At 37.1% G+C, this 576716-nt stretch overlaps 3 protein-coding genes, 1 long non-coding RNA gene and 2 pseudogenes across 30 annotated transcripts in view, besides 14 other annotated features; 3 read left to right on the top strand and 3 right to left on the bottom strand.

The window, feature by feature from the left end:
- The window catches only part of TTC6 (tetratricopeptide repeat domain 6), a 247089-nt gene extending 80002 nt beyond the window's left edge, over nucleotides 1-167087 (bottom strand). For 7 of the 15 annotated variants that reach the window (XR_007064009.1, XR_001750287.2, NM_001310135.5 and 4 more), the window contains exons 1-16: nucleotides 166708-167087; nucleotides 155974-156053; nucleotides 139713-140666; nucleotides 82455-82565; nucleotides 79752-79958; nucleotides 65881-65999; nucleotides 61190-61384; nucleotides 47920-48061; nucleotides 37714-37818; nucleotides 26706-26795; nucleotides 24982-25056; nucleotides 23561-23940; nucleotides 13315-13777; nucleotides 12873-13002; nucleotides 11491-11663; nucleotides 9481-9617 (exon numbers count right to left, since the gene is read on the bottom strand). Coding sequence is in view for 13 of the 15 variants with exons in the window: in XM_017021254.2 (XP_016876743.1) it covers nucleotides 9481-9617; nucleotides 11491-11663; nucleotides 12873-13002; nucleotides 13315-13777; nucleotides 23561-23940; nucleotides 24982-25056; nucleotides 26706-26795; nucleotides 37714-37818; nucleotides 47920-48061; nucleotides 61190-61384; nucleotides 65881-65999; nucleotides 79752-79958; nucleotides 82455-82565; nucleotides 139713-140666; nucleotides 155974-156006 (3314 nt within the window). In the remaining 2 variants the exon portion in view is untranslated. Of the gene's footprint in view, nucleotides 1-9480; nucleotides 9618-11490; nucleotides 11664-12872; nucleotides 13003-13314; nucleotides 13778-23560; nucleotides 23941-24981; nucleotides 25057-26705; nucleotides 26796-30208; nucleotides 30292-37713; nucleotides 37819-40533; nucleotides 40617-47919; nucleotides 48062-61189; nucleotides 61385-65880; nucleotides 66000-79751; nucleotides 79959-82454; nucleotides 82566-92674; nucleotides 94614-139712; nucleotides 140667-151294; nucleotides 151492-155973; nucleotides 156054-166707 lie in introns of those variants that run through there. The other 8 variants (XM_047431337.1, XM_047431332.1, XM_047431333.1 and 5 more) reach the window with 8 other exon arrangements.
- Nucleotides 106673-107872: an enhancer, noted in NCBI's record as "MED14-independent group 3 enhancer chr14:38124049-38125248 (GRCh37/hg19 assembly coordinates)". NCBI's record gives its function as "activates an origin of replication core promoter dependent on BRD2, BRD4, P300/CBP and CDK7 cofactors, and independent of MED14, by STARR-seq in HCT116 cells {active_cell/tissue: HCT116}" and the evidence as "EXISTENCE:reporter gene assay evidence [ECO:0000049][PMID:35650434]".
- Nucleotides 162191-162860: an enhancer, noted in NCBI's record as "H3K4me1 hESC enhancer chr14:38069061-38069730 (GRCh37/hg19 assembly coordinates)". NCBI's record gives its function as "activates a minimal SCP1, AML or CMV promoter by ChIP-STARR-seq in primed H9 embryonic stem cells {active_cell/tissue: H9 hESC(primed)}" and the evidence as "EXISTENCE:reporter gene assay evidence [ECO:0000049][PMID:30033119]".
- Nucleotides 162861-163532: an enhancer, noted in NCBI's record as "H3K4me1 hESC enhancer chr14:38068389-38069060 (GRCh37/hg19 assembly coordinates)". NCBI's record gives its function as "activates a minimal SCP1, AML or CMV promoter by ChIP-STARR-seq in naive H9 embryonic stem cells {active_cell/tissue: H9 hESC(naive)}" and the evidence as "EXISTENCE:reporter gene assay evidence [ECO:0000049][PMID:30033119]".
- Nucleotides 165959-167158: an enhancer, noted in NCBI's record as "P300/CBP strongly-dependent group 1 enhancer chr14:38064763-38065962 (GRCh37/hg19 assembly coordinates)". NCBI's record gives its function as "activates an origin of replication core promoter dependent on BRD2, BRD4, P300/CBP, MED14 and CDK7 cofactors, with strong dependence on P300/CBP, by STARR-seq in HCT116 cells {active_cell/tissue: HCT116}" and the evidence as "EXISTENCE:reporter gene assay evidence [ECO:0000049][PMID:35650434]".
- Nucleotides 165959-167531: a biological region, named in NCBI's record as "P300/CBP strongly-dependent group 1 enhancer GRCh37_chr14:38064763-38065962".
- Nucleotides 166672-167531: an enhancer, noted in NCBI's record as "H3K4me1 hESC enhancer chr14:38064390-38065249 (GRCh37/hg19 assembly coordinates)". NCBI's record gives its function as "activates a minimal SCP1, AML or CMV promoter by ChIP-STARR-seq in naive H9 embryonic stem cells {active_cell/tissue: H9 hESC(naive)}" and the evidence as "EXISTENCE:reporter gene assay evidence [ECO:0000049][PMID:30033119]".
- Nucleotides 167467-173164, top strand: FOXA1 (forkhead box A1). Its single transcript, NM_004496.5, has 2 exons — nucleotides 167467-167815; nucleotides 170005-173164. The coding sequence occupies exons 1-2, from the start codon at nucleotides 167744-167746 to the stop codon at nucleotides 171349-171351; spliced, it is 1419 nt and encodes a 472-aa protein (NP_004487.2). The 5' UTR covers nucleotides 167467-167743; the 3' UTR covers nucleotides 171352-173164.
- Nucleotides 170964-171513: an enhancer, noted in NCBI's record as "H3K4me1 hESC enhancer chr14:38060408-38060957 (GRCh37/hg19 assembly coordinates)". NCBI's record gives its function as "activates a minimal SCP1, AML or CMV promoter by ChIP-STARR-seq in naive H9 embryonic stem cells {active_cell/tissue: H9 hESC(naive)}" and the evidence as "EXISTENCE:reporter gene assay evidence [ECO:0000049][PMID:30033119]".
- Nucleotides 173977-174817: an enhancer, noted in NCBI's record as "NANOG-H3K27ac-H3K4me1 hESC enhancer chr14:38057104-38057944 (GRCh37/hg19 assembly coordinates)". NCBI's record gives its function as "activates a minimal SCP1, AML or CMV promoter by ChIP-STARR-seq in naive and primed H9 embryonic stem cells {active_cell/tissue: H9 hESC(naive and primed)}" and the evidence as "EXISTENCE:reporter gene assay evidence [ECO:0000049][PMID:30033119]".
- MIPOL1 (mirror-image polydactyly 1) lies at nucleotides 210355-564779 on the bottom strand. Of its 13 annotated transcripts, none has more exons than NM_001195296.2 (15): nucleotides 564612-564779; nucleotides 550360-550486; nucleotides 543025-543163; nucleotides 515476-515613; nucleotides 514809-514887; nucleotides 495547-495778; nucleotides 493923-494058; nucleotides 492191-492296; nucleotides 477269-477398; nucleotides 454627-454660; nucleotides 454197-454367; nucleotides 393092-393199; nucleotides 339767-339861; nucleotides 262578-262808; nucleotides 210355-215811 (listed from the first exon to the last, which is right to left on the bottom strand). In NM_001195296.2, the coding sequence occupies exons 5-15, from the start codon at nucleotides 514825-514827 to the stop codon at nucleotides 215745-215747; spliced, it is 1329 nt and encodes a 442-aa protein (NP_001182225.1). In that variant the 5' UTR covers nucleotides 514828-514887; nucleotides 515476-515613; nucleotides 543025-543163; nucleotides 550360-550486; nucleotides 564612-564779; the 3' UTR covers nucleotides 210355-215744. The 13 variants fall into 13 exon arrangements, with proteins under 13 accessions (NP_001182225.1, NP_001182226.1, NP_620059.1 ...); NM_001195297.2 differs by lacking the exon at nucleotides 550360-550486 and adding an exon at nucleotides 534878-534990; NM_001388071.1 differs by lacking the exons at nucleotides 543025-543163; nucleotides 550360-550486 and adding exons at nucleotides 497435-497509; nucleotides 534878-534990 and having other exon boundaries at nucleotides 211457-215811.
- Nucleotides 215578-215872: a silencer, noted in NCBI's record as "tiled region #2445; HepG2 Repressive DNase matched - State 5:Enh". NCBI's record gives its function as "represses a minimal TATA promoter and a strong SV40 promoter by Sharpr-MPRA in HepG2 cells {active_cell/tissue: HepG2}" and the evidence as "EXISTENCE:reporter gene assay evidence [ECO:0000049][PMID:27701403]".
- Nucleotides 295817-295961: an enhancer, noted in NCBI's record as "145 bp enhancer 271 fragment used in the MPRA reporter construct; PK_construct_1061". NCBI's record gives its function as "activates an SV40 promoter by MPRA in HepG2 cells {active_cell/tissue: HepG2}" and the evidence as "EXISTENCE:reporter gene assay evidence [ECO:0000049][PMID:23512712]".
- Nucleotides 295883-295894: a transcriptional cis regulatory region, noted in NCBI's record as "FOXA motif; enhancer activity is reduced when this motif is scrambled". NCBI's record gives its function as "necessary for full MPRA enhancer 271 activity {active_cell/tissue: HepG2}" and the evidence as "EXISTENCE:site-directed mutagenesis evidence [ECO:0005528][PMID:23512712]".
- RNU6-886P (RNA, U6 small nuclear 886, pseudogene) lies at nucleotides 328143-328247 on the top strand (annotated as a pseudogene).
- Nucleotides 364351-365550: an enhancer, noted in NCBI's record as "MED14-independent group 3 enhancer chr14:37866371-37867570 (GRCh37/hg19 assembly coordinates)". NCBI's record gives its function as "activates an origin of replication core promoter dependent on BRD2, BRD4, P300/CBP and CDK7 cofactors, and independent of MED14, by STARR-seq in HCT116 cells {active_cell/tissue: HCT116}" and the evidence as "EXISTENCE:reporter gene assay evidence [ECO:0000049][PMID:35650434]".
- Nucleotides 373866-378284, top strand: LOC107984702 (uncharacterized). The gene is made up of 2 exons (XR_001750960.2): nucleotides 373866-373965; nucleotides 376167-378284. It is a non-coding gene; the product is annotated as an uncharacterized LOC107984702 (long non-coding RNA).
- Nucleotides 504573-505581: an enhancer, noted in NCBI's record as "VISTA enhancer hs593". NCBI's record gives its function as "enhancer in: midbrain (mesencephalon)[3/3]" and the evidence as "EXISTENCE:transgenic organism evidence [ECO:0001131][PMID:17130149]".
- Nucleotides 523307-523483: a silencer, noted in NCBI's record as "fragment chr14:37708438-37708614 (GRCh37/hg19 assembly coordinates)". NCBI's record gives its function as "represses an EF-1alpha promoter that drives an FKBP-Casp9 reporter gene in an ReSE screen in K562 erythroleukemia cells {active_cell/tissue: K562}" and the evidence as "EXISTENCE:reporter gene assay evidence [ECO:0000049][PMID:32094911]".
- Nucleotides 575402-575497, bottom strand: RNU6-273P (RNA, U6 small nuclear 273, pseudogene; annotated as a pseudogene).

Here is a 576716-nt window from a genome sequence, read left to right as displayed (position 1 = left end):
AAAAGCTTCTGCACAGCAAAGGAAACAATTAAAGTGAAGAAGCAACCTTCAGAATGGGAGAAAACAACCCAATTAAAAAATGGGCAAAAGACCTGAGTACATATTTCTCAAAAGAAGACATATAAATGACCAACAGGTATATGAAAAAATGCTCAACATCATTAGGGAAATGAAAAATTAAAACCACAATGAGCTATCACTTCACACTATTACCAAAAGATGAAAGATAACAAATTTGGCGAGGATTTTGAGAAAAGGGAACTCTTGTACACTGTTGGTGGGATTTTAAGTTAATACAGCCATTATGAAAAACAGTATGGTGGTGCCTTAAAAACTAAAAATAGAGTCACCATATGGTCCAGCAATCCACTTCTGGGTATATATCCAAAGTATTTGAAATCAGTATGTCAAAGAGACATCTGTACTCCACATTTCTTAGAGCATTATTTACAATAGCCAAGATAAGAAATCAAGCTAAGTGTCTATCAACAGATGAATAAGCAAAGAAAATGTGTCTTATATACACAATTAAATACTATTCAGCCTTTTCTTAAAAAAAAAGGGAAATCCCACCACTTACAACAATACGAATTAACTTGGAAGACATTATGTTAAGCAAAATAAGCCAGGCGGAGAAAAATACCAAATGTTCTCGTTTATATGTGGAATCTAAAACAAATATATAGAGGCAGCGAGTAGAACAATACTGGTTATTAGAGGTTGGGTGTTATGAAAAATGGGGAATTGTTGGTCAAAGAGTACAATGTTTCAGTTAGACAGGAGGAAAAAATGGTAAGTATTTGAGGTGACGGATATGTTAATAAGCTCAATTCAATCATCACAGATTGTATACATGTATCATAACATCACTTTGTATCCCATAAATATGAAGTGAAGAAACTAGAGCCACATGCAACAGCACATAATACTCAGAGAAAGAAGCTAGACATAAAAGAATACTATCATATAATTCAATTTATATAAAGTTCAAAAAATAGGCAAAATTAAACTAAGAATGTTTACGAACACATACTTATTTGAGGCAACTATAAAGAACTATAAGGAAGTGATTAAAATAGACAGTGGTTGTCTTCCCCCAGGAAAGACAAAGGCATGAGGGGGTTTCTAGATTGTTGGAAATGACCTGATGATGGTTACATGGGTATTGACACTATGATAAGTCATTATGCTGTACATTTCCATTTTGTACACTTTTCTGGATATAAGCTTTATTTTACCTTAAAAATGATTTAGGGAGATCAGCCAAGATGGCCGCATAGGAAGAGTTCTGGTCTGCAGCTCCCAGCAAGACCCACGCAAAAGGTGGGTGATTTCTGCATTTCCCACTGAGGTACCAGTTCATCTTATCGGGACTGGTTAGGCAGTGGGTGCAGCCAACAGAAGGCAAGCAGAAGCAGGGTGGGGTGTTGCCTCACCTGGGAAGTGCAAGGAGCCAGGGACCTCCCTCCCCAACCAAGGGAAGCCATGAGGGACTATGCTACCCAGCCTAGATACTACACTTTTCCCATGGTTATTGCAATCTGCAGATCAGGAGACTCCCTGTGTGCCTACACCACAAGGACCCTGGGTTTCAAGCACAAAACTGGGTGGCTGTTTGGGCAGACACCGAGCTAGCTGCAGGAGTTCTTTTTAGTACCCCAGTGGCACCTGGAACTCCAGTGAGACAGAACCACTTACTCCCCTGGAAAGGGGGCTGAAGCCAGGGAGCCAAGTTGTCTCACTCAGTGGGTCCCACTCCCATGGAGCCCAGCAAGCTAAGAACCACTGGCTTGAAATTCTCGCTGCCAGGGCAACAGTCTGAAGTCGACCTGGGATGATCTAACTTGGTGCAGGGAGGGGCATCCATCATTACAGAGGCTTGAGTAGGTGGTTTTCCCCTGATAGTGCTAAGGAGGCCAGGGAGGTTTGGACTGGGGGGAATTCACCACAGTGCGGCAAAGCGGCTGTGGCCAGACTGCCTCTCTAGATTCCTCCTCACTGGGCAGGGTGTCTCTGAAAGAAAGGCAGCAGTCCCAGTTAGGGGCTTATAGATAAAACTCCCATCTCCCTGGGACAGAGCACCTGAGGAAAGGGGCAGCTGTGGGTGCAGCTTCAGTGGACTTAAACGTTCCTGCCTGCTGGCTCTGAAGAGAGCAGCTGATCCTGACAAGGAAGATTCTAACAGCACAGCACTTGAGCTCTGCTAAGGGACAGACTGCCTCCTCAAGTGGGTCCCTGACCCCTGTGCCTCCTTTCTGGGAGAGACCTCCCAACAGGGGTCGACAGACACCTCATACAGGAGAGCTCTGGCTGGAATCAGGCCAGTGCCCCTCTGGGACAAAGGTTCCTGAGGAAGGAGCAGGAAGCAAACTGCTTTTCTGCAGCCTCCACTGGTGATACCCAGGCAAACAGGTTCTGAAGTGAACCTCCAGCAAACTGCAGCAGACCTACAGAACAGGGGCCTGACTCTTAGAAGAAAAGCTAACAAACAGAAAGCAACAACATCAACATCAACAAAAAGGACACCCACACAAAAACCCCATCCAAAGGTCATCAGCCTCAGAGATCAAAGATAGATAAATCCACGAACATGAGGAAGAACCAGTGCAAAAAAGCTGAAAATTCCAAAAACCAGAATGCCTCTTCTCCAAATGATTGCAACTCCTCTCCAGTGAGGGCACAAAACTGGATAGAGAATGAGATTGACGAATTGACAGAAGTTGGCTTCGGAAGGTGGGTAATAACAAGCTCCTCTGAGCTGAAGGAGCATATTCTAACCCAATGCAAGGAAGCTAAACACCTTGATAACAGGTTAACAGGAACTGCTAACTAGAATAACCAATTTCGAGAAGAAGATAAATGACCTGATGGAGCTGAAAAACAAGGACAAGAACTTCGTGAAGCATACACAAGTATCAATAGCCAAATCAATCAAGTAGAAAAAAGGATATCAGACATTGAAGATAAACTTACTGAAGTAAGATGTGAAGACAAGATTAGACAAGAAAGAATGAAAAGGAATGAACAAAGCCCCCAAGAAATATGGGACTATGTGAAAAGACCAAACCTACGATTGATTGGTATACCTGGAAGTAACAGGGAGAATGGAACCAAGTTGGAAAACACACTTCAGGATGTTATCCGGGAGAACCGCAATCTAGCGAAACAGGCCAACATTCAAATTCGGGAAACACAGAGAACACCACTAAAATACTCATCGAGAAGTGCAATCCCAAGAAACATAATCGTCAAATTCTCCAAAGCTGAAACAAAGGAAAAAATGTTAAGGGCAGCCAAAGAGAAAGGTCAAGTTACCCACAAAGGGAAGCCCATCAGACTAACAGTGGATTTCTCTGCAGAAACCCTACAAGCCAGAAGAGAGTGGGGTGGCAATATTCAACATTCTTAAAGAAAAGAACTTTCTTTTTTTTCTTTTTTTCTTTTTTTTTTTTTGAGATGGAGTCTGGCTATTTCGCCCAGGCTGTAGTACAGTGGTGCGATCTCGGCTCATTGCAACCTCCGCCTCCCAGGTACAAGCGATTCTCCTGCCTCAGCCTCCTGAGTACCTGGGACTATAGGCATATGCCACCACGCCTGGCTAATTTTTAGTAGAGACAGAGTTTTGCCATGTTAGCCAGGATGGTCTCAATCTCCTGATCTCATGATCTGCCCACCTTGGCCTCCCAAAGTGCTGGGATTACAGGCGTGAGCCACCACACCCAGCAGAAAAGAATTTGCAACCCAGAATTTCATATCCAACCAAACTAAGCTTCATAAGTGAAGGAGAAATAGAATCCTTTCCAGACAAGCAAATGATGATGGATTTTGTCACCACCAGGCCTGCCTTACAAGAGCTCCTGAAGGAAGCACTAAACATGGAAAGGAAAAACCGGTACCAGCCACTGCAAAAACACACCAAAATATAAAGACCAATGACACTATGAAGAAACTGCACCAACTAATGTATAAAATAACCAGCTAGCATCATGATGACAGGATAAAATTCACACAACACAATATTAACCTTAAATGTAAATGGACTAAATGCCCAAATTAAAAGATACAGACATGCAAATTGGATAAAGAGTCAAGACCCATCGGTGTGCTACATTCAGGAGACCCATCTCTCTTGCAAAGATACACATAGGCTCAAAATAAAGGGATGGAGGAAGAACTACCAAGCAAATGGAAAGCAAAAAAAAGCAGGGGTTACAATCTTAGTCTCTGATAAAACAGACTTTAAATAAACAAAGATCAAAAAAGACAAAGAAGGCCGTTACATAATGGTAAAGTGATCACTTCAACAAGAAGAGCTAACTATCCTAAATATATATGCACCCAATACAATACAGGAGAACCCAGATTCACAAAGCAAGTTCTTAGAGACCTACAAAGTGACTTAGACTCCCACACAATAATAATGGGAGACTTTATCATTCCATTGTCAATATTGGACATATCAACAAGACAAAAAATTGACAAGGATATTCAGGACTTGAACTCAGCTCTGGGCCAAGTGGACCTAAGAGACACCTACAGAACTCTCCACACCAAATCAACAGAATATACATTCTTCTCAGCACCACATCACACTTATTCTAAAACGGACCACATAATTGGAAGTAAAACACTCCTCAGCAAATGCAAAAGAATGGAAATCATAACAAACAGTATCTCAGGCCACAGTGCAATCAAATTAGAACTCAGGATTAAGAAACTCAGTTAAAACCGCATAATTACATGGAAACTGAACAACCAGCTCCTGAATGACTACTGGGTAAATAATGAAATTAAGACAGAAATAAATAAGTTCTTTGAAAGCAATAAGAACAAAGACGCAACATACCAGAATCTCTGGGACACAGCTAAAGTTAAGAGGGAAATTTATAGCACTAAATGCCCACAAGAGAAAGCAGGAACAATCTAAAATCGACACCCTAATATCACAATTAAAAGAACTGGAGAAGCAAGAGCAAACAAATTCAAAAGCTAGCAGAAGAGAAGAAATAAAAAAGATCAGAGCAGAACTGAAGGAGGTAGAGACATGAAAAACCCTTCAAATAATCAATGAATCCAGGAGTTGGTTTTTTATTTTTTAAGATTAACAAATAGATGGATCTCTAGCTAGATTAATAAAGAAGAAGGCCAGGCGCAGTGGCTCATGCCTGTAATCCCAGCATTTTGGAAGGCCAAGGTGGGTGGATCACGAGGTCAGGAGATCGAGATCATCCTGACTAACACGGTGAAACCCCATCTCTACTAAAAATACAAAAAATAAAAATAAAAAATTAGCCGGGCATGGTGGCAGACACCTGTAGTCCCAGCTACTCAGGAGGCTGAGGCAGGAGAATGGCATGAACCTGGGAGGCGGAGCTTGCAGTGAACCAAGATCGAGCCACTGCACTCCAGCCTGGGTGACAGAGCAAGATTCCATCTCAAGAAAAAGTAATTAATTAATTAATTAATTAAAATAAAGAAGAAAAGAGAAGAATCAAATAGACACAATAAAAAATGATAAAGGGGATATGACCACTGATCCCACAGAAATACAAACTACCATCAGAGAACACTACAAACACCTCCACACAAACTAGAAAATCTAGAAGAAATGGATAAATTCCTGGACACATACCCCCTCCCAAGACTAAACCAGGAAGAAATCGAATCCCTGAATAGACCAATAACAAGTTCTGAAATTCAGGCAGTAATTAATAGCCTGCCAACCAAAAAAAGTCAAGGACCAGGCAGATTCACAGACGAATTCTACCAGAGGTACAAAGAGAAGCTAGTACCATTCCTTCTGAAACTGTTCCAAACAATAGAAAAAGAGGGACTCCTCTGTAACTCATTTTATGAGGACAGTATCATGCTGATACCAAAACCTGGTAGAGACACAACAAAAAAAAAGAAAATTTCAGGTCAATATCGCTGATGAACATCGATGTGAAAATCCTCAATAAAATACTGGCAAACCAAATCCAACAGCACATCAGAAAGCTTATCCACCATGACTGAGTCGGCTTTATCCCTGGGATGCAAGGCTGGTTCAACATACGCAAACAAATTAATGTAATCCATCACATAAATAGAACCAATAACAAAAATCACATGATTATCTCAATAGATGCAGAAAAAGCCTTCAATAAAATTCAACACCCTTTCATGCTAGAAACTCTCAATAAACTAGGCATTGAAGGAATGTATTCAAAATAATAAGAACTATTTATGACAAACCCATAATATATATCACACAGAATGGCCAAATGCTGGAAGCATTCCCTTTGAAAACTGGCACAAGACAAGGATGCCTCTCTCACCACTCCTATTCAACATAGTATTGGAAGTTCTGGCCAGTGAAATCAGGCAAGAGAAAGGAATAAAGCATATTCATATAGGAAGAGAAGAAGTCAAATTATCTCTGTTTGCAGACGACATGATTGTATATTTAGAAAACGCCATCATCTCAGCCCCAAATCTCCTTAAGCTGATAAGCAACTTCAGCAGTCTTAGGATACAAAATCAATGTGCAAAAATCACAAGCATTCCTATACACCAATAATAGACGAACAGAGAGCCAAATCATGAGTGAACTCCCATTCACAATTGCTACAAAGAGAATAAAATATCTAAGAATACAACTTACAAGGGACATGAAGGACCTCTTCAAGGAGTACAAACCACTGCTCAAGGAAATAAGAGAGGAGACAAACAAATGGCAAAACATTCCATGCTCACGGATAGGAAGAATCATTATCATGAAAATGGCCATACTGCCCAAAGTAATTTGTAGATTCAATGTTATTCCCATCAAGCTACCACTGACTTTCTTCACAGAATTAGAAACAACTATTTTAAAGTTCATATGGAACCACAAAATACCCCATATAGCCAAGACAATCCTAAGCAAAAAGAACAAAGCTGGAAGCATCACACTACCTGACTTCACACTATACTACAAGGCTACAGTAACCAAAACAGCATGGTTCTGGTATCAAAACAGATACAGAGACCAATGGAACAGAACAGAGACCTCAGAAATAACACCACACATATATACATAAAAAGCAACAGGGAAAGGATTCCCTATTTAATAAATGGTGCTGGGGAAACTGGCTAGCCATATGCAGAAAACAGAAACTGGACCCCTTCCTTACACCTTATACAAAAATTAACTCAAGATGGAATAAATATTTAAACATAAAACCTAAAACCATAAAAACCCTAGAAGAAAACTTAGGCAATGCCATTCAGCACATAGGCATGGGCAAAGACTTCATGTCTAAAACACCAAAAGCAATGGCAACAAAAGCCAAAATAGATAAATGGGATCTAATTAAACTAAAGAGCTTCTGTGCAGCAAATGAAACTATCATCAGAATGAACAGGCAACCTGCAGAATGGAAGAAAATTTTTGCAATCTATTCATCTGACAAAGGTCTAATATCCAGAATCTACAAGGAACTTAAACCAATTTACAAGAAAAAAAAACATCAAAAAGTGGGCAAAGAATGTGAACATACACTTCTCAAAAGAAGACATTTATGAAGCCAACAAACATATGAAAAAAAGATCATCAATGCAAATCAAAACCACAATGAGATATCATCTCATGCCAGTTAGAATGCTGATAAAAAGTCAGGTAACAACAGATGCTGGAAAGGGTGTGGAGAAGTAGGAACGCTTTTACACTGTTGGTGGGAGTGTAAATTAGTTCAACCATTGTGGAAGATAGTGTGGCAATTCCTCAAGGATCTAGAACCAGAAATAGAATTTGATACAGCAATCCCATTACAGGGTATATACCCAAAGGATTATAAATCATTCTACTATAATGACACATGCACACATATGTTTACTGCAGCAATATTTACAATAGCAAAGACTTGGAACCAACCCAAATGCCCATCAATTATAGACTTACAAAGAAAATGTGGCACATATACACCATGGAATACTATGCAGCCATAAAAAAGAAGGAGTCCAGTCCGGGCATGGTGGCTCATGCCTGTAATCCCAGCACTTTGGGAGACCAAGATGGGTGGATCACCTAAGGTCAGAAGTCTGAGACCAGCCTGGCCAACATGGTAAAACCCTGTCTCTACTAAAAATACAACAATTAGCCAGGTGTGGTGGCAGATGCCTGTAATCCCAACTACTCGGAAGGCTGAGGCAGGAAAATCACTTGAACCCAGCAGGCAGAGGTTGCAGTGAGCCAAGACTTTGCCATCGCACTCCAGTCTGGGTGACAAGAGCGAAATTCTGTCTCAAAAAAAAAAAAGAAAGAAAGAAAAAGATAAGAATGAGTTCATGTCCTTTGCACATGGATGAAGCTGGAAACCATCATTCTCAGCAAATTAATACAGGAACAGAAAACCAAACACCGGATGTTCTCACTTATAAGTGGGAATTGAACTATGAGAACACATGGACACAGGGAGGGGAACATCACACACCAGGGCCTGTCAGGGGTCAGGGGCAAGGGGAGGGAGAGCATCAGGACAAATTCCTAATGCATGCAGGCCTTAAAACCTAGATGACAGGTTGATGGGTACAGCAAACCACCATGTCACATGTGTATCTAACAAACCTGCACGTTCTGCACATGTATCCCAGAACTTAAACTAAAATAAAATAATATTTTAAAAAATGATTTAAAATTAAAAACTGCAACTGAAAAGATCAGTAGACGTGATTATATACATATTTTAAACCACTTCAAAACAAAATTTAGATTAAAAGAAAAGCAACAAAATGAAAACTATGCTATGTACAAATGAAAACGGTACAATGCACGAAGTTTAATATACAATACAATAGGATAATGAAAACTATGCTATGTACAAATGAAAACTGTACAATGCACGAAGTTTAATATACAATACAATAAAATAGTACATCCCTTGAAGCCAGGAGTTCAAAAACAACCTAGGCAACAAAGCGAGATCCCATTTCCACAAAAAAAAAAAAAAAAATTGAAAAATTAACTGGCTGTGGAAGCACAGCCTTGTAGTCTTAGCTACTTGTGAGGAAGAGGTGGGAGGATCGCATGAGCCCAGGAGATTCAGGCTGCAGTGAGCCATGACTGCGTCACTGCACCGTAGACAGGGTGATAGTGTGAGACTCCATCTCTATAAATAAGTAAACAAAAGATAACTGCAAGAAACTGTATGAATAGTTTTCTGTGCTCAAAGTACAAAGGATATGAAGAAGAGATGCAAGGTGGTAGGCAATGCTTTAGAAATTGATAATGTAACTAGTATTTAGGAAATGCAAATGAAACAATTTTAAATTGTCATTTATGCCCATTAAATTACCGACACCATTAGGGTGTAAGCAAGGATTTTTCATTTACTGGTGGCACTGAAAATTGATTCATTGTTTTTAAAGAGCTGTCTGATGTATTTCAAGCAATTTTCTGTTCTGAAAATGTATTTCAAATAATAGTAATAATTTTAAAACGACATCTAAAATCATTCTTACCTTGCTTGAGAATTTTGGTGATCTATATTTAACAAGGCTGTAAAATCCTCTATGGCTGCAAACCAGTTTTCATTTTCACAATAAAACAGCCCACGTTTCAATAATGCATCTGTTCTTTTGGGATCATAAAAAATACACTATAGGGACAGCGGGAGGTACATAAACATCACAAAATGAAAAAAAATGAAGTATATAATCACATAAGTGATCTAAAACTATGTTTTTAACTTCGGGTTAATAAAAGCAAACCATCTGAAGATGTCAAAATTTTCAGAGTTGTAGCTAAAGAATATTTCTTTAGGAGATTTTTTCCATCATCAAATTCTAGAGAGGGAGTATTTTTTAAGAGAAAAAAAAAACCGGCATATACAGGAAGCCCAGGCTTCTGCCCACTGAAAATTTGCTGATAAAAATTCATAAGTGAATTGTTCAACTAGAGTGGAGTTCATTGGATCTATCTCAGCATTTTATCCTAAAGACATAACATATTAGACTACATCAAGGCTGATTCAATCACATAAAATATATATTAATCTAGCCATTAAAATGGGGAAGAGAATTGAATTATTATTGGCATGGCTCATTCATTTTACATTGACATACAAAGTAATAAACAGACTAAATCATATATCAATTATAAAGCTCTTCACCTATTGTTAGTAGAAAAGAACTGAAACACAAAGGAGATGACCAAATATTTTTAAAATAAAAAAAAAAATCCTAAAGATTTCAAAATTTGACCTCAATGTACTGCATTACTCTATTTCTAAACTATTGGTGCAGGATAGGGGAAATGAAGAGAATAGATAATCTAACAATTTCAGCATCTTCAAAAGAGCTTTTTGGTCATTTCTAGACCAGAAGTTAACAAAATATATAATATTCTCCTCAAGCAGAAAAATGTCAAGTGGATGTCATGGATTCATAAATAGGGCAGTTGGGAAAATGGAAACTTAAATTATTTAAATAATTTAAATAATTGCTTCTAAATTCTTAATTGCAGTAAGGAATAACAATTTGGAGTTTAAAGTCAGGAGATCAGAGTTAGAATTGTACTGCAATCAGGGGAATATTTTGCCTTGACTACGGTTCAGTTAAAAGTTCATTTCCTGGCCGGGCACGGTGGCTCACGCCTGTAACCCCACCACTTTGGGAGGCCAAGGTGGGCGGATCACGAGGTCAGGAGATCGAGACCATCCTGGCGAACACAGTGAAACCCCATCTCTACTAAAAATACAAAAAAAATTAACCGGGCATAGTGGCGGGCACCTGTAGCCCCAGCTGCTTGGGAGGCTGAGGCAGGAGAATGGCGTGAATCCCGGAGGCAGAGCTTGCAGTGAGCCGAGATCGCACCACTGCACTCCAGCCTGGGCAACAGCGCAAGACTCTGCCTCAAAAAAAAAAAAAAAAAAGTTCATTTCCTCAATTCTCTGGTATCTCCTAAACATAAGTTACTCTCCCACCATCCTTATTTCCTTCATAGTACTTACCATAATTTGTAACAATGCCTTAATATCATAATTTATAATAGTAAATAAATAGTTTCAAGCAAGCGAATGAGTGAATGAACGTATGAACGAACCAGTAAGCACAGCTTCTTTGAGAGCAGATAGGTTCCCTGCAGAAAAGAATCAGCTATTCAAGAGTTAAAAAGTAGAAAATATTTTTCTTTAATGTTTAAAGGTAAGAAGCAATTTTCAAAGGCTTCTTTAACCACTGTAGCATGGCTCCAGAGGAGGCAGCTGGAAAAGCTGGGCCCCCTACATGTTATCTCAATGCCTCCACACTCAATTCTGATGTAAATTCATTCATTCACCATTTAAAAAATAATAATTAACATAGTGTTAATATTAATTCCAGTAATGAAAACTCTAGCTCCTAACCTGTAATAAATCAATTTTGATTATATAATATATACAAAAAGACCTTCAAAAACTTGCTGTACTATTTGCATGAGGATATCGCAATCTAAACTATATAAATGGTAGAATTATATGTGATAAAGCTTACTTTCGAAAAGTCATCAATGGCCAGTACTTTGTTTGTTATTTCATACATCTCACCCCTCCTGAAATAGATATCAGCATCTGTGGGCGTGGATTTAATTGCCTGGGTATAGTTTAGAATTGCCAAAGTTATGTCTTTTTTTCCCCTGTAAATTTCTGCTTTTGACAAATATGCCTCTAAAGAAAATTAAAAAGATAAAATTTGGAGTTATAATCCTTTCATTCCTATGAAAATTTTAAGAGTAATCCCTCTCCCTCCACAAATGTAGTCAAAATAATTTTTCTCTATTACACTTTCTTATTAGTTTATCTTATTTTATTCTATTTTATTTTATTTTTTTAGGCAGGATCTCCTTCTGTCACCAAGGCTGGAGTGCAGTGGCACAATCATGGCTCACTGCAGCCTCGACCTCCAGGGCTCAAGCAATCCTCCCACATCAGCCTCCTAAATAGCTGGGACTACAGATGCATGCCACCACACCCAGCTAATTTTTGTATTTTTTTTTATAGACACAGGGGTTCACCATGTTGCCCAGGCTGGTCTCAAACTCCTAGGCTCATGTCATCTGCCCACCTCAGCCTCCCAAAGTGCTGGGATTACAGGCGTAAGCCACTGTGCCTGGGCCCATTTCATTTAATTTTGATTTCGACAATGCCAAATTTGTTCTCAAAGGCTGGATAAATGCTCATTTATGGTTAAAGGTACTTTCAATTTGAAGTAACAAAAATTACCTTTTACCTTTCCATATGTCTAAAATGTTTTTTCGTAATCCTTTAATCATCATAGTAAAAGGTTAGGTTGTGATGACACAAAACTTAATGGACTTTTAGCAGAGATCAACACAGGTCAAAAATCATTTATTAAGCTCATGTTTTATTTTATGGGTATGTTGTAGGTGCTGGGGATACAAAGGTGAATATCACATTTTCACATTCCTAGAAAGTTCCATGTCTAGTGCTTCAAGTTGGTTGGAGGATAGTACATAAGAGCAAAGATATAGATTTCATACAACCAAGTAATCCTAGGCGCACAATAACTCTAACTCAGAGAGATGTGATCAAATCACACAAATCAAAGAGTGATTTGTAAATTACTTCTATAACTAACTATTTTAAATTCATATTCTTTCGTTGTGAGATGAGCAGTAAGGAACCAACTTACTGCAATATATATCAAGGACAATAACCTTTCAAACCATGGTATTTTAAAAACACTATAGGATTGTACGAGCCCCGGATTTACAATAACAAGAGTAAAAAAATTTAACTGAGGAAAGTCATTTTCAGGACATATATCTACTGATTTATGTATCCTTATAGTACCAATAAATGACAAAGGCTGAGGTCAAAATGTAGGTAATATAACTGTCTCTACAGACAACCCACCTGTATTATTTTTATTATATTTATGTATATAATTCAAGTCATCCAAAGCTTCATTAATTTTGTCTTGGAAAAGATAAATTAAATGTCGATGCCAATAGGCATTGAGAAACAATGGTTCCAAGAGTATTACCTAGAAAATATATGTAAAAATTCAGTTAAAGTTGATTTGTTAAAGGAGGATATCCTATCAAATAAATTTTTAAAACACGGTTGATCCCAGTGGCTTTGTATGTACGTAACATAAAATAAAACCTCCCAATCTGACAAACAAAAATCATGTTTTTAATATTAATTACTTGAAAATGCAAATAATTATACTGTTATAATAATTCCACATGCTATACTATAAACATTCATTGTTCAAAATTTCAGCAAAAATTACTATACAATTAAAAGCAAGTGTAAATGGTGAATATTACTATTTTGGTTAAAGAAAACTTACTCTCTGCAGATCATTCATGGCACTCTGCAACTTTCCCAGTTTCCTATAAATAGCTCCACGCCTACAATATGCAAATGCAGGATATTTTGTCTTATCATTTATTTCTTCAGTCAAAATCTTCACTTCAGATTCATAATATTTAATGACCTCTTGTGGAAGATCAGACTCCACATAATCATTTAATTTTAGTTTTGGTGGTTCTTTCACTCTTTCAGGTGGGTCTTCAGGAACTGATATTTTATCATCTTTCTCTTTTACAGGTATGCTCGCATCTTTGTACTCAATGAGCCTATCAAGAGCCCATGTCCGAGGATCAATATTTTCTGGAATTCCTCCCTTAGCTTGGACGAATTTTTCAAAATTTAAATACAAAGGTAAACTGGGACACCGTATTTGACGTTCATATAATGGAACTTTGAACAAATATTTCTTCTGTCCCGGAAGTATTCCATGAGATGCTGATCTAGTTTTTAAAAGAGTGATTTTTTTAAATTACAGAAATACAATCATCTTTCTAATCAGTAAATCAACTCAGCCACACATAAAACTACTATTTGTTATCAAAACAAAATTACATGCTAATTTTATGCGCAAGTTCTCCTTTTCATTTAATAAAATGGTAACACTGTATGAAGAATCTCCCTCAAGTTTATGAAAGCAAAAGACTGTTTTTAAAGATGTAGCCTCCTTACAGTACTAAAAAAATGAGGTCAATGTGCCTTTCGAGTTTAATTTACACCCTCTACAATACCAGCCACCAGAGGAATTACAATGGAGAATTAAGGAAGTAAACATAACGTGAGAAAAAAATGCCATGCAAGAGATTAAAGAGGACATGAACTTGAGGCAGTGGGAAGAAGGCAGGAGTTGACTACACCCCAGACTATCAACTGAACATCCCAGTTTTACCCTCCTCCTAGTAGGCTATCAAATTAAATAATACCTAATATGCTTTCAAATGCTACAAGTCTAGGATTAGCCTTCTCAAATTCTTCCTTTGCAATATAGTCTTCATTGAGTAACATGTGCCATAGGGCTGCTACTGTACTAGCCATAGGAAATACGAATAAACTCAGTCTATCGGAATAAGAAAAAGTTACCCTATCACTTCATATTTACTGAATATGTACTATGAGAAATACCTAGTGCTGAACACTAGGAGAACAAAAGTAAGAAAAGTTAGTTTCCTTCCCTTTCCTTACTTTCATAAGTTATCTATTCCTTTCCACATTCTAGTGCAAGCCACCATCATCTATTCTTCTTAGAGCAGAATAATTTCTTAATTCCCTGCTTCTACTTTTGCCCTTTGTCTAACTCATTCTCTGCATGGCAGCCAGGCATAGTTTTTGTTTTTTGTTTTACAAATGTAAATAAGATCACATCACTCCTCCAGGAGCTTCCCCTAGTATGCAAATCAAGCCCTTCACCATGGTCCATAAGACCCCACATGATCAAGTGCCAGCATAAATATTCCACACCACTACTCTCTCCCTCATTCCCTATTTTCCAGCCATGTAATCCTTGAGCAAGCCTGAAGGCCATTGCCCTTTTCAGCCCTTCTGACTGGCTGGCTCCTTCTCAATTCATATTTCTGACCAAATGTCACTTTAGAAAGGTCTTCTGTGCCAGATATGTTTCGTTTGCACCTCCATATTCATCTCTACCCTTCTCCATCTTGCTCCCTGTCTCAGGAAACTGATCTGCACAGACTATAGCCTTAGGATCGCCTGGTCTCTGTCTTCTCATAAAGTTTATCCAATTAGGAACTCCAACAGAGGGAAGGAGGAGAGTGAAATCAAAGTGTTTATTCCTCTGGCTTCCTCATGAAGGGTCTCCTCAAACTACCTAGGATCCTTGTAAAAAGATCACTACTGCTTTCAAGAAAACCATTACTATACAACTCTTTTCTTTCAGCTTCTAGTCATCACTCCCTCTTTTTGTTCTCTCAAACTTAGGAGTAGAAAATGGCTTTACATTTTTAATCCCAGGATACTGCATTATCATTTCTGGTTTCCTTGTACTTTGACATTTTTGTAAATTTCTCCTTTATCATAACCTCCAAATATTATCCTAAGCTGAGTGGTGTTTGTGATTGGGATGTTCACTGACAAAGTAATTAGTACCAGGGATGGACTCAGGAAACACACACACACATAAAGGATTCTAGGAAAACTTCCTTGCCAGGTTGAAATAGGACATGGGTAATCCATGGCATGTGGTGGTATAAAAATTTGTCAAATATCACCAGTGTTAGCAGGGAATGATGTTCAGGTGGAAGACAAGGCATTGGGAGATCAAAGAGCTTTAAGTCATTAGGACAACAATAATTATTATAAAAATTGTATGTTCAGTTGACTACTTCTTTCAGACCAAAGAGTAGTTGCAGTATCTATTAAGTACCCTCTAAACTTTGTGCACCAAGGTAATAAAGCTAGTAGGCAAGAAGCAGAAAACTGAAATATGGGATGTTAACATGCAAGGAGGTATGAATGAGAGTGACAATTTTAAATCTTCAAATTCCACTTATCTTCCCTTTACTGAGGAGACTGGCTGAGGAATTGTCAGATACCCCAACTGAGACTCTCAGTCCTCTCCTGCATAAGTTTCTTTCAATGACTATACTGTGACATTGCCTCATATGCTGTAATGCACCTACCTCAAGCATGCCCTGAAATCACTCAGCTGTGACTCCCAAACCCTCTCATGGAGCCACAGCCATTACAGTCCCTCAGCCTCCCACATATCTCCTCCATGGAGGTGACCTTGGGTTGGTGGCTGCTGGCCTCACCACACACAGCCTTAGCCAGAACACCCAGGAATACTCTAAGTGAAGGGTTCTCAAACTTCAGCATGCATCAGAATTACCCAAAGGCTTGTTAAAAATACAGATTTTGAGGCTCCACCCTCAGGGTCTCTTATTTGGTAGACCTAGGGTGGAGTTCTAGAACTTGCACCTCTAACAAGTTCCCAGGTAACACTCATGCATGGATTACACAATAAGAACAATTGCTGTAGAGGAATGAGTTCTAAGGTTCAGGAAATAGGAATTTGTCTGCAATATGGAATGTGCTTAGTCAAGTCCCAACCCTTGGAGAGACCAGAGAATGCATAAGTGAGGGGGCACAATACCCTTGAAAAGCCTTGTGGGTGCTGACCTCAGAGCTGGAAAAGAATGACAGTGGGGGAACGGGAGCCAAGAAATTTGTTTCACTGATTCCAATGGGAATAATAGAACCCTGGAGTGGTAAAATTCCATTTACCACTACAGATATGGTAGATACAATGACCACAATAAGCAATAGAGACAGAATAGTAGTAACAGGATTTTAACTCTCAAGGATTCGTGGCAGTAACTAAATGCCTAAAGGTGCTTAGAGATGAGATAAATGGGCAGCTTGCTTGGGTGTTCTTTGGCTTACATAGGGGAAAACTTACAGGTCTTCTGGTACAAACCTAACCAGCTATAGTGGAGGTTCACAATCTTTTACCCAGCTTTCAGACCCCAGCCAGTTCATAGTCCAAAACCTCTCTTAACAGGAAGGTTGGGCAAAGTCCCACTGCGGAAGAATCCTGCAATGTGGCTTAGGTATACACAGTGAATTTTCCCTGAAATCTTCTAAAGGTATGAGAAAGGGGAATACTCAAACCTTCCAGGGGTAATTACATACTGGCTCTGACCTTATGCTAATCCACAGATACCCACTACAAATCCCACTGACGTTTATCAATCAAATTAAAGAATTATGAAAGTCAAGTGAATCTTGGCCTGAGACCATTTAACAGTGGACCTAGTAAGACATGGACCCATTTTTTGATAATTTCCCTAGTCCCAGAATGTACAGTGGCAGTAAATACATGTAATAACGGAATAAACTGTACACTGAGGAAGATAATGGTAGTAAGGGCCAAGTGGAAATCTCGGAAACTGTCCTCATCCCATCTCACATCACTATCCACCAAGATAGCAAACAAAAAGCAATACCAGATTCCAGGGAAATTACACATTAGTGGCACCATCAGAGACTTGAAGGATATAGGTGGCAATTCCCACCATATCTCCATTTTACTTTCCTGTTTCACCAGTGTAAAACAAAGATAGCTTGTAGAAAGTGACTATAAATTATCACAAATTTAATCAGGTGGTGATAACAATTACAGCTTTAGTTCCAGATGTGGTATATTTACTGAAGCAATGAACACACCTCCTGGCACCTGGTTTGCAGCTGTTGACCTGACATGCTTTCTTTTCCATTTCCCTAGTTTAGGAGAATCTGATGAAGTTTACATTTATATGGCAGGGACAACTCTCTCCATATATATATACACACACACATATGTATATGTACGTACATATATATGTGTACGTGTGTATATGTGTGTGTGTGGGTGTGTGTGTGTGTGTGTATCCCATATCCAACCCATAAGCAAATCCTGTTGTCCCTATTTCTAAAATCTATCTAGAATCTAACCACTTTCCACTACTTTGGTTGCTATCACCCCAAACCAAGAAACTATTTCTCACCTAGATTATTTCAACAGCTTTCTAACTGGTCTCCCTGCTCCACTACAATCTATTTTCCACAAGTAACCAGAGCGAACCTTCTGGAACATAAACTAGATCATATGAACTCACTGCTCCCAACTCCCAGTGTTTCCTTTTCTATTAAGAATCCAAAGTCTTTACCATAACCTATAAACATCACTACCCCATTCTCAAGTCCACAATGATTTCTTGGCACTCTTAAGAATAATTTCAAATTTACTCTGGCCTGCAAGGCACCACATGGTATTATCTCTGACCACTTCCTCAACCTCGCTTCTTTCCACCCTGCACTCACTCTGTTCCAGCCACACTGACTTCTATGCTGTCCCTCAAAAGCAAAAAGCATGTCTCCAACTCAAGGCCTTTGCACTTGTTATGACCACTTCAGATATTCAAACACCTCACTCCCTCATTCCATTCAGTTCTACGCTCAAATATCACTACCTTATAGAGGCTTCTGACCACTCTGTCTAAAATAGTAACCTTTGCTGCACTGCTTTATTTTCTTCATTACATTTGTCACTTCCTAATGTTATTTGTTTACCTCTCCACTCTCTCCCACTACAATGTAAGCTCTATGAGGACAGGGAGTTTGCCAATCTTGTTCCTTGCCCTATGCTCCTTGTCTAATGCAGTACTGCTGAGTAGTGCTCAATAAATGTATGTTGCAGAAATGAATGGCTGAACTCATTCATTCATCAAATTGTTGCTGAATTCCTACTATGTGCCATGATTTAATAAGAGAAATCACATTTAACTACAGTCCCTCCAACTCTTCACTTTAAGCTGATAAACTTTGCCTTCATTGAAAATATAGGAGCTATCTGACTTGAATACTTACCTCATTTTCTTAAACAAAATATACATTCCCAGGGAAGGAAGATGCTTTCTTCATATAATGCACAACACCTCTTCCCTGGGAGTTCAGTTGTATCACTTGTGTTCTATGTCCCATCCACATTTGCCTACTCAGAGGCTTCACTCTTTCAATATCCTGACTTTTCTGTATCATCTGAAATTGTGATCAGTACTCTGAAATTTTACTAGGCAGAGAAACTGCAGAAAGGATACTAAAGAGGCAAGAATGAGGAGGAAGTTCCAGATAACAGAGTTGAATGAGGGGTCCTCTAAACCTAAGTTTGAAGCTATACATATCCCAGACTAACTCCTGAACCACCCACAAATCCCTTCTCATTATTCCAGAAATAATCACTGCCTTAGTTTGATGTATATAATTTCAAGGTTTCTTTATAGATATACAAGCACTATTATACACACATACATGCATATACATACAGCTTTGTTAAAATATATTCCCACATAAACATCCAAAAATATGTTAATTGTGACTTATTTCTCAATGGTAGCATTGCTGTATTTTCTAAGTTTTTACAATGAGCATGTATTATTTTTACTATCAAATATTAATAACATAAGTACAATATTTTTAAGGAAACAAGATCTTGCTATGTAACTTTCTAGAAGGATGTAAAAAGGAAAGGAAATGCAGACCGTGGATGAACTTTTATGAAGAAGAATTATAGTCCCAGATCACTGAAAGTAAGTAATACAAAGAAAAGGAACATGATAAAAGAGGGGACTGGCTGTTTACATCTACCCCAAAAGGTAAGTATTTCTTCCTGTACTGCAAGTTTAAATCATGTTTTCATAGCCATGAATATGGTTCATGGTTTTTCATTTGGAGGAACCGGAGTAAATTAACCTGCTAGCTATCACTCCAGTCTGAGAAAGTCAAGCCTTTGGGTTGGAATATGTATACATACAGTTAATCTGAGATGAGATGTAAGACAATTTAAGGAAACAGAAATTTTGAACAGTTCAAATGTTTTGCTCAATATATCGTTGATATAAAAATAAGGACGATTTTACTACCCAAATCAAGGGATATTTGAGCTGGACATTACTTCAGAAATCATGTGGATAGGCTATTCATCTTCTAGATGGGGAAACAAATATTCAAGGAAATTAAGTAGCTCGGCCTAGTCACTGAGGATCTAGTGAATGAAGGTTGGGATATGGATGTATACAAATTCCTGATCCAGAGTTCTTGCTCCTAGAACATCACTGCTGCCAGCTTTTAGAGAAGCAGAGTGATAAATGAAAGTCAAAATAGGCCTGATGGCCAGACGCAGTGGTTCATGCCTATAATCTCAGCCCTTTGGGAGCCCAAGGTGGGTGGATTGCTTGAGACCAGAAGTTCAAGACCAGCCTGGGCAACATGGCGAAACCCTGCCTCTACCAAAAAAAAAAAAATGCAAAAATTAGCCACACTTGGTGGCACCCACCTGTAGGCCCAGCTACTTGAGATGATGAAGTGGGAGAATCCCTTGAGCCTGGGAGGCAGAGGTTGCAGTGAGCCAAGATCACACCATTGCACTCCAGTCTGGGCAATGGAAATGAAACCATGTCTCAAAAACAAAAAAAACAAAACAAAAAAACAAAACAAAACCAAAAAGTGGAAGGATAAAACAACTAAGGAAAACATAACAACTCCTGCTTGGAGGAAAATAAATTCTGCTTCTCTGAGGAATGCAGCAGCACAAGATGAGCCAAGAAAAACAGGTCTGAGACCACAGGGTCACTCGCAGGAGCAGGTCAAGTGAGTTAAGACTAAGGACAATTATTCTAGAAAGGGGCACAAGAAGATGCATTCAGAGGGATAGGAACGCCATTGGCAAACAGGCTGGTAGCCTGGATCTCAGATGAAGAATATTACTCAGTCCTGGAAGACAGAACGTTGGTAGAGATCAAGAGGCTAGCAATTCAGAAAAGCCCACATAGGAGGTAAGGCAGTGGGTACAAGGGAGTCAAGGCAGCCACTATTCATCAATAGGAAGAGGTCACTGTGGGTCAGCCAGCTACTGAGGAAGGTCTCCTCTACACCCTCAGGCTGCTCTGTCAACACTGAGCTCAGAGACCAAAGCAGAGGGAAACTTCTAGAGAAACAATGAAGCTGCGAAGTTATTGCAAACTTTGGCAACCTACCATGACCTAGCTGAGGAGGGAAGCAACAGGGCTAAGGGGATAAAAGGAAATGCATGAATCTGGGTGAGATGGCTCCAGTAGCTTTCTGCAGGAGTGACTTTCCACAGCCATAATTCAACTTGATGTATAAGAACATACGCAGTCTGCTTCCCACCATTAAGGGAGGCCAGCCAAGAATGGGTGTGATGAAATAACCTTTATGGTTGGACATAAAATGGTAAGAAGCACATCTGTGAATTATCAAATTAAGATTAGTGAGAAAAGGCCAGGCGCGGTGCCTCATGCCTGTAATCCCAGCACTTTGGGAGGCTGAGGCAGGTGGATCACCTGAAGTCAGGAATTCGAGACCAGCCTGGCCAACATGACAAAACCCTGTCTCTACTAAAAATACGAAAAATTAGCCAGGTGTGGTGGCACACGCCTGTACTCCCAGCTACTTGGGAGGCTAAGGCATGGGAATCACTTGAACCTGGGAGGCAGAGGTTGCAGTGAGCCGAGGTGCTACTGCACTCCAGCCTGGGCAACAGCGAGACTCTGTCTCAAAAAAAAAAAAAAAAAAAAAAAAAAAAAAAAAAAAAAGTGGGAAAAAAGTCTCAAAGTATAGGAACAAAATTATTTTTCAAGTTGCTCCATAGTTGTTAGTTTTGAACAATTCATATCTACATTCATATGTGGTGAATTAGTTTGAATTAAGATTTTTTTAAAAAGGTAGGAAAGCTGTACTAACAATACTCCCACAGTTTGTTTTACTGCCTCCACCAAAAGGTTCATCCTATGGTTCCTGTTACACCCATTGGCAGCACATACAAATTTCAGAGTCAGTTATTAGAAGGCAAAGAAATCTTTTTAAATGGTAAAACTTTATAATATTCAGAATGATAAAAGGTCAGTAAGAAGACCACACCCCACAGAAGCAGCATTTGATCAGTTTATATCCTTTTTTTAGATAGAAGTCATTTAGGTTGTGGCCAAAATGGTGCTGTGTGCATTACCCTTTCCAGGATGGTGAAGATTCATAATACTTTAAAATCAGTAAATGTATTGAAAATGTATAAGCAAACTTCTGGTTCTGATCTAAAACATTTATCAACTTAGAAAACCTACTTGCAGTCTCCTACAAATGAACTAACAAAAAAATTTCCAGATACTGTATTTGTTGCAGACAAAACTTAAGCATATGTAGTATACAGAGAACACGAGACTTGAATGGCATTCTCCGCTATGGTTGGCCTCTGTTCCACTCTGTCATTCACACTTATGAAGTACTATGCCCCAGTCTTCTCAAGGACAATAAGTCACCATTTCAAGAAATAATTAACTCTTTTACAGACAGCAAGTCTTTATAACTATAAAGTGAACAATTTTTTTTATTCTCTTACCATCAGGAAAGTCTTTACTTTTCAAAAGGACACAAGTTTAATAAATTTTGTGATGTCTGGGGATATCTAAAAAGAAACCTCAGATCTTTTTGGAAACTATTTTGCACAATATGTTTGTTATAAGAAAGTTATGTCCTGAATACTTAATAATGAACACATTTGGAATTTCAGTGGTTATTATTTCAGGTCCCTACATAATTTTAAATATACTGGCTACTATTACTTTCAAGTAAGGAAAAAACTATTTCTGTGTTGATTCCTAAATAAGAGCTTACAATATTAAAAAAATTATTTACTTTTTTTTTTTTTTTGAGACGGAGTCTCGCTCTGTCGCCCAGGCTGGAGTGCAGTGGCACATCTCGGCTCACTGCAAGCTCCACCTCCTGGGTTCACGCCATTCTCCTGCCTCAGCCTCCCGAACAGCTGGGACTACAGGTGCCCACCATCACGCCTGGGTAATTTTTTTGTATTTTTAGTAGAGACGGGGTTTCACTGCGTTAGCCACGATGGTCTCGATCTCCTGACCTCGTGATCTGTCCGCCTCAGCCTCCCAAAGTGCTGGGATTACAAGGGTGAGTCACTGCACCGGGCCCAAAATTATCTAGATTTATAACTCAATTCAATAATTTAAAATTTAAAAATACTTAAATATCTATTTTGAATGAGTAGAATTTGTGTGGAGCAGGAGTTGTTTTTTGTTACTAAATCACTTCAAATAACTTGTTTGGGTTTTTTACTTTCTGGAAGATTTCAGTTAGCCATCAAATTGATTTAGTCTTACCTCATGTCCTTAAATCAGTCCCCTATTTAAATTATCATTTGAATCATTCACATACTTATACTAAGAGATATCCATATATTTTTAAATGAGGGTTTGTCTTTCTTTTTTTTTTTTTTTTTTTTTTAAGATGGAGTCTCACTCTGTCATCCATGCTGGAGTGCAGTGGCCTGATCTCAGCTCATTGCAACCTCCACCTCCCAGGTTCAACCTCTTCTCAGCCTCCTGAGTAGCTGGGACTACAGGCACACACCACCATGCCCAACTAATTTTTGTATTTTTGGTAGAGAGGGGTTTCACCATGTTGGCCAGGCTGGTCTTGAACTCCTGACTTCAGTTGATCCGCCCGCCTCTGCCTCCCAAAGTGCTGGGATTACAGGCATGAGCCACGGCGCCCAGCCAGAGGTTTGTCTTTCAAAGAGTGAAAGGTTCATATGTTCAGTGCAGAATAAAATAATAACTTCATGGGGTGAGATTATAAAATTAAGGTCAAAACCACAATATATTTCTTAAACTATAAGAAAATCACTTAAACAAGACCTTTCAAGAGATTTTGGAGGCTTGGATAACTCTTCATGCACGAATATAAGTTTTTGTTGTTTCAATCTTTTCTTCCATCTCATCTTCTTTTTCTTGGGATAAACAATGTAACTAATGCCAGCTTTTTTAGACGCTTCAATGAGAGTCAAAGAGAGATTTCTCAAACTGTGTTTTTCGCACATGTTATCAAAGATGTCATCTATACTTTCTTTCACATAGTTGGGCTCCTCAGTTTTATTTTGCTTAGTGAGCTGGAGCTGACGTTTCAATTCCTTTGCTTTCTGAAACATAACCTCTTTTATACTGCTTTGCATATCATTCTTGATTTCCAAAGGAGCTATGATCTTCTCCTTCCTCAAGTCTACAGAAGATTTTACTCGCTTAGTAAGCAAGCAAAGAGGTAGAAAAAACGTAAAATCAATTTAGTTGCTATGCATTCAAAATTAATTAATTCTGTTACAATTACTATTAATGTGGTTTGGTCACTTAATTTAAAAGTTTAAAAATCAGTATTCTTAAAATTATTCAAAAGTCAGCTGATAAAGTTAATAGTGGGTTAGTTCAAGCAAAGTACAATAATTTGGTTGGTCATATGACATTTCATTAGATATATGTAAACAGCACTATAAATTAGATATGTATTATGATTTTCTATATTTTAATTGAAAGAGAATGCTCTCTATATATCCAAATAAATTATATGCTGTACTTTTATATTTAATGCAAAAAAACTGGTAGAAGGGGCAAAAGCTGTTAAAATGCCTTATTCCATAAAAATCAATTTGGGTTTTCTTTCAAAAGCGCTTTAACAACACTGAATTTCTACACAATACCATTCAAATATTCTCCATAATAACTTTCAATTTAATATTTATAATAGGAAGTAACAGAATCCCAACCTATTACAGTATTTATTTTATCTAATCATTAGAGAATCAGCTTAATTTTTAATAATATTATTTATTATAACATTAATAATTATATAATTTTAATAATTATGCATTAATACTTGAAACTCTAATACTCATTACTTACACAAGATAAATTACTTTAAATCCTTTGATATAGCATTTCCTGCCTATTGAGCCATCGTCAATAAGTTAAATGCATTTCATTTGCTAATAAATAATTTGTTATACAGATGTAGTTCTTTATAGTCAATTTTGGCCCAAATTTCAAACATAATAATTTCATACAAGCCAGTTATGTACTTTAAGATATGTACTAAAGTACAACAGAGATATTGACCATCTGCAACTTACTGTACTCCCCCATCTCAAGAAACTATATAAAACTCAATATGTAATTAGACTAGAGAATATAATATAGAAGTAGATGCTTTTAAAAAAAAATAAGGTGATTATTATTCCTAGGAATATAAATGTTTCTTTTAGAGAGTAAAAACTGTAAAATTATAATACCCTTAGTTGTGTAGGTTGTGCACTAAACCATTTTTGGATACTTTCAAATGATGCAGATTTTCTTGGTAAGAAACACTGTGAAATAATCAAATGAAAAATATACATTAGTCACAGATACTATCTGATAAGCTAAAATATATAATACTTGGCTAATAACTGTTTAGGTAAATTAATGAAATTCAGAAATACTGATTAAAATACAGATACTGAGTTTGAAGTCACTGACTTTATATAGAGGAAGAGAACTTAAAATCTATGAATTAATGTAGAAAAGTGTATAATAATAAAAACTATGTTTTTTTAAAAAATTCAACTTGATATAACAAACACCAAGTACCTGCTATGTACAAGGTAGTATAGTGCAAAGCTACCCAGCTGGTGTAGGTGGCACTGGTGTGTGTGAATGTGTGACAGATATGCTGAGCCATGAATCCCCTTAACCCTGGGGCTGCATTAGTGGGAGCCCCTGGACAGTCACCTCTAATCATGAGCAATCTCAACCTTTTAGTTCAGGAAACCACGCAAGTGTTACCACTTACTATAATAACACCCAGACTGGTGTTATTATATTAAGAGTTGGAAAGCTCTACTAAACTAGAGTGCAAAGTACAAAGAAAATGCTATGTTCCATGTCCTTAAGCACAATAATGATGCAAACAGCAATAAAGAAACATCTAGACCAGATCCAGTGGCTTACACCTGCAATCCCAACAGTTTGGGAGGCTGAGGCAGGAGGATCACTTAAGCCTAGGAGTTTTGAGACCAGTCTGGGCAACATAGTGAGACCCCATTTCTAAAAAAATAAAAAATAAACTAGCTGTGTATAGTAGTGCACACTTGTAGTCCCAGATACTCAAGAGGCTGAGGTGGGAGAATCACTTGAGCCCGGGAGGTCCAGGCTGCAGTAAGCCATGATTTTACCACTGTACTCCAGCCTGGTAGATGGAGTGAGATTTTGTCTCAAAAAGAAAAGACTATATTAGGCACTAGTGAGAGAAAAATAAAACCATGTCCTAATTGTACCCCATAAAGTTCAGGTCATTGGATACACTGTAGTTAGTTATACCAAAAGTCATGATTATGCATCTGATCACCGTTTAAAGCAATCAGTCTTACTCTGCTTCATGGCCACAGTTTCTCCATTTAGTCAAAGACTCATAAACATGTTCCTTTGATATTGAAGACCTACACAAGAATGAGTGAAAAAACTAGAAATGTTAGAAAAACTCACAACAAATATCCTGCTATTGATTAGTGAATAACATCTTCTAACAGTCATAAAAACAGCATATTTGAGAAAGTAGAAATGTATCTTCAGCAAGGATAGCACTGAATGGTCTGAGCCATTTTCCAAAATGAAGAAGTACTAAGAAAAAAAAAAATTTTTTTTGAGACAGTCTCCCACTGTTGCCCTCGATCTCCTGGGCTCAAACCATCCTCCCACCTCAGCCCCCTAAGTAGCTGAGATACAGGCACGTGCCACCACATCCAGCTAATTTTTTTGTTTTTTTACTAGAGATGGGGTTTCACCATATTGGGCAGGCTGGTCTGTAACTCCTGGCCTCAAGTGATCTGCCCACCTCAGACTCCCAAAATGCCGGGATTACAGACATGAGCCACCATGCCTGGCCCCAAGAAATAATTTCTGGAATTACCATAATTAATATCTGGACTGTAGGCAGATAGAGTAAACAATCCTAATTAAGAACAAAAATTGTACATACCCAAAAATTTGTTCTGCTATGTTGATGTAAAGTAATGACACTGCTTTTATATGACAATTTATCAGTTAAAAGTCTGCTTGCTTGAACACTCTGTGATAAAAAGATAACAATTTTAAATTATGTTTTGGAATACTTTTTAAAAGCCTATGATGACTGTTACTTCATAGTACAACATTATTAACAAAAGAACCAAAGAGAAAACATATGAAAGTAGTATAATTCTAGAAAACACTTACCAGAGATGCATCAAAGTCCAGCTATAGCCTTAGTATTTGGCCAAAACCTGCAATTTGGCTTCAGTGTTGGCATTTAGCAAAATGGTTACTTCCACACTATTTCTGGCATCCTTAATCTTAGGAGTGATCAATGATCCTATGATCTCATAGGTTAACACTGAATTTATGTAGCATATTAATATCAGGATTATGAACAAGACATATCTAGTTTTCTTGTCAACACATGAATATTCATTTTTAAATACAAGCAATCATTCTAAATGTAAACTGGAATGAAATTTGCCTTAAGTGCTTTATACTTTGAATTCTATCGGTTAAGTATGTAGATATATTTATTGTTGTAAGAGTAAACTGCCACTATGATTAAGGTTATTATTAAATGTGCTACTTCTCTATCTTGTAATCAGTGGTTTGGACATGCAGAAACCTAGAAGACCTAAATTCGACACCCGGGTAGATTAATGATTAATTAAATCATACTACTACTTTGCTTTTTTAAATTGTTAGGTCTCAAACACTAACATTACAAATTTTAAAAATATTTATTGAATAAAAAGTCAGATTTTAAAAATATTATGTAATTATTACCGACGATGGAGAAGGCTATGGGTAACTTAGGAATCACCAAGCATTGAGTTTTTGCTAAAAATCCTCTCAAGTTATATTTTCAGAAAGTAGTGATAGCACAATGTATGGTAAGATAATTACTGGGCATAATAGAAAGATACTTGGTCACTTTCATCATTATTCTTTAAAAACAAACTACATGGTATACCAGGGATTTTCAAACCATTTTGTCATATGCTTACACAAGATATTGAAATATGATGGAATAGCAGATATTACATATTTAAAAGAATGCTTTTAACAACAATAAGGACAAAAACCTTAGTACCGTGCTTCATAGATATCAAAACTGTGGAACTTATTAACAATCAATGGTTGCTTATTTTAAAAAAAGAACATATATGCTGGAGCCTTGGAAACTGTCAAAATAATGCCCAAACTAAGGTGTCTTGAGAGGGCACTTACAGTGTTACTTATATGATATGCAATGGAAAAAAAAAATCCTCCTACTCTACCCCAAAGATATTGTTGAAATTGGTATGCATGCAATAAAAGCTGGGATGCAAACAGAAATGGAAACAGTTTCCTTAAAAGTCAATAATGACTTCTGCTTCTAATTAGGTAACATTAGGAACTTTGCTGAGGACAACTGAGAGCTACATATAATTTGAAAAACAATGGTCAAAACATCACAGAGCTAACAAGATGAAAAGACGAGCCAAAATCTGAGAAAAGACAAGGTACCAGAAAAGGTAAGCCTACTATTCAAAGATGCTTTGTTCTCAGTATGTTTGCCAAAACAACTACAACTCTGAGTTGCAGATTTGGCAATTTCTTGGGGCAAGGGTGACAAAAAATCTAAGCCCAGAATCTATCTGAGATGTGGAGCCTGATAATACATCCCAATTATATATAAACTGGAATACCACAGGGGTACACCCTCAGATTAAAAGTGGGTGGAAGGAATCAACTTTCATGCAGACTTTTAGTCTGGGTTCTATCACGAGGGTAGTCAGAGAAACTCACGCCTCAACTTTAGATTAAAGCTGTCTCTGAATAGTAAAGACCCCAGTTTCTAACAAAAATGTCCTTTGGAGGAAGAAAATGCCATAATGCCATTCTAAGTCTCAAATGTTTCCTTAAAATCATGTTTTAAATACAATGGTAAGCAAACATTCAAAGACAGACAGGTATACAAAGAAACAAAACACCATAACATAACAGATTTAGGGAAAAATAGAAATACTAAGAAGAACCATATAAAAAACAAGTTTAACAATATATTATACACAACTAAAGAGAGAATTCGTGGACCTCACCTATAATACAGGTTAGAAGAAATTGTCCAGAATCCAATACCAAGCACAAGAGAAAAAAAGGTAATTAATACATGTGATTAAAGTCCCAGAAAATGAAATAGAGAATGGATAGAGATTACTAAAAATTTTCCATAGCTAATGAAAGATGTCAACTACAAACTCAAAGGATTTCAATATGTGATAAATAAAAAGAAATACACACCTAGACACATCATAGTGAAACTATAGGAAATGCAAATGAAAAACTTAAAACCAGCCAGGTTTAGGAGAAGCAGAAGATGCATTAGCTTCAAAGTCTTTACATTTAAGACTTACTTCTCAACAGCAATAATGAATGCCAGAAAATAATGGAACATCATTACTCTGTTAAAACATCTGCCAATATATTATACTCAGATAAAATATTCCTCAAGAATGAAATTATATGAAGACATTTTGAAACTAAGAAAAACCAGGGTTTTCACCAACTTGCAGACCTTCTACCCCTCCTCTTAAAACAAATTCTATAGGATACAATTTAGGCAGAGGGTAAAATGATTCCAGATATAAGTGTCTGACATGCGAGGAAAAAAAAGAAAAGCCAAAAAAAGAGATAAATATATGGGTAAAATTTAAGGTATATTACATAAAATGAAAATTTAGTTTGGACTTTAAAAGCTAAGGATCTATCAAAGTAAAAGCGTAAGTCAAGAAGGGGTAAATGGAATCAAAGGATTCTGAAGTCACTGTATTTTCCTGGAGGAGTATAAAGGTATTAATGTATATTAGATATCAATAAGTTAAAGATGCATATTCTAGGGAAACAGCCACAGGAATAAGTAAAACATACCGTTGACCCTTGAATAACATGGGTTTGAACTTCATGGGTTCAGAAAATCTACTTATTTACAGATTTTCTTCCACCTCTGCCACCCCTGTAACAGCAAAATCAACCCCTCTTCTTCCTCTGCCTCAGCCTAATCAGTATAAAGACTAAAGACAACAGGCCAGGCCCGGTGGCTCACGCTTTAAGTCCAGCACTTTGGGAGGCCGAGGTGGGCGGATCACGAGGTCAGGAGATTGAAGCCATGGTGAAACCCCGTCTCTACTAAAAGTACAAAAAAATTAGCTGGGCGTGGTGGCGGGCGCCTGTAGTCCCAGCTACTCGGGAGGCTGAGGCAGAGAATGGCGTGAACCCAGGAGGCGGAGCTTGCAGTGAGCCGAGATTGTGCCACTGCACTCTAGCCTGGGCGACAGAGCAAGACTCCGTCTCAAAAAAATAAATAAATAAAAGACAACAAAGTGAAGATCTTTATGATCGTCTACTTCCACTTAGTTAATAGTAAGTATATTTTCTCTTCCTTATAATCTTCTTAATACCATTTTCTTTTTTCTAGCTTACTTCATTGTAAGAATGCAGTACATAAGGCCGGGCGTGGTGGCTCACGACTGTAATCCCAGCACTTTGGGAGGCCAAGGCGGGCAGATCACGAGGTCAGGAGATCGACACCATCCTGGCTAACACGGTGAAACCCCATCTGTACTAAAAAATACGAAAAATTAGCAAGGCGTGGTGGCGGGCTCCTGTAGTCCCAGCTACTCGGGAGGCTGAGGCAGGAGAATGGCGTGAAACCAGGAGGCAGAGCTTGCAGTGAGCCTAGATCGCGCCACTGCACTCCAGCCTGGGTGACAGAGTGAGACTCTCTCTCAAAAAAAAAAAAAAAAAAAAAAAAAAAGAATACAGTACATAATACACATAACATAAAATATGTGTTAATTGACTGTTTATCAGTAATGCTTCCAGTCAACAATAAGCTATTTGTAGTTAAGTTTTTGGAAAGTTGAAAGCTACACATGAATTTTCAACTGTGCAGGGATTGGCACCCCCAACCCTCACATTGTTCAAGGATCAATTATATATAACTTTTACAACAGAAATGATAAAACACAATACACCCAAATAATTGGCAAAAAATTAAGCATACAATGGGTAAGAAAATAAAAATAACAATAAAAAGTAGATGTAAATTTTAAATAGGTCCAATTAAAAAACAAAAAAAATCCAACTGTATTTGTTTTCATCTAATCACATGTTGTTTATAAAAGACACATCTAAAATATAAGAATACAGAAAGGTTATGTGTAAGGGAACAAATATTTAATGAAGGAAAATTGTTGTCAATGCATTAATAATAAAGATAGACTCTAAGGTAAAAGTGTTTACTAAAATAAAGTAGCTCAGTTCGTTACTGAAAGTTTTGACTCATAAACAATGTTTAACAATCCTTCATTTGTATGCATCTAATAACATGGCCCCAAAATATATAAAGTAAAAATTGACACTATTACAGGAAAATATAGACAAATCTACACCACAGTGGCAGATTTAAACACCCAGCTGAGGTTGAGCAAAATGTCATTCTGCCTTCTTGTTTCAACTGTCGTACTGTAAAGAAGTTTCCTTTTCAAGGCCTATTTAGTGTCGTGTTTTTCATATTTTTGTGCTTTTGGTTTGTGATTTTGCTCTTTAAAATGGTCCCCAGTATAGTGCTGAAGTGTTGGCTAGTGTTCCTAAGTGCAAGAAGGCTGCAATGTGCATTACAGAGAAAACAAATGTGTTACATAGCTTCTTTCAGGCATGAGTTATAGTGCTGTCAGCTATGACTTCAGTAGCAATGAATCAACAATATATATTAAATAAGGTGTCTTTAAACAGAAAAGCCCATAAAGCAAGGTTACGTATTGATCAGCTGATGAAAACCAGAGCCTCACAGGACCCTCGCCTTCTACTTCCCCTAAGAGCAACAGTTCAATATCAACTAATTCAGTGCTTGAGGTGACTTTATGGAACATAACTACCACAAATGACAAGAATCTACTGTACATGTTTATTGTATCTGTACCTCATACTAAAATGTAAGCTCCATGAAATTAATGACCTTGAATTTTCATTGCTGCAGCTCCAGCCTCTAGAACAGTGGCTCACACATAGAGGTGACTGGCATGTATTTATCTGATGAATGAATGGAAAAATGACATGTAAAAAGACTTAAGTCTTCATTTTAAACAAGACCAAGAAGTTCCAAGTGGGATGAATGAGAACTATAGTGTCCGAATACTTATTATCAACATGACTGGAGGCTGCCTGGCAAGTAATTAGAAAAACAGAATTTTATGCCACATCAAATTGGAATGCAAGAGGCAGAGGAAAATAAATATACATCCACAAATACAAGTACTCCAAAATTTACCACACAAACCTTTCCAGAAAGAATTAGTCAAAAATATAATAAGGAAAACAAAAATGATTAGAAGAAAGGAAATGATGTAAGACAGAAGAAATTGTGGAAAGAAAGTCAGAAAAACATAGTTAAATCTATGTAATTATTGATGCACAGAGTGAACATTAAAATTATCAGGAACAAAAATATTTAATGGTCTCCAATGTGGCAGATGGCAGATGGGAGTAAAGTGAAACATTTTAAAGCCAATCCTTCATGGAAAGGATATAAATTCTGATTGACTCTTGATGTGCTTAAATACATGCCAGATATTTTTAAATAACCATGAAAATGTAAAATCATGAATATATTATATCCAGACTACTGAATTTTATTTTTTAAAAAGGAAAACTGAAAAATATAAGTTTAAGAGAAGGAATAACAGGTGAAAATAAAAAAGACAGCATCAAACAAAAAATAAGTTAAATTTGCTTTTTAAAAATAAGAGCACATAGATCTGTGCATCTAAATATCATTTCCCATTCACCACAACCAGGAGTCTTTGAAGAAAGAGTCAATGCCAGTTCCGGTGAAATGAAAATGTCAGGTGAGCTTGAGCTATCTTTTTGTGCCAGAAAGTACTGTTGGATCCTTTCTCTCCTGGTCATTGGGAGTGGACAACCACCAGTACTGATTTTCTTTCGGACTACTTTTCTAATGGGTTACTCCATGGTCACCAGTTCTCACTAATTCTTCCTATTCCTGCTACAATTTCACTTCTTTTAAAACAATTTTGCCTACCTTCAACTCCCTACATTCACACTTTCCTATAAACATAGATAGAAAAATATATGCCCATACTTTGTAAACAAACATATAGTTTAAAAAACATTGCACTCATATTACAGACTCCCTACTGTGTCAGCTCAAGTAGAAGTAGACGCCAACAGTATAGGATAAAATGAGAAGGTGCAGGAGTAGGCAGGGGGAACCTTCAGAGCATTATGCAGATTTGACATCTCTGAAAGGGGATGAGAGAGGAAGGATTAGGTAGAAAGAGCTTCAGACCACGGAGCAGTTCTAAGAAAGATTCAACCAGGCTGATGAAAAGTCCCTGAGCCAAAATTGCCCATGAAAGCAATCACAATCAAGCAGGAATGCATCTGCTCTAGCAACCACCTTGTGCTCAGTCCCTGGCTGGGAGCAGCCCCAAGGAAGCATGGCCTTGGAGCAAATGCCATGTTAGGTCTGCGGGACAGCAGCTGGAGGCCACCAGTCAAGTATGCCCCCTCAGCAGATTTTCTTGAAGCAGATGTGAGCATCATATTTTCACGGATGCCATATTGACTTATGCAAATTAATATTCACCAATCTTCTGCATGAAGGCAATCTTTTAATACACTTTATATCATTAACTTTCTCTTTCTAGCTCATGACATATTTTTCAAAAACAATATGTAAGTATTTTCTTAAGTAAATGAAAAGGTTAGACTGCATTATTAAAAAATGCAAATATATATTATAATCTTCTAAGATTTGAAATATACATACACTTTGACTAGGAATTCCAAACAGAAAAATACACATATGTGTGCAAAGATATATATATTCAAGTATTTTAAGTGAAAAAAACCAAGATGTAGAATAATATAAATTACAACTCCACAAATGTAAAAGTATGAATTTGCACACACCTGCATGACATAAATGACAATGAAAATGTCTGAATGGATATACGAAATGCATTTAACAATGGCCAACTTCAGGGAGAAGAGAACTGGAGAAGGACAGCATTAAGGAGGGGGAATGCTCTTTATGTCATATTCATCTTTATTGTTTGAATTTTTACTACAAGTAAGCATTCACATACCACTAGTGTGATTTCTGAAGTAATTGTAATAGCCCTTGCCACTCTGAAAACAGCACAGACAGTAGGGAGTTAACAAAAGAGAACAGAAATTTTAAATAAACAGAAACCACAAAATAAAATAATAATAGTAGGACCAAAACACCATATGTTACTTATATAGCACCTCTAAAACAAAACAAAACAAAAACAATAAGAAGTATTAACCTAAAAATATTTCTGAACACAGAGAAAAGAACACAGGGCTAGACATACTAGAGTAGAATTCAAGCACTGAATAGGCCAAACTGGACCATTTCAAATCAGTAAGAGACAAAACTCATAATAAAGACAAAACATCTTCTAATCACAGAAAGTAAAACTGTTAGTAACAAGTGGAGAATTTTTTTTTTTTTTTTTTTTTTGGTAGTGATAGGGTTTCATCATGTTGGCCAGGTTGGTCTCCAACTCCTGGCCTCAAGTGATCCACCCACCTCAGCCTCCCAAAGTGCTGGGATTACAGGCGTGAGCCACCATGCCCGGCTAACACATGGAAAAACTGACAAAGCATAACTTCATTGAAAATCCATATTTAATTAAAGTCTTTATGAGATCAAATGAAATAAATATGCCACATAAAATGTAACAATATTACAGTATAATAAAGTCTATTATTATTTGAGCACCTACTACTTATCGAGCAATGCACCATATAGTCTCTCATTAAATCCTCAAAAGACCCACTTGGCAAACAAAAAAAACTGAGACTTCATGAGGTTAAAATAATAGTACGAGGTTACCCAGGAAGTAAGTGGAATTCAGATTCAAGACCATCTGATTCCTAAGGTGTGCTCTGCTTAGTCTGGCCACAATATCAAAGTGATAACAAATAATACCACTGAATTAACTGAGAGATATTGGGATATCTAGCACAACCCAAAGCAAATATCCATAAATTCCAAGAAACTGGTATTTTGAAGAATATATTTTTACGCTAATAAGGATTAAGAATAAAATTTAAACAAAATAATTCCAACGAGTTTTTAAAAAATGTTTAAACACTATGGTGTATCAAAAAGAAAAGGAAAATTGCAATAGAAATTACTTTGAAAATAAATAAAGACACTGCAAATGAAAAGGTTTGAAATAAGGTCAAGTACACAGAAGAAAACTCATAAATTACTTATATTATTTTTAAAAAAAGAAGAAACATGAAGAAATTAATTAAGTTTTCAGCAAAAGAAATTAGAGTCTGGGCGTGGTGGCTCACACCTGTAATCCCAGAACTTTGGGAGGCCAAGGCGGGCGGATCACAAGGTCAGGAGATCAAGACCATCCTAGCTAAAACAGTGAAACCCCATCTCTACTAAAAATACAAAAAATTAGCCAGGCATGGTGGTGTGCGCCTGTAGTCCCGGCTACTCGGGAGGCTGAGGCAGGGGAATTGCTTGAACCTGAGAGGCAGAGGTTGCAGTGAGCCAAGATCGCACCACTGCACTCCAGCCTGGTGATAAAGTAAGACTGTCTCAAAAAAAAAAAAAAAAAAAAAAATTAGAAAAATACCAACATAGAATGTCAACATGCTATGGAAAGCAGAAAGCCAATAATCAAAAATATGTTAAAAGGGAGAAGTAACAACATTGAATTAATAATTAATACAAAAGGTTTTTGGTCAAAGATGGTGGGTTAAACTCATGTGTTTTTCTGGTTGACTGGCCACGATATCTAATAGCCAGGGAATTATGTATTATATATCTTTCTAAAAAAATAAAATAAAAGGGATGGTGTTATACTGGTATGAGTATACTAGTCTGACAAACATAGGGAAAGTATTCAATTTAAAAACAAATGAAAAAAGAAAAAACTACTTTCTAAAAGTTCTACTCTAAGAAAAAAATATCAGAAACACCATCAGAAAGGAAAAAGAAAATGATGCAATATTAGAAAGGAATATTAAAACTGACAAAATATATGCAACTCTATGTACATAACTTATAAATCTCAACTAAATACATAGCTTACTGTAGGAATATGTTGCCAATTGACAAGAAAAATAGTAAATATGAATAAGCTAAGAATTAGAAAAGAAAAAATTTTAATTATCAAACAATTACCTTACCAAATGGCTCAGATGAGTCCAAACAGTGAGCTCTTCCAACTTTTCCATTATTCCTAAGCCATATCAATTTCAGAATATTAAAAATGATGAAATGCTATCCAGTTAACCTTATAAAGAAGAGCTCTGATAGCAAAGTCCAACAAAGGGAAAAAAAAATACACTACACAGATATTTCACCCATGAGTATATATTTAAAATTAAAAATAAAATATGGCCTAACAGAATTCAACATAATATTTAACAATAATACACTATGAACAAGTAATCCAAGAAATGCAAAGATATTTCAATATTAACATTCTAAACACGTAGTATCAACAGGTTAAATATGAACAAGACTCCATCCATGCCTTGGTTGCAGGAAAGCTAGGAGATAAATTGATGACCCCATTTCAAGCAACAGCATACATGAACTGAATTTCTTCATATTAATCTTACCTCTGGCTTTATTATGCTATTACTCATGTTATGTTTTCCCCACAATTTCTTTAACTTTTTTGTTTTATCCTTTTCTGATATATGTGTTTTCATAAGCTGCCTACAACGCTGTGCAAATAAAATAATCCTGAATGCCACTAAAAATTTATGTACAATGATGCTCATCACTGAAATATTGTAACCAAGAAAAAAAAAGGAAAAAGCAGAAAAGAGGAGGAGGAAGAAGGAGAAGAATTTTTACAAACCAAAGAAAATGAACCAAAAAGTGGGCAGCAATTCTCTGTGGGAGAAGAATAATAGGTTATTTTGTTTTATTTCTCCTCATTTTTCTAATTTTTAAAATGATCAGTATAACATAAAATGAGAGTAATCATTCTTCTTTAAGGGAAGGAAAAAGATTACCACATTTGGGTATTATTAAATGTTTTTAACATTAAATTAATTTAAAATGTGATTTTAAAAACAAATGAAAATACCATGAAGATCTCTAAACAACTGAAGTAGCTTTATATCTTGAACTCTCAATCAAATAAAACATTCTTTCAAAAAGAAAACAGAATATTCTTCTTAACTAGCTAAAGTCACATGGATAAGTATAACATTTTTTAAATATACATACATAATATATAAAACTATGGCCAGGCATGGTGGCTCATCCCTGTAATCCCAGCACTTTGGGAGACCAAGCTGGGTGGATCACCTGAGGTCAGGAGTTCTAGACCAGCCTCACCAACATGGAGAAACCCCATCTCCACTAAAAATACAAAATTAGCCAGGTGTGGTGGCACATGCCTGTAATCCTAGCTACTCAGGAGGCTGAGGCAGGAGAATTGCTTGAACCCAGGGGGCGGAGGTTGCGGTGAGCCAAGATCGCACCATTGCCCTCCAGCCTGGGCAACAAGAGCAAAACTCCATCTCAAAAAAAATTATATATATATATATATATATATATATATATATATATATATATATACACACACACACACATACATACATATATAAATTTTATATATATACATATATACATGTATATATATACACACACACATATGAACATATAAAATTATAAATTTATAAGTATGTAGGTATATATTTGTATACATACATACAATTATTTACATATATAAATAACTTCTGTAGTGACATCCAATTAATCCTAATTATGGCAATAACTGGTAATTTACATAAATGGCCAGTAAAATTGAATGTCATAGCCAATTATACAATTTATTTATTAAATAATAACAACAACAATAATAGAGAAAACCCATTCGGTATGTTACCTCATATTTTGGATATAGAGTTTCCTTCATGACAGATTCTGGAACAGAGAATTTAGGTGCAGCTGTATTCCAAAACAACTTCGTGAATTCTGGATAAGCATACATCTTTGAAAATAACATAAAAGGTTATTAGAAATGGTAAGAAATGGCCTTGAGAGTAAAAACTCAATCTCCTGTCAAAATTATTTTTAGTTGCTGAGAATTTTTGGTTCCACAGCTTCTGAAAATATGGATAAGAATTTTTTTACAGCCATCAGGTTAGCAAAAATGTAAAAGTCTGCATTACCAACTGATGCTAAGGACTTGGGGAAATTTGTAGAACACGCTGGAGGCCAATTGGCCATATCTAGTAGAGTAGAAAGTGTACGTGCCACATCTTCCTGGAATTTAACTTCCAGCTATATAGTGTAGGCAAATTCTTGCACACATGCATGGGGAGATGAGTATGGGATATTCACAGAGCATATGAAATAAAAAATTAAACCAAATCTAAATGTCCATTAATAGAGTAACATAAATAAAATGTGGTATACTCATAAACACTATAAAACACACTAAAACACAAAAATTATGATCTAGAGATGGATCTTAGAAGCATGGTATTGAGAAGAAAATAAGCAAGTTTTAGAAAGAATCATATAAAACTATGTCATTTATATAAATGTATCCAGAAAACACAAAAAATGTATTATTTATTGGTTAGGCTCACGAATACATCTAGTAAAGTATAAACTCATGGACTGGAAAAACTACTATAATTGTACCAGTAACTGCTGGGTAGGGAGGAAGAGAAATGGAATTAAGAAGTACAAAAGGCCTTAATTTAATAATTTTTAAATTTTTATTTTAAAAAACATGAAACAAGTATGACAAAATGTTAACATTTCCAAAATCTTACTAACATATTCTCAGGTGTTTGCTAGTGTGGTTTCTGTATTTCTTTTCCAAATAAAAATTAATCAGGCCTAGGAGATTTTTTTTTAGGGATGTGAAACTCTTCTGTATGATCTGGAATTGTGGCTACATGACATTATACATTTTTAAAAACCCATTGAACTTTGAAGCACAAGGGGTGAATTTTAATGTAATGTAAATTTATGCCTACAGCCATACCACCCTAAATATGCGTGATCTCTCCTTTAATATGAATTTTTTAAAATCATTTAGGAGGTCAGGAGGAATCCCACGATGGAATGCAGAATGTCATAAAACAATCTAACTGTATTACAAACGTATGAAACAATCTCACCCAAGGGGGTGGGAGGAAAAGTTACTTTGGAAATGTGTACATAAAACCAAAGGCAAAAGGAACTGTGCACATAGCATTATACAGTAGGTAATAAAGTTGTATCCCACAGGATTATGAATTAACAATTCTGATACTTCTATGCACGTGCACTGGCACTGAAAAATTTAATAAATTGAGGGAGAATTATGGAAGCCTGGTTTGTCACTGCTGGAGTAGAAGTGCAGTAGAAAAAAAGGAAGGAAACTAGAATGACCCATGAGGTAGATTAGAGTTGGATGCATCAGTAAGAACTCATATTTAGCTTACTATAGATACAGATGTTTACATATAGAAATATGTATAGATACATGTATTTATTTATACAAGTTTGTGTACACACATATATTTCCTTGCTTTGACAGCTGACAAGACCTAGAAGCAACAATGCCCAGTAGAAACAAACACACCTACTGCCTGGATCTTAGTTTTTAATTATATTCCCCAATAAAGAGACCCAGGGCTCCTTGTTGAAATGGCTGATTCTAGGACTGGGGCAGGAAATATGCAAGATGAACCTAGAATATCTAATACTGCCAAAAATTAAGAAAGTGTTCTAAAAAAAATCCCACAATGATAGGGTGTCAAAAGAGACATAGAAGCCATCTGAAGGAGTTCCCAATGGCCAAAGATCAAATAATTTTATCAAAACTAATAATAATAATGTAGTACTGTATTACAACTCAAAGTATAACGTAAATATTCACAAATCATACTGATATAAATAAATGACTGAGTAAATAAATGAATGAGAAGAATAGACACACTTCCTATATAGAAGAGTTCTAATAAATTTTTGTAGACACTCTACCCTCAAAGAGGTGGAGCATAACCCCCCACTTCTTAGGTGTGGCTGTGTATGGTGACTTTCTTCTGAATAATATGGAAAGGGGAAAAAAAGACAGACTTTAAATGAAGAAACCTGGTAAACACTACCTAGCCAGGTGATCGAGGTTAACATCAACATTAATAAATCATGTCGATAGTATATACCCGATACCTGATGAAAATGGCACTTTTTAACTCAGTGGTCTTCCTCCAAAAATCACATAATCGAATCAAATCAGAGAAACATCATGGCTGGGTGTGGTGGCTCACACCTGTCCCAGAACTTTGGGAGGCCAAGGCTGGAGGACCATTTGAGGCCAGGAGTTCAAGACCAGCTTGAGCAACATAGTAAGACCCTACAAAAAAATTTAAAAATTAGCCAGGTGTAATGGCATGTGCCTGTAGTCCTAGCTACTCAGGAGGCTGAAGTGGGAGGATCACTCGAGCCCTGAAGGTCTGCTCTCAAGGGAAAGTACAGATGCACCTTCAGGAGAGAATTTATTAAATTAAACTAGTAAATAAGACTAACCATGGTAAATTGGTTCCCACAGCAATGCTCAGAACTTTCTGAGAAGAGTCCTAGGAAAATATTAGAAGCAACAGGGGTAGTAGCTGCCAGAACTTGAAAGGACAATGGCTGTTGCATAGCAAACTGAATGATTAACTCTGCATCCTGGGTTAATTTGTGTTTAACAGTTCCTGCATACCTCCTAAGGCCATGATGCATACTACGAGCTGATGCAATAACTCTTGTTCATACTGATGACCCAAGGTCAGAGTATTCTGTTCACTAAGGGAAAGAGACATGCAAATTAGTTTCAGGGTCAAGGTAAATTTCATTTAAATGAAACCTAAGGCAGAATATCAGTTTTCAAAATGTAGTCTGAGACCCTGGGGGAGATTATTTGCCTTTTTCACTATGTTAACATTTGCACTGAGGGGGAAAAAATATATATATATGTATATATATATACATATATACATGTGTATATATGTGTGTGTGTATATATACATATATATATATATATATATATATATATATGGTGAAACTCACAGTGCCAAAGCATGAATCAAGACAGCAGCACCTTAAAAATGCCCACCAGAAAGAAGGAAAAATTTTAATTTTATTCAATCTCCACACATCTTAATATTTAATGTGATTAAATGAGAAATACAAACAAAATATATCCGTGGCCATGGTGAAGTATGATGGCGGTTTGGAGGAAATGCATGTGTGCTATTGTTTGAGTTGTGAACTGAACTAGCCTCCATTTTCATTTAAGAAAACAAACATCAAACCATGTTTATTGAGAGTTGGGTATATGGCAAGATTTTTCTTGAAAAGGGATGAAGCAAACTGGTCACTTCAAATAAAACACCCGAGTGTATTTGTGACACTGAAAAAAACTGAGCTTTTGAACAAAAATTAGAATTTTGGAAAACATGTGTCCCTTACCATGATTTTGCAAGGTTCCCAATGCTAAAGAACTTTTCTGACAATTTTAAAAATAAGCTATTTTGATATTGTGTATTATACTGAAATGTGTCAACATTTGAAGAGTTAAATAACTGAAGAGTATTTTCCAAATAACCAATGTGTGATGTTATTTGAAATAATCCATGAGTAAAAGAGCCATTCAAAGTACAAGATAAAACAATAGATTTTAACATAATAAAGTATGAAAGTCATCAATACAGTTTCAGATTTCAATTGCAACAAGCTTTTTTATTGTACAAATCATCATGTAACAATTATCTTTTTAACTGAGGCTACATTTTTTTTCTTATTTTTCTTTTTTTTTTTTCTGTTCCACTGACCATAATTTCTTTATTAGGATTTTTATTTTGAGATAATTGTAGATTCACAGGCAGTTTTAAGAAATAATACAAAGATATCCCATCTTCCCTTTATCCAGTTTAGCCCAAAGACAACATCAGGCAAAACCATAGTACCATATCATAAACAACATGTTGACATGAAACAGTCAAGCTACAAAACATTTCCATCATCACAAGTGATCCATCTTGTCCTTTAAAGTCATACTCATCCTAACCCCCATCCTGAAAACCTGGAAACCACTATTCTATTCTTTATTTGTATAATTTTGTCATTTCGAGGAAGTTATATAATGAAATTACACAGTATGTAATCTTTTAGAATTGGATTTTTCAGCCCAATTCTCTTAAGATTCATTGTTATCGCATGTATGAATAGTTAATTCCTTTTTATTGGTGATTAGTATTCCATCTGTGGATGTACCACAGTTTTCTTAACCCACTGAAGGTTATCCAGAGTGTTTCCTGTTTGAGTTTTTTTTTTTTTTTTTTCACTGTGCAACCTGCTTCAGTGTTCATAGCTCATGGGTAAGGAGGCTGAGCAATGGTTCAAGGCTGCAGTTTACTCTGGCAATGGGTACACTGTGAGAAGCCCACAGAGAGTTTGGCTTCTATTAATAAAGCTGTGATGAATTTTGTGTACAAATTATAATGTAATTATAAATTTTCATTTCTGTAAGGTAAGCGCCCAGGCATGCAATTGCTGGGTTGTATGCATGCCTGGACAGACACTTTATCTTACAGAACTGCATGCATACTTTGGGTTTTTTTCTAATTACCAAACTGCTTTCTAGAGGGCTGTACCATTTTACCTTCCCAAAAACAATATATCAATGATCCTATTTCTCCTCCACTTCCTTATTGGCATTTGGTGTTATCACTATTATTTTATTTTAACCATTCTGTACTAATATCTTATGGTGGTTTTAATTTGCATTTCCCTAATAGCTAATGATGTTGCGCATCTTTTCATATGCTTCTTTGCCATCTATATATCCTATGTGGTGAAATGTTTATTAATGGTTTTGCCCACTTTCCAGTTAGATATTTTTATATTGAGTTTTGAAAATTCATTATGTATTCTGATATTAATTCTTTGCCGGATACGTGTTTTGCAAAATATTTTCTCCGAGTCGGTGGCTTGTATTTAATCCTCTTAACAGGGTCTTTTGTAGAGAAAAAAAAAATTAATTCTGATGAAGTCCAATTTATCTATTTTTCCTTTTACAAATAGTGCTTTTGGGGTCAAGTGTAAGAATGCTTTCCCTAGCCCTAAATCCCAAAGATCTCCTATGTTTTTTCTACAAGTTTAATAGTTTTATATTTTACATGTGTCTATGAATTATTATTTTAAGTACATTTTTTATAGGATGCAAGACTTAGGTCAGGGTTCTTTTTCTGGCTAAGGGATGTACAACTGATTGAGCAACAATTGTTTGAAAAGACTATCCTACACCATTGAATAATTTTTGCATTTTTATAAAAAATCAGTTGTGCATATCTGTAGGAGTCCATTTGTGGGTTTTCTACTCTGTCCCATTGATCTACAGGCCTGTCCATCCACCAAGACCACACCATCTTAATGACTGTAATATAGTAAGTCAGGAAGTCAGCTAAACTGATTTCTCCCATTTTATTCTTCTTATCCAAAATTATTTTAGCTCTACTTTCTTTGCATTTCCATACAAACTTTAGAATACTCTTGTTTACATGTACAAAAAAAAAAGCCTTGCTGGAATTTTGACAGGAATTGCTTAAATCTGTATATCAATTTGAAGAGAAATGACATGTTTACTATCCTGATTCTTCCAATCTATAAACAGGGAATCTCTCTATTTACTTAGATCACTTTTATTTCTTTTATCAGCATTTTGTAGTCCTCAGCATCTAACTCTTAAACATGTTTTGTTAGATTTACACTTGATTATTTCAGTTTTTAACAATTATAAATGATACAGTTTTAATATCAGTATATATTTCAGTACATGTTCATCTGTAGACACACAGAAATATAATGAATTATTCATGGTTTTTTTTGTATCTTGTCACTTTACTGAGCTCAGTTATTAGTTCTGTGAGATTTTTCTTGTACAGATTCCTCAGAACTTATTTATTTATTTATTGACATGGGGATCCCACTGTTGTCTAGGCTGGAGTGCATGATCACGGCTCACTGCAGCCTCAACCTCCCAGGCTCAGGTTATCTTCCCACCTCACCCTCCCAGAAAGCCCTAAGGCCATGGGACTACAGACACACACCACCATGCCCAGCTAATTTTTGTATTTTTTGTAGAGATGGGATTTTGTCATGTTGCCCCAGCTGGTCTCAAACTCTTGGGCTCAAGCAAGCTGCCCACCTTGGCCTCCCAAAGCGCTGGGCTTACAGGCATGAGCCACTGCACCCGGCTGATTCCTCAGAATTTTCTATGTAGACAGTCATGTCATCTGCACATACGGGCAGCTGTATTGCTTCTTTTCTGGTCTGCAAGCTTTTTTTTCCCACTTCTTGCCTTAATGCACTGCCTAGAATTTCCAGCACTATGTTGAATAAGAGTGGTGTGGGGAAACAATCAGGCTTTCACCATTAAATACTATGTTAGCTGTAGGTTTTTGCAGCTGCTCTTTATCAAGCTGTAGAAGTTTCCCTCTATTCCTACTTTTCTGAAAATTTTTATTATGAAAATGGGTGATGAAATCTGTCAAATGCTTTCTCTTCATTGATTAATATGATCATGCAATTTTTCTTCTTTATTCTGTTAAAATGATGAATTACAGTAGATTGACTTTCCAATACTGAGAAAGCCTCAAATCTCTGGAATAATTCCCTAAAGTCCTGGTGGATAATTCTTTTTACGTATTTTTAATTCTATGACCTAACATTTGTCAAGGATTTTTATAACCAATATTTATAAGGAGTTGTCTTAATCTGTTTTGCACTGCTATAACAGAACACCTGAGACTGGGTAATTTATAAAGAATAAAAATTTATTCTCTCACAGTTCTGGAGGCTGGAAAGAAGTCCAAGATCGAGGCACTAGCATCTGATGTAGGCCTTCTTACTGTGTCCTCACATGGTGGAAGGCAGAAAGGCCAAAACGGAAAAAGAGAGCTGAACTTGCCCATTTCTAATAGCATTCTTCCCACCCATAAGGGCCTAATCACCTCTTAAAGGTCCCACCTCTCAATACTGTTACAACGACAATTAAATTTCAACATGAGTTTTGGAGGAGACAAACATTTGAACCATAGCAAGGATACTGGTCTGCATTTTTCTTTCTTTCTTTCTTTCTTTCTTTTTTGTTTTTTTTACTGTCTTTGTCTAGTTTAGATACTAGGGTATTACTAGCTTCAAAAAATGAATTGAGAAGTCTTCCCTCCTCTTATTTTCTGAAAGAGATTGTATAGAATCGCTGTTAATTGTTCCTTAAATGTGTGGTAGAATTCTCTCTAGTAAAATCATCTGGGCTTACATATTTGGGAGAAGGGGAATGTTCTATAAATCAATAATTCAATTTCCTTAATATTTATAGGGCTATTCAAATAATCTATTTCATACTGGGTGAGTTGTGGTAGTTTGTGTTTTTCGAGAATTTCTTCACGTCATCTAAACAATCAAATGTATGCATGTGTAGAGTTGTTCATAGTATTCCTATATTAATATTTTTATATCTGCAGGGTCTGTAGTAACATCTCATTTCATTTATAATATTGGTAATTTATGGCTTTTCTTTTTTTCTTGTCTTGCCAGAGATTAATTTCAATGATCTTTTCAAATGACCAGCTCTTTCTTTCATTAAGTTTCCTTACTGTTTTTCTGTTTTCAATTTCATTGATTTCTGCTTTTATTCCTTCTGCTTGTTTTGGGTTCATTTTGCTCTTTTTTTGGGGGGTTCTTAGGTGGGAGCTTAAATAATTAATTTGAGACTTTCTCTTTTCTATTGAAAACATTTAGTGCTAGAAATTCTGCTTAGCTATGTCCCACAAATTTTGATATGTTGTATTTTCATTTTCATTCAGTTCAATGTATTTTTAAATCCCTTGAAACTTCTTCTTTAACCTATAGATTATTTATAGCTGTACTGTTTAGATTCCAAGTGTTTGGAGATTTTTGTTATCTTCCTCTTACTGATTTCTAGTTTTAGTCCATTATGGATTTGCTCTATCCTGGTATATGTTTCATGGCATCTGAAAACAATATGCATTCTGCTTTTGTTGGGTACAGTGTTCTATAAATTTCAACTGGAACCTACTGGTTGATGAGGTTGTTGCTGATTTTCTAAGTGTTCTATGAATTTTTGAGAGAGAAATGCTGAACTCTCCAACTATAATTGTGGAATTGTCTATTTCTCCTCTCAGTTCTTAGATTTTGCTTTGCATGTTTTGCAGTTCTATTGTCTGATGCATATATTTTTTAAGACTGGCATGTCTTCTTGATGTGCTGACACTTTTATTATAATATAATGCCCCTTTGTGTCTCTGAGAACTTTCTTTGCTTGGAAGTCTATCTTATCTGATATTAATATAGCCATTCCCACTTTTCTTTGAATGGTGTTTGTGTATTTTTAACCCTTTTATTTTCAAACTGGCTATATCATTATGTTTTAAATTTGTTTCTTGTAAATATTATATATCTGGGTCATGTGTTTTAATCCATTTTACCACTCCGTCATTTAATTGCTAAATTCAAACCATTTACATTTAAGTTAGGGTTTAAGTCTGTCATTTTAGATTTTGTTTCCTGTCTGCTCTGTCTGGTTTCTTTTGTTTCTGTTTTCTTTTTCCTGTCTTCCTGTACATTACTTGAACATATTTTAGAATTCTACTTTTATTTATTTATAGTGTTTTTAGTATATCTCTTTGTATAGCTTTTTAATTGTTACTCTAGGTATTACATTTTATAAATATAGCTTACCACAATTGACTGAGGGTATTATTTTACTAGTTCAAGTGATACGTAGAAATCTCACCTCCCTTTATGTCTCTTTACCCTTTCCCATTTATAGTATGTCTTAAATACTTCCTCTATATTCTGTTACAACCACATCAGCATGATAAATTTTGTTTCAATGGACAAACATAACTTAGAAAACTCAAAAGGAGAAGGAAATTTTATTGTACTTACCCATATTTTTGCTTTACATGTGCTTTGTTCCTTCTACATATTCCTGGATTTTTTCTCTTATCATTTCTCTCTATTTAGAGAACTTTTCCTAGCCATTCTTTTAGGTTAGGTATGCTGGCAACAAATTCTCTTCGTTTCCTTCTATCTGAGAATGTCTTGATTCCTTTATTCCTAAAGGATATTTTTCTGGATGTAGGATTCTGGAAACACAGTTGTTTTCTTCCAGCACTTGAAAAATGTTCTGTCACTTACTTCTGGCCTCCATCACTTCTCATGAGAAACCCATTTCCATTCAACTTGTTTTTCCCCTACAGGTAGCATGTCGTTTCTTTTTTGTTGCTTTCTTTATCTTAATATAATGCCCCTCTGTGTCTCTGAGAACTTTCTTTGCTTGGAAGTCTATCTTATCTGATATTAATATAGCCATTCCCACTTTTCTTAGATTGATGTTTGGTTTTTCTTTATCTTTCATTTTCAGAAGCTTGAATATTATGTGGTTTGGTCTATATTCCTTTGGATTTTTCCAGTTTGGGATTTGCTCAGGCTCCTGAATCTATAGCTTTCTGCCTTTTGCCAAACTGGTAACTTTTCAGACATTATTTATTTCAATACTTTTCAGTCTCTCCCCATCTTTTGTGATAACACAAATACTAGATCTTTTGTTATAGTCCCTCAATTCCCCAAGGCTGTATTGGCCTCCTAGCATGTTAATAGATATAACTCACATAAAAAATTATTGAGGTCTTCAATAATTTTTTTTTTGAGACAGGGACTCTCTCTGTTGCCCAGGCTGGAGTGCAGTGGCACAATCACGGCTCACTGGAGGCCTCAATTGCCTGGGCTCAAGTGATTCCCTCATCTTAGCCTCCCAAGTAGCTGGGACCACAGACGTGTGCCACCAGGCTGGGTTATTATTTTTAGATACGAGGTCTCGTTATGTTGGCCAGACTGGTCTCAAATTCCTGGGCTCAAGCAATCCTCTCGCCATGTCCTCCCAAAGTTCTGGGATTACAGGCGTGAGCTACCACACCTGGCCAGCCCTCAATAATTTTTAAGAGTGAAAAAAGTCTCCTGAAGCCAAAAAGTTTGAGGACCTGTGAGGTACAAAAAAACTAATATTAAAGAAAGTTCTTACTTCCTCTCCCAAGACTTCCAAGTGTGGTTTGTGAGCACGCTCTCTAGTTCCTTGTGCCAATTCAGGTGGTATCCCTTGCGGTGTCGGAGGAATATGGACATATTCTTGGTTGTCATCCATAACAGGAATTCCATACAATATTCTACAATGTGATAAGAACAATAAGTTTGCTTTTTAAGTAATTGACAAAGTATAAGGTGTTTGCCCTCATTTCATAACTCCACTGAAATAAACACATGGACATTTGACATCTGCACTAAACAGAGATTGTGTAGAAGTCAGATAATCCAAAATGAGAAATAATCCAAAAATGCTAATATCTGGTTCTTAATACATTTTAGTAGTAATATTTATGATGGTTTTGTTTCATTATACTGGAATAATAAATTCACCCTATGAAAGTCTAGTTGCAAAAGAGGTTAAAAAAAAAAAAACTTCTTTACCTTCTGATCTCTCACCTACTCCCCATTCCAAGCTCACACATACACACAAAGTTTCATTTCTTGGGTGGGGCAAAGCATCAGCCTAAGCAGAAGTACCTTCTCACATTATGGTTCTCCCTTCTTGCTGAGATGAACAGAAAACTGTGTAGGCATCAAGTCTTTCTTCTAGGCTACAAGCTACATATACATGAGAATATATATGGAACAAAACTTATCAATAAAAGATTAAGCTAAACAGATGAGATAAATCAAAATTTGAAAGTAAATGTGTCATTAATTACTGACCTACAGACTGGCTTAAAAATACATTAACTTTTGTATTATAACACTTAACTGTAAAATAAATATAAAATGAACATAAAGACAAAATATCTAAGAATATATACACAGTCATGTGCCACATACATAATATAGATATATCAATTTCACATTGAAGCATTTAAAGCTACTGTTCCCTCTAACTTATTGATATACTATTATAGGAAGAAACACATTACGAGTTACCAAATGTGAAAACTAAGCATACAAAAACCCAACTGATTTCAGTTGTTTAATAATATACTGAAATCCTCAAATCCCATGATACCTGCTGTTAAGAAGTAGACCCACTCAGAGGCAGGCTGAAGAAGATATGGCTTTGTCAGAGTAGAGTCATGAATAAAAGCTTCCTATCTTACCTACTAAAATACCTGAATTCAAAGAGAGGTTAAAACTCTACTCCCAGCAAGGTGAATACCACTGCCACTTAACACCCATTCCATCCTCCTTCTAATGTGCTTTCCTGAACTGCCAAGGATGGAGAGGTAAAACTCTCTTGGCCAGGCATGGTGGTTCATGCCTGTAATCCCAGCACTTTGGGAGGCTGAGGCAGGCAGATCACTTGAGGCCAGGAGTTCAAGACCAGCCTAGCCAACATAGCAAAACCTCGTCTCTACTAAAATACAAAAGTTAGCTGGGTGTAGTGGCACACACCTGTAGTCCCAGCTACTCAGGAGGCTGAGGCACAGTTGTTTTAACTCGGGGTGGAGGTTCCAGAAGCCAATGTTCTAGATATTATTTGGAATCCACCAACCAAATGCAATTAGAAGGCAGAAGGTTCTAATGTTTCTGTTGGCAAGTACAGTCATGACAATGTTGAGTTCTTCTGTAGCAGTGTTCCAGTTATGACTTTGTGAGTTGTGTTTTTTACTGGTTTGTTTTTTGCCAGTGAGCATGTCAAACAGACACAGTGTGGCTCCAGAGTCCAAAGCTGTGACAGTAAAAGCTACTTAATCCCTGAATCTCAGTTAAGGTGGTATGTTGCCAGTGCTGGCTTCCAGATTTGCCGCCTTCCTGTGTCAGGAACAGCAGCACCCTAGGCAGCCAGTTAAACATGCTCTGTGAATCATCCCTGGGAGATCTCCCTACCTAATGCCCCATTTTTCTAACCCTCTCATTGATTTTAAAACACCAAATTCCCATTACTAAGTCCCTTTTTGCTTAAAATAGCTAAAGCTGTGATACAGTTTGGCTGTGTCCCCACCCAAATCTCATCTTGAATTGTAGTTCCCATAATGCCCATGTGTTGTGGGAGGGACCCGGTGGGAGGTAATTGAATTACGGGAGTGGTTACCCCATAGTGCTGTTCTCGTGATGTGAGTGATTTATCACAAGAGCTGATGGTTTCATAAGGGGCTTTTCCCCCTTTTGTCCATCATTTCTCCTTGCTGCCACCATGTGAAGAAGGACATGTTTGCTTCTCCTTCCACCATGATTGTAAGTTTCCTGAGGCCTCATCAGCCCTGCAGAACTGTGAGTCAATTAAGCCTCCTTCTTTTATAAATTACCCAGTCTTGGGTCTGTCTTGATTAGCAGCATATGAACAGACAAATACAAGATGTTTCTGTTTTCCGAAGCTGAATTCCAGTGTATCCAGGAAAACAAAAGAACAGGGGAAGGTCTAGGGACTAAGAAAATGAGCCAAGTGAATACAGACATCAGGATCAATAAGTATTTCTAAGATAGGTTGGGAGGAGAGGGAGATGGTGATGAGGAGAGCAGTGACTAAGAAGTTATCTAGAAGCACTGCTCTACTTTTCTCTGGCTCTATGCCAGAAACAGGATAGTAAAAGTCATTTACAACTTATTGTCTTTTGCTCTTTCACATTCCAAAAACACGCTAAATAAACAGAAATATGGATTGGTTGGAAGAAAGTGAAGGTCATCGGACATTCTAAAGTGCATAGCTCTGGTAGACATGAATGGGGGCCTTGGTGGAAAGGCATACCTAAGGTTAGCCTTTATGCTCCTGTATGACAAAGATGAAGCACTTACCTGGAAATTTTTATCCGGATTTTCCCTGCTTCCTTCTTTTTGTCCAGAGAAAAGAACGAACCCTTTCTAGAGTTCTCTTTGAAAAACACCACTATCTCAGTGGTTCAGACTGAAAATCTCTTCATCACCAATCTCTTCCTCACTCCCAACAGTAATGACTATTTCTGTTCATTCTCCCTCCATGATGTCTCTCCTGTTCACTGTATCTTCTCTCAACTGAGTCCTGTGATATCATCTTTGCTGGTCCCTTACCTCCAGACCCTCCCTCCTTCAATCCAAGCCACATATCCCTGCAACTGTTGTTATCAGTCACCCCCTCTGCAAACATCTCACTGACTACACACACAGTATATACAACCCAAGCTCCTGACCCTGGCAGTAAGGGTCTTTCACAGTCTGGGCACCATCTGCTTTGCCAACTCTGCTTCCTTCCCCCAACCTTCCACCCAAGCTACATTTGCAATGCAAAAAAAATGCCTTATGTGCTGGGATTACTCCAGGAGCAATAGGGGAAACAGGCAAAATCAACAGGCCATTATAGTAATGAGTGGCTATGGAAATGGAGAATGATGAGAGCAAGACCTTCAGATCTCAATTCCTCCACGAGACCTTTACAAATCCTCCTCTACCCAGCCCAGATTCATGTCTGACTCCCTGGTTTCCCTGTTGCATTTGATCTGCTCTTTCATTACACAATATACTGCATTCTATTCCGTATGCCTTTTTCACAGTAGAGCATAGGCTTGTTTGGGAGAAAAAGTGAGACTTACTCATTTTCTGTCTCCCAAAAATTTGAATGGAGTAGGTACTAAATAAATATTGTTGAATTTTGGCTGAGTAAGAAAAGTCTCACAGCCAAAGCCAGCCCCAGACTCTGCCCTGGGAAGCAGAATCATTGGTAAGGCAGGAGATGCTGGGTAGTTCTCAAAGTGTATTCCCTATCGAGCATCATTAGTATCATATAACAACTTGTTAGGAATGTAAGTTATTGAGCCCCAACACAGACCTAATGAGTCAGAAACTCAGGAGCTGAGGCCTAGCTATCTGTGTTATAGCCAGCCCTGAAGGTGATTCTGTGCACTCTGAAGATGGAAAACCACTAAGGTACTCAATCTTTCCTAAAACAGCCTAATCATAAGAATATCCTGGGATGAAATCAAATCTACACCTTCCCAGACCCCTTCTCTGAAGATTCTAATTCAGTAGGTTTGCGATAGATCCTGGGAATTGATACACTTATGAAACAACCCAGATGACTCTTATCCTCAAGGAAGACTAAAAATCACTGATATAGTGGAAAGAGTGAGCCTTTGGAATGAGGTTAAAAAACAGAATTTGGGCCCCTCACTGTGCTATGTTTCCTCTTCAGTCTGTTTCCTCATTTACAAATGGCAACAGTGATTGAGTTTTTCAGAGTCAAATGTCTTAGAAATCATGTATGTGAAGAGGCTTGTACACAGAATATGCTAAGAAAGTGATTGATATTACAACCATTATTGTTTATGATCATTGAGGGAGTTGAATGAAGGAAACAAGCCCACCTCTCTCAGAGTGAAAGTTGAACCTCCTTTTGGGTCAATATTGGTCTCCCATGAGGCCAGAGAGAGAAATATATTTGTGATTGTATGATGCTGTTAAAGAAGTTTGGAAAACATTTGTTCTAAGCTGTGAGTACTCTGAAAAAATCTCTGCACACATCTTCTATGAGTTACATAAAGGTGACTGTGAGCTACATCTTGTGAAGCATGGAGAAGGGATCTCCCTCCAACAATCTTCCCCTACCTTGGTATGACCCCAACAGAGAGGTTCTCCATCACAGCTTCACTATCTCTTCCTTAACAAATTTATCTTGCTCTTTGGTATACAAAAGCCTGAGAGAGGCTTCACAGGATGTTGCTCACAGTCACTCTTAGGTAACCCATAGAAGATGTATACAGGGAAATTTGAAGAGTGCTCACATACAAAAGTTTCATCAAAGTCAATCTCACATGCAATGGTTCTATTCTAGATACCATTTTTTAAAGTGCTCATAGCAAATCGCTAAACTGATTTCACAACCCACTCACTGGGTCGCAATCCACAATTTGAAAAACATTAACTTACAGAGAATGTTGTTTAAAAAGCAGATGCCAAGGTCTGGAAAAAGCTTTAGGTTTTCATCTTCTTGAAAATATTAATCTACAAATAGCTTTCTTTAGTCCTTTATAATTTTTTTCTTTGAAATCTGCAGCAGAGGCATATGAATATTATGTATGTTTTAAAAAGATCAGAAAATACAGTCTTGATAAAATCAGTCTATAGAAGAGTAAGTGTATAACTATATAATTTTTTTTTTTTTTTTTTTTTTTACAAAACATGATTGGGAAGGGGAAAATTGTATTTGTAATCATCGTAACTTCATTGCTACATGCAAACAGTGACATCTGGTGGAATGATACTGCTTTACTTTTTTAAAAATCCAGCTTTCACATATTGGCAGTTATGGTAACAGACAAATTTTCAAATAATTCCTTTTTGGGTATTTCCAAGTAAAAACAGAAATACACAAGGGTAAACTCTTAACAGACATTGATAGTGCATACTGAAATGATTTTTTGTCATACCAAACTGTCATACTGATGGGGCTATTTGTTCAAAGTGGATATAACAGAAATTTAAAATGAGGTTACTATTAATTCCAGTTCTATCTCTGCCACCCACTGTGATACAGAGTGCAAAGCTTTGCCTCAGTCTCCTCATACATAATATGAGAGGCTTAGGCTAGGGAACTACTAAGATCTCTTACAACTCTGTTCAATGTACTTCTGTGACATGTATCACCAACTCACACAGTGATTCTTACGTTCTTAGGTCACTGCTTGGATTATGCAGCAAGAACAAGGCCATGTAAGGGGTAGGGGTGGGGCCAGGATTAGACCTGATCATTGAGAAATGGCAGATGGTAGGGGAAGGTCAGTCGCAGATACCTACACTGGTAGGAAATAAAAAGCATATGAGACAGAACAGAGTATTACAAATGAAGTGTAACAGACCACAGGTCCTGGGTGTACTGTAATTAGAAAGGTCTAGCATGAGATGATGGCACATTTGGGTGGGGGGCAACCAGTGATAGGAAGTATAAAACCAGGCAATATTCAGAGACTGCAAAGCTTTCAGTAATTAACAACAGAGAAGTCTCCCACAATGACCAAGGCCACATCCTTGGCCTAGAATCAAAACAGGATTTTCAGTTCCTAGGAGGGAACAAGCAATAGTAAGATAAAAATCCTCATCCTGAATAAGCAGAAGCCCTGCTTCCAAAATTGGTTCACAATTGGTCAAATACAAACCACCAAGGGCAAGTAAAATATGCTTCACACAGATTATCCAACTAAGCCTCTTCACATTCTTCCTAGATTAGGTCAAATTGGTCCTAAAAACAGAATGAGAGCGAGTATACAGAATTAAGCATAAAGAGAAAAAATAAAATGGCCTTTCACAAATACACAAAGCAGTAGAATATAATAAAAGCCACATTTAAAATTATAAAGACCTGGGCTTGAATCCCAGCCGTTACTAGCTACATAAACATGGATTAGTCAATCATTACGCTGTATTTTTTATTTGGGAAATAAAATGATTTTATCTACTACATAGAGTTGTTATTAATACAAAATTATATAATAAATGTAGTGTACTTCAATGCATTTTTCTGTTAGATAATTTTCCATTTTCTTAACAATATTACTACCTTATTTGAAGGATTTGGATAAAATCTTTCAAATAAAAGCACTCCTTATACATTTGATTTGTAAGCTATCATTAGTAGAGACAGTAAGTCAAAATAATTACTCATATATGTGTCTCTACATTTGTATTTATATATATAGATATATATCCTCAAAGAAATATGTTATCAAAATAACATCTATAATGTCATTTTCATAAAATGTATGTATACATAATATATGTGTATGCACAGAAGAAAAGCTTATAGTAATCTACCATATAGAAAACCCGATAGGAAAAGGTCACCCTTATTACAATATTTTTAACGATCACAGAGAGAAACTATAGAGGCAAATTTTTCAGATCTTGTCCCATCCCACCCCCAATGCCTTTCAGGATTCTGAGTGACTCAACTGCTAACATAAACCTGCATCTCTGGTTCTCCTACTTAAGATCTAAAAGTACTATTCTAATACCTCCAAGATAAACAGTCAAAAATGTTTGGTAAATCTATCCAATATTAACTTTGGGTAGCCAGAAATAACTTGTCTTCATTCAAAGTTGAGTACACAGAAAAACCCAAAATGATTTCTGTGAAGACAGTCTCCAAACTACAAAAATGAAATATAGCATTCAAAAAGTGACAGGAAGAACATCCTTTTGAGAAAGATTTATTATAGGAAACAAAAATATTTTAGAAAGATTCTGCTTTGTGTTCTTGAGGTAATAAAATTCAGATAAACAAAAGCGATTGTCTTAAGAGACTGATAGAATTTAGAAAAAAATCTGTAAATGCCATAGCAGTCTCACAATGAAAATTAGAAGGACTTTTTAAAATTTATACCACAGAAAATGAAACCACTGAAGTACAGAGGTTTAAGAGATAAATCTAAGCAAAACAATGATAAATATAGAGGAAAGATAGTGAAAATCCAACATACAGCTAATTGATATTCCTGAAGAAATGCACAAAATAAGTAGAATAGAAACATTACTCAACATAAAACAAAAAAGTCTTATACTGAAATATAGTGTACTATATTTGCATATAAGAAGAGCTTTCCATGTACCCCCAAAAATTAATTAGAAAGCAATCCACTCTCAAACATACGCTAGGGAAATTGTTCATTTTAAAGCAAAACATAAAATTCTGTAAGCATCAAGATGAGTAGGAGAAAAATATTACATGCAAATAAATGAAAAACAGGTTGGTTTCAGATTTCTGTATCACAAGATTAGATATCAGATAATGATACAAACAAAAAACACATAGGCAAATGCTGACAGACAAAACAGATTATAGGAAATAGCAAAGAAGCAAAAAAGGAAAAAGAGAATATAAAATGACAAAAATAATACCAAGTACATCTGATAGGACAATAAATGAATATGGGGTGACCCAACCTATTAGAAAAAAACCTATCAGAAAAAAAATTCTGATAAGCTCAAAAAATATTTAAGTCTATGCAATCTACAAGGGACACAACTAAGACAGACTAAAATGAAAATGGAAATATATGCCATATAAATAAAGCAAAAAATAAAACAAAGTGGTTTTCACTTTTATGGGTTAAGTGTACAATGAAAACAAAAGGATCACAATTAACAGTTTCTTGAATTTTCTCCCACACACGCAGAAAAAATTGTTTTATATAATACACATGTTGTTTCTGAATTTAGTTCTAACCCTTTCAGAATACAAAATTCTACCTCATTCTTTATTATGGTTGCAATGCATCTCATTATTGAATGCATAATTAAAATTCTTCCATGATAGACACTTAGGTTGTTTCCAGTTTTTAGTTATTATAAAAAGTGATATGATGAACATCCTTGTGCATTTCTCTTACCAATTGATAGTCATCAGCATATAAATGGCATTTAAAGCCATGGTCCTGGATAAGATCACCTTGGTAAGCCTGGGCACTCCAATGTTGAGAAGTCAAGAGATGAGGAGACACCAGGAGGAGGGACTGAGAAGCCATCCCCAGGGAAGCAGGAAGATAGCCAAGAAAGGAGTGGTCCCTAAGGCCAGGGATAAAGGTGACTTCTGGAAAAGTAAGTGATCAACTGTGTCAAACACAACTGAGAAGACAAGGACTGTGATATCTTAAAGCAAACCTGATCATGTCATTCTTCCTCAGAAAACCTATCAATGCTTTCCCAATTCACTGTGACTAAGAATCCCTCCCCCAAGCACTCACACGTGCCCTCACACATACATACGGGGTAACCATAAAATCCTGCCTCAGCTCTAGCTTCAAATGTATCACTGCTCTTCCTGTTCTCTAATACTGGACTTACTTCCAGTTATCAGATGGATTCCAATTGCCCACAGCATGAACTCAAACTTCAAACTGTATACAAATTTCCTGCATTTCTAACAAGTTCCCAGGTGATGGTGATGCCGCTAGTCTGCGGACTATACTTTGAGTACCAAAGATCTAAAACATTCTTTCCCCTCCTCCTTCCTATCTTCTATCCATCTTTCAGGTTTCAATTTAGGTATCAATCCTCAAACCTCCCCAAATAATCAGGGACTCCTCTTACATGTTTCCACATAGCACTCTGCACAACTCTATATTAATTGTCGCATTCACAGTAATTAATTCACCCTTCTTTTCACTGGTCTCCAGGTTCCCTGAGGGCAGTGATTATGTCTCTCCTGTTTGCAGATGCCTCTCTAGTGCCTACCTCTATGCCTACCACAGAGTTAAGCATATCATTTGATTACTCGGATCAATATTTATTGACATGGAAAGATGTTTACACATAAGTTTTTAAAAGTTAGGTTACAAAACATTATACATATAGTATTATTCTAGTTTTGTTCTATATGATTTATTTGCAAAAGGAAAAGTCTGGAATCCCATATTTAAGAATGTTAACAGTGTTATCTATAAATGGCAAGATTTTGAGTAATTGTTTTTCATTTTCGCATTTTCTTGCATGTTTTTGCATATTTGTTAAAATATTTTTATTGTTTTTTGTAAAAAAATAATCAAAAATGAAATTAAACATTGAATTTTGACACTTAACCTTTGGTTTTTCCATTGTTGCTGCTGTTCTAATGTATAAAGCTAATGATCTGTCCACATATTTTCCAAAAATTGACTAGGAATTTCCTTTTTAATTTGAAGCCAACTAGAGGGTTAAGTCTGGGATTCATAGCCTGGCATTGCTCACTGCGCAGGAGCTGTCTATAAGGGGTGCCTGATTTGAGAAGGTCAGCCAATGTTTGTAGGACAGCATTTTTGCCACCAACTCTGTATTGATTGTGAATCAAGGAAATACACAAGCAGTTTTAGATAGACAAATCAGTGAAATGGAACAGAAATCCATAAATAGACTCAATAACATGTTGGAATTTAAGGTATTTGAAAGTTAGCATTTCAAATCAGTAAGGAAAAGAAGATTCATTGAATAAATTATATTTTAAAATATGTTCTTCTTATCAAAATAAATTACAAATGGATTAAATATTTAATTTTTTCCAAAGGAAACCACAAAGTTACTAGAAGAAAATATGAGAGAATACATTAAAATGTAAACGTATAAACACCCTTTCTAAGATTAGCATCAAGACTAGAACACACAAAAAAAATTGCTACATTAAAAAATTTCTGATAGCATAAAACACCATAAACAAAACTGAAAAGCAGACAACAAATTGAAAATATATCTATAATATATACGGCAAATAACTAAAATTTTAATATAAAAAGATCATTTACAAAACAATACAAAAGAGATAAATGACAACTCCAGATCTGGTAATTCTCAAAAGGAAAAAAGCACATAACCAAGAGACATCTAAAAATATGTGCAACCTTACAAGAAATGGATAAAAATAATAAAAGATTAGAAAAAATTCAAAAAGAGTAACAATCATAGTTTGACAAGGGTGTAAGGAAAAGAACAGTGTCATAAATTGGCATAAATAGTGTCACCATAGCTTGGTTATAATAGTAACTATCTGGCCAGGCACAGTGGATCACATCTGTAATCCTATTATTTTAGGAGGCTGGTGCAGGAGGATCACTTAAGGCTAGGAGTTCGAGACCAGCCTGGTCAACATAGTGAGACTCTATGTCTACAAAAAAATATAATAATTAGCCTAGTGCTACTCAGGAGGCTGAAGTGGGAGGAGCCCAGGAGTTCAAGGTTACAGTAAGCTATTATTATGCCATTGCGCACCAGCCTAGGAAACAGAGCAAGACCCTGTCTCTATTAAAAAATTTTTGTATAAAGTAGTAAATATCATGAAATAATTTAAATGTTCACAAACAATCTTGAATGAAGAAACTCAGGCTATAGAATGTCATGGGTGGTTTAAACACATACATATACAAGAGATGTCCGAAAGGCTATTCACCAAGTTGTTAACATTAATCTAAGTCTTTAAATACCTTTAATCATTTTGCCTACTTTAAAGCCTGAAATATAAAATTTCATACCAAAAATTTGAACTAAATGTCTACAAACTTCTCTCTATAATATACAAATCATTTTTAAAGCAAAAATAAGGCCAATACAAGATATTTGTATAGTTCTCATCATAATTACTGTTTAGCAAAATAAGCGTAAGTTTGAACACTACACCGCTGTTCAAATAAACTTAAGTATATACCCTTCCAATTCCATTAAAATATTCTTGGTGTTTGCCATAAATAATGATTAACAAAATTGGGAAACATTAAAACTACACAACCACAACTATTACTACCTTTGAAGTTAACTGATCATTGCACAAAAAAATGCAAAAAGCCATCAAATGAAAAGGTATTCATTTTGTTTACAGTTACCTTTCTTGAGAACGCTTGGTAGTGCAGAAAAAAATTATACATTTCTCCGAACTTGTAGGCTCAGCAGACAGATATATTTTGAAAAGGTTAAGCTATGTTTAGCAAGGTAATCCTCAAGAGATAGATGCTGGAGAATTAAATATTCAGTACTTAAATTAACTTCTTATTTGGTACTTAGGAACAAATTGCCAAGAATTATCCTCATCAAATAGAACATTTATTGACTCTTGGAAAAAGAAAGTGAGGTCTACTTGAAGAAAAATATTTTCAGAATTCAAAAGAAACTAGCATTTCTAACACTTTGCGTGAATAATTATAGCTGTAAGTCCTCCAAATGATGCTTGGCTTGTGTAGTGCTAATGGGAATGACTCAAAATAGCAGAGTTTCATGCCTACTAGATTATGTTTATGTATTTATTTTCTACTCCTAGCTTTAGGCTTTAACATATATTCCAAAGAATGTCATGCTGAACTGCTATTTTCTATTGGAGACACTGGAGCAGTTCTGAAATTTCAAAAATTCTTCATATACAATTTTTTTCAAAAATTTAATTTGATAAAGCAAAACTAAAAGACTTCAGATGTATAAAATTATGACTGACAAATCCTAAAAATTTTTTTTTGCCTACATAGAAAACAAACATAAAAATGACCTTCTTTTAGGGATTCAAATAGAAACCAATTGTGATTGCTAATCACTGGGAAACCAGGTAATTTTTAATTCATGAAAGGATGCACTAGCATTGCAATTTTTACTAGAAGTCAAGTTTGAGAAAATGCATTCAAAATATACCATGAAAAGTATGGGTACTAATAATCTTGTGATAGTGTCATTAAAAGTGATCTTTTAGAATAGTATTCTCATATACCTAGGATAGTTAAATTATAATACTAAAAAAGTTTCCATTTAACTTAATATTTAACATTTGTAATTGTCTTAAAACATGCAGTACATTTTTCAGTATTTTTACCATGGCTTCTGAAAGGCGAGAGACTGTAGAGCAAGCATTCTCAATGGGCAGGTGATATCCCTCCCAGGAGGTAAAAATTGGTGCTTTGGGTCGGGGGAGCACAGTGTGATTAAAGTTTGCTCTTTTTATTTATAAAGCACATACATTCATATAGTATATAAACAGATATACAGTATATCTGGCATATTAAAATTTAATCAGGAGGGGCGATTAGAAGAAAAAAAGCCTTAAAATTCTCTTTAAGTGGGTGATAATGAAAAGGCTGAGAAAAACTGAGTTAGACAAACCTGGATTCTATCACTATCAAGAGATAAGAACTTCAGCAAGTAACCTGGTATCACGAACCCTAAATTTCTTCATGAATAAAATGGAAATTACAACTTCTCCCTTACAGTTGAAGATTTAAATAGGAAACATATGCAAAGCACACAGCACAGTTGCTCGGAATATAGTTACTGCTGCATAAACATTAGGTTCCTTCCCTTTTCTCCTTTCTTTTGAGGATGCTATAAATTATATACTCTCCACAAAAGAATATGCAGATTCCAAAGGAAGGTGAGACCCAAGGAGAAGGAGAACAAACTCCAAGAGCAATGACTTTTGTATGTGATCCCTGGACCCAAGTATACCCAATGATGGTGAAATCTAGTTCAAAAGACTGGGTCCAAGTGTCAAATCTGTGATTTTTTAAATTGTCTATGTGTAGCTAATTGCTTAAATTTTATTACTCTCAATTTCCACATCTGTACTCCAGAGCTGTGATGACAAACAAATGAGATCATGTATGTAACACTCTGGGAATACTAAAGTTACCTTACAATTGGGAATGGGTTCATGTTAATATTGTCAGGAAATGGAGACACAGACCTAGACTGTATACCTGAGGAAGCAGCAGAAAAAAACAAAAACTGCTCCCTCCTCTTTAGTGTCCAAGAACAGAATCAAGTCTTTAAAATCTAGAACTCAAAAGGCAGGATTTATATGACAGTTTACATTTAGCTTAAAATCAAATTACCAGTGGAACTCTTACCTATCTGTTTGTTCTTCATCTGTAAAGCGATCATCTAAGAAAGAGGTTCCAAATTTTCCAAGCAGGGTATCGTGGCCTTTCCTGTTAGCAGTGTGATACACTCGAGAAGCCAGGCGCAAGTCAACAGGCAGCTCCTGGGCTGGGATGGTGGTGCACAGATCATGAAGGTGCGGCATGGAGTAGTCTTGTGGAATTCTGCAACAGAGAAAAGAAAGTGAGCTCCTTTCATCATTTTGTGGACTTTAGATATAAAGTACATTTATACTGACAATTTAGTTCAGGTTCTAAAGACATACATAAATGGAGGAGATCTGATTTAAAACTATAATAATGGTATATAACAAATTTAATATCACAATCTCAGGCCATTGTCCAGAGCTTTAAACTTGTATCCAACTGCCTGCTGAATAGCTCAACCTACACCTCTACAGACAACAGTCTACAGGCATCTCAGGATCAACAAGTCTAAAAACAAACTCTTTATCATCCCACCCCAACCTCTTCTCTCCTGAATTCTGAAACTCAGTCTGTGGACACCATATCCAGCCATCATGTATTACTCCTTTGCTACTCTGGTCAAATGCTAATGTCCCTAAAGAAGTGGAACAATATAGGTAGGGCATTATCCATTAACTAGCATTGATAGAACTCTGGGTTTCTCTGAGTCAGTGTGGCATCTCCTTTCCCACTCTGCTTGGACTTGTATCTCTCTTCTGTCTTTCCTAAGTAGAGAGGATGACATGAAAATCTGCTTTTTTTTTTTTTTTTTTTTTTTTGTGAGATGGAGTCTCACTCTGTCACCCAGTCTCAGGCTGGGATGCAGTAGCACAATCTTGGCTCACTGCAACCGCCGCCTCCCAGGTTCAAGTGATTCTCCTGCCTCAGCCTCCTGAGTAGCTGGGACTACAGGCCCGTACCACCACGCCCAGCTAATGTTTGTGGTTTTAGTAGAGATGGGGTTTCCCAATGTTGGCAAGGCTGGTCTCAGACTCCTGACCTCAAGTAATCTGCCTGCCTTGGCCTCCCAAAGTGCTGGGATTACAGGCGTGAGCCACTGCGCCTAGCCAAAAATCTCCTTTCTTAATCCCCAGTGCCACCTGTAATCCAATCAACAAATAATTATTGAGCACCTACTATATGCCAGATTCTGTGCTAGGTCCTCTACACACATTTTCTCTAATTCCCACAACGAAGCTGTATTGGAGGTATAATTATCCTTATTTTGGGTAGGTCACAAAATTAGTGGGTAAGCCCTGGCATCCAAACACAACATTACTGGCTATTGGCCACATTTCTTGCCTATTAGTGACTTCTGGGTGGAAGTGGCCCTTCTCCAGAAGTACTCCATCCCTACCTTCCTACTAAAGCTTATACAACCAAATGACCTTCTTTTCATCAAATCAAATCCAATCCAATCAGCTTTAGATCTTTAGGTCATGTTCTCTTCTGACCCCCAAAACACAGCTGAGAATATGAATAACTTGTTGAAATTGCTCTTCCTTCATGGGCCTTTAAAGCTGCAATATCCCAGATTTCCATCTACCTCTCAAATTCATCATAATATGACTTAGCCATTGGTTTTCCTTCTCCAGTTTCCAAACTGGGTGTGGCTTCTGAGGTTTGAACTTCTCTTTGTACATTGGAAAAATCATCTTTAGTGTTTCAGCTATTACCTCTGTGCTGAGAGCTCCCAAATCTTACCTCTAATATCACTACCTCAACTAGATTCCTCCTTTTGAAGATAGAAAACATCTTTGACCCCTCTCTCTTTCACCTGCACATCCAATGCAAAACTGAGTTTCTCCCCCGCACAGGGTTGCTCAGGTGTGTTCCTTCTCCATCCTCACTGCCAGCATACCCTTCATCACCTCAGCCTGCGCAGGCAGTCGTTCACCAGTTGGGTTGAGCACGGCAGCCTCTGTCTATTCCCCTCTGCAAAATTCTACCAGATTGATCTCCTTTAAGTGCTCCCTTACCCAGCAAATTGATTGGTTGTTGCTTACTGCATTTGGCTAACTTCCTTTCTCTATGTTTCAAGGCTCCTAGACTTTGGACTTACTTCTAGCATAGTGATTAAGAGTACAGACTCTGGAGTCAGACTGCCTGGGTTCAAACACTGTTTACAATTCTCACTTGGTCATAAGCAAGTCAATTAATTTCTTTATACTTTGTCCTGGATACAGTTGCTTTAAGAAAGAAGAGTGAATGCATTTAGAACAGTGTCTCTCACATGGCAGAAGTTAGCTATTCTCATCAGTTTCCAGGACAAATCATAGGGCTACATCTGTCAGTCCCTTCAGTTATGGATACAGTGCTGTCTACTCTTTTGTCCATGTCTAAATATTCTTCAAACAAGACCTCAAGGACAGACTTCTCTGCCAAGTTTATCTTTTTTTCTTTTTTACAAACTGTCTCTTTTTGTAAGTTGCTCTACTCTTGTGTCACCCATTTTAACCTTTATCTAGAGGGTTAATGCTGGTCTGTCCACTGACCACTCAATATGGCTGGCACTGATTCAGAGATTAGCATGGTGTAAAGAATATAGACTTTGGAGTTGGCTGGGCCTGGATCAGGATCTTGGTTCTAACACTTGCCAACTGTATTACTGACTTCTTTAAAAGTCTTCTGATAAATGAGGATAAAAATCCCTAACCCTTGCCTTTATAAGAACTGATAAAAATAGAAGATGTGTAATTCCCAGCCTGCAGAAATATCTCAAGAAATGGTTTATTTTTAAGGTTGTTACTATTATTTTGTACTACACAGCACCTGACCCATTGCCAGGCCCCATATGGACACTATTGAATCATTAATAGAGAGTGGTCTATGGCATTTCCAAAAGAGCATAGGGCCTAACAAAAATAGGATATGAAATGTGTTCATGTGAAAGAGGAAAAGAGAGGTAAGTCTAAACATTTAGAAATGCCTGAGACAAACAGGCCTAACTGGAGGAGTGAAAGGGGGTGTCCAGAAAGCCAGGACTCCCAGGTACTCTGGGCTCCTAACAAAGGGCTTTTAAAATAGAGGGGAAAAAAAAGGTGTGCTCTGATGTCAAGCTCACCTACACCATCATTCTACCTGAGACAGGTCCTGGCTAGTGGAATGTGTTTGAGATTACATTACTGATTTTTATATTTTCTTTAAAAAGCATCACAACCAATCTGAATTCCCATGCACCCATTATAGTCTACTAACATTAAGCAAATAAATTTCCCTTGGTTATTTACCTAAATAACAATATGCTGCAATAGATGTTTGAATTCCCAAGAATACAATTTAATTTGAGGGCTAGTGAGAAAATTTAGGTTGAAAATTGATTAAAGAAAAAGGAACAGTAAATAAAAGACTTTCAGAAACATTTTCCTAAGATTCTCTTTTATTATATAATTTTTAAAAAATCAGACTTTTATTCCTCTGCATCTCATTCTATTTCTCACTAATGAAAATTTCTAATTTTTGTTTTAATGAATTAAAGCAGTAATATATATATATCAACAAGATCTACAAATATTTTTGGCATGCTCAGGAAAGGCTGTGTGTTTTTATAGCACACTCTTCTTAAACAGGACTATTTGTCATTCTTTGAAACACTAAGACATAAAAAAGAAAAGACTCTGACTCTGTGTGTGGCCATACTACTCTGCTTAATGCACTAAATGCAAGGTTTTTTAGAAAAAAAAATCAAGAAGTTTCTGCTTCATTGATAATCTGACAGTAACTATTTATTGAAGGTAAAATACTTGTTGTCTGCTGTGACTATTTGTTTTAATACATAATCTTGCTAACTAAATGAGCTTAAAGCAATGCAGATAAGCAATGGTATGTACAGGGTCACTTAAATGCCAATTTGACTGTTTCATAAACTTTGGAATTCTTTTCCCATGAGTCTATTCTCAGCTACTAAATTGTGAGTAATATCCATTTACAAAGTTTGAGCTGGCCATAAAAAGGCTGTCTTCCATGTCCAGCATACCTTTCAGTTAGTTCCCTAAGCAACAACAAAAGCTAATAATTAAAGCTTCTTCAAACCCCCATTAAGAGTTAAATGAAGAAGAATCTAGAAGAAACTAACCCATAAAAACTTAGTGGTGAAATAAGGAGAAAATCAGAGTTTCAACAAGGTGACTAGCAAAATGTAAATCATAATCTAAATTGCATTTCCACACTATTATTTAAAATTGTGGTTGTATTCCTGTGTAACGAGAAACTCCATTAAAATTATGGATGTGAGGATGAAGCATGATATTAATGGTAGAGAAAAATAATGCCATCTAAATTACCAAGCAGATGGCTTATGCACATTTTGTGTTGGCTTGTTTTTTATTTTATCATAAAAAAATTAACCAATATAATAAGCAATTGATCCAAATCAGGCATTACAATGACCAAAAATATCAAATCTAACATGCTAACATTTAATTTTCTTCAGTCTCACAAACAGTTATTTTTTCCAGCTATTGTTACATCATGAAAGTAAGTACATTTGTCAAAAACAGAAAAAGAAAAAAGCATAAAGTATAGCACTAACTGTAAAATCTGCCACCAACTTTTCCTGTGAGAAGGTTTAACTTAGGTCTCATATATGAATTTCTAAAACATTTAGTTTTCTTTTTTAAAAATGTATTTTCATGTCTCTATGCTACTGAATAACTCCTCTCCCAATAGAAAAATTATAAATTTAAGAAAATTACTTTTTATGTAGTTTTTTATCACAAAGAGGTTTTGAAGACTTTCTTGGTCTCAGTGATTTACGTTTCCGCATTCGCTTAATTTCTTTTCCTTCGATTTGCAAGAATTCTGGTGATTTTGCCTTTAAGAAAATATAAAGTGTGCTGTTAAGAGAAGATGTAACATGAGAGTTAGATCTTTCTCTCATATTTAGCGAGTCACCTAATATTTAAACTCCAGATTTCTATGTATATGTTATAACAGAATGCTAAAAGTAAATTGATAGTTTCCTCTAAATCCATTCCTAAATTTTACATATATACCTATATAACAATAAAAATATTAGTATCATGTTTATTTACAACATTTTTATTACCTTAAAATTATTGAAGAATAAATATATTTTCCCTCCATAAGTGCACTCTTCTTTATTGGTATTTGTAATAAAACTTGCCCTTATTTCCTTAAAGTTTGGCATGACTGCTGGTTACAACCACAAGCTAAAAAAAACTTTAGTGCTTTATATTTTTGTTTTGATCAGTTTATCAGAATAAACTTATGCAGAATTCATGGTAATCACTCATGTAAAGATATTTTCTCTGTGGGTTTCTCTATATTTTTTTGAGATTAGATTTAAGGAAGAAATCAGGGAGGCCCTCCTTGGGAAAAGCTATGGTTGAATAAGTAGAAGGTAGCCAGATAAAAGGAAGTTAATTTTTTTATGTTAGGTAGGGTTTAGGTTTGATACAGTAGTAAAGAAGGAGCTATTGCAACTTCTTGGGTGATGAAGTAATGAAGAATAAAGAAAGTTCAATGAATACAGAGCATTCCACCTAACCATCTTGGTAATCTGAATTTCCTGTATGGTATTTCCAGGAAAAACACTGAAGTTTTTCACATTTGCTACTAAATCTCGTCATCCCATATCTATGCACTTACTTTGTGGATCCTAAGGCTATCCTAATTAAATTTCATCTGAGATCTGACTAATCAAATCTTTTTTTAATTCTTAATTTTTGTGGGTACATAGAAGGTATATATATTCATGGGGTACATGAAGTGTTTTCATACAGGCATGTAATGCATAATAATTACATCATGGAAAATGGAGTATCCATTCCCTTGAGCATTTTTCCTTTGTGTTACAAACAATCCAATTATACTCTTTCAGTTATTTTTAAATATACAGTTAAATTATTACTGACTGGCCGGGTGCAGTGGCTCACACCTATAATCCCAGCACTTTGGGAGGCCAAGGCGGGCAGATCACCTGAGGTCGGGAGTTCAAGACCAGTCTGACCAACATGGAGAAACCCATCTCTACTAAAACTACAAAATTAGCTAGGCGTGGTGGTGCATGCCTGTAATCCCAGCTACTCAGGAGACTGAGGCAGGAGAATCATTCAAACCTGGGAGGCATAGGTTGCGGTGAGCCAAGATTGTGCCATTGCATTCTAGCCTGGGCAACAAGAGTGAAATTCCATCTCAAATAAATAAATAAATAAATAATTACTGACTATAGTCACCCTGTTGTGCTATCAAGTATTTTGCCTTATTCATTAATTCTATCTTTTGTACCCATTAACCACCCCCACTTCACACCCATCAAGCCTCTCTTCCCAGCCTCTGGTAACCATCCTTATACTCTCTATCTCCATGGGTTCAATTGTTTTGATTTTTAGATCCCACAAATAAGTGAGAATCTGTGATGTTTGTCTTTCTGTGCCTGGATTATTTCACTTAACATAATGATCTCCAGTTCCTTCCATGTTGTTGCAAATGACTGAATCTGTCTTTTTTTTTTTTTTTTTTTTTTTTGAGACAGGGCCTCAATCTGTAGCCCAGGCTGGAGTGCAGCGGAATGATCACAATGCACTGCAGCCTCAACCTCTTGGGCTCCACTGATCCTCTTACCTCAGCATCCCAAGTAACTGGGGCTACAGGCATGCACCATCAAGCCTGGCTAATTTTTGTATTTTTGTAGTGATGGAGTTTTGCCATGTTTTCCAGTCTGGTCTCAAACTCCTGAGCTCAAGCAATCTACACGGCTAGGCCTCCCAAAGTATTGGGATTACAGGAATGAACCACTGTGCCCAGCCTCATTCTTTTTCATGGCTGAATAGTATTCCATCGTGTGTATGTACCACATTTTCTTTATCCATTCTTCTGTTGACGGACACTTAGGTTGCTTTCAAATCTTGGCTGTTGTGTGACCAGTGCTGCAACAAACATGGAAGTGCAGATATCCCTTTGACATACTGATTTCCTTTCTTTGGGGTATGTACCCAGCAGCGGGATTGCTGTATCATATGGTAGTTCTATTTTTAGTTTTTTGAGGAACCTCCAACCTGTTCGCCATAGTGGTTGTACTAATTTACATTCCCATCAACAATGTATGAGGCTTCCCTTTTCTCCACATCCCTGCCAGCATTTGTTATTGCCTGTCTTTTGGATATAAGCCATTTTAACTGGGCTGGGATAATATCTCATTGTAGTTTTGAGCACTTTTCATATGTCTGTTTGCCATTTGTATGTCTTCTTTTGAGAAATGTATATTCAAATCTTTTGCATATTTTTAAATAAATTGTTAGATTTTTTCCTACAGAGTTGTTTGAGCTCCTCATATATCCTGGTTATTAATTCCTTGCAAGATGGGTAGTTTGCTAATATTTTTCCCATTCTGTGGGTTGTCTCTTCACTTTACTGATTGTATCCTTTGGTGTGCAAAAGCTTTTTAACTTGACATGAACCCATTTGTTCATTTTTGCTTTGGTTGCCTGTGCTTATGGGGTATGGCTCAAGAAATATTTGCTGAAACCAATGTACTGGAGAGTTTCCCCAGTGTTTGTTTGTTTGTTTGTTTGTTTGTTTGTTTGTTTTTGTGGTAGTTTTATAGTTTGAGGTCTTAGATTTAATTATTTAATCAATTTTGATTTGATTTTGTCTATGGTGAGACATAGGGGTCTAGATTCATTCTTCTGCATATGGATATCATTTTCCCAGCATCACTTATTGAAGAGGCTCCCTTTTCCCCAGCATATGTTCTTGACACCTTTGTTGAAAATGAGTTTACTGTAGGTGTGTACTGTATTCTGTTCCATTGGTATATGTGTCTGTTTTTATGCCAGTACCATGCTGTTTTGGTTTCTATAGCTTTGCAGTATAATTTGAAGTCAGGTAATGTGATTTTCCTCCAGATTTTTTGTTTTTGTTTTTATTTGTTTGGGGTTTGTTTTTTGTTGTCGTTGTTTGTTTGTTTTGTTTTGTATGGTTTTTGTTTTTGTTTGCTTAGGATAGTTTTGGTTATTCTGGGCCTTTTTTGGTTCCATATAAATTTTAGGATTGTTTTTTCTATTTCTGTGAAGAATGTCATTGGTATTTTGATACAGATTGCATTGAATCTGTAGAATGCTTTGGATAGTATACACATTTTAACAATATTGGTTCTTCCAATCCATGAACATGGAATATCTTTCCATTTTTTGGTCCTCTTCAATTGCTTTCATCAGTGTTTTATAGTTTTTATTATAGAGATCCTTCACTTCTTTGGTTAATTCCTAGGTATTTTGTAAATGGGACTACTTTTTACTTCTTTTTCAGTTTGTTCACTGTTGGCATAGAAATGCTACTGATTTTTGCATGTCAACTTTTTGTCCTGCAACTTTACTAAATTTGTTTATCAGTTCTCATAGTTTTTTGTGGAGTCTTTTGGTTTTTCCAGATATAAGATCATACCATCTGCAAACAAGAATAATTTGACTTCTTCCTTTCCAATTTGGATGCCTTTTATTTCTTCCTGTTGTCTGATGGCTGTAGCTAGAACTTCCAGTATGATGTTGAATAACAGTGGTGAGAGTGGGCATCTTTCAGGTGCTTCAGATCTTAGAGGAAAGGCTTTCAGTTTTCCCCATTCAGTATGATACTAGCTGTGAGTCTGTCATATGTGGTTTTGGGATTTATTTATTTATTTATTTATTTATTTATTTATTTATTTATTTTTGAGATGGAGTCTTGCTCTGTTGCTGAGGCTGGAGTGCAGTGGTGTGATCTCAGCTCACTGCAACCTCTGCCTCCCAGGTTCAAGCAATTCTCCAGCCTCAGCCTCCCAAGTAGCTGGGCTTACAGAAAGGCACCACCATATCTGGCTAATTTTTGTATTTTTAGTGGAGATGGGGTTTCTCTGTGTTGGCCAGGCTTGTCTCAAACTCCTGGCCTCAGGTGATCCACCTGCCTCAGCCTCCCAAAGTGCTGAGATTACAGGTGTGAGCCACCACACCGGTAAAAACCGTATGTGGTTTTTATTATGTTGAGCTATGTTCCTTCTATACCCAGTTTTTGACATTTTTTGTTGTTCATGACGGGATGTTGAATTTTATCAAATGGTTTTTAAGCATCAATTGAAATGATCATAAGGTTTTTGTCTTTTATTCTGTTGCTAGGATGTGTCACATTAATTGATTTGCATATGTTGAACCATCCTTGCATCCCAAAGTGGGATTTATCCCACTTTGTCATGAATGATCTTTTTAATGCATTGTTGAATTCAGTTTGCTAATACTTTGTTGAGAATTTTTCCAACAATATTCATCAGGGATATTGGCCTGTAGTTTTCTTTTTCTTTTTTTCTTTTTTTTTTTTTTTTTTTTTTTTGGTGTGTCTTTGTCTGCTTTTGATATCAGGATAATACCTGCCTCATAGAATGAGTTTGGAAGCATTCCCTTCTAGTTTATTTTTCAGAATAGCTTGAGTAGAATTGGTGTTAGTGCTTTCAATTCAGCAGTGAAGCCATTGGGTCCCAGGCTTTTCTTTACTGGGAGACTTTTTATTATGGATTTGATCTTGTTACCTGTTATGGGTCTGTTCAGGTTTTGTATTTCTTCCGGTTCAATCTTGGTAGATTGTATGTGTCTAGGGATCTGTCCATTTCTTCTAAATTTTCCAATTTATTGGCATATAGTTGCTCATAGTAGCTACTAATGATCCTCTGAATTTCTGTAGTTATGTCTTCTTTTTCATCTCTGAGTTTATTTGTTTGGATCTTCTGTCTTCTTTTCTTAGTCTGGCTAAAGGTTTATTAATTTTGTTTAGCTTTTCAAAAAACCAACTTTCTTATCTCATTGACCTTTTGTATTGTTTTCTTCATTTCAGTTCAGTTTATTTCTGCTCTGACCTTTATTCTTTGCTTCCACTAATTTTTGGTTTGGTTTGCTCTTTCTTTTCTAGTTCTTTAAGATCCATCATTAGATTGTTCATTTGAAGTTTTTCCTCTTTTTTGATGTAAGCACTTACAGCTATGAACTTCCCTCTTAGTACTACTTTTGTTGCATCCACAGGTTTTGGTATGTTATGTTTCCATTATCATTTGTTTCAAAAAAATTTTTCAATTTCCTTCTTAATTTCTTCATTGACTTGCTGGTCATTCAGAAGCACATTGTTTAATTTCAATGTGTATAGTTTCCAGAATTATTCTTGTTACTGATTTCTAGTTTTATTCTATTGTGTTTTTTTGTTTGTTGTTTGTTTGTTTGTTTGACAGAGTATTGCTCTGTCACACAGGCTGTAGTGCAGTGGCACAATCTCGGCTCACCGCAACCTCCAACTGCCGGTTTCAAACAATTCTCATGCCTCAGCCTCCCGAGTAGCTGGAATTACAGGCATGCATCAGCACACCTGGCTAATTTTTGTATTTTTAGTGCAGGTGGGGTTTCAGCATGTTGGCAAGGCTGGTCTTGAAATCCTGACCTCAAGTGATCCACCCACCTTGGCCTCCCAAAGTGCTAGGATGGCAGATGTGAGCCACCACACCTGACCGGTTTTACTCTATTGTGGTCAGAGAAAATGTTTAATATTGGTGGGGTTTTTTTAATGTTTTAAGACTTGTTTTGTGACCTAACATATGGTCTATCCTGGAGAATGATCCACATGCTAAGGAAAAGAATGTGTATTCTGCAACCATTGGATGAAATGTTCTATAAACATCCATTAGATCCATTGCTCTATAGTGCAGATTAAGTCTGATGTTTCTTTGTTGAATTTCTGTCTATAAGACCTGTCCAATGCTGTAGGTGGGATGTTGAAGTTTTCAGCTATTGTATTGGAGTCTCCCTCTTTGACTCCCTAATATTTGCTTCATAAATCTGGGCACTCCAGTGTTGGGTGCATATATAATGAAAACTGTTACATCCTCTTGCTGAATTGACCTGTTTATGATTGTTTAGTGACCTTCTTTTTCTCTTCTTATAGTTTTTTTCCTGAAATCTATTTTGTCTGATATAAGTATAGAGATTCCTGCTCTTTTCTGGTTTCCATTGGCATGGAATATCTTTTTCCATCCCTGTATTTTCAGTCTATGTGTGTCTTTATAGATGAAGTGCATTACTTGTAGGCAACAGATCAATCAGTCTTATTTTTTTAATCCATTCCAGCCACTCTGTGTCTATTGATTGGAGAGTTTAGTCCATTCACATTCAATGTTATGACTGATGAGTAAGGACTTTCTCTTGCCATTTTGTTATTTGTTTTCTGGTTATTTTGTGGTCTTCTCTTCCTTCTTCCTTTCCTGTCTTCCTTTTAGTAAAGGTGGCTTTCTTTGGTGATATGATCTAGTTTCTTGCTTTTTATTTTTTGTGTATCTGTTGAATGATTTTTGTTTTGAGGTTATCATGAGGCTTCCAAATACTGTCTTATAGTCCATTATTTTAAACTGAGAACAACCTAACACTGTTTGCATAAACACACAAACAAGCAAGCAGAAAAGAAAAAAAACTAATAAATTCTCTACACTTTAACTTTATTCTTCTGCTTTTTATCTTCTTGTTTCTATTTATATCTATGGTACTGTTTATATCTTGAAAACTTGTTATAGTTATTATTTTTTGTTGGTTAATCATTTAGTCTCTCTATTTAAGTTTACACACCACATTTATGGTGGTATAATATTCTGTTTTTCTGTGTACTTACTATTACCAGTGAGATTTGTACCTTCATATTATTATTTATTCCTCATTATCATGCTTTTCTCTCTGGTTGAAGTACTCCTTTTAGTATTTCTTGTAAGACAGGTCTGGTGTTGATAAAATGCCTCAGCTTTTGTTTGTCTGGGAAAGTCTTTATTTCTCCTTCATGTCTGAAGGATAATTTCACCAGATACATTATTCTAGGTTTAAAGTTGTTTTTATTCAGCACTTTAAGTATGTCATGCTACTCTCTTGTGGCCTGTAAGGTTTCCACTGAAAAGTCTGCTGCTGGACATATTGGAGCTCTATTGTATGTTGTTTCTTTTCTCTTGCTGTTTTTGAAATCCTTTCTTTATCCTTGACCTTTGGGAATTTAATTATTAAATGTCTTGAAGTAGCCGTCTTTGGGTTAAATTTTCTTGGTGTTCTATAGCCTTCTTGTACTTGGATAGTGATATCTTTCTTCAGGTTGGGGAAGTTCTCTGCTATTATCCCTTTGAGTAAACTTTCTACCTCTATGTCTTTCTCTACATCCTCTTTAAGGCCAATAACACTTAGATTTGCCCTTTTGAGATTATTTTATAGATTTTGTAGGTATGCTTCATTGTGTTTTATTCTTTTTTCTTTTGTCTCCTCTGTGTATTTTCAAATAGCCTGTCTTTAAGCTAATTCATTATTCCTTCTGCTTGATCAGTTCTGCCACTAAAAGACTCTGATGCATTCTTCAGTATGCCAACTGCATTTTTCAACTCCAGAATTTCTGCTTGATTCTTTCTAATTATTTCAATTTCTTTGTTAAATTTCTAAGATAGAATTCTGAATTGATTCTCTGTGTTATCTTGAATTTCTTTGAGTTTCTTCAAAACAGGTATTTTGATGTCTCTATATATTTTGAATATATCTCTATTTCTCTCAGGGTTGGCCCTTGGTGCCTTATTTAGTTCATTTGGTGAAGTCATGTTTTCCTGGATCATTGTGATACTTGTAGATATCTGTCTGTGTCTTGGCATTGAAGAGCTAAGTATTTATTGCAGACTTTGCAGTCTGGGCTTGTTTGTACCCATCCCTTTGGGGAAGGCTTTCCAGATATTCAAAAGGAGTTGGGTGTTGTGATCTCAGCTGTATCTGCTTTAGGGCGGGGGACCCCAAGCCCAGTAATGCTGTGGTACTTGCAGACTCATAGAGGTACCACCCTGATGGTCTTGAACAAGATCTGGAAGAATTATCTGAATTACTAGGCAGAAACTCTTGTTCTCTTCTTTACTTTGTCCTAAACAAACAAAGTCTCTCTCTCTTTCTCTCTCTCTCTCTCTCCCCTGAGCCAACTGGAGCTGGGGATGGAGTGACACAAGCACCCCTGTGGCCCCTATTCCTAGGACTGCACTGGGTCAGATCTGAAGCCAGCACAGCTCTGGGTCTCGCTCAAGGCCTGCTATAACCACTCCCTGGCCACTACTTATGTTTGCTCAAAGACCTAGAGCTCTACGATCAGCAGGTGGCAAAACCAGCCAGACCTATGTCATTTGCAGCAAATTCGCTCAGACCCCGGGTGCAACCAGAGGTGCCATCCAGGAGCCAGGGACTAGAGTCAAAAACCTTAGACGTCCATCTGGCATTCTATTGCACTACAGCTAAACTGGCACTCAAACCACAAAATGAAATCCTTCCCACTCTTCTCCCCACTTTTCAAAAGCAGAGAAGCCTCTCCCTGTGGCCACCGCCATCTCAGGCCCACGAGGAGTATTGCCAGACTCCTGCCAATGTTTCCTCAAGGCCTAAGGGCTCTTCAGTCAGCTTGTGGTAAATGCTGCTTGTCCTGGGACTCATCCTTCAGGGGAGTGGGCTTCCCTCTGACCTAGGGCAGGTCCAGAAATGGTGTACAAGAGCCAAGTCCTGGACTCAAGGACCCCAAGAGCCCACTTGGTGCTCTACTCCCCTATAGCCAAGCTGGTTCCTATGGTGCAATACAAAGTCCTCTTTACTTTTGCCTCCACTTTTCTCAAGCAGGGGTCTCACCCTGTAGCCACCACAGCTGGGAATGTGCCGAGTCTCGCCTGAGACCAGCAAGTCTCAGGGTCTCACCCAAGGCCCTCAACTGGTATCCTTTCTAGTTATTCAGAGCCCAAGCACTTTTCAGTTAGGAGGTGATGAATCTTACCACAACTGGGTCCTTCTCTTCAAGGCAGCCCAGGGCATGTCTAGAAATGTCTGGGAGCTAGGGCCTCATGACACTGACCAGTGCCCTATCCTGCTGTGGCTGAGCTCGGTATGTAAGACGCAAAACAAAGTCTTCCCCACTCTTCCATCTCCTCTTCTAAAGCAAAAGGAAGGAGTCGCTTTTGGAGCCATGAGCTATGCAGCCTGGGGTTAGGGGAGGAGTTATGCCAGCACTCCTTAGCTGCCCTGGCTGGTGTCTCAGTAGGTTGCATGCCTCCCTAGTCCACTATCTCTGAGCCCAGTTCAACCCTAGGACTTACCTACATGTTGCAGTACTTGTGGCCTATATTGCCCTTCAAATTTATTTGGAGCCTCCAAGCATGTTAGCCTGTGGTGGCAAGGCTTTTAAGAAATCAAGCTCCGAACACTGAGATCAGCTATTCCTCTCTGGCTAGGGCTCATTTAAATGCACCCTCTGTGGGCAGGCACCAGCTGAGTTTGGTTAAGTTTTGGTTTCTGCTATAACAAGACAGCACTGAGTTCAATACTTCACACTTGCTGGCTCTCCCTCTCCCCAGGGCACAAAAACACTCTCTGCACCACCCCTCTGCTGCCAACGGGTCAGGGAGGGGTGGTGTCAGCAATGCAAGACTATTTTTCCTGTGTCTTCAATGTCTCTTTCAATGATATGAAGTTACAGTCAGGTTCTGTGTCCTGGTTTACTGTGGAGTGGAGGGGACAATCAATGGAGCCTTCTATTCCACCATCTTGCTCCACCTTCTCCAGACAAATCTTACCAGTAGAATTTTTGATGCTATCTACAAATTCAATCAGCAAGTTTTCCATTTTCTCATCTGATATGGTTTGACTTTGTCCCCACCCAAATCTCATCTTGAATTGTAGCTCCCATAATTCCCTCATGTTGTGTGAGAGACCCAGTGGGAGATAAGTGAATCATGGGGGCAGTTTCCTCCATACTGTTCTCATGGTAGTTAATAAGTCTCACAACATCTGATGGTTTCATAAGGGGAAACTCCTTTCTCTTGGCTCTCATTCTCTTCTCTTGTCTGCCACCGTGTGAGACACACGTCTCACCTTCCACCATGATTGTGAGGTCTCCCCAGCCATGTGGAACTGTGAGCCCATTAAACCTCTTTCTTTTGTAAATTTCCCAGTTTTGGATATGTCTTTATCAGCAGCATGAAAACAGACTAATATATCATCTAAACCATTAGGAAATTTATTGAATTGGACACAGCCCTGTAGCAGTCCACGAGACTTCCATGTACTAGTTGTGCATCCTTTGCATAAGTAGTTACAAATCCATTTAGTAGTCCACCTGACGACAATCTCCTCTACAAAACCAACATTGGGAGGCTTTCATAAGCAGGTTGCTGATATTCCAATGATAATAGCAATAACTAATGTTTATTGAGTTTTCTGTATGTCAGGCATTGTTCTAAGTGCTTTATATTGTAGCATTTACATATAATCCTCACAAAAACAATATGAGGTGGGCACTGTCATTATCCTCATTTTACAATACAGACATATAGTAGAGTTCAGTACTTTGCCTAAGGTCATACTACTAGTAAAGGGTAAAGAGAGGATTCGGTCCTTGGACATCTAGTTGCAGAGCCTGTGCTCTTCCCACGAGACTCATGTTGAACACCAGGTCTAACATTTTTATGATATTCAGTCTAGGAATTCTAGGAAAATAAATGAGGTTAGTCTTCCATGGCTTATCCTTAAGGGACCCATACTCCAAGTGATTACCACTTCCTTTTAGAAGGGTTCAAACACAATTCTTTTAATGAGTCATTTAATAATTCTAGAGTTTTGTCCAAGATCAATGCATAGATTGCAGAAATCTCAACCCTTACACTTAAAAAAATATAAAAGTCATATTTGCAGTTGCCACTCTCCAGGCATTGGCACCTCTCCCACTGCAGCAGCTCCCCAAAGCTGCTGCTGAAAGGTGCAACAAGCTTAAACCCATCTATCTGAGCCATCCAGCAGGCTCAGATATTCAAGTTAACTCTTAAAATCTTTTACAAATCTTGGACTTTAAGTTTCTATTATGAATTCTTCTTTCTAAAGATCATTCTCCCTGTCAGATTTAAAAGACACAAAGCATAAGTTTATCAGCTTCCTTTTCTCTTTGTTATACTTCTGTTTATTTAAAACCTCAACCTTTTTCCAAAAATAAATTAAGGCAGCTGTCATCTCTTGTCATCACACTATTCATCCATATGACAGAGTTATCTTTCTTTTTATTCCCCCTCTCTTTGCTCCAAAACTAACATCAAAAATACTTGTTTTTGTTCTTAACATTATTCATAGGACTAAACCCATTCTGGATCTCGGCTTTCTTGGTACAATTTCATAGCAACATGCCACCTTTATATTTTTCTATGGATATGCATTTCTATGGATATTTTTAAAACTCTAAATGCAATAGATTACTCATACATGTTTTGTGAGAATTTGGGAGATTCAGGACATCCCCATACCTGTTAAACTTTCTTCCATTTATAATATCAGGTCATGTGATCATATCTATATTTTTATAGACTTTCACTGACATCTTCTAAAATGTTCAACCATCCTATTATTGGCTTTGTGTCAGTTATTTCTTCACAGAATCACTATTATTTCTATCTAACTTTCTTTTGTTCGTCATGATTTAGACAAAAATACCAATCACCTTCATTATACTAACGAGCTTCTAAGAGTAGAAATGGCCAATTAGGTAAGGATTGATCAAATTCTCTACTTTTTCTGCTGAACAAGACCTTCCAACATATATCTGAGCAATTAAAGTCCTGCATTGTTCCTTTATTACACCTCTGTGCTACTTCTGTTTAATCATGTCAGAAAAGGTCTTCTTGTCCCCTTAATCCTCAACCTGGCCAGGCTTGCTGGAGTATATTGTTCGTCATTCTGCTAACATTTTGAGCAGAAATGCTAGAAACTAACTTTATGGACTCAAATGTCCACATACAGTGTAAAGTTCATGGATAACAACTGATCTTGAGATGTTAACACAAATAAATAAATATATGATTCTTGGAGAAGACTTGGTGGGAATAGTTCAGTGCTATTTTAGGGCATTTCTGAAGGGTCCCACAATATCCCACAACAATAAGGCATAATATTTTATTAGACATTCTCTTCTCTCCCCTTGAAACATTTCTCATTTCAATTTAGAGTCTTTTTAATCCATTCACCAAGTCACTCTGATCAAAACCTTCTTCCTAGAATGCTTCTTAGAAACATCCAAATGCATGCTTTGTAAAGAGCATGACTGATGGGGTCAGTCACCAACCACAGGATAAGACCCTTGTCCCTGGAAGCAGTGGTGGATTTCCTCTGGTCAACTATTACTTGTGGATCTTCCTTATTACCTGTTATTCATGGAAGATCAATAGGCTAGTGTCATGTAGGATAAACCTGAGAAAACAGGGCTTGAGAAATGAAGAATAACCACTGCATTAATTCAGACATAAGGTCACCAGGACCCAGACTAGGATGGGGTAACTAGAAAAGAGAAGAAAAATAACATTTGGGAATAACATTTGGGAAACTCCAAGCCTTGGAGATTGATTTATATGTAAACAGCAAGTGAAGAGGAAGGCCACAGACAAATCCCAGGTTTCAGAGTTGGGAGTCTCGGGCAAAAATTGAAGAATGAGGAATGGCCAGTTGACCTCAGTGAAGCGTATTGGGAACATAATCATTGGTGGGGAGGGGAGACCCAGAAGTAGAGGAATTACCCAGAGAGGCATCCATCTGAATCAGTGTGGGAGAGGATTTCTGGTGATAATCAAGATGATATGCTGTGGTTCAAGGAAAAGGGTCTGTTTTTTTAATGCTAATAATATATCTATTTTTAAATAAATTTATTTAAGTAAAAAAAGTGACTCAAATTAATGAAAAGAATTAATACAACAATCCTCCCTTATCTGTGAGGCATATGTTCCAAACCCCAGTGGATGCTTGAAACCTTGGATAGTACTGAACCTTATATACATTATGCTCTTTCCCATACATACATATTGATGATAAAGTTTAATTTATAAGTTAAGCACAGTATAAGATTAACAACCATAACTAATAATACAATAGAACAATTATAACATACTGTAATAAAATTTATGTGAATATGTTATCTCTCTCTCTCTCTCTAAATATCTTATTGTCCTATGTGTATTCACCTATTTCCACACTGCAGTTGACCACAACTAACCAAAGCCTCGGAAAGTAAAGCCAAGGATAAGAGGAAACTTAAACCCTACAGTAAAGGCAGGGTGATATGCAAATATGATAAAAATTATGTAAACAATGGATAAAATGAATCTTGTAAACATCCTCACAGTAGAAAAAGACTCAGGGGTTAGTATGAACCTAAATGAGGTAAAGTTATAAAAGCTATAAAATTCACCAAGTTCTATTTCCTAGACTACAATTCCTGACTTCCTCGAGATGGTAACTAGAAGATTCTTGGCCAATTTCTAAAAGACCTAAAAATTCCTTCCCTCCTTGAAAATGTTTCCTCTCCCCAGAGTTGCAATTAGGGTTGACACTAGAAACCCTCAAAAAACATGTTTCCTTTTCCTAAGTGGGCAACTTGCACTTCTGAGGCCCCCTTTTCAGAGTGAACACACCATCACCCCCGCCCCCAGCCCCATACGTTGGTCCTTGCCTGGGCCAATTCTTCACACCTGCACATCCTCAATTCTCATAACTCTTAGGTGTTTCCAACATAAATAGTTTCTTACCGTTAAAGACACCCACTTGGCTTCTTTTGAATCACTTGTGGGCTGTCCATCTTCCAAAGGTTTACTTAATTCCTCTGCTGGCTGAACTTGCGAAATTTCCTGAGGTTTAAATACTATGCTTTCTGCTTCTGAGGGTCCCCATTCTATATCCTCTTGTTCAATCTGGAGAATACTTGACATGGTTTCAGAAAGTTCCTTATGCACGCTCTGTTGGAAAAAGTAAATGTGCAAGAATGCTTTTTTTTTATTGGTCCTTCTAGGCTTTTCAGTGATGCAACAGTTTCTATCTGACAAGATGAATATGAAAACGCATGCTTGAAACTAAGCATAGGTGATGAGTTTCCTCTGAAGATTTAGAAAGAGAAGCTCAAATTGACTTAAGAAAAATGTCAAGGCTGGCAAATTATTTTCCTCAGCCCTTGTCTCAGAAACTACAGCCACCCCACAGTTGTTAAGGGTAAAAGATGGCATACAATACCAAATACTATGAAATTTTCTTTATTATGCAAGAAGGTATAGCTAGACCAAGAAATTTAATTTTGTAAAATAGAACTTTAATCTTGAACTCATGTTGGTTCTTTTTTTTTTCCATATCACAAGTCATCAAGCAGGAGCTCATGTTTTTATAAAGCTACTGGATGGTGTTATGGAAAGATTCAGAAAATGTTTTTAACCAGATGGGACTGAATTCAAATCCTGGATCTGTTAATTAATAGATGTTTGACCTTAGCCAAGTTACTTAAACTTTTTTAGCCTCATTTTTGTCACTGGTCATCAGGATAGGCTATGCCCAACCAAAAAAAAAAAAATTAGTGGTTCGACACACTGGAGCAGTGTGTTCACTACAAATCAAAGTGGCTCTTTAGGGCAGGTATACTTCTCATGGTAGCTCAGCCATCTAGGCTGCTTCCAGGTTGTAGTTCCTTCACACCAGAACACAGCTTCTATGGTCACCACAGAACAGTGACCATATCACTTTCCTTCACACCCCATTGGCCACAAACAGCTACATGACCCCATCTAACTGCAAAAGGGTGGGGGACATTTGAATATTTAGCAGGGAGCCATTCAGCTGCTCCATTGGCTTGACTCACATCTTTACAAGGGATATATCTTTTTTTGTACTTAGTTTGTGTGTGTGTCCTCTGCAAGCTGAGGAAGAAAGAAGCCAATAGTGACTCGGTCCAAGTCCAAAATTTTCAAAGGTAGGGAATCTGACAATGCAGCCTTCAATCTGTGGCCAAAGGCCCAAAAGCCCCCAGCAAACCACTAGTATAAGTCCAAGAGTCCAAAGGTCAAAGAAGCTGCAGTCTGATGTCTGAGGGCAGGGGGGATGGATGGAAGCATCCATGACCCGGTACCAAGTCGAAAGGTATTTTACCTCTAAAGAAGTGGGTCAGCTTCCTTATAAAAAGCCAGAGGCCAGAAGAGGTCCAGTGATTGCCTGTAAATGTCAATGCTTAGGGAATGGTTCCAGCAGAATTACAAATAAATTAATATTTTTGTTTAACTCTTTATTTTAAATAATCAAGACGATATCTAAGCTAAATATCTGATTGTTGGCCTTTTTCACAGTTTCCTTCAAAATGGTATCTTTCCTTATACTTTATATGAATGTAGTGAATGGTATTAAGTTTATTCTATTAATGAAGATTTCTATTTGGCTAAACCTAACTGATATTGTACTTTCAGTTTACTATACCTGTTAGAGGCGTCGAGGTCAGAAGTTTTGATATATATTTGTAAACGGTGTCAACTAGAGGCAGCTACCCTAGATGTCAGTCTTAAGTCCATAGCATATGTGGTAAGCCTTCCTAATTGATATATCCACATACTATTACAAAGGGCTACTAGTACCATCTCATGCTGGATCATAAGGCCAGTGATAAGAATAGAAAGGAGAAAAATATATGGGCCCAAAGCATCTCAAACTCCAGTAGTTCTACCATTTGTGGTAACTCTAACATTATAGGACCCATAGCTTTTGTGAAAAGAAAAAATTCCATGCACTTTCTGAACATGATATGCTAACCTAAAAATGAAATATGATCACGATTTTATGTATGTGGGGGTCATATTTCCAGGAACCACAGGAGCTTGTTATTTAATGGTAACATTTTATGAACTCTTTGTAGAGGAACTGACCATCAGGCTATCACTTTTCTATGTAAATGTGAGTTTCTATACACAAGGAGATACTTTCCATTCACAAGGAATATGTTCCAGATTGCTTTGAATCCAATGGTTATTTTACCAATGATGGATAAAAAGAAAGATTTATTTCCAAAACAAATTTCTGTCACCAACTGTCCATATTTCTCAACCAAATTCTCCCCTTGCAATGCTTTTAACAATTCTTCTAGCTGAATACAGACAAAAGTAATGCTTTCTTAGAAGCTAACAATTTTTAATTAATTATCCACCTACCTTCTAGATCTAAATGTCTCTAAATCAGAATTGTTAAAGTCCTCCCCTTCTAAAAAGAGTCTGGGGCCTTAGCTCAGAAGGTCCATGGTAGCCAGCAACAGTGAGCCAAAATGGCCAAGACTCCCAGTGTGGTATCGAGTTAGATGCTCTCACAGGTAAACACACTTCTAAAATACATCAGAGAAATTTTTTTAACTCTCTATATAAACATTCAAGCAACAGGAAGCATGCTGTTACTTTAACAGAGGCAAGGAGGATTTTTATTAAAGACTTTACCATTTGCGATTCCTCAGCACCCATCTGGAATTTATACTCTGCTTGTATCTCAGGTGTTTCTGCTTGCATAGGTGATGTTTTGAGGTACATTTTTCCCATTAAAGAAATATCCTTGAATGAGAAAAGGAAACAAAGTGATGCCAATTTTTAAAATCATTGAAGCACATTATTCATTATACTAAAATGCTAGTCAATTTGTGTAGTAAATGAAAAATAGAGACATATAAACTAGTCAATAACACATGGTAAATGAATAAAGAAAAAACAATAAAGTCAGGGTGTGGTGGCTCATGCCTGTAATCCCGGCACTTTGGGAGGCCGAGATGGGTGGATCACCTGAGGTCAAGAATTTGAGATGAGCCTGACCAACATAGTGAAACCCCAACTCTAGTAAAAATACAAAAGTAGCAAGGCATGATGGCACATGTCTGTAATCCCAGCTACTTGGGAGGCTGAGGCAGGAGAATTGCTTGAACCCAGGAGGAAGAGGTTGCAGTGAGCTGAGATCATGCCATTGCACTACAGCCTGGACAACAAGAGGGAAACTCTGTTTAATAAATAAATAAATAAATATAAATTTTTTTTGCCTATGTTTTCAATTTCATGGCTTTTCGCTGATCTCTATAAATATATTTTTAGATTTAACAAGATAATTAGGTAATATTAAGTCAGATGCTATAAAACAATGCTATTAAGTCAGATTGTATAAAACACTGCACAGGAAAGATAAAATCAAAACTAAAATTTAATGCAACCAAGGGCAAGAGGGAATATGCTTAAAACCTCACTGGATGGACTGTTAGTATCATTTTTACCATAGCTAATGACAATTGCAATGATATACTCTCTACTCAGTTGAGATGGCAAGAAGATAGTACACTCCAACTACTAACAATGATGTAGGAATAAAGAGACCCAGGTTCTGTCCATCCAAACTGTGAAGCCACAAATCAGGCATCAACAGGCACATTATTTTGCTTTCCTTCACCTCAGTCTTACTACTTTTTAAATAGGCATTCAACTACATGACTTTTTTTTTTGAAACAGAGACTTGCTCTGTCACCCATGCTGGAATGCAGTGGTGCAATCATAGCTCCCCGTAACCTCAAACTCCTGGGCTCAAGCGTTCCTTTCACCTCAGCCTCCTGAGTGGCATGGACTACAAAGTGCATACCACAACGCTCAACTAATGTTTTTGTTTTTTGTAGAGATGGGGTATCTCTACATTGCCCAGGCTGATCTTGAGCTTGTGGCCTTAAGGAATCCTCCCTCCTTGGCCTCCCAAAGTGCTGGGATTACACAGGCATGAGACACTGTGCCTGGCCTACATGAAATTTTAAGGTCCCTTTTTCTTCTAGCCTTTTAGTAATGTCAACAGCAAGATTCAAACTCCCATTGTACCTTAAAACTCTTATTTTTCTACTTTTTATTTGTTTTATTAAAAGGATCTAATTCAGGCCATTGGCTTCTACTTCTGTCCTCTTGTTATAAATAACTATAAAACTGGACAAAATATTACAGCAACTCTTTTAGGATTTGACAGCAGACAGTGCAGAACTGTGATGACAGAGAATGGAAACAAATAAGGTAAGAGCTACAATTACCTGATTTCTGCCTGACACAATTTCCAGAACATGGCACAAAAAGGCAAAAGCCAAACAGAGCCCAAGTATCTTACTAAATTGAAGAGACAGAAATCAGATGAGAGGAGGACAAAGGGGCTAGAATTTGTAAGGAACAGTGTGGAGATGAGGGCACTGCATAGAGAAAGAGCTCCAGAAATCGGCATAGGGTCCTTGAGGCTTTGGCTGAAAGTCTGCCCATGCAATGGAGAAACCCATGAGGCTAGACAAAGAAACCCTGCCAGGGAAGAAAACAATTACTAAAGAGCTGTAAGTCACAATTCCCAGAGCTCACACAAGGTTGGGATTCATTAGGTCTCCCACCAGACATGCAAGATACGTGGTACATTCATTATAAAGGCCAGAAGGATCATCTGTTAGTAGTCATGCTAAATTAACCCTTGAGTAAAGGTTTCTGTGGACATTAACAATGCTTTAAAATAATTCTTGAAAAAATCAAACTGCTCTTCAAGTAACTTAACTGCCTATCAGAACAAACTCCAACACTCTTTAAAGGAAGTCAGTAAAACCCAATGTAAAATTCATAATGTCCAAAATCCAATCAGAAGTTGCTGGTCACATGAAGAAGCACAAATATATGATACATAACCAGGAAGAAAATCATACAAAAAGACCCAGAAATGATATACATTTCAGAATTAGCAAATAAGGATCTTAAACTTCTAATATAAATATTATAAGTGTTCAACATTAAATAAAAATGTAAGCATAAAGAGGAGCAAATGTAAGAAACAGAATGAAATGTGACATCTATAGATAGAACATACATCATCTAAAATAAAATTCTCACTGAGTGGCATTAACAGAAGAGAAAGACATTGCAGAAGAAAATGTCAGTTAACTTAAAGGCATATCAACAGGAACCATGACAAATGAACCACAGAGAGAAATAAAACTGAAATAAAATGAACAAATACTCAGTCTAACATATATTTAATTGGGGTTCCAGAAAGGGATATGGGGAGTGACTGAAAATATTCACACACAAATGGCCAAAAATTTTCCAAATATCATGACAGCTACAAACCCCCTAAGTTCAATGACCTCTGAGCAGAAACACACAAAGAACACTGCCCCAAGTTCACTGTCAGAATAATAAAAACCACTAATTATAAAAAATCTCTTTATTTGCAAATGAATATGATTACACATATACAGAAAATCAGAAAGAATACAAAAAAAACCTACTAGAGCTAATAAACTAATTCACTAAAGTTGTAGGGTACAGGGTAAATATGTAAAAATAAGTTTTATTTTCAAACAATGAACAATCTATAAACAAAATTAAGAAAACAATTCCATTTAAAATGCCATAAATGAGAATAAAATACTTAGAAATAAATTTAACCAAAAAACCACAAGACTTGTATAAAATATTGCTGAAAGAAATTAAAGAAGTCCTAAATGAAAGGAAAGGCATCTTATGTCCATGGATTAAAAGACTTAATATTGTTAAGATGGCAAGACTCCCCAAAGCTATCTACAGATTCTTTGCAACCCCTATCAAAAAAACAAGGGCCTTTTTTTCAGAAATAGAAAAACTGATCCTAAAATTCATATGGAATTGAAAGTTCCCCTGAATAGGCAAAACAATCTTGAAAAAGAAAAACAAAGCTGGAGGACTCACACTTCCCTATTTCAAAATTTACTATCAAACTACAATAATCAAAACAGTGTGATACTAGCATAAGGATAGACATCTAGATCAATGGAATAAATGTAAGCCCAAAAATAAACTCATCCAACCCATGCTCAATCGACTTTCGACAAAGGTGCCAAAAACATTCAATGGGAAACAAATACACTCTTCAAATGGTGCTGGGGCAACTGAATATCTACATGCAAAAAAATAAAGTTGGATCCCTATCTCAAATGATGTACAAAATTTAACTAAAAATGGGTCAAATACCTGAATGTAAGACCTATAAACTGTAAGATTCTTAGAAGAAAACATATGAATACATCTTCATGACCTTGGATTTGGCAATAGCTTCTTAGATATAACAACAAAAGCATAAGCAACCAAAGAAAAAATAGACAAATTGGATTTTACCAAATTTAAAATTTCTGTGCATTGAGGACACGATGAAGAAAGTAAAAATGCAACCCACTGAATGGGAGAAAATATTTGTAAATCATTTGCCTGACAAGGGTCTAGTATTAGGAATATATAAGGAAGTCTTAGAAGTTAACAAAAAGACCAAAAAAAATTAAAAATGGGCAATGGACTCCTGGCTTTGAAGTTAATAATACTCTTTGGCAATAACACAAGTAGTTTTTAAGGTAGAAAAAAACAACAGAAAGAAGCTTCAAAGGAAATACCCTGATTATTCAGCTTAAGAATTTCACTCCCTTCCTCTTCCTACCAGTTGTAAGTGTCCTGGCCACCCCACTATCTCTGACCATGATCCTCTAACTAATCATTCTTTAGTGTCAACAACTTTGGCATTTCTCAATTAAGCATTTCCCATACAAGAAAAGCAAGTTTTTTCCTCTCAGAATCACCGTCATTAATATCACCACGCAACAGAAAATTGTCTAGTACTCTTTCCTTTGAAAGAGTTTTGACACTAACATACAACAAGAATATTCTGGAAGTCACAGCACTAACTCTCTGCTGTGAATCATAAAACTCTGTGAATTATTTGGTGAAAGTGAGAATATAATCACAGGAGATAGACAACAAATTTTCATTTCTATACAGTCAAAAAATGGGCAAAGTATTTTTGACATTTCTCCAAAGAAGATATACAAAAGCCAACAAGCACATGAAAAGATGACCAACACAAATAATCAGGGAAACACAAATCAAAATCACAGTGAGATACCACTTTATACTCACTAGGATGGCTATAAAAAAAAAAAAAAGAAAGAAAGAAAATAACAAGACTTGACTAGGATGCAGAGAAACTAGAATCCTCGTATGCTGCTACCGGGAATGTAAAATGGTGCAGCCACTGTGGAAAGGTTTGGTGGTTCCTCAAAAACTTGCATACTATTACCAACTGACACAGCAATTCCCCTTTTAGGAATATGCCCCCAAAAAAACTGATGGTAGGTATTTCAATAGATATTTGTACATTGATGCTATAGCAGCACTATTCACAATAGACAAAAAGTAGAAACAAGCCAAATGTCCATTCATGGATGAATGAATAAACAAAATTTGGTATATCCATACAATGGAATACCATTCAACCAACAAAATTAATGAAGTACTGATGTATGCCACGATGTTGGATGAATCTTGAAAACATTACACTAATTGAAAGAAGCTAGACACCACAGGTCACAAATTGTATGATTCCATTTATATGAAACATCCAGAATAGGTAAATCTATAGAAAACAAAGCCAACTTGTTGTTGCCAGGGCCTGTGGGGTATAGGGAATGGCGAATGACTGTTTAACATGTATAGTGTATCCTTTTGGAAGGATGAGATGGTTTTGAAACTAAATGAAGGTGATGGCTGCTCAACATTGCAAATGTTGATGCCACTGAATTGTGTACTGTAAGATGGTTAATTTTACATTATATGAATTCACCTCAGTGTAAAAAAAAAAGTAATTGGATGTGATGAGCACTTGAAAATAGCAGGTACACAACAAATGTCATTTCCCTGCTCCTTAGACATTTTTAACTAACATAGTAGTAAAATTTATACATGATAGTTACTACATTGCCCAGTGACACAAGGATTTATTTCTGTTTGTCTATAGTCTAGTAAAGCCAGAGAAATAAAAAAAAGACATGTAATGTAAAAAAATATTTTACTGACAACAATAATTTTGTTAGTGTTCGATCTAAAGTTTAATAGCAAAGAAACACAAATCGATGTAGAGGTAACAGGTGAGAGTAAAAATAATGCGCTTTATTCAACATTAGGAAATCCATTAATTTATAAGTCAAATGTAAAAACATACAATGATCTTCATGGTACTCTCAAGTGAAAATCACATGGAAGGTGGAATGATAAAGCGGTTGAGCACACGTGCTCTGCTTTTGGCTTCAAATCTTGACTCAGTCACTTTAGGACATTCTCAAGCAAATTATTCAACCTCTCAAGTTTGTAAAATGGGAATAATAATAGCACATACCTCATATGCTTATTATGAGGATTAAATGATATAATACATGCAAACAAAGTGTCTTATACATAATAATAGTTATTGTTCACATTGAAATAAAAAGCAAAATAAGGATGCCTATTGGTACCATCATAATTTGACATTATTCTGGAAATTCTAGATATGAAACAGAAAAGAACATAATTATAAGAAATGAACTAACCACATAACTGTTACTTGAAGAGGCTACTATAATATACCTAAAATTCCCAAAATAATCTGTAGAGTTATTCAGACAGAAAATCAATTCACCAAAACCAAATTCAGAAATTTAGAAAATGAGAAAAGGAACAAAATCATGAAGGTAACAAAAATTATAAACTACCAAAACAGTGCCTTAGGAAATGTCAGGAAAACAAACAAAAAAAAAATGACTGAGACATAAAAATTGACTTGAATCAGAAAATTTGGATTTTGGACTAAAAAAAATCAAAAAGAAAAATTTTAAGTAGCACAATTAGTATTTTGCTTAACATGTATTAATTCTACCTTGTTTCCCTGAGTTATAAACTGTAACTAGTAGTTAATTTCTACATTCTCCACAGAGTCTGCCAAAGTGTTAAACAAATTTTTTTAACTCTGTACACAATTGAAAATTTATAAATCTGTAAGCAATCCAACTTCGCAATCCTGGATACACTTTTTTAATGTGTTTCATAGAGCAGTTTCCACCTATGGCATGTAACAGAATCCAAAATGTCCAAGCTGGAAGGACCTTGAAGGATCAGTAAAACCCAAAGGACACCCAAATTTCACAGACACTGAAACCAAAGCTTTGAGGCTTAAAGGGTGCTGTTTAGTATTCAAAACAAACAGACCACATGGTCTTTCCCCTACACTGCTTGAAGCAGATGGACAGCAACAGAAGCCGCAGTGTTCCTGTGGCCTGTTAGGCAGGCCCAGTATTTTCTCAATCATCATTAAAAGGAGGAGTAGAGAGAGCAGCTGCCCTCTACTCTTCATCATGCAATCCAGGTTCTCCCCAAATGACACTGGCCCAAATAGCATAGGCCAAAAGAGTGTTTCTAAAATATACCCTTTTATGATTTCATCAGCACTTAGTCAAGCTGCACTGCCTTTAGATAACTTACTGTAAAGTTCAAGGTTTAGAAAGAAGGAAAGAAAAGGCATTGTATGGCCCTAAACAATATTTGTCCACACAGGTAACTTTCTTGAGAAACTGTCCTGATCTGCATTAACTTTCTCTTGCTTCCTGCAGGCAAAACCCTGATGGCACTGGCCTGTGGAATCCTCCTTACAGGCAGAAGAATGTATCAGGGCTGCTTGACATCCGTTCTTACCCCTGTGACTCTTTAAATTAAACATTTATATGATTGTTCTGGGTGACTGGACCCTGTATTCCATAGACCTGTTGGCTCTAAAAATGTGATTTGATAAAGAAAAAAAATGGAATTTGAACAGCTGCCATATAAATTTAAACATCAAAATTGCTACAGGCACTATCTATAACTAAATGTGTATAGCATCTTTTATGCAAAGTCCTAACAGAACATAGTCCATTACTTAAACCTGTTCAAAAACTATAGTAGTTCCAGAAACATAACATTATTGGGTTTCAAGTAAATTCTACTTTTTATAATATCACTTCTCTGATAGCTACCCTATAGAAGAAAACTACAGTGCTTTTAGTAAAAAAAAAAAAAAAAAAATGAGGAATTCATGAAAAGCTTGCTTAAATCAAGTCATCAAAAATAGATGCAATGCAATCAGAAAAAAATGTTTCCAGAATATGATAATGCCTATGGTTGGGCAATGCACTATTCTTTATTCCTTGACATTCATACTAGAAAAGACAACAAAAAATCCAGACTTTTCGTTTCAGAAGGCTATGGAGAAATCTAAGTTAATATGCCTGATTCTAGGTTATAGCATCTGATATTTCAAGTATGACATCCCTTTGAATTATGTACCAACTGTTGAGTGAGTTATGACAAGCTATGCAAGCAGCACTGTTGCCACAGCACTCCAGGGCTAGGAATCCAAGAGAAATATAAGTCAAGATTCTTTCCCTGAAGAAGTTTCAGTTAGTTAGAGAGATGAAAACAACAGACGAAGAATAATGTTTTTCAAAATGCAAAGCAGTAAATTTAATCAAGCATAATTATTATGTACAGGCTCCAAGTTCAATAGGAATCTAATTTATTTAGAGAGATGAGGATAAGAGTATAAATATCAGAGGATGTACCAGTTTTAGTTACACTAGTGAAAAATAAATGTGAAGAAGAGCTGGGTTCTGGGTCAAGGGATGGAGGGAGGGGAAATGCAGTTCTTATCTCATGTTTTAATATAAGATGACATGAAAATAATTATGCATCTATATCAATGAATTTTGAAAGTTAATATGCCTCTTTTGTTTATTTAGTCAACAGTATTCCATAAAACTAAAATTCCCAAGACACAAACTGAGTGTATTAGTCTGTTTTCACACTCCTATAAAGAACTGCCCAAGACTGGGTAATTTGTAAAGTAAAGAGATTTAACTGACACAGTTCTGCATGGCTGGGGAGCCCTCAGGAAACTTACAATCATGGTGGAAGGTGAAGCAGGCACCTTCTTCACAAGGCAGCAGGGCAGTGTGAGCACACAGGAAAAAATACCATTGATAAAACCATCAGATCTCATAAGAATTCACTCACTATCATGAACAGAATGAGGAACCGCCCCCATAATCCAATCATTTCCCTTCCTCACCACATAGGGATTACTGGACACTCCCTCGACATGTGAGATTACGGTTAAAGATGAGACTTGGGTGGAGATACAGAGCCAAATCATATCACTGAGGAAGGATGGAAACATATTTGCTATGTCTTCTCAAATGACACTACATCTCAAAAACACTGTTTTTGCTGTTCCTGAATCAAACAATAAATTCCATTAATTTTCTTACATGTTTTCTATTGTAAAACCGTTCAAAATGTTAACTAATATTAACTAATATAAAATTCAACAAATTAATATGTGTTCACCTATCCTGATGTTCAACAAAAACATCTGTAGTACCACTTGCAGATCTTATTTCAAAAAGGCTCTAGTAGCTATTGTCCAAGATGATCCCCAATGATTCCCACCTCCTGAATGGTCACCTCCTCAATGAATAGGGCAGACCTGTGTAATCAATAAGATATAGCAGAAATTACAGTGTGTGGCTATTTCAAAAAAAATATGGCAAGTTCCGCATTGCCCTCTCTGGATCACTCATTCTAGGGGAAGCCATCTGCCATGTGATAACAACACTTAAGCAGTCCCATGGGGAGGTCTCCTGCCAACAACCAGCACCAAATTGCCAGTCTTATGACTGAGGCATCCTGGGAGCAGATCCCTCAGTCTCAATCAAGTCTTCAAACGACAGCAGCCCCAGACAAGATCTTGACACAAGCCCACAGGCTAGAATTACATAGATAAGTTGCTCCTAGATTCACTACCCATAAAAACTGTGTGAACTAAATGTTCATTGTTTTAAGCTGCTAAATTTTGGGGTGATTTGTTGCACAGAAATAAATAACTTTAAAAAGGCTCTAAAACTCTAGCTCTTCAGATATTTCATGGCATTTCCTAAAGAACCTAAAATCTCAAAATCTCATAATTTTTATTATTTAGGTATGTGTTTCTTCATTATTACCTATTATTGCATAATTTTTCTTAGCCTTTTTAAAAGATACATATTGCTTTACAAACCCATTAAAAAGTGAGGTAGTTTGGCTCAGCACAGTGGCTCACACCTGTAATCCCAGCACTTTGGGAGGCTGAGGCAGGCAGATCACTCTAGGTCAGGGGTTCCAGACCAGCCTGGCCAACATGGTGAAACCCCATCTCTACTAAAAATACAAAAATTAGCCGGGCATGATGGTGGATGCCTGTAATCCCAGCTACTCGGAAGGCTGAGGCACCAGAATTGCTTGAACCTGGGAGGTGGAGGTTGCAGTGAGCCAAGATTACGCCACTGCACTCCAGCCTCGACAACAGAGGGAGACTAAAAAAAAAAAAAAAAAAAAAGTGAGGTAGTTTGTGCTAGATCCTTAGGAAAAATGCAAAGTACATGTGTTAACAAAACATACTGTGTAATAGTTAATATGCCCTCCTTTGTCCCACATAATTATCCCAAATATCACGAAATGTATTTAATCACGTAACATTTCACTATATTGTCAGTAACTTTGAAAGACACATTCCATGTGTCATTGCTACAGTATTTGTGAAAACTATGGAATTACAGAAAATTAAAGAGCTTTCTGTAGGCAAGACTTGTCATAAGCCCACAACAAGAACATAGTTCTTTGTCCTATTATTAAACAAAGCCAATGAGAGAAACTCTGTAAGTCCCCTAACAAACAGAAATCTGTATTTAATAACATCTAACCTATGTTTATATTTTAGGGAATACATATACCTTCCCTAATTAAGATGAAGAGTGATTGATTCATATCACCTGTGAAAGAGCATTAATAATCAGCCATCAGTCATCTCTTCTCCATACTAAATTCCATCTCCTCCAAATTTTTCTCGTATGGATCTGGGAGAGGAAATGATAAATTTTAAGAAGAATCCATAAGAATATTCTCTTAAGCCTCCTAATCTCACAGAGGATTTAATAACATAAATAAATACTTCAATAATAAAATTCAGAGCCTCAAGAGTAAGCATATTTTTGTTTACATCATTCAACAAATATTTATTTATAGAGTGACTTCTAAGTCCAAGGAATTATATGAGGTGATGTGAAGGATGAAAAAGCAAAAGATAAATAATCTTGCCTCCAGATTATGGTCTTATAAAACAAATTCAGCATTCATTTGATCCATCCTACTAAAAATAGAAAGACAAAAGTCTATTATGATCACTAAGGTAGTCACAGCCTAGATGAACATATATATTGATGTGTAGATAAATAACAATAATACATGTCGTAAGAGAGGCACAAAGTAAACTTGTACCAAGGAGTTCGGGCAAGGAAGGGGAATATTATATTTAGAATAGAAGGCAGCACTTCCTTAAAATAGTTCTTAAGAAAGAAGTAGAAACTAAATGTGTCCAGTGGATACAAAGAGAACTGCAAGTGGAGAAACACTCCTTAGATTGATTTTGAGATCCTTTCTCTTCCCCTGGGGCAGGTGCACACGTGCCACTTACTGTACTCAAACAGGGTTAGGATGGAAAGCATCTTCACATTGGCTCCCTCACTCCCCATCCCCAGATGCACTTCCAAGGGGTAGTGATGAGCCCCATGGTTGTGTGCTTATTTGGTTCTCTAACATGGTTTTGCTCACAGCCAGATTCTAATTCAAAAAGGAAATCACTCCATTAATTTCATTTATATGAAGGTGTGGAAACTTTTACCACATTATTCACTTCTTTCATTTCTCTTCTCTCACTTTGCAAGAAAGACAATCTTTGGGCAGAAGCAATGAGATTATTCAAGTTATCAAGCTATTCAGTCAAGGTTTTCAGTTGGAAGCATCAGAAACAGACTCTTATCATGTAGGTGGTATGGAAAGGCTGTCTGGATTAACAGAATCAGTGAGGGAAGGACCAAAGAAGTCACAGAACCAAGAAGCAAGAGACATCACGACAGTCTTTAAGCAATAATAAACTTTCCAAGCTTCCTCATGACTCAATGACCTGGAATGAATCCTTATCATCCCTTTCATAAACAGACATGGTATGTTCAGGAAATTTTAAAATTCAGTGGATTGCTGGTGTGGTAAATTTTGTATTAACAGCCTCAATTTTTCACCTCTCACTCTGTCCACACCTTTTGCCATGTGACTTTGCAGATTTTTTCCATCAAGAGGCAAAGTTTATTTTTCTGCCTCCTGACTCTGGATGTATCCATGAGTCTCTGGATTTATCCATTTTATTGCTTTAGCCAGTAAAATGGGCCAAAAGTAACGATGCGCCAATTCCTACCCTAGGACTCAAGAGCTTGCAGGTTGCTCTTTTGAACTTCTTCTGTTACTATGAGAAGTGCATGCCTAGTCAATCCACTAGTTCCAGGGGGATAAAATTGCATGGAGGTCTCTGGTCTAAATGTGCCACATGGAACAGAGCTGACCAAGCTAAAGTCTCCAGCCAGAATAGAACCCAGCCTAGATTAGCTGACTCCAGCCAATCCACAAAGGTGAGAGCTATAGTAATATTGTTTGGTACTAAGCCCTTAGTTTTGAGAGTTTGTTACATAGCATTAACTGACTGATACAACTGGTGAATAGATTAGAAGGAAAAAGAAAAAAATAATGCTAGTAAGGTCAAATTATGAAGAACCCTCTATGCTATCTACGGTTTGGAATTCGACTATATCCTGCAGTCAGGAGGTATCCAGCCAAATTTTTTTTTTTTTAGATGAAGTCTCACACTGTCGCCCAGGCTGGTGTGCAGTGGCATGATCTCAGCTCACTGCAACCTCTACCTCCCAGATTCAAGCGATTCTCCTGCCTCAGCCTCCCAAGTAGCTGGGACTACAGGTGTGTACCATCATGCCCGGCTAATTTTTGTATTTTTAGTAGAGATGGGGTTTCACTATGTTGGCCAGGCTGGTCTTGAACTCCTGACCTCATGATCCACCCGCTCAGCCTCCCAAAGTGCTGGGATTACAGGTGTGAACCACCATGCCCGGCCCCAGCCAAATTTTAAAATAAATTAATACTAGTGTCTGGTGAATAAACTTTAGTGGAGGTAAAAACTGAAAGTTGGTCGTGAAGACACTGTAAGGATCCAAGTGAAAGCTGGTAAGAGCCTAACTTAAGGCACAGACAGTGGAAATAACAATATCTACTTATAAACACCCCTTATTCTCATTCTTCATCTTTTAAGGTATTCTTACAGATCAAAAGAAAAGATTAATAAAAATAACCCTAACGTTTTTTAAATATAGGGAGCCCTGTCTTGAGTCTAAATGGGATTCAAACATGTTTGGTGCATGTCTGACAATGTCTGACAGGACAGACTTTTCAAAATCTCATTTGCATGAGTAATGGAGAGTTACTTGGGAAAACATCCCAATGAATGAAGAAGTTAAGCTTGATGAGCAGAGCCCCATACGAAAACCTTGGTCTTCTGGGAAAGGGTGCGATTCCATCTCTCTGATCTGTCTCCATTTCCACCCCAATGACATTCACATCCGATTCATAGTATTAATGTGCTGGGCAGGGGGTGGGGAACCAGAAAATGAGAACGTGGGTAGTATAAGTGAAATAAGAAATAATTGATTAACTTAAAACTGTCCCACTAAGACATGAAGAGGAGTCCTTCTCCCCCAATCTAATCTCCCTGTCCCAAGCAGGGCTGACTTACCCAGTAGACTCGGTAGGCACAGTGCCTAGGGCCCGTGATATTTTAAGGACCCACAAAAATGTTTTATTTTTAAATTATTTTAAAATCAAAAGAAAACAGCATGGTTTATAAAAGTAAAAAATTAGATACAATAAATGTCCAATAATAGAGAATGAGTTAAAGAAATAAAAATAAAAAATCAGAAGAAAAATAGATATAGTAATAATGAACATATAATAATAAAATCAGCCTGGATAATATTTACTTTTATACCACCATAGTCATAAAATTTTTTTTCAGTATTTTTATGGTAAGAAGTGCCCCCAAAGGCAAAAGTGCTTGAGGCCCACCAAAGTCAAAATGCATCCCTGGTCCCAGCCCACAGTGTAACTTTGGAACCCTGAGAGCCCTGAATTGCTGTGGACCTTACCAGGACAGGGGTTGGGTAACTGTCTTTCCCCCACCTATCCCCTCAAAGGATATGTGTAATAAATTACAAAAAGGGGGTAAATTTCACAGATTGAGCAAACAAGTTTTGAGGGTATCTTTCCTTACTTCCCATCCCTTTCTCTCCTAAGGGAGTTAATGGGCAGTTTGACAAAAGAGCCACCCTCTGAGAGAAGCAAGAAATCTCCTCGGTGGCCTAACCAGGCACTCTACCTGCATCGCTCCAGGAAACTGCTATGACACTGGAAAATTAAGAATATTGAAACTATACTTTACATCCATGGCTTTCATCTTTTTTTTTTTTTTTTGAGACAGGGCCTCACTATGTTGCTCAGGCTGGTCTCAAATTTCTGGGCTCAGGTGATCCTCGCACTTCAGCCACCCAGAGTGCCGGGATTACAGTGTAAGCCACTGAGCCTGGCCACTTTCAACTTTTTTAAATGGTAGGACCTATCTGTCAAACAAACTCATACTTGGAGGCCCAGTGTATAAAGCAGATCGATGGGGAATGTTGCAGTCAGGTGAAGGCTGATGGAGGGTGCTGGAAGGACCACAGCCATGAAGGCCAATGGAGGGTGCTGGAAGGACCACAGCCCACCCACTCATTCCTGCCCTCACCCCTCCACAGGACCCAAGGACTCTCTGAAACACTAGAAATCACTGCTTTTGCAAGTTGCAGTATAATATAGATGGATGATCTAAAATCAAATTTACACTTAGAATCATTTCATGTGTTAAGTTGTTTAGTGATCCTATATTCATTTAGCTCCCATAGGGTAAACTCTGTATTTTGGAGGTAGAAGAGGGGAAAGAAGTAATGCTAAATCAAGGCTCTGGTGTGTGCATGAGAGGACAAGCTTGATTTAGCTGCTTTCAGGTCACTCTCAGTTCCTGGTGCAGCCTTGGAGTCTGAGTATCTCATCACAAAGAGTGTGATTCTGGTCTTAAGGAGAGGTACAGTCCCTAAATATTAAGCAGACAGTTCATCACAAGCTCAGCTTGGCCCTGCTTAACTTGCTTGTGTTCTTCTCACATAGCCCTTTTTCTTCAAGATGCTCAAGGTTAATTTTGCCAGTTCATCATTTTTTTCCTTCAACTTTTATTTTAAGTTCATGGGTACATGTGCAGGACGTGCAGGTTTGTTATACAGGTAAACGTGCCACGGTGGTTCGTTGCACAGATCATCTCATCACCTAGGTATTAAGCCCAGCATCCATTAGCTGTTCTTCCTGGTGCTCTCCCTCCTGCCATACCCACTGACTGGCTCCAGTGTGTGTTGTTCTCCCTCAATGTGTCCATGTGTTCTCATCATTCAGCTCCCACTTATAAGTGACAACATGTGGTGTTTGGTTTTCTGTTCCTGCATTAGTTTGCTGAGGATAAAGGCTTTCAACTCCATCCATGTCCCTGCAAAGGAGATGATCTCATTCTTTTTATGGCTGCATAGTATTCCATGGTATATATATACCACATTTCCTTTATTCATTCTATCATTGGTGGGCATTTAGGTTGATTCCATGTCTTTGCTATTGTGAATAGTGCTGCAATGAACATTTGCATGCATGTATCTTTATGGTAGAATGATTTATATTCTTTTGGGTATATACCCCGTAATGGGATTGCTGGGTCAAATGGTATTTCTGCCTCAAGCTATTTGAGGAATTGCCACACTGTCTTCCACAATGGTTGAACTAATTTATACTCCCACCAACAGTGTAAAAGTATTGCTTTTTCTCCACAACCTCTCCAGCAACTGTTGTTTTTTGACTTTTTAATAATAGCCATTCTAACTGGCATGAGATGATATCTCATTGTGGTTCTGATTTTCATTTCTCTAATAATCAGTAAGGTTGAGCTCTTTTCCATAAGTTTGCTGGCCACAAGTATGTCTTCTTTTGAGAAATGTCTGCTCATGTCCTTTACCCACTTTTTAATGGGGTTGTTTGTTTTTTTCTTGTAGATTTAAGTTCCTGATAAGCTCTGGATATTGGACTTTTGTCAGATGGATAGATTGCAAAAATTTTCCCCAATTTTGTAGGTTGTCTGTTCACTCTGATTATAGTTTCTTTTGCTGTGGAATAGCTGTTTAGTTTAATTAGATCCCATTTGTCAATGTTTGCTTTTGTTGCAATTGCTTTTGGCATTTTCATCTTGAAATCTTTGCCCATACCTCTATCCTGATGATACTGCCTAGATTTTCTTCTAGGGTCTTTGTAGTTTGGGGTTTTACATTTAAGTCTTTAATCCATCTTGAGTTAATTTTTGTATATGGTGTGAGGAAAGGGTCCAGTTTCAATTTTCTACATATGGATAACCACTTCTCCTGGTGCCATTTATTAAATAGGGATTCTTTTCTCCATTGCTTCTTGTTGTCAGCTTTGTCAAAGATCTGATGGTTGTAGGTGCGACGTCTCATTTCTGAGCTCTCTATTCTGTTCTATTCATCTATGTGTCTGTTCTTGTACCAGTACCATGCTGTTGTGGTTACTGTAGCCTTTAGTATAGTTTGAAATTGGGCAGTGTGATGCCTCCAGCCTTATTCTTTTCACTTAGGATTGCCTTGGCTACATGGGCTCTTTTTTTGTTCCACATGAGCTTTAAAATAGCTTTTTCTAATTCTGTGAAGAATGTCAATGGTAGTTTAATGGGAATAGCATTAAATCTATAAATTACTTTGGGCAGTATGGCCATTTTCACAATATTGATTCTTCCTATCCATGAGCAAGAAATGTTTCTCCATTTGTTTGGGTCATCTCTGATTTCTTTGAGCAGTGGTTTATAGTTCTCCTTGAAGAGGTCCTTCACTTCCCTTATTAGCTATAGTCCTAGGTATTTATTCTTTCTGTAGCAATTGTGAATGGGAGTTCATTCATTATTTGGCTCTCTGCTTGCCTGTTGTTGGTGTACAAGAATGCTAGCAACTTTTGCACACTGATTTTGTGTCCTGAGAATTTGCTGAAGTTGCTTATCAATGTAAGAAGCTTTTGGTCTGAGACAACAGGGTTTTTTAAAGTAAGTGCTGATTTGGGAACATGACCTCCTCATCACATGAACCTCATACTAACTTTCATCATAGCAGTGTTTGATTTTTCAAAGACAGCCAACTGTGACACAACACCAATATTTTCTCAAAATCTTTGTAACTGGCATAACTAATAAGGTAAAAAAGTTTGAATTTGATAGTATGAGTAGGATAATTGGGGATGAACACTTCAAATTAACTCACAAATCTTGATAACTTATCATAATAAATAATGTTTAAAAAAATGTAACTGTGCAATACAATGATTGATTACATTTTTGTAAGGCAAAAGACCCAAATTTTAGAGTGAAAGCACAGATATATTCTCAAAAACATCATTTGAGTTTCCACAGTCATTTAATTTTGTATACATTTCAAAAATGAAGGTGAAATAAAGACTTTTTCAGTATATCTAGAAAAACCCATAATCTCAATCCAAAAGCTCCTTCAGCTGACAACTTCAGCAAAGTTTCAGGATACACAATCAACGCACAAAATTCACCAGGAATGTACAAAAATCACCAACAACAGTCATGCCAAGAAATAAGCCAGGAATGCAATCCCATTCACCGTTACCACAAAAAAAATAAAATGCCTAGGAATACAGGAATACAGCTAACCAGGGAGGTGAAAGAGCTCTACAATGAGAATTACAAAACATTGCTCAAAGAAATCAGAGATGACAAAAACAAACGGAAAAACATTCCATGCTCATGGATAAAAAAAAAATCAATATCATTAAAATGGCCATACTGCCCAAAACAATTTGCAGATTCAATGGTATGACTATCAAACTATTAATGACATTCTTCACAGAACTAGGGAAAAACTATTTTAAAATCCACACGGAACCAAAAAAGAGCCCAAATAGCCAAGGCAATCCTAAGCAAGTTGCTACCCAACTTCAAACTATACTACAGGGCTACAGTAAACAAAACTGCATAGTACTGATACAAAAACAGGCACATAGACTAATGAAACAGAATAGAGAGCCCAGAAATATGGCCACACACCTACAACCATCTGATCTTCAACAAAGCTAACAACAAGAAGCGATGGGGAAAGGACTCCCTATTCAATAAATGGTGCTGGGAGAACTGGCTAGCCATATGGAGAAGACTGAAGCTGGACCCCTTCCTTTCACCATATACAAAAATCAATTCAAGACAGAGTAAAGACTTAAATGTAAAATCCAAAACTATAAAAACCCTAGAAGACCACGATCAAGTTGGCTTCAGTCCCAGGATGCAAGGCTGGTTCAACATACGCAAATCAATAAACGTAATTCATCATATAAACAGATCTAAAGACAAAAACCATGTGATTATCTCAATAGACGCAGAAAAGGCCTTAAATAAAAGTCAACATATCTTCATGTTTAAAACTCTCAATAAACAAAGTATTGAAGGAACATATCTCAAAATAATAAAAGCCATTTATGATAAACCCACAGCCAATATCATACTGAATGGGCAAAGCTGGGAGCATTTCCTTTGAAAACTGGCACAAGACAAGGATGCCCTCTCTCACCACTCCTATTTAACATAGTATTGGAAGTTCTGGCCAGGGCAATCAGGCAAAAGAACAAAATAAAGCATATTTAAATAGGAAGGGAGGATGTCAAATTGTCTTTGTTTGCAGATGACATGATCCTATATCTAGAAAACCCCATCTTCTAAGCCCAAAAGCTTCTTAAGCCGATAAGCAACTTCAGCAAAATCAGTGCGCAAAAATTGCTAGCATTCCTGTACACCAACAACACACAAGTGGAGAGCCAAATCATGAATGAACTCCCATTCACAATTGCTACAAAGAGAATAAAATACCTAGGAATACAGCTAACAAGGGAAGTGAAGGGCCTCTTCAAGGAGAACTACAAACCACTGCTTAAGGAAACCAGAGAGGACACAAGCAAATGGAAAAATATTCCATGCTCATAAGAAGAATCAATATCGTGAAAATGGTCATACTGCCCAAAGTAATTTATAGATTTAATGCTATTCCCATTAAACTACCATTGAAATTCTTCACAGAATTAGAAAAAAACTATTTTAAAGTTCATATGGAACCAAAAAAGAGCCCATATAGCCAAGACAATTCTAAGAGAAAAGAACAAAGCTGGAGGCATCTTGCTACCAGACTTCAAACTATACTATAAGGCTGCAATAACCAAAACAGCATGGTACTGGTACAAAAACAGACACATAGACCAATGGAACAGAATAGAGAACTCAGAATTAAGATAGTACAGCTACAAGCATCTAATCTTCAACAAACCTTACAAAAACAAGCAATGAGAAAAGGATTCCCTATTCAATAAATGGTGCTAGGAGAACTGGCTATCCATTTGCAGAAAATTGAAACTGGACCCCTTCCTCAAACCTTGGATGGATTAAAGATTTAAATGTAAAATCCCAAACTATAAAGATCCTAGAAGAGAATCTAGGCAATACCATTCAGGACATAGGCATGGGCAAAGATTGTATGGCAAAGACATGAAAAGCAATTGCAACAAAAGCAAAAATTGACAAACGGGATCTAATTAAACTAAAGAGCTTATGCACAGCAAAAGAAACTGTCATCAGAGTGAACAGGCAACCTACAGAGTGGGAGAAAATTTCTGCAATCTACCTATCCAACAAAGGTTTAATATCCAGAATCTACAAAGGAACTCAAACAAATTTACAAGAAAAAAACAAACAACCCTATTAAAAAGTGGGAAAAGGACATGAACAGACATTTCTTAAAAGAAGACATTCATGTAGCCAGCAAACATATGAAAAAGGCTCAACATCACTGATCATTAGAGAAATGCAAATCAAAACCACAATAAGATACCATCTCATGCCAGTCAGAACGGCCAGTATTAAAAAGTCAAGAAACAACAGATTCTGGCACAGCTGTGGAGAAATGGGAACGTTTTACACCATTGGTGGGAGTGTAAATTAGTTCAACCATTGAACAGTGTGGCAATTCCTCAAAGATCTAGAACCAGAAATACCATTTGACCCAGCAATCCCACTATGAGGTATATACCCAAAGCAATATAAATCATTCTATTACAAAGGTACATGCACACAAATGTTCACTGCAGCACTGTCCACAATAGCAAAGACATGGAATCAATCTAAATGCTCATCAGTGATGGACTGGATAAAGAAAATGTGGTACATATACACCATGGAATACTACGCAGCCAGGCTGGAAGCCATTATCCTCAGCAAACTAACGCAGTAATAGAAAACCAAATATACCACATATTCTCAGTTGTAAGTGGAAGCTGAACAATAAGAACACATGGACACAGAGAGGGGAACAACACACACTGGGGCCTGTCCAGGGGTGAGGTGTGGGGGAGAGCATTAGGAAAAATAACTAATGCATGATGGGCTTAATACCTAAGTGATGGGTTGACAGGTGCAGCAAACCACTGTGGCACACGTTTACCTACATAACAAACCTGCACATCCTGCACACGTATCCCAGAACTAAAAATTAAAATTAAAAAAAAAACCCTGGAAGACAACCTAGGCAATACCATCCTAGACATAGGAACGGCCAAAGATTTCATGATGACAATGCCAAAAGTAATTGCAGCCAAAACAAAAATTGACAAATAAGATCTAATTAAACCTAAGAGCTTCTACACAGCAAAGGAAATTATAAACAGAGTGAACAGACAACCTACCGAATGAGAGAAAATTTTTGCAAACTATGCATCTGGCAAAGGTCTAATATGTAGCATCTATAAGGAACTTAAACAAATTTCCAAGAAAAAGCAAACGGCTCTATTAAAAAGTGGGCAAATGACATGAACAGACACTTCTCAAAAGAAGACACAGATGCAGCCAATGAGCTTATGAAAAAAAATTTACTAACCATTAGAGAAACGCAAATCAAAACCACAACGAAGGCCAAGCGCGGTGGGTCACATCCGTAATCCCAACACTTTGGGAGGCCAAGGTGGGCGGATCACCTGAGGTCAGGAGTTCGAGACCAGCCTGACCCACATGGAGAAACCCTGTATCTACTAAAAATACAAAAATTAGCTGGACATGGTAGCATGTGCCTGTAATCCCAGTTGTTCGGGAGGCTGGGCAGGAGAATCGCTTGAACCTGGGAGGTTGCAGTGAGCCAAGATTGTGCCATTGCACTCCAGCCTGGGCAACAAGAGTGAAACTCCATCTCAAAATTAAAATAAAATAAAATAAAATAAAATAAAACGACAACGAGATACCATCTCATATCAGTCAGAATGGCTATTATTAAAAAAGTCGAAAAAATAACAGATGCTGGAGAGGTTGTGGAGAAAAAGGAACACATATACACTGTTGGCAGGAGTGTAAATTAGTTCAACTATTGTGGAAAGCAGTGTGGCAATTCCTCAAAGAGCTAAAAACAGAACTACCATTCAACCCAGCAATCCCATTTAGGTTGTTACATACCCAGAGGAATATAAATCATTCTACCATGAAGATACATGCACACAAATGTCCATTACAGCACTATTAACAATAGCAAATACATGGAATCAACCTAAATGTCCATCAATGGTAGAGTGAATAAAGAAAATGTGGTACGTATATACCATGAAATACTATGCAGCCATAAAAAAAAATAATAAGATCATGTCTTTTGTGGGAGCATGGATGGAGCTGGAGGCCATTATCCTTAGCAAACGAATACAGGAACAGAAAAACAAATACCACATATTCTCACTTGTAAGTTGGAGCTAAATTACACAAAGGAAGGAACTCATGGACACAAGGGAGCAACAGATACTGGGGCCTACTTGAGGGTGAAGGGTGGGAGGAGGGAGAGGAGCAGAAAAAAATAACTATTGAGTACTAGGCTTAGTACCTGGGTGATGAAATAATCTGTACAACAAATCCCCATGACGTGAGTTTATCTGTATAATGAACCTGCATACGCACCCCTGAACCTAAAATAAAAAAATTTTTAAAGGCTTTTTCAGACATTTTACTTACCCAGGACTTTTCTTTTCTTTCTTGTTTAAATGTATGGTGTGTAAATGTAGTTTTTGCTATGTGCATAGATTGTGTAGAAGTCAAGGCTTTTAAGGTATCTTTCACCCAAATAACCCAATGTACTCATTAAGTAATTTCTTATCCTCCATTTCCTGCCAACCCTCTCACCCTGCCAAGTCTCCACTGTCTGTCATTCCATACACTACATCCATGTGTGTACATTATTCAGCTCCCAGCTACCCAGGGCTTTTCTAAAAGTAGAAAACCAAAAGATCAGACAAACCCAAAATGCCCACACCAGGCCCCCACCACCTCACACACACTTTCAAGTAACAATGGCCAATGTCCTCATGGTCTCTCCTTTGTTCCAAAGAGAAAACCCTGATCCCATAAAATGACTAACAGACTCTTTCTTTCACAGTGTAATGTAAATAAGTGTTGGCAAAGGAAGGGCCCACAGACCAAATCTGGCTCACCACCTGTTTTTGTTTGGCCTATAAGCTAAGAACAGTTCTTTTATATTTTAATGGTGTTTTTTAAAAAGAAGAATATTTCATAAGTGAGAATAATTACATGAAATTTAAATTTCCATATCCATTAATAATGTTTTGAATTTCATCAATTAAAAATTTGTGGAAATTATTTTCTCTCTTGTTATATAAGTGCCTAAATACTATCCTTGATTTTGTCTCCTGGTTCAACAAAGCTTAAACTATTTACTATTTAGCTCTTTACAGAAAAAGTCTGGCCATCCTTGATGTAAATGACAAATAATAAAAAAGTACCTCTCTTTGGAACAAATGCATCTCTAAAATGAACCAAAGGAATGAATTTTTCATCCTGCAAGGTCAGACAAAAATGTTTTTAACGGTTGGTACATACAAAAAAAATCAAACTCTCTCCTTTATGTAATAGAGTTACATGGGCTATGCTGATTTTATCACTCTGTTTCATACCAGGTTGTTTGAAAAACAAGATAAATTGGCATCTTCCTCCAAAATTAATTTCATTTAGAATTTAGGCCTAAGAATTAAGCAACCACTCTGCTCTTCCTCTCTACTTTAACTTGATTTTTTATTAAAATACTATTTTACTACATTATCATCTTTGAAAGAAATCTACTTAATAATAGTGTATTAAATAATTTTCAATTCATAAAGCCAACAAATAAGCTTTTCATTTTTCTTTGTAGATTGTTCACACCATTCACATTAGGATATTCAGTCCCCCAGAGACACCAGGCCCTTTCTTGGCTCGGCGTCCTCGTTTATGCTTTTCTCCCACTCAGGAATTCACTTCCCAAACACTCTCCTGGGTAGTTCCCCACGCAGCACAGGAAGATAAGAAAGATTTTTTTGTTTTATTTGATGGAAATGGTCTTTTTTTTTTTTTTTTAAATAGAAAGCTTCCAAAACTTCCACACCTTTTGAAAACTATTTTTTATTAAAATGCCACTCCTTAAACACTCACTCAGAATTTATTGATCCCACAACACATTACTTGTATTTTTTTTTTTTTTTTTTTTTTTTTTTGAGACAGAGTTTCGCTCATGTTGCCCAGGCTGGAGTACAACTGCGCAATCGCGACTCACTGCAACCTCCGCCTCCCGGATTCAAGCGGTTCTCCTGCCTCAGCCTGCCGAGTAGCTGGGGCTACCGGTATGCGCCACTACGCCTGGCTAATTTTTTAGTATTTTTAATAGAGACGGGGTTTCGCCATGTTGGCCAGGCTGGTCTAGAACGCCTGACCTCAGGTGATCCACCCGCCTCGGCCTCCCAAAATGCCAGGATTACAGGCGTGAGCCACCACTCCTGGCCACATTACTTGTACTTCTATTTGGCATTTAGGTTGTTATACATTTAGGCTACTAGAATGTGCTTTTAGGATCAACCACCCCTAGTTCCTTGCAGATTTCAAGAAGGTACTTCTCGCCTGGTGTTCCCCATCCCTGGAATTCCAAGGAGCCAGCTGAAAATGCCAAAAAGGAGGAGCCATCCTTGATGTCTCTCCTTTCTCTCACCTTCTAAATCTAATTTAACTAAACCCTTAAATTTGCTGCCTGAAAGTCTCTGGAATCCCCACTGGAGCCTCTTAACCATTATAACCCAGACTTCTAACCTCCTTCCACCACAGCTATTCATTCTTCACACTGAAGTAAAGGCAATCCTCTCAAGTCAAATGCCCATCAATACACACACACACGCACACACACACACACACACACACACACGCACACACACACACCTGACTAGGTTAACTACCCATAGACTCTCACAGCACAAGGCAGCTTACAAAATTGTTTAGAGTTTGAAGCCTGTCTCTCTCACCAGATGATAAAACAGGGACTTTACAACAATATCTGGTACATAGTAGCTGTTCAAAGATGTTTTATGGGTGAGTTAACACAGAGCAACAATTCTTTGCATCCTCAAGGTTGCCAACTACTTTAAAGGAGTCTATCTTGGAAGCTCTATACTTATGTCTGTAGTTTTTGGGATGCCTTTTGGAATTGACTTCAGAGACCACTTGCCATTCACAAAAGAAAATTTGTCTTCCTTCTTCACTGCTACACCTGGATTTTTGATTCAAGATGGTTTCACTCCAATCAAAGTGTTCACACATTTAATTTGCAAGACATTGCTCTAAGTGACATTTGTTTGTTTCCAAAAAAATCCTAACCAGCTCCAAAGGCTAGATAACTAACAAGAGATTAGCAAAAGAAGGTACTGTGGAGATGAGAGCTATTATTGAACACTTACAGTGTGCCAGGCATTGATGAACACCTTACAATCATTATTTCACTTAGTCCTCACAACAAACCCATGTGGTAGTTGCTATTATTCCAACTTTACAAATTAAAAAAAAAAAAAAGCTGAAGTCAAGAGAGATGGTTAAAAGTCTAAAGATGTGTAGCCTTCAATTGTGGACTACAAAGAAGACTGATTTTGTAACAAAGACCCCTATTAATGTCCATGAATGAAATACTGGGTAGTGGTATCAAATAATTGTTCCTGAATGTCATCGTATTTCTTGGGAATTCACAGTCTTATTTCATTGTCCTCTGTTGGTCCCTGTGCACATTATTTGGGGTCCTTTCATGCTGCTGAGTCATGCTGAGTAAGCCTGGGAGGAGCTGTTAGGAAAATAAAAATCTAGAACAGGGAAGTCACATACCTTTATCATAGACATGGCAGAAAGTTCAAGAGAAAGAAAGGTACTTCAAACTAACACAAAGGAAGTTCTGGGAAAAAGGTTAAGACTGCTTGGCTGCTTGTACCCCATAAATTCAAGATGTCATGACTCATTAATAGCATGGTAGCAAAGTAGCAATACAGAAATTAAAACACGAAGTTTTATTCTCAAACTGCTGGAAATAAAATGCAGAAAGTTAAACTAAAAATAGAATAATATGAGAAACTATCCATTTTTTTCCTAGAATTTTATGGTTTTTTGTTTTTGCTCTTCTAGATCAGCTTCTCTATTTAGATAAATATATTTATCAATTTATGTTTTATCGTAAATATTTATCTTTAGAGTATGATAATTCAAGGGTGGTATTTGGCCATGATTCTTGCTTTTCCAGTCTTTGTGTCAAAATGTCTGGGCCTGCTACACTGGACAAGCAAGTAGTTTGACAGCTGGGGTAATGAGAGCTGTCAATGGCAGTAACTATAATGCACATGCGAAGAGCAGCCAAAATAACTCCCTCGCAGTATTTCCAAACCCATTCCCAGGGTACTAAAATCATGCACTTAGTATCAATTTAGAAATAAGGGAAGGAACAAATTGATAAACAGGAAAGTATAATCTTCAGATAAACATAAATAGATTAGGAAACCTAACATCATTCCTTGTGCATTAGAAAACCACAGTTTTCAAAGATTCAAATACCTGACTTGACCATATTCTGGGCGTGCTATTATGTAAAATAATTTGAATTTTGTCTGGATATCAACTATATATTTTCTCTTAAATTCATGAGATTAAATTAAAAAGGAGAAAAATTTATCCCTGAGCTGCTTACCCTCTGAGTGATAATTCTGTCAGTTCTTCTATTTTCTTAAGGCTACGTTTAATATATTTTCTATAAAGAAAGGATTTCTAAAAAGCATTGTATTAGTCCTTTCTCACATTGCTATAAAGAAATACCTGAGACTGGGTCATTTATAAGAAAAGAAGTTTAATTGGCTCACGGTTCTGCAGGCTGTACAGGAAGCATAGCGGCATCTGCTTCTGGGGAGGCTTCAGGAAGCTTCCAATCATGGCAGAAGGCAAAGGGGGAGTAGCCATGCCATATTCCAAAAGTAGGAGCAAGAGAGTGAGGGGGTGGGTGCTACATACTTTTAATTTTTTTTCATTATTTTTAAATTTTTTGTGGGTACATAAGTGTATATATTTATGGGGCAATGTGAAACAACCACATCACGGAAAATGGGGTATCCATCCCCTCAAGCACTTATCCTTTGAGTTACAAACTGCTCACTTTTAAATGACCAGATCTCACAATAACTCACTCGCTATCTCAAAGACAGTACCAAGCAGGGTGGTGCTAAATCATTCATGAGAAAACCATCCCCATGATCCAGTCCCCTCACAACAGGCCCCACCTTCAGTATTGGGGATTACATTTCAGTATGAGATTTGGGCATGAACAAACATACAAACTATATTAAGCATCTATAGAAACAATTTTCTTAGACAAGCTTTAACTATAAGAAGACACTGCTTTAAATAAACACTCTTCTAATTGGGGACAAATATATAAAAGGAAGTTTACTTTGGACATGACTCGATAGACAGTAAGAACCTCAAAATGTATTAAACAAGATGGTTATTTATTCTTGTGACCGACTATTATAATGCATGTAGTATGTTGCCAGTGTATAAATAAATAAAAAAGGTGTACCTTAAAAACAACAACAAATATGAATAAGTTGACAAGAGAATGTCTTGTAAATATTTTCTTATTATTTTATCAACAACTCTCTAAGAAATGTAACTACATTTTCTAAAATGAAAGCCCAGAAGCAAAACAAGTCATATCATAAGACCTCAGAAAGATTTAGGAATTGGAGGCACCTAACTCCAAAAATGATAGTGCAAGTGGACTGAAAACAGCCTCCCTAGATCCACCTCCACACAGTCCAGTAACATCTCTCCCCGACCATAGCAGAAGACAGCAAGTGTTAAACATGAAACATGCTAGCAGGAATTAATACTTTGATGCAAAGTAAGAAGCTAAAATTGAAAACATCCTCTCAGAAAAGGAGGGAACAAAAAAGAAAATAGGAGAGACATATAAAAATAAGACAATCAGTCCAGACCCCCAACATCCAAATAATAGAAGTTACAGAAAGTGAGAATTGAGAAAACAAAGGGGAAAATATTTTAAAAGGAAATTTCCCAGAAATGAAGGATGTTGGAATGAAAGGACCACTCAGGATCCATCGCAAATAAATGAAAGAGGAGCCACATCATTTCATGTCATATATATTTCCCATGTATCCTTTGTTGGTAGAGTTAGTAAATTAAGAAAGGGGAAGATATGGGATCCAATCAACAGATGAAGGCAAAGGCCGGAGCCACTGCTAAGTAGCAAGCCCAGAGGGCCATTAATCCTGATTATACCAGATCAAAGGGCTCCAAGAGGAATGTCTCAAAAAAAAGAATAGGAGAGATTACCTGATGTGTCTGAATATTTTAAGAAGACATTTAAATGTGTATAAAGAGTTTAGGGATAACTTAGTGATGTACACATAGAAAAATTAAGTTATTTCGTGAAAAAAATAAACCTTGCAATCATGAACTGTATAGGAAAAAGCAGCTACTTGACAAAGGAAATGTTACCTGTGGCATCTACCTAAATATAATATTGCAGACATCAAAAATTATAATTAGCTATGTTGGGAAGCTAGGAAAGTGCATGTGCCATGGGTAGGGGTGGGTGCTAGTCAAAGCAATAAATCATTATATTCCATAATAGGAATCAACAAATCTTCTCTTAATGGAGGCGGGGAAGTCAGAAACTAGTAACATTAAGATATGATTTAGAATATAAAGGCATTTATAAGATGAAGTAACTAAAAGGCTGGGAAGTTGTTGTCTTTAGGGAGTACAAATGAGAGGTGTAAAAAGGTTTGACGAGGAACTGCTTCAATAAGCCTAGTCATACTATATGATTTTTTAAAACTATGTTCATGTATTACTTTGATCAAAATAAAAGTTAAAATATAACAAAAATAAAGCACTAAAATAATAACAGCAACAACAAAAATTAAATCTATTTCTTCTTGCATCTTCCGTCTCTCTCTCTCTGCTAGATCATTCCTCTCCTCATATAAACATTCATTTAAAAGAAAATCCCTATTTAACCTCTTTCAGCTGTAGTCCAATTTCTTTCTATCACAGCCAGTCTTACTGTAAATTATTCTCTGATCGGGTGTTCACCATCGCTCCTCAACCTGTGCAATGGATTAAGGTGAACCATATAAAATTGCTGATCTGATCATTTTTTACCTATAAAAACAGCAATTTCATATGGTTCAATCTAATAGTTTACTGTCATTTCAACCACCTAACGCTGAGTCCATCACCTGAGTACTTGCTGTCCTGTTTAACCATGCCCTGCTCTCCAGCCTTACTGCCCTGCCTGAATTCAGACATATTTCATTTCCTTCTGGATTAAGGCTTCGGCTTCTCACTCTTTTGCCCACCAGTCCATGTTAGCACTGTCTCCAGAATGATCTGTTGAAGACTTTAGTTGTATCACATCACTGACCTGCTTCAAACCCTCTAATGGCAGCCCAGTGCCATCAGAATCAAACCTAAACTATTTTCCATGGCCACATGTTGACCACTGCCTGCCTCTCCAGCTTCATCTCCCTCTAGACTCTGCATCCCACCCTGGCTTCGCCCCATTTGTGCCCGCTATACTTTTTTTTATATTTAGAGTCAGGGTCTTGCTATGTTGCCAGGGCTGAAGTGCAGTGGCTACTCACAGGAGCAATCACAGCACACTGCAGCCTCAAACTCCTGGCCTCAAGCATCCGCCCGCCTCAAGCCTCCCAAGTAGCTGGGACTACAGGTGTGCACCACAGTGCCTGGCACCCTCTGTACTTGAGACACATTAAACAACTTAGGTGCAGAAATGTTCCTTTTATTTTCATACATTAAAATGTACATATGGGAGATTAAATATCTCTAATATGTGGCAGCTTGAAGGTACTTGACAATATTTATGAAAGGAAAATTCATTGTTTTCATTAATGACCCAAAAATGAATCATGGATGGAAAAAAAAAAAAAAAAAAAAAAAAAAAATATATATATATATATATATATATATATATATATATATAACATAAACAGTGCATATATTCAATTTCTAAGAGCCAAGTGAAAGTTAAAAAGCCTGACTATGGTTATTTAAATATTCAAATGGATAATGACAGGAATCTAAGAACAATGTATGAATTGTGTTGACAGAGAAGAATTAGAAAAAGAAAAGGAGCAGGGAAGGGAGGGGCAGAGAGGGGTATGGGAAAACAGCTTCACCTCAATTTTACAATGTAACAACTAAGTAAAGAAAATTCATAAACACTACAATTAATCTGTGTGCACGAAATTCTTCTCCATTTTCTAAAAAGTAATGAAATGAAGTCCTTATAGTTAGCCTTAAATCATATATGTACCAAGTATTAATACTTCTATATGTTTTCTGGTGAAGAACTGCATCATTAAGTTTTAAAAGCTGCCCAACCAGTTCTCAAACTAGCATCCCATCCAACAAATGTTTAATTAGGTTTGGAGTTTTGTTTAAACTGACAGCTGTGGTTCAAAAGCCCCCAAGGTCAGCGTTATAGTTTGCATTGTAAGTAACCAAATTGCCCAAAGGTATTCTGTGGTTCTACGGCTGTTATTTTTTATTCTGATTTGCAAAGGATCCAGTTAATAGCGCCATGCTAAGAATACGGATTATTCAAATGCAAAAATATATTTTTACAGTATCTCTGAGTCAATTTATAAGAAAAAAAAGCAAGCTGTTATTATTCACCTATCCAGTGTGCAGTCATCCAACGACCTGACCTCACAGATCTAGCAGAGACAAGAAGCAGGATGTAAGCAAAAAAGGCTTTAGAGGCAAAAGAGATGTTAGCAAAGGCCAGTGCAGAGGAAGCTCACACACTTTCCCATAGGAAAGCTTTGAGGCCCTCCCTTGGAGGCTATTTACTTTCACTTTACAAACAATGTAGCCAAGCTTATTTATCTAGTTTCTAAGCCTAGGGCAGAATAGAATAAGATATTAGGATGAGAGCTGTGAGAGAAGGGGTACTTACAGCAAACTGAAATACTGACTGCAAAACAGAGCCAACTGTCAGCCTAATGAGGAGGAGGAAACAAAAATTACAAAAAATGAAACAAAAGAATTCAAAACACAGCTGAATGCAGGGTTTGGGGGCAAATGCTTCACTCACCCAGTGAGATCTTGGGGCATCACTATATCACAGTAGAGCATAGAGGATCGACATCCAAAATGGTGCCCTTCGTCCTCAAGAAAAAGATCAACTTAGCGCCTCTGCCGGGGCACACCTGTGCCAGGTAATGGAAATGCAAGAAGGAACAAGCAACACCTGCTTTCACAAAGGGGAATGAGTATAGCAGATTTTAGAAAGTGTTTCTTCTGAAAGACTAAGCATGAAAGAAAGCTTACTTGTCCTTAAAATACTGAATCGCTAATTATCAAGAAAAGTCAGTATCTAAAGATGACTCATTTGTTAAGGATAGCAGTTACGATGTAATTAAAAATCTATTTGAAATATATATGGGGTTGTAGGACCTAAACTCCATAAGGGTTTCAAATAACTGACAATATATAACATCAAAGAATACAGGAGTAATAGGGTATCTACAGTTTGGTCTCTGCTTCACCACTAACTATACGTTGCCTTGGCAAATGAGTTACTTCCCTGAGACTCCATCTCCCCATCTGTCAAATGAAGAGGCTAAAGAGATAGTTGTGAAGTATCCACCAATGTTTCCCTCCAACTCACATACCCAATATTCTACCCACATAGACCACTGAGGGCCCATGGCCTCAGGTAAAAGGCACTACCGCAGAGCATAAAGTTACAGACAAGAGCCTCTTTCCGGCTTTCGGGCTTCAAAAATCCTGGGAACCAGGTGGAATACAAAGAATAAATGACAAGTGATTCGGGAGAAAACAAAATGAGTTTCAGTGCCATTTCCTTTGTCTGCAGTTAGAAATGAATTGAATTCCTGGCCCAGAGGAAGTTGGCAGGGACGTGAAGAAAACATAAATGTTGTGGGGTCCCTGGGCTAGGGGCTTATACCCAGCTCCCCAGGGCTAAGCTCAAAGGAAACAAAAAGAAGATGTGTTTGTGGGAAGGAAGAACAAAAAAGACCTGGGACTTCTTCTCATGGAGAATCCAGGAAGCAGTAAGATCCCAGAGAAGAAACAGCCCTACGGAGTGTCAAGGCAGGTGGAGCATTATATCATCTCACAAAAGTTTAGCAGGCCCCAGACTAGCCTGAGAACAGCAAAATGATTTCTGTGCACCCAAGAGTAGGGGGAGATTGGAACAGGGGCAATTTAGAAGGGACCTGTGTGGACTAACAATGTTGGGAAGACCTAAGTGGACCATCAGATAGAAGTATGGATGTCTCAACAGAGGTGTCCAGCATGGCATGTGATCTTAAGAAACTCTATATATCCTGGGGGGTGGGGAGGTGTGGATCTCCAAATTGTAGATAAATAAACATGATTCTTGCACATCTCTGTTTACAAACTGAGATTCAAACCCACTACATGCTGAGACAGACTCCACAGCTATAAAATCAAAAGGCCAAGCCACAGAATAACAAGAAATAATCTATTAATGACTTCATGATAATAAATGTGGGGAAACATGAATAAAAAGAATAACTATCTAGAAATACATGAGTCACAAAACTGAGCTGGGGGATTGTTGGAATTAACATCCTGAATAAATTAGTAATCATTAAAGAAACTGAGATAATTTTTTACAATCTCTTTACCCAAGACACAAGCCCAGACAACATTACAGATGAAAATTACCAAACTTTCAAGGAAAATATAATCCCTCTCTTATACGAACTGTTTCTGGAGAACAGAAAAAGAAATCAGACATCCAACATATGAGGATAGATAGTACAATCTTGATACCAAATGTGGATAAATGCAGTAGAAGAAAAAAAAAGAATACACAATCTCACCTATGAAGACAAATGCAAAAACTCTAATAGAAATCATCAGTGTATAGAAACATACTGTAACCTAGAACATTTTTCCCAGAATCCAAGGATAGTTCAGATTAACTAGTAGATCACAGTAACAGATTAAAGAGAAAAAGTACTCAACAAATTTCAACACTTATTCATGATAAACATTTTTGGCAAGCTGAGAAAGGAAGTGAACCTAATAATGAATATCTATCATAAAGCTATAGTGAACAACATGCTTAGTGGTAAAACTCTAGCAGCCTTTGGTTTAAAGTCAAGGATAAAACAAGAACTCCTATTATCACCACTTTCATTAAACACCAACTGTATTAAACAAGAAATTCCACAAGTTCAACATATTTAAACCAATATGGTAATAAACAATTTGAAAATGCAAATAGAAAATGCATCCCATGTACAACAGCAATAAAATTTATAAGATGGGGAGGGGTGTGAACGTGTGTGTGTGTGTGTTTGTAATATTATAGTTATAACGCTATGGTTAAACCTTGTAGTCTTCATCTTACTAGACTTGACAGTATTTGACACAGTTATTGCATCCTTCTTGAAATGTTTTTTCACTTGGTTTCCACCAAACACATTCTCCTGGTTTTTCTCTTCTACCAGGCTCCCCTCAGCTTCTTTCATTAATTCCACTTCTCTCTGCCTCTAACAGTGGCATGTCCTTGAGCCCTTAGGTCTCTTTTGCTTTCTAGCTACACTTATCCCCCGGGTCATCTCTTCCAGTTTCATGAATTCAAATACCATCTGATCACTGATGACTTCCCATCCCTCTAACCCTAACCTGCCACCTGAACCCTAGAATTATAACTGACTGCATATTTGATATCTCCACTTGGAAGTATATTAGGCACCTCAAACTTAACATGTCTAAAATCAACCTCACAATCGGGCTGCCCCCTTGATCTTCACCATCTCAGAAAATGGAAACTATTCTACCAGTTAGCTACACACACCATAAACCATAAAGTCATCCTTGACTTTTCTTCTCTTTCCTCTCCTGCAACACACATACAAACCATAAGCAACCTTCAAAGTAGATGCTGAATGTGACCATTTCTCACATCCTTCCCACTGTCACCATGATTGGCCCAAGCCACCATCATCTCTCACCTGGATTATTTTAACAGGTGCCTATCTTCCTTCCTTTACCATTTTCCACCTATAATCTATTGTCCACACAGTATCAGATAATCCCTTTAAAACAAGATCAGATCATGTCATGTCCCTGCTCAAAACCCTCCAGTGTCTTCCCACATCACTCAGAGTGAAATCCACATTTCTTACCATGGGCTACAAGACTCTACACATCAGTGATTCTCAGAAGGGACAGTACTAGTCCCTAGAGAACATTTAGAAATTTCTGGCCAGTGGGTGAGAGAGACAGCATTTTTAGTTGCTAGAATGAGAAAGTGCTATTGGCATTTAGTAGGCAAGAAGGAGCCAAGGATATAGTAGACATCCTGCAGTTCACAGGGCAGTCCCACAAAACAAAGAAATACATGTCCTGAAAGACTTTCATGTGGGTAAAAAAAGTTTCATAAATAGATGAGGCCAGAATCTTTAAACACAAAATATATCCCTCATTTAACCCATTCTGTATTTTCCAGAAATGCAACTACTGTGTAAATCGTAGCAACTATGCGAATAGTTTAGTCACCAAAACAACACACCTATTTCATTCTGCATTGGTAGCAGTTATATATAAATATATACAGAGAATATATGAAGTTCATTTTGTAAATTTAGAACCAATCATAATTAAATTAGCAGAGACAAGTAAAATTTGGGAATAAGGAATACTGCATTAGTGAGGTTTTTTAAATAAATGTTATTGCCAATCTATATAATGTTTTAATATTTTAGCAAAATACCTCTATATTGGGAAGGTTACATATTGAAATTATTAATTTTGAATGGCCTGTTGTTTTTGTTTTACCCTGAAATTGTCCACAGAGGTCTATTTCATGTCTTCTTGTATTACTTTCTTTTTTCCTATCCATCCTATAGTCTCATCATCTTTTGAAAGATATGTCTTCCAAGGTCTTTTTAAGCACCAGAAACTGAATATGTTCTGATGTGTTGAGATTTCAGGATGGGAGAGATGTTTGGTTTGGTTTGGTTTGGTTTGGTTTTCTGATACTTTGTCACTTTGTCCAATGTCACAACAGAGATTTATTTTGACATTACATTTATAAAGAGGCCTAGCTCATTTTCTCCATTTCAAAAGTCTATAACTGGTCTTGGCACACATTCCAACTTCACGTAATGTTATTTACCATTTTCTCATCCTGTACACATACGCCTGGTCTGCTACCATAAATCCTAATGTATTATAGTGCCAATTGCACTGTTATTTCATTTTCCAGTCCTTCATACACACTATGGTTCCTGATATTCCCACCCAAAGAGATTCACTATGGGTAGATAAAAGCAGCTAGCAACTTCATATGTCTTCCAGTGTAGTCGTTTATAATTGATTTAACCACATATTACTGTCATTGTTCCTGTATGTTACAAAAAGGGTGTTATATTAATTTTTACATTGCATGAATAGGTAAACGATAATTATTTATGAATTTTGCTCAGGATATTAAAAAGGGCAAAATATACCCAGCAAGAAAAGTGTGCTGGGTCTGATAGTACTGAGAACCACTGCCCCAGTTGATCTGGCTCTTGGCTACCTCTGTGGCATCATCTCCTACCATACTCCCCATTCAAAGATCCCCACCTTGTTGTTTCTCAAACATCACAGAACATTTCTACCTTGGAGCCTTGCACTATCTCCTCCCTCTGCCTGGAATGTTCTCCTTCATACATGAATTGGATGGCTTGTTCCCTTACTTCCTTCAGACTTCTGCTCAATGTGATGTTCTCCTATGGTCCTTTTCTGATCATCTTACTTAAATGTCTCTCGCTTCCCCATTATTCTATCACTCTGTCCTAAATTATTCTTCCTTTTGTTACTTATTGCCATCTAAGACATTACTGATTTGTTTGCTCTCTGCCTCCTCCCTCTAGATTGTAAGCAAGGATTTCATTTATTTACTGACATTTCCAAGCATCTGGTACAGCGCCAGATATAACAGGCACCCAATTACATTGCAAGAATGAATAATTGTTTTAGAGACCAATAAGTGTGTTGTTGGGAGTCTGGATTGAGCAGGTAGGACCAGGTCCTCCGTTTCTAATTGAGACACTGCTGACATGCTACTAAATGTTTGAGATATTGAACTTTCACTGAATATTTCATTTGAAGAAATTTTTCCACAGCTGAAAAGTTTTGGAAAGCTACTGGCCTTTCAAATTAGCAAAGAGTGAAAAGTACCATAATGCACAAAGCTGGTGAGGATGTGGGGAAACAGACTTGTACTCCCTACTAGTTGGAAAGTAGTTGGTTCAACCTTACTGGAATGTAATGTAGTAGTACGTACTAAGAACCTTTTTAAATGCAGCCTATTTAACATGTATTGTCTTATATTTAAGAACATTTTATTCTCACAGTATTTTAAGGTAAGTATTATTAGCCCTATTGAACAGATAAGAAAACTGAGGCACCAATAATTTAAGAAACAAATAAATCACAAATCAAGGATCCCAACCTAGGTCATCTAACTCTAAACCCAGGGCTTTCTCCACCCTTTTCCATTGTCTGCTAGCTCCCTTGTTATGTTACCTAATTCCTTAAAGCTAAAAACTGTGTCACATAACAAAATCTTTCCATACTTAGTGCCAAGCACAGGGCTAAATATTGCAGGTGCTCAAAAAACTTTGCTGGAAGAGTGAATAACACTTTGAGCCATAAGAGTCTCTACACAAGGTGTATCGCCATAGAGACCATGTCAGAAACTACCTCGTTATTTCTTCTACCCTTTTCCATAGTAATAGAATGTGAACCTTGGCATATGGCTGCCAAGGATAGTGATTTCATTTTTCATCCTCTTTTGTAGCTGGATGTTATCATGCAGCTAAATTCTGCCAGATTAAATATAAGCAGAAGTGGTGTGCAATCTCAGACACATGCATTTCTTGTGTAAAACTTTCCTGCTGGCCAGAATACAGAGGTGATAACTGATGCAGCTATGTTGGACCTTACGATGGCCCTGGGAATGCAGATGAGTCAGTGGAGCACTCAAATGGCAGGATTCTGGATCCCTGGCCCTATGGAACACCACATTGGTATTGCATTACCTTTTTATAAGACCTTTTTTTACAAGACAGAAATAAACTTTCATCCTGTCTAATCCACTATTAATATTACTTTGGGTTTTCTGATTATCTGGACCCATTAGCTACTCTGAACTAGTTCTATTAAGGCTGCCTCTTACTCCCTCTTTCATTGTAACTCGATACTTAGTTAAACCGATTTGGTTTTGTCCTAGCGACAGCTGATATGAATTATGCATTCCATTTAACGTTTTCAAAGATTCCATTGTAAATGGATATTTAATAAGCCTTTTCACTTAACCCTAAAGAGCAACAGAACAGTCATGCATAAAAAGCCATAATTCCGTAAACTGTTTAATAATCACTTTCCAGAGTAATAATTGATTGTCAAAGACTATACAACTAGGCAGGTCTCGACAGCATAATGAAATCAGAACAATGAAAAGTGTCTCAGCTGTCTCAATCTTTCCTTTCTTCATAACCCTATTTCCAATGATTAAGAGATGAAGAGCTTGAGACTAGTGATGTTCTTGAGGGGAAATTTGGCTGAAATGATGAGGTCTGGCTTTATTATAATCTGCTCCTGTATGCCTAATAAATGTGTAGTAAGCCAAGAAAATGACAGGAATTTTATATATTGTATTATCTGTGAGGTCTAAAAAAGATAGGCTTCCTCTTTAAAAGGTGAGGAAAGGGTAAAGGGTACAGGGAATTTTACTTACTACCAAGACTGAAAAAAATCTGATGATGAGTATGCTGATTAACAGCTGGCCATGTGATCATAGCAATCCTGTAGCCCTCCTTAAATAACATCCAAAGCATTGGCTCTTCCTCCTGGCTTTTGGGAATTCCTGGTAAGGCCATAGACACACCCCATTCTCTCAAGTTGAAAATTCTCAACAAGACCCTAAAACTCACCACAGATATTAAGAATTCTTTTTTGTTTGTTTTTGTTTTATTTTGGTTTTGGGGTGTTTTTTGTTTTGTTTTGAGACACAGTCTTACTGTGTCACCCAGGCTGGAGTGCAATGGTGCAATCTCGGCTCACTGCAACCTCCACCTTCCCAGTTCAAGTGATTCTCCTGCCTCAGCCTCCTGAGTAGCTGGAATTACAGGAGTGAGCCACCACACCCAGCTAGTTTTTGTATTTTTAGTAAAGACAAGGTTTTGCCATATTGGCCAGGCTGGTCACAAACTCCTGACCTCAAGTGATTCCCCTGCCTCGGCCTCCCAAAGTGCTGGGATTACAGGTGTGAGCCACCACACCCGGCCAGATAATGAGATTTCAAATGTCATTTTGTGTGCCACATAGTGACATTTCAGTCAATGACAGACCCCATATATGACAGTGATTCCATAAGGTTATACTGCATTTTTACTCTATCTTTTCTATGTTTACATAGTTTAGATACATTAGTTACACTGTTTAGATACACAAATACTTTCTATTATGTTACAGTTGGGTAGCTATTCAGGAGAGTAACATGCTTTGTAGTCTAGGAGCAACAGGCTATACCACACAGTCTAGGTGTGTAGTAGGCTATACCATCTAGCCTAGGTTTGTGTAAGTACACTACAATGTTCATACAATGATGAAATCACCTAATGACACATTTCTCACAAAGTATTCCCGTTGTTAAGAGTCAAAGTAGCTCTTCTTCCAAAAAAAGAGATAGGGACTCATATAACCCATGCCCATCAGGCTAAGATGAGAAAGTACTTGCAGGTATTCACTTTGAGAACAGTTTAAAGATTTCAAAAATAATAAAGCTAAGAAGATTAAGTAAAAGCAGGTCAGTCTGTTACAGATGGCATATAAAGATTTTATCTTTTATTCATATTAACAGCAACTTAAGTTGCCAAAATCAGTGGGTTTTGACTGAATGTAACTGGTTAGTGACCATATAACCAATTGCAAATGTCACCACCACCTGCGGATTGTCCCACCTGTATCCTTTCACTCTGATGACAAAATGTGCTACCTTAGGTGCTCAGCCCAAGTCTCATTCCACACCCACCGCTCCTACCAACACCACAGGGCACTATGAGCAAATCCTTGGTTCTTGCTGACCCTCCTCAGGCCCAGGTGTGCTAGGCTGAGAAGCTACCAGCGGAGGCTATGGGACCATCAAAGCACAGGAAAGTGTAATGGTCCTCCCACCAAAGCAGAGATCTGAAAGAGAAGTCAAGGGACAAAGAATTCTGGATACCTGAGCATCTAGGTCTTTAAGTCAGTAAAGGAAAAAAGGAAGGTAGGAATGGAGTAAAACAGAGAAAGCAAAGTGCCATCTGCATGTATGTAATACATCTGATGCAATCCGAATAAAAACAGTTCTGGACTGGCTGTCAGAAGAACTAAATAGTTCCAGTCTCAACTATGCTAATCAACTGTATGGCCTTGCAAAAGTCACTTTCCTCACTGGGTCTCAGTTTTGTTATCTATAATACAAAATTCATCAGGTTACCTCCCAGCTCTAGACACTATTTTAGTAAAAAATGAGAGTAAAGAAACACTATGGGGAAATTTATCACCAGGACTATGAAAGTTTTTTTCCATATAATGAGAAAACAAAGTAAAATATATCAAAGAAAATGTATGAAATGAGAACATATTACTTATAGTTTCAATAAGATAAACTAAAAATTTAAAGCTTTTCCTACCATGTTCATAAAAACTCACAAAGATAATAAATACAACTAATTTTGTCAGGCTATCCCTCTTCACTGTGGTGAGACTAAGATTCAGCATCCTTAGCAATGAACTGAGAAAACCAGGTACTTATAAAAGAATATTCCTCCAAAAATGAAACACATATCCAACACAACTAGAAAATGTGCTGTGCAGTCTGTTAGACTGTTTTCATTTGGGATAAGAGATGCTTAAACATGATTGTGGTTGGCTAGCTCTCAAGATTTTGATTTTACTGTCAAACTGTTTATCTACCCATCCCTAAAACCCACATATTTACCTATTCTGCTTTAAAACAAACACTGTAAAGAATACAGCTGCCTAGCTTCAGGCTGTTTACAGCTACAGAATGGCTGACTTCAATCGCAACCAAATACTGTACTTTTCAGTAATAAAAAATAAACAGCTTCCCATGTACAATATGTCAATGTGTAACCTAACTGGGATATTTAGTTGGTTCAATTTGCTGTCAAGATAACTATATTATTTTAAGCTCTAATATCAACTTTACATGTTAAGCAACTGTTTTAAATTGTATAAGTTCCTTCCTCTAGTTTTACACTCAATAAATGAAAATCATGACTTGACGGTATCACAAAAATTATTCTTAAAGTAGACTAACAATCTACAATGTTAAGACAGCAATTGGTGCTGGATTTTAACTATGCAGCTTGTCAGCTTGTGGCCCACCTCACCTCCCACTTAGCAAGATTCTAAGGCCTTGGACAAGTCCTTAAAATGTAAAAGCATTAAAAATGTCTACATTGGCTAGGTGCGATGGCTCATGCCTGTAATTCCAGCACTTTGGGAGGCCGAAGCAGTTAGATCACCTGAGGTCAGGAGTTCGAGACCAGCCTGGGCAACATGGCAAAACCCCATCTCTACGAAAAATACAAAAATTAGCCAAGCATGGTGGCACATGCCTATAATCCCAGCTACTTGGGAGGCTGAGGCAGGAGAACTGCTTGAACCCAGGAGGCTGAGGTTGCAGTGAGCCGAGATCGTGACATTGTGCTCCAGCCTGGGCAACAAAAGCAAAACTGTCTCAAAAAACAAAACAAACAAAAAAAACCTCTACATTACAAAATCAAAGGTGAAATTGAGTTATGTATTTTAAAAAAAATTCGTGGAGGACTAGGAGGAGATGCTTTTACCCTAAATATCCAAGTAATTGTACCTGAAATAGCCAGAAAAAGCAATTATTTTGAACAACATTTAAAAATTATTCACTTTATCTCATCTGCAGATCTTAAACTCTGGTATGCATAGAAATTGATCACCTCCAAAATTCAAATGCACCTGGCCATTGTCCTTTAGAGTCTAAATTAAGGGACTTAATTATGCAAACAAGCAAAAAAAAAATCATTTCTGGGTAGCACCTGTACTAAGAAATGGAAAACAATATACATGCATTCTATAATAAATTAGCATATCATTTTTCAAGTAACTCTATATTCTAATCTTGAAAAAAACACTCTCATGGAAAATAAGCTGCACCTGTATCCAACAAAGAATAAGTTTATTTTGAAGAAACAACTTCTAGCTTGATTCGAAATCCTTGTTACAATAAAACCAGCTAAAGAAATAGGTATTTTCCTTAAGACCTAATATATACATATACATATATGTGACCTAGTATATATTATATAAAAGAAAATGAAGATATATAGATATATAGATATATAGATATATCTTATTTTTCTTTCCTTTTTTTTTTTTTTTTAAGACAGGGTCTCACTCTGTCACCCAGGTTGGAGTGCAGTGGCACAAGATTGGCTCACTGCAACCTCCGCCTCCTGGGTTTAAGCAATTCTCCTGCCTCAACCTCCCGAGTAGCTTGGATTACAGGTGCACACCACCACACCTGGCTAATTTTTTTTTTTTTTTTTTTTTGTATTTCTTGTAGAGACAAATTTAGCCATGTTGCCCAGGCTGGTCTCGAATTCCTGAGCTCCAGTGATCCTCCCTCCTCGGCCTCCCAAAGTGCTGGGATTACAGGCATGAGCCACCGCACCCAGTCACTTTCCATTTTTTAAAAATGAATAAAAATTAAATACATAGCATGTGTATTTACTGAAAGCATCCAAATGTTATGTGAGAACTTTTACATTTACACAGAAAAAAACTATAATTAATTTGGCAATAGAGGGAAACTTCTTAATTATTATATCATTTGTGCTAGCATAAGCTGTTACATCTATGAGGACGACAAAAACTGCATGAAGGGAATGTTAAGAGAAAAGTGTAATAAAAGTGTCTGTAGTTTTCAGTAGAAAAGATTTGCCCAAATGAGTCCCTTCCAATTGTACTGGTGTCATTCAAACAACACAGATTGCTTTTCTCTGCCCAGATCCTGGTAGGTTATTTGATTTATACCTTCAATGTGCAAAAGTATGTTCCTAAGATAGGAAAAGATGAAATTTGAAAAGCAAAGGGCCAAGAAAACATTTAAATACTATGAATTCTGCAATATGCAGCTCCTTAAAAGAATACATAATAAGTTATACATAGCAATGTATGTTCTTTGATATGTACCAAAAAGTTAGTTGCAGAATAATATGTATAGTATGTTCTTATTTTTACAAAGAAAAACGTATTTGTACGTATGTATGTACACACACATTTGTACTAAGAAATTGAGAAGTGTAGAAGGATAAACAACAGTAAGTATTGGTTAGTCTGGGGAGTTGGGGGTTTAAAGAGAATATATTATTTTCATATGTATCTTCTTATAAAAACAGGCACACACTTTTATAAAGAATCTCCTAACATCTTTAATTAAAGTTTTTATTTTGAGATGACTGTAGATTCATATTCAGTTCTAAGAAAAATACAGAGATATCTCTTTACCAGCTTTTGCCAACGGTACCATTGTGCAAAACTATAATACAATATCACAACCAGGATATCAACAGTGATACAGTCAAGATACAAAATGCCCTTTTAAAGCCACAAACACTTCCCTCCCAGCCCCCCCGCCCCCACCCTTAACTCCCAGCAACCACAAACTTGTTCTCCATTCCTGTAATTTTGTCATTTGAAGAATATTATATAGGCCGGGGGCAGTGGTTCACGCCTGTAATCCCAGCACTTTGGGAGGCCAAGGCGGGTAGATCACCTGAGGTCAGGAGTTCAAGACCAGCCTAGCCAACATGGTGAAATCCCCTCTCTACTAAAAATATAAAAATTAGCCGGGCATGGTGGTGGGTCCCTGTAGTCCCAGATACTTGGGAGGCTGAGGCAGGAAAACCTCGTGAACCCAGGAGGCAGAGGTTGCAATGAGCCAAAACCACACCACTGCATTCCAGCCTGGGCGGCAGAGCAAGAATCCATCTCAAAAAAATAAAAATAAAAAAGAAAAGAAAGAACATTATATAAATGTAATCATAAAGTATCTAACTTTTGGAGATTGGCTTTTATTGCCTCAGCATAATTATCTGCAGATTCATCCAAGTTGTTGCAGGTATCAATACTTCATTTCCTTTTCTTCCTAAGTTATATATCCATTTACCCCTTGAAGGACATCTGGGTTGTTGACAGTTAGGGGTTATTATGAAAAAAGCCACTAGGAACATTTGTCTCAGATTTTCATGCAAGCATAAATTTTCTATTCTGAGCAATAAATGCCCAGGAGTGCAATTGTTAGATCACATAGTAGTAGCATGCTTACTTTTTTAAGAAACTGCCAAACTGTTTTCCAGAGTGGCTATGTCATCTTATATTCCTACCAACAACGTATGAGTAATCCAGCATCTCTGCCTCCTTGCTGGCATCTGGTGTTGCCACTTTTTTTAATTATTATTTTAGACATTCTGGTAGTTGTGCAGTGACATGTCACTGTGGTTTTAATTTGCATTTTCCTAATGATGAATGATTTTAAACATTTTTCCATGTGCTTATTTGGCATTTGTATATCCTCTTTTGTAAAATATCTGTTCATGTCTTTTGCCTATTTTTTTCTCTTTTTTTTCCTCAGGACCCGGTCTCACTCTGTCACCCAGGTAGGAGTGCAGTGGCACGATCATAGCTCACTGTAACCTGAAACTCTTTGGTTCGAGAGATCCTCCTGCCTCAGCCATGTGAGTGGCTGGGACTACAGGCATGACCCACCACAATGGTGTCCATTTTCTAATTGGATTTTTCTACTGTAGAGTTTTGAGAGTTCTTTATAAATTCAAGATACCAGTCCTTTACTGAATGTGTGGTTTGCAAATATTTCCTCCCAGTCCACAGCTTGTCATTTCATCGTCTTAACAGGGTCTTTTGTAGAACAAAAAAATTTAATTTGGGTAAAGTCCAATGTCTCAATTTGTCCTTTGGATCAGACATTTGGTGTCAAGTCTAAGGACTCTTAGCCTGAGATTTAGAAGATTTTCTTCTATGTTTTTGTCTGAAAGTTTTATTGTTTTACATTTAAGTCCATGAGACAGATTGAGGTGGGTTTTTTTTCTTGTGGTTTTGTTTTTTGGTTTTTGTTTTTCGTTCTTCTTTTTTGGTTTGGTTTGTTTGTTTGTTGTTGTTGTTTTGCCTGTGGATGTCTACTAGTTCCAGAACCATTTGTTGAAATGAAGTTAACTGCTTCTGCACTTTGTCAAATCAATTGGGCATATCTGTGTGGCTCCACTTCTGTGTTCTCTATTCCACTCTCTCTCCCCTCCACCCCAATATCACACAGTCTTGATTACTATACCTAAATAATAAAGCTTGCAATAAAGTACACTGATACCTCCCACTTTTTTCTTCTTTTTCAAAATTATTTCAACCATTCTACTTCCTCTGCCTTTTCATTAAATTTTAGAAATCTGTTTTTCTATAACTATAATAAAATTTGCTTGGATCAAATGGCTTTAAATGTAATTTTCTTTCAAGTGGATACCATGTTACTTATTTCAGTAAACCAGCCATTATAACATTAGGTGGAAAGTTAGATAATTGATCTGATGCTTTTTCTCTTTCCTAATGTATACATTTAGTGCTATTAATTTTCCCCTCATCATTACTACGGCTGTGGTATACAAATTTTGACTTTTTTTTTACAAAGCAGCTCAATTTTTTTTATTTCCCTGAGACTTCCTCTTTGACCCATGGATTATTCAGAATTGTATTGTTTAGTTTCCAAGTGTTTGAGGATTTTCCTATCATCATTTTGTTATCAATTTCTAGTTTGACTCCATAGGGTCAGAGAATACAGTCTATATAGTTTCAATTCTTTTAGATGTATTAAGGTTCATTTTATGGCCCAAGATATGGTCCATCTTAGTATATGATCCACGGGCAGTTGACAAAAATGTGTATTCTCCTGTTGTTGGGTAAAGTATTCTAAAAATGTAGGTTAGAGCCTAGTGGCTGATAGGGTCCTTGAGTTCTTCTATATCCTTAGAGATCTTCTGTCTAGTTTTTCTACCAATTGCTGAAAGAAGGGTGTTACGCGTTTTTAACTATAATTTTCAATTCGTCTATCTCTCCTTCCAGTTTTTACTTCACATATTTTGTAGCTCTGTTATTTGGTAAATACATGCCTAAAACTGTGATTTGTCTTCCTGGTGTGTTGATCCTTTTACAATATTATAAAGTCCTGTTTGTCTCTGGTAATTTTCTTTTTTTTTTCTTTTTTTTTTTTTTTTTTTGGAAATGGAATTTTGCTCTTGTTGCCAGGGGCTGGAGTGCAATGGCGCAATCTTGGCTCACTGCAACCTCCATCTCCTGGGTTAAGGCAATTCTCTTACCTCAGTCTCCCGAATAGCTGGGATTACAGGCATGCACCACCACACCTGTCTAATTTTTGTATTTTTGGTAGAGACAGGGTTTCACCATGTTGATCAGGTTGGTCTCAAACTCCTGACTTCACATGATCTACCCGCCTCAGCCTCCCAAAGTGCTGGGATTACAGGCGTGAGCCACCGCACCCAGCCATCTCTGGTAATTTTCTTTGCTCTGAAGTCTACCTTATCTGGTATTGATATAGCCACTCCTGGTTCCTCCCAACTAATATATGCATGATATATATTTTTCATACTTTACTTTCAACCTACCAATATCATCATATTGGAAAAACATTTCTCGTAGACAATATATCATTGAGTCATATTTTTAAACCACCTGCCAATCTCTGCCTTTCAGTTGGTACATTTAGACCACTTACAGTTACTGATATCTTAGGATTTAAGTCTGCCACTTTATTTTTTTGTTTTCTTTTTGTTCTTTCTGTTTGTACCTGCCTTCCTATGGGTAACAACATTTTTTAGAATTCTATTTTGATGTGTCTATACTGTTTTTTGAGTGAATCGCTTTGTATACCTTTTTTAGTCATTTCTGTAGATAGTACATGATACCAGTACCATTAGCACGGTCTCCTAGAATGGAAATTGTTCCAATTAGAGTTACACATGAAAACCTTACCTCCCTTTATATCCACTTTAACTCCTCTATCTGTAATTTTCTTAAATATTTCCTCTACCAGCATTTAGAGCCACATCAGACAGTGTTATAATTCTAGCATCAATCATCAAACACAATCTAGAAAACGCAAGAGGAGAAGGAAAATCTATTGTATGTAGCCATAGTTTTGTTTATTATGTTCTTTCTTCCTAGTGCTCCAAGAATTCTTTTTTCTAATCTTTTCTGTTTAGAGAACTTCCTTTACTCATCCTTCTAGGGTAGAACTGCTGGAAAAAAAAAGTCCTACTTTACTTCATCTGAGAATGTGTTGATTTCCCCTTCATTCTTAGGAAATTATTTCACTGGAAATAGAATTCTGGTAGTTCTTTTCTTTCAGCATTTCAAAATGCTGTGTCAATGCCTTCTGACGATAATAGTTTTCAATGAGAAATCTACTCTCAAATTATTTTCTCATATTGGTTAACATATTGTTTCTCTCTCACTGCTTTAAATTTTTGTTTCTTTGACTTTAGTTTTCAGAAGTGTTACTATTATGGATTTTAGTGTGGATTTCTTTGGTTTGGAGTTCACTCAGCATCTTCTTGAATATATGTAGGTTTATGTCTCTTGCCACATTTGGGAAGTTTCTAGCCATTATTTCTTTTTGTACTTTTTCAGTCCTGCCCTCTTTTTCCCCTTCTTCCAGGACTATGATGACACCAAGTTATGTCTTTTGTTTTAGTCCCACAGGTCCGTAAGGCTCTGTCATTTTTTTTCCCTCAGTCTACTGTCTCTGTTTTCAGCTCAAGTATATTGTATTGTTCTCCAAGTTCACTGATTCTTTTCTCTGTCTTCTCCAATCAGCTAATGAACCCATTTGCTGAGTTTTTATTTCAGTTATTATATTTTCCAGTACTAAAAATTTCCTTTGGTTCTTCTTTGATTTTTTTTTCTTTACTGAGACTTTCTACTTTTCTGCTAAGAATTTCTACTTTTCTGTTTGTTTCAAGTACATTCATAATTGCTCACTGAGGTACTTTGGTAGAGGAACTGCTGTAAAATCTTTGTTAGATAATTCCAACATCTCTGTCATCTTGACTTTGGCATCTATTAATTGTCTTTTTTTTCTTTCAAATTGAGATGTTTCTGGATCTTGGCATAATGAGTGATTTTCTATTAAAACCTGGACATTTTGGATATTATGAGAGTCTGGATATTACTTTGACTTTCTGTTTTAGCTGGCTTTCTCTGACACTGCTCTAAAAGAGGCAGCGCAGGGAGGCACTTCCCCTGTTACTACCAACTGGAGGTAGAAGTCTAGGTTCCCACTCAGCCTTTACTGGCACCAGGGATGGGGGCCTCCTTGTTACTGCATGGTGGGACTAGGAGTTTTGGCTCCCCACTAGGCCTCTGCTGATCCCATCCTAGTTGGAAAGAATAGGAGTGTCTCATTACTGTTCTCCACATGGCCTCCATTGACACCAGAGGGAAGAGGGAGCGAGTGGCCTCTTTACTTCTGGACGATGTTGAAAGTTTAGACACTCCACTGTCTCCATCCCACTGGGAAGGGGTAGGGGGAACTTGTAACAGCCCGTTGATACTGGAAATTGTATTAGGCTGTTCTTGTGTTGCTATAAAGAAATACCTGCTGGCAAGATGGCTGAATAGGAACAGCTCCGGTCTGCAGCTCCCAGCGAGATCAATGCAGTAGGCAGGTGATTTCTGCATTTCCAACTGAGGTACACAGCTCATCACAATGGGACTGGTTAGACAGTGGGTGCAGCCCACAAAGGGTCAGCTGAAGCTGGGTGGGGCATCACCTCACCTGGGAAGTGCAAGGGGTTGGAAAACTCCCTCCCCTAGTCAAGGGAAGCCGTGAGGGACTGTGCCATGAAGAACATTGCATTACAGCCCAGATACTATGTTTTTCCCACGGTCTTCGCAACATGCAGACCAGGAGATTCCCTCGGGTGCCTTCACCACCAGGGCCCTGGGTTTCACGCACAAAACCGGGTGGCCATTTGGGCAGACATCAAGCTAGCTTCAGGAGTTTTTATTTCATACCCCAGTGGCACCTGGAACACCAGCAAGACAGAACAGTTCACTCCCCTAGAAAGGGGGCTGAAGCCAGGGAGCCAAGTGGTCTCGCTCAGTGGATCTCACCCCCACGGAGCCCAGCGAGCTAAGATCCACTGGCTTAAAATTCTTGCTGCCAGCACAGCAGTCTGAAGTCAACCTGGGACACTCAAGGTTGGTGGGGGTGAGGAGGGGGCGTTGTCTGCCCTTACTGAGGCACTGATTGAGTAGGAGTTTTTCCCTTCACTGTGTAAACAAAGCCGCCTGGAAGTTCGAACTGGGCAGAGCCCACCACAGCTTGGCTGTAGCCAGACTGCCTCTCTAGATTCCTCCTCTCTGGGCAGGGCATCTCTGAAGAAAAGGCAGGAGCCCCACTCATGGCTTACAGATAAAACTCCCATCTCTCTGGGACAGAGCACCTGGTGGAAGGGGCGGCTGGGGGTGCAGCTTGAGCAGACTTAAACCTTCCTTCCTGCTGGCTCTGAAGAGAGCAGCAGATCTCCCAGTACAGCACAAGAGCTCTGCTAAGGGACAGACAGCCTCCTCAAGTGGGTCCCTGACCCCCGTGCCTCCTGACAGAGCAATACCTCCCAGCAGGGGTAAACAGACACTTCATACAGCAGAGCTCCAGCTGGCATTTGGCAGGTGCACCTCTGAGACAAAGCTGCCAGAGGAAGGAACAGGCAGCAATCTTTGCCGTTCTGCAGCCTCCACTGGTGATACCCAGGCAAACTGAGTCTGCAGCGGATCTCCAGCAAACTCCAGCAGACCTGCAGCAGGGAGGCTTCACTGTTTGAAGGTAAATTAACAAACAGAAAAGAATAGCCTCAACATCAACCAAAAGGATGTCCACACAAAAACCCCATGCAAAGGTCACCAATGTCAAAGACCAAAGGTAGATAAATCCAAGAAGATGAGGAAAAAACACTGCAAAAAGGCTGCAATTCCAAAAACCAGAACGCCTCTTGTCCTCCAAAGGATCACAACTACTTGCCATCAAGGGAACAAAACTGGACGGAGAATGAGTTTGACCAACTGGCAGAAGTAGGCTTCAGAAAGTGGGTAATAACAAACTCCTCCAAGCTAAAGGAACATGTTCTAACCCAAAGTAAGGAAGCTAAGAGCCTTGAAAAAAGGTTAGAGGAATTGCTAACTAGAATAACCAGTTTAGAGAAGAACATAAATGACCTGATGAAGCTGAAAAAACATAACACGAGAACTTCATGAAGCATAAACAAGTATCAATACCCAAATTGATCAAGTGGAAGAAAGGATATCAGAGATTGAAGATCAACTTAATGAAATAAAGCGTGAAGACAAGATTAGAGAAAAAAGAATGAAAAGGAATGAACAAAGCCTCCAAGAAATACGGGACTATGTGAAAAGACCAAACCTATGTTTGATTGGTGTACCTGAAAGTGACGGAGAGAATGGAACCAAGTTGGAAAACACTCTTCACGATATTATCCAGGAGAAATTCCCCAACCTAGCAAGACAGGCCAACATTCAAATTCATAAAATACAGAGAACAACACAAAGACATTCCTTGAGAAGAGCAACACCAACACACATAATCATCAGGTTTATCAAGGTTGAAATGAAGGAAAAAATGTTAAGGGCAGCCAGACAGAAAGGTTGGGTTACCCACAAAGGGAAGCCCATCAGACTAACAGTGGATCTCTCAGCAGAAACCCTACAAGCCAGAAGAGAGTGGGGACCAATACTCAACATTCTTAAAGCAAAGAATTTTCAACCCAGAATTTCATATCCAGCCAAACTAAGCTTCATAAGTGAAGGAGAAATAAAATCCTTTACAGACAAGCAAATGCTGAGAGATTTTTGTCACCACCAGGCCTGCCTTACTAGAGCTCCTGAAGGAAGCACTTAGTATGGAAAGGAAAAGCCAGTACCAGCCACTGCAAAAACATACCAAATTGTAAAGACCATCAACACTATGAAGAAACTGCATCAACTAATGGGCAAAATAACCAGCTAGCATCACAATGACAGGATCAAATTCACACATAACAATATTAACCTTAAATGTAAATGGGCTAAATTCCCCAATTAAAAGACACAGACTGACAAAGTGAATAAAAAGTCAAGACCCATCAGTAGGCTGTATTCAGAAAACCCATCTCATGAGCAAAGACACATATAGGCTCAAAATAAAGGGATGGAGGAATATATACCAAGCAAATGAAAGCAAAAAAAAAAAAAAAAAAAAAAAAAAAAAAAAAAAAAAAACAGGGGTTGCCATCCTAGTCTCTGACAAAACAGACTTTAAACCAACAAAGATCAAAAAAGACAAAGAAGGGCATTACATAATGGTAAAGGGATCAATGCAACAAGAAGAGCTAACTATTCTAAATATATATGCACCCAATACAAGAGCACCCAGATTCATAAAGCAGGTTCTCAGAGACCTACAAAAAGACTTAAACACCCACACAATAATAGTGGGAGAATTTAACACCCCACTGTCAATATTAGACACATCAACAACATAAAAAATTACCAAGGATATTCAGGACTTGAACTCAGCTCTGGACCAAGCAAACCCAATAGACATCTACAGAACTCTCCACCCCAAATCAAACCTATATACATTCTTCCCAGCATCACATCGCACTTATTCTAAAATTGACCACATAATTGGAAGTAAAACACTCCTCAGCATATGCAAAAGAATGGAAATAATAACAAAGAGTCTCTCAAACAACACTGCAATCAAATTAGAACTCAGGATTAAGAAACTCACTCAAAACTGCACAATTACATGGAAACTCAATAACCTGCTCCTGAATGACTACTGGGTAAATAATGAAATGAAGGCAGAAATAAATAAGTTCTTCGAAACTAATGAGAACAAAGACACAACATACTAGGATCTCTGGGATACAGCTAAAGCAGTGTTTACAGGGAAATTTATAGCACTAAATGTCCACAGGAGAAAGCAGGAAAGATCTAAAATCTATACCCTAACATGACGGTTAAAAGAACTAGAGAAGCAAGGACAAATAAATTTAAAAGCTAGCAGAAGACAAGAAATAACTAAAATGAGATCAGAACCAAAGGAGGCAGAGACACGAAAAACCCTTCCAAAAAAATCAATGAATCCAGGAACTAGTTTATTGAAAAGATTAACAAACTGAGTCCAGCAGCACATCAAAGAGCTTATCCACTATGATCGAGTCGGCTTCATCCCTGGGATGCAAGGCTGGTTCAACATACTCAAATCAATAAACATAATTCATCACATAAACAGAACCAACAACAAAAACCACATGATTATCTCAATACATGCAGAAAAGGCCTTCAATAAAATTCAACAGTCCTTCATGCTAAAAATGCTCTATAAACTAGGTATTGATGGGACGTATCTCAAAATAATAAGAGCTATTTATGACAAGCCCAAAGCCAATATCATACGGAATGGGCAAAAGCTGGAAGCATTCCCTTTGAAAACCAGCAAAACACAAGGATGCCCTCTCTCACCCCTCCTATTCAACATAGTATTGGAAGTTCTGGCCAGAGCAATCAGGCAAGAGAAAGAAATAAAGTGTGTTCAAATAGGAAGTGAAGAAGTCAAATTGTCTCTGTCTGCAAATGACATGATTGTATATTTAGAAAACCCCATCCTCTCAGCCCAAAATCTCCTTAAGTTGATAAGCAATTTCAGCAAAGTCTCAGGATACAAAATCAATATGCAAAAATCACAAGCATTCCTATACACCAATAATAGACAAACAGAGAGCCAAATCATGAATGAACTCCCATTCACAAATGCTGCAAAGAAAAAAAAATAACTAGGAATACAACTTAGAAGGGATGTAAAGGACCTCTTCAAGGAGAACTACAAACCACTGCTCAAGTAAATAAGAGAGGACACAAACAAATGGAAAAATATTCCATGCTCATGGATAGGAAGAATCAATATCGTGAAAATGGCCATACTGCCCAAAGTAATTTATAGATTCAATGCTATCCCCATCAAGCTACCACTGACTTTCTTCAAAGAACTAGAAAAAACTACTTTAAATTTCATATGGAACCAAAAAAGAGCCCGTATAGCCAAGACAATCCTAAGCAAAAAGAATAAAGCTGGAGGCATCATGCTACCTGACTTCAAACTATACTACACAGCTACCATAACCAAAACAGCATGGTACTGGTACCAAAAAGATATATAGACCAATGGAACAGAACAGAGGCCTCAGAAATAACACCACACATCTACAACCATCTGACCTTTGACAAACCTGACAAAAACAAGCAGTGGGAAAAGGATTCACTATTTAATAAATGGTGTTGGGAAAACTGGCTAGCCATATGCAGAAAACTGAAACTGGACCCCTTCCTTGCACCTTATACAAAAATTAACTCAAGATGAATTAAAGACTTAAACATAAAACATAAAACTATAAAAACCCTAGAAGAAAATCTAGGCAATACCATTCAGGACATACGCATGGGCAAAGACTTCATGATTGAAACAGCAAAAGCAATGGCAACAAAAGCCAAAATTGACAGCTGGGATCTAATTAAACTAAAAAGCTTCTGCACAGCAAAACAAACTATCATCAGAAAGAACAGGCAACCTATAGAATGGGAGAAAATTTTTGCAATCTATCCATCTCACAAAGGGCTAATATCCAGAATCTACAAGGAACTTAAATAAATTTACAGGAAAAAAAACAACCCCATCAAAAAGGGGGTGAAGGATATGAACAGACACTTCTCAAAAGAAGACATTTATGTGGTCAACAAACATATGAAAAAAGCTCATCATCACTGGTCATTAGAGAAATACAAATCAAAACCACAATGAGATACCATCTCATGCCAGTTAGAATGGCAATCATTAAAAAGTCAGGAAACAGGCCAGGCACAGTGGCTCATGCCTTTCATCCCAGCACTTTGGGAGACCAAGGTGGGCGGATCACCTGAGTTCAGTCAGGAGTTCGAGACTAGCATGACCAACATGGTAAAATCCTGTCTCTATAAAAATACAAAGTTAGCCAGGCGTGGTGGGACATGCCTGCAATTCCAGCTACTCAGGAGGCTGAGGCAAGAGAATTGCTTAAACCTGGGAGGTGGAGGTTGCAGTGAGCTGAGATCATGCCATTGCACTCCAGCCTGGGCAACAAGAGCGAAACTCCATCTCAAAACAAAAACAAAAACAAGTCAGGAATCAAGAGATGCTGGAGAGGATGTGGAGAAATAGGAACGCTTTTACACTGTTGGTGGGTGTGTAAATTAGTTCAACCACCGTGGAAGACAGTGTGGCAATTCCTCAAGGATCTAGAACCAGAAATACCATTTGACCCAGCGATCCCATTACTGGGTATATACCCCAAATCCTTCTACTATAAAGACACATGCACACATATGTTTATTGCAGCACTATTCACAATAGCAAAGACTTGGAACCAACCCTAATGCCCGTCAGTGATAGACTGGATAAAGAAAATGTGGCACATATACACCATTGAATACTATGCAGCCATAAAAAAGGATGAGTTCATGTCCTTTGCAGGGACATGGATGAAGCTGGAAACCATCATTCTCAGCAAACTAACACATGAACAGAAAAGCAAACACCACATGTTCTCACTTATAAGTGGGAGTTGAACAATGAGAACACATGGACACAGGGAAGGGAACATCACACAGCGGGGCCTGTCAGGGGGTGGGGGGCTAGGGGAGGGATAGCATTAGAAGAAATACCTAACGTAGATGATGGGTTGATGGGCGCAGCAAACCACCATGACACTTCTATATCTATGTAACAAACCTGCACATGTATCCCAGAACTTAAAGTATAATAATAAAAATAAAAGATTTAATACAATTTAAAAAAAAAAGAAATACCAGAGACTGGGTAATTTATAAAGGAAAGAGGTTTAATAGGCTCATGGTTCTACAGGCTGTACGGGATGCACAGATCTGGCATCGCCTTCTGGGGAGGCCTCAGGAAGCTAAAAATCATAGTGGAAGGCAAAGTGGGAGCAGGCACTTCACATGATGAAAGTAGGAGCAAGAGAGAGTGGGGGGAAGGGGCCACACATTTTTAAATGGCCAGATCTTGCAAGAACTCTCCCACAGTTGCAAAGAGAGCACCAAGCCATGAGGGATCCCACCATGACCCAAACACCTCCCACCAGGCCCCACCTGCAGCACTGAGGATTAAAATTCAACATGAGATTTGAGTGTGAACAAATACCGAAATTATATTAGAAATACAGGCTCCCCATTCAGCCTTGAGTGGTGGGGTGGGAGTGGCGCCATAGGTTTTTCCGCAGTATTTAGCTGGAGTAACATAGTTATCGTCTAAAAATTTTTTGTCTTGCTAGGCTGCCCCTTTCCTGATCCTTTGGCTAAAGAGCAGGCTTTTGTTGCAGATTTTTCTAGCTGTAACCATTGGCATTCCTATGTATGTTACCAGCTTCTTTAGCTACAAGTCTGGGAGAAATTAGGCAAAAAGAAAAGTCAGAGAATTCACCACCAGTTCATTCCTTGTGTCCCAAAGTCCCTAGATGAGCTGTCTTCTGCTATTCACGTTTTGGGGTCTTCTGGTATTTGTTTTATATATAATGTTCAGGGTTTATAGTTAGTTTTACTTAGCAGGAAGAATAGAGAAAAAGGATATCTATTTCATCTTCCCCGAGGCAAACATAAGCTTAAGTTTTATAACATAACATTTTTGTAGACTGTATGTTATTTGCTTATGGGAGACCTTGGACTATGAATTTTCTCTTATCTAGGTCATATTAAGCCGTTTTCCTTTTGAGTTATATGATCAAAAACAACTACGCATGACAGAAGCAAGGACCACCTGGATACTTCATCCTCCAATTAACATCTGGAAAGTGGTCTGTGAACCCCAGCCACATGTAATTAGAATGTATTTTTGTGACTGATACTATTGAATGTCTTAGCAAAACAAACAAACATTCATAACATTTCTACTTCTCCTGCCATGGTATATGCATACTGTTTAGGTCAGTGGTTCTCAATTGGATAAAAGAGGGTGGCATAATTTTGCCCCCGCCTCAAGGGCTCATCTGGCAACATCTAGAGACATTTTTTATTGTTATGACTTGGGAGGTGCTACTAGTATCTAGTGTATAGAAGCCACGGATGCCTTGAAACATCCTACAATTCACAGGACAGCCACCTTCAATGAAAAATTAAGTGGCCCAAAATGTCAATAGTGCCAATGTTGAGAAATCCTGGTTTAGATGTCTGACATTTGACAGCTAAGTTTAACCCTCCGTATTCTTTGCAACTCCAGGCCCAGGTAACTATGGACCTCCAAGTGCTGCATGTGGAATGTCCTTTCCCAAGCTCTCAACAAAGACAGTCCAGCCTGCTGAGATCATCTTACCTCTCAGCTTCCCTCTAGGGATTGCTATGTGGCTGCAAGTTATGATTTCTAAAGGGAAGAATCATGTTCCTTGTTTTTCCTGGAAAGAACATCATTTACATAAGCCCCAAACGTTTAAAACAAAAGTCCTTATTCGAATCTTCTTAAGAATTTTTAAAATCATAATTTGGACACGACTTTTATACTTGCATACTTACATTCTTTTTTTTTTTTTTTTAGACGAAGTCTCGCTCTTGTCCCCCAGGCTGGAGTCCAATGGTGCGATCTAGGCTCACTGCAACCTCCGCCTCCCGGGTTCAAGAGATTTTCCTGCCTCAGCCTCCCAAGTAGCTGTGATTACAGGCGCCTGCCACCACGCCCGGCTAATTTTTGTATTTTTAGTAGAGATGGGGTTTCACCATGTTGGCCAGGCTGGTCTCGAACTCCTGACCTCAGGTGATCCACCCGCCTCAGCCTCCCAAAGTGCTGGGATTACAAGCGTGAGCCACCGCGCCCGGCCTATACTTGCATTCTTATTGCTATCTCTCACCTACCACCCAGTGCCATTTCAACAAATTCCCCATTGTACATTTTTCACCCTAATAAAACTTCTGAAGCCACTTTTACTTTAAGAAATGCAAGCTCTATCTTCTGGAATTGTTGTGGGGTGGGGGTGTCAAAATTTTAAAAGCCAAGAACGAAATCCAGGCTGCACTCAAAAAATCAAGATAATGAGAGGCAGAGATGGGACTGAGACACCTGATGCTGTCCAAGATACACTTGATTCTAATGCTCCATGATCCATGCCACTCTCCGACATAAAACAATATGTAGGAGAAATGCCATAAAAAGAATACACAAGTGGGGCCGGGCGCAGTGGCTCAAGCCTGTAATCCTAGCACTTTGGGAGGCCGAGGCGGGCGGATCACGAGGTCAGGAGATCGAGACCATCCTGGCTAACATGGTGAAACCCTGTCTCTACTAAAAATACAAAAAATTAGCCGGGCATAGTGGTGGGCGGCTGTAGTCCCAGCTACTTGGGAGGCTGAGGCAGGAGAATGGCGTGAACCCAGGAGGTGAAGGTGGCAGTGAGCGGAGACCACACTACTGCACTCCAGCCTGAGCGACAGAGCAAAACTCCGTCAAAAAAAAAAGAATACACAAGAGGAATTAACACTTCTGGTAAAAGAGCTGAATACACTGCAATGTTCATTATTCATTTAATAGTCTCTCTTCATATATCCCTAAGTCCATTTGAGCCTGTCAAAATACAATCTTTCTTATGGGACCCTGCTCTGAGGTATAACTTTCCTCAACTGTACGGGACCTCTGGACCAGTTTCTAATACCATCCTCTCTTCATGTCAAGTACCTTAACTATGTCGTAGAGCATGGAGCCTATGTCAGAAGTAGGGGCACCGAGGCCTTTCTTCTCTTTGCTAAGGCTCTTCATTGGGCATCCCTGATTTGTTTTCTTATTAGATTCATAGAAAATCTAACTAGAAATACCCATTTTGAAATGGCCTGAGCAGTCACCCTAATCTTGTTCAGTAACAATGGGGAGGTGTGAGTCTCAACTCAGAACATTTGTCATACTCTGCCCACAAACATTAGGCCAAAGGCAACACCAGAGACTCTTGTTCATACCTGTTTTTGCTTCCCTTTATGGTCACATTCCTTAAATCACAGCCAAGAGTGTATTCTGGGGCTGAAACAATTTTAAAGACATAATGCAGTAGCAGTATTCTGTGTACTAATAAGATATTTGTAGCTGCAGCCAAGAACAGTAATAGAATCTTCTTGCTTCTGTCATTCTCAAAAAAGACCGTGTCTCATATTTTTTCTTTCTTTCTTTCTTTCTTTGGGTTTGGGGCTCAAGTTCCCTTGTTACTGCTTTTGCTGTCAATGTCCCTGCCACAGCAAAGTCTGTATAATGGACAAAATATCTTAAACTTAAATATGACCCCATCTAGCTTAGCTTCCTGCCAGGGACAAGTCATAGTGAATCAATGGGCTGTCCTGGGCATGGTTCCAGCTCAGTGTCTTGGATGAGACTGCCTGGGGTGGAATCCCAGCTCTGCCATGCATTAGCTCCAGAACACTGTGCCAATCTTTTTTAACTTCACTAAAGCTAGAAGGCCTCCACGTCAGACAGGACTTTTATTAGTATCTATTGACCTGATAGGGTTGTCATGGGGACAAAAATGCATGTAAAGTGTGTCCCATAGAGTTTGGCACACAAGAAGCACTTACAAATCTCTATGATTGGGAAGACATAGAAAATAAAGTTTTTAAAAATGTTTCAAGAGAATGACTTTCACTGAAAATATAGAATTCTTATAAATAGTAACATGCTGATCTTCTTAGAATATAAATGCACTTTTGCTGTAATTTACTACTAATAATACTAAACTGTAACAGAAAAAAGAGTTTTTCACATAAAATGCCTGTTCCTTTAACACTAAATAATCACGAAACCTTTGAAGGGGAAGGCTCCTAGTGACGTTATTACTGAAGTCTTCAGCTAATGTTCTCTGAACCAGTTTCTGGGATCATGGCTCAGTTTCCTTCACTTTGAAAAGAGGATAAGACAGAAAATTCAAAAATTCAAATGGAAAATTCAAACAAAATGCAAAGAAGTTGAATAACACCCCAGTGTTTTTGTGTTATAATACATGACACCTTATGCACTGAAATATTATCCATAATAAACTACTCTTACATATGTAATGTAACCCAAATTGCATTTGGGAAAAATGTTACTCTTGTTTTGGTTCACCTACTTCCATTGTAATGTCGTAGTTCTGGCCAAGGACGCTCCGTATGAGCTCTTTGATGGTCTGGTCGGAGGCCAGCTGGGCCTCGGACTGCAGAGAGGCGATGATCTCTTCGATGGACGTGGGGATCACGCGGGAGGGCAGCAGCGCCTGCCAGGCGGCCTCCCGCGCGTCGCTGGGCGGCCAGCTCTCCTGTTCTCCCTGGGCTCCTAACCCCGCCGCTTCCCGCGCCTCGCGGGCCCCGCTCTCGCTCACGAAGTTGCTGCGGATCCTCACTTTCCTCCGCCCGCTGCTGGCCTCCATGTAGCCGTCCTCTGCGGAGACGGAGCTGGCCTTCCTCTCTTTGGCCATGCAGGGCCCTGCGAGAGGAGCTACCTCCTGGCTCTGTTCGCGCTCCCTTCCCAAGTGGAAGACCCGCCTGGGAGCCGCGTGCCGCGAGCTCTCCAAGACCCCGCGCGCTCTGCGCTTCACGGGTGGCTCGGGCGGAGGCAGCAGGACCACGGGTCTGGCCGTGCCGAACCCCGAGGCGATGACTGGGGGCTTTTTCAGGGCCTGGTGCCGTAGGAACGCGGAGCTCCGCAAGTAAAAGTCCCGGGGGCGAAACGACCGGGTCTTGCCTGGAGCCGCCGCCTCACCCAGGCCCGAGGGACGCGGCGCGCCTCCGAGCACCTCCTGCAGGAGGGCGGCCGCGGACATCGCAGGGCCTTTAAGCGAAGGGTATCTTCTCGACGTCCGGGCTGCGGCGCAGGAAACGCGCGCGGGGCGGGCCGGGCCGGGGGCATGGAGGCTGTGGACTGGGCTTTCATCTACAGCCGGCTTGGAGGCCAACTTCTGCTTGAATCGGAGAAAATCCTTTTTAGTTTCCTGCCGAACTTTCTCAAGCTCTTTAAACATATACGATTCCTCTTTGTATTTCAGGCCAAAGTGTCTCGGGATTGTGGACATCTTGACAAATTTGACCTGTAAAGTAAGCCCCCAAAACAATCACATATGTTGTGTGCGTATATACATAAATATAAAACAAAACTGGAATAAAATTTCAGCTCAGCAAAGCTTCTCATAAGAGAACCTCACCGTGCTCCCTGAGGCACAAGCGGGTAAAATTATCATGTAATTTTATATCCACCTATTGGCCCTTTCACAAGAACCATGAAAAACCTCTAAAACAGTCATTTTTTTCGGTGGAGGCTTCCCAAACCCCTATTGGATTTCTTTTAACATTTCTTTAGACTCTAATTAGTAATGTTCCACTTCCAGGCAAGCAGCATCATACTAAACATAGCTTAGAAAATCCCCAGGACCCCTGCTACAACAGAATAAAGGTCACAAACTGTGGCCTGAGGCCTGGATCATTCAGCCCATATAGTTCAGAGTATTTCAACAATTTTTTCTTTTTTTGAGACAAGATCTCGCTCTGTTGCCCATGTGACTGGAGTACAGTGGCATGATCATGGCTTAGTGCAGCCTCGGCCTCCTGGGCTCAAGCGATCCTCCCACCTAAGCCTCCTGAGTAGCTGCGACCAAATGTGGTACACCACATCCAGCTAATACTTTAATTTTTTGTAAAGACTCAGTCTCCTTGTGTTGCCCAGGCTGGTCTCTAACTCCCTGGGCTCATGCCATCCTCCCACCTCAGCCTTCCAAAGTGTTGGAATTACAGGCATGAGCAACCATGTCTGGCTTACTTCCACAATCTTAATTCATAGCCAGCTATTTTAAATTGGAAGATTTTCATAAACCAATTCAGATTTGCAGTTTCTCTGAAAAAAAAGAAAAATGAAGGGTCTGTCAGTGCAAGGGCCAAATCCCAGTTCTTGTGGCTAGACAGCTGTTTCCCCTTCTCTCTCCAGCTGGTCCCAGGTGTCCCCTTCCTTACCCAGCTCACTCCCTCCAAGTGTCACCTGAGCCACAGCAGTGTGTAGGAAGGGAATGGGGGAAGCCTCAGAGCAGGCTGCAGCTAGATTATGAGGCCTTCAGTGCCACTCTCTGTACTTTTTCTGTGAGCTACTGGAAACCACTCAAAATTTTTAGCAGAAAAGTAACTTGATATATTGACTAGAAGAAAGAATAAAGGCTGGCAGGACAAGTAAGAATCTGGTAGCTGGAGCCTGAGTCTGACCTTGATAATGAAGCACAGTAAAAACAGAGACAAAGCAAGGTAAAACTGACAGGACCTGGCCAATGATTAGGAATGAATGGGAGCAATGAAAGCTCCTTCAAAAAATAGGGACTTTGAGTCAGCCTAATGAAGTCTTAGTCATAATAAAACTTCTGTTATTCACTGAACTGTACACTTTAAAATGGTAAAGAGGACAAATTTTGTTATGTGGATTTTAACTACAATTTTAAAAAATTCTGTTATTCAGCAGGGCCAGCTAGCTATGATCATAAGTAGATTTTGAGATCTTGAAAGATCATTACACAAAGCCAGGCTAGCAGTAAATATAAATAGGGAACCGATGGCAGGTTCTGTGGCACACTTACCTGTGTGAGGCGGGAGGGGCAAGAGTAATCAGAGAGTTAGAAAAACGAAGAGGACAGTGTTCCACAGAACACACCAAGAGGAGCATTTCAAGAAATCAGGGTAAAACAATGAAAGTAAAACAAAATACAATGAACTAGAAGTCTTTAGAGAATACCTAAGGTCAAGTTTCTTTGAAAATAAATAAAACAGTAAGGCAGAAACACCTCTGGAATGTCATCATTATTTCCAGATATGATTATCTACTGAAAACACAGACACTAGAACTCTAATAGGATTCTGCAAGAGATTTGAATTTAAAATATATATATATGTATATATCCCCCAATAATTTCTTTGTACCAAAATGGTCCTATCAAAAACATAATGGACTCTAGCCTGGGCAACAGAGCCCCTGTCCTTATTTAAAACAATTTTTTTACTATAATGGTAAAATTTCATTTGTAATATTTTTTAAAGTAAGTATCTAGGCATAAACCTAACAAAAAAATGTACTGAAACTAGGTGATTAAATTTTTAAAATTTTACTGAAGGACATTGAAGAAAGATTCAACTAAATAGGAAGTTAATGTTCCTTGATGGAAAGACCAAATATTTTAATTATATCAGGTCTTCCCAAAATACTGGTTTGGTTTCATGCCAGTGCAAAACTCTGAAAATGATATTTTGAACTTTGAAAGGTAATTCTGAATTCATTTGAAATAATAAACAGGCTGGATTAGCCAAAAAAAAAAATGGAAAACATAAATGACAAGGGAGCACTTGTCCCTCAATGAAGAGCAACCAGATAAATAAAAGGTTTACAGATAAAAGAATTAGAACTGAAAAACTGCTGCTAAAATCAATAGCTACACTGAGAAAGTGAGAAAAAGGATTAAATATAATATTAGTTATATTATAAAGGCAGCATTAAATTGATGATAAAAGAATTTTTCAATAAATTGTGCTGAGACAACTGGACAACTATTTGGTGCAATTTTTTGGTGTATTTCATGACATGTACCCAAATAAATCCATATGGACTTAAAACTTAAATGTGGAAAATATATTTTTATTTTACTTTGCATTTTTATCACTTATCTACATTTCTTAGTTGGACTCATATCAATTCATGAAATAATTATCTTTATAATTGTAATTATTCATTTATCATGATGTTTGATAGTATGAAGAAAATCTCCTGTTTATCCCCCAAATATAGTCGTATTGCGTTTAACTGAAGACCCTGCTACACGAAGAGCTCATCATATCTGGGAATCAATAGGCTTTCTTTCTTTACCTAGCTCCATGACTGACTAGACCTTGGACAATTCAATTCTATCCATACCAAGGGTTCATATTAAAAAGTGAAAATAATCTGTTGCCAGTTTTCCAGGCCATAGGATATGAACATTAGAAATTATTTCTAAAGCCCTTAAGCAAGTTTCCCTACTTTAAAAAATGCTGTATAATCCCCCCGCCCCGCATAGTATTTTGGCTCTTATTGTTTGCACAGGTGGCAATATGTTCATATCAACACTATCTGCATTTCTTCCTGCAAAAGGTTGAAAGGTAGTAACTGGAACAGAGCACAGACCAGAAGTACATTAGTACCTGATGAGAATCTGACTTGACTCTCCCACTTGCACTTCCCTTTTATTTCTTAGTTCCTGCTTTCCCACTTCTCCCAGGCCTTTGGTTTGCTATTGAAGTTTAACAAGTGTTCATTGTTTAACACTTCTCAGTACATTCCCATGAGTTCTTAACAGGAAAGTTGCTCTTTCTATCTAAAATTAAACCAACAGGAAATAGAACTTCTAAATTCAACAGGAACTTCTATTGTGCGTTCAAGATGAGTGGTATACCAGTGCTTCATGGGCCAGTCCATCAAAGCTAAGTGCCTTTATTCCCCCACCCACTCCTACAACACAAAATACATAAAATGACTTTTAAACATTCATTCTCATGAGAAAATAGCATGTTCTCTTTTTCATAGGAGCAATTTACTAAGAGAGACTAGTTCTAGTTTGGCAATACCAAGGGAAAAATAATGTAGTTGTCTCTAAAGGAAAAAGTATTCATCTACATGATGTGTCAAATAGGCAGCTCACAAACCAGGTTGATTATGTTTACCCTACACTTTAAAACGGGACAGAATGCTCTTAAAATCTGTCTATGCCTTTTCCTTTCTCTTCTGCCAGAAGGTTCAAGGCCTGAGCAGTGAAGCAGTCAGAAGGGTCAAGAGCCAGCCTTTTCTTCTCTCTCACAAGACCAGGTCAGCCATCAGAAGAAAGTTCTCCAGCCAAAAATGGCTAAAGACTCAGGCAGGGCTGCACACTTGAATTCTCTAGACCATTGCAGGTTACTCTCTGGTTCTTGCAGTTGTGTCTATTTCTCCTGTTGGAACGGAAAATCCAAAACTTTGCTCTAGACTGTAACTAAAGTCAAAATAAATGGAGCAGATTACCACATGACTTGGTTCCAAGCTACACAAACCCACCTCAAAAAGGGAAAGCAGTCTGCATATGTTAGGCCTAGCTCATCAGAGTATTACATTAGGAATGGGCCCAGAAAGTAATATGAATTACCAGACCTTGACCTCTTCCTATATGTAGTCAGGGGACCACACTGAGAAGGATAACCTTTTAAGAACAAGATTTGGGTTTTCCTAGGTCCATAATCAAATATCATCTCAACTGACATACCTCCTAAACTTCAGGCCAATGTCAATTTCCAATGCACAGTACTAAAGTTCCAAAAGAAACTTCTTAACCCAAGGACAATCTATCTCATTTAGTAAAATCTTCAGCCTTGCAAGGAAAACAAAAATATTCTGAAAACAATATTTGCTTCTGAAATATCAGTGGGAGAAATGAGATCTGTTTGTGTCCTCATTGTCATTTACCAAAAAAAAGCCTCAAAAGAAATATATAAACATATTAATAATTTTGCTAAGAGAATGGGAAAACAGTGATTTTTTTTCTATTTTTCTGCACTTTCTATACTTGTTTAGCTGCCTTTAATCCTGTTAATATCAATAATAGTAAAAACCACTTACATGTGCTCATTTAAAAGGATATAGAAAATAGAGAAAAAGCTATTTTTCAGGCTCAGAAGAGGTTTCTCTCTGAGCTATTCAAAAGCTCACAGAAATTTCAATAACTATAAAAGCTCAGCCCTTTATAACAGTCACTTAGAATATGCCTATATCCCTTGTGAATATACTTACATTCAAAAATACATACATATATAAATACATAACAGCTAATGAAACAACAAAATACTCCCCTGCGTTTTTCTTCTCCCCACTTTCTATCTTCACTTCTTGGACTCCCTTTAATTGCTTAAAAAGCCAAAATTTAAAAATAAAATGTGGCCAGGTGCAGTGGCTCATCTTGCAATCCCAGCGCTTTGGGAGGCCAAGAAGGGAGAATCGCTTGAGCCCAGGAGTTCAAGACCAACGAAGGCAACATAAGGAGACCCTGTCTCTACAAAAAGTAAAAAATTAACCGGGCATGTTGGTACATGCCTCTGGTTCCAGCTAGACAGGAGGCTGAGGTAGAAGGATTGCTTGAGCCCAGGAGGTCAAGGCTGCAGTGAGCCATCATTGTGCCACTGCACTCCAGCCTGGGTGACAAAGACTCTGTCTTAAATAAAAATAATTTTTTTTAAGAATAAATAAAAATAAAATGATGCGTGTGTATGTTTAATGGTCATTGTACTTTTGACATGTTAAAATATTGCCTGCTGTCAGTTTCAAAAGCAATTTGTTGGAGAGCCATAGATGCATCTTTTTTTTTTTTTTTTTTGAGATGGAGTATCACTCTTCCGCCCAGGCTGGAGTGCAGTGTTGAGGCAGAGTATCACTCTGTCGCCCAGGCTGGAGTGCAGTGGCGCGATCTTCGCTCACCGCAAGCTCCGTCTCCCGGGTTCACGCCACTCTCCTGCCTCAGCCTCCTGAGTAGCTGGGACTACAGAGACCCGCCACCATGCCTGGCTAATTCACAGATGCATCTTTACAGATCAATTCCTCACAGCAACATATAAAGTCTGGAGAAATTTTTTTTATTGACCTAAGAATTCTTCAGAGTAAACAAAAGCAGGAAGATTGTAGAGGAAAGTCAACATTTGTGTAAACTGGCCTGGAGAGAAGTTTCCAGGTTTATTGTGGTTTTTCTTCAAACACAGTCCATAACTGCAGAAATGGCATAGTGCAAGTGTCAAAAACATTGATAGGAAGCCCTTCATCATTCTAGCCAGAAGAATCAGGGAAAGGAGCCCAGACAACAAACATCACTGAGAAGTGAGAGAGAAATTCCAGAAGGAAGAGACCCAGAGAAGATAATCCCCAAATTCTATCTAAACCCCACACGTCTCCGACTGACCTTTGATTCACGTATATGCAGGACAAACTCAAAGTAGCACAGTAAAGGCTTAAAGAGCTGAACTGAACCACCAACCACAGAGTAAGACAAGACTTACAGTGAGTTTAACTGACTGGTGAAATGCCTGCTAAATGGAAAATAACAACATTCTTCAGAAAGGATATGACAGAACCTAGACTCTACATGACAAAACATTCACAATGTCCAGGATATAGTCCAAAAATACTTGGCATGAAAAGCCTTGGGAAAATTGAATCATTCTCAGAGGTAAACATAATAAACAGATTCCAGTCCAGAAATGACTCAGGTGTTGAGATTATTAGAAAAGGACATTAAAGCAACTCTTATAACCATGCTCAATCAAGTAAAGGAAAATATGCTAGAGATTAATAAAAAGAAAAAGAAAATTGAACAGATCCCAGTCCAGAAATGACTCAGATGTTCAGATTATTAGAAAAGGACATTAAAGCAACTGTTATAACTATGCTCAATGAAGTAAAGGAAAATATGCTAGAGATTAATAAAAAGAAAATCTTGGCAAAGAAATTAAAAAAATAAAAATAGAAATTTTATACCTGAAAATATATTTTCAAAAAAATTTGATTAGGAAAATGGAGATGTCAGAGAAAAGAGTAACTGAGTTTAAAGATAAATGCACAGAAATTATCCATTATAAGAAAAGACAAAAAAGAAAGCCTGATATCCCTGTAAGGATAATACCAAAAAGCGCTAACATTCAGATAATTAGTATCCCAAGGAAAAAGGAGAATGATTGCTCCACTGCACTCCAGCAGCCTGAGTGACAAAGAGAGAATCTGTCTCAAAAAATAAAAAATAATTATGTTTGAGAACTTCCTAAATTTGAAGAAAGACAAATTTATAAATTCAAGAAGCTCAGTGAATCTCAATCAGAATAAATGTAAAGAAAATCATATGTAAGGTGATGAAAAACAAAGACAAAGACAAAATTCAAAAGCAGACAGAGAGAAACAACACATTATTGACAGGGAAACAATAATTCAAAGACCATGGACTTCTCATCAGACACCCCTAAGAACAGAAGACAGGGAAACAGGATTTGTAACATGCTAAAAGATTTTTTTTAAATGTCAACCCAGAGCAGGTGCAGTGGCTCATGCCTGTAATCCCAGCACTTTGGGAGGCCCAGGCAGGCAGATATCTTGAGGTCAGGAGTTTGAGACCAGCCCAGCCAACATGGTGAAACTCCATCTGTACTAAAAATACTAAAGTTAGCTGGGCATGGTGCTGGGCAGCTGTAATCCCAGTTACGTGGGAGGCTGAAGCAAGAGAACTTCTTGAATCCAGGAGGCAGAGGCTGCAATGAGCCAAGATTGTGACACTGCACTCCAGCCTGGGCAACACAGCAAGACTCTGTCTCAATAAATAAATTAATTAATTGATTAATTTAAACTGTCAACCAAGTATTCTATACCTAGCATGCATATTCTTTTTTAAAAGGTAAACAAAATAAAGACATATTCAGATTAAAAAAAAAAAACCTAAGAGAATTACTCACCAGCGGATAGGAATTACAAGAAATGCTAAAGAATGGTCTTCAGGCAGAAGAGAAATGATACCAGAAGGAAATTTAAATCTTTAAAAATGAATGAAGATGAGAAATGTCAAATGTCTGAGTAAGTGCATGAAGCTATTTTTTTCTCTTAAGTTTAAAAATAATGTACGAAAATTATGATATTGTGTTGTGGGATGTTTATGTAGGTAGGTGCAGTACATATGACAACCAGAACCAAAAAGACTGGGATAGGTGTGGGTAAAGGAACTATATGGTTGTACAGTTTCTGCATTTTATGTGAACTAGTTCAATATCAACTTTAAGTAGACTTTGAAATGTTAAGAAGGTATATTGTAATTACTGGAGAAACCATTTTTAAAGTAATACAAAGAGGTGCAACTAAAAAGCCAATAGGTAAGGAAATGAAAAACAAAAGATATTATTAAATCTTAAAAAATATTTTAGACTGAATAATAATGAAAACACAACATATCAGAATGTGTGGGGTGTAGCTGAAGCAGTGTTTAGAAGGAAACTTATACCCTAAATGATGAAATCAAAAAGAAGAAAGGTCTAAAATCAATAACCTAAAGTTCCATATTAAGAATCTAGGAAAAGAAGAATAATGCATACTCAAACTAATGGAAGGAAATAATAAATATAAGGATATAAATCAATCACATGGAAAACAGAAAAAGAATTGAGAAAATTAACTAAGTCAAAGGTTGGTTCTTTTAAAATCTCAACAAAATTTAAAAACCCATCTGGCTAGCCTGTTTAAGAGAACGAAAATCACCAATATCAGGAATGAAAGAGGATTTCACTATAAAACCTAAAGATACTAAAGGACAATTTTAAAAATGTGATAAACAACACTATACCAACAACATCTAACAATTTAGATGAAATGGGCAATTCTGAAAACTACAACTTACCAAAATTAACATAAGAAACAGGAAATCTGAATAGCTCTATATTTTTAAAAAATTTTATCTGTTATCAAAAAATCTTACCACAAAGACAATTCCAGCCCTGGATGGTTTTCTCAAGTATTCAAGAAAGAAATAACACCCATCTTACATAAATTTCTTTCAGCAAATAGAGGAGGGAGGAAAATTTATTTTATGATACCTACATAACCATAATACTAAACCTGACAAAGGCATTTTTTAAAGAAAGAAAATTACATACTAATATTCCTTATGCGCATACATGCAAAAATCATTAACAAAATATTAGCAAATCAAATCCAAAAATATATTTTTGAAAAGGATAATACATTTTGACCAAATAGAGTTTATCCAAGGGTTGAAAAATTGATTTAAGTATCTGATTTTATTATATTTATTTGCAAATCAATATAATTCACTATATTAACAGAGTACATGAAAATATTATGATTATTTTGGTAGTAAAAAACATTTGACATAATTCAACAACCATTCAGGATAAAAATAAATTAGTAGCTCTAGGCAAACTGTGAATCATAGAGAACATCCTCAATCTGATTAAGAGAATCCTCAAAAAATTTACAGCTAACATTATATTTATGCTTTCCCCCTAAAATTGGAAACAAGGAAAAAATGTCTCACTCTTTTCATGCATATCCAACATCATACTGAAGGTCTTAGCCATTGCAATATGGCAAGGTAAAGAAATAAAAGTAATAAAGATTGAAAAGGAAAAGGTTAAAGCGTCCCTATTTGCAGATGACATAATTTTTAGGATAAAAATCCTGAGGAATCTACAAAAATCTATATGTACTAAGAGTGAAAGTATCAAGGTTGCACAATACACAGTTAACAACATACAAAATCAGTTCCATGTTTATATAGTAGCAGCAAGCAACTGGAAAATATTTTTAAAATTCCACTTACACTAGTGCCTCCACAAAACATAAAATTTAGGAATTAATCTGACAAAAAATGTCCAAAATCTCTACACTGAAAATTACAAAATCTTATTTGCAGAAATTAAAGATCTACATAAATGGAGACATATCATGTCCATAGATTAGAAGACTCAATATTCTTAAAATCACGATTCTCCCAAATAGATCTATACAGTCAATGCAATCCCAATAAAAAATACAGCAGGTTTTTAAATAGAAATTACAAGCTGAATCTAAAATGTATACATAAATTCAAATGACTTAAAATCACCAATGTGATTTTTAAAAAGAAAAGGCTAGAGGACTTGCACTATCCAATTTCAAAACCTATTATAGTAAGCTACAGTAATCAAGGCAAAGGTCATGGCAAATCATTATGCCAAGTAAAGGAAGTCAGACACAAAAGAGCATATACTGTATGCTTTCTTGTGTATAAAATTCTAGAAAATGCAACCTCTTCTATAGTGTCACACAGCAGATCCGTGATTGGTTACATGGTGTGGGCTAAAAGCAGGGATGAAGAGCAAAGAGGGCAGAAGAATGAAAAGGTTCGGTTATATTGATTGCAGGAAATGTTTCAAAGGTGTATGAATCTGTCAAAACTCATCAAATTGTATGCCTGTACCTTGTACATTGTACAACTGTTCATTTGTGCAACTTACTGAATATAAATTATGCCTCTATAAAGTTGTAGATATGAAAAAAGCAATTTGTTCAACTTTTAGATTTGCATGTTAAAAAAAAAAACTATTGATCTCCTTTAAATTTCTGCAGCAGTAGTTTGCAACAGTTCCATTGTGGGTCGTGGGTTTCAATGCCAACAATCCTTGCATTAAGCCCACAGTGTCTCACCGTCCACCAAGGAGTTGGAGCCAAACTCAGGAAACTGGTCTCTATTCTGAAACTACACACATCGACCCTAGTGGGGCAACCACCTACTGGTGGTTGAGGTTTACTCAAAACAAGCTGCCCTGTAAAGGGACAGCAGAGGTCAGGTAGATGGAAATTAAAGTCCCTCCACTGTGACCTTTCACCTCCCGAAGTCTCTTTGAATCCCCCTCTTTCTCCTTCCTAGCCTCTTTTTCTCTTGTCCCCACAGCCCCGTGGGGCGTCGTGCACCTACCTCTCCCTTCCACCAGGTTCTCAATCCTTCCAGCTCCTCTTCAACCCGTGCTCATTCTCCCACGAAAGGCAGCCCAAACTCCAGCCCCAGTGCCCCAGCCCCTTTTTCTACCCTGATTTCTGCCGGGGTGAACCTGCCACAGCGGATTAGCGAGGCGGAACAGAGGGGACAACCGCTCCGCCCAAACAACGCACCTCTCCTTCGCAAAGCGCCCACACGAAGTCACCGCGCCCCAGGCCGCGTTCTCCTCTCACCCGGCATCGAGGGCGCCTCCGCTCCAATTCAGGTGGCGGTGAGCTTGGCCCCGCCGCTCGGCGAGTGTCCAACAGGCCTTTCCTGTGCCTAGGGGCCGGGTGGGCTCGACTGGCTCCACCGAAGAGAGGACGCGCTCGGTCGCCCAGCAACGAGCCGCGCGCCCTCCCCCGCCCCGCCTCTCCGCGCCTCTGCCCTGTAGGAGCCCCCAGCACCGTGGCGCCCACCTCAAGTGCACCCGCCTTGCGGGACCCGCTCCGGGGCAGCCTCGGACTTGGACCCCAAACCCAGGCCTCACTTCTCCCGGCGCTAAAAAGACGCTGCTCCCGAAGAGCCTCTTGGACTGAAGCCGCCTGGATTGGCAGCTTTTGCGGAGCTTAACCAACTGCTTACTTAACACTCTTGCTCTTTCTGCGTTTAAAAGAATAATGCTGGACCCCGAGACTTAAAACTTCAGCTTTGGGAAGCAACACAGATGAACGTCTCACAAACATAATGTTGAGCGAAGAAGCCAGACACCGAGGGGTACATAATGTATGATTTCATCACACAAAGTTCAAAAACTGTGGTGCTTATGGATGTAGACTCAGCTGGTGTATTACAAATAAACACAAGAAAGTGATAACCATAAAAGTCCAGAGAGTAGCCATCTTGGGAGTGGGACGGTGATGGTGAGTGGGCAGGCAGTACTACGGCAGTCGGGATGCTAGTTAACATTCTGCTTTTTAACCTTGGTGATGGCTTCTCAGATTTTCTCTTTGTGATAAACCATTGTTTTGTGTTGTGTTCATTTTCTTGTGTAATATCTCACCATTTTTTAAAAGCTCAAAAAGAAAAAGAAAAACCAATTAGATAATATAGTGTAGATGAATGTGCTTTGCTCAGTACACTTAGCAGGCCCACACATGTTTATTTTATATTCCTCTGTACCAACCCCTCTCTCTCCAAATTCAGGCAACTAAAAAATGAGGTGGGGAGAATGGCAGATAAAATGTACTGGAGTTTGTTGCCATGAATAGTCAAAAGAAATAAACGCTCTAGAGATCCTCCATGAGATCTGTGCTGGAAGAGGGCAACATGTTTCTCAGAAGTTCACGATAAAAGTCTCGTGCTCCACAGTTCCCTAGAGCGGGGCCTCTGAACAGCCTTGCTTTGGAGACTGATGCACTCAGGCATCCTCAGGCCTCCCAGAAGGTAGCTCCTGCTGTAGAAACAGACAAAGCCAGCCTGGGACACACAGCTTTACCATGTGGGCCAGTTGCTTTCCCTCTCTGGGTTTCTGCATGCTCATCTGTAAAATTGAGATCATAATCCACCCTCTAAGGTCTGTTATTTCACTCCCTAATACAATGTGTTCAAAAATGGTTGCTGAATGCTCTCAAGATGAGAAGCATTCTGCAGAAAAAGATCTGCCAACCCTGCGATTTTACTGCATTTACATCACATCTCACTGCCCTGTGAGCACTCTGTATGGGCAGCTTTACTCTAAGTGTAGGAGTAGCCGCTTCAGGCCAGGAGTAAATTACTTTTCCCTGCTAATTAAAATAATAAACAAATAGCCAAAGTGCTTGTGAAGTGACTAATTGTTCATGGTACCATCCCGAATGCTGCACAAAAATAATATACATGCCATGTTCCTAAACTGAAAAAATAGTTCAAATTAATGTAACCTTGAAATATGTCTATCATATAGTCAGGAAACAATTTAAATGACAAATAAATAGTGTTCATTAATACTTTATGTAATCAAAAAACAGTAACTAAGGACTCAGGTATCCATACCATAGGATAATACAATCCATGAACTAGGCAGTATTATCATCTTCATTGTACAGATAAGAGATTGTACAAAGAGATTAAGGAATTCACCTGAGGTCCCCTAGCTAGTAATCCTGTGCTAGGAACCTCTGTTCTAGGTCTAGTTTATTGATTGATTGATTGATTGATTGAGACAGGGTCTCACTCTGTCACCCAGGCTGGTGGGCAGTGGGGCAAACACGGCTCACTACAGCCTTGACTTCCCAGGCTCAAGCAATCCTCCTGCCTCAGTCTCCCAAGTAGCGGGAACTACAGGAGTGTACCAGCATGCCCAGCTAATTTTATATATATATATTGTAGAGACAGGGGTCTCTACACTGCCCAGGCTTGAGCTTTTGGGCTCAAGGAATCCTCTCACCTCTGCCTCCCAAAGTGCCTGGGTTACATGCACAAGCCACTGTGCCTGGCAGATCTAGCTTCATTTTAAAAAGGTGAGAGTGGGAGACAGAAAAAGTGGGAGGAGGAGGAGTTAGTTATTGATTTAAAGGTATTTCAAACTTGTTGATATTATAATGCCTTCATATGGAAATGTTAATACTTCAAGTACATCTTAAAGAGAGGGGAATTAGACTCAAACGAGCAGCATAAAATCATTCAAGTAGTCATTGAAACACTATGATTTCCTCTAGCTTTTGCCACTTTCCAACCACCACCCACCAGTCCTCTTGCTACCCAGCTTCAAAGCCCCCTGTAGTTCACTACAGTATGAGTGAAAGCAGGGCCAGTGTGACTTTCCAGCTCCCACACCTTTGATGTATCACCACAGAACAAAGTCCGAACACAGTTCTCCAAAGAGAATTTGAGGCTCCCCACAATTAGGGCCCACCTAAAGGTTTATATACTTGGGAAATAAAATATTAAAATCATGTCTTTACTTCATATTGCGCACAAAATAAGTTCCAATTGGATGAAAGATTTTGATTTTGTGTAGATAAGGCTTGCAAGCACTGGTGGCTCACACCTGTAATTCCAGCACTTTGGAAGGCCAAGGCAATAGAATCACTTGAGCCCAGGAGTTCAAGACCAGCCTGAGCAATATAGTGAAACCCTGACTCACCTGGCAAAAAAATTAGCCAGGTGTGGTGGCATGAACCTATAGTCTCAGCTACTCAGGAGGCTAAGGTAGGAGGATTGCTTAGGCCCAGGAAGTCGAGGCTGCAGTGAGCCAGGATCTTATCACTGAACTCCAGCCTCGGTGCCACAATGAGATCCTGTCTCAAAAAACAACAACAACAAAAACACACACACACACACACACAAAAAAAACTTGTAAGCGCTAAACCATAAAAGGCAGAAACTATAAATAAAAATACCGATTGTTGAAACATGTGCATTATGCATTTAAAAATAAAATTGAAATGCAAATAAAAACCTGGTAAAAATTTCACAATATTTATAGCAGACATGGGATCAATATTCTGTAGATGAGAAGTAGACACTCCAAATTTTCAATTGGCTAATGAAGGTGTGAATGGCAGTTCCAAAAAGAAGAACTATTGTGGCCAATAGAGATATAAAAATATTCAACTCAACTAATCTCATAAATACAAATTAAAACAATGTTATGCAATTTTCATCAATCAAATTACAAAGTTAGTAAGAGTATGTGCATGGGAGTGAGGAAACAGGATTACTTATAGATTTCTGAGGGCATCCTGCTAGATATCATATAGCAAAATGTCTCAAATGTCTTAAATATAGCATTCTGAGCAACATAGCAAGACTCCACCTTTACAAGAAAATTTTAATAATTAGCTGGGCATGGTGGCATGCACCTATAGTCCTAGCTACCTTGGGGCTGAGGTGGGAGGATTGTTGGAGCCCAGGAGTCCAAGGCTGCAGTGAGCTATGATTGCCCCACTGCACACCAGCCTGGGAAACAGAGCAGGACCCTGTCTCAAAAAAAGAAAAAGAAAAAAAAAAAAAAAGACTAAATACTTGCATGTATTTTAACCCAGAAATTCTACTTTCATGAACTTTTCCTACATAGAAGTATGCAAAATTTTCAAATAGTAATATTGAAACATTGTTTTAATCTTTGGAAGGCAGAATCTTGTCTTCAATTTAGTATCTTTAGTATCTAGCACAATGTTGGCACATAGAATTCTCATTGATGGTCACACCTAAATAATGTCACTGGTTTAGCACTAGTCAAGACTGAGTTGTTGCCAGACACAGACCTGAAAAGGACTGAGCTCTAGACTTAATGTTCTAGAGATGAGGAACCAAAGATGCTGAGGCCTTGGGGAACACACAAGGACATTTCCCATGAGCCCCTCGGTCACTGGACCTAGTTTAGTGTCTGCTTCTATTAACACAACTCACCACTAGCAAAAGTCTCAGTCCTTGATTTATAGCAAAGCTCAGTTTAGCATTCCATTTACACTTTACACCTCCAAAGGGCTTTGCTTACATGTTCTCCAGCTATGGTAATACACTAGAGATTTTGCTGAGTTTGAGGTCAGAGCCATTCCTTTTCTAAAGGTAGATATGCAAGACTGTTGTATGTGCTTTGTAGCCTAAGTCAAAAAAACTTGATACTATCAATATTTTATTTTAGCATCAGTTACTTTAACAATTATGTCAAATGCAAATCAGCAAATTAAAATGGCAAATGTAATGCAAATAAACTCAGAGTGTGCTTTCCTGCTAGACCCATAGGCAGCCTTTCCTGTAGAAACCAGCCACCACAGAAATCCTGGAGCCTTCATGGCTGTACTCCAAGATGGTGACAGGGAAGGAGTAGAGCCTTTTGATGACTTACAGGATGAGGATGAACTGGAAAGAACTGAAGACATCATACCTCACTTCCATGAATCCTTGTTCCTCTCCTCATCACTCAGGGCCCCACAGAAAACAGATGGCATACAGGAAAGGGTTTTCCTAGGGAAAAAAATTTGAAGGTGGGATTAAAGGGAACTAACAAGAGAAAATGAGTCACTCAAGGTCTAGCAATATTAGGAAGGTATTGACACTTTTGATCTGAAGGGGCAACGGGGGAAAAGGAGGTGTTAACAGAGACTGGCGAGAGCTGAAGCTGTGGAAGAGGAGCTGCTGATGGGACTGTAGAGACAGAGAGGGGAAGTAAAGGACAAAACCACAGTGATGCAGGGAGAAAGCAGGAAGCCTAAGTACTCCTAACACTCTACCCTCCTGCCCTTCAGTCCTGCACCATTGTCCTCCATTGGTCAAACCCATTTGTAAGTCCAAAGGCAAGGAAGACTAAGTAACGTGGCCTAAAGAGAAGTAGGCAAAGGGGGCAGCCAGAGAGTATAACAGAGAATAACCCCCAGAGTCCCCTACCAAAAGTTGCCTGTACTGCCATTGATCCACAGAAATGAACACATTGAGACACCTTCCATTGCCTTAGGGTTCTCCCTGGCATTGATTACCTCCAGACTTCTTCAAGCACCTGCTCACCCCACCTTACCCATGGTAACCTAATTAACATCTGCCAAGCTTCCTTCCAGATCCCAAACTCCAACGGGGTTCTAACATCTAAGCTTATGGAGTTCAGAAATGGACCCCTGGGAAGTCAGCTACCACTCTTCTTTGGAGCACCTTGGAAGTCTGGCATTGGGGCATGACCTCGGGGGTTCTTAAGGCAGGATAAAAATAGCAAGCACTGAGCAGACAGAAAAAAAAAAAAACCTGTGAATAAAACTATCCATTTGAAAAAGAAAAGATACAAATAACACTAATGAGCCTGGTCTAAAGCAGGTGTACTTGGCCAGGAATTAAGGATTTATTTTTCTTGGAGGTAGTAGCTGATGTTTAGCATTCCATTTACACTTTACACCTCCAAAGGGCTTTGCTTAGATGTTCTCCAGCTATGGTAATACACTAGAGATTTTACTGAGTTTGAGGTCAGAGACATTCCTTTTCTAAAGGTAGATATGTAAGACTGTTGTATGTGCTTTGTAGCCTAAACATTGAGCTTAGAGAACCAATGCCTGGTTTATGCTTAGAAAAACTAACAGCTCTCCCAAGTAAGCTGTAAAAACAGAAGCTGCATTTAGCCAGAGATCACTGCCTGAGACTTCTGTGTACCATCCCACTTCCCCCATACTCACTCACCCACATACCAATCCAAGAAAAATTAATAAGCTTTGAAGATGTGTTGTTTTTCTGTTTTCCAGTGAAGGATATATTTTATTTTATCCACCCGGATCCTGATTACTGAGTGAAGCAGAATTCAGAAACTTACTGAAGCTGCTATGCAGGACCTTCTTAGCCCATCCAAACTCGTTGTCTAAAATTTGTGGGACATTTCTCATGAAAGAGTCCTGGATCCACAGCTGAACTGCAGCCCTTCCAAACTTCATCAATAGGAGGGTTTAATCAATTTCTGGTCTTCACTTGAGCAGACATATCTATATCTGAGCAGACAAATCACTGAAGCCCCTCTGTGATTTGGTCTTTTCACAGACTATATTGTCTGTCTTAATTAAACTTTAGCATCCCACTAAGCTTTCTTGCACATGCAAGGTAACATTTAAGTCTTTAATATTGGAAGCATACACCATAAGCCCAGCATGCTCGTTTCATTTCAGGTGGACTTCAACTCCCAGGAAGAAACTTTTAGGGAATTTAAATCAAATAATTTTTGAAGAGAGCAACTAAAGCTTCCTTGATATAATGACATCTTGGGTTTTCAGGATTTTAGAAAATGTCTAAGTATACTTCTCTAAATGAATCATAAGTGGTCCTTACTGTCCATGAGAAGGGCAGAGGAGGAAGGAGAAAGTGTCTAAGTGAAATCAAGAGTCTTGCTTTCTCATCTCAGTTCTCCCCAAGTTCAGGTGCTGAGGATGGACTGGCTTCTCAGAAGCCCAGATTTCATTTTCTTCCTCTTCCTCATCTCCCCTCTCCTTCCCGGGTGCCTCCTAGATCCAAACCACAACCCCGTGTTTGCCTGAGGTACACATAGCCAGGGCGATGATCGGGGTCTCTGAGAGAGGCATGCCCAGACACCCAACGCCTACAAGTTCAGCTAGTAAATTCAGGCGGGCTCCGACAATACTCTCAGGAGCCCAGGAAAGGCACAGGCAGACTCTTGGGGAGGCATCCTCCCTCTCTCGCCTAGGGGGAGGAAGGGACAATGTGTTCTGCTACCCCAGTCTGGTTCAGAAGGACCTAAAGGGTAGGAGGTTCAAGACCTCTCATCTCCTCTCCCCTTGAACCACCTTACCCCAGAAGGTCCTTAATGTGAACTTGATGCAGTCTCTGGATCTCCTTCGGATGGTGCTTTTCTTTTGTCATCCATCACTGACTGGGTGGAGAGTAGCTCCACCAGTCAAGGAAATTAGGAAATTCCAGGCAGGGTCCTGGTGGACACTGAGACTCCGCCCCCCGGCAGCCCAGTTCCCATGGGAGAGCTCCCTTCTCCTCCTGGACTGTAGCTTGGAGGAACTGCGACAACGCAGAGAATGGTGACAACATGCAAAAGATCTAGAAGGCAAAGCACAGGAGGCATACCTGGTCAGCAGCCCCTGACACTACATGTCCCAGCATCCAGCACCTCTCAGGCTCCCAGAATTGTGGGGGATCTTTTTGTTGCCACTTATTGCATACTCATTCTACACTCAACTGGTATGAGGTGGGTACTCCCATGCCCATTTTACAGTTGGGAAAACTGAGGCTCAGGGAGAGCTAGTCCCCTGCAGTATCTCGATTGGAATCCAGGTCTGATTCCAAGCCGGAATTGCATTGAACATGTCCGACTGCACTGTCGATTGCATGGAATACGCCCCCAATGGAGTTTGTCTAATGAGTAAAAGTCTCAGAGATCTTCAGCCTCAGACACAAGTGGCCTGAGCCTGCCAGCCCTAGGGAGAGGAGTGTGTAGAGTGCTGAGCCTTCGCCTCGCTGAGGAGGCTTTGCCTGGGCTTGGAAATTGGGAGGACAGGTTGGTCTGTCTCTTCTGCTGCTGCTGTCTTTGGAGACGACAGGCAGTGAAAAGGAGGAAAGCTTTCGCCCTAAATTTACCATAAACCGTATACCACAAACCTGGATATTCAGCAAAAAGGAAGGAAATTTTTGCGGTGCCAATTATCCCAGAGTCTTCCTCCCTTTCGGGAAAGTCGCTTCACCACTTCTGGAGCTGAGCCACCCACCACCACAACCACCATAGCGGTTTCCTTCTTAGGTTCACACGGGTTCCTCATTTCCCTGGGTGAGGTCGTCAGGGCTGACTCTCATGCCAGCCACTACTCCAGACTTTGTTCCTACAACTGACGATTGCCAGAATCCGGGCATCAGGTCCAGGCTCCTCACTTGGGAAAAGAGGAAACGGAGGCACAGAGGGCCTGGCTGGGTTCCCTAGCATATTAGAGGTCGGCAGCACTGCGGTCAGCGTCAGAACCATGCTGCCCCACCCCAATCCTAACGCCAGGTCCGCATCTCCACACAGCTTCTGCAGTCTTCGCTTCTTCTCTCTCTCTGTCATCTCTTGGGACAGTGGTTTATTCCCATCCAGCACCTGCAGGAATTTGTGAAGCTCCTGCTGCAGTGTAAACTGACCTTCAACCCCAGCACTGGGCTTTATTTATTGAAACTACTTCTCTTGGCGGGGGTGTAGGGAGAGGTTCATGAGGAGGTCAGTGGAGACCAGCAATTCACAATGGAAGGTATTTTGGCGGGAGGAGGCCAGTGGGGTGAGAAGAGTGGGATCCATGCCACCAACTGCATCCTCAAGCATTTGAAAGAAAACAAATCTACACCAGATCTGCTAAAACTCGAAACCTGAGTCTCTAAGGTGGGTGAGGCTTGATCCAAGTTCCGACCCCCTCTCCCCCACCGCGGTGACTGGGGCAGGGGTAAGGTGCAGTTTGGAGAAGAGGACCTGAAAGCAGGAAGGTTGGGGTGCAGATCCTCCGCCGCATCGGAGCCACGGCTGAACCGTGGGTTCAGTGGGTTCATCCACCCGGTGGGACAGTGGGGGTGGGAGGAACATCGAGGACACCAGATGCGGCGGAGGATCGCACAGCCTTGTGCCTTCTCGAGTGATAGCAGCCCAGAAGAGGAGGTAGGCATATTTACTCTTGTAACGTCTCCCCCAACTCCTGCTTTCGTGGCAAATAAAATTTAAGGATGAAAAAATGACACGAGAGGTCTCCAGTTATTACCTTGCCACAACACTGCAGGTTCTGAGATTGGTGGTCCTGTAAGGAAATCATTACATTACACATGGCAAGTGTGTAGACTAAAATACTTTGTATCTTATGTAGAATAAAATACTTTGTATCTTATGTAGAATAAAACACTCTGTATCTTATGATATAAGACAGAGAGGCAATTAAGGTCAACGCCTGGTAGTTTCAAGTGCGCTGTCTCCGCCACGGCCAGCTAAGAGGCCGGTACCGAGGAAGATCACTTCTGTGACACTCGGTGCGCAAACCTGCCCTGCGGGCGCGCAGAGCCCCAGGCGCCCCCAAGAGCAGGGGCCCCAACGGACACTCAGCGCGCTCTAAGCCGGGTGCGCAGCCTCGGACTAATAGAGAGCTCTAGTGCAAGGCTTTTCCTTCTCACTACGTGGGCTCGGCTTTATTTGTTTGCCAATTTAAACATATTATTTAAACACCGATGTTTCCTTTCCAGCTCCTAGTGAAAAGTGTTGCCTGACAGAAAATTCGTGGGGTTCTTCAACTTTTAGTCAATATCTGCTATTGAAAGGTGTGGATGCTGCCTTTCTACAGCGAGGAAAAGTGAAATGTTTGATTTTGGGTCACACGTTGACCACCCTATATGGGCAAAGCGAGCTGCTGATTCTGCCCACGTCCAGGTGCCCAGGAAAGGGAGCATTTATTTGTTATGCCACCCGATTATACTGCTTAAAATCAGGCATTGATGACAGGGTAAGAGCCAGACCCAATGGGTTTGGAAGCTCAAGGTTCTCAGGTGTCTGAGACCCTGTTCGCTGTGCCAGGGCATCTTTCCCATCCAATTCTTCACTCAGTCCATCGGCCCATTCATTCCACAAAACCTTTGTTTTCCTAGTGCACCTAGCTGAATCAAGTCCCTCAGATCCTCTCACTTGGGGACTTTGGATGTGATGGATATGGTTTCTAGACTCAGGAATTCTTCCCTGATTGAAGCTAACCTGGCCAGTCTCAGGGATGGGCTAGTTAGTTGACTGACTCAACAAATCTTTATTCAAAGTCTACTATGCTACAGGCTTTGCTCTGGCAGCAGGAGACACAGCAGTGCCTGCCCTCAAGGAGCTACTAGACCAGTAAGGGAGAGAAAAAAAATGAAAAATAAACAAATAGAATTTGCTGTCGATGTGTGATAAGAACCTGGCAAGGCATCCAGAGCAAGGTGTGGACCTAAGGAGGGCAGGGCTCAGTTGTTTGTGAAAGGCTGCAAAGTTTTTAACAGGGACTCCAGGAGGCTGCTCTGGACTTGCCACCACAGGTAGTGTCCAGTGGTGGCTGCTGCATTTGTTTACTTTGATCCATGATTCTGGTAGGCAACCAAAATTACAACATTCAGAAAGTGGTCAGAGTTCCTGCAAATCTTGCTAGTAACCCAGCAAAAGCAAATGCTGCCAAGGAGGCTGCTTCATAGTGTTTCTGTTTAGAAGCAAACTCACTGCAAGGTAAGCTAAGCAGTAGTTTTGCTCTGTGGTCCATAGAACAAGGAAAATCAAAAAACTTTATGCAAATGCACAACTCTTAAAACAAAACTTTCCTCTGATGTTAGCTCTTGGAATAGCTGCTGGAAGTCCCAGAAGCAGCCACCCAACAGTGCTCTCCAATCGAATTTTAAGTAATGAAGATAATCTCCCTCTAGGCATGCCAGTAAATTAGTCAGCAGTCCAAAGCATAATTTCAAAATATGGGGGGAAATCAGAAAACTGATACAATGAAAAACTTCCGGCAGAATATATTTTTATTTTCTTTCTAAGTGAAGGATATGGCATATGATTCTTATTAAAGCATCTGTTAAATAGTGCCATGTAATTTGAGGGTAATCACATATGAATAGCCAAAGCTAAACCACCAGGGACAACTGAAAGACCGTGGGAAAGCTCCTGGGTGTGTGGGGGGAGGGGCGCGAGTGGATTGGCGGGGGCTGGCCGGCCTGGGACGGAGAAGCTAAACACTGGTCGACCCTTCAGGAAGGATTTAGATTTAAGCTGCCAGCCTTGAGGCAGGAGATGAAATAGTTGACTTTTCCAAGCCCCTCGGCTTCCATCACTGCTCTGCATTAACGCGGGCTTCTGCTGATGGAGAGGAATGGAGGTCCTGACCTACCCTCGCCCAGGTTTCCAGCCTCCCAGCTCTTGCACACAGGAGCAGCAGGTGGGGAAACGCCAGGATCTCCAAGCACCCTGCCAAGTCTGTGGCACGCAGTAGGACCTCAGCTGCTCAGGTCCTTTCTGCTCTAACGGATACCTAAGAGGTGTCACGTTTCCCTCTAATTTTCCACCTCTTTGTGTGAAGCGTGCATTGCCAGTCCCTCCCCTAGGCCCCTAGCCCTAGGGGTTTTAAAGTAGAGCGGGAAAGCCCGAGGATCCTTTCAGCAGCACAGAGCAGAGACCGCGCTCCCCAGGAGGGGGATCGGCTGGATGAGGAGGGACCGGCTGGGGCTGAGCACGTCCTCCAACAGGCGCTGACCGGTGTGAACAAAAGTCAGTAACTCGGGGGCCACAACGGCGGGAGACGCGCGCGGCCGCGGGGACCCAGGTCTGGGCGGGGTCGCCATATCGGTTCCGGGGGCCTCGAGGGAGGTTTGTTCCCGTTTCCGCGAGGCCCTAGGGGGCACTTCTTCCTTCCAACGCTGTCGACTGCCCAGCAGGGGAAATCGCCCTTCTCAGTCTTTCTCATTTGAATACATGAAAATGCGAGTTGATTTTGGCAAGGCGATGCTCTCCCGTGGCCAGAGGGACGGTTTTGTCGCCCGCGGGCGAGGCCGGGTGGGGAGCAGCTCCGGCTCCGACATCCGGCTGCGGGTGAGCTAGGTCCGCGCCCGGAGCAGCTCAGAAACCCGGCGGCGCTCAGGCAGGAGTAGGGGAAAAGACAAACCCAGTGGCTGTTTTTGTTTGTTTGCTTCAATAAAATAAGTGAAAGCCCTGGGTATGTTTATGCGTTGCTTTTACACACAAAGACACACAGACACAAGCACACGCACACACAGCCGGGGTTGAGGCCCGTTACGGGTTAGGACTCTGTACAGAACTGCCTGCAAAGGCCCGTCAAGTGGTCCCAGGGCCCCTACCTACTACAGAGTTGTGAATTAATCCCTTAAAGATTTAATGATGGAACCAAGGGAGAGAGGAAGGAAGATGAGGAAGAAAAATAAAAGGAAGGCAGCGAAGGAACGGAGTTCGAACCCTGGCCAGGCCCATACTTCTCTCTCGCGGGGGACCGCAGTCTCGCGGCTCCCTGGCCCCTTCCCCAGCTCGGCGCACACATCCACCTGCGAAGGCCAGGCACACGCACGTGTGACCCCTTGTTTCCAGCGTCCCAGGCCTTCCTCACTTCTAAGCTGAGCCGTGTCCCAGTTGGGGTCGGCTTTGAACCGCGTTAACGACCACAGGTCTTAGTTTCATTGCATCCGATTCTCCCCTGCAGAAGGAGGACTTAAGCTTCTTATCTGGGTGGGGGGTGGGGGCCCGCGGAGGAACTCGAACCACTCCACACCAAGCATGGCTGGGTTGCTGAAGCCGTCACCTGACAACAACCCCGTCCAGGGAAGGGTAGGCAAGGAAAGGGGGCAGGCGAGGGACAGCCACAGAGGGAAGCCCTGGAGAGACTCGAATGGGCACCGCAGAGCCCCGCCGGCCCAGGCCCTGCTGTCTGCCAACCCTGCGGTCCTGCTAAATAGGAAGGACCCTGTCGCCGCGAGAGGCCGCCGTCTGGGCCCGGGGCCCGAGGCCCGAGGCCGCGGCCTCTCCTTCCACCTTTCGCCGTCGTCTCCCTCTGCTTCTACCTGCCTGGTGAATATCTGAGGAAGGGGCTCCCAGCCAGATCCTGCTGGGAAGTGTAAGCTGAGGCAGCCAAGCGTGGTCAAAGGACCGAGTGCCGCTCAGGTACTGCGGGACTGCGCCGGGAGCAGGCCCCACGGGTGTAGCAAGGGCAGCTTCCGGGAAGGGCGGAGCCGCTTCCTCCGCTGGCGGCTACCCGGAGTACCCGCGCACCCTACAGTCCTCACTGCCGCGGATCCCCCACTTGAGGAGCCCGCCCTCCCCGCGACCTGGACCGCCCCAAGCTGTCGCAGACCCGTCTTAAACACAGGCAAGTTTAACCCGGGACACCGCAGGAGCCGCCACGTGCCTGCCCTCGCGGGTACCCTGCCCCGAGTCCACCCATCCTCCCCACAGCTGAAGACAGGCCTGGTTTCCTCCAACGAGCAGCACAATCCTTGCAAAGCACAGTTTCCAATGGTGTAGGTGCCTATTTGGGAAAAGAGGTTGGAAAAGAGCAGGCTGCAGCCGCTGGACCTGGCTACCGACTGGCCAGCAACTCCCAGACAGCAGCATTACTTTATGTATGTATGTATGCATTTCCAAGTCAAAGACCCAACACGACCCTGCTGATTCGCTTTTAAACCTCAGGGAAAGTGACTGGCTGGCATCTGGGTACACTAGAACCTCACCTCCTAAATTTGTTAGGTATCTTGCAATGCGGCCACTGAGATGGAGAGAGGCTGGGAGCTGGACGAACGGCCATCTCTCCTTCCATCTTGGCCTCGGCTCTAAGAACCTAAATCCCTGACTGGGATGCGTGCGGAGTTCAATCCAGTATCGCCTGGCGGTGCTCCCCGGAGGCGCCTGCGGGAAAATTCAGCTTTCCCTCTCCACGACAGGAGGCGCTGTTTTCGTGGAAATCCCCCGGCTGCGAACCTGGGATCCCTGACCTGGATCAAGTCTCCGAAGCTGGCAGAGTCCATTCTGCATCACCGGTCTTGGGCTTTGAAGAAGCCTAGGAGAAATTCCGCTTCGGCCATCACGCTATGAAAAGTGGATTTTTTTTTCTTAAGTCAATTTTTTTTTTTTGAAAATATGAGACTTAGTAGGTTTGGGAAGTGGGCTAAAAGAACATTTGATATTGTAATTGACCCCCCCTTTAAGGTGACAGTGTTTTTCCCCTACTTAAAGCGCCAACTTTTTTGTGCACTATAAAAGCTATTACTATCCATAAATTGTTACTCTCGGTAGAAAATAACCTAGTCTTGCTCGGTGTTATTGAAGAGCCAAGAGGGTATTGGAGAATCACCTCCAGAAGGAACAAGGAAGCTCATTAGCACTGAAAGTCCCCCGGATCAGGCCCAGGAAGCTAAGCATCCGTATACTTTACAAATGGAACTAAAGTCAGCTACTAATGGGAACTTTGCACAAAAGAATTAGTTTCTGACACACAATTCGCAGATACATTTACACAAACTGATGGGACAACTTGCAGTCACAGGAGCAGGCTGCATTAGGGAGGGTTCCTGCCCTACTGAGTTCCAGGTGGATTTAATTTCACTCATTCCTTTCCTTATGATGTGACGTTTCTACCCCCCCACCCTTTTTGTAAAAAAAAAAAAAAAAAATGTAATCCAATGCTTTTATCTTTTTTTATTTCCTTAACTGCACATCTTCACCCTCTCTGCTCCCCTGCTGACTTAAGAGATTTGTTTGGTTCAGGGATTTAAAGTGATTCTCTTGCCAGATTTCAAGTAAAAGAGATTTAAAAGAACAAAGCACAGGGAAAAAGGTATCTGTTTGGAAGACAAGTTAAAACACATTTCTTAAAATGAGATTAATAACATTTTAAAAACTTTGCAAAACAAGAAGATTTTGCGGATTCTTAATTACTTTAGATTTTATTTTATTGTTACTTAAGGAAACCTAGTGGTTCTACAGGCAGTACAACAAACACATGGTCACAGACACTCAGAAACACACACAGTCACACATGCTCAGAAATATACAAACGGTCACACACTCAAAACACACGCACCATCTCCCAATCTATCACCAACTAATTGCCTATCACCCGGTCACTTCAGTTGTTCTCTCTCCCAGGACAAGTGGGCAACCACCACCCAGGGCCTCATGAGAGTAAAGAGACTTTGCGTTGGGAAGACTCTCCCACCGACGTCCAGGACCGATTAGGAACCAAGCGAGCCCCTGAGATCTCAGCCCGGACCCTCCGGGTCACAGACAGGACCAAGCGCCGCTGCGGGCAGTCTCGGGCTTCTGCCTGGCATCTCTTTCGCAGTGCAGATGCGTTCCCGCGCCCAGGCCCTTGCTCTCCCAGCTAACGCGCGTGTTATGGGAGATGTCCCCTCCCCCTGACCTTTTCCTATCAGAAACCAGACGGTCGTCTCCAGCTCACTCCCTGAAGCGGCTGAAGGGGGGCGGGAGGAGGAGCCCGGCAGGGGGAGGACGGCCCGACTTGGGTCCGCCTGCCCTATCACACAGACATCTGCTCTCAGTTTCTTCCTCTTTGTGGTCGCTACAGATGACAAGGGGAGAGGAGCGGACCGAGGCGGAACAAAAAAAAAAAGTTATGTCATAAAGATATAAACCGGTGCTGTGACTCACCTGCTCTTAGCCGCAGGTACGAGTTTCGTGGCAGCGCCTCCGCTCTGCTAGCCCGGGGCCCGGGTCGGCCTAACGTCACTTGGCTCGGCTGACTCAGATGACCCGGTTTCTAGTGACGAAGCAAAAGTGGGGCTTTTTCCCTTTTCTAGTCTGAAGCTCTCAGGAGGAAAGAAAAAAAAAAGTCTGTATTCTCCAGTCTCCCGGGGTTGAACTTTGGGTCAGGAATCAGGAGGGAGGAAGCAAAGAGCAGGAGGGGCGCGAGACTGGGCCGCAGCCCGCGCTCGGAAGGTGGCGTGTACCTCTGGGGAGGGACCCCGGGGTCAGTTATCCCACAAGGTCTCTAAGCCCAGTCTCCGACGCCACCGCCCCCGGCCTTCTCCGGCTGCGAGGTTCCGATCCAGAGCCCTAGCCCGCCCGCCCGCCTGGCCCCGCCTATTTTTTCTTTTTCCAAAGGGGGTTACACCCCCTCCCTCCCCATTTCCCTCTTTCCCTAGCCTCCGGGCCTAAACCAATTACACTGCTTTGCAAACAAAGTGAGGGCCCCGCTTGGGGGAGGGGTCGCGGGGGAGGGGTCGCGCGCAGCGGTGAAGCGGCGGGGCGGGAGGCGCGGCGGCCGGACTGGCGGGCGGCCGCCTTGCAGGTGCACCTCGGGCTTTGTAGGTGCGAGCGTCTTTGTGCGGCGGACAAATGGGGAGAGGACGAGGAGGTGGGCACTCAAGCGACGTAAGATCCACATCAGCTCAACTGCACTTGCCTCGCAGAGGCAGCCCGCTCACTTCCCGCGGAGGCGCTCCCCGGCGCCGCGCTCCGCGGCAGCCGCCTGCCCCCGGCGCTGCCCCCGCCCGCCGCGCCGCCGCCGCCGCCGCGCACGCCGCGCCCCGCAGCTCTGGGCTTCCTCTTCGCCCGGGTGGCGTTGGGCCCGCGCGGGCGCTCGGGTGACTGCAGCTGCTCAGCTCCCCTCCCCCGCCCCGCGCCGCGCGGCCGCCCGTCGCTTCGCACAGGGCTGGATGGTTGTATTGGGCAGGGTGGCTCCAGGATGTTAGGAACTGTGAAGATGGAAGGGCATGAAACCAGCGACTGGAACAGCTACTACGCAGACACGCAGGAGGTGAGAGGCAAGGCGAGGCGGGCGGCCGGTGGGGCGCCGCTGGAGCCCGTGCCGGGGGAGGCCGGGGAGCGGTGGGCGCCAGGCAAGGCAGGCAGGCGGGCCGGGGGCGCCTTCTCGGTGCCACCGCTGCCCGCCCGCCGGTGTGGCCCCGGCCGGGCCTTGGCCGGGCCTGGAAGCGGGACCTGCTGCCCTGCTCTGTCCCGACTCTCGCAGCCGGAGAGGGAGTTTTAGGAAACTCCGGGCTTTGAAAACAGCGGCTCTAGGAAGCGCTTGCCTCTTCCCAGCAGCGAGCGGGAGCAGGAGCCGGGCCCGGGGTGCAGCGGGCGGGCGAGCGCCGGTGCGAGTTGGAAGCAACTCTGAGAAAGCCGGAGCATACCCACAAGGCGACCTCTTCGTCCCACCGTTTAATTCGCAGACGTCTTCTGATTAAAGCGCTCTGCCGCCAAGTTGGGTGTCTCAATAATGAAACGATTTCTAAATTTTGTAAAACTTGTTCTTCAAAAGCCCTATTTGGGGAGAAGTGTGCTCCTTCTCTAAAACCGCTGGGTGGCGCTAGTGCGACCAAAATCTTCTTCACAACTCTGGGCCGAGAACCTGTTTCTCTTCATTGTCCCCTTGGTGGCACGTTCATGGGGGTTATTTTTACAATGTGCACAAAAGGATTACAGGGAAAACCAGTTACAGGGAGGACTACCACCTATTAAAAGTATTTTTCTGGAAACAGCTGGCGATTACCCTCCAAAAGTTTAATTACCATTATTGAAAACGCGTATTGGAACTGCCTTGGATAATCTTGGGAAGAGGGAAAGAAAATAAAGCCCCAAGGTAAAAAATACTTTTAAGACGTGGACAGAAAAATATAGGATCACGTAATATTTTGATGGTAACTGACTTATTTAGATTTATGTATTCACAAGTTTACCTCTGAGTTTATTTGCATACCATAGTTTACTGGGTGTTCCTATTTAAATCTATTTGTTCTCATATTTTCAAATTGAGTCATACTTGCTGATTAAAATAAACTTAAGGACATCATTATTCCTTATTAAATTACCAGAGGAGTGCTTTTTAATATGCCTAGGTTTTGTATGTTTAAAATACTGTACCTAATGCATTCCCACATCGCTATTGATAAGGATTTTCGCTTGTTGATGATTTTAAAAGGAGCTCAGAGGTCTTCCAGAGATTTAATTCTGACGCAGTCATCTCGACCCCACCATTCAATTAAGACCCCTAGCGAAAGTACTTTCTTACATGTTAAAGCTGAGAATTAGGAAATACAATAGCATTAAGAGAAAATAAGTAGAATTTGATTTTCGAATTTTAAATTATTCAAGACTACTCACGGAATCTCAAAGCCAGGCGTTGAAATCATCGGCAGCAACATCAGCATGTGAAAAAAAAAAAAGATTTATTTTGACAAACTGTGTCACCAAATTTTTCAAACAGGGGACTGTAAAGTGGTGACAAAATTAATGCGAGTTTCTAAATAGCTTGCAAAGGTGTACATGTAAAGTCATGTTAAAATAAAATGCATATAGCACTTTGAGATTATTATAGCACCCCCTCCCAGCCCTTTCTGTTATGGATCTACTTTTAGTTTTATTTTTCCAAAACTTATTTAACTCTGAGTTTGCTTCCCTTTTAACATTACAGTTGCTACAAGCAGGTAGAAAACACTACTTCTAAATACAATAAACAACAAAAAGTCACCATAGGCAAAAACCCCTAGGACAATAAAGCCACTTGTTGGGAAACAGATGATTCAGGGGGTCCCATGTCCATAGGTGATTTGCTCTATCAACGATTTCCCCCCAAAGGGCGCTTTGCCGAGGCTGGTTGGGGTGGAGACTTGGGATACCGCCTGGCGTGGATGGAGGAGGCGATGAGGGGGCCCTGGAAGCCAGCCCCTGAGCCTGGCGTGTAAGGCGATTACACATCTTCCTGGGGTCATATTTTCTGTGAGCGTTTATCTTTCATGCCTGCCGCGCTAGGATTTTCCCCCTGCCGTGCAAGACATCTTTGCTCGGTCTGGGGAGGGCGCTTAGCCATTTGCCCCGGGTGGGGGCGTCCCGTGTTCTGCAAAGTGCTCTGCACTTGCCCCCGGGTTAGGTCCCGGACGGCCGCCCTCCAGTGCCCACCACTAACCCCGCCCTCCGGGGCTTCTTCACTCGCTGTCTCCACTCCAGGCCTACTCCTCCGTCCCGGTCAGCAACATGAACTCAGGCCTGGGCTCCATGAACTCCATGAACACCTACATGACCATGAACACCATGACTACGAGCGGCAACATGACCCCGGCGTCCTTCAACATGTCCTATGCCAACCCGGGCCTAGGGGCCGGCCTGAGTCCCGGCGCAGTAGCCGGCATGCCGGGGGGCTCGGCGGGCGCCATGAACAGCATGACTGCGGCCGGCGTGACGGCCATGGGTACGGCGCTGAGCCCGAGCGGCATGGGCGCCATGGGTGCGCAGCAGGCGGCCTCCATGAATGGCCTGGGCCCCTACGCGGCCGCCATGAACCCGTGCATGAGCCCCATGGCGTACGCGCCGTCCAACCTGGGCCGCAGCCGCGCGGGCGGCGGCGGCGACGCCAAGACGTTCAAGCGCAGCTACCCGCACGCCAAGCCGCCCTACTCGTACATCTCGCTCATCACCATGGCCATCCAGCAGGCGCCCAGCAAGATGCTCACGCTGAGCGAGATCTACCAGTGGATCATGGACCTCTTCCCCTATTACCGGCAGAACCAGCAGCGCTGGCAGAACTCCATCCGCCACTCGCTGTCCTTCAATGACTGCTTCGTCAAGGTGGCACGCTCCCCGGACAAGCCGGGCAAGGGCTCCTACTGGACGCTGCACCCGGACTCCGGCAACATGTTCGAGAACGGCTGCTACTTGCGCCGCCAGAAGCGCTTCAAGTGCGAGAAGCAGCCGGGGGCCGGCGGCGGGGGCGGGAGCGGAAGCGGGGGCAGCGGCGCCAAGGGCGGCCCTGAGAGCCGCAAGGACCCCTCTGGCGCCTCTAACCCCAGCGCCGACTCGCCCCTCCATCGGGGTGTGCACGGGAAGACCGGCCAGCTAGAGGGCGCGCCGGCCCCCGGGCCCGCCGCCAGCCCCCAGACTCTGGACCACAGTGGGGCGACGGCGACAGGGGGCGCCTCGGAGTTGAAGACTCCAGCCTCCTCAACTGCGCCCCCCATAAGCTCCGGGCCCGGGGCGCTGGCCTCTGTGCCCGCCTCTCACCCGGCACACGGCTTGGCACCCCACGAGTCCCAGCTGCACCTGAAAGGGGACCCCCACTACTCCTTCAACCACCCGTTCTCCATCAACAACCTCATGTCCTCCTCGGAGCAGCAGCATAAGCTGGACTTCAAGGCATACGAACAGGCACTGCAATACTCGCCTTACGGCTCTACGTTGCCCGCCAGCCTGCCTCTAGGCAGCGCCTCGGTGACCACCAGGAGCCCCATCGAGCCCTCAGCCCTGGAGCCGGCGTACTACCAAGGTGTGTATTCCAGACCCGTCCTAAACACTTCCTAGCTCCCGGGACTGGGGGGTTTGTCTGGCATAGCCATGCTGGTAGCAAGAGAGAAAAAATCAACAGCAAACAAAACCACACAAACCAAACCGTCAACAGCATAATAAAATCCCAACAACTATTTTTATTTCATTTTTCATGCACAACCTTTCCCCCAGTGCAAAAGACTGTTACTTTATTATTGTATTCAAAATTCATTGTGTATATTACTACAAAGACAACCCCAAACCAATTTTTTTCCTGCGAAGTTTAATGATCCACAAGTGTATATATGAAATTCTCCTCCTTCCTTGCCCCCCTCTCTTTCTTCCCTCTTTCCCCTCCAGACATTCTAGTTTGTGGAGGGTTATTTAAAAAAACAAAAAAGGAAGATGGTCAAGTTTGTAAAATATTTGTTTGTGCTTTTTCCCCCTCCTTACCTGACCCCCTACGAGTTTACAGGTCTGTGGCAATACTCTTAACCATAAGAATTGAAATGGTGAAGAAACAAGTATACACTAGAGGCTCTTAAAAGTATTGAAAGACAATACTGCTGTTATATAGCAAGACATAAACAGATTATAAACATCAGAGCCATTTGCTTCTCAGTTTACATTTCTGATACATGCAGATAGCAGATGTCTTTAAATGAAATACATGTATATTGTGTATGGACTTAATTATGCACATGCTCAGATGTGTAGACATCCTCCGTATATTTACATAACATATAGAGGTAATAGATAGGTGATATACATGATACATTCTCAAGAGTTGCTTGACCGAAAGTTACAAGGACCCCAACCCCTTTGTCCTCTCTACCCACAGATGGCCCTGGGAATCAATTCCTCAGGAATTGCCCTCAAGAACTCTGCTTCTTGCTTTGCAGAGTGCCATGGTCATGTCATTCTGAGGTCACATAACACATAAAATTAGTTTCTATGAGTGTATACCATTTAAAGAATTTTTTTTTCAGTAAAAGGGAATATTACAATGTTGGAGGAGAGATAAGTTATAGGGAGCTGGATTTCAAAACGTGGTCCAAGATTCAAAAATCCTATTGATAGTGGCCATTTTAATCATTGCCATCGTGTGCTTGTTTCATCCAGTGTTATGCACTTTCCACAGTTGGACATGGTGTTAGTATAGCCAGACGGGTTTCATTATTATTTCTCTTTGCTTTCTCAATGTTAATTTATTGCATGGTTTATTCTTTTTCTTTACAGCTGAAATTGCTTTAAATGATGGTTAAAATTACAAATTAAATTGTTAATTTTTATCAATGTGATTGTAATTAAAAATATTTTGATTTAAATAACAAAAATAATACCAGATTTTAAGCCGTGGAAAATGTTCTTGATCATTTGCAGTTAAGGACTTTAAATAAATCAAATGTTAACAAAAGAGCATTTCTGTTATTTTTTTTCACTTAACTAAATCCGAAGTGAATATTTCTGAATACGATATTTTTCAAATTCTAGAACTGAATATAAATGACAAAAATGAAAATAAAATTGTTTTGTCTGTTGTTATAATGAATGTGTAGCTAGTAAAAAGGAGTGAAAGAAATTCAAGTAAAGTGTATAAGTTGATTTAATATTCCAAGAGTTGAGATTTTTAAGATTCTTTATTCCCAGTGATGTTTACTTCATTTTTTTTTTTTTTTTTGACACCGGCTTAAGCCTTCTGTGTTTCCTTTGAGCCTTTTCACTACAAAATCAAATATTAATTTAACTACCTTTCCTCCTTCCCCAATGTATCACTTTTCTTTATCTGAGAATTCTTCCAATGAAAATAAAATATCAGCTGTGGCTGATAGAATTAAGTTGTGTCCAACGGAGACTCATGAACTCTCTTCTCATTAAAAGAGAAACGAAACTTAGCCATCAGGGTAGCTCTGGAGGAGGTGGGAGGAGGGGAGTTAATTCACTCTCGCAGGGGAAGCGTTGTACCGACAGGACATTTTAGGGTAGCCGCTATTTTGCATTTTGTGAAGATTGTTTTAAATTTTGATTCAAAAATGTCGTTCCTAAGAACTTAAAGTTGATAATTTGTTTCCTTCTAAGGAGCTTTTAAATGCAACTTCACACTCCATAGTTGCTTGGGATCACAAAATCATTAATCTCCTTTGATAGCAGGCTCACTTTCCAGTCCACCTATTTCTTTGTAAGTCTTGTTCGGATTGACATCAACAATAACAACACCAGCTCAAGCAGAGGCCTGCCTGCCTGAGCCCTTGTGTATGAACTCCATCCTCACCAGGGCTTGAACTTGGACAGCCTTTACTTTGATCGCCCCACTCCACACCGCGGACAAGATAAAAAGAGCCGTGTGAGTCGCTTAATTATCGCGTAATTGCCTCCCCAGATGAGAGAAAGGGTGCCATGTAGCACTTGAAAAAATCCAGAAATCCCAAACCCCCACTCACTTCAGTTAATGAAAGGAGGAGGGGAGGGAAATTACTGGTTTGAATAATTTCAAACCCTAATTTGGAGACCTCGGAAGGACATCAAAGTCCCAAAGAGAGGAAAAAGCTTCCAATCCCAACAGTTACTCTTATTTACATAAGGTAAACAAATTCAGCTTCCAAATGTAATATAAAGGCGTGGGCTTGGGCCTCGGAATCCCGCCCCCACTGAATCTAAGATGTTTAACTTCTGTGCTGTCCTCTCTGTGATGTTCCCTTTCTCCTTTTCAACGTATTAGAAACATCAGCGCCTTGCCTTCACCCCACCAAGCTTAAGTTGGCCTTAGCTCTCGCTCTGTTACTTGCCGGAGACATTTTCTAGTTATGCGGGGGACGGGGGCACTTTGGAGACCTGCCTCGGGAGCTGGACCGCGGGGAGCCTGCAGGCCCAGCCCCTGCTTTGTGGGCTTCTCGCAGTTCTCAGACCGCACACTCCGCCACCTCTGGGTGATGCGACCTGCCACCCGCGCGTTAGGACGCGCGCGGGTTGGCGGCCAGGACAGCTGGTTGCCAGGGAAGGCGGACAGAGCAGGACAGCAAGCGTCTCGAGGTGACAAGTGCAGATAGTTCTTCATTGTTTGGGCATTTTCCCTTCCTAGCGAATAAATCTCCTGTTGAGCCCGGGACCTAAAAGTCAACAAAGAAGGCCAGCCGCCTCGTTACGGCTCCTGCGGCCCCGGCGGCCCGCGTTGCCGCGGCTGCTCCCGCTGCGTAATCCCTTCCTCGGAAACCCGGACACACAAACACCCGGGCGCCCGGGCTGGGGCGCCGCGCCCCTGGGTCAGGAAGAAAACATCTGTGGTTCCGAGGGAGTGCGGAGACCCTGCCTGAGGGCGCCGCCTTCCTGCGACCCCCACCCCATCCCCTTTTCGTCTGGGTGTTTCCACATTTCTTCACCTCGCCAGCTCCCGAAGACCAGGGCCGGAAAGGGGCTGCTGACCGTCCCGCCGCGGTGCTCCTGCTCGCTGGTCTTAGGAATTTCGCCCGAGATGGGGGAGGGGTCCCCGGGGAGGGGAGGGAGGGGGCGAAGAGGGGCGAGGAGGGAAAGCCTTCCTCCTGACCCAAGTGTACAGCTCCGGTGGCGCTCGGACCCACCAACGCTACCGAGCAAACATTTTTACAAAAAAGAAAAAAACAAATGTTTTGGGAGTGAGCATAGGACAGGGGAGGGGAGCTGCAATTGTTACTCTCACCTTGCATTTAGGAAGGGCAGGTATGAAACATTTTTAAGGTGACAAAAACAGAACCAAAGATAGGGAAGAAGAAAAGCTCACCAGTTCTATTCAGCAAAAACTAAACAACTCACAGGTGTTCGGAAGTAGAAGGCAGTTCCGTCCATTTTCTACATGATGGCTAATACAGTGTTTACATCAAAGGCAAAATTTAATTTCCATTGTCCCTTTGTGATCCCCCTCATACAGGATAAACTGATGAGAATTATTAGGGAAGGAGGGATTAAAACAAACAAGATCCTAGTAAAGCTCCCAACCTCTGTTTTCATTTTCTGAAGGCTAGATACCTAATTGATTTCACTGAAAGCATAAAAACATTATATTTCTTAGAAGTCTAACAGATTTGAACGAGCCATAACAGAAAAGAAGTCCTGAAGTGATAAAAATGTAAGCCCTTGTTTTGGCATTTTAAAAAATTGGTCTCAATTCCACAAACATGCTTAAGTTTCTTTGCAAAAAACTGCCGAGATCAATACAAATTCCTTCCAATGCTGGCCAAAGTAGAAGACCTGTCACCCAAATTAATTAACCTTTCCTCAAGATCAATTGGTTTTCTGTTGATTTAGCAGTAATATTGTAGAACATTTAGCTATAATGTATTTTAATGTGATCCCTCAATGTCAACAGGAAAAAATTCGTTGAAAAATAAAATAGCTTAAATAAGTTAGTAGACATTTTATACCTTTGTAGGAAATATTTTGCCTTCAAAAATTAAATACCAATTGTTTATTTGAATTGTAATAAAGTGTGTTTTGCAACTAAATGGAGTTAAGAGCATGCCTAATTACTCCAAGATAGTTATATGCAAAAAGATGATTGTTTTAAAGATATCTAGAACTAAATAGGTAATCAAATTATGCTGAAATTTAAAAACAAAATTTTCTCAAACTGAAAGAATCGTTAGAATCAATAGATTCTCATGAGAGTAAGAATGTAAGAAAATGAAATGAAAAAAACATGAATATTTCACAATCTTCCTGTTTATAAATAGAATTGATTTGGAAAGGTAAAGCGTTTCTTAAAGTAGCCACTTACACAAGTTTTATTTTCATGCACGATGTTAGTGTATCCAAATAACATTTAACAACAGATTACCTTAAATCTTGTGTTTTTTCTTCCAAATAGCTAAGTTTGGGGGCATAATAATTCCATTGGTTTTTCTTTTAGCCCCAGCCCAGCATGGTTCTTTGAACTTTGGCCAGCTAGGACTGCAGCCCTCACCTTTTTGTTCTCCACCATCATTTTACCAAGCAATCTGGGGCTGGAAAATACCCATGCCATTCAATTTTAACTTGTAAAATGCATGAATTTTCCTGTTATAAACATTTTAAAACACCTGACAAGGGGGAAATCCTCACTTGCCACCTTTCTTTTTCTATTTAACTTCCTTATTTCTCCAATTATGTTAGCTGTGACTACAGTGTAAGAGCAAAGCACATGGTGAGAGTGAGCACTCCTCCCCCTTGCAGTCCCGGGAAATAAGGAGCCCTCCTTTTTCTGGGTGCCACTCCGTGATCTTTTGGGGTTCTCTATGTTCCAGTCAACCTAAAGGACAGAGGCAAGATATTCTCCCTCAAAATCCAGGAAGGAAAGGGCTTAAGTAGAATCGTGCTCGAATACATCAGAATCCAGGTGGAATGCGGGTCAAGTCACTGGCGAAATCAAGAACCAGGCCAGTGACACCAACGGCAGGCCTGACTCAGAATTTAAGTGTGAGGTTGCCTTGGTTTAACTTTTTACGTCTCTCAACTCCCCTTCAAGATTACACATCAGGGGCTTTTTCTTTTCTCTTTATTTAATTTCTGAAACCAAGGAAAAAAACAACCTGGAAATTCCCCCCAAAGCATTGCTATTGCCTGCAAATTGGGAACAATGAATTAAATTGGAAACCTCCTTAGCCAATCCCCCCGCCCCCCCCCCCAACACACACACACTTTTAAAAAGGAGTACATTTGTTATTCTTTTGCTTGCCTGCTCATATCCCGGGTCAGTTTTCTGGTTTCTCTCTCTTACGCCAAAGATTGTTTTAAAACACAAACAATTTAATGAAAAGACTTTAAGGAGCTCTGCGGCGGTTTGTATCCTTTGTATATTTAATTTTAAGGGCCCATTATGCACCAGGGAGGAAGTAGGCGCCCTCCTAGTCCCGTGCTCCTGGAAAGCGGAATTTCTTTGCATGATTCAGGTGACTAGGATATTATTGGAACGTTCCCCTAGCTCTGGGTCCCACTTGGGGGCTTTGTGCTTCACTACCGCAGTCCAGCTATACACCCGTAACCCAACAGCGGCTCAACCCTGGGCGCCAACTACCGCTGCGTCCTCCGCCGCTTTTCGCAGGTGGAGGCCGATTCATGAGCTCAAGCCGCAATGAGCCGTATTGTAGCGCAGGGCCTCGTCCAGGTTTCCTCGCCTCTCCCAGGAGTCACACCGCCTTCTGCTGACACGCGCTTCCTTTGTGTCATGCCTGGCTAATATATTAATGGGGCGGATAACCCGGATCCTTAGCGGAGGGGAGGAGGGGGTTGGAGATGGGGAGGGCAGGGAAGGGAACCGAACAGCTCTGGTTGCTGACCCTTGGGCCAAAGAGCCCTGGGGCGGACCAGGAGTGGGGGAGCGAATCGAGGTGGGGAAAGTTCACATTGGGGGCACTGAAAGTAAACTTAAATGCCTGAAACAAGTTTTAGAAAAGGTGACCTGATGCTAATGCTCGGTCCTGGGCACAAACTGCGCAGCCAGACGCCGCGGACGCCGGAGAAACTGCCCCTCTGGCGGAGCGGGCCGCGCTCCTGCAGCGAAGTGTCCGCCCCCACTACCCCACCCCGGGCCGAGAGCTCCGCCGCGCTGCGCTATGTGCGGAGTCACGGGTGAAAAGTCCTAACTACGTGTCGCACGAAGGCCTCTTGACGAGTGCACACCTTCACGGACTCAGACTCATTAATCTCTAGCTGAGCCAGTTACCTTAGATGCTGGGTTCCAGTGCTTAAAAATAAAGACCAGCCCGCTCCTTGCCCTCAAGGAGAAGCCAGCTTTTCCCACCCTCACCCCCAAAGAATTGTGCGGCCTCCCAGTCGGACTCATCAGCCACACAGGTGGATCTCCTGCGCTACGCCAGGTGGGCGGGAGGAACGGCAGATCCCTGGCCGGAGGCCTGAAGCCCAAAGGTCCCCGCCGCCGGGTGCCGGCCTCATTCCAGCCCCGGCCTCCCGGGCGGAACCCCCTCCCCACCGGGCCCTGGGCCCCACCCGCCAGACGGTGCCCGGGTGCCCCGAGACATATGCTGCCCGCAGGCCGCGCGGCCCGACGGAGTGCTCACTGCCGAGGCGGTTCTCAGCCCATCAAAAGCCCAGGCTTTCTTCAGCCGTATGGGCCGCGAGGTGAACAACAATGCCCGGGCCCCTTCACTTCAAAAGCAGCGATCAGGGGAAAGGCTCCCCCAGAGAATTTTTTTTTCCCCTCAGCCTTTCATTCCTGGTTTGAAAAAAAAAAAAAAAAAGGCATCAGCAACTCCAGGCCCCGGGCGAGCCTAATGCCCTTTGATGGGGATTGAATTCATTATCTCCAATAACACAATTGTGCTTGGCCAACGAAAAGAGCAAAGCAGGGCTCTATCCCGCCGGAGGGGCCCGGCCGGGCGGGGCTGGCAGGCGAGCAGTGCTCCTGGGGACCCGCACACAGGCGCAGTCCTGGCCCGCCCGGCCCGCTGCGACGCCCCCTGGGCTCGGGGGGGCGCGGGCACGCCCGAGGCTGCAGGACCAGTGGCGCCGCCCGCCAGGACCGGGCGAGGAGGGGCGGGACGGCTCTCTTGTCTGATTTATTTTTCGTTTCTCCCTTCGCAACCATCCCCCGAGGGCTGCCCCCGCAGAATGGGTATTTACTCTCCTCCCTCCCGGCCTCCAGCTGGGAAGCCATCCCTGGTGCCCGGGGCGCGCTGGGCAGAAGGGCCGCCCTGCGCCCCTGGCTGAGCACGCAGGGCTCTCAGCATCCCGGCCGCGCCGCCCAACCCCGGCGCGGAGCTGGCTGTACCCGCAACCTGGCAAGGAAAAACTGGGCCCCCTCTCGCTTCCACGCCAGCCATTGCGGAAAAGCGCCCCAGGAACCTGGGCGGGGACCGCGGGACACCAGGTCCCGCCCCCGGGTGCAGGGATCTGGACGCGGGGCTTGATGCCTGGTCCCCTCGGCTTCCGGGCCTGTGGACACTGCCTGGGACCGCCACCTGACACGAATGTCGCCTCCTCCCGGGTTTCACCGCCATCCCTGCCCTTTCAGCCACCTCCAGCCCCCGCCTTCTCTGCCCTCTTGATTGTACGGAGGTGGAGGTGAAAACCCACTAAGACACTGCGGGTCTTGACCTCGTGTGTGTGTGTGTGTGTGTGTGTGTGTGTGTGTGTGTGAGAGAGAGAGAGAGAGACAGAGAGAGAGAGAGAGAGAGAGAGGAGAGGGGGGAGAGGGAGAGAGAGAGAAGAGGGAAAGAGAGAGATTATATTTTGAATTTCTCAGACTCATGATCAAAGAAGACTTCATAGCCTGTTGTCTTATTAAATTGCAGTTCAAGGCATTACTGAGATGCTTCCTACACAACCTTACTCCCCCTCTTCACCCCCATTACTGGGGAAAGTTCGGACTGAAGTTTTATTTCAGTCAGATAAATAATAATAATAATAACAATTTAAAGTACTTTAAACAAACAGAAGACTTATTGAAATGCTCTGCGGTAGTAACTGTGGATTGGTCGTTCCTCACTAATGAGTCATGACTATCCCAACCTCCAAGCAATGGACTCTTCACCTTTCTCTTCAGAGAATTAGAGCCAGCACACACATGCTGTAGGAGGTATATAGACAGGTAGATAGCTATATATATATATTCACACAAATTGATATAGCGACTTAGAGGAGCATCCACAAGAACTTCCTATCTATACAACTGTCCTGAAAGCAAGGAAGCAAGAAATTGAGTAATATGCTGATTTGAGGTCAACCGAGAGAAGTGTTTCAGATTTGACTTTCAGAGAGGCATTATTTTCATCAGGAGATACAGGGATTAATTATTTAATTCTCTTCAGCATAGAGTAACCTTTACAAATTTAACCCATTGACTCTGACTACAACCTTCAATGTTTAGGCCTCAGCACTGGGGGTTCCTCTCCAGTACGTAAGATTAAAAGACTTCAGTTCTTGGCTCCAGGCTTTCTTTCTTCCCCTTTGTCTTATAGAGCAGCATCCTGAATGTAATTTATATTAAAATATATATTGACTTTTGTGAAGTCTTTTTAGTTTTCATTTACCTCAGAAAGGATGTAAAACATTTACCTTGCAGATATTTTGAGTGTCTAATAAAGAAGTGTATGGGAAATTCTATTCTTTAGATGAGTTTTAAACTCTGGATTCTACAGGTTGTCAAAAAATGAATGAATTCTCTTTTGGACCCTTAGCCTATTTTTTATTAACTTATTAAAAATAGGTTTGAATCTTGGTGGCTGGTTCATTTACATTGTGGTGACTTACTTCAGTCACCTTTTATAAAATCTCTTTTGCAACATCAAGTGGAGGTTTAATCTTTGTCTTGAATTGTGCCACACATATCCCACACCTGGTGGACTGCTGCGCTTCCTTTGCATATTCATTGTCACATGCTTAGAAATACTGGGAAGAGAAAGATGTTTATACAGGGTAAAGATGAATTAGATTTTACATATTAACAATTTGAATAAGAGTTTAACATAATATGTATAATCAGAATAAGTTATATGTAGGTATAGCTATTTAAGAATTAATTTTTATGATATTTTGAGGACTTCAGAGGACTCAGGACCCAGGGTAAGAACTATTCCCTGCATAACAATATGTTCAAAACAACCACCACAAAAGCTTTAGTTCTGACATATAGTCTACCTGACCACAGAAGATAGAGGACAGGCCTGTGTTTTATCACATAAACAATTTATCTAGTGTCTGAGCACACATAAAGGATTATGTGGCTTCAGGTGAGCAGGGCCCCATAGGATGGATGAATTACTAAACAAAAGATACTATTATTTTCATGTAGATGTCTTAGGCCATGGAACAGAATTAGGAAGGAAGAAGAGGTGAAGCATTTCAACAGAAATGAAAATTCAGTATTCTCTAAAGTGCAACCCCAATGCCCATTTCAGCCTTGAATCATGAATCATGAAGCCACGGAAAATGGTGATGGAAAAGACTCTTTATGTCTTCTAGTTCACTCATCTTAAAGATTATTCTCCTCAGAATATTCCCAAGCCATGGTTTGAATAGATTTAAATGTCAAGAATTGAAGGACTCCCTTCCACTTCCTGAGTTTCTTGGAGAAATTATATTCATGGTGCAAAACATTTTGCCAACTGAGTATTTTCTTGGTTATTTATTAAGGTAAAATTGTCTTGCATTTTAAATATGCCTCTTTGAGGATCCATTTTTATTAGCTCTCAAACCTGTTTCAGATACCTGAATGCTTGTCTCTTCATTTATTCAGCCAGTCTATACACACTTACTTTATTTAGTTCCTACATAAGATTGATCCAAATAAAGTGCCCAGGTGGGAAACTTCCTTTAATATGTATTAAGCATTTGATTTTCTATTCTTAATACTGAGAGGGAAATAATAAATTTAAATCTCCAAATTCCTTTGAATGATACCAGCATTATAAATGTGAGACTTGATCCATTTGTGAGATGTCACCCAAATGCTAAGTCATGAAGCCTCTTTGCCTTTTAAGTATAATTTATGATAAGACATTACAGGACCTCAACTTCTTAAAATATGGTAAATTCTTAAATTAAAAGAAAGAAAAACTAGAAACCAATTGGGAGTTGGTTCATTGAGAATACTGTTCTTACTGGAGAGATTTCAGAGTGTTTGTTCCTTGTGACCCAGAGGTTTACATGTGTCCTATCAGGAATATATTATGTCAGAGTTTTCAACAGCAAATAGGCCAAGGCAGTTCATTATAAAACTTCCAAAGAGAAGTAAAACTTTTATATTTCAATTGCAGAGATTCAGAAGCTGGATCTGGAGCACTGCATTATGATTTGGCATCCTAGACTCAAAACCAGACTCTGGGCTCCCAATGCGCCAAAGGAGTAGCCCGCCCTCTGGACAGTGAAAAGCCAGGCCTAGGCTTAACCCTTGAGTCTGCACCTGTCTTTTACACTTCAGCATTTCCACTGAGTCAGGCAATTCGGAAGGAAATGCTCCTTTAGTTTGACAGATAATTCACTTTAGAAGTATAACCATAGCAAGAACAGACTGTGAGGTAAGCAGAGAGAGAGGAAATGAGAAATATTGAGAAATGATCTCCACTGCATTCCATTCACCTATCTCATCTTATAAAATAGAATAGGTGAACAAGGAGAATGGGAATTGTAAGCAAAATGAAAGACTGTAAGGTCTCTGATGAGTCAAAGAGTGACATTGAGAAGTTGTGTAATAATAGTATAATTTATATACATCCATTGAATACAAGATTGCACAGATATCAGCTTTCTTCCAGTTTGCTACGGGGTATTGAGAGGGGAAAGTTCTATCCAATTCTTGATGATTCATATGATATAGCAAGTGACAGTGTTGAGTTTTATTTAATTCCCTGTACAATGATTACTACCTTAAAATATCCAAAGAGCCTTCTTAAATAAAGTAAGGTCTGCTTTTTTTTTCAGGATTTGTAGTAAACACATATTTTAAAGTCTTATGTTCACTTACAGTTGTTACCAGGTGATGCTGTTTGTGGAATAACCTGAGATTTTAACACTAAGCACAAATTAACTTTCCCAGAGTATAACAGACTCCTTCCTATTTTCATCTTACCCTCAGCAACAGAAAGAGTAGTGTAGTAGCCAACGTTCAACCTGAAATATAAAAAAATGTAGAACATAGTAAGATTCTTCTCAACTATATGCAGACCCTTACAATTGAATTTATCATTAGGGATAATAAACAATGATTACCATGCTTTGAAATAACATTTTTAAGTGTTTTTAACTCAAGCGGGTAACTTGTTTTCAAGAGGAACAGAAAACAGAGATTCCCAAGGAAATATAAGTGACGAAAAGATGAGAGAAACGGAAGTACCATAGAAGCAGCAAAAGGTATTAGGTCATGTATAGACTCACAGCCCAGGGGACTGAGGGAGTGAGAGCTGGGACAGAGGCAAATTAATAGCTGGAGAGAGCTAGACAGAGTGTGCTGAGGAAGGGCCAGGCGTGAAAAGATTTGGTGTCGTCATAGCAACGGGCTCAGCCCTGCTCCCCCTGAAGCCCATTCAGCTCTGAGCTGCCGGAACACGTTTTTAATTAAAGCGTATAAAAGTTGTTTTGTAAGGACTTCTCATCCGATAGATTTCAAAATGGTTAATCAGGCTTCATCTCCTTTTGATGCTCACAAGAGCATGGGCTATAGCATGCACAGAAACTGCTGCTGCTGCTGCCGCTAAGTGAGTTATCTCTCAATCACACCTAATACCAGGAATGAGCAAGGCGTCTATTTATTTAGATACACAAAAACAGAGGATTCCAGTGGGAGTGGGGAGTCCATTTTTATGGAACTCAGTCTTCTGGATGGCCATGGTCCCTGGTTGATGTTCTATTTAACTTTTGAAAACAGCAAGATTTTTTTTTTCCTTTGAGAGACACAGTCCAAAAGCCAAAACAAAGGTTACCAATTATTTGTATCAATGAATATTTACCCTAGGATGGGTATTTCAAATAAGAGGTTTGTACCACTCCTATATAAAAAGATGGTAACCTGTCTCATTTTTTTTGAGAAAAAAAGAACTCCCACTCCTAAATCTTTCATAAATTCATGATATACAGCAACAGTTGCATTTAACTCTTTAATAAAATAGATGACTTAATAGAAAATGGCATCTTTTGTTGATTCACTTAACAGCCTCTTAGATGAGTTAAACTTTCTCCAGGCTTTTTCATCTCCCTTTCTCCCCAGTCTTGGCTGATGACCTTGTCTCTAACTTCACTGAAAAAGAAAAAAAAAGAAAAGAAAAAGAGAGAGAGAGATGATTTTACCTGTCATCTATTTCTTCATCTACCCTTATCCCAACTGAACATTTCTACTCCTATACCAGTGTATCCTCCATAAGGTCGTGGATGAGAAGGAGTCCTGCCTGCTCTCTGAAGCAAACATACCCACCAAACGATTTTATTGAACACCAACATCAGACAAGGCCACTCTGTAACCAGAGTGAAGTGAGACAAAACCAAGAACACTTTGTAATTTTGTCTAAGCACAGATGAAAACAAGATCACTATGTAAACTACAATTATAGCAAGCATCCCCTCATCCCAGCTAATAAGAATAACTGTTGCTTATTTACAAATTACAGCTGTAGCCAAAGTCCCACTATCTTGAACTCTCCACTGAATAACCTAACACAAGCCCCAATCCTATAATGTCATTTCTAACACCCTCTTAACTGAAATGCCACACAATTCTGCATGATGTGTAGTCTCCCTTATTTGCAACAAGTTACAAACCCAACTTATTCAACTATAGATATGCCTCTAATGGTCTGGTGTGAGAATATTGACAGGCCTTTCATTCCTTTGTTTCATGGCTTGAATTATCACACAGCAAACTAAAAGTTCACCCCTGCCCTTTGAACAAAACTCCCTTCTTATTTCTATACCGGTCTGCAAGGCATTTCCATGATTATTTAATATATTTAAATTAAAGAAACACATTTCTTTCAGTAACAGGGCATCCCTCCTGACTTTTATATTTCTCTCAAACTCTTAGTCACTCAGGCTCGAAAAGTCATAGTCATCATTGATTTGTCTCTCTTCTTGCTCATATATCTCCAATTGATTAATATGCCCTGTCAATAATTCCCATTCCCAATCTCTATTTTCTGGACATTACAGAGGTCACAATTTTAGTCCAGAATACTGTCCATTATCTGTTAAAATACCCTCCAGATGCTCTTTGGCCAATTCTTGTCTGTACATCATTTCTAGCCTAATGTTCCTGAACAACAAGCTTCCAGTGAGTGCAGTTAAGTTCTAACCTCTTGAGGCCAGAGTTTTCACAGAGGTAAAATTAGAAATTATATAGGAATAACTGGCATGCTTTTCCTCCCTTAGAAAAGATAATGTCATCTTAGGCTGCATACATGAAATGGGGAAAGCAAGAATGCACTGGTCAACACGGGTCATGTTTCATATGTTAGGACTTATTCTTTGAGAACTATAGGCCAGGCATGGTGGTGGCTTACACCCTTAATCCCAGCACTTTGGGAGGCTGAAGTGGGAGGATTGCTGGAGGCCAGGAGTTCAAGACCAGCCTGGAAAACAAAGTGAGACCCTGCCTCTATAAAATTTTTTATACAATTAGCTGGGCATGGTGGCATGTGCCTAGTCCCAGCTACTCAGAGGTTGAGGCAGGAGGATCACCGAGCCAGGAGTTGGAGGCTGCAGTAAGCTATGATCATACCACTGCACTTCAGCCTGGGTGACAAGAGAGACCCTGACTCAAAAGAAACACACACACACACACACACACACACAAAGGAAAAGAAAAAAGAAAAATAGAGAAACACAGAAAAAGCAAGACCTTTAGGAGATTGTGAATATAGATGAGAGCTAAATCATGCCTTGTGAAGGATGGTTTAGAATGGGGATGTTTGGCCACAGAATAAAATCTTTCTGTTACAGTTGAAGGATATTACAGTTATTTCAAGCATATGTGAGGGAGACTAGAACCATTTATTGTATGTGAGTATAGAGGGCAGAATTAGGGCCAGAGGGTAGAAATTAGAGACTTACAGATTACAGCTCATATGAAGACATCTGTAACATGGTTTTAGATTGAGTAGGTCACCTCAGGAAATACTGAGCTTCTCAACATTGAAGCTTCAAGTGTATATGAGATGACCACTTGGATATACATTTTCCTCAAACTTATGCTTTAGTTACTTAGCTCTAATCATTCAACTTTCAATTACAATAGATATGTTTGTTTTGAATAAAATGAACTTTTTATTTCATGTATTCTATTTTTAAAATGCAGTCAATGTTCATTTGCTTTATCCCACATATTTATCCTTCCTGGTATATTCATTCTTTCCTCTGTCAGTATGATCCATCTGTGACCACCTTTCTTTTGCCTACTCGACTTCCTTTAGGATTTCTTTTAGTGAAGTTCTGCTTGTGATATTCTTTCACTTTTTGCTGGGAATTTAATTCCAGGTTGTTGCTGTTGTTTTACTTTCAGCCCTTTAAAGATGCTACTTCATTTTTTCTGGCTTCTGTTTCTCTGAGAAGACAGACTTACTCCTACTCTTTTGAAAGCCATATGTCCTTTTATTCTCTTTGTTGTTTCTTTCTTGAGTCTCTAGTAGTCTCTAGTCGTTCCAACTTCTGAGTCACCTCTGGGTCTGGTTCTGCTATTTTATCTTTTCACATAGGTCTTTTAACATTTTTAAATGTGTGTTTTTTTTAAATTAAATGCCAGGTATGTTGTATAGAAGAAAAGTAGACACTGAAGCAAATGTTCAAAGTGGGAATATCTATCCTTCCATCAAGCTATTAGCATGGGGCTATTAGTCAATTTAGTCAGCATTTGTGGTGAATTGGGTTTTGTTGTAGCCATGGTTATTTTCAGTGTGCAACAGACTTGAAATCCCTCCGGTGGTGGGCTAGGCTGCTCCTATTTTGTGCTTAATGTTAAGACCTGGAGTGCTGGAGAGTGGTTGTTGTTTTTTCCCTCTTTCCCTGCTCCATCCTTTCCATGCTTTTGTTCTTTCTCCAACAGTAGATGGCTGTTGTTACCTGTTACTAGACACAAGGCTTCTGGTGGGGGAAGGGGAGGAGTTTCTCAGTTCTCCTGCTCTCTTCTTGATTTTAGGCAAGACCTGTACACCTAAGCATCCTCCAGCAGACGATCTTTGCTTCCTATTCAGTGCAGGCTTTCTAAAACTGATAAACAATATGCTACTGAAACATGAGATTCTAAAAACATAAAAACACACAGGCAGGTTCCTTGCCCCTTCCTCCAAATTCTGCCTAGTATTGGAGTGTCTTCGGTGTGTATGAGTTTCTTGAACCTTTCTAAATGTCACCAATCTTTACCTAGGCCTAAGGCATAGGTTCTTGCCCTTCTTCCTGTGCAGACAGCTTTTGCCTCATGTTAAAGCAGGGTTAGATCCAGTGTATGGGCAGATTTCTTGCCTCTCTCCACTTGGTAGATGCTCTTTGCCTCGAATCAGTGGAGGACCCAGAGTGTAGGTGGGTTTTATACCTGTTCCTAGATGCACACCTGCTCATAGCTGTGGCCGTTCACCAACCTGTGTTCAAAAGAGGTCTGGACCTTGGGTGTGCTTCTCCAGGCACTCCTGCTCTAGCCTCAAACCTTGGCAGGCCCTGCAGAAATCTGCCATCGAAAAGAAGACTCTCTCAGGTCCCTGCTCTATCAATCTTTCTCATAAGTACCCGGTGGAGGCCCATGAAAAAGTGTTGGTGGGTGTGGGCAAACATCCTCTGTGCTCTGGGACTCCCAGGGATTCTGAAGTGTCACGCTAGTCCATGGGTACATTTATGGCTTTGTTAACATTTTCTTTCCTGCTTACCCACTTTATGGCTACCGCCTCTTTCTCCCATGCTCTACCAAAAAATGAGACAATTTGTGTGTTTCGTTTCTCCTCAGAGGGACTCATTCTTCTTTGGAATTTAATTCACCTGGTTGCTTTGTAATCTCAACTCTCTGATAGGCTAAAAAGTTATGATTTGATACATAATAATTTATTTTTCTCATTCTTAGGCAGGTGTGACACTTTCTTATGGTTTTCTACATCCTAAGTGGAAGTAGAGCTGTCTCTCTGGTTGTTTTGAAGGTTTGTCTATTTGTATTTGTTTTTTTTTTAGCTGTTTTACTATGATATGCCTAGGGGTGTGTGTGTGTGTGTGTGTGTGTGTGTGTGTGTGTGTGTGTGTGTTTAGGTTTTTAGAATCTCATGTTTCAGTAGCATATTGTTCATCAGTTTTAGAAAATTCTTGGTCAATATCTCTTCAAATGTTGATTCTATCTATCCCATTTTCCTTCTGTCCTGGGACCCCAATTACACACACCAAGTCTATTACTATGTTCTATGTATCTTTTACAATGTTTTATAGATTTTTCATCTTTTTTTCTTTCTCTTCTCCAATTTGGATATTTTCCATTGGCCTCTCTTTCGGTTCCTGAATTCCTTTTCAGGAAATTCAGTTTCTGAATTTCCTTTTCAGTTCTTGAGTTCACTTTTCTGCTAGGTCTAATCCACTAAAACCATCTATTGAATTATTAACTTAGTTCTTATATTTTTCAGTTCTAAGATTTCCGTTTAATTTTTTAAAAATTTCCATTTAAAATCCACTTTTGAGCATATTTGATTACAATGATTATAATGATTTTAAAGTCCATGTCTGATAACTGCAATATCTGAATCACACGTGGATTTGTTTCTATTTTCTGTTTTTTTGTTTGTGTTGGTTTTTGGTAATTTAGTTTTATTGTCTGCCATGCTTGATAACTTTCAGTTGAATGATAAATATTGTGTATGAAAATAGTGGGGGTTCTGGCTGATATTGTTGTTTTCTACAGAGATTTTAATTTTTTTAAGAGTTTGAGAAGATCACCTTGGTATAGTTGAGGCTAATCTAGTTATAATTTGTCCTTACTCTTATGATGTAGATTTTCCAGGTTGTGAATCAAAAGCTGAGTTTCTCCTCTTTGGTGAGACTTGCACTCCAACTTTTGTCTCCTCAGAATCATGGAACTGACAGATTCTCTCCCCAGTTTTTAATCTTCCTAATAGGTATTTTTTTACTTGTTTTTTTTTCTGTGTCTTGTCTTGAGTTTAGCCTGTTGGATATCAGAAAATGCCTTGAAGGAAAAATGCACATAGAATATTGGTTTTAGCTGTCCATAGTACTTTTCTCTAGATCTTGGCCCCTCATGTAGTAACTGCTTAATTTAACTCTGAACTCCATTTTTGGTTTCCTCAGCCCAGTACAACTGCCACAGGCTCAAGAATGCGTCATTTTTTATGCCTCTATGCCCCAAGCCTTGAATCAGCAAACATTCCAAGGCGAAATAGCTGTACTCAGAGCAGTACTCACTTCAATATGTTTTCCTTCTCTCCAGGATCTTGGTCCCTGAGGTCCTGGCTGCACTGGTTGTTCTACAGAGCTTTCAGATTTTGTTTTGTTTTGCTTTGTATTTTGTCCAAGTTTTATAGTTGTTCTCAAGTTTTATAGTTATTCTCAGTGGATGAATTCATCTGATTCTAGCAACTCTGTCATAGCCAGAAGCAGAAGACCTTTCCTTATTATATTCTAAACCTGAGTCCTTAGCCATCAAGTCTTGGCAATTCTTATAAGATCCTCTTAATTACCTGTGTTCAAGCCTCAAATTCACTTTCTTACCCATATTTTATGCATTCGCATATATTTGAGTCACAGTTATGGCAGAATTTATTTTTTGTAAACTTTGGTTGACTAGACAATTAAGATCATTTGGTTACATATTGTAATGCAGAAGAGTTGAAGATCTTGGAATTATTTCCTATTCTTTCATCTTCTATTTGCCAACAATCTTTAGCTTAAAATGTTAGTCACCTCTAGAACATTCTACATCTTCACTTCCACCAGCACAGCTTACTATCACTTTAGCTCTCTAGAACCCAGCTTAAAATCCATTTCTCAAGACTAGGAAACACAGATTAACATCATCATGAAGAGCAAATCTTCACACTTAGAATACAGATTAGTGTACAGGATTGCTATTGGAGTTTGCCCAGTTTGGATTAGATAATGCCCATAATGGAGTACTCTTACAGAGAGCAAGTTGAATACAAATTTAGTTCAAATTACTATAGTAGTTAAACAATATATAGTAATTGAACAATTAAGGGTAGTGATACACAAATCTAGGTTAATCAAAAAAGTCTCTTGGAAATGGATTACGAACTGGGTTCTAGAAAGCTGAAGTGACAGTACACTATGCTGGTGGAAGTGAACACATAGAATGTTCCAGATGTGACTAACATTTTAAGCTAAAGATTGTTGACAAATAGAAGATAAGGGATTAGGAAAGAAATGAAAGTGTGTTAGTGTTGGTATTATACAGTTTTTTTGTTTTGTTCTGTTTTTTTTTTTTTTTTTGAGACAGAGTCTCACTCTGTTGGCCCAAGCTGGAGTGCAGTGGTGCAAACTTGGCTCACTGCAACCTCCACCTCCCAGGTTCAAACAATTCTCGTGCCTCAGCCTCCTGAGTACCTGGCATTACAGGTGTGCACCCCCATGACCAGCTAATTTTTGTATTTTTAGTAGAGACGTGGTTTCGCCATGTTGGCCAGGCTGGTCTTGGACTTCTGACCTCAAGTGATCTGCCTGCCTCGGCCTCCCAAAGTGCTGGGATTAAAGGCATGAGTCACTGCGGCCAGCCGTATTACACAGTTTTAAAATGTGTGTTGGAAGAGAAGAAATTTGGAAAGGCATATAATCTATGTTCAAAGAAAACACATGTAGTGTCGATTGAAAGAAGGAAGTCACTGGGGCTGCGTGAATCTTTTTAGAAAGAAATTGTAGCATGGTCACCAGCTAAGTGAGGTGGTAATGGACATAAAGTGGAAGAATTTGATTAATACTATAACTTGCAGCATCTTTCAGTGGAATGACAGAGCTAAGGGCAGGGAAGAGGTTAAGAGAATAAATATAAGGAAGATAAATGCCATTTTAAAAAATGCCATATAAAGACATTTAAGCTGAGAAGTTGTCAAACAGTATTCTTGCAGATAATGGCAGCAGGGAAATTCATGGCAGGGAGGATAAATGATTTGGGTGCTATCTTCGCCTTATCGAATTTCAGGGATGAATCTCCATTTGAGATTAATTTATTCATTAACACATTCAGCACATTTGTTGAAAACACGGGTAAAGCATTGTGTTAGCTATTTATAGAGTTATGTTAGATGATCCTTGACCTGGAGGAATTTATAATGTGATAGGAGTGATGAGATAACACATGAATAATTAGAAGAAAAAGAGAAAATGGCCAATTTAGTTTCTGACACATAGTAGGTGCCCAACACAGGTTTGTGGAATGAACGAATAAGTGAATGAATGAATGAAAGACATAGGAAGCACATATAAAATAGTAAGAGTTGAGAAGAAATGTTATTTATATGTAGAAAGATTAAAAATGTCTGGGTGCAGCGGCTCACGCCTGTAATCCCAGCACTTTGGGAAGCTGAAGTGGGAGGATTGCTTGAGTTCAGGAGTTCAGGACCAGCCTGGGCAACATGGAGAGACCTCATCTCTATGGAGAAAACAAATAAACAAAACCATTAGCCAGGAAGCTGGTGCACACCTGTAGTCCTAGCTACTCAGGAGCCAGAGGTAGGATGATCACTTGAGCCCAGAAGGTCGAGGCTGCAGTGAGCTATGATCATGCCACTGCACTCCAGCCTGGGAGACAGAGCAAGACACTGTCTCAAAACAAACAAACAAACAAACAAAAAAGGCTTTTATAGAGAATATGACAACTGAGTAAAACCATAAATGTCAGATAGGATCTAGGATTTAGATATGAGATTGCAGTGAGGGACAAGTCCACGTAGAGTTAACAGTGTAAGAAATTGGAAGCCAGAAAGTTCAGGGTGCATAGAGCCCAAGGTGACATTGAAGCATGAAAGGGGAGGTCACAGAAAGATAAAAGCTGAGAAAGTAGGTTGGAACAAAAGTCTGAAGGGCCTTAAATGCTCTAAGAAGTTTGGTGTTTATTCAGTTAATAATATTTAACATTAGAAAGATAATGTATGGATGATAAAATATTTGAATCCCTTGAAGAGATATGGTTAGAGGTATAAGGAGAATTTATAAGAAAGATAGAAGACAGGAAGAAAAGAGAAAATTTCATCTGGGTGTATTTGGCAATTGAGACTGTGAAGCTCCAGAGTAGAAAAAAGAAATAGAATTGGGAATCAAAGATGTTCATAATACAAAGGTGTAGATATGACCCTCCTTCAAGTACTGAGGCTCTTGATGGAAGGATTCATGTTACTGAGCTTGTACAAGTAGAATGCCATTATTTCACTAACACCCAGAAAATAATCCATTGCTATAATTAGCACTTAATTGTGCTATGTAACATGAAATTCCTTACTATATCTTTTCAGAGGCAGCAAGTAAGAACAGGTAGAAGGCAATTTCCTGGGAAAAGTGGTCTATATTTACTGTCTCCATTTCTACATTTTTCATTTACCTCTCAGTTCACTGCAATCTGGATTTTTGTCTCTCATTTCAGCAGAAATCACTCTCATTAAAGTCACCAAGGGCTTCTTAATAGCCAGTCCCAATGGCACTTAGTTCAAACATCATCTCCTTTGGGAAACCTTCCTTAATGTCACAGAAAGAGCAAGACGCCCTTTTACCTGTTTTGATCCTATGTCTGTCATGGCACCTAACACAATGTATTACAATTATTTAAAGCTATGTGAATTCCCTTTCAACTGTGATTTCCATGAGGTCAGAGACTATGTCTTATTCAACTTTGTATCCCCAGCACCAGGTATGGTATTGCCTAAATAACTAAGAAATACGAACAATAAACCCCCCTCTATTGTCTCATTCAATCCTCTCTGCAGGATACACTTTTAGACAAAATACTGAAGACTCTTTTTTTTTTTTTTTTTTGAGACGGAGTTTCTCTTTGTCACCAGGCTGGAGTGCAGTGGCGCAATCAAGACTCACTGCAACCTTCGCCTCCTAGGTCCAAGCGATTCTCTTGCTTCAGCTTCCTAAGTAGCTTGGACTACAGGCACCCACCACCACATCCAGCTAATTTCTGTATTTTTAGTAGAGACAGGGTTTCACCATTTTGGCCAGGGTGATTCAAACTCCTGACCTCAGGTAATCCACCCGCCTTAGCCTCCCAAAGTGCTGCGATTACAAGCCTGAGCAACTACACCTGGCCAAGACAAAATACTGAAGATTTCTAAATATAATCAAAACACAAATTGTCCCAAGGACTTCCAAATAGAACTAGAATGGAAACATTTCCTCTGAGAGCATTACTTTTACCTTTCATTGTACTGTACATTATTTGTAAATTATTATATGATTAATATATATTGATAAAGCTCAGATGTTTTACAATCAGTCTCCTTATCTCCCTACCCCTCACCCATTGCCACAGTTTATTATCCATACTTCTCATGACTCTATCATGTTGTGATTTCATTGGGTAAGGACTATTTTGATTTAGCTAAACATTTTAAAGTGTCTCTTATAAGATTCAAAGATAAATAAGAATTGATAAAAATAAACAACTCTCATGAACAAACATTATTTATCTCTAATTTTATCTAACATGGTTTTCTCTAGTAATACAGCTAATGGTTAAGTAATATTCCTCATGATCAATAAAGAAATTCAGTGTTTTATTATTCTAATGTTTTGTCAAATATTTGCATCTTTGAAATTTAACATGGGAAGACCATTCTTGTCTATATTTTTTATAAACACACACACTATTAATCTCTTTTTCATCCAATTTTGCAAATGTTTTGGAATTTACCACCCTGGATACATATGACAGTTTAGAGTTAGTTTGGTTCTTTCTCTTCCTTTTGCTCCTTTATTGCTAAATTGTTTCTTCTCATCACCTGTAAAGCTCACACTTTTTATTATTTTCTTTAATTCTGGTTAACATTTGCCTATTCAACCTTATACTTACCTATCTTCACTTCTCCCATTATCTTGTTCATCTCTTATTTTGACCATTTTACTCCAGTGAAAGGTCTTCCTATGACCTTCCTATCATATGGTACAACTATCTATGAATAACTATACAGGCATCTACATATGCCATGAAGATAATCATCCAGATCATCCTTGGAAAAAATTGGGGACAGCATTTAGTAAGGCATCAAGACGAACAGGGCTGTCATCTTTTAAGAAAGTTTTATTTTTTTAAATCAAATTAGTATCTAATGCAGCACAAAGTCCAAGAGAACCAAAAACTTAGAGTCTAAGAGGTGAAGTATTCAAGTTGTCAGTCCATTATTACCCCATGTGAGTTTATAATTTCCATGAAGAAACTTGATATATATTATGAACTTAAATAACAATGATAGTATATAATCATGTGCTAACAAGTAGTAGGGACTAAGCTTCAATGATCATTATATGAGGGTTGCTTGGGGTGGAACTAATATAAATAGATGGAACTGAGGTGGGAAAACAATGATATCTTGATTTGATATTAACTTGTGATAAATGTCCCAGTCCCTTAAATGCATTATTTATATATATTCCATATTTTAAAAATATGTCTATCAAACTAATTGCAATATTACCATTTAAATAAAATATACTGTGAGATAATGAACTATGTGAGCAAAGGAATCTGTAAATGCTTTGTTCTAAAATTATTACTTTTGTTTTTGCTACAAAATTTTCAATTTAATAATGCTGAGGATAGTTATTTTGAGAGGGGTTACATACAAGTATATTTTAAAATTATGTTCAGTTTTTAAGAATAAATTATACTTAAACATATTTGAATTTAGTTTCTGATTTTTCTTTAATGTAACAAAAGTCAAGAAAGGAAAATCATTTGGATGATTACATGTTTGTTGGTAGACACTATTAAAACATATTAAGCATTTATATGAAGCAGTGTTTTTAAAATGTCAAATAAAAGTATTTTCTTTTTGAAATGCTTTCTTTGATGCTTATTAAACAACCAGGCTGTTATGCTGGGGCAGCAGTAATGGAGGTTCTGCTTTTGCTTTTGAAAAGGAGCGTTGGAGCATCTCTGGATTTTAGATACATAGGAAACCCTTACAAAGACTTTGCAAACAGACTGAAGGAAAACAGATCGAAAATTGGTCTTTCAACTAGTACCTCATTATTGTTCCTAGTGGAAATTTTTCTTACTTTTAATTCTTTTTTACTTCTAATAAGGTGTAAACTATGCATATATAACAATGTTTGCTAGCCAGAGAATCTTAGAGAAGATATGCAGGAAATAAAATTTTTAGGAAATAAAATATTCTTTACAATGTATCTTAAAACAACAAAATGAACAATGAAGATGTATAAACTGGCTGTGCATTTACTTAACTTAAAGGATATCAGAATTAATATATTACAAAAAAAATTCATTCTTAAAAGCAAAGTATAATTGTTTGCCACAATTATTTTAATATATTTCTTTCCCAGGATAAATTTTAAACTCAGGAAAGCAAGGACTGGAATTGGAAGGGTTAAAAAAACACGAAGCAACAGTAACTCCATTTAGATAAGGGGATAGAAGGGTGGAGCAAGGGAACAATACACTAAAGTACTTTTCTTTCACAGATCTTGGTTCAAATTAAGGTTAAATTCCAAAGGAGGATGTGTTTTCCCCATATGGAGTCTTAAAGGACATGCCTTTGTTTCCAGCTTCCCAGAGAAGATATATGTTAACACAAACAAAGCATTTCATAATAAATTTAACTTTTATAGAGTGACTAATGCCCTGTGGAGATAAGGCGGACTCTCAGTCACCTGTGTTTAATCCAGGCTGAAGAAATTATGCCAAGGGCACACTGACAAAACTTTATTTCTTCGGAGAAGATGGCAGTAACTTGGTAGGGAGCAGAAAGGGTCTTGGTTTTAAAAGTCTTGTTAGAATGACTCTCATTCTCACTGTGAACCCAGTTTAGCATTTATGTACTTTGGAAGGACAAAGAGGTGAGGTAAGCCTGCCAAAATTTGAATCTGTGTTTCTGGGAACCTGTTAGTAGGTCAACTGTTACAAATGTAAGAGGAACTGCAAAGGAGCGGTAAATACTAGAAATTTGGGAGTTGGCCTGCAAATAGCTTTATTAAAGCTTGCATACTGTTTCTTCTTCTAGATCTCAGGTCAGGTGACATGATATTTAAAATGTCACAGAGTATCACTATTTCTCGATCCAAACAGGCTTGGGTGCAGGTAGGGTGGGAGGTAGAACACCATGTAAAGAGACAACTGTTTTCTGCTAAAAATATTTGACAGTTAACAGACAGAAACGGAGATCTTTAAAATTTTACTTGGGATCTTGCTAACAATAATAATTTATTAATCTATCTCTTCCTCCTAAGAAAGACAAATGGTTTATTTATGAAAATAGTACTTTTCTTTCCCCTTTCCCTTGCTTTTATCTCTATGTTGTTATTAACTAGAGGCCTAATTATGAAGTCCTTATTCTTGAAAAATGTCACTGAATTTGTGGTTAGGTAAAGTCACTCATTGAATATACACATCCCCTTTCCATGTGCAAATTCTATTGACTTCAATTGAAGAGTAAAAGTTAGTGCTGTGACATGTGAGGAAGGAATTCCTTTTGAGAAAAGGAAACAATCTATTTGCATCAATCATATCAAACACACTTGACTATACATTATAAAATATTTGATTTATTTTTTATATTTATATATTCATCCTTGATGAAAGGCTTAGGCAATCTATATAAAATTTAAATAAAATAGAATACCAGTCTCCCTTTCTTCTCCACTCACTAAAAAATGGAGACACTGACAAAGAATAAACTTGATTTAGTTGCTATATGAGAATTTTTGTAACACTTTAGTTTATCAATCTGCAGGTCACTAATATTGATTCTAGACAAAATTAAGCATCGTCACTTATTTTATACTTCTCATTTCTTTATAGTGCTCAAGTTCCTTCTTGTGCTCTGAATAAGAAAAAATACCTTTCATCTTTTCATGTTAGCCAGTGGCTAAAAGAAGATAACTTTTCCGACTCTAGCCTACTAGACAAGGGTAATGAGGTTTCTCTTCTCAGGCTATGTAATGCCAAATCCAAATATCAGAAATTAATTAACTGTCCCAAATTTCAGAAATTAACTTCTCAGAGAGGAACACCACAAGGGGGCAGGTGAATCCAGGCTAGGTCCTAGGTAAGAGGGTCTCAGTATTGGGAATCCTGGTCAAAAGATAGGGAAAGGTTAGGTGAGAATTAGAAACAACTCTAAAGATAGTATTTCTTCATGAACATAAGCATTGGATCTGGATCACCCAAGTGCAATTTTATTTAGAACATCTAGAAGACATTAATTACAATACAGCAAGAAAATAAGTGAAAGATATCAAACCAATGTAAATAGTAACAGGTTGAAAGTGCTTACTATGTTTAAGAAGGCCAATGGGATAATTTTACCAAGAAAAAAAAGACTGTATGTGAGAAGAAATCCAAAATTTACTACAGAGCAATCGGGGTATGGTTTGAAGATAAATTACAACCAGATAGGCAAAGTAGCAAGTAATTAAAAGACGACATGAGAAGATATCTTTGCTTCAAGGTGATCTTAATAATGAACAATTTTGTAACAGAAGCATAAAGTTTGAATAGAGCTATGCTAGTTTTTTTTTTCTGAACACAAAAATTAAGAAATTAATCTGAGGCACTTTAGGAAAGAGAAAATCTGCTATTTAAAAAGATTAAAGAGTCTGTTTTGATTTTCATTAGAAATTAAACTTAGCCTACGAATAGGAGGCAAAAATTGATGTTTAAAAATTAGTTCTCCTAAACAAATATTTTAAAGTTGATACCAGATATCCCCTGTGAGAATGTCAATGACAGTATCTTCTATGGCCAACATATACACATACCTTCTGTGCAAAACAGCCAGGATGAATTCTGTTTGGCAAAGCTGGAAATTATCACCAGTTTCTCTTTTATACCTCACTAACAAAATACATTTAATTATTTGATGTGAATAGACAGTATATTATCTTTTATAGATTAATAAAATTAAGCACACAGAATAGTGTAGGTTAATGAAGTACACAAGTTTTGGCTGTTACTGGTAATTTCTATTTCATTTCCAATAGCAATTAGAATCTTTAAAATGAGCTCTTAAGTAGCTTCTTTTATTTATGATAAAATTAACTTCTTTTTTAGGCCTATACAATAATTTTTTATAATGACAATGTACAAGTCATTTCTTTTATTATAATTCTATTGATTGATGAGGTTATCTCAAAATACACTTCAGGGCAAGCCAGGTTTTAGAATGTGGGACTCCAAATTGATCAAACTTTCTGTTGTACCATGATATATTTTGGTTTATTGGTATCATAGGACTTAACACTAAACTAGTAAGCCTATTTTTAACGCAAAACTCTGGACTGAAATGTGAATGCCTATTCCTATTGTACTTTAACGAAGGCTATTTCTCTCCAAATTCACTCATTCTTCTCATTGTATGTATACACATATATAAACACATACATAATATAGACACATACACATAAACTTATGTGTACATACATACATGTTGCAGTCCATTGGTGATATTTTAGAGCACTCTTTCTCCTCTTTTCACTCTGTGAATTCTCTTCTCTTCCTTTACTCCAAGTACTTGCAAAGTCCTCATATGCTTTGTCACCTTAAGGACATGGAAGCAGCTTCTGCAATGCTTGAAATAATAATGCTTTGATTTGTTAATGTGAAAAGTTGGATGGCTTTTAAAAGCTGAACAGTCCAGGGCTATTTGCACATAGTAGACATTCAATAAATATTTGTTGATTTGATTTATTCTAGGGTAAAGAACTGAGTAACAACTCTTTTTGTCTTCACTGATGTGCTATGGTTGAGCCTGTGTACAAATCCATTTATGAGTAAATATTAATGGTCATGGTCAATGAAGATGTTTTAGAGAGAAAAAAATCTAGATCTACAGGCTGTTAGTAACAGCAGTGATTGGGAGCATGTTTAATAAAATAAGTAGTTCTAAAAGAATAGATGACAGACACTATAAAATAGGGGCTCACTAAAGAGCATTCTGAATAAATTATCTGGAAAGAAAGTGGCTATTCCAAGAGTTTTACATTTTTGTTTCCATATACTAAGGCAACGGACCTTTTCATTAAAAAAATTAGGGATAATATTTTGGTTGTAAAATTTAGTGAGCATATATAAGCTACATAATACTTCCTTTGGTAGATTCTCCTTTACAATAGTCACAAAAGTGTTAATGTGTGGTTTTACTGACAAATGAGAGGTCCTGAACATAGAGAATGAGAATTTGTCCCAAATTTCAAGCAATGTATAACTTTTAAGGAGTTAAACTCTATACTCCTATCATTCAAAAGAGCATAATTGATTTATTTCCCTTTCTGATCACCAACAGTAAAAACTGTTTCTGAACTTACAACATGTTAAATTTTGGCTCAAGGCAAATTTACAACAGCAAGGTTTATAATAAAATCTGTCAAAACATTAACCATGATGGCACAGGTTTCAGCTCTAAACAGCGCAGATAGGGAAGCAGTATGGCTGACAACCTGAACAGCTTAGGGATGGATGCACGTTTGCAATTCTAGCTCTCAAAATGCCTGCTTATGTCACATTATAAATGTTTTTCAATTCCTCTGTTCTCATTTTTCACAAATGTGAAGGTTTTACATAAAAGGACAATGTTTTAATTAAGTGGTTTCAAAGTGATTTAGAGATCCTAGAATTAAAGATATAATTCTAAGTAAAAAGTTATTAGCTAAGAGCACTTAGATGTTCAAGACAAGAGCTAGGAAGCAATAGCGTTTTCATTTCTTCTGTGATGAATCTCAAGAAAAATTAAGTATGAACTAAGATAGTATCTTAACCTTTTTGCTACTTTAAGGCAAATATGATTCATTTGGCCACATGCTAGCATTTGAGCAATATTCATCTATATAATTTTAATTTTTCAACATAGAAAACAATGCTGGAAGTTTTGGCTTCCTGTTCCTTCATGGTAAAAAAGCTATATTTCCTGGAAAATCACAAGCAAAATACAGTTACTCTTATCAAAAGTGAATCACTCTGCCAGCAGTCAATTATAATCAAGATAGTCAACTTTGTGTATGAGGTACATACTAGAAACAATATTGGAGAAGGACATACTATATTGAAAAATGTAATTTGATTAGCCACAGACAGAATAGATTTATGAGAAGAAAATCTTCTTTAAGGAACTTAAAGTGTGTTAATGTCATGGTCATACAAGTAAAATGCAGTGAATATTCTTTGCTTGAGTGTTTCAGAGAGTCTGATACAACTGACCTATTTGTTGAAGAATGGCAGGCATGTTTTTAAGCTTTAGGATCATCATTCAACATGATGTTACCTGATGAAAACTGGTGGAGACTGAATCAGAGACAAAATAATATTAGTAACCAAATATCAATTTTTGAAGCTGTAGTTTGGTAGGTAATATTCATGCACAATTTATTTTTGCTCCCAAATATCTTAAAATATGACTTGGGTATTGAAAGAATAATATAACCAGAGAGTAAAATGTCAAGAAAGTATATCAAAGTAATAAGAACTCATATAACTTTGGTTGTTTTTAGAAAATGAGGGACCACTGAATTTGAAATCATGATTTAAAGTACATGCAGCAACATCAGAGGACATCCAAACAATTTACACTGGTTTATACATTGTTTGCATTCTTCTCCTTGCCTGAATTTGGACAAGCAATGTAGTTATCACTATTGCTCAATAAGGATTTAAATGGCCTATTTTCTTCTCTGGAAATTTTGTATAAACTTTGTAGTCAACAAAATAAAACCAGACTTCAGTTCATCATGGAGTGAAATTTCAAACTTTGGACTGCACGGTACCAATATTTAACAGCTACACAAGAAGTTTGGATTAAAAGAACAAACCAAGGCTGGGTGTGGTGGCTCATGCCTGTAATCCCAGCACTTTGAGAGGCCAAGGCAGGAGGACTGCTTGAGTCCAGGAGTTTGAGACCAGCCTGGGCAATTTCAGAAGACCCTGTCTCTACAAAAAATTAAAAAAAGAAATGAGCCAGGCTGGTGGCACGTGCCTGCAGTCCCAGCTACTTGGGAGGCTGAGGGGAGAATCACTTGAGCCCAGGAATTTAGGGCTGCAGTGAGCTATGATCACACCACTGTACTCTAGCTTAGGTGACAGAGTAAGACCCTGTCTCAACAAAACCAAACAAAACAAAACACCCAAAACAAAAAACAAACCACAACAGACACACCACACACACACACACACACACACACACACACACCCAAACCAAAAAAATTAAACAACAACATCAAACAACCCCACAACAGCCCTTCACTTTAAATTGATTAATTAATTATGGTTAAACAGCTATAGTATTCAGGTAAATACAATGTTTTACCTGGTAATGTGCCAGGTGCTAGATAATTTGACATAATTATATATTTTAATATCACTGATATAGGAAAAATATTTAAATTTTAAACTTTTAATGTCATATTTTTAGAACGGCACATCATACAAATGTTTAGAAAGTTGAAATAGTTTGAAAATTTAGGGTTTCATCATTAAACAAGGATGATTATCCATCAAGTATTTACCTGTGCAAAGAAATCGGAACAAAACTGAATCTCTCATCTTCAGGAGCTTGCATTCTAATGGGAAATAGTAAAGGAATACTGAAACCAAGAGAAAACTTAATAACTGCCCTAATAGATGAAGAAAGAGCTATATGGCAAACAGAAGGGAGATTAACTACAACTTGGTGGTGGGGTGAGGGTGGGGAATTAGGGAAAGCTTCATGTAGGGGGTGGTACATAAGTGTTCCTGATGGATGAATTGGATTTAAAAAGTGAAGGTGGATTTGATTGAGTAGAGGGTTAAAAATGGCAAATGACTCAAACATTGAAAATATAGGGTAGGAACTGAAATGGAGAGTATGCCTGGAGTACACGGTCTCAGGTATTAGTATGTTATGAATAAAAGTCACTTTTATTAATTTTCTTGCCATTCATAAGAAAACAAAATGTAGCATAGAACTTTTATGTATAATGTGGGAAATTGGTTCTTTAAAAAAATGCAACATGAGCCCAGACAACTTTCCTAAAATATAAAGAAAATAATATCTGCAATATGTAACTAACTATATTCCTTGAAAAGTTGTTGCAATTTATAAAAGTATTTTATTTATAAAAGCAGAAACCAATTATTGCTGTGATATAATTGAAGCTTTAACTGAAACTTCTGATTTCAAAAGCTTTTCCTCACTTCTTTTTGACACCAATTACTTATTCATATTCCTACCTTCCTCTATGTCACCTAAATAAAATTACATAACTACTCTTTATAATATGATCACAGTTTAAGAAAAGATGCAAAAAGCAAATCCAATTTTGCAAAGTGCTAAGACTATAACATACTAAGACATTAGTAATCGGTGTACACATTTAGATAAAGTGTAATTCTTCAAAGAAATAACACTGAGATATTTTATGTCAAATTATATCATTGTTCAAAATATATTTGAATTTTCTCCCACAGAAGTATCTTCAGAACTGGTTTATGAGTTAGAGAAGAAATTCAGTCTCTTGTCTTTCAGTCACTTGGCTTTTAGTCTCAAGATAGTATAGTTAGAAGCAATATGAAGCTTAGCTATTTTAAAGAAAAATTTGTTCTTAGCAAGCCAAAGTGTACCTAATCTATATGGGTCTGAGAGACATTCTTTGTGACATTATCAGGAAGATCTCCCTAAGCAACAAAAAACATTGGCATGGAAGAAAAGGGCCACATGAGATAAAGTATACATGACTGGTGCATTTGGCAGTTCTCACCTTTTAAAAATATTATACAGTTATGGTTCCTCTATTTTAGGCAAAGTTCCTAAGTTTTAAAACAGGTATGCTTTTTGAAGTTTCTGCCACAGTATGTATGATTTTTGAAATGAAAGTTACTTCTTAATTTTTGTTAGTGCACTTTGGTTTATTTCTTTACTTTTCATATATATATTTTAAAGGCTACCTTTTAGGGAGCAGTTGGTCTAGGGAGGCAAGAGCATCTTAGTTGCATGAAGACATATAAATTATATAATCTTATTATAAAACCAAAAATGTTGATCGCTGCTGTTTTCTAAGTCTTGCTTTACATGGAGCCAGTGTTAAAAGTTCGTTAGCTAGAGCTTAACAACACAATGGCTTGAAGGAATGGAGTTACCACACAAGTGCTTAAATTCCATGCCGGATCCCTAGCTACAACGGAGAAGAAAGTTCAAACAACAAAAACAGAGTTGCAAGGTCTGAACTTGTGTGTCACGGATACCTCTTACTCATCACCAGGCAGCTCTTATTCAGGGCAACCAGGCCCTCCCAAGCAACATGGTTAATTGAATAAGGATTCTGAACCTTTTGGCTGCAGATAAACCAAAGTGGTACATGGCTCATAACTCAAACATTTCATTTTCGGCAGCTGTTAATTTTCTTGCCCAGGCTAATTTGGATTATTCAATCATTTTCTTTTCTTTAATGAAAAACTGCTTGTAGTTACTGGTGGGGACAAAGAGCTGCAATTATGGACCTTGGAAGGTAAATTTATTATCTGCTCATTTTAATCATGTATACAAGTGATACTAAATTCAGAACATTTTATTAGCAGTGCAGTTCTCTCTCTCTCTCTCTCTGTGTGTGTGTGTGTGTGCGTGTTTAGATTTAATAACATTCAACCATGACTACTGTTTCCTGCTATGATGGACCTGGTACCTCCTGCAGTAAGCAACTAAAAATGTTGGATAGAAAATGAAAAACATCTTTTCAAATTCATCAATATGTTGGCAGTCAATAAGTCAATAATACTCTGAGGCCCAAACCTAAGTAAAATGTAATCCTAAGTGGTAAGTAAAGCACAAAAGGCAGTTTTCATCTTGAAAGTGTTTGTCTTATGACAGGGGTAAAGTTGAGCTTGGGTTTTCAGGGCCTTGTAACGTAGCAGGGGACAAAGTACAAAGCCAGAATCCATCCGGGGAGAGAAATCTTGAACTCAGGCTATGAATGAAGGATTAACATGGATGAAATTGGAAATCATCATTCTCAGTAACTATCGCAAGAACAAAAAACCAAACACCGCATATTCTCACTCATAGGTGGGAACTGAACAAAGAGAACACATGGACACAGGAAGGGGAACATCACACTCTGGGGACTGTTGTGGGGTGGGGGGAGGGGAGAGGGATAGCATTGGGAGATATACCTAATGCTAGATGACAAGTTAGTGGGTGCAGCGCACCAGCATGGCACATGTATACATATGTAACTAACCTGCACATTGTGAACATGTACCCTAAAACTTAAAGTATAATAATAATTTTTAAAAAAATGAATGAAGGATTAAAAAAAATTTCCCCTATGAATTTTATAACCATAAGCTAGCTCTTCTGTGGATTTTCAACCCAAATTAACATTACCTAAGTGGCCTAATGAAAGTCAAATTAAGATTTAAAAGTGATCTAACATGTTTCCAAGTGACTGGCAGAAGCAAATGTAAAACTTTATGGAGGAACCCACCTTTAACACAGGCTTTGAAAAACTCCATAGAGAATAGTTCTAAGAAGATATAAGCTCACATTAATAAATCACCAAACATCTAAAGAAGTGAGGCAAAATAAAGATAGCTAGCAGAAATAATAGACAACAAAATCAGAGCAGCAAATTCTTGACATGTCAAAATTATAAGAAATTAAGTATGAAATACATGTTTAAAACATATAAGAAAATAAAAAATTAAAAATATGAGATAGGAACTCTAAAAATGATCAAATGCATTTGGAGATGAACAAAATATAACCTCTAGAAATGAAAATTATAATGAAATTTAAAACTCATTGGATTCCTGCTTTGAGACAGAACAGAATAGTTTGTGATAGACCAGTCCTCCTGCCAACAACAACTGGAAAAGCTGAATAAAGTACAAAAAACAGTATTTGTTTAAAAGTGTTGAAGAGGGTGTAAGATAAAGACTAATAGAGGGACTAAGATTTCAGAAAGGAGAACAACAGAGAGGTAAACTGATGATCTGCAGCCACTTTTCCCTTGGAGGCATTTGCTGGTTCTGGGTGAAGATGAGGGAATTGATAATGTGGGCTCTGTCCTAGCAGAAGATTGCTTCTAGGAATAGGAAAACTAGCAGAGCTTTGGGCAGTTTTGCAGGGCTGGAGTGACAGAATTGGAGACCTAAAGGACCTGAAACACATATCAAGTTCTCCTTTCAAGATACTTGGCAAATTCTGAGATGTCCTAAGTGAAAGATTAAAAAAGCTAAAATGAGAATTTCTAAAAAAGCTCAGTGAAGGTATCACTTTCACCACTGAAGGCCCTAGTGAACTATGCAACAAGAAAGGAGGCAAACCAGAAACAACTGATCCTTATTCAAACTGGAAGCCAGATTCAAGTCAACACAGTACCTTACTGGATAAATGTGACTGGGTTTCATTCAGTCATTGCAGGAGAGTAAAGGATAAACCCTCTTTGGAGGCAGACAAAATCATCTGGAGGTTCAGGTTATATTACATTCAATCAAGAATTAATGGGCATGCCAAGAGACAAGACAGACGATAGAGAAAGACCCAGAGGTAATTCAGATATTGGAGTTAATAGGCATGGACTTTAAAGTAACGATGACCAGTACGCTCAGGAAAACAGAGGCAAAGGGGGAAGAAAATAGATTTAGAAAGATGAGTATTTCACTAGAGAATCAGAATGTACAAAAAAGAAAAAAGAAATTGTAGAATTTAAAAATTCAAAACCTAAAGTTAAGAATTCAATAGATGGCCTTCAAAGTAGAAGACAGGCTTAGTGAAATAAAAGACAGGTAATTTTAAAAATTTAAAATTGTCCAGGTGTAGTGGCTCATCCCTGTAATCCCAGCACTTTTGGAGGCTAAGATGGGAGAACTGCTAGAGGCCAGGAGATCGAGACCAGCTTGGGAAACCTAGCAAGACCCCGTATCTTAAAAAACAAAAACAAAAACAAAAAAACAAAAATCAAAACTGTTGCACATAGAACTAGAAAAAAAGAATAGAAAATATGGGAACACAATGAAAAGATTAACATATATGTAATTGAAGTCTCAGGAGGAGAAAGAGATATTGACTAAACATGTCCTAAAATTGAGAAAAGAAGACAGAGCTTTAATAAGGTCTCTGAACTCAAGCAAGAAATATAAAAAGAAGACCACATCAAGGCATAAAATAAAACTGCCAAAAAAAAAAGTAAAAGAAAAAAATGTAAAAAGCAATCAGAGAAACAAAAAAGTTTACTTCAAGGAGACAATAACACTGACAGGCTCTCCCTCTTCCTCTCCCTCTCCCTCTCCCTCTCCCCACGGTCTCCCTCTCATGAGGAGCTGAAGCTGGACTGTGCTGCTGCCATCTCAGCTCACTGCAACCTCCCTGCCTGATTCTCCTGCCTCAGCCTGCTGAGTGCCTGCGATTGCAGGCGCGCACCGCCACGCCTGACTGGTTTTCGTATTTTTTTGGTAGAGACGGGGTTTCGCTGTGTTGGCCGGGCTGCTCTCCAGCTCCTAACCGCGAGTGACCTGCCAGCCTTGGCCTCCCGAGGTGCCGGGATTGCAGACGGAGTCTGGTTCACTCAGTGCTCAATGGTGCCCAGGCTGGAGTGCAGTGGCGTAATCTCGGCTCGCTACAACCTCCACCTCCCAGCCGCCTGCCTTGGCCTCCCAAAGTGCCGAGCAGGCCGCCACCCCGTCTGGGAAGTGAGGAGCATCTCTGCCTGGCCGCCCATCGTCTGGGACGTGAGGAGCCCCTCTGCCTGGCTGCCCAGTCTGGAAAGTGAGGAGCGTCTCTGCCCGGCCGCCATCCCATCTAGGAAGTGAGGAGCGCCTCTTCCCGGCCGCCATCCCATCTAGGAAGTGAGGAGCGTCTCTGCCTGGCCGCCCATTGTCTGAGATGTGGGGAGCGCCTCTGCCCCGTCGCCCCGTCTGGGATGTGAGGAGCACCTCTACCCGGCCGCGACCCCGTCTGGGAGGTGAGGAGCGTCTCTGCTCGGCCACCCCGTCTGAGAAGTGAGGAGACCCTCCGCCTGGCAACTGCCCCATCTGAGAAGTGAGGAGCCCCTCCGCCCGGCAGCCACCCCGTCCGGGAAGCGAGGAGCGTCTCCGCCCGGCAGCCACCCTGTCAGGGAGGGAGGTGGGGGTCAGCCCCCGCCAGGCCAGCCGCCCCGTCCGGGAGGGAGGTGGCGGGGTCAGCCCCCCGCCCGGCCAGCCGCCCCGTCCGGGAGGTGAGGGGCGCCTCTGCCCGGCCGCCCCTACTGGGAAGTGAGGAGCCCCTCTGCCCGGCCAGCCACCCCGTCCAGGAGGGAGGTGGGGGGGTCAGCCCCCTGCCCGGCCAGCCGCCCTGTCTGGGAGGGAGGTGTGGGGGTCAGCCCCCCACCCGGCCAGCCGCCCCGTCTGGGAGGGAGGTGGGGGGATCAGCCCCCCGCCCGGCCAGCCGCCCCGTCCGGGAGGGAGGTGGGGGGGTCAGCCCCCCGCCCGGCCAGCCGCCCCGTCTGGGAGGGAGGTGGGGGGGTCAGCCCCCCGCCCGGCCAGCCGCCCCGTCCGGGAGGGAGGTGGGGAGGTCAGCCCCCCGCCCGGCCAGCCGCCCGGTCCGGGAGGTGAGAGGCGCCTCTGCCCGGCCGCCCCTACTGGGAAGTGAGGAGCCCCTCTGCCCGGCCACCACCCCGTCCGGGAGGTGTACCCAACAGCTCATTGAGAACGGGCCATGAAGAGAATGGCGGTTTTGTGGAATAGAAAGGGGGGAAAGGTGGGGAAAAGATTGAGAAATGGGATGGTTGCCGTGTCTGTGTAGAAAGAGGTAGACATGGGAGACTTTTCATTTTGTTCTGTACTAAGAAAAATTCTTATCCTGCTGATCTGTGACCTTACCCCCAACCCTGTGCTCTCTGAAACATGTGCTGTGTCCACTCAGGGTTAAATGGATTAAGGGCGGTGCAAGATGTGCTTTGTTAAACAGATGCTTGAAGGCAGCATGCTCCTTAAGAGTCATCACCACTCCCTAATCTCAAGTACCCAGGGACACAAACACTGCGGAAGGCCGCAGGGTCCTCTGCCTAGGAAAACCAGAGACCTTTGTTCACTTGTTTATCTGCTGACCTTCCCTCCACTATTGTCCTATGACCCTGCCAAATCCCCCTCTGTGAGAAACACCCAAGAATGATCAATTAAAAAAAAAAAAAAAAAATTAAAAAAAAAAAAAAGACTGACAGCTGATTTCTAAACAGGTAAGAGGGAAGCTAGATATTAACAGGATGACATTTTAAAAGATCAACAGGAGGACCTACACTTCTGGCTACAATGGAATAACAGGGACCAGATTTATCCTGCCACTGTCCTTAAAAAACTAAAAAAAAAAAAAACAACAACAAAACCAAAACCAACACCAACCAAATAAAAAGCAATACTGAAAATACATGAAACAATGTTTTTGGACTTTGGACAATAGGCAGTCCAGGACAGTGAATCAAACAAATGAAGTGAGCCCTATGATTACCCCAGCTTATGGTCTGGAGAATTTACAAAGAGTGGAGTGGGACAACCAAACAGAGCTTGGAAGTCTCCCTGAGTTGAGGACACAGAGTTGAGAATCTGGGGACACCAGGGCAGACAGAATTTACAACTCAGGGTACTGGAGAGGAGAAATTCTAAGCAGAGGAGAGGGCTGCACAGAGAAAAAGAGAGAGAGGATACATAGGAGAGCGAGTTTGGCTCTAGAGAGCTGTAGACCATTCCTTGAGTCTTTCTCAGAGTATTGATCAGCACACATATGTGAGCAAACTAGCAAGGCCAGGGTAAAAATCACCAGGAAAGAAAAGGGAGAACAAGGACCTAAATTTTCATATGGTCATCATATACTACAAAGAATATAAGGTAATATATTCAGAAACTCAAAACATTTTAAAGAAATACAAAAATATTCAGCACCCAACAAGATAAAATTTACAATAACTGGCATTCAATAAAAAGTTATCAGCATGTAAAGCAGAAAAATATAAACTATGGTAAGAAAAAAAAATCAATCAATAGAAACAGGCCAGGAAGTTGCACAGATGACATAATTAACAAACATGAACGTTAAAACAGTTATTACAGCAATCTCTTCTTATCTGTGGGGGACACATTCCAAGACCCTCAGTAGATGTCTGAAACCAAGGATAGTACCGAACCCTACATATATTTTTTCCTATATGTACATTTCTATGATAATGTTTAATTTCTAAATTAGGCATAGTAAGAGATAAATAATAATAATAAAATAGAATAATTATAACAATATACTGTGATAAAAGGCATGAGAATGTGGTTTCTGTCTCTCAAAATATCTTATTATACTATACTTACCTATTTTTGGACTGTGGTTAGTTGTGGGTAACTAAAACCAAGGAAGTGAAACCACTGTATATGTTTTATGTTCCTGAAGATAATGTAAAGCATGAACAAGTTAAGGAGAGCCATAAAAAATTTTAAAAACTCAATTCTAACTTATAGAGATGAAAAATACAATGTCTGTGAAGAAAGAGGGCCTGGATGGGTTAACAACACATTAGACACTGCAAAAGAAAAGATTAGTAAACTTGAAGACAAAGCAATAGAAACTATCCAAAATGAAACAGAGAAAAAAACTGAAAAGAAATATAATAAAAATATAGTTAGAACGAATAAGATCTAATATTTGATAGCACAACAAGCTGACTACAGTCAATAATTTATTGTACACTTAAAAATAACTGAAAGAGTATAATTAATTGTAACAAAAAGGATAAATGCTTGAGGTGATGGATATCCCATTTACCCTGATGTGATTATTATGCACTGTATGCCTATATCAAAATATCTCATGTGCCCCATAAATATATACACCTACTATGTACACACAAAATTAAAAATTAAAAAAAAGAACGAAGCATGAACAAGTTGTAGGATAACTTTAAGTAGCCTAATATCCAGAGAATAGTAGATCCAGAGAAAGAAGAAAAGAGATAGGGAAAAATATTGGAAGAAATAATGGCTGAAATTTTCGATAAAGACTGCAAATTCATGGATCCAAGAAGTTCAGCAAACCACAGGCACAGAAACATGCAGAAATCGACACTACATATCAAAATCAAATTGGTTAAAGCAAGTGACAAAGGGAAAATCTTTAAAGCAGCTAGAGGACACATAATGTACAGAAAATAAAAATAAGAATGACAGCAGGAACAAAGCAAACCAGAAATATTAGAGCAACATCTTTAAAATACTGAAAAAAATCCACAAAACCATGTTAACCTCAAATTCTATATGCAGCAATTTTTTTTTCACAGAATGGAGGCAGAAAAAGAGTCACATTTTCAGACATACAACAGTTGAACCAACAGTTCTTCACTGGTATAGATGATAAATACTTTGGGCAGAAGGAAAATGGTAACAGGTGGATACACGGATGTATGTAAAGAAAATAAGGGCATCAGAAATCGTAAATACACGAGTAAATATCACAGTAAATATCACATACGTTCATTCTTATTTTAAAAATTTTCTTAAACATAATTGACTTTTTAAAGTTAAAAAAATTACAATTATGTGCATATGTAGAAGTAAAATGTGTGACAAATCACAAAGGTCATACGTGATGAAACAATAATTTAACAAAGTAATGTGATAGTTTAGATAACACCAGTTTATAGAATTTTTGCCCCAAAGACACCTACTGCCCACTTCCACTCCATTCCTCTTTTAGTCATGTACTCTAAGCTGTAAATTCTAAGTTCACTCCAGGTGATAGAGTGCTACACAGTCTGTTTACATTTACCTTATCATGATTGAATAATCAAATGCAACAGAAAGAGTGTTTTTAGATTTCAGCTATTGAAGCAAAATTCCACGTACATATTCCAAAATGAGTAGAGGTGCTTTATGGTAGATTTGAGTCAGTCTATTATTATTATTATTATTATTATTATTATTATTATTATTATTTGAGACAGTCTCACTCTGTCACCCAGGCTGGAGTGCAATGGCGTGATCTCGGCTCACTGCAAGCTCTGCCTTCCGGGTTCACGCCATTCTCCTGCCTCAGCCTCCCAAGTAGCTGGGACTACAGGCGCCCGCCACCACGCCCGGCTAACTTCTTTTTTGTACTTTTTTTAGTAGAGACGGGGTTTCACCGTGTTAGCCAGGATGGTCTCAATCTCCTGACCTTGTGATCCGCCCGCCTCGGCCTCCCAAAATGCTGGGATTACAGGCGTGAGCCATCGCACCTGGCCTATTTTTTTAATTAAAATAATTTGATCTCACTTCTTATGTTCTTTCTAACCATATTCACTAAAAATGATATTTCTCTTCAATATTTTATTACTATAATTTTATTTTATATCTAAATAGTTTTGAAAGATTCCTAAGGTACCTAACAAATTTGTTCATATTGACATTTATCTTTATTAAATTTGTTAAGGAAGTCAGACAGTTTGACAGTGAACTTAATCTGTTTCCTTACTGCAATATATTTTATAGTGCATATCTAGTACACTGTCTTCAGGATTGTACATTTATAAATTTGATTAAGATCGATGTATAAGAATTGCATTGAAATATGTATAGGATTTGCAATAGGGGATTTTATTTGAGTACAAAGTAAATATATATTTTAAACATTTGAGTTTGTGCATTAAAATACATCTTTGTTAATAATCAGATAGTCCAGAAATTGGTGGCTTCTAAAATACCAGCATACACCAAAACTATATTTAGAAGACAATTAGATTAAAAATTATGCATATTAAGACTTCTGCAAAGGAATATCATTGTATACATTTTAATGATTCTCAAAAATACACATTTATCATTGTCAAATACTATTTATGAAGTCCTACATTAAATAATTCAACTTTTAGAAGTTTAACTTAACTTACACTAAAATATATAATAAAAAAGAAAAGTTTTCTTTTTCTAATTTCAGTATATATGCTGCCGAAGCAAGCACAAGAAAAACTCTTCAAAAAAGATTTTTCTAGTAAAAGGATTACAAAAAATTTGGTAACTTGAGATGCTCTTCTGGAACGTATGCTGCTGGTTTAAATGTGCAAGCTCCAACTTAACAAATGTTTAAAATATTTGAGTTTTTAAAACAGTGCCAAAACAAACCACATCTTTTCTAGAGATGACATATTTAGCTAAGCACGAGCAAAATAAATCTTTCAACCATTCCATGTATTTGTTTAAAAGCCTAAGAAACCACGTGCATTTCCAATAAAACATGAACAAAACACTGAAATCACTGGAGCCTAACAGTTCACTTATAAATCATTTTTTTAAAAGGTAAATGTATCGGTGTGTGTGCATGTATATATATATATATATATGTAAAATATGAATAGATAGGTTAGCTGTAAATACTAGTTACCAACAACACAATAAAATCAGTAAAAAATTTGGGTTCCAAACACATCATATGTGAAAAGACAAAAATATATAAGCCATGGCTATTTCATCATAGAATGCCTTATTAATCACAAGTATTTGAAAATAGAAAGTTTAAAAATAATTGTGATCTTTAAGAATAGTACATATAAAATGTTTTTCTACGAAACTATATTCAATATTAAAAGTATAAATCTTTAATATTCTAGATTTTTAATAAAATAAACAAATTATATAAATAAGCAACCTGATAAGAAGATGACTGAATTTATTTGAATAAGGAAATATACAAAGGATCAACTTTATCATTGAAAAAAATTAGCAAAATATTTTACTCCATATTTAAAATACATTAATAATTTCTAACTTATTTATAAAATTTTAAATTCTCATATATTAATAATTAATAACTTTGCTTTAACTGCTTATACCTTGCTTATAACCAATAACTTTGCTTATTACTGGTTTTAGCTCTAAATTGCTCTAGGAGATAGAGCAAGCCTTGAAGTTTAGACTACCATGTTAAAAAACTAAGCTGATAGGTTTTAGCATCAGGCCAAATTAAAAACAGTACAAAGAGACTCATGTTATGTTTTATTAGCAATGAATTGTCACAATATTCCTAATTAGTGAAGGCTGAGGCAAAGCATACTGCCACTATAATACCATAGAGAGGTGGTAATAATGTGATGCTGTTTACACATGCAGTTCACATTATTGTACTTCATTGAAAAAAATGTGTACAATCTTTTGATTATTAGGGAATTTGTATGTAGTATGTGAAAGAGATGGTACTATCACAACAGAAATTGCAAGAGTAAAATCTTTACTTTGAAATTTTTTTCTTACAGAGAGATTTAGAGACTCATAGTTGCATGGAGTGTGGTTATAAGATCTTAGTTCTAGGTCCTAGCCAGTCCTTGGCAAATTCCAAGGCTTACTGAGTCTGTTTCCTCATCTGTAGAATGAATATAATAATAATTATAATGACAGTAATACTAAAATTATCATCACCATCGTTATTATATGGGTTATATATATAATTTATTATTATTATGATTGTCGATAGGATCAAATGAAAAAACAGATGTAAAAGGACTTTGTAAATCATCAAGTGCTACAAATGTTAGTATTAGCATTTTGCCTTTCCTGTAAATTACTTATTTTTACAAGAAGAAGTGAATTCTCATGTTACTATAGGATTTAGAGTTGATGATGTGTAAAGCAAACTCAAAGCAACATTTCTCAGCAGTGTGGAATACTTCTAAAGTTGCATTATTGTTGAATACATAGAGAACCTATCTTCAGTAGGCAAGGCTATTCCTTCATACAGAAAAAATATATAAAGACCATCTGACACACTGTTGATGGACACTTTTAAGTGTAAGAAATTAATTAAGATAATATTTGGCTGTAATACTTTGCATTTGAAATTTTGTAGACAATTCATTTTCAAGAGGATGTGATATTTTTGGGAGATTACCTATACTGAACAATAGTGGATGTTAGAATTATTTTGCAAATTTAACTTTATAATATCATATTCTATAAAAGTTCTGCATATTAATTATAGGAATTGGTTTTTCTAATTTGATCATTTAAGCGTAGAAAGATTTGTTTGGAAATTGTGAAATGTCTTTATACTATATTTTGTGTATTCTAAAAGACAAAATAACTCAAGAAAAGTTCATCTGCTTTCAACATTAAACCGAAAATTCAAATTTACTTGTGATTTATTTTAAGTGAGATCAGGAATGGACTACTTTGTGACAAAAATTGTTTCTCTTTACTTACCTGCACCTCCCAGATGACTTTAAAGATAATGTTTCTTCACATAGGGAGCTGTTACACGTTTCAAATAGAGCCCAGAGACAAGACTCCATGCATGACCAAATCATTACATATTTCTCTATTATAGAGTCATTGGTCTATGAGAGGATATAATTCTCTTTAGGACTATAGAGCAAATTAAATCAGTTTATTTTTAACCCCTGTTGTCCCTTATTTTCTAATTCTCATAGTTAAAAAAGTTACTTTAATGGATACAGATTTAATAAGGAAGAAATAGAGTTTGTTAGCATTATGATTCTTTTGTGATCTATGACAAAGTAGCTTACATTTTCCTGTGGAGTAAAAAAAAATTGAAATGGATAATCTGCTATGGTATATGAAAGAATGGTACAATAAATTGTCCTGAATGTACTTATCCTGTAAATAGGCAATGGTAGATAATTTAGCTCAATCTTAAAGATGAATTAAAAACGTATAGACTTAGAAAAAATTTTACTTCCCTACAAAATTTTTGCTAATTAAATCTCTACTTGTCTATTTCATCCTGTTCCAGGCACAGTCATTTCCTCTTGGTCTTTCGTCTGTCTAATCTAAAAATATGAAAGTATTTTGCCTATAACTAATTACATAAAAATCTCAGTTCTATTCATAACTTCATATGACTGCTATGCTGTAACTATCTTATTTCTGGAATAAAATAAAAAGCAGGTAACCTTAACCAAATGGCAAGTTTACTTTTTTCTAAATTCTTATATTTCTACATTACAATTGTATTGAATATTATATATTAGATCCTCCTCCTCCACAATAAAAATCAAATGGCAATTAAAAAAAGATAAACAATAAGAATACTTAATAGGTTTGATGGTCTCTTTTAAGACAGAGGCATGCTAATTTTCAAGCAAAAATGACAGAGACTTATAGCTTAAGTAGAATTCAGATAATTATTCAGACCCAATATTAAAAAATACTGACAATGTGAATTTATAAGTACACATTAACAGTCTCCTCTTTTTATTGAAAACAGTTTGCATTATTTGTAGTGAAACAAAAATCATGCCTTGATGAATGTAATTTTAATATATCCATCTCTTATTAAACAAATTATACATTTAATTCTTGGCACCTATATTTAATATCTTTTATACTAACAAAGATTACATACACGCATTGAAGGAAGACTACACACTCATGTCTAAGCCTCTCTCATCAGTTAAGAAATATACCCTATATTGAAAAATGCATGTATTTGAAGTTTTGACCTAACACAGTGGATTAAAGCTTAGACAATATTTACTTTGCCGCACTTTGATTCAGAAAGGGCCATATGTGAAGATATGATCCTAACCAACTTTAACATGTTTCTATAATGATCTCTCAGTAAAAAGATTTATATTAAAGATATTGAGATATAAAATAGTTACAAAATAAGCTGTAACCTTATAGCTACCCATTGGTAAAAGTCTATAGTTAATATATTTGGATAAATAACTCAAGTCAGCAGCAAAGTGGTTAAACATTTGTGATTTGATTTTATCTCAGCTTGGAATGTGGTTGGAGTGTCCCACTTCTAACAACTGTTTGCTAAGTTAAGGCTTTGGTGTTTACACAGTGTTGAATGAAGCAGCCTGGTCACCAGATGTGATCGCTTCCCCAGACTGTCGTTTTTTTTCAATCAGATCACTGTCCTCATGGTCCCGGTTCCAACCTTCTTCCTCAGTACATCCACCAGCCTTTCCAACCTAAGTTGGGGTTGGGATGGGGGTGAGAAGGGGAAAAAAAGGGCAATTATTGTTAAGAATGTCCTGGCTGATAAAGGACAGTATTTGCCTGTGACCAAGCAGTCCTCACGGTCATGTTAAGAAACAAAGCATTACTGTGAGAGACACTGCTACAGAGTGCCAAGTATTTGAGGTTAAAAAACCCAGCAACGACACAAACTTTAACCCAGATCCTTGAATTATGTCAGCATTAGATGCCACACAAAATTTATAGGACACTTATTTCAATACATTTAGCTACTTGCATTAAGGTTGTGAATGAATCATTTACTATGCAATGACAGGATCACATATTAAATGTAGAATAAACTGATTTTACCTAAGAAAAGCACATATTTCAAAACACAAATATCAGCAATGTTTCACCTGTTACTTAGATAAGTGATTCATTGGTTGGTATACTGTGTAACTTCTATGTACTAAATTCCCATCTTTTCATAGAATCAGCTGATAAACATAAAGCCAGAAATAGTGGTTAGGTGGGAAACATTTCAAGTTACAGTAGCATGGAAATAATTTAAAAATACACAATGATTTGATACTAATAAAACCAGACTTTTTGTTCTAATTAAAAAAACACGTTTCTATTTCTGAGTAGCATAGATGCACTAGAAATTACCTACATAGACATTTTAGTCAAAGAAAATGATTTTTTTAGTTGACTAAAAACTAGTCAATTAAATTGAAAAGAGAGTCGAAAGTTCACAAGTCCATTCTGCAGTGTTCTTAGACTACTCTATGAGCGGGAGGTCACATTCATGTAGATCAGTAAGAGATGCTTGACAAAAGATGATAGAATCAGACCATTAATTGGTTTTCTTCTTTTATTTTCTTTACTGAAAGCATAAAACCTCAACCAAAAATCTTGCTTGATGTTATACACATAGAAATCTTCCTTATAAGTAAATATCATGCCTAGCAGTTTTCATATACACAATCTTCCTCTCTCAAAGACTTTACGGTAAGCGGCACAGTCTAGTCTGCTTCACAGTTTGCCTCATTTATATGGATCCATGCATGAGGGTCCTCTGCAAATAAACACAGCACAGAGCTAGACACTGAAGGAATGAGGGTATTCTTAGTGTCATACAAAGCTGGTTTAGATGATTTGGAAGTTCCACTGAGGAATGGACAAATCAACTGCATATAATGCTGAAAACTAGCTGAAGTTTATTGGATGATTTTGTATCTATCAAGAATTCTGTTAACAAAAAACAGGAAAATAAAACAAAATTATTCAGTGCATCAAAAAACTTTGCTTTAAGAACACAGTAATGATCTTAGAGTAAAAAGGCAAATCTTGTCTAAGTTTATTACTACAAACTTTTCTAAAATGCAAACTATACATAAATGTTGTATATCCACTAAAACAGTCTAGTGGTACAAATACCTGAACTAGAAGAGTCATTAGAAAATTCACTGTATTCTCAGATTAGTCTGCAATACTTGAACCTTCCCTAGTGGTTAAAAACTAGTGCTAACTTACACACTCTGAATATTATGACTCATAGCACTACATGAATCCTTTAAGGCAATGTTTAATTAACTTGAGTTGTGCAATGAGGGGAAAGAAAAATGTGAGTATGAATTATAGAACTACACTATGAAATTTTAAGTTTATTGTTAAAATCTGATAGTAACTTGAAATAACCATTAAATAGCTCCCAGCAGAAATCATTATAAGATATTAGTAGCATTGCTTTGCATATATTGTTAAAAGCCAGAAAATATTACTTGCAAACTGGCTAAATGTATCCCTTCTCCATAATATAATTTATACTACTAACTAGTGATAAAACCTTTTTCACAATATAAAAGTCAGCTCTATGTTGTCTAGTTATTATTATTGTTACTACAAATTCAGAATCAGTGGAATCCCAAATTACTGAGATGAATCTGTGTTGTGCTTCTTCTGGCTTCTCCTTTACAGACAGGCTCATCTTACTTTTGTTTCCTTTTTCTACATTAGGACATCTTTCCATTTAGAACTCTTATATGTTGTTAAGGTAAGAGATTAGGAGGAAATAGTTAAATATCATGTTTTGCAATGTCCTCATTGTATTTCAACAATTACCACATCAACTACAATCTCAATTTATCCAGGTCGAATGATTTATGAAAACCTGATCTCAGAAATGAGAAAGATGTCAATTACTTAGTTTTGTGAAAGCTTACTGACTTCTGTAACACAATGAAGCACCTATTCCTTCCTGTAAGGAATGGAATACACCTGCCAAACATGGGCTGTGCCAACAGGAAGGTAGACGTGTGTGTCTGTTGAAGCACCTTGCAGGATTTGCCTGCAGGCTATTCTTACTGTCCAAATCAATAATGTCCTTAAAAAATTATGTAGCTCACTAAAATAGGCTCCAGCTGCTTTAAATATTACTCAGTGATATCTTCTCAACAGCTTCATGAAACAGGAAAAGGGCTAGAGCTAGGATTAGGATTTCTCCATTTTAAATATGAAGAAACTGAAGAACAGACAAGTAAACCCTTATACAAGGTTGTGAGGAGGAGGAGACAAAGTCACTAAAAATGCTGCACCTAGGGTTTGCCATTAGTATTAAAGATCTTGCCCTCTCTCAGTCAGAAGGATGAGAAGACTTTAAATATGATTTTTGTTTCTTTTATCACTATGGTTGTTGTTTTGTTGGTATTTTTAATGTTGATGTATTTTATCATCTTTTCTTTTCATTTTGCTCCCTTGATGACACTTAAACGCTCATGACTTCCAAATCTAGACCCCTTTCTCAAAATTCTCTTCTGAGTTTTAGACTCACTTATCCAACTGCCTTCAAGAAATCTCCTCTTGCTTATACAATTGGCCTATGATACTCAGTATATTTAAAACAAAACTATTTTACTTCTTATGCATGTTTCAGTATTTCTTATCTTGATTAATGTTGCCATCCATTCACTCACTCAACCTTTCAGCTAAAATATTTAAGAAAAACTTGGTATATTGTATTTTTTTATTTACTTCAATTTGAACCTGTGAAAACTTTGTGATGAAACAACTGATGTAGACAGGGGAACACAATGAAAGGGTTTTAACTCATCTAGTAACATCATTTGCATTTTAGAAAGTTCATATTGCCAAGAATGCAGAGATGGGATGAAGGCAGGTTGACCTGTAGGTCAGAAGACCACATAGCCTTTTATTTAAAAAATATCCTAATGAGCACAATGGTGTGAATGTACTTACTGCCATTAAACTATACACTTAAAAATGGTTAAGATGATAAATTTATGTTATGACATTTTACCCCAATTAAAAAATATGTCAGGCCAGACAAGGTGGCTCACGCCTGTAGTCCCATCACTTTGGGAGGCCGAGACGGGCAGATCACTTGAGGCCAGGAGTTCAAGACCAGCCTGGCCAACATGGTGAGACCCTGTTTCTACTAAAAATAAAAAAAATTAGCCAGGTGTGGTGGCACATGCCTGTAATCCCAGCTATTCGGGAGGCTGAGACACAAGAACTGCTTGAACCTGGGAGGCCGAGGTTTCAGTGAACTGAGATCACACCATTGCTCTCCTGCCTGGGCAACAGACCAAGACTCTGTCTAAAAAAAAATAATAAAATAACTAAAAATAAAAATAAAAAATAATCCCAGTGAGAGCTGAAGGCCTGAATTAGAGCTGTACCAATGTAGATGGAAAGAAGGAGATGCATTTGAAAGATATTTAGGATATGGGATCCAAAGCACTTCATGACCTCTGAGGATAGAATGAGGTGAGGTGGATTGGGCAAGATGGCTGACTCCCAGGATTCTGGTTTTGGTGGCTATGTAGATAGTGATGCCCTAATCAAGATAATGGAGAGGAAGAACAGTAGATTTTCGCTGGGGAGTATGTGTGTGGGGGGAATATGTGTGTAAGTTAAGTCTTATACATTCGTGGTATCAGTAGGACGTAAAAGTGGGGATGTTAAGCAGACACTTGTATATAAGAGTCTGTGTTAAAGAGAGAATATTAGGTCTATTTCAGTTCAATCAACAAGTATTTGTTGGGCAATTCCTATGTGCCAGGCATTGTGCTGGGCTTTGATTATTCAAAGAACAGGACATAGTCCTTACTCATAAGAAGCAGTAAGGTGGGAAAGCAGATCTTTATATGGATAACTCCAGTAAGTTATTGATAAATGTTATAACATAAACACAGGTATTAACAGAACCTACCTTGGGTATGGAAGGAGAGGAAAGGTCTGTAAAGGCTTCCTGATGATGCCTAAGTGTTGAAGGATGAGAAGGAAAGAGTTACCTCAAGAAAGGTGGGAATGGAGACAGGGCATGGTTGTGCATTCCAGGCAGAGGAAATAACACACAGGTATAAAAAGTTTGATGTGTTTCAAGTACTGCCAGTAGTATAGTTGCTCAGAACAACAAAATAAGAGGTTAAAGATGGCAAGAAATGGGGCTAGACAGGTAGGCCATACTACATTTTACTTTCGGTTGCAACTGAAGCCAGAGGAGGGGATGGAAATGTTTAGAGAGAGAAGAAATAAAAAAGGAGAAGAGAGGGAGGAAGAGGATAGAACCAAAATGACAACAAATATATAAAGAAAAGAAATTCTAAAAATAAATTGAGAAAGAATGGTCAAAGAAGTAAAAGATGAACCAAGAGTAGGACAGTCACAGAATCCAGAGATGAGAACTCCAAGAAGTGAGTGATCATCAGAGTTAAGTAGGTGCTTAAACAAGATTAAAGTGAAATGTCCATTTGATTTGGCAGGAAGTGATAACCTTTTTTGAGTGCAATTGTAATGGTATGATAAAAGTGAGAAAAAGCATGAATGGAATGTGAAAAAGTGAAAACTAAGTATAGGCTGCTTTATAAGAGCTTGGTTAGGATGTAAAGAGAACTGTAGTTACAAGGGGACGTATGGCTGAAGAAGTCTTGTAAGAAATGGAAAACATGTGAATGTGTTGATAGACTATGGGAAAGGAGTCTAAAGAAACAGAAACATGCTAAGGTATAAGGGAGGAAGGAAATGCTTTTTAAAATGGGCTTCTGAGGAATGGATCATAAGCATAACTTGTAGGATTATCCTTGAAACTACGACTGGTTAACTTTTCTTGCAGACTAAAAGAACGGAGGTAGAAAGAATATATCTGTGGATAATTCTGTAGGTGTGGAGGAAGGAAATGACTGATCTCATACGTGCTAGATTCAATTTTCCTCATGGAATAGAAAGGTAAGATCTCTGCTGAAAGCATAGAGTGAGGAAAAAGGCTGAAAAAGAATAGTGAGGGTTTAATAGGACAAGAAAGGGAGGTGACCAGGGATTTGAAAAAGGATTTTTAGGTGGTATTGATGATCTAGCTAAAGCTAGACACTGCAGTCTTGTAGAAGACATAAACCATCATTGTGGTATAATTTTTTCCCCCATCAGCTCTATACTTTGGGGGTAGGTTTGCGGAAAGCAAGTTATAGAAGTAACTCAGAGTTTATGACTTACAGGGCAGTAGGGTGAAAAAGACGAGGACATAAGGAAACTGTCTTAGGGAGAAAGTGATTAAACCCAGACTCCAGACTGAGGGGAGAAGAAAGCAAGTCAACAAAGGGCTGTTACTCTACGGGGAGAATGGAAGGAGCAAGGGACTGGATATTTTGATTTGTGTTGAGGCTAAAAAGCAAGAAGAGCTGGAATAAGACTGTGATCTCTGTCAGAGAAGCAATTTTGACCTTAGGATTTCAGATGTAGAAAAGTTCTGAGTGACAAGAAGATCCAGAGTGAGTAGCTGAAGTGAAAAGGTAAAGGTCATTAACATTCAGGAGGCAAATGAATAATGCAGGTTATTGACATAGATATTGAAGTTTGTCAGCATGAATGCAGAAGCTGGAGTAGAGGGGAAGACACTGAATGAGATGCCTGAAACTCATATTAAATAAATGGCATTGATCAGGAGATCAGAAGCAATTACTGAACAAGAGGGATAGAGAATGATAGAGATGGATTATGTAAACCTCAAAGAAGCAGTTTTACATGGATGCAGAAGGTATGAAAGTACTAAAAGGGAACCAGAGCTTTCCTTCCTATTACATGGGGTAAGGGAGAAAGGCTGGTGTCTAGTGGGCTACTGGTAAAAAAGTGTTCTTGGTAAATTCAAGTTTCAGGTAAAATGTGAGTGTGACACATTCAGTGCAGAAGTTGTGGATAGACACAAGTAGAAACAATGGAAAGAAGGTTCATGAAGACCGATTAAAAGGAGCTGAGGTGTAAGGACAAAAGCAGAAGGAGGGAAAGATGGGGAGGGGAGGAAGCACAGAAATGTAAGGAAGAGGACAGGCAATTGATCGGCTTACCCATTCCTCCATGCAGAAGCTGTAACTAATGAAATAAACTTCTTGCTCAGTTTTAGCCACAACCGAAAGATACATATACAGTCTATAATGCACACAGATAGATATAAAAATGTACATATGCAGACATATTTATGAATATATACAGACACTACGATATAAATATGAACACACACAAATATGCTCACAAAAGTACATGTAAGACATCAGGGAATATAAAAAAATGAAATTGATAAGAGAAAGGTAAGAAGACTTCGTATCTGAAAAAGACTGAAGAATGAATTCATAAGTGAAAAGGTGAAGGTAGAAGTAGATGGGAAAATGGGTTGAAAAGTCATACAGAAAGTGAAAACAAGAACTGTTAGAAAGTGGTAAGAATGGTGTATTAGTCTGTTCTCACACTGCTATAAAGGGCTGCCCAAGACTGGGTAATTTATAAAGGAAGAAGGTTGAAATGATTCACAGTTCAGCCTGGCTGGGGAGGCCTCAGGAAACTTACAATCATAAGGGAAGGGGAAGCAAATATGTCCTTCTTCACATGACAGCAGCAAGGAGAAGTGTAAAGCAAAAGGGGGAAAAGCCCCCTCTAAAACCATCTGATCTCATGAGAACAGGAAGGGGGAAACTGCTCCCATGGTTCAATTATCTCCATCTGGTCCCTCCGATGAGACATGGGGATTATGGGAACTACAATTCAATATGAGATTTGGGTGGGGACACAGCCAAATCACATCAAATGGGGAGCTGAATAATAACTATATAGTCAGAGAATTATTCCTTATTTTCATAGAGAGCCTCATTGGCTCTTCTACCTATCTGCATACACCTACCCTTTAAATCATTACCCTACTTGATTTCCTTTATGAGGTGTTGTCAAAATGTTAAGAAAATTGTTGTATCTTTACTGTGTTTTACTTTTTTTGAGGCTAACACTTCCAGTCCTCGAAGGGCTTTGTATAGGTTAATAAATTGCTCACCATTATTGGTTACTCTCTCGGCATGTCTAGTGTTTTTAAAAACATAGAGTCCTATACAACAATCCAGTATGGTTCATTACAAAGGGAAATGGAACTTATATCTCTCTCAATCTGGGAATTTACTTCTATCTTAATGCTGCCATGTTTCACTATGGGCTTAGACTGAGCGTTGGGGCAAAAGGCTCACCCACTAATACCTGGGCCTGCTTTGCCAGCAAAACCAAGGCAAACTTCTCTTTTTTTGACATCTACAATTAATATTTCCATATCAGAATAAATCACCCAAAAGTCAGTAGCTTAAAACAACTCTATTTTATTTAATCATGTCAATTTGGGCTTGGCTCAGCTGGGCAGTTCTTTTTTTATTTTATTTTTTTTGAGACGGAGTCTCCCTCTGTCACCCAGGCTGGAGTGCAGTGGCACGATCTCGGCTCACTGCAAGCTCCGCCTCCTGGGTTCACGCCATTCTCCTGCCTCAGCCTCCCGAGTAGCTGGGACTACAGGCGCCCACCACCACACCCGGCTAATTTTTTGTATTTTTAGTAGAGACGGGGTTTCACCATGTTAGCCAGGACAGTCTCGATCTCCTGACCTCGTGATCCGCCTGCCTCGGCCTCCCAAAGTGCTGGGATTACAGGTGTGAGCCACCGCGTCAGCTGGGCAGTTCTATAAGCCTTGCCTGGAATCACTCAAGTAGCTGTAGTCCACTGGGGCTGGGTGGCATGTGCTAACAGTTGGTCCTGCCTTGTGGCTAGGACTCTCTCTTGATGTGCGATCTCACTCTCAAGTAAGCTGGCCCGGATTTATTCACGTGGTCAGCACAAGTCAGCAAGAGGGCAATGCCAGAATCAGTGAGGCCTCCTGAGACCTTGTTCAGAAGTTGTACAACATCCCTTGCTTTCTTTTGTTGGTTAAAGTGAATCGCAGCCAGCCCAGATTCAAAGGGTGGAGCACGAGCAGCTGAAAAAAATTTGTGGCCATTTTTTATCCCACTATAGTATTGATCCTAAATTTAAGATTTTTACATTTATCCCTGTCAGATTTCATCTTAGTAAATATAGCTCATTTTCCCCAGCAATTCATATCTTTTGGCATCCTGAATTTGCTATCACTTTTTTTTGTTCTTTTGAGAAGTCTACTCTTTATGTTTTTAACTTAGGTCTTCAGAAAAATGTTGACTGGGAAAGAACCAAAGATAAAGTATAGAGAAAAGCTCTTACAGGCAATTTTACAGAGTATAATATGTATTCTTTTTCAATTAGCTATAAATTCTCAGAACTGTGCAATCATTTCTTGATCTTTTCCAGAAAGTTATTATGAGACAGTTTGTGAAATGACTCCTGAAATCAAGACATATTAAAGTTCATTATTCTTCCTTACCTACTAGCTATAGAGGTTAATTCCTGAAATGTAGCTAGACCTGCAAGGCTCATTATATGGCAACTAGGACTGGTTTGGCTGTCAGAGCATACTAAGTCCTTAGTGAGTAGATCACTGAGTTATTAGGTCAGTCTGCAACTAAAGAAGCTGGACCAGCTACAGGGTATCATCCAGAAGCACTTATATCTATTTCAATTAGAGTATTAAAGGGCTTAATTAGGGCTTTTACAGATATCAAAAAAAGCCTAATAACCTAATTTCATGATCTGTGACACAGAAGCAGAAGTTTCTAGACTGTTATGATACTTGGCAAATATGGTGTGTTTGCAGACCATTTCTTGTTGAAGTTGATATTATGCCTTGTATGGCTCACAGCATAGAGCATTTACTTTATTTTTAAATTTAATTTTAATGAGTGGTCTTTCAACATTCAATATATATTCACTGGAAAGCTATATTGAAGAGTCCATAAGTCACTTTTATCAAAGCCAAATCGTGAATTCCAAAATACTACCAACCTAACAATGCTGTGTTTGGTATCATGCATTTTGCCTTATTAAAAATACATATTTTTTTGAACACATTCACTATTAAATGGATAGGAACTTAAAAATTGATCTTGTTTTACACAATTTTGAGACTAAAACATTTGTAATCTTATTAATAGAAAACTCAAATTTAATAATGGGTTGTGATTGATTCGGCTGTGGGCATAATTTATTTACCTAGAATTGGGCATTACAACAATAATAAAGTCAGATTTCAGCTATCATTATACTACAGAAAATGCAAAAAAAATTGACACTAGCAGGGATGTAGAAAGCCAAAGTAACTATCAACTATGACTTATATCATACATATAAGTGTCTTCCTTGACAAAGGATAGTGTTAAAAATCTTAGCCTAGCTAAGGTGGCATTGAAAGTTTACATGGATATCATACTTAGAATCAAGCATTCTTCTCTTTGTTAATCTTCATATTAAGATCTTTGAGATTAAGTAGAAACCAAAGAATGCATTTTAAAAGGCCCTCTTACTACCTACTTCATCCACCGTGTTCAGGTATCTCCAATATCTTGTGATAGTCATGAGATTTGAGAATTTTCATCAGTACTAAAATGTTGCTAAATTTAGAGCTTTATGTAAGTTTAAGCAGAGTAGATACCTAGGTTTTGTTTAGATACATTTCAGCAAAAAAGCCAACTTTCAGCAAAAGCATTGATTGCATTATCAGTCTAGTTTTTGACCTAAAAATGATGACTCCCAATTCAATACTTATGTACACATTGTTTCCACTACCAACCCCCACTATCCCAAACACAAGGGGATACTCAGGAAATGAAGCTTAGAAAATTATTATGGTTCTTAAAATGATTTTGGGCCACATTTTTTTCTTTTACACCTGATATCAAATAGTCAAAGTAACAATTGTTTGGGCTAGTCATGGGACAGAACTATGAAAGTGGAAAGTTTGTCTTTATTTCTCAAAGAGCAAAGTCTAAAATAATTTGGTAATAATAATTAAAATGGAGTTCCAATAGTAATAGAGAATTCTAGAGAGAGCGAGAAAAAACTCAAAACAAAAACTCAATGCTTAGCAGAAATGTACCCGAATGATACTTCACTCATTTCCCATCAAGAATCTAAGTATCCTCATATTCTCCTCCTAATGATGCTTAGCACTTGCCCTGAACTTTATGATGATGTTATGTGATTCCCAAAAAGGCATATCTATAATTTATTACAGTACAAAGCTTTAACTCAAATACGGGAATATCTGATGGAGAAATTTCAGGTATCAATTGATAGATATCAAAATAGATGTATTTTGGGATTCACATTTTTCTCTTAAACGACTCCTGGGATGTGACTATCATCTCTGTCTGCATATAAGATTGCCCCTTACACGTCCCTCTTATTGTCAACTGGTATGATTGGCTGGATATACACGTATCTTAGAAAAGGGAGAAAAGCAAGAAAAACTTTGGAGATACAGCCAACAATATTTAGCGTTAAAGCCTCATTACTAATCAGGTATGAATTAGTTTGTTGATTTCTCCTATAACTTCAAAATTAATCAAATCTAATTCAGCCCTTTCCCCCAAACTATTTCGCTATGTAAAAACTTATCAGCCAGGTATGGTGGTGCATGCCTGTGGTCCCAGATACTAGGAAGGCCGAGGTTGGAGGATTGCTTGAGCCCAAGAGATTGAGTCTACAGTCAGCTGAGACTGTCCCACTCACTGCACTCCAGCCTGGGTAACAGAGCAAGATCCTGTCTCCAAAAGAAAAGAAAGGGACAATAAAGGAAAGGAAAAAGAAATTGAAAAAAGATAAAGAATTACTGGAATAAAGGATACAAAGAAATAATGTAGATAAATTAATTTAGCTCCTAAGATATGTAATTATACAAAGCACTGTCATTCATTCATTTATGCATATTTCTTAGGTAATTATTTTGTGAATAGCACCTTCTAAACACTTGTTCTACACAGCCTTTTAGGTGTTTCTACTGTAGATATATATCATATGAAGTCTTTTTACAAAATTCTCTGTAGGGATGGATTATAAAAGGAGTTTTCATCCATAGCAAGTTATAATATAGGGAGTTTCATGTTATACCTTTTTCAAGTGGCTGAAAGGTTTTAAATACTGTGAACGGGAGAGTGTGTTACATAGGAAAACAGTGAGAAAGTGAGAATAAGCTGTACTCAGATCTCACAATTCCTGGGTCATTTTATTTACCATGCTGCATTAAGCTTGTCTTTTAGATTTACATTAACATTAAGAAGTTACTTCACACCTTGAAATTCAGCAAGAAACTTGGATTTATTGTTGAGATTAAATAGAACACAGAAAAAACTTGATATGTGTATATTCAACTGTCCTTAGATTAGATATACGACATTCCTTTTTCAATGTCATTAATATCAAAAGTAGACAAGGCGCCAAAAAATTACCTATATTTTAAACATTGACTAACTACTATCTTTTAGGTAACCTTGAAAAATGAAGCTCACCAATCAATCATATCAATTAATACCTACTAAGGTGAATAATAAACATAAACGTTGGATATAAAAATTAAAATATGTGAAACTTTGTTTTATTTACTTTTATTTCACCTCTTTTAAAAATGAGAACATAGAGAATAATTAAAGCAATATTTCCTTCTTTATAGTATCACTAAAGTAATTTTATTTCAAGTTTTGGATTTTAAAATACTACCTTTGGTATAATTTTACTCAAGGCTTAATTAAGACTTTGTAAGTTAGATATCTAGATTAAAATACTACCTTTGGTATAATTTTACCCAAGGCTTAATTAAGGCTTTGTAAGTTAGATATCTAGATTGTCCCCTGGATTCCAGTTGGAACATGGCAGCACTAAGTGTATTAGATGATACTATTAGGAAAGTACGTAACAGAAGATAATGGAGTTATTTTGCTTAATCCCCTAACAACATTAGAAAGTGATTGAGATAATAGAATAAATTAAGATTAAGTTACAATTTTATTGGGCTCCTTCACTTTGTCTCTCAGGGGATATTTAAATCATATGTAACATTCCCAAGAAAACTCAATTCCAATAACAAGCCCATGAGGCTCCATAAGGGTAGGGACAATGTGTTTACCACTGTATATTTGGTAACTAGCCCAACAGGCTCTCAAAAATCAATAGAATATTGCTTATGAATAAATATCACACACATATGTTGGGAATAAGAAGTACATTCACATTTTCTATTCTAAAGTAATGGGTTGAAATTTTGCTGCTGACCTCCTAAAAGTAGGTTTCAAGAATAAAAGAAAGTCAATTAATTAATGTGAAGATTTGTAGTATATATTTTGTCAATAACCTTTGCAGAAGAACATTAAATGATAGAGCAGTTATCTAAAAAGAACAGATTTCTCTCACTTTAAATCGAAGGAGTTTGGGAGACTTGGTGAGAAATATGTTAGATAAAATTTCACCCTAAGTAATAACTAAGTAAAGGTTAGCCTTTCTGTATCAGGAGGAATTTATTTAATGTGATAACAATGAATCACTGCTTCTGGAAAACCAGAATTTCAGATCATCATCATCTTCTTCTTCTTTTTCTTCCTTTTTTTTTTTTTTTTTGAGATGGAGTCTCGCCAGGATGGAGTGCAGTGGCATGATCTTGGCTCACTGCAATCTCCACCTCCTGGGTTCAAGCACCTCTCCTGCCTCAGCCTCCCAAGTAGCTGAGATTAAGGGACGTGCCATCATACCCAGCTAATTTTTTGTACTTTAGTAGAGATGGAGTTTCATCATGTTGGTCAGGCTGGTCTCAGCTCTTCTTTTGATTTCATAATTTGTCAGAAGAAAAAAGAAGCTTACAAAGGAATGAAGTTGCCTTGAATGTGGACTGCTTATGCATCTTCTATGGAAGAAGCATCGGAGTCAAAAATAAGCAGGCATGTGACAGAATGTAGGAAAAAACAAATTCAATGCCAACCATTTCAATGATCCCATTTAAAATTATTTGATTTCTAAGAATTGTAATGGGATACATCAGTGGTATTTTTTAAAAAGGATGTAGATTAGTGGGAAAGTCCCTCTTTTTGCCTTATTCTGGTGTTTGTGTTTTACTCCTACTCCCCATATGAGCATTTGCTTAAGTTACAACTGAAGGCTTATAGAGTATCTTGATTTCTTTTAGCCAGAAATGGAGTTTGTTGGTTACATCACTGTCTCATCTAAAACATCACAGTTTCACTATTTTTAGAGTGTCTTTTGTTAAAAATTAAGAGTGATAAGTTGTTTCCTTCTTAAATATTGTTTTGAAAACTGCTCAATTATACTGTTCTCATAGGCTTTTTCTTATCGGGAATCAATCCTTGGTTTCAAGATAAGGATATAATAAATAGAAATCTGAAGTATAATTTCATTCATGGTATTACTGGACTTTCAGACGGTCACTGCTTCTTTCTGGCAGTTTAAAACTGCATGTTATTGGGCTTAGACATTGTATAAAGTCCTAATCTTTTTACATAAATAAGAGTGATTCATTTTTCTAAAACATCAAATTTAGTTGTTATATAACCATGAAAAGGCAGATGGCTCTGAAATTGTTATGATGCATACTCATCATAGACTATACTTTATTTAATTAGTATAATATCACAACATAGAATATAGAAAATGTTATAAAGCCTATAACACATATGCATATATTTTCATTTATCACAAAATAGTGTACAAACATATACACTTTTTTTGTATTTTATAGACAAGGAATTCTGAATGCAGAGAAAGATTGAAGAATTAAGAGGTTACTCAGAACCATCCTACTCTATGAAATAATAAATGAACAAGAAAAAACATATTAATATGTTACTAGCATCATATATATACATAAGCTAATAAGCACATATTTACAGCAACTACTCATATTATCTAGGTGATTTACTCAAAATAGGTATTTCTACCAAAGTTCAGTAACAAAACACATACCAAAAGAGGTAGCTACTGCATACTGCCCACACCTAAACTAATCTAAGGAAAAATAACAAATTACCATGTTCACATGTCGTGTTTTGTAGAGTTTCTGAAAATCCTTGAGGATTTTACCAGGAGACAGGTTTGAGACTATTCTCTTAGTAAGACTGTAAGACTGACTTTCATTTTTTTTCCTGATTCCTGATTTTCATATGCCACTTGCAAATGTAATTTTCATTCTTTAATATCCATTCACTTCACAGTTAATATTTCTCAAGCACCATAGATGACTTGAAATTAAATCACATACATCTTTTCTTTATGCGTTAAAGTGTTAGTATTAAGGATTAATGGGCTTTATTCTCAGTACCTAGATTATTCTTTGGTAGTAAGTTAGTAACATAGGAACACATTAACTCTTTCAAACTGACAGGACACTAGTAAACTATATCAGGGACTGAGTTACAATGATCTTAAGTGTGAATTACACTTATGTTCAAATTTATTTACTGTGAGTGATCACAGAGATGGACTTTTCATGTGATTTCCTTTAGACTTACAGTATATTTGTACTGTTAACAATTTATATAAATCTATATATTCTAGAAAACATCTGGAAATTGGCAGCAAACAATTAAGGCCTCATTTATTTATAATGATTATGATTTAGAGAGTTACGAAAGACACTTTGTCAATTTACTCAGAAATGCGTAAGTAATACATAGTCACCCTCCATCCCTTAATGCCTCTTCCTCTCCTTTTGAACAGATGGGTAATGTACGGCGGGCATGGGAGGTGGAAAGGACACAAGGACTGGCCCACCACCTTCTCTGTCCACCAAGATGACAGCTTATAGAGCAGAGGAGGCATATAGGTCCCCTTCTCTCCCCTCAATGTACCATATAGTCACCTACAGTGCCAGCTCTGTAAGGCCAATGAAAATTATTGTTTCATCTTAATTAGTAGAACAATTCTCATCTGTGTGCTAAGAGAATAGCCACAAACCTGTCTCCTGACAAAATCCTCAAGGATTTTCAAAAACTCTACAAAACATGACATGTGAAAGTTGTAATTTGTTATTTTTCCTTAGATCAGTTTAGGTTTGGGTGACACGCAGTTATCTGCCTCTTCTGGTATGTGTTTTGTTTCCCAACTTTGGTAGAAATACCTATTTTGAGTAAATCACCTAGATAATATGAATGAATAGTTGCTGTAAATATTTGCTTATTAGCTTATAAGTATATATCATGCTAGTAATATATTAATATATATATTTTTTGTTCATTTATTATTTCATAGAATAGGATGGTACTAAGTAACCTTTTAGTTGTTCAGTGCAGGTAATACAGAGAGAAGGAAGGCTTCAAGGAAATTGAACTTGGTCCTGTAGAATGGGTGGGATACAAATAAGCAAAGAGGAAAGAAAAGAGGGTAACGTAGAGGAAAAAAGCAGCATAGATGAAGCACAGGTACAAGGGCGAATATAGTCTATGAGAGGAACTGCATAGAGGTCAGTCTGGCAGGAACAAAGAGAGGCAAATAAGCAAAGATTTACAACTATTCATTGTCCATCCTTCATCATGTGCCTTCTTAAACAAAATAATTAGTATAATTCTTTCTGGCTGGGCGCGGTGGTTCACGCCTGTAATCCCAGCACTTTGTGGGGCCGAGGTGGGTGGATCACATGAGGTCAGGAGTTTGAGGCCAGCCTGGCCAACATGGTGAAACCCCGTCTCTACTAAAAATACAAAAATTAGCCAGGCGTGGGGGCGGGCACCTGTAATCTCAGCTACTCGGGGGGCTGAGGCAGGAGAATTGCTTGAACTCGGGAGGCGGAGGTTGCAGTGAGCCGGGATCATGCCACTGCACTCCAGCCTAGGTGACAGAGTGAGACTCCATCTTAAAAAAAAAAAAAATCCTTTCTACATGCAGCCTCCAGCTGCTTATATCTGGACTTTAAAATATTCACACATCAGGCTACTTCTGATAATTCTCAATCTGAATGACATCACTTCAGAAAGTGATCTGCTGTTTGCCCAGTAGAGGAGTTACATATTATTGCCTTCTGAAGGATGATACCTCAAACTGCAGCCTTGACATCTGGCCTATCTTTGAACGGCTTGAGATACAGCTCTTATGAATAATCTTTATCATTCAGAATAACTTTGGACATTCTGACTTTTAGCACTAAACTCCATGGAAAGAGTTTAATTATTTGGGAAATGGGGTTATACAATCTAAATTGCTATCATTCCATAGAAATTCTCATGGGTATTTCTATTATTCCCAGAGAAGAATCCTTACAAGCCCTTCCTTTCTTTTCCTTGTCAGTTTCTAGAAGCCAATTTTGATGAGTTTTATATCTGCCATCTGGCCGTACTTTTCTCAAACTCAACTTAATATTTTTTCTCATAAGTTTATAAGTTAGGGTTACACAAAAGAAAATGAAATTAGTTCTTAGTATTGAAATAAAGACGTTCTATTAATGGCACTGTGTTTTTCCTATCTCTTATGCAGAGAACCTTAAGATGCTGAATTCTTTACCCTTCACATCTAGTTGGTCATTGAATCACATTTTGTCGATAATGTTTCTGATATGAATTTCTTCCTCCCATTCTCACTGCTACCAACCTACATCAGTACATTGTTTGTCTATCTTAAAATACTATACTATCATGACTTCTTAGCTGGTACTCTTACCTCTAACACCAACCTGATTTAATAAATCTTCCAATGCTAAGTGAGAGATTGATGCTCCTAAAATGCTATTTTCATCAAGTAATCGCCACTGCTTTAAAAACTCTGCAATGGCTTCTTATTTCCTATCACAGGAAATCTAAATGCATTTGCATACTTTTGAAGGCTCTCAGTAATTCAGACTAGTCTCGCTTATCTGATCTCATGCTCCAGGAGCCTCCGCTCCTGCCAGGGTGACCTCTCTGCAGCTCCTCTCATAGATTATATTTACTCTTGTACCTGTGCTTCATCTCTGCTACTTCTCTCCTCTGTATTACCCTCTCTTCTTTCCCCTATGCTAATTCATATCCCACCCATTCTACAGGGCCAAGTTAAATTTCCTTGAAGCCTTCCTTGTCGCCGTATTACCTGTACTGAACAACTAAGAGGTTACTTAGTGCCATCCTACTCTATGAAATAATAAATGAACAAAGAAAATTATGGCAATATATTACTAGCATTATATATATACATACATATACACAAATTACAAGATACCAGATACTTTTAAACTTAATTCTATTTGCAGGCACTTGAACCCTCTCCAAATATTTAGGTACAAGTATGTTTACTGCAGCAGTATTAGGAAACAACTCAAAACCAGCAGTATAAAATTCTCGTGGGCAAAGGAGGTATGAAATGCTTTTAATGTATCCAACCAGTAGTGCTAAATACATGACACAATTTTTTTGATTTAGCTGTCTTTATATCTTGTAATAACGGTAACAGAGATGAAAATAAAATCAATTTTGTTGCTTTTTTCTTACACTAGTCTACATTTTCCACTAAAATCCTACATCTTTCCAAAAAGTGATAAAATGTTTTAAATTCCATCCAGTAAGTAGTCAGACTAACAAGACATTTTTTCTATTAATGCTTACAATGAAATGGCAAGAAGAGGTGTTGCCAACTGTAAAAAGCAAGTTGAAAGAGTTATTCATACTTGTCACCTTTTTGCCAAAAACTTCCCACAGGCATAGTACTTCGAATGCTATGTTCTATACCTGAAGATTTAAATCACTCACATTAATCTGTCAAAAACTCTGGTCCACTATTTTGACATGCTTACTGAGGACAGAGGATGACTGACTATTCTCAAGGAAGTTACTAACTACTGTCCAAACCTTCTCTCTCAGTCTGTGCAAACTATAGCAGTGAAGCTCTTTGATGGGACACACACTGCCTTTTTCAGCTTCACATCATTCTTTTCTATTAGGTACCAGTGTTTTTGAAAGTTATAAAAAAAGCATATTTAAAAAGTACAGAAATTTTGAATAGTTTCTCAGTATTTGTACCATAAGTAAATCCAAATTAAATTCTAGCTATTACTATATATCTTTATGGCTTTTGCAACTTAGATCACTCTTAGAGAATATTATGATAATACACTTTATAATTAGACGGCAAGATGAAATGTTATCTTTCTGCTATAAAAAAGTACTATATTTCTCTCTTTTCCATATACTTAAAGGGAGTTAAAAATACACAGTTCCTCAAGGATATCTCTATAAATAGCCTAATTGCTTTTCTAACTGATAGAAACTTTTTCTAACAATTCTAAATATTCTTTAACTCAAGAATTCCATTTGCACAGATATGTGCAAATATCTAGCTTTAAGTATTTTCACTGCAGTGGTATTTGAAAATAACAATTAAATTATAGTACAATCATAGAATAGACTTAAAGCCATTTAAATTGTTTATTCTTCATATGTAAAAGATTATATATAATAACATAGGAAGTTTTTCATAATATGCTAAGTGAAACAATCAGGTCATAATATTATATGTATTGTATGAAAACATTTTGTAAAAATGTCAAGTTGCCTAGCTATATTTTAAACTTTTTCTAAAATGAATGTGTATTACTTTAGTAATTTGTAAAAATATGTATGATGGATGAAAAAAGCATTTTCTGATTGGCCAATCAAAAAGATATTAATATTTCTTTTGATCACGATAAACACTTGTATATAACTGCTAAAGTGAACATGAGGGTATTTAAAAGGTTAAAAAATGCAATCTTTTTTTTTCATCCTATTCTCATTTATTTTTTGCTGAACTCTCCAAGGGTTTTAGGATCTTATGAGCCTGACAGAGAATTAAGCTCAAAAACTACATGCAGCTGTGTTGCTACAGAGTTTATACTAAATATATATATTAGGCAGGTTTTATAGTTTTACTTCTTCATACCTAGACATAAATTAAGGGGACATGTGGTATACAAAGATGTTATTTTATTGTTCTTTTCTAACATCATAAGTCAAGGCCCTACAATTTTGATAATTAAGCATTTACAATATTTGAATGAAAAGAAGCAGAGTTTTTTATACAGTTAAGACTATCTCAGAGGCTTTCCTTTAATCTCTCACATTCAAATGAACCCAATCTAGAATCTAAGGGTTCAAACCTCTCACTGTGTTTTGATCCTGTTTGTTCTATCCCTGAAGGATATTTGCATTGGAAGAGATGATTTATGACTGAAGAACTATGACAGCTTATTTGCTAAGATAAACAAATCTGAATTAGTATTAAGTTATAAAAACTATTACCTACTGGGCTTCTAATTAATAAAAATAACTCTTTTAAATGGAAAAAAATAACACAACGGCTAAGTTTACAAACAGTTCTAATGCTTTCTCTAGGTAATCATAAATGATAATAATAATAACCTCAAATAAGCAACTCAAAAGAAGGCAAGCTGTTTGTTATCATAAAATACCACAATTTAACACAATTCTGACACTGTAAAAGAAAAATAAAACCTCTCTGTTAAAAAAAAACATGCAAAATTTCAAACAGGAAAAACTGCTTACAGTGCATATAATAAAAAGCTAATTTATTTACTACTCAGAGTTTTTATAAATCAATAAAAATTGATTTATAAACAATTTTTTGTCCAACACAAAAATGGGAACCGGTCAGGAATAGGCAGTTCACATAAAAAGAAAAATAAACTGCTAATAAAATATTTTTAAAAGCTTAATCTTATTCCTAATAAAATAAGTGCATATCAGAACAATATAATTTTTTACCTTTCACACTGGAAGGCTAACAACTTACTCAATAGTAGTGAATGCTTACAGAAATAAGCATTCTCTTAGACATTGTTGTTCTCAAATATTGTTCACATAACTTTTTAAAATAACAATTTGACAATTTTTGTCAAAATTAAAAGAACACACATTTTTTGAACCTCAAAATGTTCATTTCTAGGAATTTATCTTACAGATTTATCGAAAGAACTACACAAAAATATGTTTGAGGAAGACTGCTCATTTACAGCACTGTCTGTAACAGCAGATTTTAAAAATTAAACCAGGCCAGGTGCGGTGGCTCTCGCCTGTAATCCCAGCACTTTGGGAGGCTGAGGCAGGCAGATCACAAGGTCAGGAGATCAAGACCATCCTGGCTAAAACGGTGAAACCCCGTCTCTACTAAAAAAAAAAAAAAAAATACAAAAAATTAGCCAGGTGTGGTGGCGGGCGCCTGTAGTCCCAGCTACTTGGGGGGCTGAGGCAGGAGAATGGCGTAAACCGGGGAGGTGGAGCTTGCAGTGAGCCGAGATTGCGCCACTGCACTAGAGCCTGGACGACAGAACGAGACTCCGTCTCAAAAAAAAAAAAAAAAAAGAAAAGAAGTAAAAGTCCACTTTGCCTTTCCAAGTGCCTTCTCACTGTATAGTACAGCAATAATTCTAAACACAGCATAACAAATTCCTTATCAGGAATAATAGTCATTCTGTGTAAAATGCATTTAGTTGATAGGTTTTGTTGTGTTCAGTATTTCCAAAAAAAAAAAAAAAGCATATATACAACTACACTGACTACAGAGGCTTGATTATGAGAGACTAATATTTAGTCAAATTATTAAGAAATCATATTTTAAGTTATCTATCACATTTTTGGTGATTCTTCTGTCTCTATAATTTTAACAACGTTTGATATGCCATACTCTCTTAGAAATACTATGATAAAGAAGCCATTAAGAGTATCCTCTACTTTTTCCCATTGATTCTCTCCATCATTGAGGAATATTCAATACACACCATAGAGGAACAAATTTAACTGAATGAGTTCTCCTTAATTTCAACAATTAATATGGGCACAAAGCAATGTAAAGTCTTCACTGGTTATCTTTACTGTTAATTTATCAGGTCCAACTTTTCTTACGGACAAGTAGGCTATATGCATAATCCTTTAATGTACAATTTCAAAGTTCAGAAAGCTCTGAAAAACAAAAAGTACTTTTATAAGTTTGCTGCACTCCTGTTGCAGCAAAACCTGACCTGATTTAGGGTGACAATTCACATATATCTCATTGCAGAAACATTCATGTGTTTGATTATAGGCTGCTTCCGGGAACAACATCCTTTTATAAGATTTGGAAAATTCTGAATTATGAAACACACATAAACCCAAGGGTTTTAAGTGAGGGATATGGATCTGATTAGGTTCTGTGTTATTCCTTTAGTAGGTGAACAATATTGTTCATATGCCATAGCAAATTCAATATTTTAAAATCATATTTTTGGAGGGTCTAAAATTGATTATATTCTATGGTACACTCTAAAAAGTAATCAAGACTTACAGCAACATAGCCCAAAGAGTTAATGGAATATATGGTTTTCACAATGATAAAACCTTCCTTGATTCACCCAAGTCGGAGAAAGATGTCCTTTCTAAGTGTCCCCACAGTACTACACACTTCCCCTATTATGATTGCTGTTTACTGGTCAGTATCCCTTGCTAGACTGTATGCTCAGTGATGTCAGATGCTGCTGCCTTGAATTATATTTAACCAGTAATTCCCAGTGCTTGCCTCAGTGCTTGGTGCATAGCACATGCTTGATTAAAATAATAATTGAATTGGAAGGCAGAAGAAATAAGTTTCAAATAATTCTCTAAGTACCTTCAAATAACTCAAGGTAGGACACGAACTACTCTCATTCATCTTCTATCCTTTCATTATTTAAGGACCCCTTTTATTCTTATTTCGCCAAAATATTTTAGCAGCTGTCCATTCACTGACATTTCTATTGTGATAATAATCATGCTCATTTTATTTCCAGTTTTATTTTGTAGTCTTTCATGTTAATGATTATACTTCCTTTGTCTTTTTAAAATAAGCTTCAGGCCGGGTGCGGTGGTTCATGCTTGTAATCCCAGCACTTTGGGAGGCTGAGGCAGGTGGATCACGAGGTCGGGAGTTCAAGACCAGGCTGGCCAAGATGGTGAAACCCCGTCTCTACTAAAAATACAAAAAAAATTAGCCAGGTGTGGTGGTTGGTGCCTGTAATCCCAGCTACTCGGGAGGCTGAGGCAGAGAATTGCTTGAACCTGGGAGCCAGAGGTTGCAGTGAGCTGAGATTGCGCCACTGCACTCCAGCCTGGGTGACAGAATGAGACTCCATCTCAAAAAAAAAAAAAAAGAAAAGAAAAAGAAAAATTAAGATGTCAAGAAGAACATCCACCTGGATATTTTATATACTACTGAAATTTACATACTACTGAAATTCAACCTGCTAAAGATGTCGTTCCATTTCACTCTGTTCTTCCTCCAGTCTTCCAAATCTCAGTAAATGGTATTCCCATTTATCAGACTGTTCAAGACAATTATCTGGGAACTCTCCTCAACACCCTGTATCTTTCCAGAAAGTCTACTGTCCAAATTTATCTCATGTCACTATTTCTCTCAATCTCCCCCACCCCACATCCAAGTTATCACAATTTCTCATCAGTTCTATTACTTCCTAGTGAGTCTATTTCTACTCTTGTCTCATTCCAATTATCTTCCACATAGCAGTCAGTGTTAGTCTTTTAAAAATGCAAATCAGAATATATCCCGGATTGAAATCCATCAACAATTTCCACTGCTTGTAAGGTAAAGTCAAAAAATGGGAAATAACAGATAAAAACCACAACGAAAGTTAAATGGTTCTATAAGATCTGACTCTGCATACTACTCCATCCTCCTTTTTTGCTCCAAGCACCATTATTTTGCTGCAAAAATCTTCCTTCAGTTTCTCCAACAAGCCAAGTTATTTGCTTTGGCTTCCATACAGAAGGCTTTTTCTCCTGGCTAATTCCTATTTATACTTCTGGTCTCAGAGAAACACCTCTTCCCTTACCACAAATCTTAATCTGCCTGTTATACTTTCCTAGCATTCCTAGGAATTTTTCCTCATCATATTAAACTAAGTTATAATTACACACTTCTGTGTATGAATATTTTAATATGTCTCTCCTGAAAGATTTACGAGGTCAAGGTACAGTGAGGTCAAGATACAGTTTGAGTTTGTTCATCAGTGCCTAACACAGTGCCTGGAACACACAGAAGATGTTTTTAAAAAATCTGTTGAATTAGGACATGAATACAATTGATCAACATCTAACTATTATAATTATGACAGAAAAATATTTAAATCATGACCTGTTTTGAATGTGCAACAATCTTTCTTCTTTTATCCATTAGGAATTTTTCTCTTTCATCTTTTTTATTTGGAATGAAATAGATTTGTATTTGAGATCTGGAAAAAAAAAACTCTAATATTTATATTTGGCTTAGCTATTATAACTCATCTATTTACTTCCTGGGATATCTGTAATGATTTGTGTTTAAATTTTCACTTTACGATAACTAATTAGGACACCTAGATCACCATTTAAAAAATACAAACAACCACTTCCAGTAGTCAAAAGGGGCTATTTTTAAACGGACAAAATCCATCACAAAACAGTATCAAAGCTAAGTTTTATCATAGAAGTATGGACTCATTAAATAATTAGGCAGACAGATGGGCTAGCTATTATACTTAGAACTTGGCCCAAATTCTAATGAGTAATGAAACTTGTTCATTAAGCCATAAGCAAGGTGACATGACTGTTAACATAAATCTTTGATGCACTGATCTGATTCCTTTCTAAAGACATTTACTTAGAGTAGAGTTTATTGTGTTTAAATTGTTACTTAAATGATATTTTAAAGTTCTTTATTTTTATTTTCATGATATAGAAAATGTATGAAACCAATATTAAATTCAATTACTAAGGATAAAAATTGTATTAATGGGTTCCAGTTTCACTCCCTAAGTAAGAAAATAGGATTCATATCTATTAATTTCCCACTAACATGTAGCTCTCCAGAATAACTACTTGAAATGTATTCCTAGGATGCAAACATTTTTATTATTTTACTATTCACTGGATTCATTATTCAAAAAATTATGAGCAATAGTACAAACAATTTATACTACACGATAAATGATGTATTCTATGAAATTCAAACGTTTTCAGAGTCAATATAATCACAACATACTTTTTTTGGATTCATGTGTTCATTCACAGTTTGCTTTTAACTACTTCACAGAGATGGGAGTTTACACATTACAATGAGGATTTATTGATTTATTGGTTACAGAGTATAATAAGCATTCTCAGTAAACTGGAAAAGATAGCTCTGAGGCTAGTATCATACAATAGTAAGTTGCAGCATACTTCAGAGCAAAATCAGAAGGTTGGCATAAGAGAACGATATATGGTGTAAACTAGACTAGCAAAGACTAATATTTAGTAAGTCCACTAACACAAACAAATTAGGTTTTTAAGTTGTACACTTTGTCCACGATGGGAAAAATATTTACTTAGTATTTTATGTTATATGGTAAACTATTCTATAACAAACTATTAAATTTCCTTTTTGGGAAAACGTTTTCTTATTTGAAGATGCGTAAAGTAACACTTAACATTAATATGATGTAACACATACTTTTTCTAGCAAACAAGTCCTTTCAATACTGTATCTGAATTTAGCTAACTCAGATAATTTGACTTTTGCATGTATTTGTGGGGTGTGTTTTGTTAATAAATAATAAAAGTATTTAAAAATGTTTTTTAGTATTTCAAAATAAATACTTTTAAACAATAAAATGTGTTAAATTGATGAGAGTAAAAGGGTTGAGCAAAAACTACACAATGAAATTCTCTAAAGCATCATGTAAAAATTTTGTAATTTAAAAATGTAAAGATCATGTAGCCAAAGGTGGTAATGTTCTCTGCTCTGTTTTATTTTTGAAGCCAAAGAAAAAAAAAATATATATATATATATATTTTTTTTTCTTTAGATAAAGTCTTGGTCTGTCACCCAGGCTGGAATGCAGTGGCATGATCTCGGCTCACTGCAACCTCTGCCTTCTGGGTTCAAGCAACTAAGAATAACATTTTTATTAAACTTTTTTTGCTTTTTAAAATGGAATAGTTTGAGGACTTCTGAGAGCCCACAAATGAGCAAAGTGGAGTACTGGAAGAGATCCGCAGAATAGTTCATGACTCAATCAGCTGACTGAGTTGTTTATCATTCAGCTGAAGAGAACTGGCCAACATGTTGTTTTAGAGCGTAATTTTTTTCTTTGGTAGTTGTAACTTGTTTAATTTCCATCGCTAATAGCCATTGAAGAAGTAAAGCAAGCAGAAAGTATATGGATGTTGAAATACAAATTAATGAGGAGCATAAAAATAAATCTGTAAATTCACCTCAGGATTCTCTTCACGAGATCTATAAATTGTGTTCATTTGATCACACTACTCACATTACCTATTATGTAGCTGCTTCTTAAAAAATGAAGTTAAAGAGAGAACAAATTAGAATAATAATACTCAATTTAGTTTTTCATATACTGGCATAAAGGCCAAAACACCCACAATGTGCTATTTGTGAAAATATTCTAGAAAACAGAGGCTCTATTGTTTTATTTTAAAAGTAAATGTGGCTGGGCGCAGTGGCTCACACCTATAATCCCAGCACTTTGGGAGACTGAGGCGGGTGGATCACCTGAGGTCAGGAGTTCAAGACCAGCCAGGCCAACATGGTGAAACCTTGTCTCTACTAAAAATACAAAAATTAGCCAGGCGTGGTGGCTGGTGTCTGTAATCCCAGCTACTCTGAAGGCTGAGGCAGGAGAATCACTTGAACCTGGGAGGTGGAGGTCACAGTGAGCCGAGATCTTGCCATTGCATTTCAGCCTGGGTGACAGAGCAACACTCCGCCTTAAAAAAAAAAAAAAAAAAAAAAAAAAAAGTAAAATGTTAAGAATTCCAAATATCATCTCACAAGCAGTTATTTAATGTCATAATATGTTATTAAATTTTAATCTACTTTCTTTTTTATATTCAGTCCCTAAACCCAACTTAATATTTCATTATAAAATTTAACAAATTGTGATTTTTCTTATATAGCTGAAGTCAAACATCATGTGATGTTACATATTATAAGTATTAAAGATTGTTTTAAATAAAAGTTATAAAACAATCAATGTAAATTAACTTCTTTATCTTATACCAATGCAAAAAAATATGTTTAAAACACTACCTAGAGAATATACATTGAAGAGATTCAAGAGGCAAGAAAGGTTCAGAAATGTTGCTTTAACATTGCTAAGGGTTTTGATCATTTTAAACCCAGAAAAGTTTCAATTAATGATGGAGGAAGTGAGTCACTGATTTTTATACTGCCAATGAAATGCAGCAAGCTAGAATAACTGGTTAGTTTTATTAAGGTATCTTATTAAGATGGCTTATTAAGCTACTCACTGTTGTTTTCATAGGGCTTTAGGCAGATACTAAACTTTAAAATGTAGGATTCGTTCCTTCCTAACTTTCATAAAAGTCATATATAATTAGCACTGAATGAAATTTTCTAATGTCAACATTTCAAATTTTGATTAACAGGGAATACAAATCAACCTTACTCAAGTTTAATTCAAAAGACAGGCAACATCCTTTGGGAGACTAGTAGAGATAATATATCAATGCAACTTCAAATTTTAGACTAAGCCATGGGCCTACAAAGTAAAAGTAATATTCAACTTATTAAGCTGGCATCATCACAGTCATTTTCCCTACCTGATTTAACCATGATTCATAAAAACCATATATTCTCATATTTAGATCAACATTTAAGGTCTAGAAGGCAATCAGGCCCCTGTTGATAGATATGATGATTGATCTACATAGAGTATAAAAGATGATTGAAATAAAGATAAAGTAACAGTTGATAAAAGTGGTGAAGGTTCCAAACATGAATTGAGATATAAAAATTTAGACAGTGGTAAGGTTTATGGACACCATATAATTAAAAACCTGGCCAAATTCCGCAAGGTGGAAGAACCACAATTGTTCAAGTCTATGATATCACTATCATTTCTAAACATAAAATACCATTCAATAGAAATCATACAAGTCAGGATAACTTAGCAAGTTAACATTATCATTATTACTATTTTTAAAGAGACTAAACTAGGAGTGTCTTTTGTTCCCCTGTAACAGTCTTTTTTTTCCCCTGTAACAGTGTCTTTTTCATCTTTTATAGGGTATTCAAGGCTAGAACTAGAGTGAGGTGAATGAGGCACTCATCTCAGGTTAAAATTTAAAAGGATGTAAAAAAAAGTAATCAAGATGAGTAATATGTTAATAAAAATAGTTTTAAAATCACAAAACAAAAACTTCATGAGAAAAATATCAAAATTTTAAATAAGGAAAGGATCAGTACCTAGTCTAACACTGACAGTCTCTAAAGCAAAACTTCTTTACCTCGTAGTTTCTTTAAAAGATGAATTCTGATAAAGGGTTGAGTGGTTTAGGTCTATCTGCCATCACTTACATAAGCACAGAATACATGAGTGAGAAAAATGCCCAAAGTAAATTTTAATAATAAATCCCTAAATTATTGTTCTAAGGCAGTTGCTATCCTAAATCCCTATGTCTAAACCCACCCTGATTTCTAAGCTCTAAACCCCTTGGTTATACTAAGTAAGCTCTCTCAAACTATTTAGACTGATTGATTCTAGTACCAAGGTTGCTTCTTTTAACTAATTTTATAGCTGATTCATGGTCTTTGCTTGAATTAATTATACTGCAAGTTACAAGGTACTGATTTTCTAATTGTATCATTCTCTCTACATTTATTAACTGACATTATTCTGTACAAAAGGCTGTTTCCGCTTTATCCTTCATCTCTTGTTTTTGAGTACGTTTGTAGACTCTAAGATGTAAAATTTCAATATTTTGTAATCAAAGAGTTTATTTTTTGATTCACAAGACATCCCAAATTTGGTCAGTGGGAACCTTTTCACGATGGTTTATGTGTCCTTTCTATATAACCCCCATTAAATCTGTGAGCATTTGCTTGTTTCTTGGCACAAGAAGACATCCCAGATTACTCTGTATTTTCCCTGACCCAGACCTAGAAGCTTGGTACTTTTTAATGGGAAATGGTACTTAGAAACTAAAATCTGGATGCTAGATGTGTGTGTTGCTTTTAAGCCCTTTTCAGAGGATAGAGCTAAGAAAAATATGTATATATTTAAAATCACGCCAGTTGCGGTGGCTCATGCCTATAATCCCAGCATTTTTGGAGGCCAAGGTAAACGGAACACTTGAAGCCAGGAGTTCAAGACCAGCCTGGCCAACACAGCAAAAACCCATCTCTACTAAAAATACAAAAATGAACTGGGTGTGTTGATGTGTGCCTGTTATCCCAGCTACTCAGAAAGCTGAGGCAGAAGAATCACTTGAACCCGGGAGGCGGAAGTTGCGGTGAGCCGAGATCCCGCCACTGCACTCCAGAGTAAGACTCTGTCTCAAAAAAATTAATAAAATAAAATCATGAGATTTACTTTGATATTTCTAATTCAAATTTAACATTACAGTTTCTATTTCCTAATTCCATTTATTTTATGGTGGAAATCTTGGTTCCTAATAACATTTATTTCTTTATTTGCTCAATCCAACAATATACATAAAATCATTTCAAAATATTAATACCAGTAGGGCTAATAACTGTTAACATAGTTAGTAAACTTTAAAATTTCTTTGCATGTATTTCTGTTCTTAGAATATATGCCACTAAGGATGTATAGTCAAAGTATGATGATCAAAAGATACTTTTCTGTATCTTATCAATTTGCTATACAGTTAGGTATGTTTATTTCTATTTATAGTCACTTTTAAGGCTTTCTTTTTATCTTTTTAATTTGATTTCAATTTCTAAATATGTAAAAGATTTACATGGCTCAAAAGTCAAAACTATACAAAAGGGCATACTCAGAAAAGTTGCACTCCCATCCTTGCCTGTATCTCTTTCCCATATACTTCCAAAGGTAATCATTTTAGTTTCTGGCTGATCTTTCCTGTTCCTTTTATTCTTATTTCTCACACAAAAGGCAGTATATGAGAAGCACTTGATTTTTTTCAGTTAGCAATCTGTCCTGGAAATCACTCAATATCAGTTTATAGATATCGTCCTTATTCTTTTTTACAGTTGCATTGTATTACACTATGTGCACGTACCATCATTTAACTACTCTCCTGTTTGGGTTATTTTTATTTGCTATTAAAAACAATACTGTAATTCTTATGTTGCTTCATACGCATGGAGGTTTATATTCAGGATAGAGTCCTAGAAGTGATTCTCCCTTAGTCAAAGGGCAAATGCATATGTACTATTGTTAGACATTGCCAAATTCTCCTCCATAGGGGTTTTACCATTTCACGTTCTCACCAGTAATGTATGAGAATGCACAGAACCCTCTTTACTTCCAGTTTCAAGACCTATGTGAAGAATCCCTTTCAAAAGTTACATGGTTCTTATATAGTTTCTGAGGCTACAATATAATTTTTCTCCCTTTCTGTTTCCAAACAGGTGATCATAATGTTTTAATTAAAAATATATAAGTTGAAGGTATTAAACCACTTATGTTTACAGAGCACATTATACTTTTCAAAGCACTTTTAGGCACACGCATTTCATTTGATCCTTATAGCCATGTTTTGAACTAGATTAGAGCAAGTATATCTTCCAGATGAGAACACTGAGAGCAAATTTAATGATCTGTACATACCTAGTTACTGACAGTTGAGGGTCCTGTTAGTTCACTAATATTTTTACTCGATACTAAGTTGCCTCCCCTTTAACTTTGAATTTTAGTGTCTTAATTTCTATATGTTAGTGTAACTTTCTAGATAAAAGTATTAGGAATGCAGACCTAATCATTATATTTACCTCATAAATGGCAGAAACAAGAACGCTATTATTGAGTTATTTGAGCTTGTATTTTAAGTTTATTTTGGATAATAAAGCTTCATTTGTTTGGTTCAGCTTAAATATTTTATGAACTACAAAGTGCTAACCAAGTATAATATAGTTTATTCTAAAAAAATACAGCATATTTCAATTTAAAGAAAGACTTAGTAATGTAAAATAAGTAACAGATTAAACACAATGAATTATCTTTTAATACATAAGCAATTGCTGTACATTTCTAAAGTCATAGCAAATAAAGTAAAAAGTAGCCAAAATGTAATTTCAGGACTGAATTAAAGTTCAAAGTCTTCCTTTGTACTAAACAACGTCTCCTTGCATTCTGTGAAAAGGTGAGAGAAAAAGTTCTATTCTGAGAATAAAACATTTGAACTAAATTTTAATTAGATTGATTCATCCTTGAGAATGGCAACATATATTTATCCTATGAAGTATACTTCAATAAAATATTAAAGAATGACATTAACAAATATAAACTGAGAGTCCTCAAATCAGAAGAAATGAAATTATTGAGCATAAATATAAACTCTAATTTTGGCCTCTATTTCATAATGTAAACTGTACTCCATAAAACACAATCTGTATGTTAAAGATGCCATTTATTTTTGAGGTTGAAAAAACAAAAAGACTTTAGACCCACATATAAAAGGTACTCTTTTCATCCTTTTCTGAGACACTGACCTGTATACTCATTTAAAAATGAACACCACATCTTTACGTTATTAAATCTTTGTTTTGATCTATTAGTATTCACCAAAGTGCCATTTTATAAAACCCCACACTGAATAGACAAGGCTGGAGGTGACCATCTGCAGCTTTAGAGTCTGCGTTTGAATTGATGAAAAGAGCTTTGTGTTTTCATTGCCAAGTTTGATTCTTCCAGTCATTAGGCATTCCCCTCAGATCGCATCAATGAAGCCGGACTCTCTTACACCCATGTGTTAAATTCTCTTCTCCTCATGGTTTCCTTTACCAGCTCTCCTCAAGAATGACTACTGGGTCTTAGCCACATTCTTCTCACAGCTGTGTTAAAAAAGAGCATCAGAAAGTCTTCCTAAAACCCATATGTGTATCTGATCAGTTCTCTGTCTTAGGGTCACCTCACATTGTGGTGTGATTATACAGAGATTCATTCTTGTTCTTGAACTGTGCTACTCCCATCATTCTGGGAAAGATTTAGGCCCTCTGAGAGTCGGTACTAGAGAACTTCTTGGACGTTATGTGAAATACACATAACTTAGCTAAGAAGGCAGATTAGTTTAACTTAAGAAAGATTTTTCAAGATACTAAAAATGTTTTATGTTATTTTTACCATTATATAGCTTGTTATATGGCACATGGTAACAGAAAGAGATATAACATATGCTTTTACATATACACAGTATACTGTTGTATGAGGCAAACGAAAAACTAAAAAGATGATGACGTTCCAAGAACTATTAGTTTGTATTGTATAAATGCCAAAGCAACTAAAAAAATTAAAATTAGTTTAGTAGGTTCCAAAATATCATTTACATGGAATTTGTAGAATCTTTTTTTTTGTCACTTTTGGTCAGTCTTCCTATAGAAAGACCTGCTAAAGTAGTCTACAATAGTATAGCTTTTTTTTTTTTTCATTATATTTAGGTTAAGAAGTGAAAAGTGCCTCTGTTGAGTTGTTCAAGAATGTATAACACTGAAGGAAGAAAGAAGATATGCTTCAGCTGTAATTATATTCAATATTGTTATGGAAAGTTTTTTCTCCTTAAATGTAAATGATCAAGAATAAAGTTAATCTATGGACAATGTTTATGATTTCTCCATCAGACAAAGTTACACTGAAACAAGCAAAGGATTCTTCATTCTGTAAATTTACCAATGGGCAAATATGGACATCGGCAAATCCCTGACCCAGTAGGGATAAATAACCAATTACGGAATCTTAGAATCCAAGTGAAATTTGTATTTCTACATGCTCTTGGGTTCAATTGAGTTTCTCCCAATTATATTTTGGGAATAAAAGCTGTACCTAGTATACCTACGTGTCTATTTAGGATAGCTGCACAACTGTGAAATAAGATTTTAGATGAGTATACCTGACCAACATGGAGAAACCCCGTCTCTACTAAAAATACAAAATTAGCCAGGCATGGTAGCACATGCCTGTAATCCCAGCTGCTGGGGAGGCTGAGGCAGGAGAATCGCATGAACTCGGGAGGCGGAGGTTGCTGTGAGCCAAGATCGCGCCATTGTACTCCAGCCTGGGCAACAAGAGCGAAACTCCGTCTCCAAAAAAAAAAAAAAGTGTATATTTTCTATATTAACCAGTAGATACATTATATCTAATCTGTGTGTTTAATAATAGAGACAACAAAGGGGAAAGTTTTGAGTGAGTTATATAAAGTATCAAGTTAAACGATATGTTACATCAAGTCTAATGAGATTGAGCAATGTTTTTGCAGGAATGACCAAAACTTCTAAAAATCTAACTTCTACACCTTCCTTTTCACCTTTACTATAAACATATTTTAAAGTACACTAACAATTAGTGTCATTTAGTAACCTTTTCCTAGGGAATTCAAATCACTTTATACATCTTATTTTTATCAATTCTTCAATGAATCTCAGGTAAGGTAGTTGAGTACTCCTAACTTCACAGAAGTACCCAGGAGCTATGTAGCCTGTCAAGTGATAAAAAATTAGAAAGCTTTTGACTGCAGCTAAGAACAAAAGAAGGGAAAAGCGTACCTGTTAGATCATATATCCCTCTAAGGAACTTATATTTCATATAAAATAGATATGTGAAAATCACATGTATGTGAATCTAAGGTATAAAAAATGTGGTATTTTTCCCTATCAAATTTTAGTTAAAATGTACATGATCATCGTAAGTGGATTCTGTAATTTCCCTAAAATAATAAAAATTCTGGTCTTTTACTTTTAAAATCACTGTAGTACTGGCATTAATAAAAACCAAAAGCCAAAACTCTTGTATTTAAACTGAAACAGTATGGTATCTCATATTTAGTCTTTTGTTCTTTTTCTTCCATTCCTCTCTATTGTGTTCATCTGAAACATGTTTTATCTATCTGAGTATGCAGAAACATATAGTAGCTCAACTCTAGTTCTAATCACTGGAAGACAGCCTCTGAAATGAAGAAGTACATTAAATGCAAAAAGCCATGTTGTAATCTAAAATTTTGATTCCTACTTTTATGCTCATTTTCATTCATTCCATAAGGTTAGTTACAAAAAGGATCTATCTTATTAGGGAAAATACAGAGTCTAGGTTTAAAGAGCCCTTTTTCTTCTTTAGCCTGGATCCTTCACTTTGCACTCCATTGGAATTCTTATATTCTGGGTTAGGCGCCAATCCTAACAATCCTACATTAATCCTTCCCTGGCACAAAGGAGTTAGCCAGATAATTAAAACTATGTTTCTTCTTCATACCAACATGAGACATTCCCCATAGTTAAGATATAAGCCCAAATTCTTTAGTTTTTATAAATAAATGAATATAATTATGTACTTGTCAAACATTGTAGGTATATCTATGTGTATAATAAAATCAGCTCTAAAGAAACCTACTTTATATATAGATGGATGGGAAAGGTGATCCACTCTACAAGCATATAATGCAATTGGTGATAATTTTAATGAAATGCTTGTTTAACAGAGTATGAGATGACATATTTCACAAGTTAAATATGTAATCAGATAATTTTAACTTTTATGATTCACAAATTCAGAATATTAAATTCTTTAAAAGCATATCACATGTCAAAGAATAAAAATTAAGCATGTTTAGATGTTGTATATCTTATGATGACTGTTTAGGAGCCATCTGAGTCCATCTTCCATATATAGATGATAATAAAGCTATCTCTAATTAGATTTAGAAGGTGCCTTCCAAAGCTAATTAGGGAGGGCATTTGTTGATAAACTATTACAAATAACTATTCGACTTATTACTTGCTGAAGTACATATATTTCACAGCTTTTAAATTTCAAATACAAGAAAATATTTTAAGGAGCAATTTCTAGAAGTTTTAGGTCTCCTCCCACTTATTAATAGTACTAATAAATCAAAGTTAACTTTCAACATTATATAAAATATTGATTTATACCTTCTGCTGAGTTAAGGAATTATGAAACTTATTCTTTGATTCAATCAACAAGTACTTATATTGTTTGGATATGTCTAATTTTGCCTTGACACTTACAGTCCAACAAAAAATTTATAGGAAAAATATCACAGGTAAAGTTGACAAGAACTAGAATAATTTTAATGAAAAGACAATGAAATTATAAAAAAAAATTCACTGAGGCCTTTCATTTTTTAGCATAATTATTTTTCATTATGGATAAAATCGGATTCTGGAGCCAGCAACAAAAGTAAAAAATCTAGTAAAATGTATTGATGAAAATAGCAGGCTTTTTTTTTTTTTCAACTGAGAAACTTTAGAAATGCTCTGTTCCTCTTCCCAGCACCCACAGTCATCTATCCTGTTTTATAATTCAACCTACAAACAGATTAAGCAGCTGAGTTTGTGGGAAGTATGTTTGCTCTATGCTAAGAACCCTTGTGTGACACTATGGTGACTCCCTTGACACTTCGAAGAGAACTACAGACTCTTACTCGTCAGCAGGAAAACCAGGCTGAGAATTCACAATTTCTTTGTAACACCAATTTCTTTACAGAAATCAGTATTTGGTCAAATAGCAGAAAAGACTTTAAACAGCTGTGTGTGTGTGTGTGTGTTTGGTCAATAGTGCTCAAAAGATATAGGGTGCCCTATATTTCAAAAGACAATCTACAACTTCACAAAACCTATCAATTGAAATGTTTTAACCTGATCTTTGATGTTATAATTAAGTTATAAAAATTTAAGATGAGCAGAACTCCTGTAAATTTTAAATAATGGATTTTTTCTTTTTAGAAAATTATGGAAAGCATGAAAGTTCTTGAGTTGATACATCTTTTCTTACAAATCTGTTTAAAAGTTTACAATTTTTCTATATCTCTTTGTCTCATCTATTCATTATATAGTTACAGTATATAACTCTTCATATAGTTTATGAGGGAATTTGAATCATATCACTGTAAATCTGGCCCACAGTAAAAATGACATATGACAAAAGTTATTTCAGTGTAAAACCCAGATCTTTAAGAGTTCTAACCTTATAAGCCTGGTTGTAATTACTTTTACTTTAAGAAACTATGTGGAGCTTAGGTATGCTAAGTATAGCAAAATGTATTTTTAAAAGTCCTTTGGAACTTGTTCCAGGCCACAAGAAGCAAGCATACTTGTAGATGGAAACGAAACTATAGCATAAAGAATCACAAAGTTTTAAATCTCTCATGAATAATAAAAACATCTCTTAATGGATTGATGTGTCAGTTTTCTCTTTAATAAATGGGGATTAGGGATAGTCTTTGACAAAACTATTAAGAGAAGTTTTTCCTACCAAGTTCCTGTGCTCTTAGCTGCTCTTTAGTTCCCTTTACCTCGACATAACCACTCTGTCCAAAACCAAGCACATTCAGTACCAGCAATCTAAAAGCTAAATCACAATGGGCTATTCATCCACAAACTACACATTTTCCAATAAAAGTACATAAAGAAAAGAGAATGAATTTCCACTGATAAAAGATTAGGCTTTATGACAGGTGGGCCAAGAAGATATTTTTTGGTGATGAGGTATGGCATGCACTGACTTTTTCCCTATAAGTGATGATATGCCTATACTGGCTAGCTTATGGATGGTAATCCTGTACAACTTGTCTTTCTAGGAATACTCCCATAGGCTGAAATATTTCAGAAAATATTAAAAATTTTTATGACTCTGGAAGAAAATAAATTTATAATTCTATGAATAGCAATAGTAGATAGTCTCTACTATTACCAAAGATTTCAGGTCTTCTAAATGTAATTAAATTTGATGGAAGTGCGTGGTTAAAATCTGATCAACAGGAAGTAAGCACTGCCAGCTCCTCGGAGAGTGAAAGGTGTGGTGGTGGCAGTGAGGGGAGGGAGGGAAGGAACAGCCATAGAAGTCATGCTTTTCTATGAAACTAGTAAACTCTGGGCTCTGGGTTGGAAGAAAAAGTATTTGTCATGGGCCTAAAGCAGAGGGGAGTATATCTGAAATTTTCCTGTGTATCTCTAACTTGACCTGCTTTTACTTTAATCTGTTATTCTCTGAAACTACTAAATTGTTATAGTTGATTTGTTCATCAATTTACAGAGTACTTACTTTACAGCAGGTATCTGCATGAGTTTTTAGAAGAGATGGGGAAACAAAGATGAATAGAACACAGTCAATGTCTTAGGAAATCTGGAAGAGAGTGCAGTAGGTAGAAAATAGATATTAAAAAAATACCACCTATGCCTGGTGCAGTGTCTCACACCTGTAATCCCAGTACTTTGGGAGGCTGAGGCGGGCAGATTGCTCCAGCCCAGGAGTTTGCGATCAGCCTTGGCAACATGATAAAACCTCATCTCTACCAAAAACAAAACAAAACAAAAAAAACACCAAAAATATTGGCCAGGTGTGGTGACGCATGCCTGTAGTCCCAGCTCCTGGGGAGGCTGAGGCTGCAGTGAGCCATGATTGTGCCACTGTACTCCAGTCTGGGCAACAGAGCAAGACCCTGTCTCATAAAAACCCCCAAAACCAAAACAAAACTATATATATACACACACACGTATATGTATGTGTATATATATAAACCATACATATATACAGTCTATGTCTATATACATGTAGTTTATAGATGTGTGTATATATAAGCTTTATATATAATATAGACATATGTATGGTTCATATATGTATTTACACATACATATAGTCTATATGTATACAGACTATACAAAGATGAATAGACTATATAGACTACGTGTATATATACATATATAAACTATGTGTGTCTATAAACTACGTATGTATGCATATATATATATAGTTTTCAGGTTGAATTATAAAACATGATCAATGACTGTGGGTGCTGGGAAGAGGAACAGAGCATTTCTACAGTTTCTTAATTTAAAAAATGCCTACATATATGTACATATACATAGTTTACATATGTATATACACATACATATATAGCTTATACATAAGTAGATAGATATACATACATGTATATACACACAAACATACATGTATGTGTATCACATGTGCATGTGATACACATGTGTATAAACGTACATAAACATACATATATATCACCTATAAGTATATATACATATGTACATGCACATATATAAACAATATATGTGTATATACATATATAAACTATAATGTGTATGTATATATGTATCTGTACTATATATGTACATATATATAGGCTTTTTCTAAAATTGAGAAACTGTAGAAACGTGCTCTGTTCCTCTTGCCAGCACCCAGAGTCATCTATCCTGTTCTATAATTCATCCTGCAAACAGATTAAGCAGCTGAGTTTGGGGGAAGTATGTTTGCTCTATGCTAAGAACCCTGTGTGACACTATGGTGACTCCCCTGACACTTCAAAGAGTGATATATACATACCACTCTTTGAGTCTGTGTGTGTGTGTATGTGTGTATATAGATATATATACACATGCATACATATAATATATATATAAAACTCTCAGAATTGTCAGAGGAGGCAGGAAATACAGGAGAATGGGCAGGACTTTACTTTCAGGGGAGTGAGGAGTGAAGAGTAAAGAGTTTTGGAAACATGAGACTGGATCTCAGGGGACAGGTGAGTACTAAGATAAGTATTTGGAAGTTATTTGGCTAATAAGTAGTAGTTGAAGCTTAAGGAAATAGATGACATTCCCGGGAATTGTGTAGAGGTACAAGAAAAATAAAATCTTTAAGCAACCATTATGTTCGGATAGCTGGGAGATGTAATCCCCGAAAGAAATGGAGTAGGAACAGTCAGGGAAGTCATAAAGGTAGAAAAAAATGGTGCTACAGAATCTAAGAAAACAAAAGGCTTCAGGAAGGAATGATGAACAGTACTAAATGATGAGAGTTCAAGTAGGATAAATATTCTAAAAGTTGACTGCATTTGTGATTGGATGCTTGCTAACCTTAAAAAAAATCCTAAAATAATATTACGTGAGCAGAGGAACCAATATACACAAAGGCATTTAGTCCTGAAAAGGCAGAGACCTTCTGAGGAATGAGATAGTACAGTGTGGAGTGAAATGCCAAGAGAAGGAGGAATTACGTAACACATATTCTTCTAAAAGCATTACATGTATTAGCTCATCAAATTATCATGGCAACGTTATGAGATAGAAGCATTATTGTCCACATTAGCATAGTGTTTTATATCCAGGTTCACATACCTATACATTCTGAATTCAAAGCTTGAGATTTTAAACCATTATGCTATATTGCTGAAGATACATGAAGGTCTTTATTTATTTTCACCATAAACATATGTTCATTGTACAATAAAAATATCGTTTAAAATGAGCCATTGAATTTAGTAGTTAGAAAATTACTGGTGATCTTAAGAAGAACAATTTCAGTATACAAACTAGCCATACTGTACTGAGTAGCAGAGGAGTAAATGGGAATTGAAAAATTAGAGATGGTGAATATAGATCAGTTATTCAAGAAATTTGATTGTGAAGGGAAAAGGGGACAGTTATTTAAGAAATTTCGTTGTGAAGAAAAATTTGATTGTGAAGAAATTCCTTTAGTTTAAATTTTAAATTCCCTGGAATACTGACATATTTTCAAAGAACTTTCTAAAACATTTGCTAATAATAATGATTTCAGATTTTTAAGGAGACTATGAATACCATCTTACGAAGTCTTATAAGTTGGTTTCCTTTAAGAGGATAACATTTCTCTTAAACTCAATAAAATAGGCTAATAGCCTCATGAAGATACATTTTGCCAAATTGATGGCAATTAAATATGAAATACAGTGGATCAAATATGAAAAGGAAAACCCGATAATACTTCATCTAGCTCTTACTGTTGGAAATCAGAAGAAAAAGGGATTTAACATTTAATTCTTTTAATGACATAGTTGTGCTTAAACTCTGATCCATGGATTAGTGCCATTCCATAAAAAAGTTTTCATCTGTCTATGGTTAAATGCAAAAACTAAGGAAGAGACAGTGAATTTTTCAGAGTTAAAGTTACTTTATTTATTAATTTTTATTATACTTTAGGTTCTAGGGTACATGTGCACAATGTGCAGGTTTGCTACATAGGTATACATGTGCCATATTGGTTTGCTGCACCCATCAACTCGTCATTTACATTAGGTATTTATCTTAATGCTATCCCTCTCCCAGACCCCCAGTCCCTGAGAGGTCCCGGTGTGTGATGTTCCCTACCCTGTGTCCAAGTGTTCTCATAGTTTGATTCACACCTACAAATGAAAGCATGTGGTGTTTGGTTTTCTGTCCTTGTGATAGTTAGCTGAGAATGATGGTTTCCAGCTTCACTGATCTCCCTGCAAAGTACATGAACTCATTCTTTTTTATGGCTGCATAGTATTCCATGGTGTATATGTGCCACATTTTCTTAATCCAGTCTATCATTGATGGGCACTTGGGTGGTTCCAAGTGTTTCCTATTGTGAATAGTGCCGCAATAAGCATATGTGTGCATGTATCTTTATCATAAAATGATTTATAATGCTTTGGGTATATATCCAGTAATGGGATGGCTGGGTCAAATGGTATTTCTAGTTCTAGATCCTTGAGGAATCGTCACACTGTCTTCCACCATGATTGAACTAATTTACACTCCCACCAGCAGTGTAAAAGCGTTCCTATTTCTCCACATCCTCTCCAGCTTCTGTTGTTTATTGACTTTTTAATGATCGCCATTCTAACTGGCATGAGATGGTTATCTCATTGTGGCTCTGATTTGCATTTCTCTGATGACCAGTGATGATGAGCATTTTTTCATATGTCTGTTGACTGCATAAATATCTTCTTTTGAGAAGGGTCTATTCATATCCTTGGCCCACTTTTTGATGGGGATGTTTGTTTTTTTCTTGTAATTGTTTAAGTTCCAATAAATTATGTACATTCTGGATATTAGCCCATTGTCAGATGGGTAGATTGCAAAAATTTTCTCCCATTCTGTAGGTTGCCTGTTCACTCTGATGATAGTTTCTTTTGCTGTGCAGAAGCTCTTTAGTTTAATTAGATCCCATTTGTCAATTTTGGTTTTTGTTGCCATTGCTTTTGGTGTTTTAGTCATGAAGTCTTTGCCCACGCCTACGTCCTGAATGGTATTGCCTAGGTTTTCTTCTAGAGTTTTTATGGTTTTAGGTCTTACATTTAAGTTTTTAATTCATCTTGAATTAATTTTTGTATAAGGTGTAAGGGAATCCAGTTTTAGTTTTCTTCATATGGCTAGCCAGTTTTCCCAGCACCATTTATTAAATAGGGAATCCTTTCCCCATTGCTTGTTTTTGTCAGGTTTGTCAAAGATCAGATGGTTGTAGATGTGCGGTGTTATTTCTGAGGGCTCTGTTCTGTTCCATTGATCTATACCTCTGTTTTGGTACCAGTACCATGCTGTTTTGGTTATAGTAGCCTAGCACTATTGTTTGAAGTCAGGTAGCATGATGTCTCCAGCTTTGTTGTTTTTGCTTAGGATTGTCTTGGCTATGGGCTCTTTTTTGGTTCCATATGAACTTTAAAGTAGTTTTTTCCAATTCTGTGAAGAAAGTTATTGGTAGCTTGATGGGAATGGCACTGAATCTATAAATTACCTTAGGCAGTATGGCCATTTTCACGATATTGATTATTCCTATCCGTGAGCATGGAATGTACTTCTATTTGTCTGTGTCCTCATTTATTTCATTGAGCAGTGGTTTGTAGCTCTCTTTGAAGGGGTCCTTCACATCCCTTGTAAGTTGGATTCACAGGTATTTTATTCTCTTTGTAGCAATTGTGAATGGGAATTCCCTCATGATTTGGCTGTTTGTCTGTTTTTGGTGTATAGGAATGCCTGTGATTTTTGCACATTGATTTTATATCCTGAGACTTTGCTGAAGTTGCTTATCATCTTAAAGAGGTTTTGGGCTGAGACAATGGGGTTTTCTAAATATACAATCATGTCATATGCAAACAGGGACAATTTGACTTCCTCTTTTCTTAATTGAATACCCTTTATTTCTTTCTCTTGCCTGATTCCTGGCCAGAACTTCCAATACTATGTTGAATAGGAGTGGTGAGAGAGAACATCCTTGTCTTGTGCCAGTCTTCAAAGGGAATGCTTCCAGTTTTTGCCCATTCAGTATGATATTGGCTGTGGGTTTGTCATAAATAGCTCTTATTACTTTGAGATATGTTCCATCAATATCCAGTTTATTGCATAAAGTTTTTAGCATAAAGGCTGTTGAATTTTGTCAAAGGCCTTTTCTGCATCTAATGAGATAATCATGTGGTTTTTGTCATTGGTTCTTTTTATGTGATGGATTACGTTTATTGATGTGCATATGTTGAACCAGGCTTGCATCCCAGGGATGAAGCTGACTTGATCATGGTGGATAAGCTTTTTGATGTGCTGCTGGATTTGGGTTGCCAGTATTTTATTGAGGATTTTCACAGCGATGTTCACCAGGGATATTGGTCTAAAATTATCTTTTTTGTTGTTGTGTCTCTGACAGGCTTTGGTATTAGGATGATGCTGGCCTCATGAAATGAGTTAGGGAGGATTCCTCCTTTTTCTATTGACTGGAATAGTTTCAGAAGGGATGGTACCAGCTCCTCTTTGTACCTTTGGTAGAATTCAGCTGTGAATCTGTCTGGTTCTGGACTTTTTTTGGTGGTAGGCTATTAATTATTGCCTCAATTTCAGAGCCTGTTATTGGTCTATTTAGAGGATCAACTTCCTCCTGGGTTAGTCTTGGGAGGGTGTATGTGTCCAGGAATTTATCCATTTCTTCTAGATTTTCTAGTTTATTTGTGTAGAGGTGTTTATAGTATTATCTGATGGTAGTTTGTATTTCTGTGGGATTGGTGGTGATATCCCCTTTGTCATTTTTTATTGTGTCTATTTGATTCTTCTCTCTCTTCTTTATTAGTCTGGCTAGCAGTCTATCAATTTTGTTGATCTTTTCAAAAAACCAGCTCCTGGATTCATTGATTTTTTGAAGGGTTTTTTGCGTCTCCATCTTCTTCAGTTCTGCTCTGATCTTAGTTATTTCTTACCTTGTGCTAGCTTTTGAATTTGTTTGCTCTTGCTTCTCAGTTCTTTTAATTGTGATGGTAGGGTGTCAATTTTAGATCTTTCTTGCTTTCTCTTGTGGGCATTTAGTGCTATAAATTTCCCTCTTAACACTGCTTTAATTGTGTCCCAGAGATTCTGGTATGTTGTGTCTTTGTTCTCATTGGTTTCAAAGAACATCTTTATTTCTGCCTTCATTTCGTTATTTACCCAGTAGTCATTCAGGAGCTGATTGTTCAGTTTCCACGTAGTTGTTCAGTTTTGAGTGAGTTTCTTAATCCTGAGTTCTAATTTGATTGCACTGTGGTCTGAGAGACAGTTTTTTGTGATTTCTATTCTTTTACATTTGCTGAGGAGTGCTTTACTTCCAATTATGTGGTCAGTTTTAGAATAAGTGTGATGTGGTGCTGAGAAGAAAGTATATTCTGTTGATTTGGGGTGGAGAGTTCTGTAGATGTCTATTAGGTCTGCTTGGTGCCGAGCTGAGTTCAAGTCCTGGATATCTTTGTTAACCTCCTCTCTCGTTGATCTGTCTAATATTGACAGTGGGGTGTTAAAGTCTCCCATTATCACTGTGTGGGAGTCTAAGTCTCTTTGTAGGTCTCCATGGACTTGTTTTATGAATCTGGGTGCTCCTGTATTGGGTGCATATATATTTAGGATAGTTAGCTCTTCTTGTTGAAGTGATCCCTTTACCATTATGTAATGGCCTTCTTTGTCTCTTTTGATCTTTGTTGGTTTAAAGTCTGTTTTATCAGAGACTAGGACTGCAAACCCTGCTTTTTTTGTTTTCCATTTGCTTGGTAGATCTTCCTCCATCCCTATATTTTAAGCCTATTTGTGCCTCTGCATGTAAGATGGGTCTTCTGAATACAGCACACTGATGGGTCTTGACTCTTTATCCAATTTGCCAGTCTGTGTCTTTTAATTGGGGCATTTAGCCCATTTCCATTTAAGGTTAATATTGTTATGAGTGAATTTGAACCTGTCGTTATGATGTTAGCTGGTTATTTTGCCCGTAAATTGATGCAGTTTTTTCCTAGCATCGATGGTCTTTACAATTTGGCATGTTTTTTGCAGTGGCTTGTTCCAATTGTTCCTTTCCATGTTTAGTGCTTCCTTCAGGAGCTCTTGTAAGGCAGGCCTGGTGGTGACAAAATCTCTCAACATTTGCTTGTCTGTAAAGGATTTTATTTCTCCTTCACTTATGGAGCTTAGTTTGGCTGGATATGAAATTCTGGGTTGAAAATTCTTTTCTTTAAGAATGTTGAATATTGGCCCCTACTCTCTTCTGGCTTGTAGGGTTTCTGCCGAGAAATCCACTGTTAGTCAGCTTCCCTTTCTGGGTAACCCGACCTTCCTGGCTACCCTTAACATTTTTTCCTTCATTTCAACCTTGGTGAATTTGACAATTATGTTTCATGGGTTTGCTCTTCTCAAGGAGTATCTTTGTGATGTTCTGTATATTTCCTGAATTTGAATGTTGGCCTGCCTTGCTAGGTGGGGGAATTTCTCCTGGATAATATCCTGAAGAGTGTTCTCCAACTTGGTTTCATTCTCCCCGTCACTTTCAGGTACACCAATCAAGATTTGGTCTTTTCACGTAATCCCATATTTCTTGGAGGCTTTGTTTGTTTCTTTTTACTTTTCTCTAATCTTGCCTTCTCACTTTATTTCATTAATTTGATCTTCAATCACTGATATCCTTTCTTGCACTTGATTGCATCGCCTATTGAAGCTTGTGCATGCATCATGAAGTTCTCCTGCCATGGTTTTCATCTCCATCAGGTCATTTAAGGTCTTCTCTACACTGTTTATTCTAGTTAGCCATTCATGTAACCTTTTTTCAAGGTTTTTAGCTTCCTTGTAATGGGTTTGAACATGCTCCTTTAGCTCAGAGAATTTTGTTATTACCGACCTTCTGAAGCCTACTTCTGCCAACTCATCAAAGTCATTCTGCATCTAGCTTTGTTCCATTGCTGGTGAGGAGCTGTGAGCCTTTGGCACAGAAGAGGTGCTCTGGTTTTTAGAATTTTCAGATTTTCTGCTCTGGTTTCTTCCCATCTTCATGGTTTTATCTACCTTTGGTCTTTGATGTTGGTGACCTACAGATGAGGTTTTGGTGTGGATGTGCTTTTTGCTGATGTTGATGCTATTCCTTTCTGTTTGTTAGTTTTTATTCTAACACTCTGGTCCCTCAGCTGCAGGTCTGTTGGAGTTTGCTGGAGGTCCACCCAAACCCTGTTTGCCTGGGTATCACCAGCAGAGGCTGTAGAACTGCACATATTGCAGAAGAGCAAATATTGCTGCCTGATCCTTCCTCTGGAAGCTTCGTCCTAGAGGGGCACTCGCTTGTATGAGGTGTCTGTCGGCCCCTACTGGGAGGTGTCTCCCAGTTAGACTACAGGGGTGTCAGGGACCCACTTGAGGAGGCAGTCTGTCCCTTCTCAGAGCTCAAATGCCATGCTGAGATAACCACTTCCCTCTTCAGAGCTGTCAGACAGGGACGTTTAAGTCTGCAGAAGTTGTCTGCTGCCTTTTGTTCAGCTATGTCCTGCCCTCAGAGATGGAGTCCATAGAGGCAGTAGGCCTTGCTGAGCTGCGGTGGGCTCCACCCAGTTTGAGCTGCCCAGCCACTCTGTTTACCTTCAAGCCTCAGCAATGGCAGACGCCCCTCCCCCTGCCAGGCTGCAGCCTCACAGGTGGATCTCAGACTGCCATGCTAGCAGTGAGCCATGCTCCATGGGCGTGGGACCCACCAAGCCAGGCATGAGAGAGAATCTCCTGGTCTGCAGGTTGGTAAGACTGTGGGAAAAGCACAGTATTTGGGTGGGAGTGTACCGATTTTCCAGGTACAGTCTGTCACGGCTTCCCTTGGCTAGGAAAAAGAAATCCCCCGACACCTTGTGCTTCCCAGGTGAGGTGACACCCTGCCCTGCTTTGGCTCACCCTCGGTGGGCTGCATGCACTGTCCAACCAGTCCCAACGAGATGAACCAGGTATCTCAGGTGGAAATACAGAAATCACCCATCTTCTGTGTCGATCAACACTGGGAGCTGCAGACTAGAGCTGTTCCTATTTGGTTATCTTGGCCATTCAGTAAAGTTATTTAATTTAAAACATTATCTGAGATGATATTATTTCTACTTCTTGGTGTATAAAAATTGTTTTTTTAAATGAAATGATGATGATAGTTGATGAGATCTAAAAAATAAAAGGTTGATAACACATCCGAAGATTTTTTGAAAATAGAATTGGTCTGTGGGAACCACTGTTTTAGGGAATTTTGGTCATGTATAGAAATTAATGGATTATATATAAAGAAAAATTTGAAATTTGTATGTATTTGTAGACTTTAAGCAAACAGAGCCAAATCAGATCCTGTCAAAAGTTACTGATTGTGATTTATAATGAAATGAGATCTACCTATACATCATAGTGTTCTTAGAATATTAACGTACATTGTGAATAACTGCATATAGTTTCTGACTGAATATAAACCCCATCTTTAAACTTACAAATATATATAATACCTACATAAATCAAAAGTTTCAAGGTACATGGCTAGTAAAGATTAAAATGCACAATTTCTAAACTGTTTTAAAATGGTCTAATTTAAAACTACTGACTTACATAACTTTGGCTATTAATCAAAATATAACTTCAGGGATATTGAGGAAATGGTCAAGATGACATTTTCAAATAAGAAGTAGTGGGAAGTAAGAAACCTTGATGTGAGCACTGCTTCACAGTGTAAAACTGACATAAAAATTGTTAAGGAAAAAGGTATATCTTTGAAATTGAAGGTGACTAGATATGTGAATGCTGTAGTGCTGTTAACAATACATAAAGAAGGTTAAAATATATTCTATTACATGTGTTCTATGTATTCTATTACAGTGGTTCTATTACATTAAAGGTGTCTCAGAAAATTCTGCTACAATGTTCAAGTCCATTAAATTAACAAGTGACTTCTTTGCCTGGTAAGCTGTTTGTTAACATTTTGCTAGCTGTCAAAAGGACTGACAGATTATGCAGCTTTATTTAAATTCTAATAAAAATGCAAAGATCATTCAAAATAAACATATATAATTATGCACTGTGAAAAGCAGTATTGAATACTTCAGAAGAACAACACAAGAAAATTAATTTCACCCTACTGGTTTTTATGCACCTACAAGTCTCAGGTTGCAATGTCACAGATGATCTCAACTCAAGCAGGATTATTGTAAAGCTAAATTAGTTCAGGTGGTAACTTGACTGCCTCTTCCCCTTGCTAATAACTTTGCCTATTAACTTGTGACTGTGAAATGATTTAAATAGTATGGCCTCCATGAACTGATGATCAGTTATTAAATAAAAATGGTTTGCCCTACAGGGTAACAATGGTTCCCAAGAAAATGACTTTTTTGACCCCAAATATGGCATATGGTATCCAATCTAAAAAAGTTCACTGGGTTAATTCTACTTTTGTTCTAAACTATTAACATGATCAATAACTACATATTGTTTAGTTCCCAAAAGAAAGTGTTTTGTTTTGTTTCATGTGTTTGAAGTATTATTACAAGATCATTTAACTTACTTTTGAACTTTTTCATTGGCCACTTGGGAGGCCTCTCTGGCATGTTGAAGTTGTAATTCCATATTTGCTCGCTCTGTCAGAGCTTGTTGCAGTTGAGTAGCCAGTTCCTCATTTTGTTGTTGAGTGATGGAAACAATGTTCTCTCTGTTTTTTAAAGCTTCTTCATATGTACTAAGGGTATAGTTAAACTGATCCTTCAGATTTTCTTCTTGAGATAAAGATTTGTGTAAACTGAGAAAATATTAAAAAAAATTTAAAGATAAGTAATGTAAACTGAGTGATCTATGATCTATTTAACAAAAACCTCCATTTAGAATCTCTAGTTCTAAAAATCAATAAATACTTAAATGAGCAAATGAAAATAATTTTTATGTCACAACATTATAATTGATAATTTCTCTGCTTCTAGGCTGAAAGCTACCCAGACAAATGATTATGCTACCAAAGCATACAAAAAGATGCTGCAAGATGTTAATTTAATTATATCAGTGTAAATATTACATTCAATTTTCTTTAAAAGGAATAGCAGAGAACTGGAAAATAAAGTATCTCTAGGCAAATAAAAGAATGTAATAAGCTGAAAGAAGTGAGAAGAGAATGGGCATTGGTTTAGGAGATCGAGGGTCTATTCTGCCAAGCACTTAATGAGAATGGATGAGGTTTATGCAAACACTGACCAGCCTTCTACATAGCATTTTCTACTTGATCTTCTACTTGTCACAGTTGAGATATAAATGAATTTAAAATCACTAGTCAGATTGCACAGAAATAAAATGTATTCATATATACATGTGTATATTTTTTTTTGGCTAATGAATCTCTTAACGAATACATCTACTCATTAAGTCATACAGAGAAATAGCATATAAATTAAGACTAAATGAATGCAGAAGAAAATGCAGACAAATAGAATCCTAAAATGCTAAAGGTCAAATCTTTGATATGTCATTACACCTACCACCTGAGGTTATTTTGAAATGGCACCAAGCACCTCACTCAATTAAATAAAGACATTTTGAAAATATAAATATTTAATAAGAGAAATTTAAACTCCACACAGGAGATGTTCTTTTTTATTAAATATCATTTCAGTATATGCATACAAAGGAAATGTCGATTGGAGACATTTGAAGTAAAACAACTTAACTATATAATATAGATTGATAATGGGAAGGAAAGCAATATCATTATTAAACCTGCAAAAAGCTAGTTAGTGAACTTTGGCATTGTCCTAATATCTAGCCTGATACTTTCTTTAAAACTGTTCAAAGTAATTATAAATTTCCTCTTTTAGTTTAAGTTATCTATAAGCCTTTACAGTATGCTTATTTTGGAGAAGGCGTCCCATAGAACTAGGATGGATATGAAACAAGGACAGTCAGCATACCAAATGAAACCACTTCAGGATTCAAACCCCTAAGAATACGGACTGTTACTAAGCGCTGGTCAACTGGTTACTACACAGAAAATTAGAATAGTGTGTAGTGCCACATTTGTAGAGTGCAAAAAATACCTTTTTTCATGGTTTGCACATTGTTATTAATCTAACTATCCCTACTTCATTTCTTCTCAGATTTTTCTACCAACCCATATGCTTAAAGGCTGTCTCTTGCCCATTTTACTATTTTTTCTGTGTCCTCTCACTTTCTGCATTCTTGTCTGTTCCAAGTTCCAATTTTCTTCAGCTCACCCTCTTTATCTCCATGAAAGATGCAAGAAAGAAAGAAAGAAAAGAAGAAACAAACTAAAAGCTAAACCTTAAAAAAGGTACTTGTTTATGTTCTTTATATTTAAAACATTAGTTATATTTTAATTGTTAATTACGTTTTAAATTACACAAAGTGCATATATACAAAGTATTCAGCTTGAAAAAATGTGAAGAACAAAATACAGAACAAATGCAGAAATCTAGAAGACCCCCCAGTGTTCCCTCCCATTTTTTCCCCTCCCCAAAAGGTAAGTACTAATCCAACCTTTATCAAAATGTAAATTGCCTATTTTTAAACTTTTTGTCTGGCTTATTTTCCTCAACAATTGGTAAGTGAAGTTCACCTTGCTGTTGCATATAATTCATTGCTTTTTATTGCTATAAAATATTCTGTTATATACATATGCCGTAACTTATTTAACTGTCCACAGTTGTTGCTATGGATATTCCTGTACATGTCTTTTGATGGACCTAGGTATTCATGTGTAAAGTAGAATTTCTCCAAAGGGTATGCATTATTTTCAGATTTAGTACAATGATAATAGATGCTGATTTAGATTTAGATGCTGCTAATAGTCTTCCAAATTAGTTGTACCAATTTGTACTCCCATCAGCAAAATATGAGTTTCAATTGCTTTATATCCTCCCTCAGAATGGCACTGTCAAATGCTTTTAACTTTAGTTATTGTAATATGGATGCAGTGATGTTTCATTCTCTTCGTATTGTCTTATGTATGTGTATATTATTGATTGGTTGAGACAAGTTCTCACTATGTTTTCCAGGCTGACCTTGAACTCCTGGGCTCAAACAGTCCTCCTGCCTCAGCCTGCTGAGTAGCTCGGACTATGGGCATATGCCACCATGCCTGACTCTTAATGCTGTCTTTTGATGAAGGTAAGTTCTCAATTTAAATAAAGTTCAATTTATCATTGTTTCTTTAATGGCAATGCTTTTTGTAAACTGTTTAAAAAATCTTAGCCTACTCCATTCCCTTATATTTTAACTTTACATATATGGCCTAATTTAAAACTCAGTGAGACAGCTTCGTTTGGGAATTCAGCATTTGCCTATCATGCCTAAAGCAGTAACCAGTATACCGTAACCAATTACATATTAAGAATCAATGATTAGATCCCATTTGTCAATTTTGTCTTTTGTTGCCATTGCTTTTGGTGTTTTAGACATGAAGTCCTTGCCCATGCCTATGTCCTGAATGGTGATGCCTAGGTTTTCTTCTAGGGTTTTTATGGTTTTAGGTCTACCGTTTAAGTCTTTAATCCATCTTGAATTGATTTTTGTATAAGGTGTAAGGAAGGGATCCAGTTTCAGCTTTCTACATATGGCTAGCCAGTTTTCCCAGCACCATTTATTAAATAGGGAATCCTTTCCCCATTGCCTGTTTTTCTCAGGTTTGTCAAAGATCAGATCTATGCGGTGTTATTTCTGAGGGCTCTGTTCTGTTCCATTGATCTATATCTCTGTTTTGGTACCAGTACCATGCTGTTTTGGTTACTGTAGCCTTGTAGTATAGTTTGAAGTCAGGTAGTGTGATGCCTCCAGCTTTGTTCTTTTGGCTTAGGATTGACTTGGCGATGCAGACTCTTTTTTGGTTCCATACGAACTTTAAAGTAGTTTTTTCCAATTCTGTGAAGAAAGTCATTGGTAGCTTGATGGGGATGGCATTGAATCTGTAAATTACCTTGGGCAGTATGGCCATTTTCACGATATTGATTATTCCTACCCATGAGCATGGAATGTTCTTCCATTTGTTTGTATCCTCTTTTATTTCATTGAGCAGTGGTTTGTAGTTCTCCTTGAAGAGGTCCTTCACATCCCTTGTAAGTTGGATTCCTAGGTATTTTATTCTCTTTGAAGCAATTGTGAATGGGAGTTCACTCATGATTTGGCTCTCTGTTTGTCTGTTATTGGTGTATAAGAATGCTTGTGATTTTTGTACATTGATTTTGTATCCTGAGACTTTGCTGAAGTTGCTTATCAGCTTAAGGAGGTTTTGGGCTGAGACAATGGGGTTTTCTAGATATACAATCATGTCGTCTGCAAACAGGGACAATTTGACTTCCTCTTTTCCTAATTGAATACCCTTTATTTCCTTCTTCTGCCTAATTGCCCTGGCCAGAACTTCCAACACTATGTTGAATAGGAGTGGTGAGAGAGGGCATCCCTGTCTTGTGCCAGTTTTCAAAGGGAATGCTTCCAGTTTTTGCCCATTCAGTATGATATTGGCTGTGGGTTTGTCATAGATAGCTCTTATTATTTTGAAATACGTCCCAACAATACCTAATTAAAGAGCTTCTGCACAGCAAAAGAAACTACCATCAGAGTGAACAGGCAACCTACAAAATGGGATAAAATTTTCACAACCTACTCATCTGACAAAGGGCTAATATCCAGAATCTACAATGAACTCAAACAAATTTACAAGAAAAAAACAAACAACCCCATCAAAAAGTGGGCGAAGGACATGAACAGACACTTCTCAAAAGAAGACATTTATGCAGCCAAAAAACACATGAAAAAATGCTCATCATCACTGGCCATCAGAGAAATGCAAATCAAAACCACAATGAGATACCATCTCACACCAGTTAGAATGGCAATCATTAAAAAGTTAGGAAACAGGTGCTGGAGAGGATGTGGAGAAATAGGAACACTTTTACACTGTTGGTGGGACTGTAAACTAGTTCAACCATTGTGGAAGACAGTGTGGCGATTCCTCAGGGATCTAGAACTAGAAATACCATTTGACCCAGCCATCCCATTACTGGGTATATACCCAAAGGACTATAAATCATGCTGCTATAAAGACACATGCACACGTATGTTTATTGTGGCACTATTCACAATAGCAAAGACTTGGAACCAACCCAAATGTCCAACAATGATAGACTGGATTAAGAAAATGTGGCACATATACACCATGGGATACTATGCAGCCATAAAAAAGGATGAGTTCATGTCCTTTGTAGGGACATGGATGAAATTGGAAATCATCATTCTCAGTAAACTATCGCAAGAACAAAAAACCAAACACCGCATAGTCTCACTCATAGGTGGGAATTGAACAATGAGATCACATGGACACAGGAAGGGGAACATCACACTCTGGGGACTGTGGTGGGGTGGGGGGAGGGGGGAGGGATAGCATTGGGAGATATACCTAATGCTAGATGACGAGTTAGTGGGTGCAGCGCACCAGCATGGCACATGTATACATATGTAACTAACCTGCACAATGTGCCATGTACCCTAAAACTTAAAGTATAATAAAAAAAATATTAAAAAAAAAAAAAAGAAAAATTACCTAGAAAAAAAAAGAATCAATGATTAAGTTTTAAAAGTCTCACCATTATGAAAATTATGAGCATCCTGATTTAATTTCCTAATCACTCCTCACTTTCTAGTCTTCTATCATTTAATTTTTAGGGGGCAAATTTATACCTGATTTTGATTTTTCTCTCAGATGGACATGTTTGGATTGTACCCGCAAGTTCAAAAGCTGCTTAGCATTCAAAATACCTTGGAAACCTGTTAATTACCATCAAGGCTTTCCCAAGCAATGGACATGATCTTTTTAAAAAGATGGAAGTAGACAATGTCACTTAAAAACCTGCAATAGCATGTCCTTGCATTCAGAAAACAGTCTTTAAAAATAATAAATGCTATATGTTAACTCACTAAATGTCACAACTTGCATGAGAAGTCTTATTAATATTCCTTTTTTTACTGATACAAATGGAAACAGAGATAAGTAATTTAATACATGTAGCAGAGCCAGAATTTGAACCTACAGTCTTTATGTCTGCACTGGAAACCTCTTCTATACTTGCTGTGGTCTATAAAGCCCTGCATCACTGACCTCTCTACCTCCTTCCTCACCTTTTAGCTAGGCATTCAGATTCTCAAGCGTGTCAAGTTTTTTCTGCTGAAGGTATTTGTTTGGAATGCCTTTCCACCCATGCTTCTACCTGACAAAGTCTTACTTATCCAGTAAGACAAAGCAAAAATATCACTTTCTTAGATACACCTACGTGGGTCTTCAATCTAAATCTTGATTTTCCTCTTTGTTAGTCTGTCTCATAGATCCTACTCTTCCTTCTCAGAACTTGTAATTTGTAGTTTTTTTCCATTTCATCTTGTGGTTTTCTTCCCAATTCTAACATATTAATACTTCATTTATATATAGCAATTTTATTTTATGGGAAGAATACATTCCTTAAGAACTTCAGTAAATCAAAACATCTATAATTCTAAGGAATTTTCCAATAGGAATAAAGGTGAAGCAGGAGAGCTATATTCCAAGCATTTATAAATCTGTAACCACTGAAGCACAATTTTTGCTTTAGTACTTCTTCCTCAGAATGGTCTTTCCTTAACTGACAACAAGGCCCGCTTGTTTAGCTTTCTTCACAAAGACATATTACATTTACCCTCTTTCCAAAGTTACTAATTTTCAGGTGCATTTTCAGCGTAGTAGTAGTATTATAACTCCTCAAAGGCACTTAAGTTGTATAGGAACATATTTTAAGTTACAGTAAGCATAAATGATGAAATAACAGCCAAAGAGTCACTGAATCACTCTCAGAAATTCTAAAGCATGTAATCAATAGTGCAACTTACACAATATCCACATAGGATGTTAACTATTTCTGTTAACCAGGAAGCTAATGAGGTAATAAGATAAGCAAAGTTTAAATTCGCTCTTCCAGTTTTAAAATTATATAATTCTTTATAAATTTAAGTTTTATAATTTAGTGTAGAAAGTAAAACTTTAAAAATATTTTTACTTACTAATGTTTGATATGATCATATTTCTAATTCACATCAAATAAGCCTGCACATTATCTCCTTTGTTGCTCACCACATTGAGTCCAATGGCAGGCCAAGGTAGAAAATGTCCTTAATGTGTATTACTCCAGTGAGTGCCATGTAATAGATTTCCTGTCTGAAGTGGTTTCTGTCTTGGTTTCTACGTTCCCTGGTCTATTACTTTATGTCTGTGGCCCTGACTATTTTCCTGGTCCCTGACTCTCTATGCCACCTCAGCTTAATGTAACTTGGAATTATAAGGTTTATGAGCCACTTATATGTTTTGCTTGCAGATATTTATATTCTCTTCAACTTGTCTGCCTACCTGTTCATTGAACTCTATCTTAATTGTAATGTTAAACATGGATTAAGCTTACTTTTGCAATTAGTATTTTTCCATTTATACCAAGTTTTGATGCTACTTTTCCTGACTTCCTCTCTTGTCTCCATGATCAGGTATTGGCCAAGTCCTTACAGAAATCATTTTACTCATCATCCTACAATATGCACTTATTATTCTGTTTATGCTTCATTTATTTTACAGTAATTGCTCAATCATTAGTGTGTTGTATATATGCTATTTATTTTAATTGGATAAATATTTTTGGATTAAAATTTAGAGATGAGGTACAACAATATAGATCAGTAGGTAGGTCTTAACCAGGGGTAATTTTGTTCTTCAGAGGACATTCTGCAACATCTGAAGACATTTTTGTCACAACTGGTGGGGGTGGCGGGGAGGGTGAGATGGTACTAGCATTTAGTGAATAGAAGCTAAAGATGCTGCTAAACAGAGGATAGATTCCTACAACAGAGAATTATCCAGACCACTATGTCAACAATGCTGAAACTGGTGTAGATGAAGAGATGTTGGGTTGAACTTAGAAGATAAAGATTCAAATTTCAGTCTTGTCATTCACTCTGAGTGACATTGGAAAAAAAAACTTACCTACTGAATATTAATTTCAACTCGAAAACTATGAGAAAAATATCATGGAAATCATATGAGAATGAAATGAGGTGATCTACATATGTGAAAATAACTGGCACAATACCTGCCAAAGAATACGCATTCATATCTGTATAATTTTTAAAAGGAGTTACTTATATCTAATTAACTTTGTACAAAAATGTTACACAATACTCAAGTATTTTATAAACATTTTACTGAGAAAAACAACTGCCTGTTCCTACAGGTTTTTCATGAATTGGGAGAAGGAAACTAGTTTTCTCAACCTTTGTTCACTTACTGATAACATTCTTAAATCATTCTTTTTTAAAAAATGGGCAGGTTTGGCTTGTTTTACTGAATTAAAATAAATAAAACCTAAGCAAATATGAAATGTAGAAGTATGTGCTGCTTTTTCCTAAGAATACATTTCTGAAAGGATAATGTCTACTTTTATTTCCTGGTTTACTACATCAATTAATTTGCTAAGACCCTTTCAAGAAGATAGCTGAAGCTGAGCATGGTGGCTCATGCTTGTAATATCAGCACTTTGGGAGGCCAAGGCAGAAGGATTAGACAAGGAGTTCTAGACCAGCCTGAGCAACACAGTGAGACCCCATCTTAAATATTATTTTTAATTGAAAAAAGAAAATCACTAACTTGCTCACTTATTTTTAAGGAAATCAGCATATGCTCCAGTATAATAGGCCTTAATTCTGAATGACATACAGAGAGAGGGAAATATATTCAGAATGGATAAGAGTGTGTATGAGGAAATTTAATCTGCAAATCAGACAGTCTAGTAACTTCAATGATTTGCTTCCACTGTTGCTGCAGTTGGTTTAGTTTAATAAAATAACCTGCTAAAGTACTTTCAGAGAAAAAATAATTTCTTTATTATAAAGTAAGTCAATTAATACTGAACTTAAAATTTCAAGAATTTTAAACTGGATAAGTTGTCAATATATTTATTAATATTTATTACAAGTTTTCTGGATGCTACATTTCACAATATAAATTGGGTTTCACTAAATATCTGTTGAATTCATGTTTAGAAATGTAACAACCTATACAAATAATTCTAAGGAAGCATTAAAAAATATCTAAATTTTTGGAGGTTTTTTTGAGACAGAGTCTTGCTCTTTCACCTAGGCTGGAGTGCAGTGGCATGATCTCAGCTCACTGCAACCTTCACCTCTGGGGTTCAAGCGATTCTACTACCTCAGCCTCCTGAGTAGCTGAGACTACAGGCACATGCCACCACACCCAGCTAATTTTTGTATTTTTGGTAAAGGCGGAGTTTCGCCATGTTGCACAAGATGATCTTGATCTCCTGATCTCAAGTGATCCACTTACCTCGGCCTCTCAAAGTGCTGGGATTACAGGCCTGAGCCATTGCGCCTGGCCAGAAATATCCAACTATTAAATATACTACAGTACCTGGAATTAATGTAGGGCCAGCTCCTGATTATCTAAGAGTATACTGTGTGCTTCATAAATTTGGTGATGTGGGAAGCAGAGTGGTAGGACATTATACTCACAAAGCCACTTATATTTATATACCACTGTATAGTTCTCAGGCAACAAAGTTTATCTTGAATTTTGTCATATAACACATAAATATAATTGTATGGGCATCACTAAAATGAAAAATTTATACTGTCAAATTTAATAGAAGGGAGACTTCTGCTTTTGAGGAGATGGAAGAAATAGAAGATGCAATTAAGAAACAAATGGAGGATTTGCTGGCAAGATGGCCAAATAGGAACAGCTCCAGGCTGCAGCTCCCAGTGAGATCAACGCAGAAGGCAGGTGATTTCTGCATTTCCTACTGAGGTACCTGGTTCATCTCATTGGGACTGACTGGACAGTGGGTGCAGCCCATGGAGGTGAGCTGAAGCAGGGTGGGATGTTGCCTCATCTGGGAAGTGTTAAGGGGTCAGGAAATTCTCTTCCCTACCCAAGGGAAGCTGTGAGGGACTGAGCCTGAATAACCGTGCATTCTGGCCCAGATACTGAGGTTTTCCCATAGTCTTCGCTACCCACAGACCAAGAGATTCCCTCTGGTGCCTACGCCACCAAGGTCCTGGGTTTTAAGCACAAAACTGGGTGGCCGTTTGGGCAGACACCGAGCTAGCTGCAGGAGTTTTTTTTCTATACCCCGGTGGCACCTGGAATGTCAGCAAGACAGACCGTTCACTCCCCTGGAAAGGGGGCTGAAGCCAGGGAGCCAAGTGGTCTGGCTGGCAGGTCACACCCCCACGGAGCCCAGCAAGTTAAGATCCACTGGCTTGAAATTCTCATTGCCAGTACAGGAGTATGAGGTCGACCTCGGATGCACCAGCTTGGTATGGGGAGGGGGGTTCACCATTGCCGAGGCTTGAGTAGGCAGTTTTACTCTCACAGTGTAAACAAAGCCACAGGGAAGTTCGAACTGGGTGGAGCCCACTGCAGCTCAGCAAGGCCACTGTGGCCAGACTGCCTCTCTAGAGTCTTCCTCTCTGGGCAGGGCATCTCTGGAAAAAAAGGCAGCAGCACCAGTCAGGGGCTTATAGATAAAACCCCCATCTCCCTGGGACAGAGCACCTGGGGAAGGGGTGGCTGTGGGCACAGCTTCAGCAGACTTAAACATCCCTGCCTGATGGCTCTGAAGAGACCAGCAGATCTCGCAGCACAGCGTTCAAGCTATGCTAAGGGTCAGACTGCCTCCTCAAGTAGGTCCCTGACCCCTGTGTATCCTGACTTGGAGACACCTCCAAGTAGGGGCTGACAGACACCTCATACAGGAGAGCTCTGGCTGGCATCTGGTGGGTGCCCCTCTAGGACGAAGCTTCCAGAGGAGGGAACAGGCAGCAATTACTGCTATTCTGCAACTTCTGCTGGTGATACCCAGGCAAACAGGGTCTAGAGTGGACCTCCAGCAAACTCCAGCAGACCTGCAGCAGAGGGGCCTGACTGTTAGAAGGAAAACCAAAAAACAGAAAGGGATAGCATCAACATCAACAAAAAGGACGTCCAGTCAGAGACCCAATCCGAAGGTCACCAACATGAAAGACCAAAAGTAGATAAATCCATGAAGATGGGGAGAAACCAGCAGAAAAAGACTGAAAATTCCAAAAACCAGAATGTCTCTTCTCCTCCAAAGGATCACAGCTCATTGCCAGCAAGGGAATAAAACTAGATGGAGGAGTTTGATGAACTGACAGAAGTAGGCTTTAGTAGGTGGGTAATAACAAACTCCTCTGAGCTAAAGGAGCATGTTCTAACCCAATGCAAGGAAGCTAAGAACCTTGAAAAAAGGTTAGAGGAAATGCTAACTAGAATAACCAGTTTAGAGAAGAACATAAATGACCTGATGAAGCTGAAAAACACAGCACGTGATACATACACAAGTATCAATAGCTGAGTTGATCAAGCGGAAGAAAGGATATCAGAGACTGAAGATCACCTTAATGAAATAAAGTGTGACGACAAGATTAGAGAAAAAAGAATGAAAAGGAACAAACAAAGCCTCCAAGATAAATGGGACTATGTGAAAAGACAAAATCTACTTTTGATTGGTGTACTTGAAAGTGATTGGTGTACTTGAAAGTGATGCGGAGAATGGAACTCAGTTGGAAAACACTCTTTAGGATATTATCGAGGAGAAATTCCCCAACCTAGCAAGACAGTCCAACATTCAAATTCAAAAAATACAGAGAACACCACAAAGATATTCCTTGAGAAGAGCAACCCCAAGACACATAATCATCAGATTCACCAGGGTTGAAATGAAGGAAAAAATGTTAAGGGCACCCAGAGAGAAAGGTCAGGTTACCCACAAAGGGAAGCCCATCAGACTAACAGCAGATCTCTCGGGAGAAAACCTACAAGCCAGAAGAGAGTGGGGGCCAATATTCAACATTTTTAAAGAAAAGAATTTTCAACCCAGAATTTCATATCCAGCCAAATGAAGTTTCATAAGCAAAGGAGAAATAAAATCCTTTACAGACAAGCAAATGCTGAGAGATTTTTGTCATCACCAGGTGTGCCTCACAAGAGCTCCTGTACGAAGCACTTGTACAGGACAAAGAAGGGCATGATACAATGGTAAAGGGATCAATGCAACAAGAAGGGCTAACTGTCCTAAACCTATATGCACTCAACACAGGAGCACCCAGATTTATAAAGCAAGTTCTTAGAGACCCACAAAGAGACTTAGACTCCCACACAATAATAGTGGGAGACTTTAACACCCCATTGTCCATATTAGACAGATCAACGACAGAAAATTAATAAGAACATTCAGGAATTCAATTCAGCTCTGCACCAAGCGGACCTAATAGACATCTACAGAACTCTCCACCCTAAATTGAGAGAATATACATTCTTCTCAGCACCTATTGCACTTATTCTAAATCTGATCACATAATTGCAAGTGAAACACTGCTCAGGAAATGCAAAAGAATGGAAATCATAGCAAACAGTCACTCCAACCACACTGCAATCAAATTAGAACTCAGGATTAAGAAAACTGCACAACTACATGGAATCTGAACAACCTGCTCCTGAATGACTACTGAGTAAATAATGAAATGAAGGCAGAAATAAAGATGTTCTTTGAAACCAATGAGAACAAAGATACAATGTACCAGAAACTCTGGGACACATTTAAAGCAGTGTCTAGGGGGAAATTTATAGCACTAAATGCCCACAAGAGAAAGCAGGAAAGATCTAAAATTCACACCCTAACAACACAATTGAAAGAACTAGAGAAGCAAGAGCAAACAAATTCAAAAGACAGCACAAGGCAAGAAATAACTAAGATCAGAGCAGACTGAAGGAGATAGAGACACAGAAAGCCCTTCAAAAAATCAATGAATCCAGGAGCTGGTTTTTTGAAAAGATGAACAAAATAGACCGCTAGCCAGACTAATAAAGAAGAAAAAAGAGAAGAAACAAATAGATGCAATAAAAAGTGATAAAGGGGATATCACCACTGATCCCACAGAAATACAAACTACCATCAGAGAATACTATAAACACCTCTACACAAATAAACTAGAAAATCTAGAAGAATTGGATAAATTTCTGCACACATACACCTTTCCAAGTCTAAACCAGGAAGAAGTCAAATCCCTGAATAGACCAATAACAAGTTCTGAAATTGAGTCAGTAATTAATAGCCTACCAACCAAAAAAAGTCCAGGACCAGATGGATTCACAGCCAAATTCTCCCAGAGGTACAAAGAAGAGCTGGTACCATTCCTTCTGAAACTATTGCAAAGAACAGAAAAAGAGGGAATCTTCCCTAACTCATTTTATGAGGCCAGCATTATCCTGATACCAAAACGTGGCAGAGACAAACAAAACAAAAAGAAAATTTCAGGCAAATATCCTTGATAAACATTGATGCAAAAATCTTCAATAAAATACTTGCAAACTGAATCCAGCAGCATATCAAAAAGCTTATCCACCACGATCAAGTCGGCTTCATCCCTGGGATGCAAGGATGGTTCAACATATGCAAATCAATAAATGTAATCCATCATATAAACAGAACCAATGACAAAAAACACATGATTATCTCATTAGATGCAGAAAAGGCCTTCAACAAAATTCAACACCCCTTAATGCTAAAAACTCTCAATAAACTAGGTATTGATGGAACATATCTCAAAATAGTAAAAGCTATTCATGACAAACCCACAGTCAATATCATACTGAATGGGCAAAAACTGGAAGAATTCCCTTTGAAAACTGGCACAAGACAAGGATGCCCTCTCATACCCACTCCCATTCAACATATTATTGGTGTTATTGGAAGTTCTAGCCAGGACAATCAGGCAAGAGAAAGCAATAAAGAGTATTCAATAAGAAGAGAGGAAGTCAAATTGTCTGTTTGCAGATGACATGATTGTATATTTAGAAAACCCCATCGTCTCAGCCCAAAACCTCCTTAAGCTGATAAGCAACTTCAGCAAAGTCTCAGGATACAAAATCAATGAGCAAAAATCACAAGCATTCCTATACACCAATAACAGACAAACAGACAAATCATGAGTGAACTCCCATTCACAAATGCTACAAAGAGAATAAAATATCTAGGAATACGATTCACAAGGGATGTGAAGGATCTCTTCAAGAAGAACTACAAACCATTGCTCAAGGAAATAAGAGAGGACACAAATAAATGGAAAAACATTCCATGCTCATGGATAGGAAGAATCTATATCTTGAAAATGGCCATACTGCCCAAAGTAATTCACAGATTCAATGCTCCTATCAAGCTACCATTGACTTTCTTAAAAAATTGAAAAAACCTACTTTAAATTTCATTTGGAACCAAAAAAGATCTGCATTGCCAAGACAATCCTAAGCAAAAAGAACAAAGCTGGAGACATCACACTACCTGACTTCAAATTGTACTACAAGGCTATAGTAACCAAAACAGCATGGTACTGGTAGCAAAACAGATATATAGACGAATGAAACAGAACAAACAGAGGCCTCAGAAATAACACCACACATTTACAACCATCTGATCTTTGACAAACTTGACAAAAACAAGCAATGGGGAAATAATTCCCTATTTAATAAATGGTTTTAAGAAAACTGGCTAGCCATATGAAGAAAACTAAAACTGGATCCCTTCCTTACATCTTATACAAAAATTCACTTAAGATGAATTAAAGACTTAAACATAAGACCTAAAACCATAAAAACCCTAGAAGAAAACTTGGGCAATATCATTCAGGACACAGGCATGGGCAAAGACTTCATGACTAAAACAACTAAAGCAATGGCAACAAAAGCCAAAATTGACAAATGGGATCTAATTGAACTAAAGAGCTTCTGTACAGCAAAAGAAACTATCATCAGAATAAACAGGCAATCTACAGAATGGGAGAAAATTTTTGCAATCTATCCATCTGACAAAGGGCTAATATCCAGAACCTACAAAGAACTTAGACAAATTTACAAGAAAAAAACAAACAACCCCATCAAAAAGTGGGCAAAGGATATGAACAGAAACTTCTCAAAAGAAGACATTAATGCAGCCAACAAACATGAAAAAAATCTCATCATCACTGGTCATTAGATAAATGCAAATGAAAACCACAATGAGATACCATCTCACGCCAGTTAGAATGGTGATCATTAAAAAATCAGGAAACAACAGATGCTGGAGAGGATGTGGAGAAATAGGAATGCTTTTACACTGTTGGTGGGAGTGTAAATTAGTTCAGCCATTGTGGAAGACAGTGTAGCAATTCCTCAAGGATCTAGAACCAGAAATAGCATTTGACCCAGCAATACCATTACTGGGTATATACCCAAAGGATTATAAATCATTCCAGTATAAAGACACATGCACACGTATGTTTACTGCGGCACTGTTCACAATAGCAAAGACTTGGAATCAACCCAAATGCCCATCAGTGATAGACTGGATAAAGAAAATGTGGCACATATACACCATGGAATATAAAAAACGATGAGTTCATGTCCTTTGCAGGGACGTGGATGAAGCTGGAAACCATCATTCTCAGCAAACTAACACAAGAACAGAAAACCAAACACCGCATGTTCTCACCCATAAAAGGGAATTGAACAATGAGAACACATGGACACAGGGAAGGCAGCATCACACTATGGGGCTTGTCAGGGGGTGGAGGGGAAGGGGAGGATAGCATTAGGAGAAATACCTAATGTAGGTAACGGGTTGATGGGTGCAGCAAACCACCATGGCATGTATATACCTATGTAACAAAACTGCACATTCTGCACATGTACCCCAGAACTTAAAGTACAATAATAGTAAAAAAGAAACAAATGGAAATTTTAGAAGTGAAAATACAATAACTGAAATGAAAAGCCCAGAGGATAGGCTAAATAGCAGAATTGAAGGGACAGAGAAAGAATAAGAGAACTGGAAGAGAGAACAATAAAAATGATTCAATATGAATAACTGAGACATAGACTGAAAAAAACTATCACAACTTCAGGGACCTGTGGACTATAATAAAAGATCTAACGGCTGGGTGTGGTGGCCCACGACTGTAATCCCAGCACTTTGGGAGGCTGAGGGGGGCGGATCACGAGGTCAAGAGATTGAGACCATCCTGGACAACATGGTGAAACCTCATCTCTACTAAAAATACAAAAATGTGCTGGGCGCGGTAGGACACTCCTGTAGTCCCAGCTACTCAGGAGACTGAGTCAGGAGAATTGCTTGAATCCGGGAGGCGGAGGTTGCAGTAAGCCAAGATTACACCACTGCACTCCAGCCTGGTGACAGAGCGAGACTCCGTCTCAAAAAAAAAAAAAAAAAAAGATCTAACATTTGGGTCATCAAAGTCATGGAAGGAGAAATGGAAGAGGATAGAGCTAAAAAAACAAGTACTTAAAGAAACAATGGCTGAAAACTTTGAAATGTGGCAAGACACAGAAACCTACAAGAAGTTGAGAAAACTCCAAATGGGGAAAACCCACATAAATGAATTCAAAGACACATCACAATTAAACTTCAAAAAACTAACGCCAAAGACAAATGACAGAACTCATAGCTTCTTTTCCAAGGTTGACTAGTATTGCATTGGATATATATACTACATTTTCTTTATCTGTTCATCTGTTGATGGTACTGATACTTAGGTTGATTCCATAACTTGGCTATTGTGAACAGTGTTGCAATGAACATGGAAATGCAGACATTTCTTTGAAAAAATAATTTCAGGACAGTTGTGGCGGCTCACACCTGTGAAGTCAGCACTTTGGAAAACTGAGGTGGGAGGACTGCTTGAGGCCAGGAGATCAAGGCCAGCTTGCGCAACATAGTGAAACCCTGCCTCTACAAAATTTTTAAAAAATCAGTCAGGTGTGGAGGCATACACTCGTAGTCCAGGTACTCGGGAGGCTGAGGCAGGAGGATTGCTTGAGCCCCTGAGTTTGAGGCTGCAGTGAGCTACAGTCATGCCACTGCACTCCAGCTTGGGCCACAGAGCAAGACTCTGCCCTTAAAAAAAAACATTTCAAATCTTTTGGGTAAATATCCAGAAGTGAAATTGCTGGATCATATAATTCTATTTTTAGTTTTTGGAGGAACCTGCTTTCAGTCATCCATAATGGCTATACAGTTGGCCCTCTGAATATATGGACATACAGTTGGCCCTAGAATACATGGATTCTGCAATTGTGGATTCAACCAACCATGGATGAAAAATATTTTTTTCTTTAAGGAAAGAAGGATTGTTGTTGGCTGTGCATGGTGGCTCACACTTATAATTCCAGCACTTTGGGAGGCCAGGGCAGTTCGATCGCTTGAGCCCAGGAGTTTGAGACCAGTCTGGTCAACGTGGCAAGACCTCATCTCTACTAAAAAATACAAAAAATTAGCCAGGCGTGGTGGCATAAGCCCATAATCCCAGCTACTCGGGAGGCTGAGACAGGAGAATCGCTTGAACCCAGGAGGCGGAGGTTGGAGTGAGTCAGGATCATGCCACTGCACTGAAGCCTGGGCAACAGAACGAGACTTGGTCTTAAAAAAAAAAAAAAAAGGTTGTGTCTATACTGAACATGTGCAGATTTTTTTTGTAGTGATTATTCCCTAAACATATAGTATAACAACTATTTGCATAGCATTTACATTGTGTTAGGTATAAGCTAGAGATGATTTAAGGTATATAGGAGGATGTGCATAGGTTATGTGCAAACACTACAACATTTTACACAAGGGATTTGACTATCCATGGGTTTTGCTATCCACATGGGGTGCTGATACCAATCCCCTAACAGATACTGAGGGACAGCTGAATTAATTTATGTTCCCACTGAGAGTATACAAGGGTTCCCTTTTCTCCATATCCTCACTGACACTTGTTAACTTTTGTCTTTTTGAAAACAGCTGATATGGTTAGGCTTTGTGTCCCCACCCAAATCTCATCTTGAATTGCAATTCAGGTGTCGAGGGAGGAACCTGGTGAGAGGTGACTAGTTCATGGGGGTGGTTTCCCCAGTGCTGTTCTCATGATAGTGAGTGAATTCTCAGGAGATCTCATGGTTTTATAAGTGTCTGGAATTTCCCCTGCTTGCACTTCTCTCTCCTGCCACCATGTGAAGAAGGTCCTTGCTTCCCCTTTACCTTTTGCCATGATTGCAAATTTCCTGAGGCCCCCCTCAGCCATGTGGAACTGTGAGTCAATTAAACCTCTTTTCTTTATAAAATACCCAGTCTTGGGCAGTTCTTGACAGCAGTGTGAAAATGGACTAATACAACAGCCATGCTGACTGGTGTAAGATATCTTATTGTGGTTTTAATTTGCATTTCCCTATAATTAGCAATTAAACATTTTTTCATATATCTACTGGCTATCTGTATGCCTTCTTTTGAGAAGTGTCTATTCAAATCCCTTGCCCATTTTTAAACTGGGTGTTTTGTTTTCTTGCTATTGAGTTGAGTGCCTTACATATTTTGGATATTAACCCTTTATCAGATGTATGGTTTCCAAGTATTTTCTCCCAATCCATAGGCTGTCTCATCATACTGTTAATTGTTTTCTTTGATGTACAGAAGCTTTTTAGTTTCATGTAATCTCATCTGTCTATTTTTTTCTTTTGTTGCCTATGCTTTTTGGGGTCAGATCCAATAAACCAACATAATATAGTTTCCCCTCCTATGTTTTCTTCTAGTAGTTTTATAGTTTCTGGCCTTTCATTTAAGTCCTTAACCATTTTGAGTTGACTTTTGTGTGTGGTGAGAGGTAAGGGTCCAACTGCATTTTTCTGCATGTAAATATCAAGTTTTCTAAGCATTATTTATTGAAAAGACTATCCTTTTCCCATTGTGTATTCTTGGCACATTTGTCAAAAATCAATTGATGATATATATGAGCGTTCATTTCTGGGCTCTCTATTCTGTTGCATTGGTCAATAGGTATATTTTTTGGCAGTATCATGCTGTTTTAATTGCTACAGCTCTGTTGTATTATTTGAAATCAGCTATTGTGATTCCTCTAGCTTTGTTCTTTTTGCTCATGATTCCCTTGGCTATGTGGTTTCGGTGTGTGTGTGTGTGTGTGTGTGTGTGTGTGTGTGTGTGTGTGTGTGTGTGTTGGGGGGGGTCCATATGAGTTCCATGATAGTTTTTTCTATTTCTTTTAACAATGACATTAGAATTCTGATAATTATTGCACTGAATCTGTATATCATTTTGGGTAGATCATTTGGTGTGACATTTTAACAGTATTAACTCTTCTAATTCATGAACATGAGATATCCTTCCACTTATTTGTGTCCTCTTCAATCTCTTTCATTGACATTTTAGAGTTTTCATTGTGCAGGTCTTACATCTCCTTTTGGTAAATTTATTCCCAAGGTTTAATTTTTTTAGGGGGTAGCTATTGCAAATGGGATTGTTCTCTTGATTTCTGGTTCAGATAGTTTGTTGTTAGTGCATAGAAGTGCTATGGATTTCGGGGTGTTGATTTTGTATCCTACAACTTTACTGTATTTGTTTTTTGTGTTTTTGCTCTTTTAGAGGATCTTTGTCTGCCACCCAGGCTGGAGTCCAGTGGTGCAATCATAGTTCACTGTAACCTTGTACTCCTGGGCTCAAGCAATCCTCCTGTGTCAGCCTTCCAAATAGCTAGGACTACAGGCATGTGCCAACATGCCTGGCTATTTTTTTAAATTTTTAAATAGAGACGAAGTCTCACTATTTTGCCCAGGCTGGTCTTGAACTCCTGGCTTCATGTGATCCTCCTGCTTTGGCCTCCCAAAGTGCTGGTATTACAGACATGAACCACTGCACCCAGCCTGTTTTATTAGTTCTAAGAGGTTTTTTTTGTTTGTTTGTTTTTTTGTGGAGTCTTCAGGGTTTATGATCCTGTTCTCAGCAAACAATGACAATTTCACTTCTTTCTTTCCTATTTGAATGACTTTTATTTCTTTCTCTTGCCTAATTGCTCTGGCAAGAATTTCCAGTACTATGTGGAAAAGAAATGGTGAGAGCTGGCATCCTTGTCTGATCCCAGATCTTAGAGGAGAGGCTTTTAATTGTTTACAGCTGAGTGTAATGTTAGCTGTGGGCTTCTCATATGGCCTTTATTTTATTGAGGTACATTCTTTCTATACCGAGTTTGGTGAGAGTTTTTTTTTTTTAATCATGAAAGGATGTTGAATTTTGTCAAATGTTTTTTTCTGCATCTAATGAGATAACCACATGGCTTTTGTTTTTCATTCTGTTAATGTGATGTATCAAATGTATTGATTTGCATACGTTTCACCATCCTTGCATCCCAAGAATAAATCCCACTCGATAATGGTGGATTTATAATGTGTTGTTGAATTTGGTTTGATAGCATTTTGTTGAGAATTTTTACATCTATGTTATCAAGAATAGTGGCCTGTAATTTTCTTTTCTTGTGATGTCCTGGTCTGACTCTGGGATCAGGGTAATGGTGGCCTTGCAAAAAGAGTTTGGAAGTATTCTCTCCTCTTTAATTTTTGGGAAGAGTTAGAGAAGGATTAGTAGAAGGATTAGAGAAGGATTAGTTCTTCATTAAATGTTTGGTTGAATTCAGCAGTGAAGTTGTCAGGTCCTGGGCAACTTTTTATGAAATTTTTTTTATTTCTGATTTAACCTCTTTATAGTCATTACTGGTCTGTTTAGATTTTCTACTTTTTCATGATTCAGTGTTGGTAGGTTCTGTTATCTAAGAATTCATCCATTTCTTCCAGGTTATTCAATTTATTGGCATATATTTATTCATAATAGTCCCTTATGTTACTTTGTATTTCTGTGTTAGCAGTTGTACGGTCTCCTCTTTCATTTCTGATTTTTAATTATTTGAGTCTTCCCTCTCTTTTTCTTAGTCTAGATAAGGGTTTGTAGATTTTGTTTATCTTTTTAAAAAACCAATTCTTAGTTTCATTGATCTTTTGTACTGTTTTTCTAGTCTGTACTTAATTTTTCTTCTGCTCTGAGCTTTATTATTTCCTTCCTTCTGCTAATTTTGGGCTTAGTTTGTTATTCTTTTCCTAGTTCCTTGAGGAGAAATCTTGTTACTTATTTGAAATATGTCTTCTTTTTTGATATGGGCATTTATTGCTGTAAAATTTCCTTAGAAGTGCCTTTCCTCTACACCATAAGCTTTGGTATGTTGTGTTTCAATTTTCATTTGTCTCAAGATATTTTTAAATATTTCTTTTAATTTCTTCAATATGCATTGGTTGTTCAGGAGCATGTTAATTGCCATGTAGTTGTGAATTTCCTAAAATTCCTCTTGTTCTTGATTTCTAGGGTTCATACTAACGTGGTCAAAAAAATACTTGATATGATTTCAATATTCTTAAATTTGCTAAGGCTTGTTTTGTGCTCCAACAGGTGATCTATCCTGGAGAATGTTCCATGTGTGCTTGAGAAGAATGTGTATTGTGTTCCTGTTGGACTGAATGTTCTGTGTATTTCTCTTAGCTCCATTTGGGCTAAAGTGTTGTTCATGTCCAATATTTTATTAATTTTCTGTCTGTATAATCTGTCCATTGTTTAAAGTGGGGGTATTCTCCAACCCCACTGGAAACAAAAAAAAATAAAGTGGTATATTGACGTCCCCTGCTATTATTATGTTGCAATTTATCTCTCCACTGATCCTTTAATATCTGTTTTATATATTTAGGTATTCTGATGTTGCATGCATATATATTTGTAATTGTTATAACCTCTTGATAAATGGATCTCTTTACCATTATATAATGTCCTCTTTGTCTTTTTTTTTACAGTTTTTGACTTAAAGTCTATATTGTCTAAAACAATATTTACAACTGTTACATTCTCTTGATAAACCCTCTCCTCTATCATTATTATAATTTCCTATTTTTTACAGCTTTTGAATTAAATTGTCTAAGAATAGCTACCCCCGCTATCTTTTGGTATCCATTTACGTGGAATATCTTTTTCTATCCTTTCACTTTCAGTCTATGTGTCCTTAAAAGTAAAGTTAGTCTCTTGTAGATAGCATATAGTTGGGTCTTGGTTTTTTTTTCATTCAGCCACTCTATGTCCTCTTTAAAGATTATTTAATCCATTTAAATTCATGGTAATTATTGATAGTAAAGACTACTGCCATTTTGCTAATTGTTTTCTGGTGGTTTTGTTGATACTTTGTGGTATCTCTTGCTATCTTCCTTTTTAGTTTGATGGCATCAGATTTTCATCAGTAATGTCCTTGGCAAATTTGTCAATGAATTTCTCTGCTGCTTTGTGATCAGATGTTTTATCACCACAAATCTTTAAAAATTTAATACCATTCTTTTTCTGTTTCTGCAACCAGCCTGTTGAATATTTGCAGTTTTTCAATTTTCAGTTCATTGTGCTAGATCTTTGCTTGTTTCATGACCAGTACACTATTACATGTCATATATTCACTTCAACACTGATGGATCTACTCTTTCAATACATGATTGAGGTCTTCATTTTTAGCTTTATGTAGTATTCTATTTTTCATCACTTTAAGCACGGAATTTCAATGGCTTATCCTTCTGTGACACAGGTCATATATGGTAGTCATTCTAGCACCATACTCTTTTGCAAGACATTTCACACTTACACTGCTGTCCAGTTTCTCCAATAGCATGACTTTCTGAGCTACAGATAAACATAAACGCTTCTTCTTTTTCTTATCATTGTTCCCAATGGGGCATCTGCAGACCATTTAGACATTTTCAACAATATCTTTATACCACAGAGCAGAGAATAAGCAAAGCAATAGAAAACAAAAACACGCAGTGATCAATGTATGTAAATCCTGGCCCCATGTGGGGCATTACAGTGACCTGCTGTTCATGCATCCAGCCTGCACACATGCCACTTTATTACACTTTGTAGGTGTGCTTGTGTAGGGGAATCTGGGTACGCACAGAAAAGATATATTGCAGCTGAATGGGCTGGGAGGGTCTTTTTCTCTTGAGGATGCTGAATAAACTGTGTGTTGTGTCCCTGCATTTTGAATGTGACTTGTCACATGAGGTCAGGTGTGTTATTTTATACTTGTGATGTCATGTCAGCACTCAAAAAGTTTTACACTTTGAATTTTCAGATTAGGGATGCACAATCTGTACTGATCTCAGGGACATTAAAAGCATAATAGAAAAACGTTATGAACAACTCCATGCCTGTAAATTTAATAACTTACATGAAAGAGATCAATTCTGTGAAAGACACAAACTACCAAAACTCATACAAGGAGAAATAAATAATTCGAATAAACATTTATGTATTAAACAGATTCAATAAAATAATCAATAACATTCCAAAAATGGAAGCACCAGGCCCACTGGTGAATTCTACTCAATATTTAAGAAAGAAATGATGTCAATTCTCTACGATCTCATCCAAAAAAATACAAGCAGAGGAAACGCCATCTAATTCAATTAATGAGGCTAGTATTACCCTAATACCAAAACCAAGTTAAGAGGCCGGGTGCAGTGGCTCACGCCTGTAATCCTAGCACTTTGGGAGGCCAAGGTGGGTGGATAACCTGAGATCAAAAGTTCAAGACCAGCCTGGCCAACATGGTGAAACCCTGTCTCTGTCAAAAATACAAAAATTACCTGGACGTGTGGTACACGCCTGTAATCTCGGCTACCCAGGAGGCTGAGGCAGGAGAATTGCTGGAACCTGGGAGGAGGAGGCTGCAGTGAGCTGAGATCACGCCACTGCACTCCAGCCTGGGTGACAGAGAAAGTCTCCGTCTCAAAAAAAAAAAAAAAAAAAAAAAGACATTACAAGAAAGTAAAACTTACAAACCAGTAAACATAGATACAAAAACCCTAAACAAAATATTAGCAAATTAAATCCAACAAAATATATAAGGAATTACACACTAAGACCAAGTGAGACTTATTCCAGGTATGCAAACCTGGTTTAACATTCAAAAATCAATTAATGTACTCCATCACAAAATAGTCTAAAGACTAAAAATCATTAATCATATAAAAAAGAATTAGAAGCATCTGACAAAATCCAATGCTCATTCATGATAAAAACCTCTCAGCAACCTAGAAATAGGGAGGAGCTATCTCAATTTTATACAGAACATCTATAAAAACCATATGGTTATCATACTTAATGGTAGGATATTAGATGCTTTACCCCTACGATCAAGAGAAAGGTAAGAAGTGCCCTCTCACTACTTCTATTCAACATCGCACTAGAAGTCCTAGCTAATGCAGTAAGACAAGAAAAGAAAGTGAAAGGTATAAAGATTGGGAAGGAAGAATTAAAACTGTCTTTTTCTGCAGATGACATGATTGGCTATGTAGAAAATCCCATGAAATTGAAAAAAAACATTCCAGACCATCCAATCAACCAACCAACCAAACAAACAAATAAAACAACTCCTGGAACTAGTAATAATTAGTGATTATAGTAAGATTGCAGGACATAAGATTATTTTAAGGTCAATTGCTTTCCTATATAGCAACAATGAACAATTTTAATTTGAGATTACATTAATGCCGAAAAGAGAAATACTTAGGTATACATCCAATAAAATATTTACAAGATCTATATGAGGAAACCTATACAACTCTGATGAAAGAAATCAAAGGTGTAAATAAACTGAGTCTTGGATAAGATAACTCAGTATTGTTAAGATGCCAGTTCTTACCAATTGATCTGTGCATGCAACACAATCCCAATAAAAATTCCAGCAAATTATTTTGTATTGACAAACTGATTTTTAAAGCTTATGTGGGGAGGCAAAAGACCCCAAATAGTCAACTCAGTATATAAGGAGAACAATATTGGAGGACTGACACCACCTAACTTCAAGACTTACTATACCGCTATGGTAATCAAGACAGCATTGTGTTGCAAAAGAATAGAAAAATCGATCAATGGAAGAGAAGAGAGCCCAGAAACAGATCCACACAAATACTGTCAACTGATCTTTGACAAAGTAGCATAAGCAACCAAATGGACAAAGAATAGTTTCTTTTTTTTTCAACAAATAGTGCTGGAACAATTGGATATCCACATGAAAAAATGAATCTAGACAAAGACCTTGCACTTTTCACAAAACGTAACTCAAGATGGACCACAGGACTATAACAGCAAAACAAAAAATTATACAACTTCTTAAAGAAAACAAGAGAAAATCTAGGTGACCTTGGGCTTGATGATCAGTTGTTAGATGTATCACCAAAAACATGATCTATGAAAGAAAAAAACAGGTAAGTTGGACATCATTAAAAGTAAAAATTTCTGTGCTACAAAAGGCACTGTTAAGAGAATGAAAAGACAATTCACAAAATAGGAGAACATCCTTGCAAAACACATACTAATAAAGGACTGGTATTCAAAATACACAAAGAACTCTTTAAAATCAACAATAAGAAAATAAATAACTTAATTTTAAAAATGAGTAAGCCTGTGATCCCAGCACTTTGGGAGGCAGAAGCGGGTGGACCACTTGAGGTCAGGAGTTCAAGACTAGCCTGGCCCACATGGTGAAACCCTGTCTCTACTAAAAATGCAAAAATTAGCCAGGCCTGATGGTGCATGCCTGTAGTCCCAGCTACTCAGGACGCTGAGGCAGGCGTATCGCTTGAACCCGGGAGGTGGAGACTGCAGTGAGCCGAGATCACGCCACTGCATTCCAGCCTGGGTGACACAGTGACTCTGTCTCAAAAAAAAATAAAAATAAAAATAAAAATAAATGAGTAAAGGATCTCAACAGACACTTAAGCAAAGAAAATATATAGATGGTTAAGTAAGCATATAAGAGGCTCAACATGTCATCAGAGAATTGTAAATTGAAACAACAATGATATACTACCACACTAATTATTAGAATGGCAAAAATCCAAAAACCTAAAAATACCAATTGTTGTACAACATCCTCATCCATCTCATTCATTGCTGGTGGGGATGCAAAATAGTATAACCACTTTGAAAGATAGTTTGACAGATTCTTTCAAAGCTAAATATAGCCTTACCATATGTATTAGTCTGTTCTTGCACTGCTAATAAAGATATACCTGAGACTGGGTAATTTATAAAGAACAAGAGGTTTAATAGACTCACAGTTACACATGGCTAGGGAGACCTCATAATCATGGCTGAAGGTGAATGAGGAGCAAAGGCATGTCTTACATGGTGGCAGACAAGAGACTATGTAGGGGAACTGCCCTTTATAAAACCATTAGATCTCATGAGACTTATTCACTATCACGAGAACACCATGGTAAAAATCCGCTCCCATGATTCAATTACCTCCCACCGGGTCCCTCCCCTCCCACGACACATGGGGATTACGGGAGCTACAATTCTGGATGAGATTTGGGTGGGGACACAGCCAAAGAATGTCACCATATGATCTAGCAATCATGCTCCAAGGTTTTTACCCAATAAAAACCTACGTCCATACAAAAACCTGCACAAGTATGTTTATACTAGTTTTATTCATAATTTCCCTAGATTGGAAACAACCAAGATGTCTTTCAATAGGTGAATATATAAACAAACTATAATGTGTCTGTACAATGGAATATTTTTTAATGATAAAAAAGAACTATCGAGCCATGAACATACATGGAGGAACTTAAAATGCATATTGCTTAGTGAAAGAAGACAGTCTCAAAAGGCTACATACTGTGTGATTCCAACAATATGACATTGTGGAATAAACTAAACTATAGAGACATTAAAAAGATCAGTAGTTGCTAGGGATTCAGAGGAAGGGAGACAAATAAAAAGTATGGGCATGCATAAAAAGCACATTTTAGTATGTGCTTTAGTATTTTAGTATTTTAGTATGGTGAAACTCTCTATGATACTGTAATAATGAATATGTGACATTTTGCATTTTTCAAAGCCATAGAACTGTACAATATAATGAGTGAACTTTAATGTAAACTATGGACTTTAGCTAATGATAATACATCAGTATGTTTTCAGTAGTTTTAACAAATGTGCCACATCAATACAAGACATTAATAAAAGGGGAAACTGTGTGCTGGGGAGGTTATGTGGGAACTCTGTGCTACTTCCTTAATTGTGCCGTGAGTCTAAACTGTTCTAATAAAGAAAGTCTATTAATTGAATTCCCTGCTCCACTCCTACTCCCATTCACACACACAGAGTAGGAGTGAAAACTGAATTTGGCTAACCAAATTCAGTAGGAGTGAAACTAGACAAGATACAAAGGAACAGTCAAACATGGCCAGCAATAGTATAGTGTCTGTGTTCATTTGCTTTGTGTTGCTATAAAATAATACCTGAGGCGGGGTCGTTTTAAAGAAAAAAAAAAGGTTTATTTGGCTCACAGTTCTTATGTCTGGACAAGTTCAAAATTGGGCTTCTGGTGAGGGCCTCAGGCTGCCTCTGCCCATGGTGGAGCTGGCTTGTACACAGATCACATGGTGAGAAAGGAAGCAGGAGAAAGAGGCGGGAGGTGTGGGATGCTTTTAACAACTATCTTTAATCGAGAAAGAACAAATAGAGTGGTAACTAATAGAGTGAGAACTCACTCATTACCATGAGAAAGGCACCAAGTCGATCACGCAGGATCTGCTCCCATAACCCCAACACCTCCCACTAGGCTCCACCTCCCAGCACCACCACACTGGTGATTAAATTTCAACATGAGGCTTGTAGGGGCCAAACAGCCAAGCTACAGCAGTGTCTAAATTGGACCTAATCAGACCTGAATTCAGTTATGCCTGTTACAATTTATAATAGGGATACATTGAAGCACCTCCATAGGCGGGCTTACTAGGTAGTGAGTGGTCTGTAAAACATATTGGGTTTTATGGAAAACTGCTGAGAAAACATACTGGGCAGGAAGTGAGAAGAAATTAAAGGTCTATGATAAATCTCTTCAAGTATTTGAAGAGGCAGTTTACAGAATTCTGTGTTGCTTCAGAGGGTAACATAATCCAGCTCAGAATAGGACTTATTAGAATTGTACAATAGGATGTTGATGCCTTACAAAAAAAAATAAGATGTTCTCACTATGTTGATGTATTCCTGCCTAGTATTGAAGGCTAGATAAAATTATCTTTACAAGATTTTTCAGTGAAGACACTTAGTTAAAAATAAGCTATCATATCATTTTTCATCCTAATTCTACTTAGATGGGGGTACTTAGTCAGAAAAGAATAGTGCCATCTGCATAAGGGTCAGTTCTAGCCAAAAGAATTTTTGAGGTGCTCTGCACACTCTCACTAGTTAGTTTCTCCATAATTGGAAATTATGCCCTATAACATCAACATGAATATATTTTTATACTAAAAATGTATAGGCTGGTACAAAAGTAATTTTACTTTTGCAAAAATTACTTTTGCACCAGCCTAATAATAGCAAATAATCAATTGTTCTTACATAGGGCCAATATTTTTCAATTTTATTAATGATCCCAACTCCCTTAGGAAAAGTAAATCAAGTCTTGTTAAATACATAGTTTTATTTTACATTATATACAGCTTAGGGACAAGCACTGATGCTGATTTCAGATATGAGGTCTAAATAAACTCATTTTATGAGACTACTACAAATGCACAGTGCTTGTACACAGCTGTTTCTAAATAGCTACTTGATTAATTGAATTGCTGAATATAGGGTTCAGCTGGTACATGCCTACTGTAAGCATATGCTTTGTTTTACTTGGAATTGGGTCACTGCATTGAGATACCTCAGGCCCTGCTTCCCTTCCTCCTATAAATGAGTGACTACTATGTGCTGGGCGCTTTGCTAGGGCTAGAGATGAGTACTGACTAAACACATGTTTCAAATTATTATAAATGCTACAAAGCAAAGGAGGTGACATTTGAGTTGAGATTTAAAGATAAAAGTAGGTATTAATTTGAAGGAGGGTGGATGAAAATTTTTCAGGTACAGGGAGGAACACGTACAAAGGCCTATGGTAAGAGAAAGGATGGCTGAAGAGCTAAATGAATCCCAGTTAGGCAGTGTTCAGAGAGCATTAAAAAAAAGTGGTTGGGATCAGATCACATAGAATCTTCCTGAAATATAGAATATTTTGGTCTTTATCATAGGGCAAATGAGAAACTACTAAAGGATTTTAAAGAAAGCATAAGAATATTTGCCTTTCAAAAAAATTGCTCTGGCTAGGGAGCAGTTTGTATAGCTACAAGTGTTCCCATTCTCTAATAAGACACCAGATCTCTAACTGTTAAGCCTCACCTCACCCTCCTCTGAGTAGGATAGCTTTGGAATTCTAAGAGAACATGGAGATATACTGAGGCTCAAATCCGGGAAATATAACAAAGTCCAGGAACTTACTTTTTTAGTTAATTGGACCAGACATACTACTTAGAAGATTTTGTTGTCGTTTTCTGTCAAGGATTTTGACTCACTAAATTATGAAAATATTCCTGTTTATTCTAAAAGATGGGATTTCTCTTGGACCTGGTTTGGGATCATCTCATTTAGAATCAAATTGTCTATGTTTGCTGTCTTTATCTTCTCAACTTCAATTCAAGGGTCTATAATCTTCTCTGTCCCCAAGTGTTCCAATGATGTTACTAAATACAAAAGACACTTAAAAATTTATTTGTATAGATTCAGTGAGTACATGTGCAGTTTTGCTACATGGATACATTGTGTAGTGGTGAATTCTGGGCTTTTAGTATACCCATTACCGAAACAGTGAACACTATAACCAATAGGTAAATTTTCAACCCTCACCCACCTCCCAACATCCCTCATTTTGGAGTTGCCAGTGTCTATTACTCTCTTTTGCATTAAAAGACACTTTACAAGTATCTTATTTGACCTGAGACCAATTCTTTCTAGAAATGCCTTTTTTCCCTGATTTCCATGACAATACACTTCTGGTTTCTGCTTACTTTCCTTGATGCTCTTCAGTCTTCTTTGGGGGCTTCTCGTCCTCTACTCAACCTTTAACTTGTGTCTTCTCATTCTACCTACTCTCTCCTGATTGCAACCCACGCTGACGGTGTATTAGTCTGTTATCACGTTACTATAAAGAACTACCTGAGACTGGGTAATTTGTAAGAAAAGGGGTTTAATTGGCTCACAGTTCTGCAGGCTGTGCAGGAAGCATGGCTGGGGAGGCCTCAGAAAACTTACAAGCATGACGAAAGGTGAAGGGAAAGCAGGCACATCTTCACATGGCAGAGCAGGAGAGAGAGAGGAAGAGGAGGTGATACATACTTTAAAACAAACAGGTGTCATGAGAACTCACTATTACGAGAACAGCAAGGGGGAAATCCGTCCCCATGATCCAATCACCTCCCGCCAGGCCCCTCCCGTAACACTGGGGATCACGATTCAACATGAGATTTGGGCGGGGACACAAATCCAAGCCATATCAGGTGGCTTCACTTGATCATCTATATAACTAATGACCTTTTACTCTGAGGTATTTCTCTCCAGCTCAGATTTCTATCCTAAGCAACAGATCCTCATAACCACCTCATAAACATCTCCACGTGACCATTCTTCAAATATCTTAATTCAATGTCTAAAATTGAACTCATGATCTCATTTCATACCCCTCTGCAAATTGGCTCTTTCTCTTCTTCCTCCTTTCCTTAGGCATCACCATCTACTCAGTTGTTCATGCAGAAACCTATACATCATCCTTAATATTTATCTCTCACCTCACAATCTAATTATGCTGTTTTACACATAAATCTCCTTTGCATCTTTCAATTTCTTTCCATCCCCATCTTAGTCCATTTTCTGTGGCTATAACAGAAAACTACAGACTGGGTAGTTTACAAATAATAGAAGTTCATTTAGCTCTGGAAGCTGGAAAGTCCAAGAGCATGGCACTGGCATCTGGTGAGGGTCATCCCATGGTGGAAGGTGGACACACAAGAGAGAGAAAATGGGGGCTGACCTTATCCTTTTTTTTAGGAGTGCACTGCTAAGATAATTAACCTTCTTCTATGATAATGGCATTAAGCAATTCATGAGGGCAGAGCCCTCATGGCTGGATCACCTATTAAAGGCCCACCTCTTAATATTGTTATAGTGGCAATAATTTCCAATCCATAAACTTCTGGGGGACACATTCAAACCATAGCAAGCCCCATTATCACCATCTTAATTTAGAGTGACCGCCATTATTCTTTCAAGTGAATTACCACATGATATGGTTTGCATCTGTGTCCCTGCCCAAATCTCATGTCAAATTGTAATCCCAGTGTTGCAAGTGGGGTCTGGTGGGAGGTGATTAGATAATGGGGGTGGTTTCTCATGAATGGTTTAGTACCACTCCTTGGTGCTGTTCTTGTGATAGTGAGTGAGTTCTCACCAGATCTGGTTGTTTAAAAGTATGTAGCACCCCCCTGCTCTCTCTCTCTCTTCCTCCTGCTCTAGCTATGTGACATATCTGCTCCCCCTTTGCCTTTGCCATGATTGGAAACTTCCTGTTGCCTCTCCAGAAGCAGATGCCACTATGCTTCCTACACAGCCTGCAGAACTGTGAGTCAATTAAACCTCCTTTTTTTATAAATTACCCAGTCTCAGGTATCTCTTTATAGCAATGCAAGAATGGACTAATAAACCACAATAGTCTTTTCAGTTGTTCTTTGCCTTGAGTGAGTTTTCTAAAGCACAAATATGAATATATCACTCCCTGGATTAAAACACTTTGATGGCTCCTCACTGTTCCTAGGATAAAGTCCAAATTTCTTAAACCTCATTTACAAAGCTTTTCTTGCCTCTCTTTATAGCTCATTTCTCATCATTCACCTATTTACCTCTACACTCCAGTCAGGATGAATAACCTTCAAGTCCCCTAGAACACTGACACTACCTCCCTTTACTTAACTAGCTCCTACATATCCTTTGGATCTCAGCTTGGATAGGAGAGTCTCCAAGAAATCTGACCTAGTGTCCAGCTTAGGTCATCCCCTCATGTTCTCCCATAGTACTCAGACCTTTCAACCGGATAAAGAGTAAACCCCATGAGAAACTGTCTTTTCACCATTTAATTTCTGTCTACTACCTAGAAAAGGGTTTAATATTTGTGAAATAGATAAATTAATAACTTGTTGCTTAAACCTGTTTCATGTTGTTCTTAATTTTTTATGTTTTAGTGGATGACAAGAATCTGTGATTTGCATATGCCCTGCAGAAGATAAGGTATGGATATTTAGGACTAGTCTATCGTTAACCAATGTGGATTACAGACTAATTACTTTCTGGACACTAAGAATAATTTAAAAATACCCCAAGATTTCAAAAGGAAATGAAAGAAAGAAAAGTAAGCAAAACTAACTTCATGAATTAATGTATCCTGGAAGGGGATGTTACATTGACTCTCATTACTATAATATCATTGTGGATTTCAGTGGTTTTCCTGGAATGCTGAAAAGAAGTGCTACTGGAAGCCCCCTGGCAGTTAAGTAAACATTTACTTGTGGTGAAATAATTCCTGAAAGCGGCATTTATTCAATAAACATTTATTGAGCAACTACACACACACAATTGCACACACACACACACACACGTATATGTAAACATATGTTTATATACTATATTGTCACATAGAAAATGCTTGGGGATACAACAGTAAACAAAGCCGATCAAAATCTCTGATCTCTCTTTTTTTTTTTTTTTTTGAGATGGAGACTCACTCTGTCACCCAGGCTGGAGCGCAGTGGCATGATCTCGGCTCACTACAACCTCTGCCTGCCGGGTTGAAGTGATTCTCCTGCCTCAGCCTCCTGAGTAGCTGGGATTACAGGCGCACACCACCACACCTGGCTAATTTTTGTATTTTTAGTAGAGACGGCTTTTCACCATGTTGGCCAGGCTGGTCTTCAACTCCTGACCTCAGGTGATCCGCCACCTCAGCCTCCCAAAGTGCTGGGATTATAGGCATGAGCCACCGCACCCGGCCAAAAATCTCTAACCTTATAGAGGTTTTACTCACCATTTTATCTTTAGCACCTCAAAGACTGCTTAATATTTGTGAATTAGTTAATTAATGTTTCTTAAGACCTGCTCACAATCTGTATTTCCTTAAGTCTTGATGGCCTTCCATTCTAGATGTGCTATTGCATAGCAGATCCCATAGATAAGGAAGAAAGGCTGTGATTCTCCCGAAGGTAACTTCTACTTCCGTTTACATTTCCTATATTAAAATCACTTCACCACAACTTATTATAATTGCCACAATGTTAGCCTGTGAAATTTGAAGGTTTCTTTATAGAGAATAGACAGGGAGTTATAAAAAATGATATTTATCATAATTTTGTTGATGATTTTGCCTACAGTAATTATAGAGAAGTGTTAATCATTTACACCAAGATGATCCCTAATTTAAGCAAATTATGCAAGTGCTGTATGCACTTTATTTAAAAGAAAACCAAGTTGTTATTTATTTCATTATATTTTTCAGCAGTTTTTCTGTACAATATGTGAAAATTGAACAGTTGAACAAAGTCAACTCAAGGTACTATCAGATTGCTTTATCTACAGGTTTTAGGGTTATAAAGATAAAATTAAGGTTATTGTTTCTTTGAGAGCTAAAGCACTTAGTAAAACATTCATTGAGGTTTCTTCTTTGCAGTCTGATAATGTTAAACATGCTTTATATCACATTTATAAGCAACAGAATTATTTCAAAAAATGTAGCTAATGATAAGGATGAATGTCATTTACTTTTGTTTTGATCACCAGGAAATATTGTTTACTTTACTTTAAAATTTATGTGAGCCATTTGATTATATGCCTTTTTTAATTAGCTTGAAGGAAGCAATCACTGGGGAGAAAGCGGAAATCAATTCTGATCTGATATTGATAGCTACTGTGCTGTAAACTATGTGTCCTTTCTAATTAAATGTAAACATGTTCAGTTCTAAAGTCCAGCAGCAATGACAACAGTTGCTAGGAAAGATTGCCTAAGTACTGCTCAACTGATTTGCCTGGCCTTTATTTCTTTCAAAGTTGTGCTTGTGCAATCATTGGTGGGGTGAATGCTGGTTGTAACTGACTTTTTTTCAGGTCATCTTCAGCGAAAAGATTTGACAAGAATGTAGAGTGCTCTACATGTAATACCTGAAGTTACTTATTAACTATGTCCTCCTGATAGCTAATCAATGGCATTGCATAGAGTGAAATTTGGTGCACTAAACTGCCCCCCTGTCCAAAGCCAAGTCTTGGTAAATATTTAATGGCTGTAAAGGTGTTTTGCTAGTTATCAAACTGATATGTTAAAGGATTCTTAAAAGCAACTTTATCTTGCCTTCCATTCCATAAATAATTTGCTCAGCAATATACTGTGTAGGTGTAAAAGCATTTGGATTATTTCATTTTATTATCTTCCTCAGAAAAAGAACAAATCAGAATTAATATAAAATCATGTTCACTTTAATCAAGTACTTTGTCACTTAAACATAAGAGGGAAAAATAACAACCACCAAACTTCTCTTTTGGTAAAATGCCAACTTAAAAAGAATAAAACAACCCAACCCCTTTCACTTTACTAAACACTACACTAGACTGGTTCAAAACCTGTTGTACAGCTGCTGTCATAAGGAAATGTTATAAAATTTCTGTTGCAAGACACTCTGGAAAAATCAGAAGACATTTGGATTTTTGCTTTTTATTCAACATAGTACAGGTTGGGCTTTGCCTATTGACTTTTTAAATTATCTGTTGAGCCCCTTGTTTTATCTAATTTAACTCCTAGCTAAGCAAAAAAACTAGCAGTTTTATTCTTTAAATAAATAAAACAAATATCCTAAGATTTAAGTTTTATTAGAATACTTGATAATTGCTTAGGTCCTGTCTAGAAATGAGTCTAATTTCTTTAAATTTACACTAATTTAATGCTTACAGATTGGGAAGGGAGTTAGTAGTACTTTTTATTATTATTCTGGCAGGAGAAATAGTTTAAATGTATTTCAATCTAAAATTTAAGACACTTACTAAAGATTGACTGACTTACGAGGTGGGAATTTTAATAGCCTAATTGTAGAAAGTCACAAATTACATTCCTAAGTATGAAATAAGTTCTGGTGACTGAAAATACTACATTGAATTAATGACTCTACAAGATGCATCCAATATCAAAAGGGTTAAAATTGAAAAAATAAAGAAAAAATTATTAGAATAAAATCATTAAAGTTCAGTTTTCAGAATGAACAAATATTACAAATTTGCCAGATTTGAGGTGATAATGGTGCATTTCTCAACACTAGGAAGACCTGCTTATTTTACCTTGTGTTGGTCTGAAAGGAATATTTATATATGTTTTTGCCTGCATAGCTGGTGTATGGAAGAGAAATAGTTTCCTACTATTAGTGACATATTAAGTTAGTTTTTAAGATGCTGTTGATGGTCTAAGTGTAATGTAATTGTTCCTAAAATCCTGTCTAAAGATTATTTCAGTATTGTATCACTTTGAAAGAGTAAGGCACCATGTTCCACCATGTTCCAACTTCAAGGAGTTTCATTTTGTACATTGCTGACCACAGTATATCAAAGTTCGGAAAGGCAGCATGGAATATTCATGTTTTTAAATTAGTATTTCTGGTTTATGCCTCCTGAAGACATGTCTATATTGATTTTGATCTCTGAAATGTTTATTATAAAGTTATTTTCCTACTTCTCAAATTTTGGCCAGAGATCAACGTCAGATCAGAACAAGGGAGAGGCCAGCAGATACATGTCTGGGGCTTCAATCTAAAATGATAACAAAACTTCACTGAAATAAGTTGAAAATATGATGCTAGTTAACTCAGGCTGCACAGGTAACCAATTACTCATGGAAATAAAAAAACAAAAATTTGTTACACTGATGCTAAAATAGGCACTTTAACAGGAAATTAAAATTTTTTTCTGGCACTGAAACACAATTGCTTATATGTGAAAAGATAAGTTGCATTAACTAACCTTTACCAGCCAGCTTTTTAAAAATTCATTTTTATTTTTATGGATTCAGAGGATACATGGGTAGTTCTGTTACATGGATACATTGCATAGTGGTGAAGTCTGGGCTTTTAGTACAGCCACCACCCAAATAGTGAACATTGTACCCAACAGGCAATTTTTCAACCCTCACCTCCTTCTTCCTCCTACCCCACTTTGGAATCCCCAGTGTCTATTATTCTCCTCTGTATTTCCACGTGTATCCATTGTTTAGCTCCCACTTATAAGTTATGAGAACACAGAGTAATTGATTTTCTGTTTCTGAGTTATTTCTCTTAGGATAATGACCTCGAGATCCATCTATGTTGCTCCAAATGACATATTTTCATTCTTTTTCATGGCTGTGTACTATTCCATAGTGTATATATACCACATTTTCTTTATCCAGTCATCCACTGGATGAACACTTAGGTTCAGTCCACGGCTCTACTAGTGTTGAGATAAATGCACAAGTGCAGGTGTCTTTTTCTTTGGGTAGATTATCCAGTAGTGGAATTGCTGTGCTGAATGGTAGTTCCATTTTTATTTCTTTGAGAAATCTCCATACTGTTTTCCATAGAGGTTGTACTAATTTACATTCCCACGAAAAGTGTATAGTGGTTCCTTTCCTCCACATCTTTGCTACCATCTTTGTTTTCTGACATTTTATAATAGCAATTCTGACTGGTGTGAGATGGTATCTTATAGTGGTTTTAATTTGCGTTCTTCTTCTGTTTAGTGATTTGAGTATTGTTTTCATATGTTTGTTGGCCACATGTATGTCATCCTTTGGGAAATATCTGTTTATGTCCTTTTCCCAATTTTTAATTGGGTTGTTTTTGTTGTTGTTGAGCTATTTGAGTTTCTTGTAGATTCTTGGTGTTAGTCCTTTGTTCAATGCATAGTTTACAGCAAATATCTCCTCTCTTCTGTAGGTTGTCAGTTTAATGTGTTGATTATTCCTTTTGCTGTCAAGAAGCTTTTTAGTTTAATTGAGTCCCATTTGTTTATTTTTGTTTTTGTCACATTTGCTTTTGAGGTCTTAGTTATAAAATCTTTGCTTAGGCTGATGTCCGGAAGAGTTTTTCTGAGTTTTACTGTAGGATTTTCATAGTTTCAGATCTTATGTTTAAATCTTTAATCCATCTTGAGTTAATTCCTGTATATGGTGAGAGAGAGGGGTCCAGTTTAACTATTCTGCATATGGCTATCCAATTTTTCCAACACCATGTATTGAATAGTGTGTCCTTTCTCCACTGTATATTTTTATCAACTCCGTCAAAGATCAGTTGGTTGTAGGCATGCAGCTTTATTTTTGGGTTCTTTGTTCTGTTCCATTGATCTATATGTCTATTTTTCTATCTGTACTGATATAATTTGGCTCTGTGTCCCCACCCAAATCTCATCCTGTAGCCCACATAATTCCCATGTGTTGTGGGAGGGACCCGGTTGGACATGATTAAGTTACGGGGGTGGGTCTTTCCTGTGCTGTTCTTCTGACAGTGAGTGAGTGGGTCTCATGAGATCTGATGGTTTTAAAAATGGGAGTTTGCTTACACAAGCTCTCTCTTAGCCTGCTGACATCCACATAAGATGTGACTTGCTCCTCCTTGCCTTCTGCCATGATTGTGAGGCCTCCCCAGACATGTGAAACGCTAAGTGCAATAAACCTACTTCTTTTGTAAATTGCCCAGTCTCAGGTATGTCTTTATCAGCAGCATGAAAACAGACTAATACAGTAATTTGGTACCAGTAGAATGGGGCATTGCTGAAAAGATACCCGAAAATGTGGAAGTGACTTTGGAATAAGGTAACAGGCAGGGGATGGAACAGTTTGGAGGGCTCAGAAGAAGACAGGAAAATATGGGAAAGTTTGGAACTTCCTAGAGACTTGTTAAAGGGCTTGGACAAAAATGCTGATAGTGGTATGAACAATAAGGTACAGGCTGAGGTGGTCTCAAATGGAGAAGAGAAACTTGTTGGGAACTGGAGAAAAGGTCACTCCTGTTATGTTTTAATAAAGCGACTGGCAGCATTTTGTCCCTGCCCTAGAGATTTGTAGAACTTTGAACTTGAGAGACATGATTTAGGGTATCTGGTGGAAGAAATTTCTAAGCAGCAAAGCATTCCAGAGGTGACTTGGGTGCTGTTAAAGGCATTCAGTTTCAGAAAGGAAACAGAGCATAAAAGTTTAGAAAATTTGCAGCCTGACAGTTCAATAGAAAAGAAAATCCCATTTTCTGAGAAGAAATTGAAGCCAGTTGCAGAAATTTGCATAAGTAGCTTGGAACCAAATGTTAATCCCCAAGACAATGGAGAAATGTCTCCAGGACATGTCAGAGGTCTTCACAGCAGCCCCTCCCATCACAGGCCCACAGGCCTAGGAGGAAAAAGTGGTTTTGTGGGCCAGCCCCAGGGTCCCCGTGCTGTGTGCAGCCTAGGGACTTGGTGCCCTGCATCCCAGCCACTCCAGCTGTGGCTGAAAGGGGCCAATGTAGAGCTCAGGCCATGGCTTCAGAGGGTGCAAGCCTCAAGCCTTGGCAGCTTCCACGTGGTGTTAAGCCTGTGAGTGCACAGAAGTCAAGAATTGAGGTTTGGGAACCTCTGCCTAGATTTCAGAAGATGTATGGAAATGCCTGGATGCCCAGGCAGAAGTCTGCTGTAGGGATGGGGTCCTCATGGAGAACCTCTGCTAGGGCAGTGCAGAAGGGAAATGTGGGGTGGGAGCCCCTACACAGAGTCTCTACTAGGGCACCATCTAGTGGAGCTGTGAGAAGAGGGCCACTGTCTTCCAGACCCCAGAATGGTAGATCTACTGACAGCTTGCACTGTGTGCCTAGAAAAGTTGCAGACACTCAACACCAGCCCATGAAGGCAGTTGGGAGGGAAGCTGTACCCTGCAAAGTCACAGGGTGGAGCTGCCTGAGACTCTGGGAACCTACCTCTTGCATCAGCATGACCTGGATGTGAAACATGGAGTCAAAGGAGATCATTTTGGAGCTTTAAGATGTGACTGCCTCACTGGATTTTGGACTTGCATGGGTCCTATAGCCCCTTTGTTTTGGCCAATTTCTCCCATTTGAAATGGCTGTATTTACCCAATGCCTGAACCCCCATTGTATCTAGGAAGTAACTAACCTGCTTTTGATTTTACCAGCTCATAAGCAGACTGTTTGGGGGACTGTTCTGAAGGCATGATTGGTTTTGAAATGTGAAGATATGAGATTTGGGAGGGGGCCAGGGGCAGAATGATATAGTTTGGCTCTGTGTCCCTACCAAAATCTCATCCTGTACCTCACGTAATTCCCATGGGTTGTAGGAGGGACCTGGTGGGAGATGACTGAATTATAGGGGAGGGTCTTTCCTGTGCTGTTCTTATGATAGTGAATGGGTCTCATGTGATCTGATGGTTTTAAAAATGAGAGTTCCCTTGCACAAGCTCTCTCTTTGCCCACTGACATCCACATAAGATTTGACTTGCTCCTCCTTGCCTTCTGCCATGATTGTGAGGCCTCCCCAGCCATGTGGAACTGTAAGTCCAAAAACCTCTTTCTTTTGTAAATTGCCCAGTCTCAGGTATGTCTTTATCAGCAGTGTGAAAACAGACTAATACAAGTACCATACTGTTTTGTTTACTATAGCCTTGTAGTATAATTTGAAGTCAGGTAATGTGATGCCTCCACCAGCTTTGTCCTTTTTGCTTAAAATTGCTTTGGTTATCCAGGCTCTTTTTTGGTTGCAAGTGAATTTTAGGAGTATTTTTTTCTAATTCTGTGAAATATGATGCTGGTAATTTGATAGGAATTATGTTGAATCTGTATATTCCTTTGGGGAATATGATCATTTTAATGATATTGATTTCTTTGATCCATGAACATGGCATGTTTTTCCATTTGCGTCACCTAGAATTTCTTTCTTCAGTGTTTTGTAGTTCTCCTTGTAGAGGTCTTTCACCTTCTTGGTTAAGCATATTCCTAGGATTTTATTTCTTGTGTGGCTATTGTAAATGGGACTGAGTTCTTGATTTGGTTCTCAGCTTGAATGTTATTGGTATATGGAAATGCTACTGATTTTATACATTGTCTTTGTATCCCGAAACTTTACTGAAGTCATTTATCAAATCTAGGAGTCTTTGGGAGGTGCCATCAGGGTTTTCTAGGTGTAAGATCATGTCATCAGTGAACAGGGATAATTTAATTTCCTCTTTTCCAATTTGGATGCCTTCTATTTCTTTCTCTTGCCTGATTGCTTTGGCTAGAATTTCCAGTATTATGTTTAATGGGAGGGGTGAAAGTGGGTGTCTTGTTCTGGTTCTTAGGGGAAATGCTTTCAACTTTTTCCCATTCAGTAAGATATTGGCTGTGGGTCTGTTGTATATGGCTCTTATTATTTTGAGGTATGCTCCTTCAAGGCCTAGTTTGTTGAAGGTTTTTATCATGAAGAGATGTTGGATTTCATCAAATGCTTTTTCTTCACCTATTGAGATGATCATAAGGTTTTTGTCTTTAATTCTGTTTATGTAGTGAATTACATTTGTTGATTTGCATATGTTGAACCATCTTTGCCTCCCTGGAATGAAACCCATTTGATTGTGGTGTATTAACTTCTTGATGTGCTATTGGATTTGCTTTGCTAGAATTTTATTATTATTATTATTATTATTATTATTTTACTATTATTTTGAGATGGAGTCTTGCTGTCATCCAGGCTGGAGTGCAGTGGCACAATCTCAGCTCACTGAAACCTCTGCCTCCCAGGTTCAAGCAATTCTCTTGCCTCAGCCTCCTGAGTAGCTGCGGTTACAGGCACCTGCCAGCCACCATGCCCGGCTAATTTTTGTATTTTTAGTAGAGACAGGGTTTCACCATGTCGGCCAGGCTGGTCTCAAACTCCTGACCTCAACTTATCTGCCCACCCCGGCCTCCTAAAGTGCTGGGATTATAGGCATGAGCCACCACGCCCACCCAGCCTGTTTGCTAAAATTTTGTAGCAGATTTTTACATCTATGCTTTTTAGGGATGTTGGCCTGTAGTTTTCTTTGTGTGTATGTGTCCTTCCCTGGCTTTGCTATTAGGGTGATGATGGTTTCATAGAACGGGTTAGGGAGAAATCCCTCCTCTTCAATTTTTTAGAACAGTTTCAAGAAGATTGGTACCAGCTCTTCTTTGTACATGTACTAAAATTTGTCTGTGAATCCTTCTGGTACTAGGCTTTTTGTTGTTGTTGGAAAAATTTTCATTACTGTTTCAATTTTATTACTCATTACAGGTCTGATCAGGGTTTCTATTTCTTCGTGGTTCAATCTGGGGAGGTTGTATGTTTCCAGGAATATATCCATTTCCTCTAGGTTTTCTAGTTTGTGTGCACAGAGGCACTCAGTATTTCTGATGATCTTTTGTACTTTTTTGATATCAGTTGTATTGTCACCATTATCATTTCTGATTTTACTTATGTGAATCTTCTCTCTTTTGTTATTGGTTATTCTAGCTAGTCGTTTATCAATTTTGTTTTTCTTTTCAAATAACCAACTCTTCATTTTGTTGATTCTTTGATTCATTTTTTTCATCTCAGTGTCATTTAGTTCTGCTCTGAGCTTTGTTATTTCTTTTCTTCTGCTAGCTTTGGATTTAGTTTCTTCTTGTTTTTCTAGTTCCTAGGGGTGAGGTGTGGCATTAGGTTGTTAATTCAAGACCTTTTTATCTTTTTGATGTAGACATTCAATGCTATAAACTTTCCTCTTAGCACTGCTTTTGCTGTATCCCAGATTTGGTATGTTGTGTCTCTATTTTCATTTGTTTCAATAACTTTTAAGTTTCTCCCTGAATTTTGTCATTTATCCAAGGATCATTCAGAAACAAACTGTTTATTTTCTATTTATTTATTTATTTATTTATTTATTTATTTATTTATTGACAGTCTCTCTCTGTTGCCCAGGCTGGAGTGCAGCGGCACAATCTCGGCTCACTGCAACCTCTGTCTCCCAGGGTTCAAGTGATTCTCCTGCCTCAGCGTCCTAAGTAGCTGGGACTACAGGCATGTGCCACTATGCCCAGCTAAGTGTGTGTGTGTCTGTGTGTATGTGTGTGTGTGTATTTTTTTTTTAGTAGAGACGGGGTTTCCCCATGTTTGCCAGGCTGGTCTCAAACTCCTGACTTCAAGTGATCCTCTCACTTTAGCCTCCTGGCATTACAGGCATGAGCCACTGTGACTGGCTTCAGTGTATTTACATAGTTTTGATAGTTCCTCTTGGTATTGATTTCTAGTTTTATTCCACTGTGGTCCAAGAAGAAAATACTTGGTATGATGTCCATTCTGTTGAATTTATTAAGACTTGTTTTATGGCCCAACATATTATCTATTGTGTAAAATGATCCATGTACAAATGAGAAAAATGTATATTCTGCCATTGTTGGATAGAATGTTCTGAGAATGTCTATTAGTTTCATTTGGTCTAGAGCTTAGCTTAAGCCCAGAATTTCTTTGTTGATTTTCTGCCTCAGTGATCTATCTAATGCTGGCATTGGGATGTTGAAGTCTTCCACTATTATTGTATTGCTGTTTATCTCTTTTTGTAGGTCTAGGAGTATTTGTTTTACAACTCTGGGTGCATATATATTTAGGATAGTTACATCTTTTTGTTGAGTTGAACTCTTTATTATTATATAATGACTTTATCTTTTTTTTTTACTGTTTTTGATTAATGTCTGTTTTATCTGATATAAGTATAGCTACTCTTGCTCATTTTTGTTTTCCATCTGTATGGTATATCTTTTTCAACCCATGTCTGAGTGTATGAGTGTCTACCCATGAAAAACATGGGGTTTTCAACCCATGTTTAAGTGTATGAGTGTCTATCCATGAGGTGGGTTTCTTGCAGGCAGCAAATGCTTCAGCCAGGTAACTTGTGAACCCAAATAATTTGTGGTGTGATACTACAGGTGATTTAGTTATATGTTTCCTCAGAAATTGTCTGATTTGGGTAATTACAAAAGACAAGAACAAGGACATATAGGAATACATACAAGGAGCACTTAACCCAGATTAAGTCTTGAAAAAGGAGTAAGAGTTAAACAAGGAAAAATAAAGGGTGTTTCAGGTAGAAAAGGTCATGTGTATCAGCATGGTGGTATGAGAAAATCTTTGCTGAAAATATTTAGTTCATTATGGGATTACAAATATGGCTAGTGCTAAATAGAAACTTGCAGAGTAGAGCACAAGTACCAACTTGTAGAGTAAGGTGAGTGAGGGAGAGAAGATTATCCTGAGGAAAGGATAGTGTCCTCATCTCACTACTGCCAAGTGTTTTGTGAAACCAAGAAAATAATAACCCATTTTCTGATTGCTGGAAACCCAGTGTGTGGAAACTTTTGAGTCTGGTTGAAGCCATGTCTATTCTCATTTATTCAGAGCACCTACTTTGTGCCAGACTGTTCAAGGCACTAAGGAAAGAGCAATGAATGAGAAAGATCAAGAACCTACTTTTGTGGTACTTTCAGAATGAAGATTTTATCCAGATTTAGGAAACACCCACTTGTAGGTAAAGTCCCTTTCTGGAGAGCTCACCTACAGCCCTGGTCTAAGAGGCTCTTATCTCTCATGAATTTTCTACTGTATACTCTACACCAAAGTCCCCAGATGCCAATTCTTTATAACAAATGCTTTATTTCAAATTTTATCTTTTCATGACGAGTCTTTTTACATTATGTATAGCTCTAAAATAAATTATCAACAAAGTATATATTGCTGCAATATGTCCTTTTCAATAGTAAAGATATATCCAATTATTATGCAAATATTAAAAAGGATATTAGTTACAATTTTCAAGAACTAGTCAACTGTAAAAACAATTCCTTGAAGGTTGTCTGTAGAGTGAGTTTTCATATGTTCATACTTTATTCCAAAAGATTCTATATTTTTATAAGAAAATAAAATTACAATGAGCTTTTTTCATATTAAGAAAAGGTCTGAAATGTAAACACTAGATTTTGTAGTACTTCAATATCTCTGTCTACCTTCTGGTAATCACTGCCTATATGAAATTTACTTTTGGAAGTGACAAATACAACTACGAGATCTCTTTGAAACAAGTCAATAATAAACACACATAAGCCAATCTAACAAGCAAATTTAAATTAAATTAAATTTTAATTTAGCAGGGTAATGTTTATTGCCCTTATAATTCCATATTTACCTGGCTTGGGATTGAAATAGTGGATTACGGCAAGATAGCAATGATGCTGAGCTTACAAAGAATGTTAGGGTCTTTTCACTAATAAAAATTGTATTTCCTTTATCTGAAAAATTCATAGGTACAATATGCTTGTTTTTCATTTAATACGTGTCTATTATGGCTTTGTGTAGAACTTACCCATAATATAAGTATGAACAGGGTCCCAGGCTATAATTTGTTCTTCATCTGGGGAATATACTATGGACAGGTATCATTTAGCAACATTTATTTAGGTTGAGGAATATGTATCTGACTTGTTAACTATTCAAGAAAATATACATTATTTAAAAGATAGATTCAATTATGGAATATATGAAAGAAGACTAATTTGGATAGGCAAAGGACTGAAAACTGACCTATGTCTTATTTATTTTATTCCTGCAACGAGTATGATAACTTCACAAAAAAGTTACCAATATTAATATCACGTAGAAGAAACCTTCTTCTACGTGATATTGATAAGACCAAGGATTCTACAATAACGCTGTCAGCACATCCTATATTTTTGCAATTTATTGAAACACAATTGAATAACAGAATATAACAAATAATTAATTTAATGGGAAAATAACATATAAATATAATAAATCCCATTTGGTAAACATAGACTTACTAAATCTGAGCTATTAAGGAGATTATTGACATCACAATGAAACACATTTAAAAAATTAAAATCACGTAATTTTCACAGAACACCACCAAATTTCTGAAAGTGCATGAAGAAAAAAATTCATATCTATAATATAAACACATTAGTTGCCCTAGAGTTATAAACTCAGTAAGAGCATCCTTGCCTTAAGAAACTCAAAGTGCAACTTGAGAAGGCAGATAATAATCGAATTTGGGAGCAGAGAAGCAGCACACCTAATTTGACTGGTGAATGAGAGGGGAGAGTGGCAGTAAGTTATTTACAAGAGAACAGTTCCTGAAAAAAAGCATGAGGCAGCATGAGCAAAAGTATACTGGTGAGAAAAATAACAGTATACAGATAACTAAAGCAGTTTGGCCTCAAGTACACGACAAGAGCAAAAGATGAAGACAAAGAGGCAGTCATGGGTTAGATAATGAGAAGGCTTTAAAACTATAATATTATCCTGTGGAAATGGAAGACTATTATTGAATGGTTTTAAGGTAAATGGCAGTCAAGAAAGAGTGAGGAATGAATTTGAAGAGAACAAAATCAGGTGTAGAGAAATTATTTAGGGAGCTATTTCTGTAGTTTCAAGTGATATATAATGAAGATCTGAATAGGATATTAGTATTAACGATTAAAAGAGAAAACATATTCAACAAATATTTAAGAAGTAAAATTGATGCAATTTGTTGACTCATAGTAATTCAGAAGAAAGAGCAGTTTTAAAAAGGACATTGCTGCCTTCCATTTTATACATTCTGAATTGGGTTTACCATGAAATATCAACTGAAAATGTCCAGCAGATAGTTTTGATGTACAAACTGAAACTAAAGAGAGAGAGATGTGGCTTCTGCATTTGGGAGTCATCAGCATACAGGTTGGGGTTAAAAAATCCAGAGGAGTATGTAGAGGCAGTTCAAGGAAAAGACATATGATAATTATTATCACAAACAGTGAAAAAAATTCCTATAAGATGGTTACAATATATCACAGTAAGAATTTTTTATAATCGATATTGCCCTTTTTCTGGTATTCTAAATGAAATAATCAGAAACAATTATCAGCTACCTCCCATGTGCTCAGTACTGAGAGAAAAACGAGAGAAGTAAAATTTATTACCTAGTTAATACTTTGACAATACTTTATTTACCACATGGATTTATACATACATGCTTCTTTATGCTTCATATGATGAAAACTCTCATATCACAATAGGCACTTTATATATTTTCATTCTGTTTTTATAATAGGATACTTTTATTATCAACTGTCAGCAGCAGGATCATGAACCATGATTGAAAGTTGAAAACAATATGGGATTTGTAGTAAAAACTTGGGCTGTTTCATTCAATATCACTATGACTTTGGGGAAATTACTTAACTGAATTTTAGATTTCTCAATTGTAAGACAGATAATACTGCTTATTTCACACAGCTGTTATGAGCATCAGCTCAAATTATAAATATAAAAGGACTGCCAAAAATAAGGTCTATGTAAGTGTTAGCTAACACTATCACTACACCTTCTGTGGTAGACTGCCTAGGCAGTATGGGAAATTGAGGGTTAGAAGATCCACATCAAGACTGCCAATTAAGATTGGCCTCAGAGAAGACCAAACTCAGGGAGCACCCTGAGGCCTGTAATCCAGTTGGAGTAAGGAATCTGGAGCCATGAGCATAGCTCTGGTCAGAGGGCACACAGGTCATGAGCAGAGCTAGTATATAAAACACGACTCCATGAATCAGCAGATATTGACACTGGGGCAAATGTATGACATAGTGTGTCAATTCCTTATTTATTCCAGGTCATGGCTAACCAGATCCACTTTGCAGAGTCTCATAAATAGCTGTTGAAAAACTTCTGATTATAAAACAGCTTGATAGTATCCCTCTAAAAATGACCAGATTATTTAAATCGCACACATGGAAAAACTTCTGGAATTGTGGCCTAAATGACAACCATTCAAATCTTGAATTTGGGAGATGAAAAAAGAAAAGTGATGATACTGGACAGTGTGGTTTTCACTAATGAGTAACTGACTAAATAGCCTAGATAATTTCAATAAATAAAAGAATGCATCTGCAAAGAATATTGGTTTTGATTAGGATGCTTTGGTTCTAATTGCAAGCTTGTCACTAACAAACCATGTTACTTTGGCTAATTCTGTTTAACTTATTTTTTTAAGGTTTAATTCCAAATGTGTAGATAATATTAAAATGACACGAATTATTTTAGTGAGTACCTTTTTTGGGCACTTATAAACATGGTATTCAATGTGTACAATAATTTTGAAAGGTAGTTACCATTCCATTTAAAATGAAAAAATGGAGCTAAACAGGTCAAATAATTACTCAGAGTCAAGCAGGTAAAGGGTAAAGCCAAGATTCCAGCCATAATATACCTTCTTCCAAAGACTATATAACTTTTGTTTTTCAAAACATGATTTTCTCAAGACTTTTTCACCCTTAAAATTTTATAAGACAAATGTTTAATCAAATACAATGAGTATAAATATAAATTCCAGGTTCTATTAAGTACTGTATCAAAGGTTAGTTATGGGATCCTGAAAAAAACCACTAAGCGCCTCCCTGTTTCACTTTTAAAACCATTTAAATAAAGATAATTCATGCTACTAATTATCTCACAAGATGTAGGAAGTAAAAAGTGATTATGGCCTTGAAGACACAAAGAATATGGCTAACAATATAACGGCCTATCATATGCCTAAGAAATCTCTTGAGACTTCTTGAAGTTAAAAAAATCATACTTTTAAAGCTCTATGTATGACTTAATAATAAAGATTATCAGATGGGAATTGAAGGAAATTTCTTTCATTGGTAAATAAAATGCACATCCTAACATCATTCATTTTCCAATCCATTACTGCTGCTTCTTAATACCATTGCCTAAGGTTTCTAAAAGAAATTCCTTAGAAGGACATTTATCTAAAAATACCTAAGGAATAAAGCTTAAGGAAGAGAGAATGAACATCCTGCTACTTGACATTAATCCCATTAACTCTTGAGTACCTAACAGACGGCTCTGGCATTATTCCTAACTGGAAGACACTGAAGTTAAAGCACAAGGCTTTAAAGTTAATGGGAGCTGCAAAACTGAAAACACTATACGTCAACTTGATAATATGCCCCTAAGTTATTTTTCATGGATAGTGCCATTCTTCTGTTTAATCAAGAGTTAAAGCATGTGCAGTAATTCCTTATTTTCACAATATTCTTTCTGACAATAAAGATAACAACTATGAGAACAGTTTTCAGCTGGCTAAACCTGATGTACTGGTTTTGTTAATAAAAAATTCATGACAATTAATGAAATGGATCTATTAAGACAGTCCCCCAAAGTAGTACAGCTGCCCCACCTACAAATGAACTTCTCATGACCTATATTATTCAGAAAGAACTGTAGTAACTTGCATTAAAAATTGTTGCATACAAAAGGTTCAAACCAAATCAAAGCATTACTCAGAAGCTGGCAAGATACTTCAAGTGAAGAATGCTTGATATGGCTAACTTTAATCAAGTTTTCATTTGTTGTTCATACTCACAGAACTATTTCTATAATTGATGCTTTTCTGCTATATTAAATTTTAATAAATGCAACATTTAAAAATCATTTTAAGATATTAATAACACTTGGCTGAGTCCCAGATTTCACACTTTGTTATTAGGACTGCATTGAAAAGAGAGACTTTTTAGTAGCCATATCTCTTTCTTTTCATCTCAAATCTTTAATGGTCAAGTGCTAGGCAAAGAGAATAAACAGGCCGGGCGCGGTGGCTCACGCTTGTAATCCCAGCACTTTGGGAGGCCGAGGCGGGCGGATCACGAGGTCAGGAGATCGAGACCATCCTGGCTAACACGGTGAAACCCCGTCTCTACTAAAAATACAAAAAAATTAGCCGGGCGTGATGGCGGGCGCCTGTAGTCCCAGCTACTCGGGAGGCTGAGGCAGGAGAATGGCGTGAACCCGGGAGGCGGAGCTTGCAGTGAGCCGAGATTGCGCCACTGCACTTCCACCTGGGCCACAGAGCGAGACTCCGTCTCAAAAAAAAAAAAAAAAAAAAAAAAGAGAGAATAAACAAAAGAACCTTAAGGCTCACAATGATTTCTTTGATACATTTTGGCAAATACAATTCAGCAGAACATTTACTTTCTACAGGTTCCCCCTTAAAAATAATCCTTTAACTAACTCATGCTTTGATTTTTAAAATCAATTGGATGTCAATGCTTTTTCTATCATAAATGTATTTCTTCATTAAACAATCCTATGATTATGATGAGAGAGAATCAGCTCCATTTCCATGTACAAGAATCACCATCTACAAAGAAAAGCTCATTGTTTAAGAATAACAGACCCACCCGAAATGGCATGTGAATGTGTTGTCCATAATAAGAATATGAAACCTTTTGATGTACAATCTTTTCTAAACTAAAAAAGCCTTATCATATTTGAGACTTTCATTTAGAAATAAAAAGTTATTTTTAAAAATTCTCAAAAAAACACAAGTAGAAGAAACACTGGCTTCTGACATTAATAAGGCCATCTCAATAGCTGCCTTCATTCTCTTCCACAAATGTTAGTTGAGCACCTACATCAATGTGCAAGACAGTGGAGATAAGGTACAGAGATGAAGTAGGGGGTGATACACAGGTGAACAAGGAAGAAGATTAACTTGTACAAAGTAGCTAATATTGCCCTTGGGAAGAGGTGTCAATAACTCCATAGAAAATATCAATCTTGATGAATAAATGTGATATAGATCTTAAAAATAAATTTTTAGAATAATTTGAGTAGAGGAAACAAATAATATTCCTATTAAAAACTATAATATTATGACTGCATTAACTTTATAAATACAGTTGTAATACCACTTTATTAAATTTTTAAGTGAATACAGAATATTTTACGTTATCAGGGTACAAGGCTTCTTAAAAATATTTTTTTATTCATAGACAACTTATTTCTATGCTAGAAAATGAAATGCTACTTAAAAACAATGAGGAAGTGGACACGATTTTATATTTATACAAATAAATATTTCAAATACATTGATAAAAAAGACTTGAAATCAAGTTGAAGAAATTTCTAAGTCTATGTTTCAGAAATTTAAAGATGAAAGAATCTGTCCAGAAAGTATAACATCTGTCTATTAGGATACCAGAAAGAGAGACATCAAGGGGAAAAACGAAAGAGAAAACTATCAAATAATATTAAGGAAAATTTCTCAGAGATGAAAGCCAAAGATCTTCAAGTTGCAAGCATCTATAAGTGGAGATCACAGTAAATGAAGGAAGATCCATTCCTAGACACCTCCTTATGAGATTTCAGAATACAAAAATGAAAAAAAATTGAGATTAAAAAAATTATCTTCCATGAGAAAACGTCTACAAAGATTGATTCATTCTGAAATCAGTTACTAGAAGCAAGAAAAGAGAAAGAATAACATCTTAAAAGTTTTGAAAGGATGTAATGTTAAAATATGAATTCTATATTCAGAAAATTTCTGTTTGGAAATTACTTGAAGAGGAAATAAAGCAAGATAGAAGATACAGAATCTGAGACACAGCCAAACCAATGCAGAAGAGAAGACAAATCCTAGGATGAAAACTGTGCAGCAAACTGGAGAGCCACACACAGGTCTAGACAGCAACAGGGAGATGGACTGCCCTGGCGTAAAGGGAGACCTCATAAAACAGAAATTAAGAGTGACAGGATGGGAAGAGCTGAAATAATGATGCACAAGATCCAAAAAAAAAGAAAGGTGGCCAGGCACGGTGGCTCAGGCCTGTAATCCCAGCACTTTGGGAGACCAAGGCTGGCAGATCAGTTGATGTCAGGAGTTCGAGACCAGCCTGGCCAGTATGGCGAAACCCTGTCTCTACTAAAAATACAAAAATTAGCCAGGCGTGGTGGTGCACACCTGTAGTCTCAGCTACTCGAAAGGCTGAGGCAGGAGAATCACTTAAACCCAGGAGGCAAAGGTTGCAGTGAGCTGAGACAGTACCACTGCACTCCAGCCTGGGCAACAGAGTGACACTCTGTCTCAAAAAAATAAATTAAGTAAATAAATAAATAAATAAATAAATAAATGTAATCAGAAATTTAAGGCAGGATAAACAAAATCGGTACAAGAAAGTCATGGCTCAAGTAAGAAAGAAGCCCAAAATATGGTACAATTTTAAGTACTTGGTTAAGTATTTTAAAGATTCTTTTGTCTTGATCCAAAGAACATTCTATTTGGCACACGGTTGACAAATTCAATCAAAAGGATAGGAGCCATAATTTTAGAATACCACATGGTTAGCATGGTCAGCAATGTTGTTTCCTATTTTTCAAATCTTAACATCAACTTGTATAAAAGCAACGAATTATTTCATTACTAATTCCACTGAAGGACAGGTGAATGATAAAATTCAAATTCTTCATTCAGTTTGTTGAATACTTTTTAGAACTATTTGTGACAATATAAATACTTTACAGATTTATATGTTTTCTACAAGTCTACATTATGTCAATGTTTATACTCATAAATATAATTACTTATAATCTGAGTGTATGTAGGTTTTATTTAAGTACTTTGGCAATTATTTTGTGGACTGTCTCTGCCAAAGATTTCTTCCATTTTTTTTTAATGGTAATATCAACTGCAGAACTTATTAACAGGAAGGTTAAAAGAAAATGGAAAAAGCTATTGATTCTTAGAAATGACTTTGACACGGCAAAAATTTTAGCAACCTGTCTGATCAAGTACCCATGTATGGAATGTAAAAAATACTTCTCAAGTGACGGAAGAATGTGATCTTGCTGCCATTCCCTTCTTTGTTGGCATAAACCAGAAATTATTTTAAGGTAGTTCTTGAGAAGATACAGAGTCAAAAATGAGTTAGAAATGTTTGAAGAGTTGTGTAAAAATAAATACCTGAAGAACTTAAACTTGAAGACATAAAAGAAAGTGTCTGTCATGGAATTTGAACACATTATACGTTCATTAGAAAATATTGATTAATGCAAAAACTATGAGTGACCTCCATACATATGAAAGAGTCCGCAGAGTACTGATTTCGAAATTTGAGATTCTGTTTTGTTTTTTAGTATAATTAACAGTATAAAGTAAGATTTTTAGTTCTCTAAGATCTTTAAAACTTTCTTTCCCCTTGCACTCTCTTGCTTAACCCCACCTCATTGATTTTAAAAGACAACAGCACAGCAAACGATGACATTAACTTCTTCGTAAAGATTTTTCAGACTTTATGCTATGGAATACAGTGAACTGTTAAGTCTTTGAAAACTGCCAGTTTTATTTTTTTGCTAGCTGTAATTATTTATTGGCAAATAAAACAATCCTTCAAGAAGAAAAAAGTCAATAAATATAGTTTGGCAAGCAAAAAGAATTTTGCTATGTATTAGAACCTATTTAAAACAACATCAATGAAAACAAACAGGATTTCCTGCTAGTGATACTGTGGGCACTTTATAAATAAACTACTACAAATACCAGTTTCAAACTAAGTAGCATGTACAGGACATGTTGATTCACGTTTCTTACTTCAGATTCTGTGCTGCCTTCTGCAATGATCTCTACACTCCTGCATTAGCCCACACTGGCTATGGCTGCTAGTGCTATAGTGCAGAGACTCCCTTTAAAGGAAGATTGGCAGGTATTGAAGGGTTATAAAGGACTATTAGCACCTAACTGGGGTTCTCTCACTAGTGCAGTGACTGAAGTAATAATTATGAAACAGTTTTGGAGAGAAATATTTTCGTTTTGGTTGATCAGACTTTATTTATTTTTGTCTTTAATTTAAGAGCATATCCAGTTTGCAGCCTTGTAATGAGAGGTACTCAAAAGTATGCACTCTTTCTGCTTGTTTTATAAAACCAGTCAAGAGTCCTGAACTTTGGCTCCAATCTTGCTCTTTTGTGTCAATGGCCAAGTCATTTGATCTCTTTAGTTCACCTACCAACATTCATAACTGCCTATCTACCCACACATTAAAAAGATAGGTACCAATATTCTCTAAGTTCTTTGAGCAAAATAAAAGTCACGTTACATCTATATTATTAAAAAAAACAGCTCACTGGAATTAAAGTATTTAAGATAAATGTAGAAGTTATGTTGACTCTAGCTGCCAGTGGGAGTAAAATGCAAATGAGCACCATCAACAAATAGCACTGAATTACCTCCAGTCACATATCATTGTTCTGCCTCTTGTTCCTCTACTTAAATTTAACATGTTCTTATTCTTACAGCTTATAATACATACAAATGCAATGATATAAAGAAATATCTGTGAAACTATAAAGCATTTCAGTGCCTGGTGAGTGCCTCAGGGAGCTATGATTGGAAAGCTACCCAGATTGACACAGTAAAATGAGGGAACTAGAACCAGTCTAATTTGGTTCTATCTTTTTGAAGATAAAACATAAAAGTTTGCCTCCTAAAAGTGTGATGGGCATCTTTCACTGAAATTAGATTCAGAAACTAGGAGAACTAGAGTGTAGTTGTTTATTATTATACAAACCATTACTTAGCACCTACTATCAGCCAGATAGTATATTAGGTGTAGAAATAAAAAGTAAAATAAGAAAAAGCAACAGTCATGGTAATTTTTGTGAAGGATGTGAGGTTAGGGTTAATGTTAATTTTTTACATATAATTATTTACATATCCACTTGTTTTATCACTACTTCTTGAATGGTGGCCTTTTCCCTATGAATTGCCATGTCTTCATTGTTGAAGATAAACTGACCATATATGTGCAGGATTCTCTTTTTTTATTATTTTATTTTATTTTATTATTATTATACTTTAAGTTTTAGGGTACATGTGCACAATGTGCAGGTTAGTTACATATGTATACATGTGCCATGCTGGTGTGCTGCACCCATTAACTCGTAATTTAGCATTAGGTATATCTCCTAATGCTATCCCTCCCCACTCCCCCCACCCCACAACAGTCCCCAGAGTGTGATGCTCCCCTTCCTGTGTCCATGTGTTCTCATTCTTCAATTCCCACCTATGAGTGAGAACATGCGGTGTTTGGTTTTTTGTCCTTGCAATAGTTTGCTGAGAATAATGATTTCCAATTTCATCCATGTCCCTACAAAGGACATGAACTCATCATTTTTTATGGCTGCATAGTATCCCATGGTGCATATGTGCCACATTTTCTTAATCCAGTCTATCATTGTTGGACATTTGGGTTGGTTCCAAGTCTTTGCTATTGTGAATAGTGCCGCTATAAACATACGTGTGCATGTGTCTTTATACTGGAATGATTTATAATCCTTTGGGTATATACCCAGTAATGGGATGGCTGGGTCAAATGGTATTTCTAGTTCTAGATCCCTGAGGAATCGCCACACTGACTTCCACAATGGTTGAACTAGTTTACAGTCCCATCAACAGTGTAAAAGTGTTCCTATTTCTCCACATCCTCTCCAGCACCTGTTGTTTCCTGACTTTTTAATGATCGCCATTCTAACTGGTGTGAGATGGTATCTCACTGTGGTTTTGATTTGCATTTCTCTGATGGCCAGTGATGGTGAGCATTTTTTCATGTGTTTTTTGGCTGCATAAATGTCTTCTTTTGAGAAGTGTCTGTTCATATCCTTCGCCCACTTGTTGATGGGGTAGTTTGCTTTTTTCTTGAAAATTTGTTTGAGTTCATTGTAGATTCTGGATATCAGCCCTTTGTCAGATGAGTAGGTTGCAAAAATTTTCTCCCATTTTGTAGGTTGCCTGTTCACTCTGATGGTAGTGTCTTTTGCTGTGCAGAAGCTCTTTCATTTAATTAGATCCCATTTGTCAATTTTGGCTTTTGTTGCCATTGCTTTTGGTGTTTTAGACATGAAGTCCTTGCCCATGCCTATGTCCTGAATGGTAATGCCTAGGTTTTCTTCTAGGGTTTTTATGGTTTTAGGTCTAACGTTTAAGTCTTTAATCCATCTTGAATTAATTTCTGTATAAGGTGTAAGGAAGGGATCCAGTTTCAGCTTTCTACATATGGCTAGCCAGTTTTCCCAGCACCATTTATTAAACAGGGAATCCTTTCCCCATTGCTTGTTTTTCTCAGGTTTGTCAAAGATCAGACAGTTGTAGATATGCGGTGTTATTTCTGAGGGCTCTGTTCTGTTCCATTGATCTATATCTCTGTTTTGGTACCAGTACCATGCTGTTTTGGTTACTGTAGCCTTGTAGTATAGTTTGAAGTTAGGTAGTGTGATGCCTCCAGCTTTGTTCTTTTGGCTTAGGATTGACTTGGCGATGCGGGCTCTTTTTTGGTTCCATATGAACTTTAAAGTAGTTTTTTCCAATTCTGTGAAGAAAGTCATTGGTAGCTTGATGGGGATGGCATTGAATCTATAAATTACCTTGGGCAGTATGGCCATTTTCATGATATTGATTCTTCCTACCCATGAGCATGGAATGTTCTTCCATTTGTTTGTATCCTCTTTAATTTCATTGAGCAGTGGTTTGTAGTTCTCCTTGAAGAGGTCCTTCATGTCCCTTGTAAGTTGGATTCTTAGGTATTTTATTCTCTTTGAAGCAATTGTGAATGGGAGTTCACTCATGATTTGGTTCTCTGTCTGTTATTGGTGTATAAGAATGCTTGTGATTTTTGTACATTGATTTTGTATCCTGAGACTTTGCTGAAGTTGCTTATCAGCTTAAGGAGATTTTGGGCTGAGACAATGGGGTTTTCTAGATATACAATCATGTCATCTGCAAACAGGGACAATTTGACTTCCTTTTTTCCTAACTGAATACCCTTTATTGTCTTCTCCTGCCTAATTGACCTGGCCAGAACTTCCAACACTATAATGAATAGGAGTGGTGAGAGAGGGCATCCCTGTCTTGTGCCAGTTTTCAAAGGGAATGCTTCCAGTTTTTGCCCATTCAGTATGATATTGGCTGTGGGTTTGTCATAGATAGCTCTTATTATTTTGAGATACATCCCATCAATACTGAATTTATTGAGAGTTTTTAGCATGAAGCGTTGTTGAATTTTGTCAAAGGCCTTTTCTGCATCTATTGAGATAATCATGTGGTTTTTGTCTTTGGTTCTGTTTATATGCCGGATTACATTTACTGATTTGCGTATATTGAACCAGCCTTGCATCCCAGGGATGAAGCCCACTTGGTCATGGTGGATAAGCTTTTTGATGTGCTGCTGGGATTCTCTTATCCTCCGGATCTATATATACATTTACTCTTTCACCAATATCAGTGTCTTGATATCTGTGACTTTACAGAATATATCTTGAAATCAGGTATTCCTCCAACTGTGTCTTTTATAAAACTGCCTTGGCAATTCTAATCATTTGCATTTTTATATAAATTTTAGAATTACCTTGTCAATATCTACAGTAAAGACAAATGTAATTCTTATTAGGGTAATATATAGCCTGCAGATCAATTTGGAGAGAATTGATATCACAGAAATATTGAGTGTTCCCATTTATGAACACTATGTAATTCTCCGTTTACATGGGTCTTCCATAATTGTTTTCAGCAATCTGTAGTTTTCAGAGTACAGTGTTAAATTCATCCTTAAATTTCTCATAATTTTGTATGCAACCTTTAAAAAGCTACTAGAATAAGTTAATTCAGATCAATATGTAAAAATCAATTGTATTTCCATATATTAGCAATGAACAATTAGAAAATGAAATTTAAAAGTTCAGTTTCTTTTAAAGAATCCTTAGGAATCCTTAGGTTGTGTACAACATATCATCTGCAAATAAAAGCAGTTTTATTTTTCCAATTTTTAATAATTATGGGTTCCTTCAGAAAGTTCAAGTGGGAAGATCATCCTTGCTTTGTTCTTGATCTTACATAGAAATCATAGCCTTTGTCATTAAATATAATAGCTGTAAATTTCCTCCTGATGTTCTTTATCAGTCAGACTGAACAACTGAATGGGTTTTGAATTTCATCACATGCTTTTTCTGCATCCACTGAAATGATTATTTTCTCTTCCTTATTCTGTTAACATGGTAAATTACATTGATTTTCAAATGTTAAACCAACCTTGCATTGCCACCCTTTGCGCTGCAGTACCCTTTATATATGCTGTTGGATTTGGTTTGCTAGTTTTTGTAGAGGTTTTTTTTTTTTTTTTTGAGCCTATCATCATGAAGGACTTTGGCCTGAGTTTTCATTTCTTGTAATGCCCTCATCTAGTTTTCATACTAATGTAAAACAGATGTTATTGACTGAGTTGGGAAGAATTCCATCCTCTTTTATGTTCTGAAAATGTTTGTGTTAAGACTGTTATTATGTCTTTCTTATATGGTTGGCAAGACTCACCATGAAGACACTTGGGCCTGAAGTTTCTCTGCAAAATGTTTTAAATTATGAATTCAATTCCTCCTCCTCTTCCTCCTCCTTTTTTTTTTTTTTTTTTTTTTTTTTGGTGAGATAGTCTCTCTGTCACCCAGGCTGGAGTGCAGTGGTGCAATCATAGCTCACTGTAGTCTCAACCTCTTGGGCTCAGGCAATCCTCCCATTTCAGCCTCCCCAGTAGCTGGAACTATAGGTACACACCACCATGCCTAGCTAATTTTTAAATTTTTAGTAGAGATAGGGTCTCACTGTGTTTCCCAGACTGGTCTCAAACTCCTGGTCTAAAGCTCCTCCTGCTTTCGGCTTCAATTTCTTTAATGGATATTGCACTGTTCAGTTTCTATTTCTTTTTATGACCACTATGGGTTTATTTCTAGACTCCCAATTCTACTAAATTTCAAGATGTCTATTCTTATGCTAATATCACACTGTTTTGATTAGTGTAGCTTTGCAGTAAGTTGTGAAATCAAGAGGTTTGAGTCTGCCTCCTTTGCTCTTTTTTCAAGATCAGTTTGGCTATTCTGGATTTCTTTCATTTCCATATGAATTTGAGAATTAGAATTCAATTTCTACAAAGAAGTTAACTAGCATTCTGATAGAAATTATGTTGAATTTGTAGATTCTTATCTTAACAGTATAAATAAAGTCTTCTGATCCATGAACACAGATGTTTTTCCATTTATTTAGATCTTCTTTAATTTCTTTAACAATGTTTTGTTATTTTCAAAGTGCAAGTTCTTGGAATAATCTTTTCTTACATTTATCCCAAAGTATTTTATTCTTTTTGATGCTATTGTAAAGGTTATTTTCTTCTTTTTTTTATGGTACCTTCAGTAACAATTTTTTAAATTTTTTATTTATTTATTTATTTTTATAATTTCAGCTTTTATTTTAGATTCGGGGGTACATGTGCAGGTTTAATAAGCTCTTGATAAAATTCAACATCCCTTCAGGATAAAAAACCTTAACAAACTAGGCATCAAAGGAACATAACTCAAGATAATAAGAGCCATCTATGACAAACCCCAGCCAACATCATACCGAATGGGCAAAAATTGGAATCATTCCCCTTGAAAACTGGAACAACACAAGGATGTCCACTCATCATTCTTATTCAACATTGTCCTGGAAGTCCTAGTCAGAGCAATCAGGCAAGAGAAAGAAACAAAAGACATTTTAATAGGAAAAGAAGAAGTCAAACCATCTCTCTTTGTTGACAATATGATTTTATACCTAAAATACCCTAAAGACTCTGTGAAAAGGCTCCTGGAAGTAATAAACAACTTCGCTAAAGTGTCAGGATACAAAATCAATATACAACAATCAGTAGCATTTCTGTACAACAATAACATTCAGCTGACAGCCAATTCCAGAATGCAATTCCATTTACAATAGACACACACACACACACACACACACACACACACACACACACACAACAAAGTAGAAAGAGAATGAAACTTTTTCAACCTACAAAAGGTCATCTATGAAAAATCCACAGTGGTGGGGCATGGTGGCTCACACCTGCAATCCCAGCATATTAGGTGGTCAAGATCTCTACAAGGGGAATTACAAAACACAGATTAAAGATACTGTAGCTGACAGAAACAAATGGAAAAACATCCCATGCTCATTGATCAGAAGAATTAATATTATTAAAATGACCATGCTACCCAAAGAAATCTGCAGATTCAAAGCAGGCCCTATGAAAACACCAACGTCATTTTTCATAGAATTGGGAAAAACAATCCTAAAATTTTTATGAAACCAAAAGAGAGTATGAATAACTAAAGTAATCCTAAGCAAAAAACCCCAAAAAACAGAAAACAAAACAAAACTAGAGGCTTTTTACAGTATATTATGTTACTTGACTTCAAATTATACTACGAGGCTATAGTAACGAAAACAGCATGCCACAGGTACAAAAATAGACACACAGATCAATGGAACAGAATAGAAAACCCAGAAAGAAAGCCACATATTTACAGCCAACTGATCTTTGACAAAATTGACAATAACATACACTGGAGAAGAGACGCCCTTTTTAATAAATGGTGCTGGGAAAATTGGATTGCCATATGCAGAAGAAACTGAACCCTTATCTCTCACCGTATAGAAAAATTAACTTAAGATGGATTAAATACTTAAATATAAGACCTAAAACTATAAAAATCCTAGAAGAAATCCTAGGGAAAACTCTTCTGTTCATTGGTCTAGGCAAATAATTCATGACTAAGATCTCAAAAGCACAAACAACAACAACAACATAGACAAATGGGACTTGATTAAACTAAAAAGCTTCTACACAACACAATAAATAATTGACAAAGTGAACAGACAACCTGAAGAATGGGAGAAAATATTTGAAAAATATGCATCTGGCAAGGGCAAGAAACTCACATAACAACAGCAAAACCAAATAATCCCATTACAAAGTGGCAGTTGATAAGAATAGACATTTTTTCAAAAGACACACAAATAGCCAATAGGTATATGAAGAAATGCTCAACATCACCACTCATCAGAGAAATGCAAATTAAAATTTCAATGAGACATCCTCATTGACACCACTCAGAATGGCCATTATTAGAAAGTCAGAAAATAACATGTTGGTGAATTGGCAGACATAAACGAACTCATATACTATTGGTGGGAATGTAAATTAGGACAACCTCTGTGGAAAACAGTATGGAGATTTCTCAAAGAACTTAAGACAGAACTACTATTTGATCCAGCAATACTACTACTTGGTACCTACCTAAAGGAAAAGAAATCATTACATTGCACTCGTATGTTTATCACAGCACAATCCACAATGGCAAAGATGTGGAGTCAACCTATGTGTCCATCATAGATAACTGGATAAAGAAAATAGGGCATATATACACAATAGAATACTACTCAGCTATAAAAAAGAATGAAATCATGTTTTTTGTAGCAACACGAATGGAACCGGAAGTCATTATCTTAAGTGAAAGAAGCCAGACACAGAAAGACAAATACTGCATGTTCTCATTCATAACTGGGTGCTAAAAAATGTGTACCCATGGACATAGAGAGTGGAATGATAGACAATAGAGACTGAGAAAGGTGAGGGGGTACAAAGGGGGTAGATAATGATAAATTACTTAATGGCTACAATGTACATTATTCAGGTGATGGATACCCTAAAAGTCCTTATCTGATCCTCACTTAATTTGCGCATGTAATGAAACTGTACTTGTGCCACATAAGTTTATATAATAAAAATGTATATAAGTCAATTGCAATGTGTGGATTTTATTTAAATCTTGATTAAAACAAATTAGACATTATGACATGAAACAATTGGAAGTTTTAACACTGAGTGGATATTTGATGATATTAAGAAATTATTTGTAGGCCAGGTGTAGTGGCTCATGCCTGTAATCCTAGCACTTTGGGAAGCTGAGCTGGGAGAAGCACTTGAGCCCAGGAGTTCAAGACCAGCTAGGATAACATAGTGAGACCTTGTCTTCACACACAAAAGACCCCAACAAATTAGCCAGGCATGGTGGCGTGAGCTTGTAGTCCCAGCTATTCAGGAGACTGACCCTTGGAGGGGGAGGCTGCAGTGAGCTGTGACTGCACCACTGCACTCCAGCCTGAGCAACAGAGGAAGACCCTGTCTCAAAAAAAATAAATTCATTAAATAAAATACATTATTGTTAAATTGTTTTTAAGTATGTTAATGGTATTGTGGTTATGCTAAAATAAGAGTCCTCATCTTTTAGATGATACTTACTGAAATATTTATAAGTAAAGTAACATTGTACATGTGATTTACTTTAAAATAATACCAGAGAGTGGGGGTATGTGCACGAGACTGTGGATGAAATTTGATTGACCAGGGGTTGACGTTTTCAGGGGCAAGTGATGCGTACGTGTAGAGTTCATTCTGTAGGCTGTTGTATATGTCCAAAATTCTCCATAAGCTTTTCAAAAATGTATTTAGGCTTTTAAGATGCTTTAAATTTTATATAAAGTATTGAAGTATTTCTTTTGAGTATAAGTTTAATTTTTAATGCTTCAAAAAATAAGCTCTATATTCCCAAGGCTCTCCAGGAAACACAGAATAAAAACTAAATACATGTTAACAATAAAATTCCAGCAATTTTCTCTCAATTGCATAATATAACACAATATGTTCATTAAACCTCCACTTTTGCTTATTCTGTTCTTCCAGGCTAGAATGCCCTCTTCCTCCTCCTCTCTATCAGAATCTTATTGGTTCATATACTTCAATTCTCAAGTATTCCATAAAATCTTGTGAAATTTATTCAAGCTTAGAAGAATCTCTCCCTTCTGTGACTTGCCATGGAAGTGTCCAATTATTTCATTTAACAGCACATAGTAACGTATGTTCATTTTTAGTATATATTTTTTCTCTCCAGTTAATTATAATCTATTTGAAGGTAGCAATTGCATCTTATCCTCTGTTAACTCTATGTTTCACAAAAGTCTTTAGTACACAGTAGGCTCTTAATAAATTCATATACAACTCAAAATAGCTATTTGGTTAATGGTTACTACTAAATATGATTGTTGTTACGTTAGTGATTGTGCTACAGCACAGATAAAACAACAATATTAATACCACAACATACTAATAAACATAAACTGTTATGATTGTATGGATAAAATTGCTGTTAGGCACAGTATTTAGTTTTTGTAGCCTAACATATGATATAATGCTAGAGCTTAAAGGTTCAAAAAAAATCAAAGGGCGTGTATTTATAAATCCAGACATCAACTGTGGTTGTAATTTGTGCAGTTTGGTTGAACACAGACAAAGACTGTTAAACTCCAAAGCAGGTCAGATTCTTTTACTGTGTTAACCTGCCTTTAACATGGTCTCAGTGATGTGTTTTGTGCAATAAACATGTCAAGCATATCCAAATTAGGGAAATAATGCTGAAGTACCAGTTTTGCTTCAGCTGTATTTCTGAGGGAGGCATGAGTAGAGGAAGGGGTCCAGTAGCAAAGTAAAAGGCCCAGCTATCAGGAGGATTAGATAATATTTATGCCACTGTCGATGGCCTTAATGTAACCTAGGGGATGTTAGTTTTCTCTCTGTTTCAGTTTTCTCCTCTCCAAAAAGGGATGATGCCTTACAAGGATGTTGAAGGGATTAAATAAGATAACATATGTATTGAACTCCAAGATATAAGACAGAAGGAATTACAAACGTAGCTTTAAAAATTATATCTGTATTTTCTAGGGTAACAGTTTTAACACAAAACATTGAAGAAAATGTTATACTTTGAATTTGTACTCTTTGGAAAACATGTTTTTCATAGGTTAGGGGACAAGTGATGAAGATTATTAGATTTGAATTTCTCAATATATTTTTGAACACTAAAATGTTGCTGTGTGAATAAACAACTCCTGAAAACAAACTGTTAATCAAAAAGGGCCAAATCTAAGTTCAAGCATGCCATTTTCACAAAATATTTTTTTAAATGCCTCACAAGAAAAAAATCAACCATCTTAACTACAGCGAAAACTTGTTCCTAAAGAAAAATCAAATGATTGCATATTGTGTTCACAAAATATTGCGTTTAATGCCTAAAAAGCTAAAAAAAAGTTATAAATGTATTAACAGAATCTCAAAAAAGAGCTAATGATAACAATAAAAACTCAACATTGGGATTATAATAATAATGGGTTACCTTCATTACATTCCTAAGTGTACCCAAGTACTGTATAAAGCATTGTACATGCATTATTTGATTTGGTTATTCTAAAACAATGATATGAGGCAGGTATAATTACAATTCTTACTTTGCAGGTCAGGAAATTGAGGCTTTGAGAGGTTAATTACCCGTTGATGGTCACTCAGCTGGAAAGGCAGAACCTGCACCATCTGTCTTACTGTGGTGTTAGCTCTGAATTAAAACACTGTATCATACAAAAGAATGAATGGAAAACAAAAGTTTTACAAGTGAAAAGGTGAAGGAAGACCTAATGAAAGTAGATTTAGAAATATATGACGTTTTCTTCATTATTAATTATAATTTAAGTGAACAGTGCGTCCAACTTTCTAGGACAAAATCTCAATTTTCACCTTTTTTCATGTAATATTTTCAAAAATTTTTATTTTTTATAGTTTAGAACAACTAACCAAGCTTGATAGGACAACTAAACTTTCCATGGGTTAAAATAAATGAAAATCTTTATCAGATTAACATTGAATAAAACTAAACTAAAAAGCCAGTCCCTATCCCTAGGCTTTTGAACTTCTTGATTGCTTTACATAGTAACTGAATATTGTTCAGTTGTGATTCAATCAGAACCAGGAAGTTTTAGAAGATATTTTTGGGGAATAACTGGAACTACATTAATAGAATACTGATTGTCATAAAACCCTTTTAAGCCTAAAGAGAACAAGACATACTGTACAACAACATTTAAAGCTTAACAACTAAACAGAATAGTAAATTAAACCTTAATAAATTCATACATTTCATAAACATCTTAGGTTTGGAATAGTCAGTGGGGCATAATATTTTTATACTGAACTGAACTCATAAAATAATGTTTTTGGAATTATGGGGAAAACATTCAGTCAAGTCAATTTTGACCCTTGCAGACTTGTAAATCATTTAAACTTTAGAGAACTAGTTCATGATTTAAGGAATGAAAACTCTAGCTACCTCACATATAATTGAATCTGGAATATTTACACATTTAAATACCTAACTATAGGTAAACATTCATCATTTTGGGATAGGGCCAGGTGGAAGGGCCTCATGGCAAAATAACAATGTTAAGTCCCGGATATCTGACTGTACTGCCAGTGCCACCCAGTCTTAAAAATACTGACGGATCGTCATCATCATCCTCAGTCAATATTTACTAAGCTTTTTATGACAGCAGTGGCATTAGAAAGTTTATAGAAATCAAAACTAGCTTAAAGATCTCAGTTTATTAGATCTTGTACTGTATGTTTAACATTTATTGTTTTTGCAATTAATGAATCAGAATGTTCCTGAACAAAGGTCTTCAATTATTAGCTATTATTTTCATTTGCCAAATATTTTTAACTAGTTTAGATTCAATAAAAATCTTTAATTCATTTACTAATGCATGTGTCATGGAAAGAAAAAGAAAACATCTATAATTAAAATATACTAAATAAACCTAATTAAACTGAGTGAAATTTATTGAAATATGAAGGAATTCTCTCCTCTCCTTATCATTTCTGACTATAGCTGGTGTTCACAGGATTGAATTATTTTAAAAAGGCACCCTCTTCATCTCTAACCAGTCACAGAATCCTGCTTCTGTATCAAGTGGAAGAAGAATGTCAGGTTAATAGTTCTTTTAAAGTTGGTAGTATTTTTTTTAACATCTTATTTTACTTTTAAAAACTGCTTGAATTAGTGCCATGTAAAATACCTTCAAAAACAGTTAAAAATATTTGGCAAACATAAAATGCAAGTGAAGATATCATTTATATGTATATTTTCCATAACACAGGTGAATAAAGTCTACTCTGGAATTTAATTCCCTTATAAATCCTGCCTTTTGTAAAGCACAACACTAATAAAATCTATTTTAAAAAAATTAACCACATTGTCATAAATATACATATACCAAAACATAGATCAGTTTTTCATTATCATTTCTAAGCATTAAGCTTAATTTGTGCAGGTTACCATGCATGAGTCTTTTCAAAACTTACAAAACTCATTGCTATAATATACAAAAGTAATACATGTACATAAAAAATTTTTAAATTCAAACACTTTATTAGGGTATGAAATGAAAGTTAAAATGTCCCCTTCTCTCACTCACCATGGATATAAGAAATCTGACTGCTAGACTCAGTCTCACTTCCCAGGCAACCTGCTGTTAAGTTTCTAATGTATCACAATGTTTAAGCATACACGTATATTTAATACATACTCATTCATTCAAAACACTTATTGAGCATCAGAGACATGCCAAGCACTGATTCAGGTATAAGATTCAGCGGTTAAAAAAAAAAATCCTAAAGGACAATCCACTAATACAGTATAGTGTCATGTAAGCATGTCTATTATGAAAAAAAATAATAATAAAGGAGGGTAACAAATAGAGTGATGTAGTAAGAGGGTACACTATTTTAGATAGTGTGATCTTGTGACATTGAAGCAGGAAGTTGAACAAAGTAAAGGAACAGACTCATGTGACATTCCGGGGGTAGAACACTCCAGGCAGAGAAAACACATGGCAGGGCCCTGGGATGGGAGCACACCTAGAATATTTGAGTTATTAAGGAACCTAGTGTGGCTGGAGTGAACCAAGAGTAGAAACATGTTAAGAAATAAGGTTAGAGAGGTAGCCAGGGGCCAGAGTATATGTATACGTGTACAAACATCCATTTTATAAGTAATATCACAACATACATCTGGGGTCATAAAATTAAATACCTACAGGGTTGAGGAAGATGACTTTAAATTCACAAAGTAGGTGGAATAGAAAGTGTGGTGAAATGGCAAGTGCATGCCCCTTTTAGAGAGGGTAATTTTTACCTGGCCCTAGTCAATTGTTGAAATGCACGTGTGATGGTTAATTTTATGTGTCAACTTGGCTAGGCTACGGTAATGAGATATTTGATCAAACAGCAATCTAGATGTTGCTGTGAAGGTATTTTGTTTTTTTTTTTTTTTTGCTGTGATTAACATGTTTAATCAGTAGACTTTGAGCACAACAGACGGCCTCTATAATTATGAGTAGACCTTATCCAATCAGTGGAAGACAGAGATCCCCTAAGGAAGAAGAAATTCTGCATCTTGAGACTCAAGGCCACAACATCTGCTAAGTACGGTGGCTCACACCTGTAATCCCAACACTGGGAAGTCGAGGCGACAGGATTGCTTGAGCTCAGGAGTTCAAGACTAGCCTGGGCAACATAGTGAGACCTTGCCTCTATTTTTTTTTTAAATTAGTGCTCACCTTGGGTACATATACTAAAATTAGAACCATACAGAGAAGATTAGCATGGCTCCTATGCAAGGATGACAGACAAATTCGTGAAGCATTCCATATTTTTGGGAGAAAATTTTTGCAATCTATCCATCTAACAAAGGGCTAATATCCAGAACCTACAAGGAACTTAAACAAATTTACAAGAAAAAAAACAACCTCATCAAAAAATGAGCGAAGGATATGAACAGACACTTCTCAAAAGAAGACACTTATGTGGCCAACAAACATATGAAAAAAAGCTCATCACCATTGGTCATTAGAGAAATGCAAATCAAAACCACAGTCAGATACCATCTCACGCCAGTTAGAATGGTGATCATTAAAAAGCCAGGAAACAACAGAGGCTGGAGAGGATGTGGAGACATAGGAATGCTTTTACACTGTTGGTGGGAGTGTAAATTAGTTCAACCATTTTGGAAAACAGTGTGGTGATTCCTCTAGGATCTAGAACCAGAAATACCATTTGATCCAGCGATCCCATTACTGGGTATATACCCAAAGGATTATAAATCATTTTATGATAAAGACACATGCACACGTATGTTTATTGCGGCACTATTCACAATAGGAAACACTTGGAACCAACCCAAATGCCCATCAATGATAGACGGGATAAAGAAAATGTAGCACATATACACCATGGACTACTATGCAGCCATAAAGAAGAGTGAGTTCAGGGTCGGGTGCGGTGGCTCATGCCTGTAATCCTGGCACTTTGGGAGGCCGAGGCAGGTGGATCACCTGAGATAAGGAGTTTGAGACCAGCCTGGCCAACATGGTGAAACCCCGTCTCTACTAAAAATACAAAAATTAGCCGGGCATGGTGGCGGGCACCTGTAATCCCAGCTACTTGGGAGGCTGAGGCAGAAGAATCACTTGAACCTGGGAGGCAGAGGTTGCAGTGAGCTGAGATCACGCCACTGCACTCCAGCCTGGGCAACAGATCGAGACTTGGTCTCAAAAAAACAAACAAACAAGAATGAGTTCATGTCCTTTGCAGGGACATTGTTGAAGCTGGAGACCATCATTCTCAGCAAACTAACACAGGAACAGAAAACCAAACACTGCAAGTTCTCACTCATAAGCGGAAGTTGAACAATGAGAACACATGGACACAGGAAGGGGACCATCACACACCGGGGCCTGTTGGAGGTTGGGGGGCAAGGGGAGGGATAGCATTAGGAGAAATACCTAATGTAGATGATGGGTTGATGGGTGCAGCAAACCACCATGGTACATGTATACCTGTGTAACAAACCTGCACTCTGCACATGTATCCCAGAACTGAAAGTATAATTAAAAAAAAAAATTAGGCATGGTGGCATGTGCCTGTAGTCCTAGCTACTCAGGAGGCTGAGGCAGGAGGATCATTTCAGCATGGGAGTTTGAGGCTGCAGTGAGCTATGATTGCACCACTGCACTCCAGCCTAGGAAACAGAGCGAGACCCTGAGTCAAAAATAAAAAATTTTAAAAAGTACAACATCAGCCCTTCACTGGTTTTCCAGCCCGATGGCTTGCTCTGAGATTTTCAGACTTGCCAGGCCCCACAATTGTTTGAGCCAACTTCTTAAAATGAATCTCTTGCCCTATTTATATACAGTCTATTGGTTCTCTTTCTCTGAAGAACCCTGAATAATAAACATGTCATACTATAATCCTAAGCGTCCCACATTGCCAGATCTCCTAGATCTCATTTTGGCAATGAATTTAATATATTTTTTCCAATGATATGCAGACCAAACAAAGCAACCACGGAAAATATTTTATTTTTTCATTCTAAGAATAATGCTGCAATGAACAGTGGATAATGATACTATTTCCTAAGTTTTTTTTTTAATTCTAAATTTTAAGAAAGGTAAAATCCAAACAAATGTTTCCAATGATAGTTTTCAAATATGAACACTGTAGGTCTAAAAAAAAAAGAAATTTTTTTGGTAGGTGATATATTTGCTTTATTATATGGAGACACCATTTTGACCCACATCCGTGTAAATAACTAACCTACATGCTGGACTAGGTTCATGTCATCTAAAATCATTCATTCATTTACACATTTATCAATGAGTTCTTATTATATGCAATGCACACAAAAAAACATTGTGCAGGAGACACTGTACATCTGAATAAACTTTCAATCTAGTGTTAACTTTGTTTATTCATTTGTGGACATATATTTACTAAAGTCTTGCTATACATAAAGAACAGAAGCACTAGTAGGGGAGTTAAGACACATATTCATAGAACTATTGGACTAGAAGGCATGAGGTATGTATTGCAAGAGAGCCACTGTGAATAACTATGGTAGGAATTTTACACAGTGAGATCACTTCTAACGGACAAGATTAGAAAAGGATTAATAGAATAGCTGTTACTTAAATTATGATGTGAAGCCTCAATAAAAATGGGATAGGCAGAGATGGAGTAGTCCAGGAGGAAATGACGACATGAGAAAGCACTGAAGTGGGAAATTGTTGGGTGTGTCCATGGAATATTGAACAATCTATTTTGGGAGTGCACAAAATAGTCAATTCAGTGTAACAAATATTTGTTGAGCGCTTACTATGTGTGAAGCAGTATACCAGTGACACAAATATGAATGAAACTGGGAAGCAAAAAGATGATTGGTGAAATACTAAACTAGAAACAGGGCCGGGCGTAGTGGCTCACGCCTGTAATCCCAGCACTTTGGGAGGCTGAGGCGAGCGGATCACGAGGTCAGGAGACCGAGACCATCCTGGCTAACATGGTGAAACCCCGTTCCTACTAAAAGTACAAAAAAAAAAAAATTAGCCAGGCATGGTGGCGGGTGCCTGTAGTCCCAGCTAGTTGGGAGGCTGAGGCAGGAGAATGGTGTGAACCTGGGAGGTGGAGCTTGCAGTGAGCTGAGATCGCGCCACTGCACTCCAGCCTGGGCGACAGAGCAAGACTCTGTCTCAAAAAAAAAAAAAAAAAAAAAAAAAAAGAAACAGAGATGGCAGCAATATCAAGGAAGTTCATGAACGTTACATTAAAGAGTTCGGACTTTATTATATATGTAATGTGGTATTGTTAAATACTATTGATGGCTGAATCAGAGGGTGAAAATAAAGTTTCAGGAATCTTAAGAGAAGTAAGGATGGAGAAGACAAGTAAACAAAGTAGCAAAAAAAGCTTGGGCATGAAATTATTCAGGTGTAGTCTAAGTAGGCAAAGGCAAAAGTGACAATGATTGCAAGGAAAAATCTAGCAAAAGCTCGTTATAAATTAAATTTAAGAAAGCGATGAATCAAAGATTACCTATGTAGGAGGCAATTGCCACCTGTGGACCTATAATAATAGTGATTCTGAGTGCCAAGACCAAGGGAAACACTGCACTTTTTTAATCTAACAAAATATAAAACTGTATTTTTCTCAAGCTAATAGAAACAACGTTTAGAAACATCAAATTCCAGGACCTATAATTAGCAAGCCCATTCTAATACAAACTCTGGGTCCTTTGCTAGGCACAACCATTAAGTGACAAAATATTTTGTTAAATGCTCTTAAAAGGAGGTTGAGTCACTTTGTAGAATAACAATTAGCAGTTGAGAGCTATACATGTTGAAATTTAGTTTTATTCTTATAGCTTACTGTGTTGAATAAGGCGCAGAAAATTGTGAAAACTGATAATGCCAAAAAACGTCCTTCTGGATAGAAAGCTATAGAAGATACAAATTTACTTCAGTAGCAATAGCCTCTTTACTAATTTAATTGTCTTATGTCTCAAGACAGCAAACATTTGTAAGTGATTTTATAAATTACATTTATTAATATATCTCCTTTGCACAGTGCTTCACAGTTTTCAAAAACATTCAGATGTATCATCTCACTGATTTTCATATTAAGCAGGTTAGATACTATTGCTGTTTACAGGTGAGGCAATCGACATTCAGAAGTAGCTTAGTAAATGCCACATTCTATAAGTTGAGAGGAAGAAGAGACAAATGCTTAATAAATATAGTCCAAATCACTGGACATACAGAAAATGTATACTTTTTTTTAAAAAAAAAAACTATTTTAATTTTCTTTTTGTTTTACATTCCAGAGTCACCAATAAATATATATATAGTGACTTGAACAGTGAAGCCAGCTGTAAATTTTTAAATTTAAAGGCCCTGAAAATAGACACAACTTAATGGCATAAAAAGACTGTTTGACTTTAAATGTTACTAAATAAAAATTTAATCTACCATATAAAGGGGTAACAAATTTCATAAAATGTGAGAAGTAGAAAAAGCTTTTCACGTCAAAATTAAAGAAGCTGAAATCAAGCAAAGTTGAAACTTGTCTACGGTAATCAAAAAAAAATCTGATTAATGCCAAAGATGGAAGTGTAATTCAAGTCTTCTTGTGTTCTTTTTAATCACAGCTGTTGCAGTATGGTACCATAATGTAGCTCCATAGATAGTTAATTATTAGAGAAAACAGAGGTGTGACAAAAAATTTATGTCACCGGGTAGGCCAACTGACACTACTGATTAGAATATACAACTAACGAGGTCAGGATTGAGTGTTCAACCCCACTCTTGGTGAGGGATTTGCATTGAGAAAAATATTGCTTCATGGCTATAGTTTGCATGCTATAATCACCAGTGACTTTTCTTATCAACTCGTAGTTCTGACCAAGAAAGCATATGGTCCAATAAAAAACTATCACTACCATTAAAACAAAACAAAAAAACCCCATGGATTCTAGTGACAGTCAGCAGTATTTCTGACTGTTAAGGACAGTATATACACAGACCAAAAAAAGTACACAAAGAGAAAAGGACCTATACTGAATAAAATTTACTAAAGTAATATAGAAAAAAATAAAGAATTTTACTTTCTTTTTGTGTATATTTCATCTGGCCTCTATCTTTATGGTTTCTATGACTTTTAAATGTATACTACAAACCCAGTAAGTAGGGTTAATGTTTATTCCACTTTTCACTATGTTAAACACGTAAGTATTTCATATAATTATTATCAAAAAATACTAGTTCAATCACAGGAAACAAATTACCTTAAAAAGTGAAGAATTCTCTTCAACATTTTTGTTCTAAAATGTCAACTTTACCATATTCTGAATGGCATTACAAATTCACACATGGAATCACACAAAATATAATAAAAATTTAAAACACACTGACTTGTTAATTATAATATGTATAATAAATCCTATACTACTGGCTCCAAACAACAAGGTCTAATTCTTGTCTAAACACTTTAATTTACACTTTCTTTAAGTGAAAGAAAATATAAGGAAGCACTATAAAATCAGCAAACATCGAAACAGGCATTCCCTCAATTAGAAAAGAGTTTGTTATTATTATGCCTCCTGAACTTAGGAATGCAGCACTACAGGTTTATAACAACAGGAAAAAAATCATTACTAAATACAAATCTAATCCCTACAAGTTTAAGATTCTTTCTTGATGAAACTGTCTAGATTTAGATTAATGAAAGTGTTGCAAATGGATTTAGCATTTGCTATAGCAATCAGGAGGTACTAATATTTACTAATAGCACTTTTATAATATGTGGAATTTATTTTAAATCTTTGTATTGTTAGTCCTCTCCTGCTATCTTTTCTGTTTTAATGCATAAGAGCTATCAGCTACAGTGGTAAGTTTAATATCTCTATCCTCCCATCTCACTGGCCACTGCTCCTAACTGCCAAAAGAAACAAAAGACCAACACTTCATTTTCTTAGCACTCAAAATATTCTAAAACTCAAAGGAAACAAACAGAATAAAGAAACTCATAAACCTGTATTTCCATATTTCCAGTTTCCTTATTTCCATACAAGGGAATGGAATGTTTTTACCAGCAGTAGCTCTTACACTAAACCAGAAAAAAAAAAAAAAAAAGATTTTTGGAAAAAAACCCACTTTTTTAAAAAAAAGGCCAGTATCACTAATTAGTAAAGAAGAAAAAAACTGGGGAGACAGAGTCTCACTCTGTTTCCCAGGCTGGAGTACACTGGTGTGATCTCCACCCACGGCAACCTCTGCCTCTTGGGCTCAAGTGATCCTCCCACCTCAGCCTCCCGAGTAGCTGGGATTACAGGCACACGCCATGCCTTGCTAAATTTTGTATTTTTTGTAGAGATGGGGTTTGGTCATGTTGCCCAGGCTGGTCTTGAACTCCTGGACTCAAGTGATCCGCCAGCCTCCCAAAGTGCTGGGGTTACAGGCGTGAGCCACCATGCCCGGCCACTAATTAGTAAAATCAAAGGAAAGGTAGAATGAAAGCCATCATCATATTTTAATCTGCCCCTAAAACGAAGAGCTGATCATACATCCTCCATTGTTTTGGCTGTTGGAGAGTTGAGAGTCAGACTTGAAGTTTTCTCTTTTGCTGCTTCACAGTATACATGCCGGCTGTATTCTGACTCACTCCAGGCTCTAGCTACCTGTCCTAATCCTATATTTTCCCAGCCTTATTTTTTTCTTAAATATTGGTAAATAACTTTCTCTAATATGACAATATACATGTATAAATGTATATGTAAATGTAAACTGATTTGGATAGCTGTAAGTATTGCTTGCCAGACATAATCCATTATCTATGAGTTCTATCTATCCATTTAATCTATCTGAAAATTACAGTTAGTTTTAGGTTCCTTCACATAAAATGGAACCTTTTCATTTCCTCTATAACATAGGAAAATTAGTAGAAAAAACTAATATTTCTATGAATTAGTTGTGTTTCACATACAGATTTGTAAGCACCATTTACCAGGTGTGTAAGAAATACTGTTTACTTTCATTTAAATCAAATTAAAGTAGACTTTGAGCTTGCAGGAAACTTAAGCTTGGTTTTTTTCATAATTTCCTCCCCCGTCCTAGAGTTGTACATCCCAGGAATCTTAAACTAATCCCATTTAAAATAAATTTCTGTATATCCTCACAGAGTGTTCTCTGTACCTTTAAAAAAATGTGTGGTAAAATGACAACATAAAATTTACTATTTTAATCATTTTAACTGCACAACTTACTGGCAGTAAGTATACTGACAATATTGTACAATTGTCACCATTATTCATTTCCACAACTTTTCATCATCCCACTCTATGTAAATCATATAATTCCCCACTCTTATAACTCCGTATTCCCCTTCTCCAACTCCGGGTAACCTCTATTTTATTTTCTGTCTCTATGAACTTGGCTATTTTAAGTACCTCATATAAGTGGAATCATACAATCTTTCTTTCTTATCTGGTTTATTTCGCTTAGCATAATGTCTTTAGGTTTGTCCATGTTGCAGCATGTATTAGAATTTCATTTGTTTTTGAATAATGAATAGCTGGATAATGTTCCATTCTCTGTATATACCACATTTTGTTTATTCATCTGCTGAGGGACACTTGGGTGGTTTCCACCTTTTGGTTAATATGAACAATGCTTTCATAAACATCGGTGTACAGTAACTGCTTGTCCTTACTTTCAATTCTTTTGGGTATATACCTAGGAGTGGGCTTGCTAGATCATATGGTAATTCTGTGTTTGACCTTTGAGGAACCACCAAATTGTCTGCCACAGTGACTGCATCAATTTACATTCCCATCAGCGATGCAGGAAAGTTCTCTGTATCTTTTTGTTTTAGGAGAAACATGGAATCTCCCTGGAAGATGCAACTTCCCTTAAATTTTTGAGTGGATACCAAACATTCTTCCATGCATCACACATTGTGCAGGTCTCTTCTTATGATATATCTTCATTCAATATGTACGATTTATCTGTTTTTGGGTCATGCTCAGAACTGAGTGCTTCACTTCATTTAAGCATTTCACTTAAATAGTAACATTCCACTTTCCGACTTCAATCTCCTGTCTCTTCAGCTCTTGAATTATACATACTTGTGTGCATATATATATACACATATATAATATATATATATACATATATACATATTATATATGTATGTGTGTGTGTATATATATATATATATATATATATGTATATTTTGAGACAGAGTTTCACTCTTGTTGCCCAGGCTGGAGTGCAATGGTGCAATCTTGGCTCACTGCAACCTCCACCTCAAGTGATTCTCCTGCCTCAGCCTCCTGAGTAGCTGGGATTACAGGTGTCCGCCACTACACCTGGCTAATTTTTTGTATTTTTAGTAGAGACAGGGTTTCATCATGTTGGCCAGGGTGGTCTTGAACTCCTGACCTCAGGTGATCTGCCCACCCTCTCATGTTCAGAAGCCAACACTGACCCCTACTTTATGTAGGGGGTTGGAGGTGTGGTTAATACTAATTGTGGCCTCAAATTTACAAATATAGCTATTCTTAATTCCTTTACTCCTGTCTCTGATCACAATTTGGCCAGCTTTTTGTTCAAGGTGAACTTTTCTGCAGATACTCTAAATTCCATCCCTTCCTACCTCCTCTGGAATCTTGCTCTATAAGAATTCTTTATTGTGGCTTCCTCAAATTAGCCATAAATATACTCAAGTATTTGCTATTTTTCAAAAACAAAAATCCTTAACCTACGTTTCCTCTCTTCTCAATTATCATTACCACCTTTCTTACTCAAGTTTCTTCAAGGACTGCTCTATTGTCCAAATTGCTATGCTTCTTTACCTCCTAATTACTCTTCAATTCACAGAAAACTGATGTCTATATCTAATACTCTGTTGACTAAACTACTCTGTGGAAGTCACTAATGGCCACCGAATTTCCAATGTAAAGGATACCTTTGGTCCTTATCATAGTTAACCACTTAGTAACATTTGACTCTTTTTTCCTATGGGAAATCTTCTTTGGTTTCAGTGATATATTTTTTGGTTCTGCTCCTACCTCAATGATCTTTTGTTTTAAAAAGAAATATATCTTAACATTGGTTGATCAATAACAATAAACCAAACACTGTGCTAAGAACTGAATATACCTAAAACAACCCTATAAGTAGGTACTATTACTCTCATTTTAAAGAAAGGAAAGGAGCTTGGTGAGGTTCATTTATACACGACCACACATGTCATGGCTGTCTAATTGCAAATCCCAGTGGCTTTATTACATCACCATAAATTTTTTTTAAGTAGCAGTGAGAAAAGTAGTTGTGAAGCATATCTTTCAACCAATAATTACTAATCTCTATTTAGAAGAGATCATATAATCCTACTAGACTCATGTAGATTTTAAAGAGTATTTGAAAAACAAGAATTTTAGCTTTATGATTTTCAAAAATGATTTAATCATCTTCCACAATTCAGCAGAGAAGGAGCTTCAGGAACTGGCATCAAGGTTTGCTTGTTAGGAAGTAATGTCAGTTCATGCAACATCATCATATACCTCTTGGAATTCTCTGACACTGTCACTTCATCAACAGAGCACCTACTGTCTTGTCCCATAAATGTTACTGGAGAATGTTCCATAAAAACCTTCCCCATCAATAAGGTGAATCTACTAATTACCACATTGCAATGTCCATGGTCAGGGCACAAACCACATGGCATTCATGTGTTCATAATTGGTTTAATATCTGCCTCTTTATTACTTTACCAAGAAGAGATCCTAATTTAATGCAGCTAACTGAAATATGCATGTAGAACATCAGCTCTCAAACTTGGCTGCATAAAGGAATTTTCTAGAGAGCTTTAAAAACACACTGATGTAATCAGCATGGGGTGGGCTAAGTGTCAGAATTTTTAGAGGCCATCAGGTTATTCTAATGGCAGCTACAGTTGAGAGTCATTGGTGTAAAAGACAGAGGAAAGAGTGTAATATTCATTTTATAGTCCAAAATAAAGTAGGTTGGTAGGATGTATTCATTCACCATCAGGGTTTTCGATACCTGTATGCCCACTTATAGACACTAATTCTAATTGCAAAAGCAAATGATTCCCAACAGTCAGTGACCAACCAAACATACTTGACGTTTGATAACTGCATTAGTTTCCAAGGACAGCCATAACAAAGTACCACAAACTGTGTGGCTTAAAACAACAGATATTTAATATCACATAGTTCTGGAAACTATAGAAGTCTGGAATCAGGTGTCGGCTGGGCTATGTTCTTTCTGACAACTGTAAAGGAGAGTCCTTCCTTGCCTCTTCTAGTGTTTGGTGTTTACCAGCAATTGTTGGCCCTCCTTGGCTTGTAGATACATGGCAGTCTTCTCCCTGTGTGTCTTCAGATTGTCTTCCCTCTGTGCATGTCTGTCTCTGTGTCCATAATTTCCCCTTTTTATGGGGACACCACTAGTAGTGGATTAGAGCCCACCCTACTGACTTTATTTTAATTTGATTACCTCTGTACAAACCCTATTTCAAAATAAAATCACATTCTCAGATAGCAGGGGTTAGGACATCAGTATAACCTTTTTGGGTGGCATAATTCAACCTGTAACAATAGCCAACTACTGCAGATGTTAGTAATATTGCTCCAAAGCAGGAGTGCTTAACTTGGGGATGGGAAAGAATTATATCTTTATTTTCACCAACTCTTATGGAACTACAGTATTTCCTACAATTATGAACATGAGCAACAAATTGCAGTAGTAATATCAGTGGTTCTTGAGAGTTTGCACCCATAGAAATCACTGGTATTTTCATGTCACATTTCAGCATTTGCAGTTATCCAAAAATACCACTTACAGTCATCACTGGCTTGAAACTAAAGTTGTTAATGGACTTGCTGCTAGATCTAGTTACTTTATCCATTAATAATGATGCATGTATATCATGATATATCATGACATAATATTTTCTTAATTGTACTTCAGTAAAACTTATTTTGATTTAATTGCATTTTATGCATTTTAACTTTATTCTGAGAAAAGGTCCAAATTAAAACAAAAATCTTTCAAAAACTTAACAGCACCCTTAGTGAATTCCTACATTTCAGACTTGAGGATTTTTTAAACTTAGTAATGAAAGAATATACATGGCATTGTGCATCGGTGTGTTTTTTCAATGTTTTCTACCATGATCCACTGTAAGAATATGTTTTACACATAACCCAATACAAAATCTTTTTTCTCTTTCTCACATACAAACCTGAAACAAAAGTTTACCATTACTATAAGAGATGCATTCTGACATTTCTATTCATTTTCATTAAAAAATACCTACCTTATTAATTTATGTTACAGGGGTAGTTGTGAATACTCCTGTAACATAAATTAATAAGTCTGTCATATTAAAATACATGAAAGGTTATTATTGCTGCTCATGTGTGTTTTAAAATATATATATTTAAATATATATTACATTTATATGTATAAGTATAAATGTATGTATATTTTATATTTATATTTACGATTGTTTTAGAGGTGATATTTAGATGGGCAAATAGCTCAACAGCTATCCAGGCTTCATTTAGACAACTGGTAATGGATTATGTAAATTTCAGTTACAATGAAAGTGGAAATTTAAACTTTACCAAATATAGTAAAGAGAAGAGGTAGAATAATAAATACTATAAGCCTGAATCTTTTTTAGTTATAAAAATGCTTTAAGTGCATAATATTTAATTTCATTGAGGTATTTCCTCATTCACTATTGTAAAATCAGGTAGAAACATTTCCCAAACTAACAATATTTACTTAACCCCAGGCTAAAAAGAATTTTACCTGTAGTAAACTCGAAGGGTCTGGATTTCCTCTTCCAGTTTTTTGTACTGTTGAACTGCAGTTTCTCTGGCTTGTTGCATAGATAACAACTTTGCCTAAAAGTAATTAATATTTTAAGAAATTCAGTATTCATTTTGGTATGATAAAATACAGTACCACGGTAAGAACAGTAGTCTTAAATTACTGACAGTTAAAAAAAAAAACCTATGAATGTTTTTAGCAGTGTCTCATAAGTTACCAGAAAATAGTCTAAAGGCATTAATAATACAAACACTAAAAACTTGAACATATTAAATTTAGCAATCTTGCTCATTACTAAACTTCAACCTTATTTATCTGTACCATCAGATATATGCCCTTCTGCAATGTTTAACTTTATACACAGAATTCAGAAAGTGGAACATGGGTTTCAGAGCAATATCTACAGTAGAGATAAGTACAATGGGTGTTTCACATACAAATTTAATGTGGCTCCACTGCCTGAACATACTAGATTTTCTTTTAACTTTATTAATAGTAAAACTCAGAAAATTCTAAATATGTTGTCAAGCCATCTTTGATATTGAATGTGAAAAAAATACAGCAGGCTACAGACTGATTCTTACAGTTATGATTTAACCTTTTCAATTCCTTCTCTGTGGGAGAAAAACAAATCCCGAAAGGGGAGAACGGCAGCAACCGTAAATGCTAGTGATACTTTATTAAAGGGGCATTATTGTTCCTTCCTGCTATAATTTTTGAGTTTTAAAGAACAGGTAATCAGTTTTTTTCAATGAGGTTCAACGTAGTAATTTAAAAAGAATTTGCCACCCTCCCACCATCATTCCCATAGGATTTCAAACAACACCAAAAACAGTTTTCAAGTAACTTTGAAAATCTGGCACTGGTAAGTCAGGTTTTAGTATTGTTTATTCAAAGTTAAATTTTCATAAAATGGTTATCTTTCACTTTGCTTTAAATGGTGTTTGAAAGGTAACACAGAGCAAATTGTTGTCACAAACCTCACAAAGTAGGACACCACCAACAATTAAAAAGTAATAGAAAGTTTGGAGCCACAGGTTCAGAATTTTGCTGAATTCATATAATTTCAATGGAATTATTTTATTGTATAAGAAGTCATAAGAAAAATTGTAAAACCCTGATTATAGGAAAATTAATCAATGTAATAAAAGTGAACTTTACAGAATGCTACTTTTCTATTTTGATAATAATTTTAAAAGCATGCAGCAGTTTGGACCTTTGCATGTAAGTTTTAGCATTAAGATTAATCTGTTCTCTGAACTGGTAAATTCTATCCAAGTGTTACTTTATAGTTAAATTTAAGATGTTTGAATGCGTGCTTTAACATGACATAGTCCATAATTAGAGATAAAACATTCTAAAAAACTAGGGAAAAGCATCTAAAGTAAAAATAGATGGCTGATTCTTAACGTCAAAGAATGCAAGCTTTTCCAATTTTCAGTATACCATAAAATGTGATTAAAATGGTAACTTAGAAGACACAGATACCCACTGTGACTAATGGCAGGTCAAAAAGAATCAAAAATATCACATTCAACTTTAAAAACTTCAGACTTCAGACATGCATTTAAGGAATATCAAATACTGAACGGGTAATAGAGATTTTACTAAATAAATATGTGCCAGTGCTACGTATGTACAAATGCTGAAATAAAATGATTGTTTTGAAGTCTTTTACTTGGTACCTGTGCACAGAAAACAAAACCAAAACCAACCAACAAAACAAAAATTCTTGTAGGAAAACACTGAAATGTAGTTTTTGCCTAGAAATTTTCATAATGAAAATGGGACTGTGATAAATTTAAATTCCCATGCTTAAGGTACTATTGAAAATTTCACTTTCTCCTCCCACACTTAGTTGACTATGAAGACTTGGTTGCTTTATAACAGTTCACTCAATTCACTCAATTTCTTAATTCCCAGTATCTAATTTTTTTCCTAGGCCCTAGTGATTATGTTCAAAGCTATTATAAACTTTCTGGCTTTACGATATCCTTACTTTATCAGATATATGCTTATCCAGCAGCATTTCTTTTTTCAGAAATACCCTTATCCTATGCTACAGTGATCTTGTTCAGTCTCTGTGGCTACAATGAACTTCATCCCCCATCACCTCGGGTATAAGATCCAGGTTGTCTAATTGAAGTACTGCATCCCACTAGCCTCAGAAGAAAACCAAGTCCTGATGATATCATTTCTACTCTTGGATTCACATATGCCAGAAAACAGATCCAGATCTGCTTCCTGGACTTCCAGGGTAGATAAATCCTTTGTTGGGGGGTAAGTTGGAGGGTGACTTAGGCTAGTCTGAGTTGGGTATCTGTTGCATGCATTGTTGAAACACTCAACCAATTTAAATGTGCTCTTTACTTCTATAGTATTTCCTAGATTGATATTTATATCATATAATCCTATCATACTATATGTCAAAAATAAGTCTCTTATCAAAAATATCAAGGAAATTAACAAACAAGATATTTTTCCTGTTTTTCTTTCAGGCATCCTATTCCCATATTTCTGGCAATTACTTTTATAAAAACTGCATGCATTCATTTACGTGTATACTTGCAAAAATAAATGCATGCATTAAACAAAAACTAACAAAACTCAGTGTAAGAGAATATACAATGTAAAGTAAATCTCCCACCTCCTACCCTCAGTACTACAAATCCCTTCTCCTGAGACTACTAGTTATCTGTCCATTGTACCTCCTTCCAGAGATAGTCTGTACATATATAAGCATATATAGATACTTGCAAATAAATTACCCTGATTTACAAAATTGATAGCGCTTTATACACACTGTTATACACACCTTGCTTTTTTTTTTTTCAAAAATTGCTATTTTGCGTCACATAAAAAAAAAATTCAGCCAGGTACAGTGGCTCATGCCTATATGGTAGCTCATGCCTCATTTCCCAGTGCTTTGGCAAGCTAAGGTGGGAGGATTACTTCAGCCCAGGAGGTTGAGATCAGCCTGGACAACATAGCAAGACCTCATCTCCACAAAAATTTTTAAAATTAGCTGGGTGGGCTGGCATGCACCTATAGACCCAGCTACTCAGAAGGCTGAGGCAGGAGGATTGCTTGAGCCCAGGAATTCAAGGCTTCAGTGAGCTAGGATCACACCATTGCACTCCAGCCTGGTCGACAAAGTGAGACCCTGTCTCTAAAAAAGAAAAAAAAAAATCCCCTACCCCATTCCACGTATCACACTCATCAGTCACATCCCTTTCTTCCTTCCCAGCGCCAAAGAAAACACTTCTATGAATTTGGGTTCATTATTTACAAGTATATTTTATACTTTTACTATAGTATAAACATTTTACACAAGTATAACACTTTTTCTTCTTATACTCATATTTTAGGTAAAATTTTATCAAAGTAAACATATATGCAAGTAAGTACACATATGGATTTTTCAATGTCAGACTTATTGAGTCATAATTTATATAAGGTAAAGATTTACCCATTTTCACTATATAGTTCTGTAAATTTTGACAAAGTTATCCAGTCTTGACACAGAATATTCTTGTTACCCCCAAATGGTCCTTGTGCAACATTGGAGTCAATGCCTTCTTTTCACACTCAGCCTCTGGCAATCAGTGATGTGATTTTTGTCCCTACAGTTTTTCCTTTTTAAGAATGTCATATAAATAGAATCACACAGTATGCAGTCTTTTGAGTCTAGCTTCTTTTACCTAAACATAATTTTTTGAGATTCATCCATATTATTTCATGTACTGGTAGTTTATTCTTTTATACCACTGAGTAGTATTCAATTGTATGAATGTATCACAATCTGTACATCCACTTACCTGTTAGACATTTGGCTGATTTCTAGTTCTTTGGCAATTACTAATAAAGCTGCTATAAATATCGACATAGAGGTCATTTTTGTGGAAATATAACTTTGTTTCTCTTGGGTAAATACCTAAGAGTGAAATTGCTGAGTCCTGTGGTAAGTGTGCATTTACACTATATATAGATATATATAGCTATATAAAGTTTTATATGGATAATAAAGTTATATACTTTATTTTAAAATGCCCAAACTTTCTGCCTATAATGATATCGCTTTAAAACATCCAAGCTTAACTACAAATCAATGCCACTTTTTGACCACCTACTATCAGTTAGGCATTCTTTCGAGTGTTTAAAATATATTACTATATTCTATTCTCATAACCAACCTATGAGGTAGTTCCTATTATCCCTATTTTGCAAGATATAAAACATAGGTTCATAAAGCTTAAGTAATTTCTAATTATAACAGAGCTAGTGAACTCAAATAGAAATTCAGACCCATTTGTTCCAAAATACATATTTTCTTTTTATACCACTGTATACATTATATATAAATTACATAATTCCAGGTGACATAATGGAATCAAATGATCATTTGATAACAGAGTTAATGACAATAATCAAAGTTCACAGAATAATCAGAGTGTATTTTATTATACCTTACGTGATTGAAAAATGGGTTGGTTAACTAAGGTTAGTCTTATAGTTACCTATCTTGATATCAGTCTTGACCAATGCCATCTAAATAGGACAGCCATTTGTGTTGGGACTGTATCAGAAATGAACTACATTGTTTCACTGGAGCTTAATCTAGTAACTCAGAATGACAAAGAAAAGACCACACTGTTCACATCACTAAGCGCTATTCTTAACCAGTATTGTGGATAAACCACTTTTATCTCTCCTTGAGATCTTGTTATGTTTGGTTTAAATGTGTTTTTAATAGTTATAGTCTGATACAGTTAAGCCTTGTTTTAGTAACTCCAAGACCATGAATGGAAATTGGTTTTTATCTTAGAACAGAGACATCTGATGTTATGTGTGATATCTGCTAAATAAAGAAGCATACAGTACAAATTAAATCACAGAAGCAAATAATTTTAGACTTGGAAAGGATCTCAGAGGTAATACGGAACCTTACTTTTATAGAGGAGGAAATTGTTGCTAATACAACATGTTCAGGGAAACATTTGGAAATTGTCCAAGGTTTCATAGATGGTTAGAAAGAAAGTTGGAACTAACAAGTATCCAGAAAACATTGCTTATTTTACCATAGAAGACCACATTTCAATATGGTATAATTTAATATGTGTGATAGTTATTTTAATAGAGTTATTTCCAGAGTAACCATAAATATATATGATTAAGCTAGCACTATTAAACACATCTATAAAATATATAATTGGGTATCTTCAAACAATACATCAAGTTAGATGATTTCTCAAAGAACATGACCATAGACCTACTAGGATTTTAATTTTTAACCTCAGAAGAAGGTTAAGAACCTAGTAAAAAGAAACATAACTAAGTAACTTGTGTAACGATACCCAAAAAGTTAAAAGCTATTTTCAAAAGGATAAAAATGACCAGGTTTCAATTAAACCTCCACTTCACAGGAAGGCTTGGATTGCTTACCATTGTGTATTTCCATAGTATATTGTTCCCTACAGCTGATTCCTTAGAGGTTGTTCTATTTTGTCCTGATGTCATGTCTCTCTGTTTATCAGACCAGAGATAATGAGGTTCCTCAGTCAAAAGTAGTCATATATACACTGTCGAGTGATATATGAGATAGTCTGACATGATGAGAGAGAGAAGAAAAGAGTTTGTGGTGGAAGCAGAACTCAAAACATTCACAGGCAGAAACTGATTCATGGGCAGTGAGCAGAAGCCATGGAGGAGAGAAAGGCAGGGGAGAGAGATGTATGCCAGAAAGACAGTGCAGCAATGGTGATTAAAAGCATAGTCTATGGAACCAGAAAGGCTGGGGTCCCACCCTGCCTTCACCACTTACAAACTCCCCTATCTTGGCAAGTTAGCAAATCTTTATGTGCCTCAACTTCCTCACCTACAAAATGGGGTAACTGTACTTTATATCTTAGAGGGCTGATGTTAGGAAGAACTAAGTTAAAATCTGTAAAACGTAACAGTGCCTGGGACATAGTAAATGCTTTAATAAGTGATTATTAAATAAACAGTAGGAAAACAAAAACTAGCTGGATCGCTCAGCAGATGAAGAAGCAGAAGATGTGCTGCAAAACAAGTAAAGAAAATAAAATCTAGTGTGGATCTAGCTGGTACCCTGAAAACCTTTCCACATAATGAAAGATGTCCAAGTCCCTGAGAGGTCTTGCTGTTTACGGTCTTCCTCATGATTCTATCTTCAGCAGAAAGTCTTGTTGACCAAGGTAACTAGGAGAGTTTTCTTTTTCTTTGTCATAGATCATGTAATTTTCCTTCCCAACAAAATTAGTACAGTCACACACAGAATAACAACGCTTTGGTCAACAACGGACCACATATAAGACTATAGTTCCATAAGAATACAACACCTATATTTTTACTGTACTTTTTCTATGTGTAGACATGTTTAGATACATAAATACTTGCTGCTGTGTCACAGCTGAACATGTTGTACAGGTTTGTAGCCTAGGAGCAATAGGCTACACCATATAACCTAGGTGTGTAGTAGGCTATACTACCTAGGTTTGTGTAAATACACTCTATTATGCCCATACAATGATGAAATCACCTAAGGATACATTTCTCAAAATGTATCCCCACTGTAAGTGATACATGACTGTATACAAAATGTCATATTCCTCAAGAATCTCCTTTTACTGTATGTCATAGGATTTCAATGATCACCTGTAAAAAGAGAATACATTTTAAAGACTTGATTTTAATATTTTTTGTTAAGTATAGTTTAAGTTGAATTCTCTTTATCATTAACAACCAATACCAGAATTTATAATACTTTAAATATGTATAGTGATGTGTGACGTATAAGACTTATACTATATTATCTAATTTCAGATAGTAGGAGCTTGAATACTTTCAAGTATGAATGAATGAATAAATGCTATTTCTATTGTTTTAGAAGAGAGGAAAATAAAAGAGAGATTATCAACTACTTAGATTCTCTCTTAATAAGGGGGCAAATCCTGGTCTTCTTTCAAGTCCTAACAATATGGTACTACAGTTATACATAGACACAGCAAAATAGGAAGACATGCCAGACACTATTCTAAGTGCATTCTATATTCATATTATCATTTCTCACAAGATATTGTATAGTAGCTACTATTACTATTCTATTATGTAGATGAGGAAAATGTTACATCACTTACTTGTCAGCCAGTTAATGAATGGTGGAGCAAGGGTTTGAACTCAGGAATTATGGCCCAAGTCTCTCCTTTTAACTACTATGCTATAAATACTAGACAAAATTTGGTGCTTTAAAAAATCTGTGCTAATTTTTTTTTTTTTTTTTGAGACAGAGTCTCGCTCTGTCGCCCAGGCTGGAGTGCAGTGACGCAATCTCGGCTCACTGCAAGCTCCGCCTCCCAGGTTCACGCCATTCTCCGGCCTCAGCCTCCCGAGTAGCTGGGACTACAGGCGCCCGCCACCACGCCTGGCTAATTTTTTGTATTTTTTTTTTTAGTAGAGACAGGGGTTTCACCGTGTTAGCCAGGATGGTCTCGATCTCCTGACCTCGTGATCCGCCTGCCTCGGCCTCCCAAAGTGCTGGGATTATAGGCGTGAGCCACCATGCCCGGCCAAAATCTGTGCTAATTTTTATCAGTGAATTATATTATCTAATTTGATTTAAATAAATTGGTACAAGAATTATTTTTTTAAACATAACTCATATAGTTTATTTTAAGATGCCATCCAAACCTTTCCTGGAGGCACATATATAGTTTTTGGATGTTAGTCCATTTAGTGACAAAAGGTCATCTATGGTGTTTCCCTCAACTTTACAGACCCCTGGCAAAAAAGTAGTATTACAGCTTCTCAGAAATATTAGTAATAGTATATAATTTATTTTTAAGGAATAATAATGATAAGGATTTCTCTCTACTGCAATAACTAACTCCCAAAGAAGACTACTCTGTTTTGGGGGCAGGGGTGGCACAAGTTTCCAAGCATTTATCCATTTACACATATGCAGGTAAGGTAAAGGGAAAAAAAATCTCTGCTGGATCTAGCAATGATTCAGCAAGTGTTCATTCTGCTTGTTTTACAAGTGTGTTTTTAAGACACTATTCTCAGTCAACTAGCCTGAGTTCCATTCCTGTGCTTGTTTCCTAGTACTTGGCTTAATCTTGAATCCAGACCTGTGCCTGTTTACTTGGATTCGGTTTCTGCCTAAATTTATACCCTCCAAAGTATTGTATCACTTTGGCTTTTTCAAAACACCAAATAGTAAGATATAGAGGCATAAACATGTAATTGTGCTTCTATATCAGCAAAAACAAAGAAGAAACCTTGAAGCAGTAAAAGGTAAATGATTATTTAAAAGGGATTCTCAATAAGATTAACAGTGAATTTCTTATAAGAAACCATGGAGGCCAGGGGCAGTAAGATGGAATATTTGAAGTAATGAGAGAAAAGACATGAAGAGATATTTCACAAGGGAAGATATCTACATGGCTGACAAACATGATACACATGCTCAACATCACTAGTTTTCAGGGACATAAGATTTAAATTCCAATATGCTGTCACTTCACCCACAATTGAAGAGGTAAAATTACAATGACTAATAATAGTAGGATATACTGGCTAAGATGTAAAATGACTAGAAATCTCTTACATTTTGGGTGGGTGTATAAATTAGTTTCATGCCTTTAGGAAATGTTTGGACTATTGATAATGGATGGCCTATTATGAAAATATGTCATTCACTAAACTGGGAGAAGTCAACTTATCTTTTCTCAAGTATTATGGGTATTATTAAAGATTATATTATGTTAGATTTGATTTTTAATAAAGTCATTAAAATTATATAGGTTAATAATCCTTTATTCACAATACAAAAACTCCAACACTTCTGAAAACAAAAAAGAACTTTAAAAAAATTTTTGGTACTGAAATCAATTGATGTTAAACCTAGGTAAACTGATGTAAAGCTATTTATGGTCTTCCTTTATCTCACTAATTGTAAATATTTACATTTTGTTGCAGAAATACTGTGTTTGGTTAGTTTTTAACTTATATTTGACTCCCCCGCATTGTTGCAGGCCTTTGAAAAGCCCGTAGCCTTGAGGCACTACGTTTATGGGATAAAACAGCCTAGTAAAAAAGCCTTTTAAACTAAGGTGTCTTAGGAACTGCCTTGTTTCCCAATCCCTCACTCCAACCAGATGTTGCTACTTGATTCTACCTGTGGTCTCATGCCCACATGTAATCTGGGAGGAGATCTTATCCTGGGCATAACAGGCAGAATAATGTCTCCCAAAGTGGCCCACATCCTATTCCCCAGAACCTGTGAATATGTTAGGTTATATGAAAAGAGGAGAATTAAGGTTGCAGGTGGAATTAAAGTTGCTAATCAGGTGACCCTGAGATGAAGATTACCCTGGATTATCTGGGTAAACCCAATGTAGTCACAAGTATCCTTTTAAGTGGAAGAGGGAGGCAAAGAATAAGAACCAGAGAGATGGGAGTGTAGGAAAGATTAAACTGGCCATTGCTCACCTTGAAGATGAAAGGGGGCCACAAGCCAAGGAACATGGATAGCTTCTAGAAGCTGGAAAACTTGAGACAAGTTTAGGCATATCTTCTCACTTTCTTTATGGAGTTCTTTTTCTGCTATTGCTATTTGTTTCAATATTTACATTAACATTTATATTTAAATGATTATTTAATACTATTAAAATAATACATTAATATTTATATTCCTTTTTAAACTATGAGCTCCTTGAGAGTTGTAACTACACACATATGCACGCTTTTATACATGGTACAAATAAAGATGTGTATTAAGTATTTGATAATATTGAAGTTAGTATAAACCATTCATGCTGGCATTTAAGGCCTTCCACAATGTGGCATTGAACTCTCTTTTATTCCTTCACACTCACTTTAGCCAAGGACCTGCCATAAATTCTGCCTAATTGTAATATTCCCTCCACCTAGAACACCAAATCTATGCCATGCTATCAAATCTACATCAATCCTTCAAGCCCCATTTTAATTATTACTTCTTACATAAAGTCCTTTCTTGATTATCTTCCCCACTCCAGAAAATTTTTCACCTGCTAAATCCTTAGTAATATTTTTTAAATTTTATTTTATTTTACATGAATGTTTCATTGAAGTATAATATACAAACAGAAAAGTTCAGGGCTCAATGAATTTTCATGAAGTGAACACACCTGTTTAACAGGAAACTAGATAAATAAATAGAATTATTTCCATCACCCTCACATATCCTCATGCTTCTACCTAATCTTCACCTTCACTAAAGGTAACCATCATCTTGACTTCTACTGTCATAGATCAGTTGTGCCTGTTATTGAAACTTATATCAATACAATAATATAATATATATTCTTTTCTGTTTTTTTGCTCAACATTAATCTTGTGAGATTCACCCATGTTGTTTCTTGTTCCTTATTGTATACAATTATAATTGCTGTACAGTATATAATGAACATAAATATACCACAATTTATTTATCTATTCCATTCCAATGATAAACCTTTGGGTTGTTTTTGCCTTAGTGATTTTTAAAGCCTTTTTTTTATGACAACTATCTCAACCTACCTTACACCACAGTTATTTACATACATACGTGTCAAGGTAGGGACTATATAGTAGTCCCAAAACATGAATACAATGCTCAGCACATACCAGATATTGGTAGATATTGTTGAAGTATAGTATTACATATTATGTCACAATTAAAACAGATTAGTATTTCACATTTCCAAAGAGCTTCCACATACATTGTTTCATTTGAGATGATACGAGGTAATACCATGAGGTGGTTAAGAGCAAGGTCTTTGGAGTTAAGCAAGCTTGGGTTAGGCTACCAGGAATCAGCTCTATGACTGAACAAGTTAAGGCTTCTGAACCTAAATTTTCTCATTGGTAGCATGAAAGTGATAATATCCATCTCACAGGATTATTATGCAATGATAAAAAGAGATAACTTACTATCTCATATAGCCATATCAAAGTGAATATGTAAGCTATATAAGAGGCACAATTGAACCTTTGATGTGATATTATTATGAAGTAACTGATGTCTGTAAGGAACAGCACTCTACTAAGTGATAGGCGAATAAGGTGAGAAAGGACTTAGCTTAAACTATAAGTTCAAGCCATGTGGTAGTCTAGACTAGGACCATAAAATAAATTATTAAGGACCATAAAATAAATATTTTAGGCTTGTGGGCCACGCAGTCTCTAGGACAAGAAACAACTGCTATTGTAACAAGAAAGTAGCCATAGACAATATGTAAATGAACAGATGTGGCTGTGTTCCAATAAAATTTTATTTACAAAAACAGGCAGCTGGTCCAGAGGCCATAGTTTACCAACCATAGAGAACTAGAGTGGCCACAGGTTTACATACTACCCAGAATCTCTGATGATCTTTATAAGCTTTTGGTTAGTTGCCAGATACCTGAGAACATGAGGAATGGAAAAACTGAGCACATTTTCAATACGCTTGTCCTGTCTAGAATGAACATATTTCTAGGGACAATGAAAGAAAATATCTAAAATACACGCTTTTCTAGAACAGGTTCTTTAGAGTAAATAATGGTAGAATGAGGAAAAAAGAAATTCATAGTGGTTGTGTGAAAGAAATCATGTGTTGTGTAACATCACTGCATTGCAACAGGAAACCATTCTGTCAGGGAGACATGACTTCAGCTATTAAATATAATGCAAAATAAACAAAATGTTAAGACCTCATAGCTTCAAATTGTATTTGATGTTAATATAGCTATAACAGCATTCTTTTGAATAGTGTTTGTCTGATATGCTTTTTATATTTTTTAAATTTCAATCTATTTTATATGCCTAGGTTTAGATGTGACTCCTGTAAACAGCATATTTTCTCCAGTTAAACAATCTTTGTTTTTAAATGGAACATTTGATCCTTTGACATTTAAAGAAATTTCCAATAAATTTGTCTTTAAATCTATCATCTTGTTGTATGCTTTCTACTTTCCTCGCTAGTTCTATGTTATATTTTTAAAATAAAAAAATATGCTAACTTTTGAATTGATTCATTTATTATCATCCCATTTCCCCCTATTTACTTCTGAATGCCATACATTCATTTTCTATTCTTTTAACGGTTACCTCAGAAATTACAAGATATAGCTTGGCTTATCAAAAATTTAATATTAATACTCTTGGACAATAAGAGGACCTTAAAATCCTTTAACTCTATTTACTTGCCTCCTAATTTATTTGCTATTTTTAAAATGTATTTTAATTCTTTTTACATAGTTTTAAACCACCCAAAATATTACTATTTTGTTGACCGAATATTCATTTATATTAGTCACTTTTCTTTTGTGTTCCGATTCCTTCCTGGTTGGGAGGTTCCTTATAGAACCATGTACCTGTGTCTAAACAACAGCTCCTGGAAGTTTCTTTAATACAATTCTGAAATTGTAAAAATTCAGTTTTTAGTTGTCTGAAAATGTCTTTATTTCATATTCATTCTTGAGGGTTATTCATGTTGGGTATGTAATTTTAAACAGGCAGTTATTTTCTTTTTTTAAATTTTATTATTATTATACTTTAAGTTTTAGGGTACATGTGCACGACGTGCAGGTTTGTTACATATCTATACATGTGCCATGCTGGTATGCTGCACCCATTAACTCGTCATCAGTTATTTTCTTTTGTATATTTAAAGCATTATTCTAATGTCTCCTGAATTCCACAGTTCTATGTAGAGGTCATCTTCAAGTCTAATTGTTGCTCATTTGAAAGGAATCTGTATTTTTCCTTTGGCTGGCTACTTTTATAATTTTATGTTAGAATGCTAGATGTTTAGAATTCCTTCATGTTAGAATTCCTCAATTTGATTATGGTGTGATTGGGTTTAGATTTCTTATCTTGCTGTGGATAGATATCTTCCATTAGTTTTAGAAAAATCTCAGTCATTTTCAGTTCTAATGATGCTTTTCCTGGATCGCCTGTATTCTCTCCTTTTCGGAGCCCAATTAAATGCTTGTTGAACCATCTCACTGTAAATCTCTTAATATTTGATTCATCCATCTGTGTTGAACTATGGGTAATTTTTTAGATATATTCCAACTTATATGTCTTCTAATGTATGAATTATAATAATTATTATTTTGAGACAGAGTCTTGCTCTGTCGCCAGGCTGGAGTGCAGTAATGCGATCTCGGCTCACTGCAACCTCTGCCTCCCAGGTTCAAGACATTCTCCTGCATCAGCCTCCCAAGTAGCTGGGACTACAGGCGTGTGCCACCACACCCAGCTAATTTTTGTATTTTTATAAGAGACGGGGTTTCACCATGTTGGCCAGAATGGTCTTGATCTCTTGACCTCGTGATTCACCAGCGGTGGCCTCCCAAAGTGCTGGGATTACAGGTGTGAGCCACTGCGCCCAGCCACAAATTATTTTTTTGGCTGTGTATAATCTGATGGTCAATGTCTCACAGAGTGTTTTAGTTCTAAATAATTTTTTTGTCTTTTTTTGTAAGAACTTGCAACTTTTTTTTTTCCAGATTTGCCTAATGTTTCCTAGAAAGCACCTGTGGATAACTCAGGGTTGTGGTTCATACTCTATTTATTTAAATATCATTTAAGCATTTCATACATAGCTACTTATATTCTTTAGATGACTTTATTGTTTGTTTTTGTTGTGTTGTGTCTGCTGTCACTCATGATGGTTTTCTTCCTGATGTGCTTGATTGATCTTTAACTTTGAAATCATATTTTCCTGATAATAATCTTGGGAATCCTGCTGGACTAAACTGGGGGTGCCTTCCTCCAAGGAGTACTTGTGTCTGTTCCATGAGGGAGCCAAGAGAGGCCTGAAATAATGCAGGAGTTTCTGGTTCAGCTCCCTAGCCTTGCTGCTTATCAAGGATTGGGACCAAAATGAAGATACAAAATATTCCTATAGATGTGTTTTCTTAGCGCAGCTGTGGCCCTTCTGTGTGCTTATCATGGGGAAGGGGGTTGCCTCTGGTTCAACTCTCATTTTTTGGTGAAGTAAAATCTTTACACATTTCATCTACTTTTTGTGAAACCAGCAATGCTGGCATGGATGAAACTGTTTCATCCAGGACCTAGCAGTTTAGCAACAGGAGGGTCCCTGCAGTATCTGCCTGCCACACGGTAGGAAGCAGAAGTCTATGTTGAAAGTTAACACATATCACAACCATCAAAAATAGATGAAACTGTTTATAATTCTCACATTTGGTAGATTAGCTTGGTTTATGTATTTATTTAAATAATTTTCCTGACTTTTTTTGTTTTGTTTTGAGACAGGGTCTCCCTCTGACACCCAGGCTGCAGTGTAGTGGTGCAATCTCAACTCACTGCAGCCTCGACCACTGGGGCTCAACGATCCTGCAACCTCAGCCTCCTGGGTAGCCGGGACTATAGGTACATGCCACCACACCCAACTAATTTTTGTAATTTTTGTTGAGATGGGGTTTCACCATGTTGGCCAGGCTGGTCTCGAACTACTGGGCTCAAGTGACCTGCCTGCCTTGACCTCCCAAAGTACTGAGACTACAGGTGTGAGCCACTGCACCTGACCTTGTTTTTAAATAAAAAGTACACAACAAGCAAAGTTTCAGATTGACATTTTCAAGTATTTAATGTGGGGTTTTCTAGGCTAAAATAAAAATATATGAAAAGTAAAATAAAATTTTGGATATAATCACTCTAATAATATTGTTTTCTCTTAACATTGTTTTTTAGAAATACTAGGAGAGTTGAGTGTGGTGGCTCACGCCAGTGTTCCCAACACTTTGGGAGACTGAGGCAGGAGGACCATTTGAGGCCAGGAGTTTAGACCAGCCCAGGCAACATAGTAAGAGCCTGTCTCCACAAAAAATAAAAAATAAAATAAATAAATAAATAAAAAATTAGCCAGGCGTGGTGGTGCACACCTGTAGTTTCAGTTCCACAGGAGGCTGAGGCAGGAGTACTGCTTGAGTCCTGGAGTTCCAGGTTGCAGTGAGCCATGATTACACCACTGTACTCCAGCCTGAGTGACAGAGTGAGACCTTGTCTCCAAAAAAAAAAAAAAAAAAAAAGAAGAAGAAGAAGAAAGAAAAGAAAAAATAAAGCATACTGGGAGATATAAAGATTGGTTAGATAAGAATTTTGATTAAATGATTAAGAATAGTACAAGGTAAATTTCCAATATTATCACTTTTAAGCTCAGTATTACCTGTGTGACAATATCCTTCCTGTCTAAACAATGGTCTCTCATGTACTACATTAAACACTACATAATAATTATTTAAATAAGAACTATTTAAAGCAGTTTAATCACTAAAGCAGCTGGTGTGGTTCAGTTGAGTGGTGTGTGTTATAAGTCTCTGATATCCAATAACGGCCACATATTCTAACTTACACATAGTTAGAGGTTATCATAGTGTCACTCTTTAAAAGGTAAATATGACTAATTATATAATTGATAAAATGTTCAAAAATAGAAATTGAAATATTCCTCCCAACTGCCTTTGACAATGTGAATCCTTTAGGGAAACAAATCCATGGTGTAGGAAAACCATTCACTAGGAAATGATCTATTTAAACACTCAGTGTTTAAAGTTATATAGAAAGGTCAGTGGCAGAACCAGAATTAGACTTTGGATTAGTAGTGAGTCTATCTATGCATTAACTACTCTCCCAACTTCTCTGACCTCAAATGTGCCACTATATACTATTGTCATTAACTCCAGAGGTGACACTGTTTAGTCCAATTTTTAGCTCTTGTCCATTTACTATCATTTATTTTAACAACTCTATATTTTTATTTTTAGTGTCTGATATAATTTACTTAAGCCTTTTGCAATTTAAAATATTTGTCTTGAACCATTTCTTAGTGCATTAATTTAGACTGTAGAGACTTTATCTTTTCTTTGTAACTTTTAAGTTGAAAGAACCCTAATTCAAAAGATACTAAAATCGTAAATCTGTTGCTAGTTAGATGCCCGTTACTTTACTTAAATACTGAGACTTCTTGACTCCAACTCTGAAAGCCACTCTTACCTATATGTAAAAACCACTGACTATTTCACTGGTTTCACTAGTAGTCTATTCATCATTTAATGAGATTTACCACTTTTAATGTCTAGAACAGAGACTAATCACATAGTATTTAATGGTCTTCAGAAAATATCTATTAAATTATTGAATTTTCATCTACCAAGCCAACTGTTCTTGAGGTCATTTTCTCAGGAAATAAAAACAAATTACGCACAAGAAAATACTTAAAGCATCAGATGGAATGTGGGTTCCTCAAAAAAGTCCACTCTCCTTTTTCATGGCATGATACATTCCTTTCACTAAGCTCTCTGGTACTACCTAAGAACATGAGCACACAGAGAAAATTAAATTCTTATTTAAACTCAAGAAGCAAACATTTCTCAAAATGACACTATTTCCCTCCTTTACACTTGAGTCGTAAACATTTCTCTACATGCCAGTGCCCTTTTATTTAGTTAGAATTTTAGCAAGCAGTATTTTGTTTATTTGTTCAGGATCGTGTATGTTTTTTCACTACATCTACAGTACACTTCATCACCTGAACACATGCTGAACCAAACTTGTCTTGCCAGCAAAAAATTTTGAAATTATGCAATCTGCAATTCAGTCCATGACAAGCACCTGGGTAGAATTTCTTCTATACCATTTCAACATCAATTAAAGAACTGCCTGCATAGAAATATTGCCAAATGAAAAGTTAGTGAAGCAGGTTTAATCAAGTGAACTTGTCTATCATTTTAGCTAAGGACTTGCTGGATACTCAAATAAGCACCATAATAATTGTCTATCAAATTAACCATAAAATTATTCTAAAATTTTATGAATGTATTAAAAGGAAAATCAGTATGATTATGTTATCTTTAATTAATACAAACACATTTTTCATTCATCAAAAAGTTTTTTAGGTGCATAGGCTATAAAGAAAGTATAAAAGAATATGAAAATGACTTGAAAAAACAGCCATGAAAACTGAAAAAAAAAAAACTCTTAAAAAAGGAAAATATTTTAATCAATATTGTTTTACAAGGAAACTTTTTAAATTGGAGAAAAATTAGCAAAATTTTTGGCATGTACACATTAATTCATATCTAGCAAAGAATTATAACTGCAGAAACACATTAAGATTTATAATCAAGGCTATATGAAAGACTTTTTTTTTACTGAAACAGTTCACAATTAAATGAAAGTACTAAAAGTATTCAAATAAAAGAAATATTAATTTATAAGTCTCTCATTTATGAACAGTTTTATTCAGGTGTCCATGTCCAAGCCAGCAAATATCTTATTCATTTATTATAAAAATAAACAAGAAATTATCAAAGTTATCTAATTTAAAAGCAACTTTTTAAAAAGACCAAACCACATTTTAACGTAAAATAAACCAAGCAAGATTTCACAAATACACTAAGTTTTCTTAAACACTTTTAGTTGGCATATAGACATTAAAACGAGTAAACTGAAGTTTTTAAGAGATGACAATTAAAATGGTTTTTAACCAAAGGAAGAGGCTTTGATGAACCTGACTTCATTTATGTTAATCACATATGCAGTAATTTAAACAAAAATTCTGTATATGAATGTGGAAATTATTTGGGAGTAGTGTCTAAGCATGTGAAAAGCATAAGAAAAAAGAATCCCCTGTTTCCTTTTGGATGCTTCAGACAACAGCAGCACAGCCTAGGGCACACTGCTGCGGATTTTAACTGTTGTATAGAACTACTCAAAATGCTTTTGATCCATTTTATCTTGCAAGTTAGCAAAGAAATGTTGCAATAAGAAACACCAACAAAGATCTAAAAAAGTTAAGCTCTGGATTACCATATTGTGTTCTCCTGCCATTCAATGCTTCATACAAAGGCAGTGGTGTTCAAAGTAAGAAAAAAAAAGTGAGGAGAGAGAAAAAAGAGAAACTGGTTTCAGAAAGTGCAAAGCACAAAGTAAATAATATTCTTCTACATCCCTTCTTTTTCACAGATTGGATGTTAAAAGAGTTGCAGCAATTAGGCTTTTGTTAATTACCAGCTGTTGAAACAGATGTGTTGACTATCCTTATTAGTCAACAGCTGGGTAAGAAGAACAATTGATGCTCCCTAAAACCAACAGCCAGCTGCTCTGCAGTAATTATCTCCAATTATTAATACAGGTGATAAAGACAAAAAGCTCCTATCCTTCTCTTTCTGTAACTTTGACAGTTTCAGTAACTATAGCTTTATCATTACAAAGCAATAGAGAATGCATTTATTAAAACAAGTAACGGTGATATATTAGAGTGGCATTAAATCTATGGTAGTTTCCATTATGCAATTTCTGGAGAAGGAATCAGACAAGTGCTACAAGTAGAAGCAGACATTCTGCAGGCTTTTATTTATCATATTTCAAATGTCACTGCCAACTTACTTCTCCAGCACTAACAATAATAGCTAAGCACTTAAGTTCTTTGAAAAAGAGAAGCATAACTAAAATCTGTTCTTTCTGATTTCCAGGTGTTTTCACTGATCATGTTTTATATTCAGTTCACTGAAGCAATATATTTCCTCTTGGTATGACTAAATACCAGTGTCTTGTTCCCTAGCTTATATTTCCTAGGTGACTGGTAGAAGCAATTTTACTAAACCCAAAAAAGAATTTATTTCATTGCAGTAAACATTTCATGTATACAAAGAAATCAGCAAAACAAGCAAGCAAACAAAAAATAAAAACATTTTAGTTTGTAGACACCACTTTCTGAAATATAATATTCAAGTTTCTAATTATGAGGATGTTAAAAAAGAAATACCATGTTGGACCATACTGATAAAATACCATTAATTACATGTTTTTAAATTACTTTTATATTTCCTATTTTAAATATTCATCTTAAATTTTTACTAACAAGAAATGCAAAACAAAGATTTAGACAAGCCAGGAAAACCATCTCTGTCCTACAAAAGAGGTGTCTACAAGAATTTACAACCATATCTATTCACTAATTAGAGAACACTTAAAGACACTGCCTTTCTGAAAACAAGGATTAGAGCTGGATGAATGCACCCCTTTCACAAACCTTCCTCATGTCCCTGTTGGGTCATCACAAGCAGCTTGTTCTTCCAGCATTAAATAGAAAAGCCTACTGCTTATCAGTTTTTAACACCTCAGTTAGACATCAGGACAATTAACAGGGACAGAAACTGTAAATAACATGTAAATAAATCATTTCACCAAGAAAGGTTGTAATAAAAAACGATGAACAGAACCAAACTTTCTAAAGCAATACTACATAGGTTGCCACTAAAGTATTATGGGTGTCTGATATAAAAAATATTAGCCAGAGGCCAAGCACACTGGCTCATGCCTGTACTCCCAGCACTTTAGGAGGCCAAGGTGAGAGGATTGCTTGCAGCCAGGAGTTCAAAACCAGACTCTGCAAGACAGCGAGACTCCATCTCTACTTGAAAAAAAAAAAAAAAAAAAAAGCTAGAAACCTCTCTTATCACATTCTATGTAATTATGGCTCCTACAGTAGAAATTTCAACATTTACATAATTATAAAACAAAAGAGATAAGCACATTACCAAAACCAAAAAAAAATTATCCATCTCTATAAAACCAACCTCCCATGAGAATTTGTAATATTTAAGATTCTGTAATTTACAGGGAATCCTCTGATATATAGAAGCTAACAAAATGTGTAAACAGAGGAACAAAACATTAGAATTTATGTTTGAAAATCTCTATTAGGCCATATAATTATTCTGTGATTTCTCAATTTTAAAAAAAGATCTAACTTTCAGCATGGTAGCAGTGAGAGTAAATATCTTCCACCCTGATATTGGGAAGCCCTCCTTTCCCTTCGCACTAGGCAGGAATATTGGAAAAGTACACAAGCAATGTAACAGCTAATCGTGCTTCTCTCTCCTCTGTGGAAACGAACAGGTTGTGGCTACCGCCTAACAAGCCTACCCATCTTATATAACCATGCAGAGCAGCCATGGCTACTACTGAAGCAAGAGGGCTGCCCTCTCCTCATTAGATCCTAGGTGACCTAAACAGGGAAGGGAGAAGTGAAACCTGTTTCAAAGTCACAGTTCCTAAGCTCATTGCTGTTTAAAAATAAGCCAGGAAATCTATGTCTTCCTTCCTTTGGAAAAAACTAATGGCAATATATAATGAACATCTGATTGCTACACACAATTCTTCTAAATGCTGCCTTTTTGAAATTTAAAAATACTTAGGCCACAATTCCTCTAAAATTTAAAAATACTGGAACAAGACTCAAGCATTCAGAACTGCTTTCAATAGGCTGCACGTAAGATATCTCATTTTCACACCAATTTCAATGCATTTCAATTTAAGAATTTCACTGGATGGCTTAATTACCTGGGATAAACACCTGCATTTTCTCATCCATAACACAGATGCCCACTGTTCAGCATGCCTTTCCTATTTTGCTCATTGGCAGACTCATAAACATCCTCACAGCTAAGTCTTTCACATCTTTTTCCTATTTCATTTCAGCTTCTGCATACATCTATTATAGTACTGATCTAATTTTATATGCATTTTGGGGTACGTTTATCTCCCCAAAAGGTGGCAAATTTTTTCCTTTTCCTTCCTGTGTTTTCGGACTGTAGTACGTAAGCTTTCATTAAATGTTTTCAATAATAAATATAAATGTATACCTTAAAATCAGGAAGATGTCTTCAATAACTGTTCTGAAAGTACATTTTAATAAATCATGTGATATATAATCATATCACAGAAAGATATTTAGCTTTACCCAGCATGCATATCCCTATGAATAAGAAAATTCATTCTCTTAACGGAAATAATCATCTTTGCTTTACTGAATGTCATATTCAAGACACTAATTCCAGTTTTGCACCATCTCATAAGTGATATGCCCTATCAACAAAGGAAAAAATTTTAAAGCAAAAATAAGATTTTTAAACCTCTTCTATCCATACTCCTACTCCTATAGTGTATTTGGAATAATTTAAAACTGTAGTTCCATGCCATATTTTTTATTTCTTATTGTATGTAACATATTTTGAGAACTCTTCCTTAGCACACATCACAATTAAAGTTATCACTGCTTTAAATTTATCTATAAATTTTCAGATAGACTACCTTCCACTGATTCTTATACAATGTTTTATCCTCTTTGGATATCTGTTTTAATTTTCCTTTAGCTATAATACTTCTTCAAGTAATTCCTCCAGGAAGAATGAATGGGTATATTCATAGTCTTAATTGTTTTAAAAAAGTCTTTGTTTTGCCCTCCTCTATAAATGATATTTTGGCTAAATATAGGATCCTTAAATTGCAGTCTTTTCCTCTAAGATTTATAAACATAGTTGCACTGTCTTGTTTTCCAATATTGCAAGTCAGGAATTCTATGCTGCTGTGATGCTCTTTCTTTTGTAAATAATCAGCTCTATACAATTTTATAACAAATGTTATAAAGGTATAACATTTTCTCTTCACCATTAGTGTACAGATATTTTGCCTAGATATGTCTATATATTTAGCATATGTATATAAATTTACACGAGCAAAGATGTAATTTACTTATTCTACTCAGTCATTGCTATGGACTTTCATTTTGATAACTCAAGTTTTCCTTCAGCTCAAATGAGTTTTCTTCTATTATTTCTTTGAATAGGGTTTCTCTTACATTTACTCCTTTTGCTCCTGCACTTACTCCATTTTCCACAAATTATGTTTTGCTTCTGATCATTTCACTCCATTTCCTTGTGTTTTTCTTAGTGTTTCTCCCTTTGCTGTTCCAAATCATTATTTATATTTTTGTCCCTGATCACTGATATTAAAATCACCTATTATATTTTTTAACCAATGGTCATTTTTATCACTCCTTCAAAATATCTTTGGTTCTCTATAAGAAGTCTTATTTTTGCTTTTAACATTTTCTTCTCCTTTAAATAAAAAAGACTTAATTGGAGCCAACTATGTGGTAGATGTGGTCTTTCTTCATGAACCAATCAAATTCCCTGAATTACATATGGTTCCTCAAGGCTATTCATATCAGATGGTATGGGTTCCCTGAGCACATTTCAAAACCGGCATATTTAGAATGGTGTTGATGCAAAGAAGTGAGTAGTAAGCAGTTTCTTCATTAGGTAGATTGGCAACTTTCTGTAGGGCACAACCATTAACAGGACAAGGGGTAGTTTCTTCCCAAGATCTAAGAAAACCTGGAGTTTAGGTAGTTGGAGTAAAAATAACCTCCATTCCATTGCTTCTTCTCTATTATTCATTCAAACGTTTAAAAATTGTATTTGTTTTCCTTCCATACAAGTGGAAAATAGTCCTCCTTTTGGATAATATTGACTCCATAGGGAATTTATATTGGTTCCACAGAATGGTCAACTAGGCTTTGTACTATCCTTATCAACAAGCTTCAGTCCCAGTATATTCAAATACCAATCATATATCTTACTTATGCTTTAAGTAAGGCACTTTCTAAACTTAACTCACTTGTTTAGAAAACTCAAATAAACTCAATTTCACTGTCTGTTAGTGACATTATTTCTCTGATTAGTCTTAAAAACCTGAAGTTATCTTCAAACATCTCCTCCATTTCCCATATCCAGTGAGCGAGTCAATAAGTTTTGCTACTTATTTCAAAATGCCTCACATTCTTTCCTATCTCTTCCTATTGCTGTTATTTAAGGGGCCCCCTGCAATCTTCTTTACTTCATTCATGAAATACTTTAACAGCCTCCAAGTCAGTCTTTCCTATCTTCCTATGCCTGCCCTAATTAATGCCACTAAAACGTGTGAGATTACTGTCCTCTGACTCTCATATTATCAAGTTATACATATTACCACTTCTCCAGGCAAAATTTTATCTTCAGGGCTTGTCCAATTCCTCCTTCACCAAGAATAATCTTTGCTTCACTTTCAAGAGCCCACTGTACAATATTAGAGTTTTCCAGTGGGTGATCAATCATGCTGGGAAACTTCTCCATGGGATGTAAAAAGTCCCAGTCTTTGGCAATAGGTGACCAGGTTTGGGGGAAAATGTACAAATCCATATGGTGGTACAAAAAATAGAGCTAAAACCAATACTGGTGTTAGTGTCTAATGGACATGGCATAGATTATCTGCTTTCTGCAGTTGCTGTTTTTCCTGACCATTAATGTGAGCAAGCATAATTTATGGTTGACAATAATGGATCATCCATTGTTGCATCACTCCTAGTGATGTGACTTAAGTGTACAACTTAAGTGCATGGTAAATATGAAAGTTAACAACCCATCTTTGACTTTCTCTGTGGATTAACTATTGTGCTTTGTATCAAAAGAGTGCTAGTTTAATTTTTAACATTGTGAATATTATCACCATCCTTTCTAAGAGCTCAGATAATGAAAATGAGAATGATGATAACTCCAATGCCAGCATGACCCAGATATCATAAAAAATGAACACTAAATGGAAGAACGCATCACTGGCTTAGGGAGATAAACAACAAAAACAGAATATACTGTACACTGTACAGAAAAGAACCTGGGATTGGACATACTGGAGAAGGAGATGTGAAAGCATATACGAAGATGGAATCTCATAGGGCAAGTATTTTTAATCAGTCAGAGGATTGTTTTATTTTTCCTCCCAAAATGGCACCAATACTAGCAGCTGCTCTGTTACCTTGGGTCACATGAAACACACATTATTGTATGGTTTCCATGATTGGTCTATGAAACTGAGTGAAGTTATTAATACACATATTCATTCAGAGGTTGCAACTAAATTGTCTTATGGACAAACAAAAATGAAAATTTTGATAAGAGATGCGTTGGCCCCTTATAGTGTAGAGCTGATTCTGTCAGCACTTAATTGCAATCTTGCTTTCTATAGTATATCAAGTGATGTGTCAAAATATGGCAACAAATATTTCCCTACTTATTAGGTATTCTTATTTCAAAAATGAGGTTTCACATTATCATCTTGATTTCTATGGTTTAAATAAAACCCAAGAAATCATAAAAAAGACTATTGACATCTTGTCCAAATAAAGACTAGACTTTCCTCATTTATCTGCCTTTTCTGGGGTACATAACATGTAAGTAAATTTTGGGAGTTTCCATTTAGTCTATAAACTTCATATCAAAGAAAAACGAAAAGATCTTACTCGTTCAATGTCCTGCACACCTTGTACATAGCACTGCTAGAAGGGGTGTGATTTGCTTACCTGTGATATTGTGGTTTTCATATTATAAGTTTTTGGTCACTTTTCAGTTTCCCAAAATACGCAAAACTGTTTAATGTTTTTTCTTTATTCTATAGAAACTGAAGTAGTCTCCCTAGAAATGTGCCTAAAATGGCTATTATTGTTGATGGCCAGAGAAGATACGAAAAGGTTGGCCTGGGAAGAGAGATCATCATGGCAGATGGGAGGCAGGACTACATTGCAGCTCCTACTCGGATGGACACAGCAGCATGCAGAGGCTCACATTGCGAATTTTAGCTCCAGAATAACTGCAAGAACAAACCAGGAATCCTAAGAGGACCCACAGACCCTGTGAAGGAAGTAGAGTGCTCCTGCAGGACTCTGGAGACACCCCAAATACTGTGAGTGCCCCAACTGCGGAAGTGGGAAAAGGAGATAATCCGCTCGCAAATACCAACCACCACCGTGCCCCTAGTGAAGGTCTACTTTGTGGGAGAAGTTTCCGAAATTACCTGGAGCTGAGTCAATTTAGAGAGCTGAACAAAATACAGGGGTAGAGGAAGCAGCAGAAGGGCCCTGGGAGCCTGCTGGGTCCCCAAGCAGGCCATTCCTGCCTGGCACCACAGGGATCCAACGAGAGGGCGGCCAAAGGCACAGAAGAAAACACCACAGGGAGAAGGAAATCTCCAGCTGAACTTTGTATCAATTTAAATGGGGCAAGAAGCCTCCTGGCCAGAACTCACAGGAGGGCATGAATTCAATGTGCAGACTCCACAGGTTGGGGAAGAACCAAGCCCTTTTCTTTCGCAACTCAGAGGCAGGTAGCCTGGGGTAAGTTCTTAAGCCCGGCTTGCTCACTGCCTGGAAACAGACTTGGGGTTGTTAGAGGGGCCACAGCGGGAGTGAGACCGGCCCTTTAGATTGCATGGGAGCTGGGTGAGGCCTGTGACTGCCAGCTTTCCCCACTTTCCTGACAACGTGCATGACTCAGCAGAGGCAGCCATAATGCTCCTAGGTACACAACTCCATTGACCTGGGAACCTCGCCCTGATCCCCTACCCAAGGAGAGTCTGAGCTCAGACATACCTAGCCCTGCCCCCACCTGATGGGCCTTCCCTATCCACCCTGGTAGCTGAAGACAAAGGGCATACATGTACTCTTGGGAATTTTAGGGCTCTGACCACTGCTGGTTCCTCTACATATTACCACAGCTGATGCTCTCTGGAAAGTGCCACCTCCTGGCAGGAGGCCAACCAGCACAAAAATAGAACATTAAACCACCAAAGCTAAAAACCCTCACAGAGTCCATTTTACCCATTCCCCCCTCCCCACTCCCACCACCTCCACTGGAACAGGTGCTGGTATCCAGGACTGAGAGACCTATAGACAGTTCACATCACAGGACTCTGTGCAGATAACCCCAGTACCAGCCCAGAGCCGGGTAGGCTTGCTGGGTGGCAAGACCCAGTAAAAAGATAACAATCACTGCAGCTTGGCTCACAGGAAGCCACATCCATAGGAAAAGGGGAGAGTACTACATCAAGGGACACCCCGTGGGACAAAAGAATCTGAACAACAGTCTTCAGCCCTAGACTCTCCCTCTGACAGAGCTTACCCAAATGAGAAGGAACCAGAAAACCAACTCTGGTAATATGACAAAACAAACTCTTAAACAACTCCCAAAAATCATACTAACTCACCAGCAATGGATCCAAACCAAGAAGAAATCCCTCATTTACCTGAAAAAGAATTCAGGAGGTTAGTTATTAAGCTAATCAGGGAGGCACCAGAGAAAGGTGAAGCCCAATGAAAGGAAATCTAAAACATGATACAAGAAGTGAAGGGAGAAATATTCAAGGAAATAGATAGCATAAAGAAAAAACAATCAAAACTTCAGGAAATAATGGACACACTTACAGAAATGCAAAATGCTCTGGAAAGTCTCGGCAATAGAATAGAACAAGTAGAAGAAAGAAATTCAGAGCTTGAAGACAAGGTCTTTGAATTAACCCAATCCAACAAAGACTAAGAAAAAAGAATAAGAAAATATGAACAAAGCCTCCAGGAAGGCTGGGATTATGTTAAATGACCAAACCTAAGAATAACTGGTGTGCCTGAAAAAGAAGAGAAATCTAAAAGTTTGGAAAACATATTTGGGGGAATAATCGAGGAAAACTTCCTCAGCATTGCTAGAGACCTACACATCCAAATACAAGAAGCACAAGGAACATCTGGGAAATTCATCACAAAAAATCATCACCTAGGCGCATTGTCATCAGGTTATCTAAAGTTAACATGAAAGAAAGAACCTTAAGAGCTGTGAGACAAAAGGACCAGGTAACCTATTAAAAAAAGCCTATCAGATTAACAGCAGATTTCTCAGCTGAAACCCTACAAGCTAGAAGGGACTGGGACCCTATCTTAAGCCTCCTCAAACAAAACAATTATCAGCCAAGAATTTTGTATCCAGCAAAACTAAACATCATGTATGAAGGAAAGATACAGTCTTTTTCAGACAAACAAATGGTGAGAGAATTCACCACTACAAGAACTGCTAAAAGGAGCTCTAAATCTTGAAACAAATCCTGGAAACACATCAAAACAGAACCTCATTAGAAAGCAAAAACAAAAAACAAAAAAAAAACAAGGTACACAGGCAACAAATAGCATGATGAATGCAATGGTACCTCACATCTCAGTACTAACATTGAAAGTAAATGGCCTAAATGCTCCACTTAAAAGACACAGAACCACAGAATGAATAAGAATTCACCAACTATCTGCTGCCTTCAGGAGACTCATCTAACACATAAGGACTCACATAAAGGAAAGGGGTGGAAAAAGGCATTTCATGCTAATGAACACCAAAAGTGAGCAGGGGTAGCTATTCTTATAGCCCATTCTCACCACTCTTCTTCAGCATAGTACTGGAAGTCCTAGCCAGAGCAATCAGACAAGAGAAAGAAATCAAGGGCACACAAACCTGTAAAGAGGAAGTCAAACTGTCACTGTTTGCTGACGATATGATTGTTTACCTCAAAAACTCTAAAGGCTCCTCCAGAAAGCTCCTAGAACTGATAAAAGAATTCAGCAAAGTTTCTAGACACAAGATTAATGTACACAAATCAGTAGCTCTTCTATAAACCAACAGTGACCAAGCAGAGAATCAAATCAATGACTCAACCCCTTTTACAATAGCTGCAAAATAAATAAATAAATAAAATATTTAGGAATCTACCTAACCAAGGAGGTGAAAGACCTCTACAAGGAAAACTAGAAAACACTGCTGAAAGAAATCATAGATGACACAAACAAATGAAAACACATCCCACACTCATGGATGGGTAGAATCAATATTGTTGAAAATGACCGCACTGCCAAAAGCAATCTACAAATTCAATGCAATCCCTATCAAAATACCACCATCATTCTTCACAGAATTAGAAAAAGCAATTCTAAAATTCACATGGAACCAAAAAAGAGCACGCATAGCCAAGCAAAAAGAACAAATTTGGAAGTATTGCACTACCTGATTTCAAACTATACTATAAGGCTATCATCACCAAAACAGCATGGTACTGGTATAAAAACAGGCACTTAGACCAATGGAACAGAATAGAGAACCCATAAATAAACCCAAATATAGCCAACTGATCTTCAACAAAGCAAACAAAAACAAAGTGGGGAAAGGACACCCTTTTCAACAAATGATGCTGGGATAATTGGCTAGGCACATGTAGGAGAATGAAACTGGATTCTTATCTCTCACTTTATACAAAAATCAACTAAATATGGATTAAGGACTTAAATCCAAGACCTGCAACTATAAAAATTCTGGAAGATAACATCAGAAAAACCCTTATAGATACTGGCTTAGGCAAGGATTTCATGACCAAGAACCCAAAAGCAAATGCAATAAAAACAAAAATAAATAGTTGGGACTTAATTAAACTAAAGAGGTTTTGTATGGCAAAAGGAACGGTCAGCAGAGTAAACAGACAACACACCAAGTGGGAGAAAATCTTCACAATCTATACATCTTAGAAAGGACTAATATCCAGAATCTACAACGAGCTCAAACAAATCAGTAAGAAAAAAAACAAACAATCCCATCAAAAAGTGGGCTAAGGACATGAATAGACAATTCTCAAAAGAAGATATACAAATGGCCAACAAACATGAAAAAAATGCTCAGCATAACTAATGATCAAGGAAATGCAAATCAAAACCACAATGCAATACCACCTGACTCCTGCAAGAATAGCCATAATTCAAAAATCAAAAAAACAGTAGATGACGGTATGGATGCAGTGATCAGGGAACACTTCTACACTGCTGGTGGGAAGGTAAACTAGTACAGCCATTTTGGAAAACAGCGTGAAAATTCCTTAAAGAACTAAAAGTAGAGTTATCATTTAATCCAGCAATCCCACTACTGGGTATCTATGCAGAGAAAAAGAAGTTATATGAAAAATTTACTTGTATACGCATGTTCATAGCAGCAAAATTCACAAAATCTTGAATTTTGTGAATTCAATTTTTGCAAAAATTGTGGAACTAACCCAAATACCCATCAATCAATGAGCGGATAAACAAACTGTGGATATATATATATGATAGAACATGGAGATATATATATATATATATATATATATATGCCACTACTAAGCCATAAAAAGGAATGAATTAACGGCATTTGCAGCAACCTGGATGAGATTGGAGACTATTATTCTAAGTGAAGTAACTCAGGAATGGAAAGCCAAACATCATCATATGTTCTCACTGATAAGTGGAAGCTAAGCTATGAGAACACAAAGGCATAAGAATGATACAATGGACTTTGGGGACTTGGGAGGAGGGGTGGGAGGGGGCAAGGGATAAAAGACTACAAACAGGGTGCAGTGTATATTGCTCAGGTGATGGGTGCACCAAAATTTCACAAATCACCACTAAAGAACTTACTCATGTAACCAAATACCACCTGTACCCCAAAAACCTATGGAAAAATTAAAATAAATAAATAAGTAAATAAATAAATAAAAGGTTGGCCTGCCATAAAATTGTATTTTCAAAGGATAGGACAAAAAAAGTCCTCTTTAATTTAGAAACACAATAAAGGTAAGTAATTTATATGCTTTTCTTTAAACCTGCTTGATGATCACTAAAAAACACTACAAGGAGCCTAGAAAAAGAAGAATGAACCACCCAGGTTTGATGTTATATGTATGTTGCAACAAGTATTCATATAGTAAAAACAAAACAAAACAAACCCCCACCCCCACCCCCGCCACACACACACACACACACACAAAAACAAAACAAAACAAAACAAAACCTTAGTTTTTTGGAAAATAAGAATGTTTTAGAACTCAAAAAAATGTTACCAGAAAAGGCACTGTATTAGTTTCCTAGGGCTACTGAAACAAAGAACCACAAATTGGGTGGCTTAAAACCCACAGAAATGCTCTCACATTTCTGGAGGCCAGAAGTTCAAAATCAAGGTGTCAGCACAGTTGCCTTCTTATGGAAGGTCTGAGAGGGAATCTTCTGTGCCTCTCTCCCAGGTTCTGGTAGTTGCCATCAATCTTTCACATTCCTTGGCTTGTGGACACACTAATCTCTGCCTCATTACATGGCTTTTTTTCCTGTGTCTTTTGTATCTGTGTCCAAATTTTTCTCTTCTTATAAGAACACCAGTCATTGGATTAGGTGGTACCCTAATCCAGTATAATCTTATTTTAACTCAATTACATTTATGAAGATCCTATTTCCAAATAAAGTCACTTCAGAGATACTGGAATTAGGATTTGAACATATCTTTTGGGGGCACACAATTCTAACCACTACAGGCAGCCAGGTTGCACAAGACTTTAATTTCTTTAATAAACTATAACTTACTTGATATCTATTTTTGATTTCATAAGTTCAAATTACCTTTGTGCCCAACTGATGCTGAAAAAGCCTTCTACAGAGTTCAACATCCATTCACAATAAAAACTTTTAGCAAACTAGTCAGTGCCTAAAACTTTCTCACAGGGATAAAGGATATTTACAAAAAAACCACAGCTAACAATGTACTTAAGGTGAAATCCTGAATACTTTTCCTCAAGATAGAGAACAAGGCAATGATGTCTGTTCTCATCACTATTATTTAATATACCTAAATAACTTACAGCCCATGCAATAAGGAAGGAAAAGGAAATAAAAGGTATACATAATGGAAAGAAATACAAATGTCTGTATTTGTAGATGACATGATTACATTGAAAATCCCAAGGAATCTTTAAAAAACAACTGTAAAACTAGTAAGTCAGTCCATCAAAGCTGTAGGATACTATTAATGTAAAACTGGAAAGCAAAACGTTAAAATAATACTAATACCATTGTAATAGTGCTAAATATTAAATACTTAGGTGTAAATGCAACAAATGTGCAAAATCCATATGTTCAAAACTACAGAATGTTTATTAAATAAATCAAAGAAGACCTAAATAACTGGAGACACATACACTGTTCCTTGATCAGAAGTCTCAATGGTAAAGATGTCATTTCTCCTATCAAAAGCCCAACTGGATTTTTTTTGTAAATACAGACTGGTTGATTTTAAAACAAATAAAAGCAAGGAAAGTAGAATAGCTAAAACAATTCTGAAAAAAAACAAAATTGGAGTAATTGGAACATTTAGTCCACTTGGTTTAATAAATTATTCTTTTTTCAGGATTGTTTATTACTTTAATATTTAATTTAGACTATTTAAGTATATCCTATTATATCACTTTCCCCCTTCATTAGTTCCTAAATTCAAATTCTTGTCCTTTTCATGGTTATCTTAGAGATTCTAACTTGTTTTCCTGCCTTATAACAGTCTAATATAAATATATCACTTCTCCAGTAATGCTATACCTTAGAACATTTTGAGTCCATTACCCAGTTCTAGGCTTAAGGGTTATTTTTCTCATGGACTTTAATTTCTACATGGATTTGAAATGGCATAAGACATTATTATTAATTTTGAATAAGTGGCTGGGCACGGTGGCTCATGCCTGTAATCCCAGCACTTTGGGAGGCTGAGGCAGGTGGATCATGAGGTCAAGAGATACAGACCAGTCTGGCCAACATGCTGAAACCCCGTTTCTACTAAAAATAAAAAAATTAGCTGGACGTGGTGGCATGCACCTGTAGTCCCAGCTACTTGGGAGGCTGAGGCAGGAGAATGGCTTGAACTTGAAAGGTGGAGGTTGCAGGGAGCTGAGATCACGCCACGGCACTCCAGCATGGTGACAGAGTGAGACTCTATCTCAAAAAAAAAAAAAGATTAGGCTTCATTAGATCAATATTTTAATATTTCCAAACACATTTATCCTTCTGGCTGCTCTGAATTCCTTCTTACATTTCTGTGTTTGTGTTTGGTATCATTTTCCATTTGATTTAAGAAACCCCTTTACTATGTTTTTCAATTCACATCTGCATGTGACTAATTCTCTTGGAGTTTGTTTGTCTGAACTACGTTTATGTGCCACTATGTCACATTCCACTTTGAAAGATATTTAAACTAGGTATAGAATTTTACACTGGCTTTTTTTTTGGAGCTTTAACAATGTTATTCTAATCTCTTTTGACTTCTGTTATTTCTATTGAGAATTCAGCAGTCAGTAATGCTGTTCTTTGAACAACTTTTTTTCCTCAGTCTGCCTTTAAAATTTTTCTCCTTATCTCTGAGTTTATTACCTTAATTGTATTGTGTCCATGTGTCATTTTCTTTTATTTATCCTACTTGGTGTACTTAAGAGCTTCAAGAATTTGTGGTTTGAAATTTCCATCAGTTTTTGGAGAAATCTTGGCTACTATCTTGTCAACTTCTGCTTGTCACGTTGTCTTTCTCATCTCCTTCAGAGACTCTAATTATACCTATATTGTACTGTTTTGAGTTTCATTGTCTCTCAGCTACATCTCCTCTCCCCAAATTCCTTTTTATCTTTGCTATAATTTAAAAATGTACTGTTGATTTGTTATCTAGTTTACTAATCCTGTTTTCTGCTAAGCTCATCTAATTTCAGATATTGTGCTCATTACGATTAGAATTTCTATTTGATTTCCATTTGTTTTATAGAGATTACAATTTTATAATGAAATGCTTAATATTTTCATTTATTTTCTCTTATTTCTCCTACTTTTTTGAATATTTTCATTATAGCTATTGTAAAGTCCCTGTCATCTAATGCCAATATTGGATCAACTTTAAGTCAGTTTATACAACGTGTATTTCTCTTTGTTTTGAGCCTGTGGTCTTATCTTCTTGTGTATCTAGTAATTTTCAATGGAATGTCTTCAATTGTATATAATATATAAGTGACATTCCAGATATTATTTAGTCTTGAGGTTTAACCTTCATCTCTGCCAGGTAGATAAAGTGGGGCTGATCATTTTAATTAAGAACTGCAGAATATGGGGGTCAGTTAGCCTCTAGTTGTTTTTTGTTTTTTGTTTTTTTTCTTGAGAAGGAGTTTTGCTCTTGTTGCCCAGGCTGGAGTGCAATGGTGCAAACTTGGCTCACTGCAACCTCCACCTCCTAGGTTCAAGTGATTCTCCTGCTTCAGCCTCCGGAGTAGCTGGGATTACAGGTGCCCACCACCATGCCTGGCTAATTTTTTGTATATATACATATATATATTTTTGTAGTAGAGACAGGGTTTCACCCTGTTGAGCAGCTGGTCTCGAACTCCTGACCTCAAGTGATCCACCCATCTTGGCCTCCCAAAGTATTGGGATTACAGGTGTGAGCCACCGTGCCCAGCCTCTAGTTCTTATAAAACAGCTGCAAAATCCATCCTGCTTTTCAGACTTTTTGTTTGTTTTTAATCTCCAAACCTGTGCAGTCACAGATATCCATAAGGCACTACTGGATGTGTACTTAATGCTCCCTCCCCTCAGTATCAACCAAAAATCTGTTGTTTTTCTTTAAATACCAGACAATGGCTCTCCATGAGTAAAAAGCTAGAATTTTCAGATTTCTGCCTGCAGATAATCAACACATGCCTACGAGATAAAAGTGGCTGCAAAAATAAGCTCTCCTTTCAGGTTCTTCACTTCAACTGTTTTAGTCTCTCTAGTCTTCTTACTCCAATGAATAAAAGATTCTCGAGAATCCAAAATCAAGCCTCAGAAGATAGAACAATAAATATATAATATAAAAATTGACAGGAAAAAGAGTAAAGAAAGTCTCAGATTACCAGAATGTCAGGAAATCCAGCTGGAAAACAAGAGATCTAATCTATATCAATCATGTGATTAGGTGCAATATTCATTTACGTATATAAATATTATCTACACATACATGTTAACTCTGGGATTATCTTTCTTCCTTCAAGAGTTGAAAATATAAGAAATAGAAATGAAGTGTGTTTTACTACATGCCAGCATACATTTTTTAGTCTTATGAAGAAGACATATTATTACAGTAAAAATCTGTTTTTTGTTTTTTTTTACCACCCTTCATTCTTTTTTAGTGTTTCTGGTAGGAAAATATTTCCAATTTCTTTTAGAAAATCATTCTTCCCCTATTCATGACATATCCTTAGAAGCAGACCTAGATTGTCCTAAGGCGGTCAGTATATTTCACTCCATTGGTCACAGTAATCATTTTAGAGATAAATGAATAAGCACATGACCTCCAGTAGTCCAATTCAAGTTTAAAAGACCCAATTCTAGAATTTCTGTTTTTATTTTTGATAAAAAACTTTTTTTTCCTTCTAGCCTTCAACTGGTAAGTTGAGAAGGCAGAAGCTTCTACCTCATGAATGTTAAGCCAATACATAGAGGAGAGCAAACAAAACCTAGATACAGAACAAAAGTTTTGGGGTCCTACGCAAGAATTTGCTGAAGTTAAAAGAGAAATGAGCTACTATTACACACGACATGGATGAATCTCAAAATCATCATGTTGAAAGAAGCCAGACACAAAAGAGTAGGTATTATATGACTCTACTTGCATAGCATTCCAGAAAATGCAAGTGAATTTATAGTGACAAAAAAGCAGATGAGTGGTTGTTTGGGCTGGGGATAGAGGTTGGGAGGCAGCACAAAAAAAATATTTTGGTGGGATGATAGAAATGCTCTGTATCTTCATTACGGTGGACATATATGTCAAAATGCATTGAACTGTATACCTTAAATGGATGAAATTTACTGTCAACAAAATTGATTGAAAAAAGTAAAAAAAAAAAAAAAACACAAAAAAAACCCAAAAATAATCTCTGGAAGTTAGCCCTGTCCTTGGTCTTTTCAACTATGTGAACGATAAGTTTCATTTATGCTTGAGCAATTTGGGGTGTGGTTTTCTAACCCTTGAAACAAGCAAATACTATCCAATACAAATACATTCATTTTACAAAATTTACCATGGCAAGCAAATGTATTAATGCATTTTTGAAAGACAGTCAATAACAGTTGAAACAAAAAGGCTTACAGGTGCTTAAAGTCTCAGTTTTCTTTTAAACAAATAATTGTTAAAACCCCACAATTCTTCAACAACGCTGATTACCTCAAGTTTTTTTTTTTATCCTTTCTAAGATGAGAGTCTGACGATGTTTCTTAAGCTCTTATATTGTTTAGGAATTGTTACATAATGTTTTTCCTAATCACTGATAACATTTTTTTCTGGTTCGCACTTATAGTTGGACAAGAAATAATATATAATTTTCCAAGTAGCATCATCAAACATTTGCATCGTTTTAAGTCACATCTTTGCTTTTCCCTTCTCTTGGTTCAATTATCTTAATTTCTACCTCAAGTTTCCTTTATTTATTTATTTTAATACATCTTTTGGATCTTAGAAGTTTTCTCATTTTCTCTTTAGAATTACATAGGAAAATATTAGTTTTAGAGAAGCATGATTGTAAAACACCCAATATTTTATAATAAATACATTCTAAAAACAAGACTGATAGCTTCCAGATTTAAAAAACCTGCCATAGAGAAAACTATGGTCTTATAAATAGGGAAGTTAAAAATGTCCTTGAGACAGATACGTGTATCACATTTTTGTTAGAGAATCTTAAATTTCATATTATACAATAAAGTGAATATATGTAAATTAGGCTGAAAGTTAGGTCACAGGTATATAGCACTACCAAATGGGAATTGTTACCAGGACAAAACTGATACACTCAATGGAAATACTGTATCAGGTTTCATGATTTAAGTTCAACAATCTGAGGTTCTGGAAACAAAGTCTTAATAGCCCTACGAGAATCCTTCCTCCCCTTTACTTCCTTCCTAGTCACAGAAAATAATGAAAATGGAACACTTGAAATAAAATTATTGTTTCCTTAGTAGTTGTTTCATCTGATCAAAATATTTCTTCTGATCCATGTTAAACTACATACAATACAGAACTATTATAAATCCTTATTAATATATTATAGTTATTTTTATGTAATTTATGCCATTTAAAATAAATTTACCACTTTCCTTATATTCAAAAAATGTTTCCTAAATACTTTCATAGTTTAAAAATTCAGTTTTTAGTAATTTTCCTCACAGTTTCATTATCTTCTAGGTAATACACATTGTCATATATAATTCCTTTAAGGTACTGTCTGCAGCTGAGCATTCTTCACCTAGATGGATATCAACACCAAACTTACGGTTTTTGAATGGAATATTATTGAATATTATTTTTATAGCTTTTATGCAATGACACTTGTTGAATTTATTTTGAGATAATAGGTATAATAGATAATAGCCATATTATCAATTGGCTCTGTTGGGAAAAATGAGATAACTATAATTTGTATTTCAAATCCATTGAAAAGCTGGGATTAGAACACAGATATATGTGTAGCCATTATGGAGTATGAACGATATTGTTAAAATACTATTTATATTTAAAGCTAGTAAGATCAATTATTGCTTTATGCCTTTTAACACCTAACATGGTGACATATTAATTAACTAAGCACTTAATTCTGTATTTGACTCAGTGATTTATCTGTTCTCTACTACATTAACAACTGTCTAAGCAACTATCTAAACAATTAACAATTATCCAAATAAAATAAGACCTAGAATACAGGTTCTTAACCTAGAGCTCATCAGTGAGCTTGGGAAGGACATAAACTCCTTGAATTCTATGCAAATTTCTGTAAACTTGTATTTTTTTTTTAGGGAGAAGACTCGACATTTGCATTGGCTTCTCAAAAGGGTTTCAACTACACAAAAAGTGTTTAAAAATCCAGTTATATGGAGAAACAAGATCAATTTATTGTCAAAAGACAGAATTATTCCTCTTTTGCATCAACCAGGCTTGACATAACTGTAATCTCATGGAAATGTCTGCTACTGTAATCAAGAATTTGCATGTAGAAGGAATGCATCACAGAATATATGACATCTTGCTATGTCTACTGTACTAAAGAATTAAAGAGGTTTGAAAATAAATACTGAAACAAATCAGAAAGGAACCTCAATTTTATTAAACTAAAATATCATAGCTAGGAACATCTCAAATTGAGAATAAAGTTTATATAATATTTCAGAGTCATATGAATGTCATAAAATAATAAAAATGTACCATATAATTATTTAAAAAGCACAAGTCTATAAATTGGAAACAATGACCAGCTAAGAGATGACAGGTAGGCTGAAACTCAACCTATTTCCAAACCACTAAAGAAGACATAAATCAACTTAAAGGGAAAATTACATTTGTAGGTTTATAAACATATTTTTAAAAACCACTCCTATAAAGCAAAAGATATAAAAAGAAAACTTGAGAAATGATAAAAGGATAAAGGATAAAAAATTAACAAAGCTATATGTTAGGCCACTTTGGTTCATGCAATTTTCTTTTGTTTCTCTCTAAAATGGTATATCAATTTTTATTTTTCACAAACTTCTTTCAATTAAGAAAGAAAATACATTTGCACAGGAAAAAGCAGTTTTTCATCAACTTTTTCTAGTCAGTGAACAAAAGGCTGAGAAGAAATCTTTTTTTTAAAAAATGGTTACATTATAGTATAATGTATAGATTATATAAATCATGCATTATCTTACAGACATATATAAGAATGTATAGGGATAAAATGTATAAAATAGAAGAACCAAATGCTTGCAACAGAAAATAAAAGTGTAAAGTTTAGTTCTTTTTCTGTACTATAAAAAAACCAGCCATCCTGAAGGCCTGTGCCATTCTTAGGCCACTTTCAGGCAGATTCTGAAAAGCTGGAAAGTAAACACAGGTGTTTTAAAACTAGAGCTGCTGTCACGGACAACCACAAACACCCTTAACTCTGATGTGGCAACGCCTCTTTCCCGCCCTCTGTTTTTTAAAGCAATACCCGAAAAGAAAATGTCAAATGTTTCACCTTTCAACACCTCAGAATAAGTAAGAGCTTAAAGTGTTGTTCTGTAATCTCTAGCAAATAGATCACTTTTTCACTACTTTTAAATGTAGCCAATTAAATATTAATTACATAAGATAAAAAGTGGAATTTCTTTAAAAATTTCCACCACCCCAACCTTACACACCCTCCCTCTTCCACCATATTTTACAGCAGTTTCTTTAGTTCTTAAAGCAAAATCTTTTGTTTGACCACATTTAGATTATTTCTTCTATCGTATAGTTTTTACAGAAAATATCTGATTTTTTCTTGGAAAGTTTAACGTACAACTCAGAAAAATGCAGAGCTTTAACTGAAATATGTAATTCTCTTTTAGAAAACTGTATCCTAATAGGTACCTAAGTAGGAGTAGAAATCATTTACAGAGAAAAATAGAAGACAGAAAGTAAAATAATTCCCAAACTGCTACAAAACATGGAACTCAGGTTTTGGAATCAATTCATATATGGAATCAATTTTCAAACACTGAAATATCAATCTATTACTTATAATTGTATAAAATTGCCCTTAAAAAACAGGGATAAAATTCATTAGGAATTGATAAGTTACAACCTAACTAGTAAATATAAGAACTAAAGAAAAATTAATTCTTTATATTTCACCATATACATCAAGAAACAGGTACTGTTAAGGGAATGGCCAAGTAAGTATCAATCAGTTCCCAAATTAATCTTGGAGGTTATTTTGAGAGGTTTAGTCCTACCCTCAGAATTTCACAAATAATTCCTTTGTGCAATCCATGTAAGAAATGTTCTCTGAAATCACACTTGTTTGTATATTTGATAATTTTTTTTAAAAAACTGGTAGTTTCTTTGTGCTGTAAGCTTTAAATAAAGAGATGTCTGCCTTTTTAAATAATAAAATAAAAATTAATGAATAGGAATAAAAATAAAACTGAATGACAATTTTATATCAGTAGCTATATTTTTCCCAAAATTTCCTCAGATATTTTATCATTTTCTATTACCTTTTTAAAAATTGTGAAGAACTAATATCAGAGCTATATAATATTTGGCTAAGCAGAAGCAATCAATAATAAATAAGAGAAAAGTAAAGTTTTGCCATCTTTTTCAGATCCATCCATGCATTGCTTCATCTCAAATGTGAACGACATTATATAGTATTGAGACAAAATAATAATGTTGTGACAAACCAACGAAGTAAAGACATTTAGAATTAAGTTTGACAATTCTTAACTGAGTCCACTATACTCTGGTATTATAAAATATGCATGTTATCTATGGGCACAAAAGAGCAAGGAAAGGGCAGTGTGTCAGTATTGAAGTTAATTTCCTTGCTTTTGTTGGTTTATATTACCATCTAATAGTACACAAACAATCTGTTTCTAGGCAATGAATTTCTTCCTCTGCCATGATGAGCTGAGTTCATTTGTATGTTAAATATCTTTCAGCATATAAAAATCCAGTTTAACAGCAACAGCAACAAAAGCCAGTAAAGGAATGTCATTTAAAAATCAAATTTACAAAAATATAAGATATAAAACATTTGCTTAATTAGAAAGAAGATTACTACTTACATTTTACAACCTCTCAAAAGGTGAAGGTAATTAACACAGCAGAATTTATTAAAACAAATGATATTAATATATCTTAGAATACTCAAGTTTTCTTGGTAATTCTTTCTTGGTCTTTCTAAAAGTAAAGTACTTATCTGAAAACTTGTAGATCTAGATAAAAACCAGTAAATGACTAACACAAGTAAGATTCCAGCAACTATTACAGTATGAAAATTTTTAAAAGAGGCACCTCAGACTTAAAACCTGACCATCATATAACGGAGCAAAAACACAATGGACAAATGTACTTTTTTGATGGCTGTGATCATGACTTAATTTCACTATCCTCCTTTTCTAGTAAAAATAATAGTCTTTCTAGTATTTAAAATGAGTAATTTATGTACTAAAATTCAATGTAAAAAATTGTCACTTTTAAGAAAGAAGGACAAAAATGCTGATACAAGTTGAGAATAAAATACACAAAAATGACTCTGGACTTAAACCTAAAATAGCAAGTATCAAAAGAAAGTGAAGATTAAATAGTCATAAATCACAAACAATACCTGAAACAAGATACTGGATTACACTGAAAACACTTGCATGGAATATGTAAAACTATGTTGCATGATTTTGTGAAATTATTAAGAACGTACAAATAAAAGATAATATAAATGCCATTTAGATACGATTATGGTTGTACACGATTCAAAGTTAACATTTTCTAAAGAAAAGGCTGTAAGTTATCAAAACTCCAAGAGGGTGACATTCATCTGAAGATACATGAAATTTTTTTCAAGACTGTGAAATATATTCTTAAAAAAAAATTTAATATAAATACAAAAGAATAAAAATCTTGGAAATATGCTTTTTGTATCGAATTTTAAATACTAAGTAATAAATTATAGGATCTATAAAATGTGTCTATGAGTCAGTAGGCAAGAGTGATTTTCCAAGATGCCTTTTTTTGTTTCAGTTAAAATTAAAATCCATGCTATCTAATCCTTGGAGTCAATTTGTAATTAAGGGGATTTGATGAGAGACCAGGCACTGAATTAATGATAAAATTTAATATCTGTTTTAATGCATCAACATAACAGAAAAACTAACCAACACTGAACAACACAATAAAGTCATTTTGTTATAGAGGACATATCTATGTCAGTCTGTGAATGTTATTTTTTTGAAAAGAAATATATATGCTAAAGTTCTTTAGATGAACTGGTAAAAACCGTATGTCTAAACGTCAATACTCATGTCAAAAATATTAAAATAAAGATTAGTTTGGTATGAAAACTACATTGGTAAATGCAATTACTTTTACTGAGAATTTTATGTAATCTCTAATGAAAGTCTCAACTACTTTCCATATCATGTTTCAAAGCAGAAATACTTAGTAAAGTAAGTTAATTGCATTTGACAATAGTAAGTTTATTTATTAAAAATATATTTTTAGTTAAGAAAGAACGCTTAAGTTTTAAGATCTAACAAATTAAATTTCATAGTATTTCAAACAACCAATCTGGACTTTATGCTATGCTTTTCACAGCATTACTACACTGCAATTCATCAAAGAATTTAATATATCACTTATTCCAAATCACTTTAGGGCACAACTTTACATAGAATTCAGTTACTGGAAATAGTTAAAACTCAAAGAATGAAAAAATTTCATTTGACCAGCATTCACCATGTAGCCTCAACCAATTCTTCCCCCTAAAATACCAAGAAAGCACTAAAAAGACATAAAACTGATAATGCTTCCAAAATACTGACATCATCCTAATATAAAAATCAACTTGAAAATCAAACAAAACTAAGGTTGAGGAACTATTTTGTCCTTACTTTACCTTCCAAACACAAAGTCTACACTAGGCAAGTTTTCAAATTCAGAGTAAGATATTCTAATTCAGGTCAAGCACAGTGGCTCATATCTATAATCCCAGTACCTTGGGAGGCTGAGCTGAGAAGATAGCTTAAGCTCAGGAGTTCCAGACCAGCCTGGGCAAAATAGTGAGATCTCATCTCTACTAAAAATAAAAAAAAAAAAAATTAGCAGGGCACAGAAGTGTGTGCCTATAGTGTCAACTGCTTAGGAGGCTGAGGTGGGAGGATCACTTGAGCCTGGAAGATTGGGGCTGCAGTGAGCTACAACTGTACCACTGCACTCCAGCCTGGGTGACAGAAGGAGACCCTGTCTTGAAAAAAAAAAAATTCCAATTCAGTAGACTTTGGGTTGGGCCAGATTTTACTATTTTGGAAACATTTTTTTGATTATTCAAATACATGCCTTTGTAAAGAACCTTTAACCTATATTTATTACCTAACCTGACCTCTGCTAGGTATTGTCTTTAAAGCTATCCAGGACATTGTTTCCAAAAATATATCAGAGACACCTGCTCTTCTACACCCTTTTGGCCATTGTAATACGAAAAGTCAATAGGGTCAGAAAAAGAAGGGAGAAGATAATGAGCTCCTTAGAAAATAATTTACATTTTTCTACTTTTAAACTTTACATTTACAAGAGTCAAGGCTTCCACTATCACCAATGAGAGTAGAAGGTAAGGAGGAAGATAGTAATGAAGGTACCTACTATTGATGTGGGCAGAGATAGGAAAGGCCTAGGAGGAAGACCTGGGAACACTGAGAGTCTTACATATTCAATTTTTTTCCAGGTCAGTGAACATTTTCTTATGAAAACAATTTCATTCTACCACCCAAATTCCTCTCCCTGAAGTACTGTGGCCAAACTGAAAAAAGGATAAGTAGGTATTAGCTGAACAAAGTAAGGGAATAGACGATATAGAGCGTTTCCATCAGAGAAAATGCTGGATACAAAGACCAGGTGACACAAAGGTTGGAAAAGCATTCCAGGATCTATCCAAAGTCAGTTAACATACTGATACATCTGCCTGTTGGGCCTAAAATTCAGCCTCCTACTAAAAATTTGTGCCGTCATTCAAGTATTCATTTTTTAAAATTTGTGGCATATTACAAAATGTATAAAACAGTTCCTGTAAGGAAGCTTGCAATGTAATTTTATATTTCTATCATTACTTATCAAAATAAAGTATCAAATTCCTAAAACAACACTGACTATGAAACTCCCAATTAGAAAAACATCATTAGTAACCAATGTTAAAAGCAATTATATGCAAGTATCATAAGTATTACATTTACATTTGTCATAAATAATCTCCACAGAAATTTCTCACAGTAATTCAGTATTCCTTTCATGGCAGAGGTTATAGTTCACAGTTGTTTCATCTGCATCTCATCAGTCTTTATTGTGTCTTGATGGACTTGATGAACCTGCATAGGCTATAATGATTTGACTATACCTGGTGTTATAATCCATGGAATCACCTTTCACTGTAGTTGTTCATTTTAGACAGCACACAATGAATGCTGTTAGAGCAATTCCACATTTGGTATGCAAAGACTGTAAACCTGGTCTAGCTGAGAGTCTTGCTTGTAAAGAAAGACATTCTCTTGAGAAAAAAATTATTCTGTGGAAAACAAAGGCTGGCAAGGGAACAGAACGCTGTTAGAAACCAAGGCAGAATTTCTCCCCATCTCCCTTGTTCAAAAATTGGTGTTTTCTTTATATACTGACTTCTTTCTCTCCGCTTTTCCAACTGACTGCTTCATAACTTCAGATTGCCCATAGTCTACAGCTGTCTACATGGACCCAGGCCTACTTCATGATCATTTGGTTTAGCATTCAAAACTGACTTAGCTCCCTTCCCTTTCAGTATCCCAATTCCAAATTATTGAAGGAGTAATCTGACTTACTACCTTTTCAAACCAGGCCATATAGCTCAAGGTCATTAGGTGGCTTTGGGTTACACGGCCATGCATCAGATTTCTTATAGAAAGAGAATGGTTGAAGGATGGGTAAATGAATTTGAGTAGACAACAAAAAAGATTTGTTACACTCTTCATTCTTTAAAACAAATCTTCCTCAGTATTACATACACATTATACACTAACCTTCCCACTTTTACTTAATAACTGAGCTCCTCAAAAAAAATTTACATTTTTCTACTTTTAAACTTTCCATTTACAAGAGTCAAGGCTTCCACTACCACCAATGAACTGAAATTGCAATGACAAAGCTACCACTGCCTTAGAAATATGCCTGTTCTGATACTTTGCCCATTTTTGAATTGGGTTACTTGCCTTTTCTTTGCTGAGTTATAAGATTTATATACTCTAGATATAAGTTCCTTGCCAGATATATGATTTGTAAATAATTTTCCCATTATGTGGGTTGTTTTCTCACATTTTTGATGGTATACTTTAAAACACAGAAGTTTTATATTTTTATTAGGCCCAGCTTAACTGTTTTTTAGTTGTTGCTTGGGATTTTGGTTTCGATCTAAGAAAGCTTTGCCTAACTGAAGGACGCAAAAATTTGCAGTTATGTTTTTTCTTCTAGGAGTTTTATAGTTTTAGCTTTAACATTTAGATTTGTGAAAAATTTTGAATTACTTTTGTATGTTGTATGATGAGGTATGGATCCAAATGCATTCTTTTGCATATGAATAGCCAGTTGTCTTGAGACCATTTGTTGAAAATGCTATTTTTATCCCCATTGAATTGTTTTGTCACCCCTCTCAAAAGTCAATTGACCATAAGTATGAGGTTGAGTTCTGGACTCTCAATTCTGTTCCACTTATCTGTATGTCTGTCCTTATGCTATTACCATACTATCTTGATTACTGTAGCTTTGTAGTAGGCATTACATCAAGACCCGTGAGTCATCCAAGTTTGTTCTTTTTCAAGATTGTTTCGGCTGTATCAGTTTTTATATTAGGATTACTAGCTTAATGAATGATATAAATTTCTACCTTTCACTGTGGTCTTGTTTAGATTGCATTAGAATGATCTTGGCTTAAGTAGTAAATAGGATCCGTTTTTTAAATCATATAGTCTTAGTGCCTTTTTATACAGTGAATTTTAAATTACTTTTTCAGTTGTTTCAATACATCCGTCTACTTTTCTGCTTCTTAAGTCAATTTTAGTGGCCTGTATATTTTGCTAGGAAAGTACCTTCTTTCCTTTGACTCCCTCTCCCTTCTTCCTTTCCTTCCGTCCCTCCCTCTCTTTTCTTTCATCCCTTCCTTCTTACATTCTTTCCTTCCCTCCCTCCCTCCCTTTCCTCCTTCCCTCCTCCCCGGCATATAAGTCTGTGACATTTTAATATCACCACAATGGGAATACAGAATGGTTACATCACTATAAAGAAATACCCCCTTGTTACCTTTCCATAGTCATAGCCTGTTCCCAAACCTAACTCCTAGCAACCACTGATTTTTTTCTCTATCACTATAATTTTGTCACTTTGGGACTTATATAAAAATGGAATCATATAAATTTAACCCTTTGAGAATGGCTTTTGCATCATGCCCTTGAGACCCATCTGAGTCATGGGTGTATCAATAGGTTGTTTCCTTTTATTGTTGAGTAATATTCTATTGTGTGGACATTCATCTGTTGACCTACTAAATTTGGCTTCTTTCTAGTTTTGGGCAATTATGAATTAAGCTGCTATGATCATTTATGTACATGATTTGTGTTAAAATACATTTGCATTTTTCTGAGATAAAGATCCAGGAGTGCAATAGCTGGGTTATATGGTAAGTATAAATTTAACTTTATAATAAACTGCCAATGTTCCAAAGTAGCTGTACCATTTTACACTCCTAACAGCAATGTATGAAAGATTCAATTTCTCCACATCCTGTCAACATTTAGTATATCAGTATTTTTTCATTTTAGCCATTCAATTGGTGTGACATGATATCTCATTATGATTTTAATAAACTTGTAAATTTTTAAAGATAATTTTAATTTTAAAAAGTTTTAAAAATAGTAAAGTCAGAGTTTAAGATTTCAGCTACTTTTGTCAAACATTCTGCTTCAGTAATACTGGACTCAGAAGGATCACTGGTGCCCAGGAATTGGAGGTTATAGTGAGCTATGATCATACCACTGCACTCCAGCCTGGGCAAAAAGAAAGAGCCTGTCTCTTAAAAAAAAAAAAAAAAAAGGCATAAAAATAGGAAAGAAATAACCACCGCACTCCTGTCAAGACTGAATGCTGAATTGTTTTTTGGCAGGGGAAAGCTTGAGAGGATATGAAGATTATATCAACTGTCTTAGCCTACATGCCTAGAAGGATGGTAGTACCATTAATTGATAGATGTTAATAGACCAATTTGGCAGTAAATAATAGAAAACCATAAAGAATGATTTAAAATATAGGGCTATTTTATCTTGCCCCCCAAAAAGTTGCTGATGATATAGTTGCTTAACGTTCTGTCAGTGGCTCATTGGCTAAGAGGTTCAATGGTGTTACAGCCAGCTACCCTTGGCCTTTGTCTCATGACTATAAAATGACTACTGCAGTTTCAGACAGCATGTAATAAGAAGGGAGGAAGGAGTGATGTTTACTTCATCTGCCCTTATCTAAGGAAAACAAAAACTTTTACAAAGATGCCCCTCTTTCCTCCTCCCCTACTGCTGCAGATTCGCTTTTATGACTCACTGGTAAAAAGAAAAGCTGAGAAAGTATTTAACTTTTCCAGTGTCTATAGCAGAGTCATGCAAAGGAGAGTATGACTGGAAATAAATGTTGAGTTATAAAGTCAATAGTGTTTGACTCAGGTCCTGACTCCTTCCCGGGTAGAAGGCTTACAGAGTCAAATTAGGCATTTGGTTTCAAATTTGCTGTGGTTAAGCAGACATTAAGATATTCAAGTGGAAGAGCAGACATAGAGTCATTAGGACAAAAATGATAGGTGATGCCATAGGAAAAGATTAAATTGAGAAGACTACAAAAAAGAAACATCAACTGCTGGTGAGAATATGGAGCAACAGAAGCTCTCATTCATTACTGGTGGGAAAGCAAAATGGTACAACTATCTTGGAAGACAATTGGCAGTTTCCTATAAAACTAAACATATTTTTACGTATGATCCAGAAATTGCACTCCTTAGTACATACTCAAATGAGCTGAAAACACCTGGGTCCATACAAACAAAATGCACATGGGTGTTTATAGAAACTTTATTCATAACTGCCAAAACTTGGAAGCAACAAAGATGATTTTCAGTAGATGACTGAATAAATAAACTGTGGTATATCCACACAATTAAATGTGATTTAGCTGGTGCTAAGAGTTTAGCACCAGCAAACCTCTTAGCCCATAAGTCACTGACAGAACATTAAGCAACTATATCCTGATTTTTTTTTGAGCAAGAGAGAAAAAAGCCCTATATTTTAAGCACTTTAAAAAAAGGAGCTATAAAGCCATCAAAAGATATATGGGAATTTTAAATGCATATTACTAAGTTATAGAAGCCAATATGAAAAGGCCACATATTCTATAATTCCAACTATATGACATTCTGGAAAAAGCGAAACTATGGAAACAGCAAAAAGCTGGTCAGGAGGGATGAACAGGCAGACCACAGAGGATATTTTGGGCGGTGAAACTGTCCTGCATGATACTATAATGACTACATAACATTAAACATTTATCAAAAGCCACTCAATGTTCTACACCAAGTGAATTCTAATGTAAACTATGAACTTTTGGTTACAATGATGTGTCAATGTAGGTTCACTAACTATAACAAATGTACCACTCTGGTGCAGGATGTTGATAGTGGGAGAGGTTGTATGTCTGTGGGACCAGTGAATATATGGAAACTCTGTGTTTTACAATTTTGATGTGAACCTAAAACTACTCTAAAAAGCAAAGTTTATTTTAAAAAATAAGAATAAGGAAATAACTAACCCAGAGAACATTTATTCTTTAGAAATAGATGGAAAAATAAGCACCACCAATTAAGACTAAGTAAGGAAGAGCAAACAAAGAGGAAAAAAAATGGAGATATGGTGACAGAAAACTACAGAAAGCCAGTCACAGGAGTAACTGCCTACTTGGCAAGCTGAGGCAGGAGAACTGCTTGAGCCCAAGAGTTTGAGATCAGCCTGGGTAACATGGTAAGAATGAAAGAAAGAAAGAAAAGAAAGAGAAGAGTAGAGAAGAGAAAAGAGAGAACAGGAAGAAAGGAAAGAAAACTAGTGTGTCAAGAGGGTGGGACCCAACAAGACTGAAATGAGCTATTCTTCTTAGGTTGATTGGGATGTAAAGATAATACATAATAAATATCAAAGTTTTATTAACAATCAGAGCTCTTTTATAATCTAAGGAAGATTCACTTTCAATGGAATTACATTGGACAGTTCCAACTGTAGGAAGGAAATGTGTGAGTAGGAAGGTAAATTAATAAATTAAAAAGGAGGCTGGGCATGGCAGCTCATGTCTGTAATCCCCGCACTGTGGGAGGTCGAAGCGGAATGATCACTTGAGCCCAGGAGTTTGAGACCTCGTCTCTACAAATAATAAAAAAATCAGCAGGGCATGGTGGCACATGCCGTGCTTCCAGTTATGTGGGAGGCTGAGGTGGGGGAACCACTTAAGCCAAGGTGGTTGAGGCTATAGTGAGCTGTGATTGTGACACTGGACTCCAGCCTAGGTGACACAGTGAGACACTCATCTAAAAAAAATTATAATAATAATGAAAATAATTATTAAAAAGGGTAGACAGACAGCCAAATCATGAATGAACTCCCATTCACAACTGCTACAAAAAGAATAAAATACCTAGGAATACAACTTACAAGGGATGTGAAGGACCTCTTCAAGGAGAACTACAAACCACTGCTCAACAAAATAAAAGAGGACACAAATAAATGGAAAAACATTCCATGCTCATGGATAGAAGAATCAATATCGTGAAAATAGCCATATTGCCCAAGGTAATTTATAGATTCAATGCTATCGCCATCAAGCTAACATGAACTTTCTTCACAAAATTAGAAAAAGCTACTTTAAATTTCATATGGAACCAAAAAGGAGCCCACATAGCCAAGACAATCCTAAGCAAAAAGAACAAAGCTGGATGCATCACGATAACTGACTTCAAACTATACGAGGCTACAGTAACCAAAACAGCATGGTACTTGTAGGAAAACAGATATATAGACCAATGAAACAGAACAGAGGCCTCAGAAATAACACTACACATCTACAACCATTTGGTCTTTGAGAAAACTGGAAAAAAACAAGCAATCGGGAAAGGATTCCCTATTTAATAAATGGTGTTGGGAAAACTGGCTAGCCATATGCAGAAAACTGAAACTGGACCCCTTCCTTACATCTTATACAAAAATTAACTCAAGATGGATTAAAGACTTAAACATAAGACCTAACACCATAAAAATCCTAGAAGAAAACCTAGGCAATACCATTCAGGACACAGGCATGGGCAAAGACTTCATGACTAAAACACCAAAAGCAATGGCAACAAAAGTCAAAATAGACAAATGGGATCTAATTAAACTAAGGAGCTTCTGCACGGCAAAAGAAACTACCATCAGAGTGAACAGGCAACCTACAGAATGGGAGAAAATTTTTGCAATCTACCCATCTGACAAAGGGCTAATATCCAGAATCTACAAATAACTTAAACAAATTTACCCCCCGAAAAACAAACAACCCCATCAAAAAGTGGGCAAGGGATATGAACAGACACTTCTCAAAAGAAGACATTTATGCAGCCAACAAACATATGAAGAAAAGCTCATCATCACTGTCATTAGAGAGATGCAAATCAAAACCACAATGAGATACCATCTCATGCCAGTTAGAATGGTGATCATTAAAAAATCAAGAAACAACAGATGGTGGAGAGGATGTGGAGAAATAGGAACGTTTTTACACTGTTGGTGGGAGTGTAAATTAGTTCAACTATTGTGGAAGACAGTGTGGTAATTCCTCAAGGATCTAGAACTAGAAATACCATTTGGCCCAGCAATCCCATTACAGGGTATATACCCAAAGGATTATAAATCATTCTACTATAAAGACACATGCACACTTATGTTTATTGTGGAACTGTTCACAATAGCAGACTTGGAACCAACCCAAATGCCCATCAATGATAGACTGGATAAAGAAAATGTGGCACATATACACCATGGAATGTTATGCAGCCATCAAAAAGGATGAGTTTATGTCCTTTGCAGGACATGGACGAAGTTGGAAATCATCATTCTCAGCAAACTAACACAGGAACAGAAAACCGAACACCACATGTTCTCACTCATAAGTGGGAGTTGAACAGTGAGAACATATGGACACAGGGAGGGGACCATCACACGTGGGGGCCTGTTGGGGGTTGGGGCGCTAGGGGAGGAGAAATACCTAATGTGGATGATGGGTTAATGGGTGCAGCAAGCCACCATGGCATGTGTATACCTGTGTAACAAACCCTCATGTTCTGCACATGTACCCCAGAACTTAAAGTATAATTTAAAAAAAAAAAGGATAGAAAGGCAATATATATGAATTTTCTTACTAAGTTTGATGTCTACATATTTACATCTAATGCAAATTTATTTTAAAAACATTATATGTTTAAGGCTGGGCTTGGTGACTCATGCCTGTAATCCCAGCACTTTGGGAGGCTGAGGCAGGCAGATCACTTGAGGCCAGGAGCTCGAGACCAGTGTGGGCATTGTGACAAAACCCCGTCTCTACTAAAAATACAAAAATTAGCCAGCGTGGTGGTGCATGCCTGTAATCTCAGCTACTCAGGAGGCTGAGGCCGGAGAATGACTTGAACCTGGCAGGCAGAAGTTGCAGTGAGCTGAGATCGAGCCACTGCACTCCAGCCAGGGCGACTGAGTGAGACTGTTTCAGAACGAAGAAACAAACAAACAAAATCACATGTTCAAAAACATGTTCTTCCAGAAACTAATTTCTTAACATAAGTAGATAAAATTTACTTTAAACAAGAAAATAAGCTGTTTTTTAAAAAAAAGTAACTTTCAGAATATATACTAGTATCAGTATAATTCAGTCCCTTATCCTATAGATACCACTGTGTTTTACTTGTTATTAGAGAAAATAGAAAACATAAAAGTAGGAGAAACAGTGCTATGCCTAGCAATTTTTTTTTTTTTTTTTGAGACGGAGTCTCACTCTGTTGCCCAGGCTGGAATGCAGTGGCACAATCTCTGCTCACTGCAACCTCTGCCTCCTGGGCTGAAGCAATTCTCCTGCCTCAGTCTCCTGAGTAGCTAGGATTACAGGCACCCACCACCACGCCTTGCTCATTTTAGTATTTTTTAGTAGAGACGGGTTTTCATTATGTTGGCCAGGCTGATGTAGAACTCTTGACCCCAAGTGATCCACCCATCTCAGCCTCCCTAAGTGCTGGGATTACAGGTGTGAACCACCACGCCTGGCCTGCAAAATTATCTAGTGTAATTGCCTCCTATGTTAAAAAGAATGCTTATAAATGATCACCAAAAATCTAATCTTAGTCTCTACCATAAAAAGTCATTTAGAAAAAGATCTCTGGTTATTAGAACAAATAAAGACATTATTATTAAAATGACACTAGATTATTAAAAAGTATTTCCTTACGTGATAACTGATTTTGCCATAATTATTTTGGAAAGTTCCATGTAATCTATGACCATTAATTGTGATTGTATTCCCCCAAATATATCTCTAGAACTGAAATTCCTTTAGGAATTTCAGTGTAATTCAATAAAATAAACCATGAATTGCTCAGTTTTTACCCTACTCAAGTTGAATTTAATAGTGATATTAATAACAGTACTATTTATAATAAAATACTAAAAATATTATTGGCAGACTGAAAGCTTTAGAGACAGTGAATCGTTTTTAAAGAGTTGTTCCTGACACTTATTAGATACTAACTAAATATTAAATCAGTTAACCAAAAAATGATACTTACAAATAAGTTGTAAAAGATAAACATATTGCTCAGAAAGGAGGCAAACTGTTCTCACCAGATAGCTTGGTAGTAAACTTATTATTCATAACTCATATGACAACTTAAAGGTACATAGTGCTATAATTAATGCATCAAATAAAAAACAAAAACTTCCTGGAAGGTAAGAGTAATTTTTAAAAAATGATTCAGAATAAAGCAAATGTTTTATAATTGACCTAATTTTCAGAACAACTTTAGAGCTTCTCATGAGGAAATATGGCATAAAATTAATAAAAAATTATTCAGTCAGTGTTATGCAAGACAGACCATTTTAAAACAAGCTTAAATGAACACAGATGCTTAAAAAAGATTGAGTTGATGAGTTTTAAAAAATTAATTCTTCCTCTCATCTTCACCAAGAATTTAAGCTAGCTTATTAATGAATGTTATGAAGGATTAAAAGACAACAGAAAAATTTCAGACTTTTGCAAAAAAAAATGAGCAACTAGAAAAGATTTTAATATAGTATATTTGTCAAGAGTGAAAATATAGCTACATTGTTTTAAATTAGATAGTAGTCTTCAGTTAGCAGAAATTTCTATCTTATGAGGGTTTAATATTTGTTTTCAACTTATCTATTTCCAGCCTGGCCAACATAGTGAAACCTCGACTCTACTAAAAACACAAAAATTAGCCAGGCTTGGTGGTGGGCACCTGTAGTCTCAGCTACCCGGGAGGCTGAGGCAGGAAAATCACTTGAACCCAGAGGGCAGAGTTTGAAGTGAGCCGAGATCACACCACTGCACTCCAGTCTGGGCAATGGAGCAAGACTGTCTCAAAAAAAAAAAAAAATTATTCCATCTATTTCTTTATTTCTCTCCATAAATAGCAGCTATCATTTCATTAAATTAAACAGAAACACACAACCAGAAGTGCCAGAATAAAGATCATGAAATTAATATATACTTAACAAACTAGAATTTTTATCTTAGGTGCTGTTTTAAATGGAGACTGCCATATCATATTAAGCCCATTAAATCTGTCCCCTAACACTGACAATAAATTAGCACACATTATGGAAGCTGCTTTTCAAATACTGTTTTCTATTTTGCAAGTATACATTTTAAAAATTATTATTAGTTTTCATAAAATAGTAAATTCCTTGGGGGTAATTAGAAATAATCACAGCAATCTATAATTTGTTCCTTTCTCATGTATTGTTTTCATCTATCTAAAGAAGAAAAGTGCATTAGACAAATATAACAAAGTTATTATAAGCCTACCACTAAGAATATCAAAATGAAGTTAAATACATTTTGTGGAAAAACCTGACTTCCACCAAATCTCGTACTTCTTAGACAGATTAAAAATATTTTCTACATTAAAATGTCACCATTTTCCTCAATTTTGGTACATGATTCCAGCTTAGTGAATTACACAGCTAATGCCATGATATTGCTCTGTAATATGCAGCAAAAAAACAAATTTAAGACAGCAAAGTAGAATATAATATTCTTGGTAGCAAATCTTTTCTTATTGTACAATAAAAACTGATGAATCTTTTCTGTTTCTCATGGATTTCTTTTTTTAAACCTTAACAGGTTAGCATGAGAATGCAAGCACCTTGAGGGTAGAGACAACTACTGTGTACAGGCACTATACTGGGAACTAGGCAAAAGATAAAAAGTAGAATGAAAAGTCACAAGCACCTTAAGAAAAAAATACAATTAGTAGAATTAAAACCATGTCCTTTTTCATAATTACTCGATCTATAATACAATGAGACAGAACTTTTTGTCATGAAATGTGTATTTCACTTGTTTAAAGTTCTAGTTGAATTTATTATTTACCATCTTTCTCTCTCTTTTATTGTAACATTCTAAGTACCTCTTCATTTCCCAAACACGCTCTTCAAACACATATTCATTTCCCAAACACATATTCTTCAAGGACTGTCAGTTCTGTGAATATTACAAGTCCTTTTAAAAATTATTATAATAAATATTGATGCAAAGCAAAGGCCCATGATTTAATTTTTTTTCTTTTAGTATGGTCACTTTTTATTAACTACAAAAGGTAATGATATAAAAAAGAAACAGAATAAACATTTACCAAAAGTTATTAATATACCACCACTCAAAATTCAGAAAATGTGTTGTTTTCACGTACACATACGTGAAATAAAATAATACCATAACAAAAGGGTGCTGTATCTGTGTTTAAAGAAGGGGTTGTTGGCAAACACCACAGCTCACTTCTGCTGAAATGTACACAACTGATATATGCAGCACAGAAAGCTGGCACCAAGGGCTTACAACCTTAATTTGCCTGCAAGAAGGAACGGAGATTTACCTTCAGAGCACGTTCTTGATTGTTTTCAGCAGTCAGATGTCTCATGTTGTTTGCTGAAGTCTGGTTCTGCTCTTTCACATGATGAAGCTCCTGCTCTAACCGTTTGCACTGCCACAGGGGAAGAATCCCATTAAGTAAAGGAGTTATAGCATTTTTTTTCACCAAGCCACATGAATTAATGTAAATAATATCATTGTATTCTCTAAAAGACAAGGTTTTTTTTTTGCAACAAGAATGGTAAGTAAAAGTAATGTTAAATACAATAAATAAAAACATTGCTTACAGTATTCTAAAAATTCAATTATAATTTTCAGTTAGTTTATTAATCTGAATGTTATATAAATCACAAAAATAGTTTTATAAAATTAAGGTCAAACCATATTTAAAATTATTTACTTCTTTGACCAAATGGTTCTGATTATCTATCTGTTGGTTGAATAAAACTGTGCTTCTAAAAATCATATTGGATTCTAAACAAACTACAATATGATATTGTATGATCACATTTTATTAATATTTAAAAATAAAAATTATAAGGTATATGTTCAGAAATATTTCTAGATTTTAGAAATATCTAAGGAAACAATTTTATAGGGAAAAAAGCAATAGCCAAAGAGTGCCAAGACTTGGAAATAGATAAAGAATTGAGTGTTTTTAATTTCTCCCATTTTGACCAAATTTTACTTTTAAGTAAAAGTGGTTAACAGATATGTGAAATGACCACTTTCACCTATTTGGAATACAAGTAAAGAATATAAGAGAATATAAGTAAAAATAATAAGTTAAAGTTTCAATGAGCCAATAGAAGCATCTATGTTCAAAAAATTTTTGAAATATCTTGCCATTTGAATATAAGATTTCAATATAAATATGTAAAACACTTCACATAATAATTACACAGGCTATAAAATGGGGTGCTGCAAATCAGGACAATAGGAAGACACATGGGGGATTAAAGAAATAAAGTACTAAACACACCATTGAGGAAAACATTAAAAACCATTCCTTAATTTATCTATTTTAAAATTAGAATATTTACAAAACAACTAATAAGGACACATACTGATTTAAGATCTGGAAAAAGTTCTTTCTAGATTATTTGACAAATGGATAGTTGTCATAATAGATGAATAAAAAATCATTACTTATTATGTTACAATCATGACGCAGCTATCATCCAAAATGACATTTCTTACTACTCTGATTTCTTCTGCCTCTGACCCAAATCATATTAGGCAGTACGTATCAATATTTCACAACTTTGAGTATACAAAATGTTTTAGAAGAAAAAGTCTTACCAGACTCCTGATATTGACTTAGATTGCAAAATGATGTTTGTGTACAAATATGAAATTGAGTATACACACTTCATACATATATAATACAATTATAAAATCAAAACACACTTAAAAATAAATAAAATAACCATAATATCAAGGCATTTTTAATCAACATTAATTTAATTTAGCAGATAGTTTTGTTGAAACTAAATTCTCCAAATATGATAAAATACTGACTCAGTGCAGATTTTTTTACATTGCCATGTCTATTCCATCATCAGCTGTATGATAACTTAATTCACCTATCACATTTTTAAAAATTTACTTGAAAATTTTGTGACACATATTATGTGGTATTTATTTTCAGGAGACACATGATCTACATATTAAACTGTGTCTCTGTCTTTTATAGCCAGTAACAAAATATTTGGTCAGAATGCAATCAAATCACAGTGTGTGTTACTAAGGACACAAATTATGACCCGAGAAAATGAACACGGCATAGCACTAACTGTACTATCGTGTGTACTCACGATACAGTAGAGATATTCTCTACTAAATTATCCTTTACATTTTCAATTAAATTTAATATAAAATTATTAAGATTAAAATGTAATAACTAAGTAGGACCTATAAGGATTCAAAGGTGGGGCAGATTATTTTGGCTATGGGAGAAAGAACGTTTCATGGAGCTGCTGACATCTGAGTTGGGCTTGTTTTGGGAATGTGATTTTGTAAGCTGACATGGAGAAAGAAGAATACAGGAGAAAAGAAATGAAAGTAGAAACTTAAGAAGTGTATCTGAAGAAAAAGAGGAAGCATGGTCAAGAGTTGTGTGACCACCTATTATTTTCATTCCAAATAAATTAGAAATCACCCAGGAATAGGGATTTTTCCAAACTACATGGTAGAAACATAAAAAATTCACTCATTCATGCTCAAGAAATAAATGCTAAGTGTTCTTGTAAAATAAATATTTGTAGCATATTTAACTACATTAAATGTTTATTTAAATTTATGTAATCCTATATTATTTCTTCATTTGACATTATCCTTGAAAATCCTAACACATTCCCCACAATTGCATATTTATGCATAATTTATACTGGTTTGTTTCTTTTTACTTTTATTAAACTCTGCAATTTTGAAATTTATTTTGAAGCAATGGGATTGAACAGTTTATTCATCAGGAAGTGGCATAGTATATTAATTACTGTCACTCTATAATTTCATAAAATAGTTATAAAGCAGATAAAGATACTATCCTTTAATCACATCTCAAATTTTATTGATATTCTCACCAAATTCATTTGTCAAAATGTTTATATTTTTAATTGTTAAATTTGTCACTAAAATGATACAGAAAGGGCAGGAGTAGCTATGCTTATATCAGACAAAACAAATTTCAAGACAAAAACTCTAAGGAAAGACAAACAAGGTCATTATATAATGATAAAGTGGTCAATTCAGCAAGAGGATGCAGCAATTTTAAATATATATGCACTCAACATTCGAGCATCCATATATATATAAAGCAAGTATTATTAGAGCTAAAGAGAGATATAGGCTCCAATACAATAATAGCTGGATATATCAACATCCCACTTTCAGAGATGAACATATTTTCCATAAAGAAAATCAACAAAGAAACTTCGGACTGAATCTGAACTACAGACTAAATGGATCTACTAGACAGTTACGGAACATTTCGTCCAACGGCCGCAGAATGCACATTCTTTTCCTCAGCACAAGGATCATTCTCATGGGTAGATCATATGTTAGGTCACAAAACAAGTCTTAAAACATTAAAAAAACTGAAATAATATCAAACATCTTCTCTAACCACAATAGAAGAAAACTAGAAATTAATAACAGGAGGAATTCTGGAAACTACACAAACACACCAAAATTAAACAATATGCTCCTGAATGACCAGGGGGTCGATGAAGAAATTAAGAAGAAAACTGAAAAACTTCTTGAAACAAATGATAATGGAAACACAACATTGACTACAGGATACAGCAAAAGTAGTACTAAGAGGGAAGTTTATAGCGGTAAGAGCCTACAGCAAAAAAGAAGAAAAACTCAAACAAACAACCTAACAATGCATCTTAAAGAACTAGAAAAGAAAGAGCAAACCAAACCCAAAATTAGTAGAAGAAACAATAAAGATCAGAGCAGAAATGAATAAATTTGAAATGAAAAAAAATACAAGAGATCAATATAACAAAAGCCAGACTAAGAAAAAAGGAGAGAAAATCCAAATAAGTAAACTCAAAGATGAAAAGAGATACTATAAACAATATGACAGAAATTCAAAGGATTATTAGTGGCTACTATGAGCAACTATATGCCAATAAATTGACAAATCTAGAAGAAATGGACACATTCCTAGACACAAACAACCTACTGAGATTGAGCCAGGAAGAAATCTAAAACCTGAACAGACCAAGAGCAAGTAAAGAAATCGAAGCCATAATAAAAAGTATCCCAGTAAAGAAAAGCCTTGGACCTGATGGCTTCACTACTGAATTCTAATAAATATTTATAGAAGAACAAATACCAATCCTACTCAAACTATTCTGGAAAACAGAAGAAGAGGGAAGACTTCCAAACACATTCTACAAGGCCAGTATTATCATAATACCAAAACAAGACCAAGACACATCAAAAAAAGAAAACTGTAGGCCAATATCTCTGATGCATATTGATGCAAAAATCCTCAACAAAATACTAGCAAACGTGGTCAACAATACGTTAAAAAGATCATGCATCATGACTAAGTGGGATTTATCCCTGGGATGCAAGGATGATTCAACATACGCAAATCAATCAATGTGATACATCACATCAACAGAGTGAAGGACAAAAACCATATGATCATTTCAATAGATGCTGAAAATGCATTTGATGAAATTTAACATCCCTTCATGATAAAAACACTCAAAAAATTGGGTATAGAAGGAATGTACATTAACATAATAAAAGCCACATATGAGAGACCCACAACAAACATCATACTGAATGGGGAAAAACTGAAAGCCTTTCCTCTAAGATCTGGAAAACAACAAGGATGCCCACTTGCACCACTGTTATTCAACATAGTACTGGAAGTACTAGCCAGAGCAATCGGACAAGAGAAAGAAATAAAGGGCATCCAAACTGGAATGGAAGAAGTCAAATTATCCTTGTTTGCAGATGATATGATCACATATTTGGAAAAACCTGAAGATTCCACATACACACAAAAAAACTGTTAGAATTGATAAATTCAGTAAGGTTGCAGGATACAAAATCAACATACAAAAATCAGTAGCATTTCTATATGACAACAGTGAAAAATCTGAAAAAGAAATTTTAGAAAACACTCCCATTTATCACAGCTACAGATGAAATTAAATACCAAGAGATTAATTTAACCAAAGAAAACTATAAAACACTGATGACAGAAATTAAAGAGAACACCAAAAAATGAAAAGACAGTCCTTGTTCATGGATTGGAAGAGTCAATATTGTAAAAATGTAGGTGCTACCCAAAGCAATATACAGATTCAATGCAATCTCTATCAAAATAACAATGACATTCTTCACAGAAATAGAAAAAACAATCCCAAAATGTATATGGAACCAGAAGAGATTCAGAAGAACCAAAGTTACCCTAAGCAAAAAGAACAAAACTGGAGGAATCTCTTTACTTCACTTTAAATTATACTACAGAGACAGAGTAAACAAAACAGTATGGTTCTGACATAAAAACACATAGACCAATGGAACAGAATAGAAAACCCAGAAACAAATCTACACACCTACAGTGAACTAATTTTTAACAAAAGTGCCAAGAACATACACTGGGGAAAAGACAGTCTCTTCAATAAATGGTGCTGGGAAAACTGGATTTCCATATGCAGAAGAATAAAACTAGACAACTAACCCTTGCCATATACAAAAATCAAATCAAAATGGATGAAAGACTTAAATCTAAGACTCCAGATTATGAAACTACTACAGAAAATATAAGGGAAAATCTCTAGGACATTGGTCTAAGCTGGTCTAAGCAAAAATTTCTTGGTTTCTGTTCCAAGACAGCCAAATAGGAACAGCTCCAGTCTGCAGATCCAAGTGTGATCCACGTAGAAGACTGGTGATTTCTGCATTTCCAACTAAAGTACCCAGTTCATCTCATTGGGATTGGTTAGACAGTGGGTGCAGCCCACAGTGGGTAAGCCAAAGCAGGGCAGGGCGTCACCTCACCCAGGAAGCGCAAGGGGTCAGGGGGATTTCCCTTTCCTAGCCAAGGGAAGCAGTAACAGACTGTACCTGGAAAAATGGGACATTCCGGCCCAAATACTGTGCTTTTCCCATGGTCTTAGCAACCAGCAGACCAGGAGATTTTCTCCCACGCCTGGCTCGGGGGGTCACATGCCCACGGAACATGGCTCACTGCTAGTGAAGCAGTCTGAGATGGACCTGTGAGGCTGCAGCTTGGCTGGGGGAGGGGTATCCGCCATTACTGAGGCTTATGTAGGTAAACAAAGCGGCCAGGAAACTTGAACTGGGCAGCGCCCACCACAGCTCGGGAAGGCCTACTGCATCTATACACTCCACCTCTGTGGGCAGGGCATAGTTGAACAAATGGCAGCGGACAACTTCTACAGACTTAAATGTCCCTGTCTGATAGCTCTGAAGAGAGCAGTGGTTCTCCCAGCACGGCATTTGAGCTTTGAGAATGGACAGACTGCCTCCTCAAGTAGGTCCCTGACAATCATGTAGCCTAACTGGAAGACACCTCCCACTGGGGCCGACAGACACCTCATACAGGTGGATGCCCCTCTGGGATGAAGCTTCCAGAAAAAGGAACAGACAGCAATATTTGCTGTTCTGCAATATTTACTGTTCTGCAGCCTCCACTGGTGATACGCAGGCAAACAGGGTCTGGAGTGGACCTCCAGCAAACTCCAATGGACCTGCAGCTGAGGGACCTGACTGTTAGAAGAAAAACTAAGAAACAGAAAGGAATAGTTTCAACATCCACAAAAAGGACACCTACACCAAAACCCCAACTGTAGGTCAAAAACATCAGAGACCAAAGGTAGATAAATACATAAAGATGGGGAGAAACCAGAGCAGAAAAGCTGAAAATTCTAAAAACCAGAGTGCCTCTTCTTCTCCAAAGGATCGCAGCTCCTCACCAGCAATGAAACAAAGCTAGATGCAGAATGACTTTGACAAACTGACAGAAGTAGGCTTCAGAAGGTCAGTAGTAACAAACTTCTCCAAGCTAAAGAAGCATGTTCTAACCCATGGCAAGGAATCTAAAAATCTTGAAAAAAGGTTGGACGAACAACTAACTAGAATAAACAGTGTAGAGAAGACCTTAAATGACCTGACAGAGCTGAAAACCATGGCACAAGAATGTCGTGACACATGCACAAGCTTCAATAGCCGATTCAATCAAGTGGAAGAAAGGGTATCAGTGATAGAAGATCAAATTAATGAAATATAGCGAGGGGAGAAGTTTAGAGAAAAAAGAGTAAAAAGAAACAAACAAAGCCTCCAAGAAATATGGGACCATGTGAAAAGACCAAATCTACATTTGATTGGTGTACCGGAAAGTGACGGGGAGAATGAAACCAAGTTGGAAAACACTCTTCAGGATATTATCCAGGAGAACTTCCCCAACCTAGCAAGGCAGACCAACATTCAAATTCAGGAAATACAGAGAGCACCACAAAGATACTGCTTGAGAAGAGCAACCCCAAGACACGTAATTGTCAGATTCACCAAGGTTGAAATAAAGGAAAAAATGTTAAGTGCAGCCAGAGAGAAAGGTCAGGTTACCCACAAAGGGAAGCCCATCAGACTAACAGTGCATCTATCGGCAGAAACCCTACAAGCCAGAAGAGAGTGGGGGTCAATATTCAACATTCTTAAAGAAAAGAATTTTCAACCCAGAATTTCATATCCAGCCAAACTAAGCTTCATAAGTGAAGGAGAAATAATCCTTTACAGACAACCAAATGCTGAGAGATTTTGCCACCACCAGGCCTGCCTTACAAGAGCTCCTGAAGGAAGCACTAAATATAGAAAGGAACAACCAGTACTAGCCACTGCAAAAACATGCCAAATTGTAAAGACCATTGATGCTATGAAGAAACTGCATCAATTAACGGGCAAATTAACCAGCTAACATCATAATGACAGGATCATATTCACACATAACAATATTAACCTTAAATGTAAATGAGCTAAATGCCCCAATTAAAGGACACAGACTGGCAAATTGGATAGAGTCAAGACCCATCAGTGTGCTGTGTTCAGGAGACCCATCTCACATGCAGAGACACACATAGCTCAAAACAAAGGGAAGGAGGAAGATCTACCAAGCAAATGGAAAGCAAAAAAAGCAGGCATTGCAATCCTAGTCTCTGATAAAACAGACTTTAAACCAACAAAAGTCAAAAGAGACAAACAGCACTTTGAAAGGCCAAGGCGGGCAGATCACAAGGTCAGGAGATTGAGACCATCCTGGCTAACATGGTGCAACCCGGACTCTACGAAAAATACAAAAAATTAGCTGGGCATGGGGGTGGGTGCCTGTAGTCCCAGCTACTCGAGAGGCTGAGGCAGGAGAATGGCATGAACCCGGGGAAGGCGGAGCTTGCATTGGGCCGAAATCGAGCCACTGCCCTTCAGACTGCGAGAGAGGCAAAAAAAAAAAAAAAAAAAAAAAAAAAGAGAGAGAGGGAGAAACAAAAAAGGCCATCACATAATGGTAAAGGGAACAATTCAACAAGGAGAGCTAACTATCCTAAATATATATGCACCCAATACAGGAACACCCAGATTCATAAAGCAAGTCTTTAGAGACCTACAAAGAGACGTAGACTCCCACACAGTAGTAATGGGAGACCTTAACACCCCACTGTCAATATTAGACTGATCAATGAGAGAGAAGGTTAACCAAGAGAGAGAAGGATATCCAGGACTTGAATGCAGCTCTGCACCAAGGGGACCTAATAGACATCTACAGAACTCTTCACCCCAAATCAACAGAATACATATTCTTCTCAGTACCACATTGCACTTATTCTAAAATTGACGACATAATTGGAAGTAAAGAATTCCTTAGCATATGTAAAAGAACAGAAATCACAACAAACTGTCTCTCAGACCACAGTGCAATCAACTTAGAACTCAGGATTAAGAAACTCACTCAAAACTGCACAACTACATAAACGCTGAACAACTGCTCCTAAATGACTACTAGGTAAATAATGAAATGAAGGCAGAAACAAAGATGTTCTTTGAAACCAGTGAGAACAAAGATACAACGTAACAGAATCTCTGGGACACATTTAATGCAGTGTGTAGGCGGAAATTTATAGCACTAAATGCCCACAAGAGAAAGCAGAAAAGATCTAAAATTGACATCCTACCATCACAATTAAAAGAACTAGAGAAGCAAGAGCAAACACATTCAAAAGCTAGCAGAAGGCAAGAAATAACTAAGATCAGAGCAGAACTGAAAGAAATAGGGACACAAAAAACCCTTCAAAAAAATCAATGAATCCAGGAGCTGGTTTTTTGAAAAGATCAACAAAATTGATAGACTGCTAGCAAGACCAATAAAGAACAAAAGAGGGAAGAATCAAACAGACGCAATAAAAAATGACAAAGGGGATATCACCACCGATCCCACACAAATACAAGCTACCATCAGAGAATACTATAAAAACCTCTACGCAAATAAACTAGAAAATCTAGAAGAAATGGATGAATTCCTGGACACGTACACCCTCCCAAGACTAAACCAGGAAGAACTTGAATCTCTGAATAGACCAATAACAGGCTCTGAAATTGAGGCAATAACTAATAGCCTACTGAACAAAAAAGTCCAGGACTAGATGGATCACATCCGAATTCTACCAGAGGTACGAAGAGGAGATAGTACCATTCCTTCTGAAACTATTCCAATCAATAGAGAAAGAGGGAATCCTCCCTAATTCATTTTATGAGGCAACATCACCCTGATACCAAAGCGTGGCAGAGACACAACAAAAAAAGGGAATTTTAGACCAACATCCCTGATCAATATGGATGCGAATATCCTCAATAAAATACTGGCAAACCGAATCCAGCAGCACATCAAAAAGCTTATCCGCCAAGATCAAGTCGGCTTCATCCCCGGGATGCAAGGCTGGTTCAACATATGCAAATCAATAAACATAATACATCACATAAACAGAACCAATGACAAAAACCACATGATTGTCTCATTAGATGCAGAAAAGGCCTTCGACAAAATTCAACAGCCCTTCATGCTAAAAACTCACAATGAACTAGACATTGATGGAACGTATCTCAAAATAATAAGAGCTATTTATGACAAACCCACAGCCAATATTATACTGAATGGGAAAAAACTGGAAGCATTCCCTTTGAAAACCGGCACAAGACAAGGATGCCCTCTCTCACCACTCCTATTTAACATAGTGTTGGAAGTTCTGGCCAGGGCAATCGGGCAAGAGAAAGAAATAAAAGATATTCAATTATGAAAAGTGGAAGTCAAAGTTTGCAGATTACGTGATTGTATATTTAGAAAACCCCATCGTCTCAGTCCAAAATCTCCTTAAGTTGATAAGCAAATTAGGCAAATTCTCAGGATACAAAATCAATGTGCAAAAATCAAAAGTATTCCTATACACCAATAACAGAGAGCCAAATAATGAGTGAACTCCCATTCACAATTGCTACAAAGAGAATAAAATACCTAGGAATACAACTTACAAGGGATGTGAAGGACCTCTTCAAGAAGAACTACAAACCACTGCTCAAGGAAATAAAAGAAGAGACAAACAAATGGAAGAACATTCTATGCTCATGGATAGAAAGAATCAATATCATGAAAATGGCCATACTGCCCAAGGTAATTTATAGATTCAATGCTATCCGCATCAAGCTACCACTGACTTTCTTCACAGAATTGGAAAAAAACTACTTTAAAGTTCATATGGAACCAAAAAAGAGCCCACATTGCCAAGACAATCCTAAGCAAAAAGAAGAAAGCTGGAAGCATCACGCTACCTGACTTCAAACTACACTACAAGGCTACAGTAACCAAAACAGCACGGTACTGGTACCGAAACAGATATATAGACCAATCGAACAGAACAGAGGCCTCAGAAGTAACACCACACACCTACAACCATTTGGTCTTCGACAAACCTGACAAAAACTAGCAATGGGGAAAGGATTCCCTGTTTAATAAATCGTGCTGGGAAAACTGGCTAGCCATATGTAGAAAGCTGAAACTGGATCCCTTCCTTATACCTTATACAGAAATTAATTCAAGATGGATTAAAGACTTAAATATTAGACCTAAAACCATAAAAACCCTAGAAGAAAACCTAGGCAATACCATTCCAGACATAGGCATGGGCAAGGACGTCATGACTAAAACACCAAAAGCAAGGGCAACAAAAGCCAAAATTGACAAATAGGATCTGATTAAACTAAAGAGCTTCTGCACAGCAAGAGAAACTACCCTCAGAGTGAACAGGCAACCTACAGAATGGGAGAAAATTTTTGTAATCTACCTATGTGACAAAGGGCTGACATCCAGAATCTACAAAGAAATTTAACAAATTTACAAGAAAAAGGCAACCCCGTGAAAAAGTGGGCAAAGGGTATTAACAGACACTTCTCAAAAGAAGACATTTATGCATCCCACAGACACATGAAAAAATGCTCATCATCACTGGTCATCAGAGAAATGCAAATCAAAACCACAATGAGATACCATCTCACACCAGTTAGAATGGCAATGATTAAAAAGTCAGAAAACAACAGATGCTGGAGAGGATGTGGAGAAATAGGAACGCTTTTACACTTGGTGGGAGTGTAAATTAGTTCAACCATTGTGGAAGACAGTGTGGCAATTCCTCAAGGATCTAGGACTAGAAATAACATTTGACCCAGTGATTCCATTGCTGGATATATACCCAAAGGATTATAAATCATGCTGCTATAAAGACACATGCACAGGTATGTTTATTGCAGCACTATTCACAATAGCAAAGATTGGAATGAACTCAAATGCCCATCAATAATAGACTGGATTAAGAAAATGTGGCACATATACACCATGGAATACTATGCAGCCATAAAAAAGGATGAGTTCATATCCTTTGCAGAGACATGGATGAAGCTGGAAACCATCATTCTCAGCAAATTTTCAGAAGGACAGGAAACCAAACACTGCATGTTCTCACTCACAGATGGGAATTGAAAACTTAGAACACTTGGACATAGGGCAGGGAACATCACACACGGGGGCCTCTCAGGGGGCAGGAAGCTGGGGGAGGGATAGCATTAGGAGAAATACCTAACATAAATGACGAGTTGATGGGTGCAGCAAACCATCATGGCACATGTATAACTATGTAACAAACCTGCACATTGTGCACATGTACCCTAGAACTTAAAGTATAATTAAAAAAACAAAAAAAGAAAAAAATATTTCTTGAGCAATACCCCACAAGCACAGGCAACCAAAACAAAAATGGACAAATGAGATCCCATCAACTTAAAAATCTTCTGCACAGCAAAGGAAACAATCAATAAAGAGAAGAGACAACCTACAGAATGGGAGAAAATATTTGCAAACTATCCATCTGACAAGGAATTAACAACCAGGATATATAAGGAGCTCAAACAACTCTATTGGAAAAGATCTAATAACCTGATTTTTTTTAAAAAGACCAAATAATTGAATAGACATTTCTCAAAAGATGACATACAAATGGCAAAGTGGCATATGAAAAGGTGTTCAATATCACTGATCATCAACGAAATGCAAATCAAAACTACAATTAGATTATTGTCTCACTCCAGTTAAAATGGCTTTTAACTAAAAGACAAGTAATAACAAATGCTGGTGAGCATGTGGAAAAAGGGTGAAAAGGGTGAACATTTCTTGAGCAATATCCCACAAGCACAGGCAACCAAAGCAAAAATGGACAAATGGGATCACATCAAGTTAAAAATCTGCACAGCATAGGAAACAATCAACAAAGTGAAGAGACAATATGGGAGAAAATACTTGCAAACTGCCCATCTGTTGGTGAGAATGTAAGTTAGTACAATCACTATGGAGAAAATTTTGGAGGTTCCTCAGAAAATTAAAAATAGAGCTACCATATGATCCAGCAATCCCACTACTGGGTATATACTCCAAAGAAAGGAAATCAGTATATTGAAGAGATATCTGCACCTCCATGTTTGTTGCAGCACTGTTCACAATAGCCAATATTTGGAAGCACCCTAAGTGTTCAACAGATCACTGGATAAAGAAAATGTGGCACATGTATACACAGTGGAGTACTATTCAATCATAAAAAAATGAGATCCTGGGGGGAGGAGCCAAGATGGCCGAATAGAAACAGCTCCGGTCTACAGCTCCCAGCGTGGCCGACGGGGAAGACAGTGATTTCTGCATTTCCATCTGAGGTACCGGGTTCATCTCACTAGGGACTGCCAGACAGTGGGCGCAGGTCAGTGGGTTCGCGCACCGTGCGTGAGCCGAAGCAGGGCGAGGCATTGCCTCACTCGGGAAGCGCAAGGGGTCAGGGAGTTCCCTTTCCGAGTCAAAGAAAGGGGTGACGGACGGCACCTGGAAAATCGGGTCACTCCCACCCGAATACTGCGCTTTTCTGACAGGCTTAAAAAACAGCTCACCATGAGATTATATCCCGCACCTGGCTCGGAGGGTCCTACACCCACAGAGTCTCGCTGATTGCTAGCACAGCAGTCTGAGATCAAACTGCAAGGCGGCAGCGAGGCTGGGGGAGGGGCGCCCGCCATTGCCCAGGCTTGCTTAGGGAAACAAAGCAGCCTGGAAGCTCGAACTGGGTGGAGCCCACCACAGCTCAAGGAGGCCTGCCTGCCTCTGTAGGCTTCACCTCTGGGGGCAGGGCACAGACAAACAAAAAGACAGCAGTAACCTCTGCAGACTTAAATGTCCCTGTCTGACAGCTTTGAAGAGAGCAGTGGTTCTCCCAGCACGCAGCTGGAGATCTGAGAACTGGCAGACTGACTCCTCAAGTGGGTCCCTGACCCCTGACCCCCGAGAAGCCTAACTGGGAGGCACACCCCAGCAGGGACAGACTGACACCTCACACAGCAGGGTATTCCAACAGACCTGCAGCTGAGGGTCCTGTCTGTTAGAAGGAAAACTAACAAACAGAAAGGACATCCACACCAAAAACCCATCTGTACATCACCATCATCAAAGACCAAAAGTAGATAAAACCACAAAGATGGGGAAAAAACAGAACAGAAAAACTGGAAACTCTAAAAAGCAGAGCGCCTCTCCTCCTCCAAAGGAACACAGTTCCTCACCAGCAACGGAACAAAGCTGGATGGAGAATGACTTTGACGAGCTGAGAGAAGAAGGCTTCAGACGATCAAATTACTCTGAGCTACAGGAGGACATTCAAACCAAAGGCAAAGAAGTTGAAAACTTTGAAAAAAATTTAGAAGAATGTATAACTAGAATACCCAATACAGAGAAGTGCTTAAAGCAGCTGATGGAGCTGAAAACCAAGGCTCGAGAACTACATGAAGAATGCAGAAGCCTCAGGAGCCGATGCGATCAACTGGAAGAAAGGGTATCAGCGATGGAAGATGAAATGAATGAAATGAAGCGAGAAGGGAAGTTTAGAGAAAAAAGAATAAAAAGAAATGAGCAAAGCCTCCAAGAAATATGAGACTATGTGAAAAGACCAAATCTACGTCTCATTGGTGTACCTGAAAGTGACAGGGAGAATGGAACCAAGTTGGAAAACACTCTGCAGGATATTATCCAGGAGAACTTCCCTAATCTAGCAAGGCAGGCCAACGTTCAGATTCAGGAAATACAGAGAACGCCACAAAGATACTCCTCGAGAAGAGCAACTCCAAGACACATAATTGTCAGATTCACCAAAGTTGAAATGAAGGAAAAAATGTTAAGGGCAGCCAGAGAGAAAGGTTGGGTTACCCACAAAGGGAAGCCCATCAGACTAACAGCAGATCTCTCAGCAGAAACCCTACAAGCCAGAAGAGAGTGGGGGCCAATATTCAACATTCTTAAAGAAAAGAATTTTCAACCCAGAATTTCATATCCAGCCAAACTAAGCTTCATAAGCTAAGGAGAAATAAAATACTTTACAGACAAGCAAATGCTGAGAGATTTTGTCACCACCAGGCCTGCCCTAAAAGAGCTCCTGAAGGAAGTGCTAAACATGGAAAGGACAACCGGTACCAGCCGCTGCAAAATCATGCCAAAATGTAAAGACCATCAAGACTAGGAAGAAACTGCATCAACTAACGAGCAAAATAACCAGCTAACATCATAATGACAGGATGAAATTCACACATAACAATCCTAACCTTAAATGTAAATGGACTAAATGCTCCAATTGAAAGACACAGACTGGCAAATTGGATAAAGAGTCAAGACCCATCAGTGTGCTGTATTCAGGAAACCCATCTCACGTGCAGAGACACACATAGGCTCAAAATAAAAGGATGGAGGAAGATCTACCAAGCAAATGGAAAACAAAAAAAGGCAGGGGTTGCAATCCTAGTCTCTGATAAAACAGACTTTAAACCAACAAAGATCAAAAGAGACAAAAAAGGCCATTACATAATGGTAAAGGGATCAATTCAACAAGAAGAGCTAACTATCCTAAATATATATGCACCCAATACAGGAGCACCCAGATTCATAAAGCAAGTCCTGAGTGACCTACAAAGAGATTTAGACTCCCACACATTAATAATGGGAGACTTTAACACCCCACTGTCAACATTAGACAGATCAACGAGACAGAAAGTCAACAAGGATACCCAGGAATTGAACACAGCTCTGCACCAAGCAGACCTAATAGACATCTACAGAACTCTCCACCCCAAATCAACAGAATATACATTTTTTTCAGCACCACACCACACCTAATCCAAAATTGACCGCATACTTGGAAGTAAAGCTCTCCTCAGCAAATGTAAAAGAACAGAAATTATAACAAACTATCTCTCAGACCACAGTGCAATCAAACTAGAACTCAGGATTAAGAATCACACTCAAAACTGCTCAACTACATGGAAACTGAACAACCTGCTCCTGAATGACTACTGGGTAGATAACGAAATGAAGGCAGAAATAAAGATGTTCTTTGAAACCAACGAGAACAAAGACACAACATACCAGAATCTCTGGGACACATTCAAAGCAGTGTGTAGAGGGAAATTTATAGCACTAAATGCCCACAAGAGAAAGCAGGAAAGATCCAAAATTGACACCCTAACATCACAATTAAAAAAACCAGAAAAGCAAGAGCAAACACATTCAAAAGCTAGCAGAAGGCAAGAAATAACTAAAATCAGAGCAGAACTGAAGGAAATAGAGACACAAAAAACCATTCAAAAAATTAATGAATCCAGGAGCTGGTTTTTTGAAAGGATCAACAAAATTGATAGATCGCTAGCAAGACTAATAAAGAAAAAAAGAGAGAAGAATCAAATATACGCATTAAAAAATGATAAACTGGATATCACCACTGATCCCACAGAAATACAAACTACCATCAGAGAATACTACAAACACCTCTACGCAAATAAACTAGAAAATCTAGAAGAAATGGATAAATTCCTGGACACATACACTCTCCCAAGACTAAACCAGGAAGAAGTTGAATCTCTGAATAGACCAATAACAGGATCTGAAATTGTGGCAATAATCAATAGCTTACCAACTAAAAAGAGTCCAGGACCAGATGGATTCACAGCCGAATTCTACCAGAGGTACAATGAGGAACTGGTACCTTTCCTTCTGAAACTATTCCAATCAATAGAAAAAGAGGGAATCCTCCCTAACTCATTTTATGAGGCCAGCATCATTCTGATACCAAAGCCAGGCAGAGACACAACAAAAAAAGAGAATTTTAGACCAATATCCTTGATGAACATTGATGAAAAAATCCTCAATAAAATACTGGCAAACCGAATCCAGCAGCACATCAAAAAGCTTATTCACCATGATCAAGTGGGCTTCATCCCTGGGATGCAAGGCTGGTTCAATATACACAAATCAATAAATGTAATCCAGCGTATAAACAGAGCCAAAGACAAAAACCACATGATTATCTCAATAGATGCAGAAAAAGCCTTTGACAAAATTCAACAACCCTTCATGCTAAAAACTCTCAATAAATTAGGTATTGATGGGACATATTTCAAAATAATAAGAGCTATCTATGACAAACCCACAGCCAATATCATACTGAATGGGCAAAAACTGGAAGCATTCCCTTTGAAAACTGGCACAAGACAGGGATGCCCTCTCTCACTACTCCTATTCAACATAGTGTTGGAAGTTCTGGCCAGGGCAATTAGGCAAGAGAAGGAAATAAAGGGTATTCAATTAGGAAAAGAGGAAGTCAAATTGTCCCTGTTTGCAGATGACATGATTGTATATCTAGAAAACCCCATTGTCTCAGCCCAAAATCTCCTTAAGCTGATAAGCAACTTCAGCAAAGTCTCAGTATACAAAATCAATGTACAAAAATCACAAGCATTCTTATACACCAACAACAGACAAACAGAGAGCCAAATCATGAGTGAACTCCCATTCACAATTGCTTCAAAGAGAATAAAATACCTAGGAATCCAACTTACAAGGGATGTGAAGGACCTCTTCAAGGAGAACTACAAACCACTGCTCAAGGAAATAAAAGAGGATACAAACAAATGGAAGAACATTCCATGCTCATGGGTAGGAAGAATCAATATCGTGAAAATGGCCATACTGCCCAAGGTAATTTACAGATTCAATGCCATCCCCATCAAGCTACCAATGACTTTCTTCACAGAACTGCAAAAAACTACTTCAAAGTTCATATGGAACCAAAAAAGAGCCCGCATCGCCAAGTCAATACTAAGCCAAAAGAACAAAGCTGGAGGCATCACACTACCTGACTTCAAACTATACTACAAGGCTACAGTAACCAAAACAGCATGGTACTGGTACCAAAACAGAGATATAGATCAATGGAACAGAACAGAGCCCTCAGAAATAACGCCGCATATCTACAACTATCTGATCTTTGACAAACCTGAGAAAAACAAGCAATGGGGAAAGGATTCCCTATTTAATAAATGGTGCTGGGAAAACTGGCTAGCCATATGTAGAAAGCTGAAACTGGATCCCTTCCTTACACCTTATACAAAAATCAATTCAAGATGGATTAAAGACTTAAACGTTAGACCTAAAACCATAAAAACCCTAGAAGAAAACCTAGGCATTACCATTCAGGACATAGGCATGGGCAAGGACTTCATGTCTAAAACACCAAAAGCAATGGCAACAAAAGACAAAATTGACAAATGGGATCTAATTAAAGAGCTTCTGCACAGCAAGAGAAACTACCATCAGAGTGAACAGGCAACCTACAAAATGGGAGAAAATTTTCACAACCTACTCATCTGACAAAGGGCTAATATCCACAATCTACAATGAACTCAAACAAATTTACAAGAAAAAAACAAACAACCCCATCAAAAAGTGGGCAAAGGACATGAACAGACACTTCTCAAAAGAAGACATTTATGCAGCCAAAAAACACATGAAAAAATGCTCATCATCACTGGCCATCAGATAAATGCAAATCAAAACCACAATGAGATACCATCTCACACCAGTTAGAATGGCAATCATTAAAAAGTCAGGAAACAACAGGTGCTGGAGAGGATGTGGAGAAATAGGAACGCTTTTACACTGTTGGTGGGACTGTAAACTAGTTCAACCATTGTGGAAGTAAGTGTGGCGATTCCTCAGGGATCTAGAACTGGAAATACCATTTGAGCCAGCCATCCCATTACTGGGTATATACCCAAAGGACTATAAATCATGCTGCTATAAAGACACATGCACACGTATGTTTATTGCGGCATTATTCACAATAGCAAAGACTTGGAACCAACCCAAATGTCCAACAATGATAGACTGGATTAAGAAAATGTGGCACATATACACCATGGAATACTATGCAGCCATAAAAAAGAATGAGTTCATGTCCTTGGTAGGGACATGGATGAAATTGGAAATCATCATTCTCAGTAAACTATCGCAAGAACAAAAAACCAAACACCGCATATTCTCACTCATAGGTGGGAATTGAACAATGAGATCACATGGACACAGAAAGGGGAATATCACACTCTGGGGACCGTTGTGGGGTGGGGGGAGGGGGGAGGGATAGCATTGGGAGATATACCTAATGCTAGATGATGAGTTAGTGGGTGCAGTGCACCAGCATGGCACATGTATACATATGTAACTAACCTGCACAATGTGCACATGTACCCTAGAACTTAAAGTATAATTTAAAAAAATGAGATCCTGTCATTTGCAATAACATGGATGGAACTGGAGATCATTATGTTAACTGAAACAATCCAAGCACAGAAAGAGATCATCGCATGTTCTCACTTATTTGTGGGATCTAAAAATCAAAACAATTGAACTCATGGACACAGGGATTAGAAGGATGGCTACCAGAAGCCGGGAAGGGTAGTTGAGGGCTGGAGGGAAGTGGGATGGTTAATAGGTACAAAAAAAGAGTTAGGAAGAATGAATAAGACCTAATATTTGACAGTAAAATAGGGTAACTATAATCAATGATAACTTGTACATTTAAAAATAACTAAAAGAATATAACTGATTGTTTGTAACACAATGGATAAATGCTTGAAGGGATGGATACCCCAAGATTATTGCATGCCTATATCAAAACACTTCATGTACCTTACAAATATATACACCTACTATGTACCCACAAAAATTAAAAATTAAAAAAAATTGTTAAATACATAAAGTAAAAAAAAAATAGGAAAGAAAGAAAAAGAAAAGAAAAGAAAAAGCAGAATGGGCTGGGCACAGTGGCACATGCCTGTAACCCCAGCACTTTGGGGTTTGAGGCAGGAGAACCACTTGAGGCCAGGAGTGCAAGACCAACCAGGGAACCTTCCAAGACACCACACCTCCACAAAAATAAAAATTAAAGAATTTGTCAGGCATGGAATCTTTCACCTGTAGTCCCAGCCATTACGGAGGCTGAAGTGGGAGGATTACTTGAGTTCAGGAATTTAAGGCTACAGTGAGTTATGCTCTTGCCATGGCATTCCAGCTTAGTCGACAGAGTGAGACCCTGTTTCTGAAAAGAGGAAAAAGAATACAGAAAGAGACAGGAAATAATACAAACTGTTATACTTATCACCAATGTTTACCAAATGTAAATTAATCTTTAATAATTCAGATTTAAAAAAAAATATTAGAACTATGTAACTAATTTATCCCTGCTTAAATATCACCATTCTTTTCTCCTCCAAGGAACGTCTATTCTGAAGTGCATTTTTTTCAACCAATATTAAGCAATGACTGTTCCAGGCAGCTGTATATGGCTGCGGATACAGCATCTAAGAAGCTAGGTAAAAATGCACTGTCATGGAGTTCACATTCTAGTTGGGGAAAAGAGACAATAAACGAAATAAGTAAATGAAATATATAGAATGATAGAGGTGAAAAATGTTGAAGAAAAACAGGTTAAAGGCATACAGAGTGCCAACAGAGTAAAGAAATTGCAATTTCACATAGAAAAGACATAATTGAGAAGATATTTGAATACAGAGTCTAAGAAGATATAGCAGTAAATCTTGCATATCTTTGGAAGGAGTGGTTGAAGCAGAAGGAACAGTAAGTGCAAAGGCCCCAAGGTGGAAACATTTGGCATATTTGAGTAATGGCAAGGAGAATCCTGTAGCAGGAATGAATGAAGTAAGCAAGCGGGAGGAGAAGAGTGGGAGATGAGGACAGCAGAGCCTTGAGATTCTTGTAAAGACTACGGCTTTTACTTTGAGTGAGATGGAAAGTTTCTAAAGGGTTTTGAGTAGAGAAGCCACATAATTTGTTTGACATTACTGTACATTCACACTGCCTGCTGTTAAGAATAGACACAGTGGCCGGGTGCAGTGGCTCACGCCCGTTATCTCAGCACTTTGGGAGGCCGAGGTGGGTGGATCACCTGAGGTCAGGAGTACGAGACCAGCCTAGCCAACATGGCAAAACCCATCACTACCAAAAATACAAAAATTAGCCAGGTGTAGTGGTAGGCACCTGTAGTCCCAGCTACTCGGGAGGCTGAGGCAGGAGAATCGCTTGAACCTGGGAGGTGGAGACTGCAGTGAGCCGAGATTCTGCCATTGCACTCCAGCCTAGGCAACAGAGCGAAACTCCATCTCAAAAAAAAAAAAAAAAAAAAAAAGAATTAGCTGGGCATGGTGGCACCGCCTGTACGAGGCTAAAGCAGGAGAATCCCTTGAACACAGGAGGCAGAGGTTGCAGCGAGCTTGAGATCGTGCCACTGCTCTCCAGCCCGGGTGACAGAGTGAGACTCTGTCCAAAAAAAAAAAAAAAAAACAAAAAAAGGAAAAAAGAATAGACTAAGGGAAGGGAAGGAGAAGGAAGATGCAAGAAGTCTAGTCTGGAGGTTGTTGAGTAGTTAATCCAGGAGAGAGATGAGATGGTTCAGACTAGGATGGTAGAAGTGGAGGTAATAAGAAAATTTTCCTTTTAGTGGTAGTCATCCTTCTCTTGTTTCTGACCTTAATATATAATATATAATGGTTATAATATATAACCATTAAGAGGCATTTTTGTTGGTATTCTGATCACATTAGGGACATTATTTTTTATTCCTAGTTTGCTGACCTGTCCCACTCCCCTTCTGTAATATTAATACTAGTGTGTTTAATTTTATTGCATGCTTTTTCCAAATGTGTTGCATTAATATGGTGAATTATCTTAATTTTCTAATGTATAACAATCATTTGATTACTGTGATGAGTCCTAATTGATCATCACATCATTTTATTCTCTGGGACCATATATATAATCTATTTCTAGAATAATCAGTAGAAATCCTTTATCAAACCATCTAGTTTTCCTTCCAGGCTGAACGCTTTTTTTCAGAGGTACAGTTTTTAAAAGTTAATTTAGAGGAAATCATGTCCTTTACAGCAACATGTATGCAGCTGTTGGCTATTATCCTATGCAAATTAATGCAAAAACAGAAAACCAAATACCACATATTCTCACTTATCAGTAGGGGGCTAAACATTGGGTATGCATGGACGTAAAGATGGGAATAACAAGACACTAGGGACTACCAGAGGGGGAAGAGCCAGAAAGGCGAATGAGGTATAAAACTACCTGTTGGGTACTGTGCTCCCTAACTGGGCGATGGGATCAATTATACCCCAAACCTCAGTATCACGCAGTATACCCATGTAACAAACCTGCACATGTACCCCATGAATCTAAAATAAAAGAAAAAGTTTTATTAACGAAGAAAAAAAAGTTATTTTACTGAGACATCCGGTCTTTGAAAATGCGATTCTTTTGTTCTCACACTCTTTACTGGATAGAACTGCTATGATAAATGGTACTTCTTTGGCACTTTGAAGATATTATCCCATTTTAGTCTGGCATTGATTGTTGTTAACATAAAGTCACTATGAGTTTCACAGTAATTCCTTTGTAGGTTGATATGTTTTTTCTCAATGGTTGCTTTAACGTCTTCCATAGGTTAACTTTGATGTTCTACAGTTCTACAACAATATCTCTAGGAGTGGACTTACTTTTAACTTCTTCATACTCTTTGTGCTTGTTAAAGATGGAAAATCCACAGCTATCATCTCTTGGAATATTATCTTGCTCCCATTTTGAAACTCATATTGGCCATATTAGATCTACAACTCATTTTTAATTTAATCACTTTTAATCTATTTTCAATCTCTACGTGTGAATTCTGAGCATCTATCATTAGTGATTCAAGATTCTTGATTCTATCTTCAGCCGTATCTACTCTTCATTTATTCACATATTTTTTAATTTCAGTGATTATAGTTTTCATTTCTTTCTTCTTGTATGCTTTTTCAATTCTGTCCGTCTTTTTTTCACAGTGATCCTTTTTTATATGCCTATTCAATGGTTTCTCTGTTTACATGTATATATGGTATATGCTTTCATATTTTGCTGTTATCTCACTTTGTTGGTAGTATAATCCTTTTAATTATTTTTCATGGTGGATTTTTTATGTGGCATATACATTTTCACTTTGCCCATCTTTAGTAGACATTCCTTTTTCGGTATTAACTTGTGTGTGTAGATGAATTGCCAGATTGGTTTTGTATCTCTTGCTGCTGGACGACCTAAAGTTTTATTAATCTAGGTCAGGTTTACATCTTAATGACTTTGTGGCTTCTCACCATGACAGTTATGTAATGTGTTCACTATACTCCCATATGAAGCAGGTGTGGCTCTTTAATTTCTCAGGATAATTTTTCCCCCTTTGCTATGTCTTGGCCAGAGACAAGCTTCATTATCACTTCTCTGAACCAGTAAGTTGTCTATTTTTTTTCTAGAGTTCCTTTCGCTGAAGAGGTATTCTTTCTATGGTCTGGCTATATTCAAGGTTCTCCACTCAGTTCTCACCTCGCATGGCCATATCATCACTCCTTCTAACAGTAATAAAAATCAAAGTTCCTAGCCCTTGGGATCAATATCTGCTCTTATATCACTATTTACCCAGTATGTCTATAGCTCTTCAGGTTTCCTCTCAATTTTTAATCCTCATGGTCTTTCTCTTTCTTCAACTTTTCTAGAAAGGCTGTGTGTGTATGTTTGTGTTGGCAGGGGGACTTTCAGGCCAATTTTTACATGAAAAATTGTAAATAAAGAGATAAGCATAATATAAAAATAATAAAGCTGTTTTACACTGAGGGTATTTATCCATATTTGCATATTTGGGTTGTTTCCATGGCTACCAGTATAAAAGGAATAGAAGGTAAGGCCCAGGAATACCCAAAGTGGCAAGTATCTGAAAGGGCCACACCTTCAGTTATTTTTTTATTTTTTTGAGACGGAGTCTCACTGTGTCACCCAGGCTGCAGTGCATTGGCACGATCTCAGCTCACTATAACCTTCGCCTCCTGGGTTCAAGCAATTCTCCTGCCTCAGCTCCCTGAGTAGCTGGGATTACAGGTGTGCACTACCACACCTGGCTAATCTTTGTATTTTTGTAGAGACGGGGTTTCACTATGTTGGTCAGGCTGGTCTTGAACTTCTGACCTCAATTGATCTGTCTGCCTCAGCCTCCCAAAGTGCTGGGATTACAGGCGTGAGCCATCGTGCTCATCCACATTCAGGTATTTTAATGATCTCCCCTACTTTGACAAATAAAAAGAGACAGGACAAATGCTAGAGAAGATATGTGTCCCTAAATCAAGTAATGTATTTTAAGTAAATGCCAATTGTATATATGATAGTATTCTGAAGAACTAAGATTCTCACCATAGGAGACAAAAGATACACATGTAAGATACGTTAAGTAAAAATTCTGCAGTTCAGAATTTGAAATATCAGTATGAACACACATAAGTTTTATTTTTAAAAAATACGAGTGTTTATGTGTATGTACTTCCTAGTTCTGCCCACTGAAACAGACAAAAAACAACAGGAAATTCAGTAGCAATGAGGACCCCTAGCACCTGGAATATGGGCTCCAAGTATCATTACCTACTGAAAATAAAGAACTCCATGGATGTTTGGCTGATTCCAGATCTGGAACAAGAGTGTACAGAATGATCTGGGAACATTTAGTCATAGCAGATACCAAGAAACTATTGAAGAGACTTAGAAAAAACTCAGAGGCCAACTTGAAAAAGTTCCCTGCTATCTAAAGAAAATACAATTTCAGTATCAATAACTGATAGTAACTGAAGTGCACTGAACAAATAAAATTATTGAGTGTATAATGACAATTTAAAAATTTTAAAAACTTGGCCATGCACAACGGTTCTTGCCTGTAATCCCAGAACTTTGGGAGGCAAAGGCAGGAAGATCACTTAAGTCCAGGAGTCAAGACCGGCCTGGGCAATGTAGCGAGACTTTGTCTCTACAAAAAATGAAAAAATATTAGCCAGACATTGTGGCGTGCACCTGCAGGCCCAACTACTCAGAAGGCTGAGATGGAAGTATTGCTTGCATCCAGGAGGTCAAGGCTGCAGTGAGCTGCACTCCAGTCTGTATGACTGTACTCCAGCCTTGGTGACAAAGCAAGACCCTGCCTCAAAAAAATAAAATAAAAAACTAAAAATCAAATTGTTAATGTTGGAGGATATTGGTAAACCAATTATTTAAGTATTGTCCACTATTTTTTTTTTTTTTTTTGATAAGAGTCTCCCTCTATCACCCAGGCTGGAGTCGCAGCTTACTGCAGCCTCGTACTCCTGGGCTCAAGCGATCCTCTTGTTTCAGCCTCTGGAATAGCTAGGACCACAGGAGCACACCGCCATGCCCGGGTATTTTTAAAAATTTTGTCGAGATGAGGACTTGTAATGTTGCCCCAGCTGGTTCTCGAACTACTAGCCTCAAGCAGTCTTCCTGCCTGGGCGTCCCTAAGTGCTGGGATTACAGGTGTGAGCCAACATACCTGGCTCACTCTTTATATATAAATTTTACCAATGGTTAATCAAACAATAGATAAGAAGATAGCTCTCTTTAGAGAAATATTCTAACTAATAAAGATAACAGGAATGTTATCTTTAGAATATCACAATTTTGAAATTATTAGTATAGTAACAGATCTAGGCATTGAGATTTGCTAACAACATAGAAAGAAACACAACTTGACATGTGCTTCCAGATGAAAGAACACAAAACCACCTATAAAGTAGTTTTGCTAATAAAAACAAATCTAAATCTCGTTAAGTCTCTAGGTCAAGTATCCATATTTGGATACTCGGAAAAAAAAGTATATATACGGAAAAAAAGAAAACAAAGGAACATATTAAATGATACTACAGAGATGCAATGAAAAAACTGGAAAACTCGAAAAGAAAACTGACTTTATTTTATTTTTAATTTATTTAAAAAATAAATTCCAGGGGAATAAAAAAGATGAAGGGGAATCTATAAATTAAAAGACAGTTAAGAGTCAATTTGATCATTTGCAATGTGTGATTCTTATTTATAGATTCAAAAGAAAGAGGTGAAATTATAATATTTATGAGGTATTGGAATTTGAAAATTAAACTGGATGCTTCACAATATTATAGATTTATTGTTACTCCTTTTGGTGTGATAATGATACTGTAGTTATGCTTTAAACAAGAGTCTATATATTTCTGAGATACACTATAAAAGCTATAGATGAAAAGAATGTTATGTCTGGATTTCCTTCAAAATAATAGGAGTAAATGAATGGGAGACATATATTTTAAAAAGATGGAACATTGCAGCAGGCTGAAAATACCATAAGGATTCATGATACCAGCTCTCTAAGCTCACTGTTAAGAAGGAATTTGTCACTGAAAACAAACAGAAACTAATTCTACAATGCTAGTGAACTAATAAAATCCATGACAAATTTTTAGAAAATAAATTTAGCCAATATTTACTATATGATCTGCAATTTCCTTTTATTGATCATATGAATTCTGAAGAATTATATCATGCAGAAAATCGTAATGATTCTGTTCTATGTTCTTTACTTTCTGAAAGATAAACATGCCTTAAGTTCCTAACAAAAAAGTTCCATAACATCGTCTAAGTTTTTAATAGCTGCTGGTTTTCCTCCTGCACAATCTGCTTTGAGTCACAAATCATCTTGATTATATTATAATCAAACATCTTCCCACTTGGATGTGATACAACTCTTTCCTTTGCAGACAAAAATAATATTAGACTTTTCCAGTCAAAACAGAAACCAAACTTTGGTGTCAATGTGAATTATGTACACTGAACTGCAGATGTTTGAAAGTACTTACGACTATAGAAGTTTTTATTCCTTTTCATTTAGAAGAGTTTTTAAAAATCACTCCATTTTAGATGTAGAAATAATAATTACAATGCTTTTTCCACATTACAATAACTTGGAATAAAGAGTTTTTTTAAACTTGAAAACGTAACTTGTTTCTTCAAACTCTGGCAAAATATCAACAATTTAATTTAGATGAATACTTATACAAGAATAAGAGGTTTACAAATACCAAAAATTAAGTGGATGAATCTCTGAAACCACATACACTACAGCTGATATGTATGTGTGTATATTTATACTTTATATATAACATAACTAATTTATTCAATAAATAATTATTGAGCATCCATTAGGCAACATATCAGCACCCACCAGGCAATATATGCCATGCAATGACATGTTTCTATATATTTATACATATATATAAATATATATTTTAACTACATATAAACAATCCTAAAATACTATATTAAAATAAATAACTAGAGATTTAATAATATAGTAATTTATATTCATATTTTAAACTATTAAATTATCCATAAAAGACTAATTTGAAGGAACATTTTAAGTCACAAAGAAAAATGAGTGAACTTAAAATTATTAAAGATACCAAGATGTATAGCTATTTATTTAGTAAGCTGTGCTATTATCATTCTTCGTAATACTATCTAAGATTATTATGTTAACTGTATTCATAAAAAGCTATTCATTTAAAAAATTGTGAATTGCGGCCAGGCACGGTGGCTCACGCCTGTAATCCCTGCACTTTGGGAGGCTGAGGAGGGTGGATCACCAGGTCAGGAGTTCGAGACCAGCCTGACCAACATGGTGAAACCCTGTCTCTACTAAAAATACAAAACTTAGCCAGGCGTGGTGGTGCATCCCTGTAATCCCAGCTACTTGGGAGGCTGAGGCAGGAGAACCTCTTGAACCCAGGAGGTGGAGATTGCAGTGAGCCGAGATCGCACCACTGCACTCCAGCCCGGGTGACAGAGCGAGATTCCAAAAAAAAAAAATTGTGATTTGCATGTATTTCAGAATAATTCTTAGCATGCTTTTTTTTTTAGACAGAGTCTCACTCTGTCACCCAGGCTGGAGGGCGATGGCACAATCTCAGCTCACTGCAACCTCCGCCTCCCTCCCAGGCTCAAGCGATTCTCCTGTCTCAGCCTCCCAAATAGCTGGGGGGCACACACCACCGTGCTCAGCTAATTTTTGTATTTTTACTAGAGATGGGGTTTCACCATGTTGCCCAGGCTGGTCTTGAACTTCTGACCTCAGATGATTCACCCGCCTTGGCCTCCCAAAGTGCTGGGATTACAGGCATGAGCCACTCCACCCAGCCAACATGCATATTATTTATGATAGTCAATCAACTCTTGGTGAGAAATAAGTGTGCACCAGGCCCTGTTCCAAATATATGTATTAAATTATTTAATCTTGATGTGTGCCTTATGAGTTAGATATTATTATACCATTTTGAAGAGAAAAAAATCAAAAGGAAAGAATAATAAATAACTCCTCTAAAGTCAAGTAGCTAATAAGCAGGATTCAAATTCAAGCAGTATAAATCAGTTGTCAACAAATTTTTACTGTATGTATACATGTACAATAGCAAAAGGAACTCAAACAGCTAGAACTACAGAAAAAGTTAATGATATTTTAAAATTAGAACTTTGGGCTAGAGATGTTGGCTCACGCCTATAGTCCCAGCATTTTGGGAGGTTGAGGCAGGAGGGATCACGTGAGGCCAGGTATCCAAAACCAGCTTGGGCAACACAGTGAGACCCCATCTAAACTTATAAAAAAAATTTAAAAAATAATATTAGAACTTTGAACAAACAGAGATACAGATATTTTTTAAGTAATACTTAGGTCTGACACAAGGAAATACTTAACAAAGATAAAAAAGGAACTAGCTGATATACAGAATTATTACCTTTTAACCCAGTTCCTTCATTCCTAACAATGTCTATGGTAAACTAATGAAAACAGCCTAAGCAAATATTTCTCACCTTTTAATTTCACATTCTAAGGCTAGCATACTTGCTAAAATCAGAACGCTCTTTTTAGAAATATAAAACAAAAAAATAGCTATAGGCATACTGTAGCTTCATTTTATTACATTTTACAGATATGTTTTCTACATATTGAAGGTTTGTGGCAACCCCGTGTCAAGCAAATCCATTGATGCCATTTTTCCAATAGCATGTGCTCATTGGGTGTGTCTGTGTCACATTTTGGTTAATACTCACGATACAGGAATACATTGCTTAACAATGGAGATACATTATGAGAAATGCATAATTAGGCTATTTTGTTGTTGTGCAAACATGGCATGTACTTATACAAACCTAGATGGTATAGCCTACTGCACATCTAGGCTATATGGTATAGCTACCTGGACAGCATGTTAGTGTACTGAATACTGTAGGCAAGTGTAACACGATGTTAAGTATTTGTGCATCTAAACATAGAAAAGGTATGAAAATATGGTATAACAGATAAAAAATGGTATACCTGTACAGGGCACTTACCATGAATGGAGCTTATAGCACTGGAAGTTACTCTGGGTGAGTGAGTAAGTGAATGTGAAGGCCTAGGACATTTTTGTACACTACTATAGATTTTATAAAAATTGTACACTTAGGCTACACTAAATTTATAAAAAATATGTTTCTGCTTCAATAAAAAATTAATCTTAGTTTACTGTAACTTTTTTTTTTTTTTTGAGACAGGGTCTCTGTCACCAAGGCTGAGTGTGGTGGCATGATCATAGCTCACTGCAGCCTCAATCTCCTTGGCTCAAGCTCCTCCCGAGGCAGGAGCTGGAACTACAGGCACGCACCACCACATCCAACTAATTTCTGCATTTTTTGTAGAGAAGGGGTCTCACTATGTTGCCCAGGCTGGTCTTGAACTCCTGGATGCAAGGGATCGTCCGACTTGGCCTCCCAAAGTGCTAGGATTACAGGAGTAAGCCACTGTGCCTGGCCTACTGTAACTTTTTTACTTCATAAACTTTTAATTTGTTTTAACTATTTGACTATTGTAATAAGCAGCTTAAAACATAAACACATTGTACAAATGTACAAAAATCTTTTCTTTCTTTGTATCTTCTTTCTATAAGCTTTTTCTAGTCTTCAAATTTTTATTTTTGCTATTTAAGCTTTTTTTTAAACAAAGACAAAAACACACACATTAACCTAGGGTCAGGACCAACTACATCACAGCAGCAATACAGTAAAGCAAGGGAGGCCAAATTAAGGAAAGACAAAGTAGTAAGACACCAAGATTTCACACAGGAAAAAGAAAGCACACAAACCAGAGGAAAGAAGATGCAGGAGTAAAGAAAAAATGTATTAAACAGGGAACTTCTGAAATTTTAACCATACCTTATAAGCCAAATTATTATTTTATAGGGGTTTTATTTCAGGTAAGATTACATAGAGTAAAATGCACACATTTTAAGTGTAGAATTGATTGGCTTTTGACAAATTTATAAATCTCTGTTACTACCACCCTAATTAAGATGTAGACTATTTCTACCAGAAAATATCTTGGTACCCCCTCTTAAGCCAGTCTGCACCAATCTCCACAGGCTACTACTATTCTGATTTGTAATAGCATGGGTTATTTCATCTCTTCTTGAACTTCATAAAAAACAATGAAACTTTTAGGTCTGGAATCCTTTGTCTGACTTCAATTCAACATATGTATTACAGATTCATCTATGTTTGTGTGTGTGAGAGACTGTGAGAGCAGTTCATGCTTTTTATGCTAAATAGTATTCCATTTTCATGCTAAATAGTATTCCATTTTATGCATATACCACAATTTGTATATCCATTTTCCTTTTGATAAAATGACTTTCACATCATTTTCAATAGTTGAATATTATAAATCAGCTCCTACAAACATCCTTTAAATGTCTTACAGCATATCTATATTTTCATTTTTCCAAGGTAAAGACCTAGAAATGGAATTGCTAAGTCACAGGGTAGACCTACGTTCAACTGCCTAAGAAAGTACAAAGCAGTTTTCAAAACTGGTTGTACTATTTCACACTCCCATTAGCAATGGATGAGTTTCAGTTGCTCCATATCCTTACCAATGTTTGCTGTTGTCTGTCTTTTTAATTTCAGACACCATAGTGCATGTGATGTAGTAGCATATTTAAATTTATGTTTTCCTGATCACAATTGATAATGAATCTTTTCAGGTTGTCATTGGATGATTTTGAAGTTCTGTTCCAGTCTTTTGCTCATTTTCTTTGTTTGCGTATCTTTTTATTATCAATTTATACATGATTAAATATGCATTTAGTACAAGTCCACTGTTTTATAAATGAATTACAAATATTTACTCCCAGGTTATACCTTGCCAATTTATTTTCTTAATGTTGGCTTTTGATGAGCTTTCACTTTTAATTTTGTTCAAGTAAAATTGATCAATATTTTCTTTATAGTTACAGCTACTTGTGTCTTCTTTCAAATCCTCCCTACCTCAAGGCAATAAAGGCATTTTCCTATGGTTTCTTTGACAGCTTTAAAGTGTTAGCTGTCTTGTTGAGGTCTATAAGCCATTTTGACTCATTTTTTAGCATGGTGTGAGGGAAGGGTCAAGGCTCTTTTTCTGATACCCAGCTATTCCAGCACTGCTTGCTGAAAATATTTTTCTTTTTCAAATAGGCTGATTTGGTACCTTGATAAAAATGGCTGGGCATGGTGGCTCACATCTGTAATTCCAGCACTTTTGGAGGCTGAGGCAGGCAAATCACTTGAGGCCAGGACTTCTAGACCAGCCTGGGAAACACGGCAAAAGCCTGTCTCAACTAAAAATACAAAAATTAGCTGGGCATGGTGGCGCACACCTATGGTCCCAGTTATTCAGGAGGCTGAGGCAGGAAAATCACTTGAATCTGGGAGGCAGAGGTTGCAGTGAGCCGAGATCACACCACTGCATTCTAGCCTGGATGACAGTGCGAGATTCTGTCTCAAAAAAAAAAAAGGGGGGGCCAGGCGCGGTGGTTCACGCCTGTAATCCCAGCACTTTGGGAGGCCAAGGCGAGCGGATCATGAGGTCAGGAGATCGAGACCATCCTGGCTAACATGGTGAAACCTGGTCTGTACTAAAAAAAAATACAGAAAACTAGCCGGGCATGGTGGCAGGTGCCTGTAGTCCCAGCTACTCAGGAGGCTGAGGCAGGAGAATGGCGTGGACCCAGGAGGTGGAGCTTGCAGTGAGCCAAGATCACGCCACTGCACTCCAGCCTGGGCGACAGAGCGAGACTCCGTCTCAAAAAAAAAAAAAAAATTAAATTAAATAAAAATAAAGCCACTGTCATATGCAAAAGACTGAAGTTGGATGCCTTTTGTAAACCATACAACAAATGAACTTAAAGTAGGTCATACAACTAAATGTAAAGGATAAACTATAAAAATATTAGGAAAAAACAGGAGTAAATTTTAGTGACCATGAGTTAGACAAAGCCTTCTTATCTTTTGAGTGACTGAAGAAAAAATAAATTGGATTTTATCAAAATAAAAAACTTCTGTGCTGCATATGATATCATTAAGAAAGTGAAAAGACAAATTACAGAATGGGAGAAAATTTTGCAAATTATATATCTGATTAAAACAACTTGTATCAAGAATATATAAAGAACTCTTACAACTCAATAAGCAAAAGAAAAATAACACAATTTTAAAATGAGGAAAGAATCACAATAGACATTTCTCTAAAGAACACATACAAGGCCAGGCACAGTGGCTCACGCCTGTAATCCCAGCACTTTGGGAGGTTGAGGCAGGCAGATCACGAGGTCAGGAATTCGAGACCAGCCTGGTCAACATAATGAAACCCCATCTCTACTAAAAATACAAAAAATTAGCCAGGCGTGGTGGTGGGCACCTGTAATCCTAGCAACTCGGGAGGCTGAGGCAGGAGAACCACTAGAACCTGGGAGGCGGAGGTTGCAGTGAGCCAAGATTGCACCACTGCACACCAGCCCTGGTGACATTGCGAGACTCTGTCTCAAAAAAAAAAAAAAAAAAAAAAAAAAAAAATATATATATATATATATATATATATATATGTTTACAAATGAACAATAAGCAAAGGAAAAGGCATTCAACATCATTAGCCATTAGGGAAATGCACATCAAGATCACAGTGAGGAGAGTGATTATCAGTAAGATAGCTGACAAAGAAGCTCCAAGCCCTAGATCCCCAACAGGAACACCAACTAACAACACAATATGGAACAATGTTTTGTGGGAATTCTAGAAACCATTTAAGAAGCCACAGCAACCAAGTGATACTACAACCAAGGGGGAAAAAAAAGACCCATTAGTACTCTTTTTACCCAGTACATCATGTCTAGCTGTTAAGATAAAATTACAGAGGCAGAAGCAGGCAGATAACTTGAGGTCAGGAGTTTAATACCAGCCTGGCCAACAATGGTGAAACCCCATCTCTACTAAAAATACAAAAAATTGGGTGGGTGTGGTGGTGCGTGACTGTAGTCCCAGCTACTCGGGAGGCTGAGGCAGGAGAATCGATTGAACCTGGGAGGTGGAGGTTGCAGTGAGCTAAGATCATGCCACTGAACTCTAGCCTGGGCGACAGAGTGAAACTCTGTCTCAAAATAAAAAAATAAAAAAATTTTTAAAAAGATAAAATTGCAAGGCATATGAAAAGGAAAAAACAAAAAACACAACTGAAGATACAGAGCAAGTATCAGAGCCAGACTCAGAAATGGCAGGGATACTGGAATTATCAGACCAGAAATTTAAAACGATTGTGATTAATATGCTAAGGGCTCTAACAGATAAAGTAGACATCAGGGAAGACAGATGGGCAATATAACCAGGGAGACGGGAATTTTAAGAAAGAACGAAAAAGAAATTCCAAAGATCAAAAACACTATAACAGAAATAAAGAATGCCTTTGTTGGGCTTATGAGTGGAATAGACATAGCTGGAAAAGCAACTTAGAAGAGACAAAGAGGGCATTATATAATAATAATAATATAATAATAATTATATAATAATAAAAGAGAATGATAACATGAAAGTTTCACACTTCCAAATTTCAAAATTACGAAGCTATAGTAATTAAAACAGTGTGATATTGGCATAAAGACAGACATGTAGACCAGTAAAACAGAATAGTGGGGTCTAAAAGTAAACCTGTGCATATATAGACAAGTCATTTTTGATAAAGGTACCAAAACCGTTTAATGAGGAAAGGATAGTCTTTTCAACAAGTAGTTCAAAGACAACTGAATATCCACATGCAAAAAAAAAAAAAAAAAACCATGAATTTGGACCCTTACCTTATACCATATACAAATATTAGCTCAAAATGGATCAAAGACCTAAACATAAGACCTAATAACTCTGAAACTCTTAGAAGAAAATACAGGGAAAAAATTTCATGACATTGGATTTGTCAATCATTTCTTGAATATGATACTAAAAGCGCAAGCAGCTAAAGATAAAATTGGACTATATCAAAATTAAAAAACTTGTGCATAAAAGGACACAACCAAGAGAGTGAGAAGACAATTCATGGAATGGGAGAAAATATTTGTAAATCATATATCAAATAAGGAGTTTAATCCAGAATATACAAACAATAACAAATCCAGCTTAAAACTGGGCAAAAAAACTTGAATAGAAGATATTTCTCCAATGAAAATATATAAATTGCAGCATTATTCACAATGGCCAAAGTTAGAAGCAACCTAAATGGCCATCAGCAGATGAATTGACAAACAAAATGTGGTATATACAAATAATAGAATATTACTCAGTCTAAAAAAGAAAGGAAATTCTGATATACACTTCAACATAAATCAACATTGATGACATTGTGCATTATGAAATAAGCCAGTCACAAAAGGACAAACACTGTATGATTCCACCTATATAAGGTACCTAGAATACTCAACTTCATAGACAAAGAAAGTGAAATGTCAGGGGTGAAGTTGTCAGGGGCCAGGGGAGAGTAGAATGAGGAGTTATTGTTTAATTTAAGTCTTGCAATATGAAACAGTTCTGGATATGGATGGATGGTGATGCGAACACTACTGAACTGTATAGGTAAAAATAGTGAAGACAGTAAATTTTATGTTATGTATATTTATGTTATGTATATTTACCACAATTTTTAAAAAGACAAAAAACTAAAAACCACAAGATACTACCTCACATCCACCGGGATGGTTATAATAAAAAGAATGATAGTAACAGGTGTTAGCGAGAATGTAGATAAATTGGACCCTTCATAAATTGTTGGTGGAAATGTAAAATGGTAAAGGTACTTTGGAAAACAGTTTGGTAGTTCAACAAAATGTTAGTTACCACATGATCTAGCAATTCCACTTCAAAGTATATACTAAAGAGAAATGAAAAATATGCTCCCACAAAAACCTATACATTAATGTTCACAGCAGCCTAATAGTCGCAAAGTGGAAACAATGCAAATGTTCATCAGCTGATAAATGAATAAACAAAATATGGCATATATCCATACAATAATTTGACAATTTAAAAATGATCAATTTTGCAATAAAAGTACTAATACATACTGCCAGATGGATAAATGTTGAAAAAATTATATAAAATGAAAAATGCCTGTCACAAAAGACCACATACTCTTATGAATACATTTATGTAAAATCCAGAATAGACAAATATATAGACAGATAGATTATTGGTTGCTTAGGGCTGGTGGAAATAAATTTGGGGGAAATAAATGGAGAGTGTCTATTAATGGGTACAGGGGTTCTTTTGGGGTTGATAAAAATGTTCTAAAATTGTAGTAGTGACTACACAAATCTGAATATACCGAAAAATATTATATTGTATACTTTAAGGGTATGAATGGTATATGAATCTCAATAAAGCTGTTAAAAATGTAAAAAACAATTAAGTAATTATATATGAATGAATCTATTTCTACTGTCGATACAGTTCCATTGATTTGCGTATGGATAAGCTACAGTCTTGACTGTCCCTTATAGTTTTAGGGTCTTAAAATCAGATAGCATAACTCTTCCATTTCATTCTTTTTTAAGATTGTCTGAACAGTCGAGGTCTCATATCTCCATAAAATTAAAAATATTCAATTATCAATATTTTTATTTCAAATGTATCTTAACCCAGATGAATAAATTCTTTGAAAATGCAATTTATCAAAACTTGCACAAGAAACGGAAAAGCTAAATAGTTTTAGTAAATTTATTTACACTGGGTTACTAAATGTATTAGCATGAAGCTGTGTATATTATTCAGTTATTATATTTTTTCTAAATTTCCCTTTCTACTTTACATTGATCCTTGAATTATTTAAAAGGTGTTGCTTAATTTCCTATTCTAAATATCTTTTCTAGTTAATTTCTCATTCAGCTCCCTTGTAGACAGACATATATGCCTATAAATTCAATCTTCAAATTTATTGTGACCTATTTTAAAGTCCAGCATATAGTCTTATCTTTTTTATTGTTCCATGTGAACTTGAGACGACTGTATTTCTATAGTTGTCAACAGGTGATTGCAAAGTCAAGCCTTCTCTAACGGTAATGAATTTTGTTCAAATCGTCTGTCAATTACAGAAAGAACAGCAGTGATACCTCCAATAATGATTGCCAAATAGTGTATTTCTTCCCTTAGTTCTCTCAGTTTTTGCTTCTTGTACTTTGATGATCTGCTATTATTTATATATTCACTTAGAATTGTTATGTATTTCTGGTGATATGTCCCTCTTTATCTCTGGTAATACTCCTTGCCTTTAAGCCTACTTCATCTGATATTAATATAGCCATAGCAACTTTCTTATATTTATAGCTCACATATTATATATTTCCACGTTTCACTTTCAGCTTATCTGTGTCTTGTCTCAAGTATGCTTCTTACAGACAATATATATAATTGAGTCCTGACTTTTCACTACCTTTAATATGTCACAGTATCTGTCTTTAATTGGAGTACAGTTGGTCCTTGAACAACACAAATTTGAACTGTGTAGGCCCGGTATATCAGAAAAATTATTGGAGATCTGTGACAATTTGAAAAATCTCACAGATGAACTGTGTAATGTATAAATATCAAAAAAGTTAAGAAAAAGGTATACCATGAACACATTAAAAATGTGCATAGCAGTATTTTATTAATATAATTTACTACCATAAAATGTATACAAATTTCTTGGAAAAAGTTAAAATTTATCAAACTATACACACACACACAGATTACACACGGAACCATTTGCCATCAAGAGAATGTAAACAAAGGTAAAGATTTATTAATGCCAAAAACCACAACTACTTTTGCACTGACCTAATAGTATTAGATCATAACTGCATAAAATTATCTGTAGCAATACTGTACTACTATAATAATTTCATAACCACCTGCTATTGCTATTGCAGTGAGCTAAAGTATTGCAAGTATCTCCTTAAAACACTGTGGGATGCTACTCATCTCCACAACAGCAGTTCATGTCTCCAGTAAATTGTGTATCATAGCAAAATGATCTCTTGCAGTTCTCACGTATTTTTCGTCCACTGCAATACTGTAACTCTTCAGTAACACCATGGGACCATACAAAGTTCCACTAGTGATGTTGGAAGTACTCCAAAGAAGCAGAGTAAAGTCATGACATTACCAAAAAAAAGTTGAATTGCCTGATATGTACCACAGATTGACAACTAAAATTGCCTGCCATTTCGGATAATTCATCCTATAATCAGATGATGTAAATTTATGGCACTGATAAATACAGTTCAGTATTGTAAATGTATTTTCTCTTCCTTACAATTTTCTTCATAACATTTTCTTTTCTCTAGCTTACTTTAAGAATATAGTATATAATACATATAACATATAAAAGATGTGTTAGTCAACTGTGTGTTGTTAAAGGTAAGACTTCCAGTTAACAGTAGGCTATTAGTAGTTAGGTTTTGGGGAGTCAAAAGTTATATGCAGTTTGATTCAACATGATCAAGTGAGATTAATCTCAGGGATGCAAGGATGGTTCCACATATGCAAATCAGCAAATGTGATACATTGCATCAACAGACTGAAGGACAAAACTGATATAATCATTTCAATATATTTCAAAAAAAGCATTTGATAAAATTCAACATCCCTTCATGATAAAAACTATCAACAAACTAGGTATGGAAGGAACACATCTCAACATGACAAAGGCCATAAATGACAAACCTACAGCTAGAATCATATAGAATAGGAAAAAACTGAAAGTGCCTTTTTTTTTTTGAGAGGAGTCTCGCTCTGTCATCCAGGTTGGGGTGCAATGGCACGATCTCGGCTCACTACAACCTCCGCCTCCCAGTTTCAAGTGATTCTCCTGCCTCAGCCTCCCGAGCAGCTGGGATTACAGGCACCTGCCACCATGCATGGCTAATTTTTGTATTTTTAGTAGAGACATCCTGGCCAGGCTGGTCTTGAACTCCTGACCTCGTGATCCACCTGCCTTGGCCTCTCAAAGTGCTGGGATTACAGGCGTGAAGCACCGTGCCTGGCCTGAAAGTGCTTTCTGTAAGATCTCGAACAAGACAAGGACACTCACTTTCACCACTTTTATTCAACATATTACTGAAAGTCCTAGACAGAGCAATTTGACAAGAGAAAGATATAAAGCATACTCGAACTGGAAAGAAAGAATTGAAATTATCCTTTTTTGCAGATGACATGATCTTATATTTAGGAAAACCTAAAAACTACACAAAAAAACTATTAGAACTGATAAATGAATTCAGTAAAGTTGTAGAATATAAAATCAACATAAACAATTAGTAGCATTTCTATATGCCAACAGTGAACAACCTGAAAAAAAAAACAAGAATGTAATCCCATTTACAATAGTGAAAAATAAAATAAAATATCTAGCAATAAACTTAATCAAAGAAGTAAAAAGTCTCTACAATGAACACTATAAAACACTGATGAAAGAAACTGAAGAGGACATACACACACACACACTAAAAACTGGAAAGAATCCATGTTCATGGATTGAATGAATCAATATTGTTAAAATATCCATACTACTCAAAGCAACCTACAGATTCAATGCAATCCCCATCAAAACACCAATGACATTCTTCACAGAAACATAAAAAATAAACCTAAAATTGATATGGAGTCACAAGATTCCAAGAGTAGTCAAAGCAGATTCCAAGAGTAGTCAAAGCAATCTTGAAAAAAAAAGAATAAAGCTTCAGGCATTATATGACCTGACTTCAAATTATGCTACAAAGCTATGGCAATCAAAACAGCATGGTAACTGGCATAAAACAGATACATATGGAACCACAGGATAGACTAAAAAACAAAACAAAACCAAACACATAGACCAATGGAACAAAATTGAAAACCCAGAAATAAATCCACACATTTACAACCCACTCATTTTTGACATAAGGAACTAAAAAAGGTAAATATTCAATATATGCCAGATGTCTGCTCCATTTTAGCCCTTTAGATACAACAAATACTGTCCTGAACACAAAAGTCACAAAAACTAATTTATCACTTGTCTGTTTAACCCATCCCTCTCTGATCTCTCCTCCTGGCATCCTAATTTTCTGGCTGTGTACTCTGTGTATTTTAGTGGTAAAAGAAGGACAGGGTAGAATGATAAGTCTGAGGAAGTAATCTAAACAGGTTGCAAAAAAAAAAAAAATGAAGAGGACACAAAAACAAAAGCTACACAGTCTCTTAACTTTAGAAGTATCTGATGTTCTGATAACAGCCCTTTTATTACACCCACGGCTTCTCAAGATCTCAACCTGCTGGGATAGCCATTGGGTTTAACAAGAGGAAATGGTAATCCAAACATAAAGGCTATTATATCTCATATTTAATGTGTGAACTGTTAATTATATTGAGGACTGTTAATTATATGGAATCATAACTATACTTAATACATTAAAGTTAAATTAGAATTATGTTTGTATAAAATTTAAGAACACTATGTTGGTATTTTCCTAGCTTCCAGGTGTTTAGAATATTTAACTAAAACCTCTTTGGAGACTAAATGGATTTGAGATTACAATTATAGTAGCTGAATTAAAAGTTACAATTCACTAACAACACTTCCTCTTCAAAGTCAATAATAAATGTAAAAATTCAAGAACCGTTCTGAATTTTGTTTTGATAAGAATTATACCAGAAAAGTATTGCATTTCTATAGTTTAATATGAATAATCAGAATGTAATTAAAATGTAGAACAATATTTTATTACTAAAATGACTAAAATAAAGATAATTATAAAATTACCACATAAAAGGTCTGATTTGGCTTATTCCTTTTTTATAATCTCTTCAGTGCTGCAAAAGCATTTATTTCTAAGATGATGACTACTTCTCTGGCTAATACAACTACTAGGATGTGGTGTTTTGATCCTTTTTGTACAGTTATAACCTTGTAATGTTGAACTCTGTAGTTAGCTAATGATCAGGAAAATAAAATTCAGTAAATAATACCATTGTAATGAGTTGGTTCTTAAGTAAACTTCAATGGATTTTCTCAAAATCCATAAACAAACAACAGTATAACCTAAATGTTAAGTTGGCAGTTATTGCATAAAAGGACAGAGATGTTTCTTATACTATTTTAAAACACAAAGCAGAGTTCAGGAAAGAGTATTAGTGTTTACTGGATGATAGCCACAGTTTAATAGTTTATTAAGCTCTTTTTCAGTTATTATACTCCTGGAATCACAGGTGCTTCCTCTTGGTTTGCAAACTTTATTTGCCATTATAAATGTTGTAATCTCAACAGAGCTGTCAATTACTTAAGTGCTCATTCTTAATTTTCTTGTATAATATGTGCTGCCCAAACATTGTTAAATCCTAACAGAAGCAACTCTAACTTCTAAGATTACAACAAGGCTAAAACTAAAAGTTCGTATGACAAATCAAAGTATCAACAAGTTGAATATTATATAAAAAGTCATTCTCATTGAGACTTCAGACTCAAATTATTTCTGAACATGTAAGTATGATAACTAGTGTTATCTACAGGAAGCAAGTAAATATTTGTGTACTGATTAACCAACTACTGTAGCAAAAGCTTTAGAGACCTCAGACAGTTCTCAGGACACTTTCTAGTTTTTAATGAAGTCAATCATTTACCCGCATTCTTTTTTTTTTAATGTTCTTAAAGTTGTTTTATGGATGTGTATATGTAAGTCCAGGAACATCATTCAAACTATTGAGTGGTGATTAACTTAAGAGCAATCTTAGTGAAAACAGTCTATCATTCAACTCCCTAAAGTCAACTAGTATTTTAAAACTATAATTTTGTACCCTAAAACTTAAAGTATAATAAAAAAAAACAAAGTATAATTTTCCTATGACTTAGCTCTTTCCCTTACCTGCCCGCTCTCTTTGTACTTTCATCATCTCTGGCCTTTGGAAGTAATTTTTCATTGCCAAGATCATTCTATATATTCTTAAGCCTAATCCCTTTATTTCCTCAGCTCAGTACAAAACTGCCCCACTTCCAGTGACACTTCTCTCTGAACCCTCTGTAACTGAGCATGCTCCTTCTCTCACACACTGTTACTTCAGATGCAGGAGAAAAGGACTTGGATTTTCCTGGTTCCCAACTGCTATTTCCAGTCCACTAATACTTCATTAAATAATGCTGTCATTTTTGAAGTTTCTGCTATCTCATTTAGAGCAGTGCTCCTCAAAGTGTGATCCAGGGACAAGCACTACTCCAAAACTGTCTGTTACTGACATGAAGCTAGTACTAGAATTCAGAGTTAGCAATTAAACATTTTATGGTAATCTGACAAGAAATTTTATGGCTGTTAAAGCCAATAATTTAAAAACTATATGTTTGAATTTTGCATATTTTTTTAAATTTCATTTTTTGGCAATTCATTTTTATTATATGTTACAAAAGTAGTAACATATAATAAAACTTTTAAGAAGCTTTGAAAAAAACTTAAAAAATGGTCCCTCACCACAGCTAGTTTGACTGATTTGGATGATTAGCTTCTCATCTGTGACACTGTGAACTACTGACCACCAAGGTTACTTTCCCGTATTTTAATGGAAAATTTTCTGGGCCGGGTGTGGTGGCTTATGCCTGTAATCCCAGCACTTTGAGAGGCTGAGGCGGATGGATTGCCCGAGGTCAGGAGTTCAAGACCAGCCTGGCCAACATGGTGAAACCCCATCTCTACTAAAAATACAAAAAAATTAGCTGGGCATGGTGGTGGGCACCTGTAATCCCAGCTACTCGGGAGGCTGGGGCAGAAGAATTGATTGAACTTGGGGGGTGGAGGTTGCAGTGAGCAGAGATTGCATCATTGCACTCCAGCCTGGGCAACAAGAGCGAAACTCTGTCTCAAAAAAAAAGAAAACAGAAAATTTTCTGCAAAAATTTTAGACAAAAGCAATGGTCACCCAAACAACACTCTAACCTCACATTTAACCCATTTTCCTTTTCTAATGAAATTTACCTTCAAACAATGTCCACGAGTACTGTATCTTGCTCTTAGGTCTCTTTAATCCTTAATTCAAAATTCTTGCTCTTAAATCACAACTTGCTATTCTTCTGCCTTCTTATTAAAAATACTCTTTAAGAAGAGCAAAATAATAGTTTCTTTTAAAAAGGATTATTTTTTGTCTGTGCTAGACCATCTGGTTCACTATTTTGGTAACACTGTCCCAAGCACCTTCAAATTCCTTACACTAGAGACCCTGTCAACTTCAACCCAGGATAAACCCATTATAATGGAAGACAAACATATACTTTCTCCACTTTCACTGTCAGCTAAAGACTGCTTGAATTGGCCAGGCACGATGGCTCACGCCTGTAATCCTGGCACTTTGGAAGGCTGAGGTGGGAGGGTCACTTAAGCCCAATTCGAGACCAGCTTGGGCAACATAAGGAGACTCTGTCTCTACAAAAAAATCAAAAAGTAGCCGGGTGTGGTGGCATGCACCTGTAGTCCTAGCTACTTGGGAAGCTGAGGCAAGAGGATCCCTTGAGCCTAGGAGATTGAGGCTGCAGTGGGCCATGATTGTGCCACAGCACTCAAGCCTGGGCAACAGAGCGAGAACCTGTCTCAAAAAAAAAAAAGACTTTGAATTTTATTATTTCCAACCTCATGTGGGATACTGCATGCTAATCCATTTCATTTTCTTACCTGGATTTCTTCCACACACTGCATAGTTTTACTGACCTCAAGACCCTAAATCCAACCTTCTATCTCCTAGGCTCAACAAATAAAGTACATCCAATAAGAAATAAGGGATTAAGCATAAACTTCTCTGACTTCATCTCTCTTCACTTCTAAATACAGCTATATATTTATTGGTTATTACTCTTGTCTGAGTTCATTTCTCCCTGCCTCCTCTAAGTCTTTGCCAAATCAAGAATTGTCTCTAGCTACACTCATAGTTTTTTTTTCATTTTCTGCTCTTCCTTAGAATTAGTCCTTTATATTAATTACCAAGATTATCTTAAAGATAATTTACATTTCAAGATAAAGCATTCACATGTGAACACTGAGTATTTGTGTTTCACGTGAGTGCTCACCAAAAGGTGACCATAGCAGAGGAGGGCTTTAATAATCAAGTGGACAGGATGATCCATTTTGTGGATACCAGTCAGCCTGTTTCCCCAGACATTCCTATCACTCCTCAATGAGCTCATGAACACAGTAAACATGATAGCAGGCATGGAAGTTCTGCAAGGGCTCGGCAACATGGATTTCCACTCACCAATGTTGACCTGGCTACAGCCACTGCTGAGTCTGCAGTCTGCCAGCAGTACAGACCAGCACTGAGCTCCCAACATGGCACCATTCCCTGAGCAATCTACCAGGGGAATAATGGAAGGGTGACTACACTGGACCATTTCCATTACAGAAAGGATTGTGCTCTCTTCTTATTAGAATAGACACTTCCTCTGGATATGGATCTGCCTTCCCTACACACAATGCTTCTGCCAAAAAAAAACTGTCTGTGAACTTACAGAATGCCTTTATCTACCACCATGGTATCCCACAGAGCATTGCTTCTGATTCAAGAACTCACTTCACAGGGAAGCACACATGAGCAGTGAGCCTGTGCTCAAGGAATTCATTAGTCTTACCATGTCCCCCATCATCCTGAAGCAGCTAGCTTGACAGAATAGCAAAATGGTCTTTTGAAGACTTGGTTACAGTGCCAGCTAAGTGGCAGTCCCTTGAGGGGCTGGGTAAGATTCTCCAAAGTAACATATGTACTCTGTATCAGAGTCTATTATACAATGTTTTTTTATCCATAGCCAGGATTCATGGGCCCAAGAATTAAGGGATAAAAATAGGAATGACTCCATTCACTTTTACCCCTCGTGATCCACTAGCAAAATATTTGCTTCCTATCTCTGCAAATTAAGATGCTGTTAATTCAAGCATCTTAGTTCCAAATGGAGAAAAGCTTTCGCGGGAGGACATAACATGGATACCACTTGTCTGGAAGTTGAAATTACCACCTGGAATTCCTCATGCCTTTGAATCAACAGGTGAGGAAGGAGGCTGCTATACTGCCTGGGATCACAGATCCTCACTACCAAGAGGAAACTGGGTTGCCACTATCCAATGGGGGTAAGGAGGAATATATGTTGAATACAGAAGATCCCCTAGGGTGTCCCTTATATTCATGTCATATATCTATTCCTATCTAGTGAAAATATCCTTCAAAAATGAGAGTAAAATGAAGACATTCATATAAATGAGAACTGAATTCAACAACAGGAGATATATACAATATTAGAAAAAACAGAGAGAATAAGAAGGAGAAAAAGAGAAGGAAGAAGAGAAAGAAAGGAAGAGGAGGTAGAGGAGGAGAAAAAGGAAAAAAGAAAGGAAGGAAAGAAAGAAAAGGAGAGAAAGGGAGGGAGGAAGAAGGAAAGAAAAGAAATAAAATATTAAAAGGTAGTTATTTAAGTTAAGAAAAATAACAAAATTGAAATTCCTACATAAAGAAATAAAGTGAATTTAAAATAAATTTGTAGATAAAAAAGAGTATATTTTTGCTTCTCCTAATTTCTTTGAAGGAAATTGTTTTATTTGAAGTAAAATGAATATAAAATATATGTCAACATATCAAAAAGACGAGGGTAAACGGAATTTTGCTGTTTAAAGATTATTACAATTTAAACCATGTAGCGCATTATTAATTTGGAGCAGATTGTGATAAGTGAAATAAATGGAGATATATATCATGGATTGAAAAACTAAAAATTATTAAGGTGTCAGTCTCCCTCTGTTCCAATGATCTATAGATTCAACACAATGCCAATCATAAGCCTATCAGGTGTTTTGTAGAAATTAAAAATCTGACTCTTAACGATTACAGGAAAATGCAAAAAACCTAGAATAACCAAAACAACCTTACAAAAGAACAAGTTGGAGGACTTTCAATGGTTGTCTTAGAAATTTACAGTAATTAATGCAGTGTGACATTAGCATAAAGATAGATAAATAGATCATTAGAAGAGAATAGCACATCCATAAACAGACACACACTTACATGGTCGATTAATTTGTTTCAATGGCATGAAAGCCACTTAATGGGGGAAAATCATCTCTCAACAAATAATGCTGAAACAACTGGATATTCACCTGTTTAAAAAAATGAACTTCAATCTTTATCTTACCATACATGATAAGTAACTCAAAATAAATCACAGACTAAAAGTGAAAACTAAAACATTAAAGCCTGTAGAGGAAAACAAGCTGTCAGCTTTGCAAACTTGAAATGCGGAAAGATTCCTTAAACAAGACAACTAAAATACTGATAAATTAGATGTCATCAAAATTTAAAACTTCTTCCCATCAAAAGATGGTATTAAGAAAATAAATACGCAAGCAAAAACTGGGAGAAAATATTTTAATACACGTATCTGACAACGGACTTCATCCAGAATCAATCAGAACCACATCCAGAACCACAAATCAGTAATAAAAAGTCAAATCATCCAAAATAAAATTGGGCAAAATACATAAACAGATGTTTCAATAAAGAAAATATATGAATGGCCAGTAAGTATCTGAAAAAGTTCACAACAGCATTAGTCACTGGGAGGTGCAAATTAAAATCACAATGATATACCAATACATGCCTACTAAAATAGCTACAATTAAAGACAGTGACAATAGCAAGTGTTGATTAGTATGCAGAACAACCAGAACTTCAGTAAATTGCTGCTGAGAATGTAAAATAATACAGTCACTTCCACATAAACTGTGCTGATGTCTTTTAAAAATAAATACATCCCTATCTTATAATCCAGCAATTCCACTCTTAGGTGTCTAACCAAGAAAATAAAAATGTATGTCCACAAAAAGACCTATACAAGAATTCTCATGGCAGTCTTAATCATAATAGATAAAAACTGGACAAATCCAAATGTCCACCAACAGGAGAATGAACAACAAATGTAATATTAAACAATGAAGTATTACTTATCAGTAAAAGAAACAAGATTACTGATAGGAAAATATCACAAATATCTTGCTGACATTACACAATACCACTTACATAAAATTCTAGAAGAAGCAAAACAAATCTGTAATTTAAAAAAATCAGAAAAGTTGTTTGGGTGAGGCAGAGATGATTGATAGAAGGAAATATAAATGAGGGAACTTTCTAAGGCTATGGAAATGTGTATACCTTTAAAAGGATGTGGTTACATGGGTGTATGAATTTGTCAAAAGTCATCAAATTGCCAGTTTAATATTTATGTATTTCATTTGTGCATGTAAATTTTATCTGAAATCAAAATTGTGAGCAAATAAAAAGTAAAGATTAACAGTGAAAAACTCTCTGAATTTTCAATGATTGTTAAAACCAAAATAACAAAAGCACTCATAAAAATCTCTAATACACTTAACTACTTAAAATTTCATATGGAACCAAAAAAAAGCCCGTATAGCCAAGACAATCCTAAGCAAAAAGAACAAAGCTGGAGGCATCACGCTAACTGACTTCAAACTATACTACAAGGTTACAGTAACCAAAACAGCATGGTACTGGTACCAAAACATATATATAGACCAATGGAACATAACAGAGGCCTCAGAAATAACACCATACATCTACAACCATCTGATCTTTGACAAACCTGACAAAAACAAGCAAGGGGGAAAGGATTCCCTATATAATAAATGGTGTTGGGAAAACTGGCTACCCATATGCAGAAAACTGAAACTGGATGCCTTCTTTACACCTTATATAAAAATTAACTCAAGATGGATTAAAGATTTAAACATAAGACCTAAAACCATAAAAATCCAAGAAGAAAACCTAGGCAATACCATTCAGAACATAGGTATGGGCAAAGACTTCATGACTAAAACACCAAAAGCAACGGCAACAAGAGCCAAAATTGATAAATGGGATCTAATTAAACTAAAGAGCTTCTGCACAGCAAAAGAAACTATCATCACAATAAACAGGCAACCTACAGAATGAGAGAAAAATTTGCAATCTATCTATCTGACAAAGGTCTAATATTCAGAATCTACAAGGAACTTAAACACATTTACAAGAAAAAACAAACAACCCCATCAAAAAGTGGGCAAAGGATATGAACAGATACTTTTCAAAAGAAGACATTTATGCGGTCAAGAAATACATGAAAAAAAGCTCATCATCACTGGTCATTAGAGAAATGCAAATCAAAACCACAGTCAGATACCACCTCATGCCAGTTAGAATGGCAATCATTAAAAAGTCAGAAAACAACAGATGCTGGAGAGGATGTGGAAAAAATAAATGAATAAATGAGTAAATATTTTTAAAGAAAGAAAATCTAGGTCTACTTCACAAAATAAAAATATTAAAAAAAATCCTCCTGAGCCAAGTACAAGTTTTAAAAAAAGATACATTTCTTATCTATATAAGAACAGAGTAAAACAAATAAATGTGGTCATCTTAGATATATTGTGATGTCAAACATGACTTTCTCAAAAAGATAAAACTAAAGAGTGATATAAAAATATCAGATCAGTGATTGCCGTTGAGAGGTGGGAACATGAATTGATTGGATAGGGCATGAGGAAACTCTGGGGTAACACTGTAGTAATGTTCTGCATCTTGATCGTGGTGGTAACTATACAGTTGTATGCACTTGTCAGACGTAGAGAATGTGCACTTAGTTTTCTATATTTCAATGTGCATAACTTTTAAATAAAAACAAAATAACTGCAATAATACAGAATTCCATCTAATGATATACTATGCTGAAGGGTTTAGAAGCCAATATATTGATGCCTGCATTTACATGAATGCATCATAAGTGAGACGAATTGATGGACAGAGGGATGCCTAATAAATACCTAGATAATGTGATAAATCAAGTTTAGCAAAATATAATAATAGATTCCAAGTGGTATATATATAAACGTTCACTGTAAAATTCATACAAATTTTCCATATGTTTAAAATTTCTCATAATAAGATGTTGGGGTCAAGTCTGAACTTGGAAAAGGATGGAAAAGGATATAACATTCAGATATATAAGTAGACATTAAGGCAAAAAGTATTACCAGAAATAAAAGTGGGCATTTCATAATGATAAAAGTCTATTCTATAGGAAGATACAGTAATCGTAAAGACCTTAGTACATAATAAAATGGCTTCAAAATAAATAAAATGAAAATTCACAGAATTAAAAGGAGAAAAATTAATCATAATCATTGAATACTTTAAACATCTCTCTTGATAACTGACACAACATACGAACAATACATCTATGCACAACAACTGGACAACACGATTAACCTATTTGGTCTAAATAACATACGGAGACAATACTACACTCAACAACTACAGAATATACAAACTTCATGAATTGTCTAAGAAACAGGGCCTATTTAGGGTCACAGGGCAAGTATCAAAAAATTTCTAAGGATTGAAATAGTATAGCTTATATTTTCTCACCACCAGGGAATTAAATTCCAACTCAGTGACAGAAAGATAGCTTCAGAATTTCCTAATGTTTTAATATTAAGCAACATATTTTTAAATAATTCATGGGTCAAAGAAGAAAACAAAATTAGAAACTAAAAAATATTTCAACATATATAATAATGAGACACATATATAATAATGAGAAATGGCATATCAAAAATTTATGGGATGCAAAGCAGTATATAAAGAAAAAAGTAATCATTTTCATGAAAAGATCAATCATTTGGAAGACTCAATATTGCTAAGATGCCAATCTTGCTTTAACTATTCTTTAGAGGCCATGCAATCCCCATTAAATACTACCAGCTTGAAGAATAACAAGCTGAATGAAGAACTGAGAATAGCTGCAGAAATACTGAAGAACATTTGACAGCTGGATCCTTACACTATCACAAATTAAGACTTACTATAATGCTACAGAAATTAAGACCATGGAGTATTATTGCAGGGATAAAAACCTACAACAATGGAACAGAACAGAGTCCAGAAACAGATCCACACAATAACCTAAGTCATTACATGGGCTCTACTGCAATTCGTTGTTGGGAGGATGGGGAGACACAATTCATTAATTGCATGATGCTGAGACAAGTTGACTAGGCATCTATATGAAGAAAATAAATGACTTTGACAATATAAAAAGTATTTTGAAACTGATCAGGACCTAAATGTGAAAGCTAAAATAATCAAGCTTCTAGAAGAAAGCACAGTAGAACATGTTCAGTGCTATGGGAATGGCAAGGGTTTCTGAAACAGGATACAAAATGCATTAACCATAAGGAGAAAAAAATGATAAATTAGACTACATTAAAATTAAGAATTATTGCCATCAAAAGACAGCATTAAGAGAATAAAAATGCAAGCCACAGACTGTATAAATATATATAAATTACATAAATCAATAAGAAAAACAACAAAATTTAATAATGGACAATAGCCTCGAAGAGATATTTCACAAAAGAAGATATCAAAATGGTCAAAAAACATATAAAAAGCTACCAACATCATTAGTCATTAGGGAAACACAAAATACAAATAAATCAACAATGAAATATGACTATACACCCATCAGAATGATTGATATTAAAATCAGTAATGATACCAAGTATTAACTCTCACAGCTGGAACAACTCACTTACATTGCTGCTGTAAACTGGCACAACTTTGGAAAAACATTTGGCATTACCTAATAAAGCTAAACCTATGACTCAACTATTCTTTTCTTTTGTATGTGCCTGTATATGTATCAAAATAAATAAATGCTAAGGCCCGCCAAAAGATATGTTCAAGAATCTCTATAATACTTCATGCATAATAGGTTAAAAATGAAAACAATCTAAATTTCTGTCATCTGTTTAACATGTTTAATATGCAAATAAATCATGGCATATTCACACAAGGGAACATCACACCACAATGAAAAAGACACATTATTAATAATTATTAACAATACAGATCAACATACAGTAGTTAACACTGGGTGACAGAAATTAGACACAAGGAGTATATAACATATGACTCCTTTTATATGAAGTTTTAAAACATGCAAAATGACCCATGGAGACAGAAATAAGAGGAGTGATTATCTTTGGTGAGAAATTCCGACTGGGAAGAGACAAGAAAGAGCCTCCTGGAGTACTAGCAGTGTTCCATATCTTGATCAGGATGCTGCTTTCAAGGGAACACACATATATAAAAATTCATCAAATCCTTCACTTGAGATTACTTCCCTTCAAGTTATACCCTCATTTACAAAAATAGAAGCTTCCATAGCTTTCAAATCTATTCCTCTCCTTGTTTTTCTTGTTTAGAACCTCATCACCTCTTGCCTCAATTATAATAGGTTCCCATAATCATTGGTCTCCTCAGACTTATGTTCATATTACTCAAGGCACTTGATAAAGTCTTGCCCAGAAATCTTCCTCAAGAGTAGCACTTTCTGCATTATCAGAAAACTCAAAAACTGCAAGTTTCACATTGCCTAGAGAATTAAGTCTACATTTCTTAGCATTTTATCTGCTTAAAGTCCCCAAATGAAATTTCAAATAACATTTCTAGGTACAACTTTTCTAAGAAGGCTATTTAGAAATATATATTTATTTTTAAATGTTTGTATTCTTTGGTCTGTCCTTTTCATTCCTGGGAATTTTCCTTGAAGAAAGAAACATGGATGTACATAAAAATTTAGTTACAAAAATGTTCCCATTCTCAAAACTCTCAATGGCAGGTGAGTTAAACAAATCTTAACATGTCCACATTATCAAAGCATGAGACCAGGTGCAGTGACTCATGCCTGTAATCTCAGCACTTTGGAAGGCAGAAGCAGGTAGATCGCTTGAGCCCAGGAGTTCAAGACCAGCCTGGGCAACATGGTGAAACCCCGTCTCTACAAAAAATACAAAAAAATCAGACTAGCATGGTAGTGTGTGCCTGTTGTCCCAGCTCCCTGGAGGCTGAGGTTGGAGGATCACCTGAGCCTGGGACGTCAAGGCTGCAGTGAGCTGAACCACGGCCATGATCACACCACTGTATTCCAGCCTGGGTAACAGAATGAGACTCTGTCTTAACTAACTAACTAACTAACTAAATAAATAAATAAATAAATAAATAAATAAATAAAATGAAGTAAAATTATGAGAATGTCTAACAAAATGTCAAATCAATGTGAAAAATCAGGCTACAAAGTAGTATATACAATACAATATGTATTGAAAAAAGACAATCTACATATAACTTTCTAGGAAGTGAGCTTGGGGGCAATTTTTTCCTTCTTTTTGCTTATCTGTACTTTCTAAAGTTATATATACTTTCAAGAAGTTGTAAAAATTTCACAGTAAGAAAAAAGTAATTACAACAGATGAACTATCAACAATATATTTTAGCAAGACTGACTGAAAAACATGCATAAGCAAATAATTGTATGATAGGAAAGCAAATTAACAAACTGACAAGGGAAAAAATTAATGAAAATCTTACAGCCACTGTAATTAAGAATATCAAATATGTTCCCTACTTTTCCTGAAAAACATAACTCTAAATGTTATGCTTTATTTTCCTTTCGAGTATAACCTTTTTGTCAAATTTCTAATATTTTAAACATCATTATTTTGTATCTATTACATGCTAGACACTATGCTAATTATAAGAAGCACAAAGTAAAGGCAACACTAAAAAAGGAGAGGTTAAGACACTAGGATATTTGATTATTTCCTCTGCTAAAGTGAAAAGATAACCTTGAAGGTTACATCATTGACCAGGATTCTAGGTATGCTCATCAAGTGGGTTTGTTAGCTTATGCTGCACTCCCTAATCTCAATCTGCTTTATCACAGTGACTGCTGGTCATGCAGACGCCAAATGAGGAATTCATAACCAGGCTAGGAAAGTTCTAGCACCCATTTCTGAATCTTGAAATATGTGTCATTATATTATCTTCTCAGACCTTAATTTCTATACTTGTTACAACAAGGAGGAAATTGTTTGCAAGTTTTAAATTATTCATACTTTTCCTTAGATATGCTTCCTCTTTTTAACCACTTCTGAATCTGGCTTACTGACTGTGTGATAAAATATGTATCATTTAGGGATTTTTTCCTATACAACCACATAAAAATTACACAGAAAAATATCTGGAAATCACTAACCTTAATAATTGCTATATTCGAAATCTTTATTTCTAGTGCCTTTTTCTCTTGACTGCAAATCACTATAGCACAATTACTTGACAAACCAAGAATTCTAATACATGGACTTACCAGTTTTTTACTATCCGGGACCTTGCCTTCTGTGATACCACACTCTCCTCAGTTTCTTTCTATGTGCCTCATCACTCCTCTTCCTCTTTACATAAGGGAGAGTCCACAGTGAGGGAGAGTCTGGAATTCATTGCTGTAATAACTCTCTGGTCCCTCACCCATTAAAATCTCAGTCTTAGTTAAAATCAAATATCTACTACACCACACTACTCACACCACACTCGAGATTGGAATACTGCTAAAGGAAATCACACAACTTCCCTGACACGTTTTTAAAAATTTAACTACCCTAATTCTTAAATGTGCATTCAGCTCTGCCTGGCAATCCTACATTTCTCTAGTTATGTTCATTTATATAGAAACAAAGACAATGATTTCAAACTGTCTCCACATTTTAAATCTTCAGCACCATCCACTAATCCACTGAAAATCTAAATTAATCTAACATTTTAATAATGACACTGCACCCCCAACTTCCCTTTACTAAATTTATCAACTTGCCAGCATCTGTATCTATCCAAATGCTTTGCATACATCTGTTAAAATGAAAGTAGTTTCCCTGTTCCTAACAAAAGCCAATTCTTATACTTATGTTCTAGAACCTATTTCCTATCAATTTACTCATCTACTCCAGGACTTGGTACTGCAATTATCTTTGTTTGTTTGTTTGTTTGTTTGTTTAGATGGAGTCTTGCTCTGTCTCCCAGGCTGGAGTGCAATGACACAATCTCGGCTCACTGCAACCTCCGCCTCCTGGGTTCAAGCGATTCTCCTGCCTCAGCCTCCCAAGTAGCTGGGATTATAGGTGCCTGCCACTGCGCCCAGCTAATTTTTGTATTTTTTAGTAGAGACAAGGTTTCACCATGTTGGCCAGGCTGGCCTCAAACTCCGGAATTCAGGTCATCCACCCGCCTTGCCCTCCTAAAGTGCTGGGATTACAGGCTGCAATTATCTTTTTTATCCCTGAAAACATCACTTTTCCTTTTTCCTGGTTCATTTTTATCAATACAACAACCACATGTGCTAGAACATCCCATTAAAAAAAGAAAGGAAAAAAAAAAAAACCTCCCAAGATACCATAAGCCCTCTCTCCATCTAATGCCAATTTTTCTGCCTACATTACAGGAGGGGGAAAAAAAGTTGTATTCACTGTCTGCACTTCCTCTATTTCCATTTTCTCCTCAAACACTCCAACGTTGCCTCTGTCCTGGACGGAACTCCTGTCAAAGCCCTCAACATCATCCATGTGATCAAATCTATCTTCACTTTGCTTGAATTCACACCACTCAAGGGAACTGACTACGCTCATCTTTTAGAAACAATTTCTGGCTGGGCATGGTGGCTCACACCTGTAATCCCAGCACTTTGAGAGCCCAAGGCGGGTGGATCACCTGAGGTCAGGAGTTCAAGACTAGCCTGGCCAACATGATGAAACCCCGTTTCTACTAAAAATACAAAAAATAATTAGCCAGGCATGGTGGTGCAGGCCTGTAATCCCAGCTACTCGAGAGGCTGAGACAAGAGAATTGCTTGAACCCAGGAGGGAGAGGTTGCGGTGAGCTTATATCACGCCACTGCATGCCAGCTTGGGCAACAGAGCAAGATTCGGTCTCAAAAAAAAAAAAAAATTAAATAAATAAATAAACAGAAACAATTTCCCCTCTTGCCTTCCCTGACACCACACTCATTTCAATGTCCTTCGACCTCATTCAACATTCCCTTCCAATCTCCTCTCCTGGCTCCTCCTCTTTTGCCCAACTGCTAAATGTTGACACACCACACAACTTGGTCTTAGCCCCTCTTCTCTTTGGTGAGCTTTCCCCAGTTTCATCTAGTCCCACAGTTTTACTTATCCATATCCCAATGGCTGCAATAACCAAGTAACTGCTCAAAATTCTCCTTGAATTTTTAAGAATAATCTCAAATATACCATATCCAAAAGAGAATGTCATACCCCTCCCAAAATATGTTGATCCCACCCCAAAGAAACTTCCCCATCACAACAGATAGAGCCAACACAGTGTTCAAGTCCAAATACAGAAGTTAGCCTTAATTCTTTCTGCTCCTTTATGTCCAAATCCAATTTGTCTTCAAGGCCTACTTATCGTACTTTCAAAATATTTCCCAAATCTGTCCACTTTTCTTGATCTACACTTGTTCCTCTGAACCACCATCACTTTCATCTTTTGCTTAGACTATTTCAACAGCTTTTTTCTTTCAGTCCCTTCTGCATTTAGATGCAATATCTGCTCCTGACCATTACCTCCAAGATCATACAGACTTGTCTGCTGCCTATGTCTTCTGCCTTATCACTTATAAGTATCTTCCTTGCTCACTGTACTTCAATCAAATGTAAGGTTGGCACATTTGATTTGACACTTTAAAAACCTAAGCTTGTTCACTCTGTCAGGGCACTGTTGATCTCTTCTTTTCTAATGGAATGCTCTTTCCATAGCTCTCTGCACAGCTGGATACTTCTCTTCTTCAAGTCTTCAAGTCTTAGAGCAACAATTCATCTTGAAAAATAGGCCTGCCTTGATCACCCTATTTAAAGTGATAATCCCACCCCCCAGCTGCTGTCACTATACATTAACTATTTTCATCACACCACTACCTGAAAGTACTTTATTTATTTGTTTGTTCACTATCTACATTTCCATATGAAAACATAAGTTCCATATGAGTAAGAACCTTTTATATCTGGATTATTGCTGAGTTCCCAACACACAGCACATAACAGGTACTCAATAAAATGTGGATGAATGAATAATATTTCACTAAATGCTTTTAGTTTCATGTATCTTGAAATATCTAAAATAGCCAAGTTCAATAATTCCACAAACATAATAAGTAACTTCACATCCAAGGGACTGTGATTGACACAAATAAATAAACAGCTTCTATCTTCATGCAAGTTCATGATAGTAGGAAAGCCAGGCATAAAATCAATTAACTGTAATACAGTGTGATAAGGCCTGTAACAGGATACAAGGTAAAATATGGGCACAAATGACATAGTTATCAATATTGCTTCATGTGAGTGATCTTTACAGAAGAGATGATATTTAAAATGGCTTTGAAGTATAATGCAGACAAGTGAGCAACAAGCAGAGAGGAAGTATGTTCTAGTAAGAGGGAAAAACAGGCTTAAAGGCAGAAAGAGTCAAAAAGAACAGACCAATGCACTTTCCATGCATTCTTCAGCAGTCTTCCTAGAATTTTCTTCATTACATCACTAGATTGGATTCATGTCTTCCTCTCACTTAGTTTACTCCTTCAGCTTGGTGCTTGGTATAGGCTTGCAGCCTATATTGGTAAAGGAATCTGAACAGTGAAATGTTTAGCTGAATTTCTTTAATTACCCCTTGATTCTTCCATGGGTTTTCTATCAATGTTGAACATGAAAGATCTCTGGATCTGTACTTTTCATTACAATATTTGATAAAAAAAATAAGCCACTAAATTATCACAAAAGGTGTGCTCATTATATTTCATCTAAAGGAGCAATATAAATATCTTAGAAATATTTTCAACAATAAAACCAAGAAACGAGTACAGAAATTAAAAGAGTGATAATAAATTTAGATATATAGAATGACTCATTTCTAGAAAATAGTGATGAGTTCAGATTCTCCATATAGTGTTCAGAAAACAGAAATGTAAGATCACTGATTTGGCCTTAACAGGCAAGAAGAAACTAACACCTAGAAGACAGAAAAGTAGAAGGAAACCCAAGGAAAGGTTGAAGGATGTGAAAATACCTGAAAAGTAGAAACAGTGCTAGTTTCTGCTTTGCCTTGCTGTGCTTTGCTCCTAGAAGTTTTTAGCCTGTATGCACCTTTTCATATAGTTTCTGAACTAATTATAATCAAGCCTGGCAATATAATCAAAGCTCCATTCTCATCAGTCGATGCCAATGAAATTCATTGAAGAGTCATAGCATATTTTCCATTACGCCTATAATAGAGTCCAAACACGCATGTACATAAAGAATTTACCACTTTCTTCCTTTATACCTGCTGTACTCTAAGTCTCTATGACAAGACTTTTGCCTTCTGTTTTGAGTGGTCCATGTGGTTAAAGTCCATAAAGTCCATACAGTTACCCCCATTCTCATACCTGACTTATTCAGGTCTCAGGGGTTGGGCCCCTCACTTAGGTACCAGCAAGGGTCCAATCAATGAAGAGCTCTACAATATTATCCTTCTAACTACAAATACCAATAAGACCCAAAGCCTCCAGGTGCCAGGCCTTGCCCATTTATGTATACCCTTATAAGTAAAACATAGCCCAGAGCTAGCCTAATTTTGCCAGAATATCTAGGAATAATTACTTGAATTACTGTATCTCCCAATAAAGTCAGCCCTCAAAGCTAATAAATCACCAATCCTGGCTAGTTCAATAATTTTCTGTTGCTTATTGATGTGTGACCTGAGTCCAATTGTGCTTCTAAGCCTAGCCCTCATGACTTAGGACATTACTGATAAATATTTGAATATATTTGATGCAATATGATTTATTTGTCAAATGTTCTGAGACCAATTCTAACACCAATGGCTAGATATTAAGAGAAGATGGGTATTTGACTAAAGTGAAAATTAGTGACAGATCAGATTCCTTAATTTGGTGAACAATTTAACTAGATGGCTCCTAAGGTCCTACAAAATTTAAAATTCTATAATTCTATAAAAATCTTTCCAATTAAAATTCTAAATTTTTTGTTTGTATAGAATAATAATCTGAAAGATCCTGGAAAAGGAGAATAGTGAAGAAATGGAAGTTTACAGCTTTATCTTCTGATTCCAGATATTTCTACAATTCGAATAAAATAGGAAAGTGTGAATTGGCCAAAAAAATGATAAAGAAAGAATAGAGGACTGGTTGGTAAGATAATTCCTTGATCAAACAATTGCTAATTATAATTTTTAAATTAATTATATGAAAGACTTTAAGGCTTTTGGCTCTCAGTTTGAGATAGAAGAGAAATGAAAAAACAATTTGGGATAAATAAAGAGTATAAGGATTTATCTGAAAAAGATAACATTTTTAACTAGGTCAATTAAAGTAAATAAATGATTTTGACTTGATTTGAAAAATAAAGTAAGATATCAAGTGTATCAAAGTCAACAAATTATAACTGAATCTGAAATTTTTAATATCTATATGGAATGTGACTAAAGTTCTCCTAGCACTATACAGAAGACATAATTAGAAAATGTCTGATGCTAAATAATAGCTTTAAAATCAAGGCTGGGCAGGTGGCTCACAACTGTAATCCCAGCACTTTGGGAGGCCAAGGTGGGCAGATCATTTGAGGTCAGGAGTTCTAGACCACCTTGGCCAACATGATGAAACCCCATCTCTACTAAAAAAGTACAAAAAATTAGCCAGGTGTGGTGGCACCCGCTTGTAATACCAGCTACTTGTGAGGTTGAGGGAAGAAAATCGCTTGAACCCAGGAGGCAGAGGTTGCAGTGAGCCAAGACAGTGCCACTGCACTCCAGCTTGGGTGACAGAGTGAGAATCCATTCTCAGAGTAAGTAAAAAGTTAATTAAATTAAATTAAGGCAAAATCCCTGTGGTATTCTTTCCCAAAACTCAAAATCTCACTTTAATCATGAGAAAAACAAACCCAAATTCAGAGATATTCTATAAAATATGTGAGCAGTACTCTTCAAAATTATTGAGGTTATGGAGGAAAAAAATACAAGGAAAGATGAATAGGCTGTCACAGACCAGAGACTAGAAGGACGTGACAATTAAATGCAATATGCTACCCTGGATTGGATCATGGAACATAAGGACACTAATGAAAACTGGTGAATTCTGAATAACATCTAGAGTTGAATTGATACTAATGTACCAATGTTGGTTTCCTAACTTTAACAAACATATCACAATGATTTAAGATAACAAAATTAGAGAAAACCAAAACTGGGTAATATATGGGAGCTGTCTATATTGTACTATTTTTGAAACTTTTCTGTAATCTAAAACTATTCCAACAAATTTATTTTTAAAAAATCAAAGTTAAAAAAAGATTCCATTCAGAAATATAAGACAATAATTCAAAAGTGTAAGTATACAATGACTAACATAAAAATTAAAATGAGTATTTATTGAGCCAGAGGGCTTGCAAATAAGCAAATTAAAATAACTAAACAACTCCTTTCTCATAAAACATAACCATAAATATAGTGCGGTGGTATTTATACATAACAACTTGTCAGCAAATATTACCAAATGTTAACTTCTTATTTATTTATCCTTTTATACCATGAAAGTCAGTGGAGGGAGAAAAGATAGGAAGAGGGAATGAGTGGCAGTCAATTTAATTATGCTCTATGTGCTTATTTTAGTTAACTTACTTCCATGTCTAGACAGCATGGAATCATTTGTGGTGAACGAATGCTTCATTCAAGAACAAGAAAAGCCAGATTTAATGCAAAAATCATCTGCCTAAAGGTATCAGAGGGCTGTTGCTGCAATAATGGCTTGAGTGTCTAAGATTCTGAAGAGGAGTTAACTGGAGAGGAAGGACTGGAGTATCTGCAGTTATTTTTTCCCCCTGAGAGTGTCATATTCTAGGTATGGGGAAAACACTGAGAAATCAGGCTTTAACTAGGCAAAGAGCTCCTGCTGGAAGACAGAGAAACCACCCAAGCTTTTGACAGCTATTCAGGGCTGAAGTGACAAAATGGAGATTTGAGACTTGTTTCTGAACCAAATCATTTGCCAAATTCCAAACTTCTACAGGTCTTTAAGTTAAAAAGCTAAGCCCTCAAACCTCTGAAAAAATATTTGAGTTTTCCACAGTCTTCCAGTGCTAAGGAAACAAACACACACTAGAATACAGGATCGTCCAGGAGTCGGGCCCTTGCAAATACTCAGCTCTCAGTTTGGGAGGCCTCATCCAAAATACAGGGGTGAACCACAACTAGGCCAAGACTTACCAAAACTTCCACTCAGCCTCCATGGGAGGTGGTAAGGCATTTTGGATAGCAATGGAAATGAACTAATATCAAACATTTTATGAAGTAGGAGAGAAAAGGAACAAGTGGTTAAGCGATCACCTTGTGAAGGCCAGAAAAGATGTGAACTAGTATGGAAATAGAGAGATTGTCTTTAAATAGAAGCATGTAGTTAGAAAAAAGTAAAGTAGAAAAGGCAGAGCACATGGGTGCAAATGCAGGTAGGCTAGTAGATGAAATGGCTGTGGGCATGCAGAAGTTATCTTTTTAACTGGGAGGAGAGGTGAGATAACTAAGGAGAAAGAAGAGATAAAATAGTCCTCTAGAGGGGAGAGTGAATAGACAAGCAAAAGGCAAGAAGTTGCCAGGCAACACTAAGAACCTAACTGAATATATTAATAGTTGGTCATGGATTTAAGGTAAGTACAGTCAGTAAATTTGTGTGATTTTTCTCCTGCCTTACAAAGCTGTGAAGATACAAAACAGAGAGATTCATTTAAATAGATTTTGATTTTGCTGGGTGAGTAGGACAAAGGAAGAGGGCAAAGAGAAATGAGGGTATATTATGTGCAAGTTGGCGATAATTATAATGGGCTATGGAATTTAAGCCAGATGTGTGTGTGTTGGGGTGGGGGAGTAAGGACATAAGGGGTTTGAGAGACAGAAAAGAGTTAGTAAGATTGATAGAAATAAGCTGAGGCCAGGCGTGGTGGCTCACATCTGTAATTCCAGCATTTTCGGAGGGCGAGGTGGGTGGATCACTTGAGGTCAGCAGTTCAAGACCAGCCTGGCCAACATGGCAAAACCCTATCTCTACAAGAAATACCAAAAAATTAGCTGGGCTTGGTGGCGCACACCTGTAGTCCCAGCTACTCAGGAGGCTGAGACAGAAGAATCACTTGAACCTGGGAGGCACAGACTGCAGTGAGCCAAGATCACACTACTGCACTCCAGCCTGGGTGACAGACCAAGACTCTGTCTAAAAAAAAAAAAAAAAATGCTGGAGTCAGAGTTCTAGCATGAATGAGCTAGAAAGATAGCAGCTGGTAGTCAGAAAGCGGGAAGCTTGACATTGAGACTCAGAATGACCAGGAACAGAGTATGACCACAGAGCAGATAGCAGATACAGTGTGCAGCACACAATGACTAAAGTAGAGAAATTTAGGAAATAAGAGGCTGCAATTTTTGAAAGGATTATCTACATAGGAATTTACATCACCAAGAATTATGACAGGAGTAGGCTGAAGAAAGAGACATTGGAATAGGCCCAAAAATTTTAACAAAACAAGAGAAGTGACATAGAAGTGTGTACACGACTACAACAATAGTGTGCACTGGGTGGTACAGTCTGATGCATGAGTTTCAGAGCTGGAGGTATTTAGGGAGTGAAAAAGACATTGATCTGAAAACACTAACAAGGCCAGGTGTGGTGGCTCATGCCTGTAATCCCCAACACTTTGGGAGGTCGAGGGAGGAGGATCACTTGAGGCCAAGAGTTCAAGAGCAGCCTGGGAAACAAGGTGATACCAAATCTCCACACACACTAAATAAATAAATAAATAAATAAATAAATAAATAAATAAAATAACAAGAAACAAGCCTCCAAGCCCAGTGGTATAACTGGTATGAGAGAGAGCACAGCCACTAGTTGAAAGGACTGCACTGGAAGCAGTGGCCTGAGGGAGGTAATCAGGTTTCAGGTAGAGCAGGAAGGTGTAAGTAGCATTCAGAAAAAAATACATGAATAATTTTGATCCATTAATCAAGGTTTACTAAAAGGTACTGAATTAGGCACTGGGAATAAAACAGTAATATAGACATAGTCTCAGCCTTCAGAAAACTGTAATTTAAGTAAGAAGTCCCATATAAAAGTGATTAGTTGAAAAAATATAACAATTTCTATAACAAGTTAGTCTGTAATAAAACAAGTTTAATTTTATTAAGAAATGAGACTGCATTAAATTTTATTTAAAATGAGGTTTCATATTTTGAACAGTAGTATAATAAAATACATAATTATTTTAATATAGCTAATCACTGTGGTATTAATTATGTGCTAAAAATTAATGTGAATTAAGAATATCTGGGCCAAAGTCAGTTTTTAATGGTTAAAAAAATAGAGAGGAAAATGGTAAGTATATGCTTTTACAGATATATGCAGAGTTACCTTAGACAAGGCAGCATCCCGTTCTTCTATTAGTGCACTCATTTCTTCTGCAGTTATTCTCATTTTACATTCCTTGGTCTTGTAGATTCTATCCACAATTATAGCTCCATTCTTCTGAATAGCTATCCCTGTGTCTGCATTGTTTATTCTGTTCAGTAATTCCTGTAATGTCTACCAACACCATTATATGTTAGTCAGACATGAAGTTTTAATATATTTTATTTAATATAGGGTTTTAATTAATAGGCACATGTGAATTGTAAATTGACTGAGTGAAGTTATTGAATTTTCATATTGCAGCAAAGATGTACATTATTAGTGTGTCAATTCTTCTTTTTCCCACATCTTAGTTCTTGAAACCCACTCAATTGAACTTAAGCCTCTAAGATATAAGACTGACATCAAGAAATCTCCTCAGAGAATGGCTTACCATGTCATTTTCTTCAGGGTTAATATTTTCTAGCCTAGAAAAAAGGGACACAGAAAGCCTGATCAGTAGCATTTCCTTAGTGCAGCAAAATGAGTTCGCTTTTTAAATCTTTAGAACCTCAAGTAATTTCATTCGACTAGTCTTTAGAGTCAACCATGACACTGAACATATTAAAGTGCCACCTGCTCGACTCCATCTTTCAATAATGCTCCATATCTTCTGCACTGACTTCAGACTGTTAAGTTATTAATGTTTACTGCTATATATGACTACAAGGATCAATTGTTCATATGTGCTTAGATGAAGAAAGTTCCCCAGTGATAAAAGCACTCATTCTCATCATTATATTTATTCCTGGACTTTCCATTTTTATCAGAAACTGTATTTCCTCTCTTTTTTTGGACACCATCATAAGTAAAACAAGGCTAGTATTTTTATTACAAAGTTTAACTATGTTCCCTTAAAAGCAATGACAAATAATTACACTAAATTTGAAGTAAAAATCTCTTGCTGTTACCTATTTGTTATTATGAAACAAATGCATAGGAAGGCTGACCACAATTTTTAGATGACTGTTATTTTCTTCTTCATAATATATGTAGAATTATTCGACATAAAGACAAAAAATAAAAACTGGCTCCCCTCAGAAATGCATTTTGTCTTTTAAGAGTCGTAGTGGCTACTGAAATGTTTGCTGATGTTGAGAAATTAAAGAAATGCAGTAAAGGTAAAGAAAGTAGTTTTAAATTACCTACAAAATGTCTATAATATAATTTAGGCAACCATTCAAAGTAATTAAAAGAAAATTTGTGATATATGTTAGTGAAAAGGTATAGATTCTAGAAAGGATCTCAATTATTTTAAAATTATACTAAAAAGTTTAGATATCCAAGTTTCTGTTTTCTCAAGTTTTCCCCGTTTCTGTGCTCCTGTGATTTGACATTTACCATAAAATAGGATACTAGCCAAAGATAATAGAAGACACCTAATAAATATGCCACAAAATGGTTCCAAACTTCACAACTGGATAAAATTACTACACTCATGGAAAAGTAGTACTTTTAGAACTTAGTATTTTAACAGAAAAAATATATACACATATATTAAAGAGCTATTTCTAGACATAAATAGTATCAGTTAACAGGAAGGTACAGTAATTTTAAGTTATATATAATTCAGTGTATCTCAAACAACTAACATCCACTTAGGTTTACGTTTCAAGAAGGGTAACTACTTTCATCTCTTATCTTTTTTTCTTCAAAATAAATGAACAATTTTCAAAGATGCTGCCTAACAAAAGTTTGCTCTACAAGAATTGTGAAGATAAACACTTCTTTTCATCTCAATTGAAAAACCTAACAGAAAAGTATAAGATAATAAAATTCTTACATTTATTTATTATCATAGTGAAAATATTTGAAGAAAATGAGTGGCATTTAACCAGCAGTAATTGGTTGGCTAAATACGATTTCTAAGGAAGTTATATGTGGTGAGAAATATTTATCTTATGTTATCTTTTATTGCCATTCTTTTTAGCTAAAATCAAAGTAAGATCTAATTATGGCTGCTACCCAATAAAATCCAATTAAAATGCTTATAAACTTCACAATTACCTTGTTAACCTTGATGATTTAAAATGTGAACAGATACAGGACAATTAAATATTTGGACTGTTAGATTCCTCTGGAACCTTTGCAACAACAAAAGACATTTAGTTACCAAGGTTATAAATCTCTATTTTTAGTTTCAAAGAATTTTATATGACCAGGAAGGAAATAACAGTAGGTTACCTAGTCTGTATATTCCAAATAATCAACACACACAAAAAATGTGTATGGAATTTCTATGTAATATTTAAGGCTGTCTTCAGGCATTGCAATGTAAAGCATTACTTTAAGGAGAGGAAGATGAAGAGTTCAAACGTTTTAAATTAACAGCTTTCAATAGGAAAGGTTTAAGATAATTGTATTTAGTCTAATATTAAAATTCCCTACTAATAATTTAAACATTTTTAAAAAATCAGAATCAAAAGTTCTTATCAAGGGCTATTCCAGATCCCTGGCACATGAATTTAGTATTCAGACTTTAAATAATTTGTGTGATTGCTGCTAAAAGCACATAATATATACTGACTTGTCATTTTGCCGATAAGTGAATTTCAAGTATGTTTTTGGTAAGGCTGCTGTGCTAGGTCTGACACACAGGACGTAAGTGAGCTAAGTCAGCCACTTAGCATTTGGATCTCAATCTTGTTTTGTTATTATTCTTTATAACTGATATAATTATAGTGATAAATGGCCAGGAAAAAAATATATAACTGGTTAAAATAAAAAAATGATTACTTCAAGATTTGAAAATCTGCATAGATGCAAGTAACTTTCAATACAAACATGAGTCTGGAAAGAGAAAAAGTTGATACTTGTATTTCTCTACTTGTATTTTTTTAAAAGTTTCAGGAAATATCACGGATATCACAGATATTAAAGATAGATTATGTCATAATTTAGTCTCAAGTAGATTATATAGAGTAGGGATCAGCCAAGTTTTTCTGCAAATGGCCAAATAGTAATTATTTTAGGCTTTACCATAGGCTCTCTTATCATAGCTACTAAATTCTGCCTCCATAGTACAAAAGCAGCCATACACAATAAGTGATCAAGTGTAGTTGTATCCCAATAAAACTTTATTTACAAAACAGGTAGCAGGCTGAATTTCAACATAAGTTCTTACTTTGCAAATCCTTGATACAGAGTGTTGGAAAATGAGACTAGATCTTTGATGTTAATGCACTGTTAAGTGCCAATTTGGAATATTTGCCATAATTTTCTAAGCTAGATCATTCAATATCTAGTTAAAGATTAGGAATCAACAAAAATAATTTTCAGAAAATGAAATTCAGGTCTACAGTAAGTATATCACATACTGTGTCACTTAAAACAACACAAAACTTAGACAACTTGCCTTTTCAGAAAAGAGGTGATTTGAAACAGCTATACATGGCTTTAATTTTCTATTTAAAATGACTTTGGGGAAGGTACTAAGGTTTACTAGTGGTATGTACAACACATAATACTTTACTGATTTAAATAAAGACTTAAAATAATAGTTGGTGTTATATGAAATATATCTGATGAACTATAAATTATATCTCATTAATATGGGGTTCACAATTAGACAAAAGAATTTCAACCTTTTGTAAACTTTAAATTATGCCTACAACAGTCTAACTTGACATAGTCATGATAATTAGTAAGAATTTTGCTGAAGTAAATGTCTATGGGCTCAAGTTTCAATTGATTTCCTATACCATGCAAATTCTGACTGACATCCTTGCACTCTAAGTGAAAAGATCCATGCGTGAAATGTCGCATTTCTTGATTTATCCCTAAATCAGTCAATATCACCCTTTTCTTTTCTGAAACTACAGTCGTTCACCTTGTTCAATCCTAAGATGCCAAACGTTGACCTCCAATGATAAACAAATTTCACATTTTTCTGAAAATTCTTATTTGTTGGCTTTTATTCTAATCAGAAAATTCTGATTTGTTTGCTTTTATTCTCTCTCATTTTCTACACACCACCACACTTAACATGTTAAAAAAGTACCAACAATAGCAAAGAGACTGAAAAAAAGGTATCATGATCTGAAAAGCTGAAGTATACAAATGCAAACGTATATAAGAGTATGTATATGTAGGTAATTTTAACTTGAATCCTTTTTTATTTTTTTCCCTAGTTTTTGATAAAAGCCAAAAAAGAGAAAAAGCATTAAAGCCAAGGGGTAAAGAAAAGCAGAGAGAGGCAGAATAAGACAAAGCAGACACTGTAACAGAGATACAATGTAGATCAGAAGTAGCAAAGCAGATGAGAGAAAAAAGACAACAAAGGATCTGAAGATTATAGGAAGCAAAAATTAGGAATTTTTTTAAAAGATGTGAACAATTTATATAATTTTATCGTATACTCGATGCCCCCAAATATACCTTTCAGTCAAGCAAAAACAGTTATGCATTGGTCCTGTTATCAAGATGTACTCTAAAACACACTCTTGACAGTTCAGAACCTATAGATTCAGCAGAAAAGAACCTCATAGAACCATCTGATACTATGCTGACATAATATTCTTTGTTGCTGTTGCTTTTCTTGCTTGGTATGTGTGGCCTTCCCTGACTCTTCCCCCTACCTGAACTCCTAGACTCTGATACAGAAGGAGTCCTTCTTGTAAGCTGTTTCTAGGAACCAAAAATTCTTCAGATTAACTGTTAATTGTTTTAAGCATTTATATGATTACTTACTTATTTACTTAAGTCAATTTGACCATAATGCTGTGTCCCCAGCAACTAGCACTGTACCTGACACAGTATAGTCAATAAATATTTACTGAATGAATTAAAAAGAAAAGCCTGAGAATTGAATGCATTCCTTTTCTCCCATTCCCATTCTTCCCTTAATACTAATACTCTAAAAGACAAAATGAAAAAGATTCTGTCTCAAGGAACACTAATTTCAATATACTTTAATAAAAACTGTAACAAATAAATGTATAAATTAAAGTAGATAAGCAATGAAGGGTAAAAAATAGGGAAGAATGATAGGCTCAATTTAAATATTTTAGTTAAAGAGATAGAATAAACCAAATAAAAGATCAGTTTAATCGAAGTTCTGAGGAAGAAGTTTTGGCTTGGATATGTAGGCAGATGGTTGTAACACTGATCAGAATAAGGGATTAAGGAGGAGGATCAGGTTTTAAGAATGAATTAATAAGTTTCATTTTGGATATGCTAAGTTTGAGTTGCCTGTGTAAATCTGAGGTAGACATTCTGACAATGTGTAATTGACTGACTTTGAGTCTTTGGCCAAGTAGTCTAGCCCTCTAAGCTTCTTTCATCTATAAAACATGAATATACCTACTTCAAAAGAGTTGTGACATTTTATGAAAAATTGATTTGTTGTCTTTTGGAGGTCAATTTGATTTTTTTAAAGCATAAAAATCTTTTTAGAAGCAAATCTCATGAATAAAATTGGTGACTGATTTACGTAATAAAATTTATGAACATAAATTGCATGTAAATATAATATACCACTGTTTGGTGCCTGATAAATTGAACATTATAGTACCCGCAAATCTCCAAAGAAGAGTTCTAAAGTTTTAATGACTATATTACTGAAATTTTGTAAAAAGGTTATCTAGAATAGCCAAAACAATTCTGTAATAAAAGGGCAAAGTTGGAAGACTACACCTGATTTCAAGACTCACTATCAAGATTATGTGATATTGACAAAGGGATTAACATATAGGTTAATGAAACAGAATAGTAAATTCAGAAATTAACCCACAGATATATAGTCAACTTATTTTTGACATAGGTGCAAAGGAAATTTAATGTAGAAATGACAGCCTTTCCAACAAATGGTGGTAGAATATAAGAATGTCCATAAGCAAAAAAAAAAAAAAAGATTTTTTAATGTTATCAAAATTTAAGTGTTATCAAAATTTAAAACTTGTGTTCTGCCAAACACACTAAGAGACTCAAAAAAACAAGACATCAACTAGAAGAAAATATGTGCAAGCCACATATCTGATAAACGACTTATATCCAGAATATAAACAACTCTTTTAAACAACAAGGAAAAAATAATCCAATTTGAAAAACCATCAAATACCTGAACACTTTACCAAAGAAGATATGCAGATGAAAAATAAACATATAAAAAGATGCTCAATATGATTTGTCATCAGGGAAATGCAAATAAAAATACTAAGATACTACTACACACCTGTTAGAATGTCTAACATCCAAAACAAGAAAAAAAAAAAAAAAAAAAACAACAGTTCCAAATGCTTGTATATTCCTTGGATATACAGCAACAGGAACTCTGATTCATTGCTAGTATAGCCACTCTGGAAAAGAATTTGGCAGTTTCTTATAAAATTAACATAGATTTAACTTATGATTCAGCAGTATTGCTACTGGGTTTACTCAACTGATTTGAAAATATATGTCCAGACAAAAACCTGTATGTGAATACTTAGAACAACTTTACTCAAAATCACCAAACATAGAAGTAACCAAGATATCCTTTATACAAAGGAATGAATCAAAAACTGTGATATACAATGGAATACTATTCAACAAGAAAAAAAGAACATTACATAAATTAATGCATTAACATGAATGCATTCTGCTAAATGAAAGAAGCCAATTTGAAAAGGCTACATATTGTATGATTCCATTCATACGACATTCTAAAAAAGGAAAGACTATTAAGGGAAGAAAGCAGGTCAGTAGTTGCCACAGAGTTGGGGAGGGAGGAAGATTTGAGTAGAAGAAGCAGTAGGGATTTTAAAGTGGCAGAACTAATGTGGATACATGATACTACCCATTTGTCAAAACCCACAGATATTTACAGCACATAGTGAATCAATGTATGCACCCAAAGAAACCAACTAGGAGATCAAAGGACACTAGGATAGAATGCAGACTACGATAAATAACTCTAATTACATTAAAAAATATGGCCTAAACTAACTTAAAGAGGTGGGGCAGAGGAAGGAGCCAATTTAAGTAATTTTGGAAAATGGTGTCTTGAAACTATAAGCCTAAACACTAAAACAACTATACATAATATATTCTCATTGCTAAAGTTATTTCTCATGGAGGTACAGGTTAATGATTCAGAAAGAGTTACAATGTATACTGGGTTTCAACAAATAAGTAAATAGATGGTGGTTGGTGGGGGCCAGTTTTGTCACCATTGGGTAGAGTAATTTACAGATGAACAAAAGGGGAAGGCTAGAATAAACAGTGTGGTAATGGATTAGAATTAAGAACATCAGTGTGAACTCATGTTTAGCTTGATATAGATACAAACGGATAGATGCATAAATAAGAGATATGTGTATGTATACATCAGTTAGTGTATATAGTATATATATAGATATGTGTATACATCAGTTAGTGTGTATATATATATACACACACACATATACATATACACACACATATATATAGTATAAGATACTACTATATATATATATATGTGTGTGTATTTCCTACTCTGTCTGCAGAAAGGGTCTAGAAGTAGTCATACTCCCCCAACAAAGGGCACACCCCATACCCAGATCTTGGTTTCTAATACTATTTTCCAATAAAAGGATCTAGAGTTCCTTGGAGGAATGACTGAATCTACTGGAGGGGCACAGCTCTATACATCCTTACATAAGGTGACCCTGGAGCATTCTGCCATGCCAAACAGAAAATGTTCAAAAATCAGAAGAGACCAGGTGTAGTGGCTCATGCCTGTAATTCCAGAACTTTGGAAGGCTGAGGCAGGAGTATCATTTGAGCCCAGGAGCTTGAGACTAGCCTAGGCAATATAGTGAGACTCTATTTCTAAAAAAAATTTCTAAAAATTAGCCAGGCATTAGCCAAGTGAGTACCTGCAGTCCCAGTTACTGGGGAGGCTGAGGTGGGAGGACTGCTTGAGCCCAAGAGGTCAAGGCTGCAGTGAGCTGTAATCATACCACTGCACTCCAGCCAGGACAATAGAGCAAGACCCCGTCTCAAAACAAAAACAAATAAATAACAGAAAGGAATGGGGACATATCAAAGAAATATAGGAGCTAACCTGAAAGAGCTTCCAATCCACAAAGGTAGAACATTTCAAGCAACAACACAAATAACATAGTATTAGATTATAATCCAAAGTATTAAATGAACATCTATGAATCCATACTGACACAAATGGCTGAATAAATGAATAAATGGGAAAAGAGACAAATCTCCTGTATTAAAGTATTACATATAATGTATGTAAGTATTCTCCCCTCAGGAGGTGGGGCTCAACAACCTCCCATCTTCATTCTTTAGTATGGACTGTACTTAGTGATTTACTTCCAAAGAGTAGAGTATGAACAAAGGAATGGAGGTAAGTAACTTTACAGTGGAGAAACTTAGCAAACCATATCTTGGCCAGATGATCAAGGTTAATATTACTGATAGTAAATCCTATTAGGAAAATATAACCTTCAAATGACATAAGGAAAATGGCACTCACTTCTACAGTCTTCATCCTAAAATCTCATAAACCCAACATAACCATGAGGCAAACCCAAATTGAGAAACATTCTGTGTAAAATACCTTGATCAATATGCCTCAAAACTATCAAGGTCTTAAAACACAAGAAAAGTTAGAGAAAATGTCACAGCCCAGGACAGGCTAGGGAGACATACAAACTAAATCCAATCCTGCATAGGATCCTAGAGCATAAAAGGATATTTGAGAAAAATTAGTGAAATCCAAAGAAAGTATACAGTTTAGTTAATAGTTATGTAACAATACTGAATTCTCCCCGTGACAAAAGTATCATGGTAATTTAAGATGTTAACAATAAGAGAAAGTCGTGAGGATTATGCAGCAACTATCTGTATGATCTTCACAACTGTTCTAGAAATATAAAACTATTCTACACTTTTTAAAAAATATCTAAAAAATTGGAATTCCAAGTAAAGATGGCACAGTGAAATCCGAACACCAAAATCTACTTATCCCATCATATAGACTCATGAACAGAATATGCAACTTAACCAAATGGTAAAGAAAGTAGGATGTTGTAGAGTAATTTTTATTTTTTTAATTTTTTTTTATTATTATACTTTAAGTTTTAGGGTACATGTGCACAACGTGCAGGTTTGTTACATATGTATACATGTGCCATGTTGGTGTGCTGCACCCATTAACTCGTCATTTAGCATTAGGTATATCTCCTAATGCTATCCCGCCCCCCTCTCCCTACCCTACAACAGTCCCCTGTGTGTGATGTTCCCCTTCCTGTGTTCTCATTGTTCAATTCTCACCTATGAGTGAGAACATGAGGTGTTTGGTTTTTTGTCCTTGCAATAGTTTGCTGAGAATGATGGTTTCCAGCTTCATCCATGTCCCTACAAAGGACATGAACTCATCATTTTTTATGGCTGCAGAGTATTCCATGCTGTATATGTGCCACATTTTCTTAACCAGTCTATCATTGTTGGACATTTGGGTTGGTTCCAAGTCTTTGCTATTGTGAATAGTGCCACAATAAACATACGTGTGCATGTGTCTTTATAGCAGCATGATTTATAGTCCTTTGGGTATATACCCAGTAATGGGATGGCTGGGTCAAATGGTATTTCTAGTTCTAGATCCCTGAGGAATCGCCACACTGTCTTCCACAATGGTTGAACTAGTTTACAGTCCCACCAACAGTGTAAAAGTGTTCCTATTTCTCAACATCCTCTCCAGCACCTGTTGTTTCCTGACTTTTTAATGATTGCCATTCTAACTGGTGTGAGATGGTATCTCATTGTGGTTTTGATTTGCATTTATCTGATGGCCAGTGATGATGAGCATTTTTTCATGTGTTTTTTGGCTGCATAAATGTCTTCTTTTGAGAAGTGTCTGTTCGGATCCTTCGCCCACTTTTTGATGGGGTTGTTTTTTTCTTGTAAATTTGTTTGAGTTCATTGTAGATTCTGGATATTAGCCCTTTGTCAGATGAGTAGGTTGCAAAAATTGTCTCCCATTCTGTAGGTTGCCTGTTCACTCTGATGGTGGTTTCTTTTGCCATGCAGAAGCTCTTTCATTTAATTAGATCCCATTTGTCAATTTTGGCTTTTGTTGCCATTGCTTTTGGTGTTTTAAACATGAAGTCCTTGCCCAGGCCAATGTCCTGAATGGTATTGCCTAGGTTTTCTTGTAGGGTTTTTATGGTTTTAGGTCTAACATGTAAGTCTTTAATCCATCTTGAATTAATTTTTGTATAAGGTGTAAGGAAGGGATCCAGTTTCAGCTTTCCACATATGGCTAACCAGTTTTCCCAGCACCATTTATTAAATAGGGAATCCTTTCCCCATTGCTTGTTTTTCTCAGGTTTGTCAAAGATCAGATAGTTGTAGATATGCGGCATTATTTCTGAGGGCTCTATTTTGTTCCATTGGTCTATATCTCTGTTTTGGTACCAGCACCATGCTGTTTTGGTTACTGTAGCCTTGTAGTATAGTTTGAAGTCAGGTAGCATGATGCCTCCAGCTTTGTTCTTTTGGCTTAGGATTGACTTGGCGATGCGGGCTCTTTTTTGCTTCCACATGAACTTTAGTTTTTTCCAGTTCTGTGAAGAAAGTCATTGGTAGCTTGATGGGGATGGCATTAAATCTATAAATTACCTTGGGCAGTATGGCCATTTTCATGATATTGATTCTTCCTACCCATGAGCATGGAATGTTCTTCCATTTGTTTGTATCCTCTTTTATTTCCTTGAGCAGTGGTTTGTAGTTCTCCTTGAAGAAGTCCTTCACATCCCTTGTAAGTTGGATTCCTAGGTATTTTATTCTCTTTGAAGCAATTGTGAATGGGAGTTCACTCATGATTTGGCTCTCTGTTTGTCTGTTATTGGTGTATAAGAATGCTTGTGATTTTTGAACACTGATTTTGTATCCTGAGACTTTGCTGAAGTTGCTTATCAGCTTAAGGAGATTTTGGGCTGAGACGATGGGGTTTTCTAGATACACAATCATGTCATCTGCAAACAGGGACAATTTGACTTCCTCTTTTCCTAATTCAATGCCCTTTATTTCCTTCTCCTGCCTGATTGCCCTGGCCAGAACTTCCAACACTATGTTGAATAGGAGTGGTGAGAGAGCGCATCCCTGTCTTGTGCCAGTTTTCAAAGGGAATGCTTCCAGTTTTTGTTCATTCAGTATGATACTGGCTGTGGGTTTGTCATACATAGCTCTTATTATTTTGAGATACATCCCATCAATACCTAATTTATTGAGAGTTTTTAGCATGAAGGTTGTTGAATTTTGTCAAAGGCCTTTTCTGCATCTATTGAGATAATCATGTGGTTTTTATCTTTGGTTCTGTTTATATGCTGGATTATGTTTATTGATTTGCGTATGTTGAACCAGCCTTGCATCCCAGGGATGAAGCCCACTTGATCATGGTGGATAAGTTCTTTGATGTGCTGCTGGATTCAGTTTGCCAGTATTTTATTGAGGATTTTTGCATCAATGTTCATCAAGGATATTGGTCTAAAATTCTCTTTTTTTGTTGTGTCTCTGCCAGGCTTTGGTATCAGAATGATGCTGGCCTCATAAAACGAGTTAGGGAGGATTCCCTCTTTTTCTATTGATTGGAATAGTTTCAGAAGGAATGGTACCAGTTCCTCCTTGTACCTCTGGTAGAATTCGGCTGTGAATCCATCTGGTCCTGGACTTTTTTTGGTTGGTAAGCTATTAATTATTGCCTCAATTTCAGAGCCTGTTATTGGTCTATTCAGAGATTCAAATTCTACCTGGTTTAGTCTTGGGAGGGTGTATGTGTCCAGGAATTTATCCATTTCTTCTAGATTTTCTAGTTTATTTGTGTAGAGGTGTTTATAGTATTTTCTGATGGTAGTTTGTATTTCTGTGGGATCAGTGGTGATATCCCCTTTGCCATTTTTTATTGTGTCTATTTGATTCTTCTCTCTTTTCTTCTTTATTAGTCTTGCTAATGGTCTATCAATTTTGTTGATCTTTTCAAAAAACCAGCTTCTGGATTCATTGATTTTTTGAATGGTTTTTTGTGTCTCTATTTCCTTCAGTTCTGCTCTGATCTTAGTTATTTCTTGCCTTATGCTAGCTTTTGAATGTGTTTGCTCTTGCTTCTCTAGTTCTTTTAATTGTGATGTTAGGGTGTCAATTTTAGATCTTTCCTGCTTTCTCTTGTGGGCATTTAGTGCTATAAATTTCCCTCTACACACTGCTTTGAATGTGTCCCAGAGATTCTGGTATGTTGTTTCTTTGTTCTCGTTGGTTTCAAAGAACATCTTTATTTCTGCCTTCATTTTGTTATGTACCTAGTAGTCATTCAGGAGCAGGTTGTTCAGTTTCCACGTAGCTGAGCAGTTTTGAGTGAGTTTCTTAATCCTGAGTTCTAGTTTGATTGCACTGTGGTCTGAGAGATAGTTTGTTATAATTTCTGTTCTTTTACATTTGCTGAGGAGTGCTTTACTTCCAACTATGTGGTCTATTTTGGAATAGGTGTGGTGTGGTGCTGAGAAGAATGTATATTCTGTTGATTTGGGGTGGAGAGTTCTGTAGATGTCTATTAGGTCTGCTTGGTGCAGAGCTGAGTTCAATTCCTGGATATCCTTGTTAACTTTCTGTCTCGTTGATCTGTCTAATGTTGACAGTGGGGTGTTAAAGTCTCCCATGATTACTGTGTGGGGGTCTAAGTCATTTTGTAGGTCACTAAGGACTTGCTTTATGAATCTGGGTGCTCCTGTATTGGGTACATATATATTTAGGATAGTTAGTTCTTCTTGTTGAACTGATCCCTTTACCATTATGCAATGGCCTTCTTTGTCTCTTTTGATCTTTGTTGGTTTAAAGTCTGTTTTATCAAAGACTAGGATTGCAACCCCTGCCTTTTTTTGTTTTCCATTTGCTTGGTAGATCTTCCTCCATCCCTTTATTTTGAGCCTATGTGTGTCTCTGCATGTGAGATGGGTTTCCTGATACAGCATACTGATGGGTCTTGACTCTTTATCCAACTTGCCAGTCTGTGCCTTTTAATTGGAGCATTTAGCCCATTTACATTTAAGGTTAGGATTGTTATGTGTGAATTTCATCCTGTCATTATGATGTTAGCTGGTTATTTTGCTTATTAGTTGATGCAGTTTCTTCCTAGCCTTGATGGTCTTTACAATTTGGCATGTTTTTCCAGTGGCTGGTACCGGTTGTTCCTTTCCATGGTTAGTGCTTCCTTCAGGAGCTCTTGTAGAGCAGGCATGGTGGTGACAAAATCTCTCAGCATTTGCTTGTCTGTGAAGTATTTTATTTCTCCTTCACTTATGAAGCCTAGTTTGGCTGGATATGAAATTCTGGGTTGAAAATTCTTTTCTTTAAGAATGTTGAATATTGGCCCCCACTCTCTGCTGGCTCGTAGAGTTTCTGCTGAGACATCAGCAGTTAGTCTGATAGGCTTCCCTTTGTGGGTAACCCAACCTTTCTCTCTGGCTGCCCTGAACATTTTTTCCTTCATTTCAACTTTGGTGAATCTGACAATTACGTGTCTTGGAGTTGCTCTTCTTGAGGAGTATCTTTGTGGTGTTCTCTGTAATTCCTGAATTTGAATAGTGACCTGCCTTGCTAGATTGGGGAAGTTCTCCTGGATGATATCCTGCAGAGTGTTTTCCAACTTGATTCCATTCTCCCCGTCACTTTCAGGTACACCAATTAGATGTAGATTTGGTCTTTTCACATAGTCCCATATTTCTCGGAGGCTTTGCTCATTTCTTTTCTTTTTTCTCTAAACTTCTCTTCACACTTCATTTCACTCATTTCATCTTCCATCACTGATACCCTTTCTTCCAGTTGATCGCATCGGTTACTGAGGCTTGTGCATTCATCACGTAGTTCTCGTGCCATTGTTTTCAGCTCCATCAGGTCCTTTAAGGACTTCTCTGCATTGATTATTCTAGTTATCCATTCGTCTAATTTTTTTTCAAAGTTTTTAACTTCTTTGCCATTGGTTCAAACTTCCTCCTTTAGCTCGGACTAGTTTGATCTTCTGAAGCCTTCCTCTCTCAATTCGTCAAGTCATTCTCCATCCAGCTTTGTTCTGTTGCTGGTGAGGAGCTGCGTTCCTTTGGAGGAGGAGAGGCGCTCTGATTTTTAGAGTTTCCGGTTTTTCTGCTCTGGTTTTTCCCCATCTTTGTGGTTTTATCTACCTTTGGTCTTTGATGATGGTGACATACAGATGGGTTTTTGGTGTGGATGTCCTTTCTGTTTGTTAGTTTTCCTTCTAACAGTCAGGACCCTGAGCTGCAGGTCTGTTGGAGTTTACTGGAGGCCCACTCCAGACCCTGTTTGCCTGGGTATCAGCAGTGGTGGCTGCAGAACAGCAGATATTGGTGAACCGCAAATGCTGCTGCCTGATCGTTCCTCTAGAAGTTTTGTCTCAGAGGAGTTCCCGGCCGTGTGAGGTGTCAGTCCGCCCCTACTGGGGGATGCCTCCCAGTTAGGCTACTCGGGGGTCAGGGACCCACTTGAGGAGGCAGTCTGCCCGTTCTCAGATCTCAAGCTGCGTGCTGGAAGAACCACTACTCTCTTCAAAGCTATCAGACAGACTCTTCAAAGTCTGCAGAGGTTATTGCTGCCTTTTGTTTGTCTGTGCCCTGCCCCCAGAGGTGGAGCCTACAGAGGCAGGAAGGCCTCCTTGAGCTGTGGTGGGCCCCACCCAGTTCGAGCTTCCCAGCCACTTTGTTTACCTACTCAAGCCTGAGCAATGGCGGGCACCCCCCACCAAAGCCTCGCTGCCACCTTGCAGTTTGATCTCAGACTACTGTGCTGGCAATGAGAGAGGCTCCGTGGGCATAGGACCCTCCGATCTAGGTGTGGGATATAATCTCCTGGTGTGCCGTTTGATAAGCCCATTGGAAAAGCGTAGTATTAGGGTGGGAGTGATCCGATTTTCCAGGTGCCGTCTGTCACCCCTTTCTTTGACTAGGAAAGGGAATTCCCTGACCCCTTGCGCTTCCCGGGTGACACGATGCCTCGCCTTGCTTTGGCTCATGCACAGTGCACTGCACCCACTGTCCTGCACCCACTGTCTGGCACTCCCCAGTGAGATGAACCTGGTACCTCAGTTGGAAATGCAGAAATCACCCGTCTTCTGCATCACTCATGCTGGGAGCTGTAGACTGGAGCTGTTCCTATTCAGCCCTCTTGGCTCCATGTAGTAATTTTTTAAAATAGGGAGGGGGTGCAGGGTGCAAAGATGATTATTTTGGCTAGATTACCTATGAAACAGGTGTTGGGAAGATAGTGAGCTAATAAAACAGAATTTTTCACTGATACCTCACAGCTTAGAAGTAATCTGAGAATGAATTGAGTAGACAGCCCAGAGAAAAGTAAGAAAAACTTTTCATGAAGAAAAGCCTTATTACGTAAGAATCTGTACAGAGGAAGCAAGAATCAAGGCTGGCTATGTTTTACTACAATACTGAAACAAATAAAAGCCCAAAAGCAATATCCCCATGAAATTAGGATACGTATAGAGAGGCCAGATAGCATGAACCCTTAATGCTTGGCACCAAGCAAAATCCCACAGGCAGAAGACAGAACCTCTAGCAAAAGGAGCATACAGTCCCACAGAGGTCTTACCAAATTCCATTCCCATCCCATTGCCCTAGGGTTATATAGAAAGGTAGCAAGAGCAATGCCTTGCCAAGAAATGGCAGCTCAAAGAAGGCAAACAGGCCTGAAAATTAAATGTTTATTAGGCTGGGCATGGTGGCTAACACCTGTAATCCCAGCACTTTGGGAGGCCGAGGCAGGCACATCACCTGAGGTCAGGAGTTTGAGACCAGCCTGGTCAACATGGCGAAACCCCATCGCTACTGAAAGTACAAAAATTAGCCGGGGCTGGTGGCAGGTGCCTATAATCCCAGCAACTCTGGAGGCTGAGGCAGGAGAATAGCTTGAACCCAGGAGGCAGAGGTTGCAGTGAGCCAAGATCACACCACTGCACTCCAGCCTGGGCAACAACAGCAAGATATAAGACTCCTTCTCAAAAAAAAAAAAAAAAAAAAAAAAAGTTTATTAAGGAAATTCACTTGTACCATTCTGTTCTGCTAAAAGTTTTTGACAAAATTGCCTATTTCAAGTATGAGCAAGATGCAAAGAAATGATGTGACAACTATGAATACACCACAAATACAACACAAAACATGCAAAAGAAACTAGTTCATAATAAAACAAGAAAACATCAACCAACGTGCTATGATTTGAATGCTTGTCCTCTCCAAAACTCATGTTAAAATTTAACTGCCAGCTGGGCGTGGTGGCTTCGCTTCACACCTGTAATCCCAGCACTTTGGGAAGCCAAAGCGGGCGGATCATGAGGTCCAGAGATAGAGACCATCCTGGCTAATACAGCGAAACCCCGTCTCTACTAAAAATACAAAAAATAAGCCGGGCATGGTGGCAGGCGCCTGTAGCCCCAGCTACTTAGCAGGGTGAGGCAGGAGAATGGCATGAACCCGGGAGGTGGAGCTTGCAGTGTGCCGAGATTGCACCATTGCACTCCAGCCTGGGTGACAGAGTGAGACTCCTTCTCTAAAAAAAAAAAAAAAAAAAAAAAAAAAATTATTGCCATTGTAATATGTAATAGTATTAAGAAGTAAGACCTTTGAGAGGTGATTAGGCCACTAGGCTCCTCTCTTATGGATTGAATTAATGTCATTATAGAAGGGCAAGTTTAGCTCCCTCTTGCCTCTTTTTGCCCTTTTGCTTTCCACCATGTGATGACTTGGCAAGAAGGCCCTTGAAAGATGCCAGCACCTCGATCTTGGATTTCAAGCCTCCAGAACTGTGAGCCAATAAATTTCTGCTCATTATAAATTACCTAGTCCCAGATACTCTATTATTGCGGCAGCATGAATGAAATAAGACACAAGGGAAAGAAGAAAATTTTCCTACCCACGGTTGGCATTTTATAAAGAAAAAGAAAAGAAAATCATTTCAATAAAATAAAAGAGAAGGGGCTAACACAATAAAGTGAAAAGAGAAATATAAAACTTAAGGAAGTAAGTTGAGAATCAAAAATAAATAAATAACATTACATACATTAATTAGAAAGACCATGGAAAAGAACAATGACAATTGGTATTACCAACATAAAGGAAAGATTCACAATCATCACAGTCAATGCAAAAGCAGATTAAAATATTAATCATTATTGAACAGATAACACGTAAGGACAAAAATGTCCCATATAAGTATATCTGGAGTCTCTAAAGTAGAAAACCAAAACATTTGTAGACCTAAAATTTTCATGAGCCAGTTGTGATTGCTCACAGCTATAATCCCAGCACCTTGGGAGGCCAAGGGAGGATTGCTTGAAGCCAGGCGTTTGAGACCAGCCTGGGCAACATAGCAGGACCCTATCTCTACAAAAAAACCTCTTTAGAAAGTAAAATTTCCATGAAATAATAGTATGGAACCATAAAAAAGCACAAGATCATTTCCTTCACAGGAACATGGGTGGAGCTGGAGGCCATTATCCTTAGCAAACTAATGCCAGAACAGAAAACTAAATACCACATGTTATCACTCATAAGTGGGAGCTAACTTATGAGAACACATGGACACATACTGTGGAACAACAAACACTGGGGCCTACTGGAGCGTGGGGCATGGAAGGAGGTAGAGGATCAGGAAAAATAACTAATGGATACTAGGCTTAATACTGGGGTGATGAAATAATCTGTACAAAAAAACCCCACAACCCAAGTTTACTTATATAATAACCTGCAAATGTACCCCTGAACTTAAAATAAAAGTTAAGTTTTTTAAAAAAGGTAAAATTTCCATGAAATAAAGGAAGAATCAAATAATCCTTTGAAAAGCATGCTGTGGTCCCTAAAACCTTATTAAAGAATGATGAACAATTGCCCTGATTCAGCCCTACTTTAAGAATAAAGGATGACTCCTTCAGGTATCTGACAAAAAAAAGACAGACAAACACACACTCACAGCTGGGCACGGTGGCTCATGTCTGTAATCCCAGTACTTTGGGAGGCTGAGGCGGGTGGATCACTTGAAGTCAGGAGTTCCAGACCAGCCTGGCCAATGTGGTGAAACCCCATCTCTACTAAAAATACAGAAATTAGCCAGGTGTGGTGGCACTCACCTGTAGTCCCAGTTACTTGGGAGGCTGAGGTGGGAAAATAGCTCGGACCTGGGAGGCGGAGGTTGTGGTGAGCCGAGATCACGTCACTGTTCTCCAGCTTGGGCGACAGAGCCAGACTCTGTCTCAAAAAACAAACAAACAAACAAAACCCACACACACAAGGGGATGGGGAATCTGTCAAGACTTCTTTTCAGGCAAACAATGTCAGAAGACAAGCGAGTAACATTTTTACAATGTTTAGAATAAAAGGATATTTGACTCAAGAATTATATTCACAAAAAATTTGAATACAAGGATAACACACAGCCAATTTGAAGCATGTTAAATCAGAGAATAAGGTATTTATGAGCTCTTCCTTTGAAAGTGAAATTCATTCACCTGCTGTGATATTGTGAAATACATATTTGGTCATCATTCCACCCTTCCACCCCTTTCCTCACCTACAGGGAATCTCCAAAGTGATGTCTTTTTGTACGCTAATGATTAACTGATAGCTGGCAGCCCTTAGATACCTTCTGGATGGAGGCTGGTCATGAAGAGGGTTGCATGATTAAAACGTTGTGACTTTGAGCTTCAACCCCCAACCTCTGCAGAGGGACCTGGCAGTTAAGTTCATCACCAATGGCCAATGGTTTAATCAATCATGCCTATGTAATGAAGTCTCCATTAAAGGCCCAAAAGAACAGGATTCCTAGAGCATCCTAATAGCTGAACATGTGGAGGTTCCTGGAGGGTGGTGTACCCAAGGAGGGCACGGAAGCTCTGCACCTCTTCCCCCATACCTTGACCTCTGCATCTCTTCATCTGTATCCATTGTCATATCCTTTTTAATAAACGTAAGTAAGATTCCCTGAGTTCTGTGAGCTGCTCTAACAAATTAATCAAACCCAAAGAGGGGACTGTATGAACACTAACTTGAAGCTGGTCAGTTAGAAGTTTCAGAGGCCTGGACTTAACGATTTTTGTCTGAAGCAGGGCCAGTCTTGTGGGACTGAGCCCTCAACCTATGGGATCTGAGGCTTTTTCCAGGTAGATAGTGTCAGAATTTAATTGGAGGACACTCAGCTGGTGTCCACTGCAGAACTGATTACTTGCTTGGTGTGTGGAGGAAATAACTACACATTTGGCCAAAAAAGGCTTCTGTGTTGACTGTTGTGTTGAATAAGAGAAAAGAAGTGCACTGAGTTTGTGTTTCTGTTTCCACTGACACACCCAGGGATTCCTCACAATAAAAAATTCAGGGATAAAAATGCCATCTATGATAAAACTTCCAGCAATGATTATTCAATCCTTTTAAAGTTAAGATTAAACAACAGGGCACACTTTGGCTATAAAAACTAACGTGGCTATAGAAATGAATACAACTTTTACAGATTTTTTAATGTGAAATTCATAATGAAAAAAGCAGAGTTTTAAAGTGCTTCTTTCTTTCTTTCATATGAGAAAAGAACTTTTATCTGAGGAATGCAAGCCCTTTTAATTATCAGGCCCAGAAAGAATGAAAACGAGACTGCAATCATGTCCTACTTGCCACCCTCTGAGCTATGTATTCATCTTTTTTTTTTTCTTGAGACAGGATCTTGCTCTGTCACCCATGCTGGAGTGCATAGGTTCACTGCAGCCTCCATCTCTGAGGCTCAAGCGATCCTCCCACCTCAGCCTATAAAGTAGCTGGGACTACAGACATTTATCACCATGTCAGGCTACATCTTTTAAATAATTTTTTTTGTAGAAACAGGATCCCACTACGTTGCCCACAATGGTCTTGAACTCCTGGACTCAAGCAATCCTCCTACCTCAGTCTCTCAAAGTGTTGAGATTACAGGTGTGAGCTACCATGTCCGGCCTCTATTCATCTCTTCAAACTGCTTGCTATTGCCACAAGTAGCTATAAATTAACCTAATAATGCCATACCAGACACTATGACCCACACCCTATAGCTTAACAATGTATAGCCAATCACTAATTAATGTTATTTCTTGTAAAGTAATTACAGTTCCTGACAAACTTTGTATCAGCCCACTCCCTATCTCTCTTTTTTGCATTTAAAAATTCACTCCTGGCCAGGTGCCGTGCCTAAGACCTGTAATTCCAGCATTTTGGGGGGTCAAGGTGGGCAGATTGCTTGAGCTTAGGAGTTCAAGACCAGCCTGGGCAACACAGCAAGGCCCCATCTCTATTAAAAAACAAAACAACAACCAAAAAAAACCTCAAAAACTTAAAAAAAGAAAACAATTAATAAAAGTCCATTCTTAACTCCTGCTAATAGAAGTGTATTTCAGGGCAACGTGAATCTGAGCTCCCAGGCTGCAATCCTCAAGCTTGGCCCCAATAAACTCTCTACTTATATTAATTTTACTTCAACTTCTTCTTTTAAGGTCAATTCATACCTGAGAGTCACATGATCTTGTCAATTGAAACAATTTACGAGAAAATTCTGACCAGGCCTGGTGGCTCACACCTGTAATTCTAACACTTTGGGAGGCTGAGGCAGGCAGATTGCTTGAGTCCAGGAGTTCAAGAGCAGCCTGGGCAACATGGTGAAACCCTGGCTCTATTCAATTTTAAAAAATAAATATAGATTAAATAAAAGAAAAAGAAAAAAATTTGATGACTCCAACACCTTTTTTTTCAGTCTCATTTGTTAATATTAGAAGAGCTTTTAGAAAATTAATATAGCTTATTGAGAGAAAATATTGCATGAAGTTCAAAATTTTCTTCAGTTTCACTTCAATTGACTATTACTCTTAAATTCAAGTTAATACTTACATAGCACCCACTATGAGCCACATATTTTTCAATATTCAGTGATTTGGCTAGGTGCAATGGCTCATGCCTGTAATCTCAGTGCTTTGGAAGGCCAAGGTGAGAGGATCACATGAGGCCCAGAGTTTGACACCAGCCTGGGCCACACAGTGAGACCCCACCTCTACAAAAAACTTTAAAAATCAGCCAAGCATGGTGGCATGTGCCTGAAGTCCCTGTAGTCATAGCTCCTTGGGAGGCTGAGGTAGGAGGATCACTTGAGCCCAGTTCAAGTCTGCAATGAGCTCTGATTGCACCACTGCACTCCAGCCTGTGTGATATAGCAAGACTCTGTCTCTAAACAACCAACCAACCCATACATATATATATATTTTTAAATATATATAAAATATTTTACATATATACATATATAGTCAACAAGTAATTTACTCCTTATGACAACCTGTGTAAGTCCTCATAACCTGCTCTATTATATACATTTTGTAGACCAAAAAAACTGAGCCTTAAAGACTTTGGGTAATTTGTCCATCGCTATACAGCAAGGAAGCAGCAGAACCAATATTCAAAGATAGACTGGGTTCAGAATCTGTGCTCTTAGTCTCTACATTACACTGCTTTTCAAATATGACAACATATAGAGAATGAATTGATTTTTATCCAATTAATTTATGGCTACCTCCAATCAACCCCAAGCCATCTATCCTTCTAGGTAATGATGTTTAGGTATATAAGAGAAAATATTTGAAATAATATTTCCTTATAGATAAAGATGGTTATTTTGGAATAGGCATTGTGGAATTTAGATGATTTTTTTTGTTTCTTGATTTGTTTTTTTCAATGAGTTTAATGCTGTATAATGAGCCTATCAATCTTCAAAAAAAATGAAGCCATTAATCTAAACAAAAAACAAATATTACCTAATCACAACTTGGACACATATTATTAATTATTTATGGCTTTTTGTCTCCCCAGTGAACCATGTTTTAATTAGTACTTTACTCTGTTCCTCCACAGAGCCTAGGACAACACTGGACAAGGTAAACATGCCATAAGTATGCTGATTGATCATTAAATATTAGATTACTGGATTCTATCTATCTGTACAGGTAACATATTTCTAGATGTTCTAGGGCCTTTCTACCCAAAGCATATTCCTTAGACTAGCATCATGTGTAACATCTGGGAGCTTGTTATAAGGACAGAATCTCCAGTCCCAACCCAGGCCTAATGAACCAGAATCTGCACTCTGACAAGATCTCCCAAGTGGTCAGATTGTACATTAGAATTTGAAAAGTACATATTTCTAGGGCATTGTTTCTCTAAGTGTAGTCCATCATCTACCTATCAGAATCACCTGGGTTGCTTTAAAAAATGTAGATTCTTAGGCTCCACCCTATTCAAGTATCACTCACATTTAAAAAACAAAGCTAAAAAAACTGCAAGTAAAAAGCAGTAAAGAACAGGAACAGGGATATTAAGCAGAGAGCAGTGAAAGACTCAGATAGCTGAAATGAATTTTAAAAGTGATAATGAGGAGAAGAGGAGATAATAAAAAGAGGAGTCACATATGAAGAAACAACAAAACTATGAAGAAATAAAGAAAGTAATTGTATTGAGAGTGATGTGCATTTCTTTCTTTCTTTTTTTAAACTGACTGCTATTCCTGACAGGCAAACTAGCATGCCAAAGGTTTTAGAAAAAGACTGGAGAGGCCGGGCGCGGTGGCTCATGCCTCTAATCTCAGCACTGAGGGAGGCTAAGGTGGGCAGATCACAAGGTCAGGAGTTCGAGACCATCCTGGCTAATGTGGTGAAACCCCATCTCTACTAAAAGTAAAAAAAAATTAGCTAGGCTTGGTGGCAGGCGCCTGTAGTCCCAGCTACTTGGGAGGCTGCGGCAGGGGAATCACTTGAACCCGGGAGGCGGAGGTTGCAGTGAGCTGAGATTGCGCCACTGCACTCCAGCCTGGGCAACAGGGCAAGACTCCGTCTCAAAAAAAAAAAAAGAAAAGAAAAAAAGAAAAAGACTGGAGACATGCAATTTCCTAGTGTAACACATAAGCATAAGTCACATTTTTAAATATGTAACTACCACCTAAAGCATGCCTTTTATAAGTGTTCCTAATATCATACTGAGTTTTAAATGTGTACATACACTTTTAGAGACATTTCCATATGCTTGGCTCGTGCAATTGCTTCATCTCTCTCCTCAATGGCTAATTGCAGTCTAGACATAACAGCTTCATCACGTTCCTTCTGCGCAAAATACACTTCTTCAACCAGAGCTACCAAAATATATAAAGCGCACAATCAATCATACAAAATAAAGGACAAATGTATACCTTTAGCAAAAATAAAAGCCATAAGTAATTATTACTGTAAGGACTACTCAATAAACTGAATTAATATCAATCAATCAATTCATAAAATATTATTTTTAATAATAGGTACTGCAAAACTGGGATACCACTTCATACCCCTAAAAAATTTAAAGCAAAAATTTAAAGGTCTGATAATAGCAAATGTTGTAAGCCTGTGAAATAAAGAAAACTCTCACACATATTGCAGATAGGCAGATATATTTCTACAACCATCTGAAGAGCAATTTGGCAATGTTTATTGAAGTTGAAGACAGGCCTAGGCTAGCAAATCCCCTCTTTGGTATATAGCCTAGAGAAATTCATGCACATATGTAAATGTAAACATGTATAAAAATACTTACTGTAGCATTGCTTATAATAGCAAAAGCTTAGGCATAACCCAAATGTCCATCAACATTAACAGGAATAAATAAATTACATTCAGAATGGAATACTACCCAGCATTTAAAATGACTTGACTATGGACAAATGGACAAATCTCAAAAACAAAATGCTGACAAAAATAGCAAGTTTCAAAGTAAAGCAACTCTACCAACTATTTATGAATAGACACAATTAGTAAAAACAATACAATGAGCAGGCCAGGCACAATGGCTCACGCCTGTAATCCCAGCACTTTGGGAGGCCGAGGCAGGTGGATCACCAGGTCAGGAGATCGAGACCATCCCGGCTAACATGGTGAAACCCCGTCTCTACTAAAAATACAAAAAATTAGCCAGGCATGGTGGTGGGCACCTGTAATCCCAGCTACTCAGGAGGCTGAGGCAGGAGAATGGCATTAACTCAGGAGGCGGAGGTTGCAATGAACAAAGATTGTACCACTGCACTCCAGCCTGGGCAACAGTGTGAGACTCAGTCTCAAAAATATAAATACATAAATAAAAATAATAATAATACAATGATCATGGAAAGTATAAACACAAAATTCAAAATAGTAATCATCTCAGTGGGAAGGTGGAAGGGGAGAAAAGAAAATGGGTAAGGGAAGAATAAAATAGGACAATGCTGTGCTGTTATAGTAGTGCACATCTGCACAGAGCAGGGGGCACTGTTGATATAGATTTTAATACAAATGGCATCATCTAGATTTTTGCAGCACTATATCAGGAGGTTTAATGTTATCTAAAATTATCATTTCTTAGGCATAATTTTATTGTTTGTATGTTTGAAATCTTACATAATTTTTAAAACATTACTGCAATGTGGGCTGGGCATGGTGGCTCACACCTGTAATCCCAGCACTTTGGGAGGCCAAAGTGCTACAGAATATCCGTCCAGTAAGGGCAATAATAACAGCTTGGAGAAACCAACATGGTGTATCTTGCATAGTATGGAAAACAGTATGGTGTATGGAAGAATATGAGTTTTAACTGTGATTTAAGGTACTAAAGGTTAGCAAGCTTGTTTGTGTTAATTTCTTAAATTATTTTAGTTGAAGTTCAGGTATATAAAATGGGTAAAATACCACTATTCATGATGTTATGAAAAATTAAATTAGAAAATATATGAAAGCTCTTGGCCGAATAAATAAAATACAGTGGATCATCAACAAATGTTAGTTCCATTCTACCACTACAGTAACCATACTCAAACCACAGACGCACAATGTGACTTAACTCCTAGACATATTAATAATGTGGTTTTGATTAATTTGTACTGCTTACATATTAAAAATCTAAGTCAAAATTCCTCAATTTTTAGCCTTTTTCATTGGCAGGCAAAAATTATGTAAGAGACTGAAAGAGAAATTATTCAGAATCCATTCTATATTGTATGCTGCATACCACAATTATATTAATAATAGTTTATCAAAAATATTGGCTGGGTGCAGTGGCTCTTTCAAAACAGCATGAGGCGCCAGGCGTGGTGGCTCACACCTGTAATCCTAGCACTTTGGGAGGCCGAGGCAGGTGGATCACCTGAGGTGAGGAGTTTGAGACCAGCTTGGCCAACATGGCAAAACCCCATCTCTACTAAAAATACAAAAAATTAGCTGGATGTGGTGGCGGGCACCCGTGATCTCAGCTACTGAGGAGGCTGAGGCAGGAGAATCGCTTGAACCCGGGAGGTGGAGGTTGCAGTGAGTAGAGATTTCGCTATTGCACTCCAACCTGGACAACAGAATGAGACTCTCAAAACAAACAAACAAACAAACAAACAAACAGCAACATCAAAAACAAAAAAACAGCATGAGGAATTGATACAGTAGTCCCGTTTTATCTGTAGTTCCTTTTTCCATGGTTTCAGTTATTCATAGTCTGAAAACATTGTGAAACACTTCAGAAATAAACAGTTCATAAGTTTTAAATTACATATTGTTTTGAGTAGTGTAATGAAATTTTATGCCATCTAGCCCAGGGTGTGAACTGACTGGCTAATTAGATCCATGCTGAATACTCTACCACCACTTTTCCACTACTCACAATTAAGAAATAAATCATAACTACCTTCTTTTTTTTTTTTTTTTTTTTTTTGAGACAGGGTCTTGCTCTGTCATCCACGCTGAGTGCAGTGGCACAATTACACCTTACTGCAGCCTCTACCTCCCAGGCTCCAGCGGGGTTTCACCAAGTTGGCCAGGCTGGTCTCAAATTTCTGGGCTCAAGTGATTCTCCCACCTTGGCCTACCAAATTTTTATTTTTTTGTAGAGACAAGGTCTCACTGTGTTGGCCAGGCTGGTCTCGTACTCCTGGGCTCAAGTGATTCTCCCACCTTGGCCTACCAAAATGCTGGGATTATAGGTGTGAGCTACCATGCTGGGCCTAATAACTATCTTGATTAACTGTATATTAATCTGCAACAATCCTTGGGCAGGGATCCAATGTGGTGGTGCATGCCTGCAATCCTAGCTACACAGGTGGCTGAGGCAGGAGATCGCTTGAACCAAGGAGGTGGAGGTTGCAGTGAGCCGATATCACGCCATTGCACGAGAGCGAAACTCCATCTTAAATAATAATAATAATAATAATAATAATAATAATATTACTGCAATATTAGACAAAGAGGGCCTCAAATACCTGAATCGCTGAACCAAATTTTATTTATACTGTCAAACTACAAAATAAACTTCAGAAAAATTTTGAAATGCTCTTTTAGTTTTAAGTGTTATATACAGAGGGCTTCTTTGGTCCTGTGTGATCAAGAGAAAACACTTTTTTTTTAATGCTACTTCAAATCCAAAGATGTATATGTGCATTTAAAGGACATTACCATTTATGTATTCTAAGGTTAAAATTTAAATGCCAGAAAACACACATGCACAAACACATAAAATCTGGTTATAGAATTTATAAATGATAAGAATGTTTTTCAAATTAAGGTATTACTCTAAAGATTCAATGCAATCCCTATCAAAATTCTACTGTAATTCTTCACAGAAATAGGAACAGAAATAGAAATAGAAAAAACAATCTAAAATTCATATGGAATCACAAAAGACCCCAAACAGCCAAAGCAATTTTAAGCAACTACCATTTAAAATATATCACAAAGCCAGAGTAATCAAAACAGCATGATGGCTAGGTGCAGTGGCTCATGCCTGTAATCCCAGCCCTTTGGGAGGCCAAGGCGGGTGGATCACCTGAGGTCAAGAGTTCGAGACCAGCCTGGACAACATGGCAAAACCCCATATCTACCAAAAATACAAAAATTAGCTGGGCATAGTGGTGCGTGCCAGTAATCCCAGCTACTCAGGAGGCTGAGGCAGGAAAATCACTTGAACCTGGGAGGCGGAGGTTGCAGTAAGCTGAGATCGTGCCACTGTATTCCAGCCTGGGCGACAGAGCAAGACTCTTCTCAAAAAAACCAAACCAAACAAAACAACAAAAAAACAGCATGGTATTGTCATAAAAAGACACACTGACCAATGGAACAGGATAGAGCAGCCAGAAATAAATCCACACAATTATGGTCAACTGATTTTCAACAAAGTGCCAAGAACACACAATGGAGAAAGTACAATCTCTTCAATAAATGGTGCTGGGAAAATTAGATATCCACATGCAGAATAAAAATAGGCATCATCTCATCCCTTATTCAAGAATCAGTTTAAAATGCACTAAAGACTAAAACATAAAACTGGAAATTATAAAACTACTAGAAGATAACACAGGGGGAAAGTTCCATGACATTGGTTTAGACACAGACTTCTTGAATATGACCCCAAACGCACAGGCAGTGAAAGTAAAAAAAGACTAATAGGATTGCATCAAATTAAAAAGCGTCTGCACAGTTAAGAAAACAATAATGAGACAACCTACAGTGTAGGAGAAAATATCTGCAAATGACACATTAATGAAAAGAATAATACCAAAAATATACAAGGAACTCGAACTATTCAATAACAATTAGCCTGACCAACATGATGAAACCCTGTCTCTACTAAAAATACAAAAATTAGCCAGTCCTGGTGGCATGCGTCTGTAATCCCAGCTATTTGGGAGGCTGAGGCATGAGAATCACTTGAACCCAGGAGGTGGAGGTTGCAGTGAGCCAAGATCGTGCCACTGCACTCCAGCCTGGGCGACAGAGTGAGGCTCAGTCTCAAAACTAAATAAAATAAAATAAATAAAAATGGGCAAAGAACCTAACAAATATTTCTCAAAAAAAGACACACAAATGGTTAACAGTTATATAAAGAAAGCTTAACATCTCTAATCACCAAAGAAAGGCAAACTAAAATCACAATGAGCTATCATCTCACCCGTTAGATTGGCTATTATCAAAAACACGAAAGATAACAAGTGTTGGTGTGGATGTGGAGAAAAGCAAACCATTACACAATGTTGGTGGTATTGTAAATTACTACAGCCATTTTGGAAAACGGTATGAGGTTCCACAAAAAACTAAAAGTAGAGTTACCATGTGATCCAGCAGTTCCACTTCCAGGTATGTATCCAAAGGAGTCGAAAGAAGTATGTTAAAGAGATGCCTACACTCCCATGTTCACTGCAGCATTACTCACAATAGCCAAGATATGGAAACAACTGAAGTGCCAAACAATAGATAAATGAGTTTTTTTAATGTGGTACAATGGAATACAATACAGCCTTTAAAAGCTAGGATTCAGGTTTTTCAGCTGGAAAAGCTGAAAAAAAGAAGGGATATTCTGTCATTTGCAACAACGTGGATAAACCTAGAGGACACTATGCTAGGCGAAATAAGCCAAGCACAGAGAGACAAATACCTCATGATCTCACATATGTGGAATCTAAAAAAGTGGAACTCACATAAGTAAAGAGTAGAACAATAGCTACCAGAGGCTGGGGATGAGGGTGGAGGAGGAAAGAAGAGATATTGGTCAAAAAATACAATTTTCAGTTAGACAGGAGGAATAGGTTCTGGTGATCTATTACACATCAAGGTGACTTATAATGAAGAGTAATGTATATTTCAAAAAGCTAAAATAATGCATTTTAAATGTCCTTATCACCAAGAAACAGTAAGTATTTGAGGTGGTGAATACGTTAATCAGACTGATTTGATCATTTCACAATGTATGTACATGTACTGAAACATCACATTGCACTTCATAAATTTGCAAATCATACATCAATTAAGGGAATAATATATACGATTATTATTTGTCAATTAAAAATAAAACAAAAAAACCCTCAAAACCAAAATTAAGGTATTTACTGCATGATAATTTTTAACATCTATTAGGTTAGATGTGAAATTTGTTGGTTATAAAAAATCCTGATTCTGGAATTCAGTACTTTTGAAGGATCAATATGCAACTCTCAAACATTTTTAGTAAAGAAAACTTAATTGTAAACACTGAGCTTTTCCAAGGTAGATGACTATAACAAAGTTCACTAGAAAATCAATATAGCATTTTAGTTGGAATTTGCTCATTAAACACCCACAGCTCTAATGCAAATTATGATGGAATGAATAAAGCAAATACGCATGCTTCTTTCTTTTTATTAAATGTAAAATCTACTGTTAATTGCATCTCGTATGTCATACAAACTTTTCTCCTTAACTGTTAAATAGAAGCTTTAACAAAAGTCATTAGAGATTCTCTTTCTTTGACTTGAATAAATTTCAATATTTGTTCAGTAAAGGTTCACAGCAGTTAAATTACATTAACAAATATTATTAGCTACTATGTAAGCCAACCAAGTAAAATACTTATATTGTAGGTAAAACAAATCATTGGGTGTTTACAATAATATTTGGATATCTCCATTTTTAAACACGGTTATCAAATATCCTATAATTCTTAGTCAAATGAGAAAGATTCAGAGAGGATCACCCGTACCCCCCTCAACCAAATACTCAAATTTGTTTAGTAAGCTAATTGTTTTCTAATATGGGCAAGAGTAAATATGAAGAAGCTGAACCACACTAAGTATGAGTTTATTGAGTCAAGGCAGAGTACATATTTTCTTAGTAGACCCAAGTCTATTGGCAAATCCATATTCCACACTTTTCAAACTACTTTTAAAATACAGTACGAGTGAGACAGTACCTTGGATAACATTCTAGTTTAAACACTGGCTCATGATTCTCTAAATAACATAATTGGGAGGATAGACATTTCACAGGAAAAAGAATCCATCTGTTAACATCTTATGGTAGTTATGTAAATATAAAAGGCTAAATTAAAAAGAAGGAAAAAGAAATCATTAGGATTTTAAACATATTAAATAACTGGATAATAATTCATGTTGGAAAATTCTAAGCAATATAATATACACAATAATTTTGTAAAAGACCAGACTTTACTACATATGAAAGAATCTCAAATTCTATGAATATCTACCATTAGTTTTACATGAGAAATAACCATCTGGAGAAGACTTATAATGATGTTAAATTCATTTCTTGCAAATATGAGAACAATTAACATTTATAAAACCACCACATATATATTCTAGAACTACAAACATTATATATTTTAATTTCCTTAATAATTGTAATTTTTCCTTCTTTGCATAAACTGGCTATTGGAAATTTTAAAATAGATGGTAGATGCCCCACACCAGTAGAAAATTAACCAAAACCGACTCAAATTAGTTCGATGTTTCTGTTTTTGGCATAACAATGCTGAATTCAACTTATTACTCCAGAACTTCTTTCATAGACCAGACTATTTGTTTTTTTAAAACTGGACTTTGCAACATTTTATACAATTACTTTGTAAATAACTTTTTCTGATTAAACAGTAGTACAAACTCATAAAAATTTAAAGGAGAAAAATATTTAGTATAGCTTTGTAACCCTGTAATTAAAATAAGCAGCATATGTTCCTATATTCTTCAGTATTCTTAAAAAATATAAAATAGCAGGTGAAATTTTATCATTTGGACATGCTATATGTGATTCAACTAAGATGCTCCTAATATTAGATTGTACACCATTTCCAACTATTGGCTATATAAACAACACTGTAATGGATATCTTTGTATACACATCTTTATGTATATACACACCTAATTACTTAAGAAAATTACTAGAAGTATGATGGCTAGATTAAAAGTCAGCTTTTAAAGCTCTTAATATATATTGTCAAATTTTCCCCTGTAAAGTTGCTGTAAATTTATACACTCAGCATCAGTACAGGAAGTGTTCAAAATTAATTTGAAAATTATGCAAAATAGTATGTTTCAGTAGCAAGACAATGAATCAAAAGCATTTTTTAAAAAACCCTCGATTACTATACACATGTATTTACTACAGAAAACTCAAAGACTATATTAAAAAAGTTTTCTGAAAATATGCTCTATGCTTACATTCAAAGATTTAATATATGTGATATTGGAGCTACCTTTTCCAATGTGAAAGAGAAAAGTTTATCCCTGAAGCATTAAAATCAGTACTGATAATTGTATGTCTTTTGAAATATAACTTAAAAAATTTTTATTTACTAAACAGACTATCAGCCTTAAATTTGATACCAATATGAAAATTCTTTGAAATATAACTGCTATCTAAACATTTTCTAATCTCATTTCCTCTTTAGAATCATTAGACGTGTGAAAAAGTCTTTAGATAACTTTCTGAAAAGTTTTATTTTTGTTATTTTTATGTTTTAAATACCTTAATTACATATATTTTCAAAGGCTTGACATTATGCTAAAGTCCATTGTATGTTAAACCCAATAAAATATTTCCAGCTGTTGGCTATTCTTATGTATAATGGATCCTCCATCTACTCCAATTTTATTGCTTTTCCAGAAAAAAACCAAACTTTTCTAGGAAGCAAGGATACAAATTGGTTATATTCTTTCCTCAAGTATTATTTGACCTGGCACTCGTCAGAATTCATTCTGATTCATATCCATAGAATTCTGTAGCCAAAGACAGTAATATAATCAATAGTCTATCAATATTTCTACCTGCTGTGTTTCACAGACATGGGCCTTCATGTTCTTATCTGAAATTAGTGTTCATATTCTTGAAATCCTTTTTCTTTTCAAATTAAAAAAATACAAATATAAATTTAATGTAGCATTATAATTTAATACTATTAAGGCATTCAAGTATTAGGTTAAAGGCTATCACATTTTATTGATGCCCATTATATACACAGAAAAATTAGATTCCAATATGTACTATTTCTTAAAGATAAAAGTTATGCCATTTTCTGTTCTGGTAAAGAAAATTAACTCTTGTTCCTCTTAATTAGATGGTCAACATCATCTGAGATATGATACATAGTAACAGATAATCTTTTTACAAGAGAATAATGTAAACATTTTCTATAATATAATTTTTTCCCATTTTAATCCACTGGGGTGTCTTGATATACTTGCTATAATGGTAGATTACAAATCTATATTTTTACCCTTTACATTTTAACCTGAATAGAAAAACTTAAGTTGTAAGTTTCAGGGATTCTGTGACTGATCCTTTGAACAATCACAATTAAACTCCTCTTCTCTCTACCAAAAGAAAATAAACATTCTCTGTAATAAAAAATATATTGACAACATATTTTTTTAATTTACAAAATATCAGTCTAAATTTGCATGCAGAGAAAGAAATCTATGTTTAAAGAGAAAAATCAAATGCTTGCATCATCAGTACAAGTAAGCTAAGCAAATTATGTAACCATTGAATTACATGTTAAAATGCAGTAAGATAGATTAGATAATAGAGAGAGAGAAAGGGAGAGACTTAAAAACACAAGACTTAGGAACTAAGGAGTTCTTTTGGCTAAAACCTAATATTGGCTTTATTTCAGTTTAATTGGAAGAGGATCTCAAATTCATCTTCTCCATGAGATATCAGGAACCTGGATTTCTCTTTGTACCAAAGGTTAATAAGAAATGTGTCTGCAAAAGTCAAACAGCATTAAATACCAAAAACTGATTATTATTCTACAGGAGTTGTTCTGTCATTCATAATCTCTCCATGCTCCAACCTTCCACAGCTAATCTTTAATGGATGACATGCAAGAAAGAAAAATAACTAACATATAAAGCAGAGGCTCTAAAGTGAGCTTTTAAGAAATAGAAAAATAAGGCTTTTAAAGAAATACAAATATTTTAAATATCACAAAATAACATATAAAACACTATTTAAATACTTTTACGTAAAATTCAAGCATCATCTGCATACTATAAAAGCAATAGAATAGAATTTAATAGAATAACAAAAATTAAAGAAACAAAAACACTAGATAATGCCCACTGTGACTGTTTAGGAAAAATGAAAGGTTTAATTGAACAAGCTATTTTTAAAAGGCATAAAAACACATCATCACTGATATAAGAGCAAATTAATGGATGCAAATCAGGCCATAGCATACTATGTCTCATTGTTAAACTCAATTTAACTAAAATAAATTTTAAAATGCTTGTGTTTTAATGACTTTTTTTAGGTGAGAAGAGATACATACTCAAAGAACAAAAATGCAATGTTTCTCCTCTGCTTCTCTAAAACATCCCCTAGTATTTGAAGGTCATTCATACAATTTTCAAATAATATTACCCACATGTATAATTTAATGAGCTAAAACTCAGTAAAAAGTCTTAAACAGCTACAGTGAAGTAAATCATTAACACATAAGGAGTGAGATGGTCATTTCAGCTTTCCTAAGACTAAATAAGAATTATTTATTACACATTTTAACTTTTTTTTAGAGATTTTAAATTTTAAAAAAATATTTGCACACTTTTGAAATAAGGTTAATTCTAAAAATCTAGGAAAACTCAAAACTGAGGATCAAATTAAATAATAAATAAAAATTCTTTGTAAACTATTTTAACAAAAGAAATAAACAATCAATTCCTTGTGAAACAAAACCATATATAAATAGCTATCCCATACTTATCTATATAATTAGTATGGGATAGTAATTTACATAACCACACAATTAGGAACACTTTGAGTATGTCCTCTATTAGATGAAGAAGTCTTGAGAAAACAAGATGGTTACATCATCATCTTATCATCATAATTATTATTTATTGAGTGCCTTCTATGGGTTAAGCACTTCGTAAACATTATCTCACTTAAGCATCACAACAACCTATAGTAGATTTTTAACTAATGCTTAGTGAGGCTGTCATTACACATGATAAGTGTCAAAAAGATTAGAACAAAGGTCTGAATCCCAAGTCTGCGCATTTAACCACTACTTACAACATGTATGGTGTATTATGATTGAGAAGTAATACCAGGCAAAAAAATGCCTGAGATCCCAAATCTGTCTTATATGCTGATCTATATTCAGTGTCTAACACAGTGCCTAGAACATAATGAGTCCACAATAAATATTTGTTTGATTTGTAAAGAAGTAAGCATAGTTCCTCTGAAACATTTAAGTGCTTAATAAACAGTATCAATGATGGTGACAATGACAGTAATGATGGTGATGTGAGAAAGGAAAAGAAAGGTAGTCAACCATCAGAGATTTTAACATGATAGGGGACAGAGCTGAGTTTCAAACTATCATAAAATCACATTAGAATAACAGATTTGTGTTATGAAAAAACCAGTGGGGAAACAAAGGAAAAAGACTTGAAGCTAAGGAACAGTCTACATGAAAGTTTATCATAGGTACATATTGCAGAAAAGCTGAAATCTTTTGCATCTCATTTCTTTTATTTTGAATTCACATTTGAGTAAAATGTATTAGTGATATTAAATATCTATATCTCAACTGTGATTTTATTAATAATCCAATACTTTGTTTCTTCTTTTGCTTGTCCATTTTTCAGTTTAGTGCCCTTTCAAAATCTATTAACAGTAACCCATTAATTTTTAATTAAAAGCCAAACAATAAAATGTCTTTTCATAACTGCTGGAAATGATGACATCAAAGATTTAAGAATTTCATAAACGTAAAAGCAATAAAATAATATTAATTTGAGACACAACTTACTGAGTACTAGTTATATACCATGTCCTTACATATATTAACACTAATCCTTAAAATAATCTGGTAAGTTGGTTAATATTCACATTTTACATCGGAGAAGATAAACCCAAAGAGGCTAAAAAACGTGCCCAACGGTAGAGAATCAATATCAAGTATCCAAGCTGTAATTTGAACCTGGATCAATGTGACTCTAAGGATTTTGGTCTTCCCAATTGCTCCAAACTGCCTACAGAGAACTGGACATCTTTTGTTTTATGTGGTCTTGACTGTACCAGATTCTTCTAAATTATACAATCACCTTGGAAGACAAGATGGACTAATATATATATAGATACATAATAAACATAAATATATAAAAATAAATACAAGGAAAAGCTGAAAGACTAAAAAAAGGGTGTGGGTAAAAAATGGCAAAACTGGATCACAGCCATCATATGGTTTTCATAAAACCATAGAGTCTTTATGTCTCAAATTTTAAGATTAGAGTGCAAGTAATTTCTAAAAAAAAAATCACATCTTTTGAAAGCAATGTTTTTTTTTAACACTAAATCTATGCTCATTATAGAAAATCTGAAAAAGGCAGAAACTGTTCACTGAAAAATCAATAGTTTCACTTAAAGACCACCAACATTTGCCTCTTATTTTATATAATATACATGTATGTATATTTTTATTTTTATAAAATCATACTATAGTTTTTCCCCTATTTCACTTAATAGTTATGAAGTTTTTCTCATATCCTCAAATATTCTTAATTATTACAAAATGTCTCAAATTATAAATGTATCATAACTTATTTAATAATTCCCTTATGGTTAGACTGTTTTTAATTTTCTTGCTATTGCAACTAATATTATATGAATATCTTTAAATATAAATCTCTATATTTTACATACTCTAAGAAAATGCCTACTATTTCCTTAGGGTACCTCATATTTTAATTAACATTTTATTTTTAAAATCTATAGACAGATTGTCTCCTATTTGCTGTTTCCAATGTTTAGTTCAGATGTTTTTATAAGTATTTCTTTTATTGTGAAATGGTTTGATCTTTTTAAACATATATATTCTGCTTAACTACGTTATAATACTTATGTATGTGTGCGTGCTTATAACATATTTTGCCAAATACACTTTTTATTTCAAATATAAAAATGAGCAGTCATAGAAACAAACATCCATGCATATGTGGATTATTTGTTCTTTCACATTACAAGAAATAAAGAATTCATTAGATGTCATCATAGTCCTATACTGCTCTTTTTTCTATTAAGATACTGACAAGGTAGTTTTTGTTGTTCTGTTTTGCTTTTTGACTGTACCTCCTATTCATCAGATAGAAAATAAGTTTATTTAAGACAAGTTTATTAAGACCATACATAAAATGGGAAAATATGAAAAGGTTCAAAAGTCCACCAAAGAAAGGGTCAGTTACCAAATTTTTTGTTGTTTTAAACCAATGAATTTCTTCAGCAATTCATATTATTTTGACATAATAACAATAATTCTTTCTAATGTTATAGGAAAAATACTTTAAGTCTCTTCTTAAAATGAGATAGAAGTAAAATATTAAAGAGGAAAGATATACTTTGAAAATTTATCCCTTAAAACAACTTTGGGAATTTTCATTTTGTGTCATTTTTATAAGCAAATGGTTGGACATATCTCTTTTAACTAGATTGTTTTGTTCCAGAGAAACTAAATAACACTGTTATTTTCATCAATTTAGAATGCTATAAATATTTTATTAAACATCTTTTAAATAATTGACATTTATTAATATAATATTTTGTTATTAATGAGAAATATAACAAAGTAATCAAATTATTTCCATGTTATGAATGCCTGATTCAAACTGTTCAAATGGGAACACTTAAATATATACCAATAAATAAATATGTAAAGTATCTGCTTAGCTACATTATAAAAAAAATTAAAGAGTAAATATTATTGCTTAATTAGGTTTCCCCTCCAAGAGATAAATGGGCTGGGCAGACACATTAATTCATGATTATCAATAGGTTATGAAAACCCTAATCTTATTAAATTATTTCTGTAAGACATATGCAAAGTTAACATTATGCAAATGCATCAAAATTCTTGTAAGAGTATCCAAAACAAATTTCTTCTAATAGTATCCTAAAAATTAGTATATTTATACATGATTATAAAAAGCCAAGAAATTGCCAAATTGTTCAAAATTTATATTTGAAATGCTTATTTTTAACAAACTATTAATTTTCCTTAAAATATGTTACTTTCATATTTTCCCACACACAAAAATAAAAACATTACGGTAGTTTAACATTAACAGAAAAGCAACTATCTAGTATTCAGCTGGTGTATTTATTTATGGTCATCTTTGTTATATTTTCATAGCAATGTTTAGTTCTATTTTCCACAATCATATTTTAAAGCAAGCTCTCCTAGTTAATCATATTTCTGACCTAAAATAATTCTTTCACCTATGTAATCCCATTAAGTGACTTGTAAAGCATGATTATGACCTCAGACTAATCACAAAATTCAATTGCTTCTTAAAAGCATTCCAAATGATATAAAAATGTTAAAAATCAGTGATATCTAAAATGGCTCTGAATGCTAATGTCTATTACTCCATGAAATTTCTCTTTCCTTAACATACTAAAACAATGTGAGAGATACATTCACAGTGGCATACACAGATGGAGATCATAGACTATTGTGAATCATTTCATTGTATCTATAACATATCAAAAATACATTTAAAAATTTCTGCTTGCAAAGACCTGTGAGTAAACATAGACTCCAGAATATATTTAAGGTAATCATTCATAATCTGAAAGTTTGGCAACCTTTCACTTTAATCTCAGGGAAAATATTACCTCTATTAGCGTCTACGTCATCAGATGAAAACTTATTAATTGCACAAAACAGATTTTTTAATCAAATGTAGGTTTCCATTGGCAATGAATATGTGACTATCTTCATACAAAGGAGAAGTATTTCCTCTCAACGAGCTAAAACAATAAGTGGTATTTGAACTGCTGGTTGAAAGGTAGAGGCACTGGTAATCATTATTTCCCCTTGTTTGTTCAGCCCCTTCCAACAAAACAAACAACCTTTTTGTGATTGGATTGACATGGTGTTAACAATGCATTTAATGCCCAAATCAGTATGAATACAGGTAAAGCTCTCACTAATACCAGTACCAGGATGTTAAAGCCACCTATTTTCTAAGCAGCCAAAAAAAAAAAAAAAAAAAGGAGAGCTTCCCCTCCTTTGGCAAATAAGCCAGTATGCTAGTATTCACCAAGATACATCATATAATAACCTTGTGTGTGATTCTTCAAGCCATGTGTTAATACTCCTCTACTATACCTGCTGTCTTTTCAGCAATTTTAGCTTCTGTTTCTTTCTCTTGGAGTTCCAGCTTAAACTTTAGTTTTCTCTGTTCTTTATCTTCTTTAGCCAATTTCTGCTGAAGCTAAAGCACATTGAAAAAAATCATGGATTCTTATTTGACAAATGTCTTGCAAAAATATAATTAATTTCAAAGTTTTTGGTTTTTTCTTAATTCTTATATTATATTTAACTTCCTAGATAGATAACTCCAGAAAAAAATTTAAAATTTAAGTTATTTATAAAGTAATAATTACCTGTAGTTATACAGAAATTGTAAAAACATCCCAATATACACTTAATTTATGTGTATATGTGCATGAACAGGCAAATTAAATTCAGAGGACCAACATTATTCTTAAAAATAACTACTGCAGTTCAGATGTGGTTGCTCACGCCTGTAATCCCAGCCCTTTGGGAGGCCGAGGTGGGCAGATCACCTGAGGTCAGGAGTTTGAGACCAGCCTGGCCAACATGATGAAACCCCGTCTCTACTAAAAATACAAAAAATTAGCTAGGTGTGGTGGCGGGCACCTGTAATCCCAGCTACTCGAGAGGCTGAGGCAGGAGAATTGCTTGAACCCAGGAGGCGGAGATTGCAGTGGGCTGAGATCGCGCCATTGAACTCCAGCCTGGGCAACAAGAGTGAAACTCCATCTCAAAAAAAATAATAATAATAATGACTACTGCAAAAGCAGTCTCATTCATCCTTTTTTCTTAATGCAAAATATTTGGAAGGGATTTGCCTAATAAAATAACAGATAGCACTGCTTTACAGTTTATCTTAGTAAATCCAATATTCTGAAACAAAATTAAGACAATAATCTTAATATCTGATACAAATCTCCCTTTGAGAATACTACCCCATCATATTCCATTTAAATTGACACTGACACCTGACTCATAAGTGGCATGTAATAAATAACTGCTAAATGAAAGTACAGAAAACATCTCATACAGAATCCCTCCACATGTTTTTTTAATTCCTCCCTAGGTTTTTGTCATTTTAGTTGTTTTCCTCCAAACATGATCAACATTCCTAACATCATGCTTCAGTTTGATTAGGTTACACAACTAGAATATTAAAATCAGAGCAGTATGTAGAGGTTAAAAAAAAAAGAAGACACAGAAAATGCACATTATTTAATAAAATTATTTAATGATCACATGACTATAACTAGAATAAGAGTCAGAACAGAAGATAAAACATAACGTGACAAATTGGACTGGACAAAATGCAGCAGTATAAGATTAACACAAGGTAAATGACAATATTGCCAAGCCTTGCTACTGAAATGTTTAATTACATGTATTATTGAGGTCAAATATAGGGCATGGATACTAATAAAGAAAAAAAAATTAAGATAGTAACATGAAACCAGTGCATTCTATCTCCCATTCTCTATAATACTGAAGCAGAGTTTTACTAAAACTTGAATCTTTTTTTTTAAAGATATGTATACAAGGAACCAGGGGCTTATGAAAAAGGAAGTGCTAATGTGGACCAGCAAGGTATGAAATCAAAAAAATGCTTTCATTTTCAACCCCTTAACTCAACCATACCCTGATGGCAAGGTATGGCAAAAACATAAAGCTACTGTTAAATGATTAAAGTGCAAAATAAAACTGAATTATGATGGGCAACAAAGGAAATTTAGAAGATCAACAGCTAAACCCATACTATACAATTATCAGACTTTCCATATTATACCTTTTTATTGCTTGTTCTGAGAATATCCAATTCTTTTAGAAGAAATGCTATTGTCTTCTCTTTATCTGAGTCTGAAGTAACTTGACAAGGAGTCATACATTCATAATGCATATCATTATGTCTATGTTCCATAACGCTGTAATAAAGAAACTGATTAACATTTCAGAGTAAGATAAACTAATTTTTTGACATTTTGTATGCTACTTGAGAACAGTATCAACTTGTAAGCAAACACCATAAAGGAAGGGAAAGGAAAAGAGATGGGCTGTTTTTTTGAAGGCCTTATATTAAATTTGTAAGCACAGGTAAATTTTGGAGTCACTAAGAAGAAATTTAGTGACGGCTGGGACAGTCAGTGCAGCTCTATTTACCACGTACATCTCCTGTTGTAATTATGCTAGATATCTCATAATCTGACTTTAGCCCAATCTCTACTATTTACTTTACCCATGTGGTTATAAAATGTTTATCCCTACTTCATTCTTCTGTGCTTCTACTCCTCAAAAGGGACTCCAACCTACACCTTAGTAAGAATCTGAAAAAGGGATGGGAACATATCAATACATCTATTTCATTATATGTTACTATCTATTAACATATCTACTGAATAATTTGAAAGTAGAATAAAAGTTCCTATGCAAAAATCTGTTAAAAATAGTATGCTGCAAAATATTATTTTGTCTAGACTGAAAATATATTAGTCACTGAAACTTCTTTTTAAATCTAATAATATTTTTCTAGCACATGACTAATTATCAAAGTTCCTTAATCTCATGGGTAGAAGTATCAGGTATCACAAATTCAAATCCTTTCATGAGCTAGGTAGGCAAGGTTACTGGGTAAAAGCTGAGAAAGTAAAATAATGAGGAATGCAAATGGTAGAGAACAAGGCCCTTTTAAAAGCATCAAATTCATTTAAATGAAAAATAGCGCTAACCCAAACCAAAATGCATGTTTGGGCTTACCTTGTCCTGGAGCTGCCAGTTTTTTACTTTCATGAATGATATGTCATGTATATCAATTTAACAGTTATTTCCAAATACATAAAGAAAGGTCACAGAAAATAATATTGAATAAAATAGAATTAAACCTGTCTTTCTTCAGATGCACTTTGTGCTTTTTCACTTAGTTAACTAGACATATTATATCCATACCATGGAAACAGTAGAAAACCCTGGTAGATTCGCCAAGTTCTAATAAGTTTAGAATTAGCCAACACCAAAAAGAAAGAAGGAAAGAGGAAGAAAGGGAAGAAGGGAGGGAGAAAAAGTTCTTCCAATTCTAACTTTCTCTTTTTTTTTTTTTCTTCAGACAATCTTGCTCTGTTGCCTAGGCTGGAGTACAGTGGCACAATCTCAGCTCACTGCAACCTCCGCCTCCCAGGTTCAAGCGATTCTCATGACTCAGCCTCCTGAGTAGCTGGGATTACAGGCATGTGCCACCACACCTGGCTGATTTTTGTATTTTCAGTAGAGACAGGGTTTCACCATGTTGGCCAGGCTGGTCTCGAACTCCTGACCTCAAGTGATCCACCCACCTCGTCCTCCCAAAGTGCTGAGATTACAGGCATGAGCCACCACGCCTGGCCCCAATTCCTTCTAAATCTAAGGCTGTGAGCACTTACTTGTATTTTTCAGTAGTGCAGTAAACAGACTCATCATCTGGATAAGAACTGATGATCTGAAAATTCGTTGATCTCTGCCCTGGCCATTCTGTGTTCTCACATGTTATTTCATTAACTAATTCAGTGGATTTCCGATGCATACTTTTCTCAGAATTCATAGTCAGTTGCTCATCTGGCTGCGTACTTTTATTTATCCCCGTAGTTTCTTGTTCAAGATAACTGTGGGTTATGTCTGTATTTAAACAAACAAATAACACATGATATATTAAACACCATAACTGCATATTAAATCATTCAGTCAAATAAATATTTTTGGAAACACTCTTTAGCTTTAAACATATAGTTTCTAGTCTTACTCCTACTGTAATCAGATAAGCATTGGGATAAGTTGTAGATAATGGTAAATTTGGTCTCAAATAGGCCAAAAAGAGTTGGGACTTAAGAGTCTGAAGCAGTTGTGGGGCTGTCATGGGGACCTGGGGGCTTTTATAGTTGGCAGTGGTCCATGGACCATCCTTTTTCCTTTTGAAGAAATATGGCACTTCATAAACTGAAGAATGTGGGGCCTAAGAGTTTTTTAAAAATATGTCCCTAGGGGCAATGTTTGTTATTTTGATAATGCTTTCAGTAACTATTTCTGATTGCTTTTCATTTGAGTTACTTACAATGTTATGTTAGTGTTAGAAAGCATGGTCTGTTAATGATATAGAGGCTTTCCTTAGTGCCCGTTTATAAACTTTTGTCATTCAGATTTTAAGAGTTTCATTATACTAATGCCAGCCTATTACAGAAAACTAGCATGGTGACCATCTAATGCAAACCAAGTAAGCATTTTGAGCTGTCAAGAATGAACAAGTAATCTTCAGATGTATCTGTTCCTAAAACTGTCAAATGTAAATGGTTGTTTACTAGTTTTATAGTTCTCTTTCTTTGGCTTTAACCTAATGTGAAATTTTGTGATCCCCTGAACTCTTGATAAATTACCACTATTTAACTTGTGACCACACTATCTTCTTCAATCTTAGAGGAGATGCAGAAGCTTCCCAATAAGAGCTTCCTAATAAGAAGACTCTGTGTTGATCCCTCCTGGGTCTTAGTAATTATAACCCCTTGAAGTTTTATTACAATAAATCCATCAATTTCTGACACACTCCAGACTTCCATTCTAAAATTTAATTATAAATGTTTAATATTTTTAAAGAACCCATACTGTGTGACATGGCTCTATTTCTGGATATTTCTCATTTTGTTCAGTAGTAAAAGCTTTCAGATTTCTATTTCAAAAGGCTCATCAGAAATTTGGAGCCTGCTCTGCAAATCAGACTATCCATACTCTTCTACTGAAAATTTATTTAAAAAAAATGTTTTAGGTCAGGATCTTGCAGTGTTGCCCAGGCTGGCCTCAAACTCCTGGGTTTAAGCAATCCTCCCACCTCAGACTCCCAGTCTGAGAATTTAATTTTACTTTAGAATACACATGGCTGACTTATAAAAATTTTCCTGCCTGTCTTGTTTTTTTGACCAACTATTTTGGCAAGTATGATTCCAGCAAATCAATGTTAAATCCTCTGAAGGCTTTCAATGCTCTCCTCTCTGCCATCCTGCGTTACACTATATTAGTATTCAAACATTTGTATAAAAAGTTTGACTCTTCTAATTTATTTATTCATTAATTTACTGATCGTTCATTGAAAACTTACAGTGTGGTATGTCTTGTGGTAGCTACTGGGAAAACAAAGATGAATAAGAAACAAACACTCCACTCAAAGACTCTCTAGTACAGTGAGGATGGCAAACTCATCTAATGATCTGAATACAGTATAATAAGGACTATGCTTGGGCTATGGAGGCCAAATACATACAATATGCTAGACATACTAATGCTCACCTGGAAGACTCTAGGAAGACTTCACAAAGGCATTTGCTCCAAAAAAGGTCAAGTAGGGATATGCGAAGTAGCAAACTGCCAAAGGATAGCCAGAGTTAGATGAAATAAAAAGTTAATAGACTATAAAAATAGGAAGAATAGGAATAGATATAGAGGAGAAGAAATAAATTTAGGAAAAATGAAGAGACATTTCTTGTATTGAAATGACAAGATGTTATAGTCGGAAGAAAATTTCTAAAATCAGTATTAAGGACAAAGTCCAAGGTATGGCTCATCTGGAAATGAGTTGATGAAATAAATTAAAAGTGAACATACTTGGAGTGGAGAAAATCAAAAAGTCAAAGTGCTGAAAGTACCACCTTTGAAGGCATTGAAGTCATCCAGAAAAATGGCAGAAAATGGAGAGAAGAAATGAGAGCCAAACATCAAAGATTTCAATGACTGCAGAAGCAAGCTAAATGAGAAAGCCGACAAAAACTGACATTAGATAATCCTTCATTTGTACCTTTTCATTTTGAAATAATTTGTCTCATAAGAAAGTTGCAAAACAAAGAATTACTGTATGCCCTTTACCTAGACTCCCCAAATATTAACATTTTATCATGCTTGCTTTATTAACCATTCTTTCTATAACTATCTACACAATTTTTTTTTTTGAGAGGGTTTCGCTCCGTCACCCACGTTGGAGTGCAGTAGCACAATCATGGCTCGCTGCAGCCTTGACCTCCCGGGCTTAAGCAATTTTCCCAACTCAGCCCCCCGAATAGTTGAGACTACAGCTGTGTGCTGTGTTGCCATGCCTCACTAATTTTTTTTTTTTCAGAGATGGGGTCTTGCCATGTTGCCCAGGCTGGTCTCAAACTCCTGGGCTCAAGCAATCCTCCTGCCTCTGCCTCCCAAAGTATTGGGATTACAGGCATAAGCCACCATGCCTGACCTTACAATTTTTTTTTTTCTGAAACATTAGTGAGTAAGCAACAGGCATGAAACACTTTGACTTTTCAAGACAAATTTTAAGATACTGCTCTATCATCTTGCATTTTGCCTAATTTTCTTTACCTTATTCATAGCCCAAATTTATTTCTGAATTAGTACCTTTTCTAACCAAGAGAAGATGAAAGCAGTTAGTAACTCTAAGTTCAGACTTCAGTTATTTTCCCTAAACTCTCCAGCCCAGGAGAAGGATCTTTATGAAGCAATAATGAGACGAAGCTACTAAGAGCTTTAGCTGAGCTTATTTGTATTGCCCCATCACTTTAAAAAGAACTGCATACAGAAATATAAACACAAGCCAATAAAATGCCATTAAAGTGAAGCTATTGGTCTGTTTTGCATATTAGTCAATTTAAAAGATAAGACAAATGTTAAACAGAAAGATATTCACTTTCGATTCAAACTCTTATCTCTAGGCAGATGAAAACTTAAACCTAAAACCATCCTGTTGATTCCTCTATCTCTTTCATATGGTTTGAAACGGAAACTCTCTTTAGTAATCCACTTTAGTGTTTAATCAGTGTCATTGTTAACTCTTCTAACATTATGACTAACTGAATTAATACTATTCAACTTCATTTATCCATATGGACTTAAAGAATAAACTGTCAATCTCTTCTTCATCATTCAAAAGTTATGAAGTCTGACTTTCTTTTCTCAGAGTTAAACAACAGGAAAAAATGTATGATTACTATCAATCTCTTCATTTGCTTTTCTGTGGGCACACTGTTTTATTTAGACATAAGAATTCGACCACTTCAAACCAAATATAATTCCCAACTTTTGCATTTACTGTCTCATACCATCACTACCACATAAAGTTATCCTGCTATCAACTGAAAAATGATATTATGGATTACTACTAGGTATTACCCTAAAATGCCACCTACTGCTATTGCTAGACAGTTTATTCATCTAGGCATAGAATCTTAGTACTTAATACATCTGCATAGACCAGCTGCATTGTATGCTTTGAGGATCCTGTATCTCTCTAGTGACTTTCATGCTGTTTCCAATGAACCATTTTCATGATCTAATGAATTATTGCTTGCTTCTGGAGGTGTCAGTATTGTTAACTGTCTCAATGCTAATGCTGTTGTTAAACCCTCAATTCCTTAGTCTGGAAAGTTAACAGTGTTACAATACCATTGCCTATTCTAGGAAAGAAAGCTTTGAGATTCCCTTTGAGTTCAATTCTTCAGATAATTATACATTTTTTAATATATACTATACTCAGATTGATGCTACCCAATAAATCATGACTCATTGCCAAAAGTAACTATTATTTAATGACCACTATACAGAAGTAAGGCAGTGGCTAGAATCAAATAGGGATTCTCAGAGGCTGGGAAATTCTGTTCTGCCTGGCTTTGTAAATAGTTTGTGACAACTGGTATCTGTGTAAACGGATTTGATGGTCCCCTGGGGGGGTCAATACTGTTTACAGAGCTGTTTCTTCAGAGTGGTTGAGCTAGAATTGTCTCTAGGGTTCCCACTGGGGTTACTCAGAATAGCAACATCCCAGCTACCTGGGAGCTCAGAGACAGGAAAGAGAAAGGGTGGATAGAAGTATTAGGGGCAAATACATTCAAATAAATGGATCGCCTGCCTCTTAAGATGAAGGTACTACTTAGTGCATATATATCTAAAATGAACATAGTAAAGGCAGTTTGTTAATGTGCTCCCTGATACTTGATAACATAACTTCACTATTTCTGTAAATTCTGTCTTTTGGGGGGTGAGAAAAGAAGGTTACACCTTAGCATCTGATTTTATAAATATAAAAAGAACCAAATCGCATGCTTTAATGCTTCTTTCCTTCCTATATGGTCCATCACCATATTATATAAAAACATCAAAATATAAGACTTCCTTTTCCTATTGGAGTGCAAATTTGATGTGATGATGGAATTTCTACAGTAGTTCCACATTTTAAACAAAAGATGTCTTTTTTCAATGGGCAAAAACTTTTTTTTTAATGAATATTAGTTTTGAAATAATCAGAACAATGCCGACTAGTGATTGCTCCCAATGACTTCTACAAATTCCTTAAGTAATTTAAATATAGTATATACTTTCTTTGTCTCCGTGTGCACAAATAATATTTATTTCCATTACTAAATATGTCCAACTATGCTTCCCTTTTCTGTGGAATAGAGGGTTAGCTTTCCACAGAGATGCATATTATATGTGCTCCCCTACAACATCTAGGCAATACAGATGTATATTATATGTGTTTTTCCCCCCACATAACATTATCAGGAACTTCTATAACATTATAGTAGATCTGCCTAATATGTGTGTACAAGATAAAAGTTTAGACCATCCAAGTGTTCTAACCACTACACCACTGATATATTTAGACCTTCCAAGCAGAACCACAGTCAGTGCATGGATTCTGAAGACAGACTACAAGGTTTGAATTCTGGCTCCACAATATAGCTGTACAACCTTTAGCAAAATATTTAACCTTTCATCAATTTTCCTAGCAGTAAAGAGTACAAAATGATAGCATCTACCTCAAAAAAATGTTGAGAATTAAACTAAGTTACATAAATCTTTTAGAAAAGTGTTAGCACAAAATATACAATAAATATTAGCTACTATTATCTTTAGAATCTGCTTTGCTAAAAGCTAGTTTCTCTATTTTGATTTCTCTCACCTTTCTGTGAGATAACATCACCATCTTGGGACCATATTCAAACTTACAATTCAAATTTATATCTTTAATTTCTCTCAAATATTAAGAAAAGCAAGAAAAGTATCTATTTTCCTAGTTATTATTCTAGTTTTCATATTTTAAATTTTCTCAATTTCCTGAACAAATTTATTTGATGATCAATAGTCAGCATATAGTTGCACAGCTAAAATCAGTACAGCTGACCTAATCAACCAAGTTGTTATCTAAACATTTACTTTTTCTTCCAGGAAATGTTAGCAACTATGGGGAAAAAATCTCTCAGAAATACTAATGTATCTAATACTTTCTCTTTTTTTTTTCTTTTTCTCTTTTCTTTTGGCCCAAATAATCTTATTCTGTTAACAATTGTATGTAATTCTTCTAAAATATCAGAAGACATGGAAATGAAAAATAAATAGAATGCCACCTAATTCAATGAGAAACATAAACACAAAGAGAAAATACTTAAGATGGTTAAAACTTGTAATTAATACATAATGGTTTAATAAAGTTTGTATCAGATTATAAAACTAATACATTACAGAAATAATACAACTTTGAAATTTAGAAATCTTGACATTCAGGAAAGATTCTGAGAAAATTCACCGTCAAAGAAAGAAAATTAACAGTAAATTCAATCCCATGGCAGGAAAACAAGAAATTTAAATAACATACTTCTATGTTATTAATTACAATCTGTTATTAATTACATATTCTATGATATTAATTACAATCAGGATCACAGCTGGTAGACCACAGGCTCCTATCTTCCTGAGAATCTAATTTAGGAGTCACAGGAAATTAGGTAACTTAGCTTAAAAAATGGAAACTTTTTACATGAATACCGTATACTAGCTCTCTCAGGGCTTTTTAAATTTGTATTTTGGCTTCAACAGTCATAAAATAAAGTCATAATTTTACTTTCATTGGTCTACATAATTAATAACCTCTATCTGTGCTTTAAACAAACTTGCCAACATACTTTTAGATTGTTTCTACAAACAGCATAAATGAAATTATAAGATAATCTTTCTGTTTCATGTGTTTTTCAATATCACCACCAAGTTAATTACCAACCACAACTATGTAATTATTCTTCTATAATGTGTTCAACAACATTACATTAGCAACTATGTCCAACCACATTATAGAAGAATAGAGAATAGTTACACAGATGTGGTTTCTACAGTTCACAGCCTTCTCATCTATGTGTGTCTCCCTTTCTAGACTGTAAGCTCCCTAATATACTCATCTTCCTAAAATATACTGGAACAAAACAGTGGATATATTAGGTCTTTCATTCAATGAAATGAAATGAATCAATGAAAGGAGATACTAAATTAGGTTTCCTTTTTTTTTTTTTTTTTTAGATGAGATCTCACTATGTTGCCCAGACTGGTCTCTCAAACTCCTGAGCTCAAGCAATCCTCCCACCTTGGCCTTCCAAAGTGCTGGGGTTACAGGTGTAAGCTAACGCATCTGGCCAGAAATACTGAATTAGAAAATCAGCTAAAGAATATATGGAGAGCAAACAAGTATTGAAAATGAGTACTTTATTCAACACTTATTAAGTACCAACACAGTGCCAGGTGCTGTGTAGGATGTAAAGGTAAATTAAAAACTCTATCTGCTCTCAGGGGAAATGACAAAGAATGAGGGAGGCAGACAATATGAATAACCTTTGCAAACAAGTAAAGAAAAGGTTGGTGGCAGAATGAGGTAGTCCCGGTGATATGTTTAATCATATAGATCAGCACTATCCAAAAGATACATTGCTCAAATTGCTTATACAATTTTTAATTTTCTCATAAGCTCATCAAACAAGAAATAATGAGTAATATTATATTTCTCAAATATGACCATTTCAACATGTAGTATTAAAAAATTGCTTTGAGAAATTTACATTCTTTTTTGTACTATAATTACAGCAAATCTCAGTTTGGACTACCCAGATTTTAAGTGCTCAGTAGCCACATGGTGCCCATAGCTACCACATTGGAAAGCACAGACAGTGATTTCTTATGTTTTTTTTGTTTTTTTTTAAGACAGGGTCTCACTCTGTCACTCAGACTAGAGTGAGGTGGCACCATCATGGCTCACTACAGCCTCAACCTTCTAGGCTCTGGCGATCCTCTAGCTTCAGCTTCCAGAGTAGCTAACACCACAGGCATGTACCACCACACCTGGCTAATTTGTTTTTATTATTTGTAGAGACAAGGTCTCCCCTATGTTGCCCAGGCTGGTCTCGAACTCCTGGGCTCAAGTGATCTCAGGTCGATCCCATCTCAGCCTCCCAAAGTGCTGGGATTATAGGTGTGAGCCACTGTCCCCAGTGCATATGTAATTCTTAATAAGGTATATTGTACACATATTGAAGAGAAGTCAAAAACATATTGAATGGTAAAGGCTACGTGTAGCTATAAGATACTGAAATAAGCTTTTATTAAGGTTGAAAAACCAGATAATCACTAAATCTGTCAATATCACATAACTCATTCATTTGGACATTAGAGTTGGAGATACAAAATAAACTGCATCCTTTATACTCCTACACATGGTTATATTTAGATAAACACACATGCCAAAAAGAAGTGGTGAGATTATTTTACCTTAGATACAACAATTCAATGACTTGATGTACCATGTTTCAAACTATCTATTGGCTATTCATGAAAATTCTTTTACTGAAATTTTATTCTTTTTTTTTTCAGATAAAACAGCTATTTAAAGTGGTGATGCCACAAATTTTTTTTAAGTTTTTGTTTGTTTCACCAAGTCTGAAGTAGTCACGAATGAATCAATATTCATCCTATTGAGGAAAAGTTCCGATTTCTTTGTATGAACTATTTAAAGTACGTAAGTATTTTGTGAAATTCTATCATATGTTTAAGCTTTTAAATTTCAACATCCTTCACCATATGAAGGCAATGAGCACAATATAATAGCGTAATATCCTACAGCTTAGGCTATATAATTAACTTATAAATCACAAATTTAGGGTTTGTACAACTTCTATTACAAATGTTAAAAACACTACAAATATTATTTAGGCTGAAATGATTGTGAAAACTATCCTAAAATTTGATTAACATAACTCTTTTTGTTGTTCCCCAGTGATATGAGCTATTTGGCTATTTGTAATATATTTGTAACCTTTTCAGCCTTTCTCAAAATTTCTTATTATTAGAATAATTTGTATAAGTTAATTAAAAACACGAGTGAACTGGAAAAGTCCTGGAAATTTCTACAACTGCAATAAAATAGGTTTAATAATTATGTATTTTTTGTTTGTTAAGAATGAAGACATACCAATTGTGAATTCAACAATTTCATAAATAATCTATAAAAGATAAATTTTCCAATAATAAAGAGGAAAAAACAAACTTTCTTTATATGTGCCACTCATTTTGTTTAAGAATATATTTAGATTTGGAAAACAAAATAGAAGAATCACCAGTCAGATACTAAGCGGGAATCACTGAAACACAATGTTAGTTCTAATGGATGGATGATTGTGTTTGGTCTTTTGAAACTTTGAAGTATAGGTAAGTCTTGATCACACAAATTAATAAATCCTAAAGCTGGAGTTAACAATAACCATTACACCCAAATTCTGCAGCTTAGCCAAGCCAATTTTTCAAAAGGTCAGGTTGTGAACTGGAGAAGATCAGGGAGGTCCACCGCATAGCTTTGTTGCCAGGCATCTCTCGTCTGGATTGTTGCAGGCATTTATTAGTATTCGTCAGCAGACTCAACAAAGCAAACAAGAAATTCAAGCACGAATAATAAAATGAAATGCTGCTATATAACCCTTTGTCATTCAGCAAATATGGGACTTTTTAGCTACATTGTTCCTAAACCTGGGTTACTACTTTAATTTTTCTCCACAGCGCTGACTGAATGAGTATGCATGTGTGTTAAATGCAGAGCTCCCCTAACAACTGCAGGACTGCCATTTAATCTGTTGGTAGATGGACCATTTCCTGTGGGAACCCTAGCTATGATTTCCAGATCCACCAAATAAATCTCAGATTAAGATTCCAAATGAAACCTGCCTTTGGCAGATAAAAAATGTCAAGATGGATATAAACAGTAAAATTATAAATTATCTAGGTGTTGCATAACAAACCAATGCTCAATTTTTTTTGTTGACATGTGCCCAGATATCAAAACTATATGAGACATTCATCAAATGTCACACTTTCATAATATTGGAGGCATCATTAAAACTGTTTGACTAAGGACCTCAAAGTGTTTAAGCAGTAGCTCAAAAGTATATTTGTGCAAAGTAGAAGAATAAATTTACATATCAGCAGCACCTCATAAGGGATGGGTAAATATTCTGTTTATCTCTCATTGTAATTCAGGTTACTTTAAATACAAGGTTTTAGGAAATCATTATACTCTATATGGCATCATTACATAACTTTCTATGTAAATGATATATTTTATTCAAATTCCCCATTTGTTTCTCAAACACACACACACACACACACACACACACACACACACAAAACAAAACCAAAAAACCCAAAAAACAAAAAGAAAAACATGAAAGGAAAAGGTAAGACTGCTATTTCATTAATCAACTGTAACTGCTAAACTAGTCCCTTGTTAGTTACACTACAGCATCATCAGCCCCTTGTTAGAGTTAGCATTTTAAACTTTTCAAAAAAGCATTAAGTACTTGAAACAAAAAAATAAAGCCTCAGAAAAGTAAATTTGTTTTTTGGTAATGTGTTCATTTCAAATGACTTGGGGGAGGGGCAGAGACTTTTTAAAAAAATAATAAAGGGTCAATATAGAACATCATGGAAAGCAAAAGTCCTATTAAAAATGCAGAGGAAGTCTCTGATGCTGGTTTCTACTGCATTCTCAAGAGATCAAAGACTGCTTTTTTAACGAAAAAAATTTTTTGTCATCTTCTTACCTGGGCTAGTGCAGCCTTGTCCTAATCTTTAACTCTATACTGGTTGATTATAAAATATAAGCAATGAAGTTTTCCAAAAGGAAACAGATTTGCTGAACTGTAATCATTACTTTTTTTAACTTTAAACTCTTAAAAGCAATTGAGTAAAATAGCTTCAGTGACTCCAAATTTGCAACATTTGGTTTTTTGATAAACATTTAAAAATCATCTGATCTACTTAAAATAGAAATTCTTTCAAATTATAACTTCTTTCCACTTTTATAATAATTCATGGAAAGGACACAGAATATCCATACTCCATATTCCAAATCTTAGGATTTGTACACAGGCCTGAAACCTTAAGGACTACATATTTGTTCTGTCTTCCCTTATCATATTTCTTTCTTCCAAAACTTGTTGTTGGTTCAAGGAAACTAATGCTAAATGAACCATACCTACCCTAATCTGCTAGGGATTAATATTAATCTGAAAATTTTGAATTTTCTGGAGTGGGGAGAACATTAATTAAAGAAAGAAATAATGGTATCTTGTGCTTGAATGTGATTATATTTCTATACTAAAACTGTTCACATCAATGAACATTGTTTGTTAACTGTGTTAATTTTACAGTGTATCAAATTATCTTGGTACAGACAGCAAAACTGTATTTAAAAGGAGCATTTAATTGTTAATTTTTAAAATATTGAGTAGCAAAAACATTGTTTCTACACAAGTATAATTTTATCAATACAAATCCATCAGTTTGTATTGTTCACCCATCAGCATCCTAATATTATAGTACTAAATGGTTATATGTAAAAACTAGAATCTGTCAAAAGATAAATATAAAAGTTTAAATACAATTTTTGAAAATAATCACTTTTTAGTTTGCATCTTTTCAACACAATTTTACCATATGGCAAAGTATTATCAATTTCATCCAAAAGCTACAGATAAGAATATTTTTAATTCAATCATTTACACTATAGTCTACTTAATTTCAAAATTTTGAAGCCTGACTTGCTCTAAATTTGTTTTTTCATATTCCCTAAAATAAGCAGAACACAAAGAAAAACTGTATCTGAAATTATCCCAAAAAGATAATAACGTCCTACATGACAGGTTGTTTTGATTCGAATAAAACCAAAACACTAAAAGTTGAAGTATTTGGTGAACTCCTCCAAAAGATTTTTATTCTACTACTACAAATTTATTTACATCCAAAGAGTACTAAGTAAATGTACATAAAATATATAATTTTATCATTTAAGAAACTTTTTAAAAATGTATTTAAAATACCTTTAAGTCCAGGAAGTCACATTAGTCCTACCCTATAGTCAACCTGGACCAACCTTCTAAAGGGCCTTCAATTCAGTCTACATACCAATGTATATTGATCCAGGTCTCCTAAATCAACAAAATGCCAATGCACACTCAGACCTTTATATTAATCATACTACGGAGGCCACACAGTCATCTGAAATATGACAAGCTGAAATTCTCATGTGTAGAAAATTAAAGATTCAGTAATATTACGTTAAGCTGCATGTTGTAAATATGTGTTACAAGAGGTGTTCTGGCATGAAAGGCCATAACCAGAAATAAATGAGGATTTTTAGCAAAGATTTGTTCAGAACCTTAAGCATGGAGAATTTAAAACAAAGCAAAAATCTTTTGACAAAATCAAGTCATTGTTTTCTATTTCAAAGAAAAAAATCTTGTTTTCATGACCACAAATAAATTTGAAAGAATTTGCATATTTAAAGTAGAGTTTGTATTTCCTTAACCTAAAGAAACAGACTCACAAGTTCTACAAAGAGGATCATACCAACAGAATAGAAACGGGGGAGAAAAGGTCCTATTAAAAGGGAAATTTACCATTTTTCATGCTCATTCTTCCTAGAAACGATCATTTGTATAAAATGCAGGAACCAAAGATGTAAGAATTCTGCATGAAGAGTACAGTGTGAACTGATTTAAAACATTATAAATTAGTAAAAACAGAAAAAAGAGAAAGAAATAAAGAGAAAGAAGAAATCCTATTAGCTCACGAATTTTCCCCCTACTAAGAATTTATGGATTAGTTCACTGGTTGTAACAAATGTACAACTGTGGTAGAGAATAGGCAGAGACAGAGGTTGGGTGTTTGTGGGGGTAGGGATGTATGGGAACACTCTGTACTTTCAACTCAATTTTACTGTAAATCTAAAACTGTTCTGAAAGATAAACTCTATTTTTTAAACTGCCAAAACATAATTTAAAAAATAATTTGTGGCATAAACTCACCAACATGAACTATTCATATTAGAAATTATGAATCTTAAAAGGGTTCACAACAAATGTCATAACCAGTTAGAAAACTAAGTTGCCCTTGTAAACATTTTTTGTTTTTTCATTCCATTTTTCTACTCAGTCCAAGAGTATTAACAGAATCATTCACATCAAGCTTAAAAAATAAAGAATTCCAGAATCGTATTTAATAAACTTATTTATATTAAAGGAAATTTTTTAAAATAAAAGACTATAACCTCAATCATTCTTCTAAGAGTAGCCTCAGCATCTCCTCAGGAAATGAATCAATCCTTGCTGGCCAGCTGCCAGTATTCCTAAAACCACTCTCTCAAATATTCTAGATGGTCATGTGTGAGAAGCTACTAGCACTCTATTAAGCTAGGTCCTATGGAGATAAGTAGTAAATTTAATCAGATCTCAGACATGTTCTTCTTTTAACCCCCAATGGCACATGGAAAATTTTTTAAATGCAATCTTAAATCCATACTTGCCAAAAGGAAAAGACACATAAAAATACTCTGTGATGCCACTAATCTGGAGATTTTTATTGCAACTGGAATTTCAATACAGACGAAAATAGATTTTATCCTAAATTAATATTATTAATTATATACTATAGTCTATCAAATATACTAACTATAAGCATACCATTTTGAAAATTAAAGTTCCAGTGATATTCTGAACATTGTATTGGAAGAAAATAGACTTCCTAAAATACTATTACAATCATTTCAAATACTGTTATTAAGGATTCATAATACTTTTGAAACTCAGTAGAATGTACCTTCCATAGCTAGAAGGAATAAGAAAGACAATCACCACGATTTACTTAAAAGTCCTCTAAATTTGTCAACCACCTTTGTTTTAATTTTTTTTATTTTATGTATTTATTTATTTATTTTAGCATCTGTAACCTACCACCATCACACTGGTGGAAAGAATTACTCTGGTATGTGAAATACAGATTAAATAAATTCATTTCCTGTTTCAGACATTGTAGTAGGGACTTTACATATAGCATTCCTCATCTTCGCAATGGTCCTAAATAGATTATCTCTCTATTTCATATAAAAGAAAACTCAAGCTTACAAAGATTTATGAAACTTGTACCCAAATCCAAGTAGGTAGTAAGTGAAAGATTTAAAAATTAAAACTTATGTTTAGCTCCAAACCTGTGTTCTTTCCACCATAACATTTTACTGACATTATTAAAAGTATTGGTTTTCCAACACAGTCTTCTTTCTACTTTAAAATATAGGCAATAAGCTAAAACCACTAACTATATTTCTTCTTCATGAAAAATATACCATTACTTACTAGAAAGCCAATTATTAAAATTTAAGTCCTGTAATTTAATACAGAATGATTAGTTATCTAGACATTTTCAAAACCTTTAATTTCAAGGAGTATATAATCATAATGTCTAGGAAATAGCTTTTTTTCTACCAGCTTATCTTGCTGGTAGCAATGAATGTCCATTCTAAGCAATTTGTCATTTCCTTCTTCTCCGCCTTAAACATAAAATAGTTTATAAAAGTGATATGAGATTCTACAATCATATTTTAGTCATAATGATCAACAACATTTAAAAGCATCAATTATGTTTTCCTACAGTGGTTCTTCAGTGTCTACACTTACAAATTGTCTGCAAATCATGGAATAGTTTTAGTTATAATTCAATTACAGAATTGCAGACAGACAAAAGGTAAAACAGAATATGTACTTTGTGAACAGAGAGAAAGATAAATGAATCAATAATACAAGAGGTTGATGGTGGCACACAGGTTCAAAATGCCAAGGACAAATAAACATTATTCTGACTCAACAAGAAACTACCAAACCACTTGCAAGTTACCTTTCATTAAGTTTCATTTATTTAAAAAAAATTTGTGTTACTGTGTTTTATAGAAAAACCGTAAGAATCATGGATACAAATGATACTTGCCAGTCCAATTCTAAAATAAGGAAGAAGACAACTGTTTTTTACTTAAATTCAGTAGGATAAAAAATTGTTAAATATTTACTAGCCTCCAATAAACTGAAAAATGTAAGAATTCTATTTACACAGCCATTCTATAAGTGCTTTTTCACCTTATTTCAAATAAGTACAATGATTCCTGATTTAGAATCATGATCATGTTTTAAGCTTAAAGATAAATTAAAAATATGTAATCTATATCTAAATTTAGATAATACATAAATAAAAATAACTACTTGTGTGTAAAATATATATTACATATGATGATCCCCCCAAATAATAAACCTAAAAACAATATTGAACAAACTCATTAAATTGAAAGGTTTTGGTCAAAAGCTTCTTCAAGGTATAATTCTCATCATTTCTTACCTTAAATTGGTAAAAAATATATATATATTTACAATATAGCAGATTTAATATTTAATTTTGGTAGGCACAGTAACCTTTTGTAACCTTTCTTAGGGAACACTGACCCCTAAAGGTTCTAAATTTAAATAAGTTTCACAATTTTCTAAATTTAACTGGTATCCAGATCTCATTTTTACCTACAAAATTGCAAGTATGTATACTTAGGGCAGACATATTTACCTGTAAATATGTAAACTATTTGCAAAGAATTGTTGTATGCTATAAAACTACTTAACCATGTATCTGCTAATAAAAATAAACATTAATTTAAGAAATGATCAGGAATTTATAACAGTATTCCAAATAATTATTCATATAAGATTTACGATCTCTATGTCTTTTTTCTTACATAGTTATGTATATAAGTAAGTACAAAAAAGGGCTAAACAACAATAATTTAACAACTCATTATTTCAGAGGGTATAAACTCCTTTGATTATGACATTTCATTTTTTCCTTTTTTTTTTTCAAAAGAGAACCCTTAAATAGAAGTTTTCACAAAAACGCAAAACATCACTTACCCCTTAAAAGGCCTGAAGATGGTAACACATTTTTTGCTGGCAATATATGTTTATTCACACACACATTGTTTTTATCAACTTACAAACTACATTCATTCAGGACTGTTTTTTTAACTCCTTAAAGAAACTTGGGGGCTAGATACAGTTGTTTTCGCCTGTCATCCCAGGGCTTTGGGAGTCTGAGGCAGGAGAATTGCTCGAGGCTAGGAGTTTGGGAACAGCCTGGACAACATAGTGAGACCCCCCAACCCCTACAAACCATTTTTAAAAAAATTAGCCAGATACAGTGACTCATGCCTGTAGTCCAAGCTACTCAGGAGGCTGAGGAAGGAGGACTGCTTGAGCCCAGTAATTCATGGTTACAGTGGGCCATGATCATACCACTGCACTCCAGCAAGGATGACAGAGTGAGACTCTGTCTTTAAAAAATATACATATAAAAAAAAACTTGGGTTTATTTTGTAGATGTCATCACCCAGCCCATCTACCAACCTCAGCTTTCCATTTTCCAAAATGTCTACAATGACAAAAACAAAGAAAAACATAAATGGTTCTATATGTTACATTATCAATCTTATCAACTCTTTGACTTAAAATATTTCAGAAGCGTTTCTACAGTAAAGCTAGGAAAAAAATGGTCACTTCAGCACTCTTTAAAATGAAATTTGTAAGATGAAATAAAGGCATATCTGTGTAATACAAGTTTTAATTAACTTAATTTCTTTTAAAATTAGTAAAATTATACTAAATAAAATAACTATTCAAAGGAACCGACTAGGAACATTTATGTAAGATAGCGCTTTGAAGCAATTTGTGATTTAAGATAAATCCCATGAACCCTGCCATCAGGGAGATGACGATGTGAGATTTTACTGTTTAAACATATCTGTTATCCCAAGACTTGAAAGTTAAAATATTTATGTTTAATTTTATTTCCTAATATTATTTAATTTATTGAGACAGTCTCCCTCTGTTGCCCAGACTGGAGTGTGATGGCATGATCTCTGCTCACTACAACCTCCGCCACTGGAGTTCAAGTGATTCTCCTGCCTCAGACTACCGAGTAGCTGGGATTACAGGTGTGCCCAAAACACCCAGCTAATTTGTGTATTTTTAGTAGAGACAGGATTTCACCATGTTGGTCAGGCTGGCCTCGAACTCCTGACCTCAAGTGACCCACCTGCCTTCGCCTCTCAAAGTGCTGGGATTACAGGCATAAGCCACCGCATCTGACCTTTTTCCTAATAATGTTTAATAATGGATCCTTATAAAAGGGAATGTCTTATTCCTCTTTCCAATGTCAAAAAGATGCCTGTAAAAATGTAGATTTTCCTAATGCTGTATCAGTCATGTCTGCTGTAAACTGTCTATGCATCTATATAGTTTACTGTGCCTACTGTAAACTGTCTATGCATCTGTATCTTCAACCATAAAACTTTCCTTTTCATAAGTATCCCAGAGCTTCATCAGCTCCTTCCTTGACATCCTTCCTGATTACTGGACATTTATCAGTAGTACTTCCTCTACAGTCTCTATCTCTTTAGATATATTAAAAATAACTCCTTTGACTCCTTAAAGATCGTTTGGTCTCTAATTTTAATATAACTCTTACAGCAATATGATGTGTGAATGAGAAACACAACAGATGCATCATTATTTGCTTCCTTTTTGTTTTTTTTTAACATCAATTGAGTAAAATGCTTTTGAGCTCTTTAAAAGAAGAGTATCTGCTTACTTACTTGAATAAATGAATAAACACAGCTATAACAAATTAGTTCCTAACTTCATACCAATACATTCTTATCCACAACTTGAATATATAGAGCACACCAAAATTAAGTGTCACATAATATACGCACTATTAACTTTGCACAAAAAACCTTGAACTATCTTACCCAGATATTATATATGATTGTTTTATATAGAATTACATCAGCTATCTGGATTCTAAACTCATAATAAGCAGCCCAGAGTGACAAATAAAAAGAGAAATTACTAATGGTGGGTGCAAAAACAGCAAGAAAATTTGTTAACAGTATAAAAATCAAAAACAAAATCCAGAAATCAGAAAAAGGCACTCAGATCTTTCTATAACTCAAAAGAATGTATAATTGTTAACTTATTCAGTACAATGATTATAGAACGGTCCTCAAAAATGGACTTTAACCTTCAAAAAAGGATAAAAATGTGGCAGGACTATGCTGAACAGGAGCCCTGTTGGGGGAAGGGGAACCAAAAAAGGAAGAGATGCACACAGTGTTTTAATAAGAATCCTATTTTTTAAATTATAATACAAGAGGAAATTTTAAAAGATGTACATAAAGGTTTAAGTTTTCAAATATATGTAATATCACATTCAGAAAGAATCATTTCCCAAGGATTCCAAATTTTCAACATTTTACTGTAATAGATCTTAAATATCTCTTGCCCCCTCCCTTATGTCTGCTGCTCTTATCTATCTGACTGTCCGTCCATCCATCTACCCATCCATCCATCCATCCATCCATCCATCCATCCATCCATCCTTCCATTTGTTTTTCAGGCCATATCTCAGTCTGTCTCTGTCTTCAGACAGTCTTTCCAATTCTATCTGTCTCTGACTGTTCTCTGCCTCTCAGGCTGTGTTCCTCCACACGTGCATACCTGTGAGTCTCTTCTTCTCTGTCTCATATATGTGTCTTAATTTATTTTTCAATGTATGTATCTTCTGATCTATGTCTTTCTCCTCTGTCTGCATATATACATGTCTGTCTCTCATTCTCTCTACTCTCTCTCCTTACTTTAGGTGTGTCTGTTTCTCTGGTGGATTTTTCTTTTTCACTCTGGCATTTCTCTCTCTGTGTGAGGAGAGAGAGAGATATATATATAGATATAGATATAGATATCTGTATCTTGTCTCTTTCGCTATATGTCTGAAAGAGCCATATCTTGTCTCTTTCACTATATGTGTCTCTTGTCTGTATGTACATCTCTTTCTCTGTATCTGTCCGCATGCCTGTGTCTCTATCACTCTCAATGTGTCTCTTTTTTTTCTCTGTCCCTCACTATACATCTGTCTCTTTCTTACCAAGTCTCTTACTGCGGTATCTCTCTTTCTCTATGAGTCTCTGTGTATGCTTCTCTTTCTGTGTGCCTCCAGGTGTGTGTCAGTGCCTCTATGTGTTTCCCTCTTCAAGTATCTTCCTTCCTGTGTCTCTTTCTCTGAGGATCTCCTTCTCTATGTGTTTTCTTTCTCTGAATGTGGCTCTGTACATCTCTGTCACAGTCATTCTGTCTCCTCTGTCTCTTTGTATGTAGGCGTGTTTCTATTTCCTGGTGTGTCTTTTTTTTTCTCCCTCTCTCAATGTCTTTTCTGTGTCTCCTCTGTGTGCATGTGTGTGTCCCTTTCTCTCTGTGTGTATGTCTCTTTTCTCTGTGTGTCTTTCTTTGTATCTCTTTCATAATCCCTGGGTCTCTGTGTGCATGTTTTGTGTGTGTGTGTGCGCACTTGTCTACCTCTGTCTAATATATTGGTTAGAACAAACACACTTCACTCAGTGCCTTGAACTAGAACAACACCTGGGGCTTGGTATTAATACCTTAAAAGTCCTTACCTTTTGACCAGTTCTCCATTTGTATTTCTGTTCTTGTTTGCTCTGGCAATGTCTCTGGTTTTTGCTCCAAGATTTGCAGCTAAAATAAAGCCAACTCTAGATAAATAAACTGAAAACAATATATCAGAACACACCTAAATCTTACCTTTGTTTAACAGAGAATTTACAGGATAAATGGTTTTCTAAAACATTTACAATGGGACAATTAACTGAGAATTTCAACAGGAGAAATTAAATCTTTTTCTCAGAAAAAGGTTCTTTTCTTCACACTTGTATTTTAGTATATACAGTTCAGGTTAAGTTTTTTAGACATTCATGCTGATTTGGGTAGAGAACCATTTAATTTATTTAACTGAAATCTTCTTCAACTACAATTTTAAGCATTTAAGAAAAATACATTTTTACTTTATTTGTCATAAATTTTATACCAAAAATTTCAAATTTACTGATTTGAATTTACTGTGTATATATTCATATAGATTACTTTAATAAATTTTACTTATAAAAGTAATTTAAGAATATTACTCTAATTTTAAAAAACATAAAGACCACCACTAACTTGTGGAATTAATGATACTCCTCTCTCTTATTTGTTTTTGTAGTAAACATGATAAAACACTATGCAAGTTTTTTTTTATGCTTTTAAGGAGAATAAAATTAGATTTACCTCACAGATAGAACCCAGCGTTCTTTAAAAAGTCCTCAAATAAAGCTGTAGTAAGCTTCTCCTTTTCCAATTTTCTCTAAATATGTTGATTTGGAATTGGCAATCTTTTTCTAAGTTTCTCATTTACTTTTGGATTAGCTGAAAATATAGGAAGTTATTAATATCAAAGAAATATGTTCCAGTCAATGAAGCCATTTCCCTACATATTGCCCAAAAAGGTTAATAATAATTGCAGTATTTTAATAAGAGATTCATATACCAAGACATGTAGAAAATACAGTCTTTAATAACCTCTGGAGTATTTTAAAACATGTCTTACAGGCCTTAATGTGCTTAGTAATATACTATTTAAAACCATAATTTTATCCCTCTGCAATATACAGTCACTCTTCCTCATCATTTACCCAGCTAATGAATGCCAGCAATTAGTAAAATGTAATCCCATTGCACAATCATTTTAATGCTTTTAGCACTCAGAAAAGTAAACACCAAATTAATACTGCTCAAGCCATATCAGATCCTAGTTGGAAGCAAGCAATTATAGTTCAGCTCCTCAGGTGTAATTAAATGATTGGAATGATTTAGTTCCATAAATGCAAGTTAATTCATAAGCAAGCAACAAATATACTGGGAGTAATTACAAGAAACATTGACAGTCTAAGCAGGGCAAATTCTTTTGTAAGACTGATGTAGTAAAATGCTGCCCTCTCCTGGGCATTTAAGGGAATAACTCAGAGCCAAACAAAAAAATTCCACAAAACCCAAGTTTTAGAAAGCCTCTAGACAAAATAACCAATATACCAATTTGATTCCATGACTTATAACAAAAATCTAAATTAATACCTATATTATGATAATTTATGGACACTGAGATAATTAATGATTTGTCCAATAAAGCTCTGAGTCCCAAACTACATCTATTTCATATAGGTGATTTCTACACTTTTAATGAAATAAAATAATGCTTATGGCAGACTGCAAGTGAAACTTCTAGTACCCAACGAGACTGCCAGTCAACACCTCTGTTCTCTTAATGGCAAAGCGTAACTTGGCTGTTATGGATAATAACTAAACTATGCTTTTATATGTAGTAAAATATGCATGGAAAATGTAAAACAAAATATTCAATACTGTTATGACTTTAAATAATGATCTAAAATTAATTTTTTAATAAACTTCAATAACCAAAACAAAAACCTGAGTACTATCATAACTGTCATTATAGGCATATTTCAAAATGTAAAGACTAACAAGTACTACACAAAAATGCATCCTGTTTTAGGTCATTCCCAACATTTTACCTTCTTAGGCTAAAATTCAGGACAAATGTACTTATATACTAACTACTCAAGTGGTCCTTAACTTTTCACAACTAACTTTCAGAAGCTTATTTATTATACTCTTAAGTTATGCTATAACCAAAAAGCCTGTGTTAAAAATATGTATTAGTAGCCTTAAACCCAAACAGTATCATCCCATTGCCTTTCTGTAATTTGAACATCTTCTCTGATAAAATATTGCAATTAGCACAATAAATGTTTACTTCTTCAAAAAATGCAAATGGTCCTTGGCAGAAGATAATGCTTAACACTACACCAATATTTTTGGAGACGAAGAGAGTAATAAATTAATGTCCTTTAAATTTGCTTTTAAATGCATTAAAATAACCACATTCTAAGTCATAACCAGCACAAACCATAAAAATAAAATAAATCAAAATATTAAAAAGTCCTGTCACTAAGTTTAAAATGTACAGCACATTTGCTTTGCCCTTGATGTCACAGTCTTATTTTTCAATTCATATCTTGTACACTGTAAGTTAATTGCTTTTGGAAAGTACTTATTATTCATGTAAAAATTAATGTGCCAATGTGTTTAAATCCTCTTAAATGACCATTCATGCATCTTTCTTCTTTAAGTACCAATGAAATCTGTCAAAAGACATCAATGCAAAATGGTCTTAAAGGAAAGTTCTAATAGAGAATTTTTTTTCTGCTAACACAAGATTTTCATATTCACCAACTTTACTTAAATTCCATTAATTTTTTAAGCTACTTTTAATAAATTCACCAAGTAAAATTTTTAGGCCCCATAGTCTGTCATTTGTGTTCCAGCTGACATTATGAATATTAATAACAGTGTTATCCTGATTAAATAGGCTTCATATGAAATCCCTGTGAATCCTATAGCTCAGACATCTCATTTTTCCAACTCTTTATGAATTTGGATTCAGACATTAAACTGGAAAAATCTTAAAAAACAGATTTAGTGGCACATTTGCATATTCTTCAGCAAAAATTAGATGTTTTAATGTTTCAAACAATTAAAACATATCTACATATAATAGGAGAAGATTTCTGTAAAGATGCAACATATTTATACTTCTTTTTTAGGACAAAGGATTAAGACTAATAAAATACTAATTTCTGTCCTTACCTTAAAGATTTGATATCAAGAATTTGTTTTCAGTCAAAAATTATATATTCACATTAAAACTAGTGGGATGATTTTACAGTAGACAATCAGATAAATTGGGTTTCTTAATCCAAATGCTAACATTACATTAAAGACAAAACATATAAAGATTACGTTATTACTAATCTACACCAGGTTCAAGAAGCAAAGTAAAATCAATTTGCAACTAAAGTTTGTTTATAAGTTGTGATGGAAAAAATCACCTATTTAAAAAAAAAAAACTCTACTATAACCAACAGAGGATATATGAGCAGCTGTTAAAATATTCTCCATAATAAATTCCTAGCCTCATTCCTCCAAGCTATTTTTAATTCTGAAAAATTTTCAGTATATAAAAAAGGAAGTGGCGGGGCATGGTGGCTCACGCCTGTAATCCCAGCACTTTGGGAGGCCAAGGCTGGCGGATCACAAGGTCAGGCGATCAAGACCATCCTGGCCAACATGGTGAAACCCCGTCTCTACTAAAAATAAAAAAAAATTAGCCTGGCTTGGTGGTGTGCACCTGTAGTCCCCAGCTACTCGGGAGGCTGAGGCAGGAGAATTGCTTGAACCCGAGAGGCGGAGACTGCAGTGAGTCAAGATTGTGCCACTGCACTCCATCCTGGTGACAGAGTGAGACCCTGTCTCACAAAAAAAAAAAAAAAAAAAAAAAAAAAAAAAAGGAAGTGAGTCTTACATGGAAGAAAAGAAAAATAAATAATAATTAAGCAAACTGCACACCCTTCTCTCTCTCTAGGTACATAGGAATCTCAATATATCTGATAAAGTTTCCTACATGCACTCACCAAAAAAAAGAAGGTTGAAAAAATTTAAACAAATATCCCTATGCTCTCAAATGTGACTTGACTCTCCTATTTACTCAGCATTAAAACACTTCATGAAACAAAATTTGTTCTTTGACCAGTCTGAAATTTCTAATCTGCCTAAAAAATTGTAAGTAATTCTGACATTTACCCTTTAAAATTAAATAATGCCTTTTTGACAGAGAAGCATTTAAAAATGGGATTTCATTCCCCAATGTAACAGTATCCAGGATTTTAAAAAACATTTTAAATAGGAGATGCTCTTCCTACCTTCCTCCACAAAAGCCACACTTTAGCAAACGTTTTCAGCTGACTTTGGTTTATGCCATATTTTTCATATTTTCTTAGCTTAATCACAAATTTGTGTAAATTGAATCCAAGTATCAAACTAGAGATCATTTACAATACTTCATTTTATCCAACTGTAATTTTAGAAAAACTCTGAATTTTGTATTTTCTAGCTTGAGAAATGTTGATAATTTCTGCATTAAAATAGTTTCATAAAAAGGAAAGCACGCTATTTCAGAGAGCCAAATATTTTATCACACAACACAATATAAGCACATGTCTTACTATTGGATTTTCATCTTATTATACAAAAGACTCAAACATTTATAGCCCCTGACACGTTCTCTTCCCAAAAGAATCTCTTTCACCCAGTGTGCCTACTGCTTACCAAGCTCCAGATAACTCAAGTTCCTCAGAGCTATGAAAAGCAAGAAGAGGTTCAGGAAGAAAGGATAAGGGATAATAGTGGCCCTGTACCACAGCTATACAAATTTAAAAGGCATATATTTAAATTATTTGACCCCACAGTTCCATTACTAAAAATATTTACAAAAATATGTAAGATATTTTTATGTACAAAGATATTCATTACAGCAGTTTTTATTTGTAAGAACAAATACTTATGCTCCAGTCATGCTGGTCTTCTTTCTGTTCTTCGAACACACCAAGCTTATTCTTGCCTCAGAGCTTTTATCTTGCTATTATACTCTATGCCTAGAATTCTCTCTTCTAGATCTCTAAGCCATTTCTCTCATTATGCACGCCTTGCTCAAAAGTCATCTCTTAATAAAGGTTTTGCCTGGCCATCCCATCTAAAGTAGAAACTCTTTTCTCATCACATTACCTGCACTACTGCCTTCATGAAACTGATCTGTTTAGATTTTATTTCATTGTTTTTGATATATCTCAGTAACTTACATGTAAACAGGGCCCTTGATTTTTCTCCCCCATCTCTCTATCCTTAGAAGAGTATCTGGCATAAAATATGGACTCAGTAAACATTTGATGAACAGACAGGTGGATGGACAGGTGGAGGGACATGACTAGCAAGAAACTAGAACTAACATAAATGTCCGTCAATAGAGAACTGGTATAAATAAAATGTGGCTCAACCATATGGAAAACCTATATGGTTTATATCATAAATGCAAGAGATCTATATATACTATGTGTATACTATGAGCCAGACAATATTATAGGAGTTAGATATAAAATGGTGAATAAGACAAATAGATTTCCTATACAAATATATCCTCGGTCAAAACAATACAGGCACAAAGTATGGATAAATTAAAAACAGAAAAATTATACTCACATATATATACATGCTTGAATAGGCACATTATTTTTTTACAGAAGTATACATAAGAAACTATTACCAGTGGTTAGTCTGAAGAAAGGGCCTATGAGTTGGGGTGGGGAGACAGAGAGAATGAGGGAAAGAAACATTTATATTTCATTTTATATTTATAGGTATAATTTGGTTTTTTAATTGGGTGCATGTATTACTTCTAATTTAATAATTAAATATTTACAAATAATATGGAATTTAATAGGAAACCTTGAAGGACATTACATTACCACCGAGAGGCCCAAAATGAATAGAAAGACAGTGATCTTCATGACACCCTTGAAACTTTGAAAAAACTATTATTGCCTAATTAATCTTTTATAATTATACTTTGTTATGATTGATTGACTGCTTGCTTGCTGGCGTGTTTGCTTGGATTAACTAGACTAAAAAGTTCAAAATAAACTAATACATATGGCAAGAATGTCTTGGAATAGAGAAGTTCAAAATGTAAGAAAGAGTTTCTGAGAATTAAACAAATGTTTCTAAAAATCACATTTCTTAGTTCAGTTAGGGACTATTTACAATTGTCTCAGAATTCAGGAGTCTAAATTCAGGGTTCTAAAGTTTAAAAAATTTATAATGAAAATAAATTGTTTTGTATTATTACATTTTATGTCTATCACAGATAGTTCCCCTTTATGCTTCAGTGTTCAAAAAATTACCATGAAAAAAGACTAATTACATCCCATCATTGAAGGTCAATGTAACGGTTTCCGCCCACCTCCCCACCCCCACCCCCTCACCCCCACACCCTGCCGCACCCGTAATAGAGACCAGTCCTCACTATCTTGCCCAGGCTGGTCTCAAACTTCTGGACTCAAGCGATTCTCCCACCTCGGCCTCCCAAAGTGCTGGGATTATAGGCATGAGTCACTGAACCTAGCCTAATTTTATGTGTCAACCTGACTAGGCCATGGGCTGGCCAGATATTTACAAGCATTATTCTAGGTGTGTCTGTGAGGTTGTTTCTGGATGAGATTAACATTTGAATCAGTGTACTGGGGAAAGTGGACTGCCCTCCCTAATGTAGGTGGGCCATTTAATCATTCAAGGTCCTGAATAGAACAAAAAGACTGACCTCTAGAAAGCAAGAGGGATCTCCTTTTGCCTTACTGCCTTCAGCTGGGACATCAGTCCTTTACTGCCTTCAGACTATGAAATATTCACTCTTTTGGGGCTCAAGCTCAGTAGTCGTTAAACTGGAAATATACCATCAGCTCTCCTAGATCTCAGGCCTTCGAACTGGCACCAGAATTGCGCTACTGGCTCTCCAGGGTCATCAGCTTTCTGACTGCAGATCTTGGGACTTGTTAGCCTCCACAATCACATAGGTCAATTCTTATAATAAACCTGTGTGTGTGTGTGTGTGTGTGTGTGTGTATGTGTGTGTGTGTCACCTACTGGTAGTTTCTCTAAAAACTAACCATAAAAGGACATCAAATTAAGAGGAAATTAATACTTGGTGCTTCAAATATATGGCTTCCACATTTTCAAAATTTGGAGGGTAAGACAATACACTATTTTGAATACTGCAGTAGTCTTTAGTGCCAGCTGCAAATGACACTTTGAGAATGAATATGGCACTGCAAAGCCTACTGATAAAAAGCAAAATTGTAAAACTAGTATTATTTTCAGAAGGTAATCGCATACCAGGATTTTCTAAAATATCCTGAAACGTTTTGCCCTAAGCAAAACTAAACTAAATCACTTAATCTAGCACAGAGCAGAATATAAAAACAAAGTCATCTTACAGAATAGTTTCTCCAAGGAACAAATAGCCTGTTTTCTTAAGATCCTTGTGGGTGCCAAGTTCTGACGCACTGATACACTCCTTCATACAAAGGTTTACATTTCCATACAGCCACCTGAAGTTCCTGGCAAATCAAAGCTGAAAATGTATTAGAGTAAGCTAAATTTATCTATAATGACAACTGTGATAAGTAGCCACTTGAAATCAAACAAAAGAATAGCTATCAGAAAATGTCTTTCAAAAATAAAGTTAAAAATAATCATTTAGGTCTTTAATTCATCATATATTATAATGCTTACTAACAGATTTTTCTCAAATTGAACAAAAACCATTTAGCGATTTTCCATATTTTCTGTAGTTTAACAATAAATACTAACAAAGAAGACCTTAACAAACAGAGGCATATACGGAAGAATAAATATATCCTAATAACAAGCCATACTTTGAGTTTTAAACATGTAATGACAATTTTATAATTGAGCCATAATTGCACACTACACTCCAGCCTGGGCGACAGAGTAAGACATGTCTCAAAGAAACACCAAAAAATACAATATTTATCTATGTAATTTGCTAAAATTACTGTAGTAATCAATCCCAAAGGACAGTGCTGCATGCAACCTACGTACTTCATTTTTAAAAACTGTAATATTAAAGTCAGCTTACAGGTTATAGAATACAATTACTAGAAGTGAAGATTTTAAAGATAGTAAAATAAATTAGACTTATAGTTCCAATTTCTTGTTCATTATCAAGAATGTCACAGCCTCCTCCATTAATTTTTCTGAGAAACTACAAAAGCTGATTTAATTTCTTGAGTCATTCTTAATAAATGTTTTCATTAATGAAAAGCATGTAGTAAAAATATGATCCCAAAACAGATGTTCCATAACATGGGATAAAAATGCATTATGAAAAGAAAAAATAAAACAAGCTGAACTATACATACAAATTTCCTTGAAGAAACAATTAGTTTTATTCTTCCTGCAACTTAAAATTATAATTTCAACTATAAATTTTATGTAAGTGTTGTACTCTTTTTTTTACCACATTATAGTTTCTTAGGATCCAGAAATATATGTTCAACTACAAATTTGTTTCTGAAGACACATTTTTTTAAAAGCTATCTCAAAATGACAAATCAACTGAGCTAAAAATATTATCTATAAAATTAATACTAATACAGTTGCACAGTGTTTCTGTCCAAGTATTAAGTAAATTAAGCAGGCCAGGCGCGGTGGCTCACGCCTGTAATCCCAGCACTTTGGGAGGCTGAGGTGGGTGGATCACAAGGTCAGGAGATCGAGACCATCCTGGCTAACATGGTGAAACTCCGTCTCTACTAAAAATACAAAAAATTAGCTGGGCATGGTGGTGGGCACCTGTAGTCCCAGCTGCTCAGGAGGCTGAGGCAGGAGAAAGGTGTGAACCTGGGAGGCAGAGTTTGCAGTGAGCCGAGCGCCACTGCACTCCAGCCTGGGCAACAGAGTCAGACTCCATCTCAAAAAAAAAAAAAAAAAAATTAAGCAATGTATGCTACTTTTGAAAGACTTCCCAAAAGACACTGATGACTTTTCATTTTTCATTAAAAAATAAATATATATATTACTTTTTTTTTGAGACTGGGTCTCATTCTGTTGCCCAGGCTGCAGAGCAGTGATGTGATCTTGGCTCACTGCAACCTCCAGCTCCCATGCTCAAGCAATACCCCTGCCTTGGCCTCCTGAGTAGCTGCACCACTGGTATGAGCCGTCACACCCATCTAATTTTTTTTTTTTTTTTTTGTAGAAGTGGGGTTTCACCGTGTTGCCCAGACTGGTCTTGAACTCCTAGGCTCAAGCGATCACCAGAGTCCACCTTCCGAAGTGTTGGGATTACAGGCGTGAGCCACTGCACCCGGCCCTGAATAGCACTTCTTTCAAGAAAGTTTCATCTCTATGATGTGGTGATTTATATAACATAATCATGATTACTACCTGCAAAATGGCTGTATGACTAACCTGACATTTTATATTATTAATTAGTTAAGAAAATCTTCTCTCAAATTCAAATAAAATGAAGGGAAACCAAAACTGAATATTTATCCTGTCATAACTATTAAAACTATTACAAAAAGACAAACATTATATGCCTCCTGAGGGAAGTTTGTTTCACTAATAAGTATTATCCTGGGGTGAGAATGGGAGCTGGGGGGAAAAGAGCAGGATTCACAGGACAGGTAGAATATGGGATATATATGAAACAAGATTAACTAACACAAACCATGAAGGATAACTGTCAAACTTGGGTAATACATACATAGGCATTGTGATTCTATTTCTCTATTTTTGTGTATGTTTGCAATCGTTTATAACAAACAGTTAAAACATGTATTGCAAAATAAAAGAGAATATACAGCATTTACTTTCTTGTAAAATTCATTGAATAATTATTTCACAGAAGGGAGAAGATAGTGTTTGCCTGTAACTCTCAGCTGCTTTGGCGACCAAGGAAGGAGGATCACTTGAGTCCAAGAGTTCAAGGTTACAATGAGCTATGATCGCGCTATTGTACTCCAGCCTGGGTAATAGACTGAGACTCTGTGTCTAAGAGAAGAAAAAAATTTCAAAATTTCAAAAAAAACAAGCTCAAAACGAAGAAAGGGAAATGTTCACATACCAAAACAAACCATAACAGTCAGTGAGCAGGACTTAACCAAGCAGTCCACGAGAATATGGAGACCAAACTGGCTCAAGGGTTAGAGTTCAACTACACAGATTCTCTCCTTCCTTAAACAGCAATCACATATCTCTGAGCACCTGCACAGTGTCTTAGCCAGACACAAACCACCCACCAAGTTGGGTGCAAAAGTTAACTACTTAAGATCAAAACTTCAAGGTGGCATGATCATTTAAGGTCAGGAGTTGAAGACCAGCCTGAGCAACACAAGACCCAGCCTCTACAAACAACAACAATAAAACTTTTTTTAAAAAGTCAAAGGGGGAGATGTTAGCAAAATAGTGGACTAGAAAAATGTATGCTCTTGTTATCCCAGAGAGAATTTTTTAAAAAACCAAAGCAGAAACTGTCTGAACCAACTTTGCTGGCTGGAGCTATAGAAAATAGTCAAAGGTTTACAGCAACCAAAAAAAAACATCAAATCAAGAAAAAGTCATCTTCAAAATGATAGCACAGTATTATATGGCTTTATTCACTTGCTCTTCCCCCATCCCCTACCTGGTGCAGTGGGAGTCTTGTACTTGAAGCAGTTCCCTCCCTCTAACTAGAGGGAGCAGAGTAGATCTGATAGACAAATTGTTGTGCATGTCTGTGCTGACCTGTCTAGGGGATATTTAAGGACTGACACAAGGCACTCCTCTGTTTCACCTAGCTCAGAACTCAGGTAGGAAAAGTGGCAGGTACTGCTTGTACAGGCTGCAAAGTGACAACAGATCCACAGAGACCCAGGCCAAGAAATGACTGGGGAAGACATATGACAGACCATCTATGGCCTGAAAGAGAAGCTGGAGCAAGACTTTCTGGGAAATTAACACGTGACCACATGACAAGCAGCCAAGTATACCAGGGAATCTAGAAAGCCCGCACATGCCCAGGCAAGAGGCATTCCCAGAAAAGACCTGAGATCTTAAACTTTCACCTCAGGATGATCCCCTGGATCAGATTAAGCCTAACTAAGGGCTAAAGGAGTGTCCCAGCACAAAGCAATTTGCAAAGACTGAAAGAGGCCTTGGCATTCAAGAAAAACTCTATAAACACATTAGCTGAACATGAGCTAAAGGAACAGCTGTCACTGATCACACACAACAAGGAACAGAGTGCACAAATAATTTGGAGGCCAGGCGTGGTAGCTCACACCTGTGATCCCAGCACTTTGGGAGGCCGAGGCAGATAGATCACCTGAGGTCAGGAGTTCAAGACCAGCCTGCCCAACATAGAGAAACCCCGTCTCTACTAAAAATACAAAAAATTAGCCAAGCATGGTGGGGCATGCCTGTAGTCCCAGCTACTCAGGAGGCTGAGGCAGGAGAATCGCTTGAACCCGGGAGGCAGAGGCTGCAGTGAGCCGAGATTGCACCAATGCACTCCAGCCTGGGCGACAAGGGTCTCAAAAATAATAATAATAATAATTTAGAAAAGCCTCAAAAGAAACACACTACTACAGCCTTCAATAGACAAAAAAAGTGGGAGGGGGGCTTGATTAGACATTTCTCCAAAGAAGACATACAAATGGCTAATACACACATGAAAAGATGCTCAACATCATGAGCTATTAGAGAAATCTATGTTAAAACCACAATGACATATGACTCATACCCAGCAAGATGACTATTATCAAAAAATTGAGGCCAGGCGCGTAATCCTAGTGTCTGTAATCCTAGCAGTTTGGGAGGCCAAGGTGGGTGGATTGCCTGAGCTCAGGAGTTCGAGACCAGCCTAAGCAACACAGTGAAACCCTGTCTCTACTAAAATACAAAAATTAGCTGGGCATGGTGGCATGCGCCTGTAATCCCAGCTACTCAGGAGGCTGAGACAGGAGAATCATTTGAACCCGGGAGGCGGAGGTTGCAGTGAGCCGAGATCGTGCCACTGCACTCTAGCCTAGGTGACAGAGCAAGAGTTCGTCTCAAAAAAAAAAAAAAATTGAAAATACTAAGCATTGGTAAGGTCATGGAGAAACTGGAACCCTTGTGTATTGCTGGTAGGAACGTAAAATGATACAAAAGGACAACTACTTTATGATTCCACTTATATGAGGTCCCTAGAATAGGCAGATTCATAGAGATAGAAAGTAGAATAGAGGTTATCAGGAGCCAGGGGAGGGGCAATATGGAGATACTGCTTAATGGGTACAGAGTTTCTGCTTGAGATGATGAAAAGTTCTGGAAGTTACTAACAGTAACGTTTCTACAACATTGTGAATCTACTTAATGCCACTGAACTATCCACTTAAGACGGTAAAATTTATGTTATGTACATTTTATGATACACATACACACAAACAAGAATGAATCCTACCTGTGATTAATAAATAGTCCTCTAACAGTTAGAGGACTATTATTATAAGAATTAGAGTCTAACTATACCACACACCCATACAAAGTCAATAGTAATTCCTTGAAGATGGGCTCAAACCTATGGTTCTTGACCTGTATGTCAAGGATTCCCTAACACTGCAGCAAACACAGAGGGATTAAATATTTTAAATTTTCAAGAGAAGCAATGACATCTGTTGAACACTATGTGAACTACTAGTTCAAGAAGGTTCACTGTTGGATCATTAGATCTCACTACATTGTATTCAATGAATTCATATCTTTACAAATCTGGATTTACAGCACTTACTGGGATAAAAAGCAAGTAGCATGCAAAAATCAGTATGGAACAAGAGAGAACAATAGCTCAGAAGCAGCATAAAAATATTAAGACACTAAGGGCATCATGAAAAAAAGTTTGGGAACATAGGCTTTAAGAATTCAGCTGGCTGGGCACAATGGCTCACGCCTGTAATCCCAGCACTTTGGGAGGCCAAGGCAGGCGGATCACAAGGTCAGGAGATCAAGACCATCCTGGCTAACACGGTGAAACCCTGTCTCTATGAAAAATACAAAAAAAAAAAAAAAAAAAAAATTAGCCGTACGTGGTGGTGGGCGCCTGCAGTCCCAGCTACTCGGGAGGCTGAGGCAGGAGAATGGCCTGAACCCATGAGGCGGAGTTTGCATGGAGTCGAGATCGTGCCGCTACACTCCAGCCTGGGTGACAGAGTGAGACTCCGTTTCAAAAAAAAAAAAGAATTCAGCTAAGTGGACCACATTAGACCTCTATCAGTACTGCAGGGACCAATAAATGAGTAGTAACTAGAATGGAAGCCTACTATATTTTAGGCTTTGCTAACACTTTAACAAAAGCAACTGTCAGGAATTAAATTAAAGGTTTGGGTCCAGGTGTGGTGCCTCATGCCTGTAATACCAGCACTCTGGGAGGCTAAGACAGGAGAATTACTTGAGGCCAGGAGTTAAAGAGCTGCCTGGGTAACATAGCCAGACCTCATCTCTACAAAAAATTTAAAAATTAAAAATTAAGGCAAAGCATGGTGGCTCATGCCTGTAATACCAGCACGTTGAGATGCCAAGGTGGGTGGATCACTTGAGCCTAGGAGTTCGAGGCCAGCCAGGGCAATACAGCAAGATCCCACCTGAAAAAAAAAAAAAGAAAAGAAAAGAAAAGAAAAAAAGAAGGGACCAGACAATATTGAAGATGAAGCTCACTGCAGCAGATTGTTCACCTCTATTTTCAAGAAAAAAAAAAATTGTCGTGACCATGCCCTAACTGAACAGGACCAATGATTAACAGCAGAAACAATAACTAACACCACAGACGTCTCAATGGAATCAGCTTACACAATTCTGATTGAAGAATAAACCTGAGCAAACTTTCTACCCGATGGGTGCCAAAACCATTGTACCCAGATCAGCTGCAGACAACAGCAGAGCTTTCAATGGAAATTTTAAATAAGTAGGATCAAGATCCTGAAGCATTTCTTTGAAGACTGTAACAGAGATAAACATGGTTTTATACCAGTATGATCCTGAAGACCAAGTCCAACCAAAGCAATGGCTACCAAAAAGTGAAAGTGGTCCAGTCAAAGCAAAAGTGGACTGGTCAAGAGCAAAGGCCATGGCAACAGTTTTTTAAGATGTTCGAGGCATTTTGATTGTTGACTTTCTAGAAGGCCAAAGAATGATAACATCTGCTTATTATGAAAGTGTTTTGAGAAAGTTAGCTAAAGCTTTAGCAGAAAAATGCCTAGAAAAGCTTCACCAGAGAGGCCTCCTCCCCCACAGCAATGCTCCTGCTCATTCCTCTCATCAAACAAGGGCAATTTTGTGAGAGTTCTGATGGGAAATCATTAAGTATTCACCTTATAGTCCTGATTTGGCTCCTTCTGACTTCTTTGTGTTTCCTAATCTTAAAAAATCTGTAAAAGGCATTCATTTTTCGTCAGCTAATGATGTAAAAATGACCGCACTGACATGGTTAAATTCCTAGGACCCTCAGTTCTTTAGGGATGGACTAAATGGCTGGTATCATTACCAACAAAAGTGTCCTGAACTTGATGACACTTATGTTGAGAAATAAAGTTTATATTTTTTATCTTTTAATTCCATTTTTCCATAAACTTTTTGAAGCCTCCACATATAGAATAAACTTTTTGAAAAAGTTAAAGGTTTCTGAAAAAATATGAAAGTTAAATACAGCCAACTGACTTCTTCTTGGGGCCAATTTATATTTAAATTGCACTCAGGCCACAAGTACCTGATGTTAACCTAACCTTTGTAGTGTCTGTATTACAAACACTGGCCCCAACAATCAAAGAATGACTGGAAATTTTAGGGAGTATTGAATTACTGAATCAAGCCCAAATGGTGTTTTCAGTAGCATTTCATCACAATAAAATACACGTGTTACCCCAAATAGTGACACTAGAGGGTGCTCTCTTCCAAAAGACTGGTCAAGACTGGCATCAATTTAAAAAGATGAAGCCATACATGCATGGAGTGGATGCCTCACTAAGCTGATGAAACAGTATACACCTCAGCTACACTGGAGAAGACTTATATACTCACTTAGGATGACTACTGAATAGTTTAATCACTGTATAATCTGGGAATTTTAGAGTGGCCAGATTTTAATCTTTCTGCCTTGGCAGCATGATATAGCAATGGGATTGCAGGTTCATTAAAAGAAGTAAATGAAAATCAAATTTGCTTGATCTCCAGAATTAGAAAATATGTTGGCAGGCTGATTTAAAGGCCCCAACTGACATGATACTTATGAAAAATTGAGGAAAAAAAGTGAATTTGGTCTTAGAAAAGTGACACATGCAAGTAAATGCCTCCATCAATACTATAAAAAGGTACAAGTATTGCTGAAAGAGAAGAACAAATAATAGTCAAAATGGTAAGAGGATATTAAAAGGTACAAGTATGTGTTGACAGAAGAGGAAAAAGAATAGTCAGAAGGGTAAGATGACATTAGAAGACTTGTGAAGAGATATAGTTGCAATTTCCATTTTCCCATTGGATGGCTCAAGTCCTGGTGATCATTGGAATACTAGTATGTTTCTCCTTTTATATAAAATATTGAGAAAAAATGTGAGACAAATTATAAAAAGATGACTGAACATGTGTAGCAAGATACTAATAAGGGACAGAGAGTACACTGTGAAGAAAACAGTTAAGCTGATCTATACCTTAACCAAAACTCCTTATAAACCCTGATGTATAAAATTTATTAGCTGAGTGATAATTCTTCAATTAGTAACTTCTTTTATAACTTCTATTTTCTAGGTATTACTTGTATTCACAGTGTGTCTTTATAACATTGTATACTATAAAACAGTATACATTAGGTACACTGCAGAAGTCAAGCATGATTTATATGCCAAACAATAATAAAATATTTTTTATTTTTTATTTTAATTTTTTTTAGAGACAGTGTTTGGCTCTGTCATCCAGGCTGGAGTGCAGTGGTGTGGTCATAGCTCACTGCAGCCTCAAATTCCTGGGCTCAAGTGATCCTCCCACCTCAGCCTCCTGAGTAGCTTAGACTACAGGCACATACCACCATATCCGGCTACTTTTGTAAAATTTTTTGTAGAGATACGATCTCCCTATGTTGCCCAGGCTGTTCTTTAACTCCTGGCCTCAAACGAGGCTCCCACCTCAGCCTCCTAAAGTGCTAGGATAACAGGTGCGAGCCACTACTCCCGGCCTGTAGGGCTTTTATTCAGTTTTCTCACACCTCTTTGATAGTAATTTTTTTTTAGTGATTAACCTTTACTGATTGTTCCAAAACATTCATCTTAGTTTTCCTAGAGAGAATGCTTTTTATAATGAAATTTCCATTAGCTTACTTTAATATAATTATATAATTATGATCACAGATACAATTAGCATAAACAGGTTTGAGAACAAACACACCTGATACTACTTTTTAAGTAGAGAAATCAACTGGTAAATGCAGAAGTATCTACAAGACATTCATCTATTAGCCTTAGTATCAAGCACACCATAGAAATCAGTCAGTATGTTAATATCAGTGGGAATGCAGAACTTCCATTATTTTGGCAAATCATTGAGTGCAAGCCATTTAAAATAATTTCAACTGTATATTGAAAATATTAGCTGGGCACAGTGGCTCATGCCTGTAATCCCAGCACTTTGGAAGGCCAAAGCAGGAGTCCTGCTTGAGGCCAGGAGTTTGAGACCAGCCTGGGAAACACAGGGAGAATCCATCTCTATGAAAAATAAAAACATTAGCTGGGCATGGTGGTGAGTGCCTGTAGTCCTAATTACTCCAGAGGCTAAGGTGGGAGGATCGCTTGAAACCAGGAGTTTGAGGCTGCAGTGATCACACCACTGCACTCCAGCCTGGGCGATACAGCAAGACCTTGTCTCAAAAATAATAATAATAATACTAATAAAATCTTTTACATTTTCTTGGTCATTAGAGTACTGACTCAAAGTGTAAGGACAGACCAATAAAAACTCACTAACTCCACCAATCAACTGTACACATTCTCCACAGATAACCGGAAAATAACATATAGATAGATAGATAGAGATATATGGAATAAAATTATATTTTGCCTCTAGTTACATAATGAATAGGTAAAATATTGAATTGTACTACATATTGGTTTACTTAAGTTTAATATTATTATCTCATCGGCTGCATTCCCTTGTTTGCCATGCAGTAGCACAATATCATTAGTATACAGCGCCACCTACTGGAGAAATAGACTCACTTTGCAAAGCTTATATATCAGTCCTTTTTATTAATTTTGCAGTAAACCTAACAAAACTGACTTTTAGAAAACCCAGCTTTTCATCTATAACATGTAATTACCCACATTTTTCCTAACCAAGATTCTGACCAAAATTTCTCATTTGATAAGTAATATTTATGAATACTTGGGATTTCTTCAACATCTTATAAAATTTTCCCATAGGAAAAAGAAAAGTGGCAGCTGATTTCTCCAAGGAAAAACTTAGTATTCACGCTGTCCCTTTAAGGAAGATGATAAAATATACAAAGCTACTCCACAAGATAGAGATATGGAGCAACACCCTGCAAGCATCACTGTAAAACTCTCTTCAAAGTTCCACTGGTCACAATAACAAACAGCTAGAGACATATACAAAAGCAGAAGCAGCGTTTCTCAACACTTTGTTGACCTTTTCCTATTAATAAATAACATAGCAAAACTTTTTTTATTTCTTAAAAATTCGGTGAAAATTTTTAGTCCTGTTAGAGCAGGTTTAAGATTATCAAAATTCACCTCTTAATAATGATTTTTAAATGCATATTTATGTATCTTGACAAGTCACAATTGTACATATTTATGCACAACATGTTGTTTTGAAATATACATTGTGGAATGGGTGCATCAAGCTAATTAACATATGCATTATCTCACATGTCTTTTTTGTGGTGAAAACACAAAATCTACTCTCTTAGCAATTTTTAAGAATATAATACATTGTTATTAACTGTAGTCACCATGTTTTACAATAGCTCTCTTGAACTTATTCCTCCTGTCAAACCGAAATTTTGTCTCCTTTGACCAACATCTCCCCAATCACTCCCATCCCCAACCTTTAGCCCCTGATAACCATCATCTTCCTATTTCTAAATCCAACTTTTTTAGATTCTACATATAAATGAGACCATGCAGTCTTTTTGTAACATATATAGTTTTAATGTAAAAATATTTTAATCCTTAATGTAACTAAACTTTGAGTCAAACCCCATTTTTGAATCATGACAAAAAGTATGTAAATTTAATTTAATAAAAGCCCCTAAAATCAATCACCAGCATAAAGAGGTATATAATCAGTAGTGACCGTAACAGATTTTTCCTCCTAATAGTTTTATTTCTACATCGCTGCATAAACTCAATATGGAATTTAAGTATATATCTCTTCATGTTGTTGACTTAATTTAATAATGTTAATTGGTCTGCTACTCTGTAATGTTAATTCATATAACCAATGGGCTTTTTGGGTTTTGTTTTGTTTTTTGGTTAGTTTAGTCTTAGTGGCAAAAATGAATAATGGGCTTGGCTGGGTGCAGTGGCTCACACCTGTAATCCCAGCACTCTAGGAGGCCAAAGGCAGATAGATCACTTGAATCCAGGAGTTTGAGACCAGCATAAGCAATATGGCAAAATCTCGTCTCTACAAAAAATACTAGCTGGGTGTGGTAGCACACGCATGTAGTCCCAGCTACTTGGGGGCTGCAGTAAGAGATCACTTGAGCCAGGGAGGAGGTTACAGTGAGCTGAGATCACACCACTGCAGTCTAGCCTGGGCAACAGAGTGAGACCCCGTCTCAAACACATACACACACAAATTAATCTTTTAATAATATTTATAAATTTAACAATGCACTCATTCATGTCTCTAGTGCCTGTTTTGCACAATACCTAGAAAAGTATATATATGTTTAAATAAGCTATATACAGTAAAGATGTTTGATGAAATTGTTGACTTATTTTAGAAACTTTACCATTTTCAATCTATTAACTTTTCTTTATTGGTCAGGATACTTATTTTACCAAATCAAATCTATTCATTTATTTAGAGACAGGGTCTCACTATGCTGACAAGGCTGGTCTCAAACTCCTGGCCTCAAGCAATTCTCCCGCCTTGTCCTCCCAAAGTGCTGGGATTACAAGTATGAGCCACTGTGCCTGGCCACAAATTGTTTTCAGTATTTCTTCTTTTGGGTGCCTTGCAACACTAATTACACACGAAAAATGTGAAGCAAAGTATTTTTGATAAGTTGATTTTTTAATTATTGTTTCAGACCTTTAACCCAACCTGAAGAGAGAAGATAAAGATAGTATCAGTGGTTGAAAGAAAGATAATTTGCTTCCTAAAGAAAGAACTACATTTCATAGGTAACCCAATACAAAGTTTTCTGCTATTCTCTGGGTCATGGTGCCATCATGTCACTACCATCATCCCTAGACCCTAGCAATAAACTGTTTGTTCTATTTACGAGGACAAGAAACTAAACGGTTTTTTAGGTAAGGTAAGGTTGGAGTTTTTGTCCTAAAAATGTTTTAATCAGAAGTCAGGAAGGTGTCCAGTTCCCCTTAAGACAATGAACTGCAAAAGGCTGTCAGTTCTCTTCCCCAAAATCCACCTGGAACTACTAAAAAAAAAAAAAAAAAAAAAGAAAAGAAAGAAATCATTGACCTGAGGAACCAACCAAAAACTTCAAGAAATCTGTGTCAACTGTCTTGAAATAGGGTTGGGGGCCACCTCAGGTGAAAGGTAGACACTGGTGATGCTGAAAGAATAGGTGAGAGAAAAATGTGTAATGTGTATGGTTCTTAAGTCCCTGATGTTGCCTTAGGTCAATCATTGTCTGTCCCACCAATACAGAAATCCACAGCAATAGCCCAAGCAGCAAGTGCCAAATGGTACTGTCAAGGCAGGGTAAAAATCTTGCTGGAGTAATGAAAAGAGATGAGATCTAACCATCATTTCCTCTTCTACTCTATCCCTTTCCAAATCCCCATCCTAGTTGGATTATAACCATAGCAGTTCCTATTAAATGTGCAGGAAAATCATATTTCCTAGCCTTATTTATATTTTGGTCACTTGAATTGTAGACAAAGTAGTGTGGGCAGATGTGATACAAGCGAATTTCAGGACTTACCATTAAAGGCATTCTATGAGCTCCTTTAGCCTTCTCTTCTCCCACAACAACCTTGAGAACCTTGCGATGGTGGCATCACAAGATAGAAGGAGCTTTAATCTCTAAGCCAAACTCTGTATGAGTGAAACACCAAAAATTATTTGGGTGTTATAAGTGCAAGATAGTCTCTCCTATCCTGGTACACAACTTAAAGAGATTGCCAGCCTACTTCCCTCAATGCTGACTAAAGGAGTTCCTTGTTGCAATAACAACAAATGTCAACAGTGATTCTGTGGTGCCTGAGACTCAATAACCTCCAGCTCACCCCACTTCCACTTGTGAAAATACACACACACATACACACACACAAACACACACACCACACACTTCATGTTTTAGACCTTGGATGTGTCTCTGTTCTGCTGCACCACCATTTCCAAACCCCAGATATGAGGAGAGATAGTATACAATGACTCTGTATAGGTTAAATAATTAACTACACTTAAAAAAATTCAAATTATTGAATACATGAATAGACTATACAGTGTTAATTGATCACCTCTTTGGGGGAAATGCACCATTTCATTTGAACAGCAAGCAGTCTCTAAGAAGCAGGAAAAGGCAAGAAATAGATTCTCCCTAAGAGATGCTAAAAATCCCCAGCCCTACTGCCATTTTCATTTTAGCCCAGTGAAAATTATTTCACATTACTGACCTCCAGAACCGTAAGATAATAAATTTGTGTTGTTTTAAGCCACCCAATTAGTGATTTTTTACAGCTGTTACAGCAGCAGTAGGAAACTAATACATATGCCTTATGAGTTCCCTAGCTCTCACAGCACCTCATATATTCAGAGACATTTTCAGCTTCTTACAAAACAAATTCAAAAGAGGCAGCATCACAGTCAAGAATTAACTGGACACTGAATTCTTAATAATCAGGAAGCTGCCAAAAATCTTATCTCCAAACTCCCAAGGAGTATTTCTCACACTACCCAGAAAGGAGTCCTAAGCCAGCATGTTAGCTGAAAGGTAAAACACTTTCCCTTTTTTTTTGAAATAGGATCTCACTCCACTGCCCAGGCTGGTGTGCAGTAGTGCAACCATGGCTCACTGCAGTCTTGAACTCCCAGGCTCAAGCAATCCTCCCATCTCAGCCTCCTGAGTTACTGGGACTAAAGGCATGCATGCACCACCACACCCAGTGATATGGTTTTGCTGTGTCCCCACCCAAAAGTCATCTTGAATTGTAGCTCCGATAATTCCCTCATGTTGTGGGAGGGACCCAGTGGGAGAAAATCGAATCGTGGGGGTGGTTTCCCCCATACTGTTCTCGTGGTAGTGAATAAGTCTCATGAGATCTGATGGTTCTATAAGGGGGAACCCCTATTGCTTGGCTCTCACTGTCTTCTCTTGTCTGCTGCCTTGTGAGACGTGCCTTTCATCTTCTACCATGATTGTGAGGCCTCTCCATCCACGTAGAACTGTGAGTCCACCACATGGAACTGTGAATCCATTAAACCTCTTTCTTTTGTAAATTGCCCAGTCTTGGGTGTGCCTTTATCAGCAGCATGAAAGCAGACTAATACAGCAAATTACTACCAGCAGAGTGGGGTGCTGCTGTGGATACCCAAAAATGTGGAATCAACTTTGGAACTGGGTAATACTCAGGGGTTGGAACAGTTTGCAGGGGTCAGAAGAAGACAGGAAAATGTGGGAAAGTTTTGAGCTTCCTAGAGACTTGTTGAATGGCTTTGCCCAAAATGCTGACAGCAATATGGACAATAAAGTCCAGGCTTAGGTGGTCTCAGATGGAAATGAGAAACTTGTTGGGAACTGGAATAAAGGTGACTCTTGTTATGTTTTAGCAAGAGGCTAGAGGCATTTTGCCACTCCCTAGAGATTTGTGGAACTTTGAACTTGAGAGAGATGATTTAGGGTGTCTGGCGGAAGAAATTTCTCAACAGCAAAGCATTCGAGAGGTGACTTGGGTGCTGTTAAAGGCATTCAGTTTTATAAGGGAAGCAGAGCATAAAAGTTCAGACAATTTGCCGCCTGACCACATGATAGAAAAGAAAATCCCATTTTCTGAGGAGAAATTCAAGCCGACTGCATAAATTTGCATAAGTAATGAGGAGCCAAATATTAATCCCCAAGACAATGGGGAAAATGTCTCCAGGGTATGTCAGAGGTCTTCACAGCAGCTGCTCCCACTGCAGACCCGGAGGCCTATGAGGAAAAAGTGGGTCAGCCACAGGGGTCCTGTGCTGTGTGCAGCCTAGGGACTTGGTGCCCTGTGTCCCAGTTGCTCCAGCCATGGCTGAAAGGGGCCACCATAGAGCTCAGGCCATGGCTTCAGAGGGTGCAAGCCTCAAACCTTGGCAGCTTCCATGTGGTGTTGAGCCTGCAAGTGCATAGAAGTCAAGTATTGGGGTTTGGGAACCTCTGCCTAGATTTCAGAGGATGTACGGAAATGCCTGGATGTCCAGGCAGAAGTTTGCGGCAGGGTGGGGCCCTCATGGAGAACCTCTGCTAGGGCAGTGCAGAAGGGAAATGTGGGGTCAGAGCCCCCACACAAAGTTCCTACTGGGGCACCACCTTGTGGAGCTGTGAGAAAAGGGCCACCATCTTCTAGACCCTAAAATGGTGTAAGTACTGACAGCTTGCACCATGTGCCTGGAAAAGCTGCAGACACTCAATGCCAGCCTGTGAAAGCAGCTGGGAGGGAGGCTGTACCCTGCAAGAACACAAGGGCAGAGCTGCCCAAGACCATGGGAACCCACCTCTTGCATCAGCGTGACCTGGATGTGAGACATGGAGTCAAAGGAGATCATTCTGGAACTTTAATATTTGACTGCCCCACTGGATTTTGGGCTTGCATGGGGCCTGTAGCTCCTTTGTTTTGGCCAATTTCTCCCCTTTGGAATAGCTGTATTTGCCCAATGCCTATACCCCCTTTATATCTAGAAAATAACTAATTTGCTTTCGATTTTACAGGCTCATAGGCAGAAGGGACTTTCCTTGTAACAGTTAAGGCTTTGGACTGTGGACATTTGAGTTAATGATGAAATGAGTTAAGGCTTTGGGGGACTGTTGAGAAGGCATGCTTGGTTTTGAAATGTGAGAACATGAGATTTGGGAGGGGCCGGGGTGGAACGATATGGTTTGGATGTGTCCCCACCCAAATGTCATCTTGGATTATAACTCCCATAATTCCCTCATGTTGTAGGAGGGACTCAATGGGAGATAATTGAATCATGGGGGTGGTTTCCCCCATACTGTTCCAGTTGTAGTGAATAAGTCTCACAAGATCTGATGGTTCTATAAGGGGAAATCCCTTTCACTTGGCTCTCACTGTCTTCCCTTGTCTGCCACCATGTGAGATGTGCCTTTCACCTTCCACCACGATTGTGAGGCCTCTCCATCCTCATGGAACTGTGAGTTCACTAAACCTCTTTCTTTTGTAAATTGCCTGGTCATGGGTATGTCTTTATCAGCAGCATGAAAGTGGACTAATACACCCAACTACTTTTTAAATTTTTGGTAAAGATGGGGTCTTGCTATGTTGCCCAGGCTGGTCTCAAACTGCTGGGTTCAAGCAATCCTCCCACCTCAGCCTCGCAAAGTGCCGGGATTACAGACATGAGCCACCACACCTGCCTGGTAAAACACTTTCTAAACAGAGTTCTCTTTCACTCAGTCACTTCCTATAACCAGTTCAGAGATGATTCATGTAGAATCATAAAATAAATATTTAGATACAGGTGCTGCCATTTATTAACACTGTAACCTTTGAGAAGTCACTTATTTTTCCTGCTTTAGGGAACTGAGGAGATAAATGGTCATCAAAATGCTAGATTTCACAACCTAGTAAAATCTCCAAAATAAAACTGTTGCCAAGTTTGTATTTTTCATAAAGGAAGGACTTTAAAAAGAAGGAGCAGTTACCATCTGTAAAAACCAGCCTCTCCTAAATTAAAGAACATTTTAGCAGTACATAATTTCAAAGACAGCCCTTTAAATTTAATAAATTTAACTTTGTAAAAAACACCCAGGAGGGGCCAGGCAGGGCGGCTCACGCCTGTAATCCCAGCACTCTGGGGGACCGAGGTGGGCAGATCTCCTGAGGTCAGGAGTTCAAGACCAGCCTGGCCATGGTGAAACCCCATCTCTACTAAAAATACAAAAAATTAGCCGGGCGTGGTGGTACATGCCTGTAATCCCAGCTACTTGGCAGGCTGAGGCAGGAAAATCGCTTGAACCCAGGAGACAGAGGTTGCAGTGAGCCGAGATCGCGCCATTGCACTCCAGCCTGGGCAATGAGAGTGACACTCCATCTCAAAACAAACAAACAAACAAAAAACCCAGGAGGATCCTGAAAAATATTGTGGTAGAGGCAGTATAGTTTTTGAAACTCCTCATATGTCTATACAGAGCAACCAGGATAGGAGACCCAAACCCATAAACAAAATATTATATTTTTAAATATTAAATATTAATATCTACCACAAAACTAAGTAAACACCAGGCCAGGCACGGTGGCTCATGCCTGTAATCCCAGTACTTTGGGAGGCCGAGGTGGGTGGATCTCTCAAGGTCAGGAGTTCAAGACCAGCCCGGCCAACATGGTAAAACCCCAGGTCTACAAAAAATAGAAAAACCAGCCAGGTGTGGTGGCGCATGCTTGTAATCCCAGCTACTTGGGAGACTGAGGCAGGAGAATCGCTTGAACCCAGGAGGTGGAGTTTGCGGTAAGCTGAGATCACATTACTGCACTCCAGCCTGGGCAACAGAGCGAGACTCTGTCTCAAAGGGAAAAAAAAGTAAGTGTGGCCCTCTCTGTCTCACTTTCACCCTTGCTTGCCTTTCCACCTTCTACCTTCCACCATAGATGAAGACCCTCTCTTTATAAATTACCCAGCCTGTGGTATTTGTTATAGTAGCACAATACCAAGGAGTAGGGCTGTTGCTATATAACAAATATCTGAATATCTGAACGTAGTTTTGGAACTAGGTAATGGGTAGAGGCTGGAAATATTTGGAGGAACAGGCTAGAAAAAGCTTAGATTGACATAAATGGAAAGCTTAGGACAATTCTGTTAAGGGCTCAGAAGATGAGCTGTAGGCCAAGTTTGAAACTTCTTACAAATAACTTAAGAGATCATGATTAGAATCTTGGTAGAAATATGGACAGTAAAGGCTATTCTGATGAGGTCTCAGATAGAAATGAAGAACAAGGTATTGGAAACTTGAGTAAAGGCAATCCTTGTTATAAAGTTGCAAAGAACTTGGTTTAATTATGTCCATGCCCAAAAGGCTTTATGGAAGGCAGAATTTAAGCTCAATGCACTAAGATATCTGGCAGAAGAAATTTCTAAGCAAAATACTGAAGGAGCTGCATGGTTACTTTCAACCAATCTGGGCAACATAGAGAGCTATAACCTCTATAATAAGTTAAAAAAAAAAAAAAAAAGCCAGGTGTGTTGATGCATGCCTGTAGTCCCAGCTACTCAGGAGGCTGAGGTGGGAGGATCACTTGAGCCCAGGAGGTCCAGGCTGCAGTGAGTTGTGATTGTGCCACCGCACTCCAGCCACCTGGGAGACAGAGCGAGACCCAATCTCAAAAAAAAAAAAAAAGCAATGTTTTCGCTGTTAGGTTTTGGACTTAATTGGGACCAGTTATCCCTTTCTTCTTATCTATTTCTCTGTTTTGTAACAGTAATGTCTCTCCTATACCTTTGCCACTTGTATTTAAAAAGCATATAGCTTGTTAATTTCACAGACTCACAGTGGGAGAGGAATCTGTCTTGGGATGATAGCACCTTGAGTTTCAACTGTATCTGATTTGTTTGTTTATTTATTTATTTATTTATTTATTTTTCTATTTGATTTCAATAAGACTGGAGTTTGGACTTTTGAGTTTATGCTGGAACAACTTTTGGGGCTGCTGTTTATGAGAAGAACATGAGTTTTGTGGAATGAGGAGCAAAATGCCATGGTTTGAATGTCCCCTCCAAAACTCATATTCAAATTCAACTGCCATGTGATATGGTTTGGTTCTGTATCACCACCCAAATCTTACGTGCAACTGTAATCCTCAGTGTTGGAGGAGGGTCCTTGTGGAAGGTAATTAGTTCATGGAAGCAGACTTCCCATTTGCTGTTCTCATGAGAGAGAGTTCTCACGAGATCTGGTTGTTTTAAAGTGTATAGCACTTCACCCTTTCCTCTCTCTCTCTCTTGCTCCACAATGTGAAGATGTGCCTGCTTCCCCTTCACCTTCTACCATAACTGTTGGTTTCCTGAAGTCTCCCCAGCCATGCTTCCTGTACAGCCTTTGGAACTGTGAGTCAATTAAACCTCTTTTCTTCATAAATTATCCAGTCTCAGGTACCTCTTTATAGCAATGTGAGAACGGACTAACACACCACGTGACAGTATTAACAGGTGGGACTGTTAAAAGGTGATTAGGTCATGAGGGTTCCACCCTCATGAATGGATTAATAACATTATCACAAGAGTAGTTTTGTTCAATGGGCCTGCTCTTGTTCTCATCTTTCCACCTGTTGCCATGAGATGACAAGCACAAAGGCCCTTGCCAGATGCCAGCACTATGCTCTTGGACTTTCCAGTCTCCAGAACCATAAGTCAAATAAGTTTCTGCTCATGATCAGTTACCCAAACCGTGAGATTCTCTTATAGCAACACAAGATGAACTAAGGCAGGTACATTTACATGTAGAACCTGAGCTTCCAGAACCAACCTGTTAGTAATCATGAGACAAAATATTTTCAAATGAGATTTTAATTCTAAAAAAAAAAAAATTAACAAACAAAGCATAGGCATCTAAATATGTGTCGGTACGGCTTAGGCAACACAGCAAGACCCCATCTCTATGAAAAAACTTTTTTAAAACAATTAGCTGGGCGTGGTGGTGCACACCTGTATTCCTAGCTACTGAGGAGGCTGAGGTGGGAGGATTGCTTCAGACAAGGAGTTCGAGGCTGCAGTAAGCTATGATCATGCCACTGCACTCCAGCCCGGGGGACAGAGGGAGACTCTCTATTAATAAGCAAATAAACAAATAGAGACATGTAGGTAGATTTTAATTTAAAATAAGATGAAAATTAATTACCTGCATGAAATAAAGACAATAGAAATTAAGATGCTGAAATCCTAAAACCAGTTTCTTACTTATAAAGAATCAAAAGGAAATTGTGACAGTGCATTTTTGTACATGAACTTTCTAAGCTGCAGTTCACTTACCCAAATGAATTAGAATAATCTAGCCCATGGTGCCAGCTCATGCCACTGAATAAAATGTTCTACTTTGGGATATCATAAGCTATAACACACAATATCTGCACTCCCATGCTGGCAATAAGCTGTTTGACATAAATTAAGGAAGTGGCTTCAATTTACATTAAACTTAAAAGATAATAAAAGTATTAAAGTACTAATTACTTTCAAGACATGCTGCTTAAAGAAGAAGTTTGTCATACTTCAAAAAATAATTCATTAAAAAGAAGGAATTTCGATGTTTAAATTTTTTTTTAGATTATATGTACATGTTTGAGACGATGCAAAACAGCATTTCAGCATTCAAATTCAAAAAAATATCCACAGGAAATTACCTTTCAGATTCCCTCCAAGAATGTAACGTAATAATACAAAAGTTTTTCTAATTATGTGACGAACACTTATATCCTCATACCTTAAAATAAAATTAAAGGATCTTAGGTCACATTTGATAAAATGATACATTCTAAAATCAAAATGTTATTTAAAATAACAAAAGGCACACAAAGTAAAAACATTCCAAAAACTACCCTTTCCTAACGATGTCTTATTTAGGATAATAGAGCACAATGAAAAAAGCATGCAAATACTAATCAAAAGAAAGCAGGGGTGGCTATATTCATATCAGACAATATAAAACAAAGATATTACTCAAACTAAATAAGTACATTAAAAGTTTCAACTTACTAGCTAAACATAAGCAACCCTAAATATGTAAGCATTTAACAAAACAGCATCAAAGTACCTGAGGTAAAAACTGGTGAAAAGAGAAAGACAAATCCATAATTATAGTCGGAAATTTCATCACACCTCTCTCAGTCATCAGAATACATGCTCAGAAAATCAGTAGGGATACAGAAGACTTAATACCTCAGTGACAGAGATCCTTGCCATAGTCAGATGCAGTGATTCACACCTGTAATTCCATCACTTTGGGAGGCCAACGCAGGGGGACTGTTTGAGCCCAGGAGTTCGAGACCAGTCTGGGCAATATAGTGAGACCTCGTTCCTACAAAACATTAAAAAAATTTTAGGCAGGCATGGTGGCACACGCCTGTGGTCCCAGCTACTCTGTAGGCTGAGGTGGGAGGATCACTTGATCCCAGGTTGAGGCTGCAGTGAACAGTGATCACACCAGTATACTGTACTCTAGCCTGTGTGACAAAGCAAAATCCTGTCTCAAAAACATAAAAAATAAATAAAAAGGATCTTGCCTTGACCAAACTTTAATGAGGCTCCTTTGAACCCTTTACTATACTAGCCCTCAACCTTTTGGGTTTCTGTGTCTGTCTCTGCATCATCCAGTTTTAGCAAGAATTCTGCTAAGTCAGTTTACTGAGAATCCTCCATCTTTGATCACTGTAGCCTGACTTCAGCAAGAATCCTGTCAAGTTGGTTTAACCACAATCTTCTCTAACCCTGATGATTCCTGTTAGTAACTTTCCATCCACTGACCCCCTCCCTGCTCCTTAGCTGTAAAGTCCCATTTGCCTATGCTCATGGGAACCCAACCCACTTCTATATTGAGGTTTCTTTTCCCCTATTGCATTAGTTCCTAAGTAACATCTGCTTTTACCACCTTTACTATTAATATTACCTAGCTCTGGTTTTCTTTTTTCTTTTTTTTTTTTTTTTTTGAAATAGGGTCTCACTCTGTTGCCCAGGCTGGAGTGCAGTGGTGCAATTATGGCTCACTGCAGCCTCAAATTCCTGGGCTCAACCAATACTCCCACCTCAGCCTCCTGACTAGCTGGGACTACCACACCAGGCTAATTTTTCTATTTTTTTATAGAGACGGAGTCTCTTCATGTTGCCTATGCTGGTCTTGAATTCCTGGGCTCAAGTGATCTGCCTAACTCAGCCTCTCAAAAGTGCTAAGATTCTGGGTGTGAGCCATCACACACAGCCTCTGTTTTTCTTAAACATTAATCCATTTCACTTAACATTTATTTAAAAACCCCATCCAACAATGGCAGAATACACAATATTTTCAAGTGCACATGATGCATTTACCAAAATAGACCCTATTCTGGGCCATCAAACAGACCTCAACACACTTATAAGAGATAAAATCGGCCAGGCGCAGTGGCTCACGTCTGTGATCCCAGCACTTTGGGAGGCCAAGACAGGAAGATCACTTGAGGTCAGGAGTTCCAGATCAGCCTGGCCAACATGGTGAAACCCCACCTCTATTAAAAAAAAAAAATACAAAAATGAGCCAGGCATTTTGGTGCACACTTGTAATCCCAGCTACTCGGGAGGCTGAGACGTGAGAATTGCTTGAATCTGGGAGGTGGAGGCTGAAGTGAGCTGAGATTGTGCCACTGCACTCCAGCCTGGGCAACAGAGTGAGACTTTGTCTCAAAAAATAATAATAATAATTAAAAAAAGATGAAATCATGAAAATTATGTTATCTTACCACAATAACTAAAAATAGAAAAGAAAGAAACTAGAAATCAGTAACAGAAAGATAAGCTGAAAAATCCTTAAACAATCCCAAATAACCCATCGTTCTAAAAAGGAAGCTAAAAGGGAAACTTCTGAACGAGATAAAAATGGAAACACAACATTTTGAACTAGATAATTTTTTTAAATGTGAGATGTAGCTAGATCAATGCTTAAAAGTAAATCCATAGTACTAAGAGCATATTTTTAAAAAGAAGGAAGACCTCTAACTAGGACTTACAGTACTATGTTGAATAACAGTGGTGAAAGTGGGCATCCTTATCATGTTCCAGATTTCAGAGGAAAGAATTTCAGTTTTTCCCCATTCAGTATGATATTAACTGTGGGTCAGTCATATCTGGCTTTTATTATGTTGAGGTATGTTCCTTCTATATCCAGCTTTGTGAGGGTTTTTACCAAGAAGGGAAGCTGAATTTTATCAAATCTTTTCAGCGTCAATTGAAATGATTGTATGGTTTTTATCCTTCGTTCTGCTCATATGATGTACACATTGATTGATTTGTGTATGTTGAGCCATCACTGTATCCCAGGGAAAATCCCACTTGGTCATAATGAATGATCTTTCAAATGGATTGCTGAACTCGGTTTTAGTATTTTGTTGAGAATGTTTGCATCAATATCCATCAGAGAGATTGGACTGTGGCTTTCTTTTTTTGATGTGTCTTTGTCTGGTTTTGGTATCAGGGTAATTACGACCTCAGAGAATGTTTGGAATATTCCCTCCTCCTCTATTTTTCAGAATAATTTGAGTGGGATTGGTATTAAGTTTATCTTCAAATGTTTGTTAGAATTCAGCAGTAAAGCCATCAGGTCTTGGGCTTTTCATCACTGGGAGACTTTTTATTATGGCTTCAATCTCATTACTTATTACTAGCCTGTTCAGGTTTTGAATTTCTTCCTGGTTCAAACATTGTAGGTTGTAGGTATCTCAAAATTTGCCCATTTCTCTTACATTTTCCAATTTATTGGTATATGGTTGCTCATTAATGATCCTTAGAATTTCTGCAGTATCAGTTGTAATGTCTCATTTTCATTTCTGATTTGGATCCTCTCTTTTTTCTTAGTCTGACTAAAGTTTTGTCAACTTTGTTTAACTTTTCAAAAAGCCATATTGTTTTATTGGTTGTTTGTATTTTTTATTAAAATTTCATTTATTTCTATTCAGATCTTTATTCTTTTCCTCTAGTAATGTTGGATTTGGTTTGCTCTTGCTTTCACAGTTCTTTAAAAGCAATGTTAGATTGTTCATTTGAAGTATTTCCTCTTTTTTAATGTAGGCACCTATAGTTATAAAATTCCCTCTTAGTACTGCTTTGGCTGTATCCCATAGGTTTTGTTATGTTGTGTTTCCATTATCATTTGTTTCAAGAAATTTTTCAATTTTCTTCTTCATTTCTTCATTGACCAGCTGGTTATTCAGGAGTATACTGTTTAATTTCCAAGTATTTGTCCAGTTTCCAAAATTCATCTTGTTATTAATTTCTAGTTTTATTACATTGTGGTCAGAAAGGATGCTTAATATTATTTCAATTTCTCTGAATGTCTGAAGACTTGTTTTGTGAACTAACATATGGTCTATCCATGAGAATGATGCATGTGCTAAGGAAAAGAATGTGTATTCTGTAGCTCTTCACTTAAATGTTCTGTAACTATCTATTAGGTCAATTTGGTCTATAATGCAAACGAAGTTTGATGTTTCCAAGTTGATTTTCTGTCTGGAAAATATGTTCAATACTGAAAGTGGGATGTTGAAGTCTCCAGCTATTACTGTATTGAAGCCTATCTCTCTCTCTTTATCTCTAATATTTGCTGTATATATCTGAGTGCTCCAGTGTTGGGTGCATATATATTTTAAATTGTTATATCCTCTTGCTGAATTGACCCCTTTTTCATTATATAGTGACATTGTCTCTTTTCATAGTTTTTGTCTTGAAATCTATTTTGCCTGATATAACTAGCTCCTTTCTGGTTTCTGTTGGTATAGAATAGCTCTTTCCATCCCTTTCTTTTCTTTCTTTTTTTTTTTTTTTTTGAGATGGAGGTTTGCTCTGTCACCCAGGCTGGAGTGCAATGGCATGATCTTGGCTTACTGAAACCTCTGCCTGCCAGTTCAAGTGATTCTTCTGCCTCAGCTGGGTAGCTGGGGTTGCAGGTGCCTGCCACCATGCCTGGCTAATTTTTGTATTTTTATTAGAGACAGGGTTTCACCACATCGGCCAGGCTGCTCTCGAACTCCTGACCTCAGGTGATCTGCCTGCCTTAGCCTCCCAACATGCTTGGATTACAGGCGTGAGCCATCACATCTGGCCGATCCCTTTATTTTCTGTCTGTGTGTCTTCATAGGTGAAGTGTGTTTCTTGTAGGCAACAGATTAACAGGTCTTGTTTTTTCATCAATTCAGCCATGCTATGTCTTCTGACTGGAGAGTTTAGTCCATTTATATTCAACATTGTTATTGATGAGTAAAAACTTACTCCACCTACTTTATTTGTTCTCTGGTTGTTTTACAATATTCTCTTCCTTCTTTATTTCCATCCTGTCTTCCTCTAGTGAAAGTGATTTTCATTGGTGATGTCATCCAGTTTCTTGCTTTTTATTTTTTTGTGTATCCATTTTATGTTTTTGGGTTTGAGGTTACCATGAGCTGTAGCGACCAGCCCCAGAGGGTCAGTGGGTTTTTCTCCCCGTGTGCGGAGACAAAAGATTGTAGAAAAAAAGACACAAGACAAAGAGATAAAAGAAAAGACAGCTGGGCCCAGGAGACCACTACCACCAAGACACAGAGACCAGTAGTGGCTCCAAATCCCAGGCTGCGCTGTTATTTATTGGATACAAGACAAGGGGGCAGGGTAAGGAGTGTGAGCCATCTCCAATGATAGGTAAGGTCACATTGGTCACGTGTCCATTGGACAGGGGGCCCTTCCCTGTTGGGCAGCCAAGGCGGACAGAGAGAGAGAGAGAAGACAGCTTACGCCATTATTTCTGCATATCAGAGACTTTTAGCACTTTCACTAATTTTGCTACTGCTATCTAGAAGGCAGAGCCAGGTGTACAGGATGGAACATGAAAGCAGACCAGGAGCATGACCACTGAAGCACAGCATCACAGGGAGATGGTTAGGCCGCCGGATAACTGCGGGTGGGCCTGACTGATGTCAGGCCCTCCACAAGAGATGGTGGAGTAGTCTTCTCTAAACTCCCCGAGGGAAAGGGAGACTCCCTTTCCCAGTCTGCTAAGTAGCAGGTGTTTTTCCTTGGCACTGATGCTACCGCTAGACCACGGTCCGCTTGGTAATGGGTGTCTTTCCAGACACTGGCATTACTGCTAGACCAAGGAGGCCTCTAGTAGCCCTGTCCAGGCGTGACAGAGGGCTCACACTATTATCTTCTGGTCACTTCTCACCATGTCCCTTCAGCTCTTATCTCTGTATGGCCTGGCTTTTCCCAGGTTATAATTGTAGAGCAAGAATTATTATAATATTGGAATAAAGAGTAATTGCTACAAACTAATGATTAATGATAGTCATATATAATCATATCTATGATCTATATCTAGTATAAATGTTCTTATTTTATGTTTTTTCTTTATTATACTGGAACAGCTCGTGTCCTCGGTCTCTTGCCTCAGCACCTGGGTGGCTTGCCGCCCACAATGAGGCTTGCAAATACTATCTATAACCCATTATTTTAATCTGAAAACAACACTATTCTCATTAACAAACAAGCAAAAAGAAAACTAATAAAAACTCTATGCCTTAACTTCATCTACCTGATTTTTAGCTTTTTGTTGTTTCTATTTACATCTTATGGTACTATGTCTTGAAAAGTTGCTGAAGTTACTACTTTTTTGTTGGTTTATCATTTATTCTTTCTACTGAGAATGAGAGTCGTTTACACACCACAGTTACCGTGCCATAGTATTCTGTGGTTTTCTGTCTACTATTACAAGTGAGTTTTGTACCTTCAGGCAATTATTTATTACTCATTAATATCCTTTTCATTCTAATTAAAGTACTCCCTTTAGCACTTCTAGTAGAACAGGTCTGGCATTAATAAAATGTCTCAGTTTTTGTTTGTCTGGGAAAGCCTTTATTTCTCTTTCATGTTTGAAGGATATTTTTGCCAGATATACTATCCTAGGGTATAATGTTTTTTTTGCCCTCCAGCACTTTAAATATGTCATGACACTAACTCCTGACCTATAAGGTTTCAACTGAAAAGTCTGCTGCCAGCCACAACGAAGCACCATTGTATGTTATTTCTATTCTCTTGATACTTTTAGGATCCATTCTTTATCACTGACCTTTGGGAGTTTCATTATCAAATGCCTTGAAATAGTCTTCTTTGGGTTAAATCTGCTTGGTGTTCTATAACTTTCTTGTACTTAAATATTGATATCTCTCTTTAGGTTTGGGAATTTCTCCATTATTATCCCTTTGAATAAACTTTCTGCCCCTATCTCTTTCTCCACTTCCTCTTTAAGGCCAATACCTCTTAGATTTGCCCTTTGAGGCTATTTTCTGGATCCTGTAGGCATGCTTCATTGTTTTTTTATTCTTTTTTCTTTTGTCTTTTCTGACTGTGTATTTTCAAATATCCTGTCTTCAAGATCACTAACTTTCTCCTACTTGACAACTTCTGCTATTAAACGACTTAGATGCATTCTTCAGTATGTCAATTGCATTTTCAGCTCTAGAATTTCTGCTTGACTCTCCTTAATTATTTCCATATCTTTGTTAAATGTATCTGACAGAATTCAAATTCCTTCACTGTGTTATCTTGAATTTCTTTGAGTGGCCTCAACACAGCTATTTTGAATTCTCTGTCTGAAAGGTCTCATATCTCTGTTTCTCCAGGATTGGTCTCTGCTTCCTTACTTAGTTTATTTGATGAGGTCATGTCTTCCTGAATAGTGTACATGTATATTTTCTTTGGTATCTGGGCATTGAAGAGTTAGGTATTTATTGTAGTCTTCACTGTCTGGGTTTATTGTAGCTGTCCTTCTTGGGAAGGCTTTCCAGACATCTGAAAGGACTCAGGTGTGACCTAAGCTATATCTGCTTTAGAGGGAACCCCAAGACTAGTAATGCTGTGGTTCTTGCAGACTCACATAGGTACAACCTTGATAATCTTGGACAAGATCTGGAAGAATTCTCTGAAATACCAGGCAGAGATTCTTATTCTCTTCCCTTACTTTCTCCCAAACACACAGAATCTCTCTCTCTCTGTTCTATGACACGTAAATCTGGGGGTAAAGTGACATAAGTATCCCTGTGGCCACCACCACTATGACTATGTAGGGTCTGACCTGAAGCCAGCACAGCATTAGATCTCGCCCAAAGCCTGCTGTAGTAACTCCCTGGCTACAGCCTACGTTCGCTCAAGACCCTTGAACTCTACAGTCAGCAGGAGGCAAAGCAAGCCAGGCCTATGTCCTTCCCTTCAGGGTGGTGAGGTCCCCCAGGCCCCAGGTGGGTCCTGAAGTGCCATACAAGAGTCAGGGAGTAGAGTAAAAAATGCGGCAAGTCTACCAGGTGTTCTATTGTACTATGAGTGAGCTGGAACTCAAAGCACAAGACTCAGTCCTTCCCTCCCCTTTCCAAAGGCAGAGGCGCCTTACCCCGTAGCCACTGCCACCCCAGGCCATGAGGAGTACCACCAGACTACCGTCAATCTTCCCTTACAGCCCAAGTTCTCTTAAGTTAGCTTGTCATGAATGCTTTCTGGGTTGTGACTCACCCTTAAGGGAAGTGGTCTCCTCTCTGGCCCAGAGCAGGTCCAGAAATGTCATCCAAGAGTCAAGTTCTGGAATCAGGGACTCCAAGAGCCCACTTAGTGTTCTACCCACCGGTGGCAATGCTGGTATCTAAGGTACAAAACAAAGTCCATCCTCTTTACTTTTCCAACTACTTTTCTCAGACAGAAAGAGTTTTGCGTCATAGCCATCACAGCTGGTAATGTGCTGAGTCTTACCTAAAGCCAGCAAATCTCAGAGGCTCACCCAACACCCTTGATGTAGTACCTGGGTATCACTGTTGATTATGCAGGGCCCAAGGGCTCTTCAGTTAACAAGTGATGAATGCTGCCAGAAATGGGTCCTTTCCTTCAAGGCAGTGAGTTCCCTTCTGGCCCTGGGTGTGTTTACAAATGTCATCTGGGAGCTAGGACGTGGAGTGGGGCTCACAACTCTGACTGGTGCCCTATTCTGCTGTGGCTGAGCTGATATCCTCGATGCAAGATAAAGTCCTCCCCACTCGTCCCTCTCCTCAAGCAGAAGGAAAGGGTCTCTTTTGGAACTGGGAGCTACGCAGCCTGGGGTTAGGTGAGGGGTGATGCCAGCACTCCATTGGTTGCCCCAGCTGGTGTCTCAGTATGTCACATGCCCCCCAACCACAGTCCACTGTTTCTGGGCCTAGTTTAGCACTAGAACTCTCCTAAGAGTTGCAGTCCTTATGGCCTAGACTACCTTTCAAGTTTATATGGAGACATAGAGTGCTGCAGACCTCAGTGGCAAGGTTTGAAGGCACTCAGATTTGGACCACTGGGATCAGCAATTCCCCTCCGGCTAGGGCTGCTTTAAATGTTCCCTCCGTGGGTGGGCATCAGCTGAGTCTGGTCTGCTTTTCCTTTCTGCCCTAACAGGACAGTACTGAGTTCAATGTTTCACAATTGTTGTGTTTTCTCTCCCCCAGTTCCCAGAGAAACTCTCTGCACTATGCCACCCCTGCTGGGAGTGGGGAAGCAGTGGCAGTGACTTAGGATTGTTTTTCGATCTCTTCAGTACCTCTTTCAGCAATATGAAGTTAAAACCAGGTACTATGTGTGCTCACTTGATTTTTGGCTCTCGTGAAAGTGTTTTTTTTCTGTGTAGATAGTTAACTTGGTGTCCTTGTCTGGGGGGTGGGGGGGTGGGCAGTGGAGCTTTCTATTCCATCATCTTGCTCTGCCTCCTCATCTCCTATGCTTGTTTTCATCTTTATCCTTTGTAACATCTGAAACTGCCTTTGCAAAGATTATGACAGTGAAGGAAATCAAGCATGGCTGACTCCATCTTGCTTCTAGCTTCTCAGGCTGGCTGTACTCACCTTTCCTCGGTGTAGGCCAAGATAATCATAGGAGAAATTTAGTTTATAGTTTAATTTTGAAGCAGGGATGATAATACTACCTGCCTAAAATGAAACCCTACTTATTCAGGTACCAACACCACTTTTGTAAAACTAATGAAAGGCCACAAAATTAGGATTATAGGAGAGACCTAAATTCTGCTACAATGTAGCTGTAGTCAAATGATAACCAGACATTGCCCTCTCGCTTGCCTTTCTATAATCCCTTGCTGTCAGCAATCATGTGGCCAGAGGTCACAAGGTTTGTGACTTTCCCTATTGCTCCTTTAGATGACTCAACCAGTCCTGTGGCCCCCACTGAGAGGCCAATTCAGCACACACATTCTCCATATCCCTATTTCATCACGTGTCAGCAAAACTCATTCTCTAGCCCCCTGCCCGCCTAATCTTCAAGCCTTCGAGGAGACTGATTAGAGGAATCCCGCGAGTCCATCTACTTGGCTAGTTCTGCATTGATAAACCTCTCTACTGCAACAGCATAGTCTCAGTGAATTGGCTTTGACTGTGCAGTGAACAGGAAGAACCCAATGGGCGATTAAACATCCTTTATAAATAACCACTAAATGACTTTCCCTGAGTTCTGTGAGCCGCTCCAGCAATTTAATCAAAACTAAAGAGAAGGTAATGGGAACGCTAACTTGTGACTGGTGTCAAAAGGGATGAGCCATTAAAAAAAAAAGTGGGGCAATGGGGCAGTCTTGGGGAGTGGGCACCCAACCTGTGGGTTCTGACACTATCTCCAAGTACACAGTGTCAGAATTGAATTGGGGGATATCCAGTTGGTGTCCACTGCTTGTTGGTGGGGAAAAACTCCCTGACATTTAGTCACAGAAATCTTCCACATTGATTAGTGTGCTGTGAGAGAAGAGGGAAACACAGTTTGAGCGTTTTTCAAAAACACATACATACAAGATATTATTAAATTAAAGAGGGAAGCTACAAAATAATAGAGCATATCCATCTGGCAGGGTGCAGTGGCTCACACCAGTAATCAGTACTTTGAGAGTCCAAGGTGGGAGGATCGCTTAAGGAGCAGAGTTTAAGACTAGTCTGGGCAACACAGGGGGACCTCATGTCTACCAAAAAAAAAAAAAAGTTAAAAATTAGCCAGGTGTGGTGGCACACTTGTAGTCCCAGCTACCTGGGAGGCTGAGGTGGGAGGATTGCTTGAGCCCAGGAGGTCAAGGCTGCAGTGAGCCATGTTTGCACCACTGTACTCCAGCCTGGGCAACAGAGTGAAACTCTGTCTCAAATAAGCAAATAAACGAAAACCATGTGTATATATTATCTAATTTCTTTTCTTTTCTGTTTTGAGATGGAGTCTTGCTCTGTCACCCAGGATGGAGTACAGTGACGTGATCTCAGCTCACTGCAACCTCCGCCTCCTGGGTTCAAGCGATTCTCCTGCCTCAGTCTACTGAGTAGCTGGGATTACAGGCGAGCGCCACCATGCCCAGGTAATTTTTGTATTTTTTAGTAGAGACGGGGTTTCACCATGTTGGCCAGGCTGGTCTCAATCTCCTGACCTCAGGTGATCCTCCTGCCTCGGCCTCCCAAAGTGCTGGGATTACATGGGTGAGCCACCATGCCCAGCCTTATGTTATATAATTTCTAAAATAACAAAAGGTTAAGAAAAAAGGCAATAATAAAAAATACAAAGGGATGAAATGACACAATTGCCAAATGCTCCAACTGGAAGACAGAGATGTCCCACTGGATTTTTAAAAATCCAAATCTATGCACAGATTAATCAAAAGAAAGCTGACATAGCTATATCAAAATAGAAAGAAGTCACAAATAGGAAAAGACACTGGAAACATAACAACTAAATATAACATCAGCTCTGGATTAGTTCCTAGAATAGGAAAAGAACATTTACAGAAAATCTAGTGATATGTAGATAAAGTTTACAGTTTAATAAGTAGTATTATTAATTAAATTATATTTTGTAATTTTATTCAACTTATTCAAATTTATGCAATATTTAGTGAATTACTCAGTGAAACCACAATATTAGTGTTCTGGTTTTGATCACTGCACTATGATTTTGCATAATGATAACGCCAGAAGTAGAGTGACAAGGCCAGGCACAGTGGCTCATGCCTGTAATCCCACCACTTTGGGAGGCTGAGGTGGGAAGATCACTTGACAACAGGAGTTTGAGACCAGCCTGGCCAACATGGTGAATCCCCATCTCTACTAATACAAAAATTAGCCGGGCATGGTGGAATGCACCTGTAATCCCAGCTACGCAGGAGGCTGAGGCAGGAGAATCACTTGAACCCAGGGGGCAGAGGTTGCAGTGAGCCAAGACTGTGCCACTGCACTGTAGCCTGGGTGACATAGTGAGACCCTGTCTCAAAAAAATTAAAAAACAACAATATTTTGATGGTGGCTACATGGGTGCTCACTTTTTATTCATTCATTAAACTGTCCATGTATGTTTTATATACTTTTCATGTATTACTTGCTATGTTTTCTAAAAGTTAATTGATCTATACTATCTACATTAATTGATCTATGTTTTCTAAAAGTTAATTTCTCTATATTATTTATTTATATTTTCATTTATTTTTTCTGCTTTCCAAAACTTGTTACTCAGCAGTAAAATCCTCAAAACTATGAAGCTAGGAAACTGGTATGCTTCAATAGACAATAAAATAATATACAGCATTAAGGATTCCAGTAAAACGATTCTTCTTGTACTCAAGCAGCTTCCGAAACTTATAAAACCACACATATTGAAAGTCATTCTCCAAGTACTATTTATACATAATCAAACCATCCTAACACAGAACTGCAAATTCATAACAAGAATAGATTACCTGACTATATGCATCCAAAACAGTATAAAATCTAAATTAAAAATGCTTTCAATGCAGCCAATATCTGAATCAGAGATGCTCATGCCAACAGCCTAAAGCAGATCTAAGGTAAACATGTCTTATTGGTCATCTACTATAAAAAAACACCAAATCAATCCTTCAAAGTTATAATTTCTTTACGTTGCCAGCTTAGAAATAAAACAAACACCTAGCAATTAAATTATAACCAAAAACAAGTATGGGATTTATAGTTAAAACTGTTAATAATTGGTTTTTCAAGATATAAAAATAGCATGCCCTCAGCCTGGCATGGTGGCTCACACCTGTAATCCCAGCACTTTGGGGGGCTGAGGTGGGTAGATCACCTGAGGTCAGGAGTTCAAGACCAGCCTGGCCAATGTGGTAAAACCCCATCTCTACTAAAAATACAAAAATTAGCCAGGCATGATGGCACGTGCCTGTAATCCCAGCTACTCGGGAGGCTGAAGCACAAGAATCGCATGAACCTGGGAGGCAGAGGTTGCAGTGAGCCAAGATCGTGCCACTGCACTCCAGCCTGAGCAACAGAGAGAGACTCCATCTCAAAAAATAATAATAATAATAATAATAATATCATATCCTCAAATAAGTTTAAACTGATAAAAACAGATTAAAGCTTTTCTGATATTAATGAATAGTGTAGTTGTCTATTGCTACCTATATTAGTCTGTTTTCACACTGCTGATGAAAACATACCCAAGACTAGGCAATTTGCAAAAGAAAGAGGTTTAATAGACTCACAGTTCCACATGGATCGAGAGGCCTCACAATCATCATGGAAGGTAAAAGGCACATTTCACATGGTGGTGGCAGGAGAGAATGAAAGCCAAGCGAAAGGGTTCTATAAAACCATCAGAACTCACCTGGACTTATTCACTACCAGGAGAACAGTATGGGGGAACTGCCCCCATGATTCAAGTATCTCCCACTGGGTCCCTTCCACCACATGAGGGAATTACGGGAGCTACAATTCAAGATGAGATTTGAGTGGGAATACAGCCAAACCATATCATTCCGCCCCTGGTTCCTCCCAAATCTCATGTCCTAACATTTCAAAACCAATCATGTCTTCCCAACAATCCCCCAAAGTCTTAACTCATTTCAGCATTAACTCAAAAGTCCACAGCCCTAAGTCTCATCCAAGACAAGGCAAGTCTTTTCCACCTGTGAGCCTGCAAAATCAAAAGCAAGTTAGTTCCTAGATACAATGGGGGTACAGGCATTGGGTAAATACAGCCATTCCAAATGGGAGAAATTGGCCAAAATGAAGGGGCCATAGGCCCAATGCAAGTCCAAAATCCAGCAGGACAGTCAAATCTTAAGGCTCCAAAATTATCTCCTTTGACTCCATGTCTCACATGCAGGTCACACTGATGCAAGAGGTGGGTTCCTACATCTTGGGCAGCTCTGCCCCTGTGGCTTTGCAGGGTACAGCCTCCCTCCCAGCTGCTTTCACGTATCAGTGTTGAGTGTCTGAGGCTTTTCCAGGAGCATGGTGCAAGCTGTCAGTGGATCTACCATTCTGGGGTCTGGAGGATGGTGGCCCCCTTCTCACAGTTCCACTAGGCAGTGCTCCAGTAGGGACTTTGTGTGGGGGATCCAATCCCACATTTCCCTTATGCACTGCCCTACCAGAAGTTCTCCATGAGGGCCCCATCCCTGTAGCAAACTTCTGCCTGGATATCCAGGCATTTCCATATATCCTCTTAAATCTAGGCGAAGATTTGCAAACCCCAGTTCTTGACTTCGGTGCACTCACAGGCTCAACATCACATGGAAGCTTCCAAGGCTTCGGGCCTGCGCACTCTGAAGCCATGGCCTGAGCTCTACATTGGCCCCTTTCAGCCAAGGCTGGCGTGTCTGGGACACAGGGTACCAAGTCCTTGGACATAGCATGGGGACCCTAAGCTTGGTCCATGAAACCATTTTTTCCTCCTAGGCCTTTGGGCCTATGATGGGAGGGGCTGCCATGAAGACCTCTGACATACCCTGGGGACATTTTCCCCATTGTCTTGGGGATGAACATTTGGCTCCTTGTTACTTAGGCAAATTTCTGCAGCTGGCTTGAATTTCTCCTCAGAAAATGGGTTTTTCTTTTCAATTGCAGGGTCAGGCTGCAAATTTTCTGAACTTTTATGCTCTGCTTCCCTTATAAAACCGAATGTGTTTCAGGCACATGTATGTTTATATGGTACTATTCACAACAGCAAAGACTTGGAATCAACCCAAATGTCCAACAATGACAGACTGGATTAAGACAATGTGGCACATTTACACCATGGAATACTATGCAGCCATAAAAAAGCATGAGATCATGTCCTTTGCAGGGACATGGATGAAGCTGGAAACCATCATTCTGAGCAAACTATCACAAGGACAGAAAACCAAACACCGCAAGTTCTCACTCATAGGTGGGAACTGAACAATGAGATCACTTGGACACAGGGTAGGCAACATCACACACCAGGGCCTGTTGGGGGATGGGGAGCTGGCGGGGGACAGCATTTGGAGAAACACCCAATGTAAATGATGAGTTGATGGATGCAGCAAACCAACATGGCACATGTATATACCTATGTATCAAACCTGCACTTTGTGTACATGTACCCTAGAACTTAAGGTATTAAAAAAAAAAAACTGAATGTGTTTTAACAGCAGCCATGTCACCTCTTGAAAGCTTTGTTGCTTAAAAATTTCTTCCACTGGCTGGGTGCAGTGGCTTATACCTGTAATCCCTGCACTTTGGGAGGCCGAGGTGGGTGGATCACCTGAGGTCAGGAGTTCCAGACCAGCCTGGCCAACATGATGAAATCCTGTCTCTACTAAAAATACAAAAAATTAGCTGGGCGTGGTAGTGCATGCCTGTAATCCCAGCTACTCAGGAGGCTGAAGCAGGAGAATCACTTGAACCCAGAGGTGGAGGTTGCAGTGAACTGAGATCGTGTCACTGCACCCCAGCCTGGACAATAAAAGCAAAACTCCGTCTCAAAAAAAAAAACAAAAAACTTATTCCATCAGATATCTTAAATCATCTCTCTCAAGTTCAAAGTTCGACAAATCTCTGGGGCAGGAGCAAAATGCCGCCAGTCTCTTTGCTTTTGCTACAGTTCTCAACAAGTTCCTCATTTCTATCTGAGACCACCTCAGCCTAGATTTTATTGTCCATATCACTATCAGCATTTTGGGCAAAGCCATTCAATAAGTCTCCAGGAAGTTCCAAACTTTCCCACATTTTCCTGTCTTCTTCTGAGCCCTCCAAACTATTCCAGCCTCTGCTTGTTACCCAGTTTCAAAGTCACTTCCACATTTTCAGGTATCTTTTCAGCAGCACCCCACTCTACTGTATTAGTCCATTTACTGTGTTAGTCTGTTTACTGTGTTAGTCCGTTTTCACGCTGCTAATAAAGACATACTTGAGACCAGGCAATTTACAAAAGAAAGAGGTTTAATGGGCTCGCAGTTCCACGTGGCTTGGGAGGCCTCACAATCATCGTGAAAGGTGAAAGGCACATCTCACATGGCGGCAGCAAAAAAGAATGAAAGCCAAGCAAAAGGGGTTTCCCCTTATAAAACCATCACATCTCATGGACTTATTCACTACCATGAGAACGGTATGAGAGAAACCACCCATGATTCAATTATCTCCCACTGGATCCCTCCCACAACATGAAGGAATTATGGCAGCTACAATTCAAGATGAGATTTGCGTGGGGACACAGGCAAACTATATCACTACTTAACACATTAAACCCAAATTCAACAGCTTAAAACAATACACATTTGCAATCTCACTACTTAACACATTAAACCCAAATTCAACAGCTTAAAACAATACACATTTGCAATCTCACAGTTGCTAAAAATCAGAAATTGAGTGTTGCTTGGCTAAGTCCTCCAGCCCAGGGTCTCTCAAAAGGCTGGAATCGAAGTGTCAGCCAGGGGTGCAGTCATCTCAATGTTCAACAGGGAGAGGATCTGCTTCCAAACTCTCTCGGTGGTCGTTGGCAGGATTAATATCCCTGAGGGGGCTGGGCGCAGTGGCTCACGTCTGTAATCCCAGCACTTTGAGAGGCCAAGGTGGGCGGACCACGTGGTCAGGAGATCAAGACCATCCTGGCTAACGTGGTGAAACCCTGTCGCTACTAAAAATATAAAAAATTAGCTGGGCGTGGTGGCATGTGCCTGCAGTCCCAGCTACTTGGGAGGCTGAGGCAGGAGAATTGCTTGAACCCGGGAGGCGGAGGTTGCAGTGAGCCAAGATCGCACCACTGCTTTCCAGCCTGGGCGGCAGAGTGAGACTTCATCTCAAATAAATAAATAAACAAATGCCTGAGGTTTTTTAGACTGAGAACCTCAGTTCCTTACTGGCTGGAGGTCCCCTTCAGTTCCTTGACAGGTGGGCCTTTTCACAGGTCAGTTCACAACATGACAGCTGACTTCCTCAAGGTGAGTGAGCAACAGAGTGCCAGCAAAAAGGGAAGTCATAGATTTTGTAATCTAATCTGAGAAGTGACATCACACCATTTTTGCCATATTCTAGTAGAAGTGAGCCTCTAGGTCTAGTTCACCCTCAAGAGGAAGGAACTACACAAGAGTGAATACCAAGGTCATTTTAGAAGGCTCCCTATCACAGGTAGTATAATGGAAAAAGCAACTGGAATAAAAACCAGAACAAAAATAGGTTCTAGTAACTATGTGACTAAACTGAGAAGGTAGCCTAAATGACCCCTACGGTCTCTTGGCAGTCTTTTGAAAAAGATTACCAGAGATTAGAGATACTTCATCAAAAGGCCTCATTTCACAAAAGAAAGCTGAGTTCCAGGAAAAGTTAAAACAAACAGGTAGTGAGCCACACTTATTTTGCTCTTATGCCCAGTGCTCTTTCCACTATAGTAAACTGTTTTTGTAATTAATGCTCTAAAACAGTTCTATCTTCTCTTTATGATAGTCTCAAAATCTAATAAATTCAATAGAGAGAATAATAATACAATGCTGACAAAAGCAGCTACAATTGATTAATCTTGTGCATTATCTCTTTTTCTCTCATCAACCCTAAAGCCATCTCTAGATGGTACGTGAAGTTGCAAGTGGAAGTGAGTCATCTGCCCATCCCCAGTCCCAGGTAGCTGGACGTACTAGTAATAAGATTTGCTGGAAATAAATTATAAAAGCAACAAATAAGCAATAGACAAATACATTCACCTTGAACACACAGTCACCCTAAATATGGTAAACAAGATTAAATGTAACCTAAATAAAGTATCTAAAAACTGCAACCAGAAAAGGCAAGGTTTGTTAGTAATGAAATCCTGGAAAATTGTCCCAGAAGTCAACAATGGCAATGTAGTGCAGGCAATATGCAGGGGAGAAGGTACGGTCAGAAGCTAATGACTACAATTGGACTCACAAATACATCCTTACTAATATGAAAGCATCACCTAAGGATGATCGTACAAATTAAATATTTGTGCCACATAAATTCCCTATTTGCTCCCTTATGAAGTCTGAAGCCCTGGAGGGAGGGGACTCCCTTGTCTGAGAATCCCTCCTACTGGCACATGCCCTTTATTACCCATAATAATTTGTAGTGACTCCAAGCTGATTCAAGGAGTGCCATGAAAAACACGCATATGAACACAATTGCTTTGTGTGGGACTTATAAAGCAGGAAGGTATTTACATTAGTCATTGTGTGTGTGTTTGTGTGTGTGTGTGTGTGTGTGTAATGAAATGCAGTATGTACTGGATCCAGAATTTCTATATGAGAAAAGCTTACTTAACTGCAATGAATTGATAGTGGAAGGTGAGGCCCCTCTTAAATCTATCTGCATAACAATCAAGTAAGACTAAAAAAAACAATTATACATATCAAAGAAGGATCACACTGATGAAATTACCCTCACACCCTTCATTAGTATTAGCATATATCTAAATGTGCACTAAATTCACTTCTATAAATTACTTAAAAACAAGAAATGGGCTGGTGCAGTGGCTAATGCCTGTAATCCTGGCACTTTGGGAGGTCGAGGCAGGAGGACCTGAGGCCAGGGGTTGGATACTAGACCGGACAACAAAGGTAGACTCTGTCTCAACAAAAACAGAAAACAAAATAGCTAGGTGTGATGTTGAGCACCTGCAGTCCTATCTACTTGGGAGGTTGCAGCAGGGAAGACAGCTTGACCCCAGGTCAAGGTTACAGTGAGCTATGATTGCACCACTGTACTCCAGCCTGAGTGACAGAGCAAGATCCTGTTTCTAAAAGCAACAACAAGAACAACAACAAATACCTAGAAAGTGTTAGCTAAAAATGTTAACATGGATGGTGGGCTGAATGGTATTAAAGTAAAATTTTGGGCAATACTGAGCAAAAGGCAGGGGGCCAAGAGTAAAAGATGAACTGGGCAGCCCAAAGAGACATTTAAGGAAGAAAGGGCCTCCATCCTGGGAAGAGGTGTCACAGTTGAGCTTCACGGCCCAAGTCAATGGCTATTACGTCCTATATCATGAGTGTACTCAATCACTAGATAAAAATGTCAGAAAACCCAAGATGGAACAGCTCAAAGGACAAAATGCACCTTAAAATATTACAATAACTATATTATATATTTTTACATATTTTTACTCAAAATATCCAGAACTGTCTAGACATTCATCCTTTTCTTTCCTAGCCTTTTAAATAATATCAAAGAAAGACTGTCTCTTCTTTCTTTTCTCACTTCTTACCTGTCTTTTGTTCTTCAGATTTACAGGGTGAGAAGAAAGTGGGAGAAGTAAAAACAATTCAGACAAGAATCAAACTGGCCTCTAATTAGTCTTAAGGTAAAACTGGTAAACCAAATAAAGTATGTTTAGAGATCTGAAATCCAACACCAAAACACTATAACACATGCTGCTTTACAATACTGGCCAGGTGTGGTGGCTTGTGCCTGTAATCCCAGCATTTAGGGAGGCTGGGGAAGGAGGATCACTTGAGCTCAGGAGTTTAAAACCAGCCTGGGCAACATGGCAAAACCCCATCTCCACAAAAAAATATTAAAATTAGCCTGGGCATGTTGGTGTGTGCCTGTAACCCTAGCTACTTGGGAAGCCGAGGTGAGAGGATCACTTCAGCCCAGGAGGCAGAGGCTGCAGTGAACCGAGATCACCCCACTGCACTCCAGCCTGGGTGACAGAGGTACACCTTGTCTCAAAAAAAAAAAAAAAAAAAATACACACACACACACACACACACACACACACACACACACACACACACACATAGATAGATATAGTATTATGGATCTATATTTCTCTAATATAGCCCATCTCAGTTACTGATTTCACATCCAACCAATTGGCAAAAAATTGAACAAACATTTTTCAATAGAGCAGGGGTTAGTACGCTATGGCCCACAACTCAAATCCAGCCAGAGGACTGTGTTAAAAAAAAAAAAAAAAAAAAAAACTAACTGGGAAACCATTAGGTTGAGACAGCTCCAGCACTTTGGGTTCCTATGTAAACAAACCAAAACCCAACTCAATGTAAACAGTAAAACTAAACTTGAGTTTAATCAATCAGAAACCACCAAACAACTTCTAACTAGAGACATTCCACTGTTACCAATCAAATATTTTCTGTTTCCATAAACACCTTATAAAAGTTTTCCCCTCACACCCTCTTGGTGGAGTCTTGAATAACTTGTGGTCTGGTGATACCCAATTTATGAAATTGCTGAATGCTCATATAAACTCTAAAATTTCCATGTGCCTAAAGTTATCTTTTAACAACTGTTTTTGTATAACCCATGAGCTAAGAATTGTTTTTACATATTTAAAGGGTTGGGAACAAAGTAAAGAGGAAAAAAACAGAAAAGAATGTGTAACAGAGACTGTACAGCCTGTACAACCTAAAATACAGGTAGTCCGAGCTTCACACATTACTTGGTTAGCTGAAACTCTACAAAGCGAGGGCTGCCTACACTTATTGTCTGGTCCCTTACAGAAATAGAGGATATCCAAATGCCAGTAAACACATGAATATGTGTTCAATACCATCAGTCATTAGGGAAATTATGGGAAAACCCCAATGTTATGTCACTATATTCCTACTAGAATGGCTAAAATGAAAAAGACAGTGTGAAATGTTGCAAGCATTTGGAGGAACCAGAATTCTCAAGCTGCCACTGAAGTATAAATTGACACAATATGAAAAACTTTTCAGTAGTGTATACCACAAACACACATCTGCCTATCCTGTAACACAGTAATTTTCTAGTAGGCATATACGCAATAAAAATGTACATATGGCCAGGCGCGATGGTTCACACCTGTAATCCCAGCACTCTGGGATGCTGAGGCAGGTGGATCAGCTGAGGTCAGGAGTTTGAGACCAGCCTGACCAACAAGGTGAAACCCCGTCTTTACTAAAAATACAAAACTTAGCCAGGCGTGGTGGTAGGCACCTGTAGTCCCAGCTACTCGGGAGGCTGAGACAGGAGAATTGCTTGATCCCGGGAGGCGGAGGTTGCAGTAAGCCGAGATCGCGCCACTGCACTCCAGCCTTGGCGGCAGAGCGAGACTCCATCTCAAAAAAAAGAAGAAAAAAAAAAGTATACATAATTTCATCAAAATATTTCTAAAAATCTTTATAGCAGCCCTATTGGTAATAGCCAAAAACTAGAAATACTATACATACAGCATGAGAATAACAAACTGCTACATAACTTGAATAAATCTCACAAATAAAATATTGAGCAAAAATCAGAAACTAAGGACTAAATACCATATTACTCCATTTATATAAAGTAAATAATAGGTGAAATTCATTGATAATGTTGGAAGTCCAGATAATGATTACCTTTGGAACCATGAAGTGGGGCTTCCGGGATGCAATAATGCTCTTTCCTGATCTAGATACTGGATACATGGGTATTTACACTTTGTGAAAATTCACCGAGCTGTACACTTACGATTCATGCACTTTTCTGTATGTCTTTATACTTTAAATATTAACGCAATAAAAATATCTCTATAAACTCTACTCCTTTGAAGGAAAATTGTATACATCTCCCATTCATTTTGCTGATTGCCATCATTACCTCCCATCAATGACATGTCTTGATTCCTATTCCTCACATTAAAAATTAAACTGTTTTAATTAATTTTATTGGCATACGATTGCATAGAATGATTATGTAATTGTCATTTTAGATGAACTCCATACCAGATCACAAGGAAAAACTTTGAAACGCCAATAATTTGTGATAGTATATTCAAGTTATCTGGGGAAGAAAAGAACACCTCCTTGAAATGTAGTTTTGTTTGGCCCTTTGTTTTGGCTTATTTCTATCTACTACCACTGTGATTTAACCTGCATAAAATGCTCAAAGGAGCTTTTCCAAACGCGTGTGTTTGTGGAAAGTTGTTCCTTTCTACCATCCTTGTCTAATAATGCGGCTGTCTTGTTCCCTCCATCCATAGAGCTTAAAATGCTTCCCAAACGTTGCACCAGGTCCAGGGACATTGTGAATCAAAAAAGAAAAAAAAAAATTCTAACAGTATCTTTTTACAGCATGGCTTAGCGCGCTTAAAGAAGCCCCTCATTCTTCGCCCACACTTCCACGTGTGAGAAATGAAATATAAAACGACTCTCTCATGGGCACAGAGTCGATCAGAGGTTGAGCGAGGACTGGAACCTTCTGACTAACCGCGACTTAAGGGGAAAAAAACAAAAAAAATACACCCTTGAATAAATGCTCAGCTGCTCAGGTCCAGTATTAGGAAACTGGAGACAATACCAAAACCATACCCAGAAAGAGCTGTCTGCCACCTGAGGACCCCACGACACTGACCTTCGAGAGAGCCCCATCACTCCCGGCCACGCGGGGTCAGCATTCACTAAGTACAGATTCCGCGGGGCCCCTTCTCCTTCTCCAAGGAAAAGTCTGCGGCCGAAAACTCCAGGGCTGATCTGTGCCCACCACTATCATTCTCCGTCGCCCAAACCTCCCTGCCCAACCGTTTACCTGAGATGCGCCTGGCATAGACCGGGGAGTCGACACTGCGCGCTTGCCGAGTTTCTCAGGCCGAGTGCGCAGCCACCGCGTCAGCCAATCGCCACTGGCTCAGAGCCTCCTGGCTCGAGACTCACCCACAGACGATCCGGCGGAGGAGCGGGGCGGCGCGTGGGGCCTACGGGGCGGCGGCGCGCCGCAGGGGAGAGCGCAAGCGGCGAGCACCGGGCATGCGCGTGCCGCGCTGCCGGGCCGCGAGGCGGGGCCTCCAGGAGAAAGAGAGAGCTTGGGAAGAAGGCCCGGGAGGAGTTTGGAGAGAAAGTAGTCGAACTTAGTCTGCTGCGGTGGTTGCCCTAACGGGATGCTTATGGTTGTCGAATCCAAGACGACGAGCGCAGAACGCTCTTTCTCTTCTGAAAGAGCAAAACGTTGTCTGGACAAAACCTAATAGGATTAGAAGAGGGAGAACGCGGAACTAAAAACGGTGTCTTGTGGCCTCATACTTGGCCTCGTCGAGTTTTCCCAAGACCTGTCGAAATTGTGCTTTCCTTCTTTGTGTGTGGTTTGGGATGAGAGGTGGGAGGGACGTGTTTCGAAGCGGCGGTCAAGTGAAAATGGCACCAGATCGGGCTCCGGTTGAGTGAGCAAAAGTACTATCTAGATCCTGGCCAAAGAACGTTTCACACTAAAACCTTGGAGCTGGTGACTTTTTTTTTTTTTTTTTTTTTTGACTGAAGTGCTGGATGAGATTACGATATGTGAATCCTCTAAGAAAAAATGTTAAACCTTACAGAATTTAAAAATGTCCAAAGTTTTCAATTGGCCTACCTCCGTGAACTAAGAATGGTATAATTAACTGCTAGTAATTTAAATTTGGGTTTTTTGTTCCATAGTTCAGAATTGGTTTTATAAATGTCACTTTAACTCCTGTTACTCATGATTCCTTCAGACACCAAATACTTAGTGACCACATACCATGTGCCAGGTACTCTTCTGGGTGCTGAGTAATAAGCAATAATATTTTTTAATACACCCCAGAGAATAGGCATAATATGAGGTGCTGACGGGTTCCTAAATTTGTGGTTAAAGTTAATGAAAGGAACTTATCCTTTAGTAAGTGTACAAAAGAGAGTTTAAAAAACTGAAAAAGGCCGGGCGCGGTGGCTTACGCCTGTAGTCCCAACACTTTGGAAGGCTGAGGCAGTGGGATCGCTTGAGCCCAGGAGTTCGAGACCAGCCTGGACAACATGGCGAGACCTTGACTTTATTAAAAATCAAAAAAATTAGCTGGGCATGATGGTGCATACCCGTAGTCCCAGCTACTAGGGAGGATGAGGTGGGAGAATCGCTTGAGCCCCAGAGGTGGAGACTGAAATAAGCTACGATGGCTGGCGCCACTGCACCCCAGCCTGGGGGACAGAGCATGACGCTGTGAAAACTAACAAAATGGAAAAGTTGGACGTAGATTAACTTGGAACAACAGAGGTTATAATATTCACCAAATTTTCGTTATGTATGCTGTAATGAACAGTGTTCTCAAGAAGTTTGTTACAGATTCAGCTTTGAAATGCTTTTTTCTTTTTTGCTTTACTTCAGTCAGGATTTGAATCATATTTATGAACATAAAGTACCATAAAAATCTATGAGACAAAAACAAAGAGTGTACAGTTTATCAGAGCAAATACTCCAATCAGGAAGTATATAGCTTGTGCAAAGGCTTAGGGCCAAATCAAATTATGTGTAAAACAAAGGAAAAAGTTGATTTTCCTGGCTAGGAAATAATAAATAAAACAGGATAGTGACTACCACAATGAGAACATTCAAACCATGTAATGAATTAGTAGAATAAATTTAGAGAAAAATTATAATATTTTTCATTGAGTAAAGTTCATTTCCTCCTTTTTTTAAAGCCCATTATCTGGGTGCTTACAGTCTCTGGCATAAAGAGAAACCTCATATTTTCTTTCCTTTTAGTAAGCTGATTTTCTCTCTCTCTCTCTCTGTTTTATGCAGTGAGTTCAAACATTAGGACTAATTCTCCCTATTCTTTTTCCTTTTTCCCTAACATACCTGAAGTAACTCATTAATGTTCTTTCCCTAAACTTTTGATACCACAACAGGTAAGTTTTCCCCTACTCCCCTCCACCACCACCATAACCAACATATCCATTTCTTCATTTTCTATTGTTCTAACAGTTGCCTGTCTATAAGAAATGAAAGAGATAAATTAGAGCTTTTTTCTTTTCTCAAAATGATTATCAAAGATATTGTCTATGTCCTCATACCTCATACAAGCTGGACTTTTACAGAAATATGGATGAAGATGAGAAGAAGAAAATGAACCACTCTTTCGTTACAGGGAGAAAAAGAATGTCATATTATTAATATTATCAAGTCTGTTAATGTCAGATCATTAATATTCTCAAGTCTATAAATATTAGGCTTCTGCAGTGTGTCACACACTGATCAGTTCTGCAAATAAAATAATGAATAACAATTAGGCACACAAGTAGCTGAGAATACCATATGTATTAATCAGGGTTCTCCAGAGAAACAGAACAAACAGGATATGTGTGTATACACAGAGACTACATAGAGAGAGGGACAGTGATTTATTGTAAGGAAATGGCTCATGCAGTTGTGGACTTTTAGTGAGTCCAAAATCTGAGGGAAGAGGCGGGCAAGCCTCAGAAAAGAATTGTAGTTGGACATACATGGAATGTAATCTGTTGTATTCAAAGTCTGGTGATTTAAATGGTAATCTCATCAAAAAAACACCTTCACAGAAGCATCCAGGATAACGTTTCACCAAATATCTGTGCACCATGGCCCAGCCAAGTTGACAAAATTAACCATCACACTGTGTAAACTGAGAAATGGCTTTGGGAGAGGGGAGTTCAGGGGATGAGGAAGACAGAGTCAGGAAAATCTGAAGGAGATAATGCCTCCTGTAGTATGAATAAGACTTAGCAAGGTGAAGAGGTGAGGGTGGAGGTGCAGAGAAAACAGAATTCCTTATAAAGGAATCAATATGGGAGTGAGATACTGTAAGGAGCTATAAGCAATTTAATATCACAGTATAAAATTTAACATGGAAAGTGGTGGGAAATGAAGTTGGAGAGATTATGAAAGGTCTTTTTTAAAAATAGAGTTGGGGACTCACTATGTTGCTGGGGCTGGTATCAAAGTCCTGGCCTCAAGCAGTCCTCCCACTTTGGCCTCCCAAAGTGCTCGGATTACATGCATGAGTCACCATGCCAGGCAATATAAATGATCTCCTAATTAAGTACCTTGGACTTGATTCTATAGTCAATGAATTTTGAAAGTTAAAACAGGAGTGATGAGATTAGATTTACACTTTCATTCATCAATTTAGAAATACGTTTCAGAATCAAAATTCTCAAGTTTGCAAGACTAGTTAATCTAATTGAAAAACGATAAAAAGGCTGGGCTCTGTGGCTCATGCCTGTAACCCCAGCACTTTGGGAGGCTGAGGTGGGTGGATCACTTGAGGCTAGGAGTTGGAGACCACCCTATCCAACATGGTGGGACCTCCCCCCACCGTCTCTACTAAAAATACAAAAAATAGCCAGGCATGGTGGCACATGTCTGTAATCCCAGCTACTCAGGAAGCTGAAGCATGAGAATCACTTGAACCAGGAGGTGGAGGTTGCAGTGAGCTGAGATTGTACCACTGCACTCTAGCCTGGGTGACAGAGTTAGACCCTGTCTCAAAAAATAAATAAATAAATAAATAAATAATAAAATGTATGTGGTAAAGCACGATAGATGGAAAAGGGTAGCTTGAAGAAGTAGGAAATAGTTTGCAAAATCTGGTAAATAACTAGTTGAGAAAGAGGAAAGTGTTGATGGTATTAAAGAAATTGGTGAATAAGTAAGTTCAGTTTTGATAGAATGAGTTTGAATTGCTAGGGAAGCATCTTAGAGTAGCTTTCCAGCAGTCATATGCAAGGAAGCATTCTAGACTGGGCTAGACATGAGATTAATGAACATAGATATGATGGATAAAGCTATTTTTTAAATTTTCAAGTCAGTCTCATAGCACTTTGCTTGACTACAGTAATCCTTTTAAAGGATATGAGGATCCTTTAGCTACTACCTGTCTAAAGGATCATGATTCATTTTTTAATAGGCTTTTTTCATACACTTTAAGTTCTAGGGTACATGTGCACAACGTACAGATTGGTTACATCGGTATACATGTGCCATGTTGGTTTGCTGCACCCATCAACTTGTCATTAATATTAGGTATTTCTCCTAATGCTATCCCTCCCCCAGCCCCCCCCCACCCAACAGGCCCGGGTGTGTGATATTCCCCTCCCTGCGTCCATGTATTCTCATTGTTCAATTCCCACTTATGAGTGAAAACATGTGGTGTTTGGTTTTCTGTCCTTGTGATATTTTGCTGAGAACGATGGTTTCCAGCTTCATCCATGTCCCTACAAAGGACATGAACTCATCATTTTTTATGACTGCATAGTTTTCCATGGTGTACATGTGCCACAGTTTCTTAATCTGGTCTATCATTGATGGACATTTGGGTTGGTTCCAAGTCTTTGCTATTGTGAATAGTACCGCAATAAACATACTTGTGCATGTGTCTTTATAGTAGCATGATTTATAATCCTTTGGGTATATACCCAGTAATGAGATTGCTGGGTCAAATGGTATTTCTAGTTCTAGGTCCTTGAGGAATCGCCCACACTGTCTTCCACAATGGTTGAGCTAATTTACACTCCCACCAACAGTGTGAAAGCATTCCTATTTCTCCACATCCTCTCCAGCATCTGTTGTTTCCTGACTTTTTAATGATCACCATTCTAACTGGTGTGGGATGGTATCTCATTGTGGTTTTGATTTGCATTTCTCTGATGACCAGTGATGATGAGCATTTTTTCATATGTCTGTTGGCTGCATAAATGTCTTATTTTGAGAAGTGTCTCTTCATATCCTTTGCCAACTTTTTGAGGGGGTTGTTAGTTTTTTTCTTGTAAATGTGTTTAAGTTCTTTGTAGATTCTGGATATTAGCCATTTGTCAGATGGATAGATTGAAAAAAATTTTTCCTATTCTGTAGGTTGCCTATTCACTCTGATGATAGTTTCTTTTGCTGTGCAGAAGCTGTTTAGTTTAATTAGATCCCATATGTCTATTTTGGCTTTCATTGCCATTGCTTTTGGTGTTTTAGTCATGAAGTATTTGTCCATGCCTATGTCCTGAATGGTAATGCCTAGGTTTTCTTCTAGGGTTTTTATGCTTTTAGGTCTTACATTTAAGTCTTTAATCCATCTTGAGTTAATTTTTGTATAAGGTGTAAGGAAGGGATCCAGTTTCAGCATTCTACATATGGCTAGCCAGTTTTCCCAGCACCATTTATTAAATAGGGAATCCTTTTCCCATTGCTGATTTTCGTCAGGTTTGTCAAAGACTAGATGGCTGTAGATGTGTGGTATTATTTCTGAGGCCTCTATTCTGTTCCACTGGTCTCTATATCTGTTTTGGTACCAGTACCATGCTATTTTCATTACAGTAGCCTCGTAGTATAGTTTGAAGTCAGGTAGCATGATGCCTCCAGCTTTGTTCTTTTTGCTTAGGATTGCCTTGGCTATGCGGGCTCTTTTTTGGTTACATATAAAATTTAAAGTAGATTTTTCCAATTCTGTAAAGAAAGTCAGTGGTCGCTTGATGGGGATAGCATTGAATCTATCAACTACGTTGGGCAGTATGGCCATTTTCACAATATTGATTCTTCCTATTCATGAACACGGAATGTTCTTCCATTGTTTGTGTCCTCTTTTATTTCGTTGAGCAGTGGTTTGTAGTTCTCCTTGAAGGAGTCCTTGACATCCCTTGTAAGTTGGATTCCTTGGTATTTTATTCTCTTTGTAGTAATCCTGAATGAGCGTTCACTCATGATTTGGCTCTCTGTTTGTCTGTTCTTGGTGTGTAGGAATGCTTGTGATTTTTGAACATTGATTTTGTATCCTGAGACTTTCCTGAAGTTGCTTATCAGCTTAAGGAGATTTTGGGCTGAGATGATGGGGTTTTCTAAATATATAATCATGTCATCTGCAAACAGAGACAATTTGACTTCCTCTTTTCCTAATTCAATATCCTTTATTTCTTTCTCTTGCCTGATTTCCCTGGCCAGAACTTCCAACACTATGTTGAATAGGAGTGGTGAGAGAGGGCATCCCTGTCTTGTGCCTGTTTTCAAAGGGAATGCTTCCAGTTTTTGCCCGTTCAGTATGATATTGGCTGTGGGTCTGTCATAAATAGCTCTTATTATTTTGAGATACGTTCCATCAATACCTAGTTTATTGAGGGTTTTTACCATGAAGGGCTGGTTGAATTTTGTCAGAGGCCTTTTCTGCATCTATTGAGATAATCATGTGGTTTTTGTCTTTGGTTCTGTTTATGTGATGGATTACATTTATTGATTTGCATATGTTGAACCAGCCTTCCATCCCAGGGATGAAGCCCACTTGATCGTGGTGGATAAGCTTTTTGATGTGCTGCTGGATTCAGTTTGCCAATATTTTATTGAGGATTTTCACATAGATGTTCATCATGGATATTGGCCTAAAATTCTCTTTTTTTGTTGTGTCTCTGCCAGGCTTTTGGTATCAGGATGATTCTGGCCTCATAAAATGAGTTAGGGAGGATTCCCTCTTTTTCTATTGATTGGAATAGTTTCAGAAGGAATGGTACCAGCTCCTCTTTGTACCACTGGTAGAATTCAGCTGTGATTCCATCTGGTCCTGGACTTTTTTTGGTTGGTAGGCTATTAATTATTGCCTCAATTTCAGAGCCTGTTATTGGTCTATTCAGAGATTCAACTTCTTCCTGGTTTAGTCTTGGGAGGGTGTATGTGTCCAGGAATTTACCCATTTCTTCTAGATTTTCTAGTTTATTAGCATAGAGGTGTTTAGAGTATTTTCTGATGGTAGTTTGTATTTCTGTGGAATCGGTGCTGATATCACCTTTATGATTTTTTTATTGTGTCTATTTGATTCTTCTCTCTTTTTTTCTTTATTAATCTTGCTAGCAGTCTATCAATTTTGTTGATCTTTTCAAAAAAACCAGCTCTTGAATTCATCGATTTTTTTGAAGGGTTTTTTTGTGTTTGTGTGTGTCTCTATCTCCTTCAGTTCTGCTCTGATCTTAGTTATTTCTTGTCTTCTGGTAGCTTTTGAATTTGTTTTCTCTTGCTTCTCTAGTTCTTTTAATTGTGATGCCGGGGTATAAACTTTAGATCTTTCCTGCTTTCTTGTGGGCATTTAGTGCTATACATTTCCATCTACTCACTGCTTTAAATGTGTCCCAGGGATTCTGGTATGTTGTGTCTTTGTTCTCATTGGTTTCAAAGAACATCTTTATTTCTACCTTTATTTCGTTATTTACCCAGTAGTCATTCAGGAGCAGGTTGTTCAGTTTTCATGTAGTTGTGCGGTTTTGAGTGAGTTTCTTAATCCTGAGTTCTAATTTGATTGCACTGTGGTCTGAGAGACAGTTTGTTGTGATTGCTGTTCTTTTACATTTGCTGAGGAGTGTTTTAGTTCCACTTATGTTGTCAATTTTAGAATAAGTGTGATGTGGTGCTGAGAAGAATGTATATTGTGTTGATTTGGGATGGAGAGTTCTGTAGATGTCTACTAGGTCTGCTTGGCCCAGAGCTGAGTTCAAGTCCTGGATATCCTTGTTAATTTTCTGTCTCCTTGATCTGTCTAACATTGACGGTGGGTTGTTAAAGTCTCCCATTATTATTGTGTGGGAGTCTAAGTCTCTTTTTAGATCTCTAAGAACTTGCTTTATGAATTTGGGTGCTCCTGTTTTGGGTGTATATATATTTAGGATAGTTAGCTCTTGTTGTTGAATTGATCACTTTACCGTTATGTAATGGCCTTGTCCCTTTTGATCTTTTTTGGTTTAAAGTCTGTTTTATCAGAGACCAGGACTGCAACCCCTGCTTTTTTTTTTTTTCTTTCCATTTACTTGGTAGGTCTTCCTCCATCCCTTTATTTTGAGCCTATATGTGTCTTTGGACATGAGATGGGTCTCCTGAATACAGCACACCAATGGGTCTTGACTGTTTATCCAATTTGCCAGTCTGTGTCTTTTAATTGGGGTATTTAGCCCATTTATATTTAAGGTTAATATTGTTATGTGTGAATTTGATCCTGTTGTTATGATGTTAGCTGGTTATTTCACCCATTAATTGATGCAGTTTCTTCTTAGCATCGATGGTCTTTACAGCTTGGCATGTTTTTGCTGTGGCTGGTACCGATTGTTCCTTTCCATGTTTAGTGCTTCCTTCAGGAGCTCTTGTAAGGCAGGCTTGGTGGTAACAAAATCTCTCAGCATTTGCTTGTCTGTAAAGGATTTTATTTCTCCTTCACTTATGAAGCTTAGTTTGGCTGGATATGAAACTCTGGGTTGAAAATTCTTTTCTTTAAGAATGTTGAATATTGTATTGGTCCCCACTCTCTTTTGGCTTGTAGGGTTTCTGCCGAGAGATCTGCTGTTAGTCTGATGGGCTTCCCTTTGTGGGTAACCTGACCTTTTTCTCTGGCTGCCCTTAACTTTTTTTCCTTCATTTCAACCTTGGTGAATCTGATGATTATGTGTCTTGGGATTGCTCTTCTCGAGGAGTATCTTTGTGGCATTCTCTGTATTTCCTGAATTTGAATGTTGGCCTGCCTTGCTAGGTTGGGGAAGTTCTCCTGGATAATATCCTGAAGAGTGTCTTCTAACTTGGTTCCACTCTTCTCGTCATTTTCAGGTACACCAATCAAACGTAGATTTGGTCTTTTCACATAGTCCCATATTTCTTGGAGGCTTTGTTCATTTCTTTTCACTCTTTTTTCTCTAAACTTCTCATCTAGCTTCATTTCATTCATTTGATCTTCAATCACTGATATCCTTTCTTCTGCTTGATCGAATTGGTTATTGAAGCTTCTGTATGCTTCACAAAGTTCTCATACTGTGGTTTTCAGTCCATCAGGTCATTTAAGCTCTTCTCTACACTGATTATTCTAGTTAGTCATTCATCTAACCTTTTTTCAAGGTTTTTAGCTTCCTTGTGATGGGTTAGAACATGCTCCTTTAGCTCAGAGAAGTTTGTTATTACTGACCTTCTGAAGCCTGCTTCTGTCAACTCATGAAACTCATTCTCCATCCGGTTTGTGTTCCTTGCTGTCGAGGAGTTGTGATCCTTTGGAGGAGAAGAGGTGTTCTGGTTTTTGGAATTTTCAGACTTTCTGCTCTGGTTTCTCCCCATCTTTGTGGTTTTGTCTACCTTTGGTCTTTCATGTTGGTGACCTACAGATGGGGTTTTGGTGTGGGTGTCCTTTTTGTTGATGTTGATGCTATTCCTTTCTGTTTGTTAGTTTTCCTTCTAACAGACAGGCCCCTCAGCTGCAGGTCTGTTGGGGTTTGCTGAGGCTTGGCCTACTCAGCAAGATCCACTCAAGACCCTGTTTGCCTGGGTATCACAGCAGAGGCTGCAGAATAGCAAATATTGCTGTCTGATCCTTCCTCTGGAAGCTTCGTCCCAGAGGGGCACCCGTCTGTATGAGGTGTCTGTCGGCCCCTACTGGGAGGTGTCTCCCAGTCAAGCTACATGCGGGTCAGGGACCCACTTGAGGAGGCAGTCTGTCCGTTTTCAGAGCTCAAACACCATGCTGGGAGAACCACTGCTCTCTTCAGAGCTGTCAGGCAGGGACGTTTAAGTCTGCAGAAGCTCTCTGCTGCCTTTTGTTCAGATATGTCCTGCCCCCAGAGGTGGAATCTAGAGAGGCAGTAGGCCTTGCTGAGCTGCAGTGGGCTCCACCCAGTTCAAGCTTCCCTGCCGCTTTGTTTACACTGTGAGCATAGAACTGCCTACTCAAGCCTCAGCAATGGTGGACATCCCTACCCCCACCAAGATCCAGCATCCCAGGTCTGTCTCAGACTGCTGCACTAGCAGCAAGCAGGGTTCCGTGGGTGTGGGACCCACTAAGCCAGGCATGGGAGGGAATCTTCTGGTCTGCCAGTTGCAAAGACCATGGGAAAAGCACAGTATTTGGGCAGAAGTGTACCATTCCTCCAGGTACAGTCACTCACAGCTTCCCTTGGCTAGGAAAGGGAAATCCCCCAACCCCTTGCACTTCCCAGGTGAGACGATGCCCCATCCTCCTTTGGTTAACCCTCTGTGGGATGCACCCACTGTCCAACCAGTCCCAATGAGATGAACCAGGTACCTCAGTTGGAAATGCAGAAATCACCCATCTTCTGTGTCAATCTCGCTCAAACCTGCAGACCAGATCTGTTCCTCTTCGGCCATCTTGAAAGCGACTCCAATAGGCTTTTTTTTTTTTTTTAAAGCAGCTTTAGCTTTAAAGAAAGGTGAGGCTGGACACAGTGGCTCATGCCTGTAATCCAATCGTTTTGGAAGGCCAAGTTAGGAGGATCACTTGAACCCAGGAATTGGAGACCAGTCTGGGCAACATAGTGAGACCATGTCTCTATAAGAAAAAAAAAAAAAAAAAGCCAGGCATGGTGGCTCATATCTGTAGTCCCAGCTGCTTGGGAGCCGGAGAGGGGAGGATCAGTACAAGCCTGGGAATTCGAGGTTGCAGTGAGCTATGGTCACAGCACTGTGCTCTAGCCTTGGCAACAGAATGAGACCCTGTCTCTAAAGAAAAAGAAAGAAAAGTGATCAGATAGTACAGAAGTTATCTTATATCATGTCATCCCCAGAGTTTCCCTTATTATTTTTTGTTTTATTTTTAAATTTATTTTTTTAATATGGAACACTTCACAAATTTGTGTCATGCTTGTGCAGGGGCCTAATCTTCTCTGTATTGTTCCAATTTTATGTGCTTTAGACCCTTGCATTAGTGTTTGTTACAAATGATGAACCAATATGGATACATTATTAACTAAAGTCTGTATTTACATTGTGGCTTGTTCTTGGTGTTGTACAGTTTTATAGAGTTTGCCAACAGCACTCTGTCATGTATTTACTATTACAGTATCATACAGAATAGTTTCACTGTCCTAAAAATCCCTTGTGTTCATCTATTCATCTCTCACTCTCCCACACCCCTCTGGCAACCACTCTTTTTTTTTCTTGTACTGTCTGTATAGCTTTTGCCTTTTCCTGAATGTCATAGTTGGCATCGTACAGCATACAGCTTTCTTAGATTGGCTTCTTTTACTAAGCAATATGTATTTAAGTTTCCTCCATATCTTCTCAAGACTTGATAGTTCATGTTTGTTTATTTATTTATTTATTTATTATATTTTATTTTATTTTTGCTAGAGACAGGGTCTCACTGTATTGCCCAGGCTGCTCTTAAACTCATGGGCTCAAGAAATGCTCCCACCTTAGTCTCCCAAGGTGCTGGGATTCCATTGCTCCCAGCAGCTCCTATCTTTTTATGGCTGAACAGTATTTGCTTATTCATTCACCTTTTTTTTTCTTTTCTTTTCCTCTGTGGTTTTTTTTTTTTTTTTTTTTTTTTTTAGACAGGGTCTCACTCTGTCATCTAGGCTGGAGTGCAGTGGCACAATCTCGGCTCACTGCAGCCTCGACCTCCTGGACTCAAGCAATTCTCCTGTCTCAGTGCCCCTGAGTAGTTGAGACTACAGGTGTATGCCACCACACCAGGCTAAATTTTTGTATGTTTTGGAGAGACACGGTTTTGCCATGTTGCCCAGGCTGGTCTTGAACTCCTGAGCTCAAGTAATTCATCCCCTTCAGCCTCCCAAAATGTTTAGATTACAGATGTGGGCCACTGCACCCGGCCTCCATTCACCTATTGAAAGACTTCTTGGTTGCTTCCAAGTTTTGGCAATTACGAATAAAGCTGCTAGAGACATCTATGTATTTTTATGTGTGTGTAAATATATGTTTTGTATTTGTGTAAATATAAGTTTTCAACTCATTTGGGTGAATACCAAGGAATGCAATTGCTGGATTATATGTTAATAGCATGTTTGGTTTTGTAAGAAACTGCCATACTGTATTCCAGAGTGGAGGTAGTATTTTGCATTCCCCCCAGCAATGATTGAGAGTTCTTGTTTCTCCACATCCTCACCAGCATTTGTTGTC

Source organism: Homo sapiens, chromosome 14 (assembly GCF_000001405.40).
Source record: "Homo sapiens chromosome 14, GRCh38.p14 Primary Assembly".
NCBI classification, from domain to species: Eukaryota; Metazoa; Chordata; class Mammalia; order Primates; family Hominidae; genus Homo; species Homo sapiens.
This window is presented reverse-complemented; position numbering and strand designations above follow the sequence as displayed.

Bases quoted from the DNA above. Each gene is read 5' to 3' on its own strand.
- FOXA1 (NM_004496.5), top strand. From the start codon at position 167,744: ATGTTAGGAACTGTGAAGATGGAAGGGCATGAAACCAGCGACTGGAAC. The intron at 167,816-170,004 runs GTGAGAGGCAAG...TCTCCACTCCAG, and splicing joins ACTACGCAGACACGCAGGAG to GCCTACTCCTCCGTCCCGGT.
- MIPOL1 (NM_001388069.1), bottom strand. The intron at 393,200-454,196 runs GTAACTCTGCAT...CCCCTGTGGCAG, and splicing joins GGGATGCTGCCTTGTCTAAG to TGCAAACGGTTAGAGCAGGA. The intron at 262,809-339,766 runs GTAAAATTCTTT...ATATTTTCTCAG, and splicing joins ACCCTTCGAGTTTACTACAG to TTTACACAAATCTTTATCTC.